General features: G+C 39.0%; 1 protein-coding gene across 1 annotated transcript; it reads left to right on the top strand.

Annotated features, from left to right (window-relative positions):
* The first annotated feature begins 7,807 nt into the window (after window positions 1-7,807).
* Window positions 7,808-468,333, top strand: cntn5 (contactin 5). The gene is made up of 24 exons (XM_079825767.1): window positions 7,808-8,115; window positions 152,740-152,858; window positions 227,699-227,902; window positions 254,400-254,523; window positions 255,420-255,595; window positions 281,938-282,033; window positions 318,815-319,018; window positions 343,168-343,270; window positions 352,237-352,418; window positions 360,308-360,444; window positions 362,269-362,398; window positions 376,107-376,251; window positions 398,565-398,692; window positions 402,323-402,498; window positions 415,957-416,077; window positions 423,866-424,024; window positions 429,280-429,429; window positions 433,723-433,793; window positions 458,641-458,875; window positions 460,401-460,510; window positions 461,725-461,911; window positions 464,138-464,250; window positions 464,336-464,504; window positions 467,378-468,333. Exons 2-24 carry the CDS (start codon window positions 152,804-152,806, stop codon window positions 467,479-467,481), a joined length of 3,279 nt encoding a protein of 1,092 aa, XP_079681893.1. The 5' UTR covers window positions 7,808-8,115; window positions 152,740-152,803; the 3' UTR covers window positions 467,482-468,333.
* The last annotated feature ends 108,383 nt before the right edge of the window (window positions 468,334-576,716 follow it).

The raw sequence follows: 576,716 nt of genomic DNA on the forward strand, positions 1-576,716 counted from the left end.
GAATTCTGTTCACGTTCTGGATTAAATAAAGCTGCACTTGGGTTCTTTCAACTTGCCTGTAGTGGACTGTTGTTACACATGTATACTACATTGTCAGTTTCAGTGGTTTCGTGTGTACGCAGATATTTCTTGAGACGAGGGGAAAAAAAGATCAGATAGGAAAAGCTCTGGCTTTGTGTGTATGTGGCCTAGGGCTACAGGCAGGTGAGTATTTTATCAGGGATGGAGCTAAACTCGGCAGGATAGCGTCACTCCAGGACCGACGTTGCCCATCCCTGGTATATATTATATTCCTGTTTGGTCAGTCCAGTGAAACTGTAAATGCTGTTATCATTAAATGCTGTTATCATATTTAAGAAATAAAAAATGTAATTTCTATGCTGATGATTCTCAGATGTACCTTCCGTTGAAATCTAGATATTCTCTGCAGCCTCTCTTGGACTGTCTTGAGGATATAAAATGCTGGATGGCAAATAATTTCCTCCAGCTTAACAATGAGAAAACTGAGGTGATTATCTTTGGTCCCTCCAAAACCAGAAACTCTATAGCTATTACTTAGACAAGCTCACTCCATAAGTTAAGTCACATTCAAAAAAATGTAGGTGTTATCTTTGATTCTGAGATTTGTCTTGAAAAACAAAGGAGCTCAGTTGTTAAAAACAGCTACTATCAATTGAGAATCATTTGCAGACTTAAATCGACTCTTTCCTTGGAAAAAGTTATTTTATGCAATTATTACATCACGGCTGGACTATTGTAATTATTTATACCATGGTCTTGGTCAATCTTGGAACGTTTAAAATTAAAATTAAGTTGGACGTTTGATGGAGCATTTGTGCCAAAATACTCCTTCCGGTTTCTCACAAGTTTCTCATGTCGTCAACAAGGGCGGAATTTCCTTGTACGGGCAATTCTTCCGGAAGGGCGCACACGCGCACACGCGCACACGTCCACCAGAGCGAGAGAGCGAAAGCAGTACGCCCATCAAATCGCTTTGCTCGGCTTTAAGGAAGTCGTCCGCTGCGCTGCACAGGTCACAGGACTTCAAGAAATCAACAATGTTCCCAAAGAAGTGTGTTTTTGGTTGCCAGGGCAAGACAACCCTGTTCCAAAGAACCCCTCGTAAGTGGACAGTGGATGGAGTTTGTTTTTCCGGAGCAGCAACGGAGTTGTGCAAGTGTTGTTTGTTTGTTTCCTGCATTTTGGCGACGATTGTTTTATAAACAAAGCCCAGTTCAACGCCGGATTTGTAGGTCGTCTAATGCTGAAGGATGGAGCGGTCCCAACGATAAAGGTTCACGGTCATGCGTTTGAACCGCAGGCATTGAGTAAAACTGCTTCAAATGTCTGTGTGTTTTTAGCTATCACACAGTAAGTGCACATCAAGTAAACAACATGATCACATATAGTTCATTTATCAATGGAGCATGCGATGTAATTTACACAAGCGCTAAGGAAATATATACAGTACATACCACATAGAGACGTCCTGAGGTAATCGTTGTTGCTGCTGGTCCTGTTCAATTTCAGCCTCCTGATCAGATTCTGGATCATATATGTATGGCCGAATCTTATTGATAGCCATTGTTTATTTAGGATAATGTTTTTTTCCCCCAAGTTTAAGGCTGTCACAGCTTTCAGGCACTCTCAATGGAATAGCTGTGCGCACTTGTGATTCTTTAGCTCCGCCCACACGATACGCCTCCAACCGCTCGGTTTTATTCGGAAAGACTCGGTACAGTGTATCTTTCATTTATAAATATAATGAAACTAAAGACTTTTCGGAGATATGAACGATGCAATACTACTCTATAGGTACTAAAGATTGACATGAGATTGACATAAACTGAGTGTGATACCCCCACCCCCTTTAAAGCTCTTAACAGATAAGTCCCATCTTACATATCTGATCTTGTTCATTTAAATTCGACTCCTAAGTCCCCATGGTCACGACTTTAAATGAAAGGTGACAGAGCCTTTGCAGTTGCTGCTCCGTGATTATGGAATCAGTTACCACCTGACATTGCTTTTAAATTTTTTAACAGTTCTGTTTTTAAATCTAGATTAAAGACATCTTCCTGATTATTAAATTAGGGATTAGTAACCGTTTTCTTGTTATTCTTACTCTATTTTTATTTATTTATTTATTTTTATTGGATTTTATGATTGTTTTGTACAGCAATTTGGTCAGTGTAAGCTGAATTTAAATGTGCTCTATAAATAAAATGTACATACTTTCTTGCTTAACCACCCTTGTGTTGATCTATACTAATGTGATGATTTTACCGTAAGGCAAAAAAGGAGTTATTATCAAAATGTCAAAGCTCTTTCTTTCCTTTTTTTTCATGCAATTAAAATACATGGTGATCATTGCTTTCAATTCCATGTCTGTTCCAAAAAATAAAATAAATATGATATAATAGATAACAAACAAAGACTCTAGACTAATATGTCTAAAAATGTTTAGAATTGTTTAGTTTTTTTTTTTTATCACAATGCACATCCATTAATGCCCCCTCCAAGAACATTCAAAAATCTGCACATGTGGTTATTTTTTTTAAACAGAAATTACTAAATTGGATAAACTGATCTGTTATCTGTTTTGAGAAGATTCAAAAAGCAGCAAATAAACACTAAAGAATGCTCTTTTTAACCTAAATTAAAGCAGTCTTGAATTGAGAAAGCAACTTTTCATTCAGCCTTTGATATATAAAAGTTAATTGTGTTATAAAAATATCCTGTAAGTTTCGGAGCTGAAAATTTCCTTGTTAGTCAAAGAAAAGTTTTATTGACACCAGGCCCAGCAAACACTCGATCTCAGAATGTGCCAGGATGTGACGTCTGAGTGTAGTGAAGCACCGCCTCTGCAGAAGAAGATCAACGCCTACTTCATCACTGCCTGCTTAGCCCCGCCCACCGATTCACACATGTAAAATAGGCCTAGTGTTAAACCAAATCGAGCTACCGAGCAATAAACATGCCGTTGAGGATTACAAAATATTGTGCAGTACCTGGGCTCGACAGTAATGCAACATGTAAGTAACATGTTAATTCTAATGCCTGATCTGAAATGTAATGATTTATGTAGGCCTACAGTCAGATGTTCTTTGTGTGTCAGTAAATGAAGCCAGCGACTAAACGTCTGTTACTTAACGGTGATTCAATTCTATAAAGAAAGCGATCAAATTTGCAATCATTGGAATAGCACGTGCTGAACCTGTCAATCAAACTGCGAGAGTTCATCACTGACTCCCGTTTTATTCAATGAATCTCTTAACTATATCACGTTGATGAAAGCATTTGTTAGTGTACAGAAACTGAGTTGCAATGATGAGATCACTGCTTTCATGCGCTCAACATGTGTGTGATCGGCTACAATGAACATCACTGCAACCTTTTCCACAATCTAAATATAATGCCATTGATCTAGATATAATGCAACACTTCTCACGATTAGTAAACCATGTGAGCTGTAATAGTAAAAATGCTTGAAAAGAGAGAGTAATACTATTTCAAATGTAAAGACGTTAGCCAATCACAGCAGTGGGCGTTTACACTGAACTCTCACAGCAGACACGCCCCTTAAAACAGAGCGTTCAGAGCAGAGGGCTAAAATCAGGGTTGGAAAAATGCCTTTTATTTATAAACTATGACAATTTTTGATGTAAAAAGCATTCTAACATTGTAAGTGCACCCCAGGAAATATCATAAAACAATAAAACAACGCAGTTCATAACCCCTTTAACGGATTCTAACGCCAGGTAAAACAAAGGGAGGATTTGAAATTACTGTCTACTAACAGGGGAGAGAGCACATTTTACAGTGTTTGAATTCAGACAGAACAGGACGAAACCTGTCAAACAAAAGGGTGCATCTTCAACGTGAGAGTAAGCTGGAACTATTATTTAGAGGGACGAACTTTGGTGAATAAGTGTGTATAAATGCAGCCACTGAAATGGAGCTAATGCACACAGGGCCGAGAGCTGAGCAGAAGCTTCTGTTTAATTAATGATGGAAACAGAGACTCCAACTTCTCAGACAGTTACTGACTGTGCCTAGGAGGATGAGAGATGTTATTTTTAAGCAGGCATTGTCTTCTTCTGCTGCTTTAGGCCTCTAAATATGCATCACCTCAAAAAAAAAAACTGATGAACAAACAGCTCTGTCCCTTGAAACATTATTATTTTGGAGTTTGTTCCCTTTCAGTGCATCCGTTTGTTCATTAGTGTCATAAAGCACTGTACACAAATATCCCAATATATACAAATTAGCCATGAGAGTTGCAGAGTTGTGAAACGTGCAGCCCACCTCAGAATCACTTGCATCAATAAAAGGATAACAGCTCCCCCAGAGGCCAAGCATTGATCCTGCCGCCCAGAGGAGCTGAGCATTTTGCACATCCTTCTCATACAGAACAAGTCATGATAAAGAGCCAGTCAAGCATAACATCCCACAAAAGCAATAATGCATGCAGTTTGCCACAGAAAACAGCAGACGTTTGTCTTGTCTAAAATCTGACTTGTCTTAATCTGTCTGAACCCAGAGTTTTAGACTTTTGAGAAGACACAAGCATATTCAATATTTCAAACTGATTGGCTGCATGCACAAGCAGAAGACGTCTTGACAACAAAGATCAATGTGCTTAATAAATGAATAAGTCTATACAAATTACAACAGAAAGCTTTATGGAAATGAGATTATGGATCTGCTTTTAAGCTTTCGGATCTGTAGTTGCAAGAAGTGACATTTGGATTGGCGACGTGGGCTTTCTTGTGGCCTTAATGAGGGGTTCGTGTAAACGTCAGCCTTTGCTTGTTTAATAATTCTGGGATATATTCGAGGATTGTGGTTAAAGCTTTATGATCCGGGTCTTACAGAAAATCTACACTGTCCATAGGGAGCTGGTGGCAAACAGCGGCACTCTTTTGCTCTGCTTGTGTCTGTGTTGGGTTTAATTTGGCATGAAGATCAAACCAGTTCCTCTCTTAAAATGATGAAAGTGTCTGATTGCGCAATTTGATTTAGGTGGATTAATGCAGTGGTGTAGTGAAGGTTACTCCAGAGCTGGATCACGGAGTATGTGTCTACATTTTTGTTTCTCTATTAATGGTGTTTTAATTAGAGCATGATTGCGTTTCTCAAACGGAGGGAAAAACATCCTGATGCACAGATAAAAACCCTCAAGGCCCGCTTCTGTGACTTATTCAGTGTCATTGCGGAGGGGTAGACTGTGCCTGACAAGAGAAAAGAGACAGACTTGACAGAGATGAATAAACATAGCATGCTGATTTAATGCAAAATGAGAGGTCTTGAAACAAGAGTCAGGGAGTACAATGACACGAAAAACTTGTTTGATCCTTTTAGCCGGCCTAGGATAGAGAAGATGTCATAGACTGACTTTCGCAACACTGTTGATTATAAATACAATATGCATATGAACTGGCATTATGCATAATCTCTCATTCCAGATATGTTGCAACATCTTACTATTCAGAACTCATTTATATCAAATATTGAGTTTAATATGAGGTTCTACTAAAGTTTTAAATAGTAAATAGGGCATCTATCTCAGCAAAGATGTGCAATATGTTACATTTTGTACAAAAACTAAACTGGTTTTTGACTGTAAAATGAAGAATACTTAGGCAAACATATTTACATGAACTGTTCATTCAGGTAATACACACACACAAAAAAAAAAGGTTCTATATGGCACCAAAAATTATTCTTGGCCTGTAATCATAGGGGAACCTTTTTAAGTGCTATATAGCACCAATTTTGGTGCTTCAGTGGTTCATCAACGGTTCTTCAGAGGTTCTTCACCGGTTCTTTGACTAAGGTGCTATATAGCACCGCTACCACATACAGAACATGTTAAGATATGGTGCTATACAGCACCAAAAGTGGTTCCTCTATGATTACGACGAAGAACCATTTTTGGTGCCATATAGAACCATTTTTTTTAGAGTGTAAGTAAAAAGTATTTAATATTATTTCAAATGGAGTTTAAAAAGTTTATATATTATATATATATATAATTTCACCAGGACAGCAACTTCTTATTGGTCTTTAAAAAAGGCTGACATTAATGTTTAGCACTAGGAAATTTGATAATATTTTTTATTTTTTATTAATTTTCAAATTGTTTGTTATGAATCAACATCTCAGGAAAATGTTATGGGGTTTCTAATCAAAATATGACTTTATGTTACAAAACAGGGCATTGATTTCTTAAATGTCCACTGTAGTGGACGCCAGGACTTAAATCATGTTTATCAGGCATTTTGGAGACATAAATAAATAGGGAAAGAAATTACATATCAATATTCCTATGAAATATTAGATATTATTATGAAAATGTTGCCAATTATTCCTCCCATTATTACAATTCTATTTTCCTTACATGTTGCACCAAGAACACATTAATATGCAAATTAGATGCAGTGTATAGATACATTGTATTGGATGGGAAAATCCAAGTATGGCCATTTTACCCACACATTGCATAAAGTATATATATATATATATATATATATATATATATATATATATATATATATATATATATATATATATATATATATATATATATATATATATATTATACGATTGATGTAAGTTCTTTATTAGTACTCAAAAAGTACGCAATTAATTATATGGTTTTTAGAATGATGTTCTTTTGTCCAATTTTTTTTTAATAATTATGAATGGAAATAAAAAATTAAGAACCTGCAACGTTATACAAAAACTGTATTTTTAAAAATATATATTTATATAAACATATTTACATCAACTGTTCATTCAGGTAAGTGAATAGTATTTAATATTCAAATGGAGTTTAAAATAGTTTATATCATTTGGAATAACTGTTTAAAATATTGATGTAAGCTCTTTATTAGTACTATATCCAATTGGCAATGAATGATATGGTTTTTAGAATTATGTTTAAATTTTCATTGTTATTAAAGCAAGTTTATATCTGTAAAAAATGAGAGATAATTTAATACAAAAAAGTAATAACGATAAAAAATGATAATAATAACCTATAGGCTATTTATACTCAGTCTATATTTATAATAGCCACTGCAGTAGATCACTGTTAGATCTACTGCAGTAATTATTTGGTATCCAGTGCCTTTTTTTTTTTTTTTTGCATGGCCTTTATCAAAGTGTTTATTATAGTTATGCATGGATGGAAATAAAAATTAAGAATTTGCAACATTATACAAAAACTGTATTTGTTTAAAAATATATATTTAAAAGCTATATTTGTAACTATATATCAGCTATATCCAGTTTAAAATGATCTGTTAGCTGGCTGTGTTGGCTGGTTTTGGGTGCTTGGGCAGAAGACCATATTAAATCATTAAAAGCTAACCGGTTTAAGCTGTTGTATATGTTTCCCCAGGGGGATTTGTAGCCACAGTACAAGCGATTTAGGTTTCAACGGTTTAGTTTCAATACCACAGCACTGGTAAGCATTTTAATACTGTTTATGACGGAGTTAATTGCGACTGGGTAGCCAATATCATCAAGTTATTTTTTTAGATAACTGCGCATCGAAATTTTGAAATCTGCACAATGTCTTTATAAATGTATTCTAAATCATTAAACGGCAAATTTTTTGTCTGCTGTGAGATATGCGCGCTTGCCGTTTCGCGCAGTTTTTTTTCAGGACTAAGCTGAGACGCGCGAGCTGCTTCAAACACTCACTCACTCACAGCTCGAGACTCCTGCACGCGCCGTGCAAGAACTGAAGCGCTCCGCCTGCCAATGCGCATCCTCTCTCTCTGTTTCACATCGCTTCAGTCGTAGGGGAGGGAGAGAGGCGTCTGAGGAGGAATCGTAGGTGAGGTTTGGACCACAGCCGGAGAGGTGGACGAGATCGCGCGCCTCGCACACATTTGAAGGATGCGCTGCCGCGCGCAACGGCGCGTCCTGTAGAGATACAGCGAGCTTGCTGGATTGAAGCGACTGGGTTTCTTTTTTTATCCATCTTTGGCTTTGTTCAAGAAAACCTGTCACTATCTGACACTCCGTGAGCACACAGCATCACTTTACGGACGGAAGAAGAGGAAGGAGGAGTGAGCGGTTTCTCTTCTTGCAACATCCAGAGTAAGTCGGTCTGATTTCTGCTGAACATGCTGCTTATCATTGCATTTACAGCTGCGCCGAGAGTTTCGTGTGTCCCACCTGAAGCAAGTTACACGGTAACGATGCACAGAACAACCCTGCAAGTGCTGGTTTCTATCACTACTGCATTCCTGTATTGGAACAAATGGTTGTGCCGCTGGCACTTAAACGATCAGAAATGGTGGCATGCCTGCATTGTGAACATGCATAGATGTTTGGATGTTCACCTGGGTTTCCACAGTAATGGATAGAACAAATAGATACAAAACTGTGATTTCCAGACCTTGAGAAGTCTTTGAAATGTATTAAAAAGTCATGCATTTTTTTATTACAGATCATGTTTCTAGTTATAGCTCTAAAATATCAAGAGAGCATTTTCTATGATGTTATCAAGTAATTACAAAGTCATGGACATCGTTGGTCAAAAGGTACAGGGAACGCCGAGCAAGTTCACAAATGTGTTTCTATGCAACTATGTTGAAAACTTTTTAACTGAGTTGGTTTCTTTCTTTGCAACGGTTTTGTCACATTTGCAACTCTCAAAGTGTTGACAAATGTTCAGATGAATGATGATATTTATCTCATTAGTGTTTTGTTCTCTCTTGGGGTGAATAGATAAGCTGTGATTGGGTTGAATAGTTGTCTGATTTAACAGTGCCACTGGCAATTCATTTATGAAGCAAGTTTATTTGCAAAACTTTGTTAGATGAACTGCCCCTCAAGAAGAATGCTGCTTATCACAGAAACAATAGTGCGATTCTGAACATTTTTGCTTTCGGCCCTGCAATATCATTTCTCTTTTAAAAGTTATTCCTCGGACTGAAAATATGTCACGAAAGTGTCCCATGAGCAAACTCTGGAAAGTTTTCAGACTGAGGTTTACTTTGATGTAAGCTCTCCGCTTCTTGCTGAAGCACAGTATTTGCTCGCATGTCTTGCTTTCAAAATGAAGACTTTTTCTGTTTGTTGAGCTGTTGTTGAACTGTGTGATTTGTTCTTTACTCTTTGATATATACTTTGTTGGACTTTTTTACCTTTGTTCACATGCTTTTTAGCTGACTTTCTTTAACTATCAGTACACTTTTGTCAGATAACCGAACCTCTAAATTAACCGGATTATGATTCTAAATGACTGAACCAACTAGTACATTTCAAGGGTCAGATCAAGTGCTATAGTACCTAATTGTGGTTAGAACAGCATATTGACTCAAAAAACATTTAGGTTAACTGCGGTTAAGTAATGCTGATAGTTTTCCACAAGACAAAATTATTTCTGAAAGTGAATTACATGTTTTCGATCACGATGGCCTCCAGCAGTCATCCGATTTCCCTGGAAAATATTAAGATTCATAAAGATGTGTCTCCCTTGTGCATTCATTTTTCTTTTGTCTCGCAGTTAAATTAGTGTGTAACACTTTAATGAGGTTGTTTTAGCTTTGCGAGTAAATATGAAATTGGAGCACCCTGCTGTTTTGTGGGTAGCGAGTTGATTAGATTCTCCTTTGTGCACACAGTAGGAACGTAAAAGGCTCCTTGCATGCATTGGGTACTTTGATTTTAGTACCTGCAGAATCCACATCAGGGGCAGCCAAATACCAGAGACTGAAGATCTGAGAGGAGAAATAGCGTCTGCGTGCATTTTCAGAGTCTGGTGGTTATTATATTAGAGATGTTATGTTTGCATGCCCGTAATACAGCTGCTCTTTGCATTAGAAGATATTAATATCCGTTTCTGTCTCCATTCATTGTCTGTTTCATCTTCTAAGCATTGCGGCAGTGCGCAATTAATGAAATTCAATGGCACTGCTGCTCTTTTATTTGTGTTTTGTCCACTAAGTTTTTTAGAGGATATGAATCAAATATTAGCAAGGCTCATTATTTTTGAAAGCATCCTCACTTTTTTACACAAGTGGCAAATTTCTTTGCAGATAAGATTCTTGGTGTGTCTTGGAGACTGAGGGTGAACCTACACTGGTCTCACGGTTCGGTTCGATTACGATTATCATGCCAATCGATTCGGTTCGATATCACGATGCATCACGATGTATATAATTTTGTCAGTCAGTTATATGAACTGAACCTGCTCAAAACATGCTTCTTGAATGTATCAAACATCAAACAGAACTCAAGTCTGGGCACAGAAGTCAACAGGAGCGTTTAAAACAAATACACAATATACTAAAAGCCACTTCAGGAGGTGGAACATACATACAAATACCACATATATATATATATATATATACATATATATATATATATATATATATATATATACATATATATATATATATATATATATATATATATATATATATATATATATATATATATATATATATATATATATATATATATATATATATATATATATATATATATGTGTGTATATATATATGTATATATATATGTGTATATACATATGTATATATAATATATGTATATATATATATATATATATATATATATATATATATATATATATATATATATATATATATAAATATGTATATATATATGTATATACATATGTATATACATGTGTATATATATGTATATATATATATATATATATATATATATATATATATATATATATACATATATATATATATATATATATATATATATATATATATATATATATATGTATATATATATGTGTCTATATATGTGTCTATATATATATATATATATATATATATATATATATATATATATATATGTGTCTATATATATATATATATATATATATATATATATATATATATATATATTTATATATATATATATATTAGGGATGCATACCAAAGTCCCGATACCAAGCTCATGTACTTGTACTCGTAAAAATACCCCCGATACCAAAGACCGATACCTCACGTGATGTAACTGACAGAATTTTCCGTGCACAGAGACACCGGTGGCAGCAGCAGACACAATGTCAGCCTCAGAGGTGTGGAAATACTTCAAAATGAATGACAACAACCCACACATTGCGAACTGCATGCGTTGTTCTGCATTAATATCAAGAGCAGGTATGAAACCCAGTACATATAATAAAAGTAACCTGATAAAACATCTGAAATTAAAACACAAAAAGAGCACAGAGAATTTGCTGCTAGCAGTTGCAGCATTCGGCAACAAATGCTGCAGCAAACCATAGCAAGACGAGAGAAAAAGTCAAGAGATAACCCAAGAGCTTTAAAAATAACAGAGGTGCTTATCCAATTCATTATTCTTGATGATCAACCACTGTCAATAATACTTTTTTCATTCGAGTAACAAAGAATCAGTCCTACATTCATTAGTCTCACTGTGTTGTGCTTGGAAAACTGCCACATCACCAAAAAAAAAAGAAGAAAATAAATTAATAAATGTATAAGTATCGGTATCGGCGAGTACTAGGAAAAAAATTGTGGTACTCGTACTCGGTCCTTAAAAAATTGTATCGGTGCATCCCTAATATATATATATATGTATAATATATATATATATGTTCCAAGTTTTTGGTCATTGTTAATGCATATAGAGAGCAAAAAATCTGTGTGTCATGCATAAATTACAAAGTCCTTTTAGGGCATACATATTTTCTGTGTAGCTGACACTATTGTGCAGCACTGGCAGGCAGTATATTTAGTCTTTTTGCCCGTTTTAGATCTTTTTGATGTTAGTAAGTTTTATTGAAGACAGAAGACAGCCTTACCTTTTCCATAATGTATTGATGATAGTTATGGCAGTGCATCCGAAAATGAGGTCATAGTAAGAAAGGAAGGATCAAGGATGATAGAAGCATTGAGGGTGATATGGCAGACATTGAGAATATAAGTCACAGATTGTTGTGGAAGTCAGGCATTTGGGTACATTATCCTATGCCAGTTTGGAAGATGTGATCATACTACAACCAAAGGTCAGATGCCATTTCCTGTTGGCCTCACTACACTGACAAGCAGGAATGCTCCAGGAATATGACTAAACGGGTCAAAACTGAGTTATGTGTGGAAAGTGTGTGGCGCACTGAAAACGTCTTGTTGATTTTCACTTGTGCTACAGTCAATGATTTGGAATTCCAAGAAAGAAAATGAAAGCGCCGGTGGGAGTGAACAGTTCTGCACGTGATCTACTGATGACGCGCAAATGAATGAACACAGACGCAGCCGGATCATTTCCATAATGACCAACGCAATCTACCCATTAGCATCTGGTTAGAGAAGTGCTTTTTTTGGACGGTAAATAATGGTGCAAACACAAGTAAATTGACAAGTGCAAACCTTTGTAAATCACCTCGCATGATTCATTTAAATACTCTACTCCCATACATTTTGAGCTTGAAAAGGGAAGCTCCAACAAATTTGTAGGTCAGCCGCAAAAATAACTGTCCAGGCATTTTTCAGCGCTAATTTATCACTGCGTGTTTTTAGTAAATCCTGACAGTAGTTTCTCAACGTCAAAAGGCGGTTTGCGCTGGCGCAAGCTGTTAGTAAATCTGGCCCTATGACATGGTTTCACTACTTTCCAGGCACTGAAGTTGCATCTGAATTTGTGTTTTTGATATTGTGAGTTGAAATTGAAATAAAGTAGCACAAGGTGAAATGGAATGTTAATAATGCTTTATAATGTTCACTATTTCAGATAGTGAAAATGCATTTGAATGTGTGTGTGAAGTGTCAGACAATTCGATTAAATGACAGCACTCTTAAAAAGGTCAGGTGTAGAAAACTAATTTAACTCTTTCCCCGCCAAACACGTATTTTACGTTATTTGTGAGAAAGCGCTTCCCTGCCAAACACAGAATTTTCCGGTTTCCGCGTTTTCACTGGTATACACTTGAGGTCGATTCTGAATGAGTACAGAATCTCCTGATCAAAACACAAGCGAGGAAGACGCAAAAAAACAAGCGATCGTATGTAAGCAGATGCATATGAAAAATAACCTGATCATCAACATTAAACATGATATAAACAAAACTGCCTGATGAATGAAATGTCGACCCAGGACGAGCTCTAGGACTGTGCAAGCATTAGGGGTGTTGATGGACTTGATCTACTCCATCTGTGTTTGATCATCGCTCTGAATCTCATCTGGATGCAGTCTTTGACAAAAAAATTATTTTCTCAGCTTTTTGTTCAAAATGTTGCTTTTTTTTATGAAACTTACCCATAATTAAAACCATCTGGGGCTCTTTAGTTATTTCTGACCCAAATTTTTTTAAATAAAAAATGTTAAAAATCGTAGCTTCATCGGAATGGTCCGAAACTTGTTGACTTTATTGGTACTTGGTATATGAACACCCAAAAAAATTGCGGACAGGATTTGAAAAGTCTAAGTGGTCGTAAAAAAATTGTCACACTCAGGACCTTCGGGTCAAAAATGACCCCCATAGGAAATGAAAATATGAAAATACAGAGTTTTTTTGTGCATACAATCTACAAATCAGCCAGAATGCAGAAAAAAAGGACTCAACAGTGAAGAGGTGAATCTCTAAAACATCAAGAGTGCAAAACAGACAAAAAAACTCACACACACACACAAAAACACAATTAGCTTTTGGAATGGCACGCGTTAATTTGTGTGCGTGTGTTTTTGTGTGTATAAGTGTGTGTGTGTGAGTTTTTTTGTCTGTTTTGCAATCTTGATGTTTTAGAGATTCAAGCCTTCACTGTTGAGTCCTTTTTTTCTGCATCCTGGCTGATTTGTAGATTGTATGCACAAAAAAAATAATTTCCCATTCATTTCCTATGGGGGTAATTTTTGATCCGAAGGTCCTGAGTGTGACTCTTTTTTTTTACGACCACTTAGACTTTTCAAATCCTGTCCCCAAATCCTGTGTTTTTTTGGGTGTTCATATACCAAGTACCAATAAAGTCACCAAGTTTCGGACCATTCCGATGAAGCTACGATTTTTAAAAACGCAAGATCCACTATAGTGGTAAAACTGTGCTATTGCGTGATAAAAATGCTCAATGTGTCCACCGGATGGCACCGATCTCATTTAAAAAATTGCTTTCATGACGCCTAGGCTTGACTCTAAAATGAAATACAGCTTTAATTAAAAAAAATATATAAATATATATATATATATATTTTTTTTTTTATTATATTCAATGGGAAAAAATGGGTCATAATTATTGCATAAATATTAATTCTAAATCATAAAATTATCTCAAAACACCAAAAAAGAAAAGAAAAAATATTATTGAACAAAAATATATTTCATTGATTTTACTCAAATCTTTTTTATCTTAATCCCGCCCTCCGGGTCATTTTTGACCCGGAGGTCCTGAGTGTGACCCATCAATGAAGAACCCCAGAGGGTTAGTGTTGATAAAAAATGAATCCATGAAGCTAGTTTTTTGTTTGTTTGTTTAAAAGCAGAGGGTCTATTCTTTCTTTTGATATATTGCATGTTCAGATATTCATACAAAATAAACAAAATATTCATGGGCCATTACATTTTTGTGAAAATGATCAAAAACCCTTGCGGTGGCTGGCAACTTTTTTTTTTTTAAACGCTGGCGGGGAAAGATTATTTTCACTAAAAGGAAAATTCTTTCATTAATTACTTACCCTCATGCCAGTCTCCTACGCAGTTTACGCTGTAAAAAGTGCAACTCCCGCATCATGCGTCATGGTGCTCACGTGAACAGCATTGGCTGCCACACATCTCGAAAGCGCTGCACTGCTTACAATGTAAACTGTGTAGGAGACTGGCACAGGCTAGAATGAAATTGTTGAATAATGTTTTTAATAATGTTTTGTTTGTTTTTGCACACAAAAATATTCTCGTCACCTCATAAAATTAAGGTTGAACCACTGGAGTCACATGGACTATTTTAATGATGTCTTTCTTACCTTTCTGGGCCTTGAAAGTGTTAATTAAATAGCTGTCTATGAAGGGGTCAGAGAGCTCTCGGATTTCATCAAAAATATCTTCATTTGTGTTCCGAAGATGAACGAAGGTCTTAAGGGTTTGGAATGGCATTAGAGTAATTAATGACAGAATATTTATTTTTGGGTGAACTAACACTTTAATAATCATGACAGGCCTAGTAAAAAGCAAGAAAATATATAAGTACATGTTTGAAGTATACATGAGAGTTTGAGCCTCAAAAAAGAAGATGCACACCTGTATACCAGGGTCAAATGCATGCATTTTAGATAATAAACAGAAAACTAGACAAACATGGCGTAATGTGCCATGGTGTTATAAACACCCCGGTGAGGCCGCATGCGGTGTTCGCCGCAGCTCCTGTGCATGACCCGTTTGAGTAGTTACTTAGCAACGCCTCAGACACTCTCCAACTGGGTCAGACCTTCATTCAGGAGACTTAACACCGCCGACACATACTTGCTCACATGACCTGTTCATGTGAAGTCTTCAAAAACTTTATGTCAGGGTTTCTGTTGTTTCTTCCATATTCAGTTAAAAGTGAAAAACAGAAACATTGAAGATGTGATCTGTGCCATAATGACACAGGGAAAATCATTGAAGATGTGGTGTGTGTCGTAATGACACAGACCTGTTTTTATAAGCGTGGAAAATAATAATCAAATGGAAATGCATTACCTCTTTGAAGAATGCTGTTTTGAAGAAGCTGCGTTTTTGGATCAATATTTCTATCTTTCCCTAAATGCAATATTTTACACTTCTTAAAACTTTGCTTATCTTTGAAATTGGCTTACACTGGATAAATCTCCCACAGAAATAATACATGTCTAAGGCATATTTCATCTCAAAACAAATAAAAAAAGGAAATTAATTGAATAGAAAATGAATACTAATAGATGAAAAAAAAAAAATCTCAACACAGGAGAGAATTCAGACACATTTATTCTTCTTTTAAGCCATACATTAACATTTGGTGCAGTACCAAAAGTTATATTTGTTACAATTGTACTTTTGTATTTGCAAATTTACATTTTAAATGTTCCTACATTATAAGTTGTGAGGATGAGATTTTTTGGTAACACTTTGCTAACCTAAACCAATCCCTTTAGTATGTAGTTACTTACTTAATATTACTATTAGTATTTAAATGTTTAATTACAATGTAACAAAGACACTATAAAATAAAGGGTAACCAATTGTGTCCCCTTCATATTACAGGCTACTGAGAATTATGCTTAATTATCATGGAAATAATCATGCAAATGAAAAAAATATTAATGCTTAATAAGTATGTATTAGTAGTTCATTGCATGTAACAAACTGCAAACAGTTATACTAGTTATAGTATAGTGAAAAGCTGTATCACCCCGCTTGCATGTGTTCATGGTGTTCCAGAGTGATGTCTGTGTATATATATATATATATATATATATATATATATATATATATATATATATATATATATATATATATATATATATATATATATATATATATATATATATATATATATATATATATATATATATATATATATATATATATATATATATATATCAGGGGCGCTTCCTCCCTATCAGGGAAGGCAAGGAATCCCCATTGACTTAAAACAGACAACCTTATGTGTGCAGTGGGTTTAGTGGGGGGTGATTGAGAATGAATGGGGGTAAGTCACATGACAGGAGGCATTGCCTCCATTGTGTTATGATTGGATATGATTGGTTTGTGCGATAAATCCCACCTTTTATTTTTGTGAGCGTTCACAAATCGGTCTGAATAAAGACTATGATGGTGTTAATGGGAAGACTAACTAAAAAGAAAGTAAACCACTAAGCCACTTAGATATCACTGCTTTATCATGTCAAAATCAAACTTGAAATGGCCTGAAAACATGATGACGGTGAGGGTTTTAGTGCGCAATCAGCTTGGGGAAATTAAAGATACATCTTTGTGTACAAGCTTGATGATCGATGATGATCCAAAAATACATTGACTGTAAAAAGAAAAGCTGAACATTAGTTCACAAATAATATATAGTGTTTAAACTATGACTGCCTTTAGTTATTATTGTGGAATAAATGTAAAAATGCGTAAAAACGCTAGCTTGATTAAATTTATACTATATAAGTACATAGTGTAAAAATACAAAATAGAATGGTATTTGGTCTCTTTTTTATGTAATGTGTATTAAACCAGGACAATTAAGTATAAGGGGGCGGCAGTGGCTCAGTGGTTCATGTAGGTTGTCTACAAACCGGAAGTCCATGAGCAAGTCACCTAACCCCAGCTGCTCCCGATGAGCTGGATGACGCCTTGCATGGCTGACACCACCGTCGGTGTATGAATGGGTGAATGTGAGCCAAAATGTAAAGCACTTTGGATGGCCATGGGTCTGTTGAAAGCGCTATATAAATGCAATCCATTTACCATTTATAACAGGGACACACATTTACATTTGAAATATATATATAAAAAAATCTGCCAATTTTAAAACACCACCACACACCACTGATATACTGTAGATACAACTAGACAACCGTTCAAAACTACAGAGCCCCTAAAGGGACATGTTGATGGAAAAATACGAGATGGGAGGAAAAAATATATTTGAGAATATAGTTGTGATTCAAAATTTGAAATCCTTTTAGTCACTTTATTTCCCAATTTAGCCAATATTGACTTTTTTTGTCAATATATTTCAATGTTTTTGCGTTCGCTCACAAAAGTTTTGTGTTCCCCTGAGAAACTTTGCATCCGCTCACAAAACTTGTTCTTGTTCTTTGTGAGTGAATGCAAAGTTTCTCGAAGGGAAACATTTGCTACAAAACAAAACAGAGTTTGGTAAGAGTTTTTTAAATATTTTTTGAAAGAAGTGCTCACCAAGGCTGCATTTATTTGATCAAACATACAGTAACAAAAGTTGACTTTTAAAATGTTCTGTTTTAATATATTCATGTGATGGCAAAGCAGAATTTTCAGCATCATTACTCCAGTCTTCAGTGTCGCATGATCCTTCAGAAATCATTCTGATGCTTATTTGGTATATCAAATCAGATAACATTTCTTATTATTATCACAGTTGAGTTCTTTTCTTAGGATTATTTTATGAATAGTAACAATGGAAAAGTCTTTACTGTCACTTTTGATCAATGTAATGCATTTTTTTTTAAAATCTTAATGACCCCAATCTTTTGAACAGCAAGACATTGTCAAATTTGTTCTGAAACATGAGCAGTATGACTCAGTATGAATTTCTTGTTTATGTATTGAATTATTTCATAAAATAAATAGCAGATTTGCAATCAAGCTGTTGTACTGAATATCAGCATGACAGTGATTACAGTACCACAGCACCCTTGCTCATCTGAGTTTGCTTAACTGAAATGTGTTTGCGCTGTAAATTAGTTCGCATTTATAAAGTGTAAGGATTAAAAAAGAGAAATAAAGGGTTTGAGCAGTTTTTTTTTATCTGAACCTTCTTAAAGGGGTGGTCGATTGCCCATTTTTACAAGATGTAAAATAAGTCTCTGATGAACCCAGAGTGTGTATGTGAAGTTTTAGCTCAAAATACCCCACAGATTTTTTTTTATAGCATGTTAAAATTGTCACTTTTTGAGGGAGAGCAAAAATGTGCTGTTTTTGTGTCCCTTTAAATGCAAATGAGCTCCTGCTCACGGGGCGGAGCTTCAATAACTCCAGTTAGCAGCTCTGATTACCTCATGCAGACAGGCAATGAAACAGTTCAGCCTTTTATGTCAACCGAAGTCGGACAATGATGGAGAGACTCAAGAAGTGACAACATGTAGAATGCAACAAGATGTTCCTGAATGGATAGTTGATGAATTTATGTAGCTTTTGTGGAGTTAACTATCTTCAAGTCATTGATTACTTAGCATATTCTGCCATGATAATCTCACCCCCTTTGTCATGTGTTCCAGGGGGTGGGGTTTATGTAAATTTCAGGGTTATGATGTCACTAAGCTGGGAGGAAGCTTGTGTAGTCCCTACCAGCCTTTTGTTGTAGTCCTTAAAAAGTGATTTCTTTAAAATGAAAAATCTCCCTTTGCTTTGAACTTTGAGCGTCGTAACTTTGCAGATATTGTTTATGCTCAAACAGCAACAGTACACCCTAACTAAAGTTTAAAAAGTGAAATCACAATCAACCACCCCTTTAAGGCTGATGCAACTAATGCCTGTTAATAATTGCGCTGTTGTGTTAAAACCCACATCCATCTTACTCATGTGTATTCCAGCCAAAAACATAAAAACCACCACTGCAATTTGGATCAGGATCAGAAAACAGGATCAGAACAATTGCATATTAATAAGCTTTTTTTTTACTTATGGACTGGATGACTGCAGATAAAAACATGAGTTTTAACTGTGAAATATCTGTTAGGGGAAAAAAGACTTCCCCTTTGGCATATACTGCAATAAGGAATACAGCTCCTTGCCCAAGTTCACTCTCTGTTTGACACATAAGCTCTCTCTCACACACACACACACAACACACCGGATGCATGCTTCTGTAATTGACTGTGCTAAAGCAGTATATGCTTTTTTGCGCTATTAAACATGAGGTCAGATTCGTCCATCTCCTCTGAGGTTCAGAGCCACTACAGAACACCATGCACTTTGATGTAAATTACTCTAAAATGTTATTCGAGTAATTTTACCCTGTATCTCTGTGAGGGTTTTTAGAGAGGCTGCATGGCGAGATTAGTATGAGAAAATGTGTCTTTCCGCCTTAACTCTGTCTTGCTAGCTTTTAGGTTGAGTGGTGCGCAGGGGCGGCACATATTAAAATGTGGTAGGGGCAGTGATGATGGAGTTTGGAAGCGTGTGTGTGTGTGTAGGGATAGTAATACCAGTACGTTTTGACAGGGACATTTTTTGGTCCCCATGAGGAAAACAGCTTATAAATCATTCTAAATGAAGTGTTTTGAAAATATAAAAATGCAGAATGTTTTGTGTGATGGGTTTAGGGGTAAGGTTAGTTTAGGGGGATAGCATTTACAGGTTGTACAGTACAAAAACCATTACGTCTAAGTCCCCATAAAACATGGAAACCAGTGTGTGTGTATGTGTGTTTGCACAGATGTTATGTTTGTGATGTCATTACATGAGAATTTAATAGCTCATGAATTTTAATTAGGCTATGCTTAAATATTTTATAATATATAATATAATCAAATAAATGAATAATATGTGATACCAGGTGTGTAATACAGTATAGTGATGTCCAATAGTGATCTCCGGAGGGGATATTTGTTTTTAATGACCCTACAAGTTTGATAAAACTATCAAAATATTTTAAATATGAGGGAAGAACAAAACACTAAGTGTGGCTAAGATACAGTATTTATCTGACAAAATGATTTGGCTATGAAGGCAAACCACAGCTACTGTTTATATTCTACTATGAAAACATGCACAGAAAAACAAAAAAAGCTCACAGGAAAAAAGCATACATTGACTAGAGCATAATCAGTTATTGATATTTAATTGGTTCTCTTTTATTTTTGCATGTGTTCATTACTTCTATGTATGACAGTGTGGCCAAAAATAATATCCGACATGTTTCATTGCGTTATCACAAATAAAAAATGGACTCCAAGCATGCAATATGCTTGCAAAATTTTTAACAAATTACTAATAATATTTGAATAAAGGATTTTTCTAGGCCGAACATCAATTATAGCTACTACTGTAACTCTGAATTGCAATTTTTTTTTGATAATACGCTGAAAATATTGTAACTTTAAAATGATAACATCTAAATGAACTGGTTTAATTTGTGTAAAAAATATTACTGAATCAACCTAAGTACATTAATTTATAGCAATAATATGTATATGTTATGGGTTAAATCAAGTAAATAACAGCTCTTTAAGATAGCCATTGCAGGTTACCACGTTTTACAGTGTATTATTATTAGGAATAACAACATCATTCAACATAATTTAAACAATTTCAGGTTTAAACAATATTCAAGTGCTCCAGTTAAATTTATGATATATTTTATTTTGGGGATTTTGTAAGTCAGTATAGATTGGCTTGAGGGTATGTATCATGATGATTCATTGGTTGTGGTAACACAATGGATTCTGGACCTAATTCGCCTTAATACAATGTTTTAGTTTTAATAATCTACAATTGTAATGTATATTATCATAAATGGGGATTAAAAATATTAAAAATGACTAAATCAAGAGGTGGATAGCCTTCTCATTTTAATACCTTCTAACAAAATTAAAACTCCAGTTCATCAATTGGACACACTCCTGTATGAGAAACATCCCTGCCGTGAGCTATTTCAAAAAGTGGCCAAAACCAAATCGACCATGACAAAGAGTAGTGAAGACATGTTCTCACCATGAATGATGTCTGTGGTGATAGGCTATACTATATTTAAAAAGTAATTTTGAAGGTATCCCAATAGGCAAAGTCTATTAAAGTAAGTTTTTTTCAGTGTAATATCAGCCCACTGTATATGCTTTAAAATTCACACAGCAGTTTAATAATTTAGGTTTTAATTTTCATCACAGTTTGACATGGTCTGATGTCTACATTTTTACATCTCAGGTTTGTTTCAGGTTTAACCCATTCTTATATAAAACGTAAGGGTTTAGTATAACAGTAACATAGAAAACAATTTATCTGTGGTGGTGTGTGAGTCAGAACTAGCTTTGTCAAAAGCCCTATTGTACACATTTGGTAATACCATATATGATAAAGTTTGTTACCCAGCAGCTTTTCATTGCTCAGTTGTGTATGCGGGTTCTTTCTCTGTGAATAGTGCTTGTGCCTTGCGGTGATGCAGCTGTGCGTGACAAACGGTCATATGCACTTCTTTGTCAAAATGCCCATCTTGGTAAGCTTTGTCTTTAGTGAATATAAACAGATGGAACAAAAGATCTGTATGCCCAATGCGTTACCTGATAGACTTATCACTCTCTATTACATCATTAATATTAATTAAACGTTATTGGCAAGAAAAAGCTGTTAACTGCTATTAATGTATTTCTTTGGGTCTGAGAGACCCCCATTTCATTTTAATATGTTGAAAAAAGAAAGAAGAAACATTGCAGTGTCAGTTTGTGACCGTCAGTAAAATTCTAATTCAAAAACAAAATTTAAATATTAATTATAATTTAATATTAAAATAGATGCTATTTTGAAATGTATTATAATTCAAATATTTTAAAATATAATTATGAAGTATTATTATTTTAAGCAAATTATCAATCAATTCTATTTTAATAATTAAATGTTTTTTTTCTTCATTTTTTTCAATAATATCTTTAGTTTTTGCTGTGGTATCAAGATTTGTATTAGGAATTAAAATTGTCAATATTAGGTAAAACTTTAGAATAATGGTCATTAGTTAACAGTAGTTAATGTATTAACTAACATGAACTAACCATGAGCAGTTCATTTGTTACTGTATTTGTTCATCTTTGTTAACGTTAGTTAATATAAATACAGCTGTTCATGGTTTGTTCATGTTAGTTCACATTGCATTAACTAATGTTAACAAGATTTTAATAATGTATTAGTAAATGTTGAAATTAAAATTAACAAAGATTAAAAAACGCTTTATAAGTGCAGTTCATTATTAGTTAATGTTAACTAATGTAGTTAACTAATGTTAACTAATGACCATTATTCTATAGTGTTACCCAATATTATGACAGTACTGTGTGCATTGAATATACCGTTATATAATTAATCATATACCATAACATAAGCTACCGCTCACCCTACCTAAAGGTTATTGACATGAACCAGCGGTCCAGGGATCAGGGTTAATTGAAAGTGACAGATGCACTGTAAGGCTTGAAGTAACTGTGTCAACACACAGAGGGTAAACCAGCAGCGTTTTTTCTGAGATAAGATAATAGGACCTGGAGGGCTTTTCACTGACTGAGATATGCAAGTAATAAAATGAAAATGGACAAGAATGTCTGCAGGATCTCTCGCAGAAGGAGCCTTAAGTAAAGAACTTAAAATGAATGTTCCAGGCAGTTGCTTATGCTGCTGTTTATAATCCCCACATTAGTTGTATATTTTGATTCTGAAAATCATTTAATATACGCTTATGCATTTGAGTAATCGTCTACGTGATATATCATTTAAGGTTTTTATATTCATAGCTTTACAGCAGTGCTGGTAATATATTCCAATATGTACAATATGAGAGAACTGAGAGTCTTACAACTGTTATGAGTGTCTGTGAGTAGGGATAGTTCACCCAAAAATGAAAATCTGCTTTTAATTTACTCACCCTCAGGCCACCCAAGATGTAGGTATCCTCAGTAGAACAGTTAAGACGATTTTTTAGCTAAAACCGTGGTCCTTGGTGACTAATATAATGCAATGGCTACCGTCACTTTGAGAGTCAAAACAAAACGAAATTAATACCCGTGGATGTGAACGAGCTCAGGACCGTTTGCTGAGGCTGTGGATTGCAGGTAATAACGTTCAGTTTCTTGCACAGAGCGATCGTTTCGCTTCATAAGACCTCAATGTATTGTCGGGAGCCACGGGTATTAATTTTGTTTTGCCTGTATATGTTTTTTTTTTTTTTTTACTCTCAAAGTGATGGTAGCCATTGGCTTGCATTATATGAATCATAAAGGACCACGGTTTCAGCTAAAAATAATGAATTATAATGAATTATAGCTCCATTTATACTTATTTATAAGTAAGTATTACTAATCTATATTTCATGGTACAGCAAACAAGTGTCTCTTGAACTATTTTATATCTGATCATTTATAAATTAGTGTATAATTGATTATGAGCAAGCGCATTGAAAAGCAGATGAAGTGAATAACACTGATTATCTCTTCATCACAGCACCTGCTAGTGGATGGGATATATTAGGCAGCAAGTGAACATTTTGTCCTCAAAGTTGATGTGTTGGAAGCAGGAAAGGCCAAGGCTTTGCTCTAGAAGTTAATGCTGGTTCTAATAGAAAGGTGTCAGAATACACAGTGCATTGCAGTTTGTTGCGTATGGGACTGCATAGCCACAGACCAGTCAGGGTGCCCATGCTAACACCTGTCCAACAGTGGGCACGTGAGCATCAGAACTGGACCACAGAACAATGGATGAATCACATTTTCTTTGACATCACGTGGATGGCCGGGTGCGTGTGTGTCACTTACCTGGGGAACACATGGCACCAGGATGCACTATGGGAAGAAGGCAAGCCGGCGAGGCAGTGTAATGCTTTGGGCAATGTTCTGCTGGGAAGCCTTGGTTCCTGCCATCCATGTGGATGTTACTTTGACACGTACCACCAACCTAAGCATTGTTGCAGACCATGTACACCATTTCATGGAAATGCTGTTCCCTAGTGGCTGTGGCCTCTTTCAGCAGGATAATGTGCCCTGCCACAAAGCAAAAATGGTTCAGGAATGGTTTGAGGAACACAACACCACATTTTAAGGTGTTCACTTGGCCTCCAAATTCCCCAGATCTCAATCCAACCGAGCATCTGTGGGATGTGCTGAACAAACAAGTCCGATCCATGGAGGCCCCACGTTGCAACTTACAGGACTTAAAGGATCTGCTGCTAACATCTTGGTGCCAGATAGTGGAGTCCATGCCTCGATGTCTCAGGGCTGTTTTGGCAGAAAAAGGGGGGACCAACACAATATTAGGAACACATTAGGGTCATAATGTTATGCCTGATTGGTGTATAAGTAATTATAAAAAATAATATAAATGTAACTATAACTGTTCTTATAATGCAGTATGACTTAATGAGTCTTTAAATAGGGGAGAGCAGGGGCGAAAGTACCATTTTTCAGAAAATCGTAATTTTAAAAGATAATGTTTTAGACCGAGATATATTTTTGCTGTGGCCAATAACTCACAAGTGTGGTCTATCAATAGCAGGTGGTATTTTGTACAAATGTAGAATGACTACAGTATAATTTTACTTTGAACATAAGCTGCACATTGTTACTTTTGACCCCATCAGGTGGGACGAAAGTAACACAACAATACAAGCTAGATTTTTTGGTGCTACTCTTGTTTTTATTAAACATACCTGACTATGACCTTGTTAATATGTAACTGCAAACATATTTTGTCCTTTATCTTTGCAAAAAAAAATATTAAATTACATTTTCATTTTATATGTTAAAGTTCATCAAATGTTTCAAATGTAATATGACAGTACAAACTTGAATTGTTTTGAAAAAAAATTATTTGCAATGTCAATCTATTTGATAAGTTTTTTCTTCAACAGTATGAACAATATAAAAATTAAATTAAATTAAATTTGCATAATATGCATTATATATATATAATAGCGGGACAAAAGTAACAAGTGTTACTTTCGTCCCGACAGGAAGTCCTGACATTTAAACATGATTTACTTTTATACTGAAAAACTCTGAAAAGACAAACCTTCAGGGTGTGTAACAGCACTAAAAAACCCGTAGATTGATCATTACTGTGACACATGAAACAACAAACACAACTTGTAATTAGAAAAAAAGTACCGCTTCATTAATTTACTTGCTGTAGTTGAAAACAGCATTTCGGACCTAACCGCCGGAAACGAGGACGGAATCACATGATATTTGGCAGATCCGTCAAGGGTTGCGTGCTGAACGTGCTGTCATAGCTTGAAATGCAAATGTATTCAGGGCTTGGAGAAAATCGCGTTGTTACTTTCGTCCCGTGTTACTTTCGCCCCGGTTCTCCCCTATATGTATAGAAAGTGTTTAATAAAAACACCTACATCTTGGATAGCCTGAGTGAACAGGGTGAACTATCCCTTTAAGTTTGTCATTGTTGTAATAAGGTTTGGTCCATCTGCGACTGGTTAGCAGACTTGATTTTTGGATTTTCCCTAGAAAATCTCATATTTTGATGTACTGACTTAAGTGCATAATGTTTGCGAGTGTACTCCTAAAAGTAAACTTTTATCAGATGTGCATACTTAAAATGTAAAGTATTTCTGTTCTTGGAAAATGGAGCAAAAATATTGATGACTCATCTTGGATGCATAAAAATGCTTGGCCAATGAAACATTCTGCAGAATGAGAGAATTATACATCCCACCTGCCACTGATCTGGAGCATCAACAGTCAGCAGACAGTAGCTCAGAGATACAAAATCCCAAACAAATAATTAGACAGCCTGTCATTCAGACATGTCAACATTTTTCTGATAATGACCACGAGCCTCTTCACCAGAACTGTCACTCTCATTTCTTGACACAAATCTGTATGACCTTATTTTCAAAAATAAATACAAGTTTATTCCCCCATCTGATTCTGGCAGGTCTTCACGGCTTGGTGAAGGTTCATATGAGAAATCCCCCACAACTAAACTCTGAATCTTTTATTTTTTAAATCAATATCACAAAAAAGACTAAAATCCTCTTTGTCTTACAGTTTCGTGTGGTCTTTTATTGTCTCCTTTGAGTAATGTGTTTGGTGTTTGTGTTTGGTTAATAACCTACATGTGCTGTGTGTGCCTGTATTTGTAGACATCTTGACCTTGTCAAGATTCTGCAAGTGTGTCTATTCTTGTACAATAGATTATCAGGTTGTTTTGTTTCCTTTTGTGCGGCTTGTTCGTTTTGAAGATTATAAAAATAAGTAACTATGACTTCTCAGACTTAAGCCCTATTCAGACAGTAATTGTTTCTTGCGGGGTCGTAAGGTATTTTCATCATTTACAGGGGCTAGTCTGTGATTTGTTTTGCCTTCTGAATCCAGAATGTCATTGTTTTTCTAAAATCCCCGGCCAAATTACCCACTGTTTTTAGACAAACACCATGGACATGTGGTAATTTAATTGCCGTTCGAAATCCATCATCGAATATTTTATGATAAATTAATGTCTTTGTGCCTAAATGCAACATGTTAGCATAGGTGAAGAACACAGGAAAGGAGTAGATTTATATATAGTTGGCTGTTGCTGGTGAAATTTAAATGTATTCTGTGCTGTTAACCGTCTCTTTATTGTAGTTAGATATTAAAACAGTGATTCTCAATGCACTTAAAAACCAGAATTGAGAAACACTGATCTAACACACTTACATATTGTGACTCCTTAAAATGCATGATTTTGTTTTGTTCTGCTTTTTATTGCAAAAAAAAAATACAAATAGCAAGCCAATACAGATATGATAGAATTTGATGTCACTTAGTCAATGGACAGAAATAGAATACCATAAAATGTCACATTCTTTTCTGAAATGATGCCACTGGCTACATAGATGTGGCGTTTTCTTAATATGCAGGAATTATTATTTTATTTTTTTCTCCCCCAAATTTTTTTGATACATGTTTGGAAGCTTGTTTCAGCCATAGAATAAAAATAAAAATAAAAAAGGTAATTGCGACTTTTTGTCTCACAATTGACTTTTTTTTCTCAGAATTGCATGATATAAAGCTAATTGTAAGCTATAAAGTCAGAATTGTGAGATATAAACTCACAATTGAGAGAAAAAAAGTCTTTATAACTTGCAATTGTGTTTTTAAAAGTACTCAAAAATTTAAAAATTATATTAACTTAAACGTAGATGTAAACGTACAATTGTGAGATAAAAAGTCGCAATTATCTTTTAAAATGTTTTATGCTGTGGCGGAGTTTATTCCCCCTCAGAATTTGACTCTATATCTCGCAATTCTGACTTTATATCTCACAATTATGACTTTATAACTCGCAATTGCGCATTTGTGAGGAAAAAAAGTCAGAATTACCAGATGTAAACAATTGTGAGATAAAAAGCCGCAATTATCTTTTCAAAAGACATTTCGAGATAAAGCCCTTTGTGTGAATGTTTGTCTCAAGTACAGTAAAAATGTTTAGAAATCAGTTAACTGTTGTTTTATATTCATTAACTGGTTGAGTTACACTAGACACGCTTTGAGAGAATGTATTTTTTCCCCATATAGAGCATCTATAACATTTTCTACAGAGATTTAACAAAGATCACTGAAATATTGTATGAAGAGAGTCAACAGATATAATTAAGTGCTCTGAACTAGAAGGAAGCTCCCAGTGCTCCCCGAGAGTACATTTTATATGATTATTTTAGAGTAACGCTTTAAAGTAAAGAACAAAGAGGATTTTTGACTTGCCTGGAAAGTAGGCTAACTTTTAAACAAACGTTTGAACTGCAAGCTCTAAGTGTAAGAGGCACTTTAGGGTCTAAACTAACCTCACTAACCATTCACATGGGAAACTGCATTGAAAAGTCACTCCATCTTATGTCGCTAACAGTTATTTCTGGGCAGAAGATGCCACGAAGGGGAGGAGAACCTGGTTGCATGCCCAGAGTGCAGTTCACTCTCTGACCTAATGATATTTGGCTCAGACTGGTACATCTGCGGTCTCAGAATCTCATGACTCCAGCATATCTTGGCTTATTGTATGGAAAATCCCATAGAGGATGGTGTTTTGGCCTTGTTGATTCATGCTCATTACCAGGGATTGACACACAAACCCGCCTCCCCTCACTCACCCGTTTAATTTGCTCCGGATAAATATTGTTGGTCTTACAGGGCTTGAACTTGGCATTGGGATTGCGCAGAATTTTTTACTCATTCCTGCAGATTTTGTGCTCACACCCAAAGTGTGTGTATATAAAGCCACCTCTCAGTACTACATTGACTTCTTTTGCACTGCTTATTGCACTTAAACAGTCAAATACACACAAAATAATGTCAAAATGGCTGTCTTGGCGAGTATTCATGTAAACACAGTTTGAGAAAGAAAACGCATGTGTAACAGTATAATGGATCTGTGTGTCAGGTCTTAAAGGGTTAGTTCACCCAAAAAAAAATTAATTATCCCATGATTTACTCACCCTCAAGTCATCCTAGGTGTATATGACATTCTTCTTCCAGACGAATAAAATCGGAGTTATATCAAAAAAGTCATGGCTAATCCAAGCTTTATAATGGCTTTGACTTGATGGTTCGTTTTTGAGTCCATAAAAGTCCATCTATCCATCATAAAAGTTTTCCACACGGCTCCGGGGGTTAATAAAGGGCTTCTGAAGCGAAGTGGCGTGTTTGTGTTAGAAAAATATCCATATTTAAAACTTTATAGACTAAAATAGCTACCTTCCGGCAGATTGCCATATACATCGACTTACGACGAAAGAGTAACCCTTGACCCTTGAACCCTTGACGCATGCGTATTGACGAGCAATGAAACAGAGGATAGAGCAAAACAAAACGTAGCGTCGGGGGTTACTCTTTTAGCGCAAGTCGACTGGCACACTGCTGACCCCAGGAAGTTAGTTATTTTAGTCTATAAAGTTTAAATATTTTTCTTACATAAACGTGCCACTTCGCTTCAGAAGGCCTTTATTAACCCCCCGGAGCCGTGTGGGTGACTTGAGGGTGAGTAAATCATGGGCTAATTTTCATTTTTGGGTGAACTAAACCTTTAAAGTGACAGCTGCCTAATATACCTGCTGCCAAATTATGAGATAATATTAAAAATATTTATATGACAGTTTTTCTCCGTAGTATTGATGTCAAAAGTGTGGCCAGTAAAAATGCTAGTAACTTTGGAAATCCACTAGCCACAGTGTCTGGTTAGCAAAAAAAAAAAAATAATAATGTCAAGTAATGCTCATTTCCGTTTATATTTTTTGGACAAAATTGTAATACATTTTTCCAGCTCCAATGCTTTATTGCATTATTTATCATATATTTATATATCAACCAACACAGACATGTAGTGTCAGTGAATGCACAATGTCTTACCTAAAATAAAATAAAGGTGAAAGCTGTTCACATCACATTTTACTGATGTAATCTGCTGTAATTTGAATGAAACATTCAATGAGACAAATGTAGTGTTTTGTTAAGAATTGATTGCATTGTGAAAAGTGGTATGGCAAATAGGGCCAAACTTACTAACAGCTTGCACCAGCACAAACCCTCTTTTGGAGTTAAAAAACTACTGTCAGGATTTGCTAAAGGCATGCAGTGATAAATTAGCACTGAAAAGGTATGGACACAGTTATTTTTGCGACTGACCTTATTGCATATGCATTTGTAGAAGTTTCCCTTTCAGGTGGTTTTATGGACCCAAAAAAATCACTGCCATTATAAAGCTTGTAAGAGCCAGGACATTTTTAATATAACTCCGATTTTATTTGTCTGAAAGAGGAATGTCATATACACCTAGGATGACTTTAGAGTGAGTAAATGGGATAATTTAAATTTTTGGGTGAAACTAACCCTTTAACCCTCTGGGGTTCTTTAGGTCAAAAATGACCTGAAGCGTTTTATACATTTAAAAAAAAATCTTAGCTTCATCGGAATGGTCCGAAACTTGGTGACAAAAAAACTCTGTATTTTCATATTTTTGCCAATTTCCCATTCATTTCCTATGGGGGTCATTTTTGACCCGAGGTCCTGAGTGTGACTATTTTTTTTTACGACCACTTAGACTTTTCAAATCCTGTCCCCAATTTTTTTTGGGTGTTCATATGCCAAGTACCAAAAAAAATTTACAAAACGCTTCGGGTCATCTTTGACCCGAAGTACCCAAGAGGGTTAAAGCTCCAATCTCCTCCCGAAAATCCCCCATAAAGTCAGTTGGTGCCTCAGTGACTACTTCACTCAGAAGCTATCAATCTCAGCTGTCAAACATAACAGCACCTCCCCCATTTTTCCAGCATTGCTAACTAAAACCAAACTTATTTAACACTTGAACTTACATCAGCGTGATATAAACTACCTAAAATGACAGAAACTATCTTTGGAAAAAATTTATTTGAAGTGTAATTTGATTGTTTGGTTTGTCTCGCATCCCATTCGAATACATGGAGAGGGCAGGGTTTATGACCAATACTGGGACCAACCACCTGGGGCGATCGAAACGTTTTGGCTTCATTTTTCAGGACTTGTCTGGCATACCAGAATGAAAGCAAGTGGTTTGAGGGGAGAAGATTAAAAGGAGGATTCAGAATCAGAACATAATCCAGACATGAGGTCAAGGCTTGTCTGATTGGCTTCAGCAGTTAACCACTGCTGGTAGATGACGCAACTACACCACTATCCTGACAAAAAAGACAAAAGGCTTGTTCGACTTGAAGCAGCACTGCACAGACCGATCGGTATAAGACATTAAAGTACTGCGACAGCGATTAGAGAGCAGATGGCTCTGTATGCTTTTGAATAGCTCTCGCAGTACCTTGTATGTCATACACAGATCAGTTTGTGCAAGTCGAACAAGCCTAACATCTTGATTTATATAGAGTGGTGAATTTACTTCAGTGATTGGCTTAAAACATTTTTCTATGAATCAGAAGTCGTCATCATCCATGTTGCGGTCTTTGGGTTGAATGGGAACACAGCTTTTTCAAGGTGCATTGAAAGTACTGGAAAAAAGAATGTCACAAAGACTTTTTTTGCATTTGGAGTAACAGATGACTTGTGCATGACGAAGGTAAATAGGGTAAATTTGAACCTAGAATGAGAACCATACCATACATACTGTACATTCCTACTATTAACTTCAATGCAGGGAATTTACAATTCTCAGTTCTTTACTGCATTTGAGCAAATGTGCCTCACCCAACATGATTGATTCACCCAATTTTCCCCTTTCCGTGATGGCATTCAGGTTACCATGTTCCCATTACGCATATCATTCACAAATAGCCTCAGGCTGTGCAGAGTTACGATGCCAGGACAAACACGTAGAAAAGATATTCACAAGATACTTCAGATTCAATTGTATCGCTCTTCAGTGGAGCAATGTCACGAAGGACAGGTAGATTCGGATAGATCCCAAACAAGACACTCAATCAGCCCTTAGAAAAGATGGATAAAAGCTCACTAATGAATCAAAGATCTAGATTCCATCCATTTTGACTGGACTGGGTCAGTCTGGCACTCCAGATGGGAAAATGAATTCTCTCAGTGTTATTTCATATTATGTCCTGCTTGGCGGCACCTTAAAGCAACTCCTTAAAGCGGGTAATAACACAGAGGTTTAGCTATTTGACTGTTGGCCCAAGTAATTTAGTTTGCATAAAATATTAAAAGCACATTTGCAAAATGCGATGTGAACGTGTCTCCCTTGTTTTGCATTTAAAGTGAAACTCTTCAACCTCACCAGATGCAGACCTAATTGAAGCCCTTTGTTTACGGAGGCCTTGAAGTCTAATCAGTTTTAATTATTCTTAACTGGTCATACCGGGAGATGTCAGCATGGGGTATGTTACAGCACAGAGGCAGTCATCTGTTCCATAGTAAACAGTTCAGCTTTACACCACAGCCCTGTTTTAAAGGAAAGCACAAAAAGCTTTGTGTGAACACCTGGAATGGGAGCAAATTTTGGATTCCAGATAAATCTGAGATTAGGTGTAGATTTAGGAGAGTGAGCTGACGAGAAGTGTCTGGAGGGCGGAGAGATAAGAAAGCTTAGAGACACTTTCAATGAAAGACTAAAGAGATTGCTATCGTAGGAAAGAATGTATCACTACTGGATAGGAAACTCTAGCGGTAGGCCTACTGTTTTTCTTCAATATTGACAGGAATCATTTGGAGAATGGGATTGGGAAAGGTCCACAAACCAGGACTCAAACTCTAGTCACCCCAAAGCATTGTTGTGCCACATATTAGTGTGCTTTCCATAAGGCTATGGCTTGATAACATGATGTATAATAACTCTTGCCAAAATCCAGTTGCTCTGTATGGCATGCTGTCATATAGACTTGAAATTGTCTTTGCACAAATTTGGAAAACACATGGAACGCTAACTAGATGAATTTGTATTTATTTATTTTATTCACTTAGAAGATGCTTTCATATAAGTGTCTTACAAGTGTGGAATACAACAAAGTGATTTATCCAAACGAGACAGTAACATTGTATGTGTGTAGTTAAAATATGGCTTTATGAACGATCTACAAAGTTGAAGAATAGCTTTAAAAATGAATTTATGAAAAATGGTTTCATGCAGGGTTTGAAATTAACTTTTTCACTCACTGGCCAATTTGGCTACTAAATTTAAAAGTCACCGGCCATTAAGAACTTCTGCTAGCCAAAAATAAAAACAGGATTTTGTTTGAATAAGAAATATATGAAAACCAAATTTTATAATAAAAAAATAAATCAAAGAAAAAGAAAAACATCAAACACCACGTGGAAAATGTGATGTTTTCTTTTTTATCTTCGCTATTGCTTCAATGTAATGACGTGTATGTTCAAGTAAGCCAGATATGCGCAGATTTTGTGCAATACGTTGTATTTAATATATCATGATGACTCACAGGTTGAGTATTTGCACATTTGTGGCTTACACAAACCAAAGCAAGTACACATAATAAGTAAACCACCAAATTGTCTAGTGATTTAACAGTGTTACCCGCCACACTATATTTTTACCCGCATTTGGCGGGTTGGCAGGTGTTAATTTCAAACCCTGGTTACATGCATGTAAAATAATTGTTTTTGCTCAGATCAAATTGATTATGAAAACACAATATTTGATTCCCCCCACCCCCATTTCACACTGACTGAGAAAAACTATAAGCCAATGTACATTTTTAATGCAAGGCACTTTTTTTAAAGCAAGACACTATGTAACAGCCAAAAATGCTAATCTTAAGTATATGTATATAGATCAAAAATTAAGAAATAATTCAAATGTGTACATATTTCCTCCAACCCCATCTTTCGAAAAAGGTTGATCCATTCCTGAGTCAGTTCTTGTGTCCATTTAAAACAATACAATAAATAAATATTTAAACAACAAAGAAATTTGGTTATACTAACTCAGATAAGTACTATTAATAAGTATTATATTAACTACATGTACTTACTATAGAGTTATGGTTAGGGTTTGGTTTAGGGTTAGTTACTCATTATAGCTATGCATAATTTACTGTTATTACTATAGTAAGTATGTGTAGTAATGTGTAACTATGTCACCTTAAAATTTTACCAGCAATTTATTTACATAATTACTCATAATATTTTAAAATGTTGTATTAATAATATATATGGCCGTCAATATTGATGTTAATTCATTTTGTTGGTTATACTTTACTATGATAGTCCACTAGACATTCTACTAACAAAAAGTAACTACATGTCAACTAACTCTACTTAGAGTAATAGTAGACTGTTGGAGTTAGGGTTAGTTGACATACTTGCAAAGTTACTTATAGTCAGTAGAATGTCTGTTGGGGGACCATTAAAATAAAGTGTTAGCAGATAGTATACTATGTAATTATAGTGTTCATTTTGTATTGCAAAACACTTTTGCTGCAATTGAGGTGGGATACGGGTAAAGTTAGGGACAGGTGTGTTGGTATGGGTAAGTTTAAGATTGGGTTAAGGTGTAAGGGACAGTGTAATATAGATGTAATCACATAAATTAATTACAGATGTAATTACATGTATTTTTAAAAAATAAGTACAATGTAATAACATATGTATACAATTAGTGCATTGTATCAAATTATTAATTTAAATGTTAGTACATAGTAGTGAAAGGCACCGATTATAAAGTAGGACCGATTATAAAGTAGGACAAGTCCCCCCCAATAATTAGAAATGGCCAAATTGTCCCCCCCAATATTTGAAATTCTTGCACTGCACTCCAAAACGCAGTGCTCTGTATGTTAAGATGAAAAAAAGGTTTAAAAGTTTAATTTTTAGTCTGCCTCAGCAGTCTAACGGCGCTCGTCAAAGTCAAAATGATTGAGATGGCCAATCCTATCAAAGTAGGTGGTGTTTATGTTCTCTTTTGGCTCGTCTTCACACAGACGAGCGTGTCAGTCTATCGCCCTGTTAACGCCTTTGCGGGGACTTAATTCTTTCCGGTGAAATCACAAAACAAAATGCACACAAACGTGTCCATGCTCTTAATATACAATCATTGAACATCTTTGATTTTAATCAAGAAACAAAACTATATGAGGGCGGATTAGAACCTGAAACCTGGACACGGTTCACAAAAATTCTAACACCTGACCACTAAGGAATTGGAATGTTAACAGCGGATCTATGTATTTATTCACAAATGGGAAGAATCTCGAGACTGACAATATATTTGATGCAAATTAATGCAAATATTATTTGCAAATAGTCCGAAAATTATTATTTCCCAACTAGCATTAGACCTAGAATTTTGGTCACTGTTCTGTTTATAAAAAATAAAAAAAAGTAATCCCCCCCAATGTTCAAGACATGGTTACAGCCTCAGTTAGTAGAAAATGTCTAAAGTGGACTATTGAAATAATGGTACAATTAGACAAAAACTATTAATCATTCCATTTGTTAATTTAGTGAAAACAGTAGAAAATATGCCTTTTTAATTTTTAACAAGATTTGTACTGCTTTATTGTTTTATCTACTTGAAAAAGTCATTTCAGAACAAATGCACACCCTGCAATATGCAATAAATAACACCAAAGCTGAAAAATGGAACGGCTTGATCTTGTTCCTCAAATCTAATTTTGTCCCATGTTCTCTCCAAACACGATTGCTCACTTCAACTCTTTGTGTAACGTAAGTGCGATGTTTGGATGGGGACGCTGGTGCTGTGCTGTCACATGCATGCAGTGCCAGCGATGATAATGGTGCCGGTGAACCCTCAGGCTGTGAATCTCTTTTGATTTCATGTGACAGAGGAGTGACCTTATCTGGACAGGCTGTGTTAAAGAGTCTCTCACTTTGATGTGTTATTTTTGAACGGTCTAACAAGCGCGTGGCAGGTGCGGATCTGAAAGCTGGAGGGACAGTAATGAGAGGCTCTCTGGTGCTGGAGGAAGTCAAATAGCAGGCTGTGAGGTGGGGCAGGGCTGGATCTCTGTCAGCGAGATGCGAGGAAAGACAAAGACACTGATGTTGGGAAAGTGAAAATTTATGCCTGGTGTTTCAGACTTCACATCAAGTCAACGTGAAACACTGATCGCAACCCATTTTACTTCCATAGTTTGAGATCATGCAGTGAAATGGGATATTCAGTGAGGACAAAATGTAGAGCAGGATTTGAATTTATGCTTCAAGAATTCATTGGAACAGTGTTATTTTAGGATTATTTATACAGGCCCTACTAGTTTTTATTAATATTTAAAATTTGCTTTTATTGTCAGTTATCGTTTTAATTTTAGTTTAACTTTTAGTCATTCTGTTATGTGCTCTTGTCATTTTTATTAGTATAGTATTTTATTAATTAAGTTTATTTTATATCAGTTCTAGTTTTTATTCATTTCCAGTCAATTTGGTGCTTCATCTTATTCAACTTATTATTTAATTTATTTGCCAACTATGTGTGGATATATATATATATATATATATATATATATATATATATATATATATATATATATATATATATATATATATATATATATATATATATATATACATATACATGTGCGTGTGTGGTGTGTGTGTGTGTGTATATATATATATATATATATATATATATATATATATATATATATATATATATATATATATATATTCAGCTTTATTTAAATTAACACAATTGTTTTAGTATTAGTTAACGATAATAACCCTGGATTGGATCATGAAAAGTGTGTGTGTGACATAGCAGAATGAAGAAGTTGATAGAGTCCATTTTTTTTTATTAAAGTTTCAAAATTACACTATTATAGTTATTGGTAACACTTTACAATAAAGTTCAATTTGTTAGGCAAATGCATCATGTTTCAAGAACTAACTAACAATGAACACTCTACAGAATTTAAAGGGATAGTTCACCCATAAATGAAAATTCTATAATTTATTCACCCTCAAGTTTTTCCAACCCAGAGTTTCTTTCCTCTGTTGAACACAAAATAAGATATTTTGAAGAATGTTGGTATCCAGACAGTTGATGGTTCCATAGGAGAAAAAAAAATACATATGAAGTCAATGGCTACCATCAACTGTCCAGTTACCCATATTCTTCAAAATATATTATTTTGTGTTCAACAGATTTGGAACAACTTGAGGGTGAGTAAATGAAAACCATTTTTGGGTGAACTATCCCTTTAAGTTGTATAAATGAACATTAGTTCATGTTTTGTGACCAAACATGAATTAATAATGAACAATATGTATTCATAAATGCTGTAAATCTTATTACTTTATGATACTAAATTAATTAAATAATGTTAACAAATAAAGTGGTAACTACGCATGGGCCTGTCGAAGTTTTTAAGGCAGAGGAAATGGTGTAATAGCTCAAAATGGAACAAAAGCTGTCTTCTCACAGAGAAAGATTTGAAGATATTTTTGGAATTAATAATGACAGCTTTTACCATGATGACTTAAAGGCTCTGTAATCTCTTGATAATTTGGTAGGTCTCACAAGGGATTGACTGATTGAAGGAGCCGTTTCTTCAAAGCAGATGCTCGCAACAGCATGCAATGGGCTAATAGCTCTATTTGTAGGTAAATAGCAGTTTTGTCAAAGCCAGTACAAGAATACAAAAGTACATACATTTTCCCTTGAGATATAGAGCAATGGAAATAAATTGCCTCAGGCTGTGTGTGTGTTGCACACACAGTTGTGTCCCAGAAAACAGGCCTTACATTTGGATTCAAGTTATTCCTGTCACATGCATTTGGGTTAATAGTTGGAACATTTGTATTGTTTGGAACAAATGGGTTCAAACTGGCAAAAAATTGTTGTTCAGAATTCCAGACCATTATACGTATTTGACCTCACACAGCATTTCTGAACCTTCATGATTATTTATTTATAGTCTTGCGCTATGTGTTTGGAATCTCATTTTACTGAATTAAAAATGTTACATTTAAAATTTCTCAAAATCATTTTTTATGCTTGTTAAAAACACCCACAGATGGTTTTTAGCTGGTCCAAAATTTTAATGATCTGGTCCGCTCTGTTTTTGGCTACTAGAGCAACTAGACCATCTTGGTCCAGTAACATACAGCTACCATGTTTCACAAATAAGCTTGACCACCTCATGATCAGGTTTGTTCATTTGTGATCCCTCAGAAAGTTCTTGAAGAGTTTCAGGCAATTTTGAACTTTTTTTAAAAAAAAACCTTTGCACTATTATTGTCAGTTGCCTGAGACTTGTAATTGGATTGAGATCCAGCAAGATTTTCCTTGTACAACCTCCAGAAAGGCCATGCTGGTCTATGTTGGTCTTGCTGAAAGATGAAGTTTAATCTAAGTGTTGGTTTTTAAGCATCTCTTACAGCACTTCCCTGTCTCCTTTCTTCTGTTTTATCAAGAAGAGCAGTCTCAACGAAAGCACAAAATGCCCTACAAAATGTTCAGTCCAGATACATAATAGATCAAGCCTGTCTGGGAAGTAATTTTGCTTATCTAGTCTGTTTGGGGATTTTCATGGCCATTCGATCATGCCAGTGAGCTCTTAGTTGCATTCGCTGAAACAGAGCAATTCCAGCCTTACGGACGTGACATTTGCAGTGAAAACGCGAAATATAACTTCTCAGAGAAAATACTAATTACCAGTATAACAAACTATTTGTGTTGAATCCTACACCCCTGCAGACAAAGTCCAGCCATTAGGAAGATATTAGTTTACATGCAGATCCCCTTCCCAAAAGTTTGAATCACGTCACAGATCTAAATCATCCAGTTAAATGAACAGCAGCAGCAATTACCAACAGCAGCAGCAGTGTAGCAGATCTATTTCGCCAAGACCAAACATATTAACATTGGCATACCCATTACCATGCCAAACACTCCGAGAGTTGTCATGACAGAAATGAACAAACATGGAGGTTTGTTATTATCACTTTGATATTGATATGTGAAATGAAGTCTATGGAAGTCTATGACTTTTTTTTCTCAGAATTGCGTGATTTCAAGTCACAATTGTGAATTGTCAGAATTGTAAATGTAAAGTCGCAATTGTGCGATATAAATTCGCAATTATCTTTTAAAATGTTTTATTCTGTGGTGGAAACAAGCTTCCATAGAAGTCTCTATAATGGTCACATCCATGACAAATCCTTTTGATCATTTTAAGCAAACTACCTAGTTTAATTGGTTATTCACGAGTTCACACTTACATCAAATTAAATAGAGTAAATATTATGCGTATTTGGCGTGCTGTCCGGGGGAGGGCTCCGGGCTCGGAATTTTGCCCGAACCCAGAGTACCCCCCCCGTGATGGAATAGTCTAGAACTAGACTACATATATTAATTTGATGTCTTATGTGAGTTTAATTAAGTGAGGAGAAGGGGTGGTGGAGGGATGCTAAGAAACAGTCTATGACAGGAAGCTAAATCGGCTGTCTATATACACCTCCTATCGTTGATTTTTTAATGAGCTCCTCTTGTGTTCAATTAGGTTTAATTATCTGGGTCTGCTCCACTTAACAGTTTTAATTTCCTTAAAGTGCTCCTCCCGAAATTTGTTTATAAAACATCAAAAAGGTTTTTCCTCTCCAGTTTTATTTTTCTTGCCTTATTTAACTTTGCCGTTCTCACTGAAATGCTACAAATTAAAAATGACATGACTTAATTGGCTTATATAGGAATTTAGAGCATGAAGTGTGTAATTTTTTGATAATCATATATGTTTACAGTTTATGGGCCCTATCATACACCCGGCGCAATGCGACGGAAGGCGCGATGCAAGTGTTTTTTTGCTAGTTTCAGCCCGACACAGTTATCATATTCACGTCCAGCACCACGTTGTTTAAATAGCAAATGCACTCGCGCCCATTGATAAGCCCATGGGCATGCTGGTCTGAAAACGAGGTGTGTTCAGGTGCATTGTTGGCGTGTTGCTATTTTGAGGCAACTGAAAATGACTGCGCCATTGACCAACAAAAACCTGGTCTAAAGTCAATAGTGCAGTGTTTTTTTGTGTTGTTTAAAGGGCAATATGCACTTAGGCGGATGCACAACGCACGTACACTCTGCTTATTACACACACAGGGTGCACACAAACATTTTTAAATATTAAAAATAAAATGATTCCTCTCTGGAGAAGCATTCAGTCTTTCCTAGGGATGCCACAATTCTCAATATAATATTGAACCGTTCGGTACGGCATTCACGGTTCAATACGCACTTGTGAATTGCGGTTTTTCGGTTTTGCATTGAATTAATTATTTTTCTGCAATTTCTATCATTTTCCTCCATCCCAATACTGAACAACGCGACATACACTCACATCACAGGTTAGTGGTAGAGTTATACTCACGGAACACTATAGTTATTCACAATCACAACGTACATTATTTGCATGCGTTTTAAAGCCTTGCCGGTTCATTCGCGTGCGCGGTTTAACATGCGCTTTTCCGAGCGTGCGCACTAACCGCCTGTCAAACATGTGATTACTGAACTAAGTAGTCGTCTTACTGCGCTAATACTGTCAAATACACACAAGGTTAACATAAACACAGTTGGATATGTCTAAAGTGAAAGTAAAATCTCGTCTATTAGATGCACGGAGGTCTTACATTGACAGCAGGCAGTCTAATGAACATGCTGTCCTTAAAGGGACAGTTCACCTCTAAAATTATGTCATTATTTACTCACTCTAGTATTGTTGCAAACCTGTATTCATTTCTCGATGACAGAATTTTCATTTTTGAACGAACTATCCCTTTAATGTTAATACAACAACAAAAGACAATGAGAAAATCACTCACTGCTCTTGACTGAAGTACTAATACAGGAGCTTTAGTAAGAATCAGTGTATATTTTATAGTGAAGTCTATGTAGTGTATTATTTTTACATTTATTCATTCAATTTCATACTTAAATGCTGCTGTACAGCTCTGAGCTGCCAGTGTAAATCTTTATATATATTTATTTTATATTATACAATACACTAGGAATGTGTACAAGGTTTTTTTTTTAAAGTAAAGTTTAAAGTTTAAGTAAGGTTTTTCAATTATTTTAAGTAAAATAAAGAAAGAGTATTGCAATAAAAAAAATTTGTTTAAGGAGAAAAAAAGTTCTCTCCTTAACCTCTTGCTGTTCCTGTCGCCTAAGAATAGAATAGCAAAAAACCGAACCGAAAACTGTGGTTAAAAACCGAGGTATGTATTGAACCGTGGACTAACTGTATTGTTGCATCCCTAGTCTTTCCGCCCACAAATTCCGCCATGTAAATAGCGAATCCGCCATGGTGCAAATGCAACTGGCTTTTAAAGGGAATGGGAGATGACACTTTGATTGGTTTATTGCACGTTATGCCCAAAACACACCCATGACTCATTAAGAGACTACGTACAACCCTTTTGGTCCATGCGCCTAGCGTGCAGACTGTTTTTTTCCGTTGTTAAACTAGCAAAAGTGGATTCAGACACCTGCACCATGTGCTTCAAACCATGATCAGATCATTAAAATAGGGCCCTATATGTGTAAATACAATTAGCTAAAGAGCCTACAGTGATTTATAAGATAAAGTCAATAGATATATATATATCTTCTTTTTTTTTTAAGCATTAAGATGTTAAGCACCTGTATGGATGTGATATCATTGTATTGGAATAATTCTATTCTGCTCTCTTATTTCAGAGAGAACAGTGACTTTCAGGTCAGACTTTAAACCATCACACTTCCTCTGAATTGTGCATTATGGTGACACTAATAAGAATCCCTTTCTAAATTAACACCTCAGAGGGTTCCTTTGCTTCTTGTGGGGAACAAAAAAAAAATTCTCTCACATCCTTTCATCAGCGATTGGCCGAGGCATCCTTCTCTGTCTTCTGCTCCACAGGGGCGAACAGAGGTCCCATAGCCCAGGCTGAGTGCAGCTGTTGTGGGGACCACAAAAGCAGAACCTCTGCACGTCAGCTTCACGGGCTCCCTGCGGCTTTGTGGACGTGACAGATGCCAGAATCATTCCAGCTGCATTTTCAAGAGAGGTTTCCAGCAGGATAGTGGCTTTTGGCCATTTCTGATTGCCCTCGGCTGGACTGATAGTAACAGCCACATGTTTTTTCGCTCTGTTCTGAGGACAGGTCGGTAATAGTACGCTGTTCTGCTGTGCTCCTGACATTCGGTCAACAATGACATTCTTATGATGAACATCTAGGACTCATGTAATCACTAATCATGTAAACAATTGCTATTAATGATTTAATTCTGTTCATGTCAGTGACAGATCTTTCACAGGAAATAATGAATATGTAATTTTAAATAATTAACAATATAATATAATTAAAATGTTATAATAATAATTATTTTTATTAATAACTTATAATTATCTGATAATTTCAGGATGTAACTTTTACACACCATTCTGGACATGCTGTAAACGTGAATGACACCTAAATTCACTTAAGAAGTGTGCGATAACTTACCTCTAAAGGATCAAGCATATGGTTTCCAGCCTGAATTAAAATGGGTGGAAAAAATATCTTAGTCCGTGTGTCCACCACGTTTTTAGCCAGCTGAAAATGCTAGGCGCTCTGCTGAAAACGCCTAGCTGTGAGTGCTTGCGAGTATTTTGGCAAGTTGAGACGCTTTGCTTGCTATGATCTGGAATATCCGCGGAAGTGTTACTTGTATCTCATTTCACAGATAGGGGGTTTCTGTATTGTTTCTTTATAAAAAAGGCGATACAATGCTCTGGCTCTTGTTTTAAATCATTTTGTTCCGTTATTATTGTTTGTCGTTGTCCTCTGTTGACGTTGCACAAACAGAATGTGGTGGTTGGTCGTTGTTGTATTTGTCCCGCAACTCCTCCACTGTGATTGGGCGGCTTGGTGAAAACTGACAGTGATGAGCGCTGCAATTTACTCAAAGTTGAACATGCTTCAACTCTCGGCAACCGGTAAAAACAGTTCAGTGCTTGAACGTGAAATAGACGCTCAGCGCTTCGTTACGCTCATGGCGTTTTAAAAATGTGGCGCTCCCATTGAAAACAATTGGAAAAATACTCCAGCTGCATGAAAAAAAAAACGCTTTGGTGAACACGCGGCCTTAGACTTAAGGCACTCAAAGAACGATAACTATAAAGATAACGATAGCTATATTAGCATCCACACCAGCGGAAAATATCATTCTGTTTACTCTAAACAAGCGCTGCAGTTTTATTGCCTGACATTTTAAATGCTCGAGCTCTTTAAAGCCGGATGGATTCTGATTTGCTGTCAAAGTTTTTAGCATCATCAGCTTGAAAAATGTCATCAGTGAGATCCAATGATATCGTGTCTCTGTGCCGTTATTGTTATAGTTGTGCTGTGGGCCCTGCTATTCTTTTATATTTAGAATGTTTTTTAGAACAACATCTTTATCATTATAGTTATCGTCCTTGGTGTGAACGGGGCCTTTACAGGAGGTGCCAGAGACTATATCTACAGGCCAGAATATCCAACCTTGCGAAACCATTGGGAAAATGTGCCCCCTTCATTTTTGCAAAACACCAAAAATGTACCAAGGCAAGGCAAGTTTATTTGTATAGCACATTTCATACACAGTGGCAATTCAAAGTGCTTTACACAGAAATGAAGTTAAAATTTTCGTAAGTGAATACCAGTACATACAATTCGATGCAACTTCCTGCTTAAATGAACACTAGAGCCAGTTTAGTTTAGTGGTTTAGTGTAGTCTGTACGTATACTCTTTGTTCCACTCAATAGACATTTTATTTCTGATTTGCCGCAATACTGAGCAGGCATAACATTATGACCACTGACATGTGAAGTGAATAGCACTTCACGCTCTTCATCACTGCACCTGTTAGTGGGTGGGCTATATTAGGCAGCAAGTGAACATTTTGTCCTCAAAGTTGATGTGTTAAAAGCAGAAAAAATGGGCAAGTGTAAGGATTTGAGCGAGTTTGACAAGGGCCAAATTGTGATGGCAAGACAACTGGGACAGAGCATCTCCAAAACTGCAGCTCTTGTGGGGTGTTCCCGGTCTGCAGTGGTCAGTATCTATCAAAAGTGGTCCAAGGAAGGAACAGTGGTGAACCGGCGACAGGGTCATGGGCAGCCATGGCTCATTGATGCACATGGGGAGCGAAGGCTGGCCCGTGTGGCTGGATCAAACAGACAAGCTACTGTAGCTCAAATTGCTCAAGCAGTTAATGCTGGTTCTGACAGAAAGGTGTCAGAATACACAGTGCATCGCAATTTGTTGCGTATGGGGCTGCAAGACCAGTCAGGGTGCCCATGCTGACCCCTGTCCATTTCCGAAAGTGCCAATAGTGGGCATGTGAGCATCAGAACTGGACCATGGAGCAATGGAAGAAGGTGGCCTGGTCTGATGAATCGCATTTTCTCTCACATTACGTGGATGGCCGGGTGCGTGTGCGTCACTTACCTGGGGAACACATGGCACCAGTATGCACTATGAAGAAGGCAAGCCGGTGGAGGCAGTGTGATGCTTTGGCAATCTTGGGTCCTGCCATCCATGTGGATGTTACTTTGACACATACCATCTACCTAAGCATTGTTGCAGACCATGTACAACCTTTCATGGAAACGGTATTCCCTTGTGGCTGTGGCCTCTTTCAGCAGGATAATGCGCCCTGCCACAAATCAAAAATGGTTCAGGAATGGTTTGAGGAACAAAACAGTGAGTTTGAGATGCTGACTTGGCCTCCAAATTCCCCAGATCTCAACCCAATCGAGCATCTATGGGATATGCTGAACAAACAAGTCCGATCCATGGAGGCCCCACCTCGCAACTTACAGGATTTAAAGGATCTGCTGCTAACATCTTGGTGCCCGATACCACAGAACACCCTCAGGTGTCTAGTGGAGTCTATGCCTCAACGGGTCAGGGCTGTTTTGGCAGCAAAAGGGGGACCAACACAATATTAGGAAGGTGATCATAATGTTATGATGATCGGTGTATACTGTAAACCCTAATGCTCAAAATAATTAATTGGTTTAATTAAAAGGGTAAACTTAAATTTACAAATTGTGAAACAAATCAGCTCAAATAAATTAACTTTTATAAGTATTTAGAACATTCTTTTTATTTTGATTTCACAAAACTGACACATTTTAAGTAATCTGAATTTTTCATTGTTTTGAGTTTAATGAACATGTTTTTTTTTATAATTTAGACAAATTTAAATTGAACTGAAAATGGAAGCTTTAGCGTAAGTTCTGCCAGGAAGACTTAATTGTCATGTCACTTTAATTGTATCTATCCAATCACATGCTAAATACCTGGGTATAAAAGATCGGTACTTACTCATGTCTGAGTTCGCAGATGCTGACGCTCCCATTCACCGCCATCCTCCCCACCACCTCCAAGTCAAATCCTTCCCTACATCCACCCCACCACCACCAGGATGGTCCCTTCCATACCTCACGTGGGGGTCGGCTGCGCCTCTGCCTTCGTCTTCAGGCAGGATATGCAGAGTCCGGACCCTCAGATTGCGAGCTACGGACGGGGCCTATGCCAATATACTTTATTGCTTGCTGGGTTGTTAATAAATGGATAATTGTCACAGTATTTATTCTCCCGAGTCTTTCTGGCAGAACTGGATTTCTATTTCTCAGCATGCTTTTTCATTTTTAAGAGCAATTCAAATGTATGAGTACAAATAAAAAAATCTGCCAGTTCGGCTTTGAAACTTTGAATTTCTTAACTTAAAAAAATTGATGCAACTGATTTCCTAAATTTTTTTGTTTTGCTGAATTATTCGGGTTTACCATGAACCAAAGTAATAAAGCGCCATATTCACGTTTATTGGTTTTGAAGAAAACCGGACGTGCTTTTAGCGCCACTCTCTGAACATTTCATTTTGAAAGTTTTGTGAAACAAGAAGCAACAGATACATTTGCAGAAATGTCAACACAGCCTTTTTTCCCCAATGAGCCTAGGTTTAGAATATCATAGAGACTTGAGTCCCTGGCAGCCACCCTGAACATCCTAGCAACCATGTAACAACACTCTAAATGCCTCTCAGAACATCTTAGCAACTACATAGCAAAGCCCTGGCAACCATTTCCGACACACAAGCTTCAATGATCACGTTATCTCAAATAATCACGACAGGCCTAGATGGAACATTCGTCTTCTACTGGAGGGCACAGAAAACAAAATAATACTTTTGCTGCCACACGAGCACAAAAATAACTCTGTTAGAGCATGCACCGATTCAAGTGGATGCCATGTGGCTTCTTTAACCTCGTATAGCGAGGCGGATATTTGTCGCACTCTCGCTCGCTCGTGTTGCCTCGGGATTAGAAGAGATCAGAAAGGCACGGAGTGTGACAATGAAATCCTCACATTCTCATGTGGCCATGTCAGAGCATCGCACTGTCTGTATGAAGAGACAGGCTTTCTTCTATTTCTGCTTTTGATTGGTCATAGCAGCATTGTTAGTTTTGCAAAGCGATTAGATGGTTGTCATGGCCATAATTGACTGGACTGATGAAGGTTCTCTTGAAATGCGAGATGGGTCATTCAGACAGATTAAGGGAAAGAATCTTGATTCATTGGACTCAACAACACATTCAGAGTGGAAGCTACATCAAGAAAAATGAACGAATCCACTTAAGCATGTAATCAGAGGTTTTGGTGCGTGTGTGTTTGTAAAAATAAGCGTTTAATGTGTTTGCCCACCACAATCATTAAAGTAATCATTTTATTAGAGATTGAAACCTTTTTTTCCCCCTGTGGTTGTTGTGCTTACTGATTATTGGGAATCATGGGAACTTACATCCACTCCAGCAGGTGTAATCATCGACGTTTTCTGTTCCTTAGGATGATTGTGAAGAAAAAAAATTATTAAAACAACAACAACACCCGTCAATCATGCTTTGAAATATTATAATAGCTTCAAAATTGGGAAAAAGTTTTCTTTTAACCTTTCAGAACTTGTTACAACTATGAAATAAATCATTTAAAGTGCACTTATGCTTGCACTTATGATTGGTTGCCCTTATGCTATCGGTTTGTTAAACAGATTTATGGTGCTCATTTATAAAATGTGACCCTGGACCACAAAACCAGTCATAAGGGTATTTTATTTTTAAATTAATTATCTTTCCATCGATGTATGGTTTGTTAGATATGACAATATCTGGCCGAGATACAACTATTTGAAAATCTGGAATCTGAATATTGAGAAAATTGTCTTTAAAGTTGTCCAAAGGAAGTCCATAGCAATGCAAATTACTAATATTAATACATTTTTTATATATTCTTGGGACGTCATAATTGACAACTGAGATTGACAGCTTCTCTAAGTGAAGCTGTCACCAAATGAATTGTTCTGCATCTGCGAGAGTGTGGCTGGGTGGGATTTTGATATTGCGCTCTACTTCCTGCTCTCTACTGCGCAGACTCCAGTCCCAGGTCACTACTGCGCAGACTCTGTCCCAAATCTGATGTCAGCGGCATATTCGGACCTCCGGTGGCTTCACTTTTCTTCAGCGGAAGAGAATGAAGTCACGTTGTCCATATTTTTTTTTACGGTCTATGATTTAGACAGTGACATAATACAGTGACATAATACGTTTTTTAGCCATACCAAAACAGTAATCACTTGCATGGGTAAATTTGACCCGCTGGCGGTTTTAGGTATACAACGACCCCTGGCGGTTCTAGTGTTCATCAAAGCAATATAATTTCCTCTTTCTCTGAAATGACATTCTTTTTTTAGGCCACACAATCTATTGGTTAATAAAAACCAACAGCCAAATCACCAATATTTAGGCATTGTTTTAGAAAAACTTGTGTTCGGTCGATCAAATTCATAAAATCCCACCACTATCAAATACATTTTCAGTGTGTAAAATAAAGTGCCGTTCTATATTATTACTCATTCAGTGTCTTGTTTCATATGCAACATTATAGAAACGAAATAGGTTGCGAGTCAATTCAAGATGACTTCAAATGACTTCCTTTAATGTCAGCAGAGTCCATCTATCCATCCATCCATCTATCTATCCATCCATCCATCCATCCATGGATCACTCTAAAAAGTGTAGGATGACTCATTTTAGCATATGACACTATACATTTATAGGCTGCTGCATATAACAGCATAACATTTTATTCAAACTAGGAGTGAATGTATTTTCTCTGTCTCTATCCAGATGCGGTCAGACAGTGTTTAACCTTGACTTGTGTGACTGCAGACACAGACACATTATGAGACCATCTGTTCAACTCCCCCCTTCACATTTATTGTATGTCATAAAGTAGCGCGTCTGCTCCCTGTCAGCCTTTACTGGTTCTCTCTCTTCAGAAACCTGATTTCACATGTACTGTATGTGTATGAAAGCCACAGATGAATCATATGAGGCCATAGCTTGATTAAAAGTCATATAAGTTCAGGCTCTTTAAGTAATTGTAGTGCAGTCGCGACTGTTTCATGCATACAAATTAGGGCTGTCAAGCGTTTACATTTTTTTCAAATCTAATTAATTTGCACGATGTGGCGATTAATTCATCGCTAATTAATAGCACATCAAATTTGGCTGAGAAATTTCTCCCAAAATAAATCAAATAGACATTACAAAAAGTAGCTTCAGAAAGAAATTTTTTTGGTGAACTATACCTTTAATGTTTGTTTTTATTATTATGGAAATATGAAAAAAAAAAAATGAAATTATACTCTAAATAAGAAACTAAAACTGCCAGTAGGTGGCGGTAGATGTCTAATGGAGTTACTAGTTTCTTATTTAGAGTATAATTTCATTGAGTCATTCATTTATTCGATTCGTTCAAACGGCTGAATCATTCAGGAGTGAAGTAAATGGTTCTCTTTATGAAAATGGTACATGTAAATTGTTATCTTTATGGTCCATTGAATCATTGGTTCACCTGATTCGTATAAAATGCGGATTCAGAAATGAACGCTTTGTATTGCTCGGAGTCGGAGACAGTTCTGCTTTGTCTTTATATTTTCGTTGGCAAAACTGAGCAAAATAGACAATATTGTGTCTAAAACAATTATTTATTTTATTAAACTGTTGTATAAGATCAGTATCCCATTTGTACTGATATCTCGAGTGATATTTCACTCATTACTCGTGAGAGGGGTACCAAATTCGAGACTACCTGAAGGAGGTGGTCTGAGTTTGGTTGCACAACTTGCGCTCGAACTGTGCCGCAATTCACGTGAATGTGAAAGCAACTGGAACTCGGTGTGCGCAAGAAAAGTAACCTGCGCATGCGTTTTATCAGATGACGATGTATTTAGTTCAATAAAACACATGTCAGGGATGATAGTCCTGATGATTTACCTTGGATACGAGCGAAAGAGAGCCTGTAGTGTATTTGCACACCGGCAGGAACAATCACGCTCTGACGCGGCCCACAACAAACATGCCCAGTGTAAAAACGCCCTGAGACGTTCACACTTAACGTTTTTTTTTTAAGCTGCCAGCATCTGTTTTACATTATAATCCTTTGGAGTAAACCGCGTTTTCAAAAAAGTTGTGAGCACTTTTTTAAGCACCAATGCAGACGTCTTTTTCTGCAGCTCACCTCATTTTTTCGGATAAAAACGCCCTACGTCAAGCGCCTTTTTGACAGCTGACCAATGACAAGCGAGTAGTGAGACCTGACTCGTTTCCAACAAGAAAAATGGAGAAGGTGCCGGTAGATCGACTAAACAGCATGTAGCAGGTCTTCAAACTGACTTTTGTTAAGTCTGAAATATGCCGCAAACCGCGCATCAACCAACAGGAGCTCCTGGACTAAATTATTGTAAGCACTATACTGTTTTCTTCCCCGTATAATGTTGCACATTATAAGTCGTTTGGAACCGACATTCTCCTCCCTGTTAACTTCAAAAGCCAAAGCAAGAGCCCACTTTCACTTTCTCAACATTGCACCACACAGCACTCTTGTTGCAGCTGTTATAGCAACAAAAGAAGCCCTCGGCTGCTATTGGAACCAAACGCTGCCAGTTTTTTATTTTTTTACTTAAAGAGCGCTCTTGTCAACTTTTTATTGTCAAAAAAGATGTCAAGTGTGAACACAGCATAAAACGGGCATTTTAGCCCCATATCTTGAATTTTAGGACCATTCTAACTGCATTCTATAGGCTTCCCCACACAGTGAGTTGTTGCTCTGCATCATATTCTTCATCAATCAACTGTATGACATGTAAGATGAACAATGTTGGTCTGGGGTGGGGCAAGTGCATTAAAATGCTTTAATAATTTGAACGCGTAATTTTTTTACTGTAACTAATTCATGTAATTAACCCTTAAATGCATACCTCGGGTCTTTAGCGACCTGGGACGTCATTCACTTCCCTCCTCCTCATTATTTTTTTTAAGTTAGACATCAACCTTCTAGGTATTCCTCAATCAAATTATTATAAACAATATAACAAAAAATACAATTATAATAGAATGCCTGTTTTTCCATTAATTTTTTGTAAAAATTGTATAGGGTCGCTAACGACCCGAGGTTGTACATATATTTTTTTCTGCACAATAAAAATGGAATCTCTAATGACAAAATAAGTGCAATTAACCTTTATTCCACAAGGAGGCATTGTCTGATACACAATGATGAAGTGACGTTTCACTCATAGTTACTGCAGACTGAAAACTAAACAATAATAAGTATAATCTGCAAAACTTGAAATAGCACAGCGATTTACTGCAGAGCAAGTGCTGAACACAATCAAATATTACTGTCACTTGATGGTGAAGAAGCTGTCAGTGATAAAAATATTGTTTTTGAAGATGTTGGAAATTATTGTTTTGAGAATATGTTTGAGATCGTAAATATGAGCCAGATGCTGAATATACTGGGAAATGAGCTCTGATGAGGACAGTGATGATGGTATAAAACGAAATATGCTTTATTTTATTCTTCTGTGATTGTTAGTCTAATATCAGGTATTAGTTTTATAATATTGCGGCAGGTAGAGATCCATCCGTGTTCGATATAGATCCGGGTCGCTAAAGACCCGAATATGTAAGAATGATTGGCGAAGAAGCATGCATTTAAAGGTTAACACGTTATATTGACAGCCCTAATACAAATTTTTTTTTTTTTTTTGCCAGACTTTGACTTGTTTTTGGCCCAGATTTCATGCCAAAGCAGGTAAACATACTAAAAAAGCCATGATTATTAAAAAAAAAACATAATCATTGTATAAACATTGTAATCAAAAGTTATTTATTTTTAGTACAAAGTAAGATTAAAAATATATACTAAATTGTAAAAACACATTTACAGAGCCTTCAAATTCAATCTGCATTTGCAAGCTTAAATCTAACAAAACATGTCCAAGTATCATGTCTCACCCACTTAAAATAAAATAAAAAATAATATGACCATAGTACAAATTCTTGACAGGCTTTATGATTCGCCCAAAAACTCCACCCAAGCATTTAAAAAACGCCCAGTTCTGAAAATGTTCTTGTCTCTGAAATTCCCCGGCTGACATCCACACTAGGATCTCACCTAATTTCCAGCTGTTAGATTCCATAGGAATATTTGACAGGCTTTAATCTGATGGTGTCTGTGCTATCATGAAGGCAACCTGGGGCACAAAGGAACAGATAGCAGTGATATTTCAAAATCTTTGTGTGCGGAGATAGCTTCCATTTCACACAGCGGCTGGAAATGGATTTATCTCTCTCCTTGTCTTGTCCCCCTTTTCTTTCATGCATTTGTAGACAGGCATCTGCATTTTCAGATGTGTCGCTGTGTGAGATCAGGGATAAATGTAACATAAAAATGCACATTTTTATCACAATGGTAGATACTGTTGTTAGGTACCCCACAGAACCAAATCCATATGTTTAAATATACACACATAAAGCTGTTTTCAGTTCCTTTTAGGATGATCCTGCTTTTTAGGATGATCCTGACATTACTTTCTTTCAAGTGATATTGTTCATATCAAACTTAAAATGCACTAGGTGTCAGGGTTTGTGTAGGGAAGAGGCGAGGACTCAGAGATGCAGAGGAATGGGCTTTTTAATGGTAATAATAAAACAAAAAACAAGACAAAACAAAACTACCCCGAGGGGGAAAAACAAGACTTGACTTGAGCTTGGCTTGACTTGACTTGACGGGAGCAGGGAAACATGAGGTACATTCGACGACGATTCGGCACTGGACTGCAAACACAAGGAGATTAAATAGGGAACAAACAAAAGAGGGTAACGAGGGAAGACAGGTGGGGCAAATGAACCAATAATCAGGAAACAAGGTGGGCGGGGTTAGACAATGGACTCGAGCACATGGCACAAAGAAACACTTAACAAGACATGTTCTCACACCAAACATGACATGAACATGCAGCTAATAGGCTTGTTCGACTTCACCCAGCGATGCGCAGACCGATCGGCGGCTGACTTGAAGCAGTGCATGACGGTTAGAAATTTTGTCCGACTTGAGGCAGCGCCGACGCCACGTGACAGTGACGTATGTCAACAAAGTGCCGCGAGAGCGATTCGAGAGCAGCCGGCGATTACAGCCGGTGCAGTTTCTCCAGAGCGACTGCATGAGGCTGCACGGGCTCTGATGACGACACAGCCGTTCCACGATTGGCCAGATTCACCGCATGACAGCGATTACGTGTGTTTCGTGTTTATTCTAAAACCTTCAGCTCCACTAATGCGCACAAATCTGTTTTTTTATAACAGTAAAACCTCCTTTCATGTAGTCGCGATGTTATATTGTCATGTTTATCAAAATATAACTGATTAAAAACATAGACCCCACTTCATTGATAGTGTCGGCTTATATGTTAAACTTTATTCTTGTACAAACACACGCTGTATTAAGCAGTGCATAAAGTATTACATGACAATAATGTCTCTGAAACATCTGTGTATTGCCAAATATTGCATTTATTTCACTTCAGCTGATAAAGTATGTAAACACAGCGCGAGCGTCACCGCGGGAAGCAGAAAGTGTCCGACTTCACGTCTCCGTTTGCAGCTCCTCCCCGCCTGCACGCGGCTACTCTCGCCGATCAGTTGCATCCAGCCGCAGCCGATGTCGAACACACCTAATGAGAACTCATCAGCTGCATGTTCACACAAAACATGACAACATGACGTAGCACGTAGCCAGTGAAAAACACCAACCACGTGCTACACAACATAAGACAAAACATAACATGAAAGCACACGGCCGATGTAAACATGAACCGTGTGCTACACAGACAGAAGAGCACACGCTCACGTGACAAGACAGAGTGACAAAACAAACACGCGGAGCATGAATGTCCGAATCCCAACACAAAACTGAAACCCAAACTAGACCGAAGTGCTGGGATCCGAACACCACGCCCGCACACAAAACACAAGGACAGAAGAGCACGCAGCTCGAGCATGCTCAAAGCTGCACGCTCACACAAGACAAGACAAACAATACAGGAGTGTCAGGGCTCAGTCACAAAACCATGAATAAACTAGACCGAAGTGACAGAACCCTGACACTAGGCCAGGGGTTTTCAACGCTTTTCAGGGCAAAGGACCCCTTAGGCGAAAGAGACATGGAGCAGGGATCCCCGATACAAAACGTGTCAAACAGAGCTACATATTAAGCATATAGCCTTCGATATTAATAGAAACTATAAACTATATTATGATTAAGAATAAGTGATTTTATGTTAAGACAGTAGATCAAAACTATGCATTATTGTTGTTGCACGTATGACTGTATATTACTTGTCATTGTTAAAATGATGATTTATGCATCTTAATAAATAACATGCAGCGATAAAAAAAAATCACAATTCATTAGTTGTTTGCAGCTGTTGTAAATTATTTTAATTAATTTGCAGTCATACATTTATTTAACTAATCAGATGGACAATTAAACATTTATCTGAACCTTAGCTGCAAGTTTATTAAAAAATCACATTTTAATTTTACTGTGAGATGGGCAATTCAACATTTTCTTGAACTTTAGTTTCAAGTTTACTAAAACCACATTAAAATTGTACTGTGAGATGGACAATTAAGAATCAAATCACTAGGCTATTAGATAGACAGACAGACAGACAGACAGACAGACAGACAGACAGACAGACAGACAGACAGACAGACAGACAGACAGACAGACAGACAGACAGACAGACAGACAGACAGACAGATAGATAGATAGATAGATAGATAGATAGATAGATAGATAGATAGATAGATAGATAGATAGATAGATAGATAGATAGATAGATAGATAGATAGATAGATAGATAGATAGCACTGACAATTGCAATTTCGTGAGTGAGTGAATCACGCCTAATCACGAATCAGGCATTTTCGTCTATGCGGGAAGGTGGACTGGCTTATCCACCTGGCGCGCTATTGGCGGGTTTAACACGATGACGGATAGAGAAGTGATGGATCGTTGCCCGTTGATCACGCCTCTTATGGTCTGATTTGTTGAAGGACTATCCAATTGCATACGGAGTCATGTCATTTAAGCTCGTTTATCATGCCTCGTGTGCAGTAGGAAATACATAGCAGACTCCCCAGACCAATGTTCAATCTTAAATTGAGCTTGGTCTGGCAATAGCCAGACAAATGGATTTTAGCTATATAGCCTCGAAAGCACGAAAGAGCGCACACTTTACAGTCACAATTAAGCTGTCACTCATCTCACAGCGTTCCATCAAAATCAGTAAAGTTGTCTACACTGAATAATGAATCTCTTACTTACATTGTGTCTTTGTTAATGAGAGAATTCACGAGAGCGAGCAGAACTCAGCACTGAATAAAAACGGCGTTTCGAGCGGTGAGCGGATTCTAACTTAACCCTCTGGGGTTCTTTGGTCATTTCTGACCCGAATTATTATTAGTAGCGTATTATTACACGTAGCTTCATCAGGATGGTCCGAAACGTGGTGACTTTATTGGTACTTGGTATATGAACACCCAAAAAAATTGGGGACAAGATTTGAGAAGTCTAAGTGGTCGTAAAAAAATAGTCACACTCAGGACCCTTGGAAATGATTGGGAAATTGGCAAAAATATGAAAATACAGAGTTTTTTTGTGCATACAATCTACAAATCAGCCAGGATGCAGAAAAAAAGGACTCAACAGTGAAGAGGTGAATCTCTAAAGCATCAAGAGTGCAAAACAGACAAAAAAACTCTCACACACACACACAAAATAGCTTTTGGAATGGCACGCGTTAATTTGTGTGTGCGTGTGTTTTTGTGGGTATAAGTGTGTGTGTGAGAGAGTTTTTTTGTCTGTTTTGCACTGATGTTTTAGATATTCACCCCTTCACTGTTGAGTCCTTTTTTTCTGCATCCTGGCTGATTTGTAGATTGTATGTACAAAAACTAATTTCCCATTCATTTCCAATGGGGGTCATTTCTTGAGTGTGACTATTTTTTTTTACGACCACTTAGACTTTTTTGGGTGTTCATATACCAAGAACCAATAAAGTCACCAACTTTCGGACCATTCCGATGAAGCTACGATTTCTTAAAAAATTGTATTTGATAAAAATGCTCAATGTGTCCACTGGATGGCACTGATCTCATTTAAAAAGTTGCTTTCATGAGGCCTAGGCTTGACTCTAAAATGAAATACAGCTTTAATAAAAAAAATAAAAAATTATATATATATATATATATATATATATATATATATATATATATATATATATATATATATATATATATATATATATATATATATATATATATATATATATATATATATATATATATATATATATATATATATATATATACATACATTTTTTTATTATATTCAGTGGGAAAAAATTGGTCATAATTATTGCATAAATATTAATTATAAATCAAAACATTATCTCAAAACACCAAAAAAGAAAAGAAAAAAATATATATTTCATTGATTTTACTCAAATCTTTTTTTATCTGAATCCCGCCCTCCGGATAATTTTTGACCCGAAGGTCCTGAGTGTGACCCATAAATGAAGAACCCCAGAGGGTTAAACACCTCTGATTGGTTATTGTGTTCCAGAGATCAACAAGCATGTCCATGATTGGCTACATTTCTCACCGCTGCAAAACACGCTGTAAATAGGAATATTTCACGTTCTCCAGAGCGTAAACTCAAACGCATTGTTTGCCAAATCTGTTGTGCCAATTACTGTATCAACAGAGGGTGCTCTGCTTTCGTTTCAGGGTGCTTATACTGTATTTGAATTTGACTTTGTGATGTTTTTTTCCCCATTATCAAAAAATTATTTGTGATCAACCATTAATTGCCGGACCCCCGGTTGAAGACTCATGCACTAGGCAATTTCATTCCATTCTCTCTTTTCACTTTCCAACAATGAAAAGAAGCATTTTATGTGCTAATGCAACAAAACAAAGTGCAAATGATGCTCATGAGTGTTATTGCTGATTTTTTAATTGTATAATTTTTCTACTGCCAAATGGTAAACTCAGGAAACTTTTATTGTACATTTAAAAGTAATGTGTTACTTTACTAGCTACTTGAAAAGGGTAATCTGATTGTGTAATACGTTACCCCAATACTGATCTTAATTGCAGCTTTTGGATGTAAAGCTACAAAATGCAGTTGCCTGGTGTATTTTCTTCTTTATATCTGTTTTAGAAGACTTGGAATACAGTCATATGGACTATTGTTATGCTACTTTCATGTTGCTTTTTCAATTTAACAGCTCCTGTATCACTGCATCCATTCATTGTATAGAAAAGAACTGCATGTCTATTCTGTTGAACCCATTTTCTTCCCTTTCTTTCTTGCATTTGTAGACAGGCATCTGCCTTCTCAGATGTTTGTGCTGTGTGAGATCAGGGATAAATGTAACTTAAACATGTTTTTAATTTCAGTTCCTTTTAGGAGGATCCTGCTTAAAAGTCCCAGACATGACTTTCTTTCAAGTTATTTTGTTCAAATCAAACTTAAAACGCACTAGGTAGTCTAATTTCATTCTCTTTGTCCACTTTCCAACATTGAAAAGTATAATTTTAGCTGCTCTGCAACAAAATGAACTTCTCATTTTGTGTTACACGGAAGAAAAAGTAATATGTTGGAAGCTTGTTTCTGCCACAGAATTAAAAAAAAGGTAGGCTAATTGCTTCTTTTTTATCTCACAATTCAGATTTTTTCTCAGAATTGCGCGTTTATATCTTGCAATCGCGAGTTTATATCTCACAATTGCGACTTTATATTATGCAATTCCGTGAAAAATAAATAAATAATTAGGGTATTTTTGATTTTGGTGAAATGTCCCTTTAAGAATGGAGTTTGATGAAACAATTTGATGAAGAGATACATGCAGATGTGAAAGAGTTGCTAAAGAACGCTTGTCCTTCTGATTTCCTTGTTAGATCTTGTTTAATTAAGCAGCTTAGATCATTTCTCAACTCAGCTCAAATCATTAGATTTCATCTATCACACTCATTAGTCCTGCATCTTAATTAGTGTTTATGCTTAAACAGAGAACATCCACGACATGACTGATGCACCCTGCAAATACTTTATTGATCTTACAAAAAAAAATGTATTTCCTAAATGTAAGCCTTTTTATGAAGATTTCAACATGTCTGGGAGATATCTCATTTGAATCATGTTTTTTTCTTCTTCTTTCTGTCTTATTATATTTTCCTCAATGTCTAGCAAGATATATCTGCTTGCTCTTTTTCACTTTTAGAGGAACTAACTGTAATTGCTGTACACTCTAAAAAAAAGGCTCATAATCATAGGGGAACCTTTTTTAGTGCTATATAGCACCAATTTTGGTGCTTCAGTGGTTCTTCAGCGGTTCTTCAGAGGTGCTATATAGCACCTTAGTCAAAGAACTGGTGAAGAACCTCTGAAGAACCGCTGAAGAACCTCTGAAGAACCGCTGAAGAACCTCTGAAGAACCTCTGAAGAACCGCTGAAGAACCACTGAAGCACCAAAATTGGTGCTATATAGCACTAAAAAAGGTTCCCCTATGATTACGAGCCAAGAACCATTTTTGGTGCAATATAGAACCTTTTTTTTTTTAGAGTGATACTATTGTCATTGCGGATTATATATTATCTAGAGGTGTTGATATAATCGTACAAAATGCGATCCGGAAATCTGTTCCGGCACCTTTATCCGCTAATTAACTCCCAGACATATAATGTATGGATATATAAATAAATCCATGCATCATTTCCTTTTAGTAATTTTATGTCACTGTAATAATGTATAATTATTTAAGCTAAAAAATGGCGGGAAAAATATTATACTATGGAAGCTTGTTTCTGCCACTGAATAAAAACATAAATGAAATTCCAACTTTATATCTCACAATTCTGACAATTTTTTGCAATTGCGAGTTTATGTCTCACAATTCAGACTTTTTTTCTCTCTCATTTTTATTAGTTTATATCTCACAATTCTGAGTTTATTTCTTGCAACTTTGAGTTTAGGCTATATCTCACAATTCTGACTTGTTTAGATATAAACTCAGAATTACAAGATATAAACTCGGAATTGGGAGGAATAAAGTCAGAATTGGGAGATATAAACTCAGAATTCTGAGAGGGAAAAAAATCGGAATTCTGAGATAAAAAACCCACGATTACCTTTATTACTTTTTATAATGTGGCAGAAGCAAGCTTTCATAGTTGGGTAAGTGCTTTCTGGTAACCGATGTTGATTTCAAATCACCAAAACAAACACGCCCCTATTTTGATAGCTCCACCCCACACATACATAACCCAGGCAACGACTATGGCAGCCGGCTGAGAGTATGATGTCATCAAAAAGTGAAAGCAATGTGTGTTACTATGGTAATCCAGATCGAATGTTAAGTGAAAAAGTCATCCCTTACATCCCAAAAACACAAACACAGTTCTCATGAACAACTCGATAGCACGAGCATGACAGTCCAACTAACGAACATATTACAATTATGACAAGATTAGAGGGTTATATCAATCATGAAAAGAGGAACCAAAGGAAGCAAACATAGATTAGGAGTTTATTATCTTACTTTTCGGACACACTTTGAGAGCTGACGCTTGAAACAGACAGTGAGGAGGTTTAGATGCTCCAGGCTTATACAGTGGGGAAATGAATGGGTAATTATTATCGCTGAAGTGAACGACAATATGATCGCAAATGGACATGCAAGCAAACATGACACATTTGCATATTCAAGCAAAAGCCAGCATATATTAGTTCTGTGAAACAAAACAAAATCAATGTTACTCGCCTATCGAGAAGAAATAAAGCAACCTTGGCCTTTGCTCCTTGAGTTCTCTTTAGCGCTGGAAAGCTGATACTTCTTGCCTGATCGTAAGCCTTCTTTTGTTCCACAGACATCCTTCACATTTGTTTTTCATCTGCCATCTCTCTCTTTCTGTCGTCGCTCTGCTAATGTCCGTCCTGTGTCGTGTCTTTTGAATAATGACGTGCACTGAGCCCTCTCTTCTCCCAGTCATTAGTAGACATGCCCCTTACTGCTGATTGGCTATATGTTTGTTTTGGTACTCGGCCCGAGACACTTTTCCAAAGCAGTTTTGAAATACCACTTACCCCTCCTTTAATCCTTTAAAAGTGAAGTATATCATCTCTTCGCCCCTAGCAGCACAAAAAAAAAAAAAAAGGATTGTTTTCCAACTAGTTTCGAGAACACTCCCCCTAGATAAACAGGACAAACAGATAGCCCCACCCCAAACTCATGAAATTGGTTGAGTTGCTGTGTGGCACTGGTTTAGGATGATAAAAAAACACCCTTTTTAGTCACCACAAAAGTTGAGTAATGTACATAAGTGTCCGTGTCACCTTCTTTGACTCTGAGGGGTGGCAGTGGGTGTGCAGAACATGCGTAGGTGTTTTTTTCCTTCTTCGTCTGGATCTACTGTGTCATTTTGAGTGGATGTGTTAATTGAGCTGCCTTTTGCCGGAAGACAGCGCTCGTTTTCTCGAAAGCCTGATCACCGTGCCATTAAAACTCCATTCCGAACTTGACTTGAGCTGAAGCACTCTCGTTCCAGACGTGAAACTATTGTTCCACAGTGCTGCGCGGAAAGGCGGCCCGCTGAACTTGGCAATGGAACGTGCTGCGTTTTGCATTGAATGAACAGAGACATGTGGGTGGATTGGCTTTGGTTTCTGGATTTATGTTTTAAGAGTTAGAGGTAATGAAGCTTGGGATGTTAACGACTGAATCTACTTGGAGAAGTTGGAAGGCTTCGTTTCCCAAAATATTCTCTAAATAGTAGGGAAAGAAGTCTTTGAGTCTAATTGGACTGTTGAAGTGGGTGTTTTGAATGGTTTAGTTTTCAGCAAACAGCATTCAACTTTTTTGTCTGCTTTACCTCTTTCCCATGTCGCACGATTGGAAGGAATCCATCAGGCTTGACTAGATGTTTTTGACTGTGAAATTGGTATTTCGCTGTTCCTTTGTGACCAAGACAAAGTTTTGATACTCTTACACAAAGTGCTACTGCAGTACCACACTGAAAAGAGTGTGCAGGATATACATGATCTAATCATGTAAATTGGTTCAACATGACTCAAATAACTTGCACAAAAAAGTTACCATATCTTCAACATCAAGGAATGGGTTAATTTTTAAGTGTCCCAATTAAGTAATCTCAATGTAAACTTGTATGGTTCCCTGGATTGTTAGGGAGAAATGTTGACACATACAGTATAATTAGCATGCTAAATGCTAAATAATAAAATAGTCCTTGACTAAAGCAGGAAAACATGCTCTGTATTTACCCATCATCAGCCTTACAGTTCTAAATCCCATCATATTTGAATATTAAACACTTTCAAATCTCCCCTCTTCTCATGTTGCTCAGAATCACATAACATAATACTTAATTTTACATTTTACTCAACCCATTAAGAGTATTTGATTGGTTCACATTCTCCTTAAATAATTTAATCTAGCAGATTTCACATTTTAGAGAATTAGACATTCATTGAAAGCAAATACAATTTTTTAAGTTTGAAATGTTGTAATATTCCACTTGTGTCCAGTGCTTACAATCTGTAACTATAGGTTATGGTTGCCAAGCAACATCACAAACTGCCGCATTCATATGGAGTGATGTGTGGTCACACATCTTTGATTGTGGCTCATGCATTCATTTATTTTTTTTATTACACAGTTTTTTGCCTAGAGCGTTATGAGCCTGTACTGTATATAGGTTTATTGCACTGATGCCAGACTTCTTAATCATTTGTTATGAATAATCTCATGAATATTTAAAATAAAAATATTCTACAAACGAGAGGTACTTCATCTCATTTGATTATTTAATTCACTGCATTATCAATAATATGCATGGTCATTTGTTATATTAAGTTATGCATAACCATGGCTATTTTTGATAATGCAGAGAATTAAATAATCACACACACACACACACACACACACACACACACACACACACACACAACTTTTGATTATTTAATTCACTGGGTTATCAATAATATGCATGGTTATATGTTATATTAAGTTATGCATAAGCATGGCTATTTTTTGATAATGCAGTGAATTAAATAATCACACACACACACACACACACACATGTTGGGTTTTCATGTTTTATGGGGACTTTCCATAGGCGTAATGGTTTTTATACCGTACAAACCGTATATTCTATCCCCCTACACTGTCCCTGCCCCTAAACCTACCCATCACAGGACACATTCTGCATTTTTACATTTTCAAAAAACATCACTTAGTCTGATTTATAAGATGTTTTCCTCATGGGGACCAAAAAATGTCCCCACAAGGACGAGGATTTCGGGATATTGCCATCTTTGTGGGGACATTTTGTCCCCATAATGTAGGGATTACCAGTCCACACACACACACACACACACACACACACACACACACACACACACACAGCTGTGGTCACACTTGAATTTGAACCTACAATATTTTTAATGCATTGACATTGCAACAAACATGAAATGATGTCACACTCTGGGGCTTCTGTTTAAATAATGAACATATAATAAATTCAGAATGTGAAAATATGTCATCTAACCTACATCTCTGAACTTTCTTTGGTTCTTTAAATTCAGCCAAGAGGTCAAACCGTGACATTTAGATCCTCTATTGGTCAAACATGTTCATGTCATATGAAGTCAGTGCACCAAACTTGAACTTTCATCTGGGTTCTGGTCTCCCAGCTTTGCATGCATTTGAATGGATGTCAGTGGAGCACAATGTCCAGCGTAATCACGGCAGTGCAAGATTAACACTTGAGCATAGAAACCGTGTATCATAAATGGAGCTGTCAGTAATAATGAACAGACATGTAGAAACGTCTGCTCTGAATGCTGTCAGTGTTGCTCTTTACTTCGTGTCTGTTTTCTAAACCTTGTCACTTTGATTGTGGTCATTCTGTCCTCATGCAATACATCAACAAATCGCATAAATTAAAATGCATGTCGTGCCACTAACTGAAAATACATTCATTGACTTTCACATCCAGACATCGATTACTCACAGACACAACTTCCTATCCTCAGTAGTCTACCATATTGACAGATGACAATGGGGCTATTTATGTGTAATGCAAGTAATTTTCCACGATGAAAACAAGCCACACTTTGGAGGTTCTTGATTGTGAGCAGATTAGTAAGTGTCTACTGGGAATTCACCAAACGCTGTGTGTTTATTTCCTCCTGTAGTCCTTAGAGGCTGTTCTGATTTGGTGCTTCAAAACACACATAAAGTTATTGTATTTGGAGAAGCCTAAACGATTCAAGTCTAGGTATTCAAGTTTCTGCTGTAACTGTTAATGTTGAGCCATTTCTTTCCCCAGAGAACAGCATATTTTCAAAAACTCTATTTGCTGATTTAGATGCTATCCCACAACTTACAGATTTTGTGCATGTTAGGTTGTTGAGGATGCAATGGACTACTGCGATCTGGCATATTTTACTGTGACTGCACAGCATCACTCCACCACTGTGATCCACTGCGACCTGAATCAGTTCTTTAAAAAGTTTAAAATGCACTTGCGCAACTAAATATATTAGACAACTGCTGCCATTGTGACTGGCTCTACTCCATTCGAACCGGCGTCACCAGGTTTTACTGCACAGTTATTTACTAGTTGGCCTCCATTGCACTAACCCCCTAAACCTCACTCCCATCCGGATCATGGCACCAATGTGACCTTTGATCATCTAACCCGTGTGCACATCAACCAGAGAGAGAGCAAAAGCACGTCCATCAACGAGCTTTGTTCGGTTACAGAAGCCATCGGCAGCACTGTCATTTTTTATATTTAGACCACAAAATCAACAATGTCACTAAAGAAGTGTGTTTCTGGTTGTGAGGGAAAGATAATCTTGTTCAGCTTCCCAAATATCCCAGCGTTAAGGGAACAGTGGATGCAGTTTGTTTTTCCGGAGCAGCAACAGAGTTCTGCAAGTGTGTTTGTTTGTTCCCGGTCATGAGTTGAAACCGCAGGCGGTGAGTGAAAATGCATCAAATGTGTGTTTTTTATTGGCAATCGGCGCGTAAGTGCATATAATGTAAACAACACGAATGTATAGTGAATCGAACGTTTTTCAGGGATAATGCCATGATGTATTGTGTGTGTGTGTGTGTGTGTGCGCACGCTTATGACTCTTTAGCTCCGCCCACTGCACACATGCATGAGCTCTGGTGTTTTCGGAAAGAATCAGTACAGGGTATCTGTCTTTTATAAATATGATAAAACTAAAGACTCTTCTGAGATATGAAGGATGCAATACTACTCTATAGGTACTAGGTACTTGTCGCGCTTAGATGGTTTAAAAGCATTTACATGAATAAGAGCATGATCATATAATGTAACGCTAGGTAAAAATGTATATAAAAACAAACGCTGTGTTAATTGCGTTAAAAATGTTTAATGCGTTAAAATGAAAAAATTATTCGCCCGCATTAACGCGTTAATTTGTCCAGCACTAATAAAAACATTATTTTTGAATGTTCTCTGAAATATCATTTTTTTTCATCATATCACATCACATCATATCATCATATGTTTTTTTTTATATTCAAAAATTATTAAGTTTATTAATTATTAATTATTAATATATTATTATATAAAAGTATTACATAAAAAACAGAACATTAAAATGTTTCAGGGAGAAAAAAATAAATAAATTTTTTTAAGTGCTAATGTTTTGAAAATATTATTAAATACCTGATACAGGTAACCTTGAAAGAAAATTTGGTTAATTTCACTGGAAGAATGTTTTTTCATAACGTTGAAATAAATTGTAAATTTGGTATTGCACTAATACTGTCTTTTGAGGCAAACTGTCATGGTTGTGGGTTTTGTCATGTGTTCCTGTTTTTCATGCGATCCTGCCATGTGCTCCATTGTCATGTGATTCCCTTGTCCTCATGTGTTCTCATTGGTTGTTTTTATCATGTGTTCTCAGTTCAGTTCTGTCATTGGTTCATTGTCTTGATTGTTCACAGGTGTCTTGTTTAGTCATTAGTCTTTGTGTATTTAGCCCTCATGTTTGTCTTATTCCCTGGTCGAGTATTGTTCCCTGTAAACCGCTGTTGGTGAGTTCTCGTTCAAGTCAAGTATGTTCAAGTACAGTCCTTGTTTGTTTTTGCTTTGTAAATAAACTGCACTTGGTTTCTGCAAGCTTGCTTCCAGAGGATCACAACGTTACACAAACATCTGTTTGATTTTGATCATGATATATGTATATATTAAGTAGGGATGCACCGAATCCAGGATTCGGCTGAATATTAGGCTTTTTGACGGGGTTCAGTTTATTCCAAACCTTAGAATTTTTTTTCCACTGAACCGAACCCTAGGCTTGCACTACACATGCTACGCTGTTCAATTACGGGAAGGTGTTTACTAGGTAGACCGTTCGAATGCTGAAGGCTGTGAGAAAGTGAAAATGGAACTTGTGAGCTGAAAAAAAAGTGTTGTTTGGTAGTACGTTCAGTCAAAAGAAGGCGATTCAAGTCGAGCTATGTTCAATTTACAAGGTCGATTTGTCTCGTGGTGACATGAACCCTAACCATTAGCCGCTGTTAAAAAATTTGCATATGGAACATCTGAAAGAATACTAGTTGTGCATGTTAGAATCTACTGACAGCAGCCAAAATGCAGCAACTTCAGGTACAGCAAAGGAAGGACAGTTATCCTGGCATAATGTTGCCTATTCTTTTTTTTCTTTTTTTACAGTTAAAATAAAATGAAAAATACACTGCTGTGCGCATTTGTTTACTTCATTAATGTGTTTACTGTGATAATGGACTGAGGATGGGAGTAGGATTCGGTATTCGGTTTCGGATTCGGCAGTGGATTCGGTATTCTGCCGAACCCCAAAAATCTTGATTCGGTGCAATCTCTAATATAAGTACAGAACAAAAAGCACCATGCCTGCAAGGAACAAGGCTTTACATAAAACATTGCATAGTCTACATAGTAATGAAGATGAATTATATGCACAAGGCTATAGTAATTTTATTTTAATATCCATCCCCTTTGGTATGCTCAGCATTAGAAAACTGTGCTTTTTATAGCTGCAATTTTAGCTGAATCAAGTTATATTACATGTGTGTATGAGACAGAGAGAGAGGGAGAGAACGAGACTTTAAATGCACCTGTGCTGGGCTGTAATTTTCTGTTGATTCTTTATTCATGTGCATGAAAACAAGGCAAAATAATAATAAATCTTGTTTTTTACATGAACAATGCATTTTCATTTGGTATAAATGTATGATTTACTTTTAGTCCTGTAATAACATTCTCAGTATTTATTTAATGAGCGCAGAAGAGTTGATAAATCACACACTAGCTTCTTTTTGACATAAGAAATGGACAAAAAAAGGCTACCTGAGCTTGAAAGCAGGAGAAAGAGACACAGAGAGTGAAAAAACCCTGAAATTGACTGACCTTAAAATCCCTAGGCTTTCAATAAACACTTTTGTGTTTGGCTTTGTGTTTATGAGATTCATAGTTCTCTTAAAGGACATCCCAGTAATCCCTTTACTGACCAAACGCATGTGCCGCCCCTCACTGCAGGTGTCACTTATCCAGCCGCCCCAGAAATGTCAGCGTTAGCTGGATTGTCCCAGTGCTCGTCTATGATGACTGAATTCTGAGAGGATGAAATGTCCATTGAGCTGTCATTCATCTACTTTTATATTTATTTAACTCTTTATTTTATGTTTTGCAACTTCCATGTGCATTCCGCAGGGGTTCTCAGTGGCACGTCAATGATCATTTTTATCAGTCTCTCTGTCTTTTTTTATTCTTGTGTTCTTTACAAAAAGCTAAAGTTTTTTAACTTTTACGTTGAGTTTGAAAGAAGATCATAAAATCATTTGACATTTTACCCATCATCCTGCAAGGACATCAGGAGTGAAACGGGGAGAGATGTGTGACTACGCGGGCTGAATTTTATTGAGCCGTTGTTCGCAAAATACTGATCTGCTTTTCTTTGGGATAACTCTGAAAACTGCCTTTAGTTTAACTTTTTTTTTTTTTTTTTTCTGTTCCACTTTTAGAAGGTTATTCTACTTTTTCCCTCTACATGTTTTGCTTTTGGCTAAGCAAAAGATTAGAGCTTTTCTATTTTCTATTTTTTTCTATTTTCTATTTTGTGAGCTACCAGCAACAGTTGCGTCGCAAGTTCACAAATCCTCTTTTGTTTACTTTGTGCCTATTTTTTTATGAGTACTGTGAATTCGGACATTCTACTGTTTTCACATACTTTTTTTCTTTTTTTTTCTCGCATACAGTGTATCTGTAGGTTTCACCAAGTCCAATGTAATACTTTTTAAGACCTTTTTAAAACCAGATCAAAATGACTAATTTTGTGGTGGTAATTTCCAGAAATGTGCAAAAAATTTGCATGGGTTTTTTTTTTTTTTTTCATAATAAGGATGCCACATTTATCATATTATTATATTAGATGCATAATAGTCACACATGGCAAAAAAATGCATGAATCTTGTTTGGTATTAAAAAAAAGGCTGGTCCAGTGGTGTGCTGCTATCTAGCTTTAATAACATGATCGCTTAGGGTGGGAAATGTGACCAAAATTTTAATTTTACAAGTAAACCACAGCTATAAGCAATTGCTTAAAGGGAAGTAAAAAGTTCTCAAGTTATTAAGTAATCAAGTAAGTGGTCAGTAATAAAACAAGAACTTATAAACAAGTCACAATAGGACAAATAAATACAACACAAAGATACAGATATAAACAGTGCTTTAACTTTAGGTAGCTACTGTTTGTTTTTTCCCCTGTTGTTGTTTTTTGTTTAACATGAACGACACTAGTAGCGAGTATAGGCTTGGCTTTATTAGGTTGCTTTCACTTTAAGACCTACAGTAATGCGCAGATCCAATACTGAAACACAACATAACACACCAATATGGACATATTATGCATAATAATGAGTGTATTTGATCATTCTAGGGCAATAAGCCTAGAAACAGAACACATCCTGTAAATTCACACTGTGTGTCATTACCGAAATTCGTTTTTGGTTTACATCGAGACTCACGGCAATAACACGAAAGCTGATTGGCTGCAATATAAGATGCATGTTGTCTAATTTGTAGTTGTAATACAGCGAACAAGAAAGAACTACAACACCCTGGAATAAACACACACACGCATTTCAATGAGCAATAGAGGTAAGTTTACATGGATGTTGGAAAATGAAGACCTAATTATTTAAGACCTAGAACTCAATACTTAAGACTCTTTAAGACCTTGCGGGTACCCTGTGTGTAGGGAAGTATGCACTTTCGGATACAGCTGCAGAGACGGTCCAAACTGTGTGCGGCATGGAGGCAGGGTGGAGTAATGAGGTTATACTGAACGTTTGAGGATCCAATGGAGTTAAAACTCGAGGTTTCGTCTCGTCTCAACTTTTCATTGGTTAAATATTTGCAAAACCCAAAGACAGATGTAAAGGGTGGCCAATACTAATGATATCTGTAGCTTATAGATAATTTGTTGAGTCTCACTCACTAGATTTATGGTCCAATATGACAGAACATTGACTAATAAAAAACAAAAGACACGGACCGTTTTGGACAAGAACAAAATAAAATACACATCATCTTGAGTTTGTGGAGGACGAGTGATCTGTCTAATAAGAAAATGCATTCTGTTGGCTGGATTGCGTTGGAAATGTCAGGGTGGGTTATTAATCACATAGAAAAAGTCTGATGCTCATCCGCTACGACATGCAGAGCCTCAATTTACAGATATTACATCGACTGAGAGTTGTGATTCATCAAGTCATATTTTGAGATGCATAATTCTGCAGTTGTTCCCACCACGTCTGTTGTTGTTGATGCTTCAAGTCTGGATCTCAAGTAATGGCACTATTTTATGTGGCCTCTTTAATAGTTTATAGTGTACTGTCTATTAGTGAACACAATCAACACAAACCTGTTCCACCCTTTCTATAAACATAAAGTGAGACATTAAGATAATTACTACAGATGGTGGGACTCACAAAGCCACCCAATTGAAGGATGGTGATGATATTGAGTGGACTTCTTCTGTATTGACAAGTGCAGCCATCTTGGTTTCTTCTGCTCAATAATTTAAGCATAAAAAAACGCCAGACCTGGCAGGTACTGAAATGTGTGGTTGGAGAGGTGGATAAAAATGCCAGTTAATGGTGAGGCTGGGTGATATTGCTAAAATATTCTTCATAGGGTCATATATTTATTATAAATCCATGTATGTCAGTTCAGTTTACTTCTAAAGCACATTCAATAACAGAAACAAGGCTGACCAAAGTACAATACAAAATAAAAAGACCATACGATAAATGATAAAAGGAAGCAGTGAAGAACAAGACAAGACATTACAATGTATTAAAAGACAATATGTTTTAAGACTATTTAGAAGCAGCCCTAATGTTGTTTGGAAGGCTGTACCATAAAGTGGGACCAGCCACATAAAAAGCTCTATTTAAGCGAGTTCTTGGAATTTGGAGTACGTTTATTAATAAATGAATGGTTCAGGTGTTTGATTCGGGTTGGAGCTAAACTCTGAAGGAAGCGAAACTCTCCTGGAGTGAAGTTGCCTATCCATGGTGTACTGTATCCAGTGTAAACAGCGTCAGTGATTAATAATGGGATCTATTTGCTTTTGACACAACGCATTGCTCGCATCTGGTGTAGGCAAATTTCAGCCATTAAGCAATTGAATGCCAGTGGGTGGGGCCTATGGTGCGATGATGTAAAACTATTCGTCAGAGTCTTGCTCTGGAGCAGGCATTTTCAAATATATATGCCTGTGTGATGTCACAAATCCCACAATATCCAAATGAGCAGTTTTTGCTCAAATCTGCACACACAAAATGCAAAATGCCTCACATCTCCTTCAAAATGTAACACTGCGTTCAAAATGCCATAAACGCATGTCAGAATGAGGCAAATACTTATTTCATAATAGCACATTTTTGGATATACTATGTAAACACTTGTTCTAAATCTAAAGTTCTTTGGTCTTTCATGGGATTATATCTACATTCCAATACAATGTTCTACAGTGAAAGTAATCTGCTGAGAAGAAGTAGTCTACACTCTAAACACCAATGCAATGTAGAAATATTTATAAGACCAAAGGGGGGGGGGGGGTCACATGATCAACAAGTGTTGCCCTAATCTCATAAGAGATGGCACTCCTTCCTTCTCTTCTTTTCCCTCGACCTCTTCCTCCAACTCCTCTTCTTCCAACTCTTCGTCTTTGAATTTGTCCTCATTGTTGTCCACTGCCTCTCCCTCCTACTCTTCTTGCTCTCTGTCCGTTGTGAGCAACCATTGTTTAAAACAGGTAATCTGACCGTTGACCTATAGGCTGTTGGCCTATACTACAGTAAAGCAATGATTAGTTAGTGATCAGTTCAGCAATTAGTGTTTGCACATGTGAGGAGTGTGTGTGTGTGTGTGTGTGTGTGTGTGTGTGTGACCTGATGAATAAGTGTAGCATTTTAATTGGTTGTGTTTGGGAAAGGAAAGCAAGTCACTTCCTGATAGATTTTTGTGTTTTAGGCAGAGAATTGTTGTTTTATGCAATTGAGTCAAAGGCTGAGAAATAGCTTATGGTTTTGGAGATTTGGTGTGTAGTTTTGCACTTTGAGTGAGTGGTTTCAAAAATCGTGTGACATGAACAGATTTTGTGTGTAAGCAGTTGGAAAAAAGGGATAATTCACCCAAAAATGAAAATTACTCACCCTCAAGCCATCCTAGGTGTATATGACATTGTTCTTTCAGACGAATACAATCTGAGTTATATTAACAAATGTCCTAGCTCTTCCAAGCTTTATAATGGCAGTGAATGGCAGCCCAAAATTTGAAGCCCAAAAAAGTGCATCCATCCATTATAAAAGTAATCCATACGTCTCCGGGGCGTTGATAAAGTCCTTCTGAAGCGAATCGATGGTTTTTTGTAAGAAAATATCCATATTTAACGCGTTATAAAGTTAAATATCTAGCTTCGGACTGCCTTCTGTATTCAACTTTCAATATAACTCTGATTGTATTTGTCAGAAAGAAGCATGCCATATACACCTAGGATGACTCTGAGAGTGAGTATTTATGGAATCATTTACATTTTTGTGTGAACTATCCCTTTAAGCTCATTTTAAACAAATTTTGTCTTCATAATCATGTATCAAAATAACTTGCTTTTGTTTTGTTTATTATTATTTTCTATTAAATGGTGGTTTTGCAGATGAGAATCATGTGAGTTCAGTGAATGATTAATTGGAATGATTCTTAGTGATAACTTGTGAATCTTTTTCACTTTGTTTCCACGAGTAGCCAGTGAAGACAATGTAAAACAAATGTGTTCAATCCAGATTGTAACAAACCACCAAATCATTGCATCTTTAAAACCACTTCAGTTGTATGCCAAGTAAAGCACATCATTTTTTTTAACCCCAGAAATAAAATCTATAAATAAATGTATGCATATACATACAGTAAGGGCAATTTTCTCCTAGTTATGAATAACACCATCACACTTCTTCAATAACGCTTGCGCAAACCTGATTAATTAAACACCATGGCCTTTCATTTGCACTGCCATTTTATCTGTATTCCTTACTGAATCATGAAAAACCTCAGGAGATCATCCCTGTCAGGATGAGTAAAGTGTTATTCCTTCACACATTAAAGTTAGTGGAGTACAGCACTCGTTTGAAGCGTTCTTTGGCTTAAATAATCCTCCAGCCCGGTCCAATAGCCGTGATTGAAATTGATGAATGAAATCGCAGAGAACGGCCAGCACGGTTCGCACTTAAGGTGAGCAACGAGCCACACTGCTACGACCCTAATCATAATCATATCGCATAAATCATTGATGCTAAGAGCCACCATCTCCATGTAGAAGGGAAGGTCCTCGGAGCTTGATTGTAACAACTGATCGCTACTAACCTCATTCAGCCGCTCATCTCAGGTAAAAAGGTCAGAGATGGATCAGGACTGTCTCCCCCTCCATCTTCAGAAGAGCCCTTCAGTGAGAGCGTGCTTCACATCAGGTCATTTTAAGATAGAGGTAGAGTGCTTATTTCATCCAGTATTTTTTAATTACACTCCTGACGCTCTGTTTCGAAATACACATAAACGCTTGCTTTTCATTTCAGTTGGCGTTTGATGAAGGCACGTCTCTGAAGTGATCAGAAATTAAACTTATATAACCAGCGAAATGGTCTCCCTTGAAAGGTGTTAAAATATGGTGGCAGATTTGCTGCTGTCGAATGGATATGCGTGTGGCTGTCTGAAGATGAGAGAGGATTGTAGAGGTTAACAGCATTCTTGTCCTTACTCATTCCTTCTTCTATGTATTACTTGGACGTAAATGTGGGAGAGAAATAATGATAGAAATACCTGGTCCAGAAAAAGAAGAGATTTTATTTCATATGAAATCAAAATTCACCCTATTTAACTTACTAATAATTATCAGTGCTGTATTGTGAATAATTTATCAGTGCAGTGCATTTTATTGTATAAGTACTCAAGAAATACAAAGTTCTAATTCAATACTTTGAGTATTGGTATTGGTCCTACAGATCTTTTTTTGTTGGATGGGGTATCGGTTAGACCAAAGGATTTCCAATCTTTTAAGCCATTTTTTAAACCTGTAGATTGTTTGTTTTGTTCCAAAAGAGGGAGTTAATTTGTTGCAATGAAGCAGTTTCTTCCTGGTTAGGTTCGCTTTCACAAGGCAATATTTCAAAGTGTACCAAAATGTGTTTATGCACATGTTAAGTCACATGTGAGTAAAACTGCTTCCTCTGTGATTTATTTTAAGAAGGCAATAAACACAGAGAAGTGGAGAAGTGCCAGTAATACAAAGTTTCAGTCATCATTGAAGTGCAAGCTAGAACAAGGAGAGACATTCCCGCTCTAACTGATTATATATATGTGCTCCTCAAACTCAAACTTGTGCTCCTCAAACCATTCGTGAACCATTTTTGCTTTGTGGCAGGGCCGATTCCATGAAAGGGTTTACATGGTCTGCAACAATGCTTAGGTAGGTGATACGTGTCAAAGTAACATCCACATGGATGGCAGGACCCAAAGTTTCCCAGCAGAACATTGACCAAAGCATCACATTGCCTCCACCGGCTTGCCTTCTTCCCATAGTGCATCCTGGTGCCATGTGTTCCCCAGGTAAGCGACGCACACGCACCCGGCGATCCACGTGATGCAAAGTAAAAATGTGATTCATCAGACCAGGCCACCTTCTTCCATTGCTCAGTGGTCCAGTTCTGATGCTCACGTGCCCACTGTTGGCACTTTCGGCGGTGGACAGGGGTCAGCATGGGCACCCTGACTGGTCTGCGGCTATGCTGCCCCATACGCAAGAAACTGCAATGCACTGTATTTTCTGATACCTTTCAGAACCAGCATTAACTTCTTGAGCAATTTGAGCTACAGTAGCTTGTCTGTTTGATCGGACAACACGGGCCAACCTTCGCTCCCCACATTCATCAATGAGCCTTGGCCATCCATGACCCTGTCGCCGGTTCACCACTGTTTCTTCCTTTGACCACTTTTGATAGATACTGACCACTGCAGACCGAGAACACCCCACAAGAGCTGCAGTTTTGGAGATGCTCTGACCCAGTCGTCTAGCCATCACAATTTGGCCCTTGTCAAACTTGCTCAAATCCTTATGCTTGCCCATTTTTCCTGCTTCGGACACATCAACTTTGAGGATAAAGCGTTCACTTGCTGCCTAATATATCCCACCCACTAACAGGTGCCGTGATGAAGAGATAATCAGTGTTATTCACTTCACCTGTCAGTGGTCATAATGTTATGCCTGGTCTGTGTGTATATACTGTATATAAATATAAATGCATAATGCAGTTATAGTGGAAATCAAGGCTTCGACGGGACATACTCACAGAATCAGACACTGCTGCTTTTTATATAACACATTTCCTGTTATGAATTATGATACTGCTTAGTTCATTGGTCCGTTGGGTCGGCTTGCTTTCTCACCTCAACCAAGCCACCCCAGAGTTTATTCAATCGGGCCGAGACCACTTAGTTCAGGCGATCTCGGATGAAGTTTTTCTTTTTTTTTTTGGTTCAGATCCGAGCGTGATTATGTTTATATATGTGTAAACAAATATATATATTTTTTAGATGCTTTTCTCTAAACATTTTCACAGACCTCCTAGCACTACCTTGCGGCCCCCTGAGGGTCCACAGACCCCAATTTGAAAATCTAACCTTTGTTAAACTGATCCAAATCTGATATGGCATCAATATCAACATCGACTCAAGGTTGCCTTTTTTCATTCATCAAATAATGAATTCTCTTTAAAATATGTAAGATTAAGGTGTCTCTAACAGTATTTAGCTTTTGCATTTAAAACTGATACCTATTGAGTCTTTTTGATAGTTCACTCAAGTTCTGCCATCATTTACTCTGTCTCATGTCATTCTTACATATAAATGAATGCATTTGGCATACACTTTTATTAATGAATTCAGACCCATTTGCATTGCATTTATTTTTAGCAGTTCATGTATTCCCAGGGTATCAAACTCATGACATTGGCATTTCTAGTGTCATGTTGTACTGGTTGCGCTACAAGAATGTTAAAACCTGCATGACGTCTTTTTTTTCTATGAAAAGGAAGATATTTTGAAACCTTTTGTTTCAGATCCCTTTGAGTTTCATTATATGGACAAAAAAGTTTTAGAATATCTTCTTTTATAGGTTTGGAACAACATGAGGGAGAGTAAATTATGACTGAATGTTCATATTCTATACTCAGAGTCAGTATTATTATTATTATTTTTATTCCTATTTTTTAAGTATGTATGTTTATTTTTGACTTCAGCCAGTCTAGCCAATGCAATAGAAAGACGTGTTGTCTTGATTATATTTCACAGCAAACATGTTTAGCACATCACATTCAGTTCAGACCACAAGTTCCAACACAGGTAAAATTTAATGATAGAAAAAGATGGATTGTGGTATAAAATGGCTTGCAAATGTCATTTCATTTTGACTTTAACTACAGATATTCACATCACCTGAACCCTGTGGATATATGGATCTCATCACACACGTTTAATACAATAAATACAATGTACTTTGCAGCTGAACAGAAAGCACATCAGGGTTTTTCCTGGGTCAAAAATGGTCTTCAGTGGTGGCTGACAGACATGGTCATCCACACAGACAGTAAAAAGTACCCTACCCACATGATCTGTGAGCGCAATACTGGCAATAAATTAATAAATGCAAGGAAACTATTTGTAATTTTTGCTTATCGTATTTTGATATCTGACATTATGTATAATTACCTTGATTGTTTATTTTGTTCCTCATTTTTTACATTATTTACTGATAATTGTTTTATAGTTTATTTAATTGTTTATTGAAAGTATGGTTTATGTCAGCTGGTCAGAGAAGAGTCGCAAGCGGGAGGGGCACTCTGATCGTTTTCCCTGTCACTCTAACATGCGCCGTATCACAAGTGCAGCAGTCATCTACATCTTTTAACCTCTTAACTGCCCCCCCCCCTTTTTTTTTGAGAATAGCCATGAAAATGCACAATCCAAACTTAAAGGGCTGTAATTCAAGAATGCTTATATATACCTAAGTTTGGTCTTGTTTTAAACAAGACACTCAGCAGATGCTGAAGTGAAAGCATTTCAAAATATGACAGTATGAAAAAGTTATGGAAGTTTAAATTTACTGTAAATGAAAAATACTGTACTAAATATTTTTTATTTCATATAAAATATATATTTTACAAAACAAATTTGACTCTAAAATTACTATAAAATCAAAGCCATATGTCTAACCAAGTTGTGTTTCAAATTTGAAGTTGATATCACAAAAATTGAAGTCCCCATGAGATTTTGTTTAGGCGCTATACCAAAAATTGCCATCGGGTGTCACACATTCCATTGATTGATTTTTTTTTTATTTGATGCATTTTCCTATACATTTCTGTCCAAATATCTCTTCCATCACAAAACAGTCACCAAATATGGAACCTTGAGACTCAGATCTTTCCGACGATATGTGTTTTGTCAAGATTAGAAAAGATTTTGATTATAATATAGTTCAAATACATTTTGTAATATGAAACATGACACCGCCCACTAGGGGGAGGAGCCCGGTATAATAATTTAGAGTACCATTTCCATGGTAACGCAACATCTGATTTCAAAAGACACAGGATGAATTTTGAGTTTGTAAGCTTTAGAATGAGACCTAAAAATATGATATGAAAAAAGGCGATCAAAAAAAGAGTGCCAGGCGTTCCGCCAGCGGGACGGTGACAGTATGTAGTAGGAAGTATATGGGCATGAAATACAATTTTGTAATTTATAACTAAATAGTTAAATACTATTGTTCATCACTGAATTGAATGTTTTAGTTTGACTTGTTTTTAATTGAGTGCTTAACAGACATTCTGTCACCCTATAAAGATTGGCATTATTTTTATGCCAGATAAATAATACATAAATACAGCAGTGAATGCAGAAAGAAATGATATGCTCTTATAGTATATTCTTTTCCATCGCTTGAGGGGTTGTGGGTATCTTGGGCAGATGCTCCATCTAACAGAAATAGTATACAGTATCATCCAAGTACTTTTGGCAAGCTTTTCGAAATGCACTATGATGTGGGTACTTACTGATTCTAAACATGCATACTTGGAACGGATTTTATGCAAATTTAGATGCAACCATAGTGTTTCTTTAGTGCACTGTGACATTTCGAGTGTATATCTAGTTGATATTGTCAGTGCTAAGGATCAAGATTTTTTAAATTACTATTTTATCCACAATTAAGTCCTTTTATTTAGGCAAAAATGTAGAGTGCACTTACATTCTTGATTTTGCAATCAAAAGATGCGTTCTGCTGTGTCCTGAGACACCATGTTAAAAGTAGTGTTTGCATGGCAGCTTGTTTCCCTTATAATGTGTTTTTTTTTGTGTGTGTTTTTTACCTCTAACATTGCAGCACAGTGTGATGTCTAATTAGCAGAATCCTGCAGAGACCTGCATGCCATGCACAGAGATTAAGAAAATACAACAAAAGGATTTGTGGCTATTATGCACAAATCATATACAACTATTTTATGGCTTTTGTAAGTAAATGATGGAATGAGAGTGCGGCGTGCGCCAAAGTAGGCAGAGAGAGGTTTTGTGCTTTCCTTAAACAATATCAATGTTACGGTTCAAATAATTGTATTATATTTATTCCATTGGTTTGTCAGACATGACAAAATGAGAGCTGTATTATTCTCCAGCTTTCCTTTGTCATTTTTAATTAAAGTCTTGTGGAAGCAATTATATGAACTCTCAGGTACCCAATATTTATGCATTTATTTTATTTCTCATCACATGAAATGCGTTTTGACAATCTGACACTATGGAATTCAAGAAGTTCAAAAACAACATGTTCAATTAATCATGCCAATCACAATGCAAAAGATAAACACTGCTTATCTAAATCCTTCTAATATTATTCCGGCATACCTATTTTACCTGTATTTCTATAATTAGGTACAGAGGGAATGTTTTGTTGCTGGAAGCCGAACCTGTTTAACTTCATTATATTATATGAACTTGCAAGTGTGTTGTTTGAATCTTACTGTGGTGTAAGGAAAGTTTTAAAATGGTTGTGGTTAAACGTGGCTGTTCTCAGAGCTGTTCAAACAACATATTCTCCATCCTAACTCGTCACATATTGACGCTTGGCCAGGATCCCTCACCGTTTATTTTTAACGAACAGGGTACTCCATTGATTTCAGTTGTTTGCCCAATGCGTCAGATCAAGACACATTTAATTTATTACATTTGTAAAAGAAGACATGATTTTATAAATATATTATAGCTACCCACTTCTCAACAATATAAAACACGTAACGTTAACTGGCAAATAAAAGTACAGTCCAATGATATTTAGAATCAAACCTGATGCAATGACACAATTGGTCATGAGACATAGGAGAGCCAATGCAGTTGGGTGTGAGAACATGTTGGTTTAAAGGGTAATATATAGACCCTTTTTCAGTTGGTAAACGTGATGTTTTTTTTGTGGGCGGAGCTTAGCTGGAGGCAGAACGATTCCCTTGATCGCTTCACTAACGCTAACCAGCAAGTTTTTTTAAGATGAGCTTGTTTATAAACAATGACTGGAGTAATTGTATCTGAATATGTAAGGTCACTCTCTGTCCGGGACCGTGACTGTTATTTAAAAAAGTTAACCTTAACAGACGGAACCAGATTGACCGACCCGTACACGCTCACTCAATGGATGGACGATCTGACAGGATTACCTTCGGTTGAGTGGCCTGGCATCTACACCCAGGGCCGGCCCACGCCATTGGCGGAATAGGCAAATGCTTATTTTTACCTTAAACGTTATGCAAACAGCTGTTCTGGGTACTCAGTGTGATTTTATAAAAAATCATGACTTTTTTTTTAATAGCCTAATGTTTTTACTCTACAGTTGTGCAATTTTAAGGGGATATATGGCATTTTTAAAATTTGCCGAAATTAGTAATGATATGTATATACAGGTTTACTTAAAATAGCAAATTTCATTGTGAAAACATGAATGTGCATAGTTTAGATCGTTAGATGCCTATAACTATGTGCTAAATGGACACGTACAAGACTTAAATTACAAAGATTTAACAGTTTTGTGTCGTACGATCTGAAGTTCTGCCTAACCAGCGCCTGGCACACACTCTTACTCCAGTCCGCTCATTTCATTGCATTTAACCCATAGACTGTAAAAAAATATGGACGTAGTGTCCGTGACGTCACCCATAGGATTCTGATGAGCCGTTCTGAAGCGCAAAGTATGGACGAGATGGCCGTTGCCATCTTGGCAGCGCGTCATCGCGCGTCACTCCCGGATAACAGAAAATAAGCAAAAAGGCGGGACGTGGGCGGAGCTTAAGCGATGACTAACACAACCTGTCACTCGGAGAGGCCACGCCCTTAATTATGCAGAACTTTAAGGCTATATTTAATGTAAACGAATGAGTTATAAAAAAATTCACCCCCCTCACAGTTGTCATGAAGGGCAAAATGTGCCGTATAGACCAAAAGCACAATTTGTTCCAGGCTGTAAACATGTTTTATTCTGCTCTAAAGTTGGCCATTTTAACATGGGGCTCAGTGAGATTCTGCTCCCTTTTGGAGCCTGTCCCTAGCGGCCAGTCGATGAATTGCAGTTTGAGGCACTTCCGTATTGGCTTCAAGAGAAACTGCGGGAGGTTGCCGCTTGATTTAACTTCAGCTGTCGTAATTTTTTTGTCTGACAGTAGCAGCAGGTATGCGGTAAAATTTCAGTTTGGAGCCTGTATTCCATCGATTCTGGCACCCAAAAACACAACAAAATGACATTTTGCTGGTTTGTATTGCCGCCTCCCGTTTTTCCTTTGTTTTGCCTCCAGCTAACGGCGTGACGTAATTGTGACGTCGGCGCAAAAAGGGTCTATAGGGATGGGCGATGTGGACTTAAAAATATATCACAATATTTTCTGGTATTTATTGCGATAATGATATTAATGACGATATATTCCTCCATTCCCCATGTTTTTGGCTACAAGTGAGAGCTGCACGCATTCTTGAGAGCCAACAAACAATGATGAAAAAGAAAAATCAAAACACACTTTTCAGAAATGGAAGAGTTGCATATATACTTTTCTTCTGTAAAAGTGCAGGTAATGTACTGAAAAATATCACACAATACAAACAGTAGTAATTCAAATCATGACAAGTTTGAAATGTAAACACAGATTCTGTATTTATTCATATTCTCATGGTGCAAACAGTGGCAAAAATAATGCAAAAGTAATAAACCCAACCATGTCTTCAGTTGACAAAAAAAATGCAAATTATGATTTAATGATAGAACTTAAGTAATTTGAACTAAAACTTGGTAATCATGTGCGAATGAAAATGTATGAATGCATATTATAACTGAACTTAGGACTGGTGGTGATGCTTAAGACATTTGGTCATTCAGTGTTTCTGTAAAAAAACAATAATACTGATAAGGTAATAATACTACGAATTCTACTACTAATAACAATGTTAACTGCACTAAGGATTGATCAGCTGCTGGGTTCATGAATATTAATCACGTTGTCAGCATTCGCTCGAACTGATTTGCTGAAATCAAAACACAGTAATAGGTGAGCGCCAGCCAATGAGATTGCCGTTTGTGCATTAGATTATTCTTGTTCATAAAGGCTGAATAATTCCAAATGAACCCCGTTATTTTACAGGGAAATACAACAAAGAATTCTGTTAACATATAGGACATCAATTCTCGCGCTCTCTTTGAGTGTGTGAGGAGCGCTCTCAGTCAGGCGCTTTCATTGAGATGAAGTGAAAAAGTGTGCTTTACCGATCGCTTAAAAAATAGCAAATCTCTCAAGTGCTCAGTCCAAGTGCTCAGCGAGTGAAAATATATCTACAGTATGTGTTCAGGTTCCAGATTGCAGAGGTTCCAGCTTATCTGCAGCCAGCTTTCACTCTGCATGTGAGCTGCGAATGGGTTGCGTCATCAACTAAGCTTTATCGTTATTAACACGGGAAGACTAATTCTTATTCTGGGGAGAGTTTTTACCAGTATATCGCAAATGATAAGACATTGCCCATACCTAGTAATATAGTGTCGGGCTATAGTAAACGAATCTGTAATTTTAAATCAGTGTTATAAGTACCCTGTCAAAGGAGGTCTATAGCCCTGGTGGATTTCATCATTTTTCTGCCAGCTTGAACTGGAATCAATAGTCAAGGCATTTGCTATGGCTGAGGAGTTGATCCTCGTCTCCATTGCTGCAATCGATAATCAGAAACGACATGGGACTCTTAGCCAGTAAGGTTCAGCATTCTGGCCTGTGGATTCTGAGTAAAGCTGCTTGTTTCAGAAACTTGGGGGCAAAGGTCAGGCAGCACTGTACACTACGCTGCCCAAGCGGTAAAGGTCGCAGGGCACGTGATCGGAGCAAGGGTTCAGATGTCACACAGTGGTTTTCTCTTGTAGCCGTGCCTAGACCAGTGATAAGAACAGACCTAAACGCACAGCTAGAGGTAAACGATTACTAGTGTGCATTTCTAGCACACACAAAAGCAGTTTTATTCTAGAGTAATATTGTCGAGACAGATTGTAGGTACAGTATAAGGTCTGGTTCACTTAGACAGGAAGAGACCTACTCGACTGACATGAGAAGTGTCTTCAGGTGTACCTCAGATTAGTTTCTTCAGAATTTGAATTTAAATCTAAGTCAAACACCTATCTTTTTACCCAGGCTTGTAACTGTCCCTAGAGTACAAGGCTTTATCACTTATTAGGGGTTTGAAGCTCTCCTCCTTCTCAATGCATTGCGGTTTAAATTGTTTATGTGTATATTTGTGTAAAACTAGGGGGAGTGTGTTCCGTTGTCAGAAATCTGTCTGTCCAAAAGTAATAAGTATGCATATCTAGTTTTCTTGCTACTAAGTGCCTCAAAAAAAACTCTTAAGTACCTTTCAAGGACCTGAAGCCAGTAACCAAACTTTGACAAATCCAATAATCCTCCATCAAAAGCGCTCATTGTATCAACCCGGTACCTTGTAAACACAACTTAGTTTCCAGGCGAACCAGTGCCAACTCTTGGGAATTGCGTAAAGCCAGCCAATCAGATTGCCGATTTCCTGTCGGCGCTTGCCAGTTTTGTGTGCAGTATGCGTCAGATGGCCAGAGAACGGACTGTGGGCGATCCGTGGGTGTGCCGTCTGAGGCTGAGTCTTATACTAGAAAAGCCTGTAAGAGGAGAAATTCATGTAACTTTGAAATCATATACAGTAAAAGTTTTTGAGATTGAATTTAATCCGCTTCATACACTCTCAGAAAAAAGGTACAAAAGCTGTCACTGGGGTGGTACCTTTTTAAAAAGGTACACTTTTGTACCTGAAGGGTGCATATTGATACTATAAAGGTATATATTAGTACATAAAGTGTACATATTAGCACCTAAAAGGATCAAAAGTGCACCACCCCAGTGACAGCTTTTGTACCTTTTTTTTCTGAGAGTGTAGCGAGGTAGTCAGTGTCATAATCTGTCAGGCTGTTTACTAAAAAGAGATGAGGAGGCTTTTAGTTTACATTTTCTGACCTGGGAGAGGCCTAGTAGATTTTTATCTAATGAAAGTACAACCTCTTTCACTCAGACATGGCCACAGGCAGAGTTGGGTTACCTCATGATGAAACAGCATAATGTGTCCGCAAGCACTCAAATCCACCCTGTACTCACTTTATAGATTCCTGGCCACAGGATAAAGTTTATGCTGGAGCCAGGATACAGTTTCAGGAATGTCATGGTTTATTTATTTCTTTAATTCGTTTCGAGGGATACCAAAAAGATGGTCTGTTTGACTCGTCTGTGAAGCTCTTCGGTCCTATAGAACAACATAAACACAATACATTGGGAAAGCATGGGATGAATTGGATGCAGACAATCAAATCTGGGGCACCATGGAGACCGCACATCCGCTGTCGTTCCAAAACTGCAGGAAATGGGTCAGTGGTGCACTAGGGTTAAAAGTAAATGAATTCTTGGAGGAGAGTCAACAGTAAATCTGGGGATGGGATTTACGCTGGGCTTATTGATAAATCTGATGATTTCTCTTCTCTGGGGTGCCAGCTTTCACCTGGTGTGGCCTTGTTCTCAAAGCCCTGAGAAAACACAAAGCATTATAGGTAGCTAAGAGCACCAAACACGGATAGCGTCACGTCATGGCAGGATATTCATTTATTAGCATATATTATCTGTCTCTCTCCGTCCCATTTTAAATATATGAGATATTTTGGAAAAGAAGCACTAACCTCATTAGAGAAAAGCTGCGGGGATCTGGCACCAAAATTTCAGCAAATGCAAATTAAAAGCTCTTATTCTAATTTAACAATTTACACAATGACTTAAACTGTGCACCATCTGTGATTTAAATGCCTTATTTAAATGCATGTAAAAAAAAAGTTAATTTAACTTTGTTCGATAATAACTATATTTTTTATAATATATATATATATATATATATATAGTATATACAGTATATACACATACACACACACATACACATACCCAACACACATACACAAACATTTTATAAATATACATTATATTGCCAAGAGTTTTGGGACGCCTGCCTTTATATGCACATAAGTTTTAATGACATCCCATTCTTAATCCGTAGGTTTTAATATGGAGTTGGCACACCCTTTGCAATAACAGCTTCAACTCTTCTGGGAAGGCTTTCCACACGGTTTAGGAGTGTGTTTATGGGAATTTATGGCCATTCCTCTAGAAGTGCATTTGTGAGGTCAGGCACTGATGTTGGACGAGAAGGCCTGGCTCACAGTCTCTGCTCTAATTCATCCCAAAGGTGTTCTATCGGGTTGAGGTCACGACTCTGTGCAGGCCAGTCAAGTTCCTCTACACCAAATTTGCCTATCCATGTCTTTATGGACCTTGCTTTGTGCACTGGTGCGTGGTCATGGAACAGGAAGAGGCCATCCCCAAACTGCTCCAAAACTGTTGGAAGCATGAAATTGTCCAAAATGTCTTGGTATGCTGAAGCCTTAACAGTTCCTAAGGGGCCCAAGCCCAACCCTCTGAAAAACAACCCCACACCATAACCCCCCTCCACCAAACTTTACACTTGGCACAATGCAGTCAGACAAGTACAGTTCTCCTGGCAACTGCCAAATCCAGACTCGTCCATCGGATTGCCAGACAGAGAAGCGTGATTCGTCACTCCAGAGAACACGTCTCCACTGATCTGGAGTCCAGTGGCAGTGTGCTTTACACCACTGTATCCGACGCTTTGCATTGCACTTGGTGATGTAAGGCTTGGATGCAGCTGCTCGGCCATAGAAACCCATTCCATGAAGCTCTCTTTGCACTGTTCTTGAGCTAATCTGAATGCCACAAGAAGTTTGGAGGTCTGTAGCTATTGACTTTGCAAAAATAATAATAACTCTAAAAATATAAAACCATTAAGTAAAAAGTATGAATATATTTTATTTACACCTCTAATATGTGAATATGTCTATATCGTATCATTATTGTCAAAAGAGATATATTGTTCAAGTCAAAAGCTTAATATATTATTAATATTATTACTACTACTACTACTACAAAACAATACAAAAATTGAAGTAAATATATTGTTATATATAACTCTTGTCTTAATCATTCTGTTGTTTTGTAAGGTGCCACAACTTTCATTCACTGTGGCACTGATTGCTGTGAGGTAATCTGCTTGCACATATTGCCTTTGGCATTGCTAATGTGTTGTGCGGCAGTTTGTCTTATCTCCCAATCCATGTAATTCTCACCTGTGAGTGTTGAATCATCCCGAGAGAGTTCAACTGTGTGCTTAAACTCCACCAATTCTGCATTACTGACAGAAAGCTTACCGATCACACTCGTCTACTGCAGACAGATGATGCGTGAAGATTGCGTCGAATTTGAACATAATTAAAAACATGTTCAGCCAGAGGGAATTGGTCTGCAATTATTTCTACATTTGTACAGAAATGAAGAATAATAGAAATGCTCTGACAGCCTTGTTTAACTCTACAGGCAGAGTGCAATGGGATGGAATAGAGGCATTTACACTAAACACATCATACTCTTATCACAATCCTGCTCCGTTGTTAACCTCGAGATACAGTGGTTTCAGAAATGCATTAGCACCAAGTGCTTCGATACTGTGATCTAATGCAATGACATGTACAAGCGTGACTTAAGTGTCCCAATATATCCACTATAGTTTATTCCAAGTTGACACAAAGTGCATTGATCACTTATTTACACTAATGGATTAAAAAATTTGAGTTCCAATGAAATGAAACACATTCAGAAGTTTTTTCATATGTGATCTAATTCCAACAGCAACTGTGTTTATTTATTAATAGCCTTTTAGGCCACTTTTATTGATAGGATAGTGGAAAGAAGCGGGAGGAATGGAATCTGGAAATATTACAAAATTGATTTAAACTCACATCACCCGTATGAATGCCACGGCTCAATGCACCAGAGCACATGCGCTAGCTTCACTGCACCTATAAGCCATAACACCATACCACAGCAAAATGCTATAATGATTTATTCATGAAGTTCCTAAATAAAATATTATAAATAATACAATGATATTAAAGAGTTAGTTCACCCAAAAATGCCATTTTTGATTCCATTGACAGCTAAGCAACTACCACTTTGGCACTTCAAAAAGATCATAAAGAGATCGTAAAACTTATCCAGATGAATAGAGTGGTTTGGTCCAAATTTCCTGTAGAGATTTGATGGCTTTATATGATAAACACTGAATTTAGGCTTCTATTCACATATAAACATTCATCAACTCAAGCCTCATTCATTGTGTCAGTCCAAATCCGATTTTTATGCAAATCCGATTGGAATCTGATCTAATGTCTGACTGTCCACAATGTGTATCGCAACTGTTCAGATCCGATTTATGTGTCCATGCAGCTTGTTTTCTGGAATATCTGCCTTGGTTTCTATGTCAACGATGTTGCATTGGTAGGCATAAGCCAAAAACAGTAACAACAACCGCGACATAGAGAAGTTTGCAATACAGATGTTATTTTATTTACAAGATGACATTTTAGCCACCGTGCACATGACTACTTGCGTCTTCTGCAGCTGCAGAACCGTATGAGGCTGATATTAGGGCTGCACGATTAATCGGAAAAAAATCACGATCTCGATTCAAACATAAATGCGATCTCATTTCTCAATGTTGGCGATTCACTTCCGTGTATTCCCCTCAGATGAGTCAGATCATGCTGCGTTCACGCGTTATTGGTCACACCAGAGCTTGTCACACTCACACAATAACAAAACACTAACCAATCAATCATAAATCTCCACTTCTCTCCTCTCCCTCATTGGCCATGTTTCGCTGTTACTGACGTGTAACAAGACGGCAGAGCAGACCTAAACGGAGTCAGATTTGTAGCGGTAAGATGTAAAAATGAACCGCAAACTGTGCACGCGCGCACGTCAGAGAGGGAGAGAGAGCGAGAGACCTTGAGTGTGTGTGCTGGTGTGCACCTAATGAAGCGCATGTAAGACGGAGAGCGTCCTGATTGGCTTGTTTCGGTAAGTCAACCAATCAATTGTCAGTGTGGGCGGGCTTTTATCTCTTCTCCCGAACCGAATTAATCAGTTCAGTCAGTGTATCTAGAAACTGGAGCGCCATGGCAGAGGGAGAGTGCTCCAAAAAACGAAAGTATAAAGTATAAACATAATGACAATCTTGCACGCTGTACAGTTTGTTACTGACATGTTATGTTTGAGTTAAACAAGTTTCATTTCATGTGCATATTTTTCAGGTCGGCTAGTTGCCAAGGCTACATGAAAACAACAAACTCCTTAGACCTGTTTAAAGTTGCAATGAAATATAAATAAAAGCAGTTTACATAAATAGTATAAGTATTTTTTTTTGGCATACCTCCCTGAAATGACTTTTTTCAGGTTGGGATGTCTGTAACACTGTCTTAGTACATTAAGCCACGTTAAGCGTTTTCTTATAACATTTTTTTTATTTATAGTTTTCATTTTTTACAAAAACGCAAAAACAAAATGAAACAACGAAATAAGACAACAAAAACCCTCTCTCCACAAGGCATTAAATAATCATAAAAATAGAAATAAACAGTAATAAGCATATATTTACATCTAGTCTGTCTACATTTGTTGTTTCTACATTTTAATTTAATTGTAACTAATTACTTTTATTTAAAATTGATTCATTTTTTTTTAAGTGTAAGAAAAAATGAGAATCTTGTAAGAGAATCGTGATCTTAATTCCCATGGAGAAAAATCGTGATTCACATTTTAGCAAGAATCGTGCAGCCCTAGCTGATATGTGTGGCTTTATTCCGCGCTGTCGTTTCCGCCGGTTTCAAAACATGTCTCCTTTATATTGTCATTTTCTGCTCAATCCGGCAATTTCTTTAACAACGTCTGACGTTTACGTTTTACGTGGAGTGAGAAAGTCACATAAACCATACAAAATCCGATCAGAGCGATCAGACTGAAACGGATTTCCAGAAATGCGATTTGAATAGGATTTCAAACTACATATGAATGTAGCTCTAAACGGATTTGTAAATATCGGATTTCATGTGATTTTTGGCCGTTCAGACTTGCTAAATTTGATTCAGATTTCAATCGGATATACACAAAAATGTTTAAGCTTCCACAAGAACCAACAACATGATCACATGAGAATGCGTATCAATAGTACGAGTGTGCAATACCGTGGAATGTATACGCCAAAATGTGTTTTGGCGTGCATATAATACGCACTTTATGGTGTGTATATGAATCGCTCTTGGGTAGGATGGGGGTGGGGGGTTTGTGCGTATAATACGCCATAAAGTGCGTATCACATGCATGTGAAAAACTGCGTACCATATGCCAAAACTCATTTTGGCGTATACATTCCATGACATTGCACACTCGTATTATTTATACGCATTTTCGTGTGATCGGGCTCGAACCAACAAGGTTTGTTCTTGCACGTAAAGCAGGTATGGTTGAGTTGCTGTTTGCTGATAAAAGACTAAATTCAATCTGTTCATCATATTTTGGACTAAAAATATCTTAATTTGTGTTTTTAAAGATGAACAAAAGTCTTACAGGTTTGGAACGACATGAGAGTGAGTAAATGATGAAAGAATAAAAATGTTTGGGTGAACTAACCTTTTAAACCTAATTAATTAAATAATCCACACGATTGTATAAATTAAAATGGTCATATAAGTATTTCTCAATTAGGTAAACATTTCATGTAGTTGTGTCGCATGGATTCCTATTAAAATGACTGGATTTTGCCTGCAACTAAAAGATTAGGCCTATTTATCCCATTAAATGAAAAAAAAAACTATATCAAAATAATTAATTGTTCAGCACTATTAACTTCAGCACTAATTAATATTAATAATTGGAATCGACAATTCCTCTGCCAAGTAATTTAGTTAACTGGCCTTTTTGTATGGGTTTCTGTATGGTTGCCAGGCAACATTGCAGTTTGGCTCATTTAATATTCCACTTCAAAAGTGCCTTATTGAATGCGATTCAGTCACATCTGTTTCGTAAAATCATTCAAGTAGAAACTTCAATATCACAAAACCATATAAGGAAATAGGCATTTATACTGCAAAGTCATTTATACTGCAAATAGATTACGTATTCAGGGCAGCACTTATCTTAATTGTTTAGAATTTATTTATTTAAATATATAAGGTTTTGTTTTGTCATTAGGGGAAATTATATCAGTTATATGGATATTTATAGAATATTGATGTTATATGGATATTTATAGAAATATCTAATGTTGTAGTACTCGAGACCGGTCTTAAGACCATTTTTTTGACAGTCTTGGTCTTGTCCTGATCTCAGACTAAGAGGACTCTGGATTTTGTTTCAAGACCGGTCAAGACCACAACTGTGGGACATTACTAAATTGCCAGTGCATTGCCTGATTTATTTATTAACCATTAATTGATCATTAATGTGATTGGATGTCAAACTTACTGCTTCATATGTAATCAATAACTTATTAATAATTTGATTTATTTATTATGCCAATTCAGAAATTAATTAGGGATTGTGTCAAAAATGTCACCAAATATTAATACAAATGCTCACAAAATTCAAGATATTGTTGCAAAAAGTTCTTGAATGAGATCTGGAGAAGATGCATTTTGTTGTTAATGATTTCATTTGATTGGTAATAGCTCTATATAGTATCTTATTCTTTTTATATGATATATATTTTATATTATTTATGTATTTATTATAAGCTAAATGTCATTTCTCAGGTGGTAATGTGGATCTCTATGAATTTAAGAAGTGCTGGTCTTGACTCGGTCTCATCCTGCCTCGGTCTTGGTGTCTACCCCTCAAAGTCTTGGTCTTGTCTTGGTCTCAACACACATTGGTCTTGGTTCAGGTTGTCTTGACTACATAACTAGAAATATCAGTATTGAATTCCCTTTTCAAATGGAAAATTGTCATTTCATGGTCTTGAGCAAAATGCTCATGTCATGTCCAGTTTGTCAGTTGCGAAATCTGCGGAAGGAAATCTTCCGCCTTCAAGCGAAATTTGCATGGATTCATATAAAAATGACTGTATTTGCTCATATTTACACCATAAGATCTAATGCACATATTTTGAAACATATTAAGTTTTCTATTGACTTAAAACACAAGCAAATTTTTCAAGCGAAACATTTACCTCATTTTAAATCAAAAAGTTAATTTCACAATATTGAAAGCACATTAAAAAATTAAGCACATATAAGCATTCACCATTATTTTTTTCAACAGGTTGGACTGTAACCACATATGATTCTCTCCAAATCAATGAAATGCTGTCAAGACGCACTGTGCACCCAGGAGATAAAGGCTAGTTGTTGTTCTGCTATTTTCAGGGGAATGTTTGCATACACCCATTTCCCAGAGTTCTCCACTGGGTGTAAGTGAGCTGGCACATTCAATAGAAGACCAAAGCATGTTTCTCTTTCATTCCGCCTGAAACCAGCCATTTCCTCAGCCGCACACTCGCACAGCTTCTCTCGAGAGACCAGAGCGGTTCAATCCCGGACGATTCTCTTTGAATTCACCTCACACACTTCTATTTTCAGGGCCCACCTATGTTCAGCGTCTCGAAATGGCTTTGGAAGGTTTGAAAATAAAAACATCAATATGTGTGGGTCACAAAGTCAGCCTTATTTTGAAGGCACAGACATTTTACCGGATCAGCCCCGGCGCCATAACGTTTCCAGTGTTCCTTTATTATTGATAGATAGCTTGGATATATATGGTAATTGTTATGGTTATGGAATATAATTGCTGTAATGATGATGATGATGACATTAAGAACCGTGATGAATGGCCAAAAGCCCGCAGACAAACGTCATGCCCGATAATGATGCTTAACACTAATGAATCTGCTGGTGGGACACCTAGGCCGCTTGTCGCTGGTTCCAGCAAGTGTGACACTGCAATCTCACGCTCCTTCCTCTGATGATAAGTAGAAGTCATTAGGTTGTCATCAAAGGGGAAGGACATTCTCCAGTCATCCTTCGTCTGCTTCTGCTTAATTGTGTCTATTTTTGGCTGCTAGTTGACAGCAAAGACATTTCTCTCGTTTACTGCTACCACACTGAACCGCCATTGTGCTTAGCTAAACATTTAAGGTAAATGCGGCCCTGATTACTTGATGCATTTGCTGTTTAAATTACTGATTATTTTCCTTATATGGTTTTCTGATATTGAGGTTTCTACTTGAATGATTTCACGAAACAGATCTGACTCTGAATTGTGTTCGATAAGGCACTTTTATAGTGGAATATATTAATGAGACAAATTGCAATGCTGCCTGGCAACCACAAATAACCCTCGGTTAGGCCAGTTAACTAAATTACTTGGCAGAGGAATTGCTTATTCCAATTATTAATATGAATTAGTGCTCAAGCTAATTACAACAATTGGTTACTTTGATTTAGTTTTTCTTTTAATGGGATAAAAAAGCTAATCTTTTTTCCTGTATGTTATTGAATTAAAGAAACCTTTGTTTCTCCACATCTTGCCCAATGTTTTCCCTCTATATAAACTATATAAACAAATATGAATGTATGAATGTAGGCTATATGTTATTATTAAATAATTTATAGTATCATTTTTAGGGGTTTAACGGTACACCAATGCCACGGTTCATCGCGGTTTTGGAGCCCGGGTTTGGTTTGGTTCGGTTCTGTTTGCTGTGGAGGCAAGGTTCATGTCAGGGCACCAGCAATAATAACACTAGATTCACTTTTAACTTAATAATAATAACAACAACAATAATTTAACTTATTAACTTTATCTTTATTAACTTTATACATTGGCGTCACATTTTCTTTAGAGCAGTTAGCATACCTGAGTAAACTAAAATGTATGACACACACACACAAGTAATGTCCCACTTAAGCCTACTTAACAAACACATAAATTGTATAAATATGACTAATACTGATGAATAAATAGGCCTATAAGTTAAAGGCCCACTGAAATCAAAATAAAGTTTTTTAGCTTTTAGTATGATTATCTTAGCCTTAAGGTTATGAATAAGCTGGTGTGTTCCAAAACAATGACAAAATTTGCATTTAGGAGATATAAGCATTTAAAACTTACTTCTTACTTCCGTTAAAACGAATCACAGATTTTGATAACATCATCGCTGACTTCACCTTCTCATCAAATCTTCTGTCCAATCAAATTCGCTCTAGAATCTGAAGTCCCGCCCCCTGCATCATAAATAGACCCTGAACGGCGTCTGACAGTGTGAATATGCTTTCAATTGAGACAAATAAAATCTGGGTTCATGATAGTTTCATGCGCACCGCCGCAGCGCACACACATGGTCTAGACCAGAGCCATTGACTACAGACACGAAAGCGCAGCGCGGATCATATGCGAGAGTCGGCGCAGACAACAAAACATATCGGACCCATTTAAATGCTGCACAGAATGCTGTACTTCAAAGAGATATGGAGGAGATTATGATGATAAACGGTGAGATTCGGATGAAACTTGCTTTAAAAAAACAGAAAGGCTCTTGTCAAACTGTGGTAATAACGAAACGCTATTGGCTGTTTCAAAAAAGGGGAGGAGCTGCTAACAGCTGCAACCGTTTCAGGGGAAATTATGTCAATACATTGAATAATGCTGTGTGTTCCAAGGCACTACAGTGGGCCTTTAAAGGTATTAAATAACAGTTTTTAATACAATAAAGTAGCCACCACATTCATTTAAAAATAAACAAAACAACATAACGTGAAAATAAAGTGGCATTTTGGGTTTATGGAAACAACAGTTACCATTGCGAATACACAATACATCATGAACTCTTAATAAAACATGAAAATTGCTCCTGATGAACAGAATGAACATCATACCTGCATGCCTTCCCAGCTAACACATGTCGAACCACTTACGTGATTTATTGGTACTTTACTTTTATTTCATGACTTACGAATCGACATCATAACATTGCTCATAGTTTCTTTTGTGCTTTATGAAGCAGACTGTCCTCCATTAAAAAAAACAGACTCTATAGGTCGTTTTTCAAGTACCTTATTATGACCTTTATTTACGTTTTAAAGTCATGCGCCCTCTAGCTGGCGTAAAAATAATGACAGTGTTGTGTTACGTTTGTTGTCATTCATGACGTATGACTGTCGTTACCAATCAAAATGTGTGTTTATTTAAATGCAATGTGTGGGCTTTTTACCACCATTTGTCATATTTCCATTTAGCAAAAAATATATTTTTATTTCACTTTATGAGCACATGCGTTCCCTGGGATCGAACCCACGATTGAATGATCACATGATTAAATGATGTTGTAGTTTGCAATGCTCTATCAATTGAGCTACGCAAAACCCGAAATATGACATAAATAAAAGGAAACAAAGCATTAAAATGAAAGTGTCCTGTTGTCGATAGGGGCACAACTTTGGTAAACGCTCCTATGGGTCGTATTTCATGGAAGTGACAAACGACCTATATAGGCGTATTGGTTGGAGAACATGTTGTTATGAAGTGATATACAGCGTGCGCCACATTTGCATGTGTAATTGAAGAGTGTGCGCTACGAGCACAGTATAATGGCTGACATGACAGGACAGGAAATCGGTTTTCTGAGGTGAGAGAGATTTTTTATTACGTAACAAGCTACGAAAATGACGACATTGCTGGGACTCCAAGGTAGCATTAAGCCAACCTGGTTAAATGGGGAAACTGGCTCTCTTTGTCCTTCCACCATGCAACTTGAGCCATCACCCAAGTCAAGTGACATGCACTTGGACGACAAAAGTTAGTGTATATTTAGTAAATAATTGTATTATAATACTATTTAGTAAAAATACAGCTCTTATTAGTTGATAAAAGTGTACTAATTACTATTTAATCAAATGTCAAGGAAGAAAAAAATTGTTTTGTGGCATAAGGTGAAGTGAGAACTGGGCCGGGTCAGCAGGGGGCGGGGCGCATTTGGTTCAACATGAGAGTAGCTATCGATTTTTCGGTTCGGTTTGAATATCATTACACCCCTAATAATTTTGCAGATTGCTTTTCAGTAATTCAACAACAGTGGAAGCAGTGGAAACGTTAAACTACACACACACACACACACACACACACACACTGTGTGTGCTGCATTTAGCAGTTTATTGCAATAATTTATTATATATTTTTACAATGGAAAAGTTCTCTAGTGAAAACTTGTTTAATAGTGTTTGTCATTGGACACAGTAGCTTCTCTACCTCAGGGAGTTACACGACTCCACATCCACACTGACTTCATAAAAATGTGTCATGAAAAAGAGTTAACTTTTTTTTTTCACCAGGGATTTTAATGCTAGATGTTTGCAACCAAGCTTCTCATAAGGGAATTCTACAAGGTGTTCCATAATGGGAAGCAGGGTGTTTAAAGATTAGATATCTAGCCACTTTGGGCCAAATGATACATGTGTGGCCCCAAGGATTGCTTTTTATCTCCTGTGTTATGTCATTGTACGCTTACAGTAGGCGACATTATTCATAACAATTGAGTTCCGACTGTATTTGGGTTATGAGGGAGGTCTACAGAGACAGAGATGTAATGTGTGTGTGTGTTGCAAAACAAGTTTGAAGAGCCATGTACACATGCACTGCAGAGTTTTGGAAGTCACAACCTCTTTTATTTGCAGGAGTGAATCCCCCCAAGATGTACCAATGTGTGTACAAGTAGTGATTCCTTCTTGACATAGTGAAGCCATAGCAGATTCTCACTTCTGTAGATGAATGATGCCAATAGTCTAACCCCATTTTTAACCAAATTAAGATTAGTATTAACTCTTTCCCTCCCATTGACAACATTTTCCGACATTCATTAGACAACGCTTCCCTGCCATTGACGGAATTTTCCAGCTTTCTGTGTTTTCAATGTTATATGGTAGGGGGCGCTATTATGCAACTCCTGAAAAAACACAGGGAAAAAAGGAGCAGAAACAAGCGATAAAAGCATTGCTTATGCTTATGGATTTTATCAACTTTGACAACCGAAATTGTTTACCGTATAGCTGCAATGTGAACGTGGCATACAGTATATATATATATATATATATATATATATGGGTCATTATATGCCCAGCGAAATTAATTAATTTATGAATGAATGAATGAATGAATGAATGAATGTGTGCATAATTAAAATGAAGATTGTTTTAGGAACAGGATTTTGGGAATTGTATTAAATAATAATTTCTGTAAAAAATTAGAAAAAATCTCAATCTTGACAGAGTTTTCAATATAAATTGAAAATGAAAACCTTAATTTTCTTAAAAAACGTAAATAAATTCACATATTGTTTTACAAATGTATTTAACAATAATTTGTATTATAATTTATTAATAATTATAATTTTTTACGGTTAACCTATTTTAAGGTGTCCTTTTTACAATGTAATTATACAATTAACTAATAATCTTGACACAGTTTTCAAGATAAATTGAAAATAAAATTGTTTTACAAATGTACTTAACAATTTATGTTTTCAGTAATGCAAAAAATACAGCAATGTCGATGCAATTTGTCACAATGCAATAAAAATAGTGCTGGGGAAAAATTAATCCTGACTAATTGCATCCAAAATAAAAGTTTGTGTTTACATAATATATGTGTGTATGTACATAATATAAATTTATCTGTGTATAATTATTATGTATATATAAATACACACACATGCATGTATATATTTAAGAATATATATATACAAGATAAATTATACATACAGTATATACATGCAACTATTTCTTAAATATACACATGCATGTGTGTGTATTTATATAAACATAATAACTATACACAGTAGACACACATATGTTATGTAAACACAAACTTTTATTTTGGATGTGATTAATCATGATAATTTTTTTCCCCAGCACAAAAAAAAAGACGTAATTTTTTGGGGTTACACTATTTCAAGGTGTCCTTGTTACAGTGTAATTATACAATTAACAAAGTAATAGTTATGATAATTAACTACATGCTTACTATGTAATTAGGGTTAGGATTAAGGTTTGGTTTTGGGTTAGTTGCAAGTAACTATGCATAATTTACAGTTATTACTATAACAACTAGATGTGAAATGTGTAACAGTTTAATGATTTACCATTTTTTACACTTAATATGTGGTGAAATATATCATGGACATGTTTTTGACAGGTTTAGATATTCACCCAAATCTAGTCTGAATAAAAACTTGTTGATCTTGTATGCAGAAAATATTTTAAATTAAGATGCAAATGGCTGCCATTATCACTTGATCATGATGAGTTGATAATGTTACAACGGCATAGACTGTGTTTCCAAATATAGGGATCCAAATGAAGGCAGTGCTCCATCCTGCAGTGATCATAACTACACCACACCCAGAGCGGCTGATATCTATCCTTCAAACCCCCACCTACCCTGTTTTCCCATTACCCTCTTATGCGGGAAATTACTGTGCCATTCTATCACTCCTGGCAATGGAGCCCTTATCGATCCGCTCCAAAATGCTTTAATCTTCTTTATCCATAGATCTCATCTAGTAAGAGATGGGATTTGGAGGTGGTTATTGAGGTTTGTCTAAATTTACAGTTACGTGCTGTTGCGACTTATTATTTTTACCAATGAAAAAGCATTACTATACTTAATTTTCATTTAGGGTGACTGGTGTGGGCAGAGAGAGTAATGTTCTGGATTTTTAAGGGAGTAAGGAGTCACTTTCATCTCGTTGTGAACTTTGGTGAGGCAAACAGATTCAACTCTGGAAAAAAAAGGAATCTCTGAAAGTTTTGCACCTTATTTGAAGGCAGTTATCCAATGTTTAAAAAAGAAAAGTGAAAGTGTGAAATATCTGTGTGAAATAAACGTGTCTGCACATTTTATCGACATTAATTCGACTGAAAGACTCATTAAACCTTACCGAATTTTAGATCGCATTACATAAAAACACCCTGCCACACAGCGTGACTGTATTAACATTATGCAAGTATTTCTTAACGGCAACATAATAATCTGCAGATAGAACATGCGCTGTTCTTTTTGGCCGTATTTACTGACACTACAGATGTGTCTGTTGGCTGAAATGAAACAGGCGTCAGTTGTTGTTCACGTTAAAGATGCCCTGTGAATATTTGTGTTTAGTATGGTTAAAATATGAAGACAAGAGCAATAGGAAAATAGATAAACTACTCATAGATTTCTGTGAATACATGTCACATGACAGACATCATTCAGGGATACACAGGGCAACATTTCCCATCTTCTTCACTATTTATAGATGTCACTGTCAGATCTCTGTGTTGTGTGTATCCTTAAAGTTTCCATCTGCCTTCTCCTGTTACCCCCTTAAGTGTATTTCTCCCACTTGCCTTGGTTCTTGCTCATACCAGCCTTAAAGTCCCCATGAAATCAAAATGAATTGTTGTATGAATATGTTAGTCTTACTTGTTATCTATAAGCTAGTATGCTCCGAAACAGTGACACAATTTGCATTTAGAAGATAAGCATTCGAAATGTACAGTGGATCAACGGATCAATGATTTTGATGACATCACGCTGCACTTCAGCTTCTCATCAGCTTTTCTGTCCAATCAAATGCTTTCTATAATCTAAAACCTTTTGCCCCTAAACTAAAAATAGACACTGAAGTTGCGGCTGAAATCAGTCACTTGTTCACACATTTACTGTTTCCTACATGTTGAATGGCACATAGTGCATTATATAGGGGATAGGGAACCATTCAGACAGTGTAATTAAGCTTTCCATTGGGGCGAATGAAGTCTGGATTCACGTCATTGTCACGCGAACCTCCGCTCCGGTTCAGAGACACGATAACACAGAGCAGATCATATGCGCAAGTCGGCACAGACCAGAAAATGTATTGGCTGTATTTTAAAGTGATATGGAGGAGATTAGGAGGTGAAACGGTTAGAGATAAGGAGGAAACTAAGGCTTCATCGAGTTCAGAGGCTCTGGCCGAGCTGTGATATATAACAAAATGCTATTGGCTATTTGTGGAGGAGCTGCTTGATATGTATCGCCCTATCTTCCTGTTTCAGTGGAAATGATGTCAATACATTAAATAATGCTGTGTGTTTCAAGGCACTTCAGCGTGCCTTTAAAGCTAAAGAGTTTCATAAGTTACATTCATACATACGTACTGTGACTGTGCAGCTGTTAATATTGTGTTTTTCTCTCTCTTTTTCCCTTATTTTTGAGAATCCTGAAAAGCCCACCTCAGCAATAGTGTCTCAACCAACGATGTGCACCAAAGACTTTAGATATATAAAGATGGTGCACTCGTATTACTATGAATATGGTAGAATATGTCCCGCCTTCTAAGTAAAAGAGCCAATTTACCTATCGGTAAGCCCCTCCCCTCGAACGCAGATGAGCCAATAGCAGTTGAGTATCAGTTGCGCTGGGACCGGAACTCGGACATCTTTAGGTGTCAGCGCCATAGAGAAACATTGGAAAATCCGAAGCGCTCACATTGGTTTGATGGTGTTTATGCTACAAAAATGCTAAAATGTTGTGCCTGAGGTACTGTAACACTGATTCCAGGTATCCTGAAAGGATTTTCTGTTTGTCATACTCTCGTTAAGTTACGATTAAAGTCCCTGCTAACATACAAACCGAAATAACAAACTGTTCTCACGTCATGTAACACTGTAGGTCAAAAACACGAAGGTCTACATTTCAGTGCCTCTCCATATTAAACTTGTTATATGTAAATTAATTTAGTTTTAGATATGTTTAAGGTCTACATTATCTGTCCTACTAAGGAGGACTCCTATTTTGATGGGTATTATAGTCTACGGGTAACGCGGTGAAAGGAAGAGCTCGCACACAGTTTATCCGAGTTGTTTTGCAGATACAAAGTTTACCAGTTATCAACTGCACCCTCGAAAAGGCATACGGTCTGTGTATATGTTTTTTTACTGTTAGTTGTATGAGTGTTTTTGTGTAATATGCTGTGTATGTTAATGGTAATGCAATGGAGAGAGATAGTTTGTGAATGAGATGCACTTCTTATGCTTGTTCAGCTCTTACAATGATTTTTTTGGAGTGAAAAAGGACATAATAAACTTGATAAACCATCATTAAAGTTTGGCCATCATTCAGACGGGATATACGCTACATTCTGTGTCCAAAAACATCTTGGGATAAGGTTTGCACACTGACAGCTGTCATTGTAAGATATAGCAACTCCGTTTTTTTGTCCGAGTTAGCAACAGTAGCTAAGAGGGGCGGGGCTTAACGATAGGTCAATTGTCAATTGGTAGAGGGGAGCATTGTATTGAGGAGGAGTACAGAGATGGCCGTCAGGTTGGATACTTCATGCTTTCTGTAGTGTGCTGAACCAACGTCATTCACGTCATTCAATTTTTTCCAAATATGAGCAATAGGCAGTGTTGGGGTAGTTACTCAAAAAAAGTAATTAGTTACTAGTTACATCTGTAAATTGTAATGAGATTACTTTACTAGTTACTGTATTTGAAAAGTAACTTCACTACTTATTACTTTACTTTCCCATTTCTTAATTTACCGTGTAGATATATGGACAAATATCAAATGGCTCTATGCAGTGTTTCCCCAAACAAACAAAAAGGACTACTGTCAAATAAAGATAAAGAAAATAATAAGAACAAATTATTTAAAAACAAGCAGCAGCACAAATAAATACTATTGAGCAAAGACACTAATAAAATAAACAATGCTTTTCAGGTTTTTCATGTACGTCTAACATTAGTTTTCAGGTACAGAAATTGATCAAATGTAAAATAACATTGCATATTTGACTGTATAAATTAAAGATTAATCCTTTTTAAATTTACAAAATCTATTCAATCAAGAGCAGTGAGTGATGTCCTTGTCTTTTGTTGTTTGACATTAAACAGACAGCAGTAAAGGCTACTGCCCCTTTAAGACCTAATCCTACTGCCCCTTTAAGACCTAATCCTGGACCTAATGCTCGGATATGCATCGTTTTAAGGCATATACAGACTATGTCTGCTAGCCTAGGATACTCATCAAGATGGGCATGTTGACATAGTTTTTGTGTGAGTTTGTCCGTTCAAGAGCAAAACTTGAAAGAGAACTCAATATTTGCGCACTGTGAGACGTGTGCGCCCTTTTGGATGAGTGCACAGACACAAAATCTTCTCACAGCGCGCGTGACTTCTCATTTGTGATGACGGCGAAAATGAGTGGTCTTATTCAAACATACGGCAGCACTCGCATGAATTGAACAAAGTTTACAAAGAGAGAATTTGAAGGACTTTTACACGGCACCCCTGCTCTTGTCAGACTGCACCTCGGTTGGGAAACACTGCTCTATGGCAACGGTGCACGCAGCACTTAAACATATCAGATCTTTACACACAGGCAAACACGGCTTGAGTAACGCAGGAAAGCGCGTTCCTATAGTCTAGTAAAGTAGTGTAGTTACCAATATTTTTAGTGTAATGCGTTACTTTACTTCGTTACCCAAAAAAGTAATATCGTTACTGTAATCCGTTATTTTGTAACTTGTTAACCCCAACACTGGCAATAGGTTAACCAGAACGTTTTCTTCCAAACAGTTACTCTTATACAAAAAGAATATATATGTATTAGATAGCATAATCTTAATTTTTGTTAATGTTTTTTGTGTTTTGTTTGAATATAAGATATTCAATATCAAGATGATATTAAATACAGGAGCTTGTCTAAGAAAAAACACGCGACACACGTCATCCTTGTCATCACAGAATCTGACCAATGAGAATAAAGTGTGTCGTCATCAAGACTTTTGTAACGGATTTTGAGCAACTGCAGCGTTTGCTCTCGTGGTACTTTGATGGCACATTGCTTTTGTCAGGCGGCAGCCGATCTTTGCGGCGCCGCATTAAGTCGAACAAGCCTACTGCATCACTGCAGCTGCCGTTAAAAGCTCTGTTTGCTATAGAAATAGTTTGGGCCAGATTTACTAAATGGCAAATTAATGTGAGAGCATAATTCCATAAAAGCGCAGATGGGAGTGGACAGTTCTGCGCGTGATCTACCAACGCTATCTCACCACCAATTTGTATGTATTTTACGAGGTGGCTAATTCGTACAAATTTGTACAACCTCACTCGTGCGAATTTGTACATTTTGTTTAAACCCCAGTGACCGGTAGGTTTAGGGGCGGGGTTTGAGGTGGGTCATTCATACACATTTTGCAACTCGTCAAATACGTAAGTTTAGCAAAAATCTTACGAATTCGTACGAGAGCGGTCGCACAAATTCGTACGAATTAGCCACCTCGTAAAATATGTACAAATTGCAGCGAGATCGGGTTGGATCTACTGACGACGCTCAAATTAAAGCATACAGACGCAGCCGAATCATTTCCATAATGACTAACGCAATCTAACAGTTAGCGTCTGGTATAAGCCACAAAAATAACTGTCCATGTCTTTTCAGCGCTAATTTATCTCTGCATGTCTTTAGTAAATCCTGACAGTAGTTTTTTAATGGCAAAAGAGGGTTTGCGCTGATTCAAGATGTTAGTAAATCTGGCCCTTAGTGTTCTGAGACGTGTGCGTAGGATTGCGCATGCGCATTGGCTGGTCCAGCCTGAAAAATGCAGTTTTTTGTCATGATTTGAGCGTTTAGAAACAAAATTCATGAGACAGTCTTAGCTGACCTTTCAGTAAGGTCATGATCATTTTGGGCCATTTTTCATCAATTTCCTCTTTGTGGCTGTTTGATAAAGGCTGTATTTCGTTTCTGAAGCTAGCACCTAGTCCCGCTTTCCTCATTTGCACTCACACACCGAAAAGGCAATCTCTGCCACCGCTTTTAATATTCCACCTTAGTTTAAGGACAGATAGCATTGCAGGTACGAATTTCACGCTCGCCTCCCCCTCATCACTCGGTCTCTCTCTCTCTCTCTCTCTCTCTCTCTCTCTCTCTCTCTCTCTCTCTCTCTCTCTCTCTCTCTCTCTCTCTCTCTCTCTCTCTCTCTCTCTCTCTCTCTCTCAGGGTTTGCTTGTTCTTTTGCCTCCGCTCTGGAATAAAAGGTGACCATCTCCATTCAGGTGTGGTCAATCTCGCATTGATGGGAGATAATTGTCTCCTGCCCTCGCCTAGGTAATTGTCTTTTGATTGAGGTCATCAGCACAATCAAGCAAGCTGAGGGGGTGAAAAGTGACAAAGCAGAGAGAGAGCGAGAGAGAGACAGCAAGTTTGCGCAGAGGAATGAGAGGCGAGCGTGGGATGTGGGCGACTTGTTGAAGGAGTCTGGCTGAGAGGAAAAGGCTTTGTTTATCCTGGCAGAGCCCCATGTGGCCTGCTATTAAAACCTGCACTGATGGAGCCAGCAGGACAGGAACACAGTAAGTGGGGAGGATGATGATGGACAAGTCATATTACCTTCAGCCGGTTGAGGTTGAGCGGCCCATTAGTGATGGCCATGAATGTGGCTGACCATAGAGAGCTGGCTTTTACATAAAACTGACCACTGTGAGCACAGTGTGTAAATGTACTGTATGTGTGAGAAGAGACAAAAATGAATGAATATTAAGAGATAAAGTGACAGTGACACATGACTAGTGCAGTTATTGGTTAACTTTATATAGGGATAGTTAATTTCAAAATTAAAATTCTGTCCCTCATGTCATTCCAAAGCTGTATGTACCGTTTATATATATATATATATATATATATATATATATATATATATATATATATATATATATATATATATATATATATATATATATATATATATATATATATATATATATATATATATATATATATAATTTTATTTTATAATTATAATTTTATTTAATTTTTTTTGGATCACATATTCATGCATCTCCTAACCATGCAACAACAGTTCATAGTGACAACAGCTGTCAAGCTCTAGAAAAAGGACTACAAATCCTTATGTATTAGACTGCTGATTAATTTGCATGAATTTGCAAACTATGACTTTTAACCCTTAAACACATACCTCGGGTCTTTAGTGACCAGGTACGTCATTCACTACCCTCCTCCTTATTCATTTTTTAAAAGTTAGATATCAACCTCCTTAGTATTCCTCAATCAATGTAGTCTAAACAATATAAAAAAAAAAAATTTTTTCTTTTTTTTTTTTACTTGTATAGGGTCGCTAATGACCCACGGTGTGTAACAGTGTAAGCATATTTTTTTCTTCACAATAATAATTAAATCTTTATTCACCTTTATTCCACAAGGTGGCAATGTCTGATACACAATGATGAATGAGTGATGTTTCACTCATAGTTACCGTGGGCAGAAAACAAAAGAATAGGAAGTAACATCAGCAAAATTTGAAAAGGCTCAGCGATTTACTGCAGAGCAAGTACTGAACGCAATCAAATGTCACTGTCACTTGATAGTGGATCTAGCGAAGAAGCTGTCAGCGATCAAATATTGATTTTGAAGATGTTGAAAATGATAGTTTTGAGAATATGTTTGATATGGCGAATATGAGCCAGATGCTGAATATACTGGGAAATGAGCTCTGATGATGACAGTGATGATGGCATAAAACATGGTATAAAACAAAATATGCTTTATTTGATTCTTCTGTAATTGTTACTCTAATATCAGGAGAGTTATATTATCACAACAGATCCATCCGTGTTAAAAGACAGAGTCGCTAAAGACCCAAATTTGTAAAAATTATTGGTGAAACATTCATGCCTTTTCCTTTCAGGACGTTATTATTTGAAATTAAAAGTATAATAATAAGAAGTGTTGTAAATCTGTTTTGAATCAAGTTGTTTTTCAAATAAATGTTTCCGGGTGATATCAGATTTTGTAGGTGTTTTTTATTGTACTTACCCTGTAACTACATGAAACAAGAGGGTAAAAAGCACCACTTTAATTTACAGCCAGCAGATTCACACTTAGCCTGTAACTACATGAAAAAAGAGGGTAACAAACACCACTTTAATTTACAGCCTGCAGATTCACACTTTCCCTGTAACTACATGAAACAAGAGGGTAACAAACACCAATTTAATCGGGGCGGCAGTGGCTCAGTGGTTCATGTAGGTTGTCTACAAACCGGAAGGTTGGTGGTTCGATCCCCGGTTCCACCTGACCAAGTCTGTCAGCGATGGAACCGCAGGTGTCCATGAGCAAGACACCTAACCCCAGCTGCTCCCGACGAGCTGGATGGCGCCTTGCATGGCTGATACCGCCGTCGGTGTGTGAATGAGTGTGTGAATGGGTGAATGTGAGGCAAAATGTAAAGCGCTTTGGATGGCCGTAGGTCTGTTAAAAGCGCTATATAAATGCAGTCCATTAATGGACATGAAACAAGAGGGTAACAAACACCAATTTAATTTAAAGTCAGCAGATTCACACTTACCCTGTAACTACATGAAACAAGAGGGTAACAAACACCACTTTAATTTACAGCCCACAGATTCACACTTACCCTGTAACTACATGAAACAAGAGGGTAACAAACACCACTTTAATTTACAGCCTGCAGATTCACACTTACCCTGTAACATGGAATAACATGCACCACTTACCCTGTAACTACACAGATAATTACCCCTTAATTAAAAATACTTACAGTTTAAATGATTTGTTAATTTCCCTGATATTTACCCCTTTATTCCCCACATAGTACATATTGTTCCCTTATACCTATACATACTTACTTTATAGTTACACTATAATTACAGAAAGTTACGCTGTAAATTTACTTTAGTTACGCAGTACTTTCCAGCTGTAATCTAAACCGTTACCAAACATTCTTTAAATTTAATAAATTACCCTTTACAGAGACTGCTTTTTCACTGATATTAACATCTATTGACATCTTTCTCTGTTCTGACCACTATAATCAATCTTTAGATATTTATTTTCCTCTTTTGTAAAATCAGAGAAATGCTATTATGGATTTTTTCTTTTTTTTCTTCTTTCTTTTGCTATGGGAGGAAATTAGATCACACAAATTATGTGTTAGTTTCCATTCACAACTAGTTTACCCAACTAAAACTTCTGCTCCTGAGAACCCCGGAAATGTGAAAAGGGTCTATAATAATAATGACATTAAAATATTGACAGAACTTCCATTTTTCTGAGAACTATTGCTTTCATTGCTGGCATTGGTTACCGCAGTGGGACGCTTCTCTTCCCAATTTATTTGCATTGTACAACCCCACTTTTATTGCATTCACAGCAGACGGATTAATAGACTGCAGAGGAGCAGGAGCTAACACACTGTACAAAAGAAATTGTCTATTACCCTAAAGACAAGTGCAAGCCACTCACATCTCCACAGAGTCTCTGGAAGACAACTTTTCATTGTTTTATCGAGGATCATCAATCAGCCAGTACAGTATAATAAAATGCAAGGCTTGTTCTAGTGGCTTACTTTGATGGCTGGGCAAAATATGTTCAAATGAATTACACATTTGCATATTATGGTGGCCCTGGGGTGCTAAACATGACAGCATAAGCGGAGGAAACAAAAGCTGACAAACCAACACCATTAACCCATAGTACAACATTAACAGAAATGAAGCATTTCTAAAAAAACACTGCATTTCAGAAAACAAAGTACTAACCGTACAGCAGTATTAAGTGACAACAAAGAGGTTATGCATAGAAAACACAAAAGCATTAATAATAAAAAAAACTATAGCAAAGCACAAATCTAGCTCTATAATACATGGAGAAAGCTATATTGTATATTAACATTCTCATTGAACTCGATAGCATTTGCATAACTGGTGATATAAATGTTGCAAGCAAAAATATTTGTCAGAATACACAGGTACAGAACTTTTGATTGGAGAAAGATGTTATCTGCCTGTGAATGGTGTAGTTACAGCATCTACCAGCAGGGGCTAACTGCGCATGCTAACGAAACTTGTTTCCGAAATCGCATGGGAAGCATTTATTTCGAATAAGTAATTACTTTGTAACCGTTAAAAAAAATATGTGGTATATATGGTAGTATGAATGTGTGTAGTATATTATGAATATAATCTGGACGTACTACATCCATCATGTTTTCATTATTATGTGACATAACACGACATAATAAAGTGTACATCAGATATGCACTTCAGAATCCCACCAGAAGTAATCTTTCTGCCTACTGTTTTGTGAGAATGTGAATGTGATCAAAATCTTTGTTGATCCTGGAACAATATTCCAATCAACGAATCAGATTTGAGGGACGATCGTCAAATGTAAGCTTACAACCAGGGTTAGGTGCTTCTACATCAGTGTTATTCACCTATCATTTCCCTCTAATTTTAGGGATAAGTAATGGGTAGGGTTAGGTTTAGGGATAGGGATAGGTTTAGTACACATTTTTTGGACAGGAATGTTGTTCTATGATCAACACAAGTAAGTTTTTGATGAAAAGTTTTGGATTAATTTCTGTTGTAAAAACTGATTAGTTACTTAATTTGGTGTCATTTAAACAACACCATCTTCAATTAAAACAGAAAACCCCCAATACATTCCAGACCCCATCCACACGGCATTTGGTGGCCAAACATAAATATTGTTGATCCAGGAACTCTTACTTGGCAAAACCACTGTGTATTTTATGAATACTGTGAATTTGGACATACTACCCTTCTCACATTTTTGCCTACTATATAGTAGGGAAGTATGCCATTTCGGATGCAGCCAAATTGATCTGAGACATATTATTTACGACACTTTTAGTTGGCTCAAAAAACAAAAACAACAAAAAAAAACTAAATCAAAGATGGCAGCATCCAGATTGCGTACTTAAGGGCTGCACCAACTGAGCAACTACCATTTAGACAAATGGGAATGCTAACACATAGTTTTCTCCAGGTGCTATAGGCGACCTTGTTCCAATTAGCTTATTTGAAATGGCCACATAGTATACAAACAAAATGCCCAATTGTTTCAAACAATATGCAATTAGGCTGTTTCATATTCACAAAGGGGAATTGAGGAGATTATATAAAGGAATGTGTTGTTTAGCAGCAGTGGAATGAACATACCCATTCAGAGTCTCACTTGGCTGGTCTGAAGAACCTGCAGGGAGTCTCTTTCAGGTTGGAGCTGAATTGTATCGTTTTCTGGGGCAGTGCAATGTATGTGTCATTTCAGGCGTGTGGAATTGAGATTGAGGCATTTGATACCCAAGTTTAAAAAGATTTAATGGTTTCCAGGATGTGGATCTGGAGAACAGCTGTAAATGGAATAAGTGATCAGAAGAAATTCCTCACTCTATTGATTGCTGGACATAACAGCATCAGATCCCAGAGACATTTGCTCGAAAATGACTATGCTTAATATCGTAATGGTAGACAGATTTAGTAGGTGTAATTCAATCAGGGTGTAGTTCAATCAGGGTTGTGACAAAAACAACAGGCCTATTTAGCCGCTTTTCCACTGTCGGGCCAAATGTTTCTTAGAATGGTAAGGAACGGTTCCAGTTGTGTTTCCACTTGAGCCTGGTTCGGCACGATTACGAACCGTTCTCAGCCCGGAATTTCCGGCATGGTTGTCTAATCGTAGTATCCGTGAAGTGGCCACTCGACATCGCCACTCAGGATTGGTCATTTGTCTGTCGTTTGGCTACCAGTTTCTCTATAACTGGCTAAGCGCTCTATTTGAGCGACGTAAACACAAATTAATAATAAAAGTAAATTAAATATCGGATCATCCTCCATAACGCGGCCGTTATTTACATCTCATTGCATAAGTAAACCGTTGTGTTACCAAGGCAACAACTGACGCTTTTGTATTACATTCCAAAGAGCGGTCATTATCAGCCACACAGTGGAAAATGAAACCACAACCGGAACAGCTGGCACGGAATGGACCGGTTACACAATGAGAACCGTTGGGCCCGACTATGGAAAAGAAGCCTTTGAGAAGACTCCAATTGATCAGAGGCTGGTTGCATCAACTGTTAAAACTCATCCTGGTTGTGACATAAAGGAGCACTTAATGTAAACTGGTTGAATGTAAACATTTTAAAAAATCACAGACAACTCTGTCTGGTCTACAAACTACGTTTTACAACCAAACACATGTGATACAGGAAATAACGTAATCATGCACGAGACTGGATTTTGTTAAAATGATGCTCGCAGAAATCTTGTGATCCAAGTTGTCTGAACGGTTTGAAACTTCGATTTGCAGAGAAAAATATAATGAGTGGTTCTCTAGGAGAGTATGCATGTAGATGCCATGCTTGCTGATGCTCTGTTGCAGGTCTATGACTCCTCCCTTTGAACTTTCACTTTCCCTGTACCTCACGCTCTTATTGGCTGTAGGTCATTGCCGATGTAATTTCCAGTCAAAACACATTTTGCACTGCATGACTATATGAACATTTAGCATGATAAATAGCTCATGGGCATCAGCGACTGTGAGGGACCAAGCAGTCAAGAGCAAAGAACACAGGATTTCCAACAAAAAATAATGTATTAAATGCAAAACAAAATGACAAATTAAATTATTTTAAAAACTAAATGAAAATAAAGTCAGGTCTGGGCCCATACAAAGGGTCAACTAAACAGAACCAAACTTAACAGTAATCAAACAAACTAATCAAACCAAACTAAACAAAAAAAATGACCTCCCAAATGTCACACACATGGGGGAACCTAAATACACAAAGGACTAGTCCATTACACACATAGGGAATAACACAAACATCACGATTAGAATAAATAAAGTAATTAATTCACAAAAAAATAAAGAAATGGGTCATAACCTAATTAATTATATACACAGACAATTATAATTAACTAAAATAAACAAATAAACAAACCCCCCCCCCAACTAATCTGCAGCATGGATTTAACCAGCGGAACAAAAGGGTGGCAACTGACGCCAGCTGGTCCTTTAATAGAACAACCTCCACAGAAGGGCAGCGTCAAAACGCTTTCTCCATCGGGTCATCGACCATCACAGTGAGGCATTGGTGGTTCCCTCTGATCGCGATATTGGTAACAAGCACAGATTTGCCTTCGATTTAGGCCATTTGTCGGCGAGTGAAAATCGGGGTTCAAATCGCGTAGGGTGTACCGGGAATTAGTTGAAGCACAACTCTATGTATAAACTAAATATTAATGATGAATAAAACAGCAGATTGATTGAATTGCATCATTATTGCATCTTTATTTTTATCACAAGTTACGGAAAGCAAAATAAGTTAGAATCAACCTTAACAAGATAAACTGAAATTCATGGGGTTTCAACACAACTTCTCTTGATTTTGAAGTCTGCTATTTGATCATTAACAGTACAGCAAACATTATATTATGCAACTATGATTTACTTTACAAAGAGGTGACAACCTACTAGCTACCTTAAGAACAAATGGTCCAACCACATTTAGTACAGAGTCAGTTACAAAATAGCTAGAGTAGTAGTTACAAACAATCTAGTGTGGACTTTGTTCCAATTTAAGAATTTATGAACAGCTGTTGCAACCCTACCCAGGGGATTGATTAGCTGTATTGAGTGTAATCTGAGCTTCATGACTTCCTGGATTGTCTTCCTCTGTTTATGTAGCACAAATCATTTTAGATAGTTTAAAAGCCTAATTTGATTCAGAAACCTTGGAGAATAATTTCATGTCAGCCAACAAAATTTGGTCAAACAAATTCAAGTTCTAATTTTAAGACCGTATGCCACTCGCTGCTTATATTATGTTTTTATTTTATATATATATGTATATATATGTATGTATATATATATATATATATATATATATATATATATATATATATATATGTATATATATATATATATATATATATATATATATATATATATATGTATATATATATATATATATATATATATATATATATATATATATATCACATTTGCATTTGTGTTGTACTAAACATCAGGCTTGTATGCAATAGTTAAGTTTCAGATAAAAAATTGACTGGATTGTACGAAGCATCAAACTTTGTTTGCCGCCAATCCGCGGCCTTAGTTTTGGTTTGGTTGAAATGTATTTTTTAGAGGACAGGAGATGACTCTGAGATGTATAATGATGATTTATATAATGTTTACATTAACCCAGCTAATAAAGCAATGAGTCACATGAACTTGATCATTCAAAATCTTGATTTTAAAAGAAAATGCCATTGTGTAAAGGTCTGGTCAGGAGATCAGAAGAAAACCCTATCCTGATATCTTATTTAACTCTGAATTCTTACCCTACATTATATATATATATATATATATATATATATATATTTTTTATTTCTCTAGGCAGTGGTGGGTTCACTCATAGGTGACATACAGTAGGGCAGCAATGTTCAAGAGCTGTCACAGATTTCCTCCATTTTTCTTTCATACAAATGCTCCTTGTTTCAGTAATATCACATAATAAAATACAACCAAATATGACACCTTTACAGATGCTAATTAGCTAAAAATGTTCAGCATTTTTTTTTTATACTTGTGATCTCTTAATGATCTTGTCTCTTAAAGCAAGATGTATTCCACTGAGCCATATCAGCTCATGTTCTTAGTTCCCCTAAGACTAAAATCCTTGAATCACCTCTGACAGATTTTCAGACAGGTTGGTCGAGTTGTGCTTTCGAAATTCCAATCTGTTCCCAATGTCAGTGTGACATGGCTTTCACTGAGAACCCTTGCACTGAATGATTCAGAAGCGAGAGGAAACTTTCACTTAACGCTGCTCACATACTGGTCTGGAGCTTCACAAACATAGAAAAGTGGAATGATACCAAATAAAGAAAAGGCCAAGATTATATACACTCTTGGATTTTTACTCATCCATTCAAATTAGTGGACTAGCTTTTTTATGTATATAAATCTGTGTGGTTAGGATCTTTGATATTTTGGCATATTGCATGGCCCAGTTTTCATTATCATGTGACTTACCAGCATCAGTTGCATTGCTCATGCTATTCACAAATCCTCTCCCATGGCCTCATGGGATAGTAAAGTGTCCATCAGCTGCACACTTCAGAATCTCGTTGGAAGTAGAAAGTCATCTGGGTTCTTTTCACTTACTGTTTTATGAATACTGTGAATTTTATCTAGGGTTGGGTATGATTTGAATATGATGTTCATTCTATTCATCAGGAGCATTAACAGTTCATGATGTAGTCACCATGGTAACTGTTGTTTCCATAATCCCAAAATGCCACTTTATTTTCAATAGACCCTTATCATAGACTGTGATGACGCGTCATCAATTTCGTAAATCCTGCAAAGTTTTTTTTTTAAAATTTTTATGTATGTACATTTTTAACATATACTTTGTATTGTATTAATTTTGCATCAAATTACAAAAAACAAGTTACCGCTGCTGTGAGGGTGTTTCTAATACAGTGTCTATGGGAGTGATGGTAAAATGAACATCTTTCTTTCTTTTCACTGCCGGTATCAATTTCACTCTATTTTTTCCCTCTTTTTGAAAGTTGTGAAATCACTATTGTGGAGTTTTTCTTTTGAATTTTTGAGCAAATGAGGACACAAAAAATATATATTTAATGTTTAAAACTCTCATTCACCGCTATAAAAGTTAACCCAACTATGACGACTTCCGGTCTGAGAAACCCGGAAATGTGAAAAGGGTCTATTTATGTGTTTTGTTTATTTTTAAATGAATGGAATGGCTACTTTATTGCACTAACAAAAACTGCTAGTTAATAGCTTTAACTTATAGGCCTATTTATTCATCAGTATTAGTCATATTCATACAATGTATGCGTTTATTAAGTAGGCTAAAGTGGGACATTACTTGTGTGTGTGTGTCATCATTTTTTATGAAATACATTTGCTTTTTTTAATAAACATTATGGTAAATGGTAAAATTAGTAGATTATTTCTGAATAGTCTACAGTGGAGGCATTTATTTCATTTTAGTTTACTCAGGTATGCTAACCTCTCTAAAGAAAATGTCAATGTATCAAGTTAATAAAGATAAAGTTAAAGGGATAGTTCACACAAAAGGAGATATTTAGAAGAATGTTTGTAACCAAGCAGATAGAGCAACCATTGACTACCATAGTAGGGAAAAAAATACTATGTATTTTGTAGTCAATGGTTGCTCTATCTGCTTTGTTACAAACATTCTTCTAAATATCTCCTTTTGTGTTCAGCAGAACAAATAAACTCATACAGGTTTGGAACAACTTGATGGTGAGTAAATGATGACAGAAATTTCATTTTTGGGTGAACCTTTAATAAGTTAAATTATTGTTTTTGTTATTATTAAGTTAAAAGTGAATATAGTGTTATTATTGCTGGTGCCCTGCCATGAACCATGCCTCAACAGCAAACAGAACCGAACTGAATGTGGCATTGGTGTATCGTAACGCCCCTACTGAATACCATGAACAAAAAATTATAGGCTAAAGAACACTTACACAAGCAACTTTTACCTTTAGTTTAAAAATACCATAGCAAATACATCTAGCCTAACTAATATAAAGTTCAAGCATTATTAAAGACAAGTCAGTCATTTAAAAAGAACAAATAAAAAATTAGCAATCGCACAAATAAATACAACTCAACAAAGATATGATTGAAATTTACAGTGGTTTAAGATTTTCAGGTATTCAGGTACAGAAACTGTAATCAGATGTAAAATAACAGCACTTTAATAATAAAATATACATTACAAATATAGTTACAAAAGTTATTCAGTCAAGAACAGCTTTGTCTTTTGTTGTTTGATTAATGTTATTATAGAGACGGCAGCTGAAATATTCGGCTGCTGTCACTTTAAGAGCTGCACGGATCCAATATACTGTTACACATGCGTTTACTTTGTCAACTGTTACGTTTACGAGGATATTTTGATATATTTTTGTGTGTATTTGTTCGTTCCAGACCAAAAACATATGGAAGATAACTCAATTCAGTATTGCACACTATTTAGTACGAGAGGCAGATTTCTGTTTGAGTCTTGCGCGTGAATGGTTTAAAATCACATTAAATCACTTTTTTTCCATGAGTGCTTTGGATGTGTGTGCAGCACAAAAAAACAACAACATGCAGGTCAATGGGTTAAGGCCGGCTACACACTGGCTGCATGGCGTGAGCGTGTCAGCTGCGTGGCGTGTCCGTTTTTATTTCGGCCCCCATGTTAACAGGTTAGAGCTTGCACACTGCCTACGGCTCGAGCCGTGTTGAAAACACATGAATGCTAGAAATAGAACCAACGTCTATTTTTCACACAACACGCAAGCGTGTTGAAAGCATTTCCAGGCAAAATGGAATAGGAAAAGATGTTTATATGTCATTTTGACACGAATATATATTAATAAATGACATTTTGATGTTTGAAAGTCTCTAGGTTTTGACAAATACAGATATAATTGTAATAAAAAAATTCAAATATTGCACCTATCAATACAGAACTAAATATTCTGTAGCCTCTTTTGCCATCAATACTGCCGACGTTGTCTTTGCTGTATCAGTAGGCTATATATTTATGTTTAACATGAAGTATAGGCTTTCCCTGTATGTCACCAAGCAGCAGCAGCGTCGCGTCTGACACGTTTCTGGTGTGCAAAGACAGAAAACGCCACTCAACCGCAACACATCTGACACGCAACAGAAATGACACACTCACGCCACGCAGCCAGTGTGTAGCCGGCTTAAAGTCATATAAAAATGCATGCAAAGCAATCAAAAAGAGGAATCCAAATTGTAATTTTATAACAAGTATCCGATTCCAGACCTTAAGTATTCAGAATTTGAATCGATTTTAAATTCCAAACCCTACTTTTAACATACTACTTTTTTCACATTGAATTCGATCATTGAATTCAGACATGCTGCTTCCTGAGATGACAGAGTTTCTGCTTTCGGGGCCAATAAGGTTGGTAAAATTTATTGAAGTGATTGGACATGCCATGCTTGGTCAAAGTATTGCTCTGAAAACGTTTCGAGACAGCCCACCCATTGTCATCCAGTCCTGTGCATTCTCAGAAAGAGAGATCCCAATAGAATATTGAACGCTTCAGTCAGTGCCTAGCATTCTCAAACAGCAATCTGACAGTTAAAGGGGAAGTACCACAGACCCTGTCCACACAGGTGTTCGCTTTACACTTTGATGCTGAGGCTGGCAATAATTGGAAGTATTCAGAGTTGTTCCTCTAAGCCGTGTTTCTACCACTAGACGTTTGAAGGGGGTTTTAACTAAGAGCCGGTTGAAAGCATGCTAACATCTGGCAGCGTAACATAAAGGCTTTGTGGGATTAAGCATGCTGCAAGTTACTGCTGGATTTACCCTTTGACATGGTAATTCATTCAAGATTCACACAAAAGCAGCACTGACACCTGAAATACAACCCTTATAGCAGCACTAGATCTGATACACAGTTACACCAGTAATGATGCATATGATTTGATTATGTTTAAGCCTTTCAAGGTTTACAATTGATAGTTCAACTCATTTTATTGATGCTTTTCAATCAGAGAGTTACTAAAAGAAAGACAATACAGCATTTGTTTCGATATATTGACCAAGAAATCCAGTAAATAAGATTAAATGAAAGCGTTCCTTACTCTCTGATGCAGTTCAAATGAAATAAAAAAGGATTATAAATGCTTGCTCCAAAACTTTTTAATATAATACAAAACAGTAATATTAAATTTAAATATACATATTGTGTGGTAGCAATAGAGACAAAATCCAGCAAAAATGTAAACATTACTAAAAAAAAAAAAAAAAAAAACATGTCTCAAATCAGTATTGGTGCAATTTAAACACAAAAAGTAATATTACCAGCTTGTGCAGCTGGCTCTTACTCACAGATCACTGATCCAACTACGATCCCTATACTTGACATCACACATCCTGCGATGTGACTATAGCGGATGCGCACATCGATGCTAAAACAATATATCGTGCAGCCCTAATTCCAAAGAGCTCTGTTATCAGCCCCACAGTGGAAAATGAAACCATATCGTTACTGGCTGGGCCAGACCAGCATGGAATGGAATAGTTAAGCAACGAGAATGGTGGACAGCGGAAAAGCGCTATAATAATCTTTCTCAGTAGCTCATCTGGTACAGAATTGCACTTGCCATGTGGAGCACTCAGGTACAAGTCCAATGAAAATAATAAAAAAAAGAGCTCAAAGACTTTTAGCTAAAATGTCATGGTGCTTCAGCAAATGTGTTTGTTTCTTTTATTATTGGTTAGGTTTAAGGTAGGTTTTAATGTAGGTGGTACATTGTTTTCAGACTCGATAGAGCATGAACCTTTTAACTCCACTCAATGGACATTGCATTTCCAAATCTGGCAATGTTGTATTACCTGTTTATCATCTGTTTCGGAAAAATAACAACTGAATGCTCTTTGAGCACCACTTACTGGACATTTCACTTTGAAAGCGAAAAGTTCAAGATGCAACATAATATAATTTTGTAGAAATGTCTCCACAGACAAATTTTTTCAATGAGCCTGGATTGAGATTTGGGGCAGTTTGAGGCCCTCCAGACTATGTTTCCATCTAGTTTGAGTAAAGTTAGAGGTAACTATAGAGCAGTCCCGGTGCCATGGGTGGGTATTGGGGGGCCTGGCCCGCCCTGTGAGTCACTAGTGCCCTTCCTGGAGTCTGTCTCCCTTCACCAACTCTACGTTACATCCCACCAACCACCAGTCCTTGCTTGTTTGTACAATATATTTTTTTTATCATAACTCCTGAATAAAAATGAAAATGTGTTTGGTCTGATTTTAAACGGATTTGATTGGTTTGTCGATAGTGAGTGTGGAAATGTTTGGTTGTGTGCTAAACATAGTGCTTAACATTAGCTGTAATTTTTTATACAACTATGCTGGGCCGGGTTTCCCAATAACGATGTATCTTAGCTCTAAAGAGCGTGTTCTACGAGCGAAGTTACGATCACTCGCAGCAATTCCACGTGCGTTTCCCAAAAATGTACTTAACATGAACGCGCGAGAACGCGCTCTAAGTGCTACTTAATAGTCGCTGTCCATTTGCGAAGTTTTGAAATATAACCTTATATGGAATCGTTTCCTCTGAACGTTTCACCTAATAATTGTCATCTGATGTGGATTAGCAATCAAAACACGTCTATATAAAGCAACTAACTTTAGGCTGAGGCAAAAAAAAACAAGACAAAAAAAAAACAAGAAAAGATACCTTTAAAAAAGACGAAATAAATATCCTCATTTAATTCAGATGTGTATTTATAATTTTTTTTGTTTGTAACCTGCCCTCATAAAAAAATAAATAATAAAATCCAGTGATCATAAAGTCAGTTTCCACAATAATATTAAGCAACAGAACTGTTTTTTTTAATCAACATTGATAATAATGAGAATATTAAAATAAAAAAAATAATAAAAAAAGTGTACAATAAAGTACAATCAAAACCTTATAGTATTATCACAATGCACTTGAATAAAGTTAAAGGTGTAATCTGCCGGTTGTCCTGTAGGTGACCTCATAACTCTGTCTTCTTACGATACACTTAGAGCTTTACGATTACTCCAGAGCACTCGTAGATCTACGATCATTTTCAAGTGCTACTTAAGTTACGATGCTTTTGGGAAACAGACCTTAATATTAAGATCACTCGTACGATCGTTTTTACGATCAATTTAGGCTTACGATGCTTTTGGGAAACGCAGCCCTGATCTATCTCATGTGACAATGACTATGGATATATGGCGTTTCTTTAATCAAAGAATGGTTCTGCTGTGATCTTTGTTTGGAACTATTTTCACTGCTAAAATAGAATAAAAACAGTCAATATTGCGTCTAAAATGTCGTAGAAATCAGTGTCACATTTTTAATCGTGATGGTATTCACCATTCTTGGTTGTGTGAGGTTGCTTAACTGTATATGTTATAAATATAAAAACTCCACATTTTGAATTTTTACCACAGTATATGCCTCGAGAGGCAGCGCGAGCCTCAACAGCCCAACCTTGTTAGCGTCAGTACATTATACATTATATATTATTATGCACTATTGCCACTTAGACTAAATGAAGGCAGAATCATTATCACGTTTTGGTGATTCCCTAGTTATTATTTGTTATTGGCGTTTTAATCAGGCTCTTTCACTTGCCCCTTTAAAAAAACCACTTGTCCCGGGCAAGCGTTAAGTGACTTAGACAGTAGGCTATGTCCAATGCTTTACAGCTCCTCTGTTGTATTGCATCAATGGAGTGGTACGTTAAGTCTTTCTCTGTTTTTTTTTTTTTTTTTTTTTTGTCCATTTAATTCATAATTAATGTTATTATACAATGAGATTGATCTCATTTGTTCCCCCCTGAAAAAATGTAATGCCCGTCCGTGAATTTGTGTCTGGTGCTGGGTCTGCTTTAAAGGAAATCTAGCAGCTAATGAGGCTCCACGACTCAAAAATGAGGTCATGTAGTGACCAGAGATTAAAGAATGGAGTGTGTGGGACCACAAATCCCAACAATGTATTTAACTATCTATCTAACTTTTTATACTAGGTTTTTTCCTCTCGATTTTATTCTCCGCCAGGCGGAAATCAGACATCCCGCCATTTAGAAAGGTAATAAACCATATCTTCCCAACAAGCTGCATAATTTGAGGTACCATTCATGTAGCACAAACAGTGTGTTTAATACTTAAATTTAAGGGCTTGTTCAAATCCCCAAGAATGAATAATAATAATAGTGATATTTACATTAGCAATCACCACTATTTAGGACTGTGTGAGAAGATATACGGTGCATTAGTGAATTTTTTTTTATTTATTTTTTTTATACATCCACAACAGATTTGTTTGATGTTTGGAGTCTAATGAAATCTGTGTTTACATCCAGGAATTTGTGGGCTTCAGTATAATTAATCTTCCATTTTTAATGAACACAAAGCCACAATTCCCACTAGTGTGATTCAGTCACAAGCATGTTCTGAGCTGATTAGTGTGATATCAATGCCATACGTTTGATTTTTTTAGAGATGTCACAGGCTCTTCTGATCTGAAGTGTGCAGTAGATAATATCCTAAGGGAAAGTGTCTGTCCTTGACTAACAAGTAATATCACTCTCACTGCTTCCGTATCTCTGATTTCGGAATTGAGACTAGCCAAACAGTGTGGATGAACCTGTGAAGATTGCATCCCTCATCCAGTTCCTGGCAGATTTGCACAGAACGGAGGGAAATCTAATCTCATTTTGACAGACGTGTGAACATTAATAATCTCTTTGATCAGCCTCTGTGAAAGTTAACCTGACATCCAATCTGAAAGCATTTCTGTTCTCAAAATGGAGGGAAAAAAACGATTTGATTTCACCCCACTGCTGTACTAAGTCAGTATACGAAAACTGAACACAGTGAAGGTTTTTTTTTTTCCTTCTTCATTTTATCTTGTTTTCTAAAAACAAAATAAATGTGAGCAATCAAGGGTGCGTTTTCCTGATAACGTTGTCTCTTAGCGCACTGTCAAAGACTCTAATGGTATAACTTTTCTATAGGCGTGTTCCCCCAAACTATACCTTAGGTCCTTAGGCTTAGGAGGTTGTTTAAAGCTGCAGTCTGTAACTTTTTTTGGTTAAAAATTACTCAAAATCAATTTTTAGGAAGTACACAACAAGACAGTATTCAAAACGTCTCGGTTACGTATGGTAACCCTCGTTCCCTGAAGGAGGGAACGGAGACGTACGTCGGACGTACCGACGAATTGGGATCACTTCTGGGAGCCCCTATCAGCTTCGAGCTATCTAGAATCGGCCAATGGACAATTGGCGTGCGAGATTTGCATCTCGCGCCCCGCCCCGCGCCGCGGGTATAAACAGGAAGCGAGAGCGAATGCACGCTGTTTTTCACTGAGGAGCCACACGTAGTGGCTCGACCTGCAGTGATGGTACAGCAACTGTGGCGACGGGACGTACGTCTCCGTTCCCTCCTTCAGGGAACGAGGGTTACCATACGTAACCGAGACGTTCCCATTCAGTCGGTCACGTTCGACGTACGTCGAGAATTGGGATCCCCTATGGAAAACGCCATAGTTACTACCACTTCCAGCGCCCAGCGACGAGCCCCACAGACCCCGATCTGATGCGGGCGGGTAGGTTCACGCAGGGAGAGTCAAAGCTGCTGTTCCGCAAGACCCACTCAGCTGACTGTATTGGATAACGCTGGGAAAGCGTGCCTGTGAAGGCAGCTGCGGAAGCCACATCATGCCCAAAGGGAGTTAACATGTGGAGAATACACGTATGGGCTGGCCGTGGGCAGCACAACATACGGAAGTCCCAGGGGTGGCCCCGGCCATTTAGGAGGGAGACAACACGTACCTGGGACGGCAGAGGAGCTCTGCCGAGGGAAAGACACGGGCTCGCCGTAGGGAGCCGAACCGTGGAAGAATACACATATGGGACCGCCGTGGGGGTCACTACATACGGAACCCAGCCTAACACAAGTTCCACCAATGCATACGAGTGTTAGACCTGGCGTCGAACGCTCCGCCACGTCCGACTGCCGCGGGTTGCGGAGGACTCAACAGGGTTCGCCGTTCGGGGAACTCGACTGGAGCAGAATAAGCGCACGCATCCGTCTACCATAGGGGAGGGAATGGCGCAGCAAGCCGACACTAGAACGGGTACTTCGGTGTTACTGACTATGGGAAGTGAGCACACAGGAAGACACCGGCTCTACACGGAGGCTATAGAATCTAGCGAACGTGTTAGGTGTCGCCCAGCCCGCAGCTCTACAAATATCTGTCAGCGAGGCGCCACGAGCCAGCGCCCAGGAAGAGGCAACACCCCTAGTGGAGTGGGCTCTTAACCCGAGCGGGCAGGGCACGTCTTGGGACTGATAAGCCAAGACGATGGCATCCACTATCCAGTGGGCCATCCTCTGCTTGGAGACAGCCTTTCCCTTCTGCTGTCCTCCGTAACAGACGAAGAGCTGCTCTGAGGTCCTGAAGCTTTGCGTTCTGTCCACGTAAGTCCGGAGAGCACGGACGGGACAGAGAAAAGATAGGGCTGGGTCTGCCTCCTCCGAAGGCAGCGCTTGCAGGCTCACCACTTGGTCCCGGAAGGGAGTAGTGGGAACCTTGGGCACATATCCAGGCCGGGGTCTCATGATCACATGAGAGTTACCAGGCACGAATTCCAGGCACGATTCGTCGACCGAAAATGCCTGCAGGTCCCCTACCCTCTTGATGGAGGCCAACGCAGTCAGGAGTATTGTCTTTAACGACAGAACTTTCAACTCAGCTGACTGCAGAGGCTCAAAAGGTTGTCTCTGTAGTTCAGTTAGCACCAGAGTTAAGTCCCAAGAGGGTAAGGAGGGAGGACGAGGTGGATTTAATCTCCTCGCTCCCCTAAGGAACCTGACGATCAGATCGTGCTTACCTAAAGATTTTGCATCTACGAGCTCATGATTAGCGGCGATAGCGGCGACATAGACCTTGAGGGTGGAGGGAGACAGCCTTCGCTCCAACCCATCCTGTAGAAAGGTAAGCACAGATGCGACCGAACATCTTCGGGGGTCTTCTCGGCGAGAAGAGCACCAATCGACGAACAGGTTCCACTTCAACGCATAGAGGCGCCTCGTAGAGGGGGCTCTAGCGGAAGTGATGGTGTCAACTACCGCTTGTGGTAGGTCACCTAGAACCTCCGCGTCCCGTCCAGGGACCAGACATGGAGTTTCCAGAGGTCTGGACGCGGGTGCCATAGGGTGCCCCGTCTCTGAGTCAGGAGGTCCTGACTCAGAGGAATGGGCCAGGGAGGTGCTGTCGCAAGGAGCACTAGTTCCGGGAACCAAGTCCGGTTGGGCCAATACGGAGCGACCAACAGGACCTGCTCCTCGTCCTCCCTGACTTTGCACAGTGTCTGCGCAAGAAGGCTCACTGGGGGAAACGCATACTTGCGTTCTTCCCGGGGCCAGCTGTGGGCCAGGGCATCCGACCCGAGGGTCCCCTCGGTCAAGGAATAAAACCACTGACAGTGGGTCGTCTCTGGGGAGGCAAACAGGTCTACCTGTGCGGCCCCGAAACGACTCCAGATTAGCTGAACCGCCTGGGGATGGAGTCGCCATTCTCCCGGAAGTACCTGCTGACGTGACAGCTCGTCGGCCGCACGATTGAGCAGGCCCGGAATGTGAACAGCACGAAGCGACCTCAGATGCTTCTGACTCCATAAGAGGAGATGGCGGGCGAGTTGCGACATGCGACGGGAGCGTAAACCACCCTGTTTGTTGATGTACGCTACGGCCGCAGTGTTGTCCGTCCGGACCAGAACGTGCTTGCCTCTGAGCGGCACTTTGAAGCGGCTGAGTGCAAGACGAACTGCTAACAACTCGAGGCAATTGATATGCCATTGCAGTTGAGGCCCCGTCCACAGACCCGAAACTGCAAGCCCGTTGTACGTGGCACCCCAACCCGTGGATGAGGCATCCGTGGAGACAACGGAGTGCCTGGACACTTGTTCTAGGGGAACTCCCGTCCGGAGAAACAGAGGGTCCGACCACGGGCCGAAGGTTGGCGGCACCTCGGAGTCACTTGGACGCGGAGGGAACCGCTGTGCCACGCCCATCTCGGGACTCGATCGTGTAGCCAGCGTTGAAGCGGTCTCATATGAAGCAATCCGAGCGGCGTTACTGCGGCTGCGGATGCCATATGCCCCAGGAGCCTCTGAAAATGTTTCAGTGGAACCGCTGTCCTGCCTTTGAACGAATTCAGGCAGTTCAACACCGACTGGACGCGCTCCTCGGTGAGGCGCGCAGTCATGGCGACCGAGTCTATCTCCATACCGAGAAAAGAGATCCTCTGCGTGGGGCAGAGTTTGCTCTTCTCCCAGTTGACCCGAAGTCCCAACTGGCTGAGGTGACTGAGCACCTTGTCCCTGTGTTCGCACAACTGCTCTCGCGACTGGGCAAGAATCAGCCAGTCGTCGAGGTAGTTGAGGATGCGAACACCATGCTCTCTCATGGGAGCAATGGCCGCCTCCGCAACCTTCGTAAAGACGCGGGGCGACAGGGACAGGCCGAAGGGTAAGACGCGGTACTGATATGCCCGTCCCTCGAACGCGAAGCGCAGAAAGGGCCGGTGTCGAGGGAGAATCGAGACATGAAAGTACGCGTCCTTCAGGTCGATCGCTGCAAACCAATCTCGGGGACGGATGCACCTGAAGATGCGCTTCTGCGTTAACATCGTGAACGGCAGCCTGTGAAGGGACCGGTTCAGGAATCGCAGGTCCAAGATCGGTCGTAACCCGCCGCCTTTCTTGGGTACAATGAAGTACGGGCTGTAGAACCCGGACCTCATATCGGCTTGAGGGACCGGCTCTATCGCGTCCTTCGCCAGTAGGACAGCGATCTCCGCCCTGAGCACGGGGGCGTTCGCCTCCACTACAGTCGTGAAGTGAACGCCCCTGAACTTGGGGGGACGCCGGGCGAACTGAATCGCATAGCCGAGTCTGATGGTACGGATGAGCCACCGAGACGGGCTGGGAAGCGCTAGCCAGGCTCCCAGACTCCGAGCAAAGGGGACCATCGGCACCACAGACGTACCCGCAGCGGGGCAGCGAGGCGGAACGCAGGGATCCGGCTCGGACGGCATGGGAGCGGCCCGCAGCGGGATCTGAGTGTGCTGTGCAACACTTACCTGCATCCGCGGAGGGGACGTGCGAGTGTGGGGAGGCCGCTTGTGTGCGTCCCGACAGCCGGCATCCCCTGCTGGCGAAGGGAGAGGTACTTGAGGGTGGCGAGGCATGGGAGCGTCGACCACCGCCAAGCGCGCTCTCTTGGCACCCAGAGATATTGGAAACTGCTCTTTTATTGAAGTTTTGGGTGCCGCTGGCACTGGGGCCAGCGGCGGAACAGACAAACAAAAGATTTTCCCCCGGCCCTCCTCCGGGGGAAGGAGTGGTGCTGCAGCCATCTCCCTCAGAGCAGTTTCCTCCATCTCTGGGTGGCCCGTCTCAGGGCCGCTTGCGACGACGCTTGCCACCTGGCTTGGCGGCGGCCTGAGCGGGCTGGACGTCCTTCCCACGGCCGGCCCCACGCCGACGGCTGGTGGAAGGCTGCTGCGGCGCCTTGGCGGGGGCGGAGGCGGCGGCGGGTGGACGTCCTCGGCGACGAGTAGTCGGAGGCGCTGCCACCGGCGGCGGGGTGGAGGCAGCAGCGGGCCGCCGGGGCAGGATGTGCTTGATCGCCTCCGTCTGCTTCTGGGCGGCCGAGAACTGCTGGGCAAAGCTCTCGACCGCGTCGCCGAATAACCCAGCTGACGAGATGGGGGAGTCCAGGAACCGATATTTATCGGTCTCCCTCATGTCAGCCAGGTTTAACCAGAGATGACGCTCCTGGACCACAAGCGTGGACATCGCCTGACCGATAGCACGGGCGGTGACTTTCGTCGCCCGGAGGGCGAGGTCCATCGCCGTCCGGAGCTCCCGGAGGAGCTCTGGGTCAGGCCTACCCTCGTGCATGTCAAAGAGTGCCTGGGCCTGGTGGACCTGCAGCAACGCCATGCCATGCAAAGCGGACGCAGCCTGTCCGCAAGCCTTGTAAGCCTTCCCAGTCAGACCGGAAGAGAACTTACAGGCCCGGGACGGGAGACGTGGGTCACCGCGCCAGTTAGAGGCGGTCGCCGGACACAGTTGCATCGCGACGGCGCGCTCCACTGGCGGGATTCCCACGTAACCCTTGGCTGGCCCGCCGTCGAGGGTAGTGAGGGGGGAGGAGTCACTCGGTCGGTTTCTGGCAGAAAAAGGTGCCGTCCACGACCTCGTGAGCTCCTCATGCACCTCCGGGAAGAAAGGTGTCGGGGCGGGACGCTGAGAACCAGCGCGACCCACCCCGAGGAACCAATCGTCCAACCTAGAGGGTTCGGGACACGGTGGAGGGTTCCACTCGAGTCCAACCCTTTCGGCGGCCCGGGCAAGCATAGCAGCCATCTCAGGGTCCGGGGCAGCCGTTGCCACTCTCCCAGAGGGAGGCAGTACAACTGACCCTTCATCCCCCGAGGACTGAAACTCCCCCTCCGATGCAGCGATCGACATCTGTTCGTCCGCTGGAGCTCCAAAAGTCACCACTGGTCTCCCGTGGGAGGGTCCAGCGGGTTCCTTTGGAGGCTCTACCGGCTGCGGAGCAGAGGGAATAGGGGCCTGCGGAGATTCACTCGGCGGGTTTGCCCTAAACGTGATCCTCAGATCACCCTGGCCATCCAAAGAAGCAGGTCCACCCGGGTTAGGGGTAGACCTAGTTCGTGGGATGGGTAAGGGGACTCCCCCAGCCCGGAGGTAGGAGAGGCTCGATCTTAACTCCGCGATAGTCATGTTCCCGCAGTGGGAACACGAACTATCCACAAACGCCGCCTCAGCGTGCTGTGTGCCCAAACACGTGAGACAGCGATTGTGACCGTCAGCAGGGGACAGGGAACGACCGCATCCAGAAACGCACGGGTGGTAAGACATCCTGAAAAGGACGGCACGTCACCCGTGAAGCTCTTTTTGTGAGGAAAACACTCTGTGCTGAAGCACTCAGGGGAACCGCGACAGCGCACGGGATTGTAGTGCAGCCCGTGCCTGTACTCAGACAGGAAAACGCCCTACCCAGACCAACAGGGTTGCTGTGATAACAGCAGTTTTCTCTGTGTATCAGAGGCAGCTGGATGAGTCAGCGCGGTCCCGCTGAAAGGTGCCGTTTCTCCAACACGCGTCCTCCTCTGGTTCTCTCCGGTTGCAGATTTCTCTTGATAGCAGCGAAAATACTCGTTCTTTACAGAAGAGTGAGTCCTTCATGTGCCTGTGTGGCTCCGAAGTGAATGACAGCGTGCATTCGCTCTCGCTTCCTGTTTATACCCGCGGCGCGGGGCGGGGCGCGAGATGCAAATCTCGCACGCCAATTGTCCATTGGCCGGTTCTAGATAGCTCGAAGCTGATAGGGGCTCCCAGAAGTGATCCCAATTCGTCGGTACGTCCGACGTACGTCGAACGTGACCGACTGAATGGGAACTATCTGCTTACCTTAGCCCCAATTTACAACGGTATGCGTGTAATAATGTGTTATAATTTGAGTGGTATGGTGGATTTGCGCGGGAAAGTCCGGCTAGTAGTAGTAATGCACATGAGGAGCATGTTCTTGTCCAAACGACAATCATCAGTGGCAACTGGAGATTCACCCGTAGTCAAAAGCAATATATTAGACTGTACGGAAATTGAAATCTACAGGTAACGCTAATACACACTAAGGGTGCTTTCACACTTGGTTCGATTGCCTGGACCGAACCCGAGTTCGATTGCTCCCCCCTCCCCTTGCCCCCACTGGACTGTGTTCATATTATATTATTTGGTTCCGAACCGGGGTGCGTTTGCGTCATCAAAGCAGCAGGTGTTTACCCGGTTGCTTAGTAACGACAGCGAGCGTGAAGGCGGCAAAATGCATAGCGTTGCTCACCTCACTTTTATATTTTTGTTTTTTAACCGTTGGTTTTGTTTCTAAAGCTTCAGTACGTAATGGCACTTGTGTCTATATGCCGCAAATGTACTGCAATGCTCTAAAGAATGCTGAAGACGAGACCAGAAATGAGGTTTACAGCTCTCTGCTTGCAGTATGACAGTCACGCTCGTCAGGAAAATGAGTGAAACACACACAAACACACATTTTTATCAAATCATACGTCATTAATAGCGGTTTACTTCCGCGATTTAGTACGATTGCGTTCACATCAGCAGCGAACCGTACCGGAGTTCACATGAACCGCACCCCAGACCACCCTTTTTAAGCGGACTCTGGTACGGTTCGCGGGTGCGCACTCTGACGTCAATCGAACCCGGGTGCGCACCAAAACTGCTAGTGTGAAAGCACCCTAAATGCACATAGTCATGCAATGCTAATGCTGTTAACAATAACAATTTGAGAACAAAGTATAACGCTATAATAATAATTTGCACAGTTTGATGTGATATGAGCGATCGTTAGATTTAATCACCGTTGGTAGCACGATTTATTGTAATGTTTTGTTCCCAAAAGTGGCAGACATAATTCAGTCAAATTCTTATTTGTTATACTCCAATATGTAGAATCTCTGATTCTGAAGTACAGTATCCACACCGGTGACTGACAGCAAAGCTGCACATACTCCTCAAAACATTAGATTCATCCGCGCTGAGGAGCTGTGACGATGCACAACTCGCGTTCAGATGATAACTCTGCAAATAACTGCAATTGCAGGTTTCAAACAGAGATGGCGACACAGAGGCAAAACTTATGGACTACAGCTTCTTTCTTACATGCAACGTTACCAGGTGCTGTCCATGGTGGTGGTGCTGAAGTGGTTGATAATCGATTATTCACTCTATGCAGGGGCTGCTTTACTGCATTATTTGATGGTGTTTTCACACTTGGTCCTTTTCAGGGGTCTGAGCACGGTTTACATGGTTTTTGGCCCATATGTAAACACTCCAAGCGATCTCAGACCCCTTTAAAGCGAACCGAACCGAGACCATCTCGGGAGGTTGTCTGGGTGCGGCTCGATCTCATTTTATGGTACGGTTCACTAAAAACAAGCAATCTGAACACAAACCTCTCTTACTTGATTTTTCTGTTCGCAAATTCTAATGTAGTTTGGTCATCAGATGCCTCCGTACAATTCGGCTGTTCATCATGGCTGCTTCTTCTGGCAATTCTCTACAAATTATTTGTTCACAACTTACACTTGTTTATTGCAATTTCAACCGCTTCTGAAGAGACGCGGCTGCGCACCTTGACAGTTTAAAATGGTGTTACGAGCGCACACACCTAAAGCGCATGCACAGAAGTCAGCTGTCACAGCGTGTGTACTAATCTTTAGCGTCTTATTGCATTTATTATTTCATGTGATTATTCAATTTCTTACTTGAATGTTGTTTTTAGGCATACCTACTTTACTTGGACATTTTAAAGCAGTTTATTTAATTTGCATCTTTTTTTATTATTTTATTATATTGTTTATTTTTGTATGCTGATGTTATAATTGCACTCTGCAATAAAATAAACATGATTCAAGGAAAATGAAAAATAAATGTTATTTACAAAGGTGGATGTGTGATAGAGCTAGTACACGAATATGTAGTATTGCAATTTTGTTAATACATTTTTGTGTAAAAAGATAAACAACTCAATTCAACAGCATTTGTAGCAATGTCATTTAAAAAAAAAAAACTTGTTGCTGAGGCACAAACAATGTAAGTGAATGGGATACAATGTTGAAGGGTCAGCCATCAAACATTGAACAGGACTAGATCCATAAAGCAACAGTATAAACCCAAAGGCGTCTGAGACCACATTCCTACTAAAGTGGACCAAAAAAGGATCTGAGTCCTCTCTCAGGGACTGGGACAGTGTGAACATGAAGGGAACTTGGTTTTTACTTGGTTAAATGAGTTAAATGAGTCTGAGTTTGGTTCTTTTAAAGAGGACCCAAGTGTGAAAACACCCTGAGAAAGCGGTGTTCTTTATAAAAAGAAGCACTTCAGAAATAGTTGAAATTGCATTTATCAGAACTCATGGGATCTTATAAAAATAATCCAAATTACAAATTAATTCCAACCCTGGATATTTTGTATAATTGCTAAATGAGTGTGCAAACCCCCAACCTAATGCCCAAACGTGTCATGCCTTAACCCGCTACACTAACTAGCAGTATGCCTTCACTGGCCATTGAATTGGTCATTTATTTTATCAAAATACACCGATCAGGCATAACATTATGACCTGGTGAAGTGAATAACGCTGATTATCTCTTCATCACAACACCTGTTAGTGAGTGGGATGTATAAGGCAGCAAATGAACACTTTGTCCTCGAAGTTGATGTGTTTGAAGCAGGAAAAATGGGCAAGTGTAAGGATTGGAGCGAGTTTAATAAGGGCAAAATTGTGATGGCTAGACGACTGGGTCAGAGCATCTCCAAAACCGCAGCTCTTGTGGGGTGTTCCCGGTCTGCAGTGGTCAGTATCTATCAAAAGTGGTCCAAGGAAGGAACAGTGGTGAACCGGCGACAGGGTCATGGGCGGCCAAGGCTCATTGATGACCGTGGGGGGTGAAGGCTGACCCGTGTGGTACGATCAAACAGACGAGCTACAGTAGCTTAAATTGCTCTAGAAGTTAATGCTGGTTCTGATAGAAAGGTGTCAGAATACACAGTGCATCACAGTTTGTTGCTTATGGGACTGCATAGCCACAGACCAGTCAGGGTACCCATGCTGACTCCTGTCAACCGCCGAAAGCACCAACAGAATGGCCGGGTGCTTGTGCATCGCTTACCTGGGGCACATAGGTGGCTGGATGCAGAATAGTTCATTAACCCCACCCTCTTTATGTAAACAAATGGGACTTGAGACAAACTAAACAATCAAATTACACTTCAAATATTTTTTTTCAAATATTTTCAGCTATTTAAGTAGCTTTTGTCATGCTGATGTAAGTTAAAGTGTTCGTTTCTTAAATAAGTTTGGTTTTAGTTAGGTATTTGATGCTATAAAAACTGGAGTGTGACATAATGATTGACAGCTGAGATTGACAGCTTCTCTGAGCAAAGTAGTCACTGAGGCACCAACTGACTTTTTTCTGGATTTTCTGGAGGAGATTTGAGCTTAAACTATAATTTCTACATTTCATAACTGTTTATTTCACACCGACATAATTAGTTGTTCTGCAGTAAACTGTACAAACCGATTCTGCAAGAGTGTGGACGGGGCGAATATATAAGTTCTGTAAAGAATATATATATATACAGTATATATGCTGTATTTTATTTTTTTTTACAGTGTATGAACTGCTGAATTTCAGTGGTGATGGGGTAGCTCTGTCGAGTTTCTCTTGACAAAGTCGGGCCAACAAAATCTAGAATCTGCTGAATTTGCTGCCGTGTAAGGCGATTTAAAAAAAAAAAAAAAAATGTATGGCAGCTTCTGACATGGTAGCCAGGGGACTAATGTTTTCATGGACGAAGTGCACATACGCTAAATGGCTCTGTGGATGGCGCCGTCTTTGATTTAGCTCAACTATTCGCTGTATCGCTGCCATAGTTTGACCAAACTCCCCACCACAATCATTCCCTTTAAATAGACTCCTATGCTTTTACTGCCTAATGGTTGGCTAGCTGATGTACCATTAGATAATATAATTAAAAAGCTAACAACCATCAGTGTAATGACAATTTTATTCTTTGCATGAAAACACTTCAATTAGCCTAATTGAACACTGGGTGTATTACACCTTGTATTTGTATAGACTGACATGTAAAGAAGCTTCTAGCGGAGTGAACTGTCAGCAGTGATAAGGTATAGCGAAGAGTGGTCCAGACCAACCTTAGACTTACAGAACTAAGAACGTTTCGGGAAACATTGTTAAGGTATAACTTAAAAACAACGTGGTGTTAAGAAGGTTTCAGGAAACGCACCCCAAAACATTACGATTTACAGAACTGATGCAATTATTATAAGAAAGCAGGGAATGTTTTTATGGTGGTCCTAAAACCCCTATAAAATCAACTTGGAATGTAGTTCACAACCTATTTTCATCGTAATCTGACATATTTTTGAGTGAATATTCTTATATTCAGTTAGGGGAAAAATGTAGGACAAGACCTGATTTAATCCATTGGGAATTGATTGGATTATGACAAATGGGTGTTAGATAATAGAATGGAGCAGGTGAATGGAGGAAAGGGCTGGAAATTAAGTGAATGAAAATTTGATGAAAAATATGAACACCTTTTTTAAAATAACATGCATTTAAAATAATATGTAAAATAACATTTATTTAAAATAAATGAGTCGCACAAAAGTGATACCAGGATTGTACATTGCACAGGTACTTTAAGTGACATTTATTTTTTTATATATACGTATAAAATTGTGACAACAACATGATACATGATGTTGTTCAATAAATAATTGTATTTATTAATAATACAATTCTGCCAAATATACAGTAGTTCAGTTAATTATCCTAACTATAGTTTGTTAAACTTGATGCATTAATGTGTAGTCACAGTTGTGTCTATATAAGAATTATGTAAGTCATCCAGAATTTTAAATCAACAGTACCTGTGTTCTATAATGTGATACTGATGTAAACATACACCATTAGTGAAAACATTTTGTGTACAGTCTTTGTTTGGGAAATTTAGTTTAAGACAGTTGATTGTGTAAATGTAGTACTAACAATAAACATAAATATAACAAGTATCTTCATCTACTGTGTATTTTCCTAGTAATTAGCATTGTGATTATTGACCACATCTGCAGAGGTGGCGCTTTGGCATTGTTTCAAAGCTTTTAGGTAATAGTCACTCTGCTCTTAATTGGTGGCTTTGTTTTAATGAACTATGAAGTTGGTGATGACTGTAGGCTTGCTGTTAAAATAACAGGTTGATGCTCTAATTTATGAGATCTGTGCATGAGCGTTTAATGAGGTCTTATTTTTTCCATCTTTAGAAAGCATTACTTGTGTCTGAACGATTAAATATTGGAGACCATACATGTATTCTCACACAACATGAGTGCTTTTCACACAGTATGAGTCTGAAGGCCTTGACTGAGGCTTCTGTTGAAGGTTCACTTGAAACATTAAAATATAAAAGTGGGCTTTTAGTCCATACTGTATATAAACTTTTGGCAGATATATGCATTTAAATTGAACAGTAATTTTCTTCTGCGATAATGGACCAAATATCTGCCACTTATCTTTCATGCAAGGCCCAATGTTTTGTCAAATTAAATGCTGGATAGAATGAGAAAACATGTATTCAGTGTATTTACAGCGTTTGACAGATAAGACAAAAAACAACAAAAAGCCGAAAACAAGGCAAAGGCATCAACGTGTAATTTTGTCTATGGGTTGTGCAAGCAATTATTTGCTACAATTTTAGTAATAATTTCCATGACGTTCTTTCTAAAAAAAATAAAAATACATATATATATATATATTATACCATTACCATTATACCATATATGTTCATATACCATTGAACATATATGTATATATATATATATATATATATATATATATATATATATATATATATATATATATATATATATATATATATATATATATATATATATATATACATATATATATACATATATATATACATATATATATATACATATATGTTCAATGGTCAATTTTAGTAATAATTTCCATGACGTTCTTTCTAAAAAAAATTAATTTTCTCTTAACATGGGGACAAGAGAGCTGTCAGTCAATAAATGGGTAAACAAAGTAATTTTTGTTACTTGTTTGAAAAAGTAGTTTTGTTGTAAATTTAAAAGTAATGCATTACTTTTAGTTACATGAAAAAAGTAATCTGGGCTGGATTTTCCGATAACGTTGTCTCTTAGTGCACAACGAAAACTCTGAAGGTAGAACTTAACTAACAATCAACCCACTACACTAACTGGCAGTGTGCCATTTATATTATCATATTATATTTTGCCATAGTTCATTTGCTCCACAAGCAGAGTTAATTGCCCGCATTATATTATTGGTGTAAATCACTAATTTCTGTTATTTGATGACCTACTCGATAAAAGTGCAACACACGAAACATAATCAACAGCTATGGAGAAAAAAGAAAGAAAGAGAAGAGCCGGCCGCAGCTGAATTTCAGGGCTGAGCTCCGTCAAGTTTGTCTTGATAAAGTCGGACCAACAAGATCTAAAAGCTGCTGAGTTTGCTGCGGTGGCAGGCAAAATTTATTTTGAATTGCAGCTTCTGAGATGGTAGCCAGGGGACTAAAGTTTTCACGGATGAAATAGTGCACATACAGTAAATGGCTCTGTGGATGACGTCATCTTTGATTTAGCACAACAATTCGCTGTATCGCTGCCATAGTTTGATCAAACTGCCCACCACAATCATTCCCTTTAATTAGACTCATACTGCCCAACAGTTTGCCATCTGATGTACCTTTGGATAATATAATTAAAAAGCTAACAAACATCAGTGTAATCATAATTGTATTATTTGCATGAAAATACTTCAATTAGCAGAATTATTTTCGTATAGACAAAGATGTAAAGAATCAGTGGTGGCCACTATCGGAATTAACTGTCAATAGTGACAAGGTATAGCTAAGAGTGGTCCAGACCAACCTGATGAACGAATGACTTACAGAAGGTGTATTCGCTCCTTGAGTTCTCTCCAACGCTGGAAAGCTGATACTTCTTGCCTGATCGTAAGCCTTCTTTTGTTCCACAGACATCTTCCACATTTGTTTTTTTATCTGCCATCTCTCTCTTTCTGACGTTGATTGGCTAATGTCCGGCCTGTGTCGTGTCTTTTGAATAATGACGTGCACTGAGCGCTCTCTTCTCCCCGTCATTAGTAGAGACGCCCCTTACTGCTGATTGGCTATACGTTTGTTTTGGTGCTTGGCCCGAGACACTTTTTCTAAAGCAGTTTTGAAATACCACTTACCCCACCTTTGAGGTACAGCTTAAGGTATAACTTAAGAACGACATAGTGTTAAGAAGGTTGCAGGAAATGCAGCCCTGATTACATTACTCGAGTTACTGTTGGGTAATATAATGCTGCTTTTCCCCTGCAGATCGGACATTATATGACAGAGTTACAAAAGCTTCCTGTTTCATGGTGAAACACTGAATTTTGTTCAGCGAAAACTCAAGATCTTCACAATTTAACGTTGCAAGGGCATTTATATTAACCAAGTATGATGTTTATCTGATTAAAAATCAAGGAGTTTGTTAAAGTACCATATCATACGTAAATTTTCACCACTTCTGACGCAGTTTCATGAGTTTTCGAGCATGTTTAGGCCCTCAAAAAAGCGATTCATTTCGGAGAAGAAGAGCAATTCCAATAGGGTCCTCACACCATCTGTCCTCGGGCCCTAATAATGAAATTGCGGGGGCCCTCGTCACCAATATGATTTTTCTGACATTACTTGATTATTAGTAGAGATGCGCGGTTGGCGGTTAAAGCCGCGGATTGGGCGGATGATGTGATGAAAAATTATATTTTAATTAAATTCGGGCGGGTGGCGGTTGAACCAATCAAATGAAAAAAATATATACATTGTTAAATATTGTTGCAGCGCTTGGTAGGCCACTAAGCAATGGAGTCGGTATGGAGGCCTAAACGTCTCGTAGATGAGGCTGTCTGGGTTATTTTGTTATGATAATAGTTATATTTTAAAACAGCCATATATTTAAAAATTGTAGCCAACCACTCGGGGAATAGGCATTTAAAAGAGAGACAGATTATGGAGTGATATCAGAAATGAAATTGGGCAATGGCAGCACGAGATGTTCAGAAGAACGCAATAGCTAAACTTCTACAAGCTCAATAACATCCATAGCAAAAAATTAAAGTAAGAAAAATTGTTGGAAAACTTTGCCCATTAATTAGATGTGCAAGGCAAATAGGCAAGTTTTGGGGTTGTTATGGACAGTTAAAAATGTGAACATGCACGTTGCGATGTTGTGCGGTGGACTTTCAGTGAATGAAAAGAGTCGGCGTTTCTTTAATATCGAGGCTCCATAGTTTGTTTCTTGTATGATTGTTAGGCATGCTGGTGTAAAGTGAATTGCACTGTCTGCCTAAAAAAGACGCACTCTCTTCACATGCAGTCAAAATTAATGGTTTAATTTCTTCAGGCTCGTCCTAGTCATCACCCTGACATGACAGTACGCAGAGTTAATTAGCCTATAATGTGAATGACTTGTTATTTTATTCGAGCTTTCTTTCTTTTTGCAATAGGCATTAATTAGTAGTGGGCTAAAGAGCAGCATGTTGAAATGATGTGCCAAATTGCGTTTTTTTAATTACAATGATACAATTGTACAGTAGCCTATTCAGGTAAGGTCAGGTTTGCGTGTGCGTTTTATTTAGGCTCTTTATTTATTTTTGTCCCTGTGTGCCGATCGGAGACGGAGTTCATTGCTGCTATTCTGGGGTTACAATAGTCATAGCCAATAGGCTATACTAGTAGGGACTTTATCCTTTAAATATCTTTGCTGCATTGGATCAGTATCCTTTCTAGAACAGGCTAGAGCTTTCTAGCCTCGCGGCTCGTGTCAGCAGCGTTATGCATCGCCTATCGCCCATTACAATCAGTGGATGGCGGGCTGGTGCGGCTTTGAAAATTGGTCAAAAATGATGGCGGACGGATGATGAGTTTTGTGATGCAGTTGCAGATTAAATAATAGCCCATCCGCGCATCTCTAATTATTAGAAAGTGTATCTCTGGTGGTCTACGTCAATTCTTTTGCAGGTTAGTGCTGGAGATTTAAAGCTTCAATCAATTAGTAAACATTTGGCCATGACCAGTCTTAAAGCGAATCAGTGATTCGAAAAAGGAGGTCCGCTCAAAAATCTTTCAAATAAAGCTGTCGCCAGAAGATGACAAATGGCGGCCAGTGTCCTTAATCAAGAGACAGTGTGATATGCCACACACCTTGGGGCTCGAGAGCAAATGCATAATGCATACGACAGAGAGTTCCTAAACGCAAACTGTGTCAGCAGCCTCCTAGGACGTGGGATGACAGCTTGTTGTTAATGGTGATAATGAGCAGGGACTGGGCAGCCACACCCGTGCTCCACATAAGTCAAGATGATAAGTTACATGACCACCTCGTCCGGTGGCACAGGACACGTTCCATGTGGTACCATCTCCTTTTAATGTGTGATGTGTCTTTGAGCAGCTGACAATGTGGAACAGGGTCATAAACCGTGTGAAAAAACATTTGAATACTCACGCATGAGAATGTGATTGGGTCCTGTACTGTAAAAGGTGCTGTCTGTTCTTAATGGACTAGTTCACCCAAAAATGAAAAACCTCATCCTCATGTCTTTCTAAACCTGTAAGACTTTCGTTCAACTTCGGTACACATATTAAGATCTTTTTGGTGAAATCTAAGAGCTTTTTGTCCCGCCTTTGGCAATTTTTACGCACTACAACTACCACTTTGACGCTTCAAAAAGTTCATAAAGAGATCGTAAAATAATCCATATGAATTGAGCATATGAATGAAGAGACACGATTGCTTCATGATGAACAGATTGAATTTAGGTTTTTATTTCAGGTTGTTACTTTTATATCACAATATCATTATTTGGGACTGGAAATTCAACCCAAAAAGGTTGTAAATGGTATAAATATATGCATATTCTATATTTATAGTCTGATTTCCTTTCTCCTTTTTATTTGGAACTTGATGGACATAACAAAACAAAAAAACTGCACTTGCATTAAAATACACGAACTGAAATAAAGTAAACTTTTTTTTATTCCAGCTAATTGCCAGGGCAACATTTCTCACTTTAAATTAGTTTAACTTTATGTACTAAAATGGCTCAAACTAAAACTGAAATAAAAATTTATACAAACTAGACATTAAAAAAGGCACTAAACAGAATTACCAAAACTTTAAAATTTAAATATAAAAACCAAAGTTAATTAAAATAAAAACTATAATAGTATCTCAATTACAGAAAAATTACACTGATAAACCAGGAGGACATAAACCACAAGATTAAATTAAGGGTTATTCTTAAATGGTTAATAAGTCTGCTATTTATGGAAGCCTGTTTTTGGATTTACCAGAGTAAAATATAAATATAAGTAATTGTGAGATAAAGTTTAAAATAAGAAATAAAGCCATTTTGCAAGAAATGGTCACAACAATGAGAAATGATTGGCACGTTGCAAGATTTAGTGACAATTTGAGCTATAAAGTTGCAATAACGAGAAACAAAGTTTCAATTGTGTACGCGCGTGTGCGTGTGTGGCAGAAACAGGCTTCCATAGACATCAATGCTAAAACAGCATCACATTATGAAACTCTTAATACAAAAACTAAAGACTCAAAACAGTAACACTTATGAAACTGATGTTTCCATAATTCAACCAATATATGTACAAACTTCAGTTGAATTCCATGTAGAGTGGTGGCCAAAATTATTAGAACACTTGGCATCTGGGAGTCCTCTTATTGGGCCTGGATTAATTTTACAAGAGGACAATGACCCGAAACATTCTTCTAATTATTGCCGGAACTACATGCGAAGGAAGCAATCTGCTGGAACACTGAAAATGATGGCCTGGCCCCCTCAAAGTCCGGACCTCAACCCCATCGAGCACATTTGGGGCGAGTTGGAAAATACACTGGACAGATCTATTGTACATTCAAAGGAAAGCCTTTGGCTTCAGTTGCAGAAGGCACGGGATAACATTAGTGTTGAAGTTCTCAGAGGAAATATATTGACACTATGCCAGAGAGATGTGCTGCTGTAATTACTGCAAAAGGTGGACATTCCAAATAATAAAGTTAATATTGGATAAAAACAGTATGACTCACTCTGATATTGGATGGTCAGAGCAATCATCTGCATGTTTCATGTACATTATGAAATTAAATCATGTTTTGGAGGCAAAAAAAGGTCAATATTTTCAGATCTGTAGGTGTTATTATATAATTTTGGCCACCACTGACTGGTTGATGTTGCCATGTGAAGAAAAAAACAAAAAAGATTAATTTCTATTATAATCAAATAAGGCATCTACACTGAAAGCATCCATTTTGCAAAAGAAAAACGAGCCTTTCTAAATAGTCGAAAACTGTTTAAAAGCAACAGCAGATAATTAATTTGGTTTAATGTTTTAATTAAGATACCATCTAAATTGGTCTAATCCTGTTTCCCAAGTTTCCACCTACAACATTTTAGAAGCTGTACATCAGCCTTCCCTTCCCTTCCACTATCACTATCTACTATTTTCTGTTGTTTTCTAATCAATGTGCACTTCCCTCCAGTCCTGTGATGAACACAACAGGTTCTCATTGAATTGGCTCTCCATTGTGATAACATAACATCATCCTGTATCTGCCAAATCAAGGTGGCAGGCTGTATAGGCCCTTCCATTAGCAAGCATCAATACACGTCATTCAAATCCCCACACTCCAGTACGAGTCCTGTGTGGAGAGCTTACCTTGACTATTAGAAAAATATCAATATTGGCAGCTCAGATAACACAGAGTGGGCCGTGCTCGCTGGAGGGGGCTTTAACCAGGGAAGAGATCGAAGATTTGTCGGTACTGTACTCAAGAGCCTTTATAACAACAGTAAAAGCCCTTCTGTCGTGAATACTGAAGACTGACTCAATGAAATGAATGAATGTGGCCTAATATGCTCATTCTAATGCCATGCTGAATTGACAGTCGGTTATCGACAATGCTTTGGTACGTGTATGTTTTTTTGTGATGTGAGGTACTACAACGGATTCTTTGTTAAAGATGAAATAAATGAAATATCAGTTGTCAGTGATATAAGTTCTGGTCTTTTCTCATACTGATTCAATAGCTCTTTTTATACAGGCCCTGTGTTCTCTCTAGCAAGATATCAAATATTAACAAATGGAACAGCGTTACCAATGCGAAACTCTGGTTGAACCTTTACTGTAACGATTCCTCAAGTTTTGTTTGGAAAAATTCATCTCAGAAAATGTTCTTATTGATCTTTTTTCTCCGTTATAGTGTTCTGCAAAAAGACAACTTTCCCTACAGTACCCACTAGGGCTGGATGGACAACTGTGTGTAATATTATTATTACTGTTAGTAGTAATGTTAGTATTACTATTAACATCTCATATTGCTGCTGTAAAAATAAGCAAGTAAATAAATAGGGGTGTAACAATATATCGTGTCACAATATATCGCAATAGAAAAAGGCAACAATATGTATCGTGGATAGTGACAATCTGTATTGTGTATAGTTTTAGAGTTTTAGTGGTGGTACTACATTAAACTACTATACATAATGTTGAATATAATGTTTAATAATGCAATTTTTGAGGGTCCTGATAATGCCAAATGTCTGATGTTACCAGTAAAAAGTGGCCTAAATTATTTTTAATATTTCTAGTCAGGGACAGAGTGCAAGTATATTTGTCTGAAATAATCCTGTATTTTCAGCTTCAGAATCATGAACATTTTTATTCTGGTGTCAACATTGTCCTGTGCATTGGGTTACCAGCACGAGTCCAAGCCTATTCACCCCCCCAATGCAATACCATATTTAACATTTTAATCAACAGTATATTTTTGTTAACCTTTTACCATATCTTTGCGTATCGTAATAATATCATATAGTGAGTTTAGTATCAAATCGTGACATGAGGGTATCGTTACACCCCTATGAATAAATAAATAAAAATTGCATTGAAACAGCAAATGTTCTGGCTTCAAATAGAATCTGCCTGTGTATAATATATGCATTTTCTCACTTTCACGCAGCATTGCTCATTGTTAAACCCTTGGGACTTTAGTTTGACAGAAGACATTTTCAAATGTCTTTTATTGTTTTGTTTTAATATGCTTATATGAACAACACTGTAAATCTCTACCCACCAAAAAAATTAAATCAATCAATCAATCAATCAATCAATCAATCAATCAATCAATCAAAAATGATCCTGGTACACTATTCTATGCACATTGTACAGCACAGATGCACCATTTTACACATTCCCAAGCTTCTGTGTGCTGATTTATTAAATGTTTATTATATATTTTGGTATATTTTGATTATGCAATCAGCTACTTTACTCCATTTAACACATTTTACCATTTAAAATCATTAAATTTCAATGTGAAAATGTGTTATCTGAACGAAAGATGTGATGTATGTATGAATATGGGCAACATAAATAGGCCACACCTTATGCAATGTAACTATATTAGAAGTATGATACTTCATAATTTATAAAAACAAAACAGATACAATTAGGCTTAGATGCAATGTGTATGTTCAGGTTGTGTATTCATGCAGTTTCTACAAAGTTATAAACATACAGTATAAAGATAAGTACGCCAGTGTTTTACATTTGAAAGTTCACATGTAGGTTTATGATCTATGACACCTCCAGCCGGAACTCGTCTCTTCTTGCTAATCTGGGAACTGCTGCTCATTGCCTGTAATCCAGCATTAGTAATTATCAGCGTCCACACAGGGCTCAGAATGCGTCCAATTAAAGCATCAGCCAATTCTCTCTTCTGCACTCATCCCAGAATCCTCTCAATATCACTGCGAAAATGTTAATGGGCTGGAGAGCTGTGAAGCGCTATATTAAGCGAGCATGTAGCCTGTGATTATAATCAGGGCTCGTCTGTTCCTGACTGACTATCAGCGGGTTCCCATCATCAAGTTAGCGTTCTCCACACACCCATCGATTGGACGCAAAGACTCACTTTCTTACAGTTCACAAGTTCACACTTACAAATAAGTCAGATAGAGTAAATGGTATGAATAATTGGCCCGAACCCAGAGTACTCCCGCCGTATTCCTGGGGATTCGGGGTGGTGGAGGGATGCTGAAAACTGTTGCGGAACGTAGGTGAGTCAACTAAGTGTTCCTTTCCCTGGAACTAAGGAGCCAAGCCCAACCCCTGAAAAACCACCCTCCACCATAACCCCCATCCACCAAACTTTACACTTGTCACAATGCAGTCTCCTGGCTGTTCTCCTGGCAACCACCAAACCCAGACTCCTCCATCAGATTTCCAGACAGAGAAGTGTGAGTCGTCACTCCAGTGAACACGTCTCCACTGCTCTAGAGTCCAGTGGCGGTGTGCTTTACACCACTGCATCCGACGCTTTGCGTTACAGTTGGTGATGTAAGTCTTGGATGCAGCTGCTCGACCATGGAAACCCATTCCATGAAGCTCTCTATGCACTGTTCTTGAGAAAATCTGAAGGCCACATGGAGTTTGGAGGTCTGTAGCTGTTGACTGGCGACTTTTGCGGACTGTGCGCCTCAGCATGCGCTGACCCCGCCCTGTGATTGCACGTGGCCTACCACTTCGTGACTGAGTTGTTGTTGTTCCCAATTGCTTCCACTTTGTTATAATACCACTAACAGTTGACCGTGGAATATTTAGTAGTGAGGAAGTTTCACGAATGGACTTATTGCATAGGTGGCAACCTATCACAGTAACATGCTTGAATTCACTGAGCTCCTGAGAGCGACACATTCTTTCACAAATGTTTGTAAAAGCAGTCTGCATGCCTAGGTGCTTGATTTTATACACCTTTGGCCATGGAAGTGACTGGAACACATGGATTCAATGATTTGGAGGGGTGTCCCAATACTTTTGGCAATATAGTGTATTTTGAGCAGACAGGAAGTTGTTGTGTGAGTTGTGTTTGTACGATATATGGATTATTTTTGGACTCCATTGGACTTGCTAAAGCTCTTTGGGACTCGCAGTTCTTGGAGAGTCATTTAACTGCCCAACCGAAACAGCAGCTTTCAAAACCCCTGGTTCTCAACTGCAGGACCAAAACAACTCCAAATGAAGAAACATAAAATGTAACTCAGCAATAGTTAGGATATCATAAGGAAAAGGCTTTTATACATTTTCAAAGTGAGGGGAACATCTTGTCTTTTGTTGCTGACGTCAAAAGCTGGGTGTAAGACTCTCCTGTCCTCAAATTTATCTGTCACTACGTAAAAGCTTTATATTTAGCCCAGTGTTTGTTGTTGTGTTAGACTGATAAATCACACTTCTGCTGTTATTTATGCACTGGAAAATGGTTTCCAATTCAGCTTATATGAATCATTGTGCATATTGTTTGACTTACACTAGTTCAAAAGTAAGATTTTTTAGGAAACACTTTACAATAAGGTTCATTAGTTAACATGAACTAATAATGAACTGCACTTATAAAGCATTTATTTATCTTTGTTAATGTTAATTTCAACATTTACTGACACATTCAAATCTTGTTAACATTAGTTAACACACTGTGAACTAACATGAACAAACCATGAACAGCTGTATTTTTTATTAACTAACGTTAACAAAGATTAACTAATGCTCAACAGAGGTGTTGATAGTGTTAACTAATGCATTAACTAATGTTGACTAATACAACCTTATTGTTAAGTGTTACAATTTTTTATTAATACATTAATACTTTTATTCAGCAAGGATGCAATACATGGAGAGTTCAGATGCAAAAGCCTCTAAAAGCCACTTCGATCAAAAATGAGATTTGAAACCAAACCGTTTCAAAAATGAAAACCATACTGAGTGAATGCTCTCTGCATATAATATAGGTTCATTAAATACTTTCACTTCAAACCCACTAAATCCCAGCCTCAGCCCATTCAGAAGTACCTGTACATAGTTAGACATACATAGAACCCTGACAAAAATGTTTATTTTAAAGAAAAACGTCAGACGGACTTAGAGGTTTTTGCAACTGAAGTGTTCACTGTAATGTACTGCTCTGAGACAGAAGGTAGAAGATCCAAATGCAGCTTTATTAAAGGGTAATCCACACTCGTAGTCATCAAACAGGCAAGAGGTCATAACATGTAATCAGTCCAATAAGGCAAACAAGACAAGAGAGACAGGCAAACGGGTAATCCACGGAACAGGCACAAAATCCAAAACCAAGAGACATGAAACCAGGGAGAATGCTCAGAAATGCAGTATAGACAAACAAGACTTTGCAGTGAATGACTGGGTGAACATGGTTTATATAGGTTAGGGTAATGGGGTAATTAGGTAATGAGACACAGGTGCAAACAATGAGTGATGATGAGTCCGGGCAAAGGATTATGGGTAATGTAGTTTGTGATGGAGTGACAGTCCGGGGTCACAAAAAAAATTAATTAAGCTGCACAACTGTGCGACATTTATAATAATACGAAATGTTTCTTGAGCAGCAAATCAGCATATTACAATGATTTCTCAAGGATCATATGACACTAAAGACTGGAGTAATGAAGCTGAAAATTCAGCTTTGTCATTGAGAATAAATTTCATTTTAAAATATATTAAAATAGAAAACAGTTCTTTAAAATTGTAACAACATGTCACAATATTACTGTTTAACTGTTTATGTGATCAAAAAAATGCAGACTTTGTGAGCCTAAGAAACTTGGGAAAACATTAAACATTAAAATCGCTCTGATGGTGGTGTATGCGGTACATAGTAATGTTAATACTTTTCATCATTTAATTCAAATTATGTTTTTATTTAACTTATGCCTGATCATCTTACTTATATTTTTGTACAACAGAAAGTTCAATGTACAGTGTGTTGACAAAACTAGTTGAGAACCACTGGTCAAATTCAACACGTTTTTAAAAACATATCGCATAATTATCGACTTTTGCTGTTTTTGAACGATATAACACGTGTTGTGTGAGCACAGTGATACGAAAGTGTCACGGAACAAGGCTCAATGAAGCAGTTTTTCAGATACTTTTGTATCAGCACTATGTCATATTTTCTGTTAGTGTTGTGATTTTCACTCTGGTTCCCGGGGACCCACAGCACTGCACATTCTGTCTGGAAACACCCCGGATTCAGATCATCAGTTCAATATGAAAGAGCTGTGTCAGAGTGTCAGATAAGAGATGCATACATAAATTGCATTTCTGTGGAGGGACCAGGAGTGAAAACCACTGTCTGAGTGTATCCTGAATACAAGTTCAACACAAAGTTAGGTGAATGCAAAGCATTTTCACGGATGATTGGAACATTTGGCCCTATCTCTTCCTGGCTCTGCATCCCGAATTAAGAACAAACGGTAATAATTCCCTACTGGCAGTGTCAGCTCTTGATGTAACCGTATTCCTGCAGGCAGGAATCAGTTTCAGCTTTCTTATTTTTCTATTTAGAGATAACTTATTCCTTTCCCAGAGCTCCGCACTATAGCAGTTATTTTAACACAAATAAGCCACCACTTGTTTCTAGTTATTTCTTTCCACTCATGATTTCCCATATGGATCATTTCTTTGGCAAAACGAGATAGAACTGCCCATTTAAGATTATATGACACACATACCATTGCAATTACTTTTCTCACCATCCTCCCTCGATTTTCGATTTCTTCTCCTCCTACGAATCTCAAACAAGAGCTTCTCGGAAAATGTAGAACAGTAGATCAGCATTAGTCATTACTGAACGACATCGGAAGCCGAGACTAGGAAGATGTAGACACCCATGCAGCATGGGCACAGAAGAAGGGTGAAGGTGCACCAGTTGAATAGTTCATTTGGCACAAATAATCTTAAATTACCAGCAGTAAACACATTTTATTTAAAAGAGCTGGTTTTCTATATCAGTATTGGAGAAGAGTTATAACTAGGCATATATACAGGCACACATACTGTTGAATTAAAATGTCAGAACTGGGTCTTCCTGTGAAAACGGCAGTCTTCTCTCTAGTAAAGTATGCAGGACTTTTCCAATCATTTAATCTGCTTAAACTCTTCCCCTACAAACTCAAGCCCTGCCACGCCCACATCTCAACATCCAATCAATAATCAATGCATAGTACCATGTCTCCTCCCTACTTTTTTTCAGTAATCCGTCACATTCTGATGTGTCTTAATATGGAAGTAAAGTTCTGTTGCTATTTCCGTTTTATCGACTTTAAAGTGCTGGTTCAGGTATCTGTATCACAATGCTATAGTGGTATTTCTGCTGCAATTATGACAAATCTGCTCGTTTTCAAGGTGTTGTTTTTTTTTTTTTTTACAGACATATATTTCTGTTTAATATGGAAGCTTGTTTCCGACAGAAAAAAATAATAAAAAGGTTATAGCAACTTTTTATAATCACAATTCTGCCTTTATTTCTCTTTAACCTATAACACTCAATTGCTAGATATAAAGTCAGAACTGTGAGATATAAACTCGCAATTATTAGAAAAAAGTCTGTTTTTTCCCCTCAGAATTGGACTTCATAACTCGCAATTCTGAGAAAAAAACTTGCAATTATCTTTTAAAATGTATATGTAAACAAGCTGCCATTATTTAATGTTATATAATCATTTGTAATAAATACTGCAATATTCCATAACAAAACAAAATATATAAGAATTGTCCCTCTTGATTTTATGGAGTTTACAATTTGCATTCAAAAGTTATTGATTAGTTTTTATTTATTTATTTATTTATTTTTTTATTGTTACGTTCATCTGCACTTTAAAACTTGAATTAAATAAGCAGTTGAGAATATGATGGTCAATTTGAAAAGTTTAACTTGATAATTTGTTTCATTTTAAAGATTAAAGATCAGATTAAATAAAAGCAGACATCTTATATAAATCAACGGGCACAATTCAATCTTAGTAAATTCCCTCGTCGTGCTCTTACATTTGTTTTTTATAAATAAAAACAAAAGAAGCCCTTATCATGTTTCTTGGGTAATTAGAAGTAAGACCGCCTATCCTGTTCAAAATATGCTCAACCTTTTATATAACTGTCCTAGTCTCAGCCTCAGATATCACATCCATGGACCATTAGCTGAACGTTTGATACATAAGGCACACAAAATAGGCCGTTTCTCAATATGCGTTTTTAAGCGATCTTACATCCTTGTGTTCTTGTACTACGTCATCATCAACGAAGTTAATTTCTAATATTCAAGAATGCAAGTACAGAGGATGCATGAAAGTACCCGTGTTCTTAATAAAAATATATAAAATTATATGAAAATAATGTCTATAATAATTTGAAATAAATGTTTTAATAGGTTGTGACATTTGTTTTGTTATGCGGCTGCTTATAATATGCTGAGATGGTCAGTTGAGTAAAAAGATCGCTGCACATCTCACTGTCCTCGCATCCTTCCGAGTTCCTTCGTTTAAGGTCATCTGGTAAGACTCAGTCTCCACGAGAACGCAAGTCCATTTTTTGAGGACTTGAAAGAAGAAAGCAGTCATGATGTGACTCTAGCAGCGTTTCCATTACCCTTCAAATTGTGCAAATTGGAATTCCGAATTGAATATACGGCCAATGGAAACGCGTCAATTTCGCGAAAACTCTCATATATCGCAAAAAAGTATTTACGCTCACATTAGGTGGTTTTTCAGGCCATTTGAAAAAGGAAATTTTCGCAAAACTGCAATGGAAACAGTTTTTTTGTTGCATTTACAGGTCACCTGGTGTACATAAAAGTCGATCATTATTTACAGATGAAGCGTCTTCTTTGGACAGAAGACGAGACAGAGTTCTTTATTAAACTCATAAAAGACAATAGAATTTCAAGAATACTGGATTCTAAACAACAAATAAATGCCACAAATTATCATTAAGACCCTAAAGCAGATATGGGAGAAACACTCACGAACACCTCATATGTGCCGTTCAAGTATAAGGGGCTTTCCTTGCCATTAATGCTTGGATAACACGCCTACGTCTCCTTCGATTAAAAATAATGGCTTGTGCTGTGGATGGGATATACATAAACCTACCAACATACGTGGCATTATTTTTGGAATGACTTATCGCGAGAGGAAAAAAATAAGTTCTGTCAGGACCACTATCGTCAAAGATGATTGATTGACTATTAGGATATAGTTTGGATTGCCGCTATGGTTCTGTTCTGGGCAAGCACTCCCTGCGCATCCATGTAGCCTAGCATGGATAAGAGCAGGGAGAGCAGCAATAACCCCCCTTAGGGTAAACAGAACAGAACCAACATAAATGTATTGCAGATATCATTAATGTTGATATTAAATGTACAAAATAATCCAGGAATTTATTCAAGGGGAATTAGAATACCAAATCCGGACCGACAAGAGGAGCAGCTGGGGGTGGGTGAGTAGTAAATGAGCTCTGGACAAACGCGATAGCTGTTGATAGTACTGAGGAGCTATATATATGTATGCGGTGATAGACGTGGTATTCACTGCATACATATGATAGACGTCGTATTCCTATAGGTAGACGTGATCAGCTGATAGACCGCTGATGCGACTTTGACTAACGTGACCAGCCAGAACTGACGCTATACGCTTGATTTTTAGTCGCATAACAAATCGGTTAATGGAAACGCCGTAATTTCACTATAGTTTTTTATCGACATTTAGAAAATATTGCAAAAGTTTTGCGCAAATCTGTAATGGAAACACGGCTAATGGGAGCTTATCTTCACATACTTTTGAAAATCCAGCATTTAGTTGAAGTATGGTGAAGTTCACTGCATAGACTCTTTAAAAGTTGTAAATGCCGGTCCGTTATTGTAGGGACATCGACTTTACATTTTCACACTCTTAAAGGATTAGTTCACTTTTAAATAAACTTTTGCTGATAATTTACTCACCCCATGTCATCCAATATGTCCATGTCTTTCTTTCTGCAGTCGAAAAGAAATTAAGGTTTTTGATGAAAACATTCCAGGGTTATTCTCCATATAATGGACTTCAATGGGCTCCAAACGGTTCAAGGTCCAAATGACAGTTTCAGTACAGCTCAAAGGGCTTTAAACGATACCAAACGATACCAGACTATGAATTAGGGTCTTATCTAGTGAAACGATCAGTTTCTGCGAGAAACCGAGCAGTATTTATGGTATTATTTTACCTCTTATCAGACGAACGTTATCATCTCTGAGCTCCGCCATAACTTCCGCTAAGTGAGGTCAAAATACGAGCGTGGTCATAGATATATCGATCGTAGACGCCTCATTCTACTGATCCATGCAGGCGCTAATGAGGCATCTACGTATACATCTATGACCACTTAGCAGAAGTTATGGCGGAGCTCAGAGATGATCACGTTTGTCTGATAAGAGGTAAAATAATAGCATAAATACTGCTCGGTTTCTGGCAGAAACGGATCGTTTCGCTAGATAAGACCCTTATTCATCGTCTGGTATCGTTTAAAGCCCTTTGAAGCTGTACTGAAACTGTCATTTGGACTTTGAACCGTTTGGAGCCCATTGAAGTCTATTATATGGCGAAAAATCCCGGAATGTTTTAATCAAAAACCTTAATTTCTTTTCGACAGCAGAAAGAAAGACATGGACATCTTGGATGACATGGGGTGAGTAAATTATCAGCAAAAGTTTATTTAAAAGTGAACTAATCCTTTAAACATGACACTGGTCAAAGCAAACTGTGATTGGTTGCTCTACTTGTCAGTCAGACGGTCTCTTCTTAGCCAATGAAAGCTGCTATGGAGTCCAGATCTTCTGCCGTCAGTGGCTACGCGACTGTCCTGACCCACAAGAAAGAGTTTACCAAGATAGCTCCACTTCTAGATTAAACTCACAACAGTATTGTTTCTCTGCAGAGGCCGTTTAGTCTCCAGCAACCTCTCTGTCCTGCTGAGGTCAGTGTGGTGGAGTCATCATAGCCCAGAGCCGCTCTAATCCCGTCCCCTGGGTGACATTACACTTCATCTGCCTCTTTTAATTAATGAGGAATTTAAAGAGAGCCATCTGATCCTCCTCGTGACAAACGAGTGCTTTTTTCATTATCCACTCTTTCTTTTGTTTCTGCTCTCATAAAGTTTTTTTTTTTTAAACCAGGACAGCCTTTTAAACAATTAGCAAGAGGTGGACACCGTTTTATCTCGCTGTTATTAGGACGGACATGCACTGTGAGAGAGCATGCACTACATCAGAGATGGTGGCCTTACATTATTATTGTCAACGTTCACATCAAAGCGCGGGAGTACAGCTCTCTTCATTTTATCCCCCTCGCTGCTGCTATTTCATCATCAGTGGAATTACGCCGTCAAAGACATCTAGCGTGTGATCTGAATACTAGTGCGCCTCGTAGTCAGAGACACTTGGAGTTTTAACAAGCTCAGAACTCTTTCGATTCGATCAGTTTTTTAAGATAAAATAGCTTGTTTTACATTTAATTTTCAATTATGAAAATTAAAATATCAGTTATGGCCACATATACACTGTAAACCCTAACGCTCAAAATAATGAATTGATGTGAGTAGAGCCAACTCAAATTAAACAAATGAGTTCAATCAAATACATCTTTATGGTTATTTAAAACCTTTTTCTTTTGAGTTCACGGAACTGAATTGTTTCATTGTCTTTAAGTTGTTTCTACATTAATTTGGAGAGTAACTGTGAAATTATTACAATATAAAAATATTAAAAGATCTGGGCCCGTATTCATAAAGATTCTAAGAGTCCTCTCCGAAAAGTCTTTTGAAGACTGTGATTGGTTGGTTGTCCAAAAAGGGGAAAAAAGGAGCGCTTTTAAGTATAGGGTCTATTCTAAGCCTTCACTTTGAAATCACAAGTGCAACTTGTCCTATTTTACCATTCTCTCTCACTCACACACACATTATATATATGTATATAAATCCTTTTATTATTTACCATGCTGTTAAGTTCCTAAAAGGTATTTGATTGGCTTAGAATTATAAACATTGTTCCACTATTTCCAATTGCTGGCATGTCTATTTAATTGGTGGTTTGAAAGTTGGATTTAATGCAACAAACATGATCCCTGCACGATCTAATCTATAGTGTCTTATTTAGTCACTGTCATCCATTGTCTGCAACACATTTCTTCTCCCTCTTCGTCTTCCTGCCATTTTCTCCGCTGTTAAAGAAACTCTTAAGCCTCTTAAAAGTCCTCATCCGTGCTCCTAACAAATTTGATCTTAAGTCCTCTTTTAAGGGTTAAGATGCTTTCTGAATTACTTTTTTCTTTACTAGGATTTTTTAGTTAATTTTAAGAGTAAACGCCCACATTTCTAAGAATTTTCTTAGAATTTTGTCACTAGGAGCTACTCTTTGCATTAAGATTCTTTATGAATACGGGCCCTGATGTTTAATTACAGAAAAAAATTGTGATTAAGATGTTACCAAGTTAATCCTCTTTTTTTCCCTTTTTGGCTGGTAGAAGTTCTGAATGGCCGGTAACTTAATTTAGTAGCCAAATTGACCGTTCGCAAAGACCCGGCCCCTTTAGTTACTGTTGCTATGTCCAAGAAGCACACCACACACGTTCTCACGTAGAGAAAACACATTGCGGAGCAAAAAGGACACTGACAACACGCAGACAGACAGGACAGAGCAAGTTACTTTTGAAATGAAACAAAGTCTCAACTTTGAAATTGTCATTTAAAAAAATTAAATCGTGATTGCTGTAGCGCCTCAGTTAAAGCTGCTCATGAACCGATTATCATTGATAAGCATGAAATAAACATGAATGAAAACTAAAAGAAATGTTTCAACCGCGGAAAAACGTCAGTACACACCGTTTTTCCAAGTTCAAGTCCACCGACGTTAATATACAAACTCTCCTGACTGCTTTGTCAGACAAAACGGCAGAATCGGCGATGTGATTGGTCTGATCACCTGTCAATCAAACTTGCGGTGAAGGGTGAATTGGCCAGTGAGTGAAAAAGTTAATTTCAAACTCTGCATGAGACCATATACATTGCATTATAAGGTGCATTAAAAGGCATAATTGATGCATTCAAATACTAATATAATGCATTATATATAAATTGCCAAATTAGCTTCTAAATTAAACAACAAATGAGACCACACAGTTCTCATTCAAACAGACATAAGAGCATTATTTCACACTATAGACAATGTGTGACAATAGACAATAATAAAGACCAACGTGTGACATTTATTGTAATGGATTTACCACATGTTCCACTGTAAATGTATTTAAATGAACAGTTCGTATGAGTTTTCAAACTGTAACATTACGCATAATTAATCAGGAATTATCGAGTCACAGCTAATAAATTATGATCAAAACTACACTGAATACAAATTTTAAGTTCAGTATTGTGTTGAGTTGCCATAAAATCTGGATCCTGAAGCAAAACCATGATGAAAAGCACTGATGCACACAACAGTCTAATGACTTGAACTGTTACACCTTTATTAAAAGGGGGAAATACAAGCTGACATAATTGCCACTGACAGGACGTCTTCCTCCTGTCTGTAAACGTGGGATTTTTTCCCTCAGCATTATGAGTGATCTTGGCTGAAATTGGAGTTCTGTTCCTCCTGTTTTTACTTGTTAGTGGGAGGGAGAGAAAGACAGAATTTCCGACGAGAGAGCTCACTGCACACAGCCTGATGTGGAGCAGCCAAGTGCAATGAACTTTAGACAGGCCTGATGCAAGCCTACATTACTAAATATACACAGGAGTACCACTCCCACAGGAGTCTGTTACACACACACACACACACACACACACACACACACACACACACACACACACACACACACACACACACACACACACACACACACACACACACACACACACAGAGCTCCTTTCTACTGAAGGAGTCACTCCAATAAACTGCTCAATGGAAGCGTTTTGTTGGGTTTATAACTTGGGTTTATCGGATAGGGGTTTTAACTTCTCGTATGACTTTAGTTTATAATGCTGCTGCTGCTTATCAAACAAGAGCACATTTTAACTATTAAAAAAATAAATAGGCTGCAATTATGCTCATGGCATACCAAACCTACATGATTTTCTTGAATGGAACACAAAGAGAGATGTTTAGCACTATGTTCATTCTGCTCTTTTCCATACAATGAAAGCGAATGGTGATCTTGGATTGTACAGCTCTAAATCAGAATCTTATATAATACTTTAAGTTAAATTAAGTAAAATTTCATATTTATGCTGGAAGTTAAACACTAATTATGTGTATTGTATGCATTTCTCCATATAACACAGTCCTTTTAGTTCCTATCTGCCTAATACAGCAACTTTGACTGAACCGATGTCATGAGTTTGGGGCTGACTAACTGTTTGGCAGTTGGCAAAAAATTGCCTAGTTTTTTTAGGGCATTGACACATGGTGCCATGACAGAATTACTGTAATTATGAGATTTTGGTGTGGTGTGTAAAAAGCGTTCAGATTCGTAATTTTCAGACTTGTACCGTGTGATCGCTGTACCATCTGACCACTGCAGATTCTTTCTGCCATTTATAGTGTTGCCATAAACTTTCCGATTCCAAGGGCGTCTCCAAATAGAGCGTCACATGTTGTCATCTGGTAGATATGGTAATTACAACATGGCGTGAATGCAGCAACATACATCGATGAGGCATAACATTATGAACACCTTCCTAATATTGTGTTGGTCCCCCTTTTGCTGCCAAAGCAGCCCTGACCCTTTGAGGCATGGACTCCACTAGACCCCTGAAGGTCTGCTGTGGTATCTGGCACCCAGATGTTAGCAGCAGATCCTTTAAGTCCTGTAAGTTGCAAGGTGGGGCCTCCATGGATCGGACTTGTTAGGCCAAGTCAACACCTCACACTTGTTGTTGTTCTCCTCAAACATTCCTGAACCATTTTTGCTTTGTGGCAGGGTGGATTATCCTGCTGAGGCCACAGCCACTAGGGAATACCGTTTCCATGAATGGGTGTACATAGTCTGCAACAATGCTTAGGTAGGTGGTACGTTTCAAAGTAACATCCTCATGGATGGCAGAACCCAAGGTTTCCCAGCAGAACATTGCCCAAAGCATCACACTGCCTCCGTCGGCTTGTCTTGTGCATCCTGGTGCCATGTGTTCCCCAGGTAAGCGACGCACCTGGCCATCCACGTGATGTAAAATAAAACGTGATTTATCAAACAAGGCTACCTTCTTCAATTTCTCCGGGGTCACGTACTCACGTGCCCACTGTTAGCGCTTTCAGAGTTGGATAAGGGTCAGCATGGGCACCCTGACTAGTCTGCGGCTATGCAGCTCCATATGCAACAAGTGTGTGATGCACTGTGTATTCTGACACCTTTCTATTGGAACCAGCATTAACTGCTTGAGCAATTTGAGCTACAGTTGCTTGTCTGTTTGATTGGACCACACGGGCCAGCCTTCGCTCCCCACGTGCATCAATGAGTCTTGGCCGCCCATAACCCTGTCACCAATTTTGATAGATACTCACCACTGCAGACCGGGAACACCCCACAAGAGCTGCCGTTTTGGAGATGCTCTGACCCAGTCCTCTAGCCATCAGAATGTGGCTCTTGTCAAACTCGCTCAAATCCTTACGCTTGCCCATTTTTCCTGCTTCTAACACATCAACTTTGAGGACAAAATGTTCACTTGCTGCCTAATATATCCCACCCAGTAACAGGTGCCATGACGAAGAGATAATCAGTGTTATTCACTTCACCTTTGTTCACGCAATGACGTAATTACCTTAATTACGAGTTGACAACACGTGACGAAACTGTTCATGTCCTCGTCATCGACGTGACATGAGGGTGAGTGAACGATGACAGAGTTTTCTATTTTTGAGCTGAACTATTCCTGTAATGTGTAATGTGACCTTGTCAATGGGAAAAGAAAAAAGAAAAACAGTTTCAAGTAGAGAAATAGCTGAAAAATGAAAGCGCACCATGTGGTGGCTTCCAAAAGGTTGGACATATGGACACATTTTTTACAAGCACACCTGCAGAACGTTCTCATTGATATCATTTTTGATCGGCAGGCCACAGCACCATGAATATAAATAATGAGAATTGTTGGTTTACGCTACTCAGTCTCGGTCAGTCTGCACGTTTATGTGTGTGCGTGTGCACTGAGGTGAGGCGCAGGCAGGTGTTATTAGTAATGGATGGATAGAGGACTGAGAGAGAGACTGTAAGAGCTGGTCTAGTCTTTCCTCAGGCTCTCCACAGGACTCCATTAATTGCATCCAGTCTCAAAAACTAATATTTGTTCTCTAGTTTTTTTTTATGCAAAACATTATTAAATAAACCTGCTGTAGTATGTGTGTGTTGATATGGGCAGCTGCTCGACTATTAGAGGTCTGATCGTACGTGTGTGTGCTTTGGTGTGGTTGGAGGACGGTGTGTCTGTTTTTCAAGCATCTGGCTGCTCTATCACACCTGAAGCAACATACTCATCTGTGCTTTGATCATTGAGACTAATGCATTCTTGCACACAGACTCCCCTCTCTCTCTCTCTCTCTCTCTCTCTCTCTCTCTCTCTCTCTCTCTCTCTCTCTCTCTCTCTCTCTCTCTCTCTCTCTCTCTCTCTCTCTCTGCTCAAATGTGAGAGTTGATTAAAGAGGAGGAGTGTAAACTTGTAGTTTTACTTTTTTGAAAAAAGTACTGTGGCACTTCCATGGTTGAGCTGGAGTAAACTACTATGGAATTTAAGATATAAACATACTGTATAGTATTTTTCATATACTGTACTATGTCACTTAAAATAGTTGTCAGCTTATATGGACTTTTGACGCTGATGGTATTTTCAATCATCCATCAAAATGTTATGATCACAATAAAGTCACGTAGAAAATTGCAGAAATGCCCAAAAAAATCTAGATATAATTATATTTTATATTATATCATATTATATACAGTATAACCAATGTAATTATGGAAATATGGAAAAATCTTGCCTATACAAAAATGATCTGTGTATCACCTAAATTACTTCAAGTACTGCATGGTGTGTATGCAGGGCAGTGTTGCCAAGTCCGCGGTTTTCCCGCAGAATTGGGCTACTTTAACACTGTAGCCGCAGGCTGTTTTCATGTCCGCGGGTTGAAGCGACCCCAATTATGTGATATTTAGCCCTAGGAATGCGAATTTTAGCTGGGGAACCCTGCCAAAAAAACATATATTTACCCCCCAAACACAATTTTTACTGACTCTATTGGGCTTGTTTTGGGCTAGTTTTGAGGAGGAGCAGGGCTATTAACTAAAAACAAAAAAAGAAAAGAAAAAATGATAGAAATAAACAAAGTTGCTAAAATTGTAACAAAAATGTAATTGGAAAACATAAATATATATAAAAAAACTAATTCAGCTACATAAAAACACAACTATAATAAATAATAACTATAAGATATAATAGTACCTCAATGATACTAGCAACACTGTGAAGTTAGGTACCTGGACAATACTGTTGTAATACTATGAGGGTATAATGTGCAAATAGTAATGTGCACTTCAAAAAAAAAGTAAAAGAAAAAAAATGACATCCTATCCAATATTACAAATATAATAAACTGATTTTAGGACTATTATTATTATTATAATTTTTTTATTAATATTATTGTGGCATTTTTTTGTGACTAGTGATAATTTGTGACTAAATGTCCTGGTGCGGTACAATAAGGAAAATAGGGGGGAATGGAGAAAAAGGCTCCATTTTCATACAAAAAAGCATTTATTTTTTATGATTATTGTTAATTTCTTTTAGTTTTTGCTGGGATATTGAGATATATGTTTTTGTGAAATGTATTGTGAATACTGTGCACTGTCCAGAACTTTCCATGGTGTTTTTTATGGTAATACCATGGCATTTTAGTTCGGGTTCTGTTTGCCATTGCTCTGTTTCAGCTGAGTTTGCTCCAGAGCAGATACCTGATACTTCAAGAACCATCAGGTTGAGCTCTCAGAGCTGATTTATAGAACAACAGCATTTTCAGTTATACTAACCTACCTCTTTCTTTCACTCCTACTCACATATTCACTCTGTCCCTTTCTGTTGTCCACTTGTTTTTCATAGGCACTGCTTTAATGAAGAAACAGACCTACTAACAAACTCACTGAAGGGACCCTCCAGAACAAGTATGGGGTCACCATGGAAACCACTTCTCCTGCTGTCAGTTATCAGCGGCCTAGCAGGTATGAGAGCGGCGGTGCGATTATATCAAGATAAGAAACTGCCTCCTCTTAGCTGTCTCTTTCTTTCTCTCAGCAACATTGACAAAGACCTGCCATGAAACACTTTTTTTTGTTTTGTTATTCAGGACTTGTTAGTGCTCGACTTCCTTTTCACATTATCTGCAGCTCTCATAACGCCATTGAGGTATTGACTTGAACTGTTAGCATGGTAATGGCTTGGTTAAGTAAACATCAGATAGCATAATTGACGTCTAAAATGTAGTCTTGAATGTGTAATGTTGTGAGTCTTTAGCAGATAAAGAAGCCCTGGGTGTGCAATTATTGAACAGATGTTTGCACCAAACCAAGCTACGGCACACATGCTTGGTCGCGAGCTGAAACATTCCTATTAGCATGCTCATGTTTCGCATGCCGTCTTTTGAAGGACCGCTTTGTAGAGACGGCTTCTGTTCTGAAAACTGATAAAAGGAATTCTGAAGATCAGAAAGTGGAATAACAATATAAAAGCTGTGTGGCTACCCAAGCAATACTGTTATGTCCAATTAGACTTGTTAAATACCTACGGTTATTGACTTATTTATTGCTAAACGGCTTTATACTTGTTACGCATCAGTTGTTCCACTAATCTGATTGGTCGAGCAACATTCCAGTAATGCTGATTAGAGAACTGGAACATTTCCCTGTTGGTTTCACTCTGCTTGTCTGTGTTTGCTACAAAGATCAACATGGTGAGGCAAAAATTTACAGAATAGTTCGCTTTTGAGTATATTGTGCATGAAAAATCAGTTACTTAAAGTTGGCATGAAACGGAAGACGGATAGTCTTTTCTTCCCTATTGTTATGCATATCCGAATGAGATGACTTCTCAAACAAGAAAAAATATAGGGCGGGTCTTGATTTTGTCTCTCAGGAATTGATTGGATCGTTGAGGTTTGCTATTGGTCCATTTCTTGTGAGTGACAGGTTGTCCCGCCCCCCGCACTAGTAAACACATCATCAGAGAAGAGAAGAGATGTCGCTGTAAGAGTTAGTAAAGTTACTTTGACTACGAGGGCACATGAATAAAAACATTTAAATAAATAAATATATATATATATATATAAAGCACACACACACACACACACACACACACACACACACACACACACACACACACATACTGTATATATGGTGACTTTACATATGAAAATTGTTTATAGATATCCAACGGAATCAGAGCAGTACACTATAATACCCATTTTGCTTGTACGATAGCAAAAGATAGATATGCATAAATATATTGCATTGTAAACGTATTTAAGATAAACTTTAAAACCTCATTAATGTATTTAAAGAATTCTTAAAACAGATTAATTAATGAATACTTCTGTGCACAGTGCTTTATGAATTTATGAAAGGCTTGACCTCAGTTCAATCATTTTTTGTTCTTTTTGCAGTGCAGTGCAGTTCAGTTGAACTTCTGAAATAATCATCACTTTTATATAATAATACATGTTCATTTAAAACTGAAAATATGAATTGCACTAAGTGTTTTTGGAGCCTGGTCACACAGTTTATATCACTCAAACCCACACAGCATCTGAGCAAAGAACAGAATGCACACACACACACACACACAGAAATCACACATGAAATCAGAATTTTCAGTTTTTTCAGATTTCACTTTCATTTATTCAGTGTTGCACATTTCAAAAAAGGCATCCATGATATAAAGAGCAGCATTTTTTTTAAAACAATAAATAATTCTTCTCATGCTTGAGCAAATATTATAGCTAGTAGTGGGTGGCCTCGCAGTCTGCCCACATAGGCAACTGCCTTCTCGGGCAACATCCTAACTGAAATGAAACCTCATACGTGAATGATTTGGAACACTCCACAGTATGGAATCTTTAGCTTAGCAACATGTCAACTGTCAAAATCCACTGTCAGTCAATTCTCTCATGAGCTTTACACAAGGAAAACCATGTGTGTTCTCATGTGAGGTGCACTGGGTAAACACTGACAGACGATTTTGACAGTGTAGCTAAATGTTAAAATGTTGCTACGCTAATAATTTAACATAAGAGATGTTTTTATTATGGGGAGTTACCAACCTCTGTGGCTCTACCATTGGAGAGAGAATCAACTTGGATCACACGATGTCATTGAAATACTCTGTTTCCAGATACCATAGAAATAAGTAGTGCCCACTGATCTATATCAATGACTGGATTGCTCATTGTGATCTTGACTCAGTGTGATCCAGGTTTATGGCAGGGGTTAGTTTAGTGTATGTGGTATGTTATTTCTAACACGATATAGCACAAACGTCCCCCAATTTTGTGATTGGTCTACCGCTTGCAACACTTGTCGGAAGCTAAACGCCCATCATACCTCAGCAATTGTACTCAATGTAAAGACAGTGATGGCGTCGATTTTACCATATCAATCTGAGTGCAAGTCCGTTGATGAAACAACTAGTTATTCAACCTGAAACTCCATCGCAAGGATGACTTTAGCAGGATGTTTCTCAGTGATACTCTACACAGATTGAGGCACATTATGAGATGTTGCAACTGTAATTCCTCACCATCAGCATTAACAAGTGTACGTCCATCAACAAACCGATGTGTATATTTCAAATTTTTTGTGATGAATATGTGGGAATCAATAACAGCACATACATTAGCTGAGCACTAACGTGAATGACTGATGTAACATTAATGTTTGTAAAACAAATCTTGCTCCTTCCTTTATCTTTACCCAAAGTAGTAAGAACAACAGACAATCTGCATTAATATATACAGTTTTAGGTAATAGTGGCACACAGCTTATTGGCAGAAGTATTTGAGTAAGACAGCAATAACGTGAGTTAGCTGGTTAGCCAGAAACTTACGACACAAACTACATATTTTTAACAGCCGGTAGAAAATATGTATATCAATAATTATTCATACTTACAGGTTGTGATTCTGAGGAGCAAGCTTGTCCAAATAAACTGGGTACTGACCCATTTTTCAAGAGCAAGCGTTTTGCAAATCTTGTGTTGAACTCAGAGATTTGAGAAACAGTCGTAAGTGAAATTATGTGTTTGAGGGTGGGACAAGTTGTTTGCGGGCAGACAATGTACAACATAGTAGGGCATGTTCTAGTGACGTAGAACCGTGGCACAGTGGGATTTAAATTACAGATAACTTGTTTAGGTGGTTCAGGGTCGAAGGCACCATCTTGTGACTGAAAAACACTGAACCACCACGGGTTACAAAGGAAGACTTCAAGGGTTTCACGGCTGGAACTTTACTTTTTAAAGTTTTAAATATGGATATTTATTCTTACACAAACGCATCGATTCGCTTCAGAAGGCCTTTTATTAACCCCCCAGAGCCGTGTGGAGCAGTTATTTGACGGACAGATGCATTTTTATGGACTTCAAAAACAGAGCTACAACTATTATAAAGCTTGGATTAGCCAGGACTTTTTTAATATAACTCAGATTGTATTCGTCTGAAGGAAGAATGTCATATACACCTAGGATGACTTGAGGGTGAGTAAATAATGGGTTAGTTTTCATTTTTGGATGAACTATCCCTTTCAGCATTCATTTCAACATATATGGTAAAAACACATCTTTTCAGCAATAGATAAAGGCTTAAAACAGTTTAGAACTGTTTTTCTTCGCGGAAGCTTGGCGTAAGAGCTAATAAAATATTTAAACTCAGGACAATATTTAGTGTCTAATTTACTTGAGACAAGTAGCCGTGGACTCCGCTTCGCATCGGGGTCCTGATCACTCTGTCGGGGTTTATTCTGCGATAACAATTGGCTGGATGTACATTATCCCTTACTTATCGTGCACTTTCGACTTTACAACTTTGCAGAACGTTTACATTCACAAACAGCTATATTACACACTGCATAAAAGGGAATATAATAATAAAAATAAAAAAACATAACAGGGGCTTTAAGCCTTTACCGCCAGTCACCTGACATTTAATTGCCGAATGGCTGCAGTATTGTATGTACGTATGTACAACAAAAAACAAATTAAAACGTCAGATTCACATTTTGAATAAAATTCAACACACTTTTTTTTTCACTGGACATTTTGCTTTGAAGGTTTGCAGGAAGCAATATAATTTTGCATATATCCCCACGAGTCATAAGGGTCAGTTTCAGTTTGTTCGCCATTCTAGGTTAATATTTTCACAGAGCTTTTAGCAACTAAATTTCTGTCATTGCAAAATACGGAAAAATCTCATTGTTGGGACAATAGAACTTATTCACAGGAGCGCCATCTTTGATTTCAAACAGGACTAAAAGCGAGGCTGTGAGGGATGGACATACATCTCTTCAGTGGGTTGTACTGTTATTTAATGTGCTTTCGGATTGTACTGCTGACGAAACACTGCAAAAATTATATTTCCGAGAAATTTCAGTAGACAAAAAACCCCCCCAGACAATAACCTCTGGAAAATTATGAGTGATCTAGGAGCTTTATACAGCTTTTTACAACAGATGCCATTGAAAACACTGTAAGTCTATCGCAGCCTTGCTTTCATACCTGTCATGGCGCTGTACTGAATTTGTCAAATTCTTAAATTCTGCTACGTTTTTAATCAGAGCTTATGACACCTGGGACAATAATAGTGTGATATTTGTGTTTAACTATTTATAATTAGATTATTCTTTTTTTATTTGTTTAATTTGCATAGGGACATCTCTATGTTGTACTGAGTTCATTTTAGTCTTGTTTGTCAGATCTTTTTTAGCTTTGGTATCAAACCCCCTTTAGCACTTAATCTCTGTGAAAGGTTCAGCAGGTGACCGTCTTCCCCCGGGCCATGTCTGTCTCTGAATATAAACACTAATGCTGGTGGGAACAAAGTGAGCGGGGCACAGGAACACTCACTACGAAGTGATACCATCTGAGACTCCTGGTGTGCTTCAAAATGAAAATGTCGATTGGGGTTTGGAGAGAGACAGAGATGGGGTGAGGGTTGAATGAGGGAAGGAGAAAAAACAAGCTATGTGAGATGCCAACCTGCGAATGTTGGTGTTAGAGGTGCCTGTCAAATGTGTGATCTGCATGATGACTTTTCTGAGGTTGTGCAACTTATATTATGAACCTCGGAGGTGAAACATCTCTCCATTTTCACTTTTATTTGCTATTTTAAGTCATTCAGGGTGATTCTATGTTTGGGGTGTGATTCCCAATGGCAGGATTCTTACTGTGTGATATTTAAGAAGTGAAAGATTTTTCCCCGCTAGGAAATCAAGCAAGCTGATCCATTTGCCCATCTGGGCCATTTAGAATGGCATTTTGGTCTCCCCACAGGTAATTCCTGCATCCACACGTGACCTGCAATTGTAGCTGATATATTTTCTAAGGGGTAAACATATGAATTGAGCCTGACTGGGGTAAAATTGGACTGATAATCTTTTGCCGGACCATTTTTTTCCCCACTCTGCCTGTAGCAATCTGAGGTACGTGCAGAAGGCATGACAATACTTCACAATCTGTTTACTGCGAGGCAAATAAGTAATTTGTTCTCCGTGACTTGAATTGTTGCCTGACAGACTTTGTGGCTCTTCTAGTTTCCAACAGTTAGAAACTTTTCCTCCACATGTCAGGGACAAACACAATAGCCTTATACAGTAGTAACTAGCTAAAGGTAGTGATATTACCAGCTTGACTACATTTCTCCGTAGTGTGACAGTAGCTTAGCTCGTAAAAATAGTGTATCTTTTTCAGTAATAAGCTACAATTTCAATGTAGCTCCCCAACACTGTCTTTTGGGGAAGCTACATTGAAATTTTAGTTTGTCAAGCTAGAAGCTACTCAAAAAGTAAAGTAGTTCAACAGCTACTAAAATATCGGGGGGAAACATAGTTAGTGTATACACTATCAGCTAGAAATAAATAGTGGCTACATTGATGCTATTTGGATTAAATGAAAAAAAAAATGGTGAAGAAAAACATTATTCCTTTTGATTAGGGATGGAGCTAAACTCTGCAGGACCAAAGTTGCCCAACCCTACTAGGACAAGTCGACAAGTGCAATGTAAAATTGTTTGTATTTTACAAAAAAATTGGATGTGAATGAGGCTTTAACCATAAGTTTGTCCAAACTATATGAAAAGCCCATTTTAAATGTAATTCTGTTCCCTTCATAGTTAACAAATAGCAAATATGCCATGCCCATGTATAGTTTATAAAAATACAAAAATTATGTAAATATATGTGACCCGTTTCTGGCAAAATGAGTCGGAATGCACATGACAGATCCGAAGCGTGCGCACAGAAGCCTCTCAGACAGCGCATGATCCCGATATACACATAATCACAGAATTACATTATTTGAAAATATCATATGTAAGGCAGCATAAACCAGCCAGGGCCAACATGGAATTCATGCTGGATGTTTTTCAGCAGGGTATCTATATATTTTAGCATATCAACAATGTTAAAGAGTGTGCATATGTGTAAATGTGTTTTGGAACCCCAGAGTGTGACATAAAAGGAAAACCTGCGATGAATCAAACATCAAACATGACAAAACAACATGATGGTTTCAGTAGAATCTTTGAGAAAGCATGTTGTGGAGGAACCTGCTGACTGAATGTACTGTATGTACACGGGAGTAGTGTTCACCAAATACTGCATGTTAATGTGATTTAAAAAAAAAAAAGAATGGTTTTCTGTTGTTTGTGTAAATTAAGTACCATAATATGACATGAATAAGACTTCTGGCCTCTACGGTCAGGTGGACGAGTGGTGCTTGTCACCTGTTGCTTTCCAGTGGCTTCACTTTCTCTGTTCCTCTGAGTTGGAATGAGCTGATTTAAAAAAAAAAAAAAATTATAATCTTTACAGCTTCTGCTTATTCTTAAAGAAAGATAAGTGCGAGGTGGGTTCCTTTTAGATGTTTGAAGGCCTGATGGCCTACCATGTTCTGGATCATTTGAAGGTTGATAGACTTCAAGTTGTTGCGTGGTGTGACAAGTGCTACATTACATTGTTTGGTCACATTAGAAAGAATCGTCAAGGACACTGTCCTAGCATGTCCTCTCTCGTATGTGGCAATCTTTTATTGTACTGAATCGTTTCATTGGGTTAGTTGTCTCAAAACACCTATTTAATGATTCATCACTCCATATAGTTCCCAGATATACAGTAGTTGTATTTTTTTTCTTTTTCTTTTATGGGCTTCTTGTCTGTATTGAATGTGATGTAGCATGTGCCATTACCCACTCTGCCAGGACTTTAAACCTGCACTGCTTGTAGTGTAGCACTTTGACTTGACTGTAGGTTCACTACTGCTGACTTCAAGTCCACTTGGGATGTTCCTCCATACAAGCTCAGAAGCTGTAAATGTGATGTACGTTCAGGGGATTGTTGGTTGATGAACACATAAACATTCATAATTGAACTTTGCAACATCAACACTGTTATTGAACTGAATTATATCAATTATATCAACATTGAACTGACTTGAGCTAAAAAGTGTCATTAAGCCTTGTTTATACTTTTGCCTGGCTCCGCAGCGCGAGCCTCCACTGACTGTGCACGCTCCTCTCCAAACGGACGAGGCGTTTATACTTGACGCGCTCACCGTTGTGCTATTCTTTGAAACGACAGAGGGCGACTCGGAGTAATTGTTCTATAAACCATCAGGAAACAGCAGTGAGAAGGAGTAGAACAATGTACACAGGTGACAATATTTATTTTTTTAAAAACCAAAATAATTGTGTAAAACTCAGTAAACATTGATATTATTACTTGTGACATGAGAACAAAATGTATGTAGGCCTACACATGTACATACAACTAAATTAACAATCTCTTAAATATTTCCTAATTTCACTAAACATTTTCATTTAGTTTCGTGAGCATTTTTTATTAAACATGGATCTTTATTTTCGATAAAAGGGCTTATTTATGCTTTTGTAGGCTCATTTTGTAAATATAAGCAACTAATTTGTAGGTGCCGGTGTGATGAGACTTCATGCTCGGCTAGATTCGCCTTGAACTTGTGCATCTTTGGATGTGGAGCCGCGTGAAAAGTTACAAAAAGTGCGCTGCACACTGCCAAGCAAAATGGGGTCTTGCGCACTCAATGTGCATTACCGCCCACTCCGTGATGACGTCAGTTTTGCCGCGCACACCCTCGTGCTTGTGCGGACACGTCGAATATAAACAAGGCTTTACTGCCTTCGGTAGAGTTGCTATATAGCTGAATCAGATTTGTTTCATGACTGATAAAGTTTACACCATTGAGGCCTGGTTTCACAGACAGGGCTTAGACTAAGCCAGGATTATGCCTTAGTTCAATTAGGGCTTTTAAGTATATGCTATACATGTGTCAAAAACATTACTGGTATGCATCTTGAGACAAAACAATGGCATTGACATATTTTAAGATATATCAGTGCAAGTTACTTTCAGTTAGAACAGCTCAAACATGCATTTTAGTCTGGGACTAGTTTAAGCTTTGTCTATGAAATCAGGGGTGACACTGTTATTGAACTGAATTAAATCTACTCTGAACTAAATTGAGCTGAATAATGACAATATTGCCTTCTGTAGAGCTGCTTTATACCGTAGCTGAATTGAATTTGTTTCATAAGTGAACTTTGCAGCAATGACACTGTTATTGAACTGAATTATATCAACATTGTACTAAATTAGCTGAATTTACACTGTTGTCTTGTGTAGAACTGCTTTATAACAAAAAAATCTAAGTTTCATAATTGTTGAATCGTTTTATTATTGATGAATTTTGCAACAATAACACTGTTATTTTCCTGTTTATTACTTGTGAAGCTGCTTCGAAACCATTTGTATTGTTGAAAGCTCTATATAAATAAAAAATACTTTATTTGCCAATAAACAGTTTTAAAGACGGGGTGCTTTTTAGAGCTAGGACAAAAACAACAATTGATGCTTTAACTGTCTATTCAATCATTCTCATTCTGCCAAAGAGAATGATGGGAAATGCAGTTTTGTTACGCAATTCTGAAGCCTCATTAACCAGTTAAATGAGTAGTATCATCTGGCAAGTTTTATTATTCTTCATCAGCAGTACATAAAAGAGGTACAAGATAATTGTGCACAATTAAAAGCTTAATTATTACAAATTTGTTTCCGCCATGATTCTTTAATCGACACACCCTTAATTTGGAATGTCTGAAAGAAAATTGTGCCATTCATGCATGTTTATCTTTGAAATACAGTCTAAAATTTGCTTCCCCAACACTGGAATGTAGCATTGTTATGGTGCTTTGCATGTTAAAACCCTGAACTTCTGCCCGATTAACAAATGCCAGCATCTGCCTCAGATGTTTGCTTTAGTTCTGCTCTGCTGTTGATTCCAGTCTTGTTTTAACATTTCCTGCCCACTGATACTTGTAGACACAAACAGTTCAGCAGCATAATAAAGTAAAATCACAAGTTTAACTCAACCGTTTTGTGATCTGGCTGAAGGTTTTTCTTCTGACAGAATGCTAACTTTGCTAGTGCTAACTTTACACAGAGGTGTAAAGAGTACATGAAGACCATACTTAAGTAAAAGTGCAGATACAGTGAAAATGACTCCACTGCAAGTTACAAGCTTACCAATTTCAATACCACTTGAGTAAAAGTCTTAGAGTGTCTGATTTTAACAGTATTTCAACTCAAACGGAATGTAGGCTCAAAGACAAGAAACAGTCAATTTGTGAAGTCAAAGTAAAAATGAACTCCTCAATATTGCAATCGACACAGCAGCCTCTTTAACGTCTCAAGTCTCATTTAAGCTCAAGTGCTCAAAAAGGGCATAAGAAAACCAATATCCTTCAAAAAGCTTCGGTATAGCAGGTAAATAAAATAATGTTAACTATAGTAAAAAGCTAAAAAAAATTCAAGCTTACTTGCACTGGATGTGCTGGTTTTGGCCTCATCACCGGCTGCAGCCACATCCAAATCTCATATATGAAGCACCTGTGGTTCACAACTACCTGGTAATGCACTCACATTCGTGTAACGTAAAGTGTAAAATTCACAAGATACACTATATTGCCAAAAGTATTGGGACACCACTCCAAATCCTTGAATGCAGGTGTTCCAATCACTTCCATGCATGGCCAAAGGTGTATAAAATCAAGAAAGGCATGCAGACTGCTTTTACAAACATTTGTGAAAGAATGGGTCGCTCTCAGGAGCTCAGTGAATTCAAGCATGTTACTGTGATAGGTTGCCACCTGTGCAATAAGTCAATTTGTGAAATTTCCTCACTACTAAATATTCCACGGTCAACTGTTAGTGGTATTACACCAAAGTGGAAGCAGTTGGGAACAACAGCAACTCAGCCACGTAGTGGTATAGGCCACGTAAAATCACAGAGCGGGGTCAGCGCATGCTGAGGCGGGCAGTGCGCTGAAGTCGCCCTTTTCTGCAGAGTCAATAGCTACAGACCACCAAACTTTGTGTGGCCTTCAGATTAGCTCGAGAACAGTGCGTAGAGAGCCTCATGGAATGGGTTTCCAAGGCCGAGCAGCTGCATCCAAGCCTTACATCACCAAGTGCAATGCAAAGTCCAATGCACTGGACTCTAGATTAGTGGAGACGTGTTCTCTGGAGTGGCGAATTAGGGTTCTCAGTCTGGTAATCCGATGGACGAGTCTGGGTTTGGTGGTTGCCAGGTAAACGGTACTTGCCTGACTGCATTGTGCCAAGTGTAAAGTTTGGTGTGGGGTTGTTTTTCAGAGGTTGGGCTTGGCCCCTTAGTTCCAGTTAAAGCAGTGGTCGGGAACCTATGGCTCGCGAGCCACACCTGGCTCTTTGACAAAAATAATGTGGCTCAGGTCTCTCACCCTTTACCAACAAATGATCGATAAAAGAAATTAGACACATCAACAGAGATGGGCTCTCTGCAGAAAAAAGCAGCCAATTACAATTCCCTTGTTGTACAGCCTACCGAAGTTAATGAAACGTATGATAATTAATAACTAATATTCAAGTTGTACCGGCCGTGCGCGTTCAGTGCTGTTAGCGAGTGTCACGAGTCTCGCGACAGCAATCAATACCCACTTATGTTTCTGTGGTAACAGCTTCTCCTCTGGGATTCAAGCAGCTGTGGCTTGTTTAAGGTAACCGTAAACCATTTTTAGAACAGCAGCGAAAATGTAAAAGTAGGCTATACAAACTATATCCTTTTATTGAAACTGGTGGTCTGCTGGTGGAAAAAGACATTTCGAAACATTTCACACGTGGGTACTTTCGCTTTTGCCGCAGAGACCCTTGTGATAAATAAATGTGTATTTATGATAATCCAAGCAGATTTCAGTTGATGAAAATGAATGATAAAAGCGCGATAAGTTCGTGAAAGACAACTGAATTACTGACAGGATGCTGTGCACGCGCTCCGAGCGCAACACGGACAAGCACAGCTTTGTCCTCGGCTGCACGTCAAATTAATAGACTACAGAAATATATCAAAATGCCAAGTCGAGTATTCCCGTAAACACAGTAGATGTTCACACACACACACACACACACACAAAGAGGATTTATAACTCAACCTCACAAAGCCCAGCACAATTAATTCCATTGCAACTTATTTATTGTTCGCTGCATATGTGTTTGTTTTTAGTTATGGACCTAATAATTACTATTGTTGAAATTTTATTGGGGAAAAAAAGCATATTTTTTAATAATAATTTCATATTATTTTTTACTGTGGCTCTATTGGAAAAATGCATTAACCAAAAATGGAAAAATGGCTCTTTGGTCAAAAAAGGTTCCCGACCCCTGAGTTAAAGGAACTCATAATGCTTCAGCATAATAAGACATTTTGGACAATTTCATGCTCCCATCTTTGTGGGAACAGTTTGGTGATGGCCCCTTCCTGTTCCAACATGACCATAAAGACATGGATGAGTGAGTTTGGTGTGGAGGAACTTGACTGGCCTGCACAGAGTACTGAAATTTTGTAGCAGAAATGTAGCCATGCAAAACTTTATGTTTAATTGCATTATACAATAATGTATAGGAGTAAAGAGTACATTGAAGCTCAAAGTACAAGTTAGCCAAAATAAATTTAAGTACAGTAGCTAATTACATTAACTCAAATACTTTACACGATACCAAACAAGCATCACAAAAAGCATTCCCATTAACACATCTCATCATTTAATTGAATATGTTTGGGTGTAAGGCAATGTTTGATAATTGTTCTGTGAAAAAAAAAACATGTTCACAACCATTCTTGGTTATTCATGAGTAAAATGTTTTGACGTAGTATAGATGTGATATTTTAATACTACAGCATATTAAAACTGCTCTGTTTCCCAGCGATACAGATTTTGAAACATCCTTTGAAACGGATGGGTGCACTGCAGTAAATGTGTGATACTGATGTGCTGCTCACACCACACATGGTGGCGGAGGAATTTTTACTGTCTCAGTTTTAAATACTGGAACTATTTTATATTTGATCATTTATATATCAGTGTATAATGAATAAGGAGCATACACATTGAAAAAGCAATTGCATGACTTATAAGCAGGGCCACACGGAATCTGGAATTTTTTTGTGATTTCTGCATAATGGTTTTAAAAGTTTTAAAAAGATCTAAGACTATTGGAACTGAAAGCATTACAAATAAAATATAAAATATTCACTTCTTAACTTTTATTTAAGGTTTACGATACAAATCCAAATAGAACAACTTGTTTTTTAAACAAAGCTTGGTCTCTCTTATAGTACATCCACTAAAAGATTAAAAAAAATATTGCTTTATCAATTGTATTGTACATAAATCATTAAATAAAAAAGTTCATATCATTCAACAATAGAGAAAAATGAATAAATACCTACCGAAGTAAATAAATTAACAATTTTTAATAGCTTTAAATAAGTAATTTTTGTAGACAAGTGATGTTTCCTTAACTCATCCGTGGTCAATTTTATTTTAGACACTTTTCAAAATATCACTCTCTCACAAAAAAAAAAAAGTATGCTTCTCAAACGACGGGCACTACAATCTGCAGAGTTTTCTGCGGAATTCTGCGTGCTCATATTCCTGCTTATAAGTAATAATACAAATACTATAAATGTAACTATAACTGTTATTTTAATGCACTATAGGTTGTAATTAGTCATTATAAATATATGTATCGTAATACTTATTAAGTATAAATGGAGTTATAATTCATTATAAGCATGTGCTTCATAGAAAGTGTTACAGAAATTATATATCCTAAAACATAGTATTTTGAAAATAGTATGGCTAAGTATTTAAATTATTATAATTTTTTTTTTTTTTTATTAAATTTTATGACATGGTAATATGTTAATATTGACTTTTACTCATCTGCCACACTTTTCAGAAGTAGATAAATGGGGTTAAATTAGTGAATTTAATTAGTATTTGGTGTTCTGTTATTGATTAACAGCGCTAGCTGACATACAACATTAAATATTGAAAAACATGATATGCTGGTATAGCATTGTCATCATCATAATGGGCAACAGCTCTGGATGTTGCTTTTTGTTTCCTACAAAATATTCACCGTGTTGAAGTGTCTCAGCACGAACGGCAGGATCAGATGAGTCTGTGTGAATTAAACATCCTTTACTTTGTATCAAAATGAACTGTCGACTGCTGCTGGACTGCAGCTGAGTCAGAGACCGATACATAATGGGTCTATGTGGACACCTGCATTAAGAATAAACCGCCACTTCATGCTGATGGTCCACCGGAGAGCCACACTTAACAGCCATTACTCTCAGCTATGTGCTTACACACCGGAAAATAAATGCATGCGCAGGCGTCCTGCACACCACAGTAAATATTGCACAAAAAGGTCACGCTGCCACTGACTTAAAGCTTATTGAAGTGTTACCATAAAGGAACATTTTGAATTTTAATGACTTCTCAAAAACTCAATTGATTTTTTTGCAGGCGTTGTTTCTTTGCTGACTAACTTTTATCGGCTTTCAGGTGGAAAGAACTCTTTAAACTTGTTTTATACTTTATAGGTTAAAAAAATGCATACTACCATTTAAAAGTTTGGACTTTCAGTATTTTTGCCGGAAATCTCGCATTTTTTTAAACCCCCAAAAAACGTTCAGCCAATAAGAATTAGCATATACACCAATTAGGCATAGCATTATGACCACTGACAGGTGGGTTATGCAGCTAGTGAACATTTTGTCCTTAAAGTTGATGTGTTAGAAGCAGGAAAAGTGGGCAAGAGTAAGGATTTGAGCGAGTTAGACAAGAGCCAAATTGTGATGGCTAGACGACTGGGTCAGAGCATCTCCAGAAATGCAGCTCTTGTGGGGTGTTCCCGGTCTGCAGTGGTCAGTATCTATCAAAAGTGGTCCAAGGAAGGAACAGTGGTAAATCGGCGACAGGGTCATGGGTGGCCATGGCTCATTGATGCATGTGGGGAGTGAACGCTGGCCTGTGTGGTCCAATCAAACAGACGTAGCTACTGTAGCTCAAAATGCTCAATAAGTTAATGCTAGTTCTGAAAGAAAGGTGTCAAAATACACAGTGCATCGTAGTTTGCTTGGCTGCAAAGCAGACAATGAGTTTGAGGTGTTGACTTGGCCTCCAAATTCCCCGGGACTCATTAGGGCTGGGCAATTTTATCGATTCTGAGATATAAATCGATATTTTTTCTCCCAAGAAAGTATAGATTTTTAAGCCACGAGTATCGATACATAAGTCCCATTAAAATCCCTGTGTTTACCCCCATTTGCGTTGCAGGAAGAGCGATTTGGTCAGCCAGTCGCTAGTAACGCTGTAGAGCAAGTTACCCGCACTACTAACTTTACACAGACGCCGACGTCTACCTCTTCTTGTTTACGGAGTCAGAGCGAGGAGATTCAAAAAAATGGCGGCGAATATAAATCCAGCGTCTTCATGCTTAAAAGCAGATGTGTGGGAGAACTTTGGGTTTAAAAAGAAGAAGGAAAGCGACGACTTAGACTCAGGGGTCAACAACATGAGTCGCCCGCAAGGACCACACGAGTTTTCCGCGGGTCTGTTCTAAAAATAGCTCACCATAGCAGCTGCGTTCAGTCGCTTCCGTGTTAATTTAAGCGCAGGGCTCCAGACTGAAGCCGAATATATACTAGTGTCTGTAAATAATAACCTGCAAAATACTATTTAAATATTACTCCTGCATGTTCTGCGTCTGTGTGGATGACGAGCGCCGCGCGCGCACTCGCTCTTGTAGTCTCTGCCGACATGAAGGCATAAACTGTCACTTCATGAGAATTTACCGTTTCATTTGAGAAAACTGGCTGCGTCTCATTCTGCTCCTGGTTCAGTAGTTAGGGCACTGATCAGGACACAAGTCAATGGGCTGAGCCCTGACTGAACTAGGGAGCTGAATGAGAATGAGACGCGCACCCACTGTCATATCATCATGAACACAGACACTGGTAATCACGGCAACCCGTCAAAATAAAAGTTCGGTTTAACGTGAAGAGATTGACTACAGATTGTAGCCTACAGTAAATTTAGCTACGTCTTTATGTAATAATAATACGTCTCTACTAATAATAATAATTATGAAATAAATAATACTAATTATACTACGGGGCCGTTGAATGCTTGAATCTGATTGGCTGATGAACGTTCTGAGGTGTGCAGTTATTTTCTGGGAGACGCACAGCGAACGTAGTTCCAGGCAGCTCTCTTGACCGCATTACAGTTCCAAATCACTGCGCATAGTTAACTGTAATAACGGAAATTACAGGACTAAAAAACAACAATATGACAGACGATTTTCCTAAAGTAATTCTTAATATTTACATATTATGAATATAAAACGTTCAACAACTGGGCGGCAGCAGTATTAGACAGTCCAGATGAAAAACAACAAAGGCAAGCTTTTCTGTCTCATTACTGAAATCACACATGCTCGCACACGCACTACAGTTTGCACAAAAAGCTGTCAGCGCTGCCCTGACAATTTGATCAGTTAAGTTATGGTTAGTAAAGTAAGTGAACGTACTTGAAAAATGTACTTAAGTACAGTAACAAAGTAAAAAAAAATATTTACTGTATACCACTGAATGACAAAGTGTCTAAAGTGGACCATTGAAATAAAGTGTAACCCAGCTTTTTTTCCCCCTACATTATAGCACTAGCAAAATTAAAACTCTTGCTCGACAATTCAGCAAATTTCAACATAAGACAAGCAGTGATACTTTTTTTTTTTTTTACAAAGCTTTAATTGAAATCGCATCTCGAGAAGGATTAATGTATTTGTTTTCCATTAGACAGTGATTGCACAGCTAATTTATTCCAATCTGAAATCAAGTACAAACACTAGCTGACTCTACAAGCTGTAATTAGTAATCAAAATCAGTTTTTTTGTTTTTTTTTGCTGATCACCGACCAAAGTATGATTGAAACAAGTCATTGTGCTCATATTTTTAAAAACTCTAACCTCACAGTACTGAACAAACTGTGTGCTTTCCCTCTCTTAAAGGGGAAAAAATGACAAAAAATCACCATAAACATATCATAGAATTAGTCCAAATGACTCATAGACGACATTTCAAGTCTTGGAAAGAACAGTCAAGTCAATAGCTCACTGAAGTTTGAGTTTTCAAGAAATAACTAATTATATGTCAGTAAGTAATTAACAAGTAAGTAAGGAAGTAAATAAATAGTGTTCTCTCACAATGGCAATTGAAGTTACAATTGTGGTACTGGGTGGGATTTATGTGTTGTTTGGAAACAAGCTGTTCAAAAATGTTATCCAAGTTGTTTCAGTGAGACTGAAAGAGTCTGTAATACCACAAAGTAGTTACATCTGCAAAAAGAAAATTGATTTGGAATGGACAGAGCACACCAGCTTCACCAGCAGAAACACTAATCATCATAATGGTGATATCAAATGAAGCACCTGTTTGCTACAAAGCAATATCAATAACACTAAATAGAGCTAAAATGACAGTCATTTACATGCTTCCATTAGTCATTATGCTTTAAATAGCAACATTTACTGACCAATGAGCAGCACCGGTCAGATTCAATCACAATATATTCTCAACTCCGATAAGTTTGACCAAATCAATAGCCTAGAAAACAGCAATCTTCTAAAGCTTAATCACATCAGTGAAATCTAAGTAGTTAATATAAAAGCAAATTATATTTTGCTGCATAGAAATGCATATTTACATGCATTGAATTCACAAAGAATGTCCTGGAGTATTTTCTGGCCCAAAGAGGAACCATGCATTTCTAAAGATGCATAAGCACTTCTCAATAATGTAGAAGTGTTACTACAGTAGGTTTTAATATTTAATTTCAACTGAGCAAGGTTGTGATTTAATGAAGTTTTTATTTGATCATTACTTGATTCGCTACATTGAAAAAATAAAAACTCCTTGTCCTTGTGTCCTTTATCAAGCTTGAAGGCTCTAGTTCACATTGCTTGAAATGTATGGAAATGAGCAACTGGTTTGGTCTTCAAAACACCTTCTTTTGAGTTCCACAGACAAAAGAAAGTCATACAGGTTTGGAACAACATAAGGCCAATAAATTTTGAGTTTTCAAGTATTTTAAGTGACCTTGCATTACCAGTGCCTTTAGTTATCACTCTTTGGCTGGCAGGCAAAATACTTTAATACAGTTCTGTGGGGGAAACCCAGACAAGCATGTTTTACTGTTCGGTGCCACTGTGTGGGACCATTACTGATGAAGGTTTAAATCCTACAGTTCTCTCAAGCTGAAAATATAGTAATTGCTCTACCGAGGTTTCCACATTGCCAGCTGAATTTCTACACCTCGCCGGCGCTGCGTGTGCGTGGGTTAATATGTGGAATGATACAAAGATTATCAGGATGAAAAGATCAAAAAACAAAAACAAAATGCGATGCAGAGAGATTGCAGAAGATTATGAAGCTTACTCATGAGGATTAATCTCTAAATGCTCATTAAAATCAGCGTTAAGCTTCACTAATATTCAGAAACTGTGAAGATGAGCCTCTCAATTCTAGATTCAGTCCAGGGTGATGACATAGTTGTTCAACCTCTATTGAGACGTGTTTAACCATGGAGTTCCATTTTTAAAGCTATTTTGCTAAAGCCATTAAAAGAGGCAGAAAAAATGAGATGCTCACACTGGCAGACAACATCTTTAATATTATATGTTTGAAGAAAGAGATTTTGCAGCACTGCTCTCGTTCTGTTGTTGTGGAAAGCCACAGAAGATGCTCTTTGGTTTGACTTCAATCAGTCAGAGATAAATGATAGTCAGCAGTGGGGGAAAAAATAAATAAATGATAAGCTAAGATTGTCTAGATATTGTCTAGGCTGCTATACATAGCTGTGAACAAGTATATCAAAATAAAGCATTACTAAAATCAATACGTGCAGTACAGTGGTAATTGAAAGGAAGTACACAATTCTTATGAAATATACTACACTCATTTTACACAATCCCTGTAATCATATTTTTATGAAATCATCTGAACTTTCATTGCTTTCCCTGTGTATTTTTCAAAACAATTTAACACATCTTGACACATTTTATTTCCTGTACTGTCAGAACAGAAAATAATAAGGTAGCATGTGTAAATATATTTACACATAGGGCTGCGCAAAGAACCAAAACATTACATCTCCTTATATGTTCTGACTTTTGACAATATTTACTATTCTCTCAATACTGTGTTTGCTCTGAAATTGCTTTTTTTTAACCCCCACCTAAATTAACCAATGTTGCATAGTAGATTCAAAATGTATAATAGGACAAAACAAATCTAGATAAAATGAATCAAGTTGAGATGGCATTGTTTTTAATGAACTTTATAAAAACTGCAACGTGATCTCATGAGAATACGTGTCTATTTTTAAGCAAAGAGTTCAGTCGATGTACATTTGAAATGGGGAAATGTGTGCCTTCACGGAGAGAAGCCGGATTAATCTTTTCATGGATTAACAACTTAAATTCTGCTCTGTACCTAATACAAAACTATTACATACCACCAGAGAGAACTGGAACTGTAACACATCATCAAACTTTTGGTATGGCTTTCGACATTTTCACAATAAATAAATTATCGGAGTGTTTATTTACACTAAGTGCACATAGTGTGCCTTGTTGTTGGCAAGAGCTATTCGCACTAGCTCCGACTAACAATGCCTGTTTGGGAAAAACAAGATTAAAAAAATAACAGGTATATATTTCAACGTTTTCAGTGGTGTAGTCAGTAAAGCATAAGGTGTAAATAGCATCTGTCATATTTTCGCTTAGTGTAAATATCATCTATTGCTATTTGCATTTATAGTGTAAATAGCAAGTGTAAATATAATCTAGTCGCTATTAACACTTGGTGTAAATAGCATTTATCGCTATTTACCCTACACTTAGGGTCAAACACATAAGTACACCAAAATCACTGTGATTTTCATCATCATGCTCAGTTTTACTAAGGCTGAAAATTCATCAATCAAATATATTGTGAATTTGTGTTTTGCACCCAGTCCTATAATTGTTCTTTAACTTGAATCAGGACACAAATGTGAATAATGTCATGGGTATTACAATGTAAACATGGCTTTTTGAAATTAAAAAAATGCAGATGGGTAGATTTAGGGATAAGGAGATAGAATATACAGTTTGTACAGTATAAAAATCATTAGGCCTATGAAGAGTCTCCGTAAACGACATATTCAAGTTTGTGTTTGTGTGTGTGTCTTTTGTGTGACACTAAAGGAGGATACCTGAGACATCTCTGTTTCTCTTAGGGCATTCATTTGACAACCGTGTTCTTAATGTCTTCCAGAAAATTGTGCCTGGCAGCTCTATTGAAGCAAATGGAGTGTTAAGATCGCACAAATAGCTCTGTAAGTTTGGCATTTCAGGTTCTAATGGTGAAGCCTCTCACAAAGTGCTTTCTGTTACCCTCAAATTTATCTTCATCACCTGCATGCTGTCATTGGTCATCTTTAATGACTTGTCATTTTGGACAGTCATTCCACAGACAAAAAAAAGAGATGAGGTTGAATCCTTTTTGTGTACTCTGAAATCTTTGGAGAAATTAGAAGTGACTCTAACTGTCAACCAGTGCTTCAACCCCGCCCCCAGTGAAATATCGTTGGTCCAAAATCGTGGACAACATAACTGTGAACTGTACACATGAAATATCTTCTGAAATATCATCCTTCCATAGGATTTCTATGGAAGCTTGTTTCCGCCACAATTATCTTTTATTTTTTTCTCACAATTGTGAGTTTACATCTCGCTATTTAGATTTAGTTTAAGTTATAAAGTTAGAATTGTGTGATATATAGTCAGAATTTTGAGGGGGAAAAAATTGCAATTGATAAGGTTAGGGTAGGCTAAGGCCTAAGGCCTTTGATTCCACGGCTGCTTCCGAAAACCTAGGCAGCTGACTCGTTGCCTTGCTGCCTTATCAAACAATGGCTTGACAATGGCTCCTCACGAAACTGATTTCGGACAGACTTCTTAGGCAGTGTAACTGTTTAATGATCTACAGCAAAATAGAGAGAGCTTTGGTGAGAACTAAACAAATATTTAATTACTACATTAGTAATTTCTCGCTAGAAATGACATCAGAATTAGAAAATGTTGGTAAAAAACTTACATTTACACACAAACTGACCAGCAAACGCAACTTTCGGACGCCATATTTTTTCCCCCAGCTCAACTGTCACAGAATGGAAAGCACAGGATTGTGGGATATCAAAGGCAGCGAAGGATACAAATATTCTGCCTTCAAAAATCGATCAGATGAAGGTATCTCAGGAGACAGGAAGTGAAGCTAACATTAGATTCGGATGTGCCTTGGTGCCTTCCTGCCTTGAAATGTGTCTTCCTAAGGCAGCATTTTCCAGGTTTCGGACACAGCCCACATTTATTGTGGCCTGCCTAAGACACACCTGTGCAATAATCATGCTGTCTAATTAGCATTATTGATATGCCAAACCTGTGAGGTGGATGGATTATCTCGGCAAAGGAGAAGTGCTCACTAACACAGATTTAGACAGATTTGTGAACAATATTTGAGAGAAATAGGCCTTTTGTGTACACAGAGTTCAGTTCATGAAAAATGGGGGCAAAAAAAAAACGTGTTGCGTTTATAATTTTGTACAGTGTATGATAGTGTTAATAAATGCAAACATTTAACTCATAAAGTTGAATTAGGAAATTACAGACACGTGTTCGTAATAATCTAGCTATTATCACATAATAAATAGTGACATGTATTATCGTTTCACTTGCCAGATTTGGCACCTTTTAATTAATAAAGGCCCTCTTTATCTCTCTTTACACTTTCTACACTGTCTAGCTCTTTCTGTCTCTTTTGGGAAAAGTACTACTTTGATAAAGATTCTTGAGCAAATTTGTTTTTTTTTATCATCAGTAATGAATGTTTTCAGCACTTATCAGTTCTCTGTTCTCTCACCACAGTTGGTGAAAAAAATACATGAGGCCTCCAGCAAACCCTCAAAAGCAAAGAACTGTAGAACAACCCCCGCTGAGCACTGGGATGTGCCAGCCAGGGTGTGCGCTATTCAGAAATGATTTAAGAAAGCCATTTCAATTCCAGTTTAGTTCTCGATTTTAAATTAAATGTGATTTGATGGGGTGAAATTTGGATTTAAGGAAGTAAGTTTAAAAGAAGAGATACATTAATGTTCCAGTATGAATTACTTTTGAATTACTTTAGTAAGACTACTGTCTAATGTTACAATAAATATATATATTTCAAATAAATGCTGTCTCATTTCTGTTCATCATAGTACCCTGAAATTTTTTACACAATATTGTTGTTTTTACTGTATTTTTCATCAAATAAATTCAGTCTTAACGGGCATAAGTATGGAGCCCCTAAAGGGACATATGGTGAAGTAAAAAAAATGAGATGGAAGAAAAAAATATTTGTCAATGCTTTTGCATTCTCTCGCAAATGTTTTGCGTGTCACCGAGAAACTTTGCGTTCACTTGCAAAGAGCTCAAAGCGTTTTGTGAGCAAGCGCAAAGTTTCTCTGGGGAGCGCAAAACATTTGCGAGAGGGGGAGCGCAAAACATTTGCGTGGATGAAAAAACATCACCTGCAGCTCAAACTGGCAAAGACTGAGCTTCTCGTCTTCCCTGCCAATCCGACTCTACAACACGACTTCACCATCCAGCTAGGTTCATCCTTGATTTCCCCTTCAAGGTTGGTCAGAAATCTTGGAGTAACCTTTGATGACCAGCTGTTCTTCAAAGACCACATTTCAAAGACAGCTCGGTCATGCAGGTTTGCGCTGCACAACATCAGAAAGATCAGCCCATTCCTAACAAAGCATGTAACACAGCTTCTCTTCCAGGCCCTGGTCATTTCTAGGCTTAACTACTGCAATGCTCTTCTGGCTGGACTTCCATCGTGTGCGATCAAGATGCTTCAAATGATTCAGAACGCAGCGGCACGTCTTGTCTTCAACAAACCCAAAAGGGCCCATGTCACACTCTCTTCATCTCTCTGCACTGGCTACCACTTGCTGCTCGCATCAAGTTCAAGGCATTGACGCTTGCTTACAGATCCATCGAAAACTCAGCACCCGCATACTTCGACTCACTCCTACGAGTCTGCACCCCCACCAGAAGCCTTCGGTCAGCTAAGGAGCGACGGCTCGTGGTACCATCACAGAGAGGAATGAAATCCTTTTCCAGAACATTTTCATTCACCGTTCTTTGCTGGTGTAATGATCTTCCCACCTCCTTCCGGAATGCAGAATCAACTCATCTCTTCCGAGAGCACTTAACCTCATCTTAAAAAAAAAAATCCTCTATTTCCTCCCTATTCTAGTTTGTGCTGCTCTGGGTATTGTCCAAAACATAGTATTTCAGGCACTTTTTGTGTTTTTTCGCCTCTTCATGACAGATTTACGGTGGCCCAGTAGTGCACAACATAAGTTCACAACACAACAAAATAAAAGCCTGAATGGAAAGGCTCCTGACCACTAGGGGGCTCTTGGAGTGCGGTAAAGTGAGTTTTCCTTGCCATTGTTCTATAGATTTGCCACTCTTATAAATATATAAACACTACGATCAATTGTAAGTGTGCAATTGTATATCGACATGAAATATCAATTCAAAATCACCTACGTGAATTATAGCTGCATATTTATACTCAAGAACGCTTTGACCTGCTACCACGGTGCATGATGCCAAAGGGAACGCCTGTCAATTACACCAAGTGGTTGAAACGTATAATTTGTATTAATTAAAATTACTTTTAATTAAAATCGCCTCTTCATGACAGATTTACGGTGGCCCAGTAGTGCACAACACAACGGAATTTAAAAAGCATACATAAGTTCACAACACAATGAAATAAGGCCACAACACAACAAAATCAAGCCACAACACAACGAAATCAAGCCACAACACAACAAAAAAGGCACAACACAACAGAATCAAGCCACAACACAACGGAAATAAGCCACAGCACAACAGAAAAGCCACAACACAATGGAATCCAGCCACAACACAGTGGAAACAAGCCACAACACAACGGAAACAAGCCACAACACAACGAAAAATCCACAACACAACGAAAAGGCTACAACACAACGGAAATGCTCCTGACCACTAGGGGACTCTCGAAGTGCAGTAAAGTTAGTTTTCCTTGCAATTGTTCTATAGATTCGCCAGTCTTATAAATATATAAACACTACGATCAATTGTAAGTGTGCAATTGTATATCGACATGAAATATCAATTCAGAATCACCTACGTGAATTATAGCTGCATATTTATACTCAATAACGCTTTGACCCTCTACCACGGTGCATGATGCCTCCTGAACGTCTGCCATTGTGTTGTGGCTTGTTTCCATTGTGTTGTGGCTTGTTTCCATTGTGTTGTAGCTTTTTCGTTATGCTGTGGCTTGATTTTTTTTGTATTGTGGCTTTATTTCATTGTGTTGTGAACTTATGTGTGCTTTTTAAATTCCGTTGTGTTGTGCACTACTGGGCCACTGTACGGATTGCTTTCTGTATTCCTCAGTTGTAAGTCGCCTTGGATAAAAGCGTCTGCTAAATGAATAAATGTAAATGTAAATATAAATGAGAGAACGCAAAAGCATTTTTATTACTTTTTATTTTTCCTCCAATCTCATATTTTTTTCCATCACCATGTCCCTTTAGGGTCTCCATACATTAGAAACTTCTTTAAGAAACATTAAAAAATATATATTTAAAATGTCTAATATTTATCCAAAAATGTTTAGAGAAATGTCCAAATCGAGAAATAAAATAAATGTATTCAAATGAAATAAATAAGCATAATAAATATAAATTAATAATTCAATTAATAATGTTTTGTTGCAAAAAAAACTCTTATGTGAAAAGGCATCCCAAATTGTCAAATTTGCAGAATCTTGGTGCCAGCATTGCTGTACGCTGTATTGTTACCTATCTAATCTGTGGAAATTATTCTCTAAAAAGTGGCTCTTTTATGCATGTTGTAGAGCCCAGACAGATGCTGAGACTTAATTAAGAAGTAATACCGTTTAGGCCAACTTATGAATGAGGAGACAAACAAAATATCAAGAGGTCTGCTAATACAGCATGGTTTTTAACAAAACAACATCCATCCATGCAAAGATCACGTTAAATTGTTCTTAACTTGTCCTGGGAGAAACTTTAAAGCACTTTGCAACAGCCTCCTTGATATAATATCACGCAGGCTTGATTTTATCGGAGATGGGGTTTATTCAACCTGAGCTACACTTCATGTTTCTATACCCCGCATGTAAACAAACAAACACGCTCCACTCTTTCTGTAAAAATTGCAATGTGAACAAACAACACAGAGCGAGATCTGCTAAGGCAGAGATAATGTTGTGTAAAATGCCTTGATGTTGATTATTCAAAACCATCAGGGCATAACCACCTTTTGCACAAGGAGTCCAACAAAACAGATATCAAGCTGAGGGTTTAAATTGCCTCGAAAAATGTGTTTGGAATGAAACTGACTTCTAGCCCAGTATTTTCCCCCCTGAAAGTGACAATGCCCTGGACTGTCCAGTTTGGGAAATTTCCTGGTTTATTTGGTGTATATGACTTGCTTCGTTCTGATAAACACAATCAGAGTTATATTAATAAATATATTGACGCTTCCAAGCATTATAATAGCAGTGACGAGGTCCACTGAGTTTGAAGCTAAAAAAAGTCCATCCATCCATCATAAACGTACTCCACACGGCTCAGGGGGTTTAATAATGGCCTTTTCCGTAAGTATATAGCTGTCGCGATGTGTGTCGCTTCAGAAGGCCTTCATGAAACCCCCCGGAGGCGTGTGGAGTACGTTTATTATGGATGGACGCACTTTTTTGAGCTTCAAACTCAATGGATCTCATCACTGCCATTATTAAAGGGTTAGTTCACCCAAAAATGAAAATTCTGTCATTAATTACTTACCCTCCTGTCGTTCGACACCCGTAAGACCTCCGTTCATCTTCGGAACAGAAATGAAGATATTTTAGTTGAAATCTGATGGCTCTGAAAGGCCTCCATTGGCTCAATGCACGGTTCACTCTCAAGACCCTTAAAAGGTACTAAAGACGTCGTTACAAAGTCCATCTCACTACAGTGGTTCTAAAATAACTTTATGAATCGGCGATAATAGTTTTTGTGCGCAAAAAAACCCTAAATAACGACTTACATAGTGATGACGATTTCAAAACAAGGCATCATGAAGCTTCGAAGCGTTATGAATCAGTGAGCCGAATCAGCGGTTTGAATCGCCAAATTTCAGCAGTTTGGCGATTTGACACGCGATCCGAATCATCATTCGGCTCACTGATTCATAACGCTTCGAAGCTTCATGATTTAAGCTTGGAAGCGTCAGGATATCGAGCGTAGCGTCAGTTCTGGCAGGCCACGTTAGTCAAGCTTGCATCAGCTGATAACGTCTACCTATAGGAATATGACATCTATCACAGCACACAGCGCCTTCAGTACTATCAGCAGCTATCGAGTGTCCCCAGAGCTCATTTACCCTCCTCTCGTCCAGTCAGTAATTGGTATTCTTATTCCCCTTGAATCAAACTAAATTCTCGAATTATTTTGTACATTTAATATGATTAATGATATCTGCAATACATTATGTTGGTTCTGTTCTGTTTATCCTAAGGGGGTTATTGCTGCTCTCCCTGCTCTTATCCTTGCTAGGGTGCATGGATGCGCAGGGAGTTCTTGCCCAGAATAGAACCATACTGCCAATCCAAACTGTATGGTAATAAATCATCTTTGACTATAGTTATCCTGACAGAAATGTATTAATATAACTCTGAAGAAAATCATATACACCTAGGATGGCTTGAGGGTGAGTAAATCATGGGGTAATTTTCATTTTGAAGTGAATTAAAGGATTAGTTAGAAAAGAAAGCATACCAATTAAACATTTTGTACAGCAGATGTCAAAACAACAGCTTGCAAACAAAGAGCAGAGCTCTAGCTAGTCTAGCTCTTTGCACTCAATGTGGTGACAAACTTTAATTGGCCACAATTGCCGGAAAGTTAAAGATATACTCTTCACTCTAAGGGGGTATTTACACAAAACCTTTTTCAACTAAATTCAACCGTTTACAATAAGGTTTCATTAGTTAACATTAGTTCATGTTATTTAATAAATTTACTTATGAAACCTTACCCGGCAACAGCGTTTTGGGGGCCTAAAATTATAAACTTTCGAAAACGGTTTTCAAAGTTGCAGTTTTTGAAAACGATACCGTTATCATTTCAGTGTAAACTACATAAATGCTAATTTGTGACAACAGTGACATCATGCGCATGCGTATTACGTGATCAGTCTATAAGCGCAAAAATGTTTCTTTACAAAGTGACATGGCCAACTGCTGGCCTGGTATGAATAATACAGCGTTTTTAGTCGTGTGAACATGGATCGTTTTGACGTAGTACATTTAGTATATCATTGCGCAAACGCACCCTAAAATGAGAATTCTGTCCTCATTATCGTTCCTTCATTTTGAAAAAAAATTAAAAAAGTTAATATTTCTTTAGTGGAACACAAGAAGGGTTTTATGCTGATCTTTTCCACAGCAAAAGCATTGACCAGAGGATTTAAAGCCCTCAAAAAGGATCAACGATAAAGACAATTACAATTACAATTAAAGTGGTCAAATGAATCTGTATGCTAAATTGTTTTAAACATCTTCTGAAGCCTTACAATAGCTTTATGTGCTTCTGTGAGTAATGAATTAAATATTGTGGGCAACTTTTATGGTTAAACGTACAATTTATTTAGTAGTTGCAACATAAGCTCACTGGAAATATGTCTCTATGTTGTTGTTTTTTACAGATTATGATTACTGGGGTAGATTATTGATTAATACCATGTTTTGCACGTCAAAATGTTGTTGTTTTTTACCATAGTGCATGATTTGTACAATATTATAAAATAATTATTTCCAGTCCTTGATTCTGATTGGTCAAAAGCTGTGTTTTGTTCACAATAAAACATGCTATGACCACTTCACCCGACGGTTCTCAGTATCACTGCACACCAAACTTAGCAACCACTCTTAATGTTTGTTCTCATTTATATTGTTCATTGAAGCTTGTATTACTGCAAGAGAGAATGAGTGTCTGAATGTATTACCTGCTGTCAGATTTAGCATATTCCTTAAGGTCAGTCCTATGCTCATAACAAAAATCAGTTAAATGTCCACAGCGATATCTTTTCCTTTTAACAGTAAAGGGGTTTTCCTGTACTGACAGGGACAGAGCTCATTTGTCAGTTGCATCTTGTTCCCGTGTTCACACAAGTTGTATTAGTCCTTTCAATATAAAAGTCTTCGAATTTTGATTTGAAACTTCATAGACACACTCTGGGGACACCTGATACTTTTTTATTACATAGTAAAAAGGGGCCCTTTAAAACAAAGTGTAACCTGATATACTTTTATGGATAAATGTGTTTAATTGTCACTTAAATATCTCAATACAAACAAATCTTAATGGTCCTTAAAAAAAGGCTTTATTTTTTTAATGCAAAGCATACCAAAGCATTTAACAGCAGCATTCAAGTAAAAAATGTATTCTTAATAAAGCTACTAAAGCTCATTAAGTCAAGAGCAGTGAGTGATTTTCTGTTTATCTTTTGTTGTTTGATTCATATTAACACCAGATATAGCAGTAGGTAGTGTATATTACACGGCTTTCACTTTAGTACACATATCTAATATACACACAGGATTTCTGTATTGGCTGCATATGTGCACAGACATAACCAACTGTTTTCATGTGAACTTTGTGCGTTTCTGACATAACCTAGTGTGCATTTTACAGGTTAATCGCAGTGACGATTTGTACAGAGAGTCTGGCCACTCTCCATTGACAAGCGTTAACTTCCTTGAAGGCGGGTTCTCTGTTGAAGTTTAAAACTATTGGATCTGCCCAGAGCCACACTTTATCTGCCATAACCATATCATAATAATGTGAGTTAATGTCCAGTGGGTTAAATCATGGAACTGATATGCAGAAGGTTGCTGGTTCGATCCCAGCGATCACCACCAATGTGTCCTTGAGCAAGGCACTTTACTCCATGTTGCTCCAGGGTTGCTCCTAAGATTGTCCCTGTAATAACGCCACTGTAAGTTGCTTTGGATAAAAGCGTCTGCCAAATGCATAAATGTAAATGTAAAATAACCAATCGCTAGCGTTTGGTTGTGATGTATGTAATCTCAAACTAGCGCACAACATCAATGTCATCGTTCTTAGCCACTCCCTCTGTTCGCTGAATGGACCAGTTAAAATTTGCTGTTGACCAGTTAAAATTTGACCAGAGAATATACCGCAGTCCCAGACGGAGTACTGATGGAAAATGAAAATTGAGCGGAAGTACGTAGGAGGGCGGATATGGCTTTTCTGACTGGTAAACTTACTCGGCAGCTCACCTGGTACAGCATTGTACTAATGCAGAGCACTTAGATGTGTTTCCGTTGAAATACGAGTCATGATAAAACAGCTAAAAGACTTGAAGCAAGCTAAAATAGCATGGTTGCTTTAGAAAATGTGATTTTTGAGCTCATTAAATAAAATGCTGTGTGAGCTCAACCAATCAACATGTTTAGCACCCAAGTCCCACCCCCCAAAGTTCTTGAACTTTGAAAAAGTACTACCTCACAAGCAGGGCCGTTTTGAGGGGGAAATCTTTACCCGGAACTTTATATAGAGCCCGGTTCCTGTGGTCGAAAAACACAGAATACCACCCCAAAGTCCCTAGTTCCTGGGGAAAGTTCCCGTGGTGGAAATGCGGCTTTAGAGTGTACGTGGTATGTTAATTTCAAACTCTATTTAGAGCATTAACCTTGTAATGCCACTCAGCAGACATTCATTACTGAATTGCCGTTATACGTAACAAACAATGCAATAAAATGTTTGCAGAAGTGTCAGCATAAGCATGTTTTTTTTCAATGAGCCTGGTTGAGTATGTGTATGTGTTCATATTGTTAGCCATGAGGTGCTGACTTCATCTCTATGTGTGTATTTGCTGTTTTCTCAAAGGATTTTAGTTGTTTTATCAAGTTTACAAAGAGTGTCTGAATGGCTGATACAGTTAATTTGTTTTTGCTGAGTCCATTTTTTGTCCATTGATTTTTGATCTGGCAAGGCTGTTGCATGGAGGGATAGTTGTTTAAAGCTGACAGTACTGATTGTTTGTTGCAATGGGCTTGGCCTGCCCTCTCTTTCTTTCAGTTTTTTCCTCTCTCCCTCTTTCTCACATGCATTTTTTTTCTCTTTCCCTGTCACTTTCAATCATACTATAAGTCCACTGCCTTCCATTTTTATATTGCTACAGCACACAAGGACAATCAAGTGTTGGTATGATTTGAAGAGTCTGTCCACTAGATACCAACCTTTCAATGTAAGTATCTAGGGTGAATCTCACAAAACCTTTCAAGCTCGATTAATCCAAAAATCAAAAGAAAGAAAAAATACATTTTGCATTACAAAAATAAAGCCTATTTGTAAGGACCATTAAGATTTGTTTGTATTGCGATATTTAAGTGACAATTAAACACATGTATCCATATATACATGTATATACATACATGTATCCAAAATATCAGGTTACACTTTATTTTAAAGGGCACCTATTATGCCCCTATTATGTCTCAGGTGTCCCCAAAGTGTGTCTGTGAAGATTCAATCAAAATTCCTAACAGATCATTAACATTGGGGCAAAAAAGTATTTAGTCAGCCACCAATTGTGCAAGTTCTTCCACTTAAAAAGATGAGAGAGGCCTGTAATTTTCATCATAGGTACACTTCAACTATGAGAGACAGAATGAGAAAAAAAATCCAGAAAATCACATTGTCTGATTTTTAAAAATAATTTATTTGCAAATTATGGTGGAAAATAAGTATTTGGTCAATAACAAAAGTTAATCTCAATACTTTGTTATATACCCTTTGTTGGCAATGACAGAGGTCAAACGTTTTCTGTAAGTCTCTGCAAGGTTTTTACACGCTGTTGCTGGTAGTTTAGCCCATTCCTCCATGCAGATCTCCTCTAGAGCAGTGATGTTTTGGGGCTGTCGCTGGGCAACACAGATTTTCATCTCCCTCCAAAGATTTTCCATGGGGTTGAGATCTGGAGACTGGCCATTCCAGCCACTCCAGGACCTTGAAATGCTTCATACGAAGCCACTCCTTCGTTGCCCGGGCGGTGTTATTGGCATCATTGTTATGCTGAAAGACCCAGCCACATTTCATCTTCAATGCCCTTGCTGATGGAAGGAGTTTTTTTACTCAAAATCGCATGATACATGGCCCCATTCATTCTTTCCTTTACACGGATCAGTCGTCCTGGTCCCTTTGCAGAAAAACAGCCCCAACACATGATGTTTCCAACCCCATGCTTCACAGTAGGTATGGTGTTCTTTGGATGCAACTCAGCATTCTTTCTCCCCCAAACACGACATGTTGAGTTTTTACCAAAAAGTTCTATTTTGGTTTAATCTGACCATATGAAATTGTCCCAAACCTCTTCTGGATCATCCAAATGCTCTCTAGCGAACTTCAGACGGGCCCGGACATGTACTGGCTTGAGCAGGGGGACAAGTCTGGCACTGCAGGTTTCGAGTCCCTGGCGGCGCAGTGTGTTACTGAAGGTAGCCTTTGTTACTTTGGTCCCAGCTGTCTGCAGATCATTCACTAGGTCCCCCCGTGTGGTTCTGGGATTTTTGCTCACCGTTCATGTGATAATTTTGACCCCACGGGGTGAGATCTTGCGTGGAGCCCCAGATCGAGGGAGATTATCAATGGTTTTGTATGTCTTCCATTTTCTAATAATTGCTCCAACAGTTGATTTCTTCACACCAAGCTGCTTACATATTGCAGATTCAGTCTTCCCAACCTGGTGCAGGTCTACAATTTTGTTTCTGGTGTCCTTTGACAGCTCTTTGGTCTTGGCCATAGTGGAGTTTGGAGTCTGACTGTTTGAGGTTGTGGACAGGTGTCTTTTATACTGATAACGAGTTCAAACAGGTGCCATTAATACAGGTAACAAATGGAGGACAGAGGAGCCTCTTCACAGAAGAAGTTACAGGTCTGTGAGAGCCAGAAATCTTGCTTTTTTGTAGGTGACCAAATACTTATTTTCCACCATAATTTGCAAATAAATTCTTTAAAAATCAGACAATGTGATTTTCTGGATTTTCTTTTCTCATTCTGTCTCTCATAGTTGAAGTGGACCTATGATGAAAATTACAGGCCTCTCAAATCTTTTTAAGTGGGAGAACTTGCACAATTGGTGGCTGACTAAATACTTTTTTGCCCCACTGTATGTACAATTTTGAAGATGCCAATTTTGGGTTTGAGAAAAATGAGCTGTTTTGTATATGTCTCCTTTAAATGCAAATAAGCTGCTGCATTCACCTTTTTCTCATGGTTTCTCAAAATAATTCATAAAAGTATAGAATGTGATAGCAAGTTCTAATAGGGGCACATTGTAACACAGTGTTACAACATGCCCCACCTGCACAACTGGGATTTAAACACGGCTCAGGTCTTCTGCTGGTTAGATCAGCATTAAAGAACTATCTCAGCTGTTAAATAACAGATATAAGATTAAACTAATATCAGATTTGTCTCATTTTAAATAAACACAAAAAAACAGATGAAAAATAAACTTAAGTAAGAAATTTACTTTTGCTATGGTTAAATAAATGTTCAGTGGTATCTTCCAAAGATTTTTTACATTTTGGAAAAAAAATTCTCTAAATAATGCTTATATGGCAACTAGTAAATACACTAAGTTTCGTCATCCTGGCCTGTGTGGAAAGTTTTAAACCATGTGTGTTAAAACTAACCCCGCGTTAGGTTGTGCCCCGCTCTCCCCTACTCCTCAAAAAATTAGAATAATCCACGCTGAGGAAACGTGCCGATGCACAACCCACGTAAAGATGATCATTCCGCAAATAACTGCAATCGCATAGAGATGGCGACAAAGAGGCAAAACTTATGGACTGCAGCTTTAAATAAACAGAGTGTCTATTCACACCAAGTGCAAATAGCGTGCCTTGTTGACAAGTGCTTTTCACACTAGCTTCGGCTAACAATGCCTGGTTGGGCCAAACAAGATTAAAAAACGCTCCTACTATTTCAATGTCTTCAGTGGCGCAGTCAGTAAAACATAAGGCTTAAGGATCAAGGTTTTAACGCGGTCGACGCCGGTTCAAATCTGCATTTTGCAGAGCTCGCTCTTCTCACTTTTCTCATCACACTTTGAAAAACTTTACACTTGGTGTAATGTGTAAATAGCATCTATTGCTATTTGCCCTTAGTGCAAATAGCCGCTGCCTTAAATAAATATTCACTATTATTTCAAATGAATGACATATAATACAAAACAAATACCATTATTAAATATAAAGTATTTTGTAACACTTTACAGTAAGGTCCCATTAGTTAACATTGGTTAATGAAGAACCAATGCATTTGTTACAGTATTTATTACACTTTAAAATACATTTTTTCATTGTTCATGTCACCTCAGGTCCATTAAATACTATTAACAGATATAATCTTTACATAAATATAATAAATGTTAGAAGTATTTGTCATTGTTCATGCTAACAAATGTAGTTTAAAAAAAACCTTTATGCAGACATACAATATAAATGTGGCACATTTTTGTAAGATTCAACAATAAACATTTCTAACAACAAACCACAGTGTTACTCTCCTTTTACCCCTAAAATCACAGGGTAGTTATCGGTTACTATATGTTGTGAAGTGTTTAAAGGATCTTTTAAGTCAATAGTATCTATATGTATTCAACAGTGAAGCAAAACATACTCCAGCATGTTTGGCCAACCATTCTAGAAATGTACCTGTTGTTGCCCCTGCAGTGGCCCATTCACCCAGGGTCCGGCCACTAAATCAAATGGTGCACACCTGTCTGACTCCCTCTCTCTTGCAGCAGTGTGTCCTCCAGCTCTGATAGCATCAGTCAGTGACCGCGGCTCTAATAAAGGCACTCTTAAGAGCCTGATAGAGAGGTCTCCGTAGAGGAGCCAGACCTGCGTCAGCATTTCGCCATAATAGCCAAGCTGTCTTCTAACGTCAAACACTCACTAACAACCGCTTTTGTTCTGACTCTCTGCTTTATAAACTTTGACCTAGCTCATTACATACTGCGTTGAGTGTACAAGAAGTCAGAGTTGAAGTCAGAGTAACACACTGCTATGCGTGATACATTTCTAATGTTAATGGGTTGCATTCACTTCTTATGTGTGCTGACATGTGTACATGCACATACATTTGTTCTTATCCTAATCTTAATGTTGATAAATCTAGATAATTATAAATTTGCTTACAATAAATTAGCATTATACATGCCTAAACCATATCCATATATACACCGATCAGGCATAACATTATGACCTAATACTATGACGTAATATTGTGTTGGTCCCCATTTTGCTGCCAAAACAGCCCTGAGCCATCGAGGCATGGACTCCACTAGACCCCTGAAGGTGTGCTGAGGTATCTAGCACCAAGATGTTAGCAGCAGATCCTGCAAGTTGTAAGGAGCAGTCTTTTTTGTTCAGCACATCCCACAGACGATCGATTGGCTTGAGAAATGGGGAATTTGGAGGCCAAGTCAACACATCAAACTTGTTGTTGTGCTCCTCAAACCATTCCTGAACCATTTTTGCTTTGTGGCGGCGCATTATCCGGCTGAAAGAGGCCACAGCCACCAGGGAATAGCATTTCCATGAAAGGGTGTACATGGTCTGCAACAATGCTTAGGTGGTACGTGTCAAAGTAACCACCACATGGATGGCAGGACCCAAGTTTTCCCCGCAGAACATTGCCCAAAGCATCACACTTAATCCCACGTGCATCATTGAGCCTTGGCCGCTGCTGACCCTATCGCCGGTTCACCACTGTTCCTTCCTTGGACCACTTTTGATAGATACTGACCACTGCAGACCGGGAACACCCCACAAGAGCTGCAGTTTTGGAGATACTCTGTCGTCTAGCCATCACAATTTGGCCCATGTCAAACTCGCTCAAATCTTTACGCTTGCCCATTTTTCTAACACATCAACTTTGAGGACAAAATGTTCCCTTGCTGCCTAATATATCCCACCCACTAACGGGTGCAGTGATGAAGAGATTGTCAGTGTTATTCACTTCACCTGTCAGTGGCCGTAATGTTATGCCTGATCGGTGTATAGCACTACTGATCAAAAGTTTGAAATAATGAATGTCTCTTATGCTTGCCAAGACTGGAGTTATTGGCTGAAAATCCAGTAAAAACAGTAATATTGTGAATAGGGCTGTCAATCGCTTACAATTTTGAATCGCGATTAATCGCACTTTTGTTGTGTGAGGAAACGTGATTAAGCGCACACTTATCTTAAAATGAAGCATACACCATTTATCTCATTAAACACGTTCATTTTGACATAATTTGCTATATCCAGCAAAGTACACAATCAGATTGAAGGGACTAAACACAACAACTTTCACATGACAAATAAAACATTATCCTTCCCGAGTGTGTGTGGAAACAACGCAAATGTACTGAAATGTGTCTGTACATGAATGCAGCGTGCAATCAGTGATCTAGAGCACGCACACACACAGTTTGTTCTTTGTGCATCAATGTAACAGACTCTCACAAGTTTACTGTACGTCACCAGAAGGCGCTCTTCAGAAACAATCGCAGAATGCAACAGAGCTCGTGTTTTAAAGCAAAGCACACACTGGAATAAATAATTCACTAAAACTTCAATGTGAGTCTCTATTCTCTTTGATATGATGTAATTAGCCTGGCCTTCTTTACATTAGTGCTGTTTTGGACTGTTTTAATGAATTCGATTACTGGATCACTGAAAACTTTCCCCGAGTTTATCGGCTTTAAATGGCCTGATCACAAACGAGCAGAATCGAGTTAGAGAGTTAGAATGGAAATATCCTCCTACCAGGGTTACAGGAGCTGTAGATGCTCAGTGTGATAAACTCCCGATTTGTAATATCATTGAACTGTGTGACATAAATGACGTTAATGACGCAGCTTCACATACTTTTGTAATTCATTTGTGTTAATTGCGTAAAATAATTTTTTGCACGTTAAGGACTTTAAATTAATCGCATGCATTTAACTTTGACTGCACTAATTGTGAACTATTATATTTTTTAAAACATAATTTATTCCTGTGATGGCAAAGCTGAATTTTCTACGGTGACGCATTGCTGCCATATACATATTATTTTTTCACTCAACTATGTCGTAATAACGAGATCTTATGTCGTTTTAACGACATCTTTTCTCGTAATAACGAGATCTTATGTCGTTAAAATGACATCTTTCTCATAATAACGAGATCTAATGTCATTAAAACGAGATCTTTTCTCGTAATAACGAGATCTTATGTCGTTTTAACAACATCTTTTCTCGTAATAACGAGATCTTATGACGTTAAAACGACATCTTTTCTCGTAATAACGAGATCTTATGTCGTTAAAACGACATATATGTTCTCCTAATAAGGACATGTGTTGTACAGTGATGTGTGTATATATGTCTGTATCCACATTAGAGAATTTATTTTGCCCCTGACTTTGTCACACTTGTTTGAAAAGCAGAAAAATAGGCTCATCCGCTGCCTGTATCAGTGGCAGTGCCCATAGCACGCAATTGTTGTAATTTAGTGATGTAGCTTACAGTTCTTAACAGCCATCGGTAGCAGGTGCCATGGATCACTAATGATTAGCGCGTAGATTTAACCTAGTAATGACGGACCTCAATGCAGCCACAAATATCATAACTATCTATAGGCCCACTGTAATTAAGACATTCAAGAAATGTATTAAAAAGAAAGACACTTTCAGCCTTACACAAAGGCCGTGGAAACAGGCCAGTGGGTTCGTTACGCACGTCAATCCATTCCCCTTGATCAAAATTAAGATACAATTTATAGAAAACGAAATTCACTTTAAAGAAATGATTTCTGCAAAATAACACAAAAAAATCATGTCTGACCCCACTCCATGTCTCCAGACATATTGCGCGTCTTATAGCCTATCTTACTTATGCTGCTCACTTTTCATCATCAGCATATGAAATTAAAACAATAATATAAAAGGCTAATATTTAAACATATAACCTAACTAAGAATATAAATAGGCTACGTTTTGCATGTAGCCTACTCCACTCCAAACTCTTCAAAAATGTACTTTGTTTATTAAACGCAAAGTTTTTAATTTCAAATTTACTTTCTAAATTCAGCATATTTCCAACAAACAAAATTCCGAGCCAAAATAATGAAGTGGTAAAAAACCCCTGCAAAAATGAAAAATTTTAAACAATTCGCCGGGCGCTTTCGTCGGCATGAGTAGGCTATAAAACGCGCAAAATGTCTGGAGACATGGAGTGGGGTCAGACATGATTTTTATTGAGTGTTGTTTTGCAGAAATCATTTCTTTAAAGTGAATTTCGTTTTCTATAAATTGTATTTTAATTTTGATCAAGGTTTCATAAACTAATGGCCTGTATATTTAATACATAAGAAGCAAAATAAGAACGCCGGGAATGGATTGACGTGCGTAACGAACCGACTGGCCATGTTTCCGCGGCCTTTGAGTAAGGCTGAAAGCGTCTTTCTTTTTCATACATTTCTAGTATTACAGTATAACATACAATATATTACAGTAGGCCTATTATAGATAGTTATGATAGCCTATTTGTGCACCGGGGTCCGTTATTTCTAGGTTAAAGTTATGCCACTGATGCGAACATGAGCGGTCCATGGCACCTGTTACCCGTGGCTGTTATGAACTAAAGGCTACATCAATAAATTACAATACTTTGTCACAGGCAGCGGAAGAGCCTAATTTACGCTGAGCTTGCTTCTGCTTTTCAGACATGGAATTGTGACAAATGCACATGGGCTAAATAAATTCTCTAATGTGGATACAGACATATATACACACATCACTGTACAACACATGTCCTTATTAGGAGAAAATATATGTCGTTTTAAAGAGAAAAATATGTATTTTTAACGACATAAGATCTCGTTATTACAAGAAAATTGTCGTTTTTACGACATGAGATCTCATTATTACGAGAAAATTATGTCGTTTTGACGACATAAGATCTCGTTATAACGAGAAAAGATGTTAAAACGACACAAGATCTCGTTATTACGACATAATTGAGTGAAAAAAATATGTATGTGGCAGCAATGCGTCACCGTAATTTTCAGCATTGATCAGGAAGCATTTCTTATTTTTTATCAATGTTAAGAAGTTGTGCTGCTTAATATTTCTTTGGAAACCATTACACTACCATTCAGAAGTTTGGAGAAAATAAGAAAAATAAAAATTATAATATTTTTATTTAACAAGGACACATTAAATATATATATATTTTTTGTAGAACACCTGAATATTCTGCGTTTTCAGGGTTATATCTGAGTATTCTGTGAGCTTTAGCTTGAGCAACAGTGATTTCTTTTCTCTGCTGTGTCGGTTTAAAGTTTAGTCTGTGTCATTTGCCGAGGCCACTGAATTATGCCAAATTGTTTATCTCACAGTAAGTAAAGGATCATTCTTCTCATTGAAGGGGACTGCTTGCCATTTAGTTGCATGGGAAATTACAATTCATTACTGTCTATTATGCATAAAATAATATCCTAATATGACTTTATTAGATCATAATTCAAATTTCCTTAGCTTAGGACATGAGAGGAGAGTATGAATGACTTGCCAGATACAGCTCCCACATTCATCAGTTTCTGGCACTTAACTGAGTGTGGTAATTGGAGGCTAATTTCTACACGGCTATGCTAATGCTGAAATGAATTAGATTGTCAATCACACATTTTGGATTAGCTTAATATGGACCCCTAAAGTCACACCGTGTCTTTCACCATGTGCATGTAAAATGACACTTGTAATCAGAATGGAACTGGATTACCGCTGCGGTCATTTAAAGCAAACATAATTTGGTCCTGTCCTTTGGACTGATGACCTTGTGTCTGTTGCCACTTTGCTGTATTTTTGAGTATTTTCATGGTAATGTCAAATCAGAAGAAAGAAACACCTGCCCTCTCACATTTTTGAGCCAAATGTATTTATAAAATTCTGACAAATCTGTTATCTATCTAATTTAAGTTTTTCCCCTGTACAAAACAAATAGTTTCATATGGTTTCATAAATGTATTATTGAAATATAAAACAAAATACTCTTTACAAAAGTGCACTTGGGGGTGAGTAAATTATTTTTGGGTGAGCTATCCCTATATGTGCTATCTATGTATTAGTGATGCACAGATTATATCCGCGGGTGCTGTGGATAATCCACGAGTCGGGTGGGTCAAGTAATAAAAAATAACATTCCAGAAATTGCGGGTGGGTCGCGGGTGGATGAGACAAATCATTAATGTGTTGATTTCAATAAAGACACAGAACTCTCTTTTCATGGTAACATGCAATGACCGTCACTCTTTTACTTTTATTTTCAGCTAATTTCAAGATCACAATTGGAGAGAGAGCGGCATTAGCACTGGTATAGTTAGTCTCGCTATTTTTTAATGAAGACAATTGTGTGTTGAGCTTCAGGACGCGATGCTGAACATTTTCCAAGTTTTTCTTTGGTTTGCGTGTCAGCTTGACGAAGAGATACATGAAGCAACCAGCATGAACGCACATGCATCACCGCCATTGATCTCTCTGAAATGTATAGCTACCATTAACTTTTTTTTTTCCTCAAAGCCAAGCATAACAAATAACGTAACAAGCTGTAAGCTGTCAGTGATTAATTACACACAAGGGTGCATGAATTTGAAAGCTTGTGCTTTCAGAGGCGCGCGCTTTCATTGACTTTCTTTCATTTAATATGGAGTTGGCCCACCCTTTGTACACTCTAAAAAAAAAAGGTTCTACAAGGCACTAAAAGTGGTTCTTCACCGGTTCTTTTGCTAAGGTGCTATATAGCACCACTGACTAAGGTGCTAGCACCGCTACCATATACAGAACATGTTAACGGGTAACTTCAGTGATTTAGCATTAAGCTTTGTATTTAAACTGGGTCATTTATGCAGTAGAAATGTGAAATAATTTTTGAATTTGGTGCCTTCTAGACTGAGAAAAGACAGAAAATGTATTTTTGTCTCATGTGGATGAAAGACAACAACTTCCAGAATGCACTTGCTTCGCTGCCCTAAGAGGCCACTCCGTACACCGTCGTTTTGATCTTCATAGTAATACAATCATTTCGTTCAGTTAGAGAATAAACACTACAATTAAAAACTAAACGTGTCTTTTCAATAAAGTGTGAGTGAGCCGAACGAAAGACACGGCACAACGCAGCAGTGTCAGATTTCATTCATCACGCAGAGCTGAGCAGAGCGGAGGTAAGTGCCAGTCTGGCACGTTTTCAGATCGCATATGGAAGCTAAACTATCACAGGAATTCATTGAAAAGTTGAAACACTCACTTTACTCTGCACTGCGCTCCGTTATTATGATTGTCTGTGCGTGAGGGTGAGATCTCTCCCCTATGGGCGGGTTGATAACATGCGGAACAGCTCCATCTAGTGACTGTAGTCTTTAGCCTCTGGCCAACAATCCTCCGATGACGCAAAATTACGATATTTGCGTCATCGGAGGATTTTTTCCAGAAATAAAATGCATAATTCTCTCGTCTCAGGGGGATATGAGGGGGGGAAATACCATAATTCTAATATACTACCGGGTTTCTACTGATACAAAGCCTAATGCTAAATCACTGAAGTTACCCTTTAAGACATGGTCCTATATAGCACCAAAAGTGGTTCCTCTATGATTACGATGAATAACCACTTTAAGTGCCATATAGAACCTTTTTTTTTTTTGAGTGAAGCTACAACAGCTTTAACTCTTCTGGGAAGGCTTTCCACAAGGTTTAGGAGTGTGTTTATGGGAATTTTTGACCATTCTTCTAGAAGTGCATTAGTGAGGTCAGGCACTGATGTTGGACGATAAGGTCTGGCTCACAGTCTCCGTTCTAATTCATCCCAAAGGTGTTCTATCGGGTTGAGGTGTAAGTCAGTCAAATTCCACCACACCAAACTCGCTCATCCATGTCTTTATGGACCCTGCTTTGTGCACTGGTGGTCATGTTGGAACAGGAAGGGGCCATCCCCAAACTGTTCCCACAAAGTTGGGAGCATGAAATCTATTGGCATGCCGAAGCATTGAGTTCATTTCACTAGAACTAAGGCCAAGCCCAACCCCTGAAAAACAACCCCACTCCATAACTCCCCCTGCACCACACCTTATACTTGGCACAATGCAGTCAGGCAAGTATTGCATTGCACTTGGTGATGTAAGGCTTGGATGCAGCTGCTCGGCCATGGAAACCCATTCCATGAAGCTCTCTACACACTGATTTTGAGCTAATCTGAAGGCCACACGAAGTCTGGAGGTCTGTAGCTATTGACTTTAGCTATTGGTAGAAAGTTGGCAACTTCTGAGCAACGTGCGCCTCAGCATGCGCTGACCCCGCTCTGTGATTTTTCGTGGCTGAGATGCTGTTGTTCCCAATTGCTTCCGCTTTGTTATCATACCACTAACAGTTGACCGTGGAATATTTAGTAGTGAGGAAATTTCACAAATGGACTTATTGCACAGGTTGCAACCTATCACAGTACTACACTTGAATTCACTGAGCTCCAGACAGTGACCCATTCTTTCACAAATGTTTGTAGAAGCAGTCTGCATGCCTAGGTGCTTGATTGAATACGCCTTTGGCCATGAGAGTGATTGGAACACCTGAATTCAGTGATTTGGAGGGGTGTCCCAATACTTTCGGTAATATAGTGTATCTATGCAATAGAGTCTTTTCATCTACAGTCACTTCCTGTCAAAATGAGACATACTGTATCTGTCAAGCCTTCCCTTCTGAAGTCTTTTAAAGTAGGCCATTGAGACAACAAGACTAACTGTCAGGTCCTCTCCACGCGTGGCTTCATCATCGTTGCGGTTCGGGATAATCGCACGTAACCCTGGGTCCTTGTGGATAATTTTAGAAAGGAAGCTTCGGCCAGCTGGCTTTATTAGATCACTGAATTGGTTTCGATTTCCATGCCATCAGTCAAACATCAACAATTTCATGCTACATTATTAATATGGAAAGGTCCAAATTAAATGTCAAATCCTACTTGGAGCTGGATGCGTGTATGCATTAGATTTTAATGAGTGTGTGTCCATAGGAAATTATTTACACACTTGGCCCATTCGGCCCCTGGAGACAGGGAATCTATGAATCTGTGCTATCGTGGAGAGTCTGCCCTTCGGCATAAGACACTGAGTAGGTTTTCAATCTATTGATTGTTGCCCGGGGACTATATCTAAATAAAGTACTAATACTTTAATAATAATTATAGATAGAATAACCACATTCTCACATCCTCTTCACACTCATTTGGCAGTTTTCCAGCTAAGGTCTATATTACACCCTGCAATCTGAAATGTAAGTGTTTGGCAGATCGTTAGGTAAGGGTGTTGATCCTTTGCTTGTATAATTAAGCATTGTGATTTTTGCCACCTTCCATGCATTACTGCCATGTGACATTACAGTTCAAATTATACAAAGTTGTGGAAACCGACTATTTGGAGAGGAACATGTCTTAAAAAAAAAAAAAACGCTTCCTGGTATGATTTTAAAAATGTACTAATCTTTGTTTTATTTACAACTTTGAAAGCTCCAACTCTGATCAAACTCGCCTGTTTGTAGCTGAAGAGCTGAAGAGCTAAACTTTGCAGGAAACTTTAGGGCCAGAGTTTAGAACCCCTGTTTTACAGTGTGCTGTCCACCCTGCTGAATAGTCCCAGAATGCAAGACATGCCTTGCTGGTGACCAGCAATTTTTTTTTTTTTTTTTTTTTTTACCAGGGCAGGAGCTAATAGGAACTACAAGCAAGAGTATTTTGCATGCTTCATGTCAGTGCAATCCATGTGAATCTGTCAAAGAAAATATGTGCACTGTCATTTCTAACCTGCACAGATGGTCTCTCCACTCACTCCCCATCAATGGAGCATTGGACATCAGCAATTAAAGCTGCTGAAGCTGCACCTTTTACTTGAATTTCTACAAGATTCCACTTAATAGTGTATTTGATTTTTATCTATTACTGCAACAGTTTTTGTTGTTTTAAAGGTCCCGTTTTTCGTGTTTTTTTAAGCTTTGATTGTGTTTACAGTGAGCAATATAACATGTGTTAATGTTTCATGTGTAAAAAAACACAGTATTTTTCACACAATTTACTTATCTGTATACTGCTGTTTTCACTGTCCTCAAAACGGCCTGAGAATTTCCTCGTTCTATGAAGTCCCTCCTTCAGAAACTCGTAACGAGTTCTGATTGTGCCAGCGGTTCCCGTGTTGTAATTCGACAGCAGCTTAGCACACGTTGCCCGAGAAGGTCACGCCTCTTACCATAACGGGGAGATGAACGCGCTCAAACTACAGCCCCTGAAGGCCAAACAAAGGTGATTTGACTCCGGGATGAAAATAACAGCGTCTGATGGCGACAAACGCAACCGAATCGAACCGAACGCAACACTCCCTCTTCTCCATGAGGGAGCAACAAGACCACGCCCCCTTTTTCACGTATTCTTGTGGGTGGAGGTTAGTCAACAAACTGCTCTACTGACGTAATTAAAGCAGGAAATACCAGGATGTAGTCCAAACCGGCCGTTCGCTGTAGGCTTTGAAAGGGAACTTCTGTTAAATAAAATATCTCGCTTGGCATTGAACTTTGAGCTTTATAATTTTACAGGTATTATTTATGCTCTAACAGCAACATTACACACTAACTAAAGTTTGAAAAAGGGGATCACGAAGAACAGGACCTTTAATAGAAAAGTGTGAGATTTCTATGTCTACACTTTCTAAGTGTTTGGCAGATCGTTAGGTAAGGGTGTTGATCCTTTGCTTGTATAATTAAGCATTGTGATTTTTGCCACCTTCAATGCATTACCGCCATGTGCATTACAGTTCAAATTATACAAACTTGTGGACACCGACTATTTGGAGAGGAGCACGTCTTAAAAAAAACACTTCCTGGTATAATTTAAAACATTTACTAATCTTTGTTTTATGTACAAATTTGAAAGCTCCAACTCTGATCAAACTCATCTGTTTTTAGCTTTTAATTAATCCTGAAGAGCTAAACTCTGCAGAAAACCTGAGGGCCAGAGTTTAGAACCCCTGTTTTACAGTGTGCCGTACACCCTGCTGAATAGTCCAGCATAAACCAGCATGAATTCATGTTGGTCCAGACTGGTTCAGCTTGTTAGAGTCTCAGAATGCAAGACATGCCTTGCTGGTGACCAGCAATGGATTTTTTTTTTATGAGGGCAGGAGCTGATAGAAACTACAAGCAAGAGTTTTTTTCATGGTTCATGTCAGTGCAATCCATGTGAATCTGTCAAAGAAAATATGTGCACTGTCATTTTTCACCTGCACAGATGGTCTCTCCACTCACTCCTCGTCAATGGAGCATTGGACTTGGCAGAATCAGCAATTAAAGCTGCTGAAGCTGCACCTTTTACTCTAATTTCTACAAGATTCCACTTAATAGCGTATTTAATTTGTATCTAGTACTGCTACGGTTTTTGTTGTTTTAATGTTCGCTTTTTCTGCATTTTTTGCATTGACACTACATTGTTCAAGTGACCCAATTCAGATTTTTTTTCTTCCCATGTGTAAGCAGGAAAAAGCACACGGATTCCAATATTCTCAGATCGGTTTCAGGCCTCATTCATATGTGGAAATATATCGGAAATGAATCAGATATATGCATTTGCGTCTGCCATGTAAATGGACAGATCAGATATTCCTGTAAATGTGAGTCATATGTCATTGACATGGGTAGTAACTGATTACATGTAATCTGGATTATGTAATCAGATTCCAAAAATGTAGTACTTGTAATTAGATATTACGTTTTAAAATACTCATATTCAGTTACTTTTTTATTGATTACATTTTATTTTCACAATGGTATTCAAATAATAATCTAAAAGTAATCCAAAAGTAGTCAGATTATATTACCTTAAACAATTTGTGTCATGTAATTTGGATAATTCGGAACGATTAAAATGTGAAAGTAATCTACCCAGTTCTGGTCATTGAAAAAGCTCTTTTCAATGGTGCAATGGAGGATGAAGGCTCAATCCAATGTTTTGCTGACCTTTAAAGGTGGTGCGGAAAGCAAAATCTTATCATCATTTTGTCTGTGTCAATTGCAAATCACTCCCTTTTTACTTCCTTTTCAGATTTTCCGCATCAGTATGTCTAATTTGGGTTGTTTCAGTAAGTGAATGCAGATATAGGATATGGATCACTTTTAAAAGAAGATTTAAAAAAATTCTGACATAGTCAACAAATCAGAATTGGGCATCAAGAACTGCAGTGTAAATGCGGCCTTAGTGTCTGTTCTGGATTTGGTCTCGGGCAATGGTCTCTGGTTCTTGGTTTGGATCTCAGCCTCAAGGGTATAGTAGGGTCTGGTAGTGGTCTGGGTCTTATGAGATCCAGGCCTGGTTTCACAGACAGCTCAAACATGCATTTTAGTCTAGTTCTACCAGAAAGACTCGGGAGGCCAGATGAAGTATGATGAAGTAACACATTTATTAACAGACCAGCAAGTATTATATTTAGAGTTTCTTTGGCATAGCTCCGTAGCTCTCGTCTCGAGGGTAACGGACTCTGCATTTCCTGCCTCGAGATGAAGGCAGGGGCACAGCCGACCCCCTGGGAGGTGTAGACAGGGACCCTCCTGGTGGTTGTGGGGAGGAAGGAGGTAAATGTTAGACACGTGTAAGTACCGATCTTTTATACTCCGAGTATTAGGACCTGATTGGTTAGGTCTGAATGTGATAAGTTATGTAACATTGAATCTTCCTGGCAGAACTTACGCTAGAGCTTTCATGACTATAGGCTTAAGCCTTGTCTGTGAAACCAGAGGCTAGTATTGAAGTGTTTTTTTAGGGGTTTGGTATTGGTCTGGTGTTGACGCTGAGTACTAGTATCCATTGCCGATCACTGATGTAATCAGTGGTATGCATGTCATATATGTATTTTACAGTGCATACAACCATTTCAGTATGCTGGAATAGACTTAGCATAAAAAATATATATATATATATATATATTTATTCAACAGTATAAATGGCTATTGAAATGCAAATGCAATCAAGGATAGATGGTGACGGTGTCTCTGGGCCTGCTGATGATACTCAATGCCGTAGCATTGCTAGCTTTCATTGAGATTGTGCCATCCACTGGGAACACTGTCGTTTATTTTGCTGTGCCCTCTGAAGATTCCAGAATTGACGAGATGCTGTTTCATTTACTGTCATTTACAGACACCGCTGAGGAATTCCCTAGGTTTGCACATATTAAATTATGGATGCACATTTAAGAATGCAGCCTTTGCACTGAGCAGAGCAATATAAACCCTAAATAAAATCATAAGCAGCTAAAATAAATGTTCAAGGTTCAATACAAGTTAAGCTCAAGTGACAGTATTTGGGGGGGCGGGGGGTGGGGGGGTGGTACGAATCAAAGTCAAAAATTGAGGTTACGGTGAGGACCTGAAAGGAAATGAATGGAGGATTTAAATGCAGAAATGCGAAGTTCATCATTTTATAAAAGCACTTACATCAATTGCTCTGTAAAAGCATGTTATTTGAGCTATGAAGCTGTTTAAAACATACATTTAGCAGATGTTTTAGCGTTTATGCCATCACGTTGTCCAGGCAACAATATATTTAGAGTATAATTTAAAATATAATTGGTTATACTGTAACTTTACTCAGAAAAGGTTAGTAAGTGCTTTTCTCCACTGTAAAAGCATGTTAACACTCATATTGTTTATGGCATTTACTTCCATTTTATGTGATTTTTTCAAAGTTTAAAAGGAACATTTAAATTTTAGTAACAATATAGCATTAAAAAGATATTTTGAACGGCTATTCCTACACCTACCCATAACCATTTATTAAAACTACATACTGTTATAAATAAAAGCATAACAGACAGACAAGTGTAATCACAATAATTGATTTATTGCGAAAATTTCAAATTTTTCAAAAGTAAGTGACGATGTGTTGCAGTCGCAGTCCTCTCTGGCAATATAGTTTTGTATGTGGTACAGAGCAGAATGTAAGTTATAAATCAATGAAAATATTTATCTGTGAAGGCGGCAAGGCGCGTGTTTCCCCATTTCAAATGTACATAAACTGAAACACGGCATGTCACAATCTGTGACGAAGCCAGTGAGAGCCAATGAGCGTTCAATACCACTGCCGTAAACCATGTCGTAATGCTTCATGAGGGCACAAATTTTGAATTCATCATAAAGAGTGCGGGATTTGACGTTTACGGTTGCTGCTGAGAATGGAGATGAAGATCACTGGATAAAGGGATGAATTTGGATCTGTACCTCACAAACATATGGATTCTAAAGATTTGGATTACAGCGAAAAAATACAATTGATGTGTTTTGTGAATTAATGTTGTGTTTTGGTGTATCTTATGATCGTCAGTTGCTGAATAGAAGAAAAACGCCTTTTTGGTCTTATGGCAAACAAACTAAATACTACAAAATGGTTAAATGATTACAGAAATGATATTCATCTTAAGGTTTTAAATGCAGTCTTCTTTAACATTATCTAATCATCCAAAATGAGTTTGCAGCAGAAGTCACAAAAAAAAAAAAGAAGTATATTAACCCTCTGAAGTCTGAGCTCTTTTGGGGCCCTTTAGAAGTTTATTGTCTACTTTAGATTATTCAGATTATTCGTCCTCACCACGTCTCAAAGCAATGTAAGTGTTGGTGTGTTTGAGTTGAGGCGTTGACTCTGCTCTAATGGATCGCATCAGATTTGAATCTCAAAGGAAATCGCGCTCCATGGGCGTGGCACATTAGCGGATAATGAAGAGGCTCGCGAATGACGGACATGTCTCTCTTTTCAAACAGATTGCATAAACAGAGAATAATAATTTTGTTCAGTTAGAGAACAGACACTACAATTATAAACTGAAGGTGTCTTTTCAATAAAGTGTGAGTGAGCCGAATGAAAGTCACGGTACAAACACAGCAGGAGTCAGATTTCATTCATCACGAGAGCGAAGAGCAGAGCAGAGCTGAGGTAAGCGCGGCAGTCATTCACGACGCATATTCAGTCTGGCGCGTTTTCAGATCATGCCTATGGAAGCTTAACTTTCATAGGAATTCATTTTAAAAGTTAAAATGCTCACATTGCTCCTCACCGCTCCGTTATGAATGCCTTAGCTGAGCGGCCATGCGCATTTACATTCTGTGACTGAGATCCCACCCCTATGGGTGGGTTGAAAACATGCGGAATTAGCTCTTTCTACTGGCGGTAGTCTCTAGCCTCTGGTCAAAAAAACCCTCCAATGACGCAAAATGACGATAATTGCGTCATCTGAGGATTTTTTCCAGAAATAAAATGCATAATTAGCTCGTCTCAGGGGGACATGAGGGGGGAAAGTACGATAATTCAAATATACTAGCAGGTTTCTACTGATACAAAGCTTAATGCTAATCGCTGAAGTAACCCTTTAAAACAATATGAGTGCAAAAGAAAAATTAAGTAAATCTTACTTATTGTTTTTTTCAGTGTAGTGTATGAAAACATAAGTAAATGTACGTGTGGTAGAATCACACTTTACGTAAAAATACACACGTATTCTCATGAGATCACGTTGCAGGTCAGGTCACTGATGCATGTTCATACACATTATTTACCTGAAAGGTGGAGGGTTTGTGTTTGCTTTCGACGCTTTGCTTGCGTGGGCGAACGCGGTGTGGACATTTTTGATGATAATAACTTGTGTTTGTGATCAAAGCTTAAATTGTTGTGAGAAATTAGAGTAAAAGAAGGGAAGCTGCTGTGTGCTCAACATCAGGGCAAAGATAGAGGCAGCCATATGTTGCTACACATCCAACGCAATCTTTTCATCTCATTTGCAGTTTTACCAATTACATTGATGTGCGCTACATAGGGTTTATTTATTTTTATTTGAGCATCTTTGCATGTGAAATTGAGGCAGGAAAACATGGTTGAAATGCACATAGCTGCCTTGTTTTCACATCTTATCCAAGTAATAAAATTAGCCTTGTTTTGTTCCTCATCCAATCACATATCATTTTTCTGTCAGATTGTCAATGGGGCTCAAAGTACTCATCATTTCAAACCCATGCACAGTAAACATCAGAGTGCCACTCATTCACTCTATATTGTGGTTTAAATATTAAATGCAGGCTAGATGGAATATAGATGTGTGGAGTGGTTTAAGTGATGTATGAAATCATTTCCACCAAGGGCAAAAGAGTCACAGGCCCAGAAACAGAATTTATTGTGCATCCATTTTTTAGTCAAGACAAGAATAAAATATTAGCATGCTAAGCACACCAGGCCTGGCTGTGAATGAGCAGTGTACAGAAAGCCAACGATTCGAGATTGACATTTGGCCACCACATAGAGCTGCATAAAAGCCTCCCAAAACTGCTTTGTCAAATCATGAAGTGCCAACATGGATCTTTCACTCAGGGATTGATTTGGTTATGTTGATTAAGGGTGAAGTAAGAATCTACCGGAATCGATCTGAGCTTTCTCATTTCTAGACGTGATTCACAAAACACCTTGTAAAAATGAAACAGATTGTTCTGTTTTTTGGATTTTGGTCGGTCAGTACAGCAACATGTATGTCAATTGGACTATTTTTTATGTTGGTTTTGTGGTGACAACTGTAGTCATTGTGAGGTTTTGCATTGTGCAATGAAAATATCTTCCAAAGCTGTATATATATAAAAAAGACTGCCTTTAGGACAGATAGACCACATATGACACATTTTCATTTGGTAAGACTGGGCCGGTTATGAATTCATCTGCATGCTTTGAGGCTCAGGACAAAGGCTGGGTTTAGTGAGATATCAGCTCTGTGAGGGAGGTTTGCATATGATCTACGGATTCCTCTATTCATAATGATATGCCACTGAATAAACGTTCTCCAGTATAATCAGGCTCAGTCAATATAATCTCTCTCAGAAGGTCTTCATTAATCTTGCCTACTATGGCTAATCATGTCTCTGTACTTGAGCTCCCACCAACGTCTCACCTGCTTATGTTTTTTTAATTAATTTGGCACACTGTGGCCTACGGGAGACTGGCTGAGGGGAAACACGATGGAGTCCATCACACCCCGTTTAAGCATGAGTACAAAGCCACTTTAAAAAAAATATTAATAATTATATATATATATTGATTTGTATACAAACTGATTTGTATTGCCTCTTCTCTTGAGCTGAGCTGCTCCAGAGCGATATCACGACACTGCACCTAAATGGTATTTATGTTTTTGAATTTCGTAATAAAATGGAAGTAAATCTCAGACTTTGTTTCATATCATTAGTAAAAAAGTGATACTAGTGATACTATATATATATATATATATATATATATATATATATATATATATATATATATATATATATATATATATATATATATATATATATATATATTTTATATATATATATATATATATATATATATATATATATATATATATATATATATATATATATATATATATATATATATATATATATATATATATATATAAAGTAAAACAAAGTAAACCCTGTAGGATGCAACAAAAAAACTACTTTACGAATCGATGCGTTTGTGTAAGAGAAATATCCATATTTAAAACTAAAGTAAAGTTTCGGCCGACCACCTTCCGTGTTCAATTTATGGAAAAAGTGTTAAAAGGTCCTCTGCCGATCGTAAGACTAACGCGACCAGGTAGGCTCGTCATCTTGAGTTTCACTTTCAACATTCAACACTTTTCCATGGAAGGCGATCAGCTGGAACTTTACTTGAATATGGATATTTTTCTTACACAAACGCATCGATTCACTTCAGAAGGCCTTTATTAACACCACGAAGCCGCGTGGAGCACGTTATTCGACGTACAGATGCATTTTTTATGGACTTCAAAAACAGAGCAACTATTAATGCTATAATAACGCTTGGATTAGCCTGGAATTTTGTAATATAACTCAGATTTTATTCGTCTGAAAGAAGAATGTCATATACACCTATGACTTGAGGGTGAGTAAATCATGGGCTAATTTTCATTTTTGGGTGAACTATCCCTTTAAGTCCAAGGTTTCTATGAATCATGTTCATTATATCAGTGTTTACCATTCCTATTGTGCTCTAACACACCATCTCTAACACAGTTTGTTTTGATCAGAACACAGTTAACATGACTCATTTGAACTGGTTGATTTAAAGTTCCCAACATATGTATGTATATAATTAGCCTGTTTGTTTAATATATTTTTTTCTTTCCTATTAATTTCCTTTATATTGAGTAGAAATAGGTTTTCAAATGTAAATATATATATAAAAAAAATACTGTGTTTTGTCCATATAGATTTAACAGCTTGCTGCATACAAATGCAAATATATCTGCAGCCACTCTGTAACCCGGCAGCTGTGCAGCCTCAATTTCTGTTTGTTTTAGCCCTAAAAAATCAGGTGCTGGTTGGGGTTGTCAGGGGTTAGTGCTTATCGGATAAAGCCAAATCTTGACAAGTGTTTGCACTTGTCAGCTGCTGCAGCAGAATAAAAAAAATAAAATAAAAAATAGGTTTTCCTCACAATGGACTGTATTCATCATTGTGAGCCCCACTGTAAACCCTCAGATACCCTTTCAACAGCTGTGCCTCTGTCTATTCCATAAACAGGACCGAAAAGTCATAATTAAATCGTAGAGTATCTTTTTCCCCATTGTGACGTTGACTAATGCGTCTTGTCCTTTCAACCCCCATAAACACATTTGCATTATTAAATTCAACGTGGCTGGCATACATTAAAGTCACTGCATTTTGTGTCTGAAATTTATATCTCCACGGACGTGATATGAAATGAGAAAGCCGTAGAGAGCAGTCAGGCTTTTCAAAGGCAGCACACTCTGGTTACTGAAGAGCATTTTATAACCTTTGAAAAGAGCAGTGGTGGAACAGTTTAGAGCATAGAAGAAACCTTACAAAAATTAGAAGTTAATAGCTTAAATGGAAAACATTAATAACACAAATATTGTCACTGAGAAGACTTTATTTCATTCTTAAATAAGCCATGTTTCAGCCAATAGCATTTCATGTCCTACGAGTGATTAAACTTCAAAATCCAAATTCTCAGAATTCATCATTTGTTCAGCTTGATTTCACTTCAAACCTGTTTGTTGTTCTTTATGTTCTTTATATATTGTTCTTTATACATGGAACATAAATGGAGAAATGTATATATTTTATAATAACAGTGTAGGAGTCTTTTTAACAGTTTTATGGTGGTTTTGTGTACTTTGTGAAGCTTAAAGGAACACTCCACTATTTTTTAAATTAGGCTCATTTTCCAACTCCCCTACAGTTAAACAGTTGTGTTTTACCATTTTCGAATCCATTCAGTCGATCTCTGGGTCTGGCGGTAGCAACTTTAGCATAGCTTATCATAGATCATTGAATCTGATTAGACCGTTAACATCTCTAAAAAAATGACCAAAGTTTTGATATTTTTCCTATTTAAAACTTGACTCTTCTGTAGTTACATCATGTACTAAGACCAACGGAAAATGAAAAGTTGCGATTTTTTTAGGCCGATATGGCTAGGAACTATACTCTCATTCCTGCGTAATAATCGAGGAACTTTGCTGCTGTACCATGGGTGCAACAGGCACAATGATATTACGCAGCGCCTGAAAGTAGTCTCCAGCATGCCTTCTGTGCAAGCAGGCTGTCACGATGGTTATGTTGACGGAAGTTAGCCTATTTTCAGGCACTGCGTAAGTACAGACTTAAGCCGCGTTTCCACCGCAGGAACTTTCCCCAGGAACTAGGAACTTTGGGGTGGTACTTGGTGTGTTTCGACCGTGGGAACCAGGGTCTAAATGAAGTTCCGGGTAAATATTTCCCCCTCCAAACGGCCCTGCTCGCGAGGTACAAAATTACGGCAGAAACTAAATTTTATTTTAACAAAATTTTATTTGCCTAATCTTCACGGTACTTTAGACCGCAGTGGAAACGCAGACAGTAGCAGGTCTGGGGGGAAAAAATTTCCTGTAAAAAAAGTTCCTGGTATAAATTGTATAAATCGAAACGGGGCTTTAGTACATGATGTAGCTACAGAAGAGTCAAGTTTTAAATAGGACAAATATTGAAACTCTTTGGTCATTTTTTGAGCGAGATGCTAACGGTCTAATCAGATTCTATGATTCTATGCTATGCTACCACCAGAACCGGAGATCGGCAGAATGTATTCGAAAACGGTAAAACTCAACTGTTAAACTCTAGGGTAGTTGGAAAAGTGTTGAGTGTTCCTTTAAAAGCTCCCCATTCATTTTAATTGCATCGAAAGAACATGCAATAGCTAAACCAAATTATAATTCCATTACTAATTCTTGAGCAAGATACATGACCTCATCTAAACTGTTCACTTTTGGCTGAATGCACAGACGAAGAACAGAGGACATTTTTTATAACCCAGCAAAGTGCTTTTTGCATTTCTTTATTCATTCGTTTGCAGACTTTTTTGTGTCTGTATAAATCCCCTAACACCAATATCTTTGAAGGTTTGACAGTCTGTGTGGTTGCTGTGTGTGTGTTTTTATTTTTTTGTTTGCAGTCTGATACTGTCACCAGTAACAGGTGGACATTTTGTTTTTAAAATATATATATTTTATTAACTGTCAAACTTTTTGGTGGTGTACAAATGCTAAGAATATCAACCTGTTATATAAACAAAATGTTTAATGCATAATTGACTGTGAGTTATAACTGCATTGACAGCTAATTAAGTGTTAATCAATGTACATTTTAAACATCAGTGATGACATTTTACCAGTGCTGTTTAATTAAAGTAAAGTGTCATCACAGATGTACAGTAAATTGCAATCAATGTAATTAAAAGTGAGGTAATTGTTTGAAGAGTTTATACTTTAGAGGTCTTAATTTATTTTGATAGACTACTTTAGACATTTTACTAACCAAGGCTTAAAAACGGGAAGAAAAAAAATCTCATTGGAAAAACCTGTGGCAAATTTTTTTTTTACCAATATGTACATATCACTGCGGTTTCCAACTGAAATGAATACTACACTCTCAGAAAAAAAGGTACAGTGCTGTCACTGGGGCGGTACCCTAAGGTACAAAAGTGAAAAGGTACATCTTTGTACCTTACTCACCCCTAAAAGGTACATATTAGTACCTCAAAAGGTACATATCAGTACTTTAAGAGTGCGTGTTAGTACCTTAAAGGTACATATTAATACCTTTAAAGGTACATATTAGTACCTTTTCGGTTTTGTACCTTAGGGTACCGCCCCAGTGACAGCAATGTACCTTTTTTTCTAACAGTGTAGAGGCAGTAAAACAACAAGCACCTTTTATAGTTTTCATACAGATTATAGAAATGACTTGTTTTCACGGGGCTCCTTGCACAATATTATTTTATGACCTCAGAACATGTTTTTTACCATAGTGCATGATTTGTAAATGAATACATTTTGGAGTTTGCAGCCCTTTACCAGCGCCATATATTCGGCTTTTCTGACATACCAAGCTTGCTTGGTAGCTCAGCTGCTACAGACGAGTCACGATAAAAGAGCTCAAAGTCAAGAGTTCAAAACCCAATCTAAAATGGAATGGTCACGATTGCTTTTTTGTCACATTTGCTTTTGTTAACACTATTGGGTAGGTTTAGGGTTTAGTGTAGGTGTATGTTATTTAACATGATGGAGCATTAAGCTTTTAGCGTCTCTCACCGGACATTTCAATTCAGAACTGCAGTGATACGTACAAAAACCAACGTAATAAAATGTTGCCAGATTCACGTTCATCTGTTCCAGAAAAAACGAAATACACTTTTAGCGCCACTCACTGGACATTTATCTTTGAAAATTTTGCCTTGTTAATACTCGACGTGTCCGCAGGAGCGCAAGGTTGCATGCGGCAAAAATGACGTAATTGCGGAGTGGGCGATAGTGCGCATTGAGTGCATGAGACCCCATTTGGTGTGGCGGTGTGCAGCGCATTTTTTTGTAACTTTTCGCGCAGCCCCGCAGCCGAAAATGCACAAGTTCTAGCTGAATCTAGCATGACGTCTCATCACACCGGCACCCAGTTTGCACATACAAATGAGTTGCTTATATTTACAAAATGAGCCTACAAAAGCATAAATAAGCCCTTTTATTGAAAATAAAGATTCATGTTTAATAAGAATGTTCATGAAACTAAATGAAAATGTTTAGTGAAATTAGGAAATATCTAAGAGATCATTATTTAGTTGTATACATGTGTACATTTTGTTCTAATGTCACAAGTAATAATATCAAGGTTTACTGAGTTTTGCACGATTCTTTTGTAGTATGTTTTTTGGTGAAGTGTAGGCTTACTAAAATAAATCATCACCTCTGTACATTAGCACACTTCGTCTCGACGCTTTTTCCTGATGGCTTATAGAACAATTACTCCAAGTTGCCCTCTGTCGTTTCAAAGAATAGTACAACGCCGAGCGCGTCAAGTATGAATGCCTCGTCCGTTTGGGGAGGAGCGTGCGCAGTCAGCGAAGGCTCGCGCTGCGGAGCCAGGCAAAAGTATTAACAAGGCTTTAAGGGCCTTATCATACAACCAGTGCAATGCGACGGCAGACGCAACGCAAATGTTTTTTGCTAGTTTCAGCCCGACGCAGTTATCATTTTCATGTCCAGCGCCCACAATGTTTAAATAGCAAATGCACTCGTGTCCATGGGTGTGCTGGTCTAAAAACGAGGTCTGTTCAGGCACATTGTTTGCGCGTTGCTATTTTGAGGCAACTGAAAACAACTGTGCCATTGACCAGCTGAAAACTGCTCTAAAGTCAACCTTTTTGCGTTATTTTAAGAGTGCATTAGTAATATGCGCATATAGGCGGATGCACAACGAGTGTACACTCTGCTTATTACACACACAGGGACCGCAGCAGCACACAAACATGCAAAATATTAAAAATAAAAGATTCCTTTCTGGAGAAGTGTTCAGTCTTTCCACTCGCAAATTCCGCCATGTAAAAAGCAAATCCACCATGGTGCAAGCACAACTGACTTTTAGAGGGAATGGGAGATGAGACTCTGATTGGTTTATTGCACGTTACGCCCAAAACACACCCTCATTAAGAGACTAGGTACAACCCTTTTGGACCATGCACCTTGTGGGACAACCGTTTGTTTTCCATCGTTCAAACTAGCAAAAGTGAATTCGGACACACCCTAAGTGCACCTGCGCTATGCACTTGCGCTCAGATCGTTAAAATAGGGCCCAAAGTGTTACAGAGTTTTCCAAAGGTAAATTATTATTTACAGTTGCATCAAACTTGAAGTTAAATGTTGATTTGATTGTTATTGTTTTAGTAAGGTAATCTGAGGAAAAAACGCCATAGGGAACTTCTGCTTAAAAATTGTTCTTGTACAGTGATAATATTTTTGTAGATGGCATTGATTTATGTCTGGTTACTCACTGCGGAGTGAAAAGAGAGTTTGTGTGTACAAGTGTCTGTTAATCAAATGAATGCTAGAAAATCAATGAACTGAGTTGAATGAGGCCAAAAACAAATATACAGATATATTGAAAGCGATTTTTCGATTTTTATTTTTTTGTGTAGAAACTGTAAGTTATCCGTAGGTTGATTCAGTCATTACTTTTGCATTTTTATGGCCCTGTCCCAAATCGCACCCTAAACACAGTGCAGTCTTCCTACAAGTCCACATGTTCACAACGTAATTCCTGTTTGACTGGTAGACATTCAGGCTGCTCCTGTGTTGTTGTGCTATTATTAAGCTTTTAAAATGTTTTAACCAAATATTAAAGTCGTGTGGGTTTGTAATAACATGAGGGTGAGTAAATGATGACAGAATTTGCATTATTGTGGGAACTATCCATTTAAATAGCCATAAGTGGGATTTGAAGTTTTTTTTTTCTTCTTGTATTACATCAGTAAGATTTCACAATGAGCCATTTTTGCAGCTAAGTTTCATTATATCTTGTTGGACTGATGAGGAATTTTTTAGTTCTGAGAGCTACTGTTAGTTTTCATAATACATCAAACTGTTTTATTACAAAAGATAAGGGGTTATTTGGATATTTTATGAAATTACCCTATAAAGTACATAAACATATTGATGGATTACTTTTGCAGTAAGAAACCTTCCACTTGTCACACAAATGATCTGTTTCTTACAATCTCAAGGATATCTTGAAACCTCAAATTGAACTTGAATCATCCACATGCATATTCATCTGCAGAATAGCATGTATTCCAACTATGGAGCACAGCGTCTGTCTGTAACTCCCCAAGACTATTTATTCTTTAGTGCGACTGCAAATACATTTTCCATTGGAAAAAGTAGCAAAAGTATTTAGAGAGAAAGCGGGAGAGAGAATGTGAAGAGAAAGAATTTACAAGTCTGTGAAACATTTACTTGTTATATTGGCAAACATAAATGAATCAAGCAAAACTAAAGACTAAAATAAACTGCTTATTAGAACTACGAATGGCAACCAATGGGGTTTCAGACAAAAAATGAAAAAAACTGCTTCTAACCAGTTAATTCAATTAAATTAATGTATTATACACGGGTTTCCTGTTTACAAACATTACAGGGTGCGTGCGCATCCTGGAGGCAGAAAGACAGATCGCTGGTCCGCTACTGCAACAACATTGAAGCTTTCCTTATTGTTTGTATATAACTGCTGACTCAATAAAACGTGATTTTAGTTGGATATGTTTGTCTGTCTTTAATTTTGCAGTGTTGCTGTGATACATGTATGAATGATCATGTTAGGTAATAATTTTTTGGCAAACGCATGCTTCCCCCTAGGTATGTTAAACATCAGGCACCCAGCACTGGCTCTGTTGGTACAATTAAACACGCAGCAACTCCTTGGCATTTTGACTTACAGACACGCCGCTACTAACCTACAACACGAGAGGTTTCTTCTTTCTGCCTCTCGGGTGCGTGCGCAAGCAGTGATGACGTCGCCGAGAAATCCATGTATATAATTAAATAAGTATGCTCACAAATTATCAAAGCTTAATTTAAATGGAAAGAAAAACTTGCAAAGAATCCTTATCCAAATGCATGATTTAGTTATAATATAAATGTAATATATTATAAATATGATATTAATAAAACATATTTATAATATGTATAAAACTGATTTATTTTAATAAAACGCATATTATGTAAATAATTTTAAATGTATTGCAAATATATAAATATAAATATAAAGTATATTGACTAACATTATAACATTATTATACAAATTACAATTACAATTGTGTGTGTGTGTGTGTGTGTGTGTGTGTGTGTGTGTGTGTGTGTGTGTGTGTGTGTGTGTGTGTGTGTGTGTGTGTGTCTGTCTGTCTCTCTGTCTGTTCCTTCTCTGCTCTCAACTTTAACATTTGCTCTCTTCTTTGGACTGTGCAGGTAGTCACATTTATCTAACAAATCTGTTATTAAACATATGTCTTACCTATAAAACTTGTTTAATCATCATATGAAATTTATGATGAAAGTGTCTGTAATACATCTCAACGAAACAAAACAACTCACTAGACACCCTGGGTCACATGACTATAAATGAAAAAATTCCCTTCAATGGATCAAAAACACAATTTGGAAATCCCCCACAGATGCAATTTAATGAATGATTTCAACACAATAATCAATCACATTGTCAGAAATAAAATAAAAGTCATCTGGTATTATTGGGACCATGAGACCTACAGTACAGTAAAGTCTCCAAAGGCCTTAAAAGATTTTTCAAGGGCTATTGATTACCACAGTCAATCATTCGACTCATCAGCTCATTAACAATAGTAGCATTAAAAAATAAAACGAACAGAGTGTAACTGTATCGGGAACCAGGAACAAACTGAAGAAACTGAAGATCAAAATCCAAACTTAAACTTTAATAATGATGCTCAGGAACAAACAGAAAGGAAAGGGAATATACTCTAACATAACAGTGACTTGACAAAGGCTGAATCCGAAATCGCCCCCTATACCATTAAATAGGGCACTATTTGAGGGGACAGCTATTTGTAGTGGTATCCGAAATCATAGTGGACGTTATTGAGTGCACTCATTCTATCCCACATTGCAACGCAATAACGAGTGTACAGCTGATGTACACTCAACGGCTGTCCGAATTTGCTCACTTGTTTTCATTTACTCCTTCAAGTGTATTAGTGGACTAAAGTAGGGAATAGTGAATGAGGGTGACAGTGACGTATGTCAACAAAGTCCCGCGAGAGCGATTCAAGAGCAGCCGGCTGGTGCATTCTGTGCAGTTTCTCCAGAGCTGCTGCATGAGCGTTGATGATGACACAGCTGTTCCACGATTGGCCGAATTCACCGCATGACAGCGATCACGTGTGTTTCGTGTTTATTCTAAAACCTTCAGTTCCTCTAATGCTCACGTATCACAAACCTCTTTTCATGTAGTCGCGATGTTATATTGTCATGTTTATCAAAATAAAACTGATAAAAAACGTAGACTCCACTTCATTGGTAGTGTAGGCTTATATGTTGAACTTTATTCTTGTACAAACAGACGCTGTATTAAGCAGAGCATAAAGTAGGCCTGTTGAATGAAAATGTCTCTGAAACATGTGTATTTGACAAATATTGCATTTATTTAACTTCAGCTTTGATAAAGTATGCAGAGTGCGCGCGTCACTACAGGAAGCAGAAAGTGCCCGACTTCATGTCTCCATTTGCAGCTCACCCCACCTGCACGTGGCTACTCTCGCCGATCGGTTGCATCCAGCCACAGCTGATGTCGAACACATCCAATCAGAAAGACCAAACAACCAGACAGACATGTGACACAGAGTGAGCTGTAGGGTTTAGAAGCAGATTCTTTTAGCTTTTATTTTTGTTAATTTACTTACAATTATTCTTACATTTATAGATATAAAGTTTAGGGGTGCTCCCGATCTCTATAGGTCGACAATCGCTTTGGGATGATTGATAGGCGGTCTCTAAAAAGGCCGATCTCATGAATCGATCTCATGCTGACGGCACATAAAACCCCGCGCCTGCCGTGAGAACTAGGGCATGACATGCAGCGACACCGTCTCATTCTCTTTCCGGCGCGGGTAAAAGAATTATAATGCTGAAGGTGAGGTACAATTCATATTTCTGTATTAAATAACTTACGAAGTCATTTGAAAACTTTCTGTGAGACGTAAGTTCACAAACAGCGCGAGTGAATCACCGCGTGCACGCGCTCTCTTTCACTTTCAAAATTCCCAAATGGCTTCACATCAGCGCATCGCAACGCAGCTGAACAGTTGACACAGGATTTGCCACTTACACAGTGAATCGAGGCAGTGTCGCACGTCACTAAAGTTTATTATTTGCATTTATTTTTAAGTCTTGCCAGTGTTCAAACCGCTCAGCACTTGCGTGCTCTGCAAGAGACCATGAGCGCGCACACACACACACACACACACACACACAGGCCATCTCACAAAAAGCTCGCGAGTACAAATTGCGCTGTAATGGTCAAATACACACAAATGTATGTACTAAATTACCGTCTTGACGAGTATGCACGTAAACCCCGTCGTGACTCGCTAGTGAACATTTTTGCAGCTGCATGTAACCGTATCTGTGTTCGCTCTTAAAGTGACAGCTGTAAACTGCTGCTGTCTCTGAGTTTCTCTTTGTCTTGTGTTGTTTGATTAACCTTTATGACACTCGCTGCCCTTGAATGACTAACTTTTGCAACCTTAAGTGTAAGGATTAATCTAATTTAATTTATTCAGGGAAGACCAATGTTAATTTACATTTGATTCCTTATTAAATGTCTTAAGTATTTCTTACCTCAATACTAATGTTAGACCTACCTGAAAATTTGTCTTTAAAAACAAAAATGCACTGCATGATCAAATATTTAGGTTAGATAATTATATACATTTATATGACAAGATTCACCTATGGGGGGGATTCCCCTATTGTCAGAAATAAAATTCAGACCCTGAATGAATGTCTGTAAAATTCCCTATAAATAATTCTACATGATAATAAGAAGGCTTCAAATAGATTGGTATCGGTGATCGTATCGGCAGATACTGCTTCCTGTGATCGGCGATCGGTGATCGGCTCCAAAAATCCTGATCAGAGCACCCTTAATAAAGTTTATATCTTGTAATTCTGACTTTATATCTCGTCATTTCTGATTTCTCAGAATTGTGACATATAAACTCGCAATTGCAAGTTATAGTCCAATTCTCAGTTTATATCTCACTATTCTGACTTTATATCACACAATTCTCCAGCTATAACTCGCAATTGCGAGTTTATATCTCGCAATTCAGAGATATTTTCTTACCTCAGAATTGTGAGATGTAAACTCGCAATTGCGAGAAAAAGTCAGAAATGTGAGATAAAAAGTCGCAATTGCTTTTAAAAAAAATATATATATTCTGTGGCGGAAACAAGCTTCCATAGAAAATCGAATGCAGTAGTAGTCGGATTTTTAATTAAGTTTGATGTAATCATTGACAATGTAGTATGGTGCCTGAGTTTACTGGCAGTGGATGTAACCTTTGAGAAGAGTTTTGGCTAAGTGACTGACTGTTGTCACTCTTAGCAGGAACAGCTTCCACCCATCTAGAAAAGCTGTCAGCAATCATCAAGACTGTCATGTACCCTTGGCACCTTGGAAGTAATTCACCAGTAGTTGTGAAAAAGAGGTGCAAGCCTCCCGAGGAAGTCAGTCATTCTAGATTTCCCATGCAGTCTTCAGAGGGTCAGAAGTCATACATTGTTTGTAAGGCAGCAATTTGAGATCTAAAGCTCTAACCATATGTATTAACCCTGTAAAAAACACACCCTGTAAATGAATCCTGGCATGTGAAATAAGGTTAGATACAAAAAATAAAAATAAAAAAACATTTAAACAGTTTATTGAACTTGACAAAATATTGAAGTTTGCATACAGTATGTGTTGTAATTGATAAGCACATGAACAATATTACAGTTTTTTACAATCGCTATGACATTTTTTTCAATACTTTTAACGATTTTCCTAAACTCTTAACGCAGTAAGCACAACATCTGTCTGTGTAGGCTATACTATCAACACATTTATTGTTGCTTTTAAACAAAATGCATACAGTTAACACAAATTTAAAATGCTTTAACTTCTTTTACGCACAAGCTCAACCAAGACCAAAACAATGGATTTTTACTGCCAAATTTACCAATGCTTTAACACTGTGTGTCAGAACAGATAACATCATGTTCTAAACATATCCTTATAGGCTAAAGTCAAGGTAAACAGCTGTTTATATTGTGAAGTGAAACATAAATGTATCCCCTGTATTTTATTCCATTGGTACTGAGAAACAGCTGATTGAAGTTATGCAAATATATAAATCACAGCTGATTCCCATCTAGGAATTGTTCAGATGTTGATGTTCTTTCAATCACATGACCATATGGTATACAGTAAAAGAAGGCCTCTTTGGGCTTATCTTGTGTGAAAAAGGAACAATATAGAGCAACACAAAGAAAGTAAGAAAAATGCCTGCAAGAGGGAGAGGAAGATGAGTACCAGGACAAGGGCAAGGGAGAATTTCTGCAGCCAAAGAAACAAAATGCATGCATTTACTAAACCCAACAAAACAAAAATGTGGAGTCTTCAAAATACACACTATCTATGATCAATAAAATATACTGTCTATTGTATAAGGGCAGCCCTCACACATAAAATAATGCAGTTTTCCATTTTTTACAGAAATTTAATTCCATATTGTTAGTGTTTTTATGACATTGTGCTATGATTGACTAAATATTCCTGTTGGGAGAGAACATGTATTAGTGTTTTGGTAGAAATAGTGTTAGTGTATCATTGTATTTTAAAAATTAGTGTTGGAGTTTAGTTTACAATGTGTGATTTTGAGCATGAAATTAACCTTTTTGGCAATTGTATGATGTAGGTGTGTTAGTGTGTTAAGAGTTTAGGAAAATTGTTAAAAGTATTGCAAAAATTGTCATAGCGATCATAAAAAACTGTTATAATGAAGTAAATCTAAGTTGCTTCAGTCCAGCAAGTGTTCATCTTGAAATATCACTTATCAAATAATTGTTAGTTTGGTTTATATAAATCATATACGTGCACCATGACCTGAAGGGGGACATTTTTAGAATTATACTAAAAGGCCTCTTCCTTGCTAAAAAGTATAAACTATAAATCAGATGGTTTTTCAAGAAAATTTGTATCATGCCTTTGCGATCAATACAACTATTGTATAAAATGTGATATAACAGGAATTATAGGGTTAAACTTCACTAATGATTTCAGCACAAATCTTTAAATGTATAAAATTATTAACTCAATTAAACATTAAAATTGATTAAATAAAACAAAAAATGTATCTAAAGTAAATTATTACTTTTATAATCTCTCTTTTTTTTGGTTTCTGTATAGTAGGTTAATAATTAGGTAGGGTTTATGGTATAGCCTAGCCTGGCTCCGCCCTCCTACGTACTTCCGCTCAATTTTAATTTTCCTTCAGTACTCCGTCTGGGACTGCGGACTATTCTTAGGTTTTCTCCAATCAAATTTGAACCAGTCCAATCAGCAAACAGAGGGAGTGGCTGAGAACGAAGACGTTGATGTCGTACGCTAGTTTGAGTTGTAGTTCAGTTACGGCGGCGGAGAAAAATGTGAGCGAAGCCATTCATTCCGTTGTGGCACCACTGCCGAATATCCAGAAGTTAAATCCGGAGCAAGAACAATCTTTGCTGAGTTTTGGTGTTGGCCATGGTGTTGTGGCCCTCCTCCTCACGGGGTTCGGGAAAAGTTTGATTTTCCAGCTCGCTGTGTTAGTGGTGAAGGAGTTGGCTGAAGCCTTATTCGGACGGTAATTGTTTCTCGTCATTTACAGTAGTGATTTTATTGCCGTCTATCTCCCACCACCCGCGTAAAAATCCCCGGCCGAATTACCTAACTTACTGCTTTTGACAAACACCAAGATTGTGTGGTAATTTAATTGCTGTCCAAATCCACATCTCTGAGTTTTCAAGAATATATCACTTCAAAATTCACTGTTTATATCCTTTTTGACCACTGCAGAGCACCGTGCGGTTGCGCTTCGCTGTAATTTGGATGCATTTCTAGACTTGTATTTCTTTAAATGCTGGCAAGTATTTACAAAAGCAATATATTAGTTTATTAGTTTATTCTTATCATACCAAGCATATGACATTTTATTCACAGCATACATTCATGTTACGGACCACGTGAGCAGCACGTTCCCGATCACAAAACTCTCCCCTCCACCGTGAATAAATCATCATCCGAATGCACGAGTTTTAGGTTTTATCACTGAGGTGGCGTGCACATTTATTTTTACGGACTTCCAAAAGGCGAACGGTGCATGACATACGTCACGACCAAACATTAGCGATTGGTTATGGCAGATCCAGAGTGGCTCTTGGCAGATCCAATAGTTTTAAGCTTCAACAGAGTACCCGCCTTCAAGGAAGTAAACGCTTGTCAATGGAGAGTGGCCAGACTCTCTGTACAAATTAAATGAAATGTACAAAAGTCTGGTAAGACCAGGCTAGGTATAGTTTACTTGATAAGGAAAAAGACTTTGTGACATGAGCCCATGACTTCTTCCAAATTTGCTTGGAAAAAAATCATCTTTCAATGTCACACCATTTTCAATCCAGGGCGCCTGCTCCTCAGGTGAGCACTTGATTTACGTCTCTTTGATGTCTCAGATGTCTGTGCCAATGAACGTCTGTCTGTGTCAACACAGTTATGTCAGTTACAACTTGACTGGTTTTCATCATTGCAGTTTTTGCCTTGATTTGTCAGCCAATGTGTTTCCACAGATTTCAGTAGTGTTAACTCCAGAATGAGCTTTGGATATAAAACTGCTGTGTACTTTTTTAACATGTCAAAATTAGGGCTGTCAGTTTAGGTAATTAAGTATTCTATGTGTTAAAATATTACCATTAATGATACACCCTGACCAGTAAACAAGCATTTGAAGCTTGAAATATTCACTCAACTGTTGATTTGTATCATTCAGGCAAGTGTTATACATCATTATAATCTGTTAATTACCTACTTTTATTTGTGTACACTCACAATACAAACAACATGTTGTGCTTTTTGCGAAATAAAGAAAACAAACATGATGCGCAATCTGCAGCCTTTCTCTCAATGACGTTCATTCAGATAGTCTTCAGAAAATGAACTGTAACTAATTGAATACTTGTCGCACAAACATGAGACATAAATCTAAAGAAACGTTGACATGTCAGGTTTTAAATAATGTAAATCAAATCGAAAACAAATATTCTGTGTTTATGTAATCTGTTTGAAAAGAGAGATATGTCAGTCGTTTGCGAGCCTCTTCATTAGTGTTAATGCGGCCACATCCACGGAGCTTGTGTTCTTTTGAGAATCAAATACTGCCATGAGAGTATCGCCGCCCTCATCAACTCGAAAACACACATCAAGATTAGTGCATGTACTTTACATCGTTTTGAGATGCGGTGAGGAATAATCCTGGAATAATTTACCTGCTGTTTATTTCTAAGAGCAACGGAACAGCCGCTGATTGTGAGGTAAGTTTAATCTGTTAGTGTCTGTGAATATTAAACTGCAAAAAGACTGTTTAAATATGAATCCTGCTGCAACATAAAATGCCATAGACGTAAGACTGTTTAGACAAGATTTCTTTGGCCTGTTTTGGACAGATTATGAAGTGTTTATTGTAAAATAGCTTAGTGTCACATTAATTAATCTTTTGTTCGCAATGCTCTGCTCAGATGCTATACATATAGTACCAGTCAAACGTTTTGTGTTCAATAGGAATATGAGGACATTTTAAAAAGTGTGAAAAGTCCCATAATCTCAAACAACTGGAAAGGTCATGTAAATTCATTGGTCATAAAGGGCCCTATCATACACCCGGTGCAATGTGATGCCAGGCGCGATGCACATGTTTTTTTTTGTTGTTGCTATTTTCAGCCCGACGCAGCTATCATTTTCATGTCCAGCGCCACGTTGTTCAAATAGCAATGCACTCATGCCCATCTGTTTTCCCATAGGCGTGCTGGTCTGAAAACGAGGTGCGTTCAGACACATTGTTGGCACATTACTATTTTGAGGCAACTGAAAACAACTGTGCCCTTTACCAACAAAAACCTGGTCTAAAGTCAATAGCGCAGTATTTTTTATGTTATTTAAAAGGCACATTCGTAATATGTGCCTATAGGTGGCTGCACAACACATGTACACTTTGCCCTATTACACACACAGGGATGCGCAGCAGCACACAAACATTTTTAAATAAAACAAATAAAAAGATTTCTGAAAGATTTCTCTCTGGAGAAGCATTTAGTCTTTCCGCTTGCAAATTCCGCCATGTAAATAGCGAATCCGCTATGGTGCAAGCGTATCTGGCTTTTAAAGGGAATGGGAGATGAGACTCTGATTAGTTTATAGCAGGTTACGGCAAAAACACAAGGAAAACGCCCAACCCAAAACACAAGGAATTTACATGACCTTTCCAGGTACAACCCTTTTGGACCATGTGCCTGGTGCGCCAACTGTTTCTAAACTAGCAAAAGTGGATTCAGACACGCCCTAAGTGCACCTGCGCCATGCACTTTAGACCATGCGCTCTGATCAATAAAATAGGGCCCAAAGAGTGAGAAACCTGAATAACATTTAGTTATTTAACTTCTGATTAATTATTTAATTAATTATTCATAAAAAATATTAATTGATAATATTTAATATATTGTCACTTATTGACTGATGGGTCTTCAAATATTGTCTTGGACCATGGGGTGCCTTGGATTAAACATTTTGCAGTATAGTAGTAGTTGTAGTATAATATAAACGTATTTACTAACAGGTGTGACTCTTGAATTGTCCTGTTCATAACAGCCTACTGGTGCTGCTCGAATTCTGTTATTTTTGTGAATGGATTCTTGTGACAGGCATGAATAACACCTGCAAACAATAGTAACTAAAGTAAATACCAAACACTTTCATAACACCTGAAATTTGTCTCAAAACTGACATTCACATTTATTTGTATTGCACTTTTCTCAATACATATCGTCTTAAAGCAGCTTTACAGAAAATGCATGCGTTTGCATTACAATTTAGAGTGATTTGTTATCAGAGGATCCTGTGTCCAAGTTATGGATTTCAGAAAATATACAATCACACAATTAGCTAACAATGTATTAATAAAACAATGTAATAATTTAAGGCAGAAACAATGGGTTCATTGATGTAAATAATGTTGACACAACATTATTTAGTAAACAAGTCCAATCAAGGTATGTCTATCTGTCAAATCCTAATGAACCGACAGTTGCTTCCAAAATAACTACATTGTGAAGTCTGATGTCAACTGAGATGTTTGCTGCTTCAATCAGCCATTTTACCTGCTTCAAATGACACCTTTCAGCTCAGATTGTTGTGCTATTTTACTTTCTGGAGGTGTGAAGAGCAGTTTTCAATGACGGAAAATGTTTCAGTTGTTGGTAAGTCAGTAGGTGGACTGTATATTTTGAATTCTTAACCTTTTACTATGTAACTTTGATATATTTCTTGTGTCCTCAACTTGTGTGTTTCTCAGTGTGTTCTTGTTTATTTAAAGGGGTCATGCATTGAGAAATCAACTTTTCATTCAGCCTTTGATATATAAAAGTTAATCGTTATATAAGAATATCCTGTAAGTTTCGGAGATGAAAACTTCCTTGTTAGTCAAAGAAAAGTTTTATTGACACCAGGCCCAGCAAAAGCTCAATCTCAAAATGTGCCAGGCTGTTATGTCTGAGTGTAGTGAAGCACCGCCTCTGCAGGAGAATATCAACTCCTACTTCATCACTGCCTGTTTAGCCCCGCCTACCGATTTCCGCATGTAATATAGGCCTAGTGTTAAACCAAACCGAGCTACCAAGCAATAAATATGCCATTGCAGATTACAAAATATTATGCAGTACCTGGGCTCGACTGTAATGCAACATGTAAGTAACTGTGTTCTTTCTAATGCCTGATCTGAAATGTAATCTTCTGTCTGTGTTCTTTGTCTGTGTGTCAGTAAATCAAACCACTGACTAAACGTCAACTTGCGTTGTTTCTCTTAGTAGGATGAAAATAATCGTTATTTAACGGTGAATAAATTCTATAAAGAAAGCGATCAAAGAAAGCTCCATTTGCAATCATTGGAGCAGCACGTACTGAACCTGTCAATCAAACTGCGAGAGTTTATCAGTGACGCGTTTATCAGTGACTCCCATTTTATTCAATGAATCTCTTAACTATATCATGTTTGCACTGTTTGTGAAGATGAGAGCATTCGTTAGTGTACAGAAACTGAGTTGCAATGATGAGATCACTCCTTTTATACGCTCAACGTGTTTTATACGTGTTTGATAGGCTACAATGATCATCACTGCAACCTTTCATGCCACAATCTAAATATAATGCACTTTTCACGATTAGTTAACAATGAGAACTGTAAAAACACACTAAAAGAGAGAGTAATACTATTTTAAATGGAAAGACGTTAGCCAAAAGCAAAGTTCTGGTAATTGTGCATGACTGTCCATCTTTAAATGTCAACTCTACCTATTTAGTGTTTAGAAATGTGTCCCTTCATAGTGATGTTGTGAGGAGAATGTAGGATAGATGTTCTTTAACTATTTCCCCATCATTGATGGAATTTTCTGTCATTTATGAGACAACATTTTTTGTCAACACTTGAATGTGGGTAAGTTTAAAAAAAAAAAAAGCAACATAAAAAAATTAATTAAAAAAAGTGTTTTGTCAAAGACTACATCCAGATCAGATTTGGATATAGATAGAGTATAGATCAAGTCCATCAATACCCCCCAAGCTTGCACAGTCCTGTAGCTCATCCTGGGTCGACATTTCATTCAGTAACATTAGGCAGTTTTGATGTTTATGATGTTTAAAATTGATGATCACATTTTTTTACATATGCTATTGCTTGTTTCTGCTTCTTTTTCGCCTGTGTTTTGATCAGGAGATTATACTTTCAGAAGATGTGTCATAGTGCCCCTATACTGTATAACAGTGGAAACAGGAATTTCCTTCAATGGCAGGGAAGTGTAGTTTCATAAATGACGGAAATTGGCGAGGAAACAGTTAAAGAAATTGTTCTGTTTTTTTTTTTGTCCTTAAAACGCTTTTGTGTGTAAGACTAATTTCTTACGCATCTCATCCAACACCTCCGTTGCTAATTCCAAAATGTAATTTTAGAGCTAGCAACGGAGGCTTGAGCCATTGGTAGCAGACTAATGCAGTTATTAATATGAGAGAGAGAGAGAGAGAGAGAGAGAGAGAGAGAGAGAGAGAGAGAGAGAGAGAGAGAGAGAGAGAGAGAGAGAGAGAGAGATTAAGCTTATGTGAATTACCTGAGTCTCTCAACAGTGTTTGGCAGCAGCGTAACTGTAAGTTTATCTGCATCAAGAACAGCGCTGTTATTACCTTGCTAGTGATAAATGTCATGTAGCTTTTAAATTGCTAAACTATTTAACTTGTAAAATTGGCTGGGCACATTTCTGTGCGAGTGTGTGTCCGTACTGTATGTGTGTGCATTTGAGTGGAAGAGAGAGCGGCAGAAAGAGATTATGTGCTTTCGGTACATAATAAAACATGGAAATAATTTGTCATTTTTATCCTATTGTTTACTGAATTCATTTGGGTAGTCAGTGTCACTGTAGGTTTTGGTTATTTTACTGTTGTCAGCTGTAAGGACCTTTGAAATAACTGAAATCATTTGGTGACGTGATATGGAACTGTATTGCAGTCAAGACCTGCCTGGATCTACTTTAGCCGCACATTTCCCTGAAAATAAGACTTAAGTTCGTAAACCAATCAGATTCAGGCATTCAACAGCCCCGTAGTATAAGTGAACGTTGCAATTTTGCAATTATGGGATTGTTCTTTTGAATGTTCTCTCAAAAGAAAAAAAAAGAAAAAATAGATGAACATACACTTAAATGTTTAAGAAAAAAACCTTCCATGAACGATGTATAGATAATGTTTTTGTACTAACATTTTTGAAAACTTTATTAAAGACCAGAAAGATTTAAACCAACGTTCTATTAATGTTACTGGAATAGTGTTTGTTCATAACTTTGAGAGAACATTGCCAGATTGTTAGCCAAAGTTCTGCGAATGTTCCCTGTTAGCAGATTTTAGTTACAGATTTTTATCAGTCTGTGATTTTATCAATTCGGATGGGACTAACATCTCTGTGTTTATTACAGAGGTGGGAGTGTGTTTTCTAGACGTGGCCATTACAGAAGGTCATGTGATATGGTTGCTTGCATCGCATATATTGTATATGTCTTTTAATTAAATATTTAGTGATCATTTTAATTTATTTTAAATAAACTTCACATGACTTAGGTGGCTGCTTATGATAAACCCATGTAAATGAGCAGAGAAACCTTACCTGACATTGATGTTAACATGGCCAGTCTTAGCAGACAGTGATTTGGCTCTCCTTTTATTATTTTATTTTTTTCGTCGGATACCATCCATACCGAAAGGTACAGGATGTGGAAGATTGGTGCTCAAACGGTAGTTCAGGTAGGTCAAAAATCACACAAGGAGAAGCTTTAGAGGTAAGCCGAAAAACAGTAGGCAATTTGCTCTGGAAGTTTTACAGGAGTGTAAGAAAAACACAGACTTGACAGATTCGGACGGAATTAAAATCACAAAGTATGTCTGTGAAACAAAAAGTTATCTAACGTCCTCCAGGAAAGCTAGTCCTGTCTGAATAAGGCTTTTGAATTATGTCCTTAGCATTTTGATATAGTTAAAAAGGGTTAGTTCACCCAAAAATGGAAATTCTGTCATGAATTACTCTCATGTCGTTCCAAACCCGTAAGACCTTCGTCCATCTTCGGAACAAGATTTTTTTGATGAAATCCGAGAGCTTTCTGACCCCACATAGACAGCAAAACCATGACCACTTTCAAGGCCCAGAAAGGTAGTAAAGAGATCCTTAAAATAGTCCATGTGACTCCAGTGGTTCAACCAGTGTTATGAAGCGATGAGAATACTTGTGCGCTAAAAAAACAAAAAATAACTACTTTATTCAACAATCTCTTCTCTTCTGTGAAACTATTATTTTTGTTTGGTTTATTGCGCACGAAAAGTATTCTCGTCCCTTCATAACATTAATGGGGTCATAACACACAGTTTCTGCCAATCTCATGTCAATCTTGATTACTTATAGAGTAGTATTGCATCCTTCATATCTCCGAAGAGTCTTTAGTTTTATCATATTTATAAAATACAGATACGCTGTACCGATACTTTCCGAAAACAGCTCATGAAGGCGTGCAGTGGGTGGAGCTAAAGAGTCAATCACAAGTACACACACACCTATAACATACATGCACACACTCGAACAAAGCACGTTGATGTGTCCGCGCACTCAGCCGAGAGAAGTGCCTATACAAGGAATTCTGCCCTTTTTGACATAATACATGGCCATACTCTAAAACCAAAACTTGCTCGAATCCTAAAGGAGTGTATTGGAAATACATTGGAAAAACTATTTTTTTTACATTTTGGCCATGTTTAGCATGAAAATCCAACTCTTTAACAGTGTAAATAAGTCAAAATGCATGAAATAGCATTAGACCCCCCCTTAAGGTTGAACCACTGCAGTCACATGGACTATTTTAACAATGTCTTTACTACCTTTCTGGGCCTTGAAAGTGGTAATTGTGTTGCTGTCGATGGGGTCAGAAAGGTCTCGGATTTCATCAAAAATATCTTAAGTTGTGTTCCGAAGATGAACGAAGGTCCTACGGAAGTAATTAATAACAGAAATTTCATTTTTGGGTGAACTAGCCCTTTAAGTATTCTTCACACAATGATTCTTCCACATTCACTCAATACTCACAACAGGAGTTGACTATGCCACAGTGTTATGCCGTAAGCTCGCTCTACGTGCTTAGTTCGTTCAAATCCCTGAGCAAGGATTTTTTTTTTCTTCACAATATTCATTTTTTGTTCTTTTCTTGTTCTTTTCTTAGTCATCCCAAGGCAGTTTGTTTTGCTCAGAACCTGAAAAAGCAAAGTCTCTCCATACAATTCTACGAATTTAAGCAGAACTTAAAATGTTCAAAATCCATAAAAAACAAAACACCTCAGAAACAGTGAAACGGAGTGTTATACAATGCTACATGCATGGAGCTTCTGTTGAAGTTTTCAAAGGCATCCCATTAATGTTTAATCATGTAAATTTCACATGCTCTGATTTAAAGCTCCCAACATAGTAACATGCCCATGAGATCCTCTTTCACATAGATGTAAAGAACTGGATCTGTCTGTCTGAATTTCTCTACTCCTCCCTCTCCCACCCGTCTCTTTCACACAATTCTCACCGCTTGCCTCTTCGTTCCCGCTCATCTGTCCATCAAACATTCACTCAGCCATCCATCTATTCATCTTTCTATCCATCAAATTCAGTAACTGCCTATATTTATTTCTATATGTATGCTTTTCTGTTGATTTCTGTGTAGGCAGCTGTCTAGACACCTGTCTTCCATTTTTTGGATCATTTTCCTCTTTCTCTTCTTTAAGCATGTGATAGCTGAGAGCAACATTTATTTGTGGGCTTTTCTGCCTGAATAGGAATGCATGCACATTTGAAAGTAGTTTTTTTCTTCCATGGGAGAAAAGGAGCCCTCTAGTTCTTATTCTCCTCGGCAGTCAGAACAGTCTCAACTTTTGAAGCTATATTCGGAAGGCTCTGGACAGCAAAGGTCATATTTTGCAAGTATTAAAAGGGCTGTCTTTAATTAGGACCTTATAAATGTCAGCTCTCTTTTTCCTTGAGTGCCTCTCTACACAAATACAGATCCACGTTTTGGGCGGCTTTAATTTCTAGAGGTTACTTCCCCTCTCTCCGGGCGAGACACTCTATAAATGATTCCGTGCCATGGGAAGAATGAAGCATTTAAGTTGTCATTTGTTGGGTCGTCCTCATTACTGAGTGTCGCATCTGTGAGTGTAGTCAGACGGCTTGATGCGCTGGAGCTTAGTCACTTTGTTGAAGTTCTAATTGCCAACAGCAGAAAAGGGAGATTTTAGCAGGTGTATAATGACTCTTTAATTAAGATATTCAATAAGTCCTTCCTCTTTTGGCACCGTTTTAAACACAAATGGGCAATTTAGAATCATTTGTGGCATTTGTGAATCCACAGCAATGATTGACATGAAATAACATAATGTAATTAGCTCTGTGTTTCCTATGGGTGAATAATAATCAAGGGTTTGCTATCTAAATTAATTTATCTCTGTGTAAGTGGCGTCTGCAATAGAACATGGCAACAGGTTCATGACACAACATTTTGCAACTCCTAATTTTCTCATGATGAGAAAAAAAAGCCACTTCAACAAGGTGTCAAACTGTCAACCTTACTTTTCCCTTGTTTATCACAATGAGATTTTCAATTTGTTTTTATCCTCCAAACTACTGTGGTCACGATCCTGGAATATCTATCTTCAATACGATACCTGGAAAAGTATCGATATTCGATATCATTTTCAATACCACAGGGAAAAACCGCTGCATATACTGTCAAATAGATATTTTTTATATTGTTTTTTTTTTTTTTGTCCATCTATTGAAAGTCTAGGCAATCAAAAATGTATATTTTACAATGGGGTAATTTTGTTGCAATAGCTTACACACAGCACAAGGAAGCTTGCTTTCAAATGGTAAATTGAACTTAAAAATACAAGTAAACAGTAATAAAATAAGAACAAATAAATTACTGACAATAACACAAATGAATACAATATAATAAAGATACAAATGAAATAGCAAGCTTCATTTTTTTCAGGTAAGTCTGACAGTAGTATTCAGAAACGTATTTAGTAATAAACTAAATTAAAAACATTGGATAATCTGCATTGTAAAAATTAAATACAGATTATTTCATTAAAGTTACACAAGTTATTCAGGCAAGAGCAGTAAGTGATTGTTTGTCTTTTTGTAATTTGAATAACATTAACAACAGAGTGGCACATTTATTTGGCTGCTGTCCCTTTAAGACCTGACGCACACATGGATCCAAAATACTGTTCCTGTTACACATTCTTCCTGAACTGTTTACAACTGTGTTTATGCTAATACTCACCAAGATGGGCATTGTAACATTATTTTTGAGTGTATTTGACCATTAATAAGCACTTTTTGCACTTGTATGTCAGAGGCGGCGTTTTTACTGTATGTGTGTGCGCTTCAGATGTGAGCGCGAAATCTGCGAAAATTAGTGGAATTATGTGCAATCCCGCGCGAAATTCAGACCCGTCACACCAACACTATTTAACCGGAGTGAATGAGAGGAGACCGGTGCGTGTCAAATTGTTGTCGGCCGGAGAGGAGAGCAAGAAAGCACAGCTGGTATCGGTGTATCGGTAGTGTAGAAAGGAGCATTGGTATCATTTCAGATATTTCAATAATACATGTTGAATTATCAATATTTTTGACAACACTACTCCAAATAGTGTATTACCGTTCCAAAGTTCATAGCCTACTTTTATCCAGGAAGTATGCATTAAACTGATCAAAAGTGACAGTAAACACTTTATAATGTTACAAAAGTTCTTTAAAATCCTGAAAGACTCCTGAATCAAGAATATTTTTTCCACAAAAATATTTAAAGTTAAAAATAATAAGAAATGTGTCCTGAGCACCAAATCAGCATACATGTGACTGTAGACTAGAGTAAAACTATTTTTAAAATATACTAAAAATAGGTATTTTGAATTGTATAATAAATAAATGCAGCCTGGGGAGAATTAGAGACTTTCAAAAACATCTTAAAATATCGTAAACGTTTGAGCGGTTGTGTACTCGTAAAATAAATAAAACCACGTCAAAATGTTAAATCATTGGGAATTTTAAATATCCTTGACTGCAGTTTGTTTTGTATGATTAGCAACTAGATAAGTTACTAATGTAAGTCTGATTGCATTCACACACATCATTGTATGACGTTTTAGGGGTGTCTAAACATGAACAGTAGTAATAGTGATCCGTGCAAGTATATCTTAGAGTCTGGCATTATGAATCCGCATTGATAGGTGTAAAAGCTCTCTCTGTTTTATTTTCAGATTTTGCTAGAGCCGTTGCCGGGAGACCCGTCTCATACGCTGCAGTGCTGAGAATGAAGGCAGAAAGTTCATCGTCCTCCTCGTTGAGCTCCAGGATGAGGTTAAGGAACAACTACGGAGTGGGATCGCCTAGCCAAGACTGGCCTCCGTTCTCCAGACACAGATACTCAGCCCTCGGCTCACAGGAGGACTACAGGAGTGAAGGTGAGAATGAGGCTGAATCACACAATCCCATGGCAATTCACTGACTCTCACGCTGAGCACTTACAAACTCACTCTCTCTGATCTGTGTTCTCGTCACACTGGGGCAAATGAGTTCTGCTTTTACTTCTTACTGACTTTAGAAGTTTGACCTCATAGAGAGTGGTTCAAATACTAATAGGAGTTGAGCACTGACTTGAATATGACTTTTCTATTTAGTTCTTTGGACCACTTTTCAGACTAAAAGGCCAGAGGCAATATTATGCCCTTTTACAAAGTGTTGATTTTGTTTTGGGGGTCTACTAGCCCTTTTGCACGTATGATCACACCGGTGTGATCAGTTTTGGCTTGTCCCAGGAGTGTACAATCACACCGGTGTGATTAGAACGGTCAATGCATCACGTAATCAACTGCTAAATTCAAATGTGCTTTTTCGCATTGGCTGGTGCTGAGCCAGAGACAGACGTGCTCAGCGCTTGTCATATACAACAAATGTTCAGTTTTTTCAACTGCATAATGTTTATTTTAGGTTTCAGACATTTAAATACACATAAATACCAGCAAAACAATACATTTAGAGTTTGTAAAATACACACTGATGTCTTTGGAAGCGGCAATAATATTCCTTTCCATTATAATAAGATGACAAGTTTTAGTCATTTCAGATGTGTAAGTAACTTTAAAGCCAGAATATTTAGGGCCCTATCTTGCACCCAGCGCAATTGACTTTGTACACCGACGCATGTGTCATTCCTATTTTGCACCCGCGCAAAGCGCGCTTTTCCCTCCACAGAAGCACGTCGCTAAACTAGTGAATGCACTTGCGCTCCCTGGGCGGTTCAGCGCAAAAAAGGAGGCGTGTTCCGGCGCAAACAATCCCTGGTGCTATTTTGCTGTTTCATTAAACAATTGCGCCACTGACCAGAAAAAACCTAGTCTAAAGTCAGTGGCGCGTTGCGCGTTGTTCATTATGCTATTTTAAGGGCGCATGCTTGACCATAATGTATAGCGTGCACAACGCGCATACACTTTGCTCATGTAATCTACACAGATGCAAGTTATTTTTGCAAATCATAAATTGTTACACTAAAAAAATATTAACACATGAGATATCTTCATCTTCATCCGTCATATGACGGAAATCATTGTGGTGTGCCACGAAGATGTGAAAAAAATAGGCATAAATCTAGCTTACAAATGATTCAGGCTAATTGTAATAATTAAGGATAAGACCTGTTTGCCCAATAGTGGCAAGACATATATGTATATAAGGACATCTGACAAATTGGTTTGTCCGTCAAGAACCAGGAACAAAAATCGACTGAAAAACTGAAAAAACTGAAAGACTGAAAAAAAAAAAGACTGTGAAATCACCTTTACCATAATGTACAACATTACAACTTCACTTCTCTGTCTTTCACTGCTCTTAAAAGAACATCAGTCTCCTCGGCTGTGAACCGCTCCTGGCGTGCGCCTGGTAAATACGCCATAATAATAGCAATCCATAATGGAACTTGCGCACCTGCTTTTAAAGGGAATGTTGGATGACGCTCGGATTGGTTTATTCACGTTACGCCCAAACCACACCTATGAATAATGAAGCTACTTCAGACCAACCCATTTTAGATTTGCGCCGGGCGCAAGAGCCATTTATCCCGCCGGGAAAATAGCAACAGCGCCGAGACCCGCCCACAAAGTTACTTGCGCTTCGCGTTTTGACACTTGCGTTTCAGATCGTTAAAATAGGGCCCATAAAGTTTATGTGTGAAAGGGCTAGAATAGGTTTTTAAGCTTGAATGTTCAAAAAACACATTATTATGAAAAACACGTTTGCGGTCCGCGTAGAATTGATGCTTTGTTCCCTTTTTGGAGAGGTGCACGTCAGGCTACACTACAGGCTATGCGTGCTACACACAGCCTACACATAGCGTAGGTTTTCAGTCTTTATTGATGTAGAGAATAACTCCCTTTGGAGTGGATCTTTTCCTTGTTAACTTTGCAGACATTTTCATGTTCAACATTACACTCTAAAGAAAGTTGTATGAAAATGTAAAAAAAGTATAATAGTTCCTTTTTAACTTGTCTAGTAAATGTGCAAGACCAATTGAGCTGGTACTCAACAGTCATCATTCTTACCTTGTAGTAAAGGATTTTGTGTTTTTGGATGTTGACGTCGACACCTGCAATACTACCTTGGTCAACCAGCTTTACCAGCTGGATTTTGCTTGTCCAACAGCTAGACTGTCCCCAGACCACCACTAACCAGCAAGGCATTTGGGACCTGATTTGAGTTGTCAGAGCCTAACAGACAAGGGCTGTTTGTTGGAGTCTTGTTTAACATTGAAAGTGACCTAGACATCTCACCAATGAATCACGTCTCTGTTCAGTTAGAGTTGACGGAGACCCCGGCCAGACGGAAATTGAACAGGGATCATTGAAACATCTCAGCACTTCCCAAACTCCCAGCCTTCCGTCAGCCTGACAACTGATGGATGCTGTTGTCACTGGGAGAAATATATATTTTCACAAGAGAATGAGAAAGCTGCATTATGAAAGAGACCTTTGCAAATAAAATAAGATCTGTCAAGGTTCCTGTTGATTTGTGGTGTATGAATCTATTTGTTGTAACTTCAGAAACAAATTATTTTGCTGCTGTTTGGGTCTTTTGAAGGACATTTGTTTGTGGGTCAAGTGTTTTTGACGCTGAACACATTAACCGCTGCAGGAAATTCAGCTAAAATCATATTGAGGTGGTTGCTAGGCTAGTTTTGCATGGTTTGTGGTTGATTAAAGCTGATCATTAGCTATTATCACATAGCCAGAGTTTTGACCATTTTGCATCCTATTTTTAGATAGGATTAGACAGGAAGAGACTGTCTGACAGATGTGTAAAGCGACCACAGTCTGTGTCGGTTTCATGTTGTTTAGAAATGGGAAAATTTAAAATAGACAATACACTGGAAGAGAAAATTATGCATTTAAAGTATAGCACAACAATATACATGGAAGGATATCGCGGACAATTTTCAAAAGGAATTGCAAATCGCGCATTGCCGTTTGCACTTTCGTTTACGCGAACCTACAACGACTGCCACATTTCAAATGGAAAAGCAAAGTCTGTTTGCACTTGCATTTCCGATGTCTAACACAGTCAACTGTCAATCAGGCTTGAGGGCAGGGCTTATTATGTAGTCTGAAAGTAGGCCACGCCCCCAAGTGGTGGAAAACGAAGCACTTCTTCGTGAATCATTATTCATTGCTATAAAGAAAATGGGGAGAAATATTCAATAAATGTATCTATTTTGCAACAACAACAAAAAAAGTCATAAAACTACTGTGTAGTTTTTTGCACTTCAAACAAAGCCCAAAACCTGGAACTAAATAGGCTATTTATCACCTGCCAACGAAACAAAAAGAAACCAAAAGAAGACCGCTCTAGTTGCAAGCAAATTGTCGAGAAGAAATGAAGATTAGGGATGCTTATATTGACCGTTTAACCGTTTACCGAAAGTAAGAATTTTGACAGATTAATATACTTAAATGTGTGAATCCAGGTTCTGTTGTTGAGCTGTTCTGCATGCTGCTTTTTGCACGTTAAAATAAACCAGTGACATTTTTTTTGTCTAATGAGAGGCAGTTGTCGGTCGGGACAACTCACCTAATTGAGCATCCCTAATGAAGATACATCGTAAACCCCACAAATAAGCAGCATGTGTATGTCTGAAAATCTTTTAAATGTCAAAATAAACAGACAAATATAGTTAAGCCTAAATTAATATGAATACATATGATGAAAAAAAAAATGTTGAAAAAAATGCTATAATGAAGCAGAAAATCAGATCATCCTCCTACGAAACGAACATGAACTCCGATTGAATGTCACTAATGTAATTTTCTTTTCTTTTTTGATCGCTTGGATCTTGAGCACAGAATCATATGGACAACACACCACTCACATCATGTCAAGTTTCTATAGATGCTCTGATTTTAACTCATCATGATAATTTACTGTGTCAGCTATATGATGATATTTGTCTGATACATAGCCTACCGAATGCAGTCATGTCAGTTTTCTTATTTGCTGTTTTTTTTCTGGTTGCCAGGTGAACATGCAATCAGTTCTGCATTTTTACTTTGTTTGAACAAAAGAGTTTGAACTTCGGTTTTTATTACAAAAATAGCCAAATTCCCCGTTTTACACCACTTAGGGGCGTGGCCTACTTTCAGACAACATCAATAAACCTTGGGTCCTTGGAGTAAAAAAGGTTGGGGACCACTGGGGACCTCAAGCCTGATTGACAGTTGACTGTGTTAGACATCGGAAATGCAGGTGCAAAGGGGATTGCGATTCCATTTGAATTTTGTGCAGGTTGTGGCAGGACACGGAGGAAATGAAAGAGCAAATAGGTGATTTTCTATTACTATTCCAAAATGGCAGGGTCATAACTTGTAAGACATTGATAATGCAATTGCAAACAGACTTAGCTTTTCCATTTGAAATGTGGCAGTTGTTGTGCGTTCGCGTAAACGAAAATGCAAACGGCAATGCGCGATTTGCAATTACGTTTCGATTGTCACATTTTATGTGTCGACAAATTGAAAGCGCAATTGCAAATACAATTTGCAACTCCTTTTGAAAATTGTCCGAGATATCCATCCATAAATATACATGAACAGATGTAAGATATATATATATACAAAAAGAAGAGAAGAATGGAAACCAGTGGTTTTCAGCATGTGGGCAGCGGCTGCGATAACTTAAAATTAATTTAAATATATTATTATAATTCATTAATTTTATTATTAATATGTTAAATAAAAAAATCAATTTAATTAATTTTAAAAAAACTATTAAAACAAAGCACCACCTCTCTCATATGTATTCTGTGATTGTTTTGGAGCAGCCACAAGCCGTTTCTCATCACGCTAATACAGACAGAACGGCGGCTTAAAACACCCAATCGCTTCATGAACATAGGAATACCAAAACTACATCTCTTAGTTGGATAAAGAAAACCAGGGTCGCTAAAAAAGTTTTGATGGATGACGACTGTAATGAAGGTAAAGACGATTGCAGTGACATGCAGGAGTCGTACATTAGGCATGCGTGAGTCCATTATTATTGACGTGCAAACAAACCCTGTATGTGCGCTCTCGGCTCAACGATCGCTATAACATAATATTTCTCCTTGTGGTATTGATTTGGAGAGGAGGGGGTCCTTGGAGTAAAAAAGGTTGGGGACCACTGGTGTAGACTAAAAATGTCCAGACTCCAAAGTGTGGAAGTCAATCTAGTTGGAGCTGGTGTATACCTTGGCATAGTCAGTGGGCACCTGGTCGAATTACACTCACCTAAAGGATTATTAGGAACATCATACTAATACTGTGTTTGACCCCCTTTCTCCTTCAGAACTGCCTTAATTCTACGTGGCATTGATTCAACAAGGTGCTGAAAGCATTCTTTAGAAATGTTGGCCCATATTGATAGGATAGCATCTTGCAGTTGATGGAGATTTGTGGGATGCATATCCAGGGCACGAAGCTCCCTTTCCAACACATCCCAAAGATGCTCTATTGGGTTGAGATCTGGTGACTGCGGGGGCCATTTTAGTACAGTGAACTCATTGTCATGTTCAAGAAACCAATTTGAAATGATTCAAGCTTTGTGACATGGTGCATTATCCTGCTGGAAGTAGCCATCAGAGGATGGGTACATGGTGGTCATAAAGGGATGGACATGGTCAGCAACAATGCTCAGTTAGGCCGTGGCATTTAAACGATGCCCAATTGGCACTAAGGGGCCTAAAGCGTGCCAAGAAAACATCCCCCACACCATTACACCACCACCACCAGCCTGCACAGTGGTAACAAGGCATGATTGATCCATGTTCTCATTCTGTTCCCGCCAAATTCTGACTCTACCATCTGAATGTCTCAACAGAAATCGAGACTCATCAGACCAGGCAACATTTTTCCAGTCTTCAACTGTCCAATTTTGGTGAGCTCGTGCAAATTGTAGCCCCTTTTTCCTATTTGTAGTGGAGATGAGTGGTACCCGGTGGGGTCTTCTGCTGTTGTAGCCCATCCGCCTCAAGGTTGTGTGTGTCGTGGCTTCACAAATGCTTTGCTGCATACCTCGGTTGTAACAAGTGGTATTTTTTTGTCAAAGTTGCTCTTCTATCAGCTTGAATCAGTCGGCCCATTCTCCTCTGACCTCTAGCATCAACAAGGCATTTTCGCCCACGGGACTCCCGCATACTGGATGTTTTTCCCTTTTCACACCATTCTTTGTAGACCCTAGAAATGGTTGTGCGTGAAAATCCCAGTAACTTTGTGAAATACTCAGACCGGCCCGTCTGGCACCAACAACCATGCCACGCTCAAAATTGCTTAAATCACCTTTCTTTCCCATTCTGACATTCAGTTTGGAGTTCAGGAGATTGTCTTGACCAGGACCACACCCCTAAATGCATTGAAGCAATTGCCATGTGATTGGTTGATTAGATAATTGCATGAATGAGAAATTGAACAGGTGTTCCTAATAATCCTTTAGGTGAGTTTAGTTAACCGTGTCCCAAAAATAAAACAAAATGACCTGCTATGACACATCCCCTCCCCCCACCAGCCCATGAATTATTAGATTCATCAAACTTTGACGTTATCAAGTTTGTATAGTACTTGGTTACAGAGAAGTGTTTAAGAGTGCGTTCGTGGTTCAGTAGGAACAGATGAAGAAGTCTGATTGGGTCAGATTGGGGTCACAGGAACTGTCTCATTCGAGAGGATGCAGTCAGTTCACCATCTTCTCTGGATCGTCACACTCCACCGGTTTAGGGGTCACACAGGAGATGGCAGGGGAGCTGGAACAGAGCCGTCACATAAATGAGGTATGCGCCACTTCCTTCGCACACTGGGAGGATGCAGTAATTGTCAGCGAGATGTCTCCTCTCTGAGTATATCCCGCACTCTTCAGGTTGTCGTTGAATTGTAATGCTGAAAAGCTCATGGGGGGTACGTAGGGCTGCTGTTTTCCCGGTGAGGCTGAAGGATCACAGAGTGCCTCTCAGATGACTGATTTCGCTGACATTATCAAGCTGCTAAATCATAAAACACTCACCGTCACCCCATACTGAGACTACAAGCTGCCTTAGACAAGCTGCACAGCACCGCAGACAGATAGATACAACATCCTCTTCACACACACTACAGTACCTCTCAGCTGGTAGTATTTAAAAATCACAACTTTTGTTGACTGTGTATATTTGCAGTTGCTAACACACATCTCAGTGTAATATCATGGCTGATCCAAAAGCGGCCTCACAAAGGTTTTAGATATTAATATTGTGTAAGCATATAAAAGTCATAAAAGTGTGTGGGCAGCAGTAATTATTCCTTCCTACATCTAACACACTTTTATTTTCTCATCTATGGAGTGCAGAATAAATAACAGCCTATTGTATAGTACTGTAGATACCTGTGTGTTATTTTTCTAGTGTAGAAATGAAGTAGATATACTTTGTGTTTTAGATACTTTGTACTAGATACTTTGATACTTGTGTTTTTTTTATTAGACCCCTGTATTACATTTGTGGGCGCAGACAGCAGAAAATAACACTGTTGAAAATGCATAAATGGCTTGTGATAATGATACATTGTGATTAAACAGTCAAGTGGGTTTGCAAATCTGGTTGAATGATTTGTTTGCAAATCTGCTCGAATAGAAATAAGGAGTTGGCAGTCAGATCATTTTCTCAGAAATAACTCATTGAATCAGTCGAAGTCATTGACTGGATCCATGGAAGCAGTTCTTGACTCATCCACTTACCAATTCAGTTAAAATTTTGGTCAAATTGTTCTTGAGTTAAAGGGATGGTTCACCCAAAAATGAAAATGAACGCATGATTTACTCACCCTCAAGCCATCCGAGGCGTATATGACATGCTTCTTTCAGACTAATACAATCAGAGTTATCTTAAAATATGTCCTGGCTCTTCCAAGCATTATAATGGCAGTGAATGACAGACCAAAATTTGAAGACCAAAAAAGTGCATCCTTCCATTATAAATGTACTACACACGGCTCTGGGGGGTTAATAAAGGCAAATCGATGAAGCACATCGATGGGTTTTTGTAGGAAAAATATCCATATTTAACACGTTATAGGGTAAAATATCTAGCTTTCGGCTTCCTTCCGTATTCAACTTATGAAAAAAAAACATGTCAGGCAAGCATTTTGAACTGTGAGACATGCTACACTTTCTTCGTTAATTGAATAGGGAAGGAGGTGTGCCGAAAGTTAGATATTTGACTTTATAACGTGTTAAATATGGATATTTTTCTTACAAAAACCAATCGATTTGCTTCAGAAGGTTTTTATTAATCCCCCGGAGATGTATGGAACACTTTTGTAATGGATGGATGCACATTTTCACATTTTGGGCTGCCATTCACTGCCATTAAAATGCTTGGATTAGCCAGGACATTTTTAAATATAACTCAATTCGTCTGAAAGAAGAATGTCATATACACCTAGGATGGCTTGAATGTGAGTAAATTATGTGATAATTTTCATTTTTGGGTGAACTATCCCTTTAAAAGGTTACAACTCACTGAATTAGTCAAAACGATTCTCAAGTAAACAACACACTAAATTGGTTGAAGCAGTTTTTGAGTCAAGAACTTACTAAACTCACTCATTGATTTGATTGGAGTGGAGTGTTTGAGTAGCTATTATTCTCAGGTATGGTAAGTAGGAATGTTGTGTAGAGAACAATCGACCACTGTTTTACAGTTAGGGCACGCTTGGATTGCATCGATTGCTCAAATTGACAAGTCTTGCATTTACAACGCTTCTTTGGAGAAATTTTTGGACTCTTATGATGGCTACCACGATTCCAAACATTGCAATGTTTGATTGCATTGAGATATCAACACAAAATTGTGCTCAAACACAGATTGTGAACAAAACCTGCTGTTTTGTCAGCAATATCAATCCATTTAGTCCTGAAATCACTCTCCATTACTGTATCTGACTTTCACTTAGGTATGAGCATTGGGTTCTCTGGTACAGCTCTACCTAGTTCGGAGTGCTAATTTGCCAAACCCCTGTCACTGTCCTCGCATAAACTGTCAGGACCTGGTTTTCTTCCTGTTCACAGATACCACACCACAGTATTCTCATTATAATTACAGTGTGGGCCAGTGGAGAGACCTTGTTTGAGGTGATACCTGAACAGGCTGTACCTGCTCAAACCGAGCTGAACAATAGAAGAGAGTGAACCGATGCACTTTACTATAATTGCTTTTCAACTGTTAGACACATACAAAGGCTCCATGATGTGCACTCAAACATGTCATAGCCTATCTGTGAAATTGTGTACTGCCATGAGCACTCCCTGTTTAATAGTGAGAGAACGAACGGTTGATTAAACTCTCAAAGGCATTCACTAGGCAGGAAATCTGACGCCTCGGGTGAGGTTTTCCTCGCTTGAAGAAATGGCCCTTGTTATTGAGGTTTTTGTTTAATTTGAAAGGATGCTTTTGATGGTTGGTCATCTCTGTGTCACACAGCCAGCAAACTGTAGGAGAAAGATATGGAAGTTAAACAGCAATGGTTTCCTGCATTCTAGACATCCTGAGCTGTTCCCTCCCAAACACACTTATTTTTTATTTATGGAGAGACCACAAAAAAAAAAACACTGTGAAATGTGCAATCTTCCACGCCTATTTGTTTTAAAGAAATAGTTAAACCAAAAATTAAAGCTCATTGTTCCAAACCTGTATGATTTTCTTTCTTCTGTGGAACATAAAAGGTACTACAAAATCACAAAAAATAAAGCAGTCCATACGACTACATAAACCATATTACTAGAAGTCTTCTGAAGCCAAACGATTTTTGTAAGAAACAAAGTCATACAGGTTTGGAATGACATGAGGTTGATTAAAGAAGACCTGTTACGCTTTTGTACTTTTTCAGCTTTCTTTAGAGTGTAATGTTGCTGTTTGAGCTTGAAAAGTGTCTGCAAAGTTACAAAGCGCAAAGGAAGTTATTCTCTATATCAGTGCACACTGTTTCTGAACTCCCTGAAATGCCTGCATTGTAGCCTTGAGTTTTCTTCCTGGAATGTACACAATACAATATCCCTCATTTAAATAATTCATGCCCAAGGCATATCAAAAAAAAGAGTTGAGTTGCTTTAGTAGTGTTTGGAAATGCGCAGTTATGGTAAGGGACGTGACAATTCTTAAAGGGTCATGAAACCCCAAAACACTTTTTTTGAGATGTAAACAGATAAGTATAGGCTGCACATCATTGAAAACACTAAAGGTACTCATTAATGTTATTCATATGTGAAAAATAGGAGCAACGTCACAAAAGCTGACGTCATTGTGTACTTTTGGCCCATGTATGGGTTGGTCGAACATGCTGACATCGACCATTTAGAACGATTCTCGACATATATTCATGACATAAAGCTCATTCAATCCAATCACTGCGCTGTAGTATGCATAAAATATAATTTAGTTATTATGCATGAGACAGTCACTTCTGTCAGGTTCGTCTTCCATCATTATTGTTGAGACATGGTGGGAAAGTTTTGGAAGCAGCGTGCGGAAAAGTCAAGGAGGAAAGGGAGGTGTTCTTTTCAGCGTGTCGTGAAGGTGCTCCCTGGATTACTTTCGTGTGGGTAAAGACCGATAATCTACGGTGGAACAGCCGAGGCGGATGGTCATGCTGATACGAAGTAAGGGCGCTGAGTGAGCTGTAACCGGGACGCCGTCTGTGGAAGCCATTGCTACAAAGGTTCGGTAAAGTAAAATTAACTTGAGGAATCAAACGGCGAACCTGCAAGCGTTCACATTAATTTCGTAATTTATGTCAGGAGTGCAAAGTAACCGATCTGTAATGAACAATATTTTGATTGAAATATCAACAAGAATCAAAAGCCACTTCTTGTCCGTTTTATTTGTGGTCACAGACATGCACTAACCCGCATGTGTTCGGGCTCTTAGTGAAACAGTGTGCATATTTGGACAAATATAGATTTATTATCACATGTTTGCAAAATATTTCGTCATACAGAATAACATTTCTTTTCATTTCTCACTGAATTATGTTGATCTGAAGAGCTGAATGACATTCAGAGAGATCTCTGTCTGTTCTTCCTGTTGCACGTCACTTATGATCTCAGAGCTCTCTCATTCGCTGTACAGTTGTCAATCATCTTACGTGAGTCAACGTGATCATAATCCTGCCCCTTCTGGTCTCGCTGTTCAGTGCACTTCCTCATCTCGTCTCTCTGTTGTAAACATTGCCAACATGTGAACCAAGAACATGTCTCAGAACCGCTGTAACTGCTGCTGTCGGTATCGCAATCCATGTCACCTATTTCTGTGTGTGTGCATTCCCGGTTTTCAAATTAGCTCATTTTAATGCGCCTAATGACACTCCCCTATTTATGCAAACCAAACCCTCTTTCCCCACAATACCCATCCCACCTTTTCGCAGTCAACCACGCCCCTTTTTGGAAGCCTTTTCAAATCGAAGGTGTGAAAAACCCCCGCTGCAGCAGGGGGGTTTCATGACCCTTTAACCCTCTGGTGCTCTTCGGTCATTTCTGACCGGAAAATTTTCTGTTTTGAAATGTTAAAAATCACAGCTTCATCGGAATGATATGAAACTTGGTGACTTTTCTTGCATTAGGTATGTAAACACACAAATTGGGGTCATGATTCGAGCATGCTAATTGGTCGTAAAAAAAAAAAGTAGCGTTCATTGTCTTCGGTCACAAATGACCGACCATAGGAAATGAATGGGAAATCGGCAAAAACACAAAAATTCACCGAATATTTGCGTGTACAATCTACAAATCGGTCACGATGCTGAAAAAAGTACACAGCAGTGAAGGGGTGACACTCTAAAACATCAAGAGATATTGACACATCCACTCACACACACACACGCACACTTATACACACACACACACACACCTATGAAAAACTGAGCCTATGAACCACATTTTGAATTTTTTTAAATCACAGCTTCATCGGAAAAATATGAAACTTGGTGACTTTTCTAGCAATAGGTATGTAAACACACAGAAATTGAGGGCATGATTTGAGCATGCTAAGTGGTCGTAAAAAAAATACTCCCACTTGTGCTCTTCGGTCAAAAATGGCAACATTGGAAATGAATGGGAAATCTGCAAAAACACACACAAAAAAAACATATCTAAAACTTTATAATGAATAGTCTTTGAGATTTTTTTTTAATATATATTCAAATCCATCAACAACAAAAAAATCATTTAATGTGTTCAAAACAGAATTAGGGAATTCTCAAGCCTCTCCATAGAGACCTCTAGTGATTACACCCATGGTTGCATGATTTCTTACATAATTCCAAAAGAGGAAGCTAATCTGCCTTAAAAAATATATATTTTGAAGGCCTAGTATCTATTTTAACCTGAAATAATGCAATAACATTTTCTTTTTTTTTTATTACCAAAAAAAAATGTTGTGGCAAAAATAGACCTTAATTATTGCATAAATATTAAAAAACACCATCAAATCATCTCAAAATACAAAATTAAAAAGAAAAAATATTATTGAAGAAAAATAAATTACAATGGTTTTACTGGGATGGAGGAAGTTACATTTTTAGGTGTCCGGTCACTTATGATCGGGAAGACAACCAATGCAACCCCTAAACAAAGAGCACCAGAGGGTTAAACACGCTCAAAGTGGTTGACCAATCACAACACACTGGTCCATCTGACCAATCAGGGCAAATTGAGTTTTTCGGAAGGAAACTAAGTTACGGACAGACTAGGAAGAGAGGTGCTGCAACAATGTAAAATATGAGAAAAATAATGTGGTTTTTGAGCATTCAAGCATGAAAAGCTATTCTAGTACACCCCAAAAAATGGCCATATGGCCTCTTTAAAGGATGACTGTATTTTTATTTTCTGTGAACCGTTTTTTGTGTGTCTTTAAGAATGTGTTGTTAAGAAACGTGTCTGTTAACTTTGATGGGTGAGACTACAGTAGGAAGTTGTGTGTTGCTTTTCTCCAACAACAAATTACTTCATAGTTTTTCCAAAACATTTCAGGAGAGAGATCACCAGTCCTGTCCTCCAGCTCTGCCGTACCTCTGATTAATGTATAATACCAAAGAGTGTTTTATTTCCCACTGGAGACCGACTCTGCTGACAGGAGACTGCGCAGATTACTGTTTCCTCGCTTCCTGAGGAACAAAAGCCTTTTCCAGCCACTTGATAATTTCTAAATTGTGAGAAATATCATACTGTCTCATCTTCCAAAACTGTGTTAAAGGCCTGTATTTCTGTTACTGTAGTTGGTGGAGTTGAGCTATAACAAAAAATGGTAGTACTCAGTATTATTTAAAGTACATATAATTTTTGTATCATTGTATATATTTATACTGTATCTAATACACTGTCATCTTTCTAATTACTTTAACTTAGCAATTTTAACTTCACGTTTAAAGTTACAGCCAATTTGATTAAAAACGTAAGGCAGCAACTAAACTCAAAGTTTAAGTTGAATTAGGTCAAATGGACTGTAAAGGGCTTTTTATTTCTATGTATTTGTTTTTGACTGGCGTACATGGCACCGACCTTAAGAGATGTAGTTAAATTTTGTGGAGCTGTTTGTTTTACACTGCACAAACACTTCATCTGAGCTGTAAATAGGCTATGCGAAATGTTTACACAGACATACAGATGAGACATAAATGTATTGACATGGATTCAAAGCGTCAAGAATCCGTGGATCAGACATGAATGTTGATTAACATACAACTCACATGCTGATTGTCATGATGGAGCCATTGAAGTCTGACCGTTTAGATTTTACCAGGTCAACTGCTTCTGTGATCGGAAGGAAAGATTTATTATAATTCTTTCTTGTAATTGTATCACCAAATGTCTCCTTTAAAATGTTCTGCGATTGTTAAACTCTGCGAAAATTGCTGAAGCAGTTATGAAATGTAGTTACACTAGCAGTAAAAAGCATTGTGCCTGAGGGCTGGCATATACACAGAGAGACTGAATTCATTGTGCTGGGTGATGGCTTGTATCGTCAGAGAAAGGGCAAGATATATATGAACACGGATGGTGAGAGGGTAATGCAGCAGTGAGGTACAATATGTTGGCAGAATTACAAAGACTGATATGCTGCAACAATTGGACCTATCAACAAGGGTGTATATAATCACATCCCAAAACATGACATTTGTGTGTCGCTATGTGTATGATAACTACCAATAATTTGGGGGGACATAATGCGAGTGAAAAAGTTATCATTATGTGTTTATTCACTTATTTTAATGTTTAGGTAACTAAAGCCTTATGCACACCAGGACGATTATCGCACGCTCTTATTGACGCCGCTTTAACACTTCGTGATTAAACAAAGGGTGCCAATGTGAATGTGCACAACGATGCGCAAAACGGCAGGTGTAAAAACGTATTTTTTATTTTTTTTTAAACGCCTCGGGTTAGTTTTTTTGGTTTGACGCGCTGTGTTAAAAACAGGCAGATCAATGAGATTGGCGCTTTTATTCACGTGCCTGGAGCTTCTGAAGTTACAGTAAAACACAACTTGGTGGCGCTCAAGCACAAACCGCAAAAAAAATTATGAAGAGGAAATAAGTAGACGAAGAAGAAGATGCAACGAGGCAAGATGAATGTAGAACTGCTGGTCTTCTTGGTGTCTGAACACGAATCATTTTATGACAAATGCAATAGCGACTACACAAATCTTGATAAGAGGGAGCTATGGAGAGATATTGCAGATCAATAAGCACCATCTACTGTCAGGGAGTGAACTTGCATGTTCACTTGGGTGCATCACTTGGGTATGAACTCAAAGACGCGTCGAAAAACGTCTCGAAAGACGCGTCGAAAAACGTCTCGAAAAACGCTGGCGATAAGCGCTTGCGACAAGTGACACTATAGAAGTGATTTTAATGTATAGTTTTATAGTTTGTATATACTGTGTGTGAATTTTTTGGTATCACTTTATACACCGATGAACCAAAACCTTCTGACTTCCTGCTTAATATGCTGTTTGTCCTCTGAGTGCTGCCAAAACAGTGTTGACCTGCAGATTCATGGACTTTACAAGACCCCCGAAGGTGTGCTGTGGTATCTGGTATCAAGTACATTAGCAGCAGATCCTTGTAATCAAGGTGGAGCCGTCGTGGATCGAACTTGTTGGTCCAGCACATCCCACAGATGCTCAATTGGATTGAGATCTGAAGAATTTGAAGGCCAGGGCGATTCCTTGAACTCTTCGTCATGTTCCTCAAACCATTCCTGGATGTGTGCAGTGTGGCACGGTGCATTATTCTGCTGAAAGAGGCCTCTTCCACCAGGGAACACCATTGTCATGGAGGGGTGTTCCTGGTCTGCAGTAATGTTTAGGAAAGTGGCACGTGTCAAATTCATGTCCACATGAATGGCCATACCTGGGGTTTCCCAGCAGAACATTGCCCAGAGCATAACACTAGCTCTGCCGGCTTGTCGTCATCCCACAGTGCATCCAGGTGCCATCACTTCTCCAGGAGAACAGCACACACATGCACTCAGACTTTACAAGACCCCTGTAAAACGTACGTTCACATGATGTAAAAGAAAACGGGACACATTGGATAAGGTAAACTTCTTCCACTGCTCCAAGGTCCAGTTTTGACGCCCACTTGCCCATTGTAGGCACTTTCAACGGTGGACAGGGGACACAGCCCCATACCCAGCAGAGTGTGATGCACTGTGTGTTGTGACACATTCCTCCCGTAAATAGAAATATAACTCTTTTTTAACTTGACTTCTTTCAAAAACATTGAAAAAAAAACGTACTGACCCTACATTTTTGAATGGAGATGCAAGTGATAATTCATATTGATGTGTGTGTGTAATGCCTCCATGCCTTCATGTCAGACATTACTTTTCCAACTAGCTACAAAAATGTCATGTTGTATCCATGCAAATAGTATTATTGTTGTGTCAGGGGGTAGTCATGGCCTAATGGTTAAAGCTACACTGTGTAACTTTTTTAGTTTATTCTTAGCTAAAAACACTTAGTTCTTTCAAACATATATGTGCTCATTAATGTATATTTACTTCTTTCAAGTAATAAAGTATTCTCGTAAGTTTATAATATGCCATTGAAAATACATACGGGTGAGGGCTTCAAATGCCGGTCGCCATGTTGCCCCTCCATCTTGAAAGTACATTAGCCAAAGAGGGACATACCCGTAAATTCAAGCTTTGCCTTTCGCGTTTTAACACTCGATGGCACCGTGTTGAATGTGGACGAGGTCGAACTGGAAGCCATGTTAATCTTGGACTAAATCGGCCACCGTAGGTGTTAAAACGAAATCGGAATTGAAAGGAACAGAAACTAATATTCACTGGATGGTCATATACCTTTTCACCGCTAGATGGGGGAAAATATCACACAGTGTAGCTTTAAAGAGAGTCGGACTGGTAACCCGAAGGTTGTGTGTTAGATTCCCAATAGCGGGATGAAATGACTGAGGTGCTCTTGAGCAAGGCACCTAAACCCCAATCGCTCCCCGGGTGCCACAGCAAAATAAAATAAAAAAGTGTGTATCCACGGTTTGCAGTGTATATTTGTGTTCACTACTCGCTACTCTAATATGTGTGCTCTAACTTGGATGAGTTAAATGCAGAGGACAAATTCCGAGTATGGGTTACCATACTTGGCCTTCACATGTCACTTTCACTTTTTTTCACTTTTTCACATCTGTGTTCCTCTGTCAGAAAACAATCCCCATTTACACAAAGCTTGTCTAAGCTACACAGATCTGTAAATAATTAAAAGAGAATGACTGGTGACTAAAGGTGTCGAGGAGACAGAAGCGAGCCAGCGAGCATATGGGCCGAGTGGGAGTGGGAGTGTTTGTGCGGGGGAGCGCTCTTTAATCTCAAAGGCCCACAGTCAGCTAAGAGACACCTAGAGGACAGTGTGTTAGAGTGTTTCAAGTACTGCTTTACATAAAGATATCCCATTGTTGTCAGCACAGATGCACTGAAAACACAGCTGACTACCAAATTCAGTATTGCATTTTGCAGCAACGGAACGAGGGTCTCATCTCTCACAATGTTGAGGGTTTGTTTTGAATGTAGATGTGAAATTGTATTTTTTTTTTTAGTTTTGCATTTAATTAATACTTTTTTCTACAAATTCTATAATTTGCCTCCATCCCAATATACTGAACAACGCGACATACATTCACATTACACGTTAGTGGTAGAGTTATACTCACGGAACACTATAGTTATTCACAATCACGAAAGTTCATTATTTGTATGCGTTTTACAGCTGGTTAAACATTTAATTTGCGTGTTAATGCACAGTTTTAACATGTGCTTTTCCAAGCGCACGCACTAAACGCCTGTCAAACGTGATTACTGGACTAAGTAGTCGTCTTACTGCGCTAATACTGTCAAATACACACAAGATTAACATAAACACAGTCGGTTATGTCTAAAGTGAAAGTAAAATCCGCGTGTGTCTGTATATTAGATGCACGAAGGTCTTAAATTGACAGCAGCGCAGCCTAGTGAACACGCCGTCCTTAAAGGGACAGTTCACCTCTAAAATTATGTCTAAAATTATTTACTCACTTTAATATTGTTCCAAACCTGTATTCATTTCTCGATGACAGAATTTTCATTTTTGAGTGAACTATCCCTTTAATGTTAATACAACAAAAGACAAAAGAGAATATCACTCACTGCTCTTGACTGAAAAACTAATACAGTAGCTAAGAATCAATGTATATAGTGAAGTCTATGTAGTGTTTTATTTGTACATTTATTCATTCAATTTCATACTTAAATGCTGCTGTACTGCTCTGAACTGCCAGTGCAAATCTTTATATATTTATTTTATATTATACAATACACTACAGGGCTGTATGTTAACTTTTTTTGCACATAGCACTGGTGCTACAGAGGTTGAAAGTTTTGCAGCACAGCCCACAAAATTGTAGCACATGTATAAAACGTCTGTTACCATGTCTGAAAAATGCTAAAAGTGCTATACAATACAAATATTTAAGAATAAAAATAATAATAAAAATTATTATTATTATTATATTATACAGAAAACATAAATCTTTAGAAAGGTCTAAGGTTTTATAATAAAATCTTAAATTATGATAAAAAAATGTGACTGTAATGTCTTAATTTTTGTCTTATTTTATCTTATGTATTCACTGGGAAAGAGGGAAAAAGGACTGTACACGTCTCAACACCGCAAATCTATCACTGTACTACAGAATATTATAAAATAATATAATTTCTGCCTCATTCTGTGATGTGAAGCTTTTCAGATTACAAAAGTAAGTTATTTCAAACACTCGATTAAATGTTCTCTTTTGTTGGACATCAGGATTGTAAACGCTTCTCATTACAAGTTTGGAAAGAGGTTGTTGCTTTTTCTAATGCACATTAAGGGGGCTTTAACACTGGGCGCGTTTGCTGTGGTCATGTCCAAACGCGATTGTTCCGGGCGTCCCCTGCAGCGCTGGTCTGGTTTCACACTCAACTTGATTCTATCGAACCCTGGTGCACTTGTTTATCTTACGTCATCAAAAATGTGCAAGGCGGATGATAGAAAACACACTGACGTAAATATATTGTGTTTTTATTAATTTGGTGCTATTATGCGCAGCTGAGTAAACGACTCTGGGGTTTACTGTATGTGCGTCGCATGAAGTTCATATGTTGCCCTGATTGCACGCATATGTGGGAATACACTCCTATCCAAGGTAAATCATCAACATCATCATCCCTTACATGTGTTTTATTGAACGAAATACATTGTAATACGTTAAAACACTTATGCAGGTTACGTTTCTTCCTGAACAAATGCGCACCCAAGTCCGTTTCACGTGATTCACGTGAATCACGGGACAGTTCGAGTACCACCTCCTTCAGAGTCTCGGTTCGGTACCCCGGTGCGCACCCAGCCCGCAATTGACAGCTTTTACATTAGCAATTTTTCATGAAAAACCGTGCCCCTTTTCGAACTAAAATGCCAATGACTCCGTCTCAGAGTGCATGCAGAGATAGATCAGCATTTATTGCGAACCGATCGATCCGCCCTGAACAGTGCTGCGCATCATCTACACATATATTTATGTATTTATTTATTTAAAAATTGAAGCGATTTTCATAATTTCACAAAGACAAATCTTGATTTTGGTTTAATTTCAGTCAATCGTGCAGCCCTAGATTAACCTCACTCGAGCACAAAACAAATTCTCCCTTCACTCAAACAGCTCTGTCTCACATGCTAAACTGTATCGCACGCGTGCTACTGGGGTAAATATATTCATCGCACAGACCAATTTTTTTGTAGCACGTGCGACAAATATGTCGCACTGTACAGCCCTGCACTAGGAATGTGTACAAGGGTTTTTTTTTAAGTAAAGTTTTAAGTTTAAGTAAGGTTTTTCAATTCTTTTAAGTAAAATAAAGAAAGAGTATTGCAATAAAAAAGTATTTTTTTCTCCTTATCCTCTTGCTGTTCCTGTCGCTTAAGAATATAATAGCAAAACACTTGTGACAGGCCATCAAAACCGAACCGAACTGAACCGAAAACTGTGGTTAAAAACCGAGGTATGTATTGAACCGTGGACTAACTGTATTGTTGCATCCCTAATATATATATATATACTGGGTGGTGCATTATTTCCTTGCATAATTGCCTGGTGCCTGGTGCCTGGTGCAGATACGTTAGGTGGGTTTATAATAAAAGAGACAGTCGTGTTTACGCTATACTGCTGCTCAGTTATTTACTCTCATGACACATAGATACATTGAAACTTTGCAGGATGTTTTCATTCACTTAGAACTATGTTACATAATACTTGAAAGGTAATTTTCAAAAATCCATATTGATATATTGATATAAACTGAAGAATCTTTTCTACTAAAGACTTTTGTGCGATGGAAAGGGTCCATGAATGTTAAAGGTTCTTCATGGATTCAGATGCCAATAAAGAACCTTTATTTTTTAAAAGTGTAGAGACTAGAATATCATAGAGGCTTGAGGATGGATTATTTTGACCTGGGCCAGTTTGTTACCACCTAACAACCACCCAGAACACCCTAGCAACCACAGCAGCATGGCAAACATGGCAAACACCCACAACACACTGCAATAACAGCACCTGCAATTTAAGCCCTGATTTAGGCCATATAATGTCGTTTTGGTGGTATATCAGTGTATGTAGGGTGATTCAGCAATATTAAATAAAATGTTTGACTTAATTAAAATCAGTTAATTTGGATGTTATAATTTTTAGCTATAGTTTAGCCAGTTTTAGCGTATAATTTATTCTATAATCATATGTCATTTTCTTGGACTTACCTGTATTGTGTGTTGTTTATACTGAATTCAATGCTAGGCTCGTTGCAAATTCATTCCCTCCCTTTGGATCTGATATCCTCCCTCTTGTGACACTTTTTCTGGCCAATATGCCAACAGACTGTGATGTATAAGAAATGCATTTTTTGTCCTGGCAATGATGCAGTTTGTACTGGAGACCTTCAACGGTTCTATAAAGCATCTAGCTATACACAGACCGTAGATACGAGGCTGGTGTGCTGCTGACACATGGACAGAGACCAGCTCGAGACAGGGAGGATGTTGCAGCCTGTACACACTGGGATTTATTATGCATGCAGCACAGAGCATAAATAATAGAGCCAGAGCTTAGATAGCTAACTCCCAAGCCGCTGCAAATGACTAGGTTATGCGTGAACTCTGCGCCCACAGGTCCTTCATCTCTTCTCTATCTGTGTTGTCTAATTCTGTTCCTGCACAAAAACATTTGCCAGATTTAGTCATTGCATAGCGGATGTCGAACAGGGGGTGGAGAGTTGTTCATGTAGCCCTTATAATTTCATGAACAGCATTATCCTTACAAAAAAGTACTGTGTCGGTTCCGTGGTCTGATGGCTTAAGAAGGTACTACCATGATACTTTGATATATACCATGATACTGAATGATATGCATATGCATGAAGCTTAGCATTTACATGTAACATAAGATAATGCCACATACCTAGCATGTCCAAAACCTCAGTATTATCTAGGTAAATGTCCCAAAAACATAGTCTTGTAATGATGGATATGTGCAAGAAATATGGTACAGCCAAGGTATGTGTTACCATGTAAAAAACAAAACAAAAAAACAATTGTTTTCATATGGCACATTCCCAGTAAAACAGGATGGAAACCATAGTGTGGTACATGTTAGCATGGTACAAAACAAATTATTACTTTACCTGTCCAAAAACATGCTATTACCATGATACTTGTCCAAATAATGGTATTAGCGTATGTCTAAAAATTAGCCCAAACAAACTCATGGTACAGTACTAGCATGACACATGTAAAAAAAACAACAACATTGTATTAGCATGGCACGTATCCAAAAAAAAGTATTAGCATGGTACATATCCAAAACACGTTATATAATATTGTTCGCATACACAAACAAACATGGTATTAGCATGGTACATATCCAAAAATGGCTTAAGCATGATACCCCCCCACCCCCCTTCCACAAACAAACATGGTATTAGCATGGTACATATCCAAAAATGGCTCAAGCATGATACCCCCCCCCCCCCTTCCACAAACAAATAGGTATTACGGTTCATGTCCAAAAAAATGGTATCACCATGGAAAATGTCCAAAAAACATGGTATTAGCATGGTACATGCCCCAAAGATGGTATTAGGATAATGTCCAAAAAAAATGGTTTTAGCATGGAACATACATTTAAAAAAAAAAAAATGGTATTAGCATGGTATATATAAAGCATGCATTGTACATGTCCCAAAAGAAATGTTTGTTATTCAATTGGAGGTTTAAGATTGGTCCCATTGTTCAGCATAATCTCACTGAGCACCGACGGAGCAGATCTCCTGAGTATTTCTAATTGGAAGGACTCTCAGTTATTCTACTGAGATATGTTATCAAGTTCACCCTGGGGGCTGAATATATGATGCAGTTAACAGGATTCCTAATGTGGACCGTCTGCTGTGTAGATCCAACTGGTAGAATGAGCTATCTGGTTGTTTTGCATTGTCAGAACATAATTTTGTGTCCGACATATAGCCTTTACTTAGACCACATATCCAAATCCATTTCCCTACATGGGTGTTGTGTAAATACACAACAACATTATGGCATTATTTCCATTGGGATTTTGTTTTTGTTTGTTTTTTCCAGTTGAGGGCATGTCGATTAAAATGGCGTAAGCAAATTGATTGTTGTAAAAGTGTTGATGGCATATTTTAGTTTGTATGCATTTTATGTACTTTTTTTTTTTGCTGAGGAAAAGCAATAACGTTTGCTAAATATGTAACTCATTTAGCTGGTTTATGAGACTGTATGTCAAGATTACATGTCCCATCATTCTGGTAGCACAATCATGATAAAACACTGATTAACGCATCATTTACACCCTTAATTCACTCTTTTCCTTTCTTCATTTTGTTGTACTAGCTCTAAAAAAGCCATTTTTCTTTGTCGGGAAGTAAAGAAGAGAGAAAGAAATATGAACTTGCCCAGTAAGTTGTTTATATGGCTTGAGTATGATTATACGGCTGCAATTTTATATTGAGTTAATGCGATTTCTGAACTCATAAGTTGGAACTTCCCAGGAGGACTTGAAGGCAGCATAAGTGTCTTTCTCAAGGGTACAGTAGTGATAGCTCATGCATCACCCCTTGCAGTGTTTGAACCCACAACCTAGACTACAAACATTGTCCTTGTATTACTTATGATGTCAAAACAAATACTTTTTGTACAAATAAATAATAATAGGGCTGTCAAAAATACCATGTTCATTTTTGCAAATAATATTTTCAGTTTATAAACATATTTAACTCTTTCCCCACCACTGACAAAAATTTCCATCATTTATGAGACAACGATTCCCCGTCATTGACGAAAATTTCTGTGTTTTCACTGTTATGTGGTAGGGGGTGCTATGACACATCTTCTGAAAGAGTACAGAATCTCCTGATCAAAAGATATGTGAAGAAGAAGCAGAAACAAGCGATAGCATATGTAAGCAGATGCATGTGTAAAATGATACGATTATCAACATTAAACAGCTTATAAATCAAAACTGCCTAATGTTACTGTATGAAATGTTGACCCAGGACGAGGTATAGGACTGTGTAACCTTAGGAGGTGTTGATGACTTCTGACCTGTAATGTTGCCAGAATCATAATCATATACTGTTTGTCCGTTGGCCAGAGGAGAATTGGCACCCCGACTGAGCCTGGTTTCTTCCAAGTTTTTTTTTTTTTTCTCCATTATGCCACCTGATGGAGTTTTGGTTCCTTGCCACTGTCGCCTTTGGCTTTCTCAGTTGGGGACACTAAATATTCAAATAAATATTGAAATACATTTTCAACTAAATTACTGATCTGACCTGCAGGAACTTGTGGTTTCAGCCAGAACTGCAGGGGGCGCATGTGCAGCATACCCAGCAAAAGTACTGGGGAGGCTGAGGCCATAAGGCCCAGCATCCTCTGAAAAGTCTTTAAGGGTCTGTTGGTTCCCGTTTTGAAGGTTTGTGCGAGCTGCTGGATAGTCAGAGCGCGTTCATCGAGGTAGTTCAAAATGCGCATTCCCATTTGTCTTAAAGGGGAAATGGCTGCGTCCATGCACTTCATAAAAGTGTGGGGGGCCAGGGACAGACCGAATGGTAGGACTGTGTACTGGTAAACCTTCCCGTCAAAGGCGAATCTCAAGAACGGCCTGTGACGAGGGATAACTTGGATATGAAAATATACATCCTTCAGATCCACTGAGAAGAACCAATCCATCGGGCGGATCTGTGCGATGATTTGTTTCAGTGTTAACATTCTGAACGGCCGTTTGAAAAGGGCCTTGTTCAGACATCTGAGGTCTACGATGGGTCTGAGACCACTATCTTTTTTGGGAACGAGGAAGTAGCGGCTGTAAAAAGCCTGACTCGCACTGGGCTGTGGGTACCACTTCTATGGCCCCTTTTTCCAAAAGGCTCTGTACTTCGGTTTTGAGGACGTGTGACACGTTGCTCTCCACTGAAGTGTGTAATATGCCCGTGAAGCAGGATGGTTTGTGAGCGAATTGAAGCGAGTAACCCCATTGTGACACTCGACCCGTTCGCAGAGGGGTTTCATAGTGCCGAGTGGCGGCACGCTGGACAGGGCGCTGACCCTCGTGTGGTGCAGAAGAGAAAAAATGCTCTTTTGTTGAGTATTTATATTTTTTTATTGGTTTTGCTATAACATATCATTGAAATGAGCTGGATGACATCATGAAACAATCGGCATTGTAAAAAGCGCTATATAAATAAAGGTGACTTGATGGACTCGATCTACTCAATCTATGTGTGGATCATTGTTCTGAATCCGATCTGGATGTAGTCTTTGACAAAAATGCGATTATCTCTGTTTTTTTATGAAACTTACCCACATTCAAGTGTTGATAAAAAATATGCATTAAGCTAATAAAAGTTTTTTTTTTTTCATTCAACAAAATATTTTGGGGGCCATGAACATTTTGTAAAAATGTTGGCGGGGAAAGAGTTAACAAAGCACTAATTGTTTTCCATTTTCTGGCATCCTTGGTCAAGCCTTACAGTATATGACGGTGTCTGGGTTCCGCTCCGCAAAGCAAAAGAGAGTGGCCGACAGAAGATGGTCCACATGTAGGCCTATCCTATGATTAGTAAATCAGTCACTCAAGTGCTTTCAAACTATTTAAAAGGTTATTTCGCCCAAAAATGAAAATTAGCCCATGATTTACTGACCCACAAGCCATCCTAGGTGTATATAACATTCTTCTTAGAAACACAATCAGAGTTATATTAAAAATGTCCTGGCTCTTCCAAGCTTTAAAATGGCAGTTACGATTTTTTAAGTCCATAAAAGTGCATCTGTCCGTCATAAAACTGCTCCACATGGCTACGGGGGGTTAATAATGGCCTGATGAAGCAAAGTGATGTGTTTGTGTAAGAAAAATATCCATATTTAAAACTTTATAAGTAAGTAAAGTATAAGTAAATTATCTAGCTTCCGGCAAATCGCCTTCCGTATTCAACTTACGGATAAAGTGTAGCACCTCTCTCAGTTCAAAATGCTTACGTTTCGTCTGACGACATTGCACACCAGTTACGCTCGTCAGAATTTGGGAAAAATTGTGTGTCAGATCCATGTCATGTAATAATATATATTAGTGCTGTCAGTTAAACGCGTTATTAACGACGTTAACGCAAACCTATTTTAACGGCGTCAATTTTTTTATCGCGAGATTAACGTTCTTTTTGGTCTAACAAACTTTGTAGTTTTTTCACATGCTGTTGCAGCGACTAGTAACGTTAGAAAAACTACAACACCACTCCGGATGTAGCTAGACCGGAAACAAAACATCAGGCACGCTGCGGCTGCCCACACTTGTTTGGGCCATTAAAAGAGTAGACGTGGATGGCAAGCGTGAGACGCCGAAATGAGAAACGTATTATGCCATGGTTTAACTCAGGGGTCTTCAACTAAAAGTGCTTGTCTTGAGCGCTGCTTTCTGCTCTGATGGTGCATTCACACCGGACGCGAATGAAGCGTTTTGCGCGAGTGATTTAAGTCAATGCAAAGACGCAAATAGACATTCTGCGAAGCGGCGTGCATGTCGCGTCATTCGCGTCCGGTGTACCTGCATGCTTGACCGCGCGTCTGGGTCTGAACGCAACAGTGAGCATTGCAACGTTAACTGTTTCATTAGCCTACGTCAAAAGGCTTCGCGGTCCGGATTTGGACCGGAGTCCGCTAGTTGGCGACCCCTGGTTTAACTGCACTATAGGCGGAGTCCTAGTTTACCTTGCATGTGCACTTTGTAATTTTATTTTGTATCACCCTGTTTTGATCCCTTAGAAAGGGCTGTTGAAGGGGCTGTTTGTGCAACAAAGTATTTTTTTTCACCCTTTTATTGATGGACAGTGTTACATTGTGTGAGCGATTATTTGCTCCAAGTGTGAATGACTGCTTCAAGTGAGAATGTTGGTGTGAAATCGAACACTACAGTATGCCAATGTTGTTTTCAATAAAACAAACATTTGAACAAAGCAAGCCGATCCACTTTTCTATGTTGATAAGAGCATTAAAATAAGAAAAAATAATGGGACAAAAAGAAATCAAGGGACATTTAGAATAAATAAAAATGTGCGATTAATTGTGATTAATTGTGAGTTAACTATGGCATTAATGCGATTAATCGCGATTAAATATTTTAATCGTTTGACAGCACTAATATATATATATATATATATATATATATATATACATATATATTTATATTATTATAACGTTAGATTAATTTTCTTTATATGCATGCAATAAAACTGCATTTTTGCTTTTCTTCTTCCATCTGACCCCAGAGAGCGAGGAGTTTGGTCCAGTGTTCATTCAAGAGCCAGATGATGCAATCTTCTCCCTGGATTCAGATGATAAGAAAGTGATAATGAATTGTGAAGCCAGAGGAAACCCTGTTCCGACCTACAGGTACGGTTTACCTTATTTCATTAACATGGATAAGATTTTATTAAATGGATAATAAATGACATTTAATTTCTCTGGAGCTTTACTGCAAATCCTTAATATCCTGTCTGAGTGGCATTTCTGTTAGACTAATGTTAATGATGCAAATGTTGGACTTTCCTCTGAGGATTCCTATCAGAATTGATATAGGCCTGGCTTCACAGACAGGCCTTAGATTAAGTCAGGATTAGGCTTTAGTTTAATTAGGACATTTAAGTAGCTTTTATAAACATGCCTTAGAAAAAAACAAAAAACATTGGTGTGCTTCTTGCGACAAAACAATGGCACTTACATATTTTAAGATACGTCAGTGCAAGTTGCTATCAATAGCTCAAACATGCATTTTAGTCTAGGATTAGGCTCAACCCTTGTCTATGAAACCAAACTCAATACTCACCAAACATTTTGGTCTTTTGATTCAACATGTGCAATCTCACAGAAGATCCAGCCTTTAGGAAACAGATATATCTGTTTCCCGCATGGAGGATTTGCTGAACGTCTATATGCATAAATAAATAAATACCAGTGTTAGTAAGGTTGAGTAATCCACTCTGTGCTATTTTCTCAGACACTGATGTGGTTTTGAGCTCTGGGTCGTAATTTCTCTTAATCAATATTCCTGCCTAAATATATAAAAAAGATATAAACACATCAGGTTGTATGCTAACACGCTCTTTAGTATAGTTATAATGCGATGTCTATATTCCATAAAAAACAACAACAACAACTAACACTCGGATTTTATTATATGCATAGTGGTTGTGGATTAGTTACCTCAGTGTATACATCAATTTTTTTGTTTAGCCCTCAGAATTTAATAATGTATTATTATTTTTCTAATTGAGTCATTGCTTTTGCAGTTGGCTGATCAACGGAACAAATGTGGACGCAGAAGCAGATTTCCGCTACAGTTTGATTGATGGGAACTTAATAATACACAATGCGAGTGAGGCCATTGATTTTGGAAGATACCAGTGCAGAGCTGAAAACAGCATAGGCATCGTCCTGAGTCGAGATGCCCTCCTGCAGTTTGCCTGTGAGTAATTGAATTAATTTTAAATGTGGATATTCAGTGTTATTTTTCATTGAGATCCCTTTATAGTTAAGTTGTAGCCTGACGTCGTCATACTCAATTCTAGTCAGAATTTGAGTCTGATACTGTTCTGTTGGGCTGTGATTATGGGGCGTGTTTCAACCGAACCAGGAAAGACCTCAATTGGATAGACCTACAACCAATCAGAGCAACGGAGCAACGCATAACGTTAGTTGTCAAATGTCAACAGAACTCAACTGCACAGTGTTGCCAAGTGACCCCAATTATGTGATATACAGACCCAGGAATGCGAATTTTAGCTGGCAGCCCTGCCAAAATAACACATATTTTACCCCCCAAATGCCTTTTTTTCCCGGAGAACACCAAAAGCTATTGGGCTTGTTTTTGGCTAGTTTTGAGTAACGTTAGCAATTGGGCGGGTTTTGTTGTAAAAACTTGGCAACCCTGTCTGCACGCACGCTGGAATAAGTAGCCTAATGTTAGAAGAAAAAGACGAGTGTAAACGATCTTTGCCGGTGTTGTAAAAAAATTATTTAAGGATACACAGAGTACTTACCAACACGATCATCATTTCTGAGAGAAATAGTAAAGGTGAATGCATATACAAACAAGTTCTCCGTTTAGGATTAGAACAAATTCAACCCAAGCGTTCTTTGATGACGTGGATGATTACGTTACTGTTTATCATCTTTCCATCATGGTCTAAAGCCCGGCTTGACAATTTCATTGGTCCGAACAGTTTCTGTTCAGGCATAATTACTTCTCTACGGATCAAGTCCAGACCGAACTGCCCGAGTTAAAATGTTGTGGGCGGGGCTAAGTTTGGCTGGCATCCAGGCTAGTTAAGTTGGCTTGGGAGAGCCAATTTACTGATATTGTACTTAAACTTATTAAGTTGGCTTGGGAGAGCCAATTTACTGATATTGTACTTAAACTTATAGACCCTTTTCACAGACTGTAATGACACTTTTTAACGGTCATCAATATCGTAAATCCTGCAACGTTTTTTGTGTTTTCATAAAAAAAATTGTGTACATTTATAACACTAATATTTTATTATTTTTGCATCAAATAACAAAAAAAAGTTACCACTGCTGTAAGGGTGTTTGTAATACAGCGTCTATGGGAGTGATGGTAAAAAATTAAAATTTTCTCTCTTTTGACTGCCGTTATCAATCTCACTCTATTTTTTCCCTCTTTTTGAAAGTTGTGAAATCACTATTGTAGCGTTTTTCTTTTGCTGTTTGAGCAAATGGGCACACAAAAAAATATTCAGAAAAAAACTATCTATCTATCTATCTATCTATCTATCTATCTATCTATCTATCTATCTATCTATCTATCTATCTATCTATCTATCTATCTATCTATCTATCTATCTATCTATCTATCTATCTATCTATCTATCTATCTATCTATCTATCTATCTATCTATCTATCTATCTATCTATCTATCTATCTGCGATCTACGATTTCAAACCACGGCATCATCAAGCTTCGAAGAATTATGAATCAGTGAGTCGAATCATGATTTGGATCGCGTGTCAAACCGCCAAACTGCTGAAATTTGGCGATCCAAACTGCTGATTCAACTCACTGATTCATAACGCTTCGAAGCTTGATGATGCCGTGTTTTGAAATCGTCATCACTATATAAGTCGTTATTTAGGGTTTTTTTGCGCACAAAAACTATTCTCGCCGATTCATAAAGTTATTGTAGAACCACTGTAGTGAGATGGACTTTGAAACGACGTCTTTAATACCTGTTAAGGGTCTTGAGAGTGAACCGTGCATTGTGCCAATGGAGGCCTTTCAGAGCCATCAGATTTCAACTAAAATATCTTCATTTGTGTTCCGAAGATCAACGGAGGTCTTATGGGTGTCGAACGACATGAGGGTAAGTAATTAATGACAGAATTTTCATTTTTGGGTGAACTAACCCTTTAATATTCAACTATATTACTGATCTGCCCTCATTGACACTATGGGCCCTATCTTGCACCCAGCGCAATTGACTTTGTACACCGACGCATGTGTCATTCCTATTTTGCACCCGCGCAAAGCGCGCTTTTCCCTCCACAGAAGCACGTCGCTAAATTAGTGAATGCACTTGCGCTCCCTGGGCGGTTCAGCGCAAAAAAGGAGGCGTGTTCCGGCGCAAACAATCCCTGGTGCTATTTTGCTGTTCCATTAAACAATTGCGCCACTGACCAGAAAAAACCTAGTCTAAAGTCAGTGGCGCGTTGCGCGTTGTTCATTATGCTATTTTAAGGGCGCATGCTTGACCATAATGTATAGCGTGCACAACGCGCATACACTTTGCTCATGTAATCTACACAGATGCAACAGTTATTTTTGCAAATCTCATAATAACAATAATAACAATAAATAAATTGTTACACTAAAAAAATATTAACACATGAGATGACGGAAATCATTGTGGTGTGCCACGAAGATGTGAAAAAATAGGCATAAATCTAGCTTACAAATGATTCAGGCTAATTGTAATAATTAAGGATAAGACCTGTTTGCCCAATAGTGGCAAGACATATATGTATATAAGGACATCTGACAAATTGGTTTGTCCGTCAAGAACCAGGAAAAAAAATCGACTGAAAAACTGAAAAAACTGAAAGACTGAAAAAAAAAAAGACTGTGAAATCACCTTTACCATAATGTACAACATTACAACTTCACTTCTCTGTCTTTCACTGCTCTTACAAGCACATCAGTCTCCTCGGCTGTGAACCGCTCCTGGCGTGCGCCTGGTAAATACGCCATAATAATAGCAATCCATAATGGAACTTGCGCACCTGCTTTTAAAGGGAATGTTGGATGACGCTCGGATTGGTTTATTCACGTTACGCCCAAACCACACCTATGAATAATGAAGCTACTTCAGACCAACCCATTTTAGATTTGCGCCGGGCGCAAGAGCCATTTATCCCGCCGGGAAGATAGCAACAGCGCCGAGACCCGCCCACAAAGTTACTTGCGCTTCGCGTTTTTACACTTGCGTTTCAGATCGTTAAAATAGGGCCCTAAATGACAACTGAACTGAGCTGTTTTCTCCAGAGCGGCTGTACAGCCAAATCAAATTCTGTTGCATTATTTTCCTGTTTAACACTGTGAAGCTGCTTTGAAACAATCTGCATTTTAAAAAGCTTTATTTTATAAATAAAGGTGACTTGACTTGACTTATGCCTTTTAGGGGGTGCTAATAAACTATAAACTTTGTATCTCCAAAACAACTCTGATAAACTGTGAGCTCTCCCTTTCACTAACCGTATCGCTTCGTAGACTATAATACCCATCAAAATAGGAGTCCCTCCCTAGTAAGACAGATAATGCAGATCTTAAACATATTTTTAAAAAATTCACAGAAACATCAAAAATGTATACAAAAACCAAGTATAAGATTAATCACAATAAAGTATTATACTCAGAAGGAACACCTCTTGTCGAGGAGCATTTAAGTAGGACCTAAATATGCCATGGAAGGATATATAAAAGATTTTAAAATAAATATAGTGGGAGATTAATTTGGAAGCGAGGGTTTACCACAATGCAAGTGGGAGAGGCCTCGTGTTATGGTCATCACGATCGCAGATGACAACATCCAGGATCAACACTGTTCATGTTCCGCAGGGTAAGATTAAATTAATTTACATTTAACCAGTTTAATATGGACAGGCACTGAAATGTAGACCTTCATTTAAGTGTTTATTTATTTTTATTTTTTTTACCTACACTGTTACATGACGTGAGAACAGTTAGCTATTTAGTTGTGTATATTAGCATGGACTCACTATCTTTAATCGTAACTTAATGAGAGTATGACAACCAGAAAATCCTCTCAGGATACCTGGAATCAACGTTACAGTAACCCAGGCACACCATCAAACCATTGAGAGATTCGGATCTTCCAATGTTTCTCTATGGCTCTGAAACCTAAAGATGTCCGAGTTCTGGTCCCCGTGCAACTGATACTAAACTGCCATTGGCTCATCTGTGTTCGAGGGGAGGGTCAATTCTTAACCACCATATATGATGCATCGTTGTGGAAACATCAGTCATTAGAGTGAAATGTTTATTCAAATTTTTATTTCTATATTTTCATATTGATATTATGCCCACCCGACACAGCCAAATGCCCACCCTAAGTTTGTCTCCTACTAATACTACTGATTAAAAGTAAATGCAATTAAAGGTATCCACATGATGCTTTGCTCTTTTCCTTAAAATGTAGCCCCAAAGTTGTCTCCATCACATGGAAAAATGCCTTCAATGCTTTGCTTCAGGATGCAAGAGCAAAAAATGCATTTCTTTCCTTAGTAATCCCTTGGCTTCCCTCCAAAATATCATCACAAGCCACGGAAGCATGCAGTGTGGAGCTAGAGGCGCAATTGCTTGCTGGAAAACACATTGTTAGTTTTGCTTACAGTTTCCCCAAGAGCGATGGCCATAATAGTCTTATTGGTGTGCCCAAAGGGATTGTGTACTTCCCTATTCACTGCCCATGGTGTTCTTTTGTAGAAAAACTAACACTTTGTGTATGTTTGATGTAACATTCTTATGGGCCGTAAATGTATTATAGCAGTGGTTAGGAAGCCTGATTTCGCTTTCTAAACTGTAATATTGAATAGGTGTTAGCTTGTGTTCTCTCGCCTACATGAAGCATTTTCTGCTCTCTTTCTATCAAAAAGAACACTGCAAACAAGATCCTGAAGTCATCCGGTCTTTTCTTTGAGTCTCCATATTAGCTGCCAGCCCGCATGAACACACTGTTCTGTTGGTATTTTTTTTCTGTCGTCCTTGTCTGTCGCCTGGCTATAACCTTGCTCCGCTCATTGTATGCCATTCTGAAGGCCTGTCGGAGAGACAAAGGAAAGATCCTGGCAGCAGACATTGGGATGCAGAGCTTTTCCCAGGCCTCCACATAACAAATGGCCACCATTCATCACCCTGTTGGACACCCAAGGATCTTTCACTCTTATTGGCAAGGGGCGATCTCATGTGTCTGACATGGTGCTGCGTCCATGCGCAATGAGGTTACGATAAAATGAATTAACCGTTATTGCACCTTGCCTCCAAAGCAAATGTGAAACGCTGTTCACAACCTATTTTACTGCCACTTGCTGATGTATTAGCGAGTTAAACAGGACATTCAATGAGGACAATGTAGGATGGGACTTGATTTTCTCCAACGAGAATGGATTGGATCCTCAAAAGAGGGAATTAGTTGAAAAATAAGAAGGCATGTATTGGAATAACAACCCGTTCTCGCTTCCAAAGCGTCCAAATCTGAAGCATGGTCAAGTGTTTTCCGCATCACAATGAAGACGCTAAAAGTACCCCTAGGCGTCACTATATCAGCGTGCAGGGTGCTCTATTGATTTCAATGAGAAACCTTTGGCATCATACACAGACGCGTTGGGCATGGGAATGTTATCGTCATGATGAAATTATATATTGGGTTATGATTTTGCCACTATGACATGTTGGAGTGTGATTCTCAATTTAATCAGCCAGCATAATTTTATTTACATTTATTTTATTTACGCTATTTAGACACGTTTGAACATGTAACCCAACCCAATCCCATTCCTAATCCTACCCATTTGTGTATTATATGATATAAAACACAGGCTATAACAAGTAGATACGACTGCAGGCACAATTTATTCAAAACATACAAATATTCCAAGTGTTCCGAGGCCAAATAATTGATTTGTGTGAAGAAAATCCCCAAAAGCGACCAGCGTCTCTAGCGCCGAAGATTATGAACACATTGAAATTTCAAAAAAATTGCCACCCGAAAAACGTCACGTCAGATTTCATGGTGAAATTGCATTGGCTCCAGTATGTCTTGTGACCAATTCCGTCATTACGTCAGCTTTGATTGTAAAATGTCATTGGCTCTTGTGTGTCTCGTGACTGATTGTGTCATGCTAAAGAGTCAGGTGTATTATTTGAATGAGATATGACTGGAGTGTGTGTTCACGGAGCGGCTGAACCATAATTTCAGCGGTTAAAACATTAAGATCAACTCTGTTGAAGATATTGTCTGACTTCAGAAGACCAGGAATGCAACATGAGTTAATACTTTTGGTCAATTTTTGCAATAAATACCTGTGACTGTACTTTTATTTGCCTGTTACGTGTTTTATATTGATGAGAAGTGGGGAGGTTTAGGATAGGAGTTGGGTTAGTTGCTCCAAAATATAAAAGTAACCTATACATATTCATAAAATCATGTCTGCTTTTACAAATGCAAATAATTAAATGCGTCTTGATCTGACGCATTGGGCAAACAACTGAATTCAATGGAGTACCCTGTGCGTTGATATAGTGACACCTAGGGGTACCTTTAGCGTCTTCATTGTGATGCGGAAGGCACTTTACCATGCTTCAGATTTTGACGCCTTGGGAGTGAGAATGGGTTGGAATAACTGATTAGTCATGCATATTAACACTAAGAATATGCATTGAGAAAGTAAATAAGACACTCTTTGTTCAGTATTAAAAAGGTCAGATTCCCAACAATCAGCTCTCGACCTGTTGTTAGAAGCATAGTTTCTTCTTAGAATGACATGTAGACCTAAAATATCATGCTTTGAGCAAAATAAGCAGTACACTTAAAAACTAAAAACTAAACAAAAAAAACTGTTGAATGAACTTAATTAAATTAAGGAAACCTTTTCCACAAAATGTAATTACATTTTTCTAACAAAATCTTATTTGTTTGAAATGATTTGTTGTAATCTTGTTGTATGAACTTAAATTAATTTTGTCAAGACTAAAAAAAAAAAAGTGTCATTCCAGCTAGATAAAGTTTTGCCATGCTTAATAGAGAATTATTATAATTATTATAAGAAGTGAGCTTGTGCTTAGGTTGTGAGTAGCTGCCGTACACACACATGTTCCAAGACTGGTTCCAAGAGGAGCTAGTTGATAGATTAAACTTTTGCCGTATCCGGTCGGCAAAACTCCGAACACATCTTCCTTTCTTAAGAATGACTTCAGTGCCGTTCTTTGTTCTTTTCTCAAAGAAAAGCTTAACTCCAAGTCTTCCAGAGTCACGGCCAAAGCCGATTCGAAAGACCGCTGTTCGCCAGCTTCTTTGTTTACAAGTAGCACGCGGAACCACGTCAACTCTGCCATCATTATGTTAAGCCCGCCCACCAACTCTATACACGATGTGATTGGCCTGACCAGAGTTTGTTTTTTCCAGCTCACAAGTCAATGGAGAGTTGCTAGACTATCCTGGCTGCAAATTAGATTTGCTGCCGCTGGGTGTGTCTAGATTTCTAGGCTAGTAGAACTTATTTGATTTATTTGTATAAAAACTAATAACCAACACAAAACTTGTTCACTAAGTGGACTGTAACTTATGTAGCATACAAGTAATGATCAAGTAAAGCACTTGTCCTCTGGCATTAGCACAGTTACAGTTCATTGAGAACAAACTTTTTTCATGTAGCCACCCACAGCCTAACCACAAGGTCTACACTTCATGACAATGGTAACCTCAAAAATCAACATTACAAACTCTTTTAAATGTTAAATATAACTGAACACTAAACTTTAACAGGACTTTCCCTTTACTAAAAAACACATTAAACAGCATTCAATTTCAACATTTACTCTTCTTATCTAGCCTTATGCAAAGCAAGCTGGGAACTAGAAATACACTGCCCAGTTCAGTCAGCGCAACAGAAATTATTCATATAGTCCCAATAAAAATGGTTTAAGTTAACTTAACATTTTACACATTTAATTTAATTGAACATAATACAATTGAGTTCAACTGGCAATTACGTAAAAAAAAAACTATATTAGTTTATATTTTAGTTTAATAAACTGATCAAATAGCTAGAATCTTTTCTTTTTTCTTTTTTTTTTTGAGTGTACACTGGAAACATCTGGAAGTAAAGAAAAAAACCAGAGATCAAAATATTGAATATTCCTCAGACACTGTTCATTATTTGTACAGCAATTATCTGACATAAAGGCAATCTTTAAACGATGAATTAGCATACTCATCACTCACTGCCTGCATTGTTAGAGAAAAAAACTAGCTAACATGACTGTTTCCCGAAAGTGTAGGAACTTTGTTGAGAATCCGTCATTCATACCACGTTGGTTAGAACTCTTGGCAAAGTTCCTACACTTTCGGGAAACAGTCATGTTAACTAGTTTGTTTCTACAACAATGCATCAGAAAATTGTAGTTAAGAAGTAGTTTACATCCTTGTTTGGGAAAAACACCCCTGATCAGGATTCCCTCTTAATCTTTTAGACTTTATTTTAGACAATCAAGAATAGAGCAATCTGAAGTGCACTTAAAAGCTGCAAGAGCTGATTTCTGCTGGCAGCTACTGCTGTGCAATTTCAAAATGATTAAAGGCAATGATTCCCTGTGTGGAGTGCATTGGTTGAGGTCTTGGTTCATGAAATGCAAACAGCTTTACTGGCCAGCCAGCGGTAGGGGAACATTTAGCTCGGATCTCTTTGTTTGCTGTCTTTGATTGAGGAAGCCAGGCATGAGTTTCCCAGAGATGGTCAACTCTGCCGTTTGGAGAGGGGCCTAGTCTTTGAGCCCTGCCATGGATGTCACAGCCCTCCCTTGGTAAGAGACCTCTCACAGCTCTCGGAAACCGGTTGGTGTGCACAGAGTATCCACAGCTCCCCTGGAGATTCAGAAATGTATTTTTCATATAAAAAAAGAGGGAAAGAAAGAAAAACACTAGTCTGTATTCCTTTCACAGTTGTGCCCCCAAAGCATTCACTGTTGGGCCTTTTTTTCTGTCTCTTTGTTTTGAGAAACAGAACTCCCTGGTTCAAGCTAGTTCTCAGACCACGCTTTGAAGGCTGAAGGCAGAGGGAGTGTCTCTGATCTCACTCCCTTCTGAGATCCAGCCATCTCTCAGCAGACCCCTCCAAAGTGAAAAGATGTGACTTAGGTATCATGGCTTGAAAGAACAAGTATGGGGATATGTACATAGGGTGGGTCTGTTCAGAACTCCACTCTGTTTAACCACAGAAAGCAGGACCTGGAACTGGATTCTCTTGAACTAGAAAGTGTTTAAATTTGAGGGACTTGGGCCTGTGCTTTCTAAAGGCCCTGATGGCTCATGAGCACCCTTCTACAGTAAAATCGAATTGGATAAGACTAGGTACCATTGAACTGTGGACATGACGGGGTTGCCGCAAGCCCACAAAACTGCAAGAACCCATAAAGGCACTTTTGATTATGATACAACTAGGGATAGGTACCAAAACCCAGTATTAAATGAGCCCCGGTGCTAAATTATGAAATACTGCAGTATTGATAAACTCCGACGCTATCGGTTCTGCTGTCGGTACTAGAGAAATTTTTCCATTATTTGTGAGAAAACGCTTCCCCGCCAAACACAGAATTTTTCAGGTTTCCGTGTTTTCACTGTTATACAACAGGGCACATATGGATCTTCTGAATGAGTACAGAATCTCCTGATCAAAACACAGGCGAAGAAGACGTCAAAAAGACAAACAATCGTATGCAGGGTTTTTCCTACATTGAAAATGTTTTGGCGGCCGCCAAAACAAATGTTTGTCCCGCCAAAGCTTTATTTGATGAGTTATTGTGATTTATGAATGATGTAGAATAGATGCTGCGCTTGTAACTGAGTGACAGAGAGACGATCAGAGCTCCTCCCCCGCTCGCACGCTCTCTGTCTTCAAAATAAGCATTCTTAGCTTTCTAATATTTCACATATTACGTTAATCAAAATCAAAAGGTCGGAAGAACGAATCCATGTTGCACGTGGCGCTATCAGACAATGTTTTCCTTTCATTACCGCTGGGTGTGAAATGCGCTCAATAAATATTGACTGATTCTCTGACCAGCTGACATAAAGCATACTTTCAATAAATGGGAAACAAATCCTATCCGGTTATGAAGTGTTTTCTGTGTGTTGACAAATCTTTTGCGATGTTCTAACAGACGGGATTCGCACACAAAGCGTCTGCTAATGTCCGATTCGCCACCTAATGACTCATTTGAACCGAATCATTTCAACGACTGGTTAGAACAACTGATCTGTCCAACACTGAACTAACGAATCAGTTTAATCATTTACTCTGAACATCTGAAATGAGAACACAAGTGTGCTTACACAATTTAGCAAGAGTGGGTGTAAGAGTTAGTTTTAATTATCCACAGTCTTTCAGCTTATTTATGTTCACAATGTGTAGTAAAATAAATAGCCTATATATCACTTAGTTTAGACTGGAGTGAGGTGAACCCAGAACAAAATTGCTGTTAGCTAGCTGATAATTTTATGAAATTGTATATGGCAGAAAATTAGGCTATTTGTTCATTTTTTTAATACTTCTTTTTAATATTGATATGATTATATACCAAAACAATTATCAGTAAATAGTGTAAAAATGAGGAACAAAAACAAACATCAAGGTATCCCACATGGAAAAATACTATAGTATATTATAGTAAAATTACTATAGTGTTTTTGAACCATACTATAGTAAAGATACTACAGTAAATTGTAGTATATTATAGTATTTACTACACTTTGTTAATTTACTGTAGTACGGTTCAAAAACACTATAGTATTTACTAGAGTAATTTTACTATAATATACTCTAGTATTTTTTCATGTGGGATCAAAATAAGATAAGCAAAAGTTACAAACTTTCTTTGAATTTATTTAAAATGTATTGTCAGTATTGTGCTTGCAGATCACGTGGGTAGGGTACTTTTTTACTGTGTGTGCGTGCGTGTGTGTGTGAATGGATGACCATGTCTGTCAGCCACCACCGAAGACCATTTTTGACCCAGGAAAAACCCTGGTATGTAAGCAGATGCATATCAAAAATAAAGTGATCATCAATATTAAACATCATATAAATCAAAACTATCTAATGTTACTGAATGAAATGTCTACCCAGGATGAGGTGTAGGACTGTGCATGCATTAGGGGTGTTGATTGACTCGATCTATTCCATCTGTGTTTGATGATCGCTCTGAATCTGATCTGAATGTAGTCTTTGACAAAATGTGATTTTCTCAGCATTTTGTTCAAAATGTTGCTTTTTTTATGAAACTTACCCATATTCAAGTGTTGATAATTTTTTTGTTTTTGTTTTTTTGCTTATTTAAAAGCGGAGGGTCTGCTCTTTCTTTTGATATATTGCATGCTCAGATATTCATAAAAATGTTCTATGGGCCATTACATTTTTGAGAAAATGATCAAAAACCCTGGCGGTGGCTGGGAACGTTTTTTTAAACACTGGTTAAGAGTTAAGTATTATCTGCTCTATGAATAATTCTAGATACCTTATCATCCCAATTGTTTAGATTTTTAGAATGTATATTAGCTTGTTTTCCAACAACCAGTTAAAATTTTCACAAGTATATACAATTTCAGTCCAATTTTCATATTGGTCTGAACAAAAATGGTGCTGAATGAAAATGAAAATTTCATGCCCATAAATTTATTAACAGGCAATGATGTTTTGATTTTAGTTTACTTGAGTAACTTGACCTCAGAGCAGAAACGAACATGAGCATTTCCTGTAAACCTAATCAGGCACTAAGTACTGCTGTTAACTTTACCTAAAAATACATTCAGCCCCATTCATTTTTCATTTCACCAAACTGCGTGTGGAACAGTTGCGCATGTTTTGACATTTCTGACGGAAAATCAGTTTTATATCACTAATGGATGATAAATGGGTATAAGTTGGATAAAGAAGAAAGAAAAAAACATGTTCAGGACATTTAATGGACAGCATTTTATTTTCTTTATATAAATTGTTCCTCTGAGTCTAGTATGAAAATATGGCCATATTTGTGCACTTTTACTGATATTATAGTATTTGGTCATGAAAATCCTAATTGTACATGTCATACATATACACTTGAGACTTTGCTGAAGCTTTAATTACAGTATACAGTAAATACATTATCACGGTATTTAGTTGACATTATAAAATTATTAATAAATAAATGAATAGTTTTTTTTTTAAACACATTAAACAATGTACAATTGTTAAAGTACCAAAGAAGACAACAAAGAAAAATCATAAAGAATCAGAACATTTTCAACCAATATCTAGATTTTTTGTGTTATTTGATAAACACCATCTGTTCTACAAATTGAAACGATTCATATAATTAAGTTTCTACAATTATTCACAATAACAAAAAAGTGGTAATGTTCATTACCACACTGTAAAAAGTGATCAGTTGATTTAACTTAAAAAAAGAGAGGAAACCAAAACAATTTAGTTATTTGAACTTAACGATTCCACATAACTTGATTTTTTCAGTTAGCATTAAGTTTATTTAGGCAACAGGTTTCCTCACTTTTTTAAGTTAAATCAACTCATCACACTCAAAAAAATGAACTTTCACTGTTGTTAGTTGCACTCAAATCATCCTTGTTCACATTACTTAAAAAACTCATGTAACAAAATTTTCTTAGATTTACCGAGTTGTTTCTACTAAAAATGAGTATTGTCAGCTTTACTTAATAAGTGTTTGTTCGGTCAACTTAACATTGCTGAGGGAAACGAACAAACTGGGCAGTGGATCTGTATTTCCCAGCATGCTTTGCAAGGGACTGTATTAGGACAGTAAATTTAGGGATTAATGTGTTATTTTATCTTTTTCAGTAAAGGGAAATATGTTGTTAGTTTATGTTAGTGTTATGTGCAGTTATGTTGGACATTTAGAAGAGTTTCAGTAATTTTGTGGTTACCATTATGCAGAAGAGTGGTACCTGTGTTTAGGCTGTGGCCACTCATACACTCATTTATTAGATGGATTTCCTGTTCTCAATTAAGTTATTTTTGAATTTTGTTTCTAAATATATGCTTTTTGTTATGTTTAATAGTTTTCCACTTACACTTGTAGAGCAAGTAGTTAATTTAATAAGGTAAATTAAATCAATAAATGTGTTCACCTAACTTAATAAACTTTTATACATTTAACCTAACATTATTAAGTAAACTGCACATATAAATATTATGTAACTGACAAATTCAAATGTTTGTATTTACTTAAAGAAATTTTGTCAGCTTTACTTGACTTTCGTTTGTTCATTTGTAAAAATGACTCAATATAGTTGTGTGGAACCACTTGACGCAGCATTTTTAAGTAAATTCAACAAATTATTTTTGAGTGCACTTTTTACAGCAATATACTGTATTATTGAATACCAGCACAAGTCTCAAGGATGTCTTCTATGGTGTGTTTTAGTTTAAATTTATCTCTGAAAATGAATATGTAGAATCTCTCCGGGTACTATGAACCAAACGTGCTGCACATCCTGCACAAACCTGTACACGAAATTTTTTTTTTTTTAGACTGCCTTATAGTCTTATAGTCAGGTTAACATCATAGTGCAGCGTTACATCAGCGTTCGTTAATCACGTCTGTGGAACCTTGAGGCCGGTTCGCGAGAACAGGCTCTGGCTCCAGAACTTTAACCATACTCACAGTACATTACCATTATTCCTCCAAACGTCAGCAGATAAAGGTTTGTGAGGTCATTCTTTTTTTTGCCGTTTTTTATATTTGCATATCACATGTGAACACTAGACTATATGTGGCCTTGTGTAAACAGTACACACCCAGTTGGATGGCAGTTCAATCAATGAAGATGCATGAAGCTTAAATACCCCTTTAAAAAGGTCATGTATTGTCTTAGACTGGCACAATTATTGAAATGAGCACATCAGTTCTTGCAGATTCTTATCTTATCTCCCATCCTCCCTTAGTTGAGAACAGATGAATATCGATTTACCCTACAAAGGTCTCGTTTTACCATGCAAGATGAAGGGTCAGGAAAATACGAGATGGGGGAAAAAGAAAAGAAACCCAGTCAACAGATTTTTATCTTTTCTATCCCAACTTCTATCGAAGGGGTCCATTATCTTTATGTGGCCCTTTTTTTATGACGCTCATCACGATGATCCATTGCGTCGTTTTTGACAGTCCTGCAAATGATGCCAATTTTAGCAGGACCAACTGCCCTCATAATTTACCACCCGTTGCATTAGCGAGCAAAGAAATAAATAAAACCAGAAAAAAGAATCACGTGTGTCGCCGCACTCTCATGTTTCATGACCCTAGATGTCTAAAGATATGTCATTTATCACATCTTTCCCTTTGACCATGTAGGAACAACAAAAGAAAATCTATTTTCCCATTTAGACTACAGTGGAGAGCATTGATTAATTATAATTCATATGTCTAGAGTAAATTGACGAGGGCCATGGATAACACGTTGATATGGAGAACAAGAAGGCGGCAGTGACAGCGGCTGATAAATCAATAATCTGCTCTGTTACAATGGGATTCCCAGCCTCTCCATCCCAGTTCTCTCGTGACAGTTTGTTGGAGGAGATCACATTTCCAAGGCCATACATAACACAGCTCATACCAATCCTTCTTTCCTGCCATGGAGCAGCGGAGAACCAACAGACGTTTGCTGCATTCCAACAGCACGGCCTCTGAGCCGCCCGCTTTCCATAAATAAGATATAAACTATTGAATTGCTCTCTCTTAAACTTTATTTCTTTCCTTCTGCAGTCCCAGAGAGGTGTCTTGTCTTTTTGCACCAGATGCTTTCGTTTTTCATGGAAAAAAAAACTTTGATCTTATTCTTTTTCATTTTGTGCAGCCTTGTCTAGGTTTGAGCATTAAACACAGGTGTTGCGCCTGTTGATGGCTCTTTGTGCTTTTGCTGCAATGGAACAATGCAAGAAATCCCTAATGATCACAAACAAACTGGAATGGAGGTCGACCAATAATGGATTTTAATATCGATAACTGAGGTGGAAAATCTAGCCGATAACCAATTAATTGGCTGATGGATTCTAAAATCATTGAATCAATGAAAATTAGTGCTGAACTCCATGAGAATGTTTTGAATTTTTAAAACAAATGAAATCAAAGACATTTTACTGGAAAATACTATTTCAGTCTCTAAATTTCACATTTAATTCAATGTGTTAATGAGTGAAATTTGTTTCCAAGTAAAGCCTAATTTTTATTTTATTTTTTACAGGGAAGTCTTGTATTTTCAAATGGCTTGTATTGGCTATATTCTATATAATAACAATTAGGCATAACATTATGACCACCTTTCTTATAATGTGTTGGTACCTCTTTTGCTGCCAAAACAGCCCTGACCCATCAAGGCATGGGCTTCACTAGACCCCTGAAGGTCTGCTGTGGCATCTGGCACCAAGATGTTAGCAGCAGACCCTTTAAGTCCTGTAAATTACGAGGTGGTGCCTCCATGGATCGGACTTGTTTGTTCAGCACATCACACAGATGCTCTATTGGATGGAGATCTAGGGAATTTTGGAGGCTAAGTCAACACCTCAAACTTGTTGTTGTGCTCCTCAAACCATTCCTGTACCATTTTTGCTTTGTGGCAGGGCAAATTATCCTGCTGAAAGAGGCTGCAGCCACCAGGGAATATCGTTTCCATAAAAGGGTGTACATGGTCTGCAACAATGCTTAGGTAGGTGGTACATGTCAAAGTAGCATCCAAATGGATGGCAGGACCCAAGGTTTCCCAGCAGAACATTGCCCAAAGCATCACACTGACCAAAAACACCACACAAGAGCTGCAGTTTTGGAGATGCTCTGATCCAGTCATCTAGCCATTACAATTTGGCCCATGTCAATCTCGCTGAAATCCTTACGCTTGCCGATTTTTCCTGCTTCTAACACATCAACGTTCACTTGCTGCCTAATATATCCCGCCCACTAACAGATGCCGTGATGAAGAGATAATCAGTGTTATTCACTTCACCTGGTCATAATGTTATGCCTGATCGGTGTAGATGTGCCCTCGTTTGAACATTATGCCATGTTCACATTTTAGATGTGCTATATTTTACCTTGGTATTATTTTTCTTTTGCACAAAACTTTATAAAGTTTTATTTTGTAAGAGAAAAAAGTTTATTTATTTATTTAGTTATTTAGAATATTTGTTTCCACCATGGAATATAAATAACAGTTGTGAGTTTGAGTGTATGTCACACAATTCTGATAAAGTCAGAATTGCAAACTCGTAATTGCAAGTTATAAAGTCTGAATATAAACTCGAAATTGTGAAAAAAGTAAGAATTGTATGGAAGCTTGTTATCTCATACTTTAGCCTTTTTTCTGCAATTCTGACTTTCTCAGAATTTTGTGATATAAATTGCTAGATATAAAGTCAGAATTGCAAGTTATAAAGTAAATTCTGACTTAAAATCTCTCAGATCTGACTTTATAACTCGCAATTCTGACTATCTCTCAATTCTGACTATATATCTCGCAATTCTGACTTTATATCACACAATTCTGACTATTGACTTTTTTATCATGCAATTCTGACTTTACAGTATATCACGCAATTCTGACTTTACTTCTCACAATTCTGAATTAATATCTCGCAATTCTGACCTTATAACTCACAATTCTGACTATTATCTCTCAATTCTGACTTTATATCACACAATTATTACTTTATAACTCGCAATTGGGCGTTTATAAACTCACAATTTTCTTTTGTCGCAATTATCTTTTTAAATGTTTTCTTCCGTGATGGAAACAAGCTTTCATTGATTGGTGCTGCTGTGACATTACGAAGGCAAGAAAAAGTAATCACAGCTGTGTCTTCACAAATGAAGACATTTAGTGAAGCAAAAATAGTTGTCTGTGCATGGAAGTGAAAAAGAATAATTCATTAATTTGCCACTAACAGACAGCCCACCTGCTCTTCAGAGCACTCTCGATCCCATGCAGTGCATGAAATGTGACAGATTAACAGCTTCTCTGTAATGGGGAGTGTTAACCATTACAGTTGAAAGGTTGGCGAGCTTATCTTCTGCATGTCGACTGTATTCAAGCAGGAGCATCTGACTGTTCACAGATGAAAAGAGAAAGCAAAAGTGTTTTGGCCAATCAAAAGAATGGCAGACGATAATGTCCAAAGTCGCTATGTGACCAAGTGATGGAACACAGTGGCAAAACACAAGCTGTTCAATTTAAATGGCAAAATCAGACTGAAAGGGATATCCACACTGCATTCAACAAATTATGCTGTGCTTCCTTGCGATGCTGGCAAGGAAGTTGAATGTCTGTGATTATGCATGTCTGTGCATGTCTATTGATGTCAATTTTCATGGTTACACATTGTAATGATGAATAAAAATTCATGCAGAAGCTTCGCAATAATTTCTAAGCCAGCATATGTGTTAGCAGCATTGTTAAATCATTTACTTTTTTCTTTTTTTTCATATTTCACACAAGAAAGTTCAATCTGGAAATGAATAAATGACATGAAATAACATGCATGGTTGAATCATACACTGTAACATCTAGGGGAAAGTGAATGTGATCTAATAAGATTTAGGCTAATATTTGAAGACGAAAAATTAAATAAAATAAAATGCAATGTCTTCAAAGACTTAAAGTTTCCAATTAGGGCGGAAAGTCAGAAGACCGATCAGTTGTTAGTTTTTTGTCTTTTTAGACTTTTACTACTATGTACTTATGTCAAAAAAGTAAACAAATAAAATTGTTAGGTGTAATGTCTTGTTCATATTATATTGAAAAATAATTTTGCTGCTATTGATGTGTAATATGAGTAAGGTTAGGGACAGGTTTGGAGGTATTAGGTAGGTTTAAGGGTGGGTTAAGGGGTAAAAGAAGGCAAACAGTGTAATTATAGATGTAATTACAACTGAATTACAGCTGTAATTACATGCAGGTATATTTTAGAAGTACAATCAGAGGGGAAACGTCAGGGCCTATTGCAAAAATATATATATTTTCAAACAAATAATAGTTTAAAAAAAGTTTAATAAAAATTCATCAGTTTATGCTTTTTTTTGTTTAAAAGCAGAGGGTCTGTTCTTATATATATATATATATATATATATATATATATATATATATTGCATGTTCAGATGTAAAATATTTTGGGGGCCATAACATTTTTGTGAAAATGATCAATAACGCTGGCGGTCACTGGCAACTTTCTTTTAAAAACGCTTGCGGGGAAAGAGTTAAGGATATTACATTTGAAAGATGTAATAAAAAAATAAAATTCAATCTTTAAAGAAAAAAACAGAAGGTATTTTTCCTGTATTTCAGCAATAATTTCGAATATTAATTTTTAAGTGATTTAGTATGTTTTTAGTCACCTTTAGTTCGTCTGCCTTTTATTAAAGAACACTAGGCTTCCAAATACTGCTATCTAAGGTATTATGAAGTTATCTAAGCTATCTCAGTTATTTGTCCATTTTATCATCTGCCCACGGGAAAAGTATTGGTCGTGAAATCAGCAGTTTCAGTTGGACTTTTATTTTGAAATAAATAATGACCTTCATTTGACACCTTGTCTGCCTCACAAAGCACTCATATGGTGTAGTATTTGCTGCATTATCTGTGAAATCTTTTCTTCTTTTTCTTCTTTCTTTCACTCTCTCATTAATAATGTGACCTGTGAGTTTTATTGTGCAATGCTGTACACATATATACATCTATATATTATGTTAGGGTACATGTCAAGGTTGCGCTTTTCAAATCAAACGTTCCACCAGAGAATATAGCAGTCTGTCAAATGTTATAACAGACAGGGGCAAAGATCAGCTATTGTTCAGTGGAAGTGATTTACCGCATTGTTGTGTCAATAAGGCCGCGTGTCCACCAGCTAGGTGCTCTGCTAAAAACGTCTCGCTGTGGGCGCTTGAGAGCGTTTTGGCAGTGCAGCGTTTTTTTCAGTTGAGACTCTTGCTTGTTATGATACGAAATATCCGCAGAAGTGTTACTAGTATCTCATTTCACAGATAGTTTGTTTCTGTATTGATTCTATATAAAATGCTGATACAATGTAAAGTATTTGCTCTGGCTCTTGTTTTAAATTATTTTGTTCCATTATTATACTGCTTGTTATCATCTGTTGACGTTGTACAGTACAGGCAGAATGTTGCGGTTGGTCGGTGTTGTATTTGTCTCGCCCCTCCTCCACTCTGATTGGACGGCTGGATGAAAAGTGACATTGATGAGCACTGCACTTTACTCAAAGTTGAACATTCTTCAACTCTAGGTGACCAGTAAAAAACGCTGAGCGTTCAGCGCCTCGTTACGCTCATGGCGTTCTAAAAATGTGGCGCGCATTGAAAACAATTGAATACGCCAGCCAGCTGCGCTATGGTGGACACACGGCCTAACAGTCAAGTTAACCCATTTTAAGGACTTCAGTGAGGACAGACTGCGTTTGGCACTTCCCCCCGCCTTTAGTCAAATGTTCAGTATGACTTCGGTTTTCAGAGCTGACTAGTAGATGGTAGATGGGGTTGTGAACGTAGGTTCATGTTTGCATAAATTATGTTGTTTGGTGCAGAAATCAACCTTGCCTGGTAGTTTCTTACAGGCCCGCAACGCCTGGCATTGCTGCTGTGTGAAATTAAAACTGCCTCATTTCAGGCTGAAAGGGGCTAATCAACACCACCCACGACCGGGGCTGATGAAACATCTTGTCTCCTGTCCCACAAGCTTATGTCTTCTGTTCTGTCTCAACCCACAAAAAGAAGGAGAAAAAAAGATTAATTACCCTCATGGCTAAGCCTGCTGGAACTTTTTCACGCAGTACATACAATAAATGGAAAAATAAATGAACAGCCATTCTTAGCCGAATTTGCCACTGCTCTTAGGAAGGAAACATGACAAGTGAGATCTCTATATTATCGAAGTAGTTTCTCATAGACATCAGTGAGATAAAATGGAGAACATTACTTTTGCTTGTTATTAAAATTATAGGATCAAAATTGACCTGTTTGCTGTATTTTACACTTGGGGAAAAAAAGAGTTTCAATACTCATGAAGATGTACTTAAGTCGTAGGAGAGAGCGGGGCACAACCTAACGCTTTTTGACCTTCTCAGTTTTTGTAAATCCATTTGGGGTTCAGAGTATTTATTTTTTCCCACATTAATTGCACACATGTCTAGTACAATTGTGTGGTTTTGTTTCATTAATACAGTGTATACTTTTTTCTTGATTTACCCCGAAAGAATGGAAGTGAAATGTGACAACATGCCCCGTAGGTGGGGTACATTGTAACATGTGGTGGGGTACGTTGTAACATGACCAAATGAAAGCTTAAAATGTTATCTGATATAATAAAAAAAATATCCAAGACAAACTAAAATATTTTGTCAACAAAATACAATTATTAACTTTTTAAAATAAAATAATGGCATTTTTTAATCATTAAAAATATACTAATTTTTGAGTTTGACAACAAACACATCGCTAAATACAGCTAAACAGCATAGTTCAAAACATAATAATAATTCATAATTTCTGAACATTGACTCTCAGTCATTATTCACCCTTTTCTCATGGTTTCTCAAAAGAATTAATAAAAGTATAGAATATAATGGCATATTTCTATTATAGGGGCTCATTGTAACGCAGTGTTACAACGCACCCCACCTGCACAACTGGGTTCCCTTTCGAAAGGGAACTCTCGCTGCGTCTAGCTGACGCTATGGGGAACGCCCTCAGCGTGACTGGTGTCTGAAGCTACTATCGAATCACGGCAAAGTCTTTGACCGACGTCAGCCCATGACGTCATCACCATGCGACCCAGAAGTATATAAGGGCGCTGTGCCAACACAGATACATCTTTTTCGTCTTCAGGGACTGTTTGTTTGAAGCGGTATCTGCGGATCTGGTAAGATAAAACTAAGAGGAAGATGAAACGCACAGAGAAGAAGCAGAGCTTTAGGAAGTGTGCCGACCCGTGTCAGAGGTTTCTGACACCAGGATACACACACACTCTGTGCGTTTATTGCTTGGGCGAAGAGCATGCACAGGCAGTTCTCGAGGGAGCTGCCTGTGCAAACTGTGAGCAGTTCCCCGTGAGAACGCTCCGTTCTCGTCTGGCCCTTTTCTCGAGGGAAGAGGGCACTACATCTGGGGCTGCCGATGTGAGTTCCGCTCGCGCTGAGGCGGAGCGGCGGCGCACATCGTGGGGCTCCCAGATGGAGCTCGCTGATTGTCTGGAGAGAGGTGTGGTTCTCTCGGACGATCTGGCGGCTGACGAGAGCGACCTGCAGGTCGACGTGGAGAACGACAGTTCTCCGCCGAGCTCTGCAGCGGGTGCTCTTCGGGACGGGCAGGAGATGGCTGAGGAGGATGGTAATAGCGACCAGGACCAGCCTGGACCCTCTCAGCCACCCTGTCCCGCGCACGCCGAGCTGCTGGATGCTATGGAGCACGCCACGGAAAGGCTGAGGCTGCCCTGGCGGCGCGCTGGGGGAGAAGTCGCTCGTGGACGGCTCGACGATCGATTTCTCCCCGGTCATAGACCAGCACCTCAGATGAGCCTGGTCAACTTCATGTCATTTGTAAATATGCATCCTTTCCTGTCATTCAGACCTGCAACACATTTAAAAAAAAAGTTGGGACAGTAAAGTATTTACCACTTTGTAATGTTGCCATTCCTTTTCACAACACTTTTCACAACCTTTTTCACAACCTTTTCACAACAAGACACCAAGTGATGAAGTGTTTCAGGTGTAATTTTGTCTCATTCTTCCTGCAAACAAGTCTTAAGGTGGGCAACAGTACGGGGTCTTCGTTGTCGCATTTTGCGCTTCAAAATGCGCCACACATTCTCTATTGGAGACAGGTTGGGACTGCAGGCAGGCCAGTCAAGTACCCGTACCCTCTTCCTCCGCAGCCAGGACTTTGTAATGTGTGCAGAATGTGGTTTTGCATTTTCTTGTTGAAATGTGCATGGACGTCCCTGGAAAATATGTCTTCTTGAAGGCAGCATAATATGCTCTATATCTACTTTTCAGCATTAAGGGTGCCTTCACAGAAGTGCAAGTTACCTTTGCCAAGGGCACTGACACAACCCCAACCATGACAGACCCTGGCTTTTGGACTTGTTGCTGGTAACAGTCTGGATGATCCTTTTCTTCTTTGGTCCGGAGCACACAGTGTCCATTCCTCCCAAAAAATACCTGAAATACTGATTCATCTGACCACAGTACACGTTTCCACTGTGTGATGGTCCATCCCAGATGCCTCCGAGCCCAGAGAAGTCGACGGCGCTTCTGGACACTGTTAACATAGGGCTTCCTTTTGGCACAGTACAGTTTTAACTGGCATTTGTGGATGTAACTACGTATTGTGTGGTACTTGACAAAGGTTTGCCAAAGTAGTCCTGAACCCATGTGGTGATATCGCTTATAGATGAATGACGATTCTTGATGCAGTGCCACCTGAGGGATCGGAGATCATGGTTGTTCAGCTTAGGCTTGCGCCCTTGTCCTTTATGCACTGAAATTCCTCCAGATTCCTTGAATCTATTAATTATGTTATGCACTGTTGAATGTGAAATATCCAAATATCTTCCTATCTTTCTTTGAGGAACATTATTGTTAAACATTTTAATAATTTTCTCACGTATTTGTTGGCAAACTGGCAATCCTCGGCCCATCTTTGCTCCTAAAGGATTAGACCTTTCTTGGATGCTGCTTTTGTACCAAATCATAATTACAATCACCTGTTGACATCACCTGTTTCAAATCACATCATTATTTAACCATTTTACCTCATTACTAGCCCTAAATTGCTCCTGTCCCAACTTTTTTTTAAATGTGTTGCAGGTCTGAATGACAGGAAAGGATGTATATTTACAAATGACATGAAGTTGACCAGACAAAACATGAAATATTTTGTGTTCATATTGTCTGCAATGATGTAAATTTAGAAATCACTTCTTTTTTTTTATTTGCGTTTTCCATACTGTCCCAACTTTTTCTGATTTTAGGGTTGTAAGTAAGAAATGTACTTTTGCTATGGTTAAATATTTAACCTAAATTTAATATTTAAACTTAACCATATTTTCCTTAATTGTATTGAATGTGCAATTGTAGTGTACAAGTTTAGTTTTTGTTGTTTTTTCTGATCTTCTCTTCACTAGAATCTATCTACTATCAAATGCTATTTATCACTTGATTTTGTTCTGAAGAGCCTGGGGAAAATGTGGTTATTATTTAGTTCCTTGCACGAATGTGACTGCTAAGCCAAATTAAGTGTCATTCCAGGGGATTGTGCCATTATATTTGTTGATATGTCAGCACAACAATGCTTAACGGGACACTTATTGATTTGCTGACCTTCGTAAATGCAGCTAATGTCCCATTTCCATTTGCACCTTGTTACTGAGAGCTTTGAGAAGTGGAAGTTCATATGTGCAAGCTCAAACTAAGGCAAAATGACCTTTAAAACAGTGTAATCTAAAAATTAAGAGTTGGATTTCAGCAGACCTAAGAGCCCCGGAGCTGAAAATGTGTCCTTGAATGCTCATAATGTACTGAATGTAAATCTGAAGATTTTTTTTTTCATAAGTTCTCTGCACTATGTGCATATAAATGAATCTTGTTTTCATTGAAGTGTACATATAAGCTGGTATATTTGATGCTCTAACTGTACCCTAAAGACACACTTTATTATTTTGCTCTCTAAAGTACAATTTTTCTTCACATAATAAAGAAACAAATGGAAGTGAGATCTCTTTAATGTCCCAATATTCTCTACTAGATGGCTTTGAGATTAAATTGAGACTTTTGCTTAAGTATCCTACTAGAAAAGTTAGTTTTCTCACATTTCTTCACATTTCTAGTTTCAGAATATCAGCAGAGTCTCAAATAAACTCAAGCATTTGTCATCATAATCTTCTGAAACCAAATGATGAGCTATGCTGTCCAAATTTATTTTTTTATTATAGGAGAAACATCTGAAACAAAGCTAATACTGTACCTAGCTAACAGGGAATGTTCTCACAACTTTGGCAAACATTTTTCTCGTTATGAACGTTCTTCCAGTAATGCTAATAGAATATGTTCAATCAAAGTTATCTGCTTCTTAATATAGTTCACAAAAACTTTATTTATTCAGTGTTAATGACAAAATTGTCTTCAGGAAACATTTCAGTTGAGTGTTCATCTGACATACACTACCTGCCTTTACATGCACATTAACTTTAATGACATCCCATTTTTAATATGAAGGAGTTGGCCCACCCTTTGCAGCTATAACAGCTTCAACTCTTCTGGAAAAGGCTTTCCACAAGGTTTAAGAGTGTGTTTATGGGAATTTTTGACAATTTTTCTAGAAGTGCATTTGTGAGGTCAGGCACTGATGTTGGATGAGAAGGACTGGCTCAGTCTCCGCTCTAATTAATCCCAAAGGTGTTCTATCGGGTTGAGGTCAGGACTTTGTGAAGGCCAGTCAATTTCCTCCACACCAAACTCGCTCATCCATGTCTTTATTGACCTTGCTTTGTGCACATGTTGGAACAGGAAGGGGCCATCCCCAAACTGTTCCCACAAAGTTGGGAGCATGAAATTGTCCAAAAATGTCTTGGTATGCTGAAGCATTAAGAGTTAATTTCACTAGAACTAAGGGGCCAAGCCAACCCCTGAAAAACAATCCCACACCATAACCCCCCCTCCAACAGAATTTACACATCGCACAATGCAGTCAGGCAAGTACCGTTCTCCTGGCAATTGCCAAACCCAGACTCGTCCATCGGGTTTCCAGACAGAGAAGCGTGACATGTCTCCACTGCTCTAGAGTCCAGTGGTGGTGTGCTTTAAACCACTGCATCCGACACTTTGCATTGCACTTGGTGATGTAAGGCTTGGATGCAGCTGCTCAACCATGGAAACCCATTTCATGAAGCTCTCTATGAACTGTTCTTAAGCTAATCTGAAGGCCACACAAAGTTTGGTCTTTAGCTATTGACTCTGCAGACTGCACCTCAGCATGCGCTGACCACGCTCTGTGATTTTACGTGGCCTACCACTGTGTGGCTGAGTTGCTGTTGTTCCCAAATACCAATAAGAATTGATTTGGAGGTGTGTCCCAATAATTTTGGCAATATAGTGTATGTACAGTAGGTAATATTTATAGCTAGTGGTTAAAATGGGTACTGGGTACTAAATTCTAAATATTAGAGAGGGTTGTTTATCCCGCCCGGCTTTTAAGGCCCCGTTTACACTAGTGCATTTTCGTTTTAAATGCATAACTTTTGCTACGGTTGTGCAGGTGTAGAATCTGCAATCTCAAACCTAGCTTGTTTGTTGGGTTCCGTGGCTACAATACGCTGTTTTCTGCCAACTGGCAATCAGAGAACATTTAAAATTAATGTTTGCAAAATGATAAAATGGACCTTTGCCGTAATTTTTTCTCTAATGTTCACATAAACATTTTTTTAATGGATATCTATAATAACATTCTCAAAATGTTAGAGAAAAAAATAAAAATAATAATAATTTGTTCTGAAGTTTTAGTTGGACATTCATCAACATTTTTTAAACATTACTAACTACTTGTTTTAGTCTGTTCATAGAACATTAAAAGTAACATGCAAAATTATAAAATTGACTGTTCCCCTAATGTTTTCTCTAACATTTACATAACCAAGAACACATTCTTAAAACATAAAAAAACTGGATGCCTCGAATATTCAGAGCACATTGAGCAATAATGTTTGATTAACTTAATGTTAGCAATGATATTTTTGTAAAATGGGTACTTTAGGTAATGTAACTGAGATTCAGAGCAACCTCTAAACAATGATAATGTTGTTCTTAACATATGTAATGACTTTGCGATGCACTACATCCCCCACACCTTCTCTCTGCAAAGGGCAGTCAGCCAATGGCATGTTGTTGTGCGAGTTTGCAGATGAATTATGGTAATTTATGCAAATTAGATTTGTTTCAACAGATTAACTGTAGTAGCTCCACCTGTCCAGAGTGCTGCTACATGTGAAAACCTTCACCTCTACATTCCAACTCAAAATTACATTTTAAAAATACCATCCGACGTCTGTAATGACTGCCCACAATTCTCCGCTTTTTGTGAACTAAAATGATTTTCCATGTCTCTTCTGTATTTTAAAAGTACTCACAAGATTGAAGGCTTCGAGCAAGGTTACCTGTTTTAATTACCACTTGGTCGTCGTGTCCAGAGGGAAACAGGAAGTGAGATTTAAGTGGCAGGTTTTGGGCGTAGAGCAGGTTAAAGTGAAAGCTCACATGGAGGTCACACCTCAGGTGACAGATACTAAATCTAGACGAGCCGCGAGCGCTTATACGATTTTCAGGCACTCATATGCAATCTCTGACCCTTAATCTGCAGGTTAACAGCTGCCTCTGTGCCACCGTGTGTCACTCTGTCACTGGCTAAAACCACGCCTGCATATGTGTGTGTGTTTGCAGATCTCGGGGCGTTCAGCGGTCGGACTAGAGGAGCTGTTTCGGTGAGGGAAGGCCAGGGGGTTGTGCTAATGTGTGCCCCCCCTCCTCATTCGCCAGGTGGGTACCTCTCTATCTGTTCTGTCTCCCTCTCTATTGAAAAGAGCAGCATAAAGGTCACCAGCATGCGTTTATTTTTTTATTTTTTTGATGCTGGCTGCATATGAAAAACAATATTATATACAAGAATCTTATAAGAATGGTATATAACAAGTCATATAGATTTATCTTATATGCCAGCAGTAGATTTGTTCTGCTGTATTTTATAGCTCTGCTCTGAAACACTGATCAGCAAACATAAACACAGAAGCTCAACTGTACTTGCTTGACACGCAAGAACAAACCTAATTGTTTTTTGCTGAAGCTCAAACGTGCTGCGTAACACAAGAATGAACCTCATTGGTTCTTGCTCCCCTTACGGAAATTAACCATGGTTTTACTACAAATAAAATAAAAACATGGTTATTTTAGTTAAACCATGGTAACCACAAATTAACCATGGCTTTGCTACTCTAACCATAGTTTATCCATGGTATTTGTGGTAAAGCTGTTATATACTGGTTATATAAATGGTAATCATTTAGCCAAAAAACATGGTTACTGTAAGGATCGGTTTTGCTGCTAAGACAAAATCTTAGATCCACACCCCAGCAATAGAACAATAAAAGTCACTAATCTTGAGAGAAGATCTCACAGAAACTGTGTGACACCACCCTGACAAACACCCCCCCCCCCCCCCCCTCCTTATTTTGCCCTCTCCTTGCCCTGTTTTCAAGTCACCAAATCCAGATATACCAGTGATGATGTATCTTGTAAATCTATTGTTTTATCCCTTTCATGTTTGATGTCTTTTTAAAGGTCTCGGTGCGAATGGTAAAATGGTCTCAGTTTCACTGCAGTCACTAGTCGTATTAGAAAGATTGAAAACTAATGAGAATTCTGTTCTCCTTTTGAGGAGTCTCTTCAAAGATATCTGATCCACTCCCCCAAAACCAGGTGATTGTGTTGCAAATATCTACAACCCTTTTGTTCTAGTTGGAGTATTTAAGGGAGGGTAACATAGCTTTCAGGGGGGAAAATTCTGTAGCCAGAACCCCCATGCAGTCTGTGTGAGTGTCTTTGGGACACACACACACACTGCATGTATTGTGCCAGACATGATGACTCTTCGCATATTACTTTGCGATTGTGTTTATGTTGTTACGCTGATCAGTTGTGTACCATGGATTCTTGTTTACTTATTTACTTTTCCTGTCTGGCCAAAATAAATGTTAATCTTGATTTATTCTGTATCTTTCTGAAATCATTATTTTACTAGAGTCACATGAGGAGTAAGTAGGGGCTACCGCAAATCTCTCTGTTGGGACAGATCAAACTGAGGACTCCATAGCGGGAGCATCGAGCCAAGCATGAGAACCTTTTTAAATAAAAAGGAACCTTCCCCATAAACCTGTGGGATTCACTTAAAGTTAAAATAGTTCACTCTGCAATCCTCTGTAATATCAGAACTGACTAATTTGTGTCGTGAGAGCTAGTGATTCGCGACACTAGCCTCTGTGCGGCTCCGGGTCCCATGGTGGAACGAATGTTTGAAAATAAGTGATACTAAGAAAAATCAACGATCTAAATTAAATCGCAACTAATCATAAAATCAGCTGATAAACTCTAAACGTAACACACTTTATGGAGTCACATAAAATTGGAGTAAGATAAAATTATTTATGGAGTCAGATTTGAAATGAGATATCAATAAATTAAAAGAATTTCACCGAATTGCTGAAAAGGCTTACACGCAGAATTCCTTTTGACCAAGCCGTTAGCATCCGGTTTTTGGGCTAATGGATGGAAGATTACATTACTACACTTTTACTATAATAAAACCATGGTTCATTTTCGTAAGGGTGAAGCTCAAATGTGCTGCGTAACAGGAGAATTAACCTCATTGGTTCTTGCTGAAGCTCAAACGTGCTGTGTAACAGGAGAAGGAACCTCATTGGTTCTTGCGGAAGCTCAAACCTTCTGCGTAACACGAGAATGAAACTTATTGGTTCTTGCGGAAGCTCAAACGTGCTGCATATCACACGAGAATGAACCTCATTGGTTCTTGTTGAAGCTCAAACGTGCTGCGTAACACACAAGAATGAACCTCATTGGTTCTTGCGTAAGCTCAAACCTTCTGCGTAACACGGGAATGAAACTCATTGGTTCTTGCGGAAGCTCAAACGTGCTGCATAACAGGTGAATGAATCTCATTGGTTCTTGTTGAAGCTCAAACGTGCTACGTAACACACGAGAATGAAACTCATTGGTTCTTGCAGAAGCTCAAACGTGCTGCGTAACATGAGAATGAACCTCATTGGTTCTTGCTGTAGCTCAAACGTGCTGCGTAACATGAGAATGAACCTCATTGGTTCTTGCTGAAGCTCAAACGTGCTGCATAACAGGAGAATGAACCTCATTGGTTCTTGCTGAAGCTCAAACGTGCTGCATAATAGGAGAATGAACCTCATTGGTTCTTACGGAAGCTCAAACCTTCTGCGTAACACGAGAATGAAACTCATTGGTTCTTGCTGAAGCTCAAACGTGCTGCATAACAGGAGAATGAATCTCATTGGTTCTTGTTGAAGCTCAAACGTGCTGCATAACAGGAGAATGAACCTCATTGGTTCTTGCTGAAGCTCAAACGTTCTGCGTAACATGAGAATGAACCTCATTGGTTCTTGCGGAAGCTCAAACGTGCTGCGTAACAAGAGAATGAACCTCATTGGTTCTTGCTGAAGCTCAAACGTACTGTGTAACATGAGAATGAACCTCATTGGTTCTTGTGGAATCTCAAATGTGCTGCATAACAGGAGAATGAAACTCATTGGTTCTTGCTGAAGCTTAAACGTGCTGCGTAACACGAGAATGAACCTCATTGGGTCTTGCTGAAGCTCAAACGTGCTGCGTAACACGAGAATGAACCTCATTGGTTCTTGCTGAAGCTCAAACGTGCTGCGTAACACGAGAATGAAACTCATTGGTTCTTGTAGAAGCTCAAATGTGCTGCATAACAGGAGAATGAAACTCATTGGTTCTTGCTGAAGCTGAAATGTGCTGCGTAACACGAGAATGAACCTCATTGGTTCTTGCTGAAGCTCAAACGTGCTGTGTAACAGGAGAATGAACCTCATTGGTTATTGCTGAAGCTCAAACGTGCTGCATAACAGGAGAATGAACCTCATTGGTTCTTGCTGAAGCTCAAACGTGCTGTGTAACAGGAGAAGGAACCTCATTGGTTCTTGCGGAAGCTCAAACCTTCTGCGTAACACGAGAATTAAACGTATTTGTTCTTGCGGAAGCTCAAACGTGCTGCATATCACAGGAGAATGAACCTCATTGGTTCTTCCTGAAGCTCAAACGTGCTACGTAACACACAAGAATGAACCTCATTGGTTCTTGCGTAAGCTCAAACCTTCTGCGTAACACTGGAATGAAACTCATTGGTTCTTGCGGAAGCTCAAACGTGCTGCATAACAGGTGAATGAATCTCATTGGTTCTTGTTGAAGCTCAAACGTGCTACGTAACACACGAGAATGAACCTCATTGGTTCTTGTTGAAGCTCAAACGTGCTACGTAACATACGAGAATGAAACTCATTGGTTCTTGCGGAAGCTCAAATGTGCTGCATAACAGGAGAATGAAACTCATTGGTTCTTGCTGAAGCTGAAATGTGCTGCGTAACACGAAAATGAACCTAATTGGTTCGTGAGGAAGCTCAAGCATTCTGCGTAACACGAAAATTAACCTCATTGGTTCTTGAGGAAGCTCAGATGTGCTATATAACACACAATAATTAATCTCATTGGTTCACACATGCCAAGTGAACATCCCTGAGCTTCTGTTTGCCATATCTGATGTGTGCATCGATTAATATTTATTTGTGGTTAAAAGCCTAAATTCAAACTGTTCATCATATAACGCGATTGTGTCTCTTCAGAAAATTTTGACTAAACCGCTCAATTCATATGGATTAGTTTTACGATATCTTTATGAATATTTTTAAGTGTCAAAGTGGTAGTTGCATAGACTGTTAGTTGGGGGACAGAAATCTTTCATAAAGATTTCATTAAAAAATAGCTTGATTTGTGTTCCAAATATGAACGAAAGTCTTACAGGTTTGGAAGACATGAGTGACAATAAGCTGGGTGAGTAAATGATGAATTTTCATTTTTGGGTGAACTGTTCTGTTAGGAAGGGAATATTTTTTTCATTTCCATTTCCTTGATTTATATGGAAAGCCTGTTATGTGTTCATGTAACGACATGACATATAAAATTGACAAATTGATAAAAGCCACAATAAGACATTGTGTCATTCACTTGGCTTCTACTTTTGATGCATTGTGCTTTTCAATGGAATCTAATCAAATCTACATCAGATCTACACATCAAATATCAATGTCATTTTTTAGCATGTAGCTTACACCTTGGAAAGAAAAAATACTTTAAACAATCTATGAGTTAAGTTCAAGCTAAGCCAGCATAAACCAGCCTGGACTCTTGCTGACCTAAACTAGTCTTTTCAAAAGGTTATTCTCTCTCAATCGTTTTTCAATCTCTGCTTGTCTTGTTCCAGTTCCTGTAATTGTAGGGGACATGAAGTTGAATGCAGGGAGACAAAGAGAATGGGAATAGAAGGATACAGACAGGGCACTTGAACTAGCATCAGATGAAAGGCTTGTGGTGAGATGGCCATTTTTAGAACAGTTAGTGCTCCCATTGTAACCTCATCCAGCTTCCTCTCTTCCTGTCTGCCCAAGCCTCAACAAAACAGACCGTTTTTAAAGGGATAGTTCACCCAGAAAGAAAAACTCTCAGGTTTTTTAAATCTGTATGCTGTTTTTTTCTTTTCTTTTCTTTCATGCACTGAAAAAGTTTGGTGTAGGATTTACTTTGAAACAATTTCTCAGAAACTGCTAGTAAATTATAGCAAGTAACACATTATATTAAACTTGACATTTTGAAGTAGAAAGGCTGGATGAAAGTATAAATATAATTTTTAAAACAATTAATTCACTCAATTTGGAAGAATATTCACTGTACAGTGCAGTTCATAGAAACTAAGGGATGTCAAGTAAAAAAAAAAAAGACCATATAATATGACTTGCCATAACCCTTTCATAACAGAGACAGAGAAACAGAGATCTCATCCTCTTTTCCATTAGAGGACAACGGAGCAGTGAGATTTGAGACAGGCCACTAAAACGCTCCCCCATGCTGCCTGTGTCTGCGTGAAATAATTGTCTGAGTGCGATTTCTTTTCATTTCTAATGATCCGGTAAATTTGAGCCTTGATGCTGATGCTTGTCTGGAAACACTACATCGACCAGTTAGAGACGGGTAGGTTGACACAAAAGGACTGATATGGAACAGGAAGCCCAGTCAATTATGATACAAATCACTCTGGCAAAGTCCCTAGATGTTATTCACTGTTACTGTCCTGGATAGAACAAACAGCATTGTAGTACTGGGTTTGGACGGATGCGTCAACAGTGTTCCTTCAAAAAATCAATCGCACTTTACATTTGAGAGTTGCAGAGTAATAAAATAATGGTTTATGATTATCTGGTGGTGACACACGCTAAGTAGATCTGGGCTAAACTAAGTGAAACAGAACTGCTGATGATATCCACCAAACGTGTTATATCCAATAAGAAAAGGGGTTGGAGCTGATAAGGACTAAGCTGCAACTGTGTCAGCACAGGCCGGGATTTATTTCGCTCAGAGTTGAGTGTTTGGTGAATTTACGCCTTCGCTAATACCGCTGAAGCTCTCTTTCGGCTCCTTATCGTGGTGTAAACAGTAATGGTCATGCTCATGCTTGTACGGTGCAATAATGACCTCTGTCTGTTTGCAGTCGCACATCTGGACATGGTTCAACATGGTTTGGCAAGATGCAATAGTCAAGTTGCCAAACGCATTTGAAGTGACATCAGACCGCTTTGGTAAAAGGGATTAAATGGGACCAGATTGTGTGTGACCAGATAGATTGATAGATAGATAGATAGATAGATAGATAGATAGATAGATAGATAGATAGATAGATAGATAGATAGATAGATAGATAGATAGATAGATAGATAGATAGATAGATAGATAGATAGATAGATAGATAGATAGATAGATAGATAGATAGATAGATAGATAGATAGATAGATAGATAGATAGATAGATAGATAGATAGATAGATAGATAGAAAATCTAATTAGTATGTAGCTAGTTTATGTTTTTTTACATAACTAATGTCAATTATTTAAAGCTGCAGTCCTTTACTTTTTGCGCTCTAGCGGTTAATACACAGAACTGCATGCGTCTTGCGGAAGAACATTAAAGCCGGAGCTACTTCTCTCTGTTTATGTCTATGGCAAGTCACGCAGGGACTGTGCTCCTCCGCAGCAGTTCCTACCAGTCTGGCCTGAAATAGTCCCAATATAAACACTTATTATAAGTGTACCATAATTGTTCAGGGTAAGACAAGCTAATACAATTTCAGTCCAGTGTGTCCAAACGTATTATATACAATGAGGAAAATAAGTATTTGAACACCCTGCTATTTTGCAAGTTCTCCCACTTAGAAATCATGGAAGGGTCTGAAATTGTCATCGTAGGTGCATGTCCACTGTGAGAGACATAATCAAAACTAAAAAAAATCCAGAAATCACAATGTATGATTTTTTAACTATTTATTTGTATGATACAGCTGCAAATAAGTATTTGAACACCTGAGAAAATCAATGTTAATATTTGGTACAGTAGCCTTTGTTTGCAATTACAGAGGTCAAATGTTTCCTGTAGTTTTTCACCAGGTTTGCACACACTGCAGGAGGGATTTTGGCCCACTCCTCCACACAGATCTTCTCTAGATCAGTCAGGTTTCTGGCCTGTCACTGAGAAACACGGAGTTTGAGCTCCCTCCAAAGATTCTCTATTGGGTTTAGGTCTGGAGATTTGCTAGGCCAAGCCAGAACCTTGATATGCTTCTTACAGAGCCACTCCTTGGTTATCCTGGCTGTGTGATTTCTCACCTTTCTTAGGATCATTGAGACCCCACGAGGTGAGATCTTGCATGGAGCCCCAGTCCGAGGGAGATTGACAGTCATGTTTAGCTTCTTCCATTTTCTAATGATTGCTCCAACAGTGAACCTTTTTTCACCAAGCTGCTTGGCAATTTCCCCGTAGCCCTTTCCAACCTTGTGGAGGTGTACACTTTTGTCTCTAGTGTCTTTGGACAGCTCTTTGGTCTTGGCCATGTTAGTAGTTTGATTTTTACTGACTGTATTGGGTGAACAGGTGTCTTTATGCAGCTAGCGACCTCAAACAGGTGCATCTAATTTAGGATAATAAATGGAGTGGAGGTGGATATTTTAAAGGCAGACTAACAGGTCTTTGAGGGTCAGAATTCTAGCTGATAGACAGGTGTTCAAATACTTATTTGCAGCTATATCATACAAATAAATAGTTAAAAAATCAAACCCTTAAAACAACCCAATTGCTGGTTTAAAACAACCCAATCGCTGGGTTAAAACAAGCCAATTGCTGGGTTAGTCCATTTTCAACCCAACTTGGGTTATTTTTAACCCAGCATTTTTTTAGAGTGCACACACACACACACACACACACACATTCATAATGTACATAATAATGTCACAGACACGTCAGGTTCCACCCTCCACCAATCACAGCTCACTCCTTCCCCAGAGTACTGATCACCATCACCTGCACCTCATCACGATACTCATCACCAGCACTATAAGACTCACAACCACACAGCACTCCACGTCCGGTCTCGTTCGCATATACGAAAGGCTATGCTTACCTCAAGGACTCCTCTACACGTACTTACCTGTCTCCAGCGTGTCTCCTTCATTCCTTCCGTGTTCCTTGTCTGCTGTGTGGGTGTGTTCCAGTCCGTCCCTCAGTTCTCCAGCGATCTCCAGGCTCCATCGTTCATCCATCTGTAAAACAAAGGACAGTAACTCTCTCTCTCGTATCACCTCCAATTCTACCAACAACCCTACTGTGGTCTAATAAACTACCCTTACCTGTTAACATCTGTGTCTGCCTCCTGTGTACTTGTAACAGAAGACGGGACCTTACCGAAGACCCAGTATGAGCCAACCGGATCCGTTCCAGGAATTGGTAGATGCGCTTCGGCGCACATTTCCTCCACCACCCACTCCAGTTACTGTTCATTCACCTGCACCAGCGAACACCAGCCACTCTGTCAACAACCCTCCTTCACTACCTCCGTATGCAAGTCCCATGGCCAAACCGGCGCCCTACTCAGGATCGGCGGAGAATTGCAGCGGCTTCCTGCTGCAATGCACACTGGTCCTGGAGATGCAGCCGCACCTGTTCCCGAGCGACACTTCAAAGATTGCCTTCATCATCTCTCAGCTCAGCGGCAAAGCATTAATGTGGGCCGATTATATCTGGTCACAACAGGGTGCGGTAACACAATCATACGCAGCGTTTATTTCCCACTTCCGGGAGGTGTTTGGAAAACCGATCACAGATTCTTCAGCTGGTGAGAAACTTTATAATTTAAAACAGGGATCCATGTCTATTTACGATTATGCTTTGCAATTCAGAACGCTTGCAGCAGTCAGCGGATGGAATGAACAGGCGCTGATAACAACATATCGGCAAGGATTAGAACCTCGGGTACGGCTGCATCTCGCTGCATGCGAGGACTCCATCGGCCTTGAGAAGTTCATCCAGCACTCCATTCGCTGCGCCACTCGCATGCAAGCGTGCATCCAAGTGCACCAGGACCAGTATCCATCCAGCGTGCCCTTCCGCCGATCCGAACCCGTCAGCACTCCAGAACCAGCCCACGAACCCATGGAATTAGAAAATTCCCGCCTAACCTCTGAAGAACGCCGCCGTCGGCTGACCCTTCGTCTCTGTCTGTATTGTGGTGAACCTGGGCATGTCATTGCTGCATGCCCCACACGACCCCCACGACCCATGGTGAGTGCAATTATTCCTGCTGATCACAAAATGAAACCACTCACCACTGTCGTCATCCTTACTGCCGCTAATGTCTCCCTTTCAGTGGTCGCGCTCCTCAACTCGGAACTTCCTCTCCGGTGCCATCTGCCGCCAGTTCCGCCTCAAGACCACTCCGTCTCCGACCACCTACAGGATCAGCTCCATAACCGGCAGACCCCTCAGTCGCAAGCACGTCCGCACCGTGGCTGGACCAGTCACTCTCCAAGTAGGTCTTTTACACCGGGAAGAGGCTCACATGCTGGTTCTGGAGGATTCGACTGCTGACGTGGTTCTGGGGCGCCCCTGGTTGGAGCAGCACAACCCTACCATCTCGTGGAAGACGGGCGAAATCCTGAAGTGGGGCGACACTTGCTTCTCTCGATGTTTGACCGAACTTCCTCTTCCATCATCGTCTCCGCCTGATTAGACTCTCTGTGCCACATCCATCGAAAGTCCAGTTGAACAACGCTCTGTTGATGTCCCCAAGTGTTACGCCCCCTTCAGCGATGTCTTCTGCCCGCAACGGGCTTCCAAGCTGCCTCCACACCGGCCATGGGACTGTGCCATCGACCTGCTTCCGGGTGAACCAGTACCAAGGGGTAAGATATACCCACTATCCATCCCGGAGGAGAAGGCCATGGAGGATAACATCAAGGAAGCCCTCGCCCAAGGTTACATTAGGCCGTCTACTTCCCCTGCTACATCCAGCTTTTTCTTTGTGGCGAAAAAGGACGGAGGCTTGCGGCCATGCATCGATTATCGTTCACTCAATAAGATCACTGTTAAGTTCCGATATCCCCTTCCTCTCGTCCCAGCAGCCCTAGAACATCTCTGTGGTGCCACTGTGTTCACCAAGCTGGACCTCCGCAGCGCCTACAACCTCATCCGGATACGTGAGGGGGAAGAGTGGAAGACTGCCTTTATTACTCCTACTGGACACTATGAATATCTCGTCATGCCGTATGGATTAGTAAACGCCCCCTCCGTATTCCAGGATTTCATCCATGAGGTGCTCCAGGAGTTCCTCCATCGATTCGTCCTACATCGACGACATCCTCATATACTCCCGGAGCCAGGCCGAACATCGCCAACACGTTGCGGAGGTCCTCAACTGTCTACGTCAGTTCCACCTGTTCCTCAAGGCCGAAAAGTGTTCTTTCCACCAAGCATCAGTTTCCTTCCTGGGGTATCACATAGATCACAGTGGCATCCGGATGGACGAGAGGAAGGTGGAATCCATCACTAACTGGCCAGAACCCACTACCATAAAAGATCTCCAACGATTCCTCGGTTTCTCCAATTTCTACAGATGGATCATCAAAGGTTACAGTTCTATCACTCATCCACTCACCAGTATGTTACGCAATAAGCCCAAGTCTCTGTCCTGGAGCCCGGCCGCCACCAACGCCTTTTGCCAACTCAAGAAAGCCTTCACCACCGCTCCCTTACTAGTCCATCCAGACCCGGAAAGGTCCTTCATCGTGGAGGTGGATGCTTCCACAACCAGAGTGGGAGCGGTGTTGTCACAGCAGCAGGGGACGCCCAGTAGACTCCATCCATGCGCCTTCTTCTCCCGCAAGCTCAGCCCGGCGGAAGTCAACTACTCCATCGGTGACAGGGAACTCGTTGCAGTCAAGCTTGCCTTGGAAGAGTGGAGGCATTGGTTGGAGGGAGCTAAACATGCGTTCCTGGTGCTAACGGATCACAAGAACCTAGAATATCTTCGATCAGCCAAAAGACTAAACCCCAGACAAGCCCGTTTGGGCTATGTTCTTCTCCCGTTTCAATTACACCATCTCCTATCGTCCAGGTACCAAGAATATTAAAGCTGATGCTCTCTCCCGTCTTCATGCTCCTGACGAACAAACCGAAAAACCAGAACCTATTATTCCTAGTTCCCTCATCGTAAGTCCTATTACCTGGTCCGAAGAAACGATTTCCTCCTCCAATGCCTCCACGAACCCTCCGCCGGGCTGTCCACCTGGCTTGCTGTATCTACCTCGGACACGACGCACTCCCACCATTCACTCGGCTCACACGTCACTTGGTACTGGTCACCCGGGGGTCAATGAAACCCTCTCGGTGCTGAAAGAACGCTTCTGGTGGCCAGGGATGGCTAAGGATGTCAGAAGGTACGTGCAGGGCTGTAGGGAGTGTGCCATTTCCAAATCTCCGCGTCATCTTCCAGCTGGAAAACTCCTTCCTCTGCCCATTCCAGAACGCCCATGGTCACACCTAGGAGTAGATTTCATCACTGACCTGCCGGTCTCAGATGGTAATACCACCATTCTAGTAGTGGTAGATCGTTTTTCTAAATCCTGTCGTCTGATCCCACTTCCAGGTCTGCCTTCTGCCATGGAAACAGCTGAAACACTCTTCAACCAAGTATTTAGATACTTTGGAGTACCAGAGGACATTGTATCAGACCGAGGTCCCCAGTTCATATCCAGAGTATGGAGATCGTTCTTTTCACTCCTAGGTGTGGCCGTTAGCCTGACGTCGGGGTATCATCCACAGTCGAACGGGCAGACGGAAAGGAAGGTACAGGAAATTGGCTGCTTCCTACGTACCTTCTGTCATGACCACCAGGACTCTTGGAACCAGTTCCTGGGTTGGGCCGAGTACGCGCAAAACTCACTCAAACAGTCAACCACAGGACTCACCCCGTTCCAGTGCGTACTCGGCTTTCAACCTCTACTATTCCCCTGGGATGGGGAACCCTCCGACGTTCCTGCAGTGGACTACTGGTTCCGAGAGAGCGAGAGGGTCTGGGACTCAGCCCACCATCAGTTGCAACGGGCCCTGCGCAGATGCAGGATGGTAGCCGATCTCCGACGATCTAACACCCCTGTCTTCCAGCCTGGTCAGCTGGTTTGGCTATCAACCAGAGACATCAGAATGCGTCTGCCTTGCAAAAAGCTGAGTCCCAGGTTCATTGGCCCATTCCCCATCATCAAGCAGGTCAACCCAGTCACCTATCAACTCCCTCTGCCACAAGGGTATCGTATCCATCCCACTTTCCATGTTTCACTGCTGAATGCTCACCATCCCTCTGTTTCTCCCACAGGACCTGACGTAGTTCCCGCCGAACCCCCCCTTCCACTCATCCTGGAGGACGGTACTGCCTACAAGGTTCATGAAATCTTGAACTCCCGACGTCGTGGTGGACAGCTGGAATATTTAGTGGATTGGGAAGGATATGGTCCCGAGGAACGCTCCTGGGTCCCAAGAAACGACATTTTAGATCACAGTTTACTCTAGACCTTTCACGACAGTCATCCTGAGAAACCAGCTCCGCGGGGTAGAGGACGTCCACCACGGCGTCGGGGTTCTCGGTCCTCTGGAGCGGGCCGTGGATGGGGGGGTACTGTCACAGACACGTCAGGTTCCACCCTCCACCAATCACAGCGCACTCCTTCCCCAGAGTACTGATCACCATCTCCTGCACCTCATCACGATACTCATCACCAGCACTATAAGACTCACAACCACACAGCACTCCACGTCCGGTCTCGTTCGCATATACGAAAGGCTATGCTTACCTCAAGGACTCCTCTACACGTACTTACCTGTCTCCAGCGTGTCTCCTTCCTTCCGTGTTCCTTGTCTGCTGTGTGGGTGTGTTCCAGTCCGTCCCTCAGTTCTCCAGCGATCTCCAGGCTCCATCGTTCATCCATCTGCAAAACAAAGGACAGTAACTCTCTCTCTTGTATCACCTCCAATTCTACCAACAACCCGTTAACTCACCTGTGTCACAACACCTGCTCTACTGTGGTCTAATAAACTACCCTTTCCTGTTAACATCTGTGTCTGCCTCCTGTGTACTTGTAACAAATAAAGCATTATATATTTCCATAAGTAATTGTAACCAAAGTTGAAATGCATTACAATATTTTAATATTTGATTGAATCTAACATTGGTTGTTTTAATGCATTGTACTTTCTCTATATTTATTGAACACACCATTAGGTAGTATATATAGGGGGTTCGTGGACAAAAGCCCATGTTAATCGATTGCCATTGGGCGCATAATGACTGCGAGGGATCGTAGTGCCAATTGGGAGTCCAAATGCCTGCTTTTTAATTGACCAAACTGACGTTTCGTGATTACCCCTTGCCCGCAGATTGCCCCGGGACAGGGGGTATTTGTACCATATAGGGGGCGCTGTCGAGGGCAAATACCCCCCCCCCCCACATCCACGAACCCACTATTTGTCCAATTACCCACTAAAGTGGGCAAATGACCCCAGGACCCCCGCTGACCCACCCCCCCACCCCCCCCACGTCCACGAACCCACTATTTGTCCAATTACCCACTAAAGTGGGCAAATGACCCCAGGACCCCCGCTGACCCACCCCCCACCCCCCCCACATCCACGGACCAACTATTTGTCCGATTACCCACTAATTTTACGGACCGCCCCTGTTCGGACACGGAAGGTCGTTGGATCTTGAGATCTGAGATCCGGAGGCTCAGTGGGCCCCCAACTCGGGGCCTCGAATCGCGGAGCTCTGCAACATTCCAATTTTTTTCCCTACACCCTAGGGTCACGCCCTTTGGGTATGTTGCTCAGGGCCCCCCCAGGAGCCACTGTGCAAAATCTGGGGCCCCTGGGACCTTTCTGTAAAAATCCCACCTACCCATTAAACTAATGCGTTTGCCATAGTGGGTTCACGGATGTGTACGAAACGGCTTGGGAAAGGCCGATTGACTAGGGGAGGCCATTTTTCTTCTCGCCACGTTCCCCTGAGTCGGGCGGTCAAGTTTGGTGGCCTTTCGACCTCGTTCAGGGGTCAAAAGGTCAATAAAGGGACGAACGTCCACCAAAGGCCTACGCGTTTAATGGGAGCAATGCGGGGCTCCCATACGGAGATGGAGGGTCGTGGCCCCTTGAGGTTTGAGATTCCTACTCTCCAGGGGCCCCCGACTGATGGACCTGAAGCACGAAACTCTAGGACCTTCCTGAAAAAAGTGCCCCTCCCCCACCATCAAACCATTTTTGACTCAAAAGGCTTTTAGATGGTATGAGTGTTAGAGGCCTGAGGTCAATATTAGGGTTAGAAGTTGAAAAAGAGTTCTCTTTGCTCTAGGGCCACGCCCTTTGGGTATGTTGCTCAGGGCCCCCCCAGGAGCCACTGTGCCAAATCTGGGGCCCCTGGGACCTTTCTGTAAAAATCCCACCCACCCATTAAACTAATGCGTTTGCCACAGTGGGTTCACGGATGTGTACGAAACGGCTTGGGAAGGGCCGATCGACTAGGGGAGGCCCTTTTTCTTCTCGCCACGTTCCCCTGAGTCAGGCGGTCAAGTTTGGTGGCCCTTCGACCTCGTTCAGGGGTCAAAAGGTCAAAAAAGGGACGAACGTCCACCAATAGCCTACACGTTTAATGGGAGCGAGGCGGGGCTCCCATACGGAGGAGGAAGGTCGTGGCGACTTGATGTTGGGGATTCCGAATCTCCAGGGGCCCCCGACTGACGGGGCCAGAGCCCGAAACCCTGGCATGTTCCTGACAGAAGTGCCCCAATTTTATCCAACTTTGACTCAAAAGGCTCTTAGATGGTATGAGTGTTAGAGGCCTGAGGTCAATATTAGGGTTAGAAGTTGAAAAAGAGTTCTCTTTGCTCTAGGGCCACGCCCTTTAGGTATGTTGCTCAGGGCCCCCCCAGGAGCCACTGTGCCAAATCTGGGGCCCCTGGGACCTTTCTGTAAAAATCCCACCCACCCATTAAACTAATGCGTTTGCCACAGTGGGTTCACGGATGTGTACGAAACGGCTTGGGAAGGGCCGATCGACTAGGGGACGCCATTTTTCTTCTCGCCACGTTCCCCTGAGTCGGGCGGTCAAGTTTGGTGGCCCTTCGACCTCGTTCAGGGGTCAAAGGGTCAAAAAAGGGACGAACGACCACCATATTAGGGTTAGAAGTTGAAAAGGATTTCTCTTTGCTCTAGGGCCACGCCCTTTGGGTATGTTGCTCAGGGCCCCCCCAGGAGCCACTGTGCCAAATCTGGGGCCCCTGGGACCTTTCTGTAAAAATCCCACCCACCCATTAAACTAATGCGTTTGCCACAGTGGGTTCACGGATGTGTACGAAACGGCTTGGGAAGGGCCGATCGACTAGGGGAGGCCCTTTTTCTTCTCGCCACGTTCCCCTGAGTCAGGCGGTCAAGTTTGGTGGCCCTTCGACCTCGTTCAGGGGTCAAAAGGTCAAAAAAGGGACGAACGTCCACCAATAGCCTACACGTTTAATGGGAGCGAGGCGGGGCTCCCATACGGAGGAGGAAGGTCGTGGCGACTTGATGTTGGGGATTCCGAATCTCCAGGGGCCCCCGACTGACGGGGCCAGAGCCCGAAACCCTGGCATGTTCCTGACAGAAGTGCCCCAATTTTATCCAACTTTGACTCAAAAGGCTCTTAGATGGTATGAGTGTTAGAGGCCTGAGGTCAATATTAGGGTTAGAAGTTGAAAAAGAGTTCTCTTTGCTCTAGGGCCACGCCCTTTAGGTATGTTGCTCAGGGCCCCCCCAGGAGCCACTGTGCCAAATCTGGGGCCCCTGGGACCTTTCTGTAAAAATCCCACCCACCCATTAAACTAATGCGTTTGCCACAGTGGGTTCACGGATGTGTACGAAACGGCTTGGGAAGGGCCGATCGACTAGGGGACGCCATTTTTCTTCTCGCCACGTTCCCCTGAGTCGGGCGGTCAAGTTTGGTGGCCCTTCGACCTCGTTCAGGGGTCAAAAGGTCAAAAAAGGGACGAACGACCACCATATTAGGGTTAGAAGTTGAAAAGGATTTCTCTTTGCTCTAGGGCCACGCCCTTTGGGTATGTTTCTCAGGGCCCCCCCAGAAGCCACTGTGCCAAATCTGGGGCCCCTGGGACCTTTCTGTAAAAATCCCACCCACCCATTAAACTAATGCGTTTACCACAGTGGGTTCGCGGATGTGTACGAAACGGCTTGGGAAGGGCCGATCGACTAGGGGGCGCCCTTTTTCTTCTCGCCACGTCCCCCCGAGTCAGGCGTAAAAGTTTGGTGGCCCTTCGACCTCGTTCAGGGGTCAAAAGGTCAAAAAAGGGACCGAAGCCCACCACAGGCCTGCACGTTTAATGGGTTGGAGGCGGGGCTGAAAAAGATTTCTCTTTGCTCTAGGGCCACGCCCTTTGGGTATGTTGATCAGGGCCCTCCCAGGAGCCAATGTGCCAAATCTGGGGCCCCTGGGACCTTTCTGTAAAAATCCCACCTACCCATTAAACTAATGCGTTTGCCATAGTGGGTTCATGGATGTGTACGAAACGGCTTGGGAAGGGCCGATCGACTAGGGGAGGCCATTTTTCTTCTCGACACGTTCCCCTGAGTCAGGCGGTCAAGTTTGGTGGCCCTTCGACCTCGTTCAGGGGTCAAAAGGTCAAAAAAGGGACCGAAGCCCACCACAGGCCTGCACGTTTAATGGGTTGGAGGCGGGGCTGAAAAAGATTTCTCTTTGCTCTAGGGCCACGCCCTTTGGGTATGTTGATCAGGGCCCTCCCAGGAGCCAATGTGCCAAATCTGGGGCCCCTGGGACCTTTCTGTAAAAATCCCACCTACCCATTAAACTAATGCGTTTGCCATAGTGGGTTCATGGATGTGTACGAAACGGCTTGGGAAGGGCCGATCGACTAGGGGAGGCCATTTTTCTTCTCGACACGTTCCCCTGAGTCAGGCGGTCAAGTTTGGTGGCCCTTCGACCTCGTTCAGGGGTCAAAAGGTCAAAAAAGGGACCGAAGCCCACCACAGGCCTGCACGTTTAATGGGTTGGAGGCGGGGCTGAAAAAGATTTCTCTTTGCTCTAGGGCCACGCCCTTTGGGTATGTTGATCAGGGCCCTCCCAGGAGCCAATGTGCCAAATCTGGGGCCCCTGGGACCTTTCTGTAAAAATCCCACCTACCCATTAAACTAATGCGTTTGCCATAGTGGGTTCATGGATGTGTACGAAACGGCTTGGGAAGGGCCGATCGACTAGGGGAGGCCATTTTTCTTCTCGACACGTTCCCCTGAGTCAGGCGGTCAAGTTTGGTGGCCCTTTGACCTCGTTCAGGGGTCAAAAGGTCAAAAAAGGGACCGAAGCCCACCACAGGCCTGCACGTTTAATGGGTTGGAGGCGGGGCTGAAAAAGATTTCTCTTTGCTCTAGGGCCACGCCCTTTGGGTATGTTGATCAGGGCCCTCCCAGGAGCCAATGTGCCAAATCTGGGGCCCCTGGGACCTTTCTGTAAAAATCCCACCTACCCATTAAACTAATGCGTTTGCCATAGTGGGTTCATGGATGTGTACGAAACGGCTTGGGAAGGGCCGATCGACTAGGGGAGGCCATTTTTCTTCTCGACACGTTCCCCTGAGTCAGGCGGTCAAGTTTGGTGGCCCTTTGACCTCGTTCAAGGGTCAAAAGGTCAAAAAAGGGACGAACGTCCACCAAATGCCAGCACGTTTAATGGGTTGGAGGCGGGGCTGCCGTTCGGAGGAGGAAGGTCGTGGCGCTTTGAGATTGGAGATTCCCACTCTCCAGGGGCCCCCGAATGATAGACAAGAGCACAAGAATGGTGGCCCTAGACCCTTCCAGACCCCAACGGGAGCCCAAAACACATGACGTCCCAATTCCCAATTAAGCAGTAGCCAAATAAGTGGTCCACGGAGACTGTCATTTCTATGCAAATTAAGCACTCAAATGAGTTGAAAGTTACATCAATGTGTTCAGTTGAGTGTGCCAAGTACAGTAGAGGTGTTTAATTGACAATAAATGTTAAGTATCATCCATAAACACTGACTCCATGGACCACTTATTTGGCGCCCACTGCTTCAATGAGAAGTGGGACGTCTTTGCTTTTCCAGCTCCGAATGTCCGAAAGTTGCTCCGATTGTCTCCAAACTCTGGATTCCGATAGGGGGCGCTGAGGCGTAGATAGGAGCACAAGAATGGTGGCCCTAGACCCTTCCAGACCCCCACGGGAGCCCAAAACACATGACGTCCAATTCCCAATTAAGTAGTGGCCGCCAAATAATTGGTCCACGGAGACTGTCATTTCTATGCAAATAAAGCACTCAAATGAGTTGAAAGTTACATCAATGTGTTCAGTTGAGTGTGCCAAGTACAGTAGATGTGTTTAATTGACAATAAATGTTAATTATCATCCATAAACACTGACTCCATGGACCACTTATTTGGCACCCATTACTTCAATGAGAAGTGGGACGTCTGTGTTTTGGGCTCCCGTTCGGCTCTGGAAGGTACTAGGGCCCCCAAACTTGCGCTCCTGTCTATGTCTCGATGCCCTCTACCAGAATCCAGAGTTTGGAGAAGATCGGAGAAACTCCAAAATTACCCTCCAAAAACACCAAAGGGATACCCCTTACAGTTTTTTGGGGTCGGAAAATAAAGTTGCTCCGATTGTCTCCTAACTCTGGATTCTGATAGGGGGCGCTGAGGCGTAGATATGAGCACAAGAATGGTGGCCCTAGACCCTTCCAGACCCCAACGGGAGCCCAAAACACATGACGTCCCAATTCCCAATTAAGCAGTAGCCAAATAAGTGGTCCACGGAGACTGTCATTTCTATGCAAATTAAGCACTCAAATGAGTTGAAAGTTACATCAATGTGTTCAGTTGAGTGTGCCAAGTACAGTAGAGGTGTTTAATTGACAATAAATGTTAAGTATCATCCATAAACACTGACTCCATGGACCACTTATTTGGCGCCCACTGCTTCAATGAGAAGTGGGACGTCTTTGCTTTTCCAGCTCCGAATGTCCGAAAGTTGCTCCGATTGTCTCCAAACTCTGGATTCCGATAGGGGGCGCTGAGGCGTAGATAGGAGCACAAGAATGGTGGCCCTAGACCCTTCCAGACCCCAACGGGAGCCCAAAACACATGACGTCCAATTCCCAATTAAGTAGTGGCCGCCAAATAATTGGTCCACGGAGACTGTCATTTCTATGCAAATTAAGCACTCAAATGAGTTGAAAGTTACATCAATGTGTTCAGTTGAGTGTGCCAAGTACAGTAGATGTGTTTAATTGACAATAAATGTTAATTATCATCCATAAACACTGACTCCATGGACCACTTATTTGGCACCCATTACTTCAATGAGAAGTGGGACGTCTGTGTTTTGGGCTCCCGTTCGGCTCTGGAAGGTACTAGGGCCCCCAAACTTGCGCTCCTGTCTATGTCTCGATGTCCTCTACCAGAATCCAGAGTTTGGAGAAGATCGGAGAAACTCCAAAATTACCCTCCAATACCCCTTACAGTTTTTTGGGGTCGGAAAATAAAGTTGCTCCGATTATCTCCAAACTCTGGATTCCGATAGGGGGCGCTGAGGCGTAGATATGAGCACAAGAATGGTGGCCCTAGACCCTTCCAGACCCCCACGGGAGCCCAAAACACATGACGTCCAATTCCCAATTAAGTAGTAGCCGCCAAATAATTGGTCCACGGAGACTGTCATTTCTATGCAAATTAAGCATTCAAATGAGTTGAAAGTTACATCAATGTGTTCAGTTGAGTGTGCCAAGTACAGTAGAGGTGTTTAATTGACAATAAATGTTAAGTATCATCCATAAACACTGACTCCATGGACCACTTATTTGGCGCCCACTGCTTCAATGAGAAGTGGGACGTCTTTGCTTTTCCAGCTCCGAATGTCCGAAAGTTGCTCCGATTGTCTCCAAACTCTGGATTCCGATAGGGGGCGCTGAGGCGTAGATAGGAGCACAAGAATGGTGGCCCTAGACCCTTCCAGACCCCAACGGGAGCCCAAAACACATGACGTCCAATTCCCAATTAAGTAGTGGCCGCCAAATAAGTGGTCCACGGAGACTGTCATTTCTATGCAAATTAAGCGCTCAAATGAGTTGAAAGTTACATCAATGTGTTCAGTTGAGTGTGCCAAGTACAGTAGATGTGTTTAATTGACAATAAATGTTAATTATCATCCATAAACACTGACTCCATGGACCACTTATTTGGCACCCATTACTTCAATGAGAAGTGGGACGTCTGTGTTTTGGGCTCCCGTTCGTACCGTGATTCCCCGAATGACTTGAAATTTTGCACAGTGGCTCGTGGGGGCCCCTTGAGCGGCATACCCAAAGGGCGTGGCCCTAGTGCGTAGGGAAAAAAAATGGAATGTCGCAGAGCTCCGCGATTCGGGGCCCCGAGTTGGGGGCCCACTGAGCCTCGGGATCTCAGATCTCAAGATCCAACGACCTTCCGTGTCCGAACGGGGGCGGTCCGTAAAATTAGTGGGTAATCGGACAAATAGTGGTTCCGTGGGAGGGGGCGTGGCCTGGGGGGGGTCAGCGGGGGTCCTGGGGTCATTTGCCCACTTTAGTGGGTAATTGGACAAATAGTGGGTTCGTGGATGTGGGGGGGGGGTACGGTGGGTGGGGGGGGGGTCCTGGGGTCATTTGCCCAACTTAGTGGGTAATCGGACAAATAGTGGGTTCGTGGATGTGGGGGGGGGGGGGGGGGGGTCAGAGGGGCCCCGGGAATCGGGGGTAAGTGCGAAAGCGTCCAATGGCAGCCTAAACCAATGGCCCGAGATCCCATTGAACTAATGGGGCCGTGGACCTGGTGGTGGAGCCACACTGTGGGCGAAGGCAGTACTGCATCTGTGGGCCTCATACTTGGGGGGGCTCCCGTCCGGCCCCCGGTGGGGTCAGGCCCCCCGAAATCCCGATCAGGGTCATCGAGCGGCCGGGGAGGGTCGTCGGGCGTCGTCGGCCGGACCCCCAAAAATTTCGGGGGGGCGGCGCGCAGCGTCCGAGAACAACCTACCGCGAACCCACTTTATAATGGACCGTTTGGACGCTCTGATAATTTCTGAGCTACCTAATGGTGTGTTCAATAAATAGATAGGTATTATAATGCATTATAACTGAGGTTACAGTTATTCATTAGACCATATAATGCATTATTAAGTGTATTACAAGGCATAATTACTGCTTTCAAAATCATTTTATGATGCTTTACACATAAAGGCTTTAAGTAAAGTGTTACCATGATTTCTTGCCCTTCAAGAGTGCATAGGAGGCAGAGCTGTAGCATTTTACCAGTTTCAAAGTCAAGGAAAGAAACCGAGCAACCAATTTACATGTGACAAGGCTGTTTTTAATCTATCGATTTTCTGTAATTGTTTGGCTAGCATGGAAAGCTGATTTGAAGAAAATGATCCTTCATTGGCTACCAGCTCACAGAATGATTTGTCTTCAAATGCCAATACTAATTTTCCATCAGGCTTACAGCTGCAAACCTTCTGTGTGTGGCGCTGGGCTTTAAGAATCTGATGAAACCAACATAATATAAGCAAGCATGAGCATTTAGCAATAACAAGAAATTTATTGTAAGCTATAATATAATGTTATATGCCGTGATCAAAAGTTTGGACTAAAAAGATGTTCCTCTGAACTGAAGGGTCCTACTTAAATGCTTGACATTGTTTTTTTTAGATAAATGTGTATTGTGCATACATTCATTTATTTATAAAATCTTACATTGAAATAAATAAACGTGTCCAATTAGAACTGTCAGTGAACTAAAGCAGCCAATAAGCATCCTGCTTTATTTATTTTTAATTATTTTCATTTTTTACTTGCTTAACATTTTTGGCCATCTCCATAGTTCCATTTGCATTTTGATGACTTTACTATTCAATAATATGGAAAATAATAATGAGTAACAAAAATGAGTATAATGTATGTGCACTGTTATATATTATACTTGTCTGTGAGGCCACAGCTTAATACTGTAAGACCTGTGAGAACTTCATGTGGTAATAAGCTGGAAGTATTAAATGTTTGCTTGGAGGATTAACAGTTCTTTGAATATGATATGTGTGGAATGGTAAGAACTGCAGGGAATTTATTTTAGGACTCGTAGGACGGCTTCGAGGTTAATTTGTCTTTCATTTGTCTGAATTGCTCGTAGGAGGTTTCATCCACATTAATATGGGCAGATGACATTAAAACTGAAAGTAATTGATAATAATTTGAGATCACTGAGATGTAAACAGGATATTACTTCTCAATATGATCACTTTCGCTTTACCACTCAAACTGTAGAGGAGGCGTTGTTGGTTCCTGACCTTGATGGGGATTGCGCTGACGTTACACTAAAAATAAAAATGACTGTATGCTCTTATCTTTGCTCGATGCAATGCTGCTTTCAAGTTCTTCTGGGATTCTCCAACAGTATGTGGTCGGAAAGCATATTCATGATGTGATTTTGGCTGGAATAAAGTAAACACAATGGGCAATTTCTTTTTCACATTCTGACAAAGACAGAAAGCATTGGTACAGCTTGTAAAAACAAAAAGAAGTGTAAATGAAGCTGTGTGTAACTGCTTTATCTGTGTATGTGGGAAAAAAAGATGGGAAATGTAGTTTTGTCGCACATGTCCGTTGCCTCATAAACAGCTAAATTAAAATATTTTTTTGGCAAGCTCGGTCACTGTTCTTTGGAAGCTTGTTTCCGCCAGAAAATAGAAAATAAAAAAATAAAAAAATTATTGCGACTTTATATCTCATAATTCTGACTTTATAACTCACATTGTTTATACCTGTGAGTTTATACCTCATAATCAGAATTGTGAGATTTAAACTCACAATTGTGAGATAAAAAGTCGCAATTATGTTTTAAAATGTTTTATTCTGTGGCGGAAACGAGTGGCAAAATACATTAACAGTACACAAACTGTTCACAAAGTGATTTTTATTGCAGCATTGACAATGAAAACTTAATTATGATCAATACCAGTAAGTATTCACAATTATTCTTTAAGTGTCGCACCCTGGGACAGTTGAAGCTTGACGGGAAAGTTCCCCCAAAAATTAAAATCCTCTCATCATTTACTCACACTCATGCCTTCCCGATGTTTGTCTTTCTTCACAGATAAACACAGAGAAAGATTTTTAGGAAAATAATCCATCTCTGTAGCCCTGCTTTACACCTGGTTTTGGTCGATCGGATCAGGTAGACGAGGGAGACACATTTCCATCTACACCTGGTCTTTTATGTCCACTTTCAACCACTTCTGTCCTGATTTCTTCGAGGGGAGGGTCTAAGGGCGGCTAAAATATGGGCTTTATCAAATCTTTCGATCTAATGAATGAAAAAAGTTCACAAAATTTACATATGAGCTTGTGCTCTGATAGCCACAAGACCATGCCGAATGCTGTGAGTGTGTGTTAGGAATCAGGAATGGTGAGATCAATCCTGGTAAATGCGTTTTCGACTACCTCTGGAAGTGGTTAAAAGACATTTTAGATCCGGTTTACACCTGTATTTAGCATTGTCCACATTGCCCATTGATCCGATTGACCAAAACGCTTCTTAATATCAGGTGTAAACAGGGCCTGTGAGTCCATATAATGCAAGTGAATAGGTGCCACTCGGTAGAGGTCTGCAACCCGACCCGAGCCCGACGGGTCCCGAAAAACGTGCGGGTGTTTTATATAGTATTTAATTTTAAACAATATTTTTTTTTAATATAATATATAATATATAATTTATATAAAAAAACTGTTTTGCTCATGTGATACTGCTCTCGCGCGCACAGCAGACGACAGCAAGCTAACATTAACCATGAATGCAATAACGCAAAAAAAATACTGAGGGAAAACTTATCACAGTTCCAAATGATGCAGGAAAAGCTGCACTCTGGAAGAATTATGATCAACTGTCGATGCCGTTCTCTTCCTTCATAACTCGTACTGAGAAGGATATGTTTGTTTAAATGGTTTAGCAACACTGCATGAACTTTTGATGTTTAAAGTTTGAGTTCCAGAGAATTTTGTGACCGTTACACCTGTTCGAAATAAGTTACGTCCGTCCTTTTTCTCTTACTGCTGTGCTGATGGGGCCTCTGTGCCTGTGTTAATAGCTACATGTATTTGTTTACCATTGCAAGCAATTTTTAAATACAACATTGAAGAATACACGATCGGCTTGCTTAGACTCATGTGTTTTATTTCGCTTCTTCAACTTCAAACTTAAATCGCGCTCACAGCACTATAATAAACTCAATACAGTCCACAGTTTCCCCAAGGCTCTCCTGAGCATCCAACGAACACACACGAGTCCTCAGCTTCTCTATTCCTCAGTCCTCATTCTCTTGTGGTTTTTATACCGTCTCTCCGCGCAAATTACTGCAATCAGACACAGGTGTTTATCATTTGCACTTGACATAAATTACATGCTAACCGCCGCTCTCCAGTCTCTCTTCATGCAGACCTCACTAAACCACACCCCCTCCGCCACACACATATTACAAAAATGGAATTTGCTGTAAGAAATGGACCTCGGGTTTGGGTCATGTTAGGGCTTAACATGTAAATGTAATGGTCGGGTCGTGTGTGGGGTCGGGTTAAATGATCTCAGGTACGGGCCGGGTTCGGGCTTCAGTTTAAAGCCTGTGCAGACCTCTACCACTCGGTTGATGCTTGAAAAACCGATCATGCCAGTAATCCAAGTGACCCCAAAGGACATATCAGTGTCTTCTGAAGCCAACCAATAGGTGTGTGTAAGAAAAATACTAATATTTTAAACTCTTTCAATGCTTCTTTTAATGCTTCCAGTCTACTGTCATATGAGCGCTTCAGAAAACATTGATTCATCCGCTGGGGTCATATGGATTACCATTCACAATCGCAGTGGTTTTTCAAGCGTTAACCGAACAGCTCCCATTTACTTGCATTATATGAATTGATTAATTTCCTAAAAATCTTTGTTTGTGTTTATCTAAAGAAAGAAAGTCATAGGGATGGCATGAGGGTGAGTAAATGATAAGAGACTTCATTATTGGGTGAACTATATCCCTTTTAAAGCATACTTACTACCATTCCATCATGACTGTTAATTTTATTAAGTATACTTAAGTAATATTTAAGTATATTTTTAAGTATACTTTATGTAGTAAGTATACTAATTTCAATGTACTAGTAGTATCATTTTGCTATTTCGATACTGCTTGGGGCTAAATTGGCCCACTTTTTTAGTATATAAAGTATACTGTAACAAAGTTCGTAAAGGGGTCGGCTTACTGGGACACAAACTCCCTTTTATTTCTTTATAACTTAGATCACAAACAACGTGCACATCGCACAACTCAAATGAAAAGTTCTCTCTCTTTGTCAACGGTTTTTTTCTGGCAGTTCCTCTCTGCAGCTCTCTCCTCTCGTGTCCCAGTGTGTGCCTGTCCAGCTCCTCTCTCTCCAGACCGATTTCCTGGGTGGCTTATATCCTGTCTCCCCACTACAATCACTGAAACAAGAGACAGGTGTTTCTCATTTGGCCTTGATTCACTTACTTGCCGCTCGTCCTCTAATGCCGCGTTCCAGGCAAACCGTAACCCGTGTTTTTCCAACCTTCTACCCGTGAAAGTGCACTGGAACGGCAGTCAAACCCGTGACTTCCCACCCGTGAACTCGTACTAGATCGATGTACTCCCGAGTTACGAGTTCTGACGTCACATAGCCCACGAAGCAGCCCCCATGGACGCAGTGTTTATGAAAGTCGTACATTAAAAAACAAATATAAGGTATTGCTCTAACGTTATTTATCAGCAAATGTTATGCATTATCAGCAGCTTTTCTAGTGTTAGCTAGTTTTCAGGCCATTGAGTGCAAGAATAAATTAATACCAAATACATTTCCAAATATACAAATAACGTAAAATAAAAGGTATAACAGCTTCTCTTGCCTAATGCGCCATTTTTTCTCCTCCGTTTCCCTCAAATAAGCAAGGAGTAAGCAATTTTGGCGATATAAATGATTGTAAATGAGCATAACCCCTGTACGGTTCACCATTCTTTGTTTACATCTAGCTACCACTCCAGGCAGTTTGCCGTGACTTTGCCTGGAACGCTACAAAGTCGTGAGTCGTGGTTTAAAGTCGTAACTTCCGGGCTCAAAAACCTGCCTGGAACGCAGCATAACTCTCTCTCCCGTCACAGACTTTGCTAAACCACGCCCCCCTCACCACATATACATTTAAGTGTATTATGAGTGTAACAGTAGTAAACGTTAAGTGCCTACTAGTTCACAACCATGTTTCTCATTTGTACTGCATCTGTAATCGTTTACTATTTTAATACTTGAAGCACATTTTTTAGTTTATGAAAGTATAAACTTTGAAGTGTACTCTCTCAGTAAAGTACTAGTTTAGTAGTTTTATACTGCAAGTACACTTGTAAGTTTTCTTTATAAATCAATATTGTCGAACAATGTAAGATTATAAGACAATATGTAAAACGTCTCGGTTACGTATGGTAACCCTCGTTCCCTGAAGGAGGGAACGGAGACGTACGTCGGACGTACCGACGAATTGGGATCACTTCTGGGAGCCCCTATCAGCTTCGAGCTATCTAGAACCGGCCAATGAACAATTGGCGTGCAAGATTTGCATCTCGCGCTCCGCCCCGCGCCGCGGGTATAAACAGGAAGCGAGAGCGAATGCACGCTGTTTTTCACTGAGGAGCCACACGTAGTGGCTCGACCTGCAGTGATGGTACAGCAACTGTACGTCGGACGTACCGACGAATTGGGATCCCCTATGGAAAACGCCATAGTTACTACCACTTCCAGCGCCCAGCGATGAGCCCCACGGACCCCGATCTGATGCGGGCTGGTAGGTTCACGCAGGGAGAGTCAAAGCTGCTGTTCCGCAAGACCCATTCAGCTGACTGTATTGGATAACGCTGGGAAAGCGTGCCTGTGAAGGCAGCTGCGGAAGCCACATCATGCCCAGAGGGAGTTAACATGTGGAGAATACACGTATGGGCTGGCCGTGGGCAGCACAACATACGGAAGTCCCAGGGGTGGCCCCGGCCAATTCGTGGAGGGGGAACAACACGTACCTGGGACGGCAGAGGAACTCTGCCGAGGGAAAGACACGGGCTCGCCGTAGGGAGCCGTACCGTGGAAGAATACACATATGGGACCGCCGTGGGGGTCACTACATACGGAACCCAGCCTAACACAAGTTCCACCAATGCATACGAGTGTTAGACCTGGCGTCGAACGCTCCGCCACGTCCGACTGCCGCGGGTTGCGGAGGACTCAACAGGGTTCGCCGTTCCGGGGAACTCGACTGGAGCAGAATAAGCGCACGCATCCGTCTACCATAGGGGAGGGAATGGCGCAGCAAGCCGACACTAGAACGGGTACTTCGGTGTTACTGACTATGGGAAGTGAGCACACAGGAAGACACCGGCTCTACACGGAGGCTATAGAATCTAGCGAACGTGTTAGGTGTCGCCCAGCCCGCAGCTCTACAAATATCTGTCAGCGAGGCGCCACGAGCCAGCGCCCAGGAAGAGGCAACACCCCTAGTGGAGTGGGCTCTTAACCCGAGCGGGCAGGGCACGTCTTGGGACTGATAAGCCAAGACGATGGCATCCACTATCCAGTGGGCCATCCTCTGCTTGGAGACAGCCTTTCCCTTCTGCTGTCCTCCGTAACAGACGAAGAGCTGCTCTGAGGTCCTGAAGCTTTGCGTTCTGTCCACGTAAGTCCGGAGAGCACGGACGGGACAGAGAAAAGCTAGGGCTGGGTCTGCCTCCTCCGAAAGCAGCGCTTGCAGGCTCACCACTTGGTCCCGGAAGGGAGTAGTGGGAACCTTGGGCACATATCCAGGCCGGGGTCTCATGATCAAATGAGAGTTACCGGGCCCGAATTCCAGGCACGATTCGTCAACCGAAAATGCCTGCAGGTCCCCTACCCTCTTGATGGAGGCCAACGCAGTCAGGAGTATTGTCTTTAACGACAGAACTTTCAACTCAGCTGACTGCAGAGGCTCAAAAGGTTCTCTCTGTAGTGCAGTTAGCACCAGAGTTAAGTCCCAAGAGGGTATGGAGGGAGGACGAGGTGGATTTAATCTCCTCGCTCCCCTAAGGAACCTGACGATCAGATCGTGCTTACCTAGAGATTTTGCATCTACGAGCTCATGATTAGCGGCGATAGCGGCGACATAGACTTTGAGGGTGGAGGGAGACAGCCTTCGCTCCAACCCATCCTGTAGAAAGGTAAGCACAGATGCGACCGAACATCTTCGGGGGTCTTCTCGGCGAGAAGAGCACCAGTCAACGAACAGGTTCCACTTCAACGCATAGAGGCGCCTCGTAGAGGGGGCTCTAGCGGAAGTGATGGTGTCCACTACCGCTTGCGGTAGGTCACCTAGAACCTCCGCGTCCCGTCCAGGGACCAAACATGGAGTTTCCAGAGGTCCGGACGCGGGTGCCATAGGGTGCCCCGTCTCTGAGTCAGGAGGTCCTGTCTCAGAGGAATGGGCCAGGGAGGTGCTGTCGCAAGGAGCACTAGTTCCGGGAACCAAGTCCGGTTGGGCCAATACGGAGCGACCAACAGGACCTGCTCCTCGTCCTCCCTGACTTTGCACAGAGTCTGCGCAAGAAGGCTCACTGGGGGAAACGCATACTTGCGTTCTTCCCGGGGCCAGCTGTGGGCCAGGGCATCCGACCCGAAGGTCCCCTCAGTCAAGGAATAGAACCACTGACAGTGGGTCGTCTCTGGGGAGGCAAACAGGTCTACCTGTGCGGCCCCGAAACGACTCCAGATTAGCTGGACCGCCTGGGGATGGAGTCGCCATTCTCCCGGAAGTACCTGCTGACGTGACAGCTCGTCGGCCGCACGATTGAGCAGGCCCGGAATGTGAACGGCACGAAGCGACCTCAGATGCTTCTGACTCCATAAGAGGAGATGGCGGGCTAGTTGCGACATGCGACGGGAGCGTAGACCACCCTGTTTGTTGATGTACGCTACGGCCGCAGTGTTGTCCGTCCGGACCAGAACGTGCTTGCCTCTGAGCGGCACTTTGAAGCGGCTGAGTGCAAGACGAACTGCTAACAACTCGAGGCAATTGATATGCCATTGCAGTTGAGGCCCCGTCCACAGACCCGAAACTGCAAGCCCGTTGTACGTGGCACCCCAACCCGTGGATGAGGCATCCGTGGAGACAACGGAGTGCCTGGACACTTGTTCTAGGGGAACTCCCGCCCGGAGAAACAGAGGGTCCGACCATGGGCCGAAGGTTTGGCGGCACCTCGGAGTCACTTGGACGCGGAGGGAACCGCTGTGCCACGCCCATCTCGGGACTCGATCGTGTAGCCAGCGTTGAAGCGGTCTCATATGAAGCAATCCGAGCGGCGTTACTGCGGCTGCGGATGCCATATGCCCCAGGAGCCTCTGAAAATGTTTCAGTGGAACCGCTGTCCTGCCTTTGAGCGAATTCAGGCAGTTCAACACCGACTGGACGCGCTCCTCGGTGAGGCGCGCAGTCATGGCGACCGAGTCTATCTCCATACCGAGAAAAGAGATCCTCTGCGTGGGGCAGAGTTTGCTCTTCTCCCAGTTGACCCGAAGTCCCAACTGGCTGAGGTGACTGAGCACCTTGTCCCTGTGTTCGCACAACTGCTCTCGCAAGAATCAGCCAGTCGTCGAGGTAGTTGAGGATGCGAACGCCATGCTCTCTCATGGGAGCAATGGCCGCCTCCGCAACCTTCGTAAAGACGCGGGGCGACAGGGACAGGCCGAAGGGTAAGACGCGGTACTGATATGCCCGTCCCTCGAACGCGAAGCGCAGAAAGGGCCGGTGTCGAGGGAGAATCGAGACATGAAAGTACGCGTCCTTCAGGTCGATCGCTGCAAACCAATCTCGGGGACGGATGCACCTGAAGATGCCCTTCTGCGTTAACATCGTGAACGGCAGCCTGTGAAGGGACCGGTTCAGGAATCGCAGGTCCAAGATCGGTCGTAACCCGCCGCCTTTCTTGGGTACAATGAAGTACGGGCTGTAGAACCCGGACCTCATATCGGCTTGAGGGACCGGCTCTATCGCGTCCTTCGCCAGTAGGACAGCGATCTCCGCCCTGAGCACGGGGGCGTTCGCCTCCACTACCGTCGTGAAGTGAACGCCCCTGAACTTGGGGGGACACCGGGCAAACTGAATCGCATAGCCGAGTCTGATAGTACGGATGAGCCACCGATACGGGCTGGGAAGCACTAGCCAGGCTCCCAGACTCCGAGCAAGGGGGACCATCGGCACCACAGACGTACCCGCAGCGGGGCAGCGAGGCGGAACGCAGGGATCCGGCTCGGACGGCATGCGAGCGGCCCGTAGCGGGATCTGAGTGTGCTGTGCAACACTTACCTGCATCCGCGGAGGGGACGTGCGAGTGTGGGGAGGCCGCTTGTGTGCGTCCCGACAGCCGGCGTCCCCTGCTGGCGAAGGGAGAGGTACTTGAGGGTGGCGAGGCATGGGAGCGTCGACCACCGCCAAGCGCGCTCTCTTGGCACCCAGAGATATTGGAAACTGCTCTTTTATTGATGTTTTGGGTGCCGCTGGCACTGGGACCAGCGGCGGAACAGACAAACAAAAGATTTTCCCCCGGCCCTCCTCCGGGGGAAGGAGTGGTGCTGCAGCCATCTCCCTCAGAGCAGTTTCCTCCATCTCTGGGCGGCCCGTCTCAGGGTCGCTTGCGACGACGCTTGCCACCTGGCTTGGCAGCGGCCTGAGCGGGCTGGACATCCTTCCCACGGCCGGCCCCACGCCGTCGGCTGGTGGAAGGCTGCTGCAGTGCCTTGGCGGGGGCGGAGGCGGCGGCGGGTGGACGTCCTCGGCGACGAGTAGTCGGAGGCGCTGCCGCCGGCGGCGGGGTGGAGGCAGCAGCGGGCCGCCGGGGCAGGATGTGCTTGATCGCCTCCGTCTGCTTCTGGGCGGCCGAGAACTGTTGGGCGAAGCTCTCGACCGCGTCGCCGAATAACCCAGCTGACGAGATGGGGGAGTCCAGGAACCGATATTTATCGGTCTCCCTCATGTCAGCCAGGTTCAGCCAGAGATGACGCTCCTGGACCACAAGCGTGGACATCGCCTGACCGATGGCACGGGCGGTGACTTTCGTCGCCCGGAGGGCGAGGTCCGTCGCCGTCCGGAGCTCCCGGAGGAGCTCTGGGTCAGGCCTACCCTCGTGCATGTCAAGGAGTGCTTGGGCCTGGTGGACCTGAAGCAACGCCATGCCATGCAAGGCGGACGCAGCCTGTCCGCAGGCCTTGTAAGCCTTCCCGGTCAGACCGGAAGAGAACTTACAGGCCCGGGACGGGAGACGTGGGTCACCGCGCCAGTTAGAGGCGGTCGCCGGACACAGTTGCATCGCGACGGCGCGCTCCACTGGCGGGATTCCCACGTAACCCTTGGCTGGCCCGCCGTCGAGGGTAGTGAGGGGGGAGGAGTCACTCGGCCGGTTTCTGGCAGAAAAAGGTGCCGTCCACGACCTCGTGAGCTCCTCATGCACCTCCGGGAAGAAAGGTGTCGGGGCGGGACGCTGAGAACCAGCGCGACCCACCCCGAGGAACCAATCGTCCAACCTAGAGGGTTCGGGACACGGTGGAGGGTTCCACTCGAGCCCAACCCTTTCGGCGGCCCGGGCAAGCATAGCAGCCATCTCAGGGTCCGGGGCAGCCGTTGCCACTCTCCCAGAGGGAGGCAGTACAGCTGACCCTTCATCCCCCGAGGACTGAAACTCCCCCTCCGATGCAGCGATCGACATCTGTTCGTCCGCTGGAGCTCCAAAAGTCACCACTGGTCTCCCGTGGGAGGGTCCAGCGGGTTCCCTTGGAGGCTCTACCGGCTGCGGAGCAGAGGGAATAGTGGCCTGCGGAGATTCACTCGGCGGGTTTGCCCTAAACGTGATCCTCAGATCACCCTGGCCATCCAAAGAAGCAGGTCCACCCGGGTTAGGGGTAGACCTAGTTCGTGGGATGGGTAAGGGGACTCCCCCAGCCCGGAGGTAGGAGAGTCTCGATCTTTGCTCCGAGATAGTCATGTTCCCGCAGTGGGAACATGAACTATCCACAAACGCCGCCTCAGCGTGCTGTGTGCCCAAACACGTGAGACAGCGATTGTGACCGTCAGCAGGGGACAGGGAACGACTGCATCCAGAAACGCACGGGTGGTAAGACATCTTGAAAAAGACGGCACGTCACCCGTGAAGCTCTTTTGTGAGGAAAACGCTCTGTGCTGAAGCACTCAGGGGGAAACGCGACAGTGCACGGGATTGTTAGTGCAGCCCGTGCCTGTACTCAGCAGGAAAACGCTCTACCCAGACCAACAGGTTGCTGTGATAACAGCAGTTTTTCTGCACTCAGAGGCAGCTCGATGAGTTCAGCGCGATCCCACTGAAAGGTGCCGTTTCTCCAACACGCGTCCTCCTCTGGTTTCTCCGGTGTCTGTAGACAGTCTTGCTGATAGCAGCGAAAAATACTCGTCTTGAATGAAGAGAGTGACTCCTTCATACGCCTGTGTGGCTCCGAAGTGAATGACAGCGTGCATTCGCTCTCGCTTCCTGTTTATACCCGCGGCGCGGGGCGGAGCGCGAGATGCAAATCTCGCACGCCAATTGTTCATTGGCCGGTTCTAGATAGCTCTAAGCTGATAGGGGCTCCCAGAAGTGATCCCAATTCGTCGGTACGTCCGACGTACGTCGAACGTGACCGACTGAATGGGAACTATGTGAAAAAAAGTATTTAATAGGCTACGCAATCAAAAGAGTAAACACAACTACAAGCCAAGTATACTTTGAATACTCTTTTAAGTATATCTTGATCAAAAGATTGAGTACAAGTATAGGCCAAATATACTTTGACATTTCTGTCAGTTTAAGTCAAGTATACCTAGGGCCCTATCTTGCACCCAGCGCAATTGACTTTGTACACCGACGCATGTGTCATTCCTATTTTGCACCCGCGCAAAGCGCGCTTTTCCCTCCACAGAAGCACGTCGCTAAACTAGTGAATGCACTTGCGCTCCCTGGGCGGTTCAGCGCAAAAAAGGAGGCGTGTTCCGGCGCAAACAATCCCTGGTGCTATTTTGCTGTTTCATTAAACAATTGCGCCACTGACCAGAAAAAACCTAGTCTAAAGTCAGTGGCGCGTTGCGCGTTGTTCATTATGCTATTTTAAGGGCGCATGCTTGACCATAATGTATAGCGTGCACAACGCGCATACACTTTGCTCATGTAATCTACACAGATGCAAGTTATTTTTGCAAATCATAAATTGTTACACTAAAAAAATATTAACACATGAGATATCTTCATCTTCATCCGTCATATGACGGAAATCATTGTGGTGTGCCACGAAGATGTGAAAAAATAGGCATAAATCTAGCTTACAAATGATTCAGGCTAATTGTAATAATTAAGGATAAGACCTGTTTGCCCAATAGTGGCAAGACATATATGTATATAAGGACATCTGACAAATTGGTTTGTCCGTCAAGAACCAGGAACAAAAATCGACTGAAAAACTGAAAAAACTGAAAGACTGAAAAAAAAAAAAGACTGTGAAATCACCTTTACCATAATGTACAACATTACAACACTTCTCTGTCTTTCACTGCTCTTAAAAGAACATCAGTCTCCTCGGCTGTGAACCGCTCCTGGCGTGCGCCTGGTAAATACGCCATAATAATAGCAATCCATAATGGAACTTGCGCACCTGCTTTTAAAGGGAATGTTGGATGACGCTCGGATTGGTTTATTCACGTTACGCCCAAACCACACCTATGAATAATGAAGCTACTTCAGACCAACCCATTTTAGATTTGCGCCGGGCGCAAGAGCCATTTATCCCGCCGGGAAAATAGCAACAGCGCCGAGACCCGCCCACAAAGTTACTTGCGCTTCGCGTTTTGACACTTGCGTTTCAGATCGTTAAAATAGGGCCCTTAGTGCAATTTTAAGTATATTTCTGAGAAGTTTATAAAAATTAGATTGAAAGTATACTTTCTTATTTTTAGTTTAAAAGAAGCATAATAATAGCACGCTTGAATCTTTTTCGTAAGGGTTGACAGCAAAAGTGTAGGTGACCAACTCAGTAGAGCATGTGATTCTACAGCATTGACAAACAGTAACCACACCGCATTTTTCAGAAATAGAACACTGCTGTACTTCTGATCATAGGCATTGTGAACTTTCATTCTATTCCAATTCAGTGACTCTTTAAAAATAACTTCATATCTCTCCAGTTGCTTACAGTCATAACTCTTTGTGTAAACCTAGGGCGTGAGCTCAAAAAACAGTATCAGAAGCCTCAGGCACTGAGCCCGTCAGCTAGAAATATTGTGATTTATATTGTTTGACGCTTTATGAGGACACCTTTCATGAGAGTCCTTTTGAATTTTATTTATGAGATAAATATTCATTGTTTACTCAGGTGACATTGGCCCTTGTGTGTGAAAAATTGAACTGGAATCTCTTTAAAAGAGTGGCAATCCTTCAGTGATTAATCAGCGGGAGAACGGCACCTGTATTTACTATGCAAAAGAAATCAATGGTCTATGAAATTCATACTTTAATTATTTGGTGAATAAATTGGTCTTGGGGAAATTCATTTGGACCATGAGGAATTTTGTCTCTCTCTTTCTTTTCTCCTTTTCCGCTGCGAGAAAGTCTGTGTGACTGCTATATAGTCGACATAAGGCAAACAGCATGAGATCAGAGAAGTAATCCGCTCTCTCATATCTCCTGGATTTATATGGCATAATATGACTGCTTCAGAGTTACAGAAAAACACACATAATTTTGTTCTGTTGACAGCCTGTCTTTTGTCATTTGGTTTCTAGCTCAATGTGACATGATAAAGAATACTTCATTCCTCTGCATATCTGTGTGGAATAAGAAATGAGCCCGAGTACTCGGAAGTGACAGTAATGATTGATCACAAAAGCGCAATGATTGCGAGTCTTGAGTTTTGTTTCCCAACTTCAGAACAATAATCTTTAATATAGTGATTAGCTACGGAGACATCGTGGGTGATGCCTTTAAATGATGTAATGTAAATATAAATGCACACACATTCATGTATATATTTAAGAAAAATATATATATATTTACATATAATATAAATTATATAAATATGTATATACAGCATATAAATGCAAATATTTATTAAATATATACATTAATGGGTGTGTATTTATATATACTCTATATTGCCAAAGGTTTTGGGACGTCTGCCTTTACATGCACATGAACTTTAATGACATCCCATTCTTAATCCATTGGGTTTAATATGGAGTTGGCCCACCCTTTGCAGCAATAACAGCTTCAACTGTTCTGGGAAGGCTTTCCACAAGGTTTAGGAGTGTGTTTATGGGAATATTTGACCATTCTTCTAGAAGCACATTTGTGAGGTCAGGCACTGTTGTTGGACGGGAAGGCCTGGCTCGCAGTCTCTGCTTTAATTCATCCCAAAGCTGTTCTATTCATTTGAGGTGCAGGCCAGTCAAGTTCCTCCAAACAAAACTCACTCATCAATGTCTTTATGGACCTTGTTTTGTGCACTAGTGTGCAGTCATGTTGGAACAAGAAGGGGTCATCCCCAAATTGTTCCCACAAAGTTGGGAGCATGAAAATGTCCAAAATGTCTTGGTATCTTGAGGCATTAATAGTTCCTTTCACTGGAACTAAGGCTAAGCCCAACCCCTGAAAAACAACCCCCACACCATAACCCCCCCTCCACCAAACTTTACACTTGGCACAATGCAGTCAGGCAAGTGCTGTTCTCCTGTCAACTGCCAAACCCAGACTCGTCCATCGGATTGCCAGACAGAAAGCGTGATTGGTCACTCCAGAGAACACATCTCCACTGCTCTAGAGTCCAGTGGTGGTGTGCTTTACACCACTGCATCCGACACTTTGCATTTCACTTGGTGATGTAAGGCTTGGATGCAGCTGCTCGGCCATGGAAACCCATTCCATGAAGCTCTCTACGCACTGTTCTTGAGCTAATCTGAAGGCCATACAAAGTTTGGAGGTCTGTTGAAATTTGCCGACATCTACGCACTGTGCGCCTCAGTATGTGCTGACCCCGCTCTGTGATTTTACGTGGCCTACCACTCCGTGGCTGAGTTGCTGTTGTTCCCAATTGCTTCCACTTTGTTATAATACCACTAACAGTTGTGGTAACAGGTGGCAACATGAATTCACTGAGCTCCTGAGAGCGACCCATTCTTTCACAAATGTTTGTAGAAGCAGTCTGCATTCCTTGCTGCCTGTGGCCATGGAAGGGATTGGAACACCTGAATTCAATGATTTTGAGGGTGTTCCAATACTTTTGTCAATATAGTGTACATAATAATTGTACACAGTACAAACACAAATATTATGTAAACACAAACCTTTATTTTGGATGCAATTCATTGCGATTAATCAATTTGACAGTACTAATTAAAATAGAAAACTCTTCTTTTAAATTGTAATATTTCATAATATTTACTCTATTTTTGACCAAACAAATCTTAATTTATCCAAACTTTAGACTGCATGCATAGTCCAAATGCTTCTGAAAAGTATATTCTTGAACTCAGACTTGAGTACTACTAACACTGCTGGTTAGGATTAAAAAAATAAATAAAAATAAAAAATTAGCATGGAAGACATGTGTTTTCCACATTGTGTGGAGTCTGGTCTGGACACAGGGTTACATTCCTCATTCCAATGCGGCCCGGTTTAGTATGCAAACACAAAACCGTATCTCTGTACATTTTTCTAACATGTAAGTTATGATTACCCTGAACCCTGTAGTGGAGAGCACTGAATTAATCCATATCACCTACACATCAGCTCCCAGACTCCCTCTCCTATGAGCCCTCGCACTGACAAGGTCAGCGTGCTACAATGCAGATTTAGACAGGGATTTCCTTAGGGAGATGTGCGTTGTTCTTACAGCTCATCTGCTTGCTCTCCTTCTTGCCCCAGCAGAGATCATCTACAGCTGGGTGTTCAATGAGCTCCCCTCGTTCGTGGCAGAGGACAGCCGGCGATTCATCTCGCAGGAAATGGGAAATCTGTATATCTCCAAGGTGCAGCCCTCGGACGTGGGCAGCTACGTGTGCCAAGTGAAGAACACTGTGACCAACGCCAGGGTCCTGAGCCCACCGACGCCCCTGACTCTCAAAACAGATGGTGAGATATTACATACGCTTCACACACACACACACACACACACACACACACACACACACACACACACACACACACACACACACATCCCTGCTCCCTAAACCCCCTTCACCTGCACAGCAGAACTAGGCTGGATGCCAAGCGCCTCTCTAGGTGCACCAAATTGATGAATCAATACCATGACATGAAGTCTCTTTGGTAATAAATTAAATTGAGACATTATTTTACCATTTTAGCCCATGACTTGAAAAAAAATGACTGTGCAGCTTCAGCGATATAAATAAAAATGTAGGTAAGCATATTTTAAACATTTTGTGAGATAGCGCTATATATTATAACATACACATTTTACCTTTTAAATATGTAACCCAGTGATGTATTTAGGTGAGATATGCTGTTACTTCTCTCAGCGATCATGTGTATGATTTCACCCTGGTGCATAATAAAATAGGCAACAAAACCCATGGGCTTATGTTGAAGGTTGGACCTGAGTCATATTTACAGACTATCGTAGAAACTTGGGCTGGGCTTTGATTTTAACTACTTATCACACTGTTGCAACTGCTTAGCTATGTGCTGGCTAAAAGTCCATAAATATCATTTAAAGCTGTCATGAACTGGCTTTTAAAAGGTCAACTTGACCGTTCACATGGTTTTTACATTCAAAAACATCATAATGAATAAGTAATGAGTTATTTTCTACCCTGGTTTTGAGCCTAGCAACTGGAGCGCTCAGTTTTTATGGGCTTGCCGCATTGAAGACTTGGAAGTAAACACCCACTGCTATGATTGGATAACAGTTTTGCATATTATTATGAGCTTTGGCTCCCTTACACATAAGGAATTGTTTTGAAAACTTCCAATGTGGAGAAACGTCAACTGGAATGATTCGCCCACAGGGCTCGCAAAATGTATTAATTGTTTGTGAAATTTACTCATAATTTCTGAGTAGAATAGTTTCAAAGTATATTCTACACCAAATCTTTGTCAGTGTACAGACAGCATGGTAAAGATGCTAAATGTGTTGAGGTATATGACAGCTGGGCTTGTGAGATTTTTTTTTTTTGAAGCTCTGGATCACAATCCAGGAAAAAGTCCATCAATATCTCAGAAGGCTACAAATAATGGATGTGCCTGCAAATCAGGCTTGAAAGGAAATGTGGCAGTTTTTCAGCTGTGTGACAAGCGGGTCAGTTGTCTACATTAATGCTTTTATTCCATGTGAAGCCGATTTAATGAGACGTCTGACTTATATATGTAGTTTATGTGCCTCATTCTCTGTTCTTCTTTCTCGTTGCACAAGGGGCCTTTAGGGCCAAACCGAAAGTGTCATGAATTCCAAAACATCCACATTAAACAGAGAGCATGAGGTGCTTCATCTTTTGCTTTACAGCATTTTTTTTCACAGACAATGCGCTCTGGTGAAACTGGCCATTGGGGAAATCATTTTCCAGCATAAAATTAACCGAATCAATGGTCCTCTTCCAGAATGGGCTGTAGCTTCTTTAACAGCAGATTCCCGTGGGCCAAGCTAGGGAGCCAAACACCCGGCTGTCACTTCAGGCATTTTTCCATACCTCACAGACACGCACGCATCACCTGCCGCTAATACACGTCAATGTCAGCCGCCCTGGAACGCAATCCCAGAACAGCGGAGCTAAAAGGACTACAGTGCCCTGAAAGCTTGTTTTTGCCTACGTTGCTTAGGTTGCACGTCCTTTGGGAGGACACCATGTCCCCTTCGGCATGCTCTTCAGCATTTGCATAACCTTGTTGTTGAGAAACGCTCCTCTGAGACATAACGCATCTAAGTGCATTAGCATACTAAATTGGATTTGCGCCTCTCGTTAGCACAGATTGCAAATGCAAGCAGCGTCACGTTCTCCGGTCGCACTCGGAAGTTAAAGAAGGAGCGGAGATGGGTAGCTGAAGGCTAAGGAGGAAAAGATAAGTCTCGAGGGATGTCTCAGAGCCACAGGTGGTAGAGTCAGGATGAATTGCATTGTGGCAGCTGCATTCGAAAATTACCGTACAGTCAGGGTCTCGCAGAAGGCTGTGTGGAATGAGAGCCGGTTCAGCGAGAGGTTAGTCACCCGTAACACAAGCACGGATGATGGGAATCTTTATTCATTCCACGTCTGACGTGCGCAGCGTTCGCTTGGCAGGCCTTGTGTGGGAAGCATCACGCGTTCGGCAGCTAAATGACTCTGCGGGCTGCGCCTAAAAGCCTGAAAATGATTTTGGCACCCTCGGCCAAGCTCGAACTGCCGTGCTTTCATCCGTTCTTCCAGTTCTCTCAAAGCTCACCAATCCACGGCCCCCGATTTTTGTGCTCTCTGCTGAGACAGGACAATAATTAACTGCACGAGAGGCTCCGTGCCGGAATGCGCAGGTGAAGCGCTTCACCTATGTCCTTCCCTTGGCTAAGACACTCTTAATCAAAGCTGCCCAACTGCATCTGCGCTCGGCTGCACCTTCAGGGCAAGTCATGCATCTTCCCCATCCACTCCCTTTTGGAGAAACAGCAAAGGCAGCGGAGGCCTTCTGTACTTACGTGATGAATCGCACCTTAATAGACGCGACTCGGATGGAACAATAACTCTCACAGAGCCTGAGCGCTCGCAAAACACTCGGTGGTGCTGGAATTACTCGTCCTTCCCGCTTGGCCTTGGACCTTGAAGGGGCAGCATTTTTAAGTAGAGGGTCAAGCATCTCTGAGGCCTTCATCATTGTCATTCATTTATAGGAGAGAATATATCAGTGTCCTTGGATTCGAAGAGCAAAAGTGCAGTGACTTTAATTATTGAGCTACAAATGTTGGGTCAGTGTTTCAAATGAGATTTACATGTCACTAAGGGTCATAAAACTGCATACTGATAACTTTGATGTCTTATTCTCTAATACAATCACTGTGTGCATGCTTTTCTCATCACAAAATGAGAAACCTGAGAGTCCTGTCTTCTCTTCGAATATGACTACCATGTTTACTGTCAGTGGATCTCAAACTTTTTGACTTCAAACCATCAACCCCCATTGTTTATAACAATATTTAAATAGCATAAAAACCATACGTGTACACTGACATTCACATACAGTACATACATAAGTATACCAGACAATTTGAAATAGTGGTCGACGTATATTGTTTATTTGATGGCCGATGATGATGCCAATATATTAGAGAGCAGGGTGACCGATGGCCAATATAAAGCTGATATATACAGTATATACACTCTAAATAATGCTGGGTTGAGACTGTTGGGTAATTTTTGTTGGTTTATTTGATCTCATTTTAAACACCATTGGGTGGTTTCAAATTTCAAGTTGTTAAACCTGCTGGGTCGCAACGCTTGGTTGATTCTACCCAGCGTTTGGTTGTGTCATGAGCTTCCCGCCTTGATGTTTAAATTCGCTCCCAAACTGTCATTTTGAAAGGACAAAGCCACTTGTTGCACCGGTAGTACCGACTCCCGAGTATATTCGGTCCCCGCAGCTGCGTTCAGTCACGTCAGTGTTTATCTAAGCGCAGGGCTCCAGACTGTAGCTGAATATATACGAGAGTCTGTGAATATTAAACTGCAAAATACTATTTAAATATTTCTCCTGTATGTTCTGCGTCTCTACGGAATGACGGGGGTGCGCGCGCACGCACGCGTGTGACACTCGCTCGCTGTCTTTTTAGTCTCTGCCGTGTCACTATATGAGGACATGAACGCATAAACCGTCACTTCATGATAATTTACCATTTCATTTGAGAAAACTGTCATATCATGTACACAGACACTCAAAGATACGGCAACCCGTCAAAATAAAAGTTAGATTTAACGTGAAGAAATTGACAGCATATATTAGGCTACTGTTGTATTTGTCATTGTAGTTGCCACTTTTAACACATTCGTGTGTTGTACCAGTTGACAAGCATATTATTTTAACAGTCTAAACATGTATTCTTCATTATTTGTTATTTCATGATTGTCTAGTTTTACAGTAGGCTAATGCACAGGAGAAATGATAAGAATAACCCAGCAAGAATAACCCAGAATAGCAAATCCATCAATGGTAGCATTGACTACATTTTGGGTTTTCTCAACAGCCCAGTCTGCTGGGTTAAAATATCACTGGGTTAATTTAACCCAGCATGTGTTCTGTCCAATATTTACCCAGCGCTGGGTTGCCAATTGGGTTATTTTTAACCCAGCCATTTTTAGAGTGTACAGGGTTTAACATGAACTTTTTGCTCACCAGCCACTGTGGCTAGAGGTTTTCCAAAAGTTACTAGCCACTCAGCATAATATCATGATAATATCATCTCATCATTTTACAGCAGGTATATTTGGCTGATATTTTACTTACCCCTCTTATCCAAGATGTTCATGCCTTTCTTTCTTCAGTCGAAAAGAAATGACGTTTTTTGAGGAAAACATTCCAGGATGTTTCTCCCCATCATAGACTTCCATGGCAACCAAACTGTTGAAGGTTCAAATCAATGCAGTTTCAAAGCACTTCGATGGGCTTCAGAGGCTCTGTGCGATCCCAGACGAGGAATAGGGTCTTATCTAGCAAAACCATCTGCATTTTCCAAAAAAAAAAAAAATGAATATACTTTTTAACCTAAAGTCCTCATCTTGCGCTGCTCTGCGACGTGCCAAGGATTGCGCAATCACGTCGAAAAGGTCACGGTGGTCGTAGGCGGAAGTACCGCCCCAAACGAACGTGCAAGGACTAATACAAACTCCTTTACCAAAAAACACTCCATCTTCAACTTCAAAATCATCCGACATCGTTGTTTTACCTTTTTTTTTAAAGGGCATTTGTATTAGTCTTCGCATGTGTGCTTTGTAAACACGGGGGTGGTACTTCTGCTTACGTCAATTTAGGTTAAGTATATTCTTTAAAACATTTTTTGAAAATGACAGATCGTTTCGCTAGATAGGACCCTATTCCTCGTCTGGGATCGCACAGAGCCTCTGAAGCCCTTCGAAGCACTTTAAAACTGCATTGATTCGGACCTTCAACATTTTGGTTACCATGGAAGTCTATGATGGGGAGAAAAATCCTGGAATGTTTCCTCAAAAAACTACATTTCTTCTCGACTGAAGAAAGAAAAACATGAACATCTTGGATGACAGCTGGAGCCAACTGAAGTCTGCAAAGTTTGTGACATTAAATGTTTATTAGATATTCTAAGATTTGTTTAAATGATATAAATGCGTATTTGCTGAATGCTGGTGGTGGTAAATGAGAAAGTATAATAGTGTTTGCCTTTCTGTTACTAATAATATAAAAGCAAATGCTATAATACTTTTTCGTAAAGAGTTTACTTTCTTTGTTTAACAGTTCTATCTAGTACAATATTAGACAAAACTGTTAAATGGAGAATGCAAATGGAGAATGGGAACGCTGTGTGCTCAGGCGCTGTCGTTCTCAGAGCCAGTGTTCTCAGCACCGTCAAAATAAAAGTCCTGCATCCAAGCACATCGGCCAAACAGAAACAGAAAACAGAAAAAAAAAAAACATTAGAAGTTTGTTGAGGCCCCCTGATTGAGAACTACTGTTGTATGTCCACAGAATGCCCAGAATTAGAGTTTCCCATACAAATGGATAAACAGAAATGAAGAAACAGGTGTTCCACTTCAGCATTTCCACATCTTTTTCGCTAACCAGCCAAAGTCAAACTTGATCACAATTACCATGTACACACTGCAAAGTGTCAGGAGTGCCCAGCACATTAAAAATGTATGTACAGAACACATGTTACTCAATAAATTACAGTGATTGACAATGATAGCCAAAGCAAAATGGGAGCATCTTGTGGCTATGAACAAGAAAGATGATTGAACCTGTTTGGGATAAGCACTTTTTTTTTTGTTTATGCTCGTAAAGCTTCTGTTTTAAGTTAAGTTCTTATATCAAGTAGAATGGCAGAATAATGCATACTGTGCATTTAAAGAATACAGTACTTTATTCTTGTTATTTTTGTGAATGAGTCAAGACAACCTCTGTTTCTTTGATTTTTCTAGCACCAAAGACAGGCTGTCATTGTCCAAATGAGGGCAACACAAACATCTTGTTTACTTAGGGTCATATTATGTGGATTTTATGTAAATGGCGTTTTCACTAGCTGCTATTTTCCATGAGTTAATTTAGTTTTTGAATGCAGTTGTCACTCTTGTAAATAACCGCACATGACATGATTGAGCTCTCAGAAGAGTGACTGGTATTACACTGTGGCAGTCATATTTAAATAAGAAGTTTCATTCTTTTCAAACACACCTCTTTTCTATGCAAATGAGGCTTAGTATAGTCATAAGCCAAAAATGTTGCACTTAGGCTATATTCAGACTGCCAGCGAAAATCCGATTTTTTTTTGCGTACCCAGATTTTATCCAGATTGGTTTTTGAATGTCTGGACAGCAAAAAAAACATGAAATCATTTTTATTTTTTTTCAAATCTGATTCAAACCACAGTTGGAGGTGGTTTGAAATGCAATTCCAATCAGATTTTTACAGATGCGTCTGAGTTGAAAATTGACTTTTGTGTCATTCTTAGGGCGACACAACGATAACGGCAAAACCAGTGACGGACATGCCCAAAGTATTCATACAGTATCCAAATGGTACATCTGTTTCAGCCGTGACTTGGAATATCACATTACCAGTCTTCTCCTTCACTGAGGTTTTGTTGTTGGACAGATGAGTTTTGCACCAGAACTTGACAGGGCACTTATTTGGAGAGCAAGAAAATGCACCTCCATTTTTTCGTGCATCTGTTTTGAAAGCCTCGTCACATATGTTGGTATATCTATGCAGATAGGTTGGTTATGTCTGGACACAAAAATCTTATTTGATCACTTGCAATTAATAATGCAGACCTGCAGTCTGAACATAGCCTTTTACCCCTATGGAAAATGTATTTTAGGGCTAAGTAAATGTTATTAATAAGATACTAATTGAATATTTGAGCTAGTGCTTTCAATCGAATAAAATTTAACTAATTGTTTTCTTTAATTCATTGCGATTAATCGCACCTAACATTAAAGTTTTGAATATATTTTTATATTGTAATAATTTCACATTTAATCTCCAAATTAATGTAGAAACAACAATAAGACAGTACCCTATGTTTTAAATATTTGTTTAGCCCTTAAATGCATGAATGTTTCACCAATCATCCTTACATACTGGGGTCTTTAGTGAACGGGATCTATATCTAACATGGATGGATCTCTACCTGTCACGATAATATAAAACTCTCCTGATGTTAGAGTAACAATTACAGAAGAATAAAATAAAGCATATTTTGTTACTTTTTGGAGCTTGGAAGGGTTCAGTTTGAGCATATGTTTTATATCATCATCACTGTCCTCGTCAGAGCTCATTTCCCAGTACATTCAGCATCTGCCTCATATTCGCCATCTCAAACATATTCTCAAAACTATCATTTTTAGCATCTTCAAAATTAATATTTTGATCGCTGACAGCTTCTTCACCAGATCCACCATCAAGTGACAGTGACAGTAATATTAGATTGTGTTCAGCACTTGCTCTTCAGTAAATCCCTGAGCCAATTCAAGTTTTGCTGATGATACTTCATATTCTTGAATATTCTTCTCTAACTATGAGTGAAACGTCACTTTATCATTGTGTATCAGACATCTTCATCTTGAGGGATAAAGGGAATTGCATTTATTCAGTCATCAAAGATTAAATTATTCTTGTGCAGAAAAAAATACTTACACTGTTACACACCTTGGGTCGTTAGGGACCCTATACCATTTTTACAAAAAAATGAATGGGAAAACAGGCATTCTTTTTTAATTGTATTTTTTTTTCTTGTGATATTGTTCATAATGAATTGATTGAGGAATACTAAGAAGGTTGATGTCTAACTTTAAAAAATGAACGAAGAGGAGGATAGTGAATGACGTCCCGCGGGTCAATAAAGACCTGAGGTATGCGTTTAACCCTCTGGGGGTCTTCATTTATGGGTCACACTCAGGACCTTCGTGTCAAAAATGACCCGGAGGGCGGGATTAAGATAAAAAAAGATTTGAGTAAAATCAATGAAATATATATTTGTTCAATAATATTTTTTCTTTTCTTTTTTGGTGTTTTGAGATAATTCTATGATTAATAATGAATATTTATGCTATAATTATGGCTAGGGCCGGGACTTTAACGCATTAATTTAGAGTAATTAAATACACAAAAACTAACGCGTTCATTTTTTTTTACGCATTTTAATTGCACTTATTTTTGCACCCCGGAACGTTTCTCACTGGATGAGTTTCGGCGGACCGATTATGCTGGAGCACCAACTAGCGTTCATGACTTCAGACAACAACAAACCACAGTGAAGTGAACATGGACGAAGAAGCTGACGAGACCGCTTTGGTTGGCCCCGTGGATGGAATAGTCAGGGTTTCCAATGTTCTGAATGTACTTGAAAGTATTGTGTTTTACTTAAAAAAACAGTTTACAGAAGGTCTACCTACCATAGGCTAACGTTACCTGAATTTCTGAAATGTAGGCTAATTTCTAAATATGCTATTGCTACACTTAATGGCAAAAATTGCACTGGTCTGCTGGACTTGGTTGAACAAAAATAAACAATATTTTGTTGTTTAAGCTTATGTATTCAGTAATTATTCAATGGTATACTAAAAATCCATGTGAAAAAAAAAGACTTCTCACTGTTCTCAGGTCAAATATTTTTATGCGATTAATTTCGATTAATTAATTACAAAGCCTCTAATTAATTAGATTAATTTTTTTAATCGAGTCCCGGCCCTAATTATGACCCATTTTTTCCCATTGAATATAATAAAAAAATTATATATATATATATATATACAGTATATATATATATATAATAAATTTTTTATTAAAGCTGTATTTCATTTTAGAGTCACGCCTAGGCCTCATGAAAGCAATTTTTTTAATGAGATCGGTGCATCCGGTGTACACATTGAGCATTTTTATCACACAATAGCACATTTTTACCACTATAGTGGATCTTGCATTTTATACAAAACAATTTAAAATCATAGCTTCATCGGAATGGTCCGAAACTTGGTGACTTTATCGGTACTTGGTATATGAACACCCAAAAAAAATGGGGACAGGATTTGAAAAGTCTAAGTGGTCGTAAAAAAAAAAAGTCAGATTCAGGACCTTCAGCACCTTCAAAAATGACCCCCATAGGAAATTAATGGGAAATTAGTTTTTTTGTGCATACAATCTACAAATCAGCCAGGATGCAGAAAAAACGGACTCAACAGTGAAGGGGTGAATCTCTAAAACATCAAGAGTACAAAACAGACAAAAAAACTCACACACACACACACACACACACACACACTTGCACAAAAAAACACATGCACACACAAATTAACGCGTGCCATTCCAAAAGCTAATTGTGTTTTTGTTTGTGTGTGTGTGAGTTTTTTTGTCTGTTTTGCACTCTTGATGTTTTTTTTGTGTGTTCATATACCTAGTACCAATAAAGTCACCAAGTTTCGGACCATTCCGATGAAGCTTCAATTTTTAACATTTAAAAAAAATTAAAAATTGGGGGTCATGACCGAAGACCCCCAGGGGGTTAAGGGTTAATGGCATATTTTTATGAAAGAAGGCCAGTATCACAGATACCAATACTGCTACTGATGTCTCTATGAAATAGATTTTTCTCGTAAAAACGATCCATTTTTACATTGATTATGCCTTAAAAAAATAACAATTTGCAATGTCAAAATGCACAAAAATATATTGTTTTCGATGTGTTTGACCTTGTGACCATGTAACCTTGTAAACAGTGCTTTAAGATTTCCAAGTAGGTCTAACAGGATATATAAAGACATTGAATAAATGTATTAAACACTTCACAGTCTTCACTGCATGAATTATAAATTAAATACAGCTTAATCCTTATTAAAGCTACAAACGTTATTCAGTCAAGAGCAGTTAGTGATTTTCTTTTTCTTTAGTTCTTTGATTAACATTAATGTCAGACAGTAGCAGGTTTATTAGGCTGCTGTCACTTTAAGACCTGACTCGGATCTGACACGCATTCCATTTTCTCACAACTCTTAGTGTTCATTTAGACTTCATTTAAATTATTTAAGACTTTGCTTGCGAGGATACTCAACAAAACCGGCATTTTGGCATTCATTTTGTGTGTTTTTATCTGTTCACGAGTGTGTGTCACTTAGACAGGAGATTCACAGATATGCGAAATTCAGACTTCAGGAGATTTCACCTGTTGATTAATGGATGGATTGATGGATGGATGGATTGATGGATGGATGGATGGATGGATGGATGGATGGATGGATGGATGGATGGATGGATGGATGGATGGATGGATGGATGGATGGATGGATGGATGGATGGATGGATGGATGGATGGATGGATGGATGGATGGATGGATGGATTGATTGATTGATTGATTGATTGATTGATTGATTGATTGTGAAATTTGCTGTACAAATGTATTTTAATTAAATTATATGTATACATCTAATATGAATCTAATTGGGGGATGAAACAAAAATTGCTATCAAATTAAATATTAAAAAGTTAATATTTTACATCATAAATTGCTGCCGGTCAATGCTTTTCATTTAGTTTAGGTTAAATGAGGGGTTCCCTTGCAATGGGATCATCATATTTGGCAAGTTTCTTGGCATTAAAAAGTAGAAAAATAAAAAAAATAACGTCTTGGTTACGTATGTAATCCTCGTTCCCTGAAGGAGGGAACGGAGACGCCACATCGGAGTACCGACAAATTGGAATCTCTCTCGCGAGAGCCAATCTACTTCGAGTGTAACTAAACGAACCAATGCACATTGGCATGCAATGATTGCACCAGGTGCTCATGCCACGCCGTGCGGGTATAAATGAGACACAGGTGATTGCATCAAATCAGCCTTTTGCTGAGGAGCCGAGTAGGTAGACAGGCACCCCAGCAGGGTACAGAGGACATGACGATGGGACGTGGCGACGGGACCTCTGTACCCTGCTGGGATGCCTGTCTACCTACTCAGAGTACCGACGAATAGAAATCCCTACCAAAGCGCCATGGCCTCTGCCCCCATCCAGTGCCCTGTGTGAGTTGCCTGAGCTCTCTTAACTGATGAGACGGGGCTCACACTGGGAAGTCCATCTCTGCTGTTCCGCATGACCCGCTCAGTGATTATTGGATAACACTGGGAAAGCGTGCCCTAGAGAAGGGAATGCTGCGGAGCCCGCATCGTACCCCGAAGGAGTTATGTGGAGTACAATGCTGAGGCATAGCCCGCAACGGAGGAGGGGGTTCAGTCCCACTGATGGGAAGGCTCTCCCAAGGGAAAGACAAGGAGTGACCGTGGAAAGATATATGGGATCCCCGCAGGGTCACTCATATAACCCGAGCCCAATACCGGTTCTCAAGGATTCAGCGGCAAGGGGCCTGATGCCAGACGTTCCGCCACTGGAGAGTTTGCTTCTGGAGAATAAGAGCGCCGGAGCGCAGCAAGCCGACCAAGAGCTGGGGCCTCTCAGTGCTTCTACCCGTTTGAGGTGAGAACACAGGAGGAGAACGGCTCCACACGTAGGCTATAGAATCTAGCGAACGTGTTGGGTGTCGCTCAGCCCGCAGCTCTACAGGTGTCTGACAGCGAGGCGCCACGTGCCAGCGCCCAGGAGGATGCAACACTTCTAGTGAGGAGGATTTAACCGTCTCGACCCCCTAAGGAACCTGACGACCAGGTCGTGCTTCCCAACCGTCTTACCTTCTACATGGTCGTGATAGGCGGATATCGCAGCAACATAAACCTTGAGGGTGACAGCCTACGCTCCAACCCCTGTTGCAGGAAGGAAAGCACAGACACGATCGAACGTCTTCGGGGGTCTTCTCGGCGAGAAGAACACCACTCGACGAACAGGTTCCACTTCAAGGCGTAAGCCTGTCTTGTAGACGGTGCTCGTGCCGAAGTGATGGTGTCAACTACCTCTTGGGGTAAGTCACCTAGAACCTCCGCGTCCCGTCCAGGGGCCAGACATGAAGCTTCCACAGGTCTGGACGTGGGTGCCAAAGGGTGCCCCGTCTCTGAGTCAGAAAGTCCTTCCTCAGAGGAATCGGCCAAGGAAGGGCTGTTGCGAGGAGCATAAGTTGGGGCCAGCTGTGCACGAGGGCATCTGTGTCGAGTGTACCCTCGGTCAGCGAATAGAAACACTGGCAGTGGGACGTTTCTGGGGAGGCAAACAGGTCGACCTGTGCCACCCCGAACTGTCTCCAAATTAGCTGAACCACCTGGGGGTGGAGTCGCCACTCACCTGGGAGCGCAGCTCGTGAAAGCTCGTCGGCCACACGGTTGTGCACACCAGGGACATGAATGGCCCGAAGCGACCTCAGACACTTCTGACTCCAGAGGAGGAGATGGCGGGCGAGTTGCGACATGCGACGGGAGCGCAGACCACCTTGTCGGTTGATATACGCAATGGTCGCAGTGTTGTCCGTGCGGACCAGTACATCTTTGCCCCGTAACCGCGCTTTGAGGCGGCTCAGAGCAAGATGCACTGCTTGCAACTCGAGGCAATTGATATGCCAATGCAGGTGCGGGCCCGTCCAAACCCCTGACACTGCATGCCCGTTGTACGTGCTCCCCAGCCCATGACAGAGGCATCCGTGAAAACCACAGCGTGCCTGGACACCTATTCCAGGGGCACTCCGGCCCGAAGGAACGAGGGGTCTGACCATGGACTGAAGGACTGGCGGCAGGCCGGTGTGATTCTCACCCGGTGAGTGCCGCGTTGCCACGCCCATCTCGGGACTCGGCCGTGTAGCCAATGCTGAAGCGGTCTCATATGAAGCAGGCCGAGCTGTGTTACTGTCGCAGTGGCTGCCATATGCCCCAGGAGCCTCTGAAACTGTTTCAGTGGAACCGCCATCCTGCGTGTTCAGGCAGTTCAGCATCGACTGGACACACTCCTCCGTGAGGCGCGCTGTCCGTTGGACCGAATCCAACTCCATACCGAGAAAAGAGATCCTCTGCACAGGGGCGAGTTTGCTCTTTTCCCAGTTGACCCGAAGACCCAACTGGCTGAGGTGTCTGAGCAACAGGTCTCTGTGTTCGCACAACTGATCCCTGGACTGTGCTAGAATGAGCCAGTCGTCGAGATAGTTGAGAATGCGAACGCCCTGTTCTCTCATGGGCACATGGGCACTTTCGTTAAGACACGGGGGGACAGGGACAGCCCGAAGGGCAGGACTCTGTACTGATAATTCAACCCTCGAACGCAAAGCACAGAAACGGCTTGTGTCGAGGAAGAATCGAGACATGAAAGACGCGTCCTTCAGGTCGATCGCTGCAAACCAATCTTTGGGACGGATGCATTCGAAAATGCGTTTCTGCATGAGCATCTTGAACGGTAGCTTGTGGAGGCTCAGATTCAGGACTCGCAGGTCCAAGATTGGCCGTAATCCACCGGTTTTCTTGGGTACAATGAAGTACGGGCTGTAGAAGCCGTTCTTCATATCGGCTGGAGGGACCGGCTCTATCGCGTCATTCGCCAGTAGGACAGCGATCTCCGCACGCAGGACATGGGCATCTGCGGCATTCACCACGGTGAAGCGGACGCCCTTGAACCTGGGGGGGCACCGGGCGAACTGAATCGCATAGCCGAGCCTGATGGTCCGAATGAGCCAGCGAGACGGACTGGGGAGCTCTAGCCAGGCTCGCAGAGACCGTGCAAGCGGGGCCATAGGGACCACCGGCGTACCCACCGTGGGGCAGCGAGGTGGAATGCAGGTACTGGGCTGGGGCAGCTGTCTCATGGAGGCGGCCCGCAGCGAGGTGTGAGTGTGCTGTGCAACACTTACCTGATTCCACAGGTGGGCAGGAGGAACATGAGGAGGTCGTCCACTGCTGCCCGCTGGCGAAGGGGGAGGATGAGTGTGGTCCGGCGTTTGACCGGCCACAACTCTCCGAGCCCCCTGAGGACCCGGAGATGGAGGAAATTGCTCTTTTATTGAAAATTTGGGTACCGAAACAAGAAACAAAAACAGAACACAAGATTCTCCTCCCGGCCCTCCTCCGGGGGATGGAGCGGTGCGGTCACTGTCTCCAGAATAGCAGTCCTCCCCATCTCCGGGTCGCCCGTCTCAGGGCTGCTTGCCCTTGCCCTTGTCACCCCTCTTGGCAGGAGCCTGGACGGGTGGGGCTGCCTGCTTGAAAAAGACGCAAGCTCTATCTGTGGTTGCTCTTTCAGAAGGACGCTCTCCTTGGTGCTGAAGCACGCAGGGGCCGGGGTCGCGGCGACACAGTCAGGGGGTGGGTGCAGCCTGACGTGCACGCTCTCTCACACAAAGGCGCTCTCTTACCAGCCGTAAGAACGGCTTTTCAGCGCTCTCCACCTAGCGCACCGAACCAGCTGTGAGAACAGCCTTTGTGATTGCTCTAACAAACAACAAAGAGAGATGATCCGAAAACCACGTGACCCGCTGCTGTGCCGTCACACCAACACCGACTGAAGAGATCGCTTCCGAAAGGCGGCTTCTTTCTAGGGTCAGGACTGCGAAGTAGTGAGTGATATCTGGCGTTACCATATACCACTCAGCTCCGAAGCAAAAGGTTGATTTGATGCAATCTCCTGTGTCTCATTTATACCCGCACGGCTTGGCATGAGCACATGGTGCAATCATTGCATGCCAATGTGCATTGGCTCGTTTAGTTACACTCGAAGTAGATTGGCTCTCACGAACGAGATTCCTATTCGTCGGTTCTCCGACGTATCATCGAGAGTGACCGACTGAATGGGAACCTGCGTTAGATTATATTACCAATACAAAATATACATTTTGTTGAAGCTCTAGCCACACTAAGCAAGAAATCAGTATGTCCTTTCATGACAGATATTTCCTTCAAACTGCCATTTCAGTTCACATCATGACATCACAGTAAACATTTATTGGGCCTTCAGGAATACTTTTTAAAAGGCCTTGTGAGTTATGCCTCAGTGATGTGTTCAGACATTGAGTGGACATGTGCTAAGCATGTATATAAATGTTTCAATAGGTGCACTGTGGACTATCGTAACATGACACATCTCATAATTGTGATTTAAATGGGAAGTGAAATGATGATGTGATAAAGCACTGAGTCACATGACCACACATTAAAATTCTGACAATTGAATGGTAGGATTTCTTTAGTAACGGATGACGAGGACCTTGACAGTCATTTGTTTCCAACAGACCATCCACTTATTTCTGTCTTAAAGGAGTTGTTCACCACAAAAATAACATTTGGTCATCATTTACTTACCCTCATGTTGTTGCAAACCCAAATGGCTTTCTTTCTTTTGTGGAACATAAAAGTTTATCAGAATTTTCACACTGCTCTTTTCTATAAAATAAAAGCGAATGGTGGCATGGGGCTAATGTAGCCAATATGACTGCATGGCTTCAGGCGACTATAATAGAAAATTTGAAGTACTTTTTGACAACTTGACACTGCCTTTTGGCAAACTTTCATTTTGATTGTATGGAAAAGTGAACATATCCGTTTGTTGACCAGTTTTACTATTGGGGAACAATTACATGAATGACATGAGAGTTTTGACAAACTATCCTATAACAGTTTTTGCACCACCCTGTAGGTTTTCTCATGGAGGTATGTAAATCTCTCATTTTGCTTTCAATTTGCACTTTTGCTTTGGTTTAGTCATTAGAAAATAGATGCGAAGCCCAGCATTTGGATAATGGATTTTTTCATTAGCAGTTGGATGTAAAAGCTTTAAACGTCTGATGGATACCCAGACTTTCATCAGGTGATTGTTCTGTGTGGCACAACACAAGAAAGGGAAAATTGCATTGCACAAAACTACCTCATTCTAATATAATAAATGGATTAAATTGTGATTTGAAAATAGGCATCGCAACACAAAAAGGTCTCATGTATTTGTTTCGGCACAGCTGGCCAAGAATTCAGTCCTATCAATTTCAGCCCTTCTAGACGCTAAATAGGATACGCAGAAAATGCATTGCAGCATAAACCAATGAAATATTGCAAATTCATTATACACATGGGATTGCTTTGGAATCATAAATGTGTAACAAGTAAGGAGATTGAGATTGAAATTGAAAAGTTGTTTGGGGAAAAAAAACGCACTGCTATCATAAAATAGGCTATAAATGTGCTGTAGATTACAGCTGTAGGCGAGGGGTCAGAGTTTGGCTGGTTAGTTTCGACAGTTAGTCCCTGATGGCCTCGTAGATGCTGTGCCTACAGCATTCTGTGGGCAAAAAGCATTGTTCTCCATTGATGACCATTCAAAAGCAGCCTTCGCTATTGCTTAAATCTTTGTCAGTCTGTGCATTAGTCATGGGGATATATCAGGGACTCTTTCTGCAGTTTACATTGTTATGCTACCAAGTGACTGTCTAAGTGAATCCTTTGAGTCATCCATTCAGTCAATTCATTCAAGGTTTATGCATTGTTAAGGCCTGTTCACACCGGGACGATTTTCGCACGCGTTTATCGCCGACGTTTAACGCCTCGGGACTAAACAATGGGCGCCAATGTGAGTGTTCACACCGACGCGCAAAACGCCAGGCGTAATTTTTAAAGCGTCATTTTAAAAAAAAAACGCCTCGGTTCGTTTTTTTATTTTGACGCGGCGCGTAAAAAACTGTCCGACCAATGAGATCGCCGCTTTTGTTCACGTGCCTGGAGCTGCTGAAGTGACAGTAAAACACGACTTGGTGGCGCTCAAGCACAAAACGGTCTAGCCGAGCACACATTGATACGACGAAGAAGTAGTAAGTAGACAAAGAAGAAGATGAACTGCTAATGCTGCTTGCCAGTTAGCAAAAAGTGTGTGAATGGTTTTGTCCATATACATAATATCTCTAGGGTTTTGGCAAGCACGTAAATACTGTCTCTCTTCTCCTTCTGTGTGACAAGCGAGTGTCAGAGGCTTAAAGTGCCGCAGCACCATCTTTTGTACCGGGAGCGCATCGACTGAATGTGCACGTTCACTCGGCGCAGCGCCAGTGAAAATCGCTTGGGTGTGAACACTCAAGACGCGCCGAAAAACGGCACGAAAAACGCTGGCGATAAACGCGCGCGATATTCGTCCCGGTGTGTACAGGCCTTTATATGCCATTTTGTAGTATAAATAGTGTAAGTAGTATAAATAATTGTCAAATGTCGGACACTTCAGGGACTCAACTGTCGCAGGAGGTTTGGACATCTTTTAAATAAGTAATGGAAGATCCTGTATCTGTGGTTTAATAAAGTCTTTGGAACACTTTTAAAATACACTTTTATAATAATATTACATGAGTGTATAATGGCTCCATATCAGCACGGTTGTGATATACACCAACCAGGCATAACATTACTAATATTGTGTTGGTCCCCCTTTTGCTGCCAAAACAGCCCTGACCCGTCGAGGTGTGGACTCCACTAGACCCCCTGAATGTGAACTGTGGTATCCGTCACCAAGATGTTAGTAGTAGATCCTTTAAGTCATGTAAGTTGCGAGATGGGGCCTCCATGGATCGGACTTGTTTGTTCAGCACATCCCACAGATGCTCGATTGGATTGAGATCTGGGGGATTTGGAGGCCGAGTCAACACCTCAAACTCGTTTTTGTGCTCCTCAAACCATTCCTGAACCATTTTTGCTTTGTGGCAGGGCGCATTATCCTGCTGAAAGAGGCCACGGCCACCAGGGAATACCGTTTCCACGAAAGGGTGTACATGGTCTGCAACAATGTTTAGGTAGGTGGTATGTGTCAAAGTTACATCCACATGGATGGCAGGACCCAAGGTTTCCCAGCAGAACATTGCCCAAAGCATCACAATAACTCCGCCGGCTTGCCTTCTTCCCATAGTGCATCCTGGTGCCATGTGTTCCCCAGGTAAGCGCACTCAGCCATCCACATGATGTAACAGAAAACGTGATTCATCAGACCAGGCCACCTTTTTCCATTGCTCCGTGGTCCAGTTCTGATGATCACGTGCCCACTATTAGTGCGTTTTAGGCCGGTGGACAGGGGGTCAGTATGGGCACCCTGACTGGTCTGTGGCTATGCCCCATACGCAACAAACTGCGATGCACTGTGTATTCTGACACCTTTCTATCAGAACCAGCGTTAACTTCTTGAGCATTAACCTCACGGCATCAATGAGCCTTGGCCGCCCATGACCCTGTAGCCGGTTCACAACTGTTCCTTCCATGGACCACCTTTGATAGAGACTGACCACTGCAGACCGTTTAACAAGAGCTGCAGTTTTGGAGATGACCAAGACGTCTAGCCATCACAATTTGGCCCTTGTCAAACTCGCTCAAATCTTTACGCTTACCCACTTTTCCTGCTTCTAACACATCAACTTTGAGGTCAAAATGTTCCCTTGCTGCCTAATATATCCCACCCGCTAAGATAAGATAAACAGTGTTAACCACTTCACCTGTTAGTGTTCATAATGTTATGCCTGATCAGTGTATAGACATAACACACGCTTGCTTGTATGATATTGTTTTAATATACTTAATATAGCAGATGATTTGCCATGCCCAGTTTTTTTGCAGTTAAAACAGCAGAAATTCTTTCTGAACTGGATCCTTTTTTTCATAATCGTTGGCTTTCACTGAAGGTGGTCGAGGCATGTTATGGCACAATTGCAATATTTGCAAAAAGGAAAGAAATACTTTCTTATGTAAAATTCATACACCAGTTTCCCATTTAATAAGACTGATAATGATAATTAGGCCCCTGAATGGGAGTGTTTCCCTTCGTAATTGCAAACTTACTCAATGCCAGCTGACATATCTCTCAGCAAATGGATATAGATGGGCCCTCACAACATCCGCATGAATAAACAAAGGATCGGTGCCCTCTGGCTATGACTGCAGAAGTGAAACGCAGCCATTTAAGATTCCTCTGCATTCCACGGAATTCTGCACATCAATTAGACTCCAGCGTGGTGCTCTGTTTTGAGGACAAATTCTCTCGCCCTGTTTCCCAGCGGCCTCTGTAGTGTACTCGCAAAATAATTTAGTTTAGCAGCTTGTCATGCGAGCTACTGTGGAGAATTCCCTCTCTTTGTCACCGGCAGCTGCTGGGTTTGCCGTACCTGTTTGCTCTGATCCCTCGAGCTTTGTTGTGTTGAATTGTAAATCCAGCAGATTGTTTACTGTTGTACAGTAGATGGAATTTATTAATGCATTACGAATCATACTCATCCTTTAACCCTGTAAACCCCGACATATGAAATAATAGTGAGAAAAATCTATTTTTTTAATTATTTTTTATTTTTAAACTTTTTTATTATTATTATTTAACCTTTAGACAAAATCTAAATAGGAAAAAAATCCATATATGTTTTCTTTTGTTGAGTATCATATTTGATGCATCAGGCTTTTATGGCTTATATATGATATAGGAGAATATGGAGCTGATACTTGAGGAGAAAAAAAAATATTCAAAGGCCCAGACTGAGCAAAATATTGTGATTTGCTAAATATTTGGTGCAGTTTCTGATATTATATAGCCAGAAATAATATGAAATTCTGATTGTAATGTAAATCAATAAGATCTCTATAACAGTATAGCTTGCATAAAATAAATATCAGTTGACAATCTATATCTCCCAATAATGTCTTAGTAATATGATATTTAAATGTTTAGTTTTATGATCTAAGCTATATATAAAATATATAATGCAATACAATACAATGATGATTGAGGGATGAACAAATAAACATTCCTCTTAATCCTGATGTATCATATTTGGTACTCTTGGTATTTTAACATGATTTTTTCAGTCCTGTACACTGTACAAAATGGTTTGATCAATAAGTTATATCAACATACATTTTTTACATTGCTTTAACTCATCAAAATAAGCTAAGCAATTTTCAACTTTGTTACAAGTTATACAAGATTCAACTAATTTTTTTTAAGTAAGTTTAATGCAATTTAAGTTGAATTGACTTAAACATGCAAGTTGATTGTACTTAAAAATTTAATGCAGCAACTTTTTTTTTTTACAGTGTAAGTGTTTGTCTTGAAATATTACTAACGATATAAAATGTATTCTTACATTTAAGACACATATACCATGACCTGAAAGTAGATGTTTTTAATTATACTAAAATACCTTTTACTTGCTAAAAGAAAAGTAGAAACTATCAAGCAGTGGCAGAAGTCATATATATATATAAAAGATTGTATACATCAACTTTTTCAGTTTTGATCATGTTAATAATTTAAAGACCCCTTCTTTCATAACAAATATGACAGTACGCTTTATAGGGTTTAGAATGCAGATGTCTGTTGCAAATGTGCATGATTGTAGCCCTTATATCTCAATAGATATGAATCTTGTATAAGGATGAATTTTCTGTTAAGATTTACAGTGGCCGGTACAAAATATCAGGATGCTTAAGACCCTTAAGGAAAACTAAAACTGAACTTAAATATCAAATTTAGAAGATGCATGTGAGGTTATGTGTGTCTTTTACCTAGGACAAAAAAGTCTTATTATAATAGAATAGAATAGAATAGAATAGATATTAATTGTAGTATATTTGATCCATTTAAGTGTGGCTAAAGTGTCCAAGAACCTTTTGGTGCTGTATGTGCAATTGTCACATTTATAAAATGTCTTGGGCTGTTGCACTATTGATTGTGAGGTCAATGTTCTAGAGCAGCTGCTCTGGATATTTCAGGCGATATACTCCATGTAGCAATGTAATCCATCATATAATAACACCTCAGGCCTCTGCTAAATCTACAAAGCACCTACATGAACCAAAATAAAAAATAAAACACGAGCCCAGTGCAGAGGAAGCACAAGCTTCCTGTCACAAGCTTTAATTAATGAGTCTGGGCTTCCAAAAAGCAACCGGGAAGATGCCAAGGTGGAATTTCATGTGAGAGGGGCAAAAGGTGTGAGTAATGTGCTGATCCAACACCTACAAACTGTGATATTTAGAGGTGTGTTGCCCCAAAGAATCAGATGTAGCAGAGCTAACCGATTGCAATGTAAGATCTCTTGGTAAAACTTTATTTTATTAGTCCACTTTAGACATTCTGCTAAGTATAAGTGTAACCCCTCCAGTTTGAACCGCCCTGCTCCAAGCAAGACTCGAACCCGGGTCCGCCGGCATGAGAGTCGGACGCTCTAACAAGGAGGCTAAAGGCTGCAACATCTAGTTGCAGTTGCTAGAGCGTCTCTTGAGATCAGATGAGTGAGGTTTACTTGCACAGCAACTACCAGCTGGCCTCTGTTACATAAGCAACTTTGCTACTACATGTCAACTACCAGTAATTAGAATACTGTCTGCTTTATATCTGCTAACACTTTATTTTGATGGTCCCTCAACAGACATTCTGACTATAAGTAACTTTGCTAGTAGATGTTAAGTCAAGTCAAGTCAACTTTATTTATATAGCGCTTTTAACAATGCAGATTGTTTTCAAAGCAGCTTTACAGTGTTGAACAGGAAAATAATGCAACAGAATTTTATTCAGCCGTACATCCATTCCGGAGAAAACGGGGATGTCATCAGTTCATTTCAATTATCATACAGTGACAGTGTGGGCTTTAGATCAGTAATTAGATCAGTAATTTAGTTTATATGGTTAATTTAGTTTAATAATTAGAATTATTTGGATATTTAGTTGAAAAATGTAGTGTCCCCAACTGAGCACGCCAAGCCAGACGCAACAGTGGCAAGGAAACCAAAACCCCATCAGGTGGCCTAATGGAGAAAAATAAACCTTGGGAGAAACCAGGCTCAGTCGGGGTGCCAGTTCTCCTCTGGCCAATTAACAAGCAGCGTATGATTATTATTCTGGCAACTTTACAGGTCAGAGGTCATAATAGATCGGAATATTCAAAAGATCGGAGGCAACACGCCGGAGACGGGTATATTGAGGATGATGTGTTGAATAAATAATTATTAAAGTGCAATATTCGAAGGATCGGAGGCAACACGCCAGAGACGGGTTTATTGAGGATGACATATCGATTTAACAATTATTAAATTGTAATATTCGAACAATCGTAGTCATCACGCCGGAGACGAGTTCATTGAGTTTGTTAACTTATTCTACTAACCCTAACAGTCTACTAGTACTCTAATGAGAGTTAGTTGACATGTAGTTACTTATAGTTAGTAGAATGTCTAAAGTGGCCTCCACACCACAGCTCTAGTTATCAGATGGGCTTCTTTTGTAATCATGTCTGGCTTAATAATACAATTGTGGGCAGAGTTAGTGTAAATAGCCTCTGCCAATAAGACTGAACTGAACTGTGATCGGATCGGTTTTTCATAGTTTCACACTGATACTGCGGTGTGTGTATTTTAATTCAACAAGTATAGACTGTTGTGCTATGTGCTTCAGAGCGAAGCGTGGCACTGCACTGTCAAAAAAAATTAGGTCTCCAATTGAAAGTTTTCTAATTTGTGATCTAATTTTTTTAGTTGGCCAAATTCAATTTCTGTTAATTAAATTGCATAAATTCACAGAAATTCAATTTGGCCAACTGAAAATTTTAGATGTGATCAGTCACTTGAAAAAGTTTCAATTGGAGACCTGAATTGTTTTGACACTGTGTGTTTTCAGTGCACACGAGCAGCTCATGTTCCTGTGTTTTCAGCATCTCAGAGTGGCTCGGTTCTGTAAATTCAACGAACAGGATTTCTCCGTGTGCTGTGAGTTTTAACATGCATCTGGGAATGGAAAAAGTGTCAATTACGTTTCGTTTGCAGAATTTTTGTGGACAGATGATACAGCATTTTAATAGATTTGTAATTATAAGTATTTGTAACCCTGTTGAAACAAAAACTTTAAAAAAAGATATTTCATAAAGATGAGATATACTGCATTTAGACATACATAAAGCAATGTTACTATTGAAGTGTAAAGTAAAATACTTTACTTATTAGGATCATACAAGTGCAGTTGTTTTACAGTTGTAGTTTGTGTAGTATGAATGCAGTCTGGACGTCCGCCATGTTGGCTTTGTCATGTGACCTTCAGGGTAATTTGCATCAACCATCCACCTCATGGGACACCTCATAGGATAGTAAAGTGTCCATCAAATGCATAATACTATGTAATGACCTCAAAACACTTTTACTATAGTGCATCATAACTAGCTCCTTATTTAAGGGGTTTTCTGACGTAATAAACTTGCTCACTTGCTTTAGTGTTGCACTGATGTGGAACGCATATGAATCCCGTAAATACAAGTCAAAATAAAAAAGATCAAAGACTTGTAAAAACATTGGCATGGCAAATGTGTTTTATCTCACATTTGCTTTTGTTAAGTAGGGTTTAGTGGTTTTGAGTAGGGTTTAGTGTATATGGTACATTATTTTCAAACGCATTAGAACCTTAACCTTTTAATGCCACTCACCAATATTTAATTTTGAAACTGTCGCAGTACATACAAGAACCAATGTAGTAAAACGTTGCTACACCCACATTTCGGATAAAACTGAAAAAAGGTTTTAGTACTACAATTCACTTTGAAAGTTTTACGAAACAAGCAAGAAGCAAAGTAATATAATTTTGCATAAATATCGCCACATTGAAGTTTTTTCTAATGTGCCTGGGTTGGTATTCAGGATAGTACTCTTTAGAAGGATAGCACTCACACATCAGCTGTAGGTTATTGAATTTTAAGCTAATGATTTTAGCTAGATACTAACGCTTACATACAAACACAAACAGGTGTAGCTATAAAACATTATGCTGCTACAGAGCATTACGGTAAATGTAGCCTGTCACCTCATAAACCAGCTAAATGAGCCATATTTTCTGGCAAACTGTATTGCTATTCTTCATCAGCAGAAAACAAAATGTGTACAAGCTACATTTTAGGTTAAACAATGACAATGAAAACCTGATAATGAATGTCATTTAGTTTCCCACATGACTGAAACACCCTGGAATGGGAAAGTCAGAGTTTTCCCATTGGGGTTTATAACAAAAGTATGCACTTTTCCATCGCCAGCTAAATGCACACTTTTTGCAGTGTGTCATATAAATATATGCATTGAGACTTCTGAAGGCACACACTTTAATGCTTAGGATGTAGTCTATATGTAGACTTACCTTTGTTTGTCTTCTTTTTTTTGTGTTTTAGGTGTGATGGGGGAGTATGAGCCCAAAATTGAAGCGCATTTTCCCCAGACGGTGCTGGCAGCCAAAGGCGTCACAGTGAGGCTGGAGTGCTTTGCCCTTGGGAAGTAAGTACGCTGGCATAATCCCCCCACCCCCACCCAGAACGCTTCCCGACATTATACCACCTGAAGGTGCCTTTCTATTGCACAAAGACAGAACATTCCACGTCGCCCCCTTGAAACACCTCTTTTGCTGTTGGAATCATTAATAATCATAATTACGACCAATTTAACCAGTCAAACCACTTTCTTTTCATGGTAAGAGAGCAGAATGCATCCTCCAGAGAAGAGATGGTACCAGGAGGATAGCTATTTTTACTCCTAACTCCACTTTGCTGTTAAATGAGCTCTCCAGAAGTATTGAACTCTTCGCCATAACTGATATAGTGGCAATTTCACTGTGATTGGTGTAGAAACAGCGCCAGGATTCGCCCCCTGGGAGCTGTATATTCTCGTAATAGTTGAACGGGTGGCAGAGGGTGAGGGCCAGGGGTCGAGAGCGGATTTCAGAGTCTGTACATGCCATTGTTTGGAGGATGCTTTTAATATCTGTTCTGTTCACATATGGTCAAGAATAGCGCTGTGAGAAATGAAAGTGGCCAGTACTGGCCCACAGCCCGAAGGCAGAAAAGCACTCTGACTTTCAGTCAGTGCTGCGCATTGCCTCTAAATGATGGACGGAGGAGGCTTTTCCCATACATGCTTAAGATATAAATTGCTGTAGCCTGTTTTTTTATCCCTGAGCAAACATATCTGGCATAACTTGGGGTTTGTTTTTAGTTAAAAGTAAATATATGTGCGCTATATGAAGGCAGCTATCTGACAGGCTAACCTAAATGTTCTTTTTTGTAGAACTTTTTCTCTGCAATTATATAAAACAGATATTGAGATACTACTTAGATATTGCAGAGATAGACGCAGACATAAACCCAGCAAAATATCAACCCAAGAGGTATTTCATTTGAAAAAAAGATAGTACTAGGTAGAACATTTCACATAAGGGAGTCCGTTTCTTAGATATAAAATGATTTTAAAAAAAATTGTTTATGCTTTCTTGTCTTGATGTGTCACATTATTCTCTTTCCCCATTATTTGCTGTTCTGTTTTGACGGTCTTATAAACAATAAGGCTAGATATAAAAAATAATAATAATAATAATAATATATCATGTAAAGCATGGGCATACATTTCATCTAATATATTTTTTTTTGGGGGGGGGGGGGGGGGGGTGTAATAAACATAACATTTCTAAAGGGCAATTTCTGAAGGGGACACAAATAATACAGCCAAAATTGTACTTGTAAGGATATGTGTGGCATTTTGGTGCACTGCAAAATAATCTTACGTCCGTTTTTCTTTTCTCTATCATTTTATCTGGCCAACAACACAAATAGTTTTTCAATTATCTTGCTTATTCCACATAGTATTGAGCAAAACCCAACACAGCGGTAGATCTACAATATTAGCCTAATCTCAGTTCACACAAAGGCTTATCGCCATGTTGGCTGTGGTGGATGATTTACAACAAGCTACCAAACGATAATCGCTAACATATCGGACTCATATCTTGATTCTTTGTAATTGCTAATTTATTAATAACTCAGCATTGTCTGTATTAAAGAGAAAATAATCACTTTGTCAGATGTTTAAAGTGAATAAAATAGCCTTAACAGCCTGGAGTTCCACAACTACTGAAGAACTTTGCTCTCTTCCACCGGACTTGTGTGTGTAGGTGAGGTGCGTGGTGGACCAAACCACTGTGAGGCAAGAGAGGGGGGACTTAAAATGTTTCTAAACTTAAATCCCTTTTTTTTTGCTCCGTTTGCACGTATTGTTTTACTACTTAAACAATTATTTTAACTATATATCATTATATTATTTTCAATACACAATGTGGTTTTTAATGATATTTTCAGGGGGGGGGGGGACCCTCAGATGGGGTGGGTCCTGACCCCCACCCCTCCATGATTTACGGTTATGATGTAAAGAGAAATTACGTGATTCATTAGCACTTTTAAAAAATGGTCTTCATCCATTCGTTCATTCATTCTTTCTTTTTTCTTTCTTTATTTCATTCATTCTAGTTGTATTTATTTTCTGCCTTATTTTTATTCATCATTGTTCAATTACATTCTGTAGAACTTTCTTTGGGATCCTCCGATTGTAGCTTAACAGAACTGATATGGCGTTTTGCATAAAGGGAATGCATTTCTGCATTTTAAATACATAATCCAGTGTCATCGTGCTGTAATTCTGTTTGCGTTTGTTATTTGCAATGAATAATTCAAATGCAAATCCTATCAAGCGCAAACACCTTCTAAGCCAAACTGCTCTAAGGGCCCAGTAATTGTTTACAGTGCCTTCAAGGACCCCTTTGTGAGGAAATGTCGTTTACAATTAATTATCCACATTAGAATAATAAGTCATTACTTAAACCTAGACATTAATCTATGTATTCCTGTTGGCTTCTCTCTCTTAGTTCAATTAAACTTTACAGACTCTTAACTCCCTGCTCAGCGAATGAAGAAATCACTGAGATCTCAGCAATGGCCTTTCCCTTCGCCCGCAGCTCATTTAGGGCTGATGGCGAATCCTCCAGTGAACTTTAGGTCTTGTCCGCCTTACCCACAAATAAAATATTTATCAGCGTATGAACATGAAAGAAAATGCCACTCTTTATAATGAACTAAACTGAACTAAGAATTACTTATAGTCTCACACTGTTACTCAGTATGTATGACAACCTAACAGTCAGGGCGACTAAGGGCTTGGCATTATGTGCAGGGAAAAGGCTAGAATGTATATTGTCAATAGCGCGGGCGGTCTGCCCGAAATGTCTGCAGGGATGCTTTTCAGAGGCGGCATTGTACCGTACACTTTCAAAGGCAAACTGCCAGCTTATAATGGTGAATGGGTCTGGTGCCGAAAATGTTACCGGGGCTACATGAGGAGCCGCATTCAAGCATGCTGGCATTTTGCTGAAGGTATAACCTTTCTGTATAGTTCTCACACCACTTAAGAAATAATGGTGAGATATTTGGTTTTGAAATGATCTATTCAAATGATTTGCTCAAAAACATATTCAGGGTTAGCAAACAATATGATTTGTAATATACTTCCATTTTTACTCATAATAATGTATTGGATATTTTTTGTATGCCCTATGATTGGGGTTAGTACGTTTTATAAATAATTGGTCAGCATCAATAGTGTGACGGTAAAGAAAAATATTTGTCAAATAAATGCTGTTATTTTGAACATTTTAAAATATATCAAAGTAGTATATGCAGTTAAAAGGATAGTTTACCTTAAAATGAATCATAGTTTACTCACCCCTTTGTTCCAAACCTGTTTGAATTTCTTTCTTCTGCTAAAAACACACATAAAAAAAATATTTGAAAGAATATGGGTAACCAAAACAAACAGTTGATGTGTCCCATTGTCTCCCATTGTATTTTTTTCCCCATACTATGGAAGATAATAAATATTAAAGGGTTAGTTCACCCAAAAATGAAAATTAGACCATGATTTACTTACCCTCAAGTCATCCCAGGTGTACATGAAATTATTCTTTATGTTAAAAATGTCCTGGATCTTCAAAGCTTTATAATGGCTGTGAATGGTTGTCATCTTTGAAGTCCATGAAAGTGCATCTATCTATCATATAACTGCTCCACACAGCTCAGGGGGGTTAATAAAGGCCTTCTGAAGCGAAGTGGCGCATTTATGTAAGAAAAATATCCATATTTAAAACTTTATAGACTAAAATATCTAGCTTCCAGCGGTCAGCAGTACGCAAGTCGACTTGCGCTAAAAGAATAACCCCTGACCCTTGAACCCTTGACGTATGCGCATTGACAAATGCAGAAGCGCAGAGGATAGAGCAAAACAAAACACCGGTCATGAATTAGTCTAAAACACTAAAGTCTAAAACAGGAATTTTTAAAGAGAAATGGCGGAGGATTTCGATATAAGAGAAAAGGGGCTTGAGTTTATTGCCCAGCCCTATCCGCAAGAGGCGCCAACGCTTATATCGATTAACCTATATTGATAGTAATATTTCAATATATATATACTTTTTTATCATGTTAATGTGAATATTATGTTAATGTGTAATGTGAGTATTAGGGGTGGCACGGTTCACAAAACCCACGGTTCGGTTCGTATCACTGTTTTAGGGTCACGGTTTTCGGTTCTGTACGGTTCTTTTTGTTGTTGTTTTTTATCGTTAACACTCCAGAAATTTACTTCAGCATATGATATATATGGCTTAATCATCCACAATTAGGATACAGTATTAAAAATTGTTATATCAAGTTGTTTCCTAACTGGCTGTCAACCGAGTCCGACACATTGCCGTACATTTTTCATGTTAATCATATCAATTTTGATCAGAACAATGCACTGTGGCTTTAATTCAGCTGACCTGATTAACACATTTCACCAAGTGTCCCGTGTGTTTCACAATCACCATATGACATCCAGCGCTGGGAAAAAATAACATAAAATACACGAAAACACAACACTGCCAGAAGTTTTTGCCCAAACTTCAAAGGCATGTTTAAATTATTAGAACTAGAAGCATATCTTAACTTTTAAAAGTTACATTTATCATGTGAACTACTTATATACAGCATGTTATATGAATGTGTGTATGAGACAGAGGGGAACACGGTCGCATTTGCAGCAGATATGTTTCCCTTCATAAATCAAAGCACGAGACAGACAGGGCTCGGAGGAGAACACTGGAAAATGTGACAGACTATATTTGCCTGTCCCACAGATTCACACTCTCACAGACAGACAGACACACACACACACACACACACACAATCTCCCACAGACTCACACACACACTCAATCTCCCACAGACTCACACACACACACACACACACACACACACACCAGACACACTCTCTCTCACACCAGCCGCGGTTCAGTGCGAGAGCGGGTGCCGCGCCGCGCGTGCCCGCTGCGCATACACACACTGGCAGTGTTTGTCTCGCGAGTCGCGCAGCACCCGCTCTCGCACTGCATCTTCCCTGCTATACGATGCTAGCGCATCCTCCAACTCCGGCAGCCTTCCTTATCTCTCCCACTTTCATTTCTACATGTGACGTGACCTGCAGCACTCCACTTTTACTTTACTGTATGTCCACACAAACCTCTTATTTCGCGCGAAAAGGACACCAGCTGTCTGAGGTAACATGCGGGCACGAGGATACATTGCGCAGACGCGAACCGTGCGACACACACACACCGAACCGACACAAGCGAACCGAACGGTTCGGTTTTTTTCCATGTACCGTGCCACCCCTAGTGAGTATGATACATCAGGCTTTCGAGGAATGTTTATTTGTATATCTCTCAATCTTAACTGTTTTATGATGTGCTTTGATCAAGCATATTATCATATTATCAACCCGTTCTCACTCCTAAGGCATCAAAATCCGAAGCATGGTCAAGTGCTTTCTGCGTCACAATAAAGACGCTAAACGCACCCCTAGTCGTCACTATATCAACGTGCTGAGTGCTCCATTAATTTCAATGAGAAACCTTTGGCGTCAGGCATGGGAACGTTATCGTCATGATGATCATATATTGGGTTATGATTTTGCCATTATGACATGTTGGAGTGTGATTCTCAATTTAATCAGCCAGCATAATTTTATTTACGCTATCTAGACACGTTTTAACATGTAACCTGACCCCATTCCATCCCTAAACCTACCCATTTGTGTGGTATATAAAACACAGATATAACAGGCAGATACAACTGCATGAAAAATTTATTAAAAAAGTACAAATATTCCAAGTGTTCCGAGGCCAAGCGATTGATTTGTGTGAAAGAAATCCCCAAAAGCGATCAGCTTCTCCATCCGCAGAATTCAATTTCAAATATTGCCGCCCGTTACGTCAGTTTTCATAGTGAAATTGCATTGGTTGGCTCTCGTATGTCTCGTGACCAATTGCGTCATTACGTCAGCTTTGATTGTAAAATGTTGTTGGCTCTCGTGTGTCTTGTGACCAGACACGTCATGCTAAAGAGTCGTGTGTATTATTTGAATGAGATATGAATGAGCGCGTTCACGGAGCGGCGGGATCATCATTTCAGCGATTAAAACATTAAGATCAACTCTGTTCTTTACATGAAGACATTGTGTGACTTCAGAAGCCTTGGAATGCAACACGAGAATACTTTTATACTGTTTTTGGTCAGTTTTTGCAATAAATACATGTGACTGTACTTGTATTTGCCTGTTGCGTGTTTTATATTGTTTAGAAGTGGGTAGGTTTAGGGTAGGAGTTGGGTTAGCTGCTCCAAAATATAAAGGTAGCCTTTAAATATTAATAAAACATTAATAAAATCATGTCTGCTTTTACAAATGCAAAGAATAAAATGTGTCTTGATCTGACGCATTGGGTAAACAGCATAAATGAATGGAGTACCCTGCGCGTCGATATAGTGACGCCTAGGGGTGACTTTAGCGTCTTCGTTGTGACGCAGAAGGCACTTGACCATGGTTCGGATTTTGAGAATGGGTTGATATTATCCACACCTACCAATCCATTTGATTTCTAAAGTGACACTTTAAGATTCAATCACTGCAAACAAAACATTTGTTCTACAACCCTGCAACTTTTATCATAGACTCATCATGATTTAAACTGACAGGTCAGAAACTTCATCCTGTGTGGATAAATGTCCTTGTACGATTTAAGCGGATGTAGAGGGACAGAAGAACTCAGAAATGTGAAGGTTTTATCTTTGGGCCTGCGGATGATTGATGGCGGCGCTGGGGTTTTCCTCGGCGTCACATTTCCATCGTTGGAAAGCTGTGAAATGGAGCTGTCACTATGTAGCAGTGCTGATCGTGTCTGATAGAGCGGGTTATCTATGTGCGGGCGGCGCACCTAGGAGGTCATATCACACGCCCGCTGCAACCACAAATAGGGATGGATGGCAGTGTACAAATACTGCTTATCTGCACAGCTATCTGGACGTTTATTGTGTTACCCAGTACACAGCCACTTACAGAGTGCTGCCATATCAGATTGTCCTGTTCGTACTTTCAAAAAGACCACGTTATCAGCTCTACAAATTAGCGCAGATACACGTTTCGGGGAGAGATAAAATAATTGCTTTTAGAAAGAGCTTTTTTTTAAAGATGAAGTTGATCCTTTTTGCACCGCTAGCATTGCCAGATAGATTGAAATGCAGGAGTTGGGTTCCTTAAGTGATGATTTATGCTTCTGTAAAAGTGTGTAAATGCCAAAAAGCCAAGGAAATACTCTACTTCCTGAAGAACTCATCTGCCAGTCAGAGAGGTGGCTGTTACCTTTCAAACCTTGCCAATAAATTGGAATTCACTGAGACTTAGCAGTGACAGCCACTCCCATAAAGTATTGTAAATGAATCAAATCATTCACGCTTTTATACAATGTAAATTATACTATTTTAATGCTTGTAATTAATGATTAATTCACTCAGATCACTCATATACATTCATATACATTTGTATGTTTTCGTATGATTTACTTGTGCCCAGTGATGGGTATGTTTAGCGGTGGGGTTTGGTGTGGACCTTCATGCTTACTTTTTTCTAATAGTCATATGTTTTTGTACAAATCAGATTGTACCAATTCATATGAAATCGCCACCTCGTAACATAGGTGTGCGTTTACATGGATCACTGTAATCGGTTTAAAAGTCCAATCCGAATGAAAATGCTCCATATAAACACCTCAATCGGAATAAAAATGGCCAAACCGAATGAAATTGTAATCGGTTTGAGAGGGGTGGGATAAACCTTTTCATGAACCGATCAAATGAAAAATTCCACCATGTAAATGACCTGATCCGATTACTTTGAGTATACGTCTTTCTGTGACATGATATACAGCGCGCCACGCTCACACCAGGCTAATGTTGACAAGAGAGGAAAGTTCATTTTTCTGAGATATTAAACTTTTTTATTTCGTAACAAGTTATGAACATAATGTTGGAATAATGACACAGACATAGCATGGCTACAGCATCTCATCTTGACAGCATTTGTCCTAGGCTTCAACTGCGCCTGACAGAATATATTTTTTTTCTGAGGTGATTCTTACACTTTACAACAAACAATAAATAGCTTTTATAAAACTATAAGCCCTGGTGGCCGTCGAGAGTTGCCATATGCAATGGGGAACATTCAAGCTGCTGGAGAGGACGTGTCGATATTTCTCTCTGTTTCTCGTAGCCTAAGTTATATATAAAAAAGTTCAACAACTGCTTCAAATTGGTTAAGTAACATTACCCACGGTCTACTTTAATTACTTTTGTTAATATTTATAGCCTACCTCTGTGATTATGGTATTTTTCCTTAATCATCTGAAATAACGTTATTTATGAGTTTAGTATCTAGCCTACTAGTAATGATGCGGGCACGTCTTGGAGGCTTTCGTTCATGTTTCACCATAGCCTATATCCTATGTTTTTATTAATAATTTGAGTGCATTTTTTTTTGTTAATTTTGTGTTTTTCAAAATAAATTAATTTAATAAATTTTGAGTCTGCATTCATCATTCACAGCTGTTGAAATAGCCATTGTATAGGACATAAATAAGGTTAAACTACTGCATGTCCGCCCACAGAAAAATAAATATAAAAATTACCAACACAGAACTATTATTATAATTTGCAACGTTACGAATCTGATGCGGCAGACAAACTGTGTGCGCATGTCACAAAATGATTCCAATTGAAAGCATCAGCAAATGTAAACACCAAATCGGTTTAGATAACGTCTCATGTAAACAGTCCTCCGAATCTTTCAATCGGAATGATTTTAATCGGAATGACAAAAAAGTGTGCATGTAAACGTGGCTATAGTTACATTTTCCTGTGAGATCAGATTGTAAATTGTACCTTTTTCCTGACTTTTTTTTTTGTTGCTTCAAATCAAAGGTTGTAATGTTGTGATTCTTCTCAAACCTTAGAACTCTTTGACACTCGTTTGCTTAGAACTTCTTTTTTATGTTCTCAGTCCTGTCCCCACTATCACCTGGAGAAAGATGAGTGGGAACATCCCGAAAAAAGCCCGTCTGCGCAAATCACAGGCTGTTCTCGAGATTCCCAATATCCAGCTAGAGGATTCTGGGAGTTATGAGTGTAAAGCTGAGAACACCAGAGGAGGCACCGCCTTCAGAGGACATCTCCAGGTCTACAGTGAGTACAGCTCTGCTTCTGAAAAACACAGCAAGCAGATCATTAAAAGTGAAAGTTCTGTATGGTTTATGTTTGCATGATTGCATTATATATAATGAGAAAAAAGAATGAGCAGGATCCCAGCAAGCAGTAGTCATTATTTTATCGTCTTGGTTAACTATAGACCCAATGTAGTCCGGATATGAGTAACCCACTTCTAACCAAAATAACCTGGTTACATGTCGTTTTGCCAAAAGAACTTACGAGATGTATGAAATTCCATCATGTAAGCAAAGTCAACAGTGAAATCTCCCAACTCAAAACATACCTAACCAGCATATGCTGCTTTTTCTCAACAGAGATTACGAGGTGTTTGGTTTCATTTATTTGACATGTTAATGTTCTAAATGACTAGTCTATCCTTGTGCCTTGCCTTGTTTTAGCCTAGACGTCAGGGCTGTGTTTGGATGGCTATTATTGCTTGCAAAAATGCTTCCTGGGATGAATCACTTTATTGTACTGCTCATTTGTAAAAGCGTCTGCTAAATGAATACATTTAAATGAGCAAGAAAGGGATTGCGGTGAAAGCCAAGGTATGTTTGTCCTACAGACATGAAAGATTCCTCAAATCATGTGGCTTGTTTAGGCGAGATGTGCTAATGTATGTAATATGATTTTTGCCTGGTGGATGAAAAACTGCAAGGACTTACGTTGGAGGAAGGACCTTATAACACAATCTCATGTAAAAATCTGGTTTTATAAGAGTTATTTGTATGTAATGTGCCGCAGTAGTGTGTGAACAGGATCCGTTGGGTCCTTTTCTGATTAGGTTCCTTCATAAATTATTCCACTGGGCATACTCTCTCGCTCTCTCTGGCATAATTCTGACTGGCCTTTATGACAGAAGGTATAAATTTAAGCAAAGTTGGCCAGCTTACATTTTTGTCAAAGTTTGCGAGGACAAAATGGCTCTGTCCTCAGAAGACTTTTGTCCAATTAAATTTTAGGGTCTATTTTATCGTTATTCTTGCTTGCGTAGTTGAAAATGCTATATTTTTTGACCCACATATTTCCCCTGACCCACCGTAGCTTTGATAGGGGCCTAATACAGGGATCTGGGACCTACATTCATCTTTCTCAGACTCCTCTCTCTTTATCCGTTCAATAGGGTGTGTGACTTAGATGAAGTGTGTTATGTCATAAAAGTAAGTGTATCAGCGGGCCACAAGATGAATGCAGTGTCCTAGTGATTTTATGAAAACCTGATTTTAAGAGGTTTATGACTGTCACTGGGATCTATGATTCATCACACAGTCTGGATGAACAAAGCTTGACAAAACAACAGCTGTTTGTCTTATCCGTCACAACAATGTCCAGATATACTTTTATTGTGTTCTCTCTGTTGTCAGTACTTCAGTACCAGTGTGTGATGAACCGCTCTTCATGAATAAAGTATTTCAAAGGAGAACTGCTAAGGCCCGTTCACACAGAAAACAATAGCTAAAATAACTGTTTAATAGTAGTGTAAAAACAATTTTTATGGTATGAAGGTATGTTTTTCATACAGACATGAATAATTCCTCAGATCATGTGGTTTGTTTAGAAACGATGAACTAATGCTTTCTGATTGTGATTGGACTAATTATTTTTGACTGGTGGATGAAAAACTACAAGGACTTGCGTTGAAGGAGGGAACTTTTAACATAATCTCATGGCAATAACTATTTCACATTTTGACGAATTGGTGGCTATTTTGTATGAATTCGCACAATCCCATTCATACGTTTTTGTACAACAAGTGTCGGTGTGTAGGGGTGGACCTTAATGCTACTTTTTGTTTTTTATAAAAATCATATGTTTTCATATAATTTACTTTGTACGAATACATGGAAAATATCCACTTTGTTACATTTGTTAGTTTTTCCCGTGAGATCTGGTTGACCTTAGCCATATCTAGAGACCAGAATATGATAAAGACTTGAGGGTTGGCTCTTTGAATAAGTTTTCCAGTTGAGGAACGATAAAACTATTCACAGCGATTTAGAGTCCATCAAGAGCTTGAGCATTTAAAGCAGGTGATATTTATAATAAACATTATATTATGAATGTCACTATATTGCATTATATTTATTGGTGGCGTTAACTTTCTTGGTGTGAACATGGCTTTTAAGGCTGGAATACACTATAGTGTATAAACGACTTTTGTGTATGATGGCCACAGACTTTAGCTTCAGATTATGCTTGCACCCAGTCTGAGGATGTCAAACAAGTTTGATATTTTGAATTGATGTTAGAACACATTGCTTTTATTTGTCATATGTCTCCTAAAAACAAAGTGCATGTCTCAAAGTGTCGGCACGTGTATGATTTTCAACATTTTAAACGTCTGTTTGCAGTTTAACCCTAATCTTGTGAACAAATCATCTGTAGATTTTATTCCAATCCCAAAAAAATTTATATTTTGTTAAAATGTAATAACTTGGCTCTGCCATTTAAACAATTTTCCTTTAATTTGACCACCTGGACTGTAAAATAGTGCTAACCAATAGCCAAATAGCTAATTAGGCATAATTATAGGCTCCTGTTGGCATTGGTTCTGGATATATTGAGATGATCTGATAAGTGACCCTCAACATCCCCAACAAAATGGCCCCTCAAATGGGAGGACAAGCAGTCTTTCATGAAGGTATGTGTGCAATCCCTGTTCAGGTCTGGCTCCAATCTGTTATATGACACCCACTTTCACCAGCAAAATAATTTTTCGATATATACAGTAAATCTAAAAAGTCTGCAACAGAAGTAAAAAATACAAGAAATCGAAATACTAGAATTTGATCAACAATGTAGACATAGTTTGTAAAGGAAAACACCCTTCCCAGTCCACCCATATGTTAACCCTTTAAGACCTAAGGGTATTTTTACAATTAATTTTCCGCCTGGTGTTATTTACTAAAAAAGCTTGTAAAACATCAACCCTGTTGAGCACAGACAATTGACACACCTTTTTTTTTTCAAGACAAGTAGCACTGTCAGTATTTTTGTGTTGCATTGATGTCACCTGAATGTAAAATAAGTTTAGGGGACCATAAAGACAAATGAAAACATAAAACGGAAATTGAATCACTCAAATATTTATTGAAAACACACACAAATAAATAAAAGCTAAGCATATTTCCTCTGGAAAACGTTTGTTCAAGTCTTTGGAGTCCTGGAACTCAGGAATAAACATGATAACTTATACAGAACCAAAACTATTTACATTTTTCCAAAAAAAGTCCAGGCGCTTTTGGCCTCTTTGGATTTTGGATATTTACTGGTGCCAAGCCTCAAAACAGTTCCTATCAGGAACTTCTCCACAAACTTTCTTCTCAAACTTTTTCCTCAAACTTTCTCCACAAAACTGCAGCGCGTCTCTCTCTCTATCTCCTCAACACTAGCCGTGCGCCTCTCTCTCTCCACAATAACAGAGCTGTGGTAATGCGTAATGACGCACACCAACGTGGATGACGGATCAGCCTGTCATTGGTCAAACCCTCATCCAAAATGGCAGCTAGCATCGCGCTAGCGGCAAAAATGACGGAAAATGTATAAATTATGGACATCAAGTGGATATATCTTGGATGTAAGCGTTTTGATTTATTGCTGAACAACTCCAAAAAGATGCACATGTTCCAGGCTGGATAGAAAACCTTCTGTAAAGGCTACAAAGACACCAAAGACACCCCCGTGATGGCTAGCTCGTTAGCTTTCTGCTGGAAAAAACGGTAAGAAAATCGATAAAAGTTTCATGAAATAATATAGATATTTATCGGAGGTGCCGTGTGACGTCGTGGGCGATGCCGTCGGGCTCTGAGGGTTAATGGAAACTAAATTGAAAAACAGGCCATTCAGAAATTATGACATCAAAGCCATAAGTAAAATTAACATTTGACACATCAACGCCTCTTAAACACTGAGGAAATTGGTCTGTCATGATAAATGAAATTCTGAATTGGTATGTTCGAGGTCAGCAAGAAAAGTCCTTCGGTGCAAGAAACTTTGATTGTATAGGTGAAAAAAAAGTTCAGTATATTTCACTGTAAAACTTCAGGATAAAGGTGCACAGCTACTTTCTGTCTTACCTGCAAACTGTATTCCAGACACATGTCTACTCTTACAATTTGCATACACCCAATTCAGTCTGCAAGCCCTTTTTTTCTCAACGAATATGATTGAAGGCTTGCCTTCAGTGAGGTTTTCTCTCAGAGCAGGTTAGCCGTCTGTCGCAGCTCGTGTGAATATGTCACATGCAGCAGCCGAGGATCGGTATGCGTGACCTGGGTGTGCAATGAGTCAGAACCCGTCAACAGGCAGGGGTGTACATCCTCCTCGAGGCTGCGGCCTGCCGTTATTGTCTCGGCTGTGGGTATGGAGTGAGGAATGGTGGTGTGGATGGAGGGAGGCAGTGAGTTTTATCACCATGTCCAAGAGCTGTAACTTAAGGAGCCCATGTCTTTGCCAGAGGTTACCTGCACCTTTTTCTCTCTCCCTTTCTCCCTTTCGCTCAACCTCTGGAAATGGACACAACATCCTCTGTAAATTATACAAATCAGCTAGATACCTCACTGAGAGTGATATTTCAACAGAGAGATGACCTGCTGCCATGTGTAGGCTAACTGATTTGTGCTACAAAGAATATGTATTACAATTAATATTTACTTTCCTCCAATTATATTTGTATCGCTAAGCCAAATAAATTGTGAATAATAAAGAGCATCCTAAAATTAGAGTATTGCAGGTTGCTACGTGGCGGGTGTTCTGGGGGCGTTTAGTATGTTCCAATCCAATCACTAGGCTTTTACTAAACTGCCATTTGATTGCTGATTGCTTGTGTGTTTTGCTGAGGTTTGTTTGTTTTCTTTTGACATTATGCTCTTTGGTTTGTAAGATGTTCTGAGTGTTTTAGCATGTTTTTAGCGTGTTGCTATGCATCTGTTAGGACAGGGGTGTCCAATCCTGCTCCTGGAATGCTACTGTCCGGCAAAGTTTAGCTCCAACCTCAATTAAACACACCTGAACCAGCTAATCAAGGTCGTACTAGGCATAATAGAAACTTCCAGACAGTTGTGTTGAGCTAAACTCCGCAGGGCAGTGACCCTCCAGGATACCCCTGTGCTAGGGTCTTCTGAGTGTTTTTAGCATTTTGCTATTTGTTTTGCAGGGTGTTTTAAAGGGTTAGTTCACCCAAAAATGAAAATGATGTCATTAATTACTCACCCTCATGCCGTTCGACACCCGTAAGACCTCCGTTCATATTCGGAACACAGATTAAGATATTTTAGTTGAAAGCTGATGGCTGAGAAAGGCTTCAGATAGGCCTCCATTGGCATTCAGTAGCTACATTTACACTCCCAAGACGCATAAAAGGCAATTAAAACGTCGTTACAAAGTCCATCTCACCACAGTGACTCTACAATAATTTTACGATGCGACGACAATAGTTTTTGTGCGCAAAAAAAAAAAAAAACTCCTTTATCCAACTTGTTATTGTCTTCCGTGTGTGCCTCCACGACGCATGCGCGAGAAAATGACGCAGATCCGGCGTTCGGACACATGACCCAGAAGCGATTTGTTTACAAGCAGAGGAAGACACGCGTATCTAAGCTGTTGAATTCTACATTGATCGTGCTTTAGGTCTCGGCGTAGTTCTCAAAATCGGGCTAAAGTGTGCATTTCATGGATTCCCGAACGCTGGCGCTACGTCATATTCTCGCGCATGCGTCGTGGAGGCATACACGGAAGACAATAACAAGTTGGATAAAGGTGTTATTTTGATTTTTTTTTGCGCACAAAAACTATTGTCGTCGCATCGTAAAATATTGTAGAGCCACTGTGGTGAGATGGACTTTCTAACGACGTTTTAAGTGCCTTTAATGGGTCTTGGGAGTGTAAATGTACTGAATGCCAATGGAGGCCTATCTGAAGCCTTTCTCAGCCATCAGCTTTCAACTAAAATATCTTCATTTGTGTTCCGAATATGAACGGAGGTCTTACCGACATGAGGGTGAGTAATTAATGACAGAATTTTCATTTTTGGGTGAACCTTTAAGCATGTTGCTATGCAGATCATAATGTGTTCTAAGTGTTTTTAACATGTTGCTATATTGGATTGTACAGTGTTCTGAGTATTTTAGCATATTGCGATGCAGCTGCTAGGGTCTTCTGAGTGTTTTTAGCATGTTTGTTTTGTAGGGTGTTTTAAGCATGTTGCTAGGCAGCTGCTAGGGTGTTCGTCTAATCATTTTATTCCTCCTGAACCAAAACAATGAGTTTTGATGTGTTCACGCCACACTGTAACGGTAATTTCAAGATGGCAACCGGTGATCTTCTACCCGGAGCTCTTCACGTCCTCGGCCTTGGATTTATGCGTTTCTCTGGCAACACTATCAACGGCGAAATAAATCTGCAGCAGTCAGTCTGATTGCGTCAAAAAGTAATAATACATATATATTCAGAAAGCAACTTGATTTGAGGAACAGTTTCATTCATGTACATAGTATAACCCAAAATATTGTAAGATTTTGCTCTAAAAATGATCACTTATAATTAGGGATTTGTTCAATAAATAATGAATATATGTCCATGTTTATGGTTTAATAGTTTTAATGAATATTATTATTCAAACATTTGACTGGTATTTTTGATCCGATGAAAAGCAAAGACTTTCCTGTGCATGCTGGGTACTAAAGGTCCACGGCTTTCAGAACTTTGCTGCTCATCATATCTAATGAAAACACTCCCCACTGTTCCTCTCATACATAATCAATCTGCAAAAGGACAATGCGACACAGGCTACCTACAAACTGCAGCTGTGCTTCATGTTAACAAAGTTTTATATCGTAGGAACAGGAGCTGGAGCAACAGTTGGACGTCAGGACTTTTTTATTAAACATAAAAGTCAATTCACAACTGTAATGTCAATTATTACATTTTAGCAGTATGTAATTATTACAGTTTAGCGTTTTATGTTGTGACTTAGTTATCTGTATTGGTTTCTTGCAGGTAAAGAGACATTTTGTATAGGCAGTGCTTCAGTACAGCGAAAAGCTCAGAAACATTTACCTACTAGGTCACAATTCATTTTCAATGAGAAGGGCGGGTGGAACAGAACACGGACACGATTGACATTGAGAAGTAAAATGCACATCACATTTTATGGTGACTCTGATTTCATCAAGTTCCTGGAACAACATATTTGTTGATTCTGGAACAACATTCCAATTAACCAATCAGATTTACATTTACATTTACATTTATGCATTTGGCAGACGCTTTTATCCAAAGCGACTTACAGTGCATTCTAGGTACACATTTTACATTTTTGTCAGGTCTTGCTTTCCCTGGGAATTGAACCCATGACCTTGGTGTTGCTAGCGCCATGCTCTATTGTTTGAGCTACAGGAAAGCTTTTGATGGGTATTTGAGGGTAGCTTATAGTTTCTGTCAAGTTTAGACTTACAACCAGGGTTAGGTGCTTCTACATCAGTGTTATTCACCTATCATATCCCTCTGATTTTAGGGAAAAGTTATGGGTAGGGTTAGGTTTAGGGTTAGGACTAAATTTTAGGACAGGAATGTTATTCCAGGATCAACAAAATATGCGTCGAAGAAAGGGTGTGCGCCAAGAAAATGCTGCCAACCTAGGTGACTGTCTATATCATCCATGCCAGGAAAAGCCAATCAATATATATTCATTTATTTATTGTGAAATACATTTCTTTCTAAAGTGTAAAAAAGAATAAATAAAACATCAGTGTTGGAAATTTCAGCAGGGCAAGTACAAATCTGAAGGGGAAAAAATCTCATTGTTAAGCACTGATATGTTCCTGATATGCATATGTTCATCATCTTCTTTCGTGTTCCTGGCACAGCTCTGCCGCAGTGGATCAGCGTGATAAATGACACTCAACTGGACAGCGGAGAGCAGCTCCATTGGGAGTGTCGAGCCACAGGAAAGCCCAGGCCTACGTATCGCTGGCTGCGCAACGGAGAACCACTCAGCACACAGGTACACACACACAGAGCTCACTCATATGAAAGAGAAATCTCTGAGATCTGTTTAATTAGGGCCCGAGCAACGAGTCCTTTCATTCTCGGTTTTCAATCCTATCAAGTGTTTACATCTTGATCGGATTAGAAAAGGAATAAACCATCCTTTTCAATCCGATCGAAATTTCATTCGGATCGAGCTCAATCTGAGGTTTTTACATGAAGGCTTTTCATTCCGATTGAGCCGTCAATCCGAATACTAATGGATTATTTGGTTGCATGTAAACGTAGCCAGTGTCACATGACTCTTTAGAAATCATTCTCAAATGCTGATTTGGTGCTCAGGAAACATTTCTGATTATTAATTTGAAAACAGTTGTCCTGCTTTTTTCTTTTTTTGGAAACCGTGATAGACCATAATACCATTCAAAAGTTTGGGGTAATTAAATAAAAAAACATATAATGTTACAAAATATTTATATTTTAGATTTCTGAAAAAATTCTGTTCTTTTGAAATTTCTATTCATCAAGGAATCCTCAAAAAAATTTAGCCTGGATGCCAGCAGAATTTAGCCCCGCCCACAACACAACATTTCCTTTCAGGAAATTCGATATGGACTTGTTACATTGTGCAACTATGCCCGAATATCAGCTGTTCGGACCAATGAAATTGTCAGGGTGGGCTTTATACGATGATGGACAGATGATAAACAGTAACGTAAGCATTCACGTCACCAAAGAGCTCTTGGGTTGAATTAGTTCTAATCTTAAACGGAGTACTTGTTCGTATATGCATTCACCTTTAATATTTCTATCAAAAATGATGATTGTGTTGGTAAGTACTCCGTGTATCCTTAAATTCTTTTTCAAAACACCGGCAAAGATCGTTTACATTCATTTTCTTCTACTTCTACCAGGGTGCGTGCGTTCTGTTGACAACTATGCGTCGCTTCTTTGCTCTGATTGGTTGTAGGTCTATCCAATTGAGGTCTTTCCTGGTTCGGTTGAAACGCGTCATAATCACAGCCCAATGGAGCAGTATCAGACTCATATTCTGACTAGAATTGAGTATGACGACGTCAGGCTACAAAAAATGTATCAGTTTCAACAAAAATATCAGGTAGCAAACACTGTTTTCAACATTGATAAGAATAATTTAACACCAATAATAGCTAATAACAATAGAGCACTAAATCAGCATATCAGATTGATTTCTGAAAGCTCATGTGACACTGAAGACTGGAGGAATGATGCAAAAAAATTCAGCTTGGCATCACAGGAATAAATTACATTTTAAAATATATTAAAACATTTAAAATATAATAATATTTAACAATATTACTGTTTTTGCTTTTTTTATCAAATAAATTCAGCCTCGGTGGGCAGAAGAGACTTTTTTCACAAACATTAAAAAAGCTCAGTTATTTCAAACCTTTGACCGCCAATGTAGGTAAACACTTCAAAAAGGTTTTTTTTTATTTTTTTTTTCAATGCTCCTTGCTCAAAATCACACAACTCAGCTCTTTATCCACTCCACACTGCTCACATACTCCGGTCTGGAACACTCAGACAAGTGAAGAAATACTGTGAAACATCCCATGGTGCTGTTGGACTCTTATAATAGCACTCTTGAAATGCTGCACGATCAGATTTGAGAACCAGAACTAACTGTTGTTTAATGCATTATATCACTAAGTGGTACTATAATGACAAATCACTCGTGACTTATAAAGGTCTCATGCTGGAGTCACTTTGGCAGATGTGTAATAGACATTAAGCGTGCTTTGAGGAGCAGCTTGACAGGTGAGCACGTGGTTCTAAAGTGATTCTCGTCTCCCCACAGAACAGAGTGGAAATGGTGAATGGGGAGCTTATCATTCACAAACTGCAGCAGGCTGATTCTGGAATGTACCAGTGCATCGCCGAGAACAAGTACGGAGCCATCTACTCCAGCGCAGAGCTCAAAATACTGGGTAATTGGTTACTATTTCTAGCATCTCACTATTTCAGCTTAAAACAGAAACTGTGTACTTGTGCACTAGTCTATGTCACTTTTAATATAAATAGTGTGATTCCAAAAAGAAAAAGTGTACTCAAACTGACAAAATGTGAGGAATGTTGGATATATCATGCTCTTAACTGTCGCTGCTCCCGCAACGCATTCATTATGTAGCAAAGGGGGAGGGACATCAAACTCCCATGTCCAATGACAAAATAACCATATAAAATTCATACAAAGACGGATGACTGCAAAGTGCACATATGTGCATAGTATTTAGTATGTACTGTAATTTGGGACACAACTAGAGTATTCAGTGGGAAATAACATGCAGTAGAGCTGGCTTGTTTTTATCTTTGAGGATTACATTGAATAAAAAATGGGCAATATGATTATTATCATTATTACTATTTCCCCACCCACAAGGCCTTGGTTACATCACCAGAAAATTGTTGTTGTTGCAGACTAAGACATTTTTGCTTATTTGATTCAGGAATGCAAATTTGTCACCTTTCTGGGCATATTGCTGATTTGATTTCAAAATGTGTCATTTGTGATTATGATTCAAAGTCATAACACTTTTAAATTACTAGGGGAAGTGTACATTTTGACAGAATTTTTATTTTGGGTGAACTATCCCTTTAAGGTTTCCCTGAGTTTTTACGCTTCAAGTTTAAAGGGATAGTTCGCTTAAAGATTAAAATGTTATACCTATTATTACCATTATATTAAATCCGGTTATGTTTGGTGTTCTCTCATGCACTGAATATGTCAAAACTGTCAGTAAACTGTGTTCAGCCTTATATGTTTGAACCAGAGTTGGACTATGATGGAGAGACTCAAGAAGAAGTGACAACATGCAACACTATAGACACAGATCTGTGTTCAAACACCATATAAAAGTGCATTTTTGCATAATAGGTTCCCTTTAAACAAAGACGTGAACTGACAGGGGACAACTGAAACTCAGGACTATATATACATGGCAACTAACAAGGGTTAATCAAGAACTAAACAGAAAGGAAACACAAGAAACAGAAACGCAAGAACTAAACATAACACACATTCAAGATATTAACTCTTTCTTCGCCAAACACGTAATTCTCCGTTATTTGTGATAAAACGCTTCCCCGCCACACACAGAATGTTCCGGTTTTACGTGTTTTCACTCTTATATATGCATGGGGCGCTATTACGCATCTTCTGAATGAGTACAGATCTCCTGATCAAAACACAGGTGAAGAAGTCGCAAAATAAAAACAAGCGATCGTATATAAGTAGATGCATATGTAAAATAACGTTATCATCAACATAAAAGGAACACGCCAACTTTTTGGGACTTTGGCTTATTAACTGTATTCCCCAGAGTTAGATAAGTCCATACATACCATTCTCATCTCCGTGCGTGCCATAACTCTGTCTGACGCACCCACCGCTAGTCTAGCTTAGCACAAAGACTGGAGTTAAACGGCTCCAGCTAGCCTACTGCTCAATAAGTGACAAAATAACGCCAACATTTCCCTATTTACATGTTGTGATGTGTGTAGTCACAGCGTGTAAAAATAACAAGGTTACATGAGACACAGCCATCTTATAAACGTGTACATACTGGGGACTATATTCTCAGACGGCGCAGCACTGCTCTACTTCTGGGGAGTGATTTGCTCGCAGCACCTGAGAAGCAGCGTTGTTACTTCCGTCAACAAAACCAGCATGATTAGGTAGTTGTTTTTGCACAATGAACCCACAGACAAAAATTAAACCTGCCCATCCCCCTCCAATTCATTAGCAAGGTAAATGCTACAGTCCAGAGAATTTCCTCTAGCGCCACTCCTTTGTTACTGTGACAGAGCGCATTCGTGACAACAGAATACTAACATTACAGGGGATACATGGAGCACGGGAAAACTGCAATACAGTAGTGACCACCCTATTCATGTAACAGTGTCACAAACGTTACGTTAGATCTAGCTAATGGTAATGTTACAGTAGGCTAGTCATCTAAAAGCATAACGGAACACTTACCGCAGTCGCTGGTGATCCCGTCTGTACTATCGCTGGGATGGTCGTATCCTTCAGCACACATTTCATGGTCCGTGTGGCAAATTCCATTTTTTCAAAATAGTCGTCTTCTGTGAAATGTTCAGAGCAAACGCGATGGTGCTTGATGATGGCTACAGGTGTGTTTGGATCTATATCCAGAGCAAGTAGCCATCGATTCATCAGGACAGCGTTTTGGATTGGAATTCTATGAAATATCATTGTATTACCTTTTCTCCCCTGTTTATTGTCGCAGTTCTTTACTATACAGCGAACACCCATGATTGTAAACTATCTAGTAATTGCTGACTCTATTACTCCAACTCTGAGCGAACTCTCTCCTCTTCACCGCAGGGCTTTCAGGTGCTGCGAGCAAATCACTCCGCACTCCGCAGAAGTAGAGCAGTGCTGCGCCTTCTGAGAATATAGTCCCCAGTGTGTATACGTTTATAATATGGCTGTGTCTCATGTAACCTTGTTATTTGTACACGCTGTGACTATACACATCACAACATGTAAATAGGAAAATGTTGCCGTTTTTTGTCACCGAGCAGTAGGCTAGCTGGAGCCATATACTTCCAGTCTTTGTGCTAAGCTAGACTAGCGGTGGGTGCATCAGACAGAGTTATGGCACGCACAGAGTTGAGAATGGTATGTATGGACTTATCTAACTTTGGGGAATACAGTTAATAAGCCAAAGTCCCAAAAAGTTGGTGTATTCCTTTAAACATCATATAAATCAAAACTATCTAATGTTACTGAATGAAATGTCGACCCAGGACGAGATATAGGACTGTGCAAGCATTAGCGGTGTTGATTGACTCGATCTACTCCATCTGTGTTTGATCATCGTTCTGAATCTGATCTGAATTTAGTCAAAATGTAGATTGGACAAAAACGTAATTTTCTCAGCTTTTTGTTCTGCTTTTTTTGTTGCTTTTTTATGAAACGTACCCATATTTAAGTGTTGATAAAAAAGGAATGCATGAAGCTAGAATAAAAGGGGGAGGTTAAAGCAGATGGGCTGCTCTTTCTTTTGATATATTGCATGTTCAGATATTCATACAACAAAATATTCTATGGGCCATTACACTTTTGTGAAAATGATCGAAAACCCTGGCGGTGGCTGGCAACTTTTTTTTTAAACGCTGGTGGGGAAAGAGTTAAGGCTGTTACCATTATACTAACAGACATTTTTACATATTTTTACTTGTTATTTATCATGAAAAGTGGCACACACACATGGTGAAGGCAGTTAAAAGTAGATGCAGGAAAAAGTAATAGCTGTATTGAAGAGAATTTAGTCTGGGTCAACAATGTTGAAAAGGCCATTTAACCCCATAGGTAAAGCTTGTCTTTCTCTTTCTCTCTGTGAGCGTTGACCAGGCCAGCCTTTGACAGGCGGCTTTCAATCACACACAATGAATAATCCAATGAAGTCATTGCAGAATGACAATGTAGACAAAACAGGGCCAAGAAGCAATCAATTGCTACTTTCTTTGAACTGAAAAAGTCTGTTTCGGGGCTTGAAAAGTCTGATGGCAGCCCATTTGAGGAAGAAAGAAACTGGTTATATTGAGTTAGGTGTCCACAAGGATCGGCTAAACTGAAGACTACACAGACAAAGTCACAAACAGCCCTGCATTACGGCAGAAGAAGGCAGGCAAGATGAAAAAGGAGAAAAAGAATGGGGTTGAGGAGAAAAAAGTCATGTTGGATCTATTTTAGCTTGTTTGTCAGACTCGGTGTAATCAGAACAAGAAATGTTAGAGTCGTAAATGTTTCTCGGTGTCTGGATGCCCAGGACGAAACAAAGGAGAGATGCAGACTGGGATTGCGTGTTTACTGGAGACACCCTCATTTTCTCCCTGTCAGCTTTGATTGTCCCACACATTCCAAGATGCGTGTGGTCATCTTTTCGTCACTTTCCTGAGGGTCATTTTCATTTACATTCCTCATTATGCGCTTTTGTTTGTCAACGGAGCTCTCATCATTCTAAGACAAGACGAACAAAAACAAATGACTCTTTCTTTTGACAGCATTCATGTTCAATTCATTGCTCATGCCTAATGACTCCATTTAGGAGAAAAAGTAAAATATTTTAATGATCAATTCATATTTCAATCCCAATGACGCAGAGAAGGAGAAATATTATATATATTATACACAGATGTTGTGTTTTCATGATTTATGGGGACGTCCATATATAATGTTTTTTTATACTGTACAATCTGTATCTTCTATCGCCCTACACCTAAACCTACCCATCACAGAAAATTTCTCATTTCTCATTCTCATTTTTACATTTTCAAAAAACATTATTTAGTATGATTTATAAGCTGTTTTCCTCATGGGGACCAAAAATGTCCCCACGAGGTCGAGGATTTTGGATATTGCCATCTTTGTGGGAATTTTTTTTCCCCATAACTTAGGGTTGAACTGAGCCACATACACACACGTTGTGTTTTCATGTGTTATGGGGACTTTGCAAAGACATAATTATTTGTATCCTGTACAACTAACCCTTTACACTAACCCTAAACCTAAACCTGCCCATCACAGAAAACTTTCAGAATTTTTATATAAAAAAAAGCTGTTTTCCTCATGGGGACCAAAAATGTCCCCACAAGGACAAGAATTTTCGATTTTGCCATCTTTGAGGAGACATTTTGTCCCCATCCCTTACGAAAGGAAAATATATTTACCAATATATTACTTGAAATATATTATAATATATTGTTAATATATTGATGGTACATATATACAATATATGTAATATATTGCAGTATATTGCAAAATATACAAATGATTGCCGCTTTCAATATATTGCAATATATTGGAAAATATAAATATTAAATCCCATATATTGGTATATATCGCCTAATGTATTACATGATATTTTCCAATATACTGCAATATATTTTTGTTTCGTAAGGGATAATGTAAGGTTTACCAGGACAAACACACACATAATATAATGTTAAACACAGAAGAAGAAAAAAAACATGGGTGGCTGTAACCATGTCTTGAACATTGGGGGAGACCAATTGTTTTTTTTGTTTTTATAAAGCATAAAGAAACAGAACAGTGAATGAAATTCTAGGTCCAATTCTAGTTGGGAAATAATCCTTTTGGGCTATTTGCAAATAATATTTGCATTAATTTGCGTTAAATATATTACTCCCGAGATTCTTCACATTAGTGAATAAATGCATTGATCCGCTGTTCATATTTGAATTCACTAAACCGCGTCAAAGGTTCCAGGTTCTAATCTGCCCTCATATAGTAGGGTGACCATATTTTGATTACCGAAAACCAGGACACTCGGCCCAGCAATGAGATACTCAAATGATACTATATGTTTACTCGAAGATTCCTTATTCATTTCAATACATTTAAAGTGTGCCCCCTCTGTATGGATTGAAAATTGTTATATTAGGGCCAGGGCAGGACTTGAAAACAGGACTGGGATAACTGGGATAACAAGACGTTTGGTCACCCTATCATATATATATATATATATATATATATAATTTTTTTTTTTTTTTTTTTTTTTTCATTAAAATCAAAGATGTTCATCAATGATTGTATATTAAGAGCAGTGACACGTTTGTGTGCATTTTGTTTTGTGATTTCACCTGAAAGAATAGTCTCTCTCTGCAATGGCATTAAAGGATAAATTGACGCGCTTGTCTGTGTGAAGACTGCGCATGAGCCAAAAGAGAACGTAAACCCCGCCTTTGATTTGATTGGCCATCTCAATCATTTTGACACTGACAAGCGCTGTTAGACCTGAGGCAGACCAGACTAAAAATGTAACTTTTAAACCTTTTTGTCATCCTAACATACAGAGCGCTGCATAATGAAGTGCATCAGAGCAGTGCAAGATTTTCAAATATTAAGGGGACAATTTGGCCATTTCTAATTATATCAGGGCTGTAACCACCATAGACATTGAGGGGACAAGTCCTCCCCAATGTCTATGGTGGTTACGGCCCATTAAATATATATATTGTCAAAGACGTCTCTGGTGTCACTGCCACGTGGGCACAATTGGTAAAAGAATATGAACAATATTAAATGCTAGACTCATAGCATGCAATTTTCACAGACACTGTGACTCACTGAATATTCCCCCTCACTGGTCTATTTCCCTCCAGCCGCAACATGCTTGTTTAGTTCTCTGGAGTGACAGTCAGAAGGAAAGCTTTTTTTGGGGGGGATGTATTTGTGACAAATCCCCCAGTTACTCAGCGCCTATGGGGAGAGCTGTCGTCCATGACTTAGTCTATTCTCTGTTATAAATGTGAGCACATATTGCAGTGACATATTACACGGCTAACAGCGGCTTTCATTCAGATGAGCCATAGCTGCAGGCTGACTCGGATGCATGTATGCCATTGCCATGCTGTTCGTACCCTCGAGGCCAGTGGAGTGGGCGACCCAGAGTGAACTGGCAGTGGGTCGTCAAGTACGAAAGACCTCTTAGTATTTACTATGAGAGACGCATGTCAAAACTCCCACTTAGAATCCTACACTAAGACTCCCTTAAATGTTGTATGTCACACACAGAGTAGGCCCACACATATATGTTACCGCAAAGACGTGCACATCCCCCACTCCAAGCTTCAGAAAGTCATTCATTGGTCCTGACTCTCTCAGAATGTTCCGAGGGAGGTGGATTGTGGGGCCCTTTGGCAATTCCAGAGATTAAAATGTCATCTTTTCTAATGTCACCCGTAAAAAACATGGTGCAACCTTTGACTAAACACTCCTGACGAGGCCTGTCAGCATGTAGCTACAGGCCCCAGAAGGCTCCAGCAGCTCTGCAGACATCATCACTTTTAGCCCATATGTGTTTAGCTCTGCTCACTAGAATACCATCACACAATGTCCTCCCCAGCCACTGGAGTACATGTCCTTGAAAAGCTCAGACCTCTAATGCAGTCTCTTCAAACGTGAATATCAGTACACAGGATTGACTGCCTTTAAAATTGGGCATGGAATATTGTGCTGCAGATATGGTGTTTTTGTAGGCCAAAACCCCGAAATGAGTTAGCGTTGTACCACTTTCGGTTCTGTTGTCCTGAAGTCAATAGTTTTTTTGAATTGGGTTTTATTTAAATGCCTTAAATAAGGTCTGTTTTAACACAAGCACAATATATTTTCATAAAATACTTCAGCAAGACCCCCTTGTGATAAAAAAAAAAAAAAAATTGAGTTGTCTTGAAAAATGTGGCTGTTAACAAGTGGCTAAATGGGACTACAGAGGTTGTTGGGGACCTATTATGCTGTTTTGCATTTTCAACTTTCTTTAGTGTGTAATGTTGCTGTTTAAGCATGAAAAAATCCACTCCAAAGGGAGATATTCTCTATATCAGTAAGCCTGAAGGGGAGTGTACACGTCACAATATTCATCATTTAAATAAGTCCCGCCCAAGGCAAAAAAAAGGAAAAGGGAAAAAAAGCGCTGAGGCCTGGTTGAGTAGTGTGTTGTTGTAATGTTTAAGAGACTCTAAACCCTGAAACTCTTTTTTCAGCCTTCCTAAGGCAGACAAACTTAGGAAACAGTGGTTACAATTTATTTTTAAAAGCACAATATGTAAGTTTTCAAAACAATAACAAAGGCGAAGCTTTATAATGTTATGAAGGAGAGTGAAATGATGGGAGATGTCGTTTTCACCATCCAGAGATGTATGGAATTCACGAATCATGTTCACGGAGGTAATTAATTAGTTTGTGTTTTACATGTACATTTGATCAGGCAATTTTATTTCTTCGTAATGAATTAGCTTAAAGGAACGTTATTGATATTTGGTGGTAACGATTTGCTGGGTTAATGCTGCGCAGTTTTACGTGTTTAAAACAATCGAAAAGTACATTTCAAAGAAAACAAAGTATTTTCAAGTAATGGCTAATTTATTTTGTGCAACACATACTGCATTTAATTTCACCGCCATAGACTTGGTCACCAGACTTGATAAAAAGTCTTACTGAAGTACAAACAAAGTGCAATATAACTGTACGTCTAATTTCATCAGCATAACCCACTCAGAATTATGTACGATTACGAACACTTGATACTTATAACATAATATATATTTGCTTAAATGTCTTTTAAAACACATGCAAGAGCGGAGTCTCTGTCAATTCCAAGTTTGCCGCGAAGCATCCATCTCAAAAATGCTGCACCAACATTGATCCCTGTTTTATTTTATCCATTTGTCCCAAAGCATGCTTGGCTCTGTTGATCTGCGATTAGGTTTTTTTGGATTTTCTGTACTCGCCAATGAATAATTGTGAACCATGTAATGCTAGATGCTGTATAACCACCACTTCCGTATTAGTCCATTTGTGTTGCCATGGTTTCTACAAGCGAGGATAGTGCGGATATTACGTCATTGATAGGCAACAATGACAAGGGGTGTGGGCCATTATTTAAAAATTATTTATAAATCCTTCGTAACTTTTGGGATCATGTAAGTACACAACTGCATGACATAAATCCCACTGTGCAAGTGGTTTTTGGATATTTTATGAGAAAAACCATACATATTGTGCCTTTAATGAACAGTACAAAACTAAAATGTATCTGTGTGCTGCACACACGACACACCTGAAACGTATAAGAGAATTACAAAATAAAAACGTACCACTGTGAAACGTCATGAAAGTCGCACTTACAAATGTGGTTGTGTTCAATCTGCTTGTTCTTCTATATTTCTACATTACATCTGACTTGGGCTTGACTTGATAAGGCAAAACTGACGTAATGGTGAGGAGCTGAAACTCACTGTTATGGTAAGGGCTGTGTCATTTCCCAAACACGCTTGAAGCAGTTGACCAATTACAGCACAGTGATCAGGCCGCCCAATCAGAGCACAGAAGGAGGGACTTCATAGACTGGAAATAAACAGAGTGTTACAGAGAGACTGGGGAAAGAGGAGCTGCAACAATGTAAAATATGTGAAAAATAATGTGTTTTTTGAACATTCAAGCATGAAAACCTATTCTTGTAGAGCCCAAAAACAAAATCAAGACAAAAGGGCATAATATGGCCTTTTAAAATGTCATCACGAGCAGGTAAACTCATCTACTCAATAGTCCGCTTTTGCAGTCTCATTGTGTTTAAAAATTGCACTGTTGCAAACTCAAACTTATATGAAAAATGCTTTTTAAATAAAGACTGAAAGAGTTGTGAGATGCTTAATGTTGGTGATGCTAAAGTCATGCGACTGTGGTGTTGTTAGCTTTTTACTTCTGACAATTGTATTTAGTCATCATAAAAGTTGTTTTCATTAGTGAAGATCATGATGAACAAATCATAAACTTTTGTTCGTCACAAGCTTATTTTCTGCAATAATCCAAAAGCCAATGGGAACATCGTAATGGTTTTTATCGAGGGAATAAGGTTGATGTTAACTTCCAGGTTGGCCTATAAAAATGCAGAATCACTGCAGTCAGTACTCTATAAAGACATCATGTAACACTCGTAAAGTGACATATAAGTCAAAATGAAGCTGCTTATTAAGAAGGAAATTATTATTTCCCTGCCCACCGACTTGTTTGCACCTCCTCAAACAAAAAAAGTCATGTCAGAAATGTCATAAAAATATGACGCAATCAATAATTATCTTCAGGGAAGCATGTAAATATCTTATATGGCTTCTAAAAGGCAGTACTAAATGAAAAATAAATACATAAGAACAATTTACACTGATCATCCTGTTCAAAAGTTTACACCCCTAGCTCTTAATGCTGTATTTAGCATCAGAGAATGTTGCACCTTTTGTGCATGATTCCTTCGGTTGTCAAATAAGAAAGGATTAAAATATGCAGAAGATGCTGGAAAAACAAACAGCGGAGAACAGTTGGCAGTTTAATTACTCTGAACAAACAAAGGACAAAAAGCTTAGAAAAATGTGTTTTTGTTAAAGACTACATTCAGATCGGATTTAGAATGATGATCAAAACATAGATGGAGCGGATCAAATCCATCAACATCAAAGCTTCACAGTCCTATAGCTCGTCCTGGGTTAACATTTCATTCATTAACATTAAGCAGTTGATTTAAATGCTGTTTAATGTTGGTGATCACGTTATTTTAATCCTTAAATGCATACCCCGGGTCTTTAGCGACCCGGGACGTCATTCACTACCCTCCTCCTCATTAATTTTTTAAAGGTAGACATCAACGTTCTTAGTATCCCTCGATCAATTTATTATAAACAATATAACAAGAAAAACATTATAAAATTATAAAAGAGTGCCTGTTTTTACATTAATTTTTTGTAAAACGCATTTTTCGCTAACGGCCAGAGGTGTGTAAGAGTGTACGTAAAAAAATTTTCAGCACAATAATAATTGAATCTTTAATGGAATAAGTGCAATTCACCTTTATTTCACAAGGTGGCAATGTCTGATACACAATGATGAAGTGACGATTCACTCATTCTTACCGCAGACTGAAAACGAAACAATAATAAGTATGATCTGCAAAACTTATAATGGCTCAGCGATTTACTATACTGAATGCAATCAAATATTAGTGTCATGGTCACTTGATGGTGGATCTGGTGAAGAAGCTGTCAGCGATCAAAATATTGATTTTGACGATGTTGAAAATGATAGTTTTGAGAAAATGTTTGAGATGGCGAATATGAGCCAGATGCTGAATATACTGGGAAATGAGCTCTGACGATGACAGTGATGATGGTATAAAACATCTGCTCCAAGCTCCAAAAGGTAACAAAATATTTTTTATTTTATTCTTCTGTAATTGTTTTTCTAATATCAATATATTATATTATCGCGACAGGTAGAGATCTATCTGAATTAGATATAGACCCGGGTCGCTAAAGACCTGAATATGTAAGAATGATTGGCGAAACAGTAATGCATTTAAGGGTTAAATATGCATTACATATGCTTTCGCTTGTTTCTGCTTCTTGTTCACCTTTGTTTTGATCAGGAAGTCAAGTACTCTTTCAGAAGATGCGTAATAGCGCCCTCTACCATATAACAGTGAAAAAACGGAAAGCCGGAAAATTTCCGTCAATGGCTGGGAAGCATTGTCTTAAAAATAATAGAAATTTCCGTCAATGTAGAGGAAAAGGTTAATGATCCCATTTTGCAGATTCTGCCAGGTGTACTGTATGTAAATGCATGACCACAAGTATATGTTGTTTTGGTCTGAAATGGACATTGGACATTTATTTTTTACTTTTTTTTACTTCCTGAAAAAACAATGTTTCTTCATTTATGTGCACATCACTTCAATTAAAGAGAAGCTTGTGAGTGAATTATTTTATTTTATTTTTTAAATTGTTTAAAAAAAAAAAATTCTTGAGGCCCCCTTGCTGATGCCCCTACTGCTTTAAATTCAGTATTAAACAGCATTTGATTTTGTGATTTAGCAAAATCTACTAATTCTACTTTTTTGTGTCAACTAGGCGAAAATCTCCCCACAGACAGATTAGATATTTAACAGTAATTATCCTCAAATGCGCTTGTCGAGGGCTGAATTATTTTTTATCGTTTAGCCTGGAAATGTTTTACTTCTGGTAGACCGTCACGCATAACAATAAAGCTACTAATTATGAACCCATCATTCACAACGACAGCAATGCCATCATTACATTCCAGAAACCTTTATCTCCCTTTAGAGTCTCACAAATCCCCTGTCTCTGAAAACAGACCTTTTATTTTATTAAAAAAGCACTCATTTATTCATCTCCTACTGCTATTGTGGGCTCAGTACTTCCACAAATTGTACAAAGAGGCAAGATAAATGGTGTTACATGTGAATATTTACAAAAGTATATTCACGTCATTAGTTAGCAGTTGAACAGTGCCAGCATTATTACATTGTTGAGCAAGTGTGTGAACAAATTAGATTTTAATTTATAAGCTTGATTTGGTCTCTTAAAGGAATTAAAGTCAACTTCATCTCATTTTAAACCATTATGAATGTATTCCTCTGTGGAACACAACAGATTTTTTAACAAAATCCTCTTTTTTAAAAATATAATGAAAATGAATGATGACTGAATATCAGAAAAGCTCAATAAGGGTTCATTTACACAACAACGATGTACTAAAAACAGAAAAGGCTTTCCTTTGCATTTTTCGCATACAGTTGTCAAAACTATCCCATTCACATGAATCCGTGAAAATTACTAAACACTCTGTATTCTGCTGCTGGGCCAGTAGTTGGCAATGTCACTTTGTAAATAAACACTATGGGCCCTATCATAGACCCACCGCAATGCGGCGCCAGGTGCGACACAAGTGCTATTTTCAGCCCGATGCAGTTATCATTTTCATGTCCTGCTCCACGTTGGTTAAATAGCTATGCAATTGTGCGCTCATGGACCTGCTGGTCTGAAAACGAGGTGTGTTCAGGCGCATTGTTGGCGCATTGCTATTTTGAGGCAACTGAAAACGACTGTGCCATTGACCAACAAAAACCTGGCCTAAAGTCAGTTTTTCACAGTATTTTGTGTGTTATTTAAAGGGAGCATTAGTAATATGCGCATATAGGCGGGGGCACATCGTGCGTACACTCTGCTTATTACACACACAGGGACGTGCAGCATGACACAAATATTTTTAAATATTAAAAATAAAAAGATTACAATGTAAAAGATTATTATTGTGTACATACAGATAAAAATGCCATGTCATTGCATGCATCAGAATGAATTATTTGCAGTAATGACGAATTAAATTGGCTACTTATTTAAACAATCGTGGCAATATACACATGTATTTAAACTGACTCGTCTATATACCACCATGTAAATAGCGAATCCGCTGTGGTGCAAGCGCAACTGGCTTTTAAAGGGAATGAGAGATGAGACTTGGATTTGTTTATTGCATGTTATGCCCAAAACACACCCATGACTCATAAAGAGACTAGATACAACCCTTTTGGACCATGCGTCGGGCGCGACGACCATTTCTTTTCCGTCGTTAAACTAGCAAAGGTGGATTTGGACATGCCCTAAGTGCTCTTGCACTGTGCGCTTTAGACCATGCACTTAGAGTGTTAAAATAGGGCCCTATGCAGCTATAGACTGTAATACGTGTGCGCATGACGTCACCGGTTTCACAAATTCACGACAATAACCATATTTTCAAAAACTTGCACTTTGAAACCATTTCCAGGCCAAAATGCCAAAATGCATAAAAAGTTTTCATTTTATAGTTGAAAACTGTGTAGTATAAATGCCTTTTAATAATCCTTTAAAGTGGTTGTGTTTGTTTGGTCCCACTTTATATTAGGTGGCCTTAACTACTATGTACTTCCATAAAAAAATAAGTACAATGTACTTATTGTGTTCATATTGTATTGCAAAACACTTTTGTTGAAATTGAGGTGGGATACGGGTAAAGTTATTGACAGGTGTGGTGGTATGGGTAAGTTTAGGAATGGTTATAGGTGTAAGGGAAGTGTCAACAGTTGAATTATAAATGTAACTACAGAACTTAATTACGTATGTAATTACATGCAGGTAATTTTTTTGTTCAATTTAAGTACAGTGTAAAAACATGTATGTACACAATAAGTGCATTGTATCAAATTATAAATAGTAGTTACAGCCACCTAATATAAAGTGGGTCCGTTTGTTTTCAAACAGCATCAGCTCCCATGTTCAGCATCAACCCGGTCCGGCTCATCGCGACTGTTGGGAAAGACGTGTCTCTTGAGTGCCGGCCACGCGCCTCACCCAAACCCAGAATCTCTTGGAGGAAGAATGATAGGAGAGTCCAGCCCAGCCGAAGGTGAGTCTGAGTCCCAGCGCAGTTATCTCTGTGACCGTACATGTTTTGCATGAAAGTGTGATAATTACCAGGATTCAGGATGAAGCAGTGGCAGTCCACTCCTAAGGGTCTGTGTTTTTAATTGATTCCAATTAAATATGCCCATAAACACGCATACATTTACATGAATCTGTGTGCGCAGGGGCTTTAATCAATGTTCTTGTCCAATGATTACCGGTCTCACGCTGGGTTCAGCTCTGCTGAGGTGCGATTTGATGACAGGTTTGTTTGCACTCTCTGAGCTATTAGGCTAGTTTGCTATGCAAGGTTGCATTGTGATTGATGTCACGTTGATTACTTATTATTAGTCGTGTATATCAAAAGTTTGGGATCAGTATTTTTTTTGTAAAGAAATTAATACTTTTTTTAACAAGGATGCATTAAATTAATTATTAGTATCAGTAAATACATTTACATTTTTAAAGAACTATATAATGAAAAACTCTAAACTCTCTATAGAGGGAATGCACTTGATGTCACAGTAGGCGGGAGTCACTGCGGTCACACCCACTGGGTGGCAAAAAGACTTAAAGGTCGGGTAAGTGCTTTCTGGTACCCGATGTTGATATTACAAATCACCAAAACAAACACGCCCCTACCCCAAAAGGGTCTCGCCCTGTATTTTGATAGCTCCACCGCACACATACGTACGCAACGCAGACAACGACTATGGCGGAATCTGCTGTGCCAGCCGGCCGAGGGTATGATGTCATCAATAAGTGAAAGCAATGTGTGTTACTATGGTAATCCAGGTCGAATGTTCAATGAAAAAGTCATCCCTTACATCCCAAATACACAAACACAGTTCACATTAACAACTTGATAACAGTTCAACTAATGAACATATTACAAATATGACCAGATTACAAGATTGTAGTGATCACAAAAACACAAACAGTTCTCATGAACAACTCTATAGCAGGAGCATGACAGACCAACTAATGAACATATATTACAAATATGACAAGATTAGAGGGTTATATCGATCACGAAAAGAGGAACCAAAGGAAACAAACATATATATCAGGAGTTTATTATCTACCATAGACTGTAAAAAAAATATGGACGTAGTGTCTGTTACGTCACCCATAGGATTCTGATGAGCCGTTGTGAAGCGCAAAGTATGGACGAGATGGCCGTTGCACCCATAGATATCCATAATAAAGGCTAGATGTCTTGCAGCGGAGTCTCTAACGTCATCACCTGGTGGCCATCTTGTCACAGGCAGGGCTCTGTGGTACCTGGTGATCTGCACAAACACAAATACTCTTATCTCACTGAAATCTTGACGGATTTACAAATGGTTTGGTTTCTTACAAACGTTATTAACGTGGCTATAATTATGGATGCTTGAACAAATTATGAATAATTTTTCATAAGTATGCAATGTCATTACATCTCTGACGTTTATAACAAACCAACAGTTTGAAAATCGGTAGAAAATTGAGCAAGTTATGGTTATTTAAAACGTGCAAGCACCCATGAAAACAATGTTACGAGTGAACGAGCTGCCTGTGACAAGATGGCCGCCGGACATCGACCTCCATTGGCCAGCAGCGCGGACGAGACATCTAGCCTTTATTATGGATATCTATGGTTGCGCCCCCCAAAAAATTCACCCCCCTCACAGTTGTCATGAAGGGCAAAATTAGCCGTATAGACCAAAACCACAATTTGTACCAGGCTATAAACATGTTTAAATCTACTGTAAAGTTGGCCATTTTAACATTGGGCTTAATTAGATTCTGCTCCCTTCTGGAGCCTGTCCCTAGCGGCCAGTCGATGTATTGCAGTATATGTCACTTCCGTATTGGCTTCAAGAGAAACTGCGGGAGGTTGCCGCTTGGAGCTGACGCTTGAAACAGACAGTGAAGGAGGTTTAAATGCTCCAGGCTTATACGGTGTGGAAATGAATGGGTCTTTATCATAGCTGAAGTGAATGACGATACGATTGCATATGGACAAACAAGCGAAAATGACACACGGGCATATTCAAGCAAAAGCCAGCATTTATTAGTTCTGTGAACCTTGCCGTCCAATTGCAGGCCTTAGCGCTCCTTGAGTTCTCTCCAGCGCTGGAAAGCTGATACCTCTTGCCTTCTTTTGTTCCATAGACATTTTCCACATGTGTTTTTTTTATCTGCCATCTCTCTCTTTCTGTCGTCGCTCGGCTAATGTCCGTCCTGTGTCATGTCTTTTGAATAATGACGTGCACTGAGCGCTCTCTTCGCACCATCATTCGTAGACACGACCCTTACTGCTGATTGGCTACAAGTTTGTTTTGGTCCTCGGCCCGAGACACTTTTCTAAAGCATTTTTGAAATAACACTTAACCCACCTTTAATTTGCTGAAACAACTGGAATACGGGCAGCGAAAATGGATTTGCAGTTGCCGTTTTGTGTCAGACATGTTGAATTTTGGGGTAAAGTCTTACCCTAGGTTAGCCTAGAAATCTAGACGCACCCTAGCGGCAGAAAATTTATTCTGCCGCGAGTGTAGTCTAGCAACTCTGGGTAGACCTCAGAGCTGGAAAAACCTAACTCTGGTCCGGCCAATCACAGCGTGTATAGAGTCGGTGGGCGGGCTTAACATAATGATGGAATGAGTTGCGGAGGTTCTTGGTGCTACAGGTAAACAAAGAAGCTGATGATCAGCGTCTTTCAAAACGGTTTTGGCCGGTACTCTGGAAGACTTGGAGCTAAGCTTTTCTTTGAGGAAAGAACAAAGAACGGTACTGAAGTAATTCGTAAGAAAGGAAGATGTATTCGGAGTTTAATCAATCAACTAACGTTAGCTCCGCTTCGTTTGGTTGTGGCGCTATCCAATTGCGTGCAGAGGGAATTTGACAGACAACCGTTTATACAGCCCCTCGGATTGAGCCCTGTCAATGGTGAGTTTCCAGACCAAACATCTTGATGTGGGTCTGGCTTGTCAGGCTAACCCTAGGTTATATACTGTGTTGAAAACTAAATATTTACCATCTTATATTCTGTGTATTTAATTATTTGCTGAGTTTTATGGCACTTATCGCATTAAGGAGATTTTAATGTTTTGTCCATTTTTATAGTCTAAAAATGTGTGGACGTAAAAAGGAAGATATTTTAAAACAAACACATTCGAACAGACTGCAGGGTTAAATGTAACCACTCGGAGTTGTTTAATTTATGACATACTGCTTTATTCATCTGTTAAGGTCTTGTACATGTAACCTCATTAGAATTAAAATATAGCTTGTTTCAGCCATAATATTGTAGACCCTGTTGGCTGATAGCTCATCCGCTGTAGCCGTTCATTATGCAAAATCTTAAATCAGCATGAGGAAAATGAGCACTAGCCCTTGTACAAGCTCATGATGGAGAAGACATGTCACTCATCATGAGTGACAGGTCTGAAATTATCGGCCCCCGTTGAGCGCTGTCGGCTACAAGTCTGCGAAAGGGCTGCTGTTTAATAACAGAGATTCGCTGCCACAGACATGTCTAGACTAAAGGACCTATTCATCTGAAAGAATTAATAATATTAATATTATTTTCATGGTGTTACTGGATGTGTTGTGATGGTTTATGAAATAAGCTGAATATGAAACTACTAGTACACACAAGATTATAAAAGGGAGTTTGCAGAGATTCTATAGAAGAAACATTTTTGGTTCCCCAAAGAACCTTTCAGTGAACAGTTAGTGAAACACTGTTGATACAAACCCCCCACCCCCCACAACACACACTTCATTGTTCCGCCCCAAATGCACAAACACCCAATGCAAGAGTGGAAGTGTCTTTATCATAGCTGAAGCAAAGCAAAATAATGACGGCCTCCTTGGCCATTGCAGGGTAGGCAAAGGGTTCAAAGATGGCCTACTTGGCAGTACTGAACTGGGGAGTGCTGATATCACCGGACTGGGAATCGCTGAGATCACTGGGTTTGAGGGCACTGGGACCACCAGGCTTGAGGGCGCTAGGGCTAGATCCACAATACTGTATGCCAGTTTTGTAAGCCATGAGATGGATCCAGTGGCCGGGATGATCTTGGCTGGTGAGGTCCATGGTGGACCAAGCTCGGCGGCTGGGTAAAACTCTGTGAGCACAGAAAACCAAGGAGAGCAGGATGTATATGTGCAAATTGTGAATTCATTAACCCAACTTAAGAATAAAACTTAGAAACAAGGAAATAAGATAAACAAAGGAATCCGGAAACTGAAATCGACAGTACACAACATCTACGAAAGGACAACAACCGACAAATGAACATAGGAAAAACAGGGGTATATATGCACAGAGGGCAACAAGATAAGACACACCTGGGAACAATCAGGGACTAATCACCAGGTAAAAACAAAACAAGCTACAAACATGACACTCGGGGCAGGAAGTAGAGGAGAGCAGGACATATGCTTTATAACCTAATGTTTTTTTTGTGTGTAAATCCACTCGGGGTTCAGAGTATTTATTTGTTCCAACATTCCTTTCACACACATCTAGTACAATTATGTGGTTTTGTTTCATTAATAGTGTATACTTTTTTCTTGATTTACCCCGAAAGAATGGAAGTGAAATGTGACAACATGCCACATAGATGGGGTACATTGTAACATGACCAAATGACAGTTTAAAATGTTATCTGATACAGTATAATAAAAAAATATCCAAGACAAACTAAAATATTTTGTCAATAAAATACAATTATTACCTTTTTAAAATAAAATAATGGCATTTTTTAATAATTAAAACTATACACATTTTTGAGTTTGACAACAAACACCGCTAAATACAGCTAAACAGCATAGTAAAAAAAAAAATTATAATAATAATGAATCATTTCTTTATTACTTTTACTTTATGGTTAAATAAATGTTCAGTGATATCTTCTAAAGATTTTTTAATTTTGGGGCAATTTTTTTAAAGTCTAAGAACAAACACAGAGAACATATGACACCATGGATGTTAAAGGTTCTTTGTGGAATCATAGATGCCAAAAAAAATCACTTTTATTTTTGTCATATTTCGAAGTGACAAAATCATAAAGTTTATGATTAGACTTACGGGCTTCAATGTCACAACAAGAGATTAAATGTGTCCTCCCTTGATAAACCTTTAGAAATATTTACAAATCCTAAATGTATGTTGATATGTTAAAGGGATACTTTACCCAAAAGTTTACATTCTGTCCTGATTTACTCACCCTCGTGTCATTAGAAATCTGGGGTGCGTTTCCCAAAAGTATCGTTAGCCAACTATGGTTGCAAGTTCCATCGTTATCAGCATAGTTCAACGAACTATAGTTCCAGTGAACATTCGCAAACAGCATCGCAAACTGGTGTGGTTGCAACGACAGCTCTCGACCTGTGGTTAGAAGCATAGTTTCTTGTTTGCATGACATGGACTTAATAAATCCTTATCTTGAGCTGAATAAGCAAGCTGACATTTAGTACCATCTATATATTTTATTTAGAATACATACAAATGTAATTTATGTCTTGGTTTGTCAAGAGATTTAAAGCACTGTTTTTGAAGAGTGCGCATGTGCGGGTGTGCTCTAGTACATAAAAACGAGCCTATGATTGAATCTGGAAATAAAGCAAAATAACTCAGAAAAATTTGAATTATTCCTCAGATGACATGTCCATAATTTATAGCAAAAAATCTAGCATGAATTCAATCTCAAACTAATTCATTAAAAGCAATTATTACTCCACCACCTGAGTGACATCATTAAAGGGTTACTTCAGTGATTAGTATTAAGCTTTGTATCAGTAGAAACCCCGTAGTATATTCAAATTATGGTACTTTCCCCCCTCATGTCCCCCTGAAACGAGAGAATTATGCATTTTATTTCTTGAAAAAATCCTCCGATGACGCAAATATCATCATTGCGTCATTGGAGGATTTTTAGGCCAGAGGCTAGAGACTACAGCCAGTATAAGGAGCTAGTTCCGCATGTTTTCAACCCATCCATAGGGGTGGGATCTCACTCAAAGAATGTAAATGCGAACAGCACATCAGCATTTATAATGGAGCAGTGCAGAGCAAAGTGAGTGTTTCAACTTTTCAATGAATTCCGATGAAAGTTAAGCATGATCTGAAAACGTGCCAGACTGGACACGCGCCGTGAATGACTGCTGTGCTTAACTCAGCTCTTCGCTCTCGTGATGAATGAAATCGGACTCCTGCTGCGTTTGTACGGCACTTACAAACAGAAATAAATTGCATTATAAAATATATTAAAATAGAAAACAGTTATTTTACATTTTTACAATATTACGATTTTTTATCCAATAAATGCAGCCTTGGTGAGCATAAGAGACTTCTTTTAAAAACATAAAAAAATCTTACCGATCAAAAACTTTTGTATATAGTCTATAGGCCTATATAGTCAATATCATTCTTCAAAAAGTCAACAATAATATTGGATAAAATTACCCAATATTACGTTTTAAACCTTTTACAGTCAATGGTTTAAACCCTATGGAAAGCACGGTGCTATCTGAGACAGACCAGCCAAAGCGTCACAGAGATAATAACACTTAGGCCGCGTGTCCTCCAAAGCGTTTTTTCATGCGGCTGGCTGGCGTATTCAATGTTTTTTAATGGGAGCGCCGCGTTTTTAGAAAGCGGCGACTTTCGTTTGGCTCCCTCACACTTTATTGAAAAGACAGGTTCAGTTTTTAGCTGTAGCGTCTATTCTCTAACTGAACAAAATTGTATTACTACGAAAATCAAAACAACGGTTGGGGTGGTGACATGGTGGGCAAGTGATAACCAGGAGCCGTGACTTTGGGAGTCGCCTCGTTGAGCAGCGAAGCAAGTGCATTCTGGGAGTTGTTGTCTTTCATCTACATGAGACAAAAATTCATTTTCTGTCTTTTCTCAGTCTAGAAGGCACCAAATTCAAAAATAATTTCACATTTCTACTACATAAATGACCCAGTTTAAATTCACATTCATCTTCCCAGCACTGAAGTACCCCTTTAACCAACGTGGTTGAACGACAGATTTGTGACAATACGGTTTCAGGAAACAGTCGTGACTAGCTAGTTGATTTATTCAACGATCTAACATACTTTGGTATTTAAGCAGTGAGTTACGCCGTTGTACCGGAAACACACCCCTGTGTGACTTTCTTCTTTTGCTGAACACACACACAAAAAAAAAAAATGTATAAATGTTTCCCTATTTTTTAGCTATACAAAGTCAAATGTTATTTTAGATTTACACCTTCATTGTATAGAAAAAAACGGTAGAAACATGATGTAAATGATGACCCTATAAACTCTTCATTCAAGCTATGCATTATATGGTTAGTTGATTGTGCTTATCTTCTCTTCATTCCATGACCCTACCAGGACAGACCTCGTCTTAGATGTTTAAATCTAATAGACCCTCTCTCTTTAGACACTTTTGAGTGTTGTCATCCTGTGAATTCACACTTTGCTTGCTTTGAATGCCATGTGCCTCTGGCACCGAACGTGTGCTAATTTACTCCTGCCAAGACTGTAATGAAACCCGAAACAGTTATGAAGCATGTGTCTCTGAAGAGATTTTTAGTGTTTTAACATATTCCTATTATAGTTTCCCCAGGTTCTCTTTCTAAAGGATATTCATGTTCAAAGTCACTGCTGACATTTGCATTGCATAATTGTGTGCTAATTTGTAACCTTTACATGATCACTCTAATTTTCATAATAAGATGTAAATTCACAAGTGATCTTAACCTCATCAGGCCTACAGTATCATATTTGATACATCTGTTTATATGGCCTCTAAATGATCAACATGATCAAAATTTAGCTGAAAACTTTTTGTCTGATTGAAATGTTTACTGTTTTAGCACCAGCCTTTTAGAATAACTCTAACACTTTCAACCTTTTTTTGCTGTGAAATCTTTACTGATTTTTAATTAAGTAAATGTAAGAATGTATTTTATATAGTTACATTTCAAGATGAACACTTATGAATGAAGCTTGTTTTTGTGAGATGTGAGATGTCGAATATGATACATCAGGCTTTTGAGGAATATTTATTTGTTCATCTCTCAATCATTATTGCATTGCATTGTATGTTTTGCCACTACAATAAAACTACAGAGCTTTGATCATAAAACTAAGCATTGAGTAAAGCATGTAAAGCGCTTTAAGTACTCAGAAAAGCAGTTTATAAATTTAATTCATTATTATTATTATTTAAATATCATCATACTAAGATGTTTTATTTGGAGATATAGATTGAAAACTGATATTTATTTGTATGCTATACTGTTATACTGTATATAGCACTGATTGAATAACATTATAAGCTATCAACATTTCATCTTACTTTTTTTACAAAAAAAAAGAGGTATTTTTTTCCCTCCTCGAGTATGGACTCCATATTCTCTTAAACCACACGATATGAGCCATAAGTATCAAATATAGTACTCTAAAAAAGATGCAAAGTTTTTGTCTAAAGGTTCAATAAACTGTTCCATTTCAGACAATTCGACTATTTCATATATCAGGCTTTACAGCTTTCAACTCATTCATTTTAGGTTAAAAACAAGGTCACCAAAACCTAACTTTGTCTCTCTACAAGTTCCAAAGCATTTGACGAGACACAGTAAATTTTGATGAGTGGTCAGTAATATTCACCCTCACTCAATAATAAAATAATGCCCTAAACACATACAAATAAATCTGAACACACCTCAACTAACAGGTATTCAAGACCCAGAGTCCCAATTCACCACATATTTATCACCGGCCGTGCTCGGTTGAAGGTGGACGTTGCAAAATTATTTACGGGCTTTTCTGCTGACAGTGGTGCTGTTGCAAAGCAGGCAATTTATTCTGAGAAATAGCCACTGGGATTTGCGCTCTTTTCAAATTGTCCTGCAAAATGGCTTCGCCAGCCCAACAGCCCCAGACCAGTCATAACGCGCAACTGCACGGGCCTCGGCTCAGACCGCAGAGCGACGCTAAAAATGTCCATACGCAGCACAAAGCCAGCTCTCACCTTGACACCCTTCTTCACTTCCTGCTGCTTATCAAGCCATAGTTCCATTCTCTCAAATCAATAATTCACAAGTAATGGTGTAACCAGCATTCAGATTCCGTTTGCCCTTCCAGCAGCTACATGCCGCAATAAAAGATACAGTGGAGTCAGAACAAAGTGTTCTTGAGGTCATCTGTGTGGTTTGTCAGACGCCGTGTGTATGGAATCGTTCATAAAGTGGTGCGCATCACATTTGAAATGATGTTGTCTGCCGTGTGATAGATGTTTGTTTACCTGGTGACTACTGATAGATGGGAGAAGTGAACAGCCCAAGAATGCTCCGTTCTTCAGGTAACAAGGTGATGAATGGACTTTGAGCTTGCGTGATCTGATATATTGTGCTGCAAATTTGTCACAGTCGAGCAATTTATTGTATTTTCTTTTTTTGTGACAAGGGCAGATATAGTTCTATTTCGCTTTCTGTTTTTTTTTTGTGATGAAATGTCTTCTATGAAGGCCATTTTACAGAGAGACTGAGCAAATTTTCCAATGTTTTTGTCTAAATCTATTAATTTATTCAGAAATGCATTACAAATGCAATTCATAAATCAATGAGTTGAATATACCTCTTGTATAATAAACATTTATTTTGATATGAAAAAAAAAGGAAAAACATAATTAAAAAGATGAAACTCATAAAAAGCTAACCTTATTATGTAGTTTGGCATAATTATGTTTTAGAAAAAAATACAGTGAATCAGTTTTGTGGTATGGCATGGTTAGTTTGTCAAATGTCCACAAAACAACGTACTGATATTTATGAATTAATAATTCATGATATTTATAAAGTGATTTTTATCTTAACATATATTTTTTTACTTTTATATATTGACTCATATGTATTTAAACTGTACTAAAAAAAAATTACTTGATGGTTACACTACATGAAATTTAATTTAAAACCATTTAAAATGGTTCATAAAAAAAAAAAAAATCCATATAAAACAACAGAATGAAAATGTTCTCATTAAAAATAGCTGTTGGAAGGCTGGGTCGTTAAGAAAAAATAGTTCTAATTAGTATCAGATTAGGGTTATTTGGCTTGTAACAATAACAGGACCCTAAAGGTTTGATTCAAAAGTTTCCATTAAAGTGCTATTTAGACCTTAGTTGTGTAATGAACATTTTTTATATTAGTTTTTTTTAATATTCTGCTTATCAGTCTTATCAGGGGGGGGGGGGGGGGGGGTCTGCAAGTGATTTAAATGATATAGTCATTTTGTGTCATTACCATTATAGTTATGGTGTGAATTTCCATATTCTCATAGAATTAGAATGATTGTTAAAACTTTATAGTTTCCTTTCAGTTGGTCATGGTCTGACGTAACGTTACCGGGTTACATTCGTAACTGAGACATTATCGTCCTTGGTGTGAACAGACCTTTGCAGAATTAAAAAACAAAAGGGCGGTAATAATGAACCCTAATCACAAAAGGGTTCGGTCTCACTTCATATTTGGTGTCTTTAACTACTATACTTATATAAAAAAATAAGCACAATTTACGTATTGTGTTCATATTGTACCAATTCTCACTCCCAAGGCGTCAAAATCTGAAGCATGATCAAGTGCCTTTCGAGTCACGTTAAAGATGCTTAAGGCACCCCTAGGTGTCACTATATTGATGCGAAGGGTACTCCACAGATTTCAGTTGTTTGCCCAATCCGTCAGATCAAGACGCGTTTAATTCTTTGCATTGGTAAAAGCTGACATGATTTTATGAATATTTATAGGCTACTATTATATTTTGGAGCAACTAACCCAACTCCTACCCTAAACCTACCCACTTATCAAAAATGTAAAACACGTAACAGGCAAATAAAAGTACAGTCACAGGTATTTATTGCAAAAACTGACCAAAAGTATTAACTCATGTTGCATTCCTGGTCTTCTGAATTCAGACGATATCTTCATGTAAAGAACAGAGTTGATCTTAATGTTTTAACCACTGACATAATGATCCAGCCGCTCCGTGAACGCAACACACACATTCATATCTCATTCAAATGATCCACACGACTCTTTAGCATGACGCAATCGGTCACAAGACACACGAGAGCCAATGCAATTTCACTGTGAAATCTGATGTAACGTTTCTTCGGGTGGCAATTTTTTTAATTTCAATGTGTGTATGATCTCCGGCAGATGGAGACGCTGATTGCTTTTGGGGATTTTCTTCACACAAATCAATCGTTTGGCCTCGGAACACTTGGAATATTTGTACTTTTTTAATAAATTGTGCATGCAGTCGTATCTGCCTGTTACATCCTGTATTTTATATCATATAATACACAAATGGGTAGGTGTAGTGATGGGATGGGGCTGGGTTACATGTTCAAACGTGTCTAAATAGTGTGAATAAATGTAAATAAAATTATGCTGGCTGATTAAATTGAGAATCACACTCCAACATGTAATAATGGCAAAATCATAACCCAATATATAATTTCAACATGACGATAACGTTCCCATGGCCAACTCGTCTGTGTATGATGCCAAAGGTTTCTAATTGAAATCAATAGAGCACCCTGCGCGTCGAAGAATGACGCCTTGGGGTACCTTTAGTGTCTTCATTGTGGAAGGCACTTGACCATGCTTCAGATTTTGACGCCTTGGGAGTGAGAACAGGTTGTGAATTGAAAACCTCTTTTGCTGATATTGAGGTGGAATACGGGTATGGTTAGACGCAGCAATAACAATCCATTCAAAAATAATTTGCCGACGTTTTATTCATATCAGATACACATAGTGTAAGTAACTAAAAAGTTTACTCTATTCTACTCCCAGTTCACCGGTCACTTACTTGCATGTATTTCGGGAGAAACTGATAAATTCACGCAAATCCGACTGACAGGACTCTCTCAACTGCGACGCAAACAAATAGCCCATCTCACGTTATAGATCAAAATCAAGATAATTTATGAAGGTTTTTAAATGGCAAAACACACTCACTTACACATATTTGAGAATTGGATTGTTAGATTTGACATGGTAAGCAAGTTTGTCAAGTTCGTCCGATATATCGGCTGATATATATATACTGTATATATATATATATATATATATATATATATATATATATTAAAGTTCTGATAAATAAAATGTATAAAAAACTATGAAACGGCAACACTCATAATGTGGTTGAGCGGTGTTTCGTCCGTTTATATAATTTTGTCAAATATTAATTTAACGGCCATCATAAATTCCGATACCGATAGTTTGGAAAAACTTTGTTGGGGCGATTGGGGACAGGTGGGGCTCGGAACCCTTCACTACCTCCAAAGTGGGGAATGGCAGAAAAAGTTTGAGAAACACTGGGTTAGAGTCAGGTTTGGTGGTATGGGTAAGTTTATGGGTGGGTTAAAGTCTAAGGGAAGGCTCAACAGTGTAATTGTAGATGTATATTTATATAAGCTATAATTGCATGCAGGTATTTGTGCAATGTAAAACATGTATGTACACAAAAAGTTAATTGTATCAAATGATATAAAATATAAAGTGGGACCAAGGGTTCTTCAGTTCGATATGGTTCTAAATAGAACTATTACTGTGAAGAACCTTTGCTATCTTTTGCAGAATGTTGCTATGCAGTCACTAAGGTATTTAGATTGTTTTTAGCACATTACTATGATGTTCTGAGAGGTTGCCAGGCTAAGTGGTTGCTTTCTGGCCCAAGTTCTCCCTTTTTTTCATCCTCCCAGATTGAAATAAATCAGGCTGCTTATAAAAGTAATAACAAACCTCAACAAGCTGCGTGCTTTGAGATATCATTCATGTCTACAGCACAAACTGTGTGGAATGGGTTATGCGCTGAAGTGTACAGTCTCTTCAAATACTTAACCTTAAAGAATAAACAGTAGTGATTCTCACTTAGGAAGCTCCACAAGTAATACGATTTAAAATAATAAGATCAGCACTACCAACGTTATGAAAATATATGTAATAAAATAGTGTATGAGCTACAGTTTAACGTAGAAGAACCAAGAGAGAATGGTAGTATTACTTGTTTGGAATACTCTGACTGCACACTGCATTGTTGAGTGATAAAGGAGACATACTTTTTCCACTTTAAATGGATTTTCAGTCAGATGAACGCGGAATTTGAGCGAAATGAATTTTACAGACGTATTTGACTGGACACGGGTGACTTTAGCAAAAGGATTTTCTGAAATTAGCTGCATCCAAGGAAGACGTCTCTGGGTGAGGAGAACTGTGAGGGGAGCAGGGGTGGGATCGAAGCTGCCCTGCGTTTATCTGACATTGACAGCTGTGTGGAGTTAATGAAGGTTTGTAATTAACATGGATTTCCGCTAATGTTCAAGGGTTTTGTATTCCAAATGAAAAGTATTAATCCCATTAGTTCGAAAGTATGGGCAGCCTCTCTCAAAACCCTGTGGTCAATCCTTCAGTAACATCGGCAAAGAAGGCATAGTCAGGGAAATGGAAAATCGGTTCATTGTAAACAAGCCTGTGATTATGTTCTGTGATATTTTCCTCTGTGTTTATCCAGCCATGTCTGTACAGCATATGAATGTTTCGCACTTGCTGCATTTTTCAAAGATGTTTCTCCTGAGTAAAGGGAGTTCTTTGCATTGAGTGGCCTAAAATATATTTTAGGTGGCTCTAAGGGGACGTTTCATTTTTACTACCTTCGTCACGAAGGCTCATTTACATACTTGCTTATACCCACCGGTCTCCACTCTCCGTCCTTTCTGGCGTCCTTGTCGAATGTGGGTTCTCTCTTTCTGCTACTTGAAGGAACGTCTCTTAGCAAATGTCTCTTTATGAATTTCCCATGTACAGGTTACACTTTGTCACGCCTTTGTGAGTTTCTGCCTGCCACTTCTCATCAGCGTCTGCTGGTTCAGAGTGCTTAATGCTGTAAATATGAAAGCCAAACATCATGAGATAAATTAATGGGGAAGAAATTAGACTAATGACTCCCTTTTGTCTAGACTGTTAGTTTTAGGCAGAAATTGAATTTTAATAAAAATGATTGCTTTGTAAATATTCATTGTCACACATCTGCCAATCAAACCACAGGAAAAAATATACTAGAATATAGATGGGGAAACTACTCTTCTCTGCATCACTTGGCTATCGGTAGGTGGTCACACTGTTAGGATGGGGTGCAAAGGAAAAGGAGCGAGGACTCAAATGCAGAGGAACTTAGGATTTATTAAAGAATAAAATAAAACAAACAAAACACCCACGAGGGGGAAAAACCAAACTTAACAAACTAAACACCAGGAGCAGGAACATGGAGTCTGACAGGGAACATGGAGTCTGACAGGGAACAGAGGACATCAAACATAAGACAACGATCCAACACATGACTGCAGACACGAGGAGATTATAAAGGGTGACAAATCAGGCAAATAAACCAATAATCAGATAACAAGAAGGGCGGGTGACAAGGGACCAGAGACATGACATCACACCAACACATGACAAAACCACCAAATGTGCTGCACAGGACAAGACAGACATGTGAAACACACTTTATATTCAGGTGGCCTTAACTTGTCACGTTCAAGGCAATGCTCGCACAATGCAGGAAATTCAATAAAGAAGTCTTTACTAACACGCAGGAGAATACAGGAAACACAAACAATACCAACCTGGTCTCATTGTGAAAATGTACCTCTGGCAACGTTTTTGCAAACCGGCAAAATACGTACCAATAAGTACATATCTCTGCAGTTTCAAAGTGAAATGAACACTAGAGGCAGTAAAACAGCAAGCACTTTTTATCGTTTTTTTTTTTCCCATGTTAATGGATAAATTTTAGAGTTTGCGTCACTTAATCTGCTCCATATGCTCGGCTTTTTTTTATATAATAAGTTTGCTCAGTAGCTCAGCTGGTACAGATTTGTACTTGTAATAATGAAAGCTCAGGTACGAATCCCGTGAAAGACAAGTCATGATAAAAGAGCTCAAAGATGAGTTCACACAAGCTAACAAGACATGGTTACTATTGTATTTTTGTCACATTTGCTTTTGTTAACACTATCGGTTAGGTTTAGGGTTTAGTGTAGGTGTACGTTAAAAAAACAATGTCACAAAACGTCAGATTGACGCTCATCTGTTCCGGGAAAAAAACGAAGCTTTTGGCGGCACCCAGTGGACATATCACTTTGAAACTGCAGTGATATGTACATATTGGTACGTATTTTGGGGTTTGCAAAAACGTTGCCAGAGGTACATTTTCGCAATGAGACCAGGCTGAACAATACTGGACAAATTGGCTAAGGGCTTAATAAATACACAGTTAAAGTTTTAACCCAAAAATGAAAATTACCCCATCATTTACTCACCCTCAAGCCATGTACATGACATTCTTCTTTCAGACGAATACAACCGGAGTTATATTAAAAAATGTCCTGGTTCTTCCAAGCATTATAATGGCAGTGAATGGCAGCCCAGAATTTGAAGCCCAAAAAAGTGCATCCATCCATTAGAAAAGTAATCCACACGGCTCTGTGCGGTTAATAAATTCCTTCTGAAGCAAATCTATGGGTTTTTGTACGAATTTTTTTTATATTTAACACGTTATAAATGTAAAATATCCAGCTTCTGGCACCTTCCATATTCAACTTACAAAAAAAGCATAACTGGCGCGACGATGACATCGGATGCAGCATAAGCATTTTGAACTGAGAGAGGCTTTACACTTTCTTCGTAAGTTGAATATGGAAGGCGGTGTGCCGTAAGCTACATATTTTACTTTATACTTTATAATGTTCAATATGGATATTTTTCTTACAAAAACCCATCAATTCGCTTCAGAAGGCCTTTATTAACCCCCCGGAGCCGTGTGGAATACTTTTCTAATGGATGGATGCACTTTTTTGGTCTTAAAATGTTCATTCACTGCCATTATAAAGCTTAGAAGAGCCAGGACATTTTTTAATTTAACTCCGATTGTATTCGTCTGAAAGAAGAATGTCATATACATCTAGGATGGCTTGAGGGTGAGTAAATTATTGGATTTTTGGGTGAACTATACCTTTAATGAAGGAACCACGAACCACAGGTGAACATAATCACTCAGACTGAATCACTGATTAAACTAGCAAACAGAACTTAGACAAAACAGAAAAAAATTTAATGAAACCAAAACTGAACAACACCATTAAATACTGTCACTACTATGTAGTAACATTAAATGCTTTGGTAACACTTTATTTTAGGGTCCGATTCTCACTATTAACTAGTTGCTTATTAGCATGCATATTATAAAGCACATATTAATGCCTTATTATGCATGACCATATTCTACATCCCTTAATCCTATACCCAATTCCTAAATTTAACAACTACTTTGTATTTACTGTGTAAGTATATGTTATTCTGGAAATTCCTGCATTTATTGCAAATGAGTTTGAGGTATGGTTGGGTTTAGGATTAGAGGTTAGTGTTGGTTTTGGGGTAATGGTTTGGGTTACATTTAGGGGTAAAGTTAACAGTAATGCTTTAGTTTAGGGTCCAGTTATCACTATTAACTAGTTGCTTGTTAGCATGCGATGTTGGCTGTTTATTAGTACTAATAAAGCACATATTAATGCCTTATTCTGCATGACCATATACTACATCCTTAATACTACCCGATTTTTTTACCCAATAGGCTACCTAAACTTAACAACTATTTTATAAACTATTAATAAGCAGTAATTAGGAGTTTGTTGATTCAAAAGTGACCAAGTTAACAGTGTAACAATAAATATTAGTTAAATGCATGTACTTTAAATGTAATGCAACAACATGTAGGCTACATCATATTGAATCAAATGGTTAAGTACATGTTAGTTAAGGTCACCTAATATAAAGTGTGATCCTGGAGGTTGCCTGAACCCATTCTAGGCCAGTGTAATTTCATTGATATACTGTGGTATTTTTGGTTTTTAGAAATATTTTGAACTATTAATATTTGAATATTTAGTATTAGTTAACGATAATAACCCCATTATAAGCTCAGTGATTGGCCAGTTTTAGGGTGTTGTTTTTTCCAGCTGTGTGAAATGAATGGCTTATGTTGATAAGTAGATCTGAGTTATCAAGAGTTGGGGAGCCACTGTCCTAAACACTCCAAATTAAATGTGAATTAAAAGTGAACTGAGATCCAAGCACAACTAAACTGGGCCAAAAATAGGTGTGAATTCATTTTCAATATCAGTAATGGGAATGCAATGAATTCACTTTTTCATCTAATTAAAAAGGTCTGAGTTTGATTCTTATGAAAAGGCCTGAAGTATGAAAACGTTTAAAGATGGAGCAAGATGATAACAACTTATTTTTTAGAGCATTCACTTTATGACACTTCAGGTGATGGCTTTTTGAGAGCTATAATAAAACCAAGACCCTGTTGCTCATGTGCTAAAGTTCCCAAGTAGTTTCTTTAGAGGGAGACTGTTTCCCTGGACCCCAGACAAGATATGACTTCTCTCTTTGTCTGTAGTTAATTCATTATATGAGGGCAGCACAGAGGTGCTCTCTGAAACTGCTCTCAGAACAGTGAATGAGAGTGAGCGATAAGATAAAAGCAAGACTCTAGTTATCTCTGTTAAATTTAATTTGCCTTCCTGCTCTCTCTTGGTTTCTGAAAGAATGGAATGTCATTAGGAGTATATCTCATCTTGACTTCCACTCAAATTAACGGTATTCCGATTAAGGCCGTTTGACGTGCCATATACCTGGGCGAGCATGTTAATCATCAGGGCATTCTGTCCTTACCAACACCAGCTATTTCTCTTTAATACCCGCCTGTGACTTAAGCTTAAGCTAAATGATATAAATGGATATTATCCATACTTTTACATTTTAATTGTTATAATTAACTGCCCTTTCATTGCTTTGAACAGTTAATTGGCTAATGTCTTTTGATAGCCATCAACGTACTAATCCTCAGATAATATCAGTCAATTAACATTTTAAATGACTCTATTGACAACACTATCTTTAAATCTTGATGTTAAAATGACAATGAAAGACAAGACTTGTTAATAGAGTGTAAGTAGGACTACTTTTTATCAGTTAATTTCAAGTTCAAGGTCAGCCATTTTTGTCTGCTTTTTTTACATAACCCAAATCTTGAACATTTTGTAGACTTTATTTGTATATACTATTTATATGTTTGTGTTTCTCATGGCATATTTACAATTACATTCAGAACTTCAGAATACTAAAATCTCACATTTTTGCCTAGTGCCTTAATAAAGGACTGTGATGGTGCCATGGTACAAATGTATGGCAATACCATGGTTTGTGGATATAAAATGACCCCAAAAAGTGCATGAAATTGTCAAAAATGTCTTGGAATGCTGAAGCATTAAGAGTTTCTTTCACTGGAACTAAGGGGCCAAGCCCAACCCCTGAAAAACAACCCCACACTGCTTCAGCATACCAAGACATTTTTGACAATTTCATGCTCCCAACTTTGTGGGAATAATTTGGGAATGACCCCTTCCTGTTCCAACATGACTGCGCACCAGTGCACAAAGCAAGGTCTATAAAGACATGCATTAATGAGTTTGGTGTGGTGGAACTTGACTGACCTGCACAGAGTTCTGACCTCTACCCGATAGAACACCTTTGGGATGAATGAGAGCAGAGACTGTGAGCCAGGCCTTGTAAACCTGACCTCATAAATGCGCTTCTAGAAGAATGGTCAAAAATTCCCATAAACACACTCCTAAACCTTGTGGAAAGCCTTCCCAGAAGAGTTGAAGCTGTTATCTTCGTGCTTTCAATGTGGAACTAGGCAAAGCTAGACAGACCTTCTTTTCAAATATTATAAACAGAAACATAAACAACACACGCACTCTTTTTGCTACTGTAGAGAGACTAACAAACCCCCCGAGTCACATTCCCAGTGAAATGCTCTCAGACAGCAAATGTAGTGAGTTTGCTTCCTTCTTCTCCGAGAAAATCATTAATATCAGAAATGCGATCAGCACATCGTTCAGTTGCTCTGAGGTGTGTCAGATGAGACAACAACCTCATAAAGTTATTATGACTGATTTCGAAGCAATTGATGGTAAAATTTTAGAAGAAATGGTACAGCACCTTAAAACATCAACCTGCGCTCTTGACACACTCCCCACTTCTTTTTTCAAAAGTGTGTTTAACTGTTTAGAAGCAGATCTCCTAGAAGTGGTAAACGCCTCACTTCTTTCTGGGACTTTTCCAAACTCCCTTAAAACTGCAGTAGTAAAGCCTCTCCTTAAAAAGAGAAATCTGGATAACTCCATACTGAGCAACTACAGACCAATCTCAAATCTCCCCTTCATAGGCAAGATCGTTGAAAAAGTTGTTTTCAGTCAGCTGAACAAATTCTTGAACTCAAATGGATACTTTGACAATTTTCAATCTGGTTTCCGACCGCATCACAGCACAGAGACAGCGCTCATAAAGATTATAAATGATATTCGCCTCAATACAGATACAGGCAAAACATCAATTCTGGTACTACTGGACCTCAGTGCCGCATTCGACACTGTTGACCACAACATACTTCTTGAGAGGCTAGAAAATTGGGTTGGGCTTTCTGGAATGGTCCTCAAATGGTTCAGGTCATACTTAGAAGGGAGAGGTTATTATGTGAGTATAGGTGACCATAAGTCTGAGTGGACATCCATGACATGCGGAGTCCCACAAGGGTCAATTCTTGCACCACTCCTATTCAACCTGTACATGCTGCCACTGAGCCAAATAATGAAAAATAACAAAATGGCTTACCACAGCTATGCTGACGACACCCAGATCTACTTAGCCCTATCACCTAATGACTACAGCCCCATTGACTCTCTATGTAAATGCATTGATGAACAGTTGGATGTGCCAAAACTTTCTTCAGTTAAACAAAGACAAAACTGAAATCACTACATTAGGAAACAAAGATGAAATTCTCAAGGTGAACGCATATCTTGAGGCTAAAGGTCTAAAATCAAAAAATCAAGTCAGAAATCTTGGTGTGATTTTGGAGTCTGACCTGAGTTTCAGTAGTCATGTCAAAGCAATAACAAAATCAGCTTACTATCATCTAAAAAATATTGCAAGAATTAGAAGCTTTATTTCCAGGCAAGACTTAGAGAAACTCGTTCATGCTTGTATCACCAGCAGGGTGGATTATTGAAATGGTCTTCTCACTGGCCTTCCCAAAAATACCATTAGAAAGCTGCAGCTCATACAGAACGCTGCTGCCAGGATTCTGAGCAGAACCAGAAAATATGACCAAATCACACCAGTCCTCAGATCTTTACACTGGCTTCCAGTTACATTTAGGATAGATTTTAAAGTACTATTACTTGTATATAAATCACTCAATGACCTAGGACCTAAATACATTGCAGATATGCTGATTAAGTACAAACCCAACAGATCACTCAGATCATCAGGATCAAGTCAATTAGAAATACCAAGGGTTCACTCAAAGCAAGGAGAGTCTGCTTTTAGCTATTATGCCAGCCGTAGCTGGAACCAGCTTCCTGAACAGATCAGATGTGCTCCAACAGTAGCCACTTTCAAATCCAGACTCAAAACACATCTGTTCAGCTGTGCATTTACTGAATGAGCTATGCCACTGTACGTCCGACTGATTGCACCTTATCTTATGCATTTACTGAATGAGCTCTGTGCTTTGTCTGAACTGCTTGCACTTTAATTATGTGTTTCAATTTAACCCTGTTTTATTTTTAGTTTTTAATTTTACTTTTTATTTTTTATAATTTTTTATTTTGTTAAGGCTGTCTGGGTGGAAGAGGTTGAGAGACGGGGGAGCGATAAATCGGAATCCCTCCGGTGCGAGGACGATCCGTTTAGATCTGCTCTGACGGATAGATCTGTATAGCCTTGGTGGTAAGAGGAAGGACCGTGTAGATCCGCTCTGACGGTCGAACAAAGTAGAGATAGCCCTGGTGTTCCTGTCCAGGAAGATTTGTCTGTAAGGGTAATGTTTAAATGCACAGTTACCTGACAAATATTTTTTTGAGTACTCCCTCCGGTGCGAGGAAGACCCGTTTAGATCTGCTCTGGCGGGTAAAACATCTAGAGAACGCCCTCAAGTTAGGCCAAGAAGATTTGTCTGTAAGGGTACTGTCTAAACGCACAGTTAGCTGACAAATATTTTTAAAGTAAACCTGACTCTCCATTTTTTTCCACCACAGATTATTTCCTTTTAATTCCTATTATAACTGTTATACTATATATTTTTTTATTTTTTTTCCGCTTATGACTATTTTAACTTAATTTCTATGTAAAGCACTTTGAATTGCCACTGTGTATGAAATGTGCTATACAAATAAACTTGCCTTGCCTTGCCTTGCCCACACCATAATCTCCCCTCCACCAAACTTTACACTTGGCACAATGCATTCAGGCAAGTACCGTTCTCCTGGCAACCGCCAAAACCAGACTTGTCCATCGGATTTCCAGACAGAGAAGCGTGATTCGTCACTCCAGACAACACGTGTCCACTGCTCTAGAGTCCAGTGGTGGTGTGCTTTACACCACTGCATCCGACGTTTTGCATTGCACTTGGTGATGTAAGGCTTGGATGCAGCTGCTCGGCCGTGGAAACCCATTCCATGAAGCTCTCTACGCACTGTTCTTGAGCTAATCTGAAGGCCACACAAAGTTTGGAGGTCTGTAGCTGTTGACTCTGCAGAAAGCTGGTTACTTCTGCGCACTGTGTGCCTCAGCATGCGCTGACCCTGCTCTGTGATTGCACGTGGCCTACCACTTCGTGACTGAGTTGCTGTTGTTCCCAATTGCTTCCACTTTGTTATAATACCACTAACAGTTGACCGTCGAATATTTAGTAGTGAGGAAATTTCACGAATGGACTTATTGCACAGGTGGCAACCTATCACGGTACCACGCTTGAATTCACTGAGCTCCTGAGAACATTCACAAATGTTTGTAGAAGCGTCTGCATGCCTTGGGGCTTGATGTTGTATACTTGTGGCCATGGAAGTGATTGGAACACCTGAATTCAATGATTTGGAGGGGTGTCCCAATACTTTTGTCAATAAAGTGTATTGTAGAGAAAACCATGGTGCTAAAAATGTGGTAATACTGTGGTAATTTTGGTATATTTCATTAGATATTTAGAAATAAATATTATATTTTCACTACAGGTACATGCTGATCAGTTTAGGTAACCATAACTTTCATTTTAGGCTTGTTTGTTTATTTTGCCTTAAAGAAGTGGGTAAATATTTCCTCTTTCAAATAAATTCTCCATTTTTAACAGGATCATGCTGCTTCGGAACAATACCCTCCGCATCATTAACTCCAGCCGCTCGGATGAGGGAAGCTACGTGTGCCGCGCAGAAAACCAGTTTGGATCAGCGGAGTTGACAACCGTGCTTCTGGTGAAAGGTAAGAGACCTTCATCAACCCCCAGCCCCCACCCCATCAGCCTAACCTCAGCCCGTGGTTAACCACAAGAGCAAACAGACCGCCGGCTGACTGAGCCGGATGGAAGAATAGTTCATTTCAACTTATCAGGCGTGAAGATATTTGTTTTGCCCGCTCAAGAATCTACTCCCACAAGAGCATCTACTGTCTCCTAGGACAGATATTGTTAAGGAGGTTGTTCTTTGCCAAGAAAACAGGTAATAACGGGAAGGCATGGGACAGATTGTCTTGATTTTATCACTGTTGGCATATGTGAGTATTTCTTGAAGGGAATCCTAAAGATACACATTTATGTTATGGGCAGATTCACCATTTCATAACACATTGTAAGGCTGTTTAGTGAGTCTGAGGTAGATCATTCTCAAAGATAAACAGACTATGTGAAAGGTAGGGGAGAGCGGGGCACCACCTAACACTTTTTGACTTTCTCAGTTTGTGTAAATCCACTAGTGGTTCAGAGTATTTATTTTTTCCCACATTAATTGCACACGTCTAGTACAATTATGTGGTTTTGTTTCATTAATACAGTGTATACTTTTTTCTTGATTTACCCCGAGAGAATGGAAGTTAAATGTGACAACATGCCCCATAGGTGGGTACATTGTAACATGTGAGGGGCACGTTGTAACATATGATAGCTTAAAATGTTATCTGATATAATCAATATAAATAAAATAAAATATCCAAGCCAAACTAAAATATTTGGTCCATAAAATACGTAATCAAAAACTTGGGTACACATGCCCATCTCTTTCTTAACTCATCATTTGATCTGAACACCAAAGGTTTAGATATGTTTATACAAATATAAATTTGAAATGCAAAATAATCATAATTATTTTAATTGATAGTTGGACAGTCTTCAATTATGCAAGGTAATGAGGTAATATGACAAAGTAGCATACTACTGAAACATTTTTCATTTTATAATGTATGTTTTTACCATTTTATAAAGTAGTACACAGCATATACTGTACAGATAACATTTAATTAATGTAATGTGTCAAATTTCCAAGTGAAATTTCAATTTGATTGGATAGTGGATTCTATTGGTGAAAATTGCCCTTTAGAGGCAGAGAAAAGGTCCCATTAGTTAACGTTAATTAATGCATTAACTGCCAAAGAGAAATACATTTGTTACAGTATCATTGTTAGTTCATATTAGCTCAGGTCCATTACTAAATAATATTAACAGATACAACTTCTGATTTTAATAAATGTTGAAATTAACCAATTAAATGAATAGTTCACCTAAAAATTAAATTGCCCATGATTTACTCACCCTCAGGTCATCCAAGGTGTATATGACATTCTTCTTTCAGATGAATACAACCGGAGTAATATTAAAAAATGTCCTGGCTCTTCCAAGCTTTATAATGCCAGTAAATGGCTGTTTCTTTTTTGAAGTCCATAAAAGTGTATGTATCCAACTAGGGGTGTAAAGATTCATCTACTACATCGATGTATTGATTTATTTTCCTATGATCTAACTACATCGATCTGTGCTCGGCAAGTTGGCCTTCCAGACGACATATATCGATCTAACATCGTTTTAAAAGGTAATCAATCGATTGTATCGATGATAGGAAATAACGCATTGGATTTTAACACGTCAGACTTTATATGGATGTTTTTTCTTAGCACTTTTAATGATAAAGGCGTTAAAGGTTACTCGATTCAGTCTGCCTATCTGCAACGCACATTATCGCAACGCACCAGCAGCAGCGCTAAGAAAACAAAACATAGCATGGCGGATGGCAGAGGAGAAGCCAATGAGCGAGAAATTATCAAGCCACCAGGAGAAAGAGCTACCTGTACCTTCAACCCTTGCTTGTTACCTGTGCATTCCTGGCACCAGTGTGCCAGCAGAGCGAGTTTTTAGTACTGCTGGAGACATAGTGAACGCACAGAGAAGTGTTCTGCGGTCAGATCATGTTGATATTTTTGAAAAATAAATCTGTAGAGTCATTGAAGAGTAGTTGGTTACATTTTATCTTTTGTTAAATATTATTTGTTTATTAAACTGAGAGTAGTAGCAGGTTCAGCCAGTTTATTCAACCTGAAGAAATGTTGGTTGCACTTTATTTTTGATATTAATAATGTATTTGTATTATTTTAATGTTGAAAAACAACAGCAAAAGTAGCAGGTAAACCTACTATTAATTAAACCTGAAGAGAAGTTAGTTGCACTTTATTTTTGATATTAATATTGTAATATTTTTATGTTGGAAAACAAAAGCAGAAGTAGCGGGTTAACCTACTGTTGAAATGTTGGTTGCACTTACTGTGCTTTTATTGAAAATGTATTGAATATTGAAAATGAGAGCAGAAAAGGTTAACTTCCTGTTAATTCAACCTAAACTGTTGGTTGCACTTTATTCAAATAAAATTTGAATGCATTTGCCATTAATTGTTGTTTACTTGTTTGTTTATATCCATAATTAATTGATACCTGATTCCCTAACAAGAAACAACAGGAATCTAGGAAACTTCACCTGCACTGACCAGTATCCAGATATTTATTTCAGTCACACAATTTTTGGCTAAAAAGTTACTGAATCTATTTCAAGTCACTGAATCGTTTCGGATCGTATCGTTCTAAATGAACCAATATCGTCCTTGAATCATATCGACAACCTCAAATCGTGATACGAATCGAATCGTTGTTAAAACGAATCGTTACACCCCTATATCCAACATAAAAGTGCTACACACGGCTCTGGGGGGTTAATAAAGGTCTTCTAAAGTGAAGTAATAAAAAAATATTCAAAACTTTATAGACTAAAATAACTAGCTTCCGGCGGACAGCCATACGCAAATCGACTTATGGCAAAAGAGTAACCCTTGACGCGATGTATAGGAGAATCGCAAGTTTGACACCTCTCGTGGATAGGGCTGGGAAACAAACTCAAGCCCCTCTTCTCTTATATCGAAATCCTCCGCCATTTCTTTTTAAAAATTCTCGTTTAAGACTTCTAATTCATGACCGGTGTTTTGTTTTGCTCTATCCTCTGTGCTTCCGCGTTCGTCAATACGCATGCGTCAAGGGTCAAGGGTTACTCTTTCGCCGTAAATCGATGCGTACAGCGGCCCACCGGAAGTTAGTTATTTTAGTGTATAGAGTTTTAAATATGGATATTTTTCTTACACAAACACACATATTGTTGTTTCTAATTGTTGATCTTTGATGTCACTGCATAAGCATATGTCATTCATTAAACACAATTGTATCATGTAATTATTAAACTAAAACAAATTTATAGTAAATAATACAATGAAATGCAATGCAGCTATTTATTTTAGGAATGATTTGAACAGTTCACACAAAAATTTGTTTTGTTTTTCAAAAATAAGGCCCAGTGTCAATATGTTTAACTGTTACAGATCTTCTGTTTGTCAAGGTCTGAAATTCTGGAGGATGAACTCAAAAGTCAATTATGAATTTCAATGTAGTTCAAGGATTCCAGTCACTCGTTTCCCAAATGCTGTGGTGTTTAGTGACTGTGTTCAGAGTGGCTGGCATAGCTGCAGATGTTCTTCTGTGTCATAAGGTTATTTTGTTCTGATGACAGAATGATGTTCATGTTTCAGAGCCCATGCGGGTGGAGTTGAGCCCCATCCGGGTGGAGGTGACGGTGGGAGAGAGTGTGGTGCTCAGCTGTAAAGTCACTCATGACCCCTCGCTGGACGTGTCCTTCCTCTGGCTGCTCAACAACCAACCGCTCAACACCCAGCAGGAGGGCAGTCACTTTGAGTACATTCAAACAGTAAGCGGCTTCACCACAGATGTGCCACTTTGTACTTGTGCTGCTGATGCTGTAGGTGACCGTCACGGTTACTGATGTAACCCTCTTTCCCTGAAGGAGGGAACCGAGACGTTACGTCGATAATGACATATTGCGGGCCAATCTTGGATACCAATATGTCAGTATTGACGTAACAATGAACGTGACTGACTGAATGGGAAATATATTTATATCTGTTTGGTGGTCATCTGGTTGCTATTGCTTGGTGTATTGTGGATAGTAATATTACTTACTCTGTGTTATTGTTAATGCCAGTGTTAATTTCGTTGACGAATAATTTTCGTCATCATTTTCGTCAAAAAACTTTTTTCACTGACGAAAACGAGACGATAGCTAAATAAAAACTGTGTTGGATGACAAAAACTTTGACGAAAATCAACTCATTTTCAAGTCATTTTCGTCAACAAATAAAAACGAGATGAAAATGTTAGGGAGGGACGATTAGGGAAGAGATCCAGTCAGAACTGATGTCCTGTGTAACAGATGAGCACATTTGAGTTGTAATGTGCTGATCTAACCGCTGTTCTACTGGCTCACGCATCCCCAATCCAGCGCTCTAGAGCGGTTCACAATCAATGAATAGCGCACATTTATGCCAGGCAATTGTTTATGAACTAATGCTGATGAATAATGACAATGTTTACTTTACGATGTTTATATAGTAATATGTTGTAGACGGTTGTAACAATGCATATTTTATCTCGCTCATCTGAACTTGAAGCATTCTGCAACTGCAATAGTAAGGCGCAGACATTTCAAAATAAGAGTCACGGTGTATTTCGAGCTTGTTTATAATTAAAAGTCACGCATTATATATTCGTTTTTGGTTACACAATAAACTGTATTTAATTTAATTCCCATTTAATTCATAGTCAGGAGGAAAGACCAGTATTTGACACATATTCAATAAAGTATCAGGGTTATAATAGTAAACTAAAACCATTAAAAATAAATTAAATAAATGTTAACTGAAATTAAAAAAATTCTAATAAACAAACTTATTTGAAGCTTTAGCTTAACCTGATATGGCCTACTAACTAAAACAGAAAGACAAAGTTATAAAAAAACGATATAGATGTTTAAAAAAAAAAAAAAAAAAAAAGTGAATTGGGCTCTCTTTCGTGTATTTTTAATGTCAAAAACAAAATGATGTCAAAATGTCAGGTCAAGTGACAGTCGGTTATGTAATGCTTAAATGCTTAATGTATTACAATTTAACTAAACTCATTAGATACTGGGAGACTAAAACTACTGTAGATTTAGTCGACTAAAATATTATGATATTTAGTCGACTAAAACTAGACTAATACAAAAAACAATTCAGGTGACTAAAATATGACTAAAACTAAATGGCATTTTAGTCAAAAGACTATGACTAAAATTAAATCAAAATGTGTTGTCAAAATTAACACTGGTTAATGCACAAAATATCAGTGATTTCTGATTTACCTGTGTGTCATCTATTGGTAATAGTCAGTATTAATATTTTGTAAATTATTGGCATGGACTTAAAGGATTAGTTCTCTTTAAAATGAAAATTAGCCCATGATTTACTCAGCCTCAAGTCATCCTAGGTGTATATGATTTTTATCTTTATGATGAACAAAATTGGAGTTATATTAATAAATATCCTGATGCTTCCAAGCATTATAATGGCAGTGATAATGCATCCATGAATAAAGGCCTTCTGAAGCAAGTCTATGGGGTATTGTAAGAAAAATGTCCATATTTGTATAAAATAAAATATCCAGCTTCCGGCAGACTACCTTCTGTGTTCAACTTACGGAAAAAGCATAACTGGTGCGATGTATGACGCCAGACGTAGTGTAAACGCTTTGAACTGCGAGAGGCGTTACGGCCTGGAAGAAGCTAGATATTTTACTTTATAAATATTTAAATATGGATATTTTTCTTACAAAACCCCATCGATTTGCTTCAGAAGGCCTATTAACCCCCTGGAGCCGTGTGGAGTACATTTATGATTATCAAACTCAATGGACCCTGTCACTGCCATTATAAAACTTGGAAGTGTCAGGATATTTATTAATATAACTCTGATTCTGTTCATCAGAAAGAAGAAAGTCATATACACCTAGGATGTCTAGAGGGTGAGTAAATCATGGGCTAATTTTCATTTTAAAGTGAAGTAATCCTTTAATACTGTAAATGATTTGGACAAAGCAGCTAATATTTATAACTTTTTTCCTACTAATATTACAGTGGCATATCAGTATTGGTCAATAATAGCTTTTTTATTTATTTGCAAATGTATATATTTTTTATTTATTTGGCCGATTTTAGAAGAAGATTTAAAGAATTTAGAAAATATTTAAACATTTGATGCCAAGTGAAACTACAGGCTCATTGGGTAAAAAAATACCAGTGAAACCGTCAAACTATTTTAGTTTTATGCACTATAAAGTGTTTTTAGGTCATTTCAAGGAACCACACACACACACATAAGTCTTTATTAATTGACAATCTGCCACAGTAATCATAATTTGTGTGAAAAGGAATGAAAGTTATTTTAAGAGTTTTGCTGCCACTACTGGTCATTTTAGCTGGAAACGGCAGTGAAATGTATGCATAGGTATGTTTTTGTACATTGTAGGTAAATGCATATTTTTCGAATCTGCTTATGTTAGATATTTTGGTTGTATATTAGCTGTCAATATTAGCATTTTGTCAATTATTGGTGTATACTGTACCTCCTTTGGCTGATATTGGAAGTAAGAAATATTGGAGCCTTTTTCAATTGAAACGCTTTTTTTTTCTATCATCATTGAAATATCAGTTTTATATCAGCATCTCATAATTTCAGCATTTTGATTTGAACAGTTTGGTCGATATTAATATCAGATAATAATATCAGATTTAATTCAAGCTGTACACTTTTTTTCATAAATCATCATTATGGTATATCAGTATTAATTCATGATTTTTAAAAGATTGGCATCAGGGATGGCCCAGTATACCAATATTGATGATAACCTTGAAATATCATGTTAATACTACCCATATGATAATATTGTAAATAATCCAATCTGGTTCACACTCCAATATGCCGACAAACCCTCTCTCCGCTTCCCTACACTCGTATTTTGAATGCCATTAATTGATAATTAAAGATGAATTTTTTAAAAATAGTTTTCAAGTATAACTGCTCACATAGTTTTTGATAACAGTATCATAACTCTATCTTCAATCTGTTGCTCCTGAACAGATGGAGTCACAGTTACTTATTTTAGAGATGCCACATTGCACCAAATCCTGCTTTAACTGGAGTGAGAATCAATCCAGTGAAAGGTCAGCCTGGACCGTATGTCATCATGATGAAAGACCCGCTGTGAATCACACCATCATGTTTATCAGAGTCTCAGAGGAGCAGCAGCTCCACACACTCTCCGCCCTTCCTGCAGGATTGAGAACACTCCCTGATTACAGCGCATCAACAGGCATTCTGCCGCCACAAAATCATCCAATGACGTGCATGCACAGACGTCTGTTGTGCTTTGGATTGTTTTGAGTTTTGAGTTTTGTATATATATTTTTTTAACTAAATATACTGGTTGTACTGTGCCAGTGTAGACAAATAAACAATGTGAGGGGAGCAGCTGATAAAGAAAAAATATATATTTAAAATTTTTGAATAGGCAAAAATAGTGGGGGGTTTCATTTACACTACTGGTCAAAAGTTTGGAATAATTAAGATGCTTGGTTACACTTTATTTTACAGTGTCCTTGTTACACGTTACATGTACTTACCACAGTAATAACAGTAAATTATGCATAATTACATGCAACTAAACCTCAACCAAACCCTAATCCTACCCTAACCCTAGAGTAAGTACATGTTGTTAATTAATATTACTCAGTACTTATATATAATTGTATATAATTATACTGTAACAATGTAATTACATTGTACTTACTCAGATGTACTGAGTACTATTAAATAACTACATGTACTATATAGTTACAGTAAGGGTTAGGGTCTGGTTTAGGTTAGTTACTAAAATTAATAATTTAGTTTAATAATTTACTGATATTACTATAGTAAGTACATGTAGTAACGTGTAACTACTACATCACCTTAAATTAAAGTGTTACCAGATTTTTTCAAAATGTTTTTAAACATAAGTTGTGCTCATCAAGGCAGCATTTATTTGAACAAAAATACAGTGAAAACAGCAATATCATTAAATATTATTACATTTATATATATATATATATATATTTTAAAAGAGCCTAATCACACAAAAATGCGTATAAATAATACGAGTGTGCAATGTCGCGGAATGTATACGCCAAAATGAGTTTTGGCGTGCATATGGTTCGCAGTTTTTTTATTTATGGCGTATTTTTCCAGGATTCTTTGATGAATAGAAGGTTCAAAATAACAGCATTTGTTTGTAATATAAATCTTTTGTAATCATTATAAATGGATTAACTGTCTCTTTTGATCAATTTATTGTGCCCTTGCTGAATAAAAGTATTTATTTTTATTTTTTGGGGTCACGGTTTCCACAGAAATATAAAGCAGCAATGTTTTCAACATTGATACTAATAAGAAATGTTTCTTGAGCGCCAAATCAGCATATTAGAATGATTTCTGAATGGTCACGTGACACTGATGACTGGAGTAATGATGCTGAAAATTCAGCTTTGACATCACAGGAATAAATTACATTTTGAAATATATTACAATAGAAAACAGTTCTTTTGAATCAATAAATTATTTTTGACTGTATTTTTAACCAAATTAATACAGCCTTGTTGAGCATAAGAGGCTTTTTCTTCCATAATGTACCAGTAGTGTTTGTATTATTTTTGCTGTGACAGTTGGAAAATATTTCTAAACATGATGTTGTTGTTCATAGGTCTTCTCTGGTGGGCAAACTCCGTATTTTCAAATGGCGTTCATTGGGTTGTCAAACTCATTAATATTAATAGACTAGTAGGATCCTGGACAAATAGTCAACCATTCCTTGAGGACATTCAATTTGATTGGCTGGCTTTTACAATAACATAAACTGCTTTTTTACTTCTCTGTCATGAAGTCACCTCATCTCATGCATGCATTCATGTAACACCTGATCATTCCTCAGCTCCAGCTCCAGCTGACACAATTAAGTTCAACCCGTCTTGTATCCTCTCAGTATCAGATTATAGGCATATTTAAGTCTTGCTTCCAGCTGACAACATCATTTGGTTCCCTTTACAGCAGCACTGAGCACCAATCTGCCATGAAACTGTCACTGTTAAACATTCACTGTGATCTGATGTGGGAAGATATGTGCCATGTTAGCCTGGGTTTTAGAGGTTTTATATTCGATTAGCCCACAATGGGTTTAACTGCTAATTGGCACAGCAGTTAATTGGGTGTTTGGGTATTTTAGTGAATAATTAATGTAAAATTACCTGATTAAATCATCCGTTTATTGTTCCTTTTTACGCTAAATTAGCTGATGTTTTCATCCAAATCAACATGCAAATGAGATTTAAACATTTTTTAATTCTACTTCCTAGTTTTCAAATTCAAATTACAATTCTTGGTCCTGTTTGTTACCTTCAAATTCAAATTTAGGCCGAAAAATAAACTGTTAATTTCTGAATGGCAACCCTCACTACTGTAAAATGTTCCAAAATTCATCTAAAATTTAGAGTTAGTCTAGTGCTCAGGAATGAGTTGTGGAACTCAACTGATGTTTATTCCGCAATCGAGATGCATCAACGTCATGTAAACTGAATTATTTATTTTTGTATGTTGTTCTCATGTTGTCATTAGCTTCTCAGTGTTAATGAATACTTGAAGAGCTCTTTTCCAAAACGCGATAAACGCCATTTTTAAAGAAAATGAGTTTATCATGTCGTTTTGCTGTGTACTGAACCTATTCACTGCTCCATCAACATTTCATGCCAAATCGCTATATTTCCTTGTTTAAAATGTACTCGATAAACGCCGAACTTATTTTTAGCCTAAACACGATATATCCTCTCGACGAATCAGAATTCGATGACCGTACTACGTAATCCAACAGGGCGGCACTCTGAACAGCTGTTTGTTTACGTTCATTCATTCATAAAAATGAGTGCTTTAAACTCTGATAACACTTTTGATGGCCTTGATGAGCAAGTGAGACCTACAACTGGGGGTAGAAAACGCAGACTGGACAAAGAAAATCACAAAAAATAACAAAAAAAGAAGTTTCGTCACTCAGGTAGCGCGTTGATAACAGCAGTGGGATGTCAACACAAAGCTGCTGCCAAAGGTTTCTGTCAGGCCGAGAGGCTGTCGCCGGACGATCTGAGGATAAATTTCAGTTATTTTTATGAAAAACCAAACAAGGTTGACCAGGATCACGCCATACTTCATCTCATGGACATCACGCAAGTGACAAGGAAGCGTCCGAAAGTCCAGGACCATAAGCACGCTAGCATTCGCACGCATACACACTCGCATTCACTCACACACGCACTCGCATTCACTCACACACACACACACGCATACACACACACACTCGCATTCACACGCATACACTCACTCACACACACACACTTGTTGTTGTTTTAAAAAAAAAGACAAACCATAAATAAATAAAAAATTGATGGATTTATAGCGTTAAAAAAAAAATTTATTAACTTTGAATTTATCATCAACAATATTGTTGTATGATTTAATAATCATTGTTCAACATGTTCAGACAGAGCCAAAAAACATTTTAACAGGATAAATTGAATATTCACAAAATGTGTGGGTCTAGGTAAAAAAAACAATTTTCCTGAAAACTATTGAAATGGATTTATAGCGTTTTGGAAAAGAGCTCCTCACTTCATGGGACACTTGCACCATATGATCTTCTCATGAACCCCAGAAAATGCCTGTTCAGCAAACACACCCGGAGTAGGCACAGTTTACTAGAATATTCATAGGATATTTTTAATTTCAATGAAAAAGAGTGTATCAAGTTAAAAGAGAGAGTTTGTGGATTGTGGAATTTATTCTCTACTCTAGCTTTTTTTTCTTCATTAGACAGAACCAGAAATAATGCATCATTTTGAGTTTTATAAATACTAATAAACAGCAAATATCCTAATAATATGCAACTAGTTAATAGTGAGAATTGGACCCTAAACTAAAGTGTTACCATAAACTTCAGTCATAAAATGCATCCCTAATTACCTAGTCACTCTTCAAGAACTACTAGTGATCTGTACATGTTACGGTAGTACGGTGCAGTAGTGAAGAGGAGAGTTGGGACTTCCACAAAGATAGGTTTATTCAGAATCAACATCAGACCGAACACCACACAGCATACACATGACGTGTAAACATAACGGAGACCAGACAAGGAATGAATGCGCAAGGAGGAACTTAAATACAGACACAGATGAGGATAACTAAACACAGCTGAACAGAACTAGACTAACGAGGGTAACCAAGGAAACAGAAAGTGGCGGGAAACATAGACAAAGGAACATGTGACCAAAGCAAACAACACGACAGAAACACAGATATGTAACAGTACAATTGCTCACGTCTCAAACACGTGATTAGTAATTATTTGGTAATTCTTTATAATTTGTCAAAAGTTATTATTAGGTCTTACTCCAAGGATCTAATTTTACCTTTTTACTTCAAAATAAAAACTATAACTTTTACTCCAAAAATCCAAAAATGTATGTGTCCACAAATCCCTCATTGACAAATAGACACACAAAAAAATTATATTCAACATAATACTAAGGGCCCTATCATATACCCGGCGCAATGCGATGCCAGGCGCGACACATCTGTTCGCCCATGGGCGTGCTGGTCTGAAAACGAGGTGTGTTCAGGCACATTGTTGGCACGTTGCTATTTTGAGGCAACTGAAAACGATTACACCATTGACCAACAAAAACCTTGTCTAAAGTCAATAGTGCAGGATTTTTTGTTAGTAATATGCGCCTATAGGCGGGTGCGCAATGTGCATACACTCTGATTATTACACACATAGGGACGCTCAGCAGCATACAAACATGATTGAGTAATTCATTGTAGTTCTTGGAAAGTGGATATTGTTAAATAAAACATATCCCTTTGGAGACTGAGCTTTGTAACCTTGTAAATCTTTTTTATGCTCAAACAGCAACATTACACATTAACTTAAGTTGAAAAGGTGAAAAAACATAATAGGACCCCTTTTATCTTGTTTCCATATTAGTTAATAGTAGTAGCTGAAGTGTTAAAGGATTAGTCACTTCAAAATGAAAATTTACTCACCCTCATCTCATCCAAGATGTTCATGTCTTTCTTTCTTCAGTGGAAAAGAAATTAAGTTTTTGAGGAAAACATTTCAGGATTGTTCTCCCCATCATAGACTTCAATGGCAACCAAACTGTTGAAGGTCCAAATCAATGCAGTTTCAAAGCGATTCCAAGGGCTTCAGAGGCTCTGCGTGATCTCAGACGAGGAATAGGGTCTTATCTAGCGAAACCATTGGTAATTTTCCCCAAAAATAAAATGTATATTCTTTTTAACCTAAATTGCTCATCTTGCGGTGCGCCGCGGATTACGTAATCACATCGGAAAGGTCACGCTAGATGTAACCAGAAGTACCGCCCCCGTGTTTACAAAGCACTCGTGTGAAGACTAAAGCTGGACATACACTGTGCGATTTTCGTCCGATTTCGTGCAGAATTGTGACTTGTGCGATTATTTGGGTCGGGACGATTTTCAGGTTTGCCATGAGGTGTTCGTGCAGTGTACAGAGGGAAACCAGAGGCAACAAACCTCTCCTGATCGGCAATCGGATGGTTGGCATATCAGAAATTCTGGTCGCCCCTTGTGAGGTTATCGAACAGCTGAAGCAGAGCTACAAACTGATTGCCCTATTTCTCATCACTGCGCGAAAGCTGAAGCTGAACCATTTAATGTTTAATGCAGCAAGAAAGAAAACGAAAAGAAGAAAATCTTTAAGTTCTGTAGGCAGTTATCAAATAGAAGCAATTTATCAAACTGTTGCATGCCTCCAGTTCGTGTTGTAAAATTAATAATCTAAGTCTTCCAAACCAGCGTGTATAGCCTATCCAGTGCCTCTTTTATTCATTTAGCTACTTGATCATTAATTTTACCTGTATTACTTTCACAATTTATTTATTTATTTATTTACTTTTATCTACTATTATTTAATATTTACTTAATTAAATTTTACCCCTTTTAAATCATGAAGGCGAGTCGGTGGATATTAGGTATGGGACGATACACTTAAACTCACGATACGATGCACCTCGACATGCCAGGGTTACGATACGATACGTCACGATACGATATCAAAAAAGAAAAAAAAGAAGAAAATATTACTGTATAACAACAACTATGAGCTATGTTAACACCAGTATGACTTTCACTTAGCTCACGAGTTTGCAACACAAAGCTTTTTCTCTCCCATTTCTCGTTGATGACTTCTGCCGTGATGGTTATATAACTCTGTGTTGCACTCGAGGTCCAGCTGTCGGTGCTCAGGGCGACACAGTCGGCATTTTTTAGATACTCTTTCACGCTTTGTTTGGTTTCATTGTAAATTTCCGGGATTACCTTCTCTGAAAAATTTCCTCGACATGGCATCTTAAACTTGGGCTCCAGCACATTGAATATTTGGATGAATTTTCTGTTCTCTACCATGTTAAATGGAGCCATATAGTCCGCTATGAATTCGCCAATGAGCCTGGTTATCTGTTTTGCACGCGGACTTGACGGAGGTAGAGTTGGTGTCAGTGCTTGTTTCATGGTCAGCTGTCCCTTCGGTAGGCTCGTTTTCTCCGGGGCCGTCTTCACATTTTTATGGTGACGTTGAATGAGAAAGCCAAAATACTGCCAGCCAAAATACTGCCAGACATATGACTTGTATCCAGGCGGAGCGTCCTCAATTTCGACCTCATTTGACTCCATGGTCGGCTGTTTGGGGGCAAGGCAGTTGGTGCTAATGCTAATATTTGTTAGCTCGCTGCAGTGTTGTTGTTGCATATATGCACATATGTTGATATCATTTTTTTTTCATTTAGTTTTTTTACCCTGCTTGATCAGCAGATGGTGCTGCCAGCCTGCCACCATAGACTGTATGTCTGCCCCATATATATACACACACATATAATACACTAAATTATTTATATACTATGCAAATCATGCAGCAGTGCCATCTATCTTTATTTCGCCATCCATTTTTTTCGACCTCGATGCGTTTCGTCACGTTTTGTATCGCGATATTTTGTCAAACGATATTTCGTCCCATCCCTAGTGGATATCACGTGAAGTGAAGTCTCAAACCTAGTCAATTATTCACTACAGAAAGTGAAAGTAAAATCTGACGATCTTTCGGAGCATATTCTCACAGAGACAAGAGATAAATCTACTTTAACATATGCTGATAACGTACCCTATAACTGTCTTATTTTATATTCTTAATATTTCTCTTGTGGCCCATATTGTGAAAAAAAAAGAAGAAGAGAAGTTTAGGCCAATTTCTTGTTAAACAAGTTGTTTTTTAAATAAAGCTGCTCTTACTTTTCATTGAGACTGATATTATTGCAGTGTTCTGACATATTATAGACTGATAATCATTTTAATTATAGGCCTATAATTCCTTGTTGGGCAAAATGTTTTTAAATAATGAGGAGTAAGCTAATCTATCTATTCTTTTATTATGCAGCATGTCGGTTATGCATTGAGCGTTATGAAATTATCGCGGGGGCAAATTGTAATATCAATTTAATAATTAAAGTAAGCCTACCCTAATAATAATAATATTTTTTATACATAAATTGTAAATGCTAAATCCTCTTGATATTGATAGCTGATGCATTTGATCGGCTATCTCTCTATTATAGCCTACACCATCGTCGCACTAGGCACGGGGGTTTTATTGCGCATATTTCACTCGTACAGTGTGAGCGCTCGACGATCGGGACCGCACAGTGTGAGCACATAAATCGTTAGCTTTGGCTTTTACATTGCATGCGATCTACTCATACAGTGTGAGTAGGTAACCTTGCTGAAATCGCATAGAAATCGCACAGTGTATGCCCAGATTAATACAAACGTCCTTTAGCAAAAAAAGGTTAAACAACGATGTCGGATGATTTTAAAGTTGGAGATGGAGTTTTATTTGGTAAAGGGGATTTGTATTAATCTTCGCATGTTCGCTTGGGGCGGAACTTCCACCTACATCTAGCGTGATCTTTCTGTTGTGATTACATAATCCGTGGCACGTCGCAGAGCAGTGAAAGATGAGTAATTTAGGTAAAAAAGTATATAAATGTTTAATTTTTTTTTACCGATGACCGATGTTTTCGCTAGATAAGACCCTATTTCCTCGGCTGGGATCGTGCAGAGCCTCTGAAGCCCATTGAAGCACTTTGAAACTGCACTGATTTAGACCTTCAACATTTTGGTTGCCATTGAGGTCCATTGTGTGAAGAGAAATCCTGGAATGTTTTCCTCAACAACTTTAATGTCTTTTTGACTGAAGAAAGAAAAACACAAACATCTTGAATGAGATGGGGGTGAGTTAATTATCAGGAAATTTTCATTTTAAAGTGAACTAATCTTTTAATGCATTACTACTCATTTTCCTGCCAAATCCCAAAAAAATGTGTTACCTGTATGGCAAATAATCAGGCGGTAATAATAATTCTATGGGGTGCTAAGCACCCTCAAACGCAAGCAAAAGCACCCTCAGTTGATACTGTAGTAATATTGATTAAACAGATTTGGCAGATTTGCACATTTGTGTCCGAGTTCTGGAGAGCGTCAAATGCATCTATTTACAGCAAGTTTTTGCAGCGGTGAGTATAGCCAATCACAGATAGTGGTTGATCTCTCGAACGCGATCAGAGTCTCACCGCTCAAAACGCCAGAGTTTTTATTCAGTGCTGAGTTAATGCAGGCTCGCGAAACCTCTCTAACAAACAAAGTCAAGACACAATGTAAGTAAGAGATTTACTGTTGACAAGACGACTTCATTTGTATAAAGGAACTTTGTGAGATCGCAATGAACTGGCAAAGCAACAGCATTTTAGCGATCTTGGCGCGCTTTCGAGGCAACAGTCATTCATTGAATAAACTATTATTGCTAAGAGGACCGACGGCCAATTGCATGCAGCAAAGTTTCGGAAGTGACATCTAAATATAAATGCCACTCTGCACAAGACAGAAATATCCTCCTGAGACCCAGAATAGAGGTTTTGCCTCTGTAGAGGACATTATTTAAAAAATTTCTCTGAGAACATACACAGTTTTTAGTCTGGATATTATAATGAAATACAAGACATTCTTATGAAAATATTATCACACGTCTTTTTACATTACAACACATTAATATGCAAATTAGATATATAGATATATAGATGCATTGCCTATAGAATGGGAATTGCATTTATGGCCATGTTTACACACATATTGCATAAAGTAAAATGGTATATCAAATTATACTGTATCTTCCATAACATTGAGAATCATCTTTATACAAAGTTTGGATTTAAAAAAAAAAACTTGAAGCCAAAAAATTGTTTGGTGAATGACAACAAAATCCCATTGTTTGTCTATTCATGTCTTTTAATTTTCTCAATAAAGGGGTTCTGGTGTCCTCTACAGAGCAGAGGATATAGCATAGCCTATAACATAGGAATACATTTTTTTTTTTTTTTTTTACGCTCCAAACAATAATAATAATAAAAAAAAACATCTACATTCACAAAACCTTTTTTTCTGGTTCTCAGGAAGATGACATGTTAAAATAGTAACGCATTAAAGCAATGTAAAGGCAGACTAATAGATTAACAATTTGTAGCAAAATATTTTTGAAATTCCAGTGATTGGTAAATGACTTGTAAATAAATAATCATCAATTTCTCACTGTACACTGCTTTGGTGGAGCCATTGCCTAGCCTATCTGCACTTTACTAGAGCACCCTCAGTGATTTCAGAAGCACCCTCAGTGATTTGATTCTGGAACCGGGCCTGCAAATAATACTAAATTTTTCTTTTGTTAATATATTTTTGAGGTGAAGGATCCAGAATATTCCTCACAAGCAACGCATATTCATTACGACAGTGCGTGGCAGACAGTGGCGCAGCACCCAGCTGTCTGATTCATGTGCTGTAATTTTAATCAGCCCCTGTACTAAAGAGCTGCCTGTAGACCTTGAATTATTCGCAGTCTCGCCTGGGGCGTTTCTCATTTCCAGAGAAGAGCAGATTGAGGAAAGTAATGGCGTGCGTGCTCTTAAACTGAACAGGAATCTCTTAATCCACACAAGCCAATAGAGGCTATAGCAGCAGCCCATTGCTCAGGTGTCAAACACTGCACAGAGGTCTATTTCTCTCTTTATCTCACTTCTCTGTTTCCCTTTGTACTTTCTATTATTCCCTCCATTTAGCAGTCCTCCACAGCAGACCTGATGATCAGAAGCATCCTCCTGAAGCATGCTGGGAAATATGGCTGCCGTGCTCAGACGAGTGCGGACAGTGTACTTGCAGAAGCTGAGCTGCTAGTAAGAGGTGAGGACATTAGTGAAAAACAAAGTGCCTTTTGTAAATCGCGGTTCATAATGAAAACTGTGATTACAACGTCTTTGTAAAACAACTTGAAATCCAATTGACCCTGTTGACTTTCTGAATAAATTTCCTATTTTTATTGTGCATGATTTATTGCTCTGCATTTTTCAAAAGAAACAGATGTTTGTTTTCGATATATTTCATACTCAAATTCTGTGTGAATATTACACAGAACTTTTGTGTATACTATTAAACTCTATTAAAGTTCAATCAAATCATTTTGGATAAAAGACCCACCCTTTATAACAAATGACAAAGTGACGTTAAGGACAACTGTTATTGACACATTAAATGAAGAACAAAATGCCATTAGATAAACTAAATTTGTTTTCATATTTTCTTATACAAAATCTAACAATTTTCTCTAATACAATGTTTTAAAATCAAGATTACAGGGATGGCGAAAAATAATATGCACTCACTAGCCACTTTATTAGGTGCACCTTGCTAGTATTGGGTTGAACCCCCTTTTGCCTTCAGAACTGCCTTCATTTTTCATGGTATAGATTCAACAAGGTGCTTGAAACATTCCTCAGAAATGTTGGTCCATATTGACATGTTTACATCCATGATGAGAATCTACCATTACAGCACAATCCAAAGGTTCTCTGTTGGATTGAGATCTGGCGACTGTGGAGGCCATTCGAGTGTAGTGAACTCAGTCATGTTCAATAAATAGTTTTGAGATGATTTGAGCTTGGAGCATTGTCCTGTTGGAAGTGGCCATCAGAAGATACATTGTGGTCATAAAGGGATGGCCATTAACAATACTCAGGTAGGCTGTGGCATTTAAACAATGCTCAATTGGTACTAAGGGGCCCAAAGTGTGCCAAGAAAATATCCCACACAACATTACACCACCAGCAACCTGAACCATTGATACAAGGCAGGATGGATCCATGCTTTCATGCTGTTTACGCCAAATTATGACCACCAACTGAATGTCGCAGCATAAATCGAGACTCACCAGACCAGGCAACATTTTTCCAATCTTCTATTGTCTTCAATTTTGGTGAGCCTGTGCAAACTGTAGCCTCAGTTTGCTGTTCTTAGCTGACAGGAGCGGCAACCGGTGTGATCTTCTGCTGTTGTAGCCCATCTGCTTCAAGGTTTGACTTCAAGGTGTGTTCAGAGATGCTCTTCTGTTGTCTTTCTATCAGCTTGAACCAGTCTGGCAATTCTTCTCTGATCTCAACAAGGCAATTTCACCCACAGAACTGCTGCTCACTGGATATTTCTCTTTTTCGGACCATTCTCTGTAAACCCTAGAGATGGTTGTGTGTGAAAATCCCAGTAGATCAGCAGTTTCTGAAATACTCAGACCAGCCCGTCTGACACCAACAATACTACTACGTTCAAAGTCAAAATCTGTCACATCATCTTTCTTCCCCATTCTGCTGCTCAGTTTGAACTTCAGAAGATGATCTTGAACATGTCTACATGCATAAATGCATTGCGTTGCTGACATGTGATTGGCTGATTAGATATTTGGGTTGTACTTAAGAAAGTGGCCGGAGAGTGCATATAAAACAAATTGCCTAATATTACTTATTTTCTCTATCCAATCAAATCCATATAGATAAAAATGTAATTGAATTGTTACTTAAATAATTTGTTCGATTTTAAGAAATGAAAGCTGATTGCATCCACTGGATAAATATGATATATAACGTTTAAAGGATGTTAAAACTGACAAGAAAAACCACTTGATTTTTACACAAATAAAGAGCTTTCATGGTCTTTCAGTAAAATGTAATAACTTTCTGTCTCTACAACTGGTTTTCAACCAAGGGTTAGGGTTAGCAAACATCAAATTTTATTGTATTTAAAAAAAAATATATATAAAAATAAACCCTAAAATGCAAATAAATAAAAAAAATGAAGAAATGAAAATAGGTGAAATCACATTTATTTTTTACCCTCCAATAAGTAGATTTTGTATTACAGAATCAAAATTTTGAATATTAAAGAATCACACAAAATGAAATGCTTAAATTATATCAAAACTGTTTTGGAAACAAACCTGCATTGTCATAATTACAGCAGAAATACCAGAGGAATTATTTTAGCCTTCAAATATTGTGTTGGACAAAGGTTGAGAAAAATATTTTTCTTTCCTGCTGAGGTAACCAGAGCAGGATATTAATATTAACCAATCATATCATTGGCCTGCTTTCACTATCCAAACAAATCCTTATCCAAATCTCGCGCATTATTTCCTACCCAGTATATTGTTGTTCTTGGAGCTGCATCACGTTATATAAGTTAAATAATTGTGAATGTTGTTTTTGAAGATGTACAGAAGAATTTCTCCACTATAGAATAAAGAGTAATTTCCTCTTATAACATGCAGTTTCTTATTTAATCAACAGCTTGGTAAATAACAGTGTTCACACGGATGACTAGATGCTATTCCTGTGCAAAACCTCGCTTCCTTTTCTCCCCACAGCTACTTGATGTGTAAACACACAGTCATTAGCCTATCCATGTTTTACACACTGTTGGTCTACAAAGAAATGTGTTGTCTGCCCTATACCAGACCTATAGCCACATGTGTTCATGATGTAAGCCGCAACGCTTCCACATGTGCGCTGCTTCCTCTCGGACAAGAAAACCCTTATACGGGTAAAACAGAAACCCGTTATGCTGCTGCCATAGTGTCGTGCCGTGCATATTAATATTCTCGATAGCAAAGGCACCTTTCAGTCCAGCGTTTTAACACATCCCCTTTCAAAGCACACAGAACATTGACTTTCATTGGCCGAAGCAGCTGTCAGCCTTTCTGTTACAACTCGTTCCTCTTGAGCCAGTCACTGTTTCTGCTCACACAGATTACATTTACTGAGGAGGCTGAGGAGCACGTATAAAAAAAGTTTAAGAAATAAAAACATTTCATCATTCAACCATGCCTAAGAGGGCTGACGCACTACCCATAATAGACACAAAGAGGAGAGAGAGCAGATTCTGTAATCAGTGTGAAATCCTTGCCGAGAGATCTGTGTCATCCAAAATCCTTCCATGGTCTTTGCAAGTTCACTTGTTTGTTTGATTAGAGACTTGAATTCTGCATGTATACACATGTACAGTGTTTCTGTTCATGTCTGTATGTTAATTATACCGAAATTAATGTTTACATTTGAATAAATTGAACACTGCCATATGAAAACTTGTTGCACACCAAATAAGCGGACAGAGACCAAAAGTTAAAGGCCCCCTGAAATCAAAATCGATGTTTTTTAGCTTTTAGTATGACTATGTTAGCCTTGAGGTTATGAATGAGCTGGTGTGTTCCAAAACAGTGACAAAATTCACATTTAGGAGATATAAGCATTCAAAACTTACAGTCTCTCACTTCCGTTAAAATGGATCACAGATTTTGATGACATCATCGCAGACTTCAGCTTCTCGTCACATCTTCTGTCCAATCAACTGCTCTCTAGAATCTGAATCGTCCCGCGCCCTACACTACAAATAGACGCTGAAGCTGTGGCTGAAATCGGTCAGCTGTTCACACATTAACTATTTTCTACATGGTGAATGGCACATAGCGCACTATATATGCGATAGGAAGCGATCCAGACAGTGTAAATATGCTTTCAGTTAAGGCGAATGAAGTTTGGTTTCACGTTAGTTTCATGTGCACCGCTGCAGCACACACACAAGACACGAAAGCACAGCGCGGATCATATGTGCGAGTCGGCACAGACAACAAAACTTAACTGACCCATTTAAATTCTGCACAGAATGCTGTATTTCAAAGCGATATGGAGGAGATTATGATGATAAACGGTTAGTGATTAGGAGGAAACTGTGGCTTTACCAAACAGAAAAGCTCTAGTCAAACTGTGAAATTAACTAAACGCTATTGGCTGTTTTAAAAAGGGGGAGGAGCTGCTTAAAGCTGAAGCCATTTCAGGGGAAATTACGTCAACGTATTGAATAATGCTGTGGGTTTCAAGGCACTTCAGTGGGTCTTTAACATTTGTCTTAGCATAGTAATGAATAGCTATCAATGGTCTTACCTGTAATGATATACTTATTGTAACAAATGCTACAGTTAAACAATGAAAATAACTATGTTACTTTTTCATAAGGCTAAGTACAAGTTAAAAAAAAGTTAAAAGAGCTTTAAAATATGGACCTTCTTGGATTATTGACTAAACCATTGGTTTTCCCCATGTGCAAAATGTGTTCTGCTAATATGACAGATATTAGGAAAAACCTGGCTTTCAGATATTACACGAGATAACAGGAAATTAATGGGATACTTCATAAATAAAGGGATACTTCACTGCTGGCATTTATGTAATAGAAATGTCAAATTATTTGAGAAGTTGGTGCCTTCTAGACTGAGAAAAGCCAGAAAATTTGTTTTTGGCTGATGTGGATGAAAGACAACAACTACCAGAATGCACTTGTTTCGCTGCCCTACAAGGCCACTCCCAAAGCCACGGCTACTGGTTACATCACTTGCCCACCGTAGCAGTGCCCCCACCGTAATTTAGATTTTTATAGTACACTGCAATTAAAAACTGAACGTGTCTGACTAATACAGCATGACCCGAATAAGAGTCGCAGCACAAAAGCAGCAGGAGTCAGATTTCATTCATCACGAGAGCAAACAGCTGACAGACCAGATGATTGCGAAAGATTTGTTTTCAAGACAAAAAGCACCTATTTAATTGAGTTTGTCATAGTATGGTTTTGTTGTTGTGTTTTCCATAAAGAATAATAGGCTAATGAACCCACAATTCAAGCAACCCACCCCGAATTGGCGCCAATTCTAAACCGAAACTAAAATGAGCACAGCCACACGGGCATTCATACATGGCCGCATTGTCATTCATTCACGGCTGCACAATCATTCACGGTGCGTGTCCAGTCTGGTGCATTTTCAGTTCATGCCTATGGAAGCTAGCCTGGATGCCATCCGAGCTTAGCCCCGCCCACAACATTTGAGGTCAGGCAGTTTGGTCTGGACTTGATCCGTTGTGGAGCAACTATGCCCGAACAGGAGCTGTTCGGACCAATTAAATTGTCAGGGTGGGCTTTAGATGATGATGGACAGATGATAAACAGAAACGTAAGCATCCACATCACCAAAGAGCACTTGGGTTGAATTTGTTCTAATCTTAAACTTGTTCGTATATGCATTCACCTTCACTATTTCTCTCAGAAATGATGATCGTGTTGGTAAGTACTCTGTGTATCCTTAAATTATTTTTTACAAGACCTGCAAAGATTGTTTACACTCCCTTCTTCCAGCGTGCGTGCAAACAGGGTTGCCAAGTTTTCACAACAAAACCCGCCCAATTGCTACTCAAAATTAGTCCAAAACAAGCCCAGTAGCTTGGGGTTTCCGGAAAAAAATTCAGTTTTGGGGGTAAAAAAAATTTTTTTTTTGGCAGGGTTGCCTGCTAAAATTTGCATTCCTGGGTCTAAATACATAATTGGGGTCGTTTCAACCCGCAGACATGGAAAAACAGCCCGCTGGAAAACCGCGGACTTGGCAACACTGTGCAGTTGAGTTCTGTTGACATTTGACAACTAACGTTATGCATCGCTCCGTTGCTCTGATTGGTTGTAGGTCTATCCATTTGAGATCTTTCCTTGTTCGGTTGAAACACTCGCCATAATCACAGCCCAACGGATCAGTATCAGACTCATATTCTGACTAGAATTGAGTATGACAACGTCTGGCTATATGGAAGCTTAACTTTCATAGGAATTCATTGAAAACACTCGCTTTGCTCTGCACTGCTCCGTTATGAATGCCTGAGCTGAGCGGCCGTGCGCATTTTACATTCAGTGAGTGAGATCCCACCCCTATTGGTGGGTTGAAAACATGCGGAACTAGCTCCTACTACTGGCTTTCGTCTCTAGCCTCTGGCCAAAAAATCCTCAGATGACTTTAAATGACGATTTTTGTGCCATCTGAGTTTTTTTTCCAGACAAAAAATACATAAATCTCTCGTCTCAGGGGGACATGAGGGAGGGAAGTACCGCATTCAAATATACTATCTACAGATACAAAGCTTAATGCTAATCACTCAAGTAACCCTTTCAGTAAAGATAGTTTGATTTCCCATGGCACTTTGTAAAAGGGTGATTGTTAACTATAGGCTACATTATTGCAGTTATGTTATCAACCAACTTTGCATGTGTTGACCATTTTGCAAAAATAAATAAACAAACAAACAAATACATAAACCTCATGAGGGAGCATGCCCTGGGATCCTATTAAAATGTTCACACTTCAACCCCCGAATGTTCAAACCAGAAGTACACCCCTTGCAACCGAGGGAGACAACCATAAAGACATAATAAAAAATAAAATTCACATTATTCTACTGGCACGTTCATTTCATTAGCAAATATCTTGTCGCTAACTGGTGTGTCCAGGTTGCACTTAGTTGGCATGTCATGTATTGTCTAAAACCAGCCCAGGCTCAAAAATAATACAAAATACATTGTGTCGCACAAGTTTCACAACAGTTTCAAAGAGAAATGTCTAGTGAGTGGCGCTAAAAGCGTGTTTCGTTTTTTTCCAGAGCAGATGAACGTGAATCTGGCAAGTTTTATTACGTTGGTTTTTGTATGTACCACTGCAGTTCTGATTTAAAATATCCGGTGAGAGATGCTAAAAGCTTAATGCTCCAACACATTAAATAATGTACACCTACACTAAACCCTAAACCTACCTGATAGTGTTAACAAAAGCAAATGTGACTAAAATCCAATCGTAACCATGCCATTTTAGCTTGGGTTTTGAACTCTTGACTTTGAGCTCTTTTATCGTGACTCGACTTTCACAGGATTCATACCTAAGCTATCAGCATTGCAAGAACAATTCTGTAGCAGCTGAGCTACCAAGCAAGCTTGGTATGTCAGAAAAGCCAAACATACAGAGCTGGTTATGTGTTACAAACTTCGAAATGTATTTGTTTACAAATCATGCACTATGGTAAAAAAAAATGTCATGTCATTGATCCTTAATCTGCACCTGTAATTATAAGTGTGTATGAAAACAATAAAAAGTGCTCTCTGTTTTACTGCCTCTAGTGTCCATTTCAGTTGGAAACCACAGTGAAATGTACATATTGGTACGTATTTTGCGTTTTGCAAAAATTGTTGCCACAGGTAGGCTATGTTTTTCCAACGAGACCAGACCTAAAACACAATTACCCTCATGTTTCCCCGAAGGACAGCAATGATGAGTACATTTTCTGTCAGCTTTGCAGAAATGTAATAATATGAAGAATGTACAAAACATTTATCTTGAGCATCACTGTGCAAGTGAATAGCACATAGCTGGCACATGCTGGTATTAAACATAAATATCTATAGGTAAAATATGCATCATGTCCAAACATAAGTCATCAGTTTTGAATACCTCTGTTTTAACCGTCCTCACTACGTCGCGAAAACTGTGTTTTAAATTGATCCACTTTGGAGAGTGTCTTCAAAAAGTTCTCAATGTGGAAGGAAGGTCAAAATGCAAGATGCGTTTTTAAATGCATCCAGATTAAAACACAGCCTCAGTTACAGAATGTTAATTGGAGGTCAATACCTATTAAGTGTTCAGAAACATGGTCCAACCAATCAGTGGATAGTCAAGAGGAAGAAGGCTAGATACTTGTTAAACACTAGAATAGTTCATCATAAGATCAAACATATATTTTATTTTAGTGTGACTGACTCGATGGTGGCATTTTTTCTTCTTTTTTTCAGGCCCTCCTGGACCTCCTGGAGTGGTGATTGTAGAGGAGATCACGGATACCACGGCGACGTTGTCATGGAGCCATGGTGTTGACAACCACAGTCCAATCACCACCTACAATGTACAGGCACGTAGCCCGGTCTCTCTGGGCTGGCAAACAGTGAAAACCGGTAATCACTTCCATACATGTTAATTTCAGTGTATGGTGTGTGTGTTTAAGTGAAGCAAATGGCGTGAGCAAATCATAATCAAATGCTATTGGAATATATATATATATATATATATTACAATTATGGACTAAGATTGATCTAGCTCATTAGGTTGCACATACAAGTTTAAGTTTTAATGGTCACTGACTACTGCTGAATACTCAAGTACGTCTATATTTCTTGTTATATAAGATCTCAGTCCAAACCTTTGGCTTTCAGCATACTCAAGCTCTGGGAGTTGACTTTTCCTCCCATCTGTTTGTAAGGATGTGTTACAAGAGCCCAGTGGGCCTCTATTAAATGTCTGTTGTGCTTTTTTTAAATGTCACTGGCTGAAATCTAATGGCAAATTAATTTGAAGGTCAGTGGTAGGTTACCTTTCAGAAGCACTTGTATAATAAGTATAGAGTTATAAAGTACTTATAAACTATTAGTTTATGGTCTACATTGTAGTCTATACATTGGTAATACATAATGTACAAATAGTGAGTTCGGTAACTATTTAAAGGGTCTATAATCATGCGGTAGTTAAGCATTACCAAAGAGCTTATATATAGAAAGACGGTGCACTCATACTGTATTACTATGAATGAGAGAAAGTGCAACACACAATATGGCGGAATAAGTTCCGCCCTCTAAATAAGAGCCAATCACCAATTGGTAAAGTCATCATTTCACTGCAGCTGCCGTTAGAAGCTCTGGTTGCTATAGACACAGGCCGAATCAGAAATTGCCCCCTAAACCCTCATTCACTATTCCCTACTTTAGTCCACTAATACAGCTCACTTGAATGAGTGAATGAAAACAAGTGAGCGAATTCGGACAGCCGCTGTGTGTACATCGGCTGTACACTCGTTATTGCGTTGCAATGTGAGATAGAATGAGTGCACTCAAAAACGTTCACTATGGTTTCGGACACCACTACAAATGGCTGTCCCCTCAAATAGTGCCCTATTTAAGGGTATATTGGGCGATTTCGGATTCAGCCACAGTCAGTGCTCTTAGCACACTTAGGTCTACACGCGCGCATTAGCTTGGTCGAGCCTTTTTTGTCATGATTCGAGCATTTAGAAACAAGATTTATGAGACAGTTGTCAGATTTCATTGGTGATTTCAAATATGAAATTTAATGGTAAGCTTGGACAACAGTTTTGGAGAATTTGATGTTTCCCCATTCAAAGAGATGGGAGCTGCACTTGCATGCCCGAGAGGCGTTTCAAAGATGGCTGCCGAGTGAAATGACTTGTCTTAAAGGGACTTTGGCATTACCACACCAGTAGTTAATGATTCATCGAATATATAGTAAAGGGATAATAGCCATTATTTATGTGGTAGTTAAAGGAACACACCACTATTTTTGAAAATGGGCTCATTTTCCAACTCCCCTACAGTTAAACAGTTGAGTTTTACCGTTTTCGAATCCATTCAGCCGATCTCCAGCACCTTTAGCATAGCTTAGCATAGATCATTGAATCTGATTAGACTGATTAGTTAGCATTTCGTTAAAAAAAATGACCAAAGAGTTTCGATATTTTTCCTACTCAAAACTTGACTCTTCTGTAGTTACATCGTGTACTAAAACCGACGGAAAATGAAAAGTTGTGATTTTCTAGGCCGATTTGGCTAGGAACTCTCATTTGTGCGTAATAATCAAGGAACTTTGCTGCCGTACCATGGGTGCAGCAGGTGCAATGATATTACGCAGTGCCTGAAAATAGGTTAGCTTCCGTCAACGAACATGAATGACAAGATTGTTCTACAAAATATTTTATAACATCGAGATATTCATGACATGCTTTTTAAATTCAACCAGTTATCCAGCTCTTTTTCTTTTTTTTGTAATTTGACAGATAGTTTTCCGGATAAATAAGACTCTCACTATATTTTTCCATCACTACCAGAAATTAAATGGCTTTAGTTTAGGTAACGTGACAGTAATACCCCTTGTAATTATCTGCTATTATCCAAAGACAACAGCTTTTTGTGCCCTCTGTTCAAACATTAGCAGTCAACTTTGGATAATAGCAAAGTTTTATGCACTTTTGTAGTCTTGATATGGATGAATTGTTCTTTTCGGTTTGAACATTCTGCACGAATGAAAGTAAGAGAGATAAGGCCCAAATAGTGTGCACACAATGCTTTGTGCTGAACATATTCAGATTAGAGATAGAGATGAAAATTTGTATTTTATAGTGTTTAAACACTGTTACCCCTTCAGGTCCCACTTTATATTAGGTGGCCTTAACTGCTATGTACTTACATCAAAAAATAAGTACAATGTACTTATTGTGTTCATATTGTATTGCAATCACTTTTGCTGATATTGAGGTGGGATATGGGTAAAGTTAGGGACAGGTGTGGTGGAATGGGTAAGTTTAGGTAGGGTTAGGTGTAAGATGTAAGGTGTAAGTGTCAACAGTGTAAATTATAAATGGAACTACAGAACTTAATTACAGATGTAATTACATGCAGTTATTTTTTTTTAAATGTAAGTACAATGTAAAAACATGTACACAATAAGTGCATTGTATCAAATTATTAATTTAAATGTTAGTACATAGTAGTTAAGGCCACCTAATTTAAAAAAGTGGGTCCCCACTTCATGTTCTTTACTGTGCCTTCCTCTAGAAATAAAGTAGGCCTAAAGGGCTGTTCATTCTGAAAAAATATCAACAAATCATTCTTTTCCAATAAGAGATTTGAGGCAACATGAGCAACAAAGACTGTTGGGGATTAAACAAACCAGCAGAGTTTGACTTTTGCAACTGCATGGATTGTAGAGTTCAGCCTGTTCAGACTAGCATACTAATTTACTTTACATTCAGTTCACATTATATTCTTTTAATGTTTTCGGACACTTAAATACATATTAACGGCAACTAAATTAAAATGTATTACGTTTAAATTTATATTAAATCCAATAAGATGAACTTTAAATTGCTTTTTTTACCCACTTAAGTAATGGTATGTTATTTTCCAATGTAATTTCCTTATTATTTGTATTGTTTTTGGGTAAAGTGAACTGCCGAATGTACTGACAAGGATTTGTGGTAAACTACTTTAATCATGTCATTCCTTTTGAAACTTGTTTGTCATGTTTTTAAATAGGCATAGTAATTTAAATATAATTTGTAATGAAATTTAGTAATTTAGTACATTTAAATGATATGGATGGATGGATGGATGGATGGATGGATGGATGGATGGATGGATGGATGGATGGATGGATGGATGGATGGGTGGGTGGGTGGGAGGGAGTTTGGATTGATGGATGGATGGATTGATGGATGGGTGGGAGTTTGGATTGATGGATGGATGGATGGATGGATGGATGGATGGATGGGTGGGTGGGTGGGTGGACTGGTTAAGCTTAAATATGAACACAGGATGTAAATAATAATAGTTTCCTGTCATTGGCCTGACAAACACATAGACCCACCCCAAAGTTACACCATTGGTCGAGCCAATGTTGCACCTTTCAGGATTCTCATACAAACTAAATTAAAAAAAAGTAATATGTTAAGAGCCCAAGAGCCAGTGCCAATATGAATGTAATTGTTTGTTTTTTCTTTTTCACACTAAAACGGAAAATGAAAAACTCAAAGGAACTCAAAGAAATTCAAAGAAAATCGAGGCATGTGTGGTCAAAGAGGGAGAGAAAAAAGAAGAAAAAAACTAAAGGAAGAAAGTATAGAGAGGGTGAAGAAGAGAAACAGTGAGATAAGGCAGGGTAAGCCGGAGGGGGGAAAGAGAGAAATTTTGTGGAGAGCATCTGGGAGTTTATCATCTCGCTGTCTCACGCCTGGAGCACAGCTCTGGTCCCACAGGTTATGTACAGCCGTTAACTGTAGACAGAAGTAAGCCCAGAGGTTTGGTCCTCAGCCAAGTGTGTGTCTGGACTGAAATGAGGTGTGTAGAAAGAGGAGTGTCCTCTGGGCAAACACAATCTTATGTCTGGTGTCTCTTATGTATTGACTTGAGCAAACCATGAGTGAAATCAAAATTACAAATTCACTTTACTAGAAGCAATGGAAACATTTCTCAATCGCTTATTCAAAGCTCAATTCCTCAGAAAAAAAGAGGTACACTTGATCATACTTTTAATAAGAGTATTACGGAAAATAAAATAATATACTGAATAAAATGTTTACAGACATAGTTGCATGTTAATTGCAATTACGTTTATATTAAATTGAATTAGCTGACCTTAATGAAATTTCATAATTTCAATTGTCTTTGAAATAAATTGTACTGCCAAAAAGTACTGACAAGCATTTGACTAAAATTTGTCATTTGTAATGAAACTTGTACTGTAAATAAATCTATAATTACAAAAGTTTAAATGCAATTAAAACATTTATTAATTTTATATGTAATATCTAATAATACCTGTTCATGCCTCAAAGTGTACTTCTTTTAAGTATGACAAAAGTTTATTAAATAATGATATACTTTGAAGTAATAATTTGACATTATTACAAAGTGCACTTTTTAAAAGTGTAAAATATTTAATTATCTGCAGGTCATTTTTGGAGTACACTATAATATAATTTTATTCGAACAATATCATTATAAAAAAAATATATATATAATTGTCAATATAATTAAGCACACTTCTTTTTTACAATTAAATCTTAGATATGAGTTTTTAGAGAGACAGTTTATGCTGTGACAGGTACTGCTGTTGAAATTGTTCTTTATATTAGAAGTATTCCTCGTTGTTGTAGAAGTGTAAAGCTTTATGCTTCGGTGGATAAAAAAAAAATTCAGTATTGATTTTTTAGGTTGTTCAAAAATCGATCGATGATGTTACAAAACTAGATGTTAGCACCATTCAGCTTAGTGAGCTGCCTACATGAGCAGCATTTAATGACGAACTCCCGTTGTAAAGGCTGTTCCAAAACGCAGGCAGCATAATTATTTAATCTGTCTAAATAATGAGCATGGCATGTGTTCTTTCAATTAATGTGTGTGTGTGTGTGTTTGCACTGCTTAAATGTCATGAAATTGTTGCATTGTCACATGTATTTCACACTTTGTCTGTGTGTGTAGCGCAAGCGTACTGTATGTATCAGTTCACATTACTTTGAAAAGCCTGCAGTCTACAAGGATTTAGTCACAGTAGATGTTCATGTTGGCTTGTGTTTTAAGCTGTATTGATTCCTCCTCACGTGTTTTGGTACCTCTCTGCTTTGGTCTACGCCCCACCCCCTCAGACCCAGACCCAGTGACAGGAAGCATGGAGTCCGCCATGGCAGTAGAGCTCAACCCCTGGGTGGAGTACGAGTTTCGGGTGGTGGCTACGAACGGCATCGGCACAGGTGACCCGAGCGCCCCCTCCAGAGCAGTCCGCACTAAGGAAGCAGGTATATCTCATTGGTTCACTCACCCGTGAATGTCACCGAGCTAAATGTCCTCCAACAGAAGAGAAATCTAAATAAACAAACAGTTTTCTCTCAAGCCTCGTTTATCCTCCACTCGAGGGATCGTGTAGCTGCGTGTTGTGACACATTTTTACGACTGCCGTCACCCGTCTGAATATCCAGGGTGACCCTGGTTCTATTTTAATTGGAGGAGAAGTGGAAAATAAGCCGCTTACATGAATTTAAACAAGTTTTTGTGTTTGAGCTGAAGCAGAAAGGCACTTGTGCCCTCAGGCAAAGAGGCTGCAGAATTCTCTATTTACGGAGAACAAAACCCTCGCTTCAACACGCTTTGGTTCGAACATTCAGCAGGCCTGTTCAATTACGAAGCAACAAAATGTCCCAATATAAAAACATGATGCTACTTTTTTTTTATCATTGTTTAAAGCCACTTGAATTACTGCAGTTGTCACCATATGTCACTAATCATTTGTTTTTATTTTTCTCTTAAAGAAATAGTTCTGTTATTATTTACTCTCCCTCATGTCGTCCCAAACGTTGGTCCCAAACCAAAGTGATGCTATTTTTTTGGAGAATAAAAAAATTATCTTTGTGTAGCACTTTTCTATAAAATAACCGTTCATAGTTGTTACAGACGTCGAAGCCTTTGGAAAAAACAAAACAACTCCAAAAACCACTATAAAATTGGTCCATGCAATAAATCATACAAGACCCTTTTTTTAATAGAACACAATTATAAACAATTTAGGTTAGGTTATGTTAGGTCAATTTAGGTTGTTTGTTTAGATTAAAAAAGACATCCCAATGTGTCACACAATGTGACATCACTGATGGCAAAACACCAATGGTTCTTGTGTGTGTCATATGTAAATATGCAGGATGAGGGAGATCTGAGAGCTACAGCAGAGGGCAGGATTTTCCAAGAATAGTGACCTAAATTTGGGTCTGACCAGCGTTGCCAGGTCTGTGCAATAAAAGTAGCCCAATGGCCAGTCAAAAGTACACAGTAAAAAAAAGTCCCCGTAAAATTTACGGTAAAAAACGTCAACTGCCAGTTGCCAGAACTTCACCATAAAAAAATATGCTTTCAACATTTTAAGTTTTACAGATTTAAGTTAAATTCATAGTAAATAACTGTATTTCATTAACTTAAATAGTTAAATTACCATCCTATTGAAATACTAATATCTGTTATGTACTTTTGATATATACTGACAACCACCAATCACAGTGGTGATGAGAGTCACATGATGAATCAAAGCTCATCACAAGCAGCGCTTTTAGGAGGACAATACTAATATATAGAAGGTGCACAGTGTCATTCACACAAACACTAAACACCATTATGGTATTTTAAAAATGCAATAAAAATGTATTTGTCGACATTAAATGTTATGTAACATAAAACTCTAATGTACATAACTGATTAGAAAAACTAAGAAGAAACAAACTGTAGTTATTTCAATGAAAATACATAAAATGTGAAGCGTCATGCAGGGAATTATGGGAATGTCAATATACGGTTTGTCACTGTAAATTACACAACGACTTTTTCACTTCTAAAAACTGTCAATTTAATGGTATTTTACAGTTAAAACAGTTACTATAGCTATATGGGTTTAATTTCAACAAAGTTCAAAGTCAAAATGACCGCCTTCGTAGTTTTAGTGTTAAAAGTTGTCAAGGTTGAGCCAAAAGCCTAGGACTAGTTCGCAAAAATAGGGTTTTGAAATAATCTCCAATATTTAACAAAACTGTTTGATTGACAGCAGTGGTCTTAGAGGCAAAGTTTCTCATAATAAAGAGTTCTACCATATTGTATGAATATCGTGGGCATGTGCGAAAAATCGTGTGATATACAATCCTTTACTCATGTGAAAAACATGAAAGCACAACTCTATAGGGCCGTGAGTCAAACAGGCCCAGCGAGTTTTGTTTCCGATCAGCCTCCGTTAACCTTGTCTGACAGCCGCTCTAACTTCATTGGCCGATTGCAGCCGTGTTTTTCAAGATGCGTATATGTCCTCATAGACATTCGCGGCACTTTGGACAAAGACACCGCATCCCAGCCATTTTCGTGTTTTTTTTTCTTTTCTTCATTTTAAAGTGCCACCAAGGGGCCAGTCAGCACATCCTTTTTCACGTGACCACAGACCGAGCCCATAAATAGGTGTACCAAGTTTGGTGAAATTATCTAATTCTGTTCAAGAGGGATAGCCGTTAAAGGTCCCATGGCATGAAATTTTCATTTTATGAGGTTTTTCAACATTAATATGAGTTCCCCTAGCCTGAATATTGTCCCCAAGTGGATAGAAATGTTGATCGGTGTAAACCCGAGTTCTGGCTGTCTCTCTCTGCCTTTGAGAAAATGACAGGCCAGACGAGCCAATCCTGAAGTCTCCTGGTTTGACGTCCAAGCAGGAACGGTTACCTCCCTTTCCTCCGCCCAGAGAATCTGCCACGCCCATGCAAACGCTCAAGAGATCATTGCATCATTGCTTGTGAACAAGTGAACGCTGGCAGTTTCTCAGTGTTTGGATGTACAAATGGAAACAGAAGTCTTTTTTCAGTTCCTTCTGATCTGTGATCAGTGATTTCTTATGTGTAGCTAATTATTTATTATTCGTGCACACGCTGGGCTTCTCTCTCTCCCGACAGAGCGGTGTTTTCGTGTTTTCTATCTTGTGAGTTTTTGTACGTCCTCGTCGCGTCTATCGGTTCTACAATGTGCATACAGTCGTTTCTGCTCAACATGCAGAGTCACATCTTTAGAGATAAACCTTACACACACCGAGGCTCGGGCTGCACTGTCCGGTCGGGCTCCAACATCCCCGACCCCCAGTACTGCATCTGGCCCACAGCGGAGGCGCCTTACGCGGCACGAGATTAAGCAGAAGGGGGGTAAGCGTGAGCGTATCCGGGCTAGGCTAGCCAGCTATCCCCACAATAAACTGGATTACATTCGATTACTGCTGTTGTGTCTTTGTTTGCGCTGTGGACTCAATGCGCGTCACTGACGCTTTCCATATGATAGGAACATCTAAAAATAATGGTATTATCAACACTTACTCATAACTCGTTCATCTCGACCGCTGTAATGGTACTTTGCATGTGTTACAAAGTTGGTAATAATGATGAAGACGGACTCGGCGTGACTGGGACTCGTGTTTATTCAGAACTCTCAGATACAAACACAATAAACTCGCGCTGACAGCGCTCTCATAACTCAGTAGTTACTATAAATAACTTTGTTAGCAATCGCTGAGCTCAGTCTCTGTTATGTTAGTGATGCCCGGTTCGCGAACGATCTTTCTTTTGAACCGGTTCTTTTTAGTGAACCGAATCAGTTCACCAAATCGGACTGAATCGTTCTAAACGGTTCGCGTCTCCAGTCAGCGCTGATCCATAATTTACTAAAGTTACTAACTTTCTGACATGAGTGACAGCCCCTCCGACTAGAAATAGACTAATAACCTGAAGTATATGCTGTAACTAAAACAGTTCACTGAACTGAGACTGACAGAACCGATGTGAAGTGAACTCCGGTCCATCCGTCTCTCTGGCAGCAGCTCGTGCCTGCTCGTGCCTCGTAGACCTCGTTAAACCACGCCCCCTCCGCTCATATCAAATGCAAAGATGTCAGCCAATCACAACAGTGGGCGTTTTTACTGAAGTCTCACAGCAGACACGCCTCTTGTAACAGGGCCTTCAGCCACAGGGCAAACAGCAGTATAGAAAAAATGCCTTTTATTTCTAAATTATGATATTTTATGATGTAAAAATCATACTAACAATATAAGTACACCTCAGGAAACATTATAAAATAATAGAAAAATGCCATGCCATGGGACCTTTAATCAATAATCCGTCCCTGTAATCATAATTTGTGTGAAAAGGAAAACAAATTGTAAACTACGGGGCTATGCAGACGTATTTGTTTATACGAGCGTAAATAAGTAATACATCATTCTAAAAGAACTATTCCTGTTCCGTTTCCCCCTGTTTATTTATCGTTGTGTTTTTTTTGTGTGAGTCAAGCTGTTTAGATGTGTTTTGTGAGTGCTATACTGTTTCTCAACTTAATGGTTGTGGTTGATAGTTACACCTATAGAGAGAATCTTCCTCATGTGTCAAAACAGCCAATAATTAATTAATCATTAGCAGCCATTAAGAAGCAATGATTCACTCACATTTTTACATACAGGTTTTAGCTAATAGACAGTTAAAACGTATACTATAATGCACTATTACATTGCAGTATTTCTGTATCTGCAGTTCCGTCAGTTGCCCCTGCCAACGTGAGAGGTGGGAACGGCCGCAGGCATGAGCTGGTCATATCCTGGGAGGTAGGTTTGCACTCAGCATGCACAATGGACTCCCTACTGTGAACTCTTGCTATGCTAATGAATATGGCATAAAAGACTTGCAGTTTCTGGCCAAATAGATTCACGCAGCTAATTGACTTGAGCGTTCGTAATTTTATCCACCCATAATTGCCACCATTGCTATTGCCTATTGAAGGATTGCTATACTTACAGTACCCTATAAGAACAAATTAATAGCTATATTCTAAATGGAATTGTGTGCTTAGTGGCAATGCTTCTGGAGGAAAGAATTACTGAAAAAAGGGTGCAGGTTTAGTCCAGACATTTATAATACTTTTCAAAGCTTTTTTTACTTTTGAAAAAATTATTAAAGGGGTCATGAATTGAGAAATCAACTTTTCATTCAGTCTTTGATATATAAAAGTTAATCGTTATACTGTATAAGAATATCCTGTATGTTTCGGAGCTGAAAACTTCCATCACTGTAAAAAAAAATCAGGTCTCCAATTGAAAATTTTCTAGTGACCGATCATATCTAAATTTTTTAGTTGGCCAAATTGAATTTCTGTGAATAAAATTGCATCAATTCACAGAAATTCAATTTGGCCAACTGAAAAATTTAGATGTGATCGGTCACTAGAAAATTTTCAATTGGAGACCTGATTTTTTTTTACAGTGTTGTTATTCAAAGAAAAGCTTTTATTGACACCAGGCCCAGCAAACGCTCAACCTCAGAATGTGCCAGGCTGAGACTTCTTAGTGTGGTAATCTGCCTCTGCAGAAGAAGATCAACGGCTATTTCATCACTGCCTGTTTAGCCCCGCCCACCGATTTGCGCATGTAACATAGGCCTAGTGGCCTATGTTACAGTATAGGCCTATGTTATAGGCCTAGGAACACTCCACTTTTTTTGAAAATAGGCTCATTTTACAAGTCCCCTAGAGTTAAATAGTTGAGTTTTACCGTTTTTGAATCCATTCAGCTGATCTTTGTATTTGGCGGTAGCACTTTTAGCATAGCTTAGCATACATCATTGATTCTGATCAGTCCAATAGCATCTCATTCAAAAAATGACCAAAGACACTTTCAATATTTTTCCTATTTAAAACGTGACTCTTCTACAGTTACATTGTGTGCTAAGACCAACTGAAAATTAAAAGTTGCGATTTTCTACACCTATATGGCTAGGAACTACTTTCTCATTCCTGCGTAATAGTCGCGGATCTTCGCGGCAGTACCATGGCTGCAGCAGCATAATGATATTACAGTGCCTGAAAGTAGCCCCCAGCTAGGCAACTTTCAATGTGACCGGCACTAAGTTTGCAGAGAAAGTTTCAGGCTTGCAGCCGACAATGTTGTGGATTTACCTGTGTGATTAGCCATGGTTCTGTGTGTTGTAAAGGGCTGTGATAGTAAGTCGAAGGTGTATACTACCACCATGTTTCACAGAATACCAACGCATCATTGCGCCGCTGCTGCCATGGTACAGCCGCAAAGATCCACGACTATTACGCAGGAATGAGAAAGTAGTTCCTAGCCATATAGGTGTAGAAAATCGCAACTTTTCATTTTCAGTTTGTCTTAGCACACGATGTAACTGTAGAAGAGTCACGTTTTAAATAGGACAAATATTGAAAGTATCTTTGGTCATTTTTTGAATGAGATGCTAATGGACTGTTTAGAATCAATGATGTATGCTAAGCTGTGCTAAAAGTGCTACCGCCAGATACAAAGATCGGCTGAATGGATTCAAAAACGGTAAAACTCAACTATTTAACTCAAGGGTTGTAAAATGAGCCTTTTTTCAAAAAAAGTGGAGTGTTCCTTTAAACCAGATCGAGCTACCAAGCAATAAACATGCCGTTGAGGATTACAAAATATTGTGCAGTACCTGGGCTCGACAATAATGCAACATGTGAGTAACTGTGTTAATTCTAATGCCTGATTTCTGATATGTAATGATCTGAAATGTAATGTTTCATATAGTCAGATGTTCTTTGTCTGTGTGTCAGTAAATCAAACCAGTAACTAAACGTTAACTTGCGTTGTTTCTCTTAGTCGGTATTTCTCTTATTTAACGGTGAATAAATTCTATAAAGAAAGCGATCAAAGAAAGCTCCCTTTGCAATCATTGGAGCAGCACATACTGAACCTGTCAATCAAACTGCGAGAGTTTATCAGTGACTCCTGTTTTATTCAACGAATCTCTTAACTATATCACGTTTGCACTGTTAGTGAAGATGAAAGCATTCGTTAGTGTACAGAAAACTGAGTTGCAATGATGAGATCACTGCTTTCATGCGCTGTGATCGGCTAAAATGCTGCAACTATGATACTGCATCACTGCAACCTTTCATGCCACGATCTAAATATAATGCCATAGATCTAAATATAATGCCATAGAACTAAATATAATGCAACACTTTTCATGATTAGTTAACCATGAGAGCTGTAATAGTAAAAACGCTTTAAAAGAGAGAGTAATACTATTTCAAATGGAAAATCGTTAGCAAATCACAGCAGTGGGTGTTTACACTGAACTCTCACTGCAGACACGCCCCTTAAAACAGAGCGTTCAGAGCAGAGGACTAAAATCAGGGTAGGAAAAATGCCTTTTATTTATAAATTATGAATTTATAAATTAACATGGTAACACGTTACAATAAGGTTCATTAGTTAACATAATTTAACTATATTAGTTAACATTAACTAATAATTATGTTAACATTAGTCAATGCACTGTAAACTAACATGAACAAACCATGAAGAGCTGGATTTTTATTAACTAACGTTAACAAAGAAAGATGCTGAACAGAGGTGTTGTTTATGGTTAGTTCATGTTAACTAATGCATTAACTTATGTTAACTAATACAACCTTATTGTAAAATGTTACCCATAAAACAATAAAACAACGCAGTTCATGACCCCTTTAACATGGCATAAGCTGAATAGGAAAAACTAAATATTTGTAAATCCATATCCATGTCTTGTTGATTTGTAGATGAAGGGTATATCACACAGCCTGTTCATGTTGGCATCAGTTGTCATAAGCTTTGACCAAGTGACAGATTAATTTTTGCCAAAATACGACAAAGTTTCATTGCACAAACCTTGCTGTCAACAACATAAATGGGAAGTGTGTTCTCTCTTGTTATTATTTGCATTAAAGGGCCTATTTTGCCATTTTAGAAGATGTATTATAGGTTTATTATATTATATTTTTATCCTTTAATGTTAATTTTAATTGTAATACATATTTATTTAATTGTAAATAACATGCAATTAGGTCCGAATTAGGCCCAAAAAACATTACATTCAGTTTGCATTTAACCCTTAAATGCATGAATGTTTTGCCAATCATGATTACATATTTGGATCTTTAGCAACCCGGATCTATATCTAACACGGATTGATCTCTACCTGTTGCGAAAATATAAAACTCTATTGATATTAGAGTAACAATTACAGAAGAATAAAATAAAGCATATTTTGTTAGCTTTTGGAGCTTGGAAGGGTTCAGTTTGAGCATATGTTTTAAACCATCATCACTGTCATCATCAGTACATTTCAGTACATTCAGCATCTGGCTCAAATTCGCCATCTCAAACATATTCTAAAAACTATAATTTTCAACATCTTCAAAATCAATATTTTGATCGCTGACAGCTTCTTCTCTAGATCCACCATCAAGTGACACTGACACTAATATTTGATTGCGTACTTGCTCTGCAGTAAATCGCTGAGCCATTTCAAGTTACTCTCAAGATACTTCCTATTCTTTTGTTTTCTGCCTGCGATAACTATGAGTGAGTTACTATCAGACATTTCCACCTTGTGGAATAAAGGGGAACTGCACTTATTCAGTCATCAAAGATTAAATTATTCTTGTGCAGAATAAATATACTTACACTATTACATACCTCGAGTTGTTAGCGACCCTATACAATTTTTACAAAAAATGAAAGTGAAAACAGTCATTCTTTTATTATTTTATTTTTTCTTGTTATATTGATTATAATGAATTGATTGAGGAATACTAAAAAAGGTTGATGTCTAACTTAGTGAATGATGCCTCAAATGAGGTATGCCTTTAAGGGTTAGGTAAATTATTTTAAAGTATATTAAAAAAGTATTATTTTTCTAAAAAAAAAAAAGTTGCCTAAAATGAATACTTTTTTTCTAGGGATTAGCCAGTAAGCAAATAATGGTATTGATGACTTATGAATTTGTCTGTAACTTCTTCTAAATGTATCCACTGATAATCTTCCCTACCACTTTGGAATCGTGCTTCATTCATGTACGTGCAAATTGAAAAATCACACATCCATGCGCTGTTCCAGGTTTGACCTCACTGACACCAAAACACCATTGGATCTCGGATGTGTCGTAACCTACACGCCAGGCATTTTCCTATATGTGGAATGGAGAATGATATTTAAAAGCTACAGCATATCCAATGGATTCAGAAGACACGGAATATAGCATACAAATCATATGAATATCATAGCGTACAAATCATATGAATATATTGCTATGATGTTGTTTTGTCCTCTACAAAGCTTGACAGTTGATGTCAATGCCATGTGGAAACTGTTTAAATAATTTTAAGTTTAGTCACACGAGAGAGATTAAAATGATCATTAACCTTGAATATTCAAAACGCTATTCCCCTGAAACGAATGTTTTTGGAACATCTGTTTGTTAGCTGAGATTTTACAACGCTGAAGAAACATCCAAACATTTCTCTTACCATGTAAAGAGGATACTAGCATGGAGTGTCACTTTTGCTTCTGTGCACTGCTGTGAGTTTTGTGCGCATAAACACATTTTAAAAAAGGTTTTCAAATGAGGCCATTTAAAGGTGAGATTAACTGGGGAATTGTGGAACAGATGTACGCTGAAATGACAGTTATTCTTGCAGTTATTAAATACTCAGGCCCCAACTGTCACCAGGCAAATAACTTTATTCTGCCTTTACTAGTGTGTGTGAACTAGCTTTACAGATAGCTAACAGTCTCCAATAAAGAACTAGGAAGCATCTTGCTGTTTTAGTGTGTTTTACTGGAAGGACTGTAAAACTGTAACATACAGAAACAAAAAGAAAACATATTACAATCTCAATAAGGAGAATATACAATGCAAATATAAAATAAGTAGCTTAGAATTAACTAAACCCTCAAAAACGATCGCATTAGCGAGAGAATAGCACAAAGCTAATATACATGGAAAATGCCATAGGGAAGCTAACAGTACTAGCGTCACATATTTCCTTACAAATTACAAATAGAAAACATGCTAAAATTACTCAATTTGGAATATAAAGGAAGCTAAGATCACTTATCAAACAAATACTTACAGACAGATAATTGCCAGGGACCAAAATAATGATTTACAGCCTTTAACACTCTGGGAGATCGACTTGCTGAAGGATTGTTAGTAAAATAACTGAACTACGGAGGCTCTGCGTGGACAAAACACATAAAACTCAAAACACAAATAATTCTTCCCACAAGGGGGCAGCACACTCCCCGTCTGATATACTGCTATATCACTATTGACCTTTAACTAATAACACAATTTCAGAAATAGGTCTTGAGTACACCTTAGCAGTGCCTTCTTTAATTATCCGTACGTCTACTTTACGTACTCTTTTATCTCGACCAGGATAAGTGTCCACAATAAGTCCAGTAGGCCATTCGTTTCTTTTGACCTGAATGTCCTTTAGAAGAACAACGTCACCAATGGCTAAGTTTGGTTGATCTGCTTGCCATTTTCTTCTTGGTTGAAGGGATGCCAGATACTCTTCTCGCCATCGTTTCCAGAATGAGTTGGCAAGACTTTGCACCTGTTTCCATTGCTTCCGGTACAAATCCTTTAGGTCAAAGTCTCCAGGTGGAATAGAGACAGGACAGATTTTCTGAGTGAGAAGGGCTCCTGGTGTCAGCAAATCGGGTTGTTGAGGGTCGGAAGACACAGGTACTAATGGACGACCATTCATTATGGCTGTTACCTCTGCCATGAACGTCACAAGTACTTCATGAGTCAGATTTGGAGAGTGAACTTTCAGCAACATAGCGTCCAAAATACGTCGGGCCACTCCGATCATTCTTTCCCACACCCCTCCCATGTGAGAGGAGTGAGGTGGATTGAACTTCCAAGTGCATGCCTCATTTTTGAGGTAGGATTGAAGCTCTGAATCTTCTGAACTTATCTGAAGCTCTTTGCACGCTCCAACGAAGTTCGTTCCACAATCTGATCGAAAGAGCTTGGTGGGGCCTCTTATGGCCAGGAACCTCCTGAGAGCGTTTATGAAACTTGAAGTGGAGAGAGACTCAACTACCTCGATGTGAACTGCTCGTGTAACTAAACAGGTAAACATTACTGCCCAGCGCTTGTTCTCTAACACACCACCTCTTGTCCGGCGGATGCTGATGTTCCATGGACCAAACACGTCCACCCCAACATGTGTGAAAGGAGGAGATTGGATGAGGCGATCAGATGGAATGTCTGCCATCTTTTGTTGTTGTACATTTCCTCTTAACCTGCGGCAGGTTGTACATTTGTTGAGAAGATTTGTCACCAACCTTTTCCCTCCAAGGATCCACAGTCCAGCAGACCTGATAGCTCCTTCTGTGATGAGTCTACCTTGGTGCACAACCTGTTTGTGATAGAACTGAACCAGCAAAGCAGCAATGTGATGCTTCTTTGGAATAACGATGGGCTGGCTTTGTTCTTGAGTTATATCGGCAGAAGTCACACGTCCTCCTACTCGCACCAGTCCTTCTTTGGCCAAAAACACATTGAGATTCTTCAGTGGACTGTGTTTTAGTATGTCCTCTCCTTTGTTCAAAGTTTTTAATTCTTTTCCAAATGTCTCGCCTTGAACAGTTCGTACAATCACTAATTTTGCTTGTGTTAGAGCGTCCATCTTCGGTTCATTTGATTCAGGAGCTTTTGAGAAAGACCTGACCTTTTCAATGAGTTTGGCTATAGCTTGTGTAAGACGTTTCCAACTGGAGAAGCGTTCAAACCTGTGTGAGCCGAGCAATTTTGTCACAGTATTAATTGCAAATGTTGAGACTTGTGGGCGGACTTCAATGTCTGTGGCAGGTTCCACAAGTTGAAAGCAGTTTGATTCCACAGGACACTCCCCATCGCTTTTCCTCAAGAAGTCTGGACCAGTCAACCAATTGGTAGAACTCAGTAGTGAAGCTGGCACATGCCGTGTTCCATGATCGGCAGGATTGATTTCCGTACTCACAAAGTGCCACTGACTGGGTTCAGATGACCTTCTGATTCGAGCAACACGGTTGGCGACGTAGACATAAAACCTTCGGCTGCTGTTGTTGATGTAGCCTAAGACTACTCGGCTGTCAGTGTAGTATTTCACTTTGTGAATTTCGATGTCAAGTTCACTTAGTAGCATGTCTGCCAGCTCCACCGCCAGAACTGAAGCGCATAGCTCCAAGCGAGGTACTGTGTGGACTTGTCTAGGAGCTAATTTAGACTTGCCCATGCAGAAGCCTACGTGGACGTGACCTACTGTGTCTATGGCTCGAAGGTACGCCACTGCTGATATGGCTGATGTAGAAGCGTCTGCAAAGACACACAGCTCTCTTTGACAGGTAGATTGCAGTGACGTGTTCACATACTGTCTAGGAATTTGTAGTTTCTCAAGGTCAACAAGCGAGTCTTTCCAAGATTTCCATTGTGCTTCTTTTCCTGCTGGCAGTGGAGTGTCCCATTCACAGTTCTCTGAGCACAATTCTCTGATGAGAGCCTTGCCTTGTACGATGATGGGGGCTGCAAACCCAAGGGGATCATACAGGCTGTTAACTGCAGAAAGAATGCCCCTTCTTGTGAATGGCTTGTCTTCTCTTGACACAATGAAGGTGAAACAGTCATTTTGCAAATCCCAGTTAAGCCCTAAACTTCTCTGTAAGGGCAGGGGTTCTGCACCAAGGTCAAGGTTTTTCAGTTCCTTTGCACGTTCTTCTGATGGAAATGCTTCCATTACAGTTGGGCTATTGGAGGCTATTTTGTGCAAGCGAATGTTAGAGTCTGCAAGCATTTCTTTGGTGCTTTTCAAAGTTTGGATGGCGCTGGCGTCTGAAGAAAAGGAAGCCAGTCCGTCATCAACGTAGAAGTTTTTAAGGACAAACTGTTTGGCCTCGTCACTGTATTCTTCTTGTGTAGCCAGCGCTGCCCTCCGTAGACCATATATTGCTATGGCGGGAGACGGGCTATTTCCAAACACGTGTACAGTCATCCTGTACTCTCTGATGGCCTTTGTGGGATCGTTACCTTCGTACCACAGAAAACGCACAAAGTCGCGGTGGTCCTCACGAATGACAAAACAATAGAACATTTGCTCTATGTCTGCAGTGATTGCCACAGGTTCTTTGCGGAAACGCAAGAGGACCCCAATAAGTGTGTTGTTCATGTCTGGGCCGGTCAACAAAACATTGTTCAGAGAGGTGTCTTCGTGAGTGGCACTAGAGTCAAACACTACACGTATCTGGTTAGGTTTGCGATGATGGTAGACACCAAAAAACGGTAGGTACCAACACTCTTGGTCTTTGTTGAGTGGTAGAACGGGTTCTGCATGTCCTGACTCAAACATTTTCTGCATAAAGTTCAAGAAATGTTCTTTCATGAGGGGCTTTTTGTCAAGCACGCGACACAGCGAATTGAGACGTTTGACCGCTTGGTCTCGGTTGTTGGGTAGTCTGTTCCTGTTTGTTTTGAAGGGTAATGGCGCCACCCAGCTGTTAGACTCGTCCATAAACATTTGCTCATCCATGATCTTCAGAAAGAGTTCATCATCCACTGACATGGCAGGTTTATCATCATGTGGAGTTCTCATGAACAGTTTGTTGAAGAGACAGTCATTTTCGTCTATGTCAATCAAGCTGGTCGTGTTCGAAGAGTTAAATGGGGAGTCAGTGCCCAGGACCTTTTCTTTGACATGGAATGAGTTGGGGCAGGAGTCCAAAAGAGATGTGCGTCCGTTGTTCAACACAGTTGTGCGGTAAACACTGACTTTGCTTGGCACATGCGCACCCCCAAGACAAACCTCACCTATTATGACCCAGCCAAGGTCGAGGCGCTGGGCGTACGGAGCATCGTGGGGGCCGTTGTAATGCTCTCTGACCTTGTGCACTCTTGGTATGTCCCGACCGAGGAGGATCAGTATTGAAGCATTTGGGTCCAAATCTGGAACCTTGGCTGCCAAATGCTTGAGGTGAGAGTGGTGTATTGCGACCTCCGGTGTCGGAATCTCAGATCGATCATCTGGGAGCATGTTGCACTCGATTAATGTGGGAAGCCGGACGCTAATGTTGCCGTCGAGAGACTCCACTATGAAACCGTCAGCTTGGCGCGCCCTTGTCTCTCCTACACCTGAGCAGGTTTTCAAAGTGTAAACTTTGGTGCCTGTGTTGACGTTAAAGATCTCAAAGAATTCTGTCTTAGCTAAAGACCTATTGCTTTGCTCGTCTAACACAGCATAGGCTTTCACTGCCTTTTCTTTGTGTCCAGCAGGATAAATGTTGACTAGACAGATTTTGGAGCATGAACGTGAGCTGTTACCTTTGCCACAGATCTCTGTACATTTGGACACAATGGCCTGGATAGGACTTTCTGGTTGCTCCCCGCCATGTCCGTCTGGGGCTACAGAGCCTGGAGTTTCCGTTTTCCAGGGTGCTGGTCCAGGGTGCAGCGCGGTGGTGTGGTGGTCGCTTTTACACTCATTGCAATGTACGCTTGCGTCGCAGTCTTTTGCCATGTGGTTGACGGAGGAACAACACTTGAAACAAATATTATTTTCCTTCAGAATGGCCTTTCTCTCATCCAAGGTCTTTGCTCTGAAACCACGACACTTGCGAAGGGAGTGTGGTTTGTTGTGGAGCGGGCACAGTTTATCTGGGTCAACCACCTTTTGGTCAGAGGGGCCACGATAGCCTTTTGGAGCAGTTATTTCAGTTTTACGAACAGATACTGTGGTTTTGAAGTTGGGCTTGCTCAGTCTTTCAGGCCTATAAACACTTGGGCAACCAGCAGAAAGCAAGGGGGCAAAGCTTGGGTCATTAAGAGTTTTAGCTTTGTCGCACACAAACTTCACGAAAACAGGGAAAGGCGGGTACGAAGCGTGGTGGTACTCTTTGTAGTGAGAAGCTGAAGTAATCCATTTCTCTTGGAGGTGGAATGGAAGTTTTTGAACGATAGGAGTGATGCCCCTGGACGTATCTAGGTAACTCAGGCCAGGTAAGAGACCATCTACACGGGCAGCATCAAGCTCTGAGATTAGATCACCAAGCTCCCTCAACTTGTGATTTTCTCTGTTTGCGATTTTGGGAAAATCTTCCAACTTTTTCAGGAGAGCATTTTCTATTGCTTCAGGGGACCCATAACTGTCCTCCAGTCTTTGCCACACCATTTTGACACCAGTTGTGGCATCGTAGGTGTGTACAGCCCTTAATCGTTTCGCTTGCTCTGATGATTTGGGACCTAACCACTTGCAGAGGAGATCCAACTCCTCTCTTGGGGATAAATAGAGTCCTTCTGTAGCGTTCACGAAAGATGCCTTCCAAGCCCAGTAATTTTCAGGCTTATCATCGTACGTCAGGAGCCCTGAGCTAACCAACTCTCTGCGAACCAAATATTTAGCTAAGTCTGATGTGGCTGGGGAATTGGACTCGTTTGCACTGACAACAGGGCGTGGAGACGATAGCCTGGGCTGGAAAGGGGCAGACTGATTCATAGAGTGTGGCTGAAATCTGTGGTCAGTAGTAACTGGGGTTGGATGCTGCGAGTAAGATGTGAAAAGGGCATTTTTGAACAAGCTTTGGCCATTAGAATGATCTGCTCCACTGTTGCTGCCATACTGTGAGGAATGCACCACTGGTAGCTCTTGAAACTGATATTCACTAATCTCACTGTTTTGTATGCTGAGCTCTTTGACTTTATTTTGCACAAATTCACCACTGTACTTTACTCGCTGGACTGCTGGAAGCACTTGTGCGGTAGCTTGTGCAGAGTTAAAGCTGGTATTAGCCGGCGGAGGTGGAACTGGTATGGGTTCGACGACGTTGTCGCTGTTTTTAGGAAACCAGGTATCTCCACCTTCATCCACGGCTGCTGCCTCTAGGACCTCTGCTTCGGCGTTAGCAGCTGCAGCTGCACTCTGTAGACGCAGTCTGAGGAGGTCAGCGCTGAGCTCTGCTTTCTTTTTTGTAGCTTCAGCTTCGATGTGGGCCTTTTCTTTTATCACCTCTGCTTCTCTTTCAGCGTATGCTGCCTGTGCTTGAGCGGCAGCTGCTCTAGCACGTGCCTTTGCTGCCAAAACGCTTGCACTGGACCATTGACTGGCACCTGACCGCTGACTGGCACGTGACCGCTGACTGGCACGTGACCGCTGACTGGTCCGTGAGATGTTGGAACAGTTCGATCTTGTTTCCCACAGGTCACCAACGTTGCTGTATGTGCTTTGGCGATCCGGGACAGCAGTGTTGTCTTCTGTATCGACTTTTGGCTGACCTTCCATATGTCTTTTTACTATTCTGCCTTTACTAGTGTGTGTGAACTAGCTTTACAGATAGCTAACAGTCTCCAATAAAGAACTAGGAAGCATCTTGCTGTTTTAGTGTGTTTTACTGGAAGGACTGTAAAACTGTAACATACAGAAACAAAAAGAAAACATATTACAATCTCAATAAGGAGAATATACAATGCAAATATAAAATAAGTAGCTTAGAATTAACTAAACCCTCAAAAACGATCGCATTAGCGAGAGAATAGCACAAAGCTAATATACATGGAAAATGCCATAGGGAAGCTAACAGTACTAGCGTCACATATTTCCTTACAAATTACAAATAGAAAACATGCTAAAATTACTCAATTTGGAATATAAAGGAAGCTAAGATCACTTATCAAACAAATACTTACAGACAGATAATTGCCAGGGACCAAAATAATGATTTACAGCCTTTAACACTCTGGGAGATCGACTTGCTGAAGGATTGTTAGTAAAATAACTGAACTACGGAGGCTCTGCGTGGACAAAACACATAAAACTCAAAACACAAATAATTCTTCCCACAAGGGGGCAGCACAAACTTTCATATTAGGAGAACTGTACCTTAGTGAGAAATTAAAGATGATAACGCTCATTCCAGATGCAATGGAATATTTTTGCCATGATGACTTCCTGAGTTTATATCCCCTTGAGGAAGTTATTACTGTAACTACAGAATAATCGTATTTTTAATTTTGCTTTGGCGATGACAGTTCAATTATACGCCCCTTACCGCATTCACAACATGCAGAAGATGTCTATATACCAGAAACGTTGCTTAGAGCTCTAAACACATTTTAAATGTAATGTTTGCTTTACAAGAGGTCTATTTTAAATGCTCAGGAGAATTCTCAAGCATGAATTCATTACTGCTGTATCGTATTAAGCAGCATATTAGCAGGTATCCTGACGGGGGCTTCAGGTGCTATTTTGGAACACCTAGTACATCATATTAAATTACATATCATTTAGCAGACGCTCTTAAACCAAAACGATTTGCAGCGCATTAATTGGACTGTCCCCCCGGACCCCAAGTGCCTTACTCAAGGACATAATGGTGACTGAGCAGCTTTATGAAATTAGTAATACTTCAGTTCTGTCTCCCATGCCTAGAATTGAACCTTTTCTAGCACACATCCTTTACATTAACCATTATTTACATCTCTCATTAGGGGTTAAAGCCCTATGCCTGTTGACATTGTGTTATTACTTTTCATAGCGACCACACGTCCAACATTAAAGGGTAACTAAACCCTAAACCAACTTTTTTTAGTTAATGATCTGTAATACTGGGGCTTTATTAATGCTGTTCATTGATTCGAGTAAATGTTTTGACATTTGAGTATAAAGTGTTTTAATTCTATAAAATATGGTGTAAAACCGCCAAAGTGCTGCCCTCTTAAGGTTGAACGGTGGCTACTGCAGTTTAATTTTCCTATTGGACGTTGTGGTACATCGTGACGTAGGATGGTACCTCCAACGGCTCACTATCCGCGCCCCTGGCACAAGCTCACCACGCCCTCAGAAATGTTTCCCCCAATCACATGATGAGAACGGCTTCACTCCAGTATGAACTGTCATGTTGCATGAAGTAGAAACATTATGAATGAAACTAACTTGACACTTGCTTTAACATTGTATTGAAGAAAATACGGTTAAATAATGCAGTTGTCAGTACACGTAAGGCTTTTCTTGCGATATTATTGCCGCCCGTCATGTGTACAGATAATTTTCATACATGAGACGTGCTTTCAAACCCTGACACGCAAGTGGTTGCCGCGGACGCAGATAGATTAGGTCAGTTCTCTTGCGCGGCTGCTTCACTAGCATCGTCGGCATCGGGAGTTAACGCAGTTTGAGCCAGCGGCTCGCATTGATAAGGCTCCGGGTTTGTGTCTACAGACAATCCACCCTCCTCCACTACAGGTGAAGGTAGGAGAAATGACCGCTTTGTTGCAATGCTGGCGTCACTCCAGTCATTCTCCATCTTTGCAACTCGCGAGTCAAACAGCTGTCAATCAATCCGTCACTGCGGGTCTCAGGTGCACGCCCTCCGCTCAGCCCCGCCCTCGGTTCGTCCCCTCTGTCTCCGCCGGGCTCTGCCCACTTTTTCAGCATTTTTTGAAAATTGCCAGTGGGTGGAGTTAAGCTCTGAGCAGGGGTTTAGTTACCCTTTAACACTCGCCAAGCGCCAAATACAAGTAGAAATTTGCATTGGCGAGTATATGATACAGTGATACTGTATCATATACTCGATATTCTCCAGTTCAGTTCATTTTTCAGTTTATGTTTATTGTCAAAAACAATGCATGGCTGTGAGAACATGATATGGCTTAGTGCAGTTCAAGGGTTCGCACTTAAATATAATCAGACATTGTGTGCTGGCCATGGAGAGGGCTCCGAGCTCGGAATTTGACCTGAACCCTGAGTAATAATTTTATCCCTTAAAGGATTAGTTCACTTTAAAATGAAAATTACCCCATGATTTACTCACCCTCAGCCATCCTAGGTGTATTGGACTTTCTTCTTTTGATGAACACAATCAGAGTTATATTAAAAAATATCTTGACAATTCCAAGCTTTATAATGGCAGTGAACGGGGCCCACGAGTTTGAAGTTCAAAAAAGTGCATCCATCCATCCATCATAAACATACACACGGCTCCGGGGGGTTAATAAAGGCCTTCTGAAGCAAATTGATGGATTTTTTAAAAAATCCATATTTAACACACTATAAAGTAAAATATCAAGCATCCCCCAGACCACCTTCCTTATTCAACTTACGATTAAATTAAACAGTGTGGACCAGGCTTAAGACAGCCATACATGTAAGTGCTGTACTGTAAATGTTCTGTTGTTACAATTATTATTATTTATATAATTTTTACTTGTTTTTTTAATAGTACAATAGTGTTATTACTATAGTAATAGATTTATTTAATTTTTATCATTTAAGTAAACGTGTTACAAATATGTAATAAATATGTAAAAAAAAAACTGACCTGTCGAGGCATGGACTCCACTAGACCCCTGAAGGTGTGCTGTGGTATCTGGCACCAAGATGTTAGCAACAGATCCTTTAAGTCCTATTAGTTGAGAGGTTGGGCCTCCATGGATCGGACTTGTTTGTTCAGCACATCCCACAGATGCTCGATTGGATTGAGATCTGGGGAATTTGGAGGCCAAGTCAACACCTCAAACTCATTGTTGTGTTCCTCAAACCAGTCCTGAACCATTTTTGCTTTGTGGCAGGCGCATTATCCTGCTGAAAGAGGCCACAGCCACCAGAGTATAACGTCTCCATGAAAGGGTGTACATGGTCTGCAACAATGCTTAGATAGGTGGTATGTGTCAAAGTAACATCTACATGGATGGTAGGACCATCAAACAGGCCACCTTCTTCCATTGCTCCGTGGTCCAGTTCTGATGCTCACATGCCCACTGTTGGCGCTATTAGTGGTGGACAGGGGTCAGCATGGGCACCCTGACTGGTCTTGCAGCCTCATACACAACAAACTGTGATGCACTGTGTATCCTGACACCTTTCTATCAGAACCAGCATTAACTTCTTGAGCAATTTGAGCTACAGTTGCTCTTCTGTTTGACCGGACCACACGGGCCAGCCTTTGCTCCCAACGTGCATCAATGAGCCATGGCCGCCCATGACCCTGTCGCCAGTTCACCACTGTTCCTTCCTTGGACCACTTTTGATAGATATTGACCCCTGCAGACCGGGAACAAAAGAGCTGCAGTTTTGGAGATGCTCTGATCTAGTCGTCTAGCCATCACAACTTGGCCCTTGTCAAACTCATTCAAATCCTTACACTTACCCATTTTTCCTGCTTTTTGCATATTAACTTTGAGGACAAAATGTTCACTTGCTGCCTAATATATCCCACCCATTAACAGGTGCCGTGATGAAGAGATAATCAGTGTTATTCACTTCATAATGTTATGCCTGGTATACTGTATATATATATATATATATATATATATATATATATATATATATATATATATATATATATATATATATATATATATATATATATATATATATATATATATATATATATATATATATATATATATATATATATATATATAGTATATAATCTTTATTTTGTCAGTATATGACAAAATAATTGCAATCTGACTTTTAGGTTTTAGGCTTTTAATTTTGAGTAGCAGGTGGCTTGGCACGCTACCGCTTCAGAGTCGTTAAAATGGTCAATTAGTTTCTCTGGCACAAAAAATATTACAATAAATTCAACTAGAAAACATTGTTTGTATTCAAAACATAGTGACAAACAGCAGTAATTAACTAAATATTGAACTTCTAAATAGAAGGAACTGGTAAAAAAATGTGTAAAACATTTATTTGTACTTCATTATGCAAACCAACTGCCTACATTGAATCAGACTTCTCAACACGACATATGAGATTGATTATTGTCTCAGATTACACTGCTGTAAAACTGTATTGGCACATCAAAATATGATAATCTGCTTTTTATAAAACTGACTTTTTCAGGATACACCTGCATTTTGAGAGTGAGTTTGGTTAGAAATTAAATTGTAAACTTTTCTTTGTTGTGGAAGTTACCATCTTTATATTTAGTCCCTGCTGCTATGGTCCCTACTGGGCGAACAAAAAAGGCTTGACTTTTATTATTTATGCATAAAAGGCAGTATTCAAGTCACCTATATGGTGAACAGAAAATGCAACAGTCACACCTGTTAGTAAATACTGTTGTCAATCCCAGAAAACAGATTGTGTGTACATAGCCTCCTCATCATTGTATACAGCGTCTGTGGGCACTGTCCCATATAGACGTTTTAGCTCCACCCTGTTTATCTGAGTCCCGATTAACCACTTTAGAAGCACTGAATTGGCTCTGCATCTCCAATCAATATTAGTGTATTTGAGAAGATGTCGTGCTGCTTTGGCATTCGTGGCACGTGAACCGGCTGCTGTGCTGCCTCTGCAATCATCTCTGGGTGGTTGTGGAAGACCAGGGCGGCTGGGCAGAGCGCTGCTTATTAAACAGGATGAATGACTAAACAGCTCGCCCCGTCTGCTCATTAGTGTCTGCAGAAAGAGAAAAAGTATTACGGGCACTAGGAGCAATGGACTGGACCATTACAGTTGCCCTACTTCCTATTTGATGCCTGCCGCAGCACGCCATGCGTGCCGATATCAGACCACCAGCAGACTTCATTTGCACCGTGGGTGCCACTCCTTCGCCCAACAGCCTTTTTAGACGCGTGTTCCACATCGTTTTGTAGCAGAACTGCTTTTTCCTTTTTAAAGTGGCCATTTATTGGTCGCCCCATGCAGAAAAGCTCAGCCAGCACCAATAATGTTGGTTCAAGGGCTGTTAATTCAATTCCAACAAAAGTAGAGCGAGTTAATTACACAGCCACAGCACTAAAAGTGTGTGCTTATGTATTCAATGTGAAGGTACAGTCTATTCTCTCCCATCATCCGTCTGCATCTTATTTTAGGTGTTGCCGCCAAGGGATGTGATAATTTCAGAAGCGGGTGGAAATCAGTCAAAAATTGGCATGACGGACAGATTCGCTGCCAAAAAGAGAAGAGAGTACAGGTGTTTGTCAATTATTAAAATTGCCTAAGATTTAATTCCGCCGGCTTACATTTTAATTAAATTTCCCTTAATAGATTGCATTCCATTCTATTAAATGCCTAGCAGGTGTCGCGGACAGACTCTGATATCTTGTCCTCAAAAAAACATCAAGCAAGTGTCCAACCTCTTTTAAAGAAAGCAGCGAGGAAACTGTCAGCATCTGGACACACTCAAAAAAATAGCACATTGGTTGAACATGATTTAATCGTGGACAGTGGTTCCACGTGATTACACCACATTATCTTAACATGAACAGATAACATTCACTAAACATGATTTAAATACTTATTTTTAACTTGAATTCATTTTTTTTATTGAACTTCAATTAATCATGCTATCTTAAATGTAATCCTTGATGTTAAGCCGATATGTTTGCATCACTTCCAATGAATCCCATTTAGTCAAGTTACTACTATGTTATAAATTAATGAATATCACCCGTTTTCCCCATTATTCAATGATGACTACGGAGGCAGCAAATACACTCAAAAAAATTACTCTTTGCATGAACATAAAAAAATCATGGAAAGTATTTTCACATGATTAACTTGCTTTATATTATTAAAACAACTTTAATAGATTTAGCAGGTCCTCACCCCAAGCACATGCTCTTCACTTCACCACAATGGTAACCTCCAAAAACACTAACATAACACAAACTTTTAAACACCAACATAACAAAACATTAAGCATTAAAAAGTCTCTCCATTTTCTCATCTTGTTAAAAATGCATCAAATTGCACTTTATTTAAACATTTACTCTCCGAATTCAGCCCCTTTGCAAAGCATGATGGGTAGTGAAAGTCTTATTTCTTTGGGTTACTTGATTGAAACATGTTATTTCAAAATTAAAACTTTATGTTTAACCAACGAGTGACAGTTTTAAGTCAGTTTAACATGACACAATCATGTTGAAATGAAAAATAGCCAAAATGGCATTAATTCAACATGAATTGTTCAGGTAAAGTGAACAAAACTAAAAAATAATTTTTTTGACTGCAGGAAATATCCACTTGTGTGACCAGCCGACTCTATACAACCTTCCAGAATCCAGAAAAAGAATAATTTGTGTGTTTCAGCACTGCAAAATGCTAAACCACATTGCAAATACTCACCGCAATGGGCAAAAGGTCTGCCAGAAAATAGAAGTCATATCAGCGAAAGTGCTTTCAGTCTTTATAATAGCATGTTAGTAATCTCTGTGTTTAAGTGCACTCTTAAAAAAGATTCATTTTTATATGAATGCTTGTTTCTGCCACAAAATAAAAAAAGGTAACTTTGTATCTCCAAATTCAGGCTATTTTCCCTTCACAGTTGCTTGTTATATCCAACAATACCAACTTTATTTCTTGCTATTTCGAGTTTATAACTCTCAATTCTTACTTTTTTATCGCAATCCGAGGTTATATATCGCAATTTTGAGTTAATATCTAAAGCTATAAACTAGGAATGGCGAGAAATATAGTCCGAATTTTGACTAAAAACATTTCCAAGAGTAACGTATTCAGTCAGTGAATCATTCACAAATTACTCCCTCCTACTCAACCTTCCAGAACAAGAACCATTTGGGTGCTTTAGAAAAATATGTGTAATTCAAATCAAACTTTAGAGTTGTGGTGGAGAGGAAAGATTTTTGTTCAATAGCTTAAATAACTTAAATTTTCCTCACATTATGTTTCCATATGTCTTTAGAAGGTTTGCGACCCTTGAATCGCCATTGGCTAGAACATTTTTTGTTTACTCGCCAGACTGATATACTATTTTATTTATATTAGTGCTGTGAAATTGATTACTGTGTATAATTAGTATGTGTATATAAATATGCACACATGCATGTAAATATTTAAGAAATGTTTTTTTTATATTTATATATTTATATATAAAATATTTATATTTATATATAATATAAATTATATCAATATTTTTACAGTTTATACATTCAAATATTTCTGAAATATAAACATGTTTATTCAAATATACAAAATAATTATACACAGTACACACACATATTATGTAAGCAAACTTTGATAGATCGCCATTAATCGTTTGACAGCCCTAATATAAATATTTTAATAATATATATATATATATATATATATATATATATATATATATATATATATTTTTATTTTTTTATTTTTTTATTTTTTTATTTTAATAAGATAATACTACTACTACTACTAATTCTTCTACTAATAACAATATACAACGCACTAAGGATTGATGAGCTGCTGGGTTCATGAATATTAATCACGTTGTCTGCATTCGCTCGAACTGATTTGCTGAAATCAAAACAGTGAAGGCAATAGATCAGCACTAGCCAATGAGATTGCCGTTTGCGCATTAGTCCCGCCCACTACCGGAGAAACCGCATATCTTCAGCTTGTTCTTAAAAGCTGAATAATTCCAAATGAACTCTGTTGTTTTGACCGGAAAATACAACAAAGAATGTGGTTTACATGTAGCACGTCGATTCTGCGTGGTATTTAAGACTCTCTCTTTGCATGTGTGTTGTGTGTGTGAGAGAGAGAGAGAAACAGTGCTCTCAGCAAAGCGACGGCAAGTAGTGCGCCTTCACACTAGAGTTTACGGTACATCAAATACAGATACGCTGCGCATCTGTTGAGCTGAACTGAAATAGACAGATCGCTTGACGGAGAGCGAAACTCTGTTTCTCTAAGTGTTCAGCGAGTGAAAATATATCTATGCTAAACGTATTCTTAGCCTCTAACACACATAAACTGGCGAGTAAAATATAAGCATTTATTAGCCAATGGCTAATGATAGATATTATTTAGTCGCCCAGAGTGAAGATTTAGCCTACTTGCATATGCGAGTGATTTACTCACATTGTGGGTTGGTTTGTGTGGATTACTTTTATTGTACATAAAATCATCTGTGCATAACGACAAACAACATGTTGGCAGAGGAGTTAAAAATCTATATTAGTACTATACATTTGAAGAAAAGTTTAAACAGTGAAGTGTTAAAGGACTTCAACCTAGAGCAGAGCTTTAATATTTACCATTTACATTAACCAGGTGATTTCCGGAGTTACATCCATTGCACTGCATTAATTGATATTTGACACGTTATTTGCAAAATGTCGTCACCCGCAGAGTTTATTTACTGGAGGGCCTGAACCGAGCCCTTTGAAAAGACATTGATATGGTTCACAGAACAATGGCGAGCTCTCGCTGTATGCCGGGTCTTGAATATGTTGGATTAGCACATCTTTAATTGATGTGTTCAGGCTCATCATCAAGTGCTTGACATTCTCAAATGATCTGTTTCATTACAACAGAAAATCTCAGGATTCATTTGGGACTCTCTGACATTTTGATGTAATTCTGTGCCATTTAGTATTGCTACTTTCTTGGAACTGACATAACAAAAGATGTCATTTAACTGGAAAAATATGGAAATTGAAATATTTATGGATACATATTTAAAGCTTATGTGTGTTTTTGAAGCTGTTTGATGAAAAAAAGAGCTTTTTGCTCAGCAAAATATTGATCAGACAAGATCACATAAAAGGCGAGTTACTAGCCTCTTTCAATGGGAACATGTTTAACTATTTACATTGAACTGGACTAGCTATGCATATTAATTATCTTAAAGCTAATCTGGCTTTTATTTTTTTAACCCCCTCGAGTCGGCGGTCGACCGATTTGCTTTTTTTCTTATCAGTGCCAAAGAGACTCTTTTTTTTTGTCATTTTTTATCATTCAGGCAAGTGTTATACATCATGTTAAGTTTCTATTTTTTGTGTACAGTCACAATAAAAACTAATTGTTGTGCTTTTTGCAAAATAAATAAAACAGAGATGATGCACGATCTTCAGCCTCTCTGTAAATGATATCTAATCTGATTCTCTTCAGAAAATGACCTGTAGCTTAGTAAAAAAACGTATCACACAAACATGAGACATTTGTCTAAAGAAACGTTAAAATGTCAGGTTTTAAATAATGTTACTCAAATCGAAAACAAATATTCTGTGTTTATGTAATCTGTTTGAAAAGAGAGAGATGTCAGTCGTTCGCAAGCCTCTTCATTATCCGGTAATGCGACCACGCCCACGGAGCGCATGCTCTTTGAGATTCAAATAGTGAGGCGATCCATGCGTCAACACCCTCATCAACTCAAACAAATACTTCAAGTGAAGCGCTACACTTCAGCTACATCATTTTGAGACGCGTTGAGGAATAATCCTGGAATAATTCTCCTCATGAAAAGCTTTTCATGTTCTGTTCAGAGCAATGGATTCAGCAGCTGATTGTGGTAGGCTAAGTTTATTCTGTTAGCATCTGTGAATATTAAATTCAAAAAGACATCATAGACGCAAGACTGTTTAGACAAGATTTATTTTGCTTGTTTTTCGTTTTGTATCAATTGTAACAGTGTGATATAACAGTGTGAGATATCTGAGAGATTTCTGTCCCTCCATTGAAAGTTAATTCACTCTAAACTATGATGATTAAAAAAGTCAATAAATGCTCAAACGTGCTTGCTTGATGTGCGAGAACCAATGAGGTTTGTTCTTGTTAGTCAAGCAAGTATGGTTTAACTTCTGTTTACTGTGTTTGATGTGCTCCATTTATGTGCTTTAATCAATCTTCATATGTTAATAAAAGTCTAAATGAAAGGTGCAGTGAGCGATTTCTGAAAAACATTGTTGAAAGTAGATCAGATCAAGTGCCACATTAAACTTGTAGCCAATCAGCAGTAGTGAGCAAGAGAGAGATTTGAAGAAAGACTGTAGAAAGACATTACAAAAGAGAAAAGGTCAGAGAAATAACAGGTCAGTGCCTGGTTGCATAAAGCACCTTAAGTGTTTCCCTCAAGTATGATACTTAAAGGGTTAGTTCACCCAAAAAATGAAATTTCTTCCATTAATGATTCACCCCGATGTTGTTCCACGCCCGTAAGACCTCCGTTCCTCCTCGGAACACAGTTTAAGATATTTTAGATTAAGTCCGAGGGCTTTCAGTCCTTTGAATGTAAGTGTAAGCACACTTTGCTGTCCACGTCCAGAAAGGTAATGAAAACATCATCAAAGTAGTCCATATGTGACATCATTTGGTTAGTTAGACTCTTTTGAAGCGTCGACAATACATTTTGGTCCAAAAATAACAAAAACTAAGACTTTATTAAGCACTGTCTTCTCTTCCGGTTTAGTTTGAATCCGCGTTCACGCGCCACAGTGACGCTGCTGACGTAAGACGCTGTGACGTGACCCCTGTGATCGCACCAGATAACACGTCACAGCGTCTTACGTCAGCAGCGTCACTGTGGCGCGTGAACTCTCAAAAGAGTCTAACTAACCAAATGATGTCACATATGGACTACTTTGATGATGTTTTCATTACCTTTCTGGACGTGGACAGCAAAGTGTGCTTACACTTACATTCTAAGGGCTGAAAGCCCTCGGACTAAATCTAAAATATCTTAAACTGTGTTCCGAGGATAAACGGAGGTCTTACGGGTGTGGAACAACATTGGGGTGAGTCAATAATGGAAGAAATTTCATTTTTGGGTGAACTAACCCTTTAAGGGGCGATTTCCCCTTACCTAAGAGAATAACTTAAGGGTGTTGCAAATAATCTCTTAAACATTTCTCTTAGGTAAGGGAAACATTTAAGTGTTTCACGACAGCGATCCTGGATTCACGTTTGAAAAGTCGCCATAGATATGCAAAACACTAACTCTAATGCTGCGTTCACACCAAACGTGAATAGAGCGTCAAATTCGCGTCTAGTTTGACGCTTGAAACTTTGAATGCATTCGCGCGTCCAAAGCGAGATTTACGCGCGTAAAAAGCAAGCGTTTGAAGCGAAATTGACACGCGTCCTTTGGCACTTTTCATAGTGTGTGCGGCCGCGAAATTGAAAAATAATACTGTTATTGTGTCACGAAATGTCGTTTTAAGAGTTGTTAATGTAGTTGTTTAAAGTTCAAATCTGTGGTTTATTTGTAAAGATAGCGCCTATTTAAAAATGTTGGGAGATCCCGGCGATCACCAGGAGCTCGCGCTCATGTAACCCGCCTGGAACAGCCTTACCTCGGCTAGTCCTCCTGACTTTTGCCGCAGGTAAACGAGAAATGTTACTTAGGGAAATTACCGTTAAGGGGTTTTTTTGCAACACTTAACGCTTTTAAAGGGATTACTTAAGTGAAAAAAACAGCATTTAAGGGGAAGTGTTTATGGCGTTTCACTTAAAGAAACCCTTAAGTAACACTTAACACATTTTCTGTAACACCCTTAGGTTTAAGGGAAACATAAGGGCGAACTTAAGGGAAAATTACACTTGCACATAGAACTCCATGTTAATATTAGAAAAGCTTTCTGGCGCTGGAGAGGCCTAAGTGGGAAGGCCTAAAAATGGATGGAGATGTTGCATTGTTTTTGCTCAATACATGAGTATTATTGGTTTTGAGTAGGTGCTGCTGGTGACTAACAACCAACTCTTGCTTGTATATACTTTTGTATACTATATGTTAATTTCTGTTCATCCATGTTCATTCATAATCTTTGCTTTATTTTATTGTGAAGCTTTATATTGCTTTGCTACTGCTATGATAAAGAGACATCCGCTCTTGCATTGCGTGTTTGTGCATTTTGGGGGCGGAGCAATGAAGAGAGGGGTGTGTTTGTTTGAGTTGATTAAACTGCTTGTCCTAATTTTTGTTTCTAAGATGAATGAAAGTCTTACGAGTTAGGAACGACATAGGAATGAGAAAATGACTGAACTTTTTGGGTGAACTGTACTTCTAAGATTGTAGATAGGCTCAATTTTGATTTCATGTTGACTCTTGAAGATAATATGCATTTAATATTCATTACACATTTAACATCCCTGTCTACAGTTCATGATTGAATTTTAAAGCTACAGTCCGTAACTTTTTGCGCTCTAGCAGTTAATAAACAGAGCTGCATGCGTCCTGCGGAAGAACATTGCAGCCGGAGCTACTTCTCTCTGTTTATGTCTATGGCGAGTCACGCAAGGACTGTGCTCCTCCGCAGCGGTTCCTACCAGACCGGTCTGAAATAGTCCCAATATAAACACTTATTATAAGTGTACCATAATGATTCAGGGTAAGACAAAATCGCGGTTTGGAAAATGGATTCATGTTGTACATTCTCATTATGTAATTTTTGTAAATCTTGAACACAAAAAGAGTTACGTACAGCAGCTTTAAAAGTGAATTCAGTTGAATTGTACTTACTTTTAACTAGCCCCAGCAGAGCAAACAAAAATGATGCAAAACTTACAAAGGATTTCACCATCTATGCTTACCTGGAAGAAGCAATTTTTTACACATTACAAATCAAATAATTGGCCAGACTACCTCTTCAGGGCTGATAATTCCCAGCCAAAAGTCTTCACAAATAACCTGCTGCATGACCGTTTACCCTCCCCTCATTTCACCGAGCTCAGCTGGCTGTGTAGGCTATTATTAGGATCCTTTTTCCAATTTCCGATCTTGTTGCAGAGATTTTTTTTTTTACCTAAGCAAACTCAAATATTTTGAGCAATATTTTCAGAATGAGTGTAAACAATGTTATTATCGCCCTGCAAAAAAAGAAAAAGAAAAAGAAAGATTCCAGGGCTCATATTAATGTTTCTTTTTTTTTTCTCAGCCCGTCTCAGAAGAATTTCAAAATGGAGAAGGTTTCGGCTACATCGTGGCGTTCCGGGCCAATGGCACACGTGGATGGAAAGAGAAAATGGTGACCTCAGCGGACTCCACCACCTATAAATACAGAGACGAGACCTTCCCCCCTCTCACCCCGTTCGAGGTGCGGGTGGGGGTGTATAACAACAAAGGAGATGGGCCCTTCAGCGGGGTGGTTACTGTGTTCTCTGCAGAAGGAGGTGAGGGTCATAAGTGCGCAGGGCTCTGATTGATGGGATTTATTGCTGTCTTATATAACTTCAATAAAGTGCAGCTCAACAGTACAGACAGAGTTTCTCAAACTTTGAAGTTCATCACACAACGACTAAACCAGGGCTGTGGATGGATGTACTATATGATATTGTGTCCCAATTTTGAGGTAGAGGTACTACCGTATAGCAAGGAATTCAAAATGCAAAATCCAAAATACAGTGCACGAGAGCGAAAAATCAAAATTAAATTGCATTGTAGTTTAAATATATATCAAATGCAGTTAGTTTAGAGCACTTTTCTGACCCACTCAAGTAGGAGCACATCTTGATATTTAATTTCATAATTATTTATATTGTCTTTGAAATATAGCTGAAGTGTACTGTCGAATGTGCTTTAATGTAATTACTAGTGAAACTTGTATGTTGAATCTGCTCATTTTTGAATTGAGTTGCAATTTAATACATTTAACATGAATTAACTTTAAATGTAATATCAAATAACATATTACTGTTAAAATGATAATCAAGTTGTTTTATGCTTTAGTCAACATCAAAATAAGTGTAATTCTTTAAAGCATGACAAAAGATTAAAGCAATGATTTAAAATGTCCTTTTATTTTGACATTATTATATTATTATTTGACATATATGAACATAGTCATTAAAGTGCCCTTTATTTAATTAAATCCAAATTCAATTTATATTATCCACAAGTGTTTGGTTTTTTTTGGCGGGGGTTTAAGATTCACATTCAGTACACTTCAGCGCACAAAAATACATATTATAAAATATGTTCACGCTGTTCTTTTTCATAAAATGAAAGTACAGTATGTGGTGACCCATTTCAAATGGGGTTGAACTTGAGAAACTGATGAGTTTAGATGAATGGGATCAAAAGATCTGATTCAAAATAACAATTAAAATTGGTCAAGAAGTGCTAGAGTTAATATCAAGAGTTTCAGAAGACTTAGAATATGAATCATAAATATTACTTTTTTGATGCTTTTGCACTCTTTTTGAAGTTGTACTTGACAGTCAGCAAATTATGAGATATTTTTTGTGGAAACTATCCCTTTAATTTACGTAATCTCAGTTGTGGTTTTATGACCAAAACATTACTTTTGAGGACTTTTTTGACCTTTAAAAAAAAAAACATTTACTGCACACACAGAAATTGTCAAGAGGACCAAACCATTAAAGTGTGAGATCACACTGTGTCAGGCTGATTTTACGGTAACCGTGCAAGTGCCGTTTCCTGTGACTGCTACTAATGTGATGGATGTTCTGTGTCTCTGTCACCTCTCAGTCTTACAGCGTTTCTCTCAGGATTTTCCTTCACGATCACAGGGCTTCACAACTTACCATTTACACTGGTCGCTCTGGCTGATAACACATAAGAGATACTGATGAAATGTATCCCTAACACATCGTCAAGCAGGCGTATAGAGTGATTTATTATGTGTTTTATGTGTTATTTGATGTGGAATCTGAAGTGTACTGGTTTTAAATGCAGAACCCAGGGAGCCTCCTTCGGAAGTGCAGGCGTTCGCCATCTCCTCCTCCGAAATTAAAGTGACATGGAAGCCGCCCATCCCTGGCCCTGGAAGACCCCAAGGCTACGAGGTTAGAGAGAGAGATGAATGAATGAATAGAAGGATTTGTGCCAAACAGTTTTTCTTTTCTATTGTAAAATATTTTAAAGTATATTCAATGATATGTTTTAAAAATATATATTTTGAATGTTCAGCTTCCATTACTCCAATCTTAAGTGTCACAAGATCCTTCAGAAATCATTCTGATATGTTGATTTGGTGCACAAGAAACATTTCTTATTATTATCAAAGTTGAAAACAGTTTTGTGGCTCTGTTGCGCACAAATCATCCGCCATGGTCCTGTCAATCATCTCACCTTACTCCCGTCACGTGATCAGTGAACTGTGATTCCTGCTGCACTGTGTGTGTGCGTGCGACTGCAGCTTGTGTAAACTAATTGTAAACTATTAACAATAGTTCAACAATAGTTTTACAATTGAAGCAACCGTTATCCAACTGAATTAAATCGTTTTTATTTCAAGAAAAAGGCGAAACGACAGTGGAGGATGTAATGTAAACGTAGCGGTGGCATATTCTATGCTAATTTCACACTCACGCTCCATCATCGCGAGAAATCTCGTCACATTTTAATCTCGTGGCACGAGATCTCGTCTAGAACATGTGCACACCCCTAATAAATCAGCCTTTAAAATTCACAATAGAGGCGCGTGGAGTTATGAGGTTTGACTGACAGTTTGAAGATCCAATGGAATTACGAGGTTTAGTCACAAGCTCTTTTTAATACTTTTCATTGGTTAAATATTTGCAAATACACAGACAGATGTACAGTAAAAGGTGACAAAGTAATGATTTATGAAAAAAAAAATCACGGAATATGGAGATACAAGGTTTCCGCCTGACAGCAACGATGTGTAGACAGTGGCAGCTCACTAGGTTTTGAAACTTGAGTCACGTACATGATCGTTCACCCTTAACTTTTCTTCATCATTGTCTTCTCAACAGACAACAGTTGTGCTTTCTGAATGAAGGAAATTATTCTATGCAGTATTACACAGTTCAGAAAGATTATCAGATTTAATCGCCGGGAGATATCACATGCTCGCCTATTATGCTCTTCATGCAAAATGTATGACAGTTATTTAAATCAAATGGCACAATATTACATAAATTTGGCGACTCTCATTCTCTCATTTATTGAGGCAACCCAGTCTCATTTTCTGTATCACTGCAAAAAATCTTAAATTAAGGAATGAATGAATGGCAAATTGCCTTGTTGGGAACAGGTGAGCTTCTGGAAAGACATTGAGCAGGAGGAGACGGGGAAGAAAAAGAGGACGGCGGGGAATGAGACGACCATGCTTCTGTCAGGGCTGGAGGGAAACACACAGTATCTGGTCTCTGTGAAGGGATTCAACAGCGTCGGCCAAGGACCAGCCAGCTCATCCATCAAGATCAGCACTAAAAAAAATGGTGAGTTCCATGCAAGCAATACCTACAATGATTAGGCATAACATTATGACAGAATATGGAGAGGTAAAGTGCACTGATTATCTCTTCAGCACCTGTTAGTGGGTGGGATATATTAGGCATCAAGTGAGCATTGTGTCCTCAAAGTTGATGAGTTAGAAGCAGGAAAAATGGGCAAGCGTAAGGATTTGAGCGAGTTTGACAAGAGACAAATTGTGATGGCTAGACGGTCAGAGAATCTCCAAAACTGCAGCTCTAGTGGGGTGTTCCTGGTCTGCAGTGATCAGTATCTATCAAAAGTGGTCCAAGGAAGGAACAGTGGTGAACCGGAGACAGGGGCATGGCCAAGGCTCATTGATGCACGTGGGGAACGAAGGCTGGCCTGTGTGGTCCAATCAAACAGATGAGCTCAAATTGCTCAAGAAGTTAATGCTGGTTCTGATAGAAAGGTGTCACAATACACAGTGCATCGCAGTTTGTTGCATAGCCGCAGACCCGCCAGGGTACCCATGCAAATGAACACAACTTCAATACATTTTGAAGCCTATATTAAATCGCCAGAATTAAACACCACGGTTGCATGACTTCAACGCCACCACAATTAAGCTTTTAGTCTTTGTTTAAAACATTAGAAACGTTGGAATAGTTTGTAAGAGCATAATTATAAACACACAGAGACTGTAAAAGCGGACTAGTGAGTTTACCTGTTCGAAGTAATGGCGTCCTGACATCCTCTGTAGTAATTTAGCCACTTGGGTAACACTTTATAATAACTTTCAGTTATAATTTACTTATAATGATGAACTAATCTAGCCTGAAGTCGTCATACTCTAGTCAGAATATGAGTCTGATACTGCTCCATTAGGCTGTGATTATGAGGCATGTTTCAACCTAACCAGGAAAGAAAATGCCTCTGCACTCAATTGGATAGACCTACAACCAATCAGAGCAATGGAGCGACGCATAGTTGTCAACAGAACTCAACTGCACGCACGCTGGAAGTAGAAGAAGAAGATGAGTGTAAAACGATCTTTGCCGGTGTTGTAAAAAATAATTTAAGGATACACCGAGTGCTTACCAACGCGATCATCATTTTTTAGAGAAATAGTAAAGGTGAATGCATACGAACAAGTTCTCCATTTAGGATTAGAACAAATTTAACCCAAGCGCTCTTTGGTGACGTGCATGATTACATTACTGTTAGTCATCTGTCCATCATCGTATAAAGCCCACCCTGACAATTTGATTGGTCCGAACAGCTTCTGTTCGGGCATAGTTGCTCCACAACGGATCAAGTCCAGACCGAACTTCCCGACCTCAAATGTTGTGGGCGGGGCTAAGTTCGGCCGGCATCCAGGCTAGAACTAATCATTTACAAAACATGACTATACATTCATAAATTATTAATAAGTGGTAAGCTAATTTTATGAATATTTGGTTAATTCAGTTATAAGTCATTTATAAATGATTAGTTAATGATGAACTAATCATTTACAAAACATGACTATACGTTCATGAATTATTAATAAGTGGTATGCTAAGGATTTACAAATGTGTTGAGTTATCTCCAAAAATGTGTAAATCATTCAATAAATTAAACAGATCAGTAGTAGATTTCACTTATATATCACTTATAAATCATTTAAGTATTTTTCAAAATTGTTTTAGTATCATTATCTCAGTAAACAATGGTTATTAATGAACAAATGATGAACAAAAGCGTTACCTAAAACAAAATGTCTAGAACCTTTGGTGACCACAGACCTTATTTCAGGCATTTAACCCAACACTCATTGACTTCAGGACGATGGAACTGGAAGCTCCAAACTCGTTTCTTGGTTATGGCCTACAAAAATGCAACATCCCTGCACTACTCTATTGGTAACTCACCATAAAAAATATCATCAAAATCCCACTCCACACAACTGTAAATTAAACATCAGATATCTTCTGATGTGATTGTGTCTGGTCACACAACAGTCCACATTCATTGTGGACAGAAAAATTGCTTGTTGCTGGAAACTTGGCGAATTGTGATGGGTTCACACACTTTGTCAACATAGTGCTGTCTAGAAGGATGTATGAATAGAAATGGACCTTGAGAGGAGGATTATCACTTGTATATTCCAATTAATATGTGATCATCGCTCATTTCAGACCTTCATTTTTTTTTTAAATGAGCTTTTTATCTTACTCTTTTGTTATCTCGCTCTCACTCTCTCTTTTCAGCCCCAAGTCTACCCCCAGGCAACTTGATGTGGATTCAGGAGGGGAACAATGTTTCTCTATCCTGGGATCCAGTGAAAGCAAGGGACAATGAGTCAGAAGTCATTGGGTACAAGGTTGGTATCGCACAGATACTGTGGATGTAAAGGGAAACCTCAATGCCACTGCAAGTATTTGATGTTTGTTTGTTTTTCATCGCAGGTGTTATTGCGTCAGGAGGGACGGGGCCACAGCCAAGTCATGAGGACTCCAAACTCAGCCGTTGTCCTGACTCTTCCTGAGGGGGGAACATACATCATTGAGGTGCGTGCAGTCAGTGAAGGAGGTGAAGGAGCCGCCAGCGCTCAGGTCAGAGTGCTCACCTCCTCAGGTAAGCAATGGCTCGGGTCAAATTCACAGTGTGTTTTTTCAGATTTGAGGATGTGTACAAATAGCAGTAGGCTCGACGGATTTCACTTAATTCCTCTTTAATTACCTTTCCTACACACACCTACACAGCCAATTAAGTTCTCCTCCACCTGAAAAGGAAAGAGAAGTTTACCAATTTTATACTACCAGGACTAGCGGGCTATTGTAGAGCAATTACAGTTCAATTCATTTTTGATTTCTTATTCACACACACACTCAAAAACAAAAAAAAATCTGCTGTGTTGTGATTATAGTGCTTGCAAAGCAGCACTATGTGATCGTACTTTTACTTATCCATGTCTTTCTGCAGTTAATTCAGCTCAAACTTAAAGGATTAGTTCACTTCAAAATTAAAATGTCCTGATAATTTACTCACCCCCATCTCATCCAAGGTGTTCGTGTCTTTCTTTCTTCAGTCGAAAAGAAATGAATGGTTTTGAGGAAAACATTCCAGGATTTTTCTCCTCACAATAGACTATAGACACAATAGAAAATGTATATACTTTTTAACCTAAATTGCTCATCTTACGCTGCTCTGCGGCTTGCCACGGATTGCGTAATCACGTCGGAAAGGTCACGCTAGACTTAGGCGGAAGTACCGCCCAAAGTGAACATGTGAGGACTAATACAAATGCCCTTTACCAAAAAACACTCCATCTTCAACTTCAAAATCATCCAACATCGTTGTTTTACCTTTTTTTACCAAAGGACAAAATTAGTTTGTATTAGTCTTCGCGTGTGCACTTTGTAAACACGGCGGCGGTACTTCTGCCTACGTCTAGCGTGACCTTTCTGACGTGATTGCGTAATCACTGGCGTGCCGCAGAGCAGCGTAAGATGAGCAATTTAGGTTAAAAAATATATTCATTTTTATTTTATTTTTTTTAAATGATGGATAATTTCGCCAGATAAGACCCTATTCCTCATCTGGCATCGTGCAGAGCCTCTGAAGCCCATCGAAGCTCTTTGAAACTGCATTTATTTAGACCTTCAACATTTTGGTTGCCATTGAAGTCTATGATGTGGAGAAAAATCCTGGAATGTTTTCCTCAAGCCTAATTGTTATATTAAGTCAGATGGGCTACAAGTTATTTCTATGGTATGCCAAAAAGTGTTTATTTTTAAATGTGATTTTTTGTTTTTTACATTTAACCGGTATTTACTATAATTATTTTCAAATAAAAGCATTTTCTTTATAATTTTTTTTTTTTAAAATACAATATTTGGTCTTCAATAAAGCCTATTTCCAAAAGGCTTGAAAAAGGGGGTTCGTCTATCCTATATATATATGTATATATATATATATATATATATATATATATATATATATATATATATATATATATATATATATATATATATATATATATATATATATATATATATATATATATATTAGTAGTGGGCCGTTATCGGCGTTAACGTGCTGCGTTAACGTGAGACTCTTATCGGGCGATAAAAAAAATATCGCCGTTAATCTATTCTCAAAGTTGGGTTGGGAGCTGGGTCTATACTACGCAAGCTATGATGACTTTCACCTTGATATTTTAGCGCAGATGTATACCTAGCCGAATTGCACTGTAGGGGGCAAGAGAACGAGTCTTCGAACCTGTGTGTATGCCTACTAGTGTTGTCAAAAATATCAATGTTTCGCTATGAATCGATACTGAAATATCTGAAACGATACAATACTCATTTTCTACAGTATCGATATCAGCTGCGCTCTCCTCTCCGACTGACAGCGAGTTGACATGCACCCACCTCCTCTCATTCAGTCCAGTTAACCCTCTGAACATGGCGAACGGGTGTTCTGCTGGATTTTTCTTCATGACAGCGTGTTAGTATTGTTGTGACCGGTCTGAATTTCGCGCGGGGTTGCACATAACGTTAATTCTACTAATTCCCGCAGATTTCGCGCTCGCATCTGAAGCGCACACACACATACCGTAATAAAGCCGCCTCTGACATACAAGTGCAAAAATGAGCTCCTTTTTCCAGCTTATTAATGGACAAATACACTCAAAAATGTCTCAATGCCCATCTTGGTGAGTTTGAACGTAAACACAGTCATAACCAGCTCACAGGAACAGTGTTTGGGATCCATGTGTGCGTTAGGTCTTAAAGGGACAGAAGTTATTTATTATTCAAACTACAAAAAGACAAACGATCACTTACGAGCACACATATTCTGAATGCCTTCGGCAGATTAATCTAGATTAATTCCAAGATTACAGTGAGATTAATCTAGATTAAAAAAATTTATCTATGCCCACCACTAATATATATAGTATATAGTATAGTATAATATATATACTGTATACGTATAATACAGTAATTAAAATCAAACAGAGAGTGGTTCTAGAACCTCTGGGGTTTTTATTAGGGATACAGGGGGTTCGTGACTTTATGAAACGCTATCATATAAAAATGCATGAATAAAAAATAAAAACAATCAAAATGTTTAATAAATATTTGATTTCTTTATCTTTCTGTCATGTGAGCATTAACTGACATCAGAGAAGCATGAACATGTTTAAATTACTGAATGGTTAAATTACTGAAAACTTAACTTAAAATCTCAGCGACTACTTCAAGATCCAAGATACTTCAAGAAGATAAGACAGCGTTGGCATATTTGCATAACCTGGTGACCAGACTAAGCTGGTTTAATTTTGACTTAATCTTTCAGTTGGTCAGGCTGAGCGACTGGCTTAAACAACCAGCTTAGTTTTTGTTAGGTCTCAGTTATAAATAGATAAATAAAATATTTTAATGGGCCACATGTGTACTGATGTTACATATCTAATTTCCCTCTTTGTTTTATTTCACTTCCAGGGGTGCGTGCAAAGAGTGGGCAGCCCTCTGTCCGTAATCTGCCTCCAGGCTTGGCATGGACTGCACTTTTTCTGTCATTAATGGTGCCTTCTTTCCCCTTGTGAGGCTACAGAGTCATGTACTGTTCCTTTAAACCTTCCCTCCGCCTCCCTCCAAACGACCACTCCCACCCACCCCTGTATGAAGGGGATGGGCTCTCCCTCCTCCACACAGACTGCCTGCTTTGGCCTCTACCATCATCAGGACCTGAGGGCCAGCCAAAGGGAAGCGCTTCTTTTCCAAGGATCAAGAAATGCCTCCAATTTCAGACAACTCCGTTGTTTTTATTTTCTGGGCGTATATGTTTCTTTTCCAGATCTTTGTTTGGGATATCATTGTAGTATTGTGCTGTACAAAGTGCGGAGACAGTTGTTTAAAATCTCCATGAAGCTGTAAGAGACTTTTTTAGGGACTGCTGCCCAGAACAGCTCTCAAAGTCACTGAAGCCGCCCACTGCTCTGTGCCACTGTGGCTTCCCTTGTTACATTACTGCATCCACTTGACCCTTTGGCTGCCCGACAAGCAAATGCAGAGTAAGCTCAGTAGAAATAAGTGCATTGTTTTCTTATCACAAGTGGAGAGTGTGGAGACAACGAAGAAAAAAAAAAACATTTTTATAGTACCGAAAATCTTACTATTTCCAGACTTGCTTTTTGTACATTGTGTTACCTTTAGAGAAACAAAAAATGTGGAACAGTGGTGTGTTTCGGTCGGCTGCGTCCAAGTTTTTGAACTTCTGTTTCATTTTTGTTACGTTTGGTGGGTTTTGAGAACTAGCAAGGTTGCTGGGCAACAGGGGGACAGACGGACGAACCAGAGATAAAAGGTTTGGACTCAACTTGTAGTGCCCAAACACTTCTGTAGACAAAGACAAAGGCTGATCTGTAACAGTTGAAATAAATGTGATGTATATTTTTAAAAGGCCTCTGGTGTGTGTGTTCTAGGTAAAGGCGCCAGCTGAATTGATTATGATCGATTCCCTGTATTAACAAAGTTTGCTGAGCACAGAATATTGAATTCGAGAGGATTATTTTGCTCAAGAATGATTCTGTCCTCCCATGATTCAATGGTAAGTGTTTAGATAAGTGACTCTTTACACCTGCTGTTAACATGCGTTTGAAGTAATTAGATCACAATAAGCACTTGACCGTATTAAAGTCAGATGTAAATGTACCCTAGATGCGATCACTGAAACAGGGGTGTATTTTGACTACAGTAATATGTACTACAAAGGTTATGCTACAAATAATCCCTATCCATCATTTTGATGGATTTTCCATCATGATCTGGTGTTTTTAAGGTGACATTAAATCACTAGAACTTCTCTTTTAGTTACCAAGCGCTCTGTTGAGGGTTCTTGGCTTTTTATTTTTTATTCTGCTCTTTAAATGCTAAGAAGAGACAAGAAGCCACACTCTTTCGATCTGGTCACCCGAGTTAATGATCGATATCCCATGAATTATTCCATTGGGCCGCTCTTGGAATCTCACCCCCAAATACTCCCTCACTCTCTCCCAGTCTATTTTCATGGAGGTACTTTAAAACCAAATTTTTTCTCATTTTCTTTTACTGAGGGAATGTTTCTAAAGCAGGGAAACACAATAGACTGAATTACTAAATATCCATCAATAGAATTATGTAAATGAGAGAACATTTTAGATTCACACAACCCCTAATGTAATATGTAAGTGTTGTCTTACATTTAGCAGTTAAATATGATCAACTCTGTAACACTTTGGAATGAAAGTAAATACACTTTAGTATACTTGTTTGACCCCCTTGAGTAGGACTTAAGTACTTACGTATACACTATATTGCCAAAAGTATTGGGACACCCCTCCAAATCATTGGATCCAGGTGTTCCAATCACTTCCATGGCCAAAGTTGTATACAATCAAGCACCTAGTTCTACAAACATTTGTGAAAGAATGGCTCTCAGGAGCTCAGTGAATTCAAGTGTGGTACTGTGATAAGTTGCCATCTGTGCAATAAGTACATTTGTTAAATTTCCTCACTACTAAATATTCCACTGTTAGTGGTATAATAACAAAGTGAAAGCAATTGGGAACAACAGCATCTCAGCCATGGAGTGGTAGGCCACTTGCAATCACAGAGTGGGGTCAGCGCATGCTGAGGCGCACAGTGCGCAGAAGTCGCCAACTTTCTGCAGAGTCAATAGCTACAGACCTCCAAACTTCATCTGGCCTTCACATTAGCTCAAGAACAGTGCGTAGGGAGCTTCATGGAATAGATTTCCTTGGCCGAGCAGCTGCTTCCAAGCCTAACATCAAGTGCAATGCAAAGCGTGGGATGCAGTGGTGTAAATCACACCGCCACTGGACTCTAGAGCAGTGGAGACGTGTTTTCCGGAGTGAAGAATCACGCTTCTCCGTCTGGCAATCCGATGGACGAGACTGGGTTTGGCGGTTGCCAGGAGAACGGTACTTGCCTGAATGCATTGTGCCAAGTGTAAAGTTGTGGAGGCGGGGATTATGGTGTGGGGTTGTTTTTCAGGGGTTGGGCTTGGCCCCTTAGTTCCAGTGAAAGGAACTCTTAATGCTTCAGCATACCAAGACATTTTGCTAAACAGAAAAGACATTTTTCGTCTTTTCTGTTCAGCAGAAGAAAGAAATTCATACAGATTTTGAACAACTTGAGGGTGAGTAAATGATGACAGAATTTTTATTTTTGGGTGAATTATACCTTCAAGTGGCCTTGTATTTCAATAATATTGTTATCTGCAAGTACAGTTTTATACTACAAGTGCACACTCATTACAGATAAGCGCACTTCTTTTTCACAAGGGGTGACCCATCTAAAGAATAGCCTGAGACAATCTGAATACAAAGTACATGTAAATGCCAGGTATAAATGAGGCAATCTGCCTGTAGTGCCCTGCAATAACTTGACAGGTTATTTGACCTCCTGAAGTGAGATTCAAAATAAAAGTGTGCATTCTCAGCCCAAGGGCACTGCAAATGGCATCGGAACAAATACACAGTACAAATTGAAACATCAGAAGATTTGAACTGTGACTTTTATCCATTAGTCATTGTGGACCACATCAGTACTTCTCAAAGTTATGTCATCACACTAGAAACCCCTGGATAACACATTGTCTGTAAAGTGATCTCTAAACAGTGAATGCATCATTTGCACATGTACATAAACAGGAGAACGGAAAGCTTAAACCGTCGTCTATTCAGAAAATTGGTTTGTGTTTTATGCTTTCAAATTATCTAATCCCAAACTGCTTCATTCTAAAAAATATTGATTTGTTTCCTGATCATTCAGCGTTGTGGAGCACTTGGTGCATGATAATTACTTTGGGTGGTCCCTCTCATGTGCCCCATGCAATGCATATCATTGGATTACTGGCGCATTGTGCAGGGTTCAACAAGGTCGCCGCTGGGGGTTGCCGAATCAGTGTGCATTGTCTTCAGGTCCTGCCCGTTTTTTCTTGAAACTTCTAAAACAGGTTAATCTCCTGGAGTACACTTTGGCATTACAAAAAGTAACTTATTTACACTAAATTACTCTGAGACCATTTTTGGGGATATCCGCCTGGCTTTGGCCAACCCAAATTGAAAAGCTTCCCATACCCACATACAGTGGTCTAAATACACAATTTTGATGTCATTTTACAGGAAACCCTTTGAAGTTACATAAAACACTGTTAAAAGTGATAAACAAGTATTTGTTGTCGGATCTATAATATCCCTGGACGCTGGTCAGTGGCTGGAGCCGTCACTTGGCTCTGGACATGAACAGTCTTGCCGCTTGGCTCTTGACGTGAATGAAATCAGGCGTGGCAGGCATGACGTGAACAGACTTAGACAAAAAATAGTCCTCTGCCTCCCCCACCATGAAACTTTAACCACATAAAAACAAAATAAAGTCTATAAACTGCCAAAAGGTGCAATGGTGTTCCGCTGAGGGCATGAGTTCTGCAAGATCATGGTTCAATCCAAAACGAAAACACCCTTTAAATTGTACCTCGTCCCTGGGCAAATAATTAATCAAATTAAAAAAATCCTTAACATAACCCTCAATAGCTCATCCCCGCTAACAAGGATTCAAAAACCTGGAAACTGCTGGGTTCATGGTGTGTTGGTTGAGTATTCTGTAACGGATTATCCACTGGAGGCAAGTTGAAGTGAACCCACAGTTTATTTACAATGTGAACAGAGACAACACAAACTAGGGATGGCTGACGCGAAACTGACGTTGTTGCGATGTGCTGACATCCCGAAGGGCAGATGCTTCAAAACACTGCACCGAACTGTGATTCGAAACACCCATGTCACGTGACTATGGCTAAATGAAGCTTCAAAGTGTTTCATCAGATGGCGCCTGCCGAAACTGCGTTTGATTGAAAGGGGCGGGAATAAACCACACAGTCACACATCTGTAAACCTAATTCCCCACAGTTTAAAAGTTAATCCATCTTCACCTCATGGGTTTTTGTGAGAGGAGAGAGATTGTGTGATAGCAGTGATTTTCCCTCACTTGTATGTAAGTTACTTGCTAAAAAATATGTGTGCATGCCAGCAACAAGTGTCCCTTGTGAGAGGATTTTTTTCAAAGGCTGGAGAAATAATATGTAAAAAAAAAAAAAAAAAAAAAAAAAGAAGTCGGCTAAGTCCTTCAACAGCAGAGCAAATAATATTTTTGAATAAAAATGTTATGTAACAAATGTGACACATTGTGGCTTTATTTATTTTTATTAATAATTTTTATCAATCATTAAGCATTTTTCATGACCAAAAAAAAACCTATAGTTATCCACAATGAGCAGGCTTCAAGATCATAACAGATGTTAACTTTTTTTATTTTTATTTACATGGATCATCAAGGTTATTTCAGAGCAACACATGGAAGTGACCACTAGGTGTCGCCGTAGAGATGGGTGTCAAATTGATTCGAAGCTTCAAAACAATATGGCACATTTGCTTCGACTGTTTCAGTGCTTCTCAAAGCCTCGGTCTGCCCATCACTAACACAACTTGACTTGACTATAACAGACTTGACTTAAACCATGACAAACACTCACCAACAGCAGGTTACAGGGAACAATACTCAACAAGGACCATGGCAAACATGAGGGCTTATGCTGCCTTCACGTGCTATCGGAAATTTCCTAATTCCCACTTTAGAAGTCGTGATTACGAGCTTGTTGCATTCAAGTGCTTTGTTGTCGGAGTGAACAGGAATCATGGTGGACACCAGTTTATTCTTGCCTATTTATTGGGAAAATCTTATTAAAACCAACATCATATACTTGTACCATGCACTGACAACCATAAACATTCCAGATAGTCCGCTTCTGACGATTCTGTAGCCTAATTTCAGTCAAATGCAGGCTATTTTCGCTGTGTACCAAACATACAATACGCTTCATATGATTATTACATGTAAATACTACATTAATGTCAAGACAATACGACCTAGCTGTTTTTTTTTTTTGTGGGGGGGGGGGGGGGGGGGGGGTAGTTCAATAAAACTACACCTGCCACAGCATAGTTCTCCCCGCCATCATGTTTAAGGCTTATGACACGCCCATCTCGGGAATTGGGGTATCAAAATTATTTCCGAACTTCCCAGTGGTAAACACGACATCAGAGGGCGTTCATGTGCAATTTTTACCTAGGAAACTCGTATTTACGATAATTCCAATAGCACGTGAAGGCAGCATCAAATACATAAGACTAATGACAAAACAAGACACACCTGTGAACAATAAAAGACAATGAACCAATGACAGGACTGAACTGACTTGACTAAAGGTGTGTTCGACATCGGCTGTGGCTGGATGCAACTGATCGGCGAGAGTAGCCACGTGCAGGTGGGGAGGAGCTGCAAATGGAGACGTGAAGTCGGACACTTCCCGCAGTGTTTGCATACTTTATCAGCTGAAGTGAAATAAATGCAATATTTGGCAATACACAGATGTTTCAAAGACATTTTTGTCATGTAATAGTTTATGTACTGCTTAATTCAGCGTGTGTTTGTACAAGAATAAAGTTTAACATATAAGCCGACACTATCAATGAAGTGGGGTCTACAATTTTTATTTTTCAGTTTTATTTTGATAAACATGACAATATAACATTGCGGCTACATGAAAGGAGGTTTTACTGTTATAAAAAACAGATTTGTGCGCATTAGTGGAGCTGAAGGCTTTAGAATAAACATGAAACACACGTGATTGTGAATCCGGCCAATCGTGGAACAGCTGTGTCGTCATCAGAGTCCGTGCAGCCTCGTGCAGCTGCTCTGGAGAAACTGCACCAGCTGTATTAGCCGACTGCTCTCGAATCGCTCGCGCGGCACTTTGTTGACATACCTCACTGTCACGTGCTGCTTCAAGTCGGACACAATTTCTAACCAGCATGTACTGCTTCAAGTCAGCCGCTGATCGGTCTGCGCATCGCTGAGTGAAGTCAAACAAGCCTTAAATCAACCAGTGAGAACATCACATGAGGACAAGGGAATCACATGATAATGATCACATGACAAACAGGAACACATGACAAAACCAGGAAACATGATCATGAGAAAAGATAAGAACATGAAACCTGAACTTGAAACAAAACCAAAACACAAGACATTACAACCCTTAGAAATTACATAAAAACACTGCTAAAAAATGTGATTATTATAATATTAAATATTATGTTGTCTGTGTAAACAAACAAAACAATTAGCGCTTTTTTATTTTTTGTCATACATTCATTTTTGAAAGAGTATATATCAGGCCCTGTGTGCTCTAGCACCCTGCAGACAGTTTTGGTTGTTTCCAGCATATGTCAGCAAAATAATTTTGTGACACTGGGATATTGCATTTATACCACTGTAGCCTATATAGGGAGACTATAGATTTGGGTAGGCGTACATTTCCTTGAAGCTTCTAAAATAGGTCAATCTCCTGGGGTTGTCAGTCAAAACGCATTTTCCAAAAATCTACTTGAAGGAATAATTCTGTCATCATTTACTAGCCCTTGTGACATTCCACTTTCATTTAATTCGAGAAAAAAGCTGGATGAAGCCTGCGGGACATGTCCTCATATTCATACTGCTAGCATGACAGGCTTTATTGATCCCGAAGGTGAAATTTAGGTGCAAAACAGCACCAGCTATAAATAGTTAAGAGCCCAAAAAGTGCCGCTATACAGACACAGTGTGCAATCCAACCGGTCAGCGCAAGACAGAACAATGCCATTTATGCATGCATTAGCTGCTAATTTGGATATTTCTATGCATAAACGTGATTTAGAGTTTGGAGTGGGCCTGTTTTGAACCATGAATTTTTCAGTGTTTTTATCTCTTGCTGAACAACACTGGGTGCTTCTACATGGACGCTAATGTGGCAACCTTTAATTATTCATGCAACACCTGTCTATGTCAATGCATCTGATTTATGGTAATGGATTATCTACCCTGCAAAGAGGGCCGCATGCTTCCGAGAGCCCAGAGATGTGGTGTCAGCAATTAGAACACACTCTCCCAGCAGGCATGTGACGCATTGGATAGTTTGGGAGTGAGAGGAAAGTGAGAGCTAAGCCATGGCGGGATGCTCTTCAGCCACTCATCAGAGCCTGGCATCTGAAGCAGATGTTATATGAATAGGACAAATGCTCTCAAAGAGCTTTTAACAGTCAGGAGTTTGAGAAATTTCGTGTGTTGGGATGGACTTTGGGGTGCTCAAATGGGTTTTGAAAATTCATGAACATTATGTCATCATGAGCTCTCATGTTTTTGAGCACAAAAGGAGATGATTTTCAGAATGTCCAAGCTGCTCTTTTCCATACAATGGAAGGGATGGTGATTTATACTGCCAAGCTTTACAACCCATACCTTATATTCCAGATCATCAGAAGTTGTACAATAACTTTGTAAGGAACAGACAAAAGATAAGTCATGAATCACGGGAAACCTTCCCTTTCACTATACAGTATGTTGAATTGATTGAAACTTGATGCATCACGTGACTCATCAATCAATTTGCTGTCAATTAATACCTGGGCAGCGTCCGAAATTGCGTTATTAGTATGAACAGTACTTATTTTGAACAAGTAATTACTTAACGAATGCTAAAAAAGGATATTCTAAATTGGTTAAAATGTGTTATGAACTGGCTTTTTTAAATTTTTTATACTGTTGTCAGAGGTCAACTTATGACGTTTGCGTGGTTTTTACATTCAGAAACATCATAATGAATAAGTAATAGGCTATTTTCTGCCTTGGTTTTGAGGCTCTATGAAAAACGGTCGGTTTTGATGGGAGTGCCGCACTGAAGACTTGGAAGTAAACGGCCACGGCTAGGATTGGATAAGATTTGCATATTTAATGAGCTTCTGGCAAACGGCAACCGGAATGAATCACCCAGCCCACAGCCAGGGCTTGCAAAATGTCTTTATCAAACAAACACAATGATTCATCTCTCATCCACCTGCGATTGATTGGAATGTTATTTCTGTATCATTTCGCCCGATCATCAGTGAATATAGCCGCAAACTGTACACACACACACACACACGCACACAGCGCGCAAATAAAACCTTCTCCAGCCTGTGACAGCGTGCTAAGGTATGTAATCAATAGACATCAAACGATCTGTAACAATGCAACACTAACACGTATAAAAAAAACAGTGTGTTGCACCATTCCTGTCGGATACAATATAGAAGCATTGTGTTTTAATCTCAATATGTCTGCAAATCCAGTCTTAACCTCTATCTTGTTTACAATCGATTCCGCATCGTTTAGCTCCATGAGTTGGTGGGCGGACTTGAGGCAGTGCTTCTGCGTCCTACTACGTCAATGGTAGACATATTGTGAGAGCTCTCGTTTTCTGGGCCTGGTGTCTATAAAAGCTTTTCTTTGACTAACAAGGACGTTTTCAGCTCTGAAACTTACAGGATATTCTTATATCACAATTAACTTTTATATACCAAAGGCTCAAAGGAAAGTTGATTTCTCAATTCATCACCCCTTTAATATGTGTAGTATGAATGTAATTCGAATGTACTACATTTGCCATGTGTCATTATCATGTGACATCAGCATCAGTTGCGTCATTTCACTGTTATTCACCAATCCTCTCTTGTGGCCTCATGGAATAGTAGGTCATCCAGGTACTTTTTGCCTGCACTTTTATGAGTACTGTGAATTCGAACATAATTCTTTTGTTAGATTCTATTATTCGCCTACTGTATAGTAAGTATGCAATTTCAGATGCAGCCAAGGTGTGACAAGTTCTCTTGAAGTCAATACGGAAGTGAATTAAACTGCAATTCATCGACTGGCCGCTAGGGACAGGCTCCAAAAGGGAGCAGAATCTCATTGACCCCCATGTTAAAATGCCCAACTTTACAGCAGGAAAAAAAACATGTTTACAGCCTGGTACAATTTGTGGTTTTGGTCTATACGGCTTATTTTGCCCTTCATGACAACTGTGACGGGGGTACATTTTTTTTTATTATTCATTAGTTTACATTATATAAAGCCTTAAAGTTCTGCATAATTAAGGGAGTGGCCACGTTGAGTGACAGGTGGATAGCCATTTGTCTGCTGTCTGTTAGTCATCACGTCACCTCAGCTCCAGGCACGTCCCGCCTCTTTGCCCATTTTCAGTGATGCGTAGTGACGCTGCCAAGATGGCAACGGCTGACTTTGAGGCTTCAAAACTGCTCTTCAGAACCCAATGGATGACTTTACGGACAATACATCCATACTTTTTTTTTCTCGGCTGTGCCCGAAAGCTTAGGCAGCTGACTTGTTGCCTCAATGTCTTATCAGTCAATGATTTCGCAGCATGTCCTGATTTTGCCAGCCGGGTCAACATTTTATTGATCCTGGAACAATATTCCTGTCCGGAAATGTAATCATAACCAACACTGATCATGATAATGTCCTCATTTATACATAATATTATTATTCTATTATTATTTAATACGTTATTCCGGTGTGTACATGAGTGTCGCTGCTGAAGCCACTGAATAGGTGGTTTACTTGCATGACATTTTCCTTGTCCAATGGGTTTGGATTATCCACAATGCAGTTCAGTTGAAGCTTTTGGCTTCTAAACATCTTATAACTAAATAAATCAGTGTGATGATGAAGATGGGTGTAGTATGCCATGCAAATGCGAGAGAATTCAACATTTCTAAACTGAACAGCAAAATATAATAATGCAATTCATATTAATCTCTCATTCATTTTTGGGCAAACTATTTCTTTAAGCAACCGATGGTTTCAAAAGAATGCTTAATTAATAGTGTTGGGTCTTAATGAAATGTGCAAGTTTCTAAACATGTAAATGTGTGTTATTTGGTGACCTCACCCCTACTGAATAACTTGGAATCTAATTTAAATTGTGCCACTAATCTAATTGAACTTTCAATATTTCAATTAGTTAGCTTTGACTAATTGTTGGTAATTCATTATTATGTCCAGTGATTTTATCATGTAAAAGCTCAGCTGGTACATAATACAGGGGAATGTTAAAGTCAACATGAAACATTACTCGCAAACCATTTTACATTTAACACAATATGATGTTATTCTGATTGAAATGTCATATTTAATGAGAGAAAATGTAGGGTGGGACTTTATAAGACAATCTGACTAAAGTTTGCTATAAGCCACTAGCTAACATAAGCTAGAATACGGCACATAACCAGTGCAGGTATGAAACATGTATTTTGTGCATATTTATGCACATTTATGTACATTGCTAATAGATGTCTGTAGTTTTTTAACTACAAGTAAAGAAAATGAGCTCAATTTCAATTTCCTGTTGACAACTATAATATTTGCAACTCAAGTTTCAAAATAATGTCAAAAGAAATTCCTCGTCTGATGAGGTTTCTGTAAATCAAGCTAGCGAATTTGAGCAACAAACTAATTGCAGGCAGAAGATGGAGAAGTGCTTGTGCTATGAATTTATATGGCATTTGAATATGCAAATTTAATCAAGGTATGGCAATCAAGTTTTCTTTTGTTTTCCAGGCAACTACAGTGACTTTTCTGTTTGTGACCTCCTTTCATTAACGGTTTGGAAGGGGGCATCCGCTGTACTCCAATCCACAGTCAGCATGGGGTTTGAATAATACTGATGCGTTCTACGGGAGAAAAGAGGCACTGATGCAAAGCAATCTAATTATCCAGTCATCAGACAGGCCAGCAGGTGGCCAGGCCTGTGAGCTTTAGAGAAGTAGGGAGATGTTGAATGACGTGCTTACTGCATTAGCAATGTACTGATGCTCAAACACATGATATATGGGATGTGTCTCAAAATCTAGAGTACTCCCTACCTACCAAGATACCTTTTTAGGGAAACGTTTTGATGAAACTCAAAATCTTAAACTGTAGGTAGCAAAGTTATGATACCTTCTGTCTTACAAGATTCCTCTTTTTGGGGAAAAATAACACAGATCACATATATGCATAACATTCACATACTGTATAGTTGCTTAGTACACACAATTTAATTGAAGATATCCCCTACAAAAAAGTACTATGGTGGTACAATGTTACAGAGATTACTATATATATTTTACTATATACTATTTAGTTTACTATATACTATATATATACACTCACCTAAAGGATTATTAGGAACACCTGTTCAATTTCTCATTAATGCAATTATCTAATCAACCAATCAAATGGCAGTTGATTCAATGCATTTAGGGGTGTGGTCCTGGTCAAGACAATCTCCTGAACTCCAAACTGAATGTCAGAATGGGAAAGAAAGGTGATTTAAGCAGTTTTGAGCGTGGCATGGTTGTTGGTGCCAGACAGGTATATATACTATATACTATATTTTTATATATATATATATATATATATATTAGTGGTTTTCCGTTATCGGTGTTAACGTGCTGCGTTAACGTGAGACTCCTATCGGGCGATAAAAAAAGTATCGCCGTTAATCTATTCTCAAAATTGGGTTGGGAGCTGGGTCTATACTACGCAAGCTATGATGACTTTCAAGTTGACACGCATCCGCCTCCTCTCATTCAGTCCGGTTTAAACCTCTGAACATGGCGAACTGGATTTTTCCTCATGACAGCGTGTTGGTATTGGTGTGACCGGTCTGAATTTCGTGCAGGGTTGCACATAACGTTAATTCTACTAATTCCCACAGATTTCGCGCTCTCATCTGAAGCACACACACACATACCGTAATAAAGCCGCCTCTGGCATACAAGTGCAAAAATGAGTTCCTTTTTCCAGCTTTTTAATGGTCAAATACACTCAAAAATATCTCAATGCCCATCTTGGTGAATTTTAACGTAAACATAGTCGTAACCCGCTCACAGGAACAGTGTTGGGGATCCATGCGTGCGTCAGGTCTTAAATGGCCAGAAGTTATTTATTATTCAAATTACAAAAAGACAAATGATCACTTACGAGTACACATATTCTGAATGCCTTCGGCAGAATTCAATTGAGCCAATTTAATCTAGATTAATTCCAAGATTACAGTGAGATTAATCTAGATTAAAAAAAATGTATCTATGCCCACCACTAATATATATATTGTGCTCCTCAAACCATTCCTGAACCATTTTTGCTTTGTGGCAGGGCGCATTATCCTGCTGAAAGAGGCCACAGCCACCAGGGAATACCGTTTCCATGAAAGGGTGTACATTGTCTGCAACAATGTTTAGGTAGGTGTTACGTGTCAAAATAACATCCACATGGATGGCAGGACCCAAGGTGTCCCAGCAGAACATTGCCCAAAGCATTACACTGCCTCTGCCGGCTTGCCTTCTTCCCATAGTGCATCCTGGTGCCATGTGTTCCCCAGGTAAGCGACGCACACCCACACGCACCTGGCCATCCACGTGATGTAAAAGAAAACATGATTCATTATACCAGGCCACCCTCTTCCATTGCTCCGTGGTCCAGTCCTGATGCTCACATGCCCACTGTTGGCACTTTCGGTGGAAGACAGGGGTTAGAAGGGGCACCCTGACTAGTCTGCAGCTATGCAGCCCCATACGCAACAAACTGGGATGCACTGTGTATTCTGACACGTTTCTATCAGAACCAGCTTTAACTTCTTGAGCATTTTGAGCCACAGTAGCTTGTCTGTTTAATCGGACCACACGGGCCAGCCTTCACTCCCCACGTGAATCAATGAGCCTTGGCCACCCATGCCCCGTTTGCCAGTTCACAACTGTTCCTTTCCTTAGACCACTTTTGATAGATATGGACCACTGCGGGAACACCCCATCCTTTATGGGGGACCCCCTTCCTAAAATCCATTTATATATTTTTATTTATGAAAAAACATTTAAACTGTTAGATAAATAGTAAGTGAGACATTATAAATACAAACAAAATATTGTTTCCAAACTAAAATTGGCTATACATAATGTTGGATGTATAAACCTGAACATTTTCAATGAAAAATTACTTGTATAAGCATCTTTTACAATAAATGTATTTAAGCAGCTTACGTACTGCGTTAAGAATACTGCCTTACCACCCCAGTGAGCAAGATAAAGGGGACTATAGTGAGAACAACTCACTAGAAAGATACAAAGCAAACATACAATTCTGGAAAGTATGCATACGGCAAACAAGGAGAGAAACAGTTAGAATGTTTGGTTGACTTTATCAATTTTTGCTTTGTCTTTTAATTCTCTGAAATTTTCTGGGGACCCCTTGGAACCTTCTGGAGGACCCCCTAACCCACCCTTAAACTTACCCATACCACCACACCTGTCCCTAACTTTACTTGTTTCCCACCTCAATATCAGCAAAAGTGTTTTGCAATACAATATGAACACAATAAGTACATTGTACTTATTTTTTATGTAAGTACATAGTAGCTAAGGCCACCTAATATAAAGTGTGACCAATATTTCAATCAAATATTTTTGTGTGATAGGTATTTTTGTGCATATAAGCCCATGTGAAAGAAAAATCACAAATAAAATCGAATTAATATTGAAATAGTTTCTTAGACATTTTCCTTATAAAAGACCTCACCTCTACTCTAATGTTTCAGAAGAGATCTCAAGAGTATCTATGTTCATATTTACCGAAATTTCAAGCTCAAATTCTCAACACATTCTTCCAGTATGAAATGATCAGTGCAGCTTTCCATTTTACAGCTCTCAACAATTGTATAGTTTGAGGCAATTTTATTGTTTTGTTTATTACTGATTACATAAAGAATTTTTTGAGAGTACACACTCATTATCCAGTATTTAAATGCCAATGTTAGAAGCATATATTACACGGAGAGCTCTTCATATGGCACATGTGAGTGGCTGTTCACAAAACAGTTGATGAAGAGTATCTCAAATCACTTATACATGAGATTCCATTAGTCAAGATGCTGTTTGTGCAGAAGAAAAAAAATCCAAGTAGGTAACAGACAGTGAGTTAGTTAACTCGCTGTCTGTTTTGAGACACAGCTGTTATAATTAATCAAACAGCGAGTACTCTATCTTCAGGTATTTGGTCACCATTCCAACTGTTCAACATTTGGTCTTGAATGTAATAAACTAAGTTTAGCTTAAAAAATCCCCCTCAAAATCCACATGGGGTAACATGTCCAATCTGTCTTTGTCATGGAAGATTTATATTTGAATAGACCCTTCTAATGAGAATTATCAGCAGGGAAGTCCACAATGAATATGTAAATACATGGGAACAATTTAACATGTGTGGCTAATGTCTGCTGGGTTTTAGGGAGCGATTTCAGTCGCCAAATAACATGTGCCCATCTGCCTGGTGCTAAAGTTCTGTTCTGCCATTCTTTGTGCGAATAGCAACTTTCTGTAAGCATCTCCATTAGTCCTTATTGGATGGCTTGATAAAGTGTTTTTAATGCAGCCTAGAGTTCAGGAGACTCCACTGGCCTGTTTCTGAATTCTTGGTAAATGGGACGACATTAGCATTCTTATGTGTTTTTGTTTAGTTGAGTGCTTTTCTCACAAGCCCGGTCTAAAAATAAGTGACTAATGTTAATGTTATTCCACAGAACAAAATGCTCTTGAGCAGAATGCAAGTAGATTAAAACATTTAGTCCATGTCTATTAGCATCATTTATATATGTGTATTAAAATTCCTTTAAAATGCTATATGCATATCTAGGAATCACTAAGCCCCTAAAGACAGGTTAAAAAATAAGATGAAAATTCATGAAATTGTATTTAAAGGGTACATAACACACAGTTTTCATCTCATGTTAATCTTGAGTACCTATATATAGTATTGCATCCTTCAAATCTCCAAAGAGTCTTTAGTTTTATCATATTTATAAAAGACAGATACGCTGTACCGATTCTTTCCGAGAACAGCCGAGCTCGTGCAGGCATGCAGTGGGAGAGTCAAGAGCACACACACACATGAAATACATCATGGCATTATCCTTGGATAACTTCCGATTCACTATACGTTCGTGTTGTTTACATTATATGTACTTGCGAGCCGATTGCCAACAAAACACACACATTTGAAGCAGTTTCATAGCCTGATGTCATCATAGTATGAAATGTCAGAATATGAGTCTGATACTGCTCCATTGGGCTGTGATTATGGGGCGTATCTCAACCGAAATGCCTCTGCACTCAATTGGATAGACCTACAACCAATCAGAGCAATGGAGTGAAAGTGACGTATGTTGAGCGACGCATAGTAGTAGTGGGAAGTTCGGATCATTTTACGGACTCAGATCTTTGAATCTCGTTCAGCAAAATGAACAAATCTTTTTTCAAGTCATTTCGTTCATTTCAGCAGAATATAATTAAAATGTCATATGTTAAATTCCCCAACACATCTAGTATTTATGCAAACGTTGATCACATTTGGAATAAATAATAAATTATAAGCTAATGCAGCCAAGGCCAGATTTTAAGAAATAATTCATTTATTGCTTAGCTGTGTCTTCAGGCTATGCAGTCTGTTAGTTCACCTCAGCTCTGAATTCGAGTCGTTCTTTATTTTTGTCACTTTACATTTAATCACATCTGTTCCCTGGAAGGATTAGTTCCCCTCTCGAGTCTTCAGGTTCGAGTTATTCGTTCACCAACTCACAGCCCGATAGGCTGAATGCAGAAGATCCTGAAAGAACCGTTGGCATGTAGTGCATGTGCAGTCAACACAAAATGAACGAATCGCTCTCTGAGACAACTTGTTGTTCCCGAGTCATATTAAAGATTAGTAGCCTGACAAGCCAGACCCACATCAAGATGGTCTGGAAGTCTGGAAACTCACCATTGACAGGGCTCAATCCGAGGGGCGGGATAAACGGTTGTCTTTCAAATTCCCTCTGCATGCAATTGGATAGCGCCATGAGCGCCACAACCAACGTTTAACGTTAACGAGTTAACGTTAGTTGATAGACTTTCGCCATATCCAGTAGGCAAAACTTCGAACATATCTTCTTTTCCACTGCATGAAAAGTGGGATTTTTGTCAGTATGTGGCACTGTAGATTGCCGTGAAACTTCAGGTTTACGACTGTGCACGGCAATTTGCAGGCAACACCGAAAACTGCCGTAAATTGTCGGAAATTGACGTGGGCCTTGCTTGGCAGTTGTCCCCCCATGACCCCCCCTCCCCTTAATTCTAGGGGAGGCTTTAACATGTAAATGAACATGCTGTGAGCTACACAAATGCAAATCAGAGTAGCAGCAGGGGGAGTTTTATCTAGGTTCTGAATTTTTTTAACTAAAACATTTTAAGTTAAATGTACTCGTTTTAGTTCACATTACTAAATTTTTAGGGCAACCAGTTTGCTCCAATTTTTTAAGTAGATTCAACTTGTCCGGGCTAACAGAGTAGATTAATTACTCTGTATGTCATTAGCAATAACCAATGTTATGTAAAAAAAAAATACACACATAATAAAAAGTTACGGTGTTATGCCTATATGTAATTGAAGCACTTTTGCCACACCCATTAACTTAAATAAAGTGAAAATAAATATAATAGGTTTTTCTGGAGCTGGTGGTCTGAAACCTCAATGAGGTTGAAGAATATAGGGATAAATTAAGCCCCTCTGTGGACTGATTTCCGGACTCTTGTGATTCTCTATCTCTCTCTCTCTCACACACACACACACACACACACACACACACAATCACACACACACACACACACACACACACACACACACACACACACACACACACACACACACACACACACACACCACACACACACAATCACACACACAATCACACACACACAATCACACACACACACACACACACACACACACACACACACACACACACACACACACACACAATCACACGCACTCACACACACACACACACACACACACACACACGCACACACACACACACATCTGTGCAGGCAGACACACACACACACACACACAGCCAAAATACATCAACATTTTTTTATTTTATTCACCTCTTAACATTCTTTTGTTTCATTTTCTTGTTAATTTAATACATTTCTTAAAATCAGTTTGTTGTTAGACTCCCTTCTTTGTAAACTGTCATAAACTGACTATATCAAGGCAATCAATCCTAATCCCATCAAATTTGTGAGCGAGAACTGTAGTCTGTACATGCATGTGGTACTAAATACATTTTCCATTCTGTCCAGGAAAATGTATTAATACAGAGTTTTTTCATTAATTCTGGAAAACATCCTTATAACAATGACCTTGCATGTGATTGGAGGAGCCCGACGAGCTTCTCGCCCTCGTCCAAACAGGTGCAAGGTCATGGCCATGACGCGTACAAAACTTGAAGACGAGCTTTAAACAGACGTGTTTTGGACTCTCTTTTTTTTATACATTTCCTGTGTTTTTGCTGCTTTGCTTTTTCGTGATCAACAATGACAGGACGCCGTCTCGCCTTCAGCTCCCCTTCAACTCCTCTGCATGGATGCGACCAACTTTTTCGACTAATCTTTCAGGCGTCTTCACAACTCTGAGGCAAACTGCAGGCGCTATGAACCAGAGCATGGGCAATGTAACGTTACGATTTAAAGAATATGCTTTTATTCAGCTGTATAAGGAAATGGATGCATTAATAAATCCGAGCTTAAAACTGCACATTTTGTTTACACAGACTGTCCTCGCCTCATAACGAAGCCGTGACCTCTTATCTGCTTGGAGCGATTTCCGCGAGTCCAGATTTAACCGCTGAACATGACGACATTGTGTGTAAGTATAACGTCTAATGTTTTTCTCATTCCTTGTTTAGTTTAACCGTGACTGTTTTTATTAATACCAGTCTCATGTAATTGTTTTCCAGCTGCCTGTAAGACATATTATGAATCGACACGCCGGAGCTTCAGATACAAACAACCTGAACTTACATCGCAGGCGGAAACTGCGAAGTTTAGCTCGGAGTCGATCAAGAAGAAAAAGGGTAAGATTTATTATATTAGATCCATTTTTTGTCAATGTGAGTATTTTTCAGGTTGCTTATTGTCTTTATGGATTGTATTACAGTTGCTGAAAGCGAGACGAAGTGTGCTGGCTGAGGATGAGGTGGACATTTGGAAGTCCGCGACCATTGAACTCATATCTTATGAGGAAGACGGCATTGTTTACGGGGTGTCTGGATGGATTGTGCGGCCACTGCCCTCTCGTATATGCCTGTGTTCCCCGAATGTGTTGTGCACTTCTCTTTGACGTTTTTGGAGGACAACATAAGATACATTACTGCTGCACTGTACATAGTTGTGTTTGACAATAAAGCTCTTTCTTTGAATGAACAGCTGTGTGTTTATAAATGAAGCTCTTTCTTTGAATAAACGGCACGGTCCGTATAATTTTCCCATATATTCCTTGATGGTATGAATAGTGTACTTCATAGCACAATAACATTAATATAAAACATAAATTATTACAACATAAATTATATATTTATTCTTATTATTATTATTGGGGTTTACATTTATAATGAGCCAGGGGGACCAATAATGATTGGTTTGCAGTGATCTGTCAACCAATCACGAGGGATTTTTCTTGTTTAAAAGTAGTGGCCTCAGCCAATACTGAGTGAGTAAATTCAAGTCTGGCCGTTGACTCTCTGGTTTCACTGCTATTCATATGCTAATTAGAGGCGTCGCACCTCCGCGCAGTCTCTCAGCGGGGGGCTCTCCACCTACGTCATGGTTCGTTTACGACAATTTGTGGCACAGACGAACGCGACGTTCACTGCCTCTAAATTGTCGAAAACTGCCGAAAATTAGGGAGATTTCCGGGAGTCTACAGGTGTTTACGGGGTCGAAAATCCCACTTTTCATGCAGTGTTCTTAACAATGACTTCAGTGCCGTTCTTTGTTCTTTTCTCAAAGAAAAGCTTAACTTCAAGTCTGCCAGAGAGGCCAAAGCTGATTCGAAAGGCCGCTGTTTGTCAGCTTCTTTGTTTTACGAGTAGCACGCAGAACCTCCGCAACTCTGCCGTGACGTGCCGTCATTATGTTAAGCCCGCCCACCGACTCTACACCAGCTGTGATTGGCCTGACCAGAGTTTGGTTTTTCCAGCTCTCAGGTCTACCGAGAGTTGCTAGACTACACTCGCGGCAAAATACATTTTCTGCCTCTAGGGTGCATCTAGATTTCTAGGCTAAAAGATTAGTTTAAAAAGAACGAGTCGTTCATGAACGACACATCACTAATGCATAGTTTTCGTTTACATGTATATCTGTATTGCTTTAATACTGTGATGTTTTGTAATGTTTAATACACTTTTTTTTTAAACGCATAGTTGTCAACAGAACTCAACTGCACACACGCTGGAAGAAGTAGAAGAAGAAAATGAGTGTAAACGATCTTTGCTGGGGTTGTTCAAACATTTCAACCCAAGCGCTCTTTGGTGACATGGATGGTTACGTTACTGTCCATCATCGTATAAAGCCCGCCCTGACAATTTGATTGGTCTGAACAGCTCTGGTTCGAGCATAGTTGCTCCACAACGGATCAAGTCCAGACCGAACTTCCCGACCTCAAATGTTGTGGATGTGAACACATGGGGCTAAGTTTGGCTGGCATCCAGGCGAGCAGTTTCACTCACTGCCTGTGGTTTCGACTCATGACCAGGAACAAACAAACACACTTGCAGAACTCCGTTGCTGCTCTGGAAAAACAAACTGCATCCACTGTTTCCTTAACGCTAGGTTATTGGGGAAGCTGAACAAGGTTATCTTTCCCTCACAACCATAAGCACACTTCTTTAGTGACATTGTTGATTTCGTGGTCTAAGAACAAAATGACAGCGCTGCCGATGGCTTCTGTAACCCGAACGAAGCTCGTTCATGGGCGTGCTCTTGCTCTCGCTCTGGTTGATGTGCGCACTCACTTATCCGGGAGAAGTGCCTATTCAAGGAATAATGCCCTTTATGATGTCATATAGGGCCATATAATAAAAAAATTTTTTAAACTTTCCGAAACGTATTCGAATCCTGAAGGAATGTATTTGACAAAGAAATACTCAGTTATACGTACAACTCGTTTTTTTTTTTTTTATGTTGGCCATGTTTAGCAGGAGAATCCAACTCTTTAACAGTGTAAATAAGTCAGGATGCATGACATAGCATTAGCCCCCCCTTTAATGCTTTTACGTTCCTCCTGAGAAACTCCTCCAGAAATTGAGAGACAAATTTACAGTTTATATCAAATTTAGGCTCACAGTCAGGATTAGATACTTCATCAGTGTTATACACATCAAGCATAGCATCAGTTCTGGCAGGTCACATTGGTCAAACTCGCATCAGCTGACTGTCAGCTGATCACGTCTACCTATAGGGATACGATGTCTATCACAGCATACATATATAAGCTCCTTGAGGACTATCAGCAGCTATCCCATTTCTCAAGAGCTCATTTACCCTCCTCCATCCCCAGCTCCTTCTCTCGTCCAGTCAGGATTTGATATTTTGATACCCCTTGAATCAGACTAAATTCCCTATTATTTTGTACATTTAAATATTGACATTAATGATATCTGCAATACATTCTGTTGGTTCTGTTCTGTTTACCCTAAGGGGGTCATTGCTGCTCTCCCTGCTTTTATCAGTGCTATGGCTGCATGGATGCACAGGGAGTTATTGCCCAGAACAGAATCATACCGCCAATTCAAACTGTATGCTAATTGTCAATCCTCTTTGATGATAGTGGTCCTGACAGAACTCATTTCCCTCTGATTTTAGAGATAGCTTATGGTTATAGTTAGGTTTAGGGATAGGAATAGTGCTGGGACAAAATTTTCAAACAGAACTGTTGTTCCAGAATCAACAGAATATGGCAAATTACTTAGCAAAATCACATTGACCATCCCCTATGCTCGGTACACACCAAGCTGAAATCAAAGAACTAGCGCTAACGAAAGCTGACTGTGGTGTCTCCTCTCGTCTGTTGCGGCTCGGCCAAAAAGCTGCACTTGAACACTCAAGGAGACTGTCAACTAGAAGTGTTCTGCACCTGAGTGTAAGTAAATATCCTTCAATATCAGCAGGTATAAATAGTCTATTTTTGTCATTCAAAAAGGGGGCCAAACTAGGGGCCAGATTTACTAACAGCTTGCGCCAGCCCAAACCCTCTTTTGGTGTTAAAAAAAAAACTACTGTCAGGATTTACTAAAGACATTCAGTGAAAAAATAGCATTGAAAAGGCATGGACACAGTTATGTTTGTGGCTGAATTTATTGCATATGCTTTTGTAGGAATTTCCTTTGAAGATGCAAAATTTATAGGAGGAAATTATTTAAATGAATCAATATGATTTTGGACTTGTCAATTTACTGATGTTTGCGGCATTATTTACCACTACCGCTAACCCACTGCTAACCAGTAGATTGTGTTGGTCATTATGGAAATGATCCGGCTGCGTCTGTGTTCTGTAATTTGCGTGTTGTCAGTAGATCACGCGTAGAGCTTTCTACTCCCATCTGCGTTTTTTTTTTTAATTGTGCTCTCACGCTAATTTGCCCTGTTTAGTAAATCCGGCCATTAGACTGCAGATATACAAACCAAACAAGCAGCGCTTGCTTACAATTTTGAATATCAATCATGCTGATCCCTTTCTTCATTCTAATTGGCTCATGTTATTATGAAAATCTTTTTGCATACGAAGAACAACTGCAGTGCTTTACAACCATAAGACTGGAAGAGCTCAATAAACTAATCATTGCTTCTAAACCAACAACATGTTTATTAGATCCAATACCAACTAAACTACTTAAGGAGTTGTTACCTGTTGCAGAAGAGCCGCTTCTCAATATTATTAATTCATCTTTAACTCTAGGTCATGTCCCAAGACCATTCAAGATGGCAGTTATTAAACCTCTCATTAAGAAACCACAACTAGATCCAAATGAATTGGCAAATTAAAGACCAATTTCAAATCTTCCATTTCTGTCTAAAATACTAGAAAAAATTGTGTCTGCTCAATTATGCTCTTACTTACAAGAAAACGATATCTATTAAAAATTTCAATCTGGATTCAGAGCCCATCATAGCACAGAAACTGCACTCGTTAAAATCACAAATGACTTACTCTTAGCTGCTGACCAAGGCTGAATCTCAATACTAGTTTTACTTGATCTTAGTACAGCATTCGACTCCATAGATCATAAAATACTCTTAGATCATCTACAAAATTGCACTGGTATTCAGGGACAGGCATTAAAGTGGTTTAGATCGTATCTATCAGAGTGTTACCAATTTGTCTATTTAAACAGGGAACAATCTAAGATAACCTCTGTAAATTATGGAGTGCCGCAAGGATCTGTGTTAGGCCCTCTGTTATTCTCAATATATATGCTGCCACTTGGTAATATTATAAGAAAACGTGGAATTAGTTTCCACTGTTATCCCGATGATACTCAGTTATATATTTCAGCACGGCCAGATGAAATCTCTAAATTATCTAAGCTAACAGAGTGTGTTAAAGATATAAAATATTGGATGACCTGTAATTTTCTCTTACTAAATTCAGATAAGACTGAGGTATTACTTATTGGACCAAAAACTGGTACACAGAATCTCTTAAATTATAACTTACATTTAGAAGGATGTACTGTTACTTCAACTGCTACAGTAAAAAACCTGGGTGTTATATTAGACAGCAACTTGTCTTTTGAAAATCATATTTCAAATACTGCAAAAAAAGCCTTTTTCCACCTCTGAAACATCGCTAAGCTACGAAACATGCTATCCGTCTCTGATGCAGAAAAGTTAGTTCATGCATTTATGACCTCTAGACTAGATTACTGTAATGCACTACTAGCTGGCTGTCCTGCCTCCTCAATAAACAAGCTACAATTAGTCCAAAATGCAGCTGCTAGAGTTCTTACTAGGTCAAGAAAATATGATCACATAACACCAATTCTAACATCTCTACACTGGTTACCTGTTAAGTTTCGTATCAATTATAAAGTATTGCTACTGACTTATAAGGCCCTAAATGGTTTAGCTCCTGTGTATTTAACTGATCTTCTATCGCTGTATAACCCATCACGATCTTTAAGATCACTAATCTCTGGGCTTCTGGTAATACAGAGGATATCTAAGTCCACTAAAGGAGGTAGAACGTTTTCATATTTGGCACCTAAACTATGGAATAGCCTTCCTAATAATATTCGGGGCTCAGACTCACTCCTCCAGTTTAAATCTAGATTAAAGACGCATCTCTTTAGCCATCTCCTAACCTTGTACTACAGTTATATCAGTGCACATGATCGTCTTTGCTTAATGCTTTGAACAGCAGCTACGCTAATTATTTTTCTGTTCTGTTTTATCTCGTAACGCCCATCCCGAGGTAACTAGAGAGTCCGTCAGCTCCAGTCTAGATCCAGCTTCTCGTAAAGACTTCAGATGACCAACACCTGTGAAGAGACGACTCAACTCCTGCGAGGACTTCAGATGACGCAGCTCTGCATCAACACGCACCCATGCTCATCTCTATATACCCTATTCAACAACATGTATTCTTATTTCACTTATTTCTGTGCCATGGTTATTATATTGATAATAGATAGTTAGCTAATCTGTGTGCTTTGTATATGTGCATTTCTGAAATGCATAACATGTATAAATCAATTTAAATTGTAATGTAGATGCATTTTCTGTGAAGCTGCTTTGAAACGATATGTATTGTGAAAAGCGCTATACAAATAAATTTGAATTGAATTGAATACGAATGCTCAGTTAAGATAACCTAAAATTATGACAGCCTTCTATCTGTACCATCTTAACTTTGCTAACTTTCATCACTTTTGCTTTTATTCTTGTGCACTAAGCTGAACAGCCAAACAGAGTTTTCTCTCTTACCGACAGCAAGAGGCTGATTCAACATGCTGAATCAATCCAAAAAAAAAACAGACGGCATCCGACTAGAGTCAATGGTGTGGAACACACTTAAAAAAAATTAAGCCAACCTCAAAAACGGCCTCACGACAGACTGTTGGCTTGGAATGTCCCTGCCTTTAGGGGCTCTGTAGGGAATGTCTTTACCCCTCTAAATTATAAACATGTGCTCATATGTAATTTAGAAGAAACACATTCAACCAAATGAATGCATACACCAACAACAACAGTACGTAGACTGTAACTTAGCAATACAAACAATTGGAATGCTAAGTGTGTTTGTTGCTTCTGTCCATGGTACATGCTACTGGATATGTATAAAAAAGGGATGAGTCCTTTGATATGTCCCACCTGACTTCCTGTTTCATTAGGAAATGCATCAATACACTGCACTTCTCAAGATAATTTACAAGGAATTTTAACATTGACCCAAGGAATTCACCAGTTTCTTCATAATGTGATGTATTTCAGTATATTCAATGAGGCTACAAAAGCAAGGTGGGACTTTATTTTATCCACCAGAAACTGCCTATTTGCCTTTTAAGCCCAGGATACACTGCACGATTTTCGGCTGTCCCAGACGTAAGATTGCCATCAAGATTTAATCTTTGGTCCTGTTTCGTACAGTGAGAGAGGTTCATATACGCCTGTTGTCACGGTCTTGCGACTAAAGATAGCCTACGATAATTTTCTGACAGTATCAGATATTCAGCATGATCATCTCACAGTGTGTTTGCTGCTAAGGCCTACGTCTACTGACCAGCCAATAAAAATGTGACATGAAATCAACGCGAAATGGCGCTAAAACTGAAAAACGTTTCCCTTCCTCTTTCGCAGTGTCCTCTTTTTTTCAGTACACATAAAAACTACAACTGCCAAAGTGTGATTCATCGTGGTGTTTTTGTTTACCACTAGCACATGCTAATGACGTTTTATTCTTCTATAGAAACTTGCATCGTAGCCTACGAGTAAATAGGTATCATCATCATACAATCTACATACATGTCGTACCCAAGTTTAATAGATTCATGTCGCACAGTGTGATTTGTAATGATCTTATAGGATTGCTAAAATCGTGCAGTGTATCCCGGGCTTTAGTCCTTATTATTCAACAGCCCACTGTCACAGTTTCACCAGGCTCCACCACCACGCCTCTTCAAAGATCACCGGCCCCAGAATTCTAACCAGCCCACACCTGTTCCTCATCACTGCACTTATTATCGTCCCTATATATACACAGGCCCTGTCCCAAATGGCACACTTCATGTGCACTTTCGGTCTTATGGACCTACAATGGCCGCTGCGTGCGTGTGTCCGTTAAATCCACGAGATCGCAAGGTGTCCCATTTGTCATTTTAGATCTCAGAAGGGTGCTCGCGAGCGCCCCCTTTGAGGTCGATATGTGCCCTCGATGCGCACTTCTGCCGAGCCCGCATTGGTGCGAGCTACGCAGCGGACTTCTTCCCGGCAGTCAAAGTGGCATTACTTCGTGAAAGTGCGGACTCAGAGGAAGACGTGAGGGTTTAGGGTGCCATTTGGGACAGGGCCATACTCATTCCTCTCCTTCATCGTCTGGTCTCCAATGTGGAACAGAACTCATAACTCATAATTACCTGATCTCTTAATGCTTAAATCTCCAGTGGATTCCCGTTCTCCTCCTGTTCTCCAGCGTCTCCTTGATCCATCATCTACAACTCCAATACCCAGGTATTCAGAAAAGACTGTTGTTAATCGGGCATTATCACAGTACTGTGCTTTATATCGGCTACCTGCCTGTTTCACGTCATTACACACCCTGTTCAATAAATACCTGTCTGGTTCAATTTAACCTCTCTCTCTCCGAGTCTGGTACCCGTTATACCCACAAGGCCTGTCCATCACCTTCCATTGATAACAAAACAGGTAGCCCCACCCTAAACTCATGCTATTGGTTGAGTTGAGACACAGTTTGACATAGTGAACTGCTCAGAAACACAGAGAAATGTTTTGACGAGTTGTAATCGAGACCAGGGGTCTGTTCTTCGTATGTGGCTAACTCAGTTAGCTGGATTTGATTGTTGATGATTTGGCATGATCTTGGATTGTTTGGTTCTTCGACGCTCATCCTGGACTTGCTGTCATAGCAACAGGTTCGTAAGCTTAAACCTGCTTATTTCATGTAAACAGGATTACATTGCATCTTGAGGTGATACTTAAAATCTGTCCCAGCCACTGCTACTTTATTACAAGAGTTCATTACTGATCCAGGGGCAATACTAATTTTAAATAATAACAATAATATAAAAATGTATTTGAAAATTTTTTTGTAATGTTGTGTAAAAGGTGTATAATACTATAGACACCGCCACTTGATTGAGAGATTTATTTGTGATGGAATAATTACTTTATAATTTGATTGGAGTTTGACACACATGCTGTACAGTTAATCTGAGCCGTGCAGTGATATTATGGGAGTTGCTTGATGCAGCACAGGAGATGCAGAGAACTTGATCTTGACCCTTAAGAAACTTTAATTAATGATGTAACGTGTCTGCTTCACATTGACTTCAAATCGTGAATATAATTGTTTTTTATTAATATAAATAAAAAAACTTTTATCATATTATAGCATCTATTATAACTTTTATGTTGGTTTGGTCATTTGGCTGTTTCCTTATAAAGGTCCAGAAATGTATAGGGTTTTTTTTTTTTGTGTACTTTGTCAAGTTTTTTGCCAGGTGGCATTACGTTGCTGTCTTGATGCCAGCCAATTACAGCATTACTGATCGTGGTTTTGAGTATCGATGCATCTGCCCTCTTCAGGGAACACAAGAACGTGCAGTAATCTCAGACAACTTAATCCAGGTATTGTAATCCAATCGGCAAATTTGTTTGAACAAATGGGGTCCGTTCTTCGTACATCGCTTAATACATCTGAGATGATTTGACAGATCTTTTAATCTTGATAACTGATCTCTGGTTCTTCAAACGAATTTGCGGATTGGATTAAAATATCTGGATTAAATTATCTAAGATTCCTGCACGTTCTTGTGTTCCCTGAAGAGGGCAGATGCATCGATACTCGAAACCCTGATCAGTAATGCAGCGATTGGCTGGCGTCAAGACAGCAACGTAATGATATCGTGCTTAATTTAATTAGCCACCTGGCAAAAAACTTGACAAATTACACAAAACCCCCCCACGAATTTCTGGACCTTTATATGGAAACAGCCAAACGACCAAACCAACATAAAAGTGAAAATGGATCAATGATGAATGTTTTTTATTTATATTAATAAAAAACAATTATTCATATTCACGATTTTATTGAATATATTTGGCTGGCGGCAAGGCAGCAATGTAATGACATCATATAATAAAATAAAAAAAAACACCTGTCTGAAAAAAAAAAAAAGACCTACGAATTTCTGGTCCTTATTAGGAAACAACCAAAACAACATAAAAGTTATAATAGATAAATGATATGTGCGACGTTTTTTAAAACATGATTCCCAATTATTTATATTCACGATTTTATAGTATTTGTACACCCTTTACATTTTTATTTCAATTTTGTAATAAGCAATTCATTTAATTTTGTATTCAATTTGAAGCAGATTTTTTACTGTCACGGAACAGAATGGCACAGACAAGCAGGTAAGTATAAATGTTCTTTATTCATTGTAGAGTGGGGTTGAAGTTGCGTGAACCAGGTAATGGAAGTAGATGGTGACTTGTAGAAGGGTAATGGTGATTTAGGGTTCTTTCACATCTCTAGTTCGGTTCATTTGGTCCGAACCAAGGGCAAACAATTATACATTGTAGCATTTTTCAGCTTGTTTGGTTCCTTTTCACACCACACTGATTGCTTTGGTCCGAACCAGTTGAAACGAACCAAAATGCAGTCACATGACAAAATCCACATCACTCATTGGCCATGGCACATTTCCTGAACTGCAACTGCGCGGGCTGGTTTTGTCCCTAGCCATAATCTATTACATTGTTTGTATACACCACAATATGCAAACAATGGATTTCTATAATGAAGCGCGGATGCGGCTTGTAAACAACGTTCTAAAGCACTGCAAACAGCGAGCGCGCATCGCTCGTCACTTCAAACGAAGATTGCGCTGTTCTTGTGAGTTTTCGAAAGTTGGGACCTAATACCAAATTTCTATGAGGCTCCGCACCTCCTCAGTACTCCAAGTTTGTCCGCGAGCTGCCTAAAGTGCAAACTGTCAACAAACACGGCACACACCACACGGCAGCTGGTTTAGTCTAAAAATGATCAGTACTTTTTGCAGTTGGGTCTGTTCGAGGTCGGATCACGTTCTCACCACAAACGAACCGCTCCAGAGTTCATTTGAAAGTTGTTTGGTCCGCTTTTGGTGCGCACCCGAGTGCGATTGCTGCTTTCACACCTGACCAAACGAACCGCACCAAACGGAAAAACGAACTCTAGTACGATTCAACCAAATTAAATGAGGCAGGTGTGAAAGCACCCTTAGCTGGTGGAGACTCAGTGGCATCTTGCAGGTGATTGAGAACTCAATGAGTGAAGATCGGTAACCAGACTGACGGGTGGAAGACAGGCGAGAGTAAGTAGTAAGAGTAAGTAGTCTGTAGAATCAGCGTGTACTGAGACGAGACCAGACAAAGAGTGAATGGTGACTGTGTGCATATATAGTGAGAGTCTCTGATGAGTTGCAGCGAATCAGTATTCTGGTGAATGTGAACGAGTGGGCGGTTCCTGGTGATTAGGTGATGATTGGGGCTTTGACTGACTCTGTGACAGTTATGTGACAGCACATTACATATTATGTATCTGCGTCGACTAATCTTCCTTACTGACTGCTGGCTACTGACAATTCATATTGATCAGTACTTTTACTTTTAATAGTTATGTACATTAAAAATCAAGTACTGTTGTACATACTCAAGTAAAATTGGAAAGGAGTACTTGAAACTTTTACTGGAATAATATTTTATTAGGGTATGTACTTTTACTCAAGAACTTGATTTCGTCCATCACTGCTAACTTGCCTGTGTAGGTTAAGTCAGAATCAAGAACCGAGTGCTCCCAAATGCTCCCAAGTCCAAGACCTAGGCAGTGAAAAACATTCAATATTGTACAACAACACTGTTCAGGAAGTCAACCTACAAATGGCTTACTTATTTGCCTCTGTACATTAAACAGTAATAGGAAAAAGTATTTTAACACCAAAAAATTATATTTTCATTTTTAAAGCATGCTACTCTTTTTCAAGGTTAATTTGAATTTGCATTTTTTTTCTTTAAAAGACAATGCAATGCTGCATTTTTTTTCAGCAGATACCACTTTCTAAATTCACCATTTCTGAGTTTTTTCGGTGATCTCTGGGAGATGATGAAGGGGAAGCGAACGACAGAATTCATCCTCTATGACTTCAGAATGTGCACAAGGCTTTGCAGTACATCCATTTGCCTTTTACATCATCATTGTTTCCTCTAAAGTGAAGACAGACAGTTAAAATCTTTGTGTGCTCGTGTTGTTTGATTTGAGTGATCCTCTGGGGTGGTGATGGAGACAGTTTAAGCTCCTTATCAACATCGGGACAATATGAAAGCCAGTCATAAACAATGTGCAGCAGCCCCAAACACTCTTTGGTACCCACCACGCATTCTTTCTCCAGAACTAATTGGATGGATTACAGGCGATATGCTGCATGGACCTAACCTGACTTTGCTAGGAGATCATTCAGCTGGCTGCTGCTAATGAGGCTGCGGAATTCAAGGTTTTCACAATGTTGACATTTTTGTCATATACGTTGAAAGTTCAGAGATCTGTTTAGGACTATAAAGGAGCAGCATTCAGGATTTTGCAATGAGCCGTTCTGTATCCCCAATAAAATTCCTCGATGGGAGCCAGTAAAGATTTCTTTACTGCCTAAGGAGCAATCAGTGTACCACCTGAAATGCATTAATTGCCTATTCATTAATTTGATTTGATTGGGTCAAGCTCTGTTTCAAAACCAAAAGAACTGTCTACTGCCTACATAAGCTAGCCTGACATTGTCATACTCAATTCTAGTCAGAATATGAGTCTGATACTGCTCCGTTGGGCTGTGATTATGGGGCGTGTTACAACCGAACTAGGAAATACCTCAATTGGATAGACCTACAACCAATCAGAGCAACAGAGCGACGCATAATATTAGTTGTCAAATGTCAACAGAACGCAACTGCACACAGTGTTGCCAAGTCCGCGGTTTTGCCGTGGGCTGTTTTTCCATGTCCGCGGGTTGAAGCGGACCCAATTATGTGATATTTAGACCCAGGAACCCAGGCAACCCTGCCAAAAAAAAACAATTTTACCCCCCAAACGGCATTTTTTCCAGAACAAACTTTAGAACAAATTCAACCCAAGTGCTCTTTGGTGACGTGGATGCTTATGTTACTGTTTATCATCTGTCCATCATCATCTAAAGCCCGCCCTGACAATTTCATTGGTCCGAACAGCTTCTGTTCGGGCATAGTTTGCTCCACAACGGATTGAGTCCAGACCGAACTTACCAAACTCAAATGTTGTGGGCGGGGCTAAGTTTGGCTGGCATCCAGGCTATACATAAGCCGCATTTCCACGTAAATTACCCGGAACTTTTTCCCACCAGACCTATTGCTGTCTGTGTTTCCATCGTGGTCTAAAGTACCGTGAAGATTAAGCAAATTAGTTAGATGACGTTAGCCTGGTCCTACCAGACTCTTGTACATTTCATTTGTACAGAGAGTCTGGCCACTCTCCATTGACAAGCGTTAACTTCCTTGAAGGCAGGTACTCTGTTGAGGTTTAAAACTATTGGATCTGCCCAGAGCCACTCTGGATCTGCCATAACCAATCACTAACATTTGGTCATATGTCATCTCAAACTAGCGCACAACATCAACGTCATCGTTCTCAGCCACTCCCTCTGTTCGCAGATTGGACCATTTTAAATTTAACCAGAGAAACAGAGAATATACCGCAATCCCAGACGGAGTACGGAAGGAAAATGAAAATTGAGCGGAAGTACGCAGGAGGGCGGAGCCTGTGCGCGACTGTAGGACTGTATGACGTAGGACTGTGCGTGACTTTCCAGTTCACCCCAGGAACTAGAGACTTTGAGCTGGTACTCTGTGTGTTTCGACCACAGGGACCAGGGTCTAAATGAAGTTCTGGGTAAAAATGTTCCCCCCAATAATTATCTGATTAGTAGAACTTTTTTTCCATTGGTTTTCACCTTGCATATAAGCTTAATAAAGCCTGAACCTCGTTGAAGGTCCATCTGTCTTATTTTTTAAAAACTTTTTTTTAAAACGATTCAATAGCAAACAACTCTAACTGCACGCACCGCAACAGACTATTAAAAAATGGTGGTTGAAATAAAATGCTGTGTGATCTCAACCAATCAGCATGTTCAGTGCCCAAGTCCCACCGAAAATTCCTGAACTTTGAAAAAGTACTTCCTTGTGAGCAGGGACTTTCTGAGGGAGGGATTTTTACCTGGAACTTCTTTTAGACCCTGGTTCCTGCGGTCAAAACTCACAGGGTACCAGCCCAAAGTACCTAGTTCCTGGGGAAAGTACCTGTGGAGGAAACACGACTATAGACAGCTGCCTTTTAAGAAGGCACCCTAAGTGAAATGGAACCTCAAAATGTACTAATTTGGAACACTCAACAGGCAACTAAAACAAAACTAGACCTACTTATTTAATGTACATGAGAGACATGACCCAAAACTCATTCCAATAGAGTTTTGTGTTATAGCACGCAAATATTGCCTAAAAGGTTATTGTTTTTTTAGTTTTTGTTGTTGTTGGTACATTTCAGCATTGAACACTACAAAAAAAATCACTAAGCTTGTTGCAATGCATTTTTGGGATTGTCTACTATGGGGGAAAAAAAACTATTATAAAGGCAGCATAATGTTTCTGTCAACCTTACAGAACCTGTTGTCTTGATAGGAAGCTCACTAGGTTTTGGAACAGAGCATGGTGTCTTCGTTAGGTTGACGCCTAAATTAACTTAGCAAGACTGAAATGAATCAAATGTGTTCCTTGATAATAAATCTGTGTTTGTGAACTACAACAGCCTAGAAATCACATAGATTTTTGTTTGTTTGTTTTTTGCCACTTTGTCCTGCTCTGGGTCAGGTCACAGGGCTTAGTGCTAGTTTCACACTAGAGTGAGCCTGAAAAGCACCAGGAAATGATTTTGTGCTATCAATCCTAGTCCTGTCTGTCTCCACAGTGCCTTCAAGGTGAAGTTTGTCTCTATCAGGATGTGATGAATGACTTTATCTGCTCAACTGGCCATTTGAAAAAAAATCTTTTAAGACCGTCACACCAGGGCCTGATAGTGTTGCCATTGTTCACCCAGTCATCCAGTGTGTGAGAGATGGTCATGGTGTTAATGTCTGTTACATGTGCATACACTCTCATGTGTGCATGTTGTTTAATTATTTTAGAAGTACTTTTTATTGATTTATTGAATAAGTACGGGAGACCTGGGCAAATTATCACAGGGGCAATATTGTATCTCTGTAGAACAATGTCTCTGTAAACTAAAAGCTAACTTTGGTTTTGATGTTATCTGCTCCAAAGCACAAAAATATCCATCCATCCATCCATCCATCCATCCATCCATCCAAGATTTTTGTTTTGTATTTTAAAATATAATTTATTCCTGTGATTGCAAAGCTGCATTTTCAAGTACGCGTATAAGAATGATTTCTGAATATCATGTGACATTGAAGAATAGATGAATGATGTTGAAAATTGAGCTGTCATTACAGTAATAAACTGCATTATAAAAAAAATATTAAAATAGAAGATTTTGAATTATATTAAAATACTATAATTTCTCCCAATATTACTGTTTTATTGTGTTTTTGCATTTTATTGTATTTAATTATTATTATTATTATTATTATTATTATTATTATTATTATTATTATTATTATTATTATTATTATTAGTGATATTTAAATGACTTTTGGTTATGGCAATGACCATTACTGGCTTCCCTTAGTTAGACAATGATATACTAAACATCACAATTTTCTTTTTTAAAGCTTTCTATCTCTGCTCAGTACATTTAATGTGGACTGCAGTGGATAGATTCTTTCAGAATTATCTCTGTCCCTAATGGCTCCAGCACTCAGTAGAGCACAGATTTTCTCCTGTGGTTAAAGTGCATGCGAGTGCATGTAACCTGTTGCTTTAGTACAAATGTGTATGGTTAGCAAATGTAGTCAGTTAAATGAGGAAGTGTGGAGGTTTATCACCCAGAGTGAATGTGAATCAGCACCAAAGGCAAACTAAAGGAAATCCTATTCCGATTTAATGATGTGTGAGTTTGGGAGCATGGCCTGCACCTGCTGGCTGAAAACGGATTGATTCATGAAAACTGCCCATTTGTTCAGAAGTTTTCTGAGGAATTAGGTAAAAAAAAAACAAGTACTGAGACGAATGCACTACATGACTTTTGCCTAGGTTTTTTGCCCCGCTTCACAGTCTGGAGGAGTCAACACTTGTTGCCGAAAAGTTAATGTGAATCACCATCTACCCCGCGAAGGAAGACGATGCCAGACCCACTCTGGACCCATAACCCAGCCAGTTGCCTCCCACATCCTTTGCGTACAACGGCTCAATGGCTTGAGGGCATGGAGGGAAGCCCCACCCATACTCCCGCCTCTGAGGGTGAGCTGTGCCTGGCCTCTGTGAATTGTCATGAGGAAATGGAAGAGGTTATTCCCCATATTCTCCTGTCTCTACTAGTCTCAACCAGCTCCTGCCTCAGCTGGCGAGCCCTTTAATCCACCTCGGTCCATTAATCAGTGGCTCCACCTGGGACCATTGTCCTGATGGCTTCACCATGCTCCCTTGTTCCTCTGGCTTCACCTTTGTCAGTCGTCACTCTGCCTACGCCACAGACTTCCGGGCCTTTGACTGCGCCTTGTCCCTCCATGCCTTTGGCTCTGTCAGGCTCCACCTACCCTCCGGCTTCGCATTGGTCTTCAGTCCAAGGGGGTGTTTTGGCTTCATTTTCATTCCATTCCCTGTTCCAGTTTGTTAAAGTTCGCTAGTTAGTTTCCATAGCTACTCGTTAGTTTCACACATGTTCTTAGTTCCGTTGATTACTCTGTTTATTTAAGTCCTTCAGTTCATTGTTCAGTCTTGTCAATGTTTACATTGTTGTTATTTATGTATTTCTCTCTGTGTTTTTCTTAGTGTTCAGTGTTGGACATTATTCAATTTTATTAATGTTTCTGTTCTATTCTTTGTCATTGTGCAATCATTACTGCAACCCATTTGTGACAATGTAATCCAGACCTTTGTGACTTTTTTACTATTTTGAAAAATGTCTGGGGTTTGTTTGTTTTTTCTTACAAAAGAAAGTTATACATGTTTTCAGCATTTCATTTGTTTTCATGCTAGAGTGTGAACGCCTTTGATTTGATTAAACGTTGAAGTGAGACTAAAGTTTATTGATTTTTTTTTTCTTTGATCTGTTTGAGACATTCAACATCTGTAGCAGGAAAAAAGCCATCTCACGGGTAAACAGTCACTGACGCATTCAGAAGCATACAGACAGTTTTTGCATTCTTGCATTCACACCTCACCCATGCAAAAAAAATAAAAATTGCTTCCTCACAGTCATTTAGAGTTTTGTGGTTAAATTTAATGGGAGCTGGAAAATACAAACATCGTCTAAAGGAGTAAAAATTGGCCTCAAAGGATTGCTGCCGGATGTTAGTTGTGTGTGAGGAAAAGATATTGGTCCATAAAGGATAACAGATTTCCTGAATTACCCTCCTGGATTCAGTAATATTGCACGTTATTTTTAACGTCTTATCTTTCTTGAACTTTCGTAGCTAATAATAAAAGATCAGAAGTGCAGAAAATAAGCTCATTAATAAACTGAAACCTCTCTGTAATTGTATGCAAATGTGGTCAGTATCATTACATAATGTTAATAGACAAAGATCCCCGACTGAGACTTTGATTACTGCAGTAATATTACATAGAGCAGCTTCACACAGGTTATTTCAGAAGGTTGTAATTTCCGTTGTTTGGACTGTAAATTGATTTGGTGCAGTGTATTTTGTATCTGATGATCTTTCATTTGAATGCATTTTTTTTAAGACCCTATAAAATTGCTAGACGTATGAAGTATGATTTTCTTTCTTGCTATTGAAACAGGAACTTTGGTAGGGATATTAGATCAGCTCATCTCTTTCTTTAAAATAGCCAATATGCTCATAATTCTCATTTTATAGAGCATTTGATTGGACACAAATTTGTACACACCCCTGAGTACAAGATGAGTCATCAATACTTGTGTTCCTTTTTCCAAGAAGATAATTTTTAAATGTGCATATCTCAAGTGCCATGGCCTTGTATGTTTTTTGAAAGATAAATCAGAACTTTTGTAAAAAATTACAACTGATGCAATACCACTTTGTTGCCCATGCCTCTTGTAGAAGCATGCAACCAAGATGTCAGAAAAATCTTAACAACACTTAAAGTAAAGACAAGTGTGTACTATTTCACATGAGCTTGATGATTAGTTCAACTCAGCCACATAGCCTATTATAAAAGGATGTGCACAATTATGCAGTTAGTTTTTATTTTACTCTGAAATGTGTCACTGGAATTTAGCGGCATTGCAAAAGTTATAATTTTAACATTGCATGTACAAAGGTTGTGATTATCTTTATTTAATTTTTACATCACAAATTCTGCACAGGAGTGTGACTTTTTATATCTACTTTAGATTACCTCGAAGCTAACTCACTTTTGATTTAATTTGCAGTTTTTATTTGATTTTGAGAACATTTGAAGTCATTCAATAACCTGTGGTCTTACTAAAGTCGTTGATTAGGAAGGTTCTCTTGGTCTGTCAAATTCTGAAAATAATTCACACAATGCACAGAAGCACAATTAACTAATTTGATATGATGCTTTAATTTTATTCAGTGAGATGGACAATAGCATGAGATGGCATTCATGTTGACCAGCACCACTGACTAGAGGCTTCCATAGATACAAATCAAGAATTTGGCTTTGTCTCTGCACATGAGACAAGACAGCAGTGAGAAAAGAAGAGATGTGAATATGGAAATGTTCAGAGCTGAGAAAAAAAGAACACAGGAGATTGTGTTGAAGATTCCAACACAAAATGCCAAGACATTAAAAACGTATCATAAATAATGAATTAATAGCAGGTGATGTCTGGACCCCATTCAACATCCCAGCATGTGAAATCCCTTGTAGAGGAGGCAGACTATATTATTTCACCAGCCATGGGAAAGAAGTCTGTTCTGTTTCAGAGTTTTTTTGTTGAATTTCATCAAATTTTCTCCATCCTCCAATTGGAAGCATTTAGAGTTAATTTAGATATTGCTGCTATATGTATACATACACACACACACACACACACATATATATATATATATATATATATATATATATTAACAAAGGGGTGTAACGGTACACGTATTCGTATTGAACCGTTTCGGTACAGGGCTTCCGGTACGGTGCACGCGTGTACCGAACGGTTATGAATGTAATGTTTACAGTTAACAGTCGGCTTGTTGTAAGCGCGGAACACACTTCAATCCGAGTTCCCACACGAACATATTAAGTATTCAGTCCATATTATCATGAAATTCAAACTATAAATGACGTTTTGATGCTCTTTAATGTGCGTGACTGATCAGTGATTACTAAACACAGTTCAAGTGGCCGCGCGGCGCGCGCGCGTGACCGCGATCATTTGTGAACGGTGCACGCGTCAAACGGTTATGAATGTAATCTTTAACAGTTCACTGTCGGCTTGTTGTAAGCGCGGAACACACTTCAATCCGAGTTCCCACACGAACATATTAAGTATTCAGTCCATTTTATCACGAAATTCAAACGATAAATGCCGTTTTGCCGCTCTATGTGGCGTGACTGGTCACTGATCACAGTTCAAGCGGCCGCGCGACGCGCACGCGCGTGAACACGATCATCTGTGAAGGCGATCGATCATCTGTTACTAAAGATTCAAGAATAAACATGAAAGACGATCTGAAGGTATGCTGAGGATACATTACAATTTACTGTCATGTATATATGTGGTGTAATCGCTAAATCAGTGTTTCAACTGCGGAAAGATGTCAATATAACTGCTTGTGAACTAAACAATGTCATGTAACGTTAGCATCACACCTCAGGCAGTCATTCAGTGTCCACAGAATTTTATTCACTAGAGAAATCAACTCTTTCGCTAAATATATGCTCTATATTAGCCGTTATATTCATTATATTCTACTTAACCTGTTAGTGATGTCTTGATTATTTCATGCATGTTAAATAAACCTGTCATGAAAATGACAGACACTGTATATAAATTATTATATTTCAACTACGATTTGGAGAAAAAAACTATTTTATAATTAGATTTAGAAGTTAATGCAAAAACTGCCTTATGTGAAGTTTACATATTTGCACACAATGTGTTATTTGAGTGTTGATTATTATACCTAAAAATAAATAGCAACTGAATTTAGGCTAATAGTTTGGGCTCTGTTGTGAACCTTTAATATTAATGTACAAGTAAGGGCTCCCTATATAATTTACAGAAATATCTTAAATAAACTTTTAGATATAATTTAATTCATTCAAGGACACTTTTTTCTCCAGTAAACCACTGTTAAATATAAAAAATAAATAAAAAGCAATTTTGTAAATCTGCTGTACCGAACTCGTACCGAACCGTGACTTCAAAACCGAGGTACGTACCGAACCGTCAGTTTTGTGTACCGTTACACCCCTAATATATATATATATATTAGGGGTGTAACGATTCGTTTTAACAACGATACGATTCGTATCACGATTTGAGGTTGTCGATACGATTCAAGGACGATATTGGTTAATTTAGAACGATACGATCCGAAACGATTCAGTGACTTGAAATCGATTCAGTAACTTTTTAGCCAAAAATTGTGTGACTGAAATAAATATCTGGATACTGGTCAGTGCAGGTGAAGTTTCCTAGATTCCTGTTGTTTCTTGTAAGGGAGTCCGGTATATCAATTAATTATGGATATAAACAAACAAGTAAACAACAATTAATGGCAAATGCATTAAAATTTTATTTGAATAAAGTGCAACCAACAGTTTAGGTTGAATTAACAGGAAGATAACCTTTTCTGCTCTCATTTTCAATATTCAATACATTTTCAATAAAAGCACAGTAAGTGCAACCAACATTTCAACAGTAGGTTAACCTGCTACTTCTGCTTTTGTTTTCCAACATAAAAATATTACAATATTAATATAAAAAATAAAGTGCAACTAACTTCTCTTCAGGTTTAATTAATAGTAAGTTTACCTGCTACTTTTGCTGTTGTTTTTCAACATTAAAATAATACAAATACAATATTAATATCAAAAATAAAGTGCAACCAACATTTCTTCAGATTGAATAAACTGGCCTGCTACTACTCTCAGTTTAATAAACAAACAATATTTAACAAAAGATAAAATGTAACCAACTACTCTTCAATGACTCTACAGATTTCTTTTTCAAAAATATCACCATGATCTGACCTCAGAACACTTCTCTGTGCGTTCACTATGTCGCCAGCAGTACTAAAAACTCGCTCTGCTGGCACACTGGTGTCAGGAATGCACAGGTAACAAGCAAGGGTTGAAAGTACAGGTAGCGCTTTCTCCTGGTGGCTTGATAATTTCTCGCTCGTTGGCTTCTCCTCTGCCATGCGCCATGCTATGTTTTGTTTTCTCAATCCCCGTTCACACCGCCAGCGACACGCAGCGACAAAGCGACACGATCCCATTCATTTCAATGAGCGCTGCTGCTGGTGCGTTGCGATGATGTCACAGATAGGCAGACTGAATCGAGTAACGTTTAACGCCTTTATCATTAAAAGTGCTAAGAAAAAACATCCATATAAAGTCTGACGTGCTTAAATCCAATGCGTTATTTCCTATGATCGATACAATCGATTGATTACCTTTTAAAACGATGTTAGATCGATATATGTCGTCCGGAAGGCCAACTTGCCGAGCACAGATCGATGTAGTTAGATCATAGGAAAATAAATCGATACATCGATGTAGTAGATGAATCGTTACACCCCTAATATATATATATATATATATATATATATATATATATATATATATATATATATATATATATATATATATATATATATATATATATATATATATATATATATATATATATATATATATATATATATATATATATATATATATATATATATATGACTATACATTGACAAACCAAAACATTATGACCATCATAGGTGTAAGCAAATATTGTTGCTCATCTCCTAACAGGGACACATATTAAGGTCTGGGTTGATTAGATGGTAATCAACGTGTTGAATGCAGGAAAAATTTGTAGGAATAAATATCAGAGAGACTTCAACCAGGGCCAAATAGTTATGGCAAGGCAACTGGGTCAGAGTCTTTGTGAAACGGCAAAGCTTGTGGGTTGCTGCCGGTCAACAATGGTGAGAACAGTGGTCCAAGGAGGGACAAACCACAAAATGGGAAACCCTGGATCCGGCCATTCATTTGGATGTAAATTTGACACGTGCCACCTAAACATTGTTGCAGACCAGGTACACCCCTTCATGACAACGGTGTTCTCTGGTGGAAGTGGCCTTTTTCAGAAGGATAATGCCCCCTGCCACACATTGTTCACGAATGGTTTGAGGAATGTTGCCCTGGCCCAAAAATTCCCCAGATCTCAATCCATCGGTGGAATGTGCTGGACCAACAAGTTAAATCCACGATATCTCCACCATACGACCTACAGGATTTGAAAGATCTGCTTCTAATGCCTTGGTGCCAAATACCACATTACACCTCCAGGGGTCTTGTAGAGTTCATGCCTCGGTGGGTGGTGCTGTTTTGGCAGCATTTAGAGGACAAACAGCATATCATTCAGGAGGTCATAATGTTTTGGCTTATCTGTATATATATTTCAATGGATTCTCAAGAGGTTACTTTGAAACAAACTCCTATGCAAAGTGTAATCTTAATGATAATAAAATAATCCCTATATTCATCTGTAATATTGTCTACATTTGTCTGACACAAGGAGATTGATTTATGACTCCATTCTGTGGCTTTAAAAGCTCATCCATTTGGCCTTCATTGCTCCTCACAGAGGCATGGTAAACCAAGCTTGAAGCTGTTAGTAATTTCTCTCTTTTCAAGCAGAAACCACGTCATCTGGTTCAGAAGAAGGTCTTTGCAGCCCAAGAGATAAATTGTCATTCTGAGAGTTTCTTGAAAGGCTAACTTGGAGGCTAGCCGATTGCAGCCTCTAATCTGGGTTTAGTATTGGCAAACAAAAGCCTGACTTTAGATATTCAGGCAGAAACATGCCCTACAAGTCTCCAGTCACAGCCTTTCTCTGTATCATCTGCTCTGGCTTTCTGCTCCAGGCCCTGTGGTTTACGGTTCAAAGCATGGATTTAGAGATCTCAATGGCGGCACAGCATTGACAGGCTTGTTTACATGACTAAAGTAGTAATCGTTCGATACAGCAGTTCTCTTGTTTTGCCCAATGGCAAATTACCCTCAAAGCTCCTGCCTGTGGAGGACCAGACAACAGCTCACACTTGTATGAAACAGTTAACGTACTAGAAGCACAATGTGATGTGTATTCTGCCATGTTGCAGAAGAGGCCTCCACTGACATTAAAAGCAATTAAAGGACTCTCGTTATTTTATAAGGAGGTAAGGAAATTAGCTTTTACAGTTACATCATGTTAAGACAAGCACTGAGAAATGTATTGTGTATTTTTTTAATTGGGTTTCATTTTGATGGTACTAATAATGTTGATTATATTTTGAGCTATTTTTACATTTTATGAAGTAAATGTGATCGTCTATGACAAATCACCAACACAATGCTAAGATGTTATGAGCGGTTGTCCTTGTGTTTATACTTGGGTGTTAACTCTGAAAATAGCACAGCATACCTCTCCTCAACAGATCACATGATTTTTCAAAAGCATAAACATTGCAGGATGAGTTACACTATTAACCCTTATTGTAGTTTTTAAGGTCACCAGGAAATCAAAACTGACAACTCCTGTTTTTTTTTTCCTAAACGCAGTATTTATTCTAAATTATGTATCCATGCACATTTTTTTTAACATTCATGTGCCCTCCTAATCTTTAATCAAAATAACTTCCCCTCCCTCTTGCAGTTCTCTGATGACGTGTTTACTGACGTGAGGGCAGGACAACCTGTCACTCATATGAGATCACAGCAATAGCAAATCACAACGATCCAACTATCCGATCAATTCCCGGTGGACAAAATCAAGTCCCGTCCTACATTTTTTGGTAACACTTTATATTACAGCCCGGAAAGTACTGCTTAAGTAAAACGAATTTACAGCGTAATTTTCTGTAATTATAGTGTAACTACGTATAAAGTACGTACGTGTAGTTATAAGGGAACAATATGTAATATTTGGGGAATAAAGGGGTCACTACCCGGAAAAAAAAACTAATTATTTATACTGTAAGTATTGTTTTATTAAGGGGTAATTATCTGTGTAGTTACAGGGTAAGTGGTGCGTGTTATTCCATGTAGTTACAGGGTAAGTAGGAATCTACAGGCTGTAAATTAAAGTGGTGGTTGTTACCCTCGATCTTGTTTCGTGTAGTTACAGGGTAAGTGTGAATCTGTGGGCTGTAAATTAAAGTGGTGTTTGTTACCCTCTTGTTCCATGTAGTTACTGGGTAAGTATGAATCTGCGGGCTGTAAATTAAATTGGGGCTTGTTACCCTCGTTTCATGTAGTTACTGTCACGATCGGTATGGTGAAAAAAGGGGTGAGGACTAAAAATGCAGGTGAACATGAATTTATTAACAAAAAAACATAAACAAAACAAAAACCCACTAGGGGGTAAAAATCAAACATCAAACAGAGACAAACCAGGGACAGAGATCAGGGACCAGAATACATCCACACGTAACATAGACAACATAACCGCACAGGACTGAAAAGGGAAGGAGACTAAATAGCAGACAAACAAGGCAGGTAACAAGGGACAACAGGTGGAGCAGATTAACTCATAATCAGATAGCGAGGGGTGGGGTCAAGACAGATGACAGGCGCACACAGGACACAGAAATAAACCAAAACACCATGTGCTACACAGGACAAGACAGAAATGTGACAGTTACAGGGTAAGTATGAATCTGCGTGCTGTAAATTAAAGTGGTGTTTGTTACCCTCTTGTTCCGTGTAGTTACTATGTAAGTGTGAATCTGCTGGCTGTAAATTAAAGTGGTGTTTGTTACTCTCTTGTTTCAATGTTTCCTCAGACCAGGTGATGGGAACCACGAACAGCTTCTCTGGAAGAATGGGTTCAGACTCTTTGGAATTTTCTTTGGGATTATAGAGACGGGAAAGAGCATCCGCATTCACATTTTTTGGTCCAGGACGATAGGAAATGGTAAAGTTGAACCATGTGAAGAACAATGCCCAGCGGGCCTGGCAGGAATTAAGCCGTTTGGCTTCTCTGGGGTATTCAAGGTTTTTTGTGGTCTGTTAGAACCAGGAATTGATGGAATTGATGTTGGACCCTCTAACCAATGCCCTCCACTCCTCCAGAGCCATCTTGAGGGAGAGAAGCTCCCAGTGGCCATGTCATAATTTACCTCCGCCAGGCTGAGTTTGCAGGAGAAGAAGGCACATGGGTGAAGTCTACTAGGGGTCCCTGCTGCTGTGACAATACGGCTCCCACTCCTGTGGTCGAAGCGTCTACCTCGACGACGAAGGGCTTTGTCGGTATATGGATTCACAAGGAGGGGAGCAGAGGTGAAGGCTTCTTTCAGGATTTCAAAGGCATGAGTGGCAGTGGGGAGACTTGGGATTATTGCATAGACGATTAGTAAGGGGACATGAGAAAATGCTGTAGTCTTTGATGAAACGGCGGTAGAAGTTTGCAAATCCTAGGAATCTCTGGAGTTCTTTGATGGTTGTGGGTGTGGGCCAGTTCCGGATGGCTTCCACCTTCCCCTTGTCCATCCGGATGCCACTGCTATCGATGTTATAACCAAGGAACTGCACTGATGGTTGTAGTCAGGGGGCCAATTCTGAAAAGGGCTTCCGTTAAGACTTTTGCGGACATGTTTTGGTACAAGCTGTCACCCTATTTTTTTAGTTAGAAGACACCCATAGGGAAGATATTAGGGTGGTTGTCAAGCTGAATTTTTTTTTTTGTGACTTGTACAAGCAATTTCAGGCCAATTTGTTGGTTTCCTGCTCGACTCAACATGCCAACGATAAATGTTGAATATCTCCACAACCACAAGGACCATATACATAAAAATGGTATCAAATGAAAGCCAACACTCATGGGATGTCTGCTGAAGTGTCATAATGAACATTTATTGTACAGTGTAAGAGACAACAGAACTAGAACCTGAAAAAAACAATCTCCGCCTAAAGAGAGCCAGTTTTCAAAGTGAATATCAGCTTGGAAACATAACATAGTATCCCAAAACCTCTATCAATCAGTACCCCTATCTATGGGAATGCGTCAAGCCAAGTTTAAAGCTTGTAGGGAGAGACAGTGCAATTCTGCACAAGTTATAATACTTTAATGTCTAAGCGGAAATGTAGAACTGTAGATGGTGGTCTATGGTGCTATTTGACTTCATTAATGTACCAGGTTGTAACACAAATTATATTTAATTGACATATCACTATAGTTATTAATTCCATACTAACATAACTGCTCTCTCACTTCTTTGGGGTTAGGGGTTAGTAACTAGTTAGTAGTAATAACTATGTAATAGTCATATGGCAGAGGTATGTTTTTCTCCATCAAAGCAGTGGCACTCAGGAAGGCAGCCAACAGAAGGCACCCAGCAGCATGTCCATGTGCTCAGTCTGAGTCCTGGTCAGGGACACAAAATAAGAATTTGAACACCCTGCTATTTTGCAAGTTCTCCCACTTGGAAATCATGGAGGGGTCTGAAATTGTCATCGTAGGTGCATGTCCACTGTGAGAGACATAATCTAAATAAATAAAAAATCCAGAAATCACAATATATGATTTTTTAACTATTTATTTGTATGATACAGCTGCAAATAAGTATTTGAACACCTGTCTATCAGCTAGAATTCTGACCCTCAAAGACCTGTTAGTCTGCCTTTAAAATGTCCACCTCCACTCCATTTATTATCCTAAATTAGATGCACCTGTTTGAGGTCGTTAGCTGCATAAAGACACCTGTCCACCCCATACAATCAGTAAGAATCCAACTACTAACATGGCCAAGACCAAAGAGCTGTCCAAAGACACTAGAGACAAAATTGTACACCTCCACAAGGCTGGAATGGGCTACGGGAAAATTGCCAAGCACCTTGGTGAAAAAAGGTCCACTGTTGGAGCAATCATTAGAAAATGGAAAAAGCTAAACATGACTGTCAATCTCCCTCGGACTGGGGCTCCATGCAAGATCTCACCTCGTGGGGTCTCAATGATCCTAAGAAAGGTGAGAAATCAGCCCAGAACTACACGGGAGGAGCTGGTCAATGACCTGAAAAGAGCTGGGACCACCGTTTCCAAGGTTACTGTTGGTAATACACTAAGACGTCATGGTTTGAAATCATGCATGGCACGGAAGGTTCCCCTGCTTAAACCAGCACATGTCAAGGCCCGTCTTAAGTTTGCCAATGACCATTTGGATGATCCAGAGGAGTCATGGGAGAAAGTCATGTGGTCAGATGAGACCAAAATAGAACTTTTTTGTCATAATTCCACTAAACGTGTTTGGAGGAAGAAGAAGGATGAGAACCATCCCAAGAACACCATCCCTACTGTGAAGCATGGGGGGGGGGGGGTAGCATCATGCTTTGGGGGTGTTTTTCTGCACATGGGACAGGGCGACTGCACTGGATTAAGGAGAGGATGACCGGGGCCATGTATTGCGAGATTTTGGGCAACAACCTCCTTCCCTCAGTTAGAGCATTGAAGATGGGTCGAGGCTGGGTCTTCCAACATGACAATGACCCGAAGCACACAGCCAGGATAACCAAGGAGTGGCTCTGTAAGAAGCATATCAAGGTTCTGGCGTGGCCTAGCCAGTCTCTAAACCCAATAGAGAATCTTTGGAGGGAGTTCAAACTCCGTGTTTCTCATCGACAGGCCAGAAACCTGACTGATCTAGAGAAGATCTGTGTGGAGGAGTGGGCCAAAATCCCTCCTGCAGTGCAAACCTGGTGAAAAACAACAGGAAACGTTTGACCTCTGTAATTGCAAACAAAGGCTACTGTACCAAATATTAACATTGATTTTCTCAGGTGTTCAAATACTTATTTGCAGCTGTATCAAACAAATACATAGTTAAAAAATCATACATTGTGATTTTTGGATTTTGTTTTTAGATTATATCTCTCACAGTGGACATGCACCTACGATGACAATTTCAGACCCCTCCATGATTTCTAAGTAGGAAAACTCGCAAAATAGCAGGGTGTTCAAATACTTATTTTCCTCACTGTATATAATGCATATAATGTGGCAAAACTCAATAATAATGATGTGAGTACCTGAGTAATTTTGCACCAAACTGCACAGGCACACCCACATGCCCCACTGCAAAATATTCCATTTTTTCAACATTTACACTGCCTGGTACTGCACTGACTTCCATTTTCCTTGCATCCACATATCGTCATCTCCAAGCACCTGGCCTGTAAAGGTTCTTTGGTTAAAAGCTTGGGGACAAGCATTCCATCCTTCATGTGCCAACCACAACTGGTTGGTGAGGGCAACTGTGGATGGGTCACTAGTGACTGTTTCCAAACCTTTGTTTGATAGTGGGCCCTCATGAGGTGCAGATACAAGGCATCCTGAGTTGGTGGTAAAGTATCCACATTGGCTTTCACTTTCCGAAACAGGGCACAGCGAACATCATGGATTGAAGTGCTGCTTGTTTTTGGATCATACAGTTTGCAGACAAACTGTTCTGCTGAGGATAGAATCGCTGGACTTGGTACTTCATCCTCACCAAAGTTGTGGAGAAGACGAGGGCACTGCTGAAACACTTTCCACGCCGTCCTTTTTCCTATTCCAGTGAACTGACTGGTAGTGTCACATCCAGTGATGGCATGAAATGTTATCTCATGTTATCTCATCTAAAGTCAAAGAAATGGTTCACTACACTAGTCTGATTGGTTTCTGAGTGGATCACTACAATGTCCTCTGACATAAGCTGAGGGCTTTTAGCTAGCAGACTGTAAAACAGGCTGCTGTGCAGCAAATAAATTATAAACAATATTTCCATTACACATCTGCACAAAACATAGTTTACCTATTAGTAAGTAAGCTAGTAATTATGAAACTAAATTAGCCTAGCTATCTGTCTGGGAAGTATAGTTAGTTGGAAAACAGTTTAGCTTACCTGTTTCTGGCAACATTCGATGTTAGAATGGTTGAATATTGAGGTAAATGTTTGTGTAGACAAATAGACCAAGTTAATTTGTTGTGTGATTGTGTGATTTATTCCATTAGAAAGAATTGTTCAGACTGTTGACACCTGCTGTGATCATCTTCTCTGGATCTGCTGCCTCATGTCAAATCACAGCTGTGCTGACACAACAGTGCCCCTTGGGGTGTGATACTCTTGTGGTATTTATTGATTATTATTTTTTAATGATCATGCTTGCACATAAATTGGATTATATTTCACATTTGCCCAAAATTACAGTAGGTAACATAGAAAATGGAAGCACTTTGGGGGAAAAAATCCGTTTTTACCACTTTTGAGATTATAGTGTTAAAATGGACACAAAAAAAAAAAATTCTAAGCTGACAACCTGGCTAGAACACATGTTGAGGGGTTAAATATTAATACTGAATAGGTTGTATGCTTGTACCAAAAAGTGTCCGACAAAGTTTTAATATCAGTTTTGGCCTCCTGACTATTGGTGGAAGGAGCACTTCTCGGCTTTGAGGTACAACTGGAACTCCCTAGGCGTTGCAGGACCTCCGCAACGTGATGGCGATGTTCGGCCATGCTCCGGGAGTATATCAGGATGTCGTCGATGTACACCAAATTGGACCTGTGGAGGAACTCACGGAGAACCTCATGTATGAAGTCCTGGAATACGGAGGGGGCGTTGACCAGTCCATATGGCATGATGAGATATTCATAGTGTCCAGTAGGGGTCACAAAGGCCGTCTTCCACTCGTCCCCTTCACTTATCCAGATGAGGTTATAGGCGATGCCGAGGTCCAACTTGGTGAAGACAGTGGCACCACGGAGATGTTCCAGTGCTGTTGCAATGAGAGGAAGGGGATAACGGAATTTCACAGTAATTTTATTGAGTGCACGGTAGTCGATACAGGGCCGCAAGCCTCCGTCCTTTATTGCCACAAAGAAGAAGCTGGAAGCAGCAGGGGAACTAGACAGGCGAATGTATCCTTGATCAAGTGCCTCCTGGATGTATTCTTCCATGGCCTTCTCTTCCGGGAGTGACAGTGGGTATATCTTACCACGGGGCACTGACTCACCCGGAAGCAGATTGATGGCACAGTCCCATGGCAGAGTGTTCTAAATCAAAACTAAAAGTTTTGAAAGTTGTTTTTCAAATAAAGGTCTCCGAGTGATATCAGATTGTGTACGTGTTTTTATTGTGCTTACCCTGTAACTACATGAAACAAGAGGGTAACAAACACCACTTTAATTTACAGCCCGTAGATTCATACTTACCCTGTAACTACATGGAATAACACGCACCACTTACCCTGTAACTACACAGATAATTACCCCTTAATAAAACAATACTTACAGTATAAATAATTTGTTAATTTTCCTGGTAGTGACCCCTTTATTCCCCAAATATTACATATTGTTCCCTTATACCTACACATACTTACTTTATAGTTACAGTAACCAAAAGTTGCGCTGTAAATTCGTTTTACTTACGCAGTACTTTCCAGCTGTAATCTAAAGTGTTACTCATTTTTTGTTTCACTTGGATATTTAATAGGGAATAGTCCCAATGGGGAAAAAAAGACTATCGCAACTTTCATTTCATGCCGATTCAAAGGTAGATAACTGTAAAATGGCCAGTAAATGACAATTAAATAATCATTCAAGACTAGACTTATGACAATAACTTACTTTTTACAACTAACTGTAAATGTCTAAATATTTGAGGTGTTTTCAAATCTATGATGAATATGTGCAGTAGTAATAGTGATGCTTGCTTTAGCACAGCATGTCACTGCAGACAAAGACTTCCAGTTTCACCAAAAGAACTGAAGCCACCAATTCTGTTAAGCATGATTTTACTCTATAATAAAATGGTTTTTGGTACTAATAATGTTGACCTGTTACCTTTCAAAATGTGCAGCTGGGGTTAATTACAGCCATGTTCAGAATTTATTGTGAAGACTAGTGCCATAAATTAATATTTTATAAGTGTTGCTTATAATCTTGGCATTTGAGACTGACCTTATCCTAGCCACTGTTGTACTGTAACCAGTACATCACGCTAGATAATTATTAAATGATTATCACAATGTTGTTTGATTTTGACAAAAACAACCACAAGGCAATTAACAAAGAAAAGTTATTTTCAGCTCTTCCATTTTCACAGAAGCCCAAATGGAATTGAGTTAATTAAGCAAAAACAGCAATATTGGATAATTGCTCCCAGTAACTCTCTAAAAATAATTAAATTAGGTTAAGCCATACAAGTGATAACTGGGAAATTTGGGTCTTGAACCATATGCGTTTCACATAGTTTATAAACAGTTGTTCTTTTACTTCTTTTTACTTGCTTGAGAATACTTTATCACTGCAGAAAACATCATTAGACTTTCAAGGTATAAGACATGTTAGATACTAAAACAAATTAAATATTTCAGTGATTTATAAGCAGTGTTGCACACGTTACTCTGGAAATGTAATTAAATGACTGATTACTCCTTTTAAAAGTAATTGCGTTACTGTTCTGATTACTTTATTTCAAAAGTAATTAGTTACATTACTAGTTACGTTACTTGCCCCCCACCCCACCCCCTCAAAAACAGAATATACCAACCTCTTTAGCCTACTGCATTACATTTAGATCTGCTCATGTTGCATCATAAGTTTTGCATCACACACGACTGTGTTGAGTCTATAAATGCTAATGGACAATCTGAGGCGTTAAGATTAGTAATCGCTGAAACACCAGAGTTTTGTTCAGTGCACGCCCTCTCGCGAATACTGTCACCATAAACTGTTAAACATAAACAGATTTGGTGATTGTGCTCTTGAGAATGTTGAAACTAATTTAAATAGGTTTTTCTATTTGCAATGTATTTTTGCAGCGTTAAGCAATGTAGCCAATCACAAAAATATCCACTGATTTCTTGAACGCAATTGCCAATCAGATGTGTTTAAGTTAGAATCCCCTCACCACTACAAAACGCTGGAGTTTTTGTTCAGTCACTCAAATCCTCTCGTTATAATTTAACTTGAAACTAAAAAGTGTAGATAAGTGGGCTAAATAAGGACCCTAAAGTGGGCTTAATAGATTAACAGAACTTTGTGAGACCGCAATTAATTAAGATGAGTGACAGCTTAGTAATAATAAAAGGGGGTACGCTTTCTTTCTTACTTCATTAAAGCATTTATGCATGCTTTCTAGGCAATAACCCATTCAGAATTTGAAGAAAACATGCATGTTTTGCTGCATTTAAGTAAGGCAATGGTTTGGCCATGGGCGTCACTAGGCCCTTTTTAGTCGACGAGTGGCCGACACTCGTGAGATATTTGGCATGCTAAATATCTGGACTTGTCGTCGATTCAAAATCCTGCTGTGTGAAATGTGTTCTGACTGAAAATGACATCGGCGATGACCTACAGCCAATGAGAGAGCAAGATACAGGTCAGCTGGATGTTCGGGGAGGAGTTATAGACCAGGGGCCTATACCATGAAGCCGGTTTAGCTGGCTAGCCAGATATGTTTAAGCTTAGTTTGTGCCAATCCTGGGTTTTAGGTACCATTAAAGTGGTTTGGCTTCTAGCAGTGTTCATCTCCATAGTAACTTGCGCTCCACGGCTAACCTGCTCCAGGGCAGGTTATGTTCTGGATAAGAGATCTCAAACTGAAATTAGACCAATCAGCTGAGAGCAAAGTGACACACCTCTTATGCAATGAAGTCATTCCCCCTGTTTCTACTCCAAATTAAAGGTCACTACATAGCAAATTGTTTTTAAAGACTTAAGTGTCTGGCTTTTAACAATGCTTATTTAGAATAATAATAATTTTGAATGACTTAGATATCATTTATGTAATTATTATACCTTTAATCAATTACACATGTATCATTTTAGTTAATCAATCATTAATAGGCACATAGTTAAAATTAATATAAATAGACTAAATAAAGGTCATACAAATAAGCTTTAAAATCAATAAATAAAGCTATAAAAATGACTACATGTGAGTTTAAATGTTCAATTATCTTTATCAACAAAACTAACTTCATAACTTTTACTTGCACTGACTAAGTAAGATTTTTCTTAAAGTTGTCCACTTTCATTGACAGCTCTTTTCTTCTTACTCTGTAAAATTGTTTAAATCCGTAATATTTTCAATCTTGTAATATTCTGCAGAAGAGAAATCAATTTCGCTGCTTCTCTCGTGAGAAGTAGATGTCAGTTTCACTGATCCACATCGTGTGATTGGCTGTTCACTACTGATGTCACAGCTAAAATCCTAAACTCAGGATCAAAGCCTGAGTTGACAGAGAAAGCTGATGATCAGCATCATGGGACCAACAAAGCTGTCACAGGGTGTTTTGGTGACGGTTCATGTTCATTGTTCATGTTTTTAGTTTATCATGGTTATGTTTGAGTTTGTCATGTTCACAGTCTTGTCATGCACTTCCTGGTCTTGTCATGTGACTCCCATGCCCTCATGTGATCTTGTGTTGTGTCATGTCATTGGTTCATTGGTTAGTCAGTGTTCACAGGTGTCACTTGTCTTGTCATTAGTCTCAGTGTATTTAGCCCTCACATGTTTGCCATGTGTCCTCGTCTGTTATTGTCGTTGTAAGGCAAGTCTGTTGATGCCCTGTTTTGCTAAGTCTTTGTTTCTAGTCAAGTCAAGTCCTTGTTTTATGTTTTGATTTATGTTAAGATTTATGTTTAATTAAAGAACTGCACTTGGGTCCTTCAACTTGCCTCTTCAGTGGATAAACGTTACAGAATAACAGACCGCCAACAATGGACCCAGCAGTTGCCCTCCTACGCCTTCGTCAAGGCAATCAGGCCATTGAGAATTATGTCCAGGACTTTTTTGAACTCTGTCATGTTGTTAATTTTAATGACGTGGCCCTCAAGGACATTTTTAGATTTGGGCTTAATGACTCGATCCGCTCACAGATGCCATGGGGGAAGATCCATTTTTCCCTGGCCCAATATATAGAACAGGCCCTTTTGTTGGGCGGCTCGGCCTTTACTGTGGGAACGGTGGATGAGGAGCTCCACTGTCCCACAGAACCCTCCACACCAGCGAGTCCAGCCCACGTCCATGCTCCAGCCCACGTCCATGCTCCAGCCCACGTCCATGCTCCAGCCCACGTCCATGCTTCATGGAATTATTAATAATAATTCCAGTCTCAAATGAATAAGGCATTACAATTTTCCTGTATAAGTAATAATAAACAGCCAATATCCTAATAATATGCATGCTAATAAGCAACTAGTTAATAGTGAGAATTGGACCCTAAACTAAAGTGTAACCGTTTGTTTCATACCCTCACTGGGGGCTGAGTCCCCCAAAATTAAAATCCTAGAATCGCCCCTGGGTTAGGCAATTTATTTTTCGCACTGGCTGCCATTCCAAATTGCGCATATTTGCCTATTCAAATACATAACCACTTCAATAACAAGAGAGTTTATGCTGGGATGTGTAGGTTGTTGATGGGCAACACGTAACTAAATTGAACTAAATTGTTGAATAAAGTCATTATTTTTGTTTGTTTTTGCGCACAAAAAAGTATTCTCATCACTTCAAAAAATGAAGGTTGAATCACTGGAGTCACATGGACTATATTAACAATATATTTTTACTACCTTTCTTGGCCTTTTAAGTGTTAATTAAAGTGCTGTCTATGGAGAGGTCAGAGAGCTCTCGGATTCATCAAATATGTTAAGATGTGTTCTGAAGATGAACAAAGGTCTCACGGGTTTGCAATGACATGAGGGTGAGTAATTAATGACAGAATTTTAATTTTGGGTAAACTATCCCTATAAAGGAAATCCTGCTAACATCTTTGTGCCAGATACCACAGCACACCTTCAGGGGTCTAGTGGAGTCCATGTCTCAACGGGTCAGGGCTGTTTTGGCAGCAAAAGGGGGACCAACACAATATTATGGAAGGTTGTCATAATGTTGTGCCTGGTCAGTGTATAAATTACATAACTGAATTAACAAAACATTCATAAAATGTTAGTATGTCATTTATTAATCTTTTATTAATGTATAGTCATGTTTTTTAAATTATTAGATTATCATTAACTAATAACTTTTATGTGACATAACTGAACATTAATATAAAGTGATACCCATTATTTTTGCAAATCTGTTTGGTTCTGTTAATGTTGAAGTCAAAGGTGAAATGCGTAGTGCGTGGCATCATTACCAAACAGAATTGCAATATTGCACGTCCATAATACACTGTAAAAAATGTAATTCCTCTCCAATTAAAAATTTTCTAGTGACCGATCACATCTAAATTTTTCAATTGGCCAAATTGGTGGATTGAATTTTATCCATTGTGGCAACAGTCTGTTAACATGGGCTCAATTAGAAATAAAATGTTGAGCTAATGGAAAAATTTAATTTACCAACACTGTAAAAATTTCAGGCCTCTCCAATTAAAAAGTGTCTAGTGAGCGATCATCACATCTAAATTGTTCAGTTGGGCAAATTGAATTTCTGTGAATTGATACAATTTAATTCACAGAAATTAAATTTGGCCAACTAAAAAATGTTGATGTGACCAGTCACTAGAAAATTTTAAATTGGAGAAATGTTTTACAGTGAAACTGTGAGGTTGGTCCATTTAAATATTTTAAATTGTAGTAACAATTATTTATTTCTCACTGTCCCAAAAATGACTAAAAACATAAATATATTAAGCAAAATGAACACAGACAACACAGGGTTGACATTTTATCACATTACTTTATTAACAAGTCAATTCCAACACAGGATATTTGGTGAAAATACCTTATTTTCAATAAGGAAAAACTCAAGAAGTCTTCTGCATAAAAGGATGTCTTAATGTGGTGAAGAAAACGCGGCACTGCATAGGCTAAAAACCTGCAAAAAAAAAAAAAAACTAACATTAATGACAGTTCCTCTGCATCACATCTAGCAAATGACGGAACAGAAGTTACTTCATTATATAATGAGGATGAGACGAATGAACGGATGAATAAGAAAATCACGACCTTGACGTGTTTGATATTAAAAGGCAATAACGTTAAGCCCTGAAAGAGGCCGACGCCAAACGCAATCTAACAGCACCGTGTTCAATTGTTGCATGCCGCACATATCACACAAATGACTTACTTTTCTTATTACCTATTATTTTACACATATAAGACATGAGGAAAATAAAACTATTGGCTATTATTAGATAATTAACGTTATATGGTAAACGAGAACACACTCATGAAACCAATGAATGCATGAACTTGTGATAATACAAAATGTCTTTTAAACTTCATACCGGGTCATGAAGCAAAACTCTGGAGAATAATCTCAGTGCTCAATACTCACCAACGTCTTTGTGAGATGAATATCTCTATTCTCTTAGGAATGTTTGTCTCGGTCTTCAGCACAGCTGGTTCGGCTCCAATCGCGCTCCCGCGCATCTGTGTTTGAAATCTCCACACGAACGTTTTTTTTCAAGCGCATTTTGCGCATGCGTAAACAGTTTTTCGGACGTAAGACTTGTTCATCCAACATGGATTTTTCACTTCTACTTCATAGATTGACTGAGCACAATTAAATATGTTCGGTGAAAATACAATTTTAATTTTGAGTGAAGACCTTAAGCTATGATTAGTACAATGCATCTTTTTGCATGGGGATAATTATTTGGAAGTCATGTATTGGGCCAATACGATACATTTTCACAATTTTTTGCAAAAAAGTTTTTTTTTACAGTGTACCTGGAGAAAGTCATCTGTTAGCACACTGAATCTTGAGCACGACTATATCACATACCATACAAAAATACTGGCTAAACCAATGTGTGAGTCCTGGGAGGGACTTCTTTCATAAGTAGCCTACTGGGGTACAGGCCTCCATCAGGTCCCCTAATTTTTTGATGTGAGAAAACCGAACGATTCTGTGACTGAACTGTCTGAATGAATCAAACTGAATAGCAAAAGCTTTAAATTAGACAGATTAGATCAAAAGAGTGATTTACTCTCAAATCTGGCTAGATTAATTTCTAAACAGATAATAGAAAACATACGACTTGATTGCTGAAATATTGTGTTGGGGATCTTCAGGTCAATAAAGTAACCTCCATTGACATTAGGCATTTATCAGCAATATTTTTTCTGGGGCACAATGGGATTTAATTGGGGCTTGTGCCCCAGTAAAAAGTCTGGTGATACCACTGGGTGTGACTATCTTTTTTTTTTATCAGTAGTAGGTAGTGCTTAAAATGTGGAAACAGTTGCTATTTATTAGCCACTAGTAGTGTAAAAATGAACATAAGTAATACATTGAGGATATAATGTGTAGATAGATATCTTTCATTTATGTATGTCTGTATTTGATCTCTTTTAAAAAGGCTCTACATTCATTTTCAACTCGAAAAAGCTTCTGAGTTTGAAATCAGAGTGCTTAGCTTATCTCATATCAATGCGCCTGCCCTGTTAGCAACTACCCTCTTTGAAGAACCGAACAAACCTAACGACCTTAAAGCGAATACCACTGCATTACAACATTCACAGCCTCTGTCTCCATCCTTAACCAACTCAGTCCAGAAGCCCTGTGTGTTCAGTGTTAAGCCCCTGCTGAAACACACTGCCATGTCTTATACATCACAGCCCAAACTCAATTAATGAGCAACAGCGCGTCAGCACTCCTTACCAGCGCCTCTGAAAGCGCAAGCTTAGCTGGCCTTCTCTCTTAGGTTTGCTCACAGTATGCGGCTTGTGGCAGTGGAATCTGTCTCTCCCTCTCTGAACTACAGCTCAGCGAGGGGCTCAAAGTGCTGACTGTACTGGAGGTCCGCTGAGTGAGAGGAGGGTGTGTGGGGAGGATGAAAGGTAAGTTTCCCTGTCCCACTGTGCCTGTTGCGGGCCTTGGGATGTTTAAATGGTAGATTTCACTCAGTTGCTGAACTATGGCTTTAGCTGAATCTTGTGAAAGTTATTGAGAAAATGTTTGTATGGTATTCACTTCAAAATTAAAATAAAGTATATTTAATTTAAAAACAAGTTGGACTACGACAATTAAAGAGTAGGTTTGATGATATTCAACTGACTGTGTATGGTACAATGCCAGTAGTATATGTATGACTGAACAATGATGTTTACCCTTTCTCTGTAACCTGGACCGAGACATTTTTGTTGGTTTTCTTTTGTCCGCAAAAGTCCAATGGACCATGCAAAATGGCCAGATTGACAGTTCCAGGGCTTTTGTGAAAAATACAGATTGTGAATTTGTGTATCCTCGCTCTCCCAGATGTCCGCAGTAATGGGAGTCCCAAAAAGTAGGGGCATATTGAAAGGTACACAGAAACTAACCCCTAAAGCCTGATTTACTCACCGCATCCGCACAAGCGTGAAGGTGTGCGCAGCAAAAATGACGCCATCATGTTGTTGCGCTGATGTTGCACGAGACCCCTTAGTGGTGTGCACAGCATTTTATTGTAACTTTGCACTTGGCTCCGCTTCATAAGGTGCACAACTTCGAGGCAACTCTGGCCGAGCAGGTACATCTGTATGTTCTCATATCCATATATTTTGATCTAATGTCACAAGTTATAATCTCAAAGGTTTACTGGGTTTTACACAATTCTTTAATTGTTTTGTACTGCGGGTTTGGTGAAGTGTACTAAAAAACAAACATATCACGTATGTCCTCCAAATTCACTGCCAACCTAATCAGCTTACACGTAAAGAAATACTAGCATCCCAGATAGAGATGAACAGCTTAAAAAAGGACTATAAAATGGATCAGGGATTGCATTTTGGTACCTTTGATATAACAAGAGTAAATACTTTTGTTTTGTTTTATTACAAATGTTGCAATCATGACAATTACATCAATAAAAAAATATATTTTAAAGTGCAAAAAAGTCACACAAGATAACAACTGCTCAATTACTTTGGAGTTTACAGCACTATTGTAGACAGCCCCTTCTAATGACTCCTGCCAAGGTACACATTTTGAGTACCTTCTTCTCACCATTGCTTCTGGATAGAGGATAATTGGTTATTGCGTCAAGTATAACACCTCGTCTGTTTGGTGAGGTGCGCGTGCAGTCAGTGGAGGCTTGCGGTGCGGAGCCAGGCAAAACTATAAACAAGGCTTAACCATAACATGCAGCTTTCGTGACCAATTGTAAAGACCGTTAGGCACGCCCATTACTCCGACATGCAGATGGATACCCACACTTGCTGCAGCCTATATCGTGATGACATACTGGATTAAATCCAATTGGACGTGTGATTTTTTTAAAAGTTTAGCTTGTAGGGTAGGTTTAGGAGTTAGTGCTAATTGCCTACAACAAATACTGTGATTGACATCAGTAATTCAATCTTTTAAATCGTCTGCAGGGCGCAGTTCACACTGAACTGCTTTGGGGGGGAAAACCATGCATCCACAGTCTATTGGATTTAATCCAGTATGTATCCAGTATCATCACACTACAGGCTGCAGTGAGGACAGTCAGATTGACAGAGGGTTATTAACAAAGCAGTTATTGTAAGAGTAGGTTTATCACTGAAAGCTGCATTGTACTTTACTATTTAAACAACATTATGCTGAAAATAATATGGCAACAGCTTACCTGTACATGACGCCATTTTGCTTGGCAGGGTTTGTCAGGAATGCTCCCTGTTCATTGTCTTCCTACAATTAAATGACGGAATCTTTCAGGTTTTTTTCACTCCTACAACACTGTGTTCATACTAGTCATCCAGTTTGAAATGTTGACTACAAACACAGAGGTTTTGCAGATTTTCCATAGCGGTGTTCTCTCCATATTTACAGTTCTTTGTGGCCTTTAGCCACTGCCTACAATGCTATGGATCCTTTACTGGAAACCGAAAATAATCCACTCCCCCTAAATGTTTACCATTTGAATTCTTGCACCTGGAATAATACAAGTCAACAACATTGTAACTGAATGTACTAATAATACTAAATATAAATAATACTAATAATTATTTCCTACTCAAGCAAGATGGTGTTTGACTCTGGTCAAGCCTATCCAATAGAGTTGTGCAGGGATTAAGTATTTTTGTAGGCCAACCGAGAAAACACATTCTCACTCGCAACTCATCACATACTGATGCTTGGTCAGGACCCCTCTGTGTCATTTTTTAATATACAGAGCGGCATTTTTCGATGTGCGGGGTACTCCATTTCTTTCAATAGCTGCGTTTCCACTGTCGGGCCAGTGCGAGCCAGGGCTTTCAACGGGCTGGGCTGGGCTAATAGCCTCGGACCTGAAGCACCGGACCCAACTGCATTTCCACTGTCAGGCCAGAAGCTCCTCATCGCATCACTAAAACCCGCCCATAACATGCCTCTCTGGAGCAACGTAACACAAATCCATCTTTTCACCAACAAATGGAAGTTTTAGCAGAAAACTAATAAGAAAGAAATCACTGGAAACTAACAAGATCGCAAAACGAACATGATAAAAACGTCCGTCTGTTAGCATTCTTTGTAGATTTAAAACCCAAGCATCATTGTTTTACCACCGTCTTACAATAATAAGTGATACATTGATCATAATGAATTAATCTGTCTAGATTGCGTAGTCACATAAGTGGTATTTACCATTATTTCACAAAAGAAAGAGGACACATAATTCTGTTGTGTCTGTTTCTGTTTAGTTGTAGTCACAGGACAGTATGTGAACAGTTAGAAAGAATGATAATTTCTACAAATTTTAAAACAAAAATATCACCTGAGCAGCTTTAGCACTCTCTCCAGTGACAGTCCCAATAGTTATATTTTCAGTCAGAGAAACCAGACTTGCTTTATTTTATGACACATTATGCAGAGCTAAATATGGATATCAGACAGTCCGGTATAAAGAGACAAGACGTAGACTTCTGACAGATAAAATCAATACATGATTGTAATAGCCTATATGAATTGTCTGATTTCTTCAAGCAGTTGTATTTACAATGTTTACTATAGTAATGGTTTGTGTAAATAGTGTTTTGCATGACTATTTCTGCCTTATATGGTGATCAGGGGCCGGTTGCATAAACTGCTTAGACTAGTCTTTAAAGTTAGTTGTCTATTTTTTTCTTCAAGACTGTTCTTGAAGTCTTTTTAAAGTCAGTTACATAAAAAGTTAGATTGGTCTAATTTGAATCAGAAAAGTAAGACTGATTACCTCTTGACTAATTGCTAGTGTGTCAAATTAGACACAGTCTAAACATAATGGCTAAGTTTATGCAACTGGCCCCAGAATACACATCAGATCACAAACAGAAGTTATTTCAGACAATTGCTGCTGTCTGAAATCGAGTTGAGCTAAAATGATTTTAAAAGGCTTTAATGCTGATATATGAAATCATCTGTGGCACCGGCGCTGCTGTCTCCAGACTCAGGTAAGCTCTGCCTTTGTTTGTAACCACTCACACCGAGCTGCCTCGCTCAAGGTATTTGGCAGGCAAAAAAAACCCTGGCCGTTGGCCCAGAGGAAGCCTTCGACGAGGCCCGATATATTCCCCAGGACTTACGTGTGGCGCTGATATATGTCTCTTATTAATAATCACGCCCTGCTTCATACCAGTCATGTTAAAAAACATTAATGCATTCACTCATCCATAAACATTATTTCCCCATAAACATTATTAGATCCATCGGTATGGCGACAAGTTCCATGAATCCACGCTTATTCAGTGTGTGATCAATCTACACCTTTAGCCCTATTCGGACGGTAATTGTTTCTCACGTGGAAGTCCGTAAAAATACATTTGCAAGCCACCTCAGTGATAAAACTCGTGCATTCGGATGGTGATTTATTCGCGGTGGAGGAGCGAGTTGTGATCCTGCGCACCTGTGGGAACACACTGCTCACGTGGTCAATAACATCATTGTATGCTGTAAATGAAATGTAATATGAAATACATATTTAATTTAATAATAGGAAAATAATATCCTAATTATCCTTTAATTATTTATGTCTGTTTAAAAATAGGAAGATATATATCGCACATTATAGTAAAAATAGTTTTCTGTCTTGTATTTTATCTCAAAATAAAGGATGTCATTTTATTCCACATGGAAATGAGCGTTAATACAACCTCTTATTTACATGAGGTAAATATAATGCTGCGTTATTTTAACATATAGACTATAATTGCTGCCGTAATGACGGCCCATTTTAAATGTTTACGTGCTTTTCTTCTTTTTATTTTTTGAGCGGTGATTAAATATATTGCTCTTGTAAATACTTGCCAGGATTTCAGTAATAAAAGTCTAGATCTTTAAAATGCATCCAAATTACAGCGAAGCGCAACCGTACGGTGCTGTGCAGTGGTCAAAAAGGATATAAACAGTGAATTTTGAAGTGATATATTCTTGAAAACTCAGAGATGTGGATTTGGACGGCAATTAAATTACCACACAACCTTGGTGTTTGTCAAAAAACAGTAGGTAATTCGGCCGGGGATTTTTACACGGGTGGTGGGAGAAAAACACTGACATTCTGGATTCAGAAGGCAATAAAATCCCTGACTAGCCCCTGTAAATGATGAAAACACCTTAAAACCCCTCGAGAAACAATTACAGTCCGAATAGGGCTTATGTTATTGTTTTGAAGAGGTTAACGACCCCTGGTGGCAAAAAATATATACATAGTGTAGCTTTAAAACGTGACGAAATTGACCAAGTTTCAATTTCTTTATTTTGATTTTGGGATGATATTTGGCCTGGGTATGTTTTCCTGTCCTTCTCCATATGAAAGCATATCAGACTAAAATTCTTCCTGTTTAGGAGATACACAATGTTTCTACAAAGCAAAGGACAAACTAGAAAGAAACCAAATGAATGGCTCCACCATCGACAGATTTTTATTATATATATATTTTTTTAAAGAATTCACAGAAATATATAAATAAGTGTCTCCATAAATAGGAGGCAGAGGAGGTATCAGCAAAAGGCAAGGCAAACATTCATCTTTAGTACAAAACAACACAGCACATCTCTCTTTGAAATTTGTAAAGCTTGCGAGTTGAATTATTCGGCGTACGGTGGCGAGCCGAGTCTCTGGGGAAGGCTTTGTTATTCTAAAAACACATTTATGTGGGAAACGGAAACTTTTGAGGTTTCTGTGTGGTAGAGTAACTGGCTTTTCTGTAGCAGCAGTGATAAAGGTTTTTAAACACATCTGACGTAATTGTGAGCGTAAAGCTGTCAGCAGAGATAACGGACAAGAGGATATATTGTGAAAATGGGCAGCTGTATTCAGTGGTGCTTTAATGGGCACAACATTCAGTGACATCAGCCAAGAGGTTTTACAAGCCTTGGCAAAGATCAACTGCATTATTGTCAGTGATAGTCTCAGTTATGCTAATGGTTGCTACTTATCACGACTGGGCAACACAGTATAAAACATGCTAACTTATTCAAAGTGAAAAGAACAATGTTGCAAACCAATCTGCTTAGAAGTGCAGCATCTGTGAATTGATCATATTGAAAATATATGGCATCAAATTGGCAACTTGTTTCATGAAAATTGATGAGCTTATTGATTCCACCCTTTTCCCGGAGAAGGTGCCAACTTCACTGTTTTATTCATATTTTTAGCTTGTTTGGTTTTACCACTAAACCTATCCAGCAATAGAACAGCACTTGAGCCAATCTGCCATGAAAACAGATTACTTTTGCGTGATCAGTAGTGGTTCAGTTCAAGCTTTATTACTAATTAAGGTGCTAAATTGCCGTCACTTAACAACCACTTGCTTAACCAGCACAACATAGGTGTCATTTTAAAGATTAGAAGCTTGGTTTACAGTGAATATAGGGAATATGACTATCACTCAGCAAGTGCTTTTAAATTTGCTGACAAATTTGCTAAAACTGCTTTATTTTTTTTCATAGCATGAAAAAAGAACTGCTTGAAAATGTGACCTGTAAAATCACAGTACATAACAGATAGACTTGTCATATCTCCAGTGTTGGGCACGTTACTTTAAAAAAGTAATTAGTTATAGTTACTAATTACTTCTTACAAATAGTAACTGAGTTAGTAACTGAGTTACATCATTATAAAAGTTACTAATTACCAGGGAAAGTAACTAATGTGTTACTTTTTTCTTTTCTTCAAATGTTCAAATATGTCAAATAACTTGGATGCCCCCAATATTAGATATGTTAAATTAATGAATTGGACACTAAATAGAATAAATTATTATTATAAAACATTGTACATTAATGTACACTATTGTAATGTTGCTGTGGGACAATGTGAGAGACACCTATCAAATTCAATATATTATTGTAAATATTATCAGTAGACCTACTATAGTGTACATATTGTGTAAATAGTATCAGTAGACCTACTATAGTGTAAATATTGTGTAAATAGTATCAGTACTTCTTTACTACTCCTCTGGTAGGGGAGCTCACGTTATCACCTGGGTTTTTAGCCACTAATGTTGTGGCTGTGATGACGTGAGGCTTCATTAGATTAGAAATAGAATTACTTGCCACCGGCGTGGATAGACTCTTTCTTCCTGGGCATAAGCTGCACGTTACATAAACAATCTTACCTTTCACCTCAATGAGGGAAAAGTAGCGCTTATACTTCCAGTTTGCGAAAGCTACCTTTGAAGTCGTTGGACTGCCATCGCTGACTGTGCATATGCGTGTGCGTCGTAGGTGTGTGTGTGAACTCAACCTATCAACCTCAACCTTGTCTCCCACCAACCAATCATCATCAGTTATGTGTACCACCCAGCCCAACCCCCAACACGCATGGCTAGCGCGCACGCGCGCACACACACACACACACACACACACACGCGTGCGTTGCAGGTCCGACTGACAGAGAGCCTGTTCGGATGAAAACCGCTTCAATGAGCTCAATTATAGTAATGCCGCATTTTTTTCCTCAGTAACGCTAACGGCGTTGTAACGGAAGAAACAGTAATTCGTTTGATTACTCGTTACTGAAAAAAGTAATTCCGTTAGTAACGCTGTTTATCTGTAACGCCGTTATTCCCAACACTGCATATCTCATTTAAAAGGTCTTAACGAGCAGACTACAACGTGCATATTTGTTTCAGTTAAAGACCAAACTATAACAAGTATTTTTATGTGGAAAAATTGCCAACGACGAACGTGTAAACAGTTTACACATGATGCTTTTGCGGCATGTTTTGGTTTGTAACTTCACGAAACATTTAGCCTAGAAATCAAGATGCACCCTAGAGGAAGCAAATCTAATTTGCAGCCAGGATAGTCTAGCAACTCTCTGTTGGCTTGCGAGCTGAAAAAACCAAACTCTGGTCAGGCCAATCACATCAGTCAGAGGGCGGGCTTAACATAATGATGGCAGAGTTGTCGTGGTTCCGCGTGCTACTTGTAAATGAAGTAGCTGGCAAACAGCGGCCTTTCGAAACGGCTTTGGCCGCGACTCTGGAAGACTTGGAGTTAAGCTTTTCTTTGAGAAAAGAACAAAGAACGGCACTGAAGTCATTCTTAAGAAAGGAAGATGTGTTCGGAGTTTTGCCGACCGGAGACGGCGAAGGTTTAATTGAGATTGAGCCTTGCCAATGGTGTGTTTCCAGACCCAACATCTTGATGTGGGTCTGGCTTGTAAGGCTACGAAAAATGTGTAAAGCATAGTAGATTCCATATCTTTATTTAGAGCAGGTGAGCTTCAACAAGATCACAGAGTGACATGATATGATGCTAAACATGGCCAAAATTTAAAAAAATGAATTGTATGAATTGTATTGTTGAAAATGGATGTATGACGGAGTATTTCTGTGGCAAATACACTCCTTGCGGATTCAAATAAGTTTTTCGAGTATGGATCCTATGGGCACTTCTCCCAGATGAGTGCATGCGGAACGCGCACATCAACAAGCTTCGTTCGGGTTACAGAAGTCGTCGCCAGCACTGGCATTTTGTTTTTAGACCACCAAATCAACAATGTCACTAAAGAAGGGTGTTTCTGGTTGTGAGAGAAAGATAACCTTGTTCAGATTCCCAAATAACCCAGTGTTAAACAGTGGATGCAGTTGTTTTTTCAGTTGCAACAGAGTTCTGCAAGTGTGTTTGTTTGTTCCCGGTCATGAGTCGAACCGCAGGCAGTGAGTGAAACTGCATCAAATGTCTGTGTTTTGTTGGCAATCGTCACGTAAGTGCATGTCAGAAACACAAACATATATTGACTAGAGAGTTATCCAGGGAGGAAAAATGCCAAGAATGTATTGTGCATGTGTGTGTGCACGATCTCTTTAGCTCTGCCCACTGCACTCCTCCATGAGTTTGGTTGTGTTTGTACTGCCGGGCTTGTATTCACATATGATTCTGTCATACTCTTTGGCCAATCAGATATGAGCTCATCAATGAAGCTATCATAACCTCATCACCTCTTCATCTAATCATCACCTAGCCTCAAATTACACACACACTTATGATGTACATTTAAAACATGTATTAAAGGGGTCATATGACACGATTTCTTGTTTTCCTTTCTCTTTACTGTGTTATGTAGCTGTTTGTGCATGTATAAGACCTGCAGAGTTACAAAGTCCAAAGTCTCAAACCCAAAGAGATATTCTTTATAATAGTTAAGGCTCAGCCACACCTTTCTAAAACGCTTCGTTCAAACACACCCCCACATCTCTACGTCAGTATGTAGGGGCAGAGTTTCATAACACTGCCACAACGTATACGCAAAGAAAGAAGGTGTCACTTTTATTCGCTGTAGTATTGTTGCCGCCGGCGCCGCCACGTCGTGGAGACGATGTGTTTTTCGTTGCGAAAGCCAAACTACTTTGTTTGGCCGTCTAAAAAAGGGCACAATTAGAAAAAAGTGGCTAAGCTTTAGTTACAACACTGTTGCAGAACAGTACAACCCAAATATTCGACTGCGCATTTTTCGGAGGACTGTTTCTAGCACCTGGGAGAGCACAGATCATTTCTACTTCTTTGTTGTTTCTACGATAACAAATGCAAACTTACCAATCTGATACTTTCTGGTCCAGTCGCGCTGCAACGTTGATCGATTTGGTCATCTGCATCATCCAGATCAGATTCAGGCTCGAATTGATAAGGTAGGACCGACATTATCATCCGTCAATATTGCGTTGCTTTGGGAGCTGATGTTCCAGGTAAGAAGCATGACATTTCTGTCAGACGTTTAAGGTATTTGGGCCAATCACAATGCACTGGATCACTGGCCAATCAGAGCACGCCGCGCTTTTCAGAACGATGGGCTTTGTAAAAATCTACGCTTTTCAGAAAGGAGGGGCATAGAGGAGCAACGATAATGTTCAGTATATGTAAAATAACTTTTTTTTACTTAAAACCACGTAAACACATTGCATTAAACCAAATACACAAAATAATGTTCTTTTTTAGAACCATCCTATGACCCCTTTAATTTGTATTGATTTTTGTATACTATTTTGTCTGTGACTTATCGAAACAAAGCTGCAACCTCATTTTGGGTCATAACCCACCAGGTTTCATGCACACCAGGTACAGTATCATTCTGTTTGAACTGCAGCAGACGATGAACTACAATGACTTTTCATTTGCATAAATCTTTAATGGCCCCTGTGAGCCACTGCCTTTGACTAGTGTGACTTCTGATGTCAATAATAAATAAAGTCCTTAGCTAAGCTTTCTGTCCCTCTGTTAAACACCCTGGCCTTGAGACACAGTCATCTTGTCACTTCTAGCTCTGGTTGTAAACAACCAGCTGATGCTCAACTAGAGTTGAGAAAGAGAGAGAGAATAAAAAAGACAAATGCATTTGAGAACACTTTTACTGACTCAAAAGCGCTTTCAGATATGTCCAAATAATGGTAGTATTATATTTCTGAAAGCAGTTGAGTCAGAGTTTACTGTGGCGTCACTTGATTGATGTAAAGAACATTGTCTGCAATTTAGTTACTAACACCATAATCAATCTGGTTTGCCTCTCCATTCAACGCTCTGGGTCACAAAACAACCATATGCATTCTGTGGGCTCGAGTGTCCAATGACTACTTAAAACCGCTCGCCATGTGGTGAACCCCCTGCTGAGGTCTTTACAGGGTCTCTGAGGACATATCGTTTTGAAGATAAATGGCCAGTGGAATGGCTATGGGACTTTTAATGGCAAAGTGACAACATAATCCACAATTGCGTTTTTCATATGGCGCAGCGGGAGGTATTTAGCACTCCTTTCCTGTTTAGCTTAGCATTTAAACCCAGTTAAAAAAGTTTAGCAAAAACATCAGTGCAATTACAATAGAGTTCATCTTTCAATCCAAAACAGAGCTTTGGAGGAACAAAGAACTTTCAGAATGTTCAATGATTCAGGCACATGTGCACCAAACATAACTGCATATGGTCGTCAGTTTTAAAATAGTCAGGGTAGACACGTAGATAGAAGCCTATTCAAAAGGTGTATTGGATACAGTTTTATTTATAAAGTGAAAAATTATTATTCAATAATTAGTTCCGGTCCATTTCAAATATCAAACATATTTATTCTGTGACTTCTGTCAAAACGTTTTGTTGTAGATGATTTTCATGAATAAAATTACGCAGCCTACAAAAAATAATCAGCATCCTAAAGAAGACTAACATTTTCCTATGGTTTTAATAAAAATACCAAAAACAACTGGACTAACTAATATAAATTTCAAACATTGTTAAAGACAAGTAAACAGTAATAAAATAAAAACAAATAAACAAATTAGTAATTGCATAAATATATACAGAGGTGAAGTGTCTACGTCACACAATCTAGCTACTGGAGTTCCCCAGGGCTCAGTGCTTGGACCACTTCTCTTCTCCATCTATATGTCATCTTTGGGATCTGTCATTCAGAAACATGGCTTTTCCTATCACTGCTTTCCTGACGACACTCAACTCTACTTCTCATTTCAACCAGATGATCTTACAATTGGTGTTCGTATCGTTGCCTGTCTGATAGACATTTCTACTTGGATGAAGGAACATCACCTGTTACTCAACCTTACTGCAAAGAAGGAACTGCTTGTGGTCTCAGCCAACCCATCACTTCATCATAATCTCTCCATTCAGCTAGGTTCATCAACCATAACTCCGTCTAGGACAGCCAGGAACCTTGTAGTTGTGATTGATGATCAGCTAAAATTCACTGACCACATTACTGCAACAACCCTGTCCTGTAGATTTGCGTTATACAACATTAGGAAGGTTAGACCCTTCCTATCAGAGCAGGCCACACAACTCCTGGTCCAAGCTCTTGTTCTCTCCAGACTGGCTCTTCTAGCGGGCCTTCCGGCATGCACTATCGACCCCTTGCAACTGATCTAGAATGCAGTGGCGAGGGTGGTCTTTAACGAGCCGAAGAGAGCGCATGTCATGCCTCTCTTCATCAGTCTGCACTGGCTGCCAATAGCCGCTCAAATCAAATTCAAGGCACTGATGCTCGCCTTCAAAGCAACCACAGGCTCTGCACCAGTATACCTGGTTCAGACTTACACACCCTCTAGAAGCGTACGTTCTGCAAGTGAACGACGCCTTGTGGTGCCATCCAAAGAAGCATGAAATCACTCTCACGGACCTTTTCCTGGACCGTTCCAACCTGGTGGAATGACCTGCCTATCTCAATTCGAGCAGCCGAGTCTGTAGCCATTTTCAAAAAACATCTAAAAACTAATAATTTCCAGCAGCACCTAACCAATCAAGAATAGCACTTATCACTCTATTCCTACTGTTTGTCTATTTATAAAAAATAACAATAAAAATTGTAAAACATGTGTTTTGTGCTAGATTAACTGAGACGTGTTACAGCACTTGCAAATTTTTGCCCTTGACTGTTTAGTTGCTTCTATTGCTCTCATTTGTAAGTCGCTTTGGATAAAAGCGTCTGCTAAATGACTAAATGTAAATGCTAAATGTTATATACAACTGAATGTGTAATCAAATATAAAATAACACTGCATGCTTAGTTTTCTTTTTATGAATAAAATATAAATTAATCCTAATAAAAGTTGTTATTCAGTCAAGATCAGTAGGTGATTCTTTTTCTTTTGTTCCTTGAGTAACGTTAATGACACAGGCTGCAGCAGGTTTATTAGGCTGCTGTCACTTTATGACCTTGCGCAGGATCCAACATACTGTTTGTTACACATGCGTTTCCTTTCTCAACTGTGCACTCTCCTTGCGCAAAGAAAACAGAGTGCAGCGCGAGTGTGGAATTCCTGCCAACAGGGATCCGATTCCAGAATTTAAATCTATTTTACAATTTCCAACCCTACCAGTAGGTGGTGTCAAGTCTTCAGAATGAGTAATTGAATCATTCATTCAACTGATTCAAAAACAACGACTTTGCATACTTTCCTACTACATAGTAGGAAAAAAACTGTATAGGACAAGAATATAGTATGTCCGAATTCACACTACTAAAGAATAGGCAAAAAGTACCTGGATGAATTACTGCTTCCAGTGAGATCCTGAAATATGCATATAATAGACACTTTACTATCCCATAAGGCAGTGTTTCCCAACCACGATCCTGGAGGCACACCAAGGGTGCGTTCCATTCGACAGGGTCCCTACGCACTGTTCACTGCTCCCTACTCCCTGAGCACGGTCTATCAATTGAAGTGGACTTCACTGACAATAACCGCTCATTTGGAACGACCTGCAACGTCATCAAAGTAGGCAAAGACGGGGTCGCGCAGATTATGATATAACATAAATTAATATTGTAATTTACTTTACTTTCAAATTTAAAACCATATAATAAGCATATACATTTACAAATCACACAGTATGTATCTAAAAAAATTGTAGCGGTCTCATCTCGTGAGCTTTCTTTCCCAAGCGCAGCTGCATAGTAAACATTCCTGAGGTAAAAATACAAAATATTAAAAAAAATGACAGCCTTAAGCTACTTCTCAACACTTTTAATTTGTTTACATATTCATAAAATATAATATACGAATTTAACAGTTATTGCCATAACCATTCATAAATACTCTAGTTTGTAATAAATACTCTAGTTCTAGTTTGCAACACGCAATGACAGTTGGGTGATTTTCACTCTCCACTTCCTGTGAAGTGATGTATCGATGTTCCCTTCTTCCCTGCGCCGTTTGCAGTACCCTTCGAACTGAACATGTTTGCTCCCTTTGGATTGGAATCTCACTAAAGATGGAGGAATACCCTTTGAAGTCCACTTCGCAGCCCACTTACGGTCGAATGGAACGCACCCCAACACTGCACATTTTGCATGTGTCCCTAATCAAACACACCTGATTCAAATGATAATTTTATTAGTGGAAACTCAAAGACCTGAAATGAGCGTGGCAGATAAAGGAGATATGCAAAATGTGCAGTGTTAAGCCCTATTCGCACGGGATTAGTATTATCTGGGGACCTACGGTGATTTGTAATAATTGCAAAGAATGTCTGTGATCTTAATCCCGTGCGAATCGGCATCTCTGCGATTTGGCCGGGATTAGGCGGATATATAATTTTTGGAAGATTTTTGCGCATTTTTATCTTTATCTTTCACAAAGAATGGAGCTAGGCTGCATATAATGCGCACCGTTATGAATTCCTGTGCGGCCGCGCGGATTAGCTATACTTTCACTTTAGAATGAGCACCAATTTGGGAGTAAATTGCTTGAATGGTGTGTTTAATATTATTCTTAATGAAAAACGTAAAAAAAAAAAACACACAGAACAGTACAATGACAAACTTGCTTAAATGGGCATTAATATTTCATTAATATTATATGATCTGCAAGCCTATAGTTTTTTAAATATATAGTTTTAAGATTTGAAGTACGCTACAAGTGCACATTCAGTACAACTAAGCACACTTTTTCACAATTGAATGGTTAATTTTGCTCTGGCTTTTTTTTAGAACTAATTTCGTTGGCGGAGCAAAATACGCAAAGCGACTAGCAAAATTATGTCTAAAATTTAAAGCTACACTGTCTAACTTTTTTAGTCTATTCTTAGCTAAAAACACTTAGTTCTTTGAAAAATATATGTGCTCATTAATGTATATTTACTTCTTTCAAGTAATAAAGTATTCTCGTAAGTTTATAATATGCCATTGAAAATACATAAGGTAATGGGATCTAACGGTGGTCGCCATGTTGCCCCTCCATCTTGAAAGTACATTAGCCAAAGAGGGACATACCCGTAAATTCAAGCTTCGCCTTTTGCGTTTCACTCGATGGCACTGTACAAAATTCTCTGCCTCGCGCATGTGCGCGTCAACTTGTTCAGACTTGTCTGGTGCATGTGCAGAGAGTTTTCATCTCAGCTGCGTCCAGTAACAGAGTTATACGGAGTTTTCCTGGCTTGTTTATTCCTCAAAAGTCTGTTTTTCCTTGTGTGGTATTTCTGTGCGTTAATAACTCCGTAAGTAATAATAGTTATTGTCATTGTAACGTTAGATGTGTTTCAGAGTGTGTCATCGCGTAATTCAGTTGATGTCACCTCAGAAGTATTTTTGTGTAAACATACAAAAGCGTAATGCTCACCTATTTGAATAATCATTCAGTTATTTTGTTATCAACAATGTTTATTCGTTTTTAGAAAATATTTGCTTGTAATGTATGTTGATGGAAACATGTATCAGGTCTGATCGGCATTTTAACAATTGTTATACAGAGCGCACTGCAGTGCTAACGTTAAAGCGCCGCACACACTTTTGTAACCGGACACCGCTTGTTAGCAGCGGCAGCTCCGCTCCTTTTAATGCAGCTGCATTTAGCGCCTATATATGGTACAATAAGCTCTGGTTTACGGTTACATTATACAAATGTAACTTATAAGTATACTTATACAGTTCTGAACTGTGTATGTATATTTACCATCCTTATTTGTTCTCTCACAGAAACCACATTTATGTACATATCCACGCAAACCTGTTTATGCCTTGCAATTGGATGACTGAATAAACATTACTATCATCAAAGTTCACTCTGGATTAGCTGCAGTTCTTTCTAGCCGAATAATTAGGCCAGTTGAGTTCCAACCATCCCACTGCGCACAGAATATCCCACAGGCACCGTGTTGAATGTGGACGAGGTCGAACTGGAAGCCATATTAATCTTGGACTAATTCGGCCACCGTAGGAGTTGAAACGAAATCGGAATTGAGAAGAACAGAAACTAAAATACACTGGATGGTCATATACCTTTTAACCGCTAGATGGGGGAAAATATCACACAGTGTAGCTTTAAGCTACTCAATAATAATTTCTTATATGAAAGCAATACTCACACATGCTTCAGTCTTGTGCATATGGTCATGGTGAGTTAGACAACAACTGAGTACCTAATTAAGTCACTACTTGGTACTATTAATAGAGTACAAAGACTGGTATTGTTTTTGTTTTTATTTTGTATTGACTGCTGGTACTTTTGGCATCTGTAGAAAGAGTGTTCTCGCAGCAAATACTTCCAAGTATGTTGGAAGTGCCTAGTGTAGCCTGTTCCCATGTGATGAGGGTAATTTTTGCTTTGTGTGAGAACAGAATCAAAGAAATTTTCCTGTCCAGTGTGATGAAAGAAAAGCTGTCTGTGATTCACTTTCAGTATCTTAAAATCTGGTACGCTAACAAAGACTCCATCTGTCAAGACAACATGCAATGGTTTTTTAAACAGTCAGAGGGATAAATTACTTTCCCATATGGTATAAAAGACTCTCTGAAACTCTCTGTACCTTTACTCAGTCTAATAAAACCATTATGTTTCTGTTACCAAACATAACACTTCAATTGAATGCGTGTTAAATTGGTTGTTAAACCATTTTGAGATGATGTATATGGAAAACCTGAGGTTAAGCTCAATGAAAAGGCAAATGTCACATTTACATCTTTAGAAAGAGCAATGGTTTTTGAAACACTGAAATATTTGAATACATTCAAGAGCACTTATTTAGGGTTCTTGTAATGCTAAACAATTACCCCATCTTTGATTCCTATAACTTGAAATATACATTTAAACCAAACAAATACACACAATAACATAATGTGGCTAAGAAATCTACACTAAAGCTACACTATACCAAAATGTTATTAATGGGAGAGTGCAAAAAAAAACGTCTCGGTTACGGATGTAACCCTCGTTCCCTGAGGAGGGAACGGAGACGTAACGTTAGTGACTAACGAATGGGGGTTTCGCTTAGAAGCCTATCAACTTCGAGTTTTGAGAAAACGCCCAATGGCGTGCCAATGCCATGGGGCATGCGGAATTTGCATACGTAGCTCCGCCTCACTGCGTGAGTATATAAGGAAGTACGAGGCAATATCGCATTATGTTACCTGCTTGAGGAGCCAAGACTGAACTCCTGCGTTCCAGGCAACACAGCTGATGTGGCAAGGGGACGTTACGTCTCCGTTCCCTCCTCAGGGAACGAGGGTTACATCCGTAACCGAGACGTTCCCTTTCGTTCAGTCACTACGACGTAACGTTAGTGACTAACGAATGGGGGTCCCAATATAATCCCGCCACTCAGCTGTCTTCCAGCGCCCTGCGTAAGTGTGAGTACCCTGTCGTAAGACTAGTACGGACGAAGGACTCCCACTTAACACAGGATTACCAAGGTACACTGGGAAGCATATCCCAGTGAGGGAATGCCAAGATGCCTACCCGTGGGGAGGACTTAAGAGACACATATGACCCGGAGAGGGTTGCATATGGAAGATCTCTAGGGTACCAGCCGAAGGTGGATTTTTAACCCTAGGGGTGGCGGGGACACGCCAAGGGAAGAAACCCGCTCACTGTGGAGACTTACGGTGAAATACACATGTGGGGGTCGCCAGAGGGAACCATGCACATGGGGCACCTGGCCGGACATGAGGGTCTGGGCTCGAAAGGGCAGACTGAACTGATGTCGGCGTCGACAGTGCTGGAGGAGCTCAGGGCTCTCGGGGAACTCACCTGAGGAAATATCGCACGTATCCAGTCCGTGGAGTGGAGTGGCGAGCAAGCGAAGACACCTGAACCTGGTCCTTACCGGCCCCTCGGGGGAGCGAGTACATAGTCGGACACTGGCTCCACTCGGAGATTATAGAATCTGGCGAATGTGTTGGGTGTCGCCCAGCCTGCAGCTCTGCAGATGTCTGCTAGCGAGGCGCCATGCGCTAGAGCCCAAGAGGAAGCCACACTCCGGGTGGAGTGTGCCCTCACACCAAGGGGACATGGTCGGCCTTGCTGCTGGTAAGCCAAAGCAATGGTGTCCACTATCCAGTGAGACAGCCTTTGCTTTGAGAGAGCACTTCCCTTCTGCTCTCCACCATAACAGACAAAGAGCTGGTCTGAGGTCCTGAAACACTGCGTCATGTCTACGTAGGCGCGGAGAGCGCGTACTGGACAGAGCAATGCCAAGGCTGGGTCTGCCTCCTCCAAAGGCAGCGCTTGCAGGTTCACCACCTGGTCCTTGAACGGAGTGGTGGGAACCTTGGGCACATATCCAGGCCGGGGTCTCAGGATCACGTGAGAGTTAGCCGGCCCGAACTCCAGGCACGCTTCGTCAACCGAAAATGCCTGCAGGTCCCCGACCCTCTTGACTGAGGCCAATGCGGTCAGCAGAGCCGTCTTCATAGACAGAAACTTAATATCAACCGACCGCAAGGCTCAAAGGGAGGTCTCTGCAGAGCAGTTAGTACTACTGCGAGGTCCCAAGAGGGTACGAGAGGAGAGCGAGGAGGATTCAGTCTCCTAGCTCCCCTCAGGAACCTGATGACCAGGTCGTGCTGACTTACCTTTTTGTTCTCCAAGAGATCGTGGTGGGCAGATATTGCGGCCACATATACCTTGAGGGTGGAGGGAGACAGCCTTCGCTCCAGCCCCTCTTGGAGAAACTCAAGCACGGACCCGATCGGACATTTCCAGGGGTCTTCTTGGCGGGAAGAGCACCAGGTGACGAAGAGGTTCCACTTCAACGCATAGGCATGCCGAGTGGACTCTGCCCTAGCGGAAGTGATGGTGGCGACCACCGTAGGTGGTAGGCCACTCAAACCTGCCGGGTCCCGTCTAGGAGCCACACGTGGAGGTTCCAAAGGTCGGGACGCGGGTGCCAATGGGTGCCCCGTCTCTGAGTAAGGAGGTCCGGTCTCAGAGGAATAGGCCAGGGAGGGGCTGTCGCAAGGAGAATGAGTTCGGGGAACCAGGTCCGGCCGTGCCAGTACGGGGCGACCAAAAGGACCTGCTCCTTGTCCTCCCTGATCTTGCACAGAAGCTGTGCGAGTAGGCTCACTGGGGGAAACGCATATTTGCGTAGGCCCCGCGGCCAGCTGTGCGCCAGTGCATCCGTGCCGAGCGTGCCCTCGGTCAGGGAATAATACAGGCTGCAGTGGGAAGAGTCGTGGGAGGCAAACAGGTCTACCTGTGCGTCGCCGAACTTATCCCAAATCAGCTGAACCGTCCGGGGATGGAGTCTCCATTCTCCCGGGAGAGGCTGAAACCGCGAGAGCTCGTCGGCTGCGTGGTTCAGGACTCCCGGAATATGGACAGCACGAAGGGACCTCAGGCGCTTCTGACTCCATAAGACGAGATGGCGGGCGAGTTGAGAAATGCGGCGGGAGCGTAGACCGCCCTGGTGGTTGATGTACGCTACTACGGCCGTGTTGTCTGTCCGGACAAGCACATGTTGACCCTTCAGCAACGCTCGGAAGCGGTGCAGGGCGAACCGTACTGCCAGCAACTCGAGGCAATTGACATGCAGGAGGCGCTGGGGTCCTGTCCAGGAGCCCGCGGCTGCTTGTCCATTGCACATGGCACCCCAGCCCGTGGCAGAGGCATCCGTCGATACGACAACATGCCTGGAAACTCGTTCTAAGGGCACACCGGCCCGTAGAAAGCTGAGGTTCGACCACGGGGTGAGTGTCTGTAAGCAGGCCCGAGTCACTTGGACCCGGAGCGTGCCAGACTGCCATGCCCATCTCGGGACTCGATCGCGAAGCCAGTGCTGAAGCGGTCTCATATGAAGCAATCCGAGCGGCGTTACCGCGGCTGCAGATGCCATATGCCCCAGGAGCCTCTGAAAAAGTTTCAGTGGAACCGCATTCTTGCTCTCGATTTGTCGGAGGCAAGTCAGCAGAGACTGCGCGCGCTCGCTCGAAAGCTGCGCGTACATCGCGACCGAGTCGATCTCCATACCGAGAAAAGAGATCCTCTGCACTGGGCAGAGTTTGCTCTTCTCCCAGTTGACCCGAAGGCCCAGACGGGTTAAGTGGTGGAGAACCAGATCTCTGTGTCCGCAAACCTGCTCTCGAGAGTGGCCTAGTATGAGCCAGTCGTCGAGGTAGTTCAGGATGCGGACCCCGTGCTGCCAAAGGGGCACAAGGGCTGCCTCGGCGATCTTCGTGAAGACGCGAGGGGACAGAGATAACCCGAATGGGAGAACTGCGTACTGGTATGCCCGCCCCTCGAAAGCAAACCGTAGGAACGGTCTGTGTCGAGGAAGGATGGAGACATGGAAGTAGGCGTCCTTCAGGTCGATCGCTGCAACCAATCGTCCGGACGAACGCATTCGAAAAGGCGTTTCGCAGTCAACATCTTGAACGGAAGCCGGTGAAGGGATCGGTTCAAGATGCGAAGGTCCAGGATTGGCCGTAACCCACCGGTTTTCTTGGGTACAATGAAGTAGGGGCTGTAGAACCCCGACCTCATTTCGGCTGGAGGGACAGGCTCGATCGCACCCTTCGCCAGTAGAGTGGCAATCTCCGCACGCATGACGGGGGCATGGGCCCCGGTCATGGTATAGCGGACTCCCCTGTAACGGGGAGGAGCCTGCGCGAACTGAATCGCGTAGCCGAGCCTGATGGTCCGGGCAACCCAGCGGGACAGCCCCGGAAGCTGAAGCCAGGCTTCCAGAGACTGCACCAACGGGGTCATACGGACGACAGACGTACCCTGGGTGGGGCAGCGAGGCAGCGTTACCGGCGCGGACAGGGGAGGCTGTTGGGCGTCCCCGGGTCGGAGCACGGTTAACGGCTGCGCCCTGACAGAGGAGACCAGGGAAGGACTCGCGTTCCACTGGGGTCTGCTCTGCCAGGGGGCTGGCGACAGAGAGGGATGCGAGTGGCGAGACCCGAGGGTGGCGCGCACTGTCATCACCGGTCTCTGGGTGCTCAGAGACAGGAACATGAGTTCTTCCCAAGCGCTGCTAGCCCGGGGGCCAGCAGCGGAAGGATTTTCCCCCGGCCCTCCACCGGGGGAAGGAGAGGCCCTGCTACCATCCCCTGGGAAGAACTGGAACCCATCTCTGAGTTGTCCACCTCCATCCTGGCGTTTAACCAGTCTGGGGAGCGGACTGGGCGACATCCTCAACCACCTCCACGGCGCGGCCCAGGTGAAGGCTGCTGCTGGGGCCGGGCGGGAAGAGGGAGGGCGCCCTCGGCGGCGAGCGGACTGAGGCGACTGGGCCGGCGGCTGGTGCAGCAGCTGGCCGCCGGGGCAGTACGTGTTACAGCCTCAGTCTGCTCTGGGGCGGCCGAGAACTGTTGGGCGCAGTTCTCAGCCGCGCCGCCGAAGAGGCCAGCCTGGGATATGGGTGAGTTGAGGAGGCGGGCCCGCTCAACGTCCTCCACATCACCAGGTAAGGCCTGGTGTTCTCCCGGACCACAGCTGTGGACATCGCCCGACCCAGGGAGCGTGTGGCCACCTTCACCGCCCGGGGGCGGGGTCAGTTGCGGCACGCAGCTCAATGAAGAGCCCTGGGTCGGCTCCACCCTTGTGCATGTGCAAAGGGGCAGCGGCCTGCCCGTAGCACTGCGGGACCACGCCACCGAAGTAGACGAGCCCACAGGCTTTGGGGGGGGTGCTTAGGACAGCCACACCACGCCACGTCAAAGCCCTCTGTGGACACCGTAGTGCGCAACAGAGAGTTCAACAGTGGGGGGGGAGGGGGCCCCAGTGTACCCTAGGCCGCGGCCCCATCAAGGGCAGAGAAGGCGGAGGAGGCCACCAAACGGTCGCGAGAAGCACGGGGACTTCCGGGACCGCGTGATCTCCTCATGCACCCCGGGAGCGAAAGGCATTGGGGGCGGGGCCCAACAGCTGTCGGGTGCCGCCCCCAAAAACCAATCGCGCAACCACGAGCACCCGCGACTGGGCGGAGTTCCACACCAGCGCGAGACTCGCGGCTGCCCGAGATAACATGGCTGTCAACTTTAGGTCAGATCAGGCAGTGCTGACACACCCGGAGGCGGAGCACAACCTAATCGTCATCCCCAAAGGACTCCAGCCCACCTTGGGATGCGGCGATCGACATCTCACTGCTATCCGGAGCGTGAACTGAACGAACGGGGCGTCAGAGACGGGCCGTAGATTCAATCCAACACTCGCGGAAGCGATGTATAAGAGGGGGGTGTGGCCCGAGGAATGAACGTCGGGGTTCTTAATACCACAGCACCGCCCTCAGGTCACCCTGGCCACCAGCCAAAGTACCATCTCACTCGGGGACGGTAGATTGGGGTGTGGCAGAGGGGACTCTCTCTCCTCACGGAGATCATTGAGTCTCGACCGTGACATCGCGATGGTCACGCCCCCGCAATGGAAACGTGACACATCCGCAAACACTGCCCGTGCGCGCTGAAGCCCAAACACGCTCGAGCAGTGAATGCGTCCTCAGACAGCAGCGGAAAATCGATCGCACCCGGAAGTGCACGGGCGAGCCGTCTTGAAAAAGACGTGCCACGCGCAAGCTCTTTTTGTGAGAGGAAAACCTTGCAGTCGATGCCGAAGCGCCCAGGGAAACATACACCAGCTGTCAGGCGGACCACTGCACAGATCAGCAGGCAGGAAGTATGCGATCACTGGAACGCGCCGTCACACCAACACCGACTGGAAAGCTGCTCGTCTCGAAGAAGCTGACAGAGTCTCAGAAGGCTGTAGGAGTGAAGAGGTAGGTACTCTTGGCTCCGAAAGCAGAAACATAATGCGATATTGCCTCGTACTTCCTTATATACTCACGCAGTGAGGCGGAGCTACGTATGCAAATTCCGCATGCCCCATGGCATTGGCACGCCATTGGGCGTTTTCTCAAAACTCGAAGTTGATAGGCTTCTAAGCGAAACCCCCATTCGTTAGTCACTAACGTTACGTCGTAGTGACTGAACGAAAGGGAACTAGCCTGATGTCGTCATACTCAGTTTATCCCATACGTACTACCGGCACATCCGGGAATTTAACTGTCGATTTCGTCACCGCCCCTTTTTAGGGGAAAATAAACTAGACTTCCCATAGACTTCAATACAAAATAGCGGCACAAAACAACATCCGTACACAGCCGGCAGGCATGAATAACTTAAGAAGTCAGTAAGATTAAACATGTTAAGTAACTATATGTCCAGCCTGCCTGCCGAGAGCGTGAAAGATACATCCACACACTTAATTTGGTCAATTTAAAAACATGTCCTTTCATTCTCCCAGCATCAAATTGGTGTAAAATGTTGTTGTGTTGTGGCTTGATTTCAATTTGTTGTGGCTATATTTCGTTGTGTTGTGAACTTATGTATGCTTTTTAAATTTTGTTGTGTTGTGCACTACTGGGTCATTGTAAAAAGACCTTGCTCAGGCATAAAACATACAAAAGACACCCACAAATTAAAGAGCAGAAAACCAAGATAGCCAACAGCTGAAAAGAACACGCCTCCAATTTAGTCAATAACAATAAAAAAAGGTTTCCAAATAGTTTCCAAATAAACAATAATGGTTTATGATGTATGTGAACCCTTAAAATTGTGATGGTAAACAGATTTTTATTTCAAAAAGAGAATCGTGCACATTTTTTACAGTCATGGCAAATTTAGTGGGTGATTGCGGCACTGCCTGATTTGCATAATTCCTTTAGTAAATTGAGAGCTAAAACATGCAGACAGCATGTGCAAATAATGTGACAGCAGAATATCTTCTTTTTTTCTCAGGAATTGTTTGCGCGATGTTGCCACTGAGAGTTGAACTTCTCCATCTCACCTCAGTGCACATGAGATTAAGTGCACTTTACTGACAGGGTGCTAGACAGGACAGTAAACTAATGACTTATAAATCTGACCATGAGGAAAAGTCATGATTAAAAAAGTTTGCAGAAGCCTAAACGCTTCAGAATTCCAAGAAAGTGGCCTATGGGGAGCGAGGAGAAGGGGCTAAAGGCGCCTTGTGTAATTCTGCCGCTGATGAAAACTCTTAATGCCATTTCTATCTTATCAAGGTCCCCTCCTCAGCCCCGGCAATAGAGCCATCATCTGAATACTAATGCATCAATAAGAGCAAGCAAGAGCTCCATTATAGAGAAAAAAAATTCATCTCACACCTGAGCTGAGGCAAACTCCTCATCAATTACAGCTCGGAATGGCCAAACTCTCTTAATTTTTTTTTCTTACTTGTAGGCTGATAGATTGACAGTAAATTGAGTGCGTGTCTGCAAAGAAAGAGATGTGACAATGTAAGAACACTGAGCAGTGTCAGTGTTGTCAAGGTCTTCCTTATATGCAATTATACAACTCTTTATTTGTCGCAACTCAGAAGGACTTCGCAAGCCGATATGCATTTCATGCAAGTGAAACACTGTTAGACACTGTTAGAGTGGATGCAATATTTATAGTTATATTATAGTCGATGAGGGATAGATGTACATCAACAATAGATTGTGCAGTCTTACATTTTTAGGTCACATTTACATTTTAATAATCAATGTCTTTTAGAATTTTCTGACAACAATGTACAAACTACAACCCATTAACCCTTAAATGCATGAATGTTTCGCCAATCATTATTACATATTCGGGTTTTTAGCGACCTTGATCGATATCTAACACGGATGGCTCTCTAACTGCCACAATCATTTAAAACTCTCTTGGTGCTTTAATAACAGTTACAAAAGCATAAAATAAAGCATATTTCCTTACTAATTAAATTTGAGCAGATGTTTTATACCATCATCACTGTCATCATCAGAGCTCATTTCAGAACATTCAGCATCTGGCTCATATTCGCGACCTCAAGCATATTATCAAAACTATCATTCTCATCATCTTCAAAATCAATATTTTGATCGCTGACAGCTTCTTCACCAGATCCACCATCAAGTGACACTGACACTAATATTTGATTGTGTTCAGCAATCGCTGAGCCATTTCATGTTTTGCTGATGATACTTGAGTATTGACCTTATGCGAGCATACATGCAACAACATCTGCCCTGTATTTAGCATTTAATAATAATAATAATAATAATAATAATAATGATAATTTGTTACATTTATATAGCGCTTTTCTAGGCACTCAAAGCGCTTTACAAAGAAGGGGGGAATCACCTCACCCAACACCAATGCGCAGCATCCACCTGGATGATGCGACGGCAGCCATATTGTGCCAGAATGCTCACCACACACCAGCTTATTGGTGGAGAGGAGAGAGAGTGATGAAGCCAATCATATATAGGGGGATGATTAAGAGTCCATGATGGACAGAGGCCAATTGGCAAATTTGGCCAGGACGCCGGGGTTACACCCCTACTCTTTATCAAAGGACATCCTGGGATTTTTAATGACCACAGAGAGTCAGAACCTCGGTCTAACGTCTCATCCGAAGGTTGGTTAAGGTATTTAAGGTAAAGATGGTGACCTCAGATGAATCATTATGTTAAGCAAAGTTTTCAGCAAGCGTTTTCTGTCAATTCTTTTTCTCTATTATTAGTCAAATGAGCCAGATTACTGAAAATCTCCCCTTTTGTCTTTAATGGCTCTTGGAGCCCCAGTCCCATTTTTGAATCGTTATGCTGATTGGATTAGGACTGGTGACACTCTAAAGTCTGTGGCAGGTCTCTTTACCTGGATACTTAATTTGCATGCTTTGTTTAAGGTTGTCACCTATTTGCTTTGTCTCCCCTGCACTCCAAAATCTATATAAACTACAATGTATACTGCCTTAGTAGACTTGATGGACTGCAGCTACCGACAGCACATGTTCTCAATAAAGAATCCTGCTGAAGATACATATAAGGCCATGTACACACTAATAAGTTTTCGTTTGAAAATGCATCTTTTTCTTTCCGTTTTGGCCTTCCGTCCACACTGAGACGACATTTTAAGTAAACGAAAACATAGCTTTTTGAAAATGCTCTCCAAAGCGGATAAATTTGAAAACTGAATCTTTGTGTCGTAGTGTGGACTGTGATTTATGATGTCTGTATCATCTCAGTGAGTTTTTATGAGGTTTTACGACTGCGCAGTAAGTTGAATTTGGCGTTTACTGATGTTTCAGTGTGGATGAGAAACTTTTGGAAAAAGTTAGTGTGGACGGAGAGCGTTTTGAAATGAAAAATCCGGATTAATGTAGATATAGCCCAAGTCTCCTGGTCTTAGCTTCTGAGTTTCCAACACCTCGCATCACCATAACACACGTGTCGTGGTGCTCTCGGGATTATTTTGTGAAAAATGTGGTAAATTATATATTTTTTGCGCGAACAAAGCACTTGAGGTGCTTCGTAAAATTGAGGTTAAACAATTTAGGTCACATGGATTACTTTTATGATGCCTTTACTACCTTTCCGGGGCATCATAGAGGTAGTTGCATAGCTATCAATGGAAGGACAGAAAGCTCTCAGATTTCATTAAAAAAATCTTAATTTGAGTTATGAAGATGAACGGATGTCTTATAGGTTTTGAACGACATGAGGGTGAGTAATTAAAGACAGAATTAATTTTTTTGGGTGAACTAACACTAAAATATCCCATGAAATCAAAATCGACCTTATTTACTTTGTTAGCACACATTACAGGTCTTAGTGTGAACAATTAATCTGTGTTTAAGTTAATAAACCGAAAAAAAAGTTTGCCGTGGTAATCTTTAATCAAAATCTGAAAAGTAACTTCCGGTCTGGAATGGCGTTCCCTTTCTGATGACGGTAGTTTGACGCCTTGGGTTTGAATATCCCCTCCAACCATTAGTCTGCTATGAGCGAGAGATGGAAAGGAGGAGCGCTGAATTAAAACCCTGCCCTCTATTCAATTTTCCATTTTACTTGGAAATGCATCACAGCACTGAAATAACATCAGTTGCAACTTCCGGTTCACTGGGACTTTAATGCACAGTTTGAAAACGGGGTTGAAAATATAAGAGCTATTTGTGATCTCTTTGTGATGATTTCAATTTGAAGTGTGTAATTTTCTAATTTTCCTTTATTTGAATTGGTTGATGAACAGTGATTCCCTTCCCAAACTTGCATTATTGGTTCATATAATGTATTTAGCAACAATAATCAGAAATGTTTCTTGAGCACCAAATCAGCATATTGGAATTATTTCTGAAGGATCATGTGACACTGATGACTGGAGTAATGATGCTGAAAATTCAGCTTCGATCACAGGACTAAAATTACATTTTACTATATATTCATAGAAAACAGCTACTTTAAAATGTAATACTATTTCACAATAGTACTGTTTTACTGCATTTCTGATTAAATAAATGTAGCCTTGGTGAGCAGAAGAGACAAACTTGTGATAGTTACTGTATATTTTCTGTCATATTCTATGATCATTTGTTTTTACATTGTATATAATCTATGAGGACTTAATGCATAAGTATTTGTACTACATAAACCCATATGAAATTGTCATAAAATATAGGGAAAAATATTATAGATATATTGTTCAGCAGTGTATTTGTTTCTTACCGAATTAAAAGCAAGTAATGAGATAAAAAAAAATTGGACAAAAGTCAGATAAAAACTGGTATTACACCTGGCATTTCAGTCCTCCTCACTTCTGAAATGATGTGTACGCCCCTGCTCCAGATTATACTTTATTAAATGTGAAGCCTCGACCAGTCAACATCAGAGCACAGAGACTATGAGGTCAAGATGGCTTTGATCATTCTACAAACATCGATGTAGCTCACACTGTTAACTTTTTCATGCTTGCGTGTTTCGAGTGTAGAATATGGAATTATAACTGCATGGTGTCTTCAGCAAACTTTCCCATCTCTCATAAAAACAAAAATCAATCACACTGAATTTAAAACAGGATGAAAATCGAGTTAGTGAGGAGGAGGAAGAAGAAGAGCGACCCAGGACTCAGATGCTCCCTTGAAAGTCAGATCAAGGCAGGTACTTAGTAGTTTAAACCCAACACTTTTGTGGTGTAACAGGCGCTAAGGGATGTTGGAGTGAAGCTGTAACAACCAGAGCCCTCAGCACAGCTGAGGGTCCAGGTCTCAACGGATCTCCAGATGGAGGAGAAAAAGAAATAGAAGGAAGGACATTTGAAAAGCAGCATCTGCTGTTGTCAATGGGTGGTAGGAGTCAATATTATGTCTTACGTCAATATCCATATTTATTTTATTTGCTCTGAAATACAAGTAAAATACAGTAAAAATATATTTAGAGGGCACTTTCCGTGAATAGGGTACAAAATAGGGCCTGGAACACTTTTTAATCAGTAAATAAGCTGCTTAACCTACTGTATCATATTTGATATGCAAATTTATAAGGACTCTAAATCATCAGCATGATTAAAACTTTGCTAAAAAAAACAATTGTACACAATCTATGACATGCACTTTGTCATCTGATTGATAGTTCATTCGTTTTAGCAAGTAAAAGGCTAAATTCTAAATGGGTCAACCTTCAAGTCATGGTAGGGTATTCGTGTCTTTTAGCTGCAAAACCTTTAACAATATTGATATTGAAATATTAAAATCAAATATTTCAAGATGAACACTTACTAGATTGAAGCAACTAAGGTTTATTTCAGGAGTTCTCAGGACTTTTTTTTACAAATATCATGTTTAAAATAACCCAGCAATTGGGTTATTTTAAGCAAACATTTAACCCAACCACTGGGTTATTCCATTTTCAACCCAACTCAGGTTGTTTTTAACCCAGCATTTTTTAGAGTGTGATACATCAGGCTTTTGAGGAATTTGTATTTTTACATCTCTCAATCATCATTGGATTGCATAACATGTTTTGCCCCCCACAATGAAATGATCATAAAACAAATAATTTAAAGGTGGGGTAAGTGATATTTTAAAAATGCTTTAGAAAAGTGTCTCAGGCCGAGTACCAAAACAAACTTGTAGCCAATCAGCAGTAAGGGGCGTGTCTACTAACAATGGTGAGAAGAGAGCGCTCAGTGCATTGGGAGATATAGAGTGAAAAACTGGTAAGTAGTCTGCTATACTGCTATATTATAATGCTATACTTATCAGAATTCCATGTTATTTTTGGCCTGCACCAAATTGCATAATTTTGCTCAGTTTTGGGTGAATAAAATTGACGTTTTTTTTTCTCCTTGAGTATGAACTCTATATTCTCCTATACACTCTTAAAAATAAAGGTTCTTTATTGCCATGTTGTAACACTGCCTTATTGGAAGATGTTACTTGAATTAAAATGGGGTCAGGTAATACTGTGTGAGATTGGAGTGTTTAAAAAGATGAGACGAAGAGACTTAAAACAACACAGTAAAAATAGGAATCCTCAGGCTGTTAAAAGCATAGAATCCATAACACCATACCCTAAAACAGTCCGAGTGAATCCCAGTGTGTTGATAGTCCTTATGCAAGTGTCCAACCTTGTATCGGTCTTTGTCAGACACGTGTGTTTGTTGTGTGTGACGTCACCGCAACGCCATCTTTGAGGTATCGCTACTGACTGACTCGTATTGATATATGATATTATAAGAGTAGAGATAACATAAATAACTCGCAAAACTGGAGAAGCAAAAGAAAAATTTGAAAAACCTGTACCGCGATGAACTCAATAAAGATGCTAGGGACCGTCATTTGGAAAAATTGTCATCCTTTCAGAACATAGATCGATAGAGCTGACTGAAGTTAGTTGGAGCGATGACCCCGCATTGCTACCTCCATCCTCATACCTCGACATTGTCAACTATCTTGTTTATGATATAAGCGCGTATACCAATGAACAATTTAAAAACGATAAATCTCTAGAAGCCTACGGACATTTCACCAATGGCTGGGTACAGGATTTATTTACAAGGATTTATCCGACCAAAGGACTGCGACAACACAGTAGTATCAGCAAAGGTGGGCTCGTCATGTTAACTGTATAATTAATTAAATGATTAATGGTGGCTTTTTAATTATTTAATAACCCTTTTGTGCATTTTTTTTGCTTTATTATATCAATTACACAAACAAAAATGCCTAACACAATAAAACAGAAACAATGTTCCAATAAAACTGTCTGACATTACTGAAGTAAATCAATGTATGTAGAATTTAATAGTGTATTTTATTATAGTACATTCGAAGATATGTTTGCAAAAGGTGATGTTGCACCGCTGCAACCCAGGCCATCGGACGGCGTGTTGCGTCCGCTACATGCTGTACATGTCCTTTCTTCAAAGTGGGAAAGCTAAAAAACCTTTACCCGTTGTTTAGTTTTGACCCTTTCTGTCATGAGACTTACTATTGCAGCCTATCACACGAACGGACCATTTTATCACTGAAAATAAATTAATTTAAAAAACAAAAACAATCACCAGTGCATTCGTTAGTGACCTTGTTGTGCTGTGTTCCACTCCAGTTTTAGACACGCACTTGCAAACTTCCCTAAGTACTTCCCCTCGGGGGAATCTCCGCTGCCATTTTGAACTTCGTGAAGTGGACAAGGGAAGTGTATATGGACAGACCCTCGCTCCCTCGATTTTGACAGAGGGAGTGAGTCTACTTCATATGTACACTTCAGCAGCTTCATATACCACAATACAACACAATTGTGACGTCACCGCATATTGCGTTTAATTTACCCCACCACAAACAACTGTATGATATTTGTATTAATAATTTTAAAAACATTTAAAACAACCCAAAAACACCTATATACATATAGAATGCTGCATTAAACAATTTTGTAAAGGAAAAAAATAAATAATAAATCAACTCCATAGTGGATTCGAAGTGATCAAGGGCTTAGGACGTTCCAGTTCAGTCCATTGCAAATGTTCCTCCAGTAGTGGGCACTCATGCAACGTAAGCAATGACACACATCCGAGTGAACGAGACGGAGGGAAATTAACGAGTGAAGGGCATAATAAAAATGAACTGGAACGCAGCATTGGTTTGCCATGCTGCCTCCTTTATGCTGGTCTACTTCCTGTTTCCTGTCATGTAATCAGTCACATGACAGGCAGACCCAGTAACATTTAAAGACATACACACATTAAAACAGATAAGATGAATAAAATGGACTAAAGTTACTAAGACAACATGTAAACCTTTTAAAACTCTAATATACATAAAATCATTATGAGTGGTTAAAACATGTGTCTCGTGTGAAAGTGTCCCAATCTATGATTAAAAATATGATTAAAACACAATCTATATTAAAATGTTCTTCAGGGAACTCAAAATGGTTATTCTAATGCATCTGTGAAAAAACCCTTTTGGAACCTTTGTTTTTAAGAGTGTATATGAGCCATAAAAGCCTGATGTATCTAATACTCAACTTAAAACACATATGCAAACTTTTGTTCAAATTTTTTATTAAATTTTTTGCCTAAAGGTTAAATCAACTGCTCCACTTAAAGTTAAAGCGGTTAAAGTTAAAACAAAATGGCATGCATTCTGCAGAAGGCTGTTGCTTTGGTTGTGCTTCAGATCTGCGTAACTGTGCAGATGAATATGGTTCTTTCTCAATAAAAAAAAAAGAGAGAGAGAGATTATCCTACTGCTCATAAAACATTCACTACTAGGCTTAAGAAATATAACCAGTTTAGATGGAAAGGATCTCCACTAGCTGAAGATGTTACTGTAACTATACCCATTAATAGTCACGGTACTTCTTTGAAATTAATTACAGCACAGCGCTAAAACAACCCATAATGAAATGACCCTTCACAATAGATAATGCTTTACAATGAACTCTGTAAGAAAGCTACATATGAATTTATCTGTTCAATAAAATACCTTACTTACCTGCAGAGTCATAAAAATGTAATCTCTGCATTGCTTTTCAAATCCCTCAGTTCTCGCCATCTCAGAAAAGCCAGGCCAATGTTGATTCTCATTTTATTATGAGCTCTGTCGCATTCCATTTTTGCCAGTAGACTCTCCTCTGTTCTATATTTTTTAACACGTTGTGTCCAGAAGAAATAGGGATAGCTCACTGAAGTCATTGCAGACAGGAGGTGATGGACATTGACATTCAGGGATGCATTGTGGTCATGTCTAGGCACAAGTCCACCATCTGATCTGGATACGGCCCGGATCCGGCTGACTACATCATGCATTGTGGATGTGTCTAGGCGTAGGTCCACCATCTGATCTGGATATGGCCTGGATCCGGTTGACTACAGTAAACCTTGGGATAAACAGAGAGACTAATATTAGCATAGATGCCATTCTTCTTATGAGGTAACGAGTATGTGTTATAGGAAGTGTTCCCAGTTCTGGCTGACCTAGTTAATGCAGCCTAATAGTTTTTTAACTGATTTGAATAATAGAAATTGATAATGTTCTATGTGTATGCCAGGTTAAAGAGATGTTTTTTTAGTCTAGATTTAAACTGACAGAGTGTGTCTTTTTTCCGAACAATGCTAGGAAGACAGTTCCAGAGTTTAGGTGCTAAACAGGAAAAGGATCTACTGCCAGCAGTTTATTTTGATATTCTAGGACTAGGTATTATCAACTGACCAGAATGTCGAGACTGCAATAGACGTGAAGGATTATAATGCGTTAAGAGCTCGCTCAAGTACTGGGGAGCTAAACCATTTAATGCTTTGTAAGTAATTAGCAAGATTTAAAAATGTATACAATGTTTAATAATGCAGTGTTGACTAGTGATGTGTCGTTCATGAACGATTCGTTCATTTTGAACGAATCTTTAATATGACTCGAGAACCACGAGTTGTCTCAGAGAGCGATTCGTTCATTTTGTGTTGACCTCACATGCGCAACATCCCATATGTTCTGTACAGGAAACAGAATTGATTAGTTCACCTCTCGAGTCTTCGGGTTCGAGTCATTCGTTCATCAAGTCCCAGCCCCATAGGCAAGGCTATGCATTCACCGGAAACAGAAAAGATGAGTTCTTCTCTCGAGTCTTCAGGTTCGAGTCGTACGTTCAAGTCTCCATAGGCTGAATGCAGAAACAGAAATGATTAGTTCATCTCTCGAGTCTTCTGGTACGAGTCTCGCTCTTTTGTCACGTGACGTGACAGCCGTGTTGAATATAGAAATAAGTTAATTCACAACCTTCCTTACAAACAAGTGCATAGTTTTTTTGTTAGTTTAGTTCAGTTTTTTAGCTATTATAATAATTGATTTTCCTATGAAGACAGGACACATTGGGTTGGTCAGAATGGATAGGCATAACATGAATGTTTATTGCACATATCTTCTGATGATTTTATAATAATAAATATATTACAACATGCAGTCAATAATATGACTGTAATGTTGTATATGTTGCGAGACATTGAACCCGGAAGCAGTCACAAAAGAACGAAACTGGTACCCGAAGACTCGAGAGACGAACAAAACATTTCTGTTTCTGCATTCAGCCTGTGGGGACTTGAACGAACGACTCAAACCCGAAGACTCGAGAGATTAACTAATCTTTTCTGTTTCCGGTGACTGCATAGCCTTGCATATGGGACTGGGACTTGATGAACGAATGACTCGAACCCGAAGACTCGAGAGGTGAACTAATCAATTCTGTTTCCGGACTGCATGCATTGCATATGAGGCTTTCACGGCCATTTTTTTACGGTCTAAGATCACGTACCAGATCAGACATGATGACGGAACTAACGGCTCGAACCCGAAGACACGAGAGATTAACTAATCTTTTCAGGGAACAGACGTGATTAAATGTGAAGTGACAAAAAAAAGAGGTGAACTGACAGACTGCATACATAGCCCGAAGCAAGCTGCAATTAATTAATAATTTCTTTCTCAAAGTTTGGCCATGGCTGCATTAGATTATAGTTTATTTTTTATTCCAAAAGTATTAAATGTGTTGAAAAATGTAACATGTAACATTTTAATTAGATTCTGCTGAAATTAACGGAATGACTTGAAAAAAGATTTGATCATTTTGCTGAACGAGATTCAAAGATCCGAGCCAGTAAAATGATCCGAACTTCCCACTACTAGGGTGCTTCTCAATTCTTATTTGTGCATCCTTGTTTCCTTTCGTAGCATCCTTTCCTCGCGTCTTATGCCCACCCCTTCAGGATGCGAGGGAAGGACGCAAGGAAAAGACGCGAGGACGGAGGAATTGAATCAAGTGAAATGATATATCCTCGCTCCCTTTAGCGTCACTTCAAAGCGTCGTCAAAAAATAATGACTCTACACCGCTGGATTTTAGTTTGCACATCGGGATTCTTCAACATTAGAGATAACTATTTATAATGTAATGTAATTTGTAATAGTTTCAACCCCTACAAAATACCACATTTGTCCATATTTTATTTTATATTACCAGTTATCAATAACAACTAATTATTCCCAGTTATTAACTGCTTTTTATTTGTTGTTTATAGTATTACAGTTTGTTTCTTTAATTTTCTTGTACTTTGATATAATTCTGCAACTGTCAGTTGTTGTTATTTGACATACATTTGTGTCTTGTGTATGTAAACATAATAATAATAATGAATAAACTGTGGCAAGATGTGAAGGGGGAGGAGAATTTATATGTGCATTACATTTAGTTGATAAAACACTTCTGCGCTCATGACTCCTCAGGAAGCCTCCTCACTCCTCAATCCTTGCCTCCTCGCGGAGCAATTAGAGAATTGAGATGTCCTACAAGATGGCTGAGCTCGTCGGTTTCCAGGTCATAGGATGGAGGACAGAGGAGCGAGGAAACGAGGAGGGATAAAGAGAAGCACCCCTAGTGTTGACAGAACCGGGATAATATGGTCATACTTCCTGGTTCTAGGTGCTGTGTTTTGGACTAGCTGGAGTTTGTTTATTAAGCGTGCAGGGAAACCACCCAGTAGAGCATTAGAATAATATAGCCTTGAGGTCATGAACGCATTAACTACTGTAACTGTTCAGCATTTTGCATTGAGAACATATGTCTTAACTTAGATATATTTTTTAAGATGGAAGAATGCGCTTTTAAAGATGCTAGAAACATGGCTTTCAAATGAAAGATTGGTATCAAAGAGAACACCCAGGTGGCTAACTGACGACGAAGACTTGACAGAACATCCATCAAGTGTTAGACAGTATTCTAGGTTACTACGTGCTGAGGTTTTTTTGTTTTAAAACAGGTGATTCCCGAGAGGTTTAGATTTAGCTGCTCCATGTCAACAACCTTTCTCGCTCGTTGTGACTGACAATTAACCTATGCCACTCCCACACCATACATGTGTGCCGCTGTGGTGTCATGACAGGAGAAATGTTCTGCTCTTTACGGATATGAGGAGACACGTACACGGCGAGTGACATTTGCACCTAATTTCACTTGAGGTCTAAAATATAAACACTTATAATAGGCCATATATATATATATATATATATATATATATATATATATATATATATATATATATATATATATATATATATATATATATATATATATATATATATATATATATATATATATATATATATATATATATATATATATATATATATATATAATATTACTGATTATCCACTTCAGGAGGTCAAACTAACCTTGTAGCCTATTGTATATGTTTAACCGTTTTACTTTTTGTTCCTCTTCTATAAGGTTAACATGTTCAACATATCAATACAATTTAAAAAAAACTGTTTAATGTATTTTATAGCAATAAAAAATAAATACTGAAATAAGCAAAATGTACAACATTCACAAAATGTATCAAATAAGAAAATAATATTGCCAGCAAAATAATTGCCAATATATTGTGAATATTCAATGTATCTACCATGATGTGGCTTAATGTATCTCATGAGCTTTTGAATTTATTTCATATTTTTGGTCATATTGCCTGTATTCTGAAGGGTGAAAGGACAGTTTCAAAAGAGAGATTTGTTTGCATTTGAATAGATGAACATGTCTCAGATACCTCCATTATTTAAAGTGTGATTATGCAGAGATTCAGTATTGGTCAGAAGGATATTAAAAAGCTGGAATCTGTTTGCTCTATGATAATTGGAAATATCTAGATGGACTTTTTGACTTCAAAGGAATGTAGCAAGAAACCTGAGCTTATGTTGCAAAGGTCTGTTACGGCATCTGTTCAAATCAGCTGAAAAGAAGTAACATCGCCCCCTAGAGGTTCATAAGCAAGCACTGATTAACAAGTATTAGCATTATAAGTAGCATAAATGTCTCAGCATGACAAGCCAAAGCTTAATGTCCTCTCTCCAGAGTATGTAAAATCCACACCACTTTTTTTCCCTTAGAAATCAAATACCCTAATATAAAATCAGATTTTCCTTGTTTTTTCACCCTAAGAGCCTCTATATTGTGTGCAAATGTTCCCTTTGTGCCTGCACTGCAACATGACACTGCCCCCCCCCCCCCCCCCTTTATTTTTTTTTTTTCCTATGTAATGTTTTCTAATGTGCTCAAATGCCTACCCGCAGAGGAGGCATTAGCCGAGTGGCATGACTGGGTGCAGTGAAGCCGTTTATCGGGCTGAGCAAGGGCGAGCGGTGGAGGAGAAAACACCACAAGCGCTCGCCAGTTAAAAGTGGAACAAAAATGCATGTGCAGACATGCTACATGGGCTCAAGAATCCTGTGAAAGGGGAACTTAGCTATTTATCATCCCAGCCTAAGATTTGCCCTGGGGGCCCTAACCAGACAAGCCCCTCCATGTGAGTCATCATGGAATAAAGGTATAATAAAAAAAAAGTCTTATAGGCGAACCTCTACTTGAGCAACATCTAAAGGCATCTAATTGCAATCTTTATAGCCTGGGATGCATTGCGCAAAGAACAGTGCATTTGCTTTAAAAGCCAATGGGGAAAAGAGAGCAAGGAAGAAGGTAGTCTTAGAGTAATTTCCGCTCTTCTTAATGTCCTTTTAGGTGATAGATCAGACTGTGAAAGTTTACTGCTAAAAAGGAAGGCAAGCAGCATATAATGTATTTCACTGGCCACTCTTTCAAAGTGAAAAGCAATAAACCCATTAACTCAGTACCGAAACCCTGAGCTGCCGACATTTTAAGGCATCATAGCTCCACGTCTGATATGAAGTGTTTTCCAAAAGAAGCAACATTATGCTGCCTTATAAGAAATCTAATATATGTATAGGGCTGCATGACTTGACCAAAAAAATATTATTGTTATTATTTTTTCATATGTGATTGAACTGCAATATGACATTTTATTTCCTATGAAAATGCCTTACAATGCTACCAGGGCTACCCTCGGTCCGAATGCAATTGCACTCCAGAGGGGTGAGGGAGCCCCCCCGGTCTGTTCACCAAGCCAACAATACGCCCTACACTCACCTCAAACCAGCACGCCAATGGGCGTGAGTGCATTTGCTATTTAGACAACGTGATGCTGGATGTGAAAATGATAACTGCATCAGGCTGAAACTAGCAAAAAACACCAGGTGTATGATAGGGCCCATAGTGTTTCTTTACAAAGTAAAGAACATCACCAACTACTGGCCTGGCATGCATAATACAACAATTTTAGTCGTTTTCACGGATCTGGGTGAACAGGGATTGTTTTGACAAATATCCTTAGAAGAAAACCCAGCTAACTGGAGACGTTCTCATAATATTGGATAACTTGCTGGAAAAAAATGTTCAGAGAACATTCAAAAGTAAATTTTTTGTAACTTTTTGGGAATATCAGCAAAACATTCTTAGAACATATTTTGGTTTCACTTTATTTTGATGGTCCCTATGACACATTCTGTTGACTATAAGCAACGTTGCCCCTACATGTCTACTAACTCTCATTAGAGTGTTAGTAGAGTATAAGTAGACTGGTAGGGTTAGGGTAAGAATAAGTTTAAATATAGTTGCAGAGTTACATATAGTCAGTAGAATGTCTGTAGGAGGACCATCACAATAAAGAGCAGATATTAAGCAGACTGTCTATTAATCTACTCTAATGAGAGTTAGTTGATATGTAGTTGCAAAGTTACTTAGTCAACAGAATGTTTAAAAGGGAAAATCAAAATAAAGTATAAAAGTATAGGTATTTTTGTTAGCTGTGCAGTAGACAGCGAGGTCTACAGGCAGGTCACTAGGTTTTCAAAGACACTGAATTTACCTCAGACCTCCTTCTCTTTTGAAGATTGTCTCTTCCTCTTCTCTTTTCCAATTATATTCCCTCTCACTTCCCTGTCTGTCAACCCGACGCTCTGTCTGCCCACCCTAACCCATTGTTTCCTTCTTTATCTCTGTGCTTGCCACTTTGTCTTATGAAAAAGTCATCAGGCCTAACCTTTCTACTTACACGTGGGCAAGGGTGTCACCAACAATAGACTCAGTTTCTGTGCGTAAAAAGACCTTGCTTTGTGTCAAGACACAAATAAATGCGGGAGGGGGACTTGTCCGGCAGTAAATGCCACACTCTAATTGATAAGAAATGAATCTCAATTAGGGTCATTAATCATGAGGAGAGGCAATCGGAGACAGGCTGAGCGCTCCACAGGCTGCCGTCTGCAGACGAGCCGAGCGGCGGAAATTGTGAAATTACCTCAAACGTCAAACTCTGGAAGAAAATGCAACGCTGTCACCGCAGTCAATGTCAAGCACTGAAACAATACATCCTAGCTGTAGGATCACACAACGTTACAACAAATCTGCAAACAATGATTGTTGTGTTCCGCCCATAAATTATTTGTTTGTTAATCATCAGGGGTTTTGACATACAGATATTTGAGCAGCGCTCGAAGAACAATGCACTACAACTGAAATGAAATTGTGGCCACTAATTTACATATAGTTTTCATTACCGTTTTGACCATTCAGTGTCCGATCATGATATAAAAAAGGTAAATTGCGACTTTATATCTCGCAATTCTGACTTTATATCTCGTAATTCTGACTTAATAACACGCAATTGTGACTGTATATCACGCAATTCTGAAATCTGCGAGTTATAAAATCAGAATTGCCTGATCTAAAGTTGCAATTGCGAGTTATAAAGTCAGAATTGCATGATATAAAGTCTGAATTGCGAGATATTAAGTGAGAATTGCGAGATATAAAGTCAGAATTGCGAGATTATAAAGTCAGAATTGTGATATAAAGTCAGAATTGCGAGATATAAACTCAGAATTGTGAGATATAAAGTCAGAATTGGGAGATATAAAGTCAGAATTGCATGATATAAAGTCAGAATTGCGCGATATAAAGGCAGAATTGCGTGATATAAAGTCAGAATTGTATGATATAAAGTAAGAATTGTGAGATATAAAGTCAGAATTGCCTGATATAAAGTCTGAATTGCGAGATATAAAGTATGAATTGCGTGATATAAAGTCAGAATTGTGAGATATAAAGTCAGAATTGCATGATATAAAGGGCCCTATCTTGCACCCAGCGCAATTGACTTTGTACACCGACGCATGTGTCATTCCTATTTTGCACCCGCACAAAGCGCGCTTTTCCCTCCACAGAAGCACGTCGCTAAACTAGTGAATGAACTTGCGCTACCTGGGCGGTTCAGCGCAAAAATGGAGGCGTGTTCCGGCGCAAACAATCCCTGGTGCTATTTTGCTGTTCCATTAAACAATTGCGCCACTGACCAGAAAAAAACTAGTCTAAAGTCAGTGGCGCGTTGCGCGTTGTTCATTATGCTATTTTAAGGGCGCATGCTTGACCATAATGTATAGCGTGCACAACGCGCATACACTTTGCTCATGTAATCTACACAGATGGAACAGTTATTTTTGCAAATCATAAATTGTTACACTAAAATAATATTAACACATGAGATGACGGAAATCATTGTGGTGTGCCACGAAGATGTGAAAAAATAGGCATAAATCTAGCTTACAAATGATTCAGGCTAATTGTAATAATTAAGGATAAGACCTGTTTGCCCAATAGTGGCGAGACATATATGTATATAAGGACATCTGACAAATTGGTTTGTCCGTCAAGAACCAGGAAAAAAAATCGACTGAAAAACTGAAAAAACTGAAAGAAAAAAAAAGACTGTGAAATCACCTTTACCATAATGTACAACATTACAACTTCACTTCTCTGTCTTTCACTGCTCTTACAAGAACATCAGTCTCCTCGGCTGTGAACCGCTCCTGGCGTGCGCCTGGTAAATACGCCATAATAATAGCAATCCATAATGGAACTTGCGCACCTGCTTTTAAAGGGAATGTTGGATGACGCTCTGATTGGTTTATTCACGTTACGCCCAAACCACACCTATGAATAATGAAGCTACTTCAGACCAACCCATTTTAGATTTGCGCCGGGCGCAAGAGCCATTTATCCCGCAGGGAAAATAGCAACAGCGCCGAGACCCGCCCACAAAGTTACTTGCGGTTCGCGCTTTGACACTTGCGTTTCAGATCGTTAAAATAGGGCCCAAAGTCAGAATTGCGAGATATAAAGGCAGAATTGCGCGATATAAAGTCAGAATGGGGAGATATAAAGTCAGAATTGCCTGATATAAAGTCTGAATTGCGAGATATAAAGTCTGAATTGCGTGATATAAAGTCAGAATTGTGAGATATAAAGTCAGAATTGCGTGATATAAAGTCTGAATTGCGTGATGTAAAGTCAGAATTGTGAGATATAAAGTCAGAATTGTGAGATAAAAAGTCGGAATTGTGTGATATAAAGTCAGAATTGTGAGATATAAAGTCAGAATTGTGAGATAAAAAGTCGGAATTGTGTGATGTAAAGTCAGAATTGCGAGATATAAAGTCTGAATTGTGAGATATAAAGTCAGAATTGCGAGATATTAAGTCAGAATTGCGAGATATAAAGTCTGAATTGCCTGATATAAAGTCTGAATTGCGAGATATAAAGTCTGAATTGCGTGATATAAAGTCAGAATTGTGAGATATAAAGTCAGAATTGCATGATATAAAGTCAGAATTGCGAGATATAAAGGCAGAATTGCGCGATATAAAGTCAGAATTGCGAGATATAAAGTCAGAATTGCATGATATAAAGTAAGAATTGTGAGATATAAAGTCAGAATTGCCTGATATAAAGTCTGAATTGTGAGATATAAAGTCTGAATTGCGTGATATAAAGTCAGAATTGCGTGATATAAAGTCTGAATTGCGTGATGTAAAGTCAGAATTGTGAGGTATAAAGTCAGAATTGCGTGATAAAAAGTCGGAATTGTGTGATATAAAGTCAGAATTGTGAGATATAAAGGCAGAATTGTGAGATATAAAGTTAGAATTGTGAGATAAAAAGTCGGAAATGTGTGATGTAAAGTCAGAATTGCGAGATATAAAGTCAGAATTGCGAGATATTAAGTCAGAATTGCGAGATATAAAGTCTGAATTGCAAGACAAAGTCAGAATTGCGTGATATAAAGTCAGAATTGTGAGATATAAAGTAAGAATTGTGATATAAAGTCAGAATTGTGATATAAAGTCAGAATTGCGTGACAAAGTCAGAATTGTGAGATATAAAGTCAGAATTCCGAGATATAAAGTCTGAATTACAAGATATAAAGTCTGAATTGTGAGTTATAAAGTCAGAATTGCGAGATATAAAGTCAGAATTGTGAGATAAGTCAGAATTGGGAGATATAAAGTCAGAATTGCATGATATAAAGTCAGAATTGCGCGATATAAAGTCAGAATTGCGTGATATAAAGTCAGAATTGTGAGAAATAAAGTCAGAATTGCGTGATATAAAGTCAGAATTACGTGATATAAAGTCAGAATTACGTGAGATAAAGTCAGAATTGTGTGATATAAAGTCAGAATTGTGTGATATAAAGTCAGAATTGCGAGATTTAAAGTCAGAATTGCGAGATGTAAAGTCAGAATTGAGTTGCGAGTTAAAAAGTCACATGCTAATTTATACTATGCGATATGTAAACTAGATAAAGATAAAGATAAAAAGTTGCAATTATCTTTTTAATTGTTTTATTCTGTGGCAGAAACAAGCTTCCATATTATAAGGATTATTGTTATGCCTTTTTATCTGGCCTGGTTTATAAAAACATCCATTTACAATTGATGAGCAATGCAGAGTATTGATCAAAGAATACTATAAGAACATAGTATAGCTCTTTTGTTAGTTGTGTCAGGCTTTGTGGCATTCCCAGTTGTATCTCAATGAAATGCTTCCTTTGAATTCTTCCATTTATCTCTGCTCAGTCATATCCAAGCTCGTCATAATCAACAGCACAGACAGTATAAGAGTCTGTACCTGCACAATTCTGCTGAAAACTGCAGATTTACACAGAGTAGATCTTTAATCACAAGGTTTTAGTAGAAGGGTAAAGAAAACATTTTTCTTTAGATTTTATCAATAGCAGTAAACATAGGTTATTTGTAACATATAATTTATCACATCTAAACATGCCTATTACCTCAGTTTCCAATGATTTCCCAGGGTTGACGATGAGAAAAAATGTTTTTGTGTCATTCAGCTGAATCAAGGCATGTATTTTCCAGTATCAGTGGGAAACATATGCGTGTAAGCTTTTTTTTTTCCTTATTTTTTTTTTTACAGAAATGCAACATTACAATACAAACAAATAGTGCATGCATCATTAACAACATTAAAACAAGTTGGTACTTTGATGAAGGAGTAACCCATGATGTTAGCATTGATCTCATGTCCTTAGTATTTAAATTCATCTTCATGTATGTTTTATATCTATAGATTTAAAACTAATTTTACATTGACCAAATTAAATCATTCTTCTTGTAGAATTATTCTGACAATTCAGAAACCACTGGTTAAAACATATTTAATGTGGGGTTGTAACCTCTTGGTTTAAGTTCAAATGATTGGGCAAGCTTATGACAAAACAAATTACACAGGCTATTCTGCGGTCTGTATCCTCCTAAGACCCAGGAAAAAAAGTATTTTGTATTTAGTATTTGTTCATGTCATTACATTGTTTAGAGCATAAGAAAACAAATGGGGAAAAAATGTGTTATATAGTTTATTCAAATGTTTATGCTATGCCCTCGTAAGTTGTTTAAAAAAATAAAATGACATGAAATGTGGGGGGTTTTTTTCATTCACCAAAACATTTTCAGGTTTCAGGATTTTTTTTTAACCAAACATTGTTTAAAGATGATTGTAACAACGATCTTCTGGAGGCGAGCTTGGTGAAGAACCCAAGTGGAGTTATTGGGTTATTTTAACCCAAACAACAAACAAAGTAAACAATGACATGTCTAGACTTGATCTTGACTTGCCAACATGAACCAGAGTTAATTTTGACAGCAAATTTTTATTTAGTTTTAGTCATAGTCTTTTGACTAAAATGCCATTTAGTTTTAGTCATATTTTAGTCACCTAAATTGTTTTTAGTTTTAGTCTAGTTTTAGTCGACTAAATATCATAAGATTTTAGTCGACTAAATCTACAGTAGATTTAGTCTCCTAAAATCTAATGAGTTTAGTTAAATTGTAATACATTAAGCATTTAAGCATCACATAACCGACTGTCACTTGAACTGACATTGACATCAATTTGTTTTTGACATTAAAAATACACGAAAGAGAGCTCATTCACTTTTTTCTTTGTTTTTTAAAAACATCTATATAGTTTTTATAACTTTATATTTCTGTTTTAGTTAGTAGGCCATATCAGGTTAAGCTAATGCTTCAAATAAGTTTGTTTATTTCTTTTTTTAATTTCAGTTAACATTTATTTAATTTCAAGTAATGAAGTTTTTTTTATGGTTTTAGTTAACTATTATAACCCTGATACTTTATTGAATATGTGTCAAATACTGTTCTTAGTCTTTCCTCCTGACTATGAATTAAATGGGAATTAAATCAAATGTAGTTTATTGTGTAACCAAAAAACGAATATATAATGCGTGACTTTTAATTATAAACAAGCTCGTAATACACTGGGACTCTTATTTTGAAATGTCTGCACCTTACTATTGCAGTTGCTGGATGCTCATTCAAGTTCAGATGAGGGAGATGAAATATGCATTGTTACAACCGTCTAAAACATAGTACCATATAAACATCGTAAAGTGAACATTGTCATTATTCATGAGCATTAGTTCATAAACAATTGCCTGGCATAAATGTGCGCTATTCATTGATTGTGAGCCGCTCTGGTGCGCTGTATTGGGGATGCGTGAGCCTGTAGAACAGCGGTTAGATCCGCATGTTCAAATCAAATGCACGCATCTGTTACACAGGATATCAGTTCTGACTGGATCTCTTCCCTAATCGTCCCTCCCTAACATTTTCGCCTCGTTTTTATTTGTTGACGAAAATGACAGTACGTTTTCGTCATAGTTTTTGTCATCCAACACTAGTTTTTATTTAGTTATCTCGTTTTCGCCAGTGAAAAAAGGTCATTGACGAAAATTATGACGAAAATTATTCGTCAACGAAATTAACACTGACATGAACCGAACCGAACCAAAACAAAAACTTGGACCAAACTTGGACTCACCAACAACAGGTTACAACTAGGGATGCACCGAATCCAGGATTCGGGTTCAGATTCGACCAAATATTGGGCTTTTTGGCGGGGTTCGATTTCTGCTGAACCTTAGAATTTTTTTCCACCGAAACGAACCCTTGCACTACGCGCTCCGCTGGACGTCGACGCTGCCGTTGATTACGGGAAGGTGTTTACTAGGTGGACCGTTTGAATGCAGGCTGTGAGAAAGTGAAAATGGAACTCGTGAACAGAAAGTGTGTTGTTTGGCAGTACTTTCAGTCAAAAGAAGGCGATTCAAGTCGAGCTACATGTTCAATTTACAATGCTGATTTGTCTCGTGGTGGCAAGGACCCTAAATAATAGCCGCTGTCAAAACATTTGCGTATGAAACATCCGAAAGAATACGAGTTGTGCATGAAGGAATCTACAGACAGCAGCCAAAATAAAGCAACTTCAAGTACGGCAAAGGAAGGACAGTCATCGTGGCATAATTTTACTTATTCTTAATTAAAATTTAATTAAATTAAAAATACACTGCTCAGAGTGCTGTGGACGTTGTTTACTTCATTAATGTGTTTACTGTGATAATGGACTGAGGATGGGAGTAGGATCCGGTACTCGGTTTCGGATTCGGCAGAATCTTAACCAGTGGATTCGGTATTCGGCCGAACCCCAAAAATCTGGATTCGGTGCATCCTTAGTTACATCACAATACTAGAACAAGACACAAGGCAAATATGAGGGCTTAAATACACAGATACTAATAACTAACAAGACACATCTGTGAACAATCAAGACAATGAAACAGTGACAAACAGAGCATAGTATCACATGACAAGACAATAGGCTTGTTTGACTTCATGCAGCGATGCGCAGACCAATCGGCAACTGACTTAGAAATGTTGTCTGACTTGAGGCAGCGTCGACGCCACGTGACAGTGACGTGTGTCAACAAAGTGCCGCAAGCGCGATTCGAGAGCAGCCGGCTGGTGCATTTTGCGCAGCTTCTCCAGAGCAGCTGCACGAGCTCTGGTGACGACATAGCTGTTCCACGATTGGCCGGATTCACCGCATAACAGCGATCACGCGTGTTTCGTGTTTATTCTAAAACCTTCAGTTCCACTAATGCTCACAAATCAGTTTTTTATAACGGTAAAACCACTTTTCGTGTAGTCCCGTTATCATGTTATATTGTCATGTTTATCAAAATAAAACTGATAAAAAACACAGACCCCACTTCATTGATAGTGTAGGCTTATATGTTGAACTTTATTTTTGTACAAACACACGCTGTATTAAGCAGTGCATACATAAAAATATCTCTGAAACATCTGTGTATTGACGAATATTAAATTTATTTCACTTCAGCGGTGATAAAGTATGCAAACACAGCGCGAGCGTCTCTGTGGGAAGCAGAAAGTGTCCGACTTCACGTCTCCGTTTGCAGCTCAGGATACCTGCACGCGGCTACTCTCGCCGATCGGTTGCATCCAGCCACAGCCGATGTCGAACACACCTAAACCAATGAGAACACAACATATGAACCAAGGGATCACATGAGAGCACAATGGAATCACATGACAAATCAGGAAACATGACATTGAACATAACAAAAAGAGAACATGAAACAAAACCAAAATACACTGTGACAATTCTCAACTATGTTGTGATAGATATAATAGAATTAATTGATATACCATTTTACTTAATGCAATATGTGGGAAAAAAGGCCATAAATGGGTTTTTCCATTCAATGCAATGTTATCTATACACTGTATCTAATTCGCTTATGAATGTGTTTTTGGAGCAACATTCAATGAAAAAAGAAGTGTAATAATGGGAGTAATAGTTGGGAGTAATAGTTGGCAACATTTTCTTATCAATGTTCTAATAAAATATTAGATATTATTATGTAATTTATTTCCCTATACACTTGTTGTGTCTCCCAAAATGCCTGATAAACATGCTTTAAGTCCCGGTGTCCTCTATTGAGGACATGTATGAAATCAATTCCCTGTTTTGTAACAGAAATTCATATTTTGATTAGAAACCCCATTACATTTTCCTGAGATGTTGATTTATAACAAACAATTTGAAAATGAGTCAGATTTAAATGATAATTACAAAATATTACAAAAAATTATCATATTTCCATAAGAAAGTCCTTCCAGAAAAATCCGGCTTTTTTTTTGCGGGCAAAAATCCTTGATTATGCGGCACGTTTTCTTAAAAAATGCGATGGAAAATGCGGGATATATATGCAATTTTATGCGATAAAATTGTGGGAACTTGCAAAAACTGTGGTTTGATGAAAAAGAGAAAAAAAGCACTACATCACAGAAAGTGCTGGGAATATTTAAGTTCTCATCTTGTTTTATTGAAGACCTTGATAAACACATGGCTCAAATTTACAAAACATTGAGTCAAACAAGTTCTGTAGCTTTACAAAAGGAATATGCTACAACTTCTGAAAAAATGAATAAATAACTTCCTGTTTACAGAGGTAGCTTTACAAAACAGACATTTGAGTGCTTCCAATGCACAAAGTGCAATCTCTTAAAGGGTTAGTTCACCCAAAAATGAAAATTCTGTCATTAATGACTTCCCCTCATGTCGTTAGACACCCGTCTGACCTCCGTTCATCTTCAGAACACAAATGAAGATATTTGAGTTGAAATCCGATGGCTCAGAAAGGCCTCCATTGGCACAATGCACTGTGCACTCTCAAGACCCATAAAAGGTACTAAAGACATCGTTACAAAGGCCATCTCACTACAGTGGTTCTACAATAACTTTATGAAGCGACGAGAATAGTTTTTGTGCTAAAACCTAAATAACAACTTATATAGTGATAACCGATTTCAAAAAACAGCATCATGAAGCTGTTATGAATCAGCTAATCGATTCATGATTCGGATCGCGTGTCAAACTGCTGAAATACGTGCATGCGTCTCAATCAGCTCCCTGGTTCAGTTATCAGGGCACTGATCAGGACATAAGACAATGGGCTGACTCCCTGATCAGTGCCCTGACTACTGAACTAGGGAGCTGATTGAGATGCACCCCGTGACTTTGGCGATCCAAACCGCTGAATCGACTCACTGATTCATAACGCTTCGAAGCTTCATGATGCTGTGTTTTGAAATCGGTCAACACACCGGGAAACTGCTTTGCGCGGTCTTTTGCTGTTATTTTTGTTGGCAAACGGGAATTTGCGTGCTTCATCATGGTTTCACCGATATCTATGGTTTCACCACGGGGTTTGCAGCTTTTCGATGACGTTCGCGTCGGGTAATTACGTCACTTGTGATGAAATGGGGGCTCTTGTGTGAAGTAAACGAACATTTTTCTGCTAATATATATGACTTTTTTGCAACGAAAACGTGGGGATTATGAAATCATGCTAGCCCGCATATTTTGCATGCGGAAAAAGGTAATTTACGCTGCAAAAATGGTCCGTATTTGAAAAAATGCGGCCCCCGCATAAATATGCGGACTTTGGCTGATTATGCATTAAATCATGCAATTGCATAATCGCGTTTTTCTGGAGGGACTGACAAGAGTGCTAAATTTGAACATTCAGTCATTTTTAAAGGCCAATGAGAAGTTGCTGACCTGGTGAAACAAAACAAATGGGATCTCTGAAAAGCCCTGAATGTGCTCTTCACAGGACATCCAGACTTAAAACAGTGACATGTGTCAGAGAAATTCACTAAAATATGTCCTCATATATGGTTTTATTTTAAAATAATTAAATGTTTTAAAAGATTCATTACATTTTTATTTAGACTAACTATTTTATAAAATAAAAGTTCAAATGTTTTGAAAATTGAGTAAAGACAGAACCGTCACTGTCTGTAACTAAATTCCATTTGAAGTACAAATGGGAAAATCAACAATGACTTTAACATCCAAAGTCCTCATTTGTCCTCTTAGATTTTAAAACCTTATCCAGAAAATCAGCTCACTACTTACCACATCAGATACTGTTGTATAATGGAAGAAGACAGACACAGTAATGTACATGCCAAGCTAAAGAAACTGTTTAAAACAACCCAGGCTCAGAGAATCGTGGTTTTGTAATGAAAACGTCAAAATGTATTAATTTACAAATCATGTGCTTTGGTAAAAGTGTTTTCGAGGTCATAGTGCAAGAAACCGTGTGAAAATAATTATTGGTAACACTTTATCTTACCTAAACCAAACCCTAACCGTATATAAATTATATAGTAAGTCCATGTAAATTTATATCACTAAGTATTTATTTGTATAATTACTCTGTAATAGAGGCACCTTAAATAAAGTGTAACCAAATTCTTTATTAAATCAATTTTTCCCTGTAAAGGGATAAAAGTTGTTGGTGTTTTACTGCCTCTAGAGTTGATTTCATCAGGAAACTGCAGTGAATTGTGTGTATTGGTACAACGTTTTGCAAAAATGTAGGTAGAGAAACAGTTTCTAAGAAACATAGCCTACACTTAGCCTAGGTTGGTTTAAAATGCTGAGGTTAATTGATAGCTCAATAAGGTAGCATAGTTTATTTAGTTGTTGGTGTATCAAACTGTGAGGGATGAACACAGAAGTTTTACTCCCAACTGTAAGACTTGCATGTGATCATGTGGATTGTGACAAAAATGGGTTACACTTTATAATACGGGTGCACTAATATGCATTAATTAATGCTTAACTAACGCACAAATAATCATGAGTTAATGTATGACTCATGAAGAACTAACCATTTATTAATGATTACTGCATCAGCAACTAATGATCATTCTATATGAATAATAGATTAAGATATATATGAATTGCTATTAATTAAATAGGGCGTCATGTATTAATTCCCTAATAACATTATATTAACTAATAATGTAAATGAATGTGTTAATTACCGCAATGGGTCAAAGCCATGCATTTCAACTTTCAGTTGTCTGCTTTAATTAATCATTAGCTAACGATTTGCAAATGTATCATTATGCTATGACTTTACTTGTTGAGGCACATGACTATGAGTAATACATGAACTCATGATTATCTGTGCATTAGTTAAGCATGAATTAATGCATATTAGTGCCACCCATATTGTAAAGTTTTATGTGTATGGGTATCAATTTACACACCTCTTGCCACTTCATTTGTTACACCAGGTCTACATTGGACACGAGCGGCATGTCGCGATGCAACATAAGAGGGAATCCATTTTAATCTGTGATGTTGTCTACACTGGATGCGGCACGACAATGGCCCGACAGTAAACTGATGCCTCGTTCTATTTATGACGCACTCCTAGCACTCGCAATACTTCTCATAGGAAGGTCGCTTTGTCGCTCCCAGTAAAGCCAGCTTCTAGCTGTTTCGGCGCTGTGCAATGTGACGCATGGTGTTAAAGTCGGCATGAAACAGGAAACAGACGCTGCAATAGTCTTTTCTTTACTATTGTGACGTGTGAACAAAAAAAAGTAGGATGGGACTTGATTTTGTCCATTGGGAATTGACTGGATCATTATGTCATGCGAGTGACAGGTTTCCCTGTCCTCGCACCAGTAAACATGTCATCAAAGAAGAGATGTTGCCACAAGAGGGAGGGGAAGTTATTTGGATTAAAGGGGTCCTATTATGTTTTTTCACTTTTTCAACTTTAGTTAGTCTGTAATGTTGCTGTTTGAGCATAAAAAATATGGAATGGAATACAACGCGTTTTTTAGGGGCTTTGTGAAGTCATAATGTTACTCATTTAAATAATTCACGCCCACGGAATGCGCAAAAAAAGAGGACGAGGCCTGGTTGAGCTGCATTAGAGAAGACAGTGTTGTCGCTATGTCAAAGAGATGCTGTTTTTTCCACCCCGTTTCCAAAACTCATTTGTTTGACCTTCCTCAGGCTGACGAGAGTGGTTCAAATTATAACCCCAATGTTTATCTGTGCGCAGCACATTTTACGGAGAACAGCTTCTAAGATGAGTACAAGGCTACACACAAAAGTTTATCCTAAAATAGAGCAGTTACCACTTTGTCGGGTCAATCTGTTATTTGTGGATCACAACTTGTAAGTTTGTCTTATAATTGGAACTGTTAATAGAAAACACATATACAAATAATACGTTTTATGTAGTTGCTATGATGTAAACAAAAGGCAAAGCTGTTTGCCTCCGTTTGCCTACTAGCCAACATTAGTGTTGATATAGTGTTTAGCTGTTGTAATTTCTCGCTTTATAAGACCGCCACTTAGGAAAATTAAACATGGTTTTGTGATCGATTACTGTTTGGGAACTTAACTGTAAATTTCGTCACCGCCCCTTTTCAGGGGAAAATAAACTAGACTTGCCATAGACTTCAATACAAAATATTGGCACAAAACAACGTCCGTACACAGCCGGCAGGCGTGAATAACTAAAGAAATCACGTCAAGGAATTTGTGCTTGCAAAGTCTGTGTATGAAATCTGTTCTTGACGATCCTTGTTTGTTGACATTCTTAAATCTGAATCAGGCTTGAAGTGGTTTGAAATTGATGGCATCCTTAATATTTACACCTGAGCAGATGAAACTTGCAGTTATGGTAAGGAGCGTTTCCCGAAGACACGGTGCCAATCACAACACACTAACCAATCACAGCACATTTTGTATTACGGAATGAGGGGCTTCATCGAAACAGGAACTAATGACATGTTCGATTATGACATGGAAGAGAGTCTGTAATAATGTAAAATAAGTGAAAAATAATGTGTTTTTTGAACAAGCAAGCATGAAAGCATATTAAGCCCCGTTTCCACCAAAATTACCCGGAACAACTTGTATCAGGAACTTTTTTTACAGGACCTTTTTTCCCCCCAGACCTGCTACTGTCTGCGTTTCCACTGTGGTCTAAAGTACCGTGAAGATTAGGCAAATTAGTCCATAGACGTGGGACTGCACACGACTGTTCCTGTTTAGTTACTAAAGAGGTCATTAACAAAACGGCGGAAAAGAGATGAGCACTGATACTAAAGCTTATTCTGAAAGCTCGTAAAGCTAGATTTAAAATAAGACAACATATGTTATTATCAGCTATTAAGGATATTGACCGTGCGATTGCTGAGACAACGCGCGCCATCGGACAGAAAGAGCAAGACTGATATTTACTGAATGCAGAACGAACCGGTAAAAATGTCGGTTGAAATAAAATGCTGCGTGGAGTCAACCAATCAGCATGTTCAGCGCCCAAGTCCCACCCCGAGTTCCTGAACTTTGAAAAAGTACTACCTTGCGAACAGGGCCGTTTGGAGGGGGAAATATTTACCCGGAACTTCATTTAGACTCTGGTTCCTGCGGTCGAAACACACCGAGTACCACCCCAAAGTTCCTAGTTCCTGGGGAAAGTTCCTGCGGTGGAAACGCGGCTTTAGTCAAAAACTAAATCAAGACTTCGTAAAAGGGCATAATATGACCCCTTTAAAGATTATGAGGGAACATGAAAAAATTAAGCACAGATGAATCATTAACAATAAATACTGCAATATTAAAAAAAAGAAAAAAAAAGAATGGTCAATTTTGATTTCATGGTGACACAGTTTAGACTACACAGTTTAGACCATTTCATGTGGAAAAGTGTGCAAAATCTGTATGGGTCTCTATGTCCCTCGCCCATATCCAGTTTCATCAAATTCCTAGTTATTTGTTTGCCACTTTTCACAACATAATCGTTCCAACTACCAAAGCAGTTTCAAGTAACATTCACTTCTAATCTTTCCCCAATCTGATTCTTTTTACTCTCGTTAAGCAGTTAAATCTGTACTAAAGTGTCTTGACTGATTCATAATTTCACCGCTCATTGCGATGATGAGTCAAACAGGACCCCTGGGACAACCCATTAGTGTGTTCACACGGGAGACTCACGTGGCTGGTGAAGCCAAGGCCTCCAAACACACACCTCAGCCAAGATGCTAAATAATTCATTGACGTCAACTGAAATTTAATCAGGAGCTTGCAAAGAATGGACCCACGCGGGGAAGCTAATCAATGGGCTTGTATGCGTATTGATGTATATTGTGTGTGCAATAGCGATTACTGACTGCGATGGTGCTCCATTTTTGCCTGTGTGTGTGTAAGTGGGTGGAATTGAATGCATGGTGTGGGAGTACGGTAAGTGTGATGTCAGTGCTAGTGCAGTGCGGACGTAAGTTTTGACTGAGTGTATTTGTCTATACAGTAGCTGTTTCCTTGCCTGGTATCATCCTAATTAAAGAAAACTGCTTTGAAAGACACCACAGGCGGCCGTGCTACACTGCAATTAGCCTAGCCTCATGCAGCCTGCTATTGTACGATTGCTGTTTTTTTTAAATCGTTTTTTTTTTCCTCACACAGAATTCTGCTCTAGGCAACACAATTACATTAAGCCTCACATTCACAAAGCCAATCTCTCAGCCATTACCCAATCATAGGAGCATTTCTTAGTCTCAGGCTGTGTGGAGGTCTCTGGTTCATCAACAAGACCGTGAAATAGCTCCGATTCTCCCTGTCAAAAAGTGAGATGCCCTGTCAACACCAAAAAGAGTTGCTCTACAAATCGATTTGAGTTTCGCATATAAAAGGCAACATTGTGGAAGTAATAATTCCATTTGTTTTCTCTTTAGAAGAATATGGATGCAATAATGTAGAAACATTTTAAGACTTCTCATGATCTAAGATCGTTAAGAAAAATATAAATATGCGTCTGAAGAAGCCTCAAATATATATATTTTTTAATTATCACATTTAATAAACCTGAATAAGTTGGCAAAAAAAAAAAAAAAATTTGGACCGTTGGCTGAATGTATGATGCATACGGAACACTTTTCTGGAAACATTCAGGAGTTTCGAAGTCGTTATCTGATGTCAGCGAGAGACGTGTGTGCTGCGTTCTTAAACGGTCCGGCTGGAAACAAATGCCATGACGGCAAACTCCCTCATGGAAGAAGAACGCCATGACACCGTTACAACTGTGACATTGAGCGCTAAACGCTGGATTTTCAAATGTATGTGAAGTTTCTCGGCTCCATTGTTGCAGTAAACTTGCACATTGTTTTTGAATTAATCATGTATAAATGCACGCCGATCTGTTATTGCAGGACATCGACTTTACATTTTCATGTCCCTAAATATGACGCGGAACAAAACAATTGGTTGTGTTACATGTCAGTCAAATTACCTCTTGGGCAGTCCTTGACCAATGAAAGCTGGGATAGAGTCCAGACCTTCTATGATATAACACTTAATTTTTTCATTTACTCTCCTTTATGAGTGGTGAAGCATGCTGGGAAATAAAAATCCCAGCCCAGTTTCAGTTCAATTTAATTTTGTCTAAATGAAAAGAAACAAGTTCATAAAACTCAATACAATGAAACCATTCAGATTCAAAAGAAAGTTATTAGATAGTTAATTTTATTGAACTAATTTGATTTTAATGAGTTGGTTCTACTCAGACCAATTAATTATTTTGAGCATAATGGGTTACAGTGTAGTCAACAAATGAGTCAGTGTTGTTATCCTTAAAGGGTTAGTTCACCCAAAAATGAAAATGTCGTCATTAATTACTTACCCTCATGTCGTTCGACACCCGTAAGACCTCCGTTCATCTTCGGAACACAAATGAAGATATTTTAGTTGAAATCCGATCGCTCAGAAAGGCCTTCATTGGCACAATTTACGTTACACTCTCAAGACCCATAAAAGGTAAAGACGTCGTTACAAAGTCCATCTCATTACAGTGGTTCTACAATAACTTTATAAAGTGACGAGAATAGTTTTTGTGCGCAAAAAAACCCTAAAAAACAACTTATATCATGATGACCGATTTCAAAACAAGGCATCATGAAGCTTCAAAGCGTTATGAATCAGCGTGTCGAATCATGATTCGGATCGCGTGTCAAACCGCTGCTGAAATTACGTGACTTTGGCGATTCAAACTGCTGAATCGACTCACTGATTC

The sequence above is a fragment of the Gobio gobio genome (genome assembly GCF_949357685.1).
Source record: "Gobio gobio genome assembly, chromosome: 9".
Classification (NCBI taxonomy): Eukaryota; Metazoa; Chordata; class Actinopteri; order Cypriniformes; family Gobionidae; genus Gobio; species Gobio gobio.

Bases quoted from the DNA above. Each gene is read 5' to 3' on its own strand.
- cntn5 (XM_079825767.1), top strand. From the start codon at position 152,804: ATGGGGTCACCATGGAAACCACTTCTCCTGCTGTCAGTTATCAGCGGC. The intron at 360,445-362,268 runs GTACACACACAC...GTCTCCCCACAG, and splicing joins GAGAACCACTCAGCACACAG to AACAGAGTGGAAATGGTGAA. The intron at 461,912-464,137 runs GTGAGTTCCATG...CTCTCTTTTCAG, and splicing joins GATCAGCACTAAAAAAAATG to CCCCAAGTCTACCCCCAGGC.